General features: G+C 39.9%; 7 protein-coding genes, 3 long non-coding RNA genes and 3 pseudogenes across 74 annotated transcripts in view; 6 read left to right on the forward strand and 7 right to left on the reverse strand.

Moving 5' to 3' along the window:
* Positions 1 to 1,829: 1,829 nt before the first annotated feature.
* On the reverse strand, positions 1,830 to 132,651 carry LOC140514441 (TP53-binding protein 1-like). Of its 15 annotated transcripts, XR_011970625.1 has the most exons (25): positions 132,426 to 132,651; positions 114,461 to 114,495; positions 111,234 to 111,304; positions 109,175 to 109,271; positions 108,381 to 108,634; positions 107,477 to 107,634; positions 106,969 to 107,115; positions 102,824 to 102,898; positions 98,369 to 98,498; positions 97,591 to 97,699; positions 91,834 to 93,337; positions 57,999 to 58,229; positions 53,599 to 53,656; positions 51,482 to 51,574; positions 35,544 to 36,054; positions 29,309 to 29,461; positions 20,555 to 20,853; positions 19,429 to 19,578; positions 18,716 to 19,146; positions 13,565 to 13,775; positions 11,994 to 12,209; positions 8,661 to 8,755; positions 8,059 to 8,258; positions 2,643 to 2,788; positions 1,830 to 2,187 (listed from the first exon to the last, which is right to left on the reverse strand). XR_011970625.1 is itself a non-coding variant. In XM_072624802.1 (24 exons), the coding sequence occupies exons 1-24, from the start codon at positions 132,649 to 132,651 to the stop codon at positions 2,000 to 2,002; spliced, it is 5,577 nt and encodes a 1,858-aa protein (XP_072480903.1). In that variant the 3' UTR covers positions 1,830 to 1,999. The 15 variants fall into 15 exon arrangements, 11 of the variants coding, with proteins under 11 accessions (XP_072480903.1, XP_072480905.1, XP_072480904.1 ...); XR_011970624.1 differs by lacking the exon at positions 13,565 to 13,775 and having other exon boundaries at positions 2,468 to 2,788; XM_072624802.1 differs by lacking the exon at positions 13,565 to 13,775.
* On the forward strand, positions 82,066 to 113,964 carry LOC140514483 (uncharacterized). Its single transcript, XR_011970698.1, has 5 exons — positions 82,066 to 82,165; positions 82,272 to 82,375; positions 91,472 to 91,546; positions 99,475 to 99,600; positions 113,660 to 113,964. It is a non-coding gene; the product is annotated as an uncharacterized lncRNA (long non-coding RNA).
* Positions 132,652 to 146,797: 14,146 nt separating the features above from the next.
* Positions 146,798 to 229,781, reverse strand: LOC140514471 (zinc finger and SCAN domain-containing protein 29-like). Of its 29 annotated transcripts, XR_011970641.1 has the most exons (8): positions 229,439 to 229,781; positions 226,249 to 226,340; positions 224,622 to 224,853; positions 215,768 to 222,181; positions 198,765 to 198,974; positions 194,741 to 194,947; positions 193,371 to 193,504; positions 192,890 to 193,078 (listed from the first exon to the last, which is right to left on the reverse strand). XR_011970641.1 is itself a non-coding variant. In XM_072624900.1 (4 exons), the coding sequence occupies exons 1-4, from the start codon at positions 229,779 to 229,781 to the stop codon at positions 153,143 to 153,145; spliced, it is 594 nt and encodes a 197-aa protein (XP_072481001.1). In that variant the 3' UTR covers positions 146,798 to 153,142. The 29 variants fall into 29 exon arrangements, 5 of the variants coding, with proteins under 5 accessions (XP_072481001.1, XP_072481000.1, XP_072481004.1 ...); XR_011970649.1 differs by lacking the exon at positions 198,765 to 198,974 and having other exon boundaries at positions 222,005 to 222,181; XR_011970648.1 differs by lacking the exons at positions 193,371 to 193,504; positions 194,741 to 194,947 and having other exon boundaries at positions 215,768 to 215,943; positions 222,005 to 222,181.
* Positions 226,340 to 228,008, forward strand: LOC140514468 (sentrin-specific protease 5-like; annotated as a pseudogene).
* Positions 229,782 to 231,043: 1,262 nt separating the features above from the next.
* On the forward strand, positions 231,044 to 259,622 carry LOC140514450 (gamma-tubulin complex component 4-like). 5 transcript variants are annotated; one of them, XM_072624856.1, is made up of 18 exons: positions 231,044 to 231,175; positions 236,510 to 236,638; positions 238,458 to 238,580; positions 239,016 to 239,069; positions 239,523 to 239,579; positions 241,618 to 241,697; positions 243,149 to 243,350; positions 244,199 to 244,364; positions 244,686 to 244,810; positions 245,423 to 245,473; positions 246,685 to 246,790; positions 247,137 to 247,244; positions 247,785 to 247,923; positions 249,241 to 249,418; positions 250,215 to 250,349; positions 251,561 to 251,677; positions 257,918 to 258,057; positions 258,607 to 259,622. In XM_072624856.1, the coding sequence occupies exons 1-18, from the start codon at positions 231,098 to 231,100 to the stop codon at positions 258,617 to 258,619; spliced, it is 2,001 nt and encodes a 666-aa protein (XP_072480957.1). In that variant the 5' UTR covers positions 231,044 to 231,097; the 3' UTR covers positions 258,620 to 259,622. The 5 variants fall into 5 exon arrangements, with proteins under 5 accessions (XP_072480957.1, XP_072480961.1, XP_072480960.1 ...); XM_072624858.1 differs by having other exon boundaries at positions 231,093 to 231,175; positions 236,519 to 236,638; XM_072624860.1 differs by lacking the exon at positions 251,561 to 251,677.
* On the reverse strand, positions 241,732 to 243,149 carry LOC140514490 (uncharacterized). The gene is made up of 2 exons (XR_011970704.1): positions 242,528 to 243,149; positions 241,732 to 242,355 (listed from the first exon to the last, which is right to left on the reverse strand). It is a non-coding gene; the product is annotated as an uncharacterized lncRNA (long non-coding RNA).
* A 950-nt stretch (positions 259,623 to 260,572) lies between the features above and the next one.
* On the reverse strand, positions 260,573 to 391,679 carry LOC140514446 (TP53-binding protein 1-like). The gene is given in 24 exon segments (XM_072624839.1): positions 260,573 to 260,930; positions 261,386 to 261,531; positions 266,802 to 267,001; positions 267,404 to 267,498; positions 270,740 to 270,955; positions 277,461 to 277,891; positions 278,174 to 278,323; positions 279,322 to 279,599; positions 288,009 to 288,161; positions 294,245 to 294,755; positions 310,189 to 310,281; positions 312,312 to 312,369; positions 316,712 to 316,942; positions 350,563 to 352,081; positions 356,336 to 356,444; positions 357,114 to 357,243; positions 361,570 to 361,644; positions 365,715 to 365,861; positions 366,223 to 366,380; positions 367,129 to 367,382; positions 367,923 to 368,019; positions 369,992 to 370,062; positions 373,208 to 373,242; positions 391,454 to 391,679. Coding segments are annotated over 24 exon segments (5,571 nt in total). The 3' UTR covers positions 260,573 to 260,742.
* LOC140514474 (enhancer of rudimentary homolog pseudogene) lies at positions 357,243 to 430,609 on the forward strand (annotated as a pseudogene).
* Positions 430,610 to 436,062: 5,453 nt separating this feature from the next.
* LOC140514469 (uncharacterized) lies at positions 436,063 to 501,866 on the reverse strand. The gene is given in 7 exon segments (XM_072624897.1): positions 436,063 to 436,590; positions 442,121 to 442,174; positions 452,442 to 452,554; positions 458,701 to 458,850; positions 496,403 to 496,634; positions 498,056 to 498,147; positions 501,243 to 501,866. Coding segments are annotated over 7 exon segments (1,143 nt in total). The 5' UTR covers positions 501,586 to 501,866; the 3' UTR covers positions 436,063 to 436,431.
* LOC140514481 (uncharacterized) lies at positions 464,655 to 466,498 on the reverse strand. Its single transcript, XR_011970691.1, has 2 exons — positions 465,136 to 466,498; positions 464,655 to 464,843 (listed from the first exon to the last, which is right to left on the reverse strand). It is a non-coding gene; the product is annotated as an uncharacterized lncRNA (long non-coding RNA).
* LOC140514467 (sentrin-specific protease 5-like) lies at positions 498,147 to 499,815 on the forward strand (annotated as a pseudogene).
* Positions 501,867 to 502,458: 592 nt separating the features above from the next.
* Positions 502,459 to 531,485, forward strand: LOC140514452 (gamma-tubulin complex component 4-like). 5 transcript variants are annotated; one of them, XM_072624866.1, is made up of 18 exons: positions 502,459 to 502,978; positions 508,345 to 508,473; positions 510,293 to 510,415; positions 510,851 to 510,904; positions 511,358 to 511,414; positions 513,463 to 513,542; positions 514,994 to 515,195; positions 516,043 to 516,208; positions 516,530 to 516,654; positions 517,267 to 517,317; positions 518,529 to 518,634; positions 518,981 to 519,088; positions 519,628 to 519,766; positions 521,102 to 521,279; positions 522,076 to 522,210; positions 523,422 to 523,538; positions 529,780 to 529,919; positions 530,469 to 531,485. In XM_072624866.1, the coding sequence occupies exons 1-18, from the start codon at positions 502,901 to 502,903 to the stop codon at positions 530,479 to 530,481; spliced, it is 2,001 nt and encodes a 666-aa protein (XP_072480967.1). In that variant the 5' UTR covers positions 502,459 to 502,900; the 3' UTR covers positions 530,482 to 531,485. The 5 variants fall into 5 exon arrangements, with proteins under 5 accessions (XP_072480967.1, XP_072480969.1, XP_072480971.1 ...); XM_072624868.1 differs by having other exon boundaries at positions 508,354 to 508,473; XM_072624870.1 differs by lacking the exon at positions 523,422 to 523,538.
* Positions 531,486 to 532,432: 947 nt separating this feature from the next.
* The window catches only part of LOC140514443 (TP53-binding protein 1-like), a 131,070-nt gene continuing 86,786 nt past the window's right edge, over positions 532,433 to 576,716 (reverse strand). For 8 of the 15 annotated variants that reach the window (XM_072624814.1, XM_072624818.1, XM_072624815.1 and 5 more), the window contains 10 exons: positions 566,084 to 566,594; positions 559,845 to 559,997; positions 551,160 to 551,458; positions 550,034 to 550,183; positions 549,321 to 549,751; positions 542,598 to 542,813; positions 539,266 to 539,360; positions 538,664 to 538,863; positions 533,246 to 533,391; positions 532,433 to 532,790 (listed from right to left, as the gene is read on the reverse strand). In XM_072624814.1, the coding sequence (XP_072480915.1) occupies positions 532,603 to 532,790; positions 533,246 to 533,391; positions 538,664 to 538,863; positions 539,266 to 539,360; positions 542,598 to 542,813; positions 549,321 to 549,751; positions 550,034 to 550,183; positions 551,160 to 551,458; positions 559,845 to 559,997; positions 566,084 to 566,594 (2,389 nt within the window). In that variant the 3' untranslated portion in view covers positions 532,433 to 532,602. Of the gene's footprint in view, positions 532,791 to 533,070; positions 533,392 to 538,663; positions 538,864 to 539,265; positions 539,361 to 539,706; positions 539,783 to 542,597; positions 542,814 to 544,084; positions 544,381 to 546,889; positions 547,070 to 549,320; positions 549,752 to 550,033; positions 550,184 to 551,159; positions 551,459 to 559,844; positions 559,998 to 566,083; positions 566,595 to 576,716 lie in introns of those variants that run through there. The other 7 variants (XR_011970629.1, XR_011970630.1, XR_011970628.1 and 4 more) reach the window with 7 other exon arrangements.

The following is a 576,716-nucleotide window of genomic DNA, read 5'->3' on the forward strand; positions in this document are numbered from 1 at the left end:
CAGTTTAATCCGCTCTCTTGTCATGAAGCCGTTAACTTGTACTAAGGATATCATTTGTCACCATTAAAAAAAAAGTTAGCTTCATTATACATCAAAACAGAAGCGAATTTTTTTCTGGCCTTGTAGAAGAGTTTATTAATCCTCCTTCTATGAGTTTGGTGGTAAAGCATGACTTAGTTAATAGTCAAGTGACCGTGACTGAACGTGTACTTCTATTAGAAATACATTCTGAACAATCATTATAATATGACCGGAAAGTCAGATCTGCTTATGGCACACATTTGGAAAGAGGATCGTTTTTGCACATTAGATTTCTAGATGTCATTAGCAAGAAGGGCAACAGGTAAACTTTCTATTGACTTGATAGCTGTTCTTCCTTATTCACAGTTTTTCCACTGTCTTTGAAGAAGCTAAAAGATCTTAATCCATGAATCAAAAAATCAAACAACTTCCAACTATCTCAGCTTCAACTTAATGATTAAGTGGCTGTGTCTGTCAGAGAATTAAGATGTACAGAAGCTGGGGGCGGGGGGGAGGGAAATAGAATAAAGACCCCATGTGAAATTTCAGCTATAAAAGGGCATTAGTAATTTAAGTCACAAATTCCACACCCAACTATATTAGTGCTACGAAAGCAGAAGCAATTAGCAGTTGTTTTTTTGTTTTTTTCTGGGGGGTGATGGGTGGTATTTCAGAGGTATGGGAGACTCCCCTCCCTCCATCAATGCAGCTCTGCAGCCAGTCTGCAACTCAGGCCTTAGAGGTACCCAGAGCGCCAAGGAGTTAAGTGGAAATAGTCTGTGTGGCAGAGACAGGGCTTGAACCTAGGTCATCAGGAGTGTCGTAACACCATCAAAATAAATATTTATTAAACCCTCACCACGGTACTGGCTTCTCTGTGTAGCAGATTAAAACTAGTCTAATATCCCCTCACTCTTCAAGGCAGTCAGTCACTGAGCAGGGATTTTCCCATTGATGTCTCTTAGAAAGCAGGAGGAAAGGGGAGATATTCAGGTATCTCCTAAAAAAGATGGATGGAGGTGGTCTCTCCTTCTACCACAGACCTCAAAGGGACTACCTTAACTGGTTTTGGTAGTAAGGGCCATGGTTACAGTAATTAAATGTATGCCTTTTTGGAGTTTTGAAAATTTCTAAGTGTTCAGGCAGCTACTTCATTTTATAGGACTTCAGAGCTTTTGACCCGGTCCCAGCCCAATCCTAGACTCTCCGCTAGCTAGCTCCACAGGACAGCTTACCATACTTCAAAGGAAAGCCCTTCAGAGTTCAGTGGGGTCTTAGCATCCCTAAGTTTAGTAATTTCATATTTGAGAAAGTATATGTAACTTACCAGTCCTATACTCACTGGAAAGAAATATTTTAAGGCAAAGAATATTCTCCACTTATCTTTGGAATGTCTTGGTACAAAATTAACTAGAAAAAACAAAAATGGTCACCACTAAGCCTACTAAATACCAAATAGCAAATCTGAAAGCCCCTCATCCCCCTTATCTGCAAGGCCAGATGCTCCTCTTCCAAAAGGTGATGAGGACTCTCTTCTGCTTAAAAGTCGTACAGTTGGGAGTTCTTGATCATTTTCCTGACATGGACCCCCTCTGGCAGTCTGGTGAAATCTGTAGATCCACTCCTAAGAACTGTTTTCACATTCATGAAATACATAGGATTACAAAGGAAACCAATTATATTGAAATACATTTCTCAAAATACTAAAAACAAGTGGTTCAAGCACCTCTGCCATACAGGTAATGTTCTTTTCTCCTATTCCTTCCTTCCAAAAGAAACTCAGAAAAAAACAAAGGATAAAGAATCAGTTACTACAACCAAAGAGATTCAACATTTATTTTATCATAAAAGTTCAGCAAAGAAAACTATATACAATGATCCATGCATGAAGTCCGGTTACACACAAGACACATTTAAAACCTGGTTAAAACACAGTCTTCACAATAGCAGGGAATGAAATTGATGGGGCCGAGCATCTTCAGTCAGCGACATAATCATGTTTATATTTCGGATGCTGCTTGAATCCAACTCTCTCCCCAGCAATGAGGCACTGGATCACCCACTCTTGTGACACCACGGGCAGCTGTAACGCTTCTGCACACTTCAGCACTGAGGAAGGGCACGAGGGGTCTGTCACCACAACGTCAAATACCCCCAAAGCAACATCTGAAAGAACGAGCAGAAAACAAATGGAAAGAAATACATCACAGCCCTCTGTTATGAGGAAGGACGTGCCCTCTAGCCAGCCCATTCCACTTTGCCCAAACTAGAGACCTGTTCCGTCCATCAAATATCTATTTGAATTAGGACGTTTCAGTAGAAGGATACCATAGTGAGCGTCCCTGAACCCAGAGAATGGTTGTGTCTGGGAAAAGGTTTGGCAAATACATCACTGGAACCAAGCGGAAACTAAGAACAGCCCTGTGCTGGTGTCATGGTGGCTCACCTCACCTCTTCAAGTTGCTTGTCTTCTCTCAGTAGAACACGAGCAAGATCTACCTGTCAGGACAGGAACTTTGACCACAAGGCCCAGTCATTATAAAAGCTAGCCTGCCGTTGGCAAGAGGAACAATGCACTTCTTGGGGAAGCAGGGGCTTCCTAACATCCTTTCAATAGATACCTTTGTTCTGGGCAACTGAGTGGTGCTGCTTCACTGAGGCTGCTCCCCCAGTCATGAGGATCTCAGACCAGAGTTCCAGGAAATTTTGCTGCTGGTCGGATACTAAAAGGACCTTCAGATTATGGAAAGGATTCTCACGGGGGTGCCTACAAAAAAGGGAACAGAATCAAAGATGGAAAAGAGCAAACGCAGGTCTTAATCTTCTTTGGGGGAAAACAAGAGAATCAATAACCCTACATAGAGAGTTCTCGTATATTTGGATGTTTTGAAAAGCAGGCTTCCTGAAGGAGCACGCTCTTGCACATTCACAATTTCTGCAAATAAAGCCTTCAAAACTCTTCTTTTTAGGCCTTAGTGTGGAGATCCTGGTAGGCTTACCCCCTCCACTGCTCTGATTATCTCAAGTCTAACTGGTCCTCTGGTTCAGGGTCACTCCCGAACCTATCCTCCCAGAGGTCAGAAACATTTTTAAATGCTCTAAATTATGCAAATCCTTGTACACATTTCAAAAACCTTAACTTCAGGACTAATTCTCTTGGATCCCATTGGTGAACCAGTTTAGCTCTACACAATCCTTTCTTGAGTCCCTAGGCCCCTTATCCTATCACTGATTGTAAGCTGCCAAGCCTCAGCCTTGGATCGTTCCTGGCACAAGTGCTGCTGAACAAAGGCAGATGAGACCCTTGCCTCCTTGTATTTTATGGGAAAAAACTGAGGTCATTCACCGTAAGGTACGTCTTCTCCTTCCTCACACTCAGATACCTTCTGTTACTGTATGTCCTTCACTCCTATCCCACACGAAGAAGTGGGGCTTAACAAGGCTGATCTCTACACTTGTTCAAGAGATCCCATTCCATCCCATTCCCTCCAAAAGACTGCCCCATTTGTCATTCCTATTTTGTAACATTTCTTTTTGCGAATTTTTTATTTTAAATTTAAATACAAAGTGAGAAAAGAAAAGAAAACCTGCCCTGTATACAGTAGACCGTAAAAGGATTCAATATAAAAATACATTTCCATTTCAAGAAAACCTATAAGATAAACACTACACGTTGTTTTCAAAGTTGCCCAGCTTTGCTTCTTTGTTGGTTTTGTCCTTTTTACTTTATTTTGCCCCTCCCTTTCCTCCCACCCTAGAGGAGGCTACAATGAAGTATGGATCTGGGGACATATACATAGATATCTACAAATATATCCATATACACTTAAGCAAAAATATCTAAGACATACTATGCTTACTTCCTCCCATCATCTGTTCTCTGAAGGTAGATAGCATCTTCCTTCATAGATGAAAGTCTCCATGTTTTTCTACAACAACCAGCTCATCATTTCCTACACCACGGAAAAATTCCAACCCAATCACATCCTATTTGAGAGACTGTCTAGGAAACTATTTTCCCACTTTTCTGCATTCCTTCTATTCTTCACTGCATATGTTTTATCTGTGTAAGAAAGTTTTCATTAAAAATAATTGAAATTATCCTTGTTTACAACAATGCTCTCACATTATAATACAGTCTAAGTCTTGATGCTGCTGAATCTTCCTTGACATATTTTTTCCTGGTTTCTTTGAAGTTTCTGACCTTTTGTTCTTAGAAATGACCTTTGTTGTTGTTTCTAACTCGGTAAAATAATTTTTTAGTAATTTAATTGGGAAGACGCTGAATAGATTAGTTAGGTAAAACTGTCATTTAAAAATTTACATTGGCTTTGCCTACCCATGATCAATAAATAAACATTACTTCAATTATTTAGATCTGAGTCAAGTGTTTCAGGGTCATGTTCATACACTTCCTGTGTCTGTTCTGGCAGGAATGTGTCCAGGTGTTTTAAATGGTCCAAGACAATGTTGAATAACATCATCGACACAGTGTCGCTTTTCTATCTTTTACTTTTGATTAAACCTATTTAACTTTAAGCTGTGTCTTCGATCATGATTACCATCCCTGCTCTTTTTTACATACGAACGTCTACCCCTGTCCTTTATTTTATCTTTGTGTTCATCTCTCATTTTTGTTTCCTGAAAGCAACAAACTCTTTAATTAAAATTTTTAATCTGCTATCCGTTTCCATTCTGTGGGTAAATTTGCCCCATTCACAGTCTAAGCTACAATGATCTGTTGTGCATTTTCCTCCCTATTCTCACCCTATTTATTCTATCCCCCCCCCCCAGTCCTCCGCTTTACTTCTCCCTGCTACCTTGCCCTCTTATTCCTTAACCTACCCACCCCTCTGAAGTTCTTCCTTTATCCTCTCCCCTTATCCTCTCCCCTCCTGAATTTAGAAGACTTTTATACATACCTACCTACATGTGTTTCCCTCTCTAATCCACTTCTGAGGAGAGTAAGGTTGCAGCACGCCTCCCCACTAGCTTCTTCTGTACAAGTTTTTCCTTTCATGCCCCATCTGTATTAGATAACCGAGCCCTCGTTTGCTTGGATGTTATGTATTATATTTCCCCTTTTCAGTTCCTTTATTGTCCATTTTCTTCCCCATGCAGGACTGTACTTCACTTTGTTGGATAAATTACCCTTGCTTATTACCCCAGCTCTTTCCCGCTACAGGACACAGCAGCTGTCTGATCTTGCGTCATCCTTATTGTAGGTCCACGATATCTGGGTTGTTTTTTTCTTGTTGCTTCCACGATTTCCTCCTTAACCTGGGAGCTCCGAAGCTTGGCCATGATGCTCCTCTAAGTTTACGTCCTGAGCTCTCTTTCAGGGGATGATCAGTGCAATTCTTCTATTTCAACTTTACCTTCTTGTTCTAGAACTTCAGGACAATTTTTCCTTGATAATTTCTTAGAGTATTGTATAAAGATTCCTTTCTTCAGTGTAGTTTTCAGGGTCTGACTATTCTTATATTTCTCTCCTTGATCTGTTCTCCAGATCAGTTGTTTTTCTGATGAGATATTTCACTTTCTCTTCTATTTTTTCATTCTTTTGATCTTGTCTGATGATTTCGTGGTGTTCTAGAACATCATTAGCTTCCCCTTGCCCAATTCTAATTTTCAAGGAATTATTTTCTTCCTTAAGTTTTTGATTCTCCACTTCCAGTTGGTTGGTTTTCTTTTCCTAATTTTCTTGATTTTTTTTTCTTTTTTCTAATTTTTCCTTGATCTCTCTTGATTTTTAAAGTCCTTTTTAAGTTCTTCCAAGAACTCTTTTTGGGGCCATTTGACGTTTCTCATGAAAATAGGAGTGGCTTTTTTAGCTCCATTATCTTCTTCTCAATAGTAACCCAGATCTTCTCTATCCCCATTGTAATCATCTGTGGTTGGGTTCTTTCTCCTTTCTTTACTTATTTCATTCATTTATTGATTGTTTTATTTTATTGTTAGCAGCTGTCAGTGCAATCACGTTCTAGTCCCAAGGTACAGGGAATGCTGCCCCAAGCCTCGGATCTTTCCTACTGTTACATGGGACCCACCCTAGAGCTCTTCTCTCCACTCCTAAGCCACACATGATTTTGCTCCCTCTGGTTCCTCGGGTGGCTGCAAACTACAGCTGTCATTTCTGCCCTGGAACTGAAGCCAGGTATTCTGCTGTCCTGCAAGTGCCCACAGCCAACAGGGTCCCTGCCCCTTGCTACTGCAGTCACTAGGTGTGTGCTAGCTCCTCCTCCCTGCAGCCAGTCTGGGACACATCTGGTCAGCACAGCTGTGCTTGGTGTCCCTTGGCAGTGGAAAGTCCTTCAATCTTCTATTCAGCTTTCAGACACCCCCACCTCCCACCTCATCTCCCCAACACTGTTCTGGAGATGAAAGTTTCTGAAGCTGGGGCTGCCTATCAACCTAGCTGCCCCAGGGCTTGTTTGTTCACTCTGTGGGATTGGCTTGGAGGTGTCTGCACTTCATTCAGATAGAAACTCAGGCCCCTGGAGTTTGGGTCTTTCCTGGAATCTTCTCAAACTGTGTTAGGCAACAACTGCTTTACCCCTTTATTTCTGCTGCTCTTAAGCAAGGTCTTTCTTTTGTGGAGAAAATGTGGAGAGCTGAAAGTTTTCTAACCTACATGACTATCTTCCCAGAATCCTCTCTTTATAACTTATTTTTCATATTTCATTGCCTCCTCGTTTCCTTTCTACTGCCTAGAGAAACATAGACAACGTATCTCCTCCATCCTGAAAAAAACAGCACTTGATCCTTCCATCCCTTAAATCATCCTGTATCTCTTCTGCCCTGTAAGACTAAACCTGAAAAAGCCATCTGTAACAAGCGCCTTTCTCTCCTCTCACTCTCTTCTTAACGCCTTGCAACCTGGCTTCCAGCTTCATCAATCTACTGAAATTGCTCTCTCCAAAGTCACCAACGATCTCTTAATTGCCAAAACCAACGGGCTTTCTCAGTCCTCATTCCCTTCGACCAAACCAGAGCCTTTGATACTTTCTTCTCTCCAGGTCTTTTAGACGTTACTGTCTCCTGGTTCTCCTACTTATTAGACAGCTCGGTTTCAGTGTTCATGCCCTCTAATTACAGGTGTCACACAGGGTTGTGTCCTGAGCCCTGTTCCTTTCTCCCTCTATCCTACTTCACTTGGTAATCTCATAGTTCCCATGAATTTAATTCTCTTCTCTGTGTTGATTTTCAAATTTACCTGTCCCAACTTCTCCTGATGTTCAATCTCTCATTTCCAACTTCTTTTCAGACATCTCAAACTAAACACATCTAAAAATCACTCATCTCTCCCCCTAAACATTCTCCCCCACCCCATTTCCCTATTTCTGTCAAATGTAACACCATCCTCTTAGTCCCTCGGGCTCATAATGTAGGAGTTGTTCTGGACTCTTTACTATCTCTCATTCCCATATCCAATCTGTGGCCAAGGCCTGTTGATTTTACCTTTGCAACATCTCTCAAATATGTCCCCTTCTCTCCTCAGACAGGCCACACCCTGGTACAGGCCCACCTGCTTCCGATCTCTTCCTGCTCCTGTCCACTCTCCAGCCACCAAAATCATTTTCTTGAAGTGCAGGTCTGACCATGTCAGCCCTCCACTACTCAATACACTCCAATGGCTCCCTATTGCCTCCAGGATCAAATATAAAATATAAATATAAAATTCTGCTTGTTTTTAAAATCTCATTTTCTACAGAAAGACTTTCCCAACCCCTCTTAATTCTAGTGCCTTCCTTCTTTTAATTATTTCCTGTTTATTCTGTATTCAACTTACTTGTACATAACTATCTGCATCTCTCCCATTAGACTGTAAGGTCCTAGAGGGCTGGGATTGTCTTTTTTTATCCCTAGTACTTAGCACAACACCCAGCACGTAATATGCACTTAATAAATGCTTACTGAGTGAGAAGCCTTTCTCACCCAAAGCTTATCACTGCACACAGTACTGCCCTGCCCAGGTTCTCACTTGCACATTTGCTACAATGCTACTGAATTCAAAATGGACTTCAGAATCCTTACCATTCCAGGATCCTCTCTTCCTGAAGACTGTACCCAGCTGGCAGCAAGTAATTTCGATAGTTCTGGAGCTGGTTGGCATGGCAGCTGTCGTGGACCCAGACATGAGACACACAAGGGATCCCACTGGCAAGGCACAAGAAGTACTTGCGGGTCCGACAGTGCTGATCCGCAATCAGAAGACACTGATAGGCCACATTACACTGAGAAGGAAGAAATTCAGCAGATACACTCAGTGATTTTGTTCTAAGATGATCCCTGAAAGGTATTCCCAACAAATTGAGAGGGGAACTGAGACGAAGCCCTCCAGACAGTACCATGTGCCTTAGCCCGTCCAGGTGCCAAAAAAGCTTCTTATTTCCCTTTAATGCAACTCACCAAACCTCCAGAATGCCCTAATGCCCCTGCAGAAATTCGCAAATAATGCCAGTCTACAGGCCAAAAATCAGAAATGTGAAGTGCAAATTTCTTTCCAATTCCAATCCCCATCTTTTCTGTTCCTAGCAACAGTATTCTCCCCATGCTAAGCCTCAACTTTATGCCCTACTTACCCCAGCATCTGATGTACAGCAACTTCATGTAGCTACAAAAGAGGAAATGCTCACCTGGGCTTCATTGAAGTCTTCAAGAATGTAGCCAGCTCCTGCTCGAAGCTGGGACTCTGTATACTGCTTGTTGTAAGGGGGAGCTTCCAAAAATTCTACATCAAGTGAGAAGAACCAGTAAAATCCAGTTATTGCCAGAAACTTCTCATTTGTGATCTCCTATTTTATACTTGGCTTCCTACTACCCATTCTCCCACTCCCCAGCTGTCTCCAAAGCCAGTTCAAGGGTCTCCCCATGGATCAAAAGAGTTCTTGAAAGGTGGAAAAGGCTGCCAGAAGAAAGGGTGGTGGGACAGTTGAGGAATGGAGATAGGACAATAAAGGTGGAAAGAATATCGAGAATCTTCCCAGTCAGGACTGCATCTAGACCATGGCTGCTTACAGGGATTGAAATCCCCCAACTTCCCAGGATAGTCTGTTCCAATGTTTAATAACCCTTACCATCAGGAAGTTCTTCCTTATGTCTAACCTAAATCTCTCCTGCTGCAAACTAGCCCATTTCCTCTAGTTCTGTCCTCTGTGGAGATGAAGAACAACTGATGAGTACTCTCTTTACATAGACCTTCACACATCCCCCTCATTCACACTTTCCCCCCACCCACACTAACACTTAATGTGCCCAAAACGCTGGAGGCAGAGGCCGGGCAGGGGGAGCAGTACAGGAGTGCTGGAGGACAAAAAGGGAGACATCCCAATGTAATTTATGGATTATCCGGAAAAACTGTCTCAATTTTTGTTGAAAAATTTTTCTAGAATGTATTATTAGCCAACGCCTTAGTAGAGGATAATAAAAGAAAACCTGTTATTTGATAAATCAGATATTATATTTAGATGAAATCTGAATATTAATGATTACCATATAATCTTAAAGTTGCTGTAGAAGGTGGCAGTCACTGATACCAGGTTCTATCCTGAAAGCTTTAGGGGTGTTGTTTTTAAACAAATCCTCAATCAATTTTTTTTTCTTTTGGGTCACTTACTCCTCTCCAATGTAAATGGAATATAGAAATTACAAATGAGAGAGAAAATTCTGGTTAAGGCTTCTAGCCGACTGGATTCAGATTAATTTGTTTTAATGTTAAAAAAAAAAAAAAAACAAAACCCAATCCAGTGCATGGTTTTCTACTTCAACCCTCCACCCTCCCCATCAAAAATTTCCAGAAATAATCACCTTACTCTATAATATTAGCTCATATTTATATATAATGCCTTTAAGTTTATAAAGTACCTTCCCCACAGCAACTATTGTGAGGTGCACAGTGAAATGTTAGCTTCGTCTTAGAGAAGAAAGGAAGGCACAAATGTTAAGCTACTTGCCTAAGGTCACACAACTAATAAACAGGAGAGCTAAGAACTGAACCTGGGAGATATCCTCCAGTCCACTATTCTAGGTCAAATATAAAACAGCACTCCAGGAGAAAATCAGAGCTGCAGGTCCCTGCTTCCGGTACCACCTCACACACTCAATGAACTCCTGAGCCAGTCATTTACATCTAATGCCTCAGCCTATTGATGTTTTCCACCAAGTTTCTGTTTGCTCTTCCTCTAATTATTCCTCTTTTGGGCAGACTTTAGCTACTCTATCTCTCTCTTAAAATAAATACCAAAACTGGACATCTACAAAGGTCTGACCCGACACCACAAGAATACAATGCAGCGTCATTATGTTGACTTAATAGTCCGTGATGATGAGTCACATTCACCTTCTAGTACATTAGTAATTTCATTTCAATTGTTTTTTGTTATAGGACTGCTAGTTTTGTGCCTATTTAGGTTTTAACCTCCAACCGTATTGTCTTATATATTCTCTAATTTATCCCAGTTACTACGGATTCAACGTCTGTATTTGGAGATACAATTTTCCCTACCTGATGGGACAGAACCAAAAACTGAATGGATTCTTAACAGTCCTAGAACCAACCACTTTAACCCGTCATCCCATATAAATCCCCAGGATGACCTCATGCTCCTTCCCTTCTCAGAGTCCAGTTACTTGGGAATCAATGCTGTTACATGATTATAGTGCATGAAAATGAGGACGATGAAATGGGGATTTTTATCATCAAAATTCTTAAGGGTGAGAAGCAGAAGGCTGGGAGAAAGAGAAGCAAGAAAGGAGAAAGAATATGAATGAGAACAAGATCTGGCAACATTAGGAAGGTAAAGAAAAATGAGGCCCCAAATATCAATGTCCCCTTTTCAGAACACAAATTACCTATACAATCAAATCCAAATATATAATCAGCTTAGAAGCCAGTTAACAAGCTATATATTTTTGGATTCCAATGAGTTCAAGAGGAAGCCTTTCTATTACACCTCAATTCTCTTTAGTGGGAAAAGCTCATCCACTTCCTGTCCCTTCCATGCCCCTATTCATTCTCCAAGTTATAAAACACACCACCAGTAACAAAAAATGAAGCACAATTGCTTCTCTTTTCTGCTAAAGTGATTCCCTGTAGCCTTCCAAAATGTCTCCTGCAAATCCTGCCCTCCTTTACATTTTTCCCATTTCTCTGAATACTTGGCACTTATCAGAAAATCCAAATTTTGGCTAACATTCAACTAATATTAACATTGTACAGGGAGGTTTGGCTAATGTTAAAAATTCAGCAAAAATAAATAGCTTGTTCATTAACTGGGGTTAGAGACACAACCCTGAAGAGCTACTATGGCTGCTGATCACTAATGGTGATACTACCGCCAAATACAGTTTGCTCTTCCAAGACTTAATGTCAGCCAGAAATCCGTAGCTAGTGTTCAAATATCACATTAGAGAAAAGTCTGAGCCTTAGCCATAATGGGTAGATTGATGTGTTTTTGTCAGCCATTCTTATTTAAATTCATACTTTCCTTTTTTCCCTCTTAAGAGTCTTAAGACTCAAGACTTTCTGAAGGCAGAGAACAAGTCTTTCTCATAACTCCCCATGATGTTATTAACATAATTGTACGTTTAGTTTGCAGTCAAATGGATGAAAAATGTCTAGAAATTGCTTGTTGACAGTCCTTGACAGAAGACCTGCTATCGCCACATACCCCCCCTTCCAAAGTCCCCTGAAAGCCAGTTGCCTTTCTCCCCCTCCCACCAGTTCTGCTACAGCCTTTTCCTTAAAACTTGGATAGGAAAGACGTCGGCTACTTAGAGGAGGCGTGTTTGCTTTCCTCCGTCCTTAGTTCAGGGTCGATTTCCACTTGTTTTAGAGCTTCTCTACGTGACAAAGGGCACCAAGCACAGGCTTACTAAACAAGTGGAGCAACTAGAATAAATATGAGGGAAATGGGAAGCTATGTCAGAAACCCACAAATTTCCATGGGAAATGAGGACAGTGGTCTCACCCTCCTCTTCCTCACTGCTCCCAGTAGGACCATCTGGCAATTTAGATCGGTTGGCTAGCTTATCGTTGGCTGTGGCCATGGTGAGGAGAAAAGCATAGCCCAGAAACAAAGTCTTGTTGTGGGGTAACGGTCCCCTCTGGTCTTCCAAAGCTAATGGCTCTCCAGCATTGTCTCCACCTTCGCATGGACTCACAAATTCTCCTACTCCCACGGTACCTGGTTAAGAACAAAAACACCATTATTACAGAGAACTCTCACGTTGTACCAGAGCCAAGGAACCTAAGAATATAGCATTCTACACACAGTAGGCACATATAAATGTTCGTTAAATTAAATGAATCCTACCTGCCTGAGTACAAAGTAGTATACAACATTCCACTCTATTTTGTTTACTTCTGAGATGACAACTATGTTACATGAGGAAAAAACAAAAACAACTATGTAGAGTAAACATAAATGAAAATTTTATTTTTTTAACTTAAATAAAAATCATAATAAAATCAATGACACGGTGATATGCATAAAATGAAAAATCTTTCAATACACAAAAATAATTAGAATTTTTACACATCCAAACCAAACGTTTACGGGACTAGCTAGGAGAGGACTCATGGTCATTAGAACTCCCCCCTGGTCAGTGTCTGTTCTGTTACTGTTTCCAGTACCTGGGAAGGAGGTGAACCTGTTAGCTAAGGGTTTATGACACATCCAGATTTGTTTGATCCTCTTTGTTCAATTTTCCAGGAATAAAAGAAAATGGGTATTTGTGTCAGGAAAATTGACTGTAAGGCTCATATAAAGACGAAGATGACAGGTAACGTTTTCCCCAGATAAAAGAACGAGCTAGAAAGAAGCTTGCATCTAGGGACATTTTGACACCCAGATGATGAAGATACAACCAACAAGTCTGAACACAAAAACAGCTGCCCTTTTAATAAAACTTAACACTGCAATTTAATCAAACTACTTTCCTACATCCCAGCACCAAAGGAATAAGAATTCATTAAAGTTGAAGAGACTGGAGAAGCCACTGGAACATGGAACACAGGTTAGTAAAAGTCATGCAAAGTGCCACAATGAAGCAGTGCTGGACAGTCGCTGGACATCGTGAGACAATGAGTTCCCAGGTTCTGAGGGCAAATGAGACACCAAGAAGCACATGTACCATGGATAAGTGACAACCACAAACTTCACCTGCCTCTAAATTTTGCCCCCATCAGCCCTGATTCTTTTCCCAGGCCCCCCCCCCCCAACTACCCCCATCACAAAAATTATCATTTAAATGTTTCAGATATTATTGCCATTCCCTCTTTACCTTACTCTGCCAAGAATATTGTGGTGAGGGGGTAGAAAGGAGTGATTAACTCCTCAATGAGCTGGAGTGCCCTAAAACAGGAGGCTATATGAAAGCATCTTACGCCCTGCCTAGCTGAATACGTACACAGCTCATTACCAGGAGAACAAAAGGCCACATAATTAACACTACTTTGTTTTTCACAATACTTTATTATCTTTTGCCAAGAAGACTACCATTTGCATGTCATGAAGGTATCTGAAGGAAGAGCATTTACATTGCGGCAGACTTGCTGCCTCGCTTGGCAGGGGATCGATCTTCCTCAGGGCATATCAGTTTCCTCTTCCCAGAGAGAGGCCCCATAGAGACTCGGGGACTTTCGAGAGCTTTACGAGGAGGAGTGGCAGTGGCACTGCTGCTGGAGGTAGTGGGGGTGCCTGGGGAGTTGAGGTTACTTCGTCGTTTTCGCTTGCGCTCCACCAAATTATCTATAACCAAGTAAGACAGAAAGTAATTAGTTCTCACAATATAAGGCCCCGAATCCTTCCCTCACACTTCCCACTGCACTATAAAACATATTCTAAGACCATTCCATATTTTGTTTCACACTTCTATGGCTGAAGATTTGTTTTACTTCTTGCTGAGCTGAGGAGGGTTGACTGAAGATTTGCTTTATCTCTGCTGGGCTGAGGCAAGAAGCCTAAGGATTTACTACAAGGTGGGGCAGGCATCCTTCAGTGGCCAGACTTTCCATGTGCTTCAGTGCAGCCCAAGAGAAATACAGAAAAACTCCACCTGGCCTCAGCACATGCCAGATACCACCACTAGGATTCTATCTCATCAACAGGTAAGCTACCAGTACCTGAGGCCCCAGTACACAAAGCTAGTGACCAGGCCTCTGGCCCCTAGCACAAGAAGCTTGGGACAGTGTGGCCTGTACTCTAGCAGGAAAGCTCAACTTTAAAAACTACTAAACAGGCTCCAAAAATGATCAAGAAGCAAAAACAAACACTGATAACAGAAAGTGACAACGGTGACAGGGAAGATCAAAACACAAACTCAGAGGAAAGCAAAATTGTCAATAAACCTACATCCAGAAAACCTCAAAGGGGGCATTCCCTTTGGTCTCAATTGGTCTCAAGCCCAAAATACCTTCTTGGGAGAGTTTAAGAAGGATTTAAAAAGTCAAATAAAAGAGGTAGAAGAAAAAACTGGGAAAAGAAATTAGAAGTATTCAAGAGAGAGTCAACAGTTTGAAAAAGGACAAAAATTGACCGAAGAAAACAATTTCTTAGAAAGTAGAACTGGCCAAATGGAAAAAGGTACAAAAAGCTAACTGAAGAAAATAATTCCTTAAAAATTAAAGTTGGGCAAGTGGTAGGAAATGATTCTATGAGACATCAAGAATCAGTCAAATAAAAGCAAGAGAATGAAAAGATAGAAGAAAATGTAAAATACCTCATGCGAAAAACAACTGATCTGGAAAATAGATCCAGAAAAGATAATTTAAGAATTATTGAAATACCAGCAAGCCCTGATCATAACAAAAAAAAAGCCTGGACAGCATCTTTCAAGAAATTATCAAGGAAAACTGCTTTGATGTCTAGAATCAGAGGGTAATACAGACATTGAAAGACTCACCTACTGAAAGAAACCCCAAAATGAGAACGCCAAGGAATATTGTAGCCAAGTTCCAGAATTATCAGATCAAGGAGAAAATACTGCAAGCAGCCAGAAAGAAATCATTTAAATATCACGGAACCACAGCCAGGATTACACAAGACTTGGCAGCTTCTACATTAAAGGATCAGAGGGCTTGAAATAGGATATTTTGGAAGGCAGAGGAGCTTTGATTACAACAAAGAATCAACTACCCAGCAAAACTGAGCATAATCTTTCAGGGGAAAAGACAGACCTTCAATGAAATAGGGGACTGTCAATTATTCCTGATGAAAAGAAAAAAAACCAGAGCTGTACAGAAAATTCAATCTTTAACTACAAGACTTAAGAGAAGCATAACAAGGTAAACAGGAAAGAAAAAAAGTGCTATTCATTAAGGTTAAACTGTTTATATCCCTACATGGGAAGGTGACACTTGTAACTCCTGACAGATGCATCTTTATCAGGATAGTTAGAAGAGGCACACATAGATTAGAGCATGTGGGTAGAAGCTGACTTTGATGTGATGATAAAAAAAATTAAGGGGTGAAACTTGTACTTGGAGAAGAGGAAAGGGGGAGGTAGGACAGAATAAGTTACATCACAAGAAGAGGCATAAAGACTTATTACAGCAGAGAGAAGTGTGAGGGAGGCCCCAAGGGGGGCAAATATCATTTGAACTTTAATCTCACTGGATTAACAGAGAATAAGATATACATACAGCTGGTTTTAGAAATCTAGCTTACCCTATGGGAAGTAAGAGGAAAAAGTGGAAAGAAAAGGGAGGGAGCTGATACAAAGGAGAGAGCAGATTGAGGAAAGTGATGGTCAGAAGCATAGCAGGTCAGAAGGGAAAGGGTGAAAGGTGAGAGAAAAGTGCAAACAAGGGGGAAAATAGGATGGACAGAAAGAGGCACAGTTGGTCATCAGAACTGTGAATGTGAATAGGATGAACTCTCCCATAAAACGGAAGAAGACAGCAGAGTGGATCAAAAACTATAATCCTACAATGTTGTTTATAAGCAGAGAGACACACACAGAGCAAAAGTAAAAGGCTGGAGCAGAATGTATTATGCTTCAGCTGAAGTAAAAAAAAGCAAGGATAGCAGTCCTGATCTCAGACAAAGTAAACATAGATCTAATTAAAACGATTTACTAGAAGGTTCCGGGAAGGGAACAGGAACAGACAGTGGCCCAGGAATATGCACCTGATCTCCATCTAATCAGCCACAAGTGGATACAACAATAACAAAGTTAATCAAGCTACCCAAAAGACTGCCTTTTAATACAGGCTTGACAAGGCTTCCTGAGATTAGCTGCAGAGAACACCGATCTTACCTAAGCTAATGTCTGCGGCCTTGGTGAGGGGTGTTACTGGCTCATATGGACCAAGCCCATACTGCTCCCTCAGTTTGTTCCCTTGTTCCAAAGATAAGATAACTGCCATTCGCTTGTACCATTTCCTTTGGCCCTCTTTTTCAATACTGTATTATAATTCCCCAGATTCTTTTCTGTGTCCTTTTACCACGCGTGGGAAGAAAATAAAGGAAAGCTGTGGTCAGTGATGCCATCCCACGTAGTCCATTACTTGTGTCCACTCTGTGCTCTGCCCAGTGAACCTAAACCAGCTGATTCGAACACTTGAAAGCTGGGCTATGACTACACACGAGTTGTCACAGCTAGTGTATTACCAGCCAAAGTGTATCCCACTACCGCACTGGAGTTGGGGGAAGGAAAGTTCGAGGGCGTCAGAAAGAGGGTTCTGGGGTAAGAGCCACCAGTTATTTCTCAAGCCAAACACTGCTGGCTTTTTGATGGCTCTAATAGTTCTCTTGAAATTACGATGTGCTGTAGAGTAGCTGATGTAACTCATTAATCCTTTTTAATTTTGTTTTTTTTGGGAAGTATATACCTGACATTCAGATTTGGAGTGGGCGGGCACCTGAAGAAAAGGGGAAACTGAGACAAGCTGGTACGAAGCAGAAATGTGTCTTTCCTGCTTGCTCCTCTCTCACTCTCCTCTTAGTCTCGTTGTTTTAATTCTTTTTTTCCTTTTCTTTTTTTTTCTTAACAGTACTTTTTCCAATTACATGTAAAGATAGTTTTCAAGACTCATTTTTGTAAGATTTTGAGTTGCAAATTTTTCTCTCTCCCAGACAGCCAGCAATCTGATACAGGTTATACATGTACAATCATGTTAAACACACTTCTGCATTAGTCACGTTGTGAAAGAAGAATCAGAACAAAAGGGAAAAAACACACCATTGCTCTAATTCTGACCCAGTTTCTTAGGATAAAGAGAGAGTATGAACAGAAACTGGGAGATCTGGGTTCTAATCATGATTCTATCACAACCAAGCTCTGTGAAATCCTCAACACCCTCATAACAATCCTTGGTTTGTCAATAAGCCTGTAAGCGTACGCCAATCGTGCTTGGTTGTTGGGATGTTAATTGGAGAACAGGGTTTCTAACAAAGGATTCTTCACACCACCTCATCCTCAAACCCATGATCAGGAGAACCCGTTTTGTTCTTTTCTACCGGCCTGTGTTCCACTATAGAGCTGGAAAAACCAACCTCTGAAACCCAAGGAGCCGACTTTCAGAATCCTGTATCACAGGCTTGAGACAAATGTCAGAAACAAGAGAGAGAAAGTAAGACTGAGTTCTGCTCGTCAGCATAAATTTCTTTACAATCCTTCCTGAGCTCCACAAAACTACAGAACTCAACAAGAGAAATCCCAAGTTTTAAAAGAAACACCAGCAAGTCAAGAATTAATCAGCCAGAGTAAGAGCTACATAATACTTCATAGACTTAAAAAAGAAACAAAAGAATTTAAAAAACAAGCCACTGGTACTGACTTGTAGAAATAATTCTGAGAGCTCAAAGGGATCGAATTAAATTATTTTCTCCAGGATTTATTCTGGAGACAATATATCTTTGGTGTTCAAAGAGCTAAACGCGGACCTACAAGAGCTATTTTCGTACCTAAAACCAAGTTTTCAGAATTTGGTACATATATCTGGAACATATTTTAGACCAAATTTTTGGTGTTTGTTTTGTTTCATATATTTGGTAGAATTCTTTCAGTCACAGAACAAAATTTTTTTAAAAATGGAACTCTTACTAGACATCATCTTTCTAAACTGCCCTGCCATCAAGAACCATAAGATGAGCAAGCCTGCTCCAGACTGACAAGAGCAAGCAATAGAAACTCAAGATTCCTAATCATAAAATATTGCCTGAGTTCTCAGAAACAAAATAATTTTTTCCTCATCATCTAAAGGAAAAGAAAAACTCTGAGAAAGGTAAACTGTTTCTAAGTAACAAATGAACAATATCTTACTACCAGTTTAATTCAGAAAGAGGAAACAATGAAAGGCATAGAGCAGAAAAGATTCTCACTGCTACCCCTCAGAAACTTGTACCCTGGAGGGGAAGGAGTGAGGACAGAAAGCCAGTTCCTCAAACCAGACAAAACTGGGTATGTGCACTTTTGCATACATGTGAACACCCGCAGGCATCAGTACAACTTCTTCCTAGGAACAGTTACTTATCTGATTTATTTCAGTTGCAGTCATCTGTCTGGTTTTATCAAGACAGACAGTAAATAAAAAAGGAAGCAATCAGAGTGGCTAGTTTTGGGTGAATGATTTCTGACCGGACCCTAATGAATAGTCAGGTTGGGGGGGACTTTTCAGTAACTGATGAAAGCACCCCACGTATCCAAGGACACACTGAGCTATTAAAAACTTTGCTCCTTTCATTACCTGCACTGAAATATTCATCCTCTGAAAGGGCTGTCACTTCTGTCTCCAGCGGAATCGGGTCACACAAGAGAATGTCTTTGCCCAACACATCACATTCATAGCCATCATCAAAAAGGAGCTTATACTTCCCAGCTCCAACATCTCGTGTTATTTTCCCAGAATAAAAATAGCCATTGGAGGACCACTTGGCTACAACGCGGAGCCCTACAAAGCTGTTTCCTGGAGAGGAGGAGTCTAGGCCATCAGATGGGCCAGCAACAACCTGCAAAGGAATCTCTGGAGAGTCGCTACGGCGTAAACCTCCAGTACCGCCATCTGCTCGTTTGTTGGCATCTGGCATACGGGGTACAATGCGAGTGAAGGGTTTATCCTCCGGCGAGACACTTGTTGAGATATCCTCGACACCAAGAGGGCTAGGCAAAGCTGTTTCTCTGAAAAGGAAATGTAGAATGAGGAAGTGAGAATGAGATGAATGAATTAAGGAGGATGCACATTAACTTCTCATTTCCCTGCCTCAGAGAAGGAGCGGAATGATCAGCCACGGATTCTGAAGTCATGAGTCTGGTCTTCCAGCTGCTCTCACCTTTACTCACATCATCTGGCAGTCCCTACACCATCCCCTCTTCTCTCCTGGCACCCCATGCACTACTCTCTCCTCCTCCTATTTTAATGAACAAAAACCCAACGAAGCACATCTCACACTGCCCAAATACCTGGTGCCAGTCGTCCGAGAAGGAGGGCGGCCCCGTCGTCCTCTGCCGCGAGGTGTGACGGGACTCTTTCCTCCCTGTCTGATGCCAAGGCCGGCATCGCCATCCTCCTCACACACCGATGCCCCTATCTGAGTGGCCCCTTTTCTAGCGCTGCAGAACAAAGGCAAGTTAGTCGGAGGCCACCTATTAGGGAATTCTCATGCCAGGCTGCAGGCCTGGTCAACACGTACCAGCCCCTAATTCAGTGATAAGCTAGTGTATGAGTCACATCTCAATCATGAAATGGAAGGGAGTAAAAACAGAAAGGAGGAAAACAGTGAGCTTTATTCTTGTCTATGATGAAGCTAAATGCCTCCTAATCAATCTTCTGAGCACAAGCTTCAAACTCAGCAAACCTCCTTCTATTTGTCTTGCCTTCCTGTCCACGACAGAATCTGCATTAGAAAGTAAAGAACCCGTGTGAAGTCATCACCCCAAACCTGTTTTACTTCTCATAAAAGCAAAAGACTTTGGAAGTGAGAAAGGCAGCATGGTGCAGTGGGAAAGCTCTGGATCTGGCATCAGAAAATCTGGGTTTGAATTCTCGCTCTGCTACTTATTATCTGTATGAACTTGGGTAAAGAACCTAATTTCTCAGGCCTCAGTTTCTTCATCTGAAAAATGAGTGGTTTGAACTCTATACTCTTAAGGTCCCTTCCATCTACATCTCTATGATTCTATGGTTTCCAAGGCAGTTCCTAAGAAGCAGGGAAAGAGTCACAGGAATAGCACACCCCCATCATGTCCATCATATTCCTAATATTCACATACCTCCTATGATTTGCTACTAGGAGCCCATCAGGGTCTCTGGCCTATGAAGGAAGGTACTTTGCCAGCAGAATGAGAGTGACAGGCTCACACTGATCCTCCAGCAGTATCTTAACTATCAGCTAAAAGTACCCTAAAGAAGCAACACCTACTGTAACAACCCAAAAGCAAGGGAGGAAAAGAGAACTCATTTAGTCTGGGGCAAGGGGGTGCTGAGGGCTGGCGAAAATCTTCCGAACTCTCTTTCTGCCATTCCCATCATTCCCCTTTCCATAAGTTACATCAGCCTCCTCATCCCACACTAAGCCCATGTCCCTACCTCTGGATACAATATCTGCACCTCAGTTTTCCTGGGCCTCCACGTGTGCTGGGTAAGGCAAAATCTGCAGATTCTGTTGCACTTGTTTTCCCTTTGCCAAGACCAGCTCCCTTCCCTGAGCTGCTACTGCTTTGTGCAACTGAGAGGCCACTGCTTGCCCCACTTGACATCCGGTTCAAGCTGGATGCCTTCGAGGAAAAAGAGCTGATGTCCCCCAGGTCTCCTGAGGAGCCGCCTGTCTGTGATGGAGAGACTTCAGTCTCACACTCTTGACACTCCACCACTGGTTCCTCAGCCTCCTGGAAGGAAAAAAGAGAAAACAAAGTTGAGGAATGATATTAAGACAGTGCATTTCAACTGACAAATTAGGTTAAAATGAGTGACACCAAAACTTAAAAATGGCAAAAAAGATTCAGATTATAAAACTGGGTTTTAGTCTAAGATCACAAGGACTCTTTTTAAAAAGAAGAGGATTTAAAAAGAGAGGGTTCTGGGAAGATGGCAAAATAGGTCAGAAAACTTTTGGCTCTCCAAATTTCCTCCACAAAAAAGGACAGAAGATCACTTGATAGCAGCAGAAATAAAGACGGGATGTAAAGCAATTATTCTTCTAAGATAATTTTTTTTAATTTTCTTTTTAAAAATTTTTTAAATTAATTTTAAATTTTCTACATTCACTTCCGTAAGTTTTAAATTTTCTTCACTTTCTTCCCTTCCTCTCTCTCTGTAATACGACATGGGCTCTACATATCCATTCCTATTAAACCTGTTTTCACAACAGGCATGTTGTATAGAAGAATTAGAATAAATGGGAGGAACCATGAGAAAGAAAAAAACAAAACAAAAGAGAGCAAATAGTCTGCTTCCATCTACATTCAGACTCCATCACTCTTTCTCTGGATGTGGCAGCACTTTCCATCACGAGTCTTTGGGAGTTGTCTTAGGTCCCTGGCATTGCTGAGAAGAGCCAAGTCTGTCAAGGTCAGTCATCACACATTGTTGCTGTTACTGTGCACAACGTTCTCCTGGTTCTGCTCCCCTCACTCAGCACCAGTTCCTGTAAGTTTTTCCAGGTTTTTCTGAAGTCCTCCTATTCATTATTTCTTATAGCACAGTAGTATTCCATTACATTCATCTACCACAACTTGTTCAGCCATTGCCCAATTGATGGACATCCCCCCAAGGTCCAGTTCCTGGTCACCACAAAAAGAAGTGCTATAAATATTTTTGTACATTTTCCCTTTTTTGTGATCTCTTTGGGATATAGACCTATTAGCGGTATTGCTGGATCAAAGGTATACACGTTTGTGTAGCCCTTTGGGCATAGTTCCAAATTGCTCTCCAGAATGGTTGGATCAGCTCACAGCTCCACCAACAATGAATTACTATTCCAACTCTCCCACATTTTCTCCAACATTTATCATCTTCCTGTTTTGTCATGTTAGCCAATCTGATAGGTGTGATGTTGTGTCTCAGAGCTGTTTGGATTTGCATCTCTCTGATCAATAGTGACTTAGAGCACTTTTTCATACGACTATAAATAGCTTTAATTTCTTCCTCTGAAAACTGCCTGTTCATATCTTTTGACCATTTATCTATTGGGGAATGATATGTTCTTATAATTAGACTCAGTTCTCTGTATATTTTAGAAATAAGGCCTTTATCAGAGACACTAGTTGTAAAAATTCTTTCCCAGTTTTCTGCTTCCCTTCTAATCCTGGTTGCATTGGCTCTGTTTGTGCGATCTCCTAAGACAATTTGAGAAGACCCCTGGAAAGACCCAACCTCCAGGAGCAGAGGTCCCACCTAAGTAAAGCGCACATCTCCAGGCCAACTACACAGAAATTCACAAACAAGTCCTGGGCGCAGCTGGGCTAAGAAGTAGCCCCAGTTTTAGAAACTTTCATCTTAAGACCTGTTCTGGCGTGGGGTGGGGGTGTCTGAAAGCTGAATAGGACCTTAAAGGACCTACTACTGCCAAGGGACACCAAGCACAGCTGTGCTGACCAGATGTGTCCCAGACTGGCTGCAAGGAGGAGGAGCTAGCACACACCTAGTGACTGCAGTAGCAAGGGGCAGGGACCCTGTTGGCTGTGGGCACTTGCAGGACAGCAGAATACCTGGCTTCAGTTCCAGGGCAGAAATGACAGCTATAGTTTACAGCCACCCGAGGAACCAGAGGGAGCAAAATCATGTGTGGCTTAGGAGTGGAGAGAAGAGCTCTAGGGTGGGTCCCATGTAACAGTAGGAAAGATCCGAGGCTTGGGGCAGCATTCCCTGTACCTTGGGACTAGAACGTGATTGCACTGACAGCGGCTAACAACAAAATAAAACAATCAATAAATGAATGAAATAAGTAAAGAAAGGAGAAAGAACTCAAGCACAGATGATTACAATGGGGATAGAGAAGATCTGGGTTACTATTGAGAAGAAGATAATGGAGCTAAAAAAGCCACTCCTATTTTAATGAGAAACGTCAAATGGTCCCAAAAAAAGAGTTCTTGGAAGAACTTAAAAAAGGACTTTTTTTAAAAATCAAATAAGAGAGATTTTAACAAGATAATAACAAAACTGCTGTTTGTTTCTGTCCACTTCTGAACTTGTTTCTTTCTGTGTATCGCTCTGATGTTTCTCCCCGTATCTCACACCTTCTCCCACTTCTCAAAGTAAGTGTTCCAAAGCCCCTCGTTGGAACAAATAAGTACAACCAAGGAAACCTAGCCATCACACTAGCCACCCCTGATCCTTCACCTCTAGTTCATCCCTCCTCTACAAGCAGCATGAGGCACACTCACCATTAGTCTTCTGAAGTCATGATCAATCTCTGCATTGATCAGAATCCTTCAGGCACTCCAAGCTGCCCTCCTGGGTGTTGTTGGAGCTACTGTGATACCCACTCTCCTACTTCTGCTCATTTTATTTTGATTCAGTTCATTCAAATCACCCCAAGTTTCTCTGAAGTCTTCACATTGGTAATTTCTTATGGGTGATAATATTTCATTAAACCCATACAAGAATTTGAGCAAATGGCTAGCAGTCGAATCATTAGTAATATCAAATGGTGGAAGGGAATGTACAGTTTGGTGATTTTTGGTTACAGTTCCTTGTCTACAAGCTCCTGTTTCCCTTTTGTCTTTAGGACAAAATGTAAACTCTTCTCTTAAGCACTTAAATCCCTTTAAACTTGGCACCAACCTAGTTTTTCAGGTTTTTTATGTGTTATCCCCCCTTTATATATTCAGTGGGTCAGCCAAACTGACCTTACTATTCCCATATGTGACATTCCGTATGACATCTATTTACCTCTGACCAGAACACACAACACCTCTGTCCTTCCACTTCCTAGGTGTCCCTAGATTCCTTCAAAGTTTGGCTCAAGCACTAATTCTTACACAAGGCTTTTCATGATTCTCTCCAGTTACTAGTGCCTTTCTATGCCCCTCACCTCCAACTATCATGACTATTATTTTATAAAGAAGTTTAATTAATGTAAACTAATTGCTACGAGAACAAAAGATGCCAGAAAGTCCCTTAGTCAGGGAACACTTCACTCACTTTACTGCCTAGGAGAGAGAGACAGAGAGAGAGAGAGAGAGAGAGAGAGAGAGAGAGAGAGAGAGAGAGAGAGAGAGAGAGAGAGAGAGAGAGAAGAGAGAGAGAGAGAGAGAGAGAGAGAGAGAGAGAGAGAGAGATCGCAAATGAAAACGAATGAAAGAGAAAGGGAGGGCACAACCAAAGGCAACTCTAATCTAAATCATAAACTCATTGTAAAATCTTATCAAAAGGATTATGGATGATTACAAGTAGTTTCACATCATAAAGCAGAAACAGTCAAAAGTCATTCCAATCATGTCTAAGGTTGAAAATGGAAGAAAACAAGCAGAAGAAAAAAATGAAAAACAATCTGCAAGGATTTTTATACCAAACTTTCTATCATCAAAGCAGCAGAGTCTTAGACTTAACTCCTTAGTATCACAATCCCAAACATGCTCATAGGGAAGACACGGATGGAACTAAAGAGGACAAAGATGGACACGCACCTGAAATAGACCAAGTGCACACAGAAGACACAGTCACGTGCAAGAGTCAAGGAGATTCTAAGGTGTGGAGAAATCAATTCACAGGGTGTATATTTAAGTGAAGGTATCAAAGATGTGGGGAAAAATCTTGACCCTTATTACTATCAAATAAAAAAGACTAATTTAATCCTCTCACTTTACAAATGAGGCCCAGAGACGTGAAATGACCTCCCCAGGTCGGCAGAGCTGGCGGCAGAGCCAGGGTCTAGCCGCGCCTCAGGGCTCCTTCCATCACCCCCTGATTCTCTCCCTTCACGTAAACAGAACAAAACAAGTACCAGACAATATAAAAGTAACGATAAACACCCTTTCAACATGAGAAAAATGTTAAACATCCTCTGCTGAAAAAGGTATATTAAAAAAATACACACAGTACAAGTTTTGTTTTGTGAAATGCAAAATCCTTTATTTTGCTGTCCTGCAATCCATACCTCAAATCTTGCTAGGTAAAATATAGCTAGAAGTTGCAAAAAACTTGCATATGGCAAACAACACTGAACTTGGAATCAGAAGACCTAAGCTTGAGCCCCAACCCCGTGGACTCACCCTTGAATCTAACCCTCCTCGTGTGTAAAATGGAGACGATCATCTTTAAACTAGTCGGTTTATTGCTATAAGCAGCAGCAATACTCTAAGTATTACTGGATGTTAGAAATACAGTTTTCAAGCCAAAAGATAAAACGTTAAAATAATTACTGACTATAAGAATAATTCAAAGAATATGAAACAGGGTATTATTTTAATTAGTGCAACCATTAACAATATTATTCATCAAAATACATATGTATCAGTGACAATCTGCTCTGAGGAGCCCTGGACCAGGACATTTAAGCAAAAACACCAGGCTACAGATCAGGTTCCATCGATCAAAATTTATATTCCTTTGGGCAGAGCACCCACCAGTAAGCGTATGATTCCCTATGTGGATGAAGGAAAGAGGGAGAGAAGGAAGGAAAGAAGGAAGGAAGCTGCATTGTTCAACTGGAACTGGCCAGTTGAGTCCCTGGCTCCAGAGGAAAAGAGTGGGGCTGGTGACTTTGCATAGCCCTGATTCACTTAAATCCAAGTCATGATCTCACCTCCTCATGTCATGATCCTCTTTGGGAATGAAGGACAAACAACAAGGATCTCAACAGCTTCATTTATCTGGTAAATGACTAACAGCAGCAACAGTACACCAATACCTTAAATAAGAATTTTCTGGTGTGTGACTTTACAGAGAATATGCGGCAGCTCCTCACATTAGTTTCCAACAGTGGTGAGCACTGGCAGTAACAGATCCCTATTTAAAAAACTGCATAAGGTAGCTTCATTCTCCAAGAGGATGCACACTCCTCCAAATGCCCACTAGGGGAAGTTGAAGAAATCCTGCTGCATTGGACAGAACATCTGAAATGGAACCTCAGCTCTGCCACTTATTACCTGTGTCCTTGGCAAGTCATGTAACCAATCTCACTGTACCTCAGTTTCCCTATCTAAAAGATGAAGGGACCTCTAAGTTTCCTTGTTTAAGGCAAGACAACAGGGACAAGTTTACTCTGTGATCACTAAGGGGAATTAAAATGATAGAAGAGTGTGTCCTTTGGCTGCTCATATGACACAAGTCTTCAATGGCCTCTAAGGTGAGTCAAAAAGGTCTTCAATAATTCCTGTTGTTTTCTTACCTATGACAACCTTCTTTATCTATTATCTAGTAAGGAAATGTTACTATAAGGGCTTCTACTTCTACTCTTAAGATGTACAAGGATTAATATTTCCATTTTACAGATGAGGAAATGAGGCTTAGAGCTAAGAGATGACTTGTACAAGATAACACAACTGGTGAGTATTGGAGCTGGAACGCAAACCCAGGTCTTTTGACTCCAAGTTCAATGTTACTTACATCTTACCCTACGGGCCCTTCCTGAGACTCCAATATACATGTTTTCTGGGGCAGGTATGGGGAGAAGGAATGAATCATCTGAAGTGACCATAGTCTAGAAGAGGATGTGGGTTTCTTCATTCCTGAAGCAAGACTAACATGATAATAGAAAATCATCCAATGTTGGATATAGAACTATTATTTTTTTCTGAAAAAGCACCCAAGTGAATGCCTTAGATGAAGTGGTAGACTGTCTCAGCACAGCTCTCACAGATACAGGCACATGGGTTGAGAATTTTAACTGGCAGAGAAAATCTTCAAACAGAGAGTGAGGGTTCCCTCCCTATCCCTGAAGAAAGTAACTTAGAGGTGGACAGGCGACTGGCATAAAACCTGAGAAGAGGTCCCAACAATAGGCAGCACAAGTGTCCTGTTAGATCTATGTGGGGAAGGTTCAAGAAGATGGAAGCAGAGCCCTGCACCCACGGGGCTGGGACATCACTCAGACTGCAGTGTACTTTATGGAACTGGACAAAATAATAACGATCGCTCAAGAGAACAAAAGGTCTGAAACCTTGTGGAAAATAACAGGGAAGTGTAAGAATTAAGAGGACACAGGCATCACCACAGAACAAACTATGTTCTAAATAAGTAAACCTGAAAACTGTCTTGGTCCTGATTCAAAAGAGAAAGGTAGGTAAGTGATACCAATCAGACACAGAAATAAGTAAGTACAGCAGCCTAGCAGTCCGTAAAGCCAGGAAATCAAACTAGTGGGTAAATAACTCAGTAACTGGGCAAATAACATCAGAAACTGATGGAAAAATGGGAAGGAAGTAGAAATTCAGATGATACCAGTGTCTCACATCCACAGCCTACATAAAAAACCACATATAACCATTTAGAAAACAGAAGATCTCTTTCACAACTGTGGCTTGGAGGATGAAAGGAGGGGCAGGGGAGAGCACACTCTTAACCAAATGTGGGTTTGCATTAAATATTCCTGACAAGTCTGATATCAATAGACAGAGAGAACACATGGCATGCTGGGCAGAGCTGGGCTCCGAAGACCGAGGTTCCAGTCCCCGCTGTGAGGCGGATTGGCCGGATGACCCCAGACGAGTCAAGCTGCAGAGGCAGTTTCTCATACTGTTGAAATCACAGGATCAGTCCAAAAAAGAATCCAAAATACACACTGAACTGACTCAAATATATAAGACCAAAAGGCATTCCCAATAAAATGAACAAATACTTTTCAGAAGAAGAAATGTAAACGATCAGCTGCCATAGGAAAGATCACCCCAAATTGCTAATATGGGTAATGAACATCCAAACAGCAGAAACAGCAACACGCAGTCCAACAACATAGATCTTGGCCTTAAAATCCGCTGTGTGTACATGCGGACAAGGGATTGGCCCCTTCTGTGCCTCAGCTAATGGATCTCTACAGTGTGGATAAGAATGTTTCCACTACTACCTAACAAAGCTGTTATGAACAAAGTGCTTTATAAATCTTAATGAAATCTATGGGAGCTATTGTCATTATGAGACAAACATATATATTTGAGGCCTTAATATGATATTTCACCATACTGCGTGTAAAAGTTGAGCATAAAAGCATTAGTTCTTTCAAAGGCTCAATAATGGACCTCTTAACAGATTCTTAAGATAGCCAAAAAACCTGAAAACTATGCTGAGTCTCTAGATACAAAAGGAATAACTTTTCCTGCCCTGTTTCTCCAGTTCTGAATCAGACTCACCAGCAGAGGTTCTAATATGCGATTCCTTCACCATGTCCAATTTCAGCCCGAGCTCTGAGGTAAGTACACAACTTTAACCAGAGCAACAAGTGGCAACGTGATCATTAAAAACTTAGACATTACACCAACCCTGAAGATGAGTCTACGTCAGCTTCCAAAAACATGAACTTTCAGAATTTCACAAGCAATCTATTGCCAACATTCCAAAGCTGGAAGAAAAGAGGCAGCCTAGAGTGGTGAAAAGAGTATTGGCCTCCGTCAGGAGGACCTGTGTTCAAATTCTACCTTATATAAAGGCTATGTGACCCTGAACAAATCATTTAACCTCTTCTCAGGCTCTGTTTCCTCATCTGTACAATCAGGGCATTGGACTTGATGGCCTCTAAGGTTCCGTCCATCTCTATCTAAATCTGTGATTCTCTGACTGACTGGGTGATTACAACAGATGCCTTGTAAAACCGTATAACAACCTGCATATGAATTATAGTGTGATAGTGGATCTAGAGTCAAAGAAATGAGATTCCAATCCTGTTTTATTTCAGACTTAGTACCTGTGCGACCTAAAAGCACTGCCCACCACCAGGCCCATTTTGCCGTCCACAAAAGTACGGAGGTGGATTGGATGATCTCTTGAGATTCATTCCAACTTTAGATCCAATGATCCTATACTAAGGTTTTTAAACGTTATATAAAAATTTTAAACTGTATTTTTAGTATGCTGCTCCTCATTAATACTGCACACCTGAGAAAGTTTGATAGTCATTTCTAAATCTCTACATTAAAAGAAAAGGTCACTGAGTGGTTAAGGGACAAGTTCAGGGCCACACAGCAGAATCAGGACTGGAGAGGATTACAAATTGGAATCATTAACTTTTAGCTCGTGCGGAGGTCTCGGAGCTACTTCACCCTTTTACTTTCTGATATAAAACATACAGAAAACAAAGCATCAACAGCTGGGTAATGGGGACATAGGGAAAAGATAGAATGGTCACAAGAAACCCAAGGTACCATTCTGTTGAGTGAAATTTGTCACTTAAATCTAGTATATTATTACCTCAGTCACCTTTCGATCCACTTCTGTGCCATCTACATAATATACATCAGTGATAACACGTGTAATGAGTGTGCGCACTTCACGTATAGTTCTCATGTGACGACGCAAGACCTGGCCAGGTGGGGGCTGAGGCAAGTCAAATTCTTCTTCTCCCTATAATGTTTAAACAGTAGAACAGATAATTTACACACTAATACAAATGGATAGAACTATAACCCAACCAATTCAAAATGACACAATTGATGGGTTTCATGAAATCAGAATGCAGTAAAACTACGTGAATTAATTACAGCTGGAAACGGATACAAGATTTCTTGCAGTGGTGAAACATTCAGTACATAATCTACTTAACAGACATGCCGTGAATGTATTACGCCTAAAACCTGGGTTGATGTCTACAAACAAATTTTGAACAAATGAGAATCCTGTTTATAGCTCTATCATAAAGAAAAATAATTTATTAATTCAAATAAAACCTTGTGCCTTTATGAAGGCTAAACGTGAAAACACCAAGTGAAACTTGGCTCATACTACAATATAAAACATACAATTTTTTTTCCATCCAATTCTGTGCTTTTATCAATGTAGAGAATTCCTGGTACCCAATCCTCCCACACTCACATGCACAGTTGTACCTTGCCATTTATATTCTCAGAGAGTTGTCTGAGGCACGGAGAGATAAAAGGACTTGTTTGAGGTCGCATGGCTGGTACGTGTCAGAGGCAACTCTAACCCAGGCTTACCTGACTCCAATGCCAGTCTTCTACGTACTAATGTCATGTTATTTTTATTAAAAAAATGTTTATTTCTTTTTATTTAATTTTTCTCATTCTACTATGAACTGCTGACACATGAAGTGTTGGTTCTAGAGAAAAAAACCTTCCCCTCAATTGTCACCATTCATTTAGTTTGTCTCCCATATGAAATCTCCAGTGTGGAATGAGTCTTATACTTAGGCAGAAGGACTTTATAAGGTGTCTTTCTAATATGAATTCTGTGATGGGAAATAAGGTCTTGGTAGAGCTGTAAAAAGAGTCAACTTTGAAGTCAAATAACCTAGGTCTGACAACACTAGGTATATTTTAAGGCATTTTATCTGTTAGCTTCAGTTTCCTTACGTGTAAGGGGACTAGATGACCTCTGAGCTTTCTTTCCAGCTGTAAACCCTTGATATTTCCCACATTAAAGCTTCTTTCAAGGACGAATCCTAATAGCTTGTAAGTTGCAACCTCTGATGTACATTTGGCAAAACTCCTATTTTATAAGGAGCTACAAAAACTAAAGAATTCAAACAAATAAATTAATCTTCAATATAAACATCACATTATTTCATACTAATAGTCATTTCCTCTACAACATCTCATGTTTATTATCCCATCCTTCCCACTTGCACAGCTTACTTAAACCCTCATCATCCCTCACTAGGACTCTTCCATCAGTCTCCTGACTGGCCTCCCTACCTTGCTCCATTCTCAGACATCCTCCACAGAGCTGTCAACATGATTTTTTCATAAAGCGCAGTTCCAATCCTGTTACCATCTCTCCCTCTGACAGCCAGCATACACCTCAATAAACTCCAACAGCTTCCTATAATCTCCAGGACCAAATAGAAACTCTTCTGTTTGGCATTTAAGGCTCTCTGCAACCTGGTCCCAGCTTAGCTTTCTGTATTACATATCACTCCCCTCCACATGCTTTAAAGTACAGTTAAACTGGCCTTCTCTCTGCTCCTCAAACTTGACACTGGATTTCCGACTCCCATGTCTTTGCACTGACTGTTCTGCCCACCTCTCACCCCTCCACTTCTTAGAATTCATGGTATCCATACAAAACTAAGCTCAAGCACCACTTTTTGCATGAATCTTATCCCAGTCCCTCCAGCTAATAGCACTTTCCCGACCAAGGTTACCTTGTATTTCTTTTGCAATAACCTATTTACGTACAAGTTATGTTCTCCATTAGAATGCAAGCTACTTGTGAGCACAGACCGTCTTTGTCCCAGTATTTCTAGCTCCTAGTACGGTGCCTGCCTGACATAGCGAAGGCATATCAATGCTTGCTGACTGAGCAAATGCTTGTTCAGAACGGTTCACCCTGGCTAGCACTGCTTTAAAGTTAAAAGGATTACACATATCTCTTCAGCTACTCTGAACAAGCATTCATAATATATTCTTTTGCTGCTACTGCTGAAAATGAACTTACTTGCCATGAGGAAAATATGTGGGATGAAATAAATTCATATTTTCTACATTTCATACCTGAAGTGGGGAAAATATGTTAATAAAAAGCTATCACATGAAAACGGGTCTCTAAGAAATCTAAGACAGATTCCAACACAAACACTGAAATTTAAATATATTATTACTCATAAATAGGTACTAGGTAAGAGATTATATTGACAACAGCTGGCAGTTATTATCTCACATTATCTCATCTGATCTTCACAGCCACTGTAGGAGGCAGCTCCTATGATCATCCCCATTCTACATAAACAAGGTTAAGGGACCGGCTTGTATTCACACAGGCACCAAACATCTGAAGCAAGATCTGAACTAATTTTACCGGGACTCACATCTTAAATCTTAAATTTGTCCTAAAAATCAATTACTAGACATTATTGCCTAAATAAATTCCAGGTTCAGGACTCCATACGCAGCTTACATTTTATATGGAGATTACACCTTTAAGAAGTGAAGAGCCACGCCGCTTGGGCGATCATTTTAGACTCTTCAGATCTTAGGGGCCCTGGGTGGGGCTGGGGCCAACTCCTCTCCTTTTACAATGGAAAGTTAACATCTCTTCTCTGAGCACCTCCAGTTCAGATTAGATTCTTAAGAAGTCCTTCTGTAATGACTGGATTTTAAAAGGAGAAAAAAGGGGGGGAGGGCGGGGGGCGCCAAGAGGTTTTATTTTGCCTTAAAATTCCTAGTCTCCATTATCTTTGTCCCTTATCTTCCACCCCCCCCCCCCCAAAATCTGAAGTTCCTATAACAGATTAGCTTACAAATACAAATTTGGGAGGTAGGTCTTTCAAAAATCATGCAAAAGTCATACAATAAATATTTTCTTCTGTTGAGAACAACTTACAGTTTATCACAAAACCCTCATGAACGTGAGTGGCAACAATGACAAGACCTCAAACCAAGGTCTTTTCACATTTAGCCATAAGCTTCCTTTCACATACTTCTGTAAATATGCTTGCTCCATAGCATAAACCAATTTTAGTTAACAAAACAACTTCTAATATAACTACATTTAGATTTACTTAAAAATTTAAACTATTTAAGTTGACTTGAAACTTTAAATGCACCATTATCATTCAGCTGAATGCATTTCCACATCCCTTCAATAAATCTACCATGTGGGCACAGTCTTCTTACCCTGATTAGATAAAGTCACCTTAAATTCGACTGAGATATTTACTAAAGCAATGTAAGTGGTTTTTCTCTCTCCTCAGATCTCTCAATCCAATGACTCAGACTGTCTGGTTCCTTCACATCTATAACTTCCTGTACTAGAATCCCCTTCGAGCTTTAAGCAAAGAAGCTAACTCTACCATTACGTTGTGGACATCAGTATTTTCATCGCTTACTTATCAAATTTCTATCCCATCCTTTTTAAAACCCCAATTGTACTGAAGTGATATTACGCCTAACACATACCCATCTTCATACCTTTTACAATCATAAATGCCAGGTAACAATCCTGAGAGGAAGACCATTTTCAGATGCTGCTTATTATTCCTTCAGGACAAATTTTAACTTGAAATCATATCAAACCTGAATTTCGTAATCACTGATGATAAACATCTTTTATAATCAAACACTTGTGCTACTTACAAGAAAAAAACCGTGTGGGATGGCAAGACCCCTACTCAAACTGACTACTCAGAGGCATCTCCAAGTATGAACACAAAGTCCTTTACGTGGTTCTTGCAAGAAGCAGGCGGTCCCTTCACCAGTTTCCTGGAGCAGGGAGGTGTCTTACAAGAGCAGATACAGGATTGTAAAGCTAAAAACCACAAAACTCCCCCCAACTTAACCTTTAACTCTATTGGTTAATGTTTTGAGCAAGTGGCATATTCTCAGAAATTCCCGATGCAAAGAATCGAAAAAGAAACTGAACCAACATTTCCTTTGTTCTGCAAGGGGTTCTGATTGTACAATGTGACAAGGAAATGGGTTAAGCAGACAAGGGGAGATGAGTGGCAAGTGTCTGAAGTTTAGAAACTCAGGCCTAGGGGCTGATCCACTCTAGATGAGAAGTCTTCACTTTGTCCCACTCAGGAGAAGCCAAGTGACAGCCGCATAAAAACAGACGAGTCAGAGATGAAAGAGGAAAGGACAAAAACACTAACGTTGCTTTCTCATGAACAGCTCTCGGAAAAAGACCTGCCCGAGAGGGAGCAGCTTGGTTTTTCACTCATAAATGGGGAGGATGAGGGCAGTGTCAAAGAAGACACTCTTTAAATGCAGAGAACCTTAGTTCCAGGGGCACAATCCAAACCCTGAGGACTACAGGAGCAAATGAGCTTCCACTAAAACAGACTTCAGTCTTACCCACAATGCACAGCCTTCCTTGGCTTTATCAGCACAGAGAAGGCATCAAAAGAGGAAAAGGACATGAGTCAGGGGCAAAGCTGAGACCAGAAGTCAGATCTCCAGACTTTCAGGTGACTGCTCTGCATGTTCGTGAGGAAAGGGACAGCATGGCAGAGCACACAGAAAGCTGGCCCCAAGTCAGGAAGGCCTGTGTTCGAGTGCTGCCTCTGACACCTAAGTCACTTAACTTCCCATGGCCTCCAAGCAACACTCTATGCCTACAAGCTGCAGAACAGCTGCCCACTGGAATTGGTATATTCACTGAAAGTTCCCTATGCCAATGAAACCATGAGTCTAGAATATATTTTAGGTGAGAAAAGAGAAGCAGTAATTAAATTTTTTTGATCTGAACCAATTAGTTCATTTATATAGGGAACATGCAGTGTACAAATTCCCTCCACTCATACAGACCAACAAATCTTTTTTGATTTACAGCTTTAGAGGGTTTCTAAGGATCCTTAGAATCTAAGAGACTTATCCCAAGGTCACTAAGCTAGAATGTGTCACAGACGGGGACTGAACCCAGCTCTTCCTGACTCCAAGGCAGGCTCTCTAACCACCATGCCCACATACAGCCAAAGCTCAAAAAACGGACCCAAATTATTAAGCTGTAAGATTCAACTAACACCTTAAAGATGAAAACAGGGAAACAGGAGGCTGATATGTAACATCTCCTGTGCCTGGACTGATGGACTTAAAGTGGGTTGAAACTACCATCCTCTTAGTGCTAATACGCTGCTTCAGAACATCACCTCTTTATGCAGGCATTTCAAGCACTAAAGTTTTCTTATGACGACTGACAGGACTTTACTCCTTAAGAGGCATCAGTAAATGAAATGAGCTCCACACAGGAGACCCTGGAAAGCACCTGATGAGGGATTTATGATTAGAAAGAAGCCTTTCCAAAACAGATCCAAAGTGAAGAGGGCCATAACTTCTTTACCGAGGTGAACCTAGATCAGTTTCCATCTGTTTTCCTCCCAAGGATCCCACAGCCACCTAAAGAAATCCTGAACATTTATTTTCTGACTTGTGAATCTAACATATCACCTTCTCTCTCCTTAAAACCACCCAATTTTTAGCATGCCATTCATTACATTCTTGAATTTCTTCCTCCGCCCCGACCATCAGCCCCTGATACCTTCCCACCCACTACAAATCTTCACTTCCTAACTTCTCTTCTTATCCTTATTGTGCTCCTCCTCCAACCCCTTCCCACCAACTTTCCGTCCTCCCTCACACTCCATAAAGAGGACTCCTAGGAACTAGACTAAGTCCTGATAGGTGAGGAAGGGACAGGAAGGTATCAAGGGCCACAGTATGAATTATGAAATATTTCATATATGATATGAAATAAAGTGCAGACTGTTCACCTAACCCTCTCTTTCAAGAGAAAGGAGATCTACTTAAACTCAAATACTACTCCGTTTTCCCTGTAACATTACAGATTAGTTATAGCTCTAATATCTCCCACTCCACCTCCATCTCCATTCTTGAGAGACTCCCTGGTGCTCAGTAAGAAACATAGCCCTGTACTGTCAAAGTCTCATCTTCTCCATTGACTAATACATGATTATTAACCAGTAGATCACACAGTTGAGAAGATCCCAGGGAAGGCCCAGGCCTGTTCTTACCTGGCTATGCAAAGAGTCGGTATCATCTCCTGAGACATTTGCAGGTTTCTCAGCATTCCTCCTCTCAGTCTGTACCTTAGCATCTTGTCTCCCAAGGTTCTGGTCAGCCGTGCTGGTCCCCACCTCTACTTGTTCACACGCTCCTTTCGAGGTTTGTGTTGCTACTGAAACAACAGTTGGAGCCCAAAGGGAATGTTCTGTTGTCTGTACTTCTTTGTCACTTGTGCTGGGACAAGTGCTTTCCTCTCGTGTTCCTGGGCTTGCACACAAGACTTTACCGTGTTGATCCCGACTGGTTTGGGATTCTTCCACCACATCCATCTCCACAGTGTCTCCTTTTGGACTGGATGGCACTTGTGTAACAGTCTGTTGTTGTGCGGCTGAGGGAACAGGGGCCTCAACATGAGCAGTGTGCTTGATGGGCTGTTGTTGGCATGGCCAGGGGCTAGGTTCATCCTCCATTTTTTCATCTTCCACTTCTTGAGTGCGTGGGAAATTGAACAAATCCCCCCTGAAACCAACCACACGGAGAGATCGTGTCACAAGTGAACTGGTTTGTCTGAATCAAATCCAAAAGACAAGCCTCCTTACGAGTGCTCCATACCCCCCTTCCATTCCTGTGGTGTTCCCTTAACAGCTGAAGCACACACCATTCCCATTCACCAGGTGAGATTCAAATACATAAAACAGATTCCGCAAACCCGAGTTCCAGTCTTTCCACCAAATAAGAAAATGTGAGTGCCCAGACTACTTCTACCATGTGAAATGCAGAGTGACATTATGACTGTTGTTACTGGTCATTGTGTTTATGGAGTTTTATATCGTGATCTTAACTAGCTGTTCCTGTGAAATAAGAATGATGAATTCACAATTACTTCAACATGACAACACTATTTTTGCAAAATGTTTTTCCATTTTTATAGACAAACTCTCAAAACTATTAGCAAAAGAAAAACAAGAAAACGGAAAAAGTTAATTTCTTATCAGTCAACAACAATGTAAGAATTTACTTTTAAAAAGAAGATAAGTCAAAGCACGATTTTTATGCACAAAGTAATGTTCCTCATACTTTGCTGAGTCTAAATGGACTTCTATCAAGTTTGCTATGGGCTCATACTTCATACGCCAATCAAGATATTTGGGGTTTTTCTTTTATTAGATGACATCGTGAAGAATGGGATGACATGGATCAAGGTCATGAAGAAAAAGCAACCACAGATGGGCTGCCATCTGTGTGGCTGAATAAAATACACTGATAAGAACATAGATCCACTAGAATATTTATGAGTTAATCAGCAGTATTTATCAGTTACTAATTCTTCTATTTTTTGCATTACTAACAAAAAATCTGATGTTTGTTTTTGGGAAAGGAGCCCAATTTAAAAGGTATAAGTTGCAGTTAAGTTACCAGCTCTCTCAGCTACAGTGGTCAAATTGAGAAGCATTGATACTAGGTGCCTAACATGTGCCAGCCACTAAGTCAAGCTCTGAGAACACAGCAAAGGCAAGAACAGTCCCTGTCCGCAAGGCATTCACATCTTGACAGGAGAAAACATGCAAAACAGCTATGTACATTCAAGATATATACAGAGTAAGTTGAGATACAGAGAAATTGTAGTTAAGTCTAGGGAGGCGGTGCAATGGACGTAGTGTTGGACATGGGAGTCAGGAGGACCCAAGTTCGAATCCTGCTTCAGACATTTACCAGATGTGTGACCTGTAAACAGGTCACCTAACCTCTCTACAGAACCTACATCATGGGATTGTCGTGAGGGTTAAATGAGATAATACATAAAGAGTTTGGCAAACCTTAAAGAACTATGTATATGGGGATGGTGGTAGCTGTGGCAACCACTTTTGAATAACTTGGCTCTTCAAAAGCTACAAAGATGCTGTTTTTTATCACTCACGGAACATTTAAACTTTCAATAAAATATTCCTTGTCCATGGTGGAGTTATCATAACAGACCATAACAGATCAAGGTCAAAATGACAAGCGCAGCTGATACAAAACTGGGATCTATGACTGGTACAAAAGTGTAGAGGGTATTAAAAAGAAACATATAGTAAAGATAGCAGAATGTAAAGCACTATCCCTGCATACATGTGTAATACTGCACTAGAGAACAAAGAGACCTCTGCTCACTATCAGGATCAATCAAATCTCCAACTGTATGGGAACACCTGTTAAACTGGAAACTAGACAGCTGATGGATACCTGGATAATGAGCACATTACTTACAGTCAGGTAAATGTAAAAACTTTCAGGGTTCTATATAAGAAGCCCATGGTTTAGCTATTAACGTAAACATCTAGATTAGGTACTATTAGCATGGGGGCTTTCAAAACAAATACTTAAAAACCAAAACGTTCCTAAAAGTTCTTTGTTAAAACAGGAGCTGAACAACAGAAAGAAATTCTCATTTTCTTGAAATAATGAAGAAAGCTATGAAATTAACTGCATATATTTAACAAAATAACAAAATTAGCTTTCTGTTTTAATTATCTGGGATGTTCTAGGTCAAAGTGTTTTGGAGTTAAAAGTAACTAGGACTGCAGGAAATTGCATTTTGGGTATATATTCACAATCTCAAATACACTAACTATGAACTTTATCTGCTTCATTTCAGCAAATAATGATCAGGAATCAATAATAACCAAAATCCTAATGAGAAAACCAAGTTTCAACATTTCCTTAATACTATTTGATATTAATAAAACATGAAAAAGAAATTAGCATATCTTAAAGCTAAACATGTTTGTTAAGATGGTAGAGGCCAAGGAGTACAGTCCTTTGGACGTCTGCTTGTCATTACAGTGGAACACGCCACCTGATCTTCCCTATTTTCAAGTAAAGCTAGATTGTAAGCACCTAATCAAGCTCAGCTCCTTGAATACAAGGCCTACGTTTCACATTTCTTTTTACTCTTCACAGTAGCTGGTACAGGACCTCGCACACAACACTCAGGAAATACCTGCTGGTTTGACGTGAAATAGAAATAGTGTAAATAATAAGTGAGAAAAGTGACCTAACTGTTTCAATAGTTGCATTCATGAGATAAAATGCCATGAAGAGAACTCTTCTTCAGTGGTTCAGTCACCCATTTTCTTCACAGATACTTATTAAGTGGGATTCACACTGCTGTACTATTCCCTCTGGGAAGTTTGGGTACATGGTACAAGAACCATCATTAAGGAACTGCACAGAGATCCGAATCCACGTTATATTACTATTGGTTTGTTTTCTTGTTTTCGTCCTCTACATCTATTTACTTCAACGACCCATGACTATTCAACTCATCTCCCGACAGTATGAAAGACATTTATGTTTGTTTTTTGAGAGGTAGTGAATGGAGATCCACAATTATGCAAACAAATTATATTCTTGGCTTCGCTAAATGGCATAAGTAAATGGGGACATCAGTCTTAATTATTTCTGGCAGCAGCGAAGGAGACTTGAAAAGGTAAATGAAAAACCAGAAATCAGACATTAGGTACACCTGGACAATACGATATTTAAAAACAAGTGAACATCAACCAACGACTAAACACCAAGTGTAATACCTAAACTGTACAAATGGAGGCAGTAATGATTAAAAATAAAATAAAAAGTTTCCTAGTTAATGTCCAATGTAGGTTTTTGCTAATACATTAGTCGTATTTTGACTAAGATCCAAGATGCACTATTCCAACAATGGACTTCAGAGTCTGAAGTTATCTGTTCCAGGACTTAGTTATTTTGGAGAATTGCTCCTATGTATGGCAGAGTGTGTCTTTTTATATATAATAACCTTTCCCATTAATTTGCTGAGATGAGATGGAAGAATTCACATGGACTGTCCTGCTGGCATCCTGAACCCTCAGGCCATCAATTCAAATGATAACTGTCATATTCAACAATGATTCTAGTGAGCCATCAGATCAGAGGTGTAGACAAATCATTATCTAACATAACCAGTATCGCTCTAATTCTGTGCTATATTTAGGTGGGATTTGAAAAATGACATTGTCTTTAGATATCTGTATAACTTGGATAAAATACCTTTGGGACACTCAGCCCCATTCAACTATCAATTTCTCTAACACCAAAAGAATTTTTTGCATCTTAGTACAAAATACTGAAGCCACAAGATGCATGTGCCCTAAATGAACATTACAATTGAGTGCCTAATTTATACAGTGTTTTGTTTTTGTTTTTTAACAAAGGCACTGCATAGAGATTCACAGACTGAAGCTAGAACTCTTCCTGTAACTCTAATGGTATCTCACCTGCATTGCTGCATTCAGGTTTCAGGGCTTTAATATCGGAGGAAAAAAAGGCAGTAAAGACAGCGGGAGCGCCAAATGACGGTTCAAACAAGATGCCACGTCTATTGTTTTCGTGACACTTGCTCGGAGATGTTATAACAGGTTCATTAATACATTAACCTTCGTAATATTCTGATCTTATCGACTGGGAAACTAAAGCCCATAAAAATCAACGAATTCACGTAGGATTCTCCAAGTAAATTAATACTGGAATTATCAAAAATAAGTAAGCTCTTTAACAGCCTCACGGTTTAGCCACATAGACATACTCACCTAAATCTCGGTGTTTAGGAATTCTTAAAGTTGACTTAAAGAAACTATGAAAGCTAATGAAGATATCAATATATATGAGAAAAGATTTTCTGCTCATTAAGTATTAGATTCTCGTCCTAAAGAATATTCTTCCTCGTGTTCTTCTATCCTTAAACATAAGTTCATGACTTCCTAACATTCTTCTACTGCGAACATCTGTGCGGTGTCTAGTCTCTCATGCCTGCCTATTGCTGTCAACACCACCATCCTCTCAAGTCATCCTCAATTTCTCACACTCATACTTAACACACAAGGTCATGATCTTAGATAACTCCCGTCATCTGCCCCCTTTGCTTCTACACGTGTACTGCTGAACAAATGTGTAGAAAATCACACGTGCAATCATTTTGGTTGAGTACACTAAAAATTTATGTTACACAACCTCAGCTGGGCCCTGACTGCTGTTATGCAAATTATTCTTTAACTTTCTTATCAATACACTATCTCACTCTTCACAGCTCTTCCAAATCTTTTCAACCTTCCTCAGATCTCCCATGGCTTCCCCTTTCCCTGCACCCCTAATTGAGAAATTTGCCTCATATTTTCCAGAAAAAACTGGAGTTCACACCAATCCCTCATCCTCATCTCCTATCACTCAGATGTTTTCTACCACTATCTCCCCCTTCGCTGCTATCTCACGTGAAGAAGTGGCTTTACTCCTTACCATGACTAACACCATCTACTCACTCAAGCGATCCTATTCTGTATCATCTCTTTTAACAGGTTGCATCCTTTCTCAGTCTACTGGCTCCTTTCCTACTGTCTAAAAACATGCCAGGTCTCCCCTCATCCTGAAAAAAATCCTCACTTGATCTTTTCATCCTTGATAAATATCATCCTATAATTTCTGCCCTTTAAGGCTAAACTCCTTGAAAAGATCATAGCCAATAGGTGCCTCTACTTCATGTCCTCTCATTCTTAATGGCTTACAATATAGTTTCCAACCTCATCATGACAGTAAAACTGCTCCATTGAAAGTTACAATCAATCTCTTCATTGCCAAATCCAATGGCTTTTTCTCAATTCTCCTTCTCCTAGATCTTTCTGCAGCCTTTGACACTGTTGAACACTCTCTCCTTCTTGATACTTTCTTCTCCCTAGGTTTTTGGGATACCACTCTTTCCTGCTTCTCTTACCTATCTGACCAACTCTTTCTCAAGCTCCTTTGCTGGATCCTCTTCTAGATCAAACTCAGACTGTAGGTGTCCCATAGGGTTCTTGGGCCTTCTTCCATTCTCCCTCTATACTACTTCACCAGTTGATCTCATTAACTCTCATGGACTTAATTATCATCTCTATACAGATTATTTCCAAATCTACCTATCCTGTCATAACCTCTTTGCTGATCTCTAATCTCGCAGCTCCAACTGCCTTACAGACATCTCAAATTGGCTATTCAGTAGACATCTTAAACTAAACACATCTAAAACCAAACTCATCATCTTTCCCTCCAACTCCTCCCCACTCCAAATTTCCTATTACTGTCAAGGGCAGCATCTAGTAATCATCCTGGAATCCTCACTATTTTTCTCCCCTGTCCTCTCCCACGACCAAACTGTGGCCACAGCCTGTCGATTTCACCTTTGCAACATCTCTCAAATACGCCCCCTTCTCTTCTCCTGCCACGGCCAACACCCTGGTGCAGGCCCCCATCGTCTAATGCCTGGATTATTGTGGGTCAGCTTGTCTCAAGTCTCTCCTCACTTCAATCCATTCTCTAACTGGCCACTAAAATGATTTTTTCCAAAGCACAGGTCTGACCATATCACTCCCCTTTCCCTCCCACCCTCATGCCTCTTCCCCCACCTCAAGGAGGTTCCCTATTACCCCCAGGATCAAATACAAAATCCTCTGTTGGATATTCAAAGCTCTTCATAACTCACCATTTTTCTAGTCTCATACCTCACTCTGTTCACATATTCTTCAATCCTAGTTCCACAAACAAGACATTCCCTATCTCTCAGATCTAGGTATTTTGCTCTCCCTTCTCATGTCTACCCAAGGTTTCCTTCACTTCCTTCAAGTCTCAAATAAAATCTCATCTTCCAAAGAATCTCTAATTCTAATGCCTTCCCTCTCTGATGCCCTTTTTATCCTGCATACAGCTTGCTTGTAAGGGGGCAGCCGGGTGGTGCAGTGGATAGAGCACCAGTGCAGGAGTCAGGAGGACCTGAGTTCAAATCTCACCTCAGACACTGGACACTCACTAGCTGTGTGACCTTGGGCAAGTCACTTAACCCCAATTGCCTCATACTGGGTCATCTCCAGTCATTCTGATGAATATCTGGTCACTGGATTCAGACAGCTCTGGAGAAGTGAGGCTGGTGACCTGCACAGCCCTCCCTCACTCAAAACAAAGTCAAGTGCAAGTCATGTCATTATTTCTCTGATGGCATGGTCTTCTTCACAACGAAGGACAAACACACAGCTTCCTTGTACGTATCTGTCTGCTTGCTGTTTACATTACATTGTAAGGGCCTCGAGGGCACAGACTTTCTTTTGCCTTTTTGTATATTCCCAGCGATTAGCACAGTGCTTGGTACGTAAAAAGGCACTTGGTACTTACTGACTGACACGTATTCAAGTCATTACCTCACACTCTTGCAAAAGCCACTGTCAGTAACCCTAGCACAAGTTTCTCCCCTTCCAGTCTATCCTCCACTCAGCTGATCTTTCTAAAGGACAAAACTGACTACATCAGTTTCCTACTTAATATTTTCTAGTGGCTCCCTATTACTGCCTACAAGATGCCACAAAAATCTGGTGTCTAGTTTTTAAAGCCCTCCACAGCCTAACCAGCGCCTTCCTAGACTTACAGGATACATGTATCCTTCTTCACATATTCAAGCACACTGTGACACTGGTCTCCTTGTTTTTCCTCAGACATGACACAATCTTGACGCTATGCCTTCTCAACAGCGTTCCTGCTTGCCTAGAATGTTCTCCTGTCTCACTTCTGTGTACTGGTTTACGTGGCCTCCTTTAAGTCTCTGCTCAGGCCCCATCTTCTTCAAAAGGACTTTCCTGGTCTCCTTCTCCTTCCCTCTGTCACCCACTCTAGTGCATTCCCTCCCATCTACACTGTGTGCGTAGATACACACATACGTACTTGTGCATATACATTCATACACGTTATACACACATAGTTGTTTTAATATTGTCTTTTCCAGTACAATGTGAACTCTTAGTAGGCATGAATTGTATTTTTTGTCGTCCTTTATAATCCCAAAGATCAGCACAGTGCCCAGTACATATTCAGTGCTTAATAAATGCTTATTAATGATGATGATTCAAACTGCAATTTCTTTTTGATAAGTACTACTATGTTAATTTCATTTTTCAGGCTCAAAAACTGAGCTCTCCAGTGGTAAAATTAGACAAAGCGAAATTCCATACTTGTGAATTTTTAGTAAAAACTAGACATACACTCTGAATGCTATAAAAATGGACAGTTTTTTTCAAAGCAAGTAATCCTGCCACCACTTAAAGAGACAGAGACAGATGCAGGGTGACAGAATGTTTCTGAAGGATAAGAAACAAATCCCAGCAAAACCAAATGTACTGTTCTGAGGAATAAGACTCTCGGAAGTATTCCTACTTGAAATCAAAGGATGCAGAACATACACGTCTCTGAAGATACTATAAAACAAACAAAAAAAATCTAGAGGAGCTAAAAGCAATGAAAACATATTCATTTCAATGCTCACATAGCAGCTCTAGTTTCAGTAACCAAACAATCAAAAATATAGCATCCAAATGAATTCTCTACTTTCTGGGGAGGATGGCCTAGAATGAGACGTTGAATGTTCACATGATTCTTCAAGTTTTTTATACCTGAGTTGCTGGGTACTTCTTTTTCAAAGAAAGGCACTATATAAGAGAGAGGATACAATAACTAATTGAATTAAATCTATATTTAAGTCCTCATTTGGGCTAGTTCCCATGAAGGATACAAATACAAACAAATTATTTTCTGTGAACGCAGAGCGCTTAAAATCAAGTAGGGGAAATAAGGGATGTATACAATCATAATGAAAACAAAATGTGATAAGGAGAACTTCAGGCAAAATGTTAGAGGAGCAAAGTAGAAGGAAAAATTTTTATAGCTGGGGATCAAGAAGACTTCGTAGAAAAGATGGCATGTGAACTAGACTCCCAAGAAAGGATAAAACTGTGATGGGTGGGAATGCGAGAAAGGGAGAAATTTCAATTAGGCCAGCTTGATTGCAATACAGGGTTCAATAAGACAATAGTGATAGGTTGGGAATAAAAAGTCAAGGACCTCTAATGCTTTAATACGAAGTCTATGACTTGTTCTATGAATAATTAATTCTTGTAAAAGGTTTCTGAACAGAGGAATGACAATTAGAACCATGCCTTGGATCTGCTATCACCGGGCTAAAGGAGGTAAGTAGGGAAGAGCTAAGGAGGCCGTTATAACAGCGCAGGGCCATGGTACAAAGAACCTTCGATGGAATGGAAAGCAAGATGATGCAGACACAGAACTGAGAGGAACTGACAAAATGATAGGTTGTGGATGAGCAGAAGGAATCACAGAACCTGAGCTGGAAGACACTTCTCAGCAATCATTTAGGAGACCAACCCAAGTCTGAAAATAATTCTCTTTATAACATACTTGGCAAATGATCATTCAGTTTTTGCTTAATGATCTCTAATAAGAGGAAACATACTACTGTGTTCGAAGACAGTCCATATTATTAAATAATTTTTATTTTCTAGTTTAAATCTCATTTTTTTTGGGGGGGGGAGCAACATCTACACATTGTCCCTAGGTAGTTCTACTTTCTGGGCTAAATAGAACAAGTCCCATACAGCTTAACAGTGCAAATGCTTCAAATATTCGAAGACACTTATCATGTCCTCCGTGAGTCTCCTCTTTTCCAAGGTAAACATCCTCAGTCCCCTCAACTGATATGGTGCCCATAAGTTTATTAATAGGGGTAGGGACTGTTTCTATGGTTTCACTAGTTCAGGCAACTGCCAGGAAAGGAAAATGCTTTGAACTACATAAATCTGCATCTTTTCCGTGATTTACAGTCTTCACAAAATGGTCTAGAGCATTAAAAGAGTGATTTGCCCAGCGTCCACAGAGGTGGTCTTAAACCCTGTTATTCCTGGTTTCAAGGATAGTTCACTATCCAGTATGCTAAAAATATTTCTCAGTTTACCAACATCCTTCCAAAAACATGACACTCATATTTGAACACATCATTTCTAAATGTAGGCTGATGACCAGAAGAGAGGACAACAGGACTCTAACTCCTTACTTTTAGAAATGGCATCTCTTTAATGAAGTCTAAGACTCCATTAATTTTCATGGCATTTATGTCACAATGCTGAATCATACTGTAGTTTTTTGAATCCTCTTACGAAGTGGGAAAAATGAGGGATGACACATAGAGAGCCAGACTGCTCCATTGGAATCCTCAAGATGTAGGGACCAAGGGAAGAATGCCTCCAGAATGTGGGATAGAACTCCTATGGTGAACTTCTAGGAGGACTTGGATAAAAATAGGCAAACATGAATAGGTTGAGATATGAAGTGAAGGAACTCCAAACTGATGGACATCACAGGTCTATTTAAATATCTAAGAATACTGATTAAGAGTAAGACTCCTAGATATTTTTTTGATGAACTGGTATCTAGCCATGTCTCCTCATCTTGGACCTAAGAAGCTGAGAGTAAGACGTGGTATTTGGTCCTATTACACTTCCTCTTATAATTTTAGCTCTTGACCCTTCTTCAGTGTATCCCTTCTGATGCAAAGTATATTGAACAGAATCAGGAGAACATTGTCCACAGTAACAGCAACGTTGTACGATGATCAGCTGGTATGACGTAGCTATTCTCAGCAGGACAATGACAATTCCTAATGATTTATGATGAAAAATGCTTTCCATCTCCAGAGAAAAAACTGATGGAGTCTGAATGCAGACCGAAGCATGCTTATTTCCAGCATGAATTTTCTTGTTTTCTAGTATGATACACTAATATGGAAACATGCTTTGCATGACTGTTCACGCATAACCATTATCAAATCGCTTGCCTCCTCAATGAAGGGGGTGGAGAGGGAGAGAGGCAGAGAACTTGAAACTCAAAACTTTAAAAAACGAATGCTAAACATTGTTTTTCCGTGTAATTGAGAAAATATAGTATGTACTATTGTGCTATATAAGAAATGATAAAGTGAATGGTTTCAGGGAAACCTGAGAAGACTTGTATAAAATGATGTAAAGAAAACAAGACCCGAACAACTTATACAATGAAAACATTACCATACGGACAAACAACTCTGACAGACTTACGGATTCAGATCAACGCAATGACCAGCCACGACTCCAGAGAACTAATAATGAAACACAAGCAGTGAAGGGTGAACAGGCGAAAGGCTCCAAGTGCGCGAGGAAACACACCCGTGTTCTCCCCTTCTGCGGGCCGTGCCTAATTCATCTGCTTTGTTTATCTCGTTCTGCAGCTCATTTTTAAGGGGGATGTTAATTTCATTCTCAAGAGGAATGGGGGAAGAAGGAGAGGGGAAACAGGCAGGACGTGGATTTTTGCTGAATCAAAAAAATAATTTAATTTTAAAAAGACAGAAAAGCAACTTCAAAGAAATAAAAGAGTCTATTTATAGGGGTTAGCAGGCAAGGTAGGTAAAAGGATGGATAATGGCCATCTATGACAGCTAGCATGATAAGACTTCACAGGTCAGACAGAATAACGACAGGCAAAGGATTTGGATTTTACTGAGAGTAGATTAAGCTTTATTATCCTGAGTCTCTTTAACCTTGGTGGGGCTCTAATGTGTGGCAGGAGACAGCTGGGTGGTCTTCTAAAGGGTAGTTATGGGCTTTGTCCCTTATGGCTTTCAGCTGGTAGCCATTATATAAGATTGAAGCAGCTAGGTGGTGCAGTGGATAGAGCACCAGTGTAGGAGTCAGGAGGACCTGAGTTCAAATCTCACCTCAGTAACTGGACACTCACTAGCTGTGTGACCTTGGGCAAGTCACTTAACCCCAATTGCCTCATCCTGGGTCATCTCCAGTCATCCTGATGAATATCTGGTCACTGACTCAGATGGCTCCAGAGGAAAAGTGAGGCTGGTGACCTGCACAGCCCTCCCTCACTCAAAACAAAGTCATTATTTCTCTGATAGCACGGTCTTCTTTGGAAACGAAGGATGAACACACACTGGCTATCTGATCAGGACAGAAGTTCTCAGATACAGTTATAGGTCACAGTTTTTCAAACTATGGAGTTAACCTTCTGGGAAAGCACAAGACCCTCCGGAGGGTAGGGGCATGAAGCAAATGCCAAAAGTTATTGAATTTGTCCAAGTACAACTCCTTTACAAATACACGCATCCCAAGAGATCATAAAAATGGGAAAGGGTCCCCACATGTACAAAAATATTTATAGCAGCACTCTTTGTAGTTGCCAAAAACTGGAAGTCAAGGGGATGTCCATCAATTGGGGAATGGCTGAATAAATTATGGTATATGAATGTAATGGAGTACTATTGTGCCATAAGAAATGATGAACAAGAAGACTTCAGAGAGGCCTGGAAGGACTTATATGACCTGATGCTGAGTGAAAGGAGCAGAACCAGGAGAACTTTGTGCACAGCAACGACCACAGTGTGCGAGAGTTTTTTCTGGTAGACTTGGAATTTCGTAATAACGCAAGAACTTCTTAAAAAAAAAAAAATTCCAGTGGTGGTTCTCAAGGCAAAATGCCTTCCACACTCAGAGAAAGAAATATGGAAGTCATTCGCAGAATGTAGCAGATCATGTTTGTGTATGTGTATGTTTTTGTGTATCATGTTTTGATTTGTGATATGATTTCTTTCATTTATTTTAGTCTGACTACATAGCATGACTATGGTGAAAATATACTCAATAGGAAAGTATATGTAGAACCTATACAGAATTGTATGCAGTCGTGGGGAGGGAGGGGGGTAGTGGGGGTAGGTGTGGGGGGATAAAATCTCAATTGTATGGCAGTGATTGTTAAACATTAAAAAATAAAAAAATAAAAAACAAATACACACACCCTTTTCAATGAAAATAAAGTTCAAGTGAAAATCCATAAAAACAATTCACTAACATTCAGACCCACTCCAACCGACAGTAAATGCACTGAAGTGATTACATAAAATGATACTGGCAAACCAGACCAAATTGGGGTTAGTGTCTGTCAGATCTTGACAGAGGCTTGGCAGATCTCCCACGTGCACTGCCAACAGATAAAGGATGACGATACATAAGAGCTGTGTCACTGTGCTGGTTGCTGTACACGAACTTTGAAGGTATAATGTTAAGTTAAATCAACTACATGTAAAAATGAAAAGTTTCATAATATTAAAAAAAAGTTTATGGAGACTGAGCCGTGTCAAAATGAATCTGGCTCTCTGACATCAAGGTTAACAATACCAATGTGCTACACCTACACACATGTTTGGAACACTGCCTCAGCAAATCATTAATCAACAACCACTTGTTAAGCATCACTACAAGCTATTCATTATATGAGACAGTTGGGACACCCGTACAAAGGATGAAAACAACTCTTCCTGCAAAGAGTTTGCCTTCTAAAGAGGAGACAGTGGAGAGTATCTCAAAAGGCTTAGTGCAGTTTCAAGCTACAAAAGCTCAAAACTGCACTAAGACTTTTGGGATACCTGGTACATATAAGTATCCAAAGCATAAATATAAAATGAATAAAAGCAAATATATAAAAATTAATTAAATGTAAGATTTGGGAAAGAGAGAATTAGTAGTTGGGGAGATCAGGAAAAGCTTCATACAGAAAGGACTGCATGAGCTGCATCTCATAGAAAAAGGACTCCCTGAGGCAAAGGTGAGAAGAGAATGCATTCCAGGTATGAAAAATATCTAATGTAAAAAAGGAACAGAGATGGGGGATGAAATATCATTTGGACTGTAGAGTACAGGAAGGAAGAGTGAAGTCCACTGAAGCTGGAAAGACAGATTGGGACCAGGCTGTAAAGGGCTTTAAAAATTAAATAGGGTTCCCCAATTAATAAATGGTCAAAGGACATGAACAGGCAGTCTTCAGAGGAAGAAATTAAAGCTATCTATAGTCATATGAAAAAATGCTCTAAATCACTATTGATCAGAGAAATGCAAATCAAAACAGTTCTGAGATACCACATCACATCTATCAGATTGGCTAACGTGACAGAACAGGAAGATGATAAATGGTGGAGCAGATGTGGGAGAGCTGGAACACTAATTCATTGTTGGTGGAGCTGTGAGCTGATCCAACCATTCTGGAGAGCAGTTTGGAACTATGCCCAAAGGGCTACAAAAATGTGCATACCCTTTGACCTAACAATATCACTTCTAGGACTGTATCCCAAAGAGATCATAAAAATGGGAAAGATTCCCACATGTACAAAAATATTTATAGCAGCTCTCTCTGAGGTGGCCAAAAACTGGAAATCAAGGGGATGTCCATCAATTGGGGAATGGCTGAACAAATTGTGGTGTATGAATGTAACGGAATACTATTGTGCTATGAGAAATGATGAACCGAAAGACTACAGAGAGGCCTGGAAAGATTTATATGAACTGACACTGAGTGAAAGCAGCAGAACCGGGAGAACTTTGTATATAGTAAAAACCACAGCGTGTGAGGAATTTTTCTGATAGACTTAGCCCTTCACAGCAATGTAAGACCTAAAACATTCCCAAAGGACTCGAGGCAAAATGCCATCCACATCCAAAAAAGAATTATAGAATTGGAATGCAGAACGAAGCAGAATATTTTCTCTTGTGTTATGTTTTGTTTTGCTTTGTTTTCTCATTCATTTTAATTCCCCTATGCAACATGACTAATGTAAAAATCTGCTTAACAACAACGTATATATAGAAACCATATAAGATTGCATGGCATCTTGGGAAGGAAGGGGAAAGGGAGGGGGAGAAAAATCTAAGACTCATGGAAGTGATTGTAGAAAACTAAAAATAAATAAATTTTAAAAACAAATTATAAGAAACTAAACAGGGGTTTATATTTGCTCTTAGAAGCAAGACACCTGAAAAAGTAGGGGAATTACAATCAGATCTGAGCTTAAGAAAAATTACTTTCGCATCAGTGTGCACAGGACGCACTGGAATGGAGAAAAGAAAGACTTGGGCCACAGAAGCCAGGATGTTATTGACAAGATGTGACAAATGGTTGGTTATGTGAGGCGAATAAAGGTAAGAAAGTTCAGAATAATGTTGAGGTTACAAACCTAGAAGACAGAAAAGATGATAGTATCTTCAAAAAAAAAGAGGGAAGTTTGGAAAAAGGGGATGGGTTTGGGAGTTCAGTTTTGGACACGCTGAATTTGAGGTGTCAATGAGATATCCAGTCGGAAATGTCCAATATACAACTGGTAACGTGGGACTGAAACTCAGGGGAAAGACTGGGTCTGGATATGTAGTTCTGGCAGTCATCTATATATGGATGATAGTTAAACCCATGGGAATTAATGAAGTTACCAAAAGAAAAAGTACAGGAGGAAAAGGAAAAAGGACCTAGGACAGAAGTTTGGGGAACCCCCATAGGTAAGACAGGAAAGGAAACTGAGGAGTGGTCAGACAGGTGGGAGGAGAACCAGCAGAGTGTGGTATCATGAAAACCCATACAGAACACAGTATCCAGCAGGAAAGGGTGATCAATAACGTCAAGTGCAGCAGAGGTCAAGGATAAGGACAGAGACGACCTTCAGATCTGGCAACTAAGAGATTTCTGGTAACTTTAGAGACAGCAGTTTTATGTGAGTGATGAGGTCAAAAGTCAGATTTCAAGGAGTTAAAGTGAGAGGACAGCAAATCGAGGCACCAAGTACAGACAGCTTTTTCAAAGAATTTCACTGAGAAAGGGAAAAGAAATATAGGATGAAAGCTTGAGGGATGGGAGAGAATAGGGAAAGTTTTTTTAAGGATGTGGGTATAGATTTAAGCATGTTGAAAAGCAGGAGGTAAGGAAAAATAGGGAGAGGTTGAATATTCAATAGAGAGAGGAAGACTGAGAATGCCACCTTCTGGAGAAGACAGAACAAAAGATGGGAACAGATGTAAATATAAAGGCCACAGGAAAAAGAAAGGGCCCTTTCTTTTTCAAAGATCATTTTTGAAATAAACATGATTCAGTCTGGCTTAAATATGCCACAGTCAAATGAAAAACTAAATTGGAAACCACAAAGAGAGAACATAGCAGTTTCTGGCAGCAATCAATTTATGACTTAATATGGGAGCAAAGATATTATGAAAATAATGCTTACCTGATAAGATCTGATGGGGTATCACGGCCTTTGGCTTCATCATCCTGCCGGACTTCACAGACACGGCTAAACACAGACACTGTCTTCTGAGAACTAAGGATAACAGAGTAAAGCGATAAGTCTACATTTGTTTGGCGAGAATAAACAACTTTCAATCAGACAACAAGCTTTTACTAAGTGATGACTGTATCAAGCACTGTGCTACATAACAGAAATATCTCTCAGGCACCGCAGGTAAATAACCTTCCTTCACATTTCTTCTCCCATAATTCTTCCCTTGACCCAAGATGCAGCTTTCTTATATGCCTAATGCAGCCTAAGAAAATCTGCATGAGGAAAGTCATCAGGAACAATAACATAATCCCACAATCCCTAGCCCCATGCTATCATCCAACAGCATTTCTGTCCCACTGCAGTGCTCAGCTCTTACTGGCACTATATAATCTTACAAATGGACGAAAATAGCAACACTTCTTCTTGTGTAGGCAGAAGACAGAATGATCCTTCTTCTAAACATAACCTTATGAGAGCTACTGTGTACAGAAACACAGAAACAAAAAAAGAAGCTCAAGTACTCCTGTGTTCAATCTATTTGTAAAGAAACCATATCCCACAATCTAGTTTTTCCTACAGATCAAGATTTTCATCTGTTTGGGTATGCTTTTAAAACAAGATAAACATATACTAATACCATCACCAATAACGCATATTAACAACCACTTCCTTTCATTCCAATCTCTTCCTTTGTTACACTCCCACCCTTGCTCTCTGTCCCACACTCTAAGGTTTTCTCTAACTTTAGAAATAAATTAAATTGTACATGCAGACCAACAATAAGCGACATCTGGAATACAATACCACAACTACAGAGTAAAACAAATGTTTTTTTCTCCACTGTAAGACTATAGATTTATAAAGGGTATTTAGCAGAAAATTCTAAAGTAACATATAAACCACACCCAGAAACATTAAGTTCATTTTACAGGAAGAGATATTAAGTCCAGAGTGATGAAATTCTTTTTTCCAGAATATGTAGTAAACAAGAGGTAGGAACAGGATTGTATCAAAGAACTTGCTCTGTCATGCTTTAAGCAGTGCTACTGGAATTTAATGTTCAGTAGTATTATAGTCAGTAGCAGATGAGACTTTTATACCCTCCGATAGCCACCAGATGGCAAAGCTCTACTACACAGGCTGGAATCTAAAGATACTGTCACCCTCAAGGCATCATAGCAAGAAAGAGCCAAGACCACACGACGCTCCACCACCACCACCACCACCACCACCACCACCACAACCACAACCCAGCACAACACAGCTATCAGTCTGGGACACTAACTCCAACGATCTTCTCTAAGAGCCAACAATAACAAGATCAAGAACGATACACCACCAAACTGCAGTTAGTTTGGGACACTCACTAGAAATGATCTCATATAATGTGTGTTCGTCCTTCGTTGCCAAAGAAGACCACGCCATCAGAGAGATAATGACATGACTTGTACTGGACTTTGTTTTGAGCGAGGGAGGCCTGTGCAGGTCACCAGCCTCACTTCTCCTCCAGAGCCATCTGAATCCAGTGACCAGATATTCATCAGGATGACTGGAGATGACCCAGGATGAGGCAATTGGTCAAGGTCACACAGCTCGTGAGTGTCCAGTGTCTGAGGTGAGATTTGAACTCAGGTCCTCCTGACTCCTGCACTGGTGCTCTATCCACTGCACCACCTAGCTGCTTCAATCTTATATAATGGCTACCAGCTGAAAGCCATAAGGGACAAAGCCCATAAGACCCTCTAGAAGACCACCCAGCTGTCTCCTGCCACACATTAGAGCCCCGCCAAGGCTAAAGAGGCTCAGGATGAGGATTCTAATATGATTACTGGAGCAAATTTTTAAAAATTGTTTTTGTCAACATTTTAGTCAAGAATTAGCAGACAAAACACTGGTCTTATAAGAGTATTAATGAAAAAAACTGTGACATTCAATCTTTCCTCCTACAAATCCTTTCTTCTAGGTTTCATTTTAATTTTTTTCTACTATCGATAAATCATCTTTTCCTTCATTACCAGTGGCTCTGTATGAGACTGCTCTGCATAGCAACAAGCTCTGGTTACCTGGCAACAGACTCAGCAACAGCAGTGGATCCATTTTTCTTTTCACCACTTATAGGCTCTGAACAAAAACACAGGCAAGGAGGGAAGGGAGAAAAATAGAGAAATAATCCAGTTAGTATCATACCTAAAAACCTCCTTATTCTTCTACTCTTTCTTCCCCCACTCAGCAGTAGGAAGAAATAGGAATAAAGAATAGGAACAGAAGGAAAAAATCATTAACTATGATTTAACAATACAAGCATTCCCCATTCCTAACAATCCATATCCTCACTGTTGTGAACTAAGTGGACATAACCAAAAATATTATATGAAATTACTTAGCTGCAGGTTCTAAAACTGTCACCTACATATCTCTAAATCAGGGGTCCCTTAACCTGGGGTTTGTTCATTTTTTTTAATATCTACCTTTTTAAAGTTAAATATTTTTAAATTTTAATTTGGCTTCAAATATAAATCATTGTATTTCAATATAATTGGTTTCCTTTGTAATTTACATATTTTATTCTGTGCATTTTAAAATATTATTTTCAGGTGTTCATAAGCTTTACTAGACTGTGCAAAGGATCCATGACACAAACAGGTTAAGAACCTCAGATCTAAATAAAGATAAATTGAGTAATTAAAATAATATTTCACCTTTGTATAATGTTTTAAAGTCTGAAAAGCACTTCACAAATATTAACTTCTCAAATATTATCATCAAAACTAAGCAGCAGAGATGAGGAAGGCGAGGCTCAGAAAGATTGCCTGACATGGCTAAGTTCACTCAACTAGTGTCTGGGGTAGGATTCAGATACAGGTCTTCCTGAATTCCTGACTCCAAGTTCAATGACCTAGCTATTCCGCATTCTGCCTCTCCCTGAGATGGTAGTCATGATACCATAAAAATCATCCACATAGAAACTGGAGTCCCTAAGAACAATAAAACAACTTAGTCATATGAAAAAATGCTCTAAATCATTATTGATTAGAGACACGCAAATTAAAATGACCTTGAAATATCATTTCATACCTATCACATTGGCTAAAATGAATGAAAGGGAAAGCAGCAAATGTTGGAGAGGAGATAGAAAAATTGGGACACTAAGTCATTATTGGTGGAATTGTGAACTGATCTAACCATTGCGGGGAGCAATCTGGAATTGTGCACAGACAGTTATTAAACTGCCTACCCTTTGACCCAGCAATATCACCACTAAGTCTACTTCCAAAGACGACTGGGAAAGAGGAAAAGAACCTCTATGTTCTAAAATATTTATAGCAGCTCTTTTGTGGTGGTAAACAACTGGAAAATGTAGTTACGGTATATGATTTGGATAGAATACTACTAAGCTATGACAAATAACTAGCTCGGTCATCTGAGAAAAACAGGGAAAGACTTGTACGAGATAAGGAGGAGCGAAATGAGCAGATCCAAGAGAATGCTGTATACAGTAACAGCAACAGTTTTAAGAACAACTTTGAGTAAGTTACTTTAACTATTATAAATATCCAAATTCACTACAAAGGACACATGCATCCAGAGAAAGAACTAACAAACAGAAGTATATATAGAATGATTTTATGTTTATATACATATTTGTGTCTAATGGCAGCCATCTCTGGGAGGAGGAGGGGAGGAAGGGGAAAGTGGAGGGAAGAAAAAAGGAAAAACAATTATGATAACTTCAATATATATTTAAAGGGAATAACAAGTTGTACAATCACCTCTTTTTACCGTACTGTGTTATGAAAATGCTTGTTTTATTCCGTAAATTAAAACTTTTTGTAAAAAACAATTTTTTTTTAAAAGAAGAAGAGTGAGCAACTTGAAAAGTGGTTTGGATAATCCAAGTTCAGCTGAAAAATCTGAGGAGTAATAGGGAAGATTACTTACCAACTATGAGTTTTATTATTTTCATCGTTTATAAATGAGATACAAACATTCATGGAGACTGACTTAACTTGTGTTCCAGTGACTATGATCTCTGACAGTAGAAACAAAAGGCAGAAAGCTCCACGTCCTTCCCTAACCCTTCTCCATTGCAGTGCCTTCCCTCTGTTCTCTCCTGTTTATCCGGTATATTGCATCTGTTTGCAGGCTGTCTCCCCTATTAGACTGTGAGCTCCTTGAGGGAGCCTCTTTATTGTATGATGTAAGGGAGCACAGAGTAAGAGCAGGAAGGAACCTTAGGGATTATCTTAGTCTCACTCCCTCATTTTACCGTTAGAGTAGAAGGCAGCAGAGCCAGGACTCAAGCCTAAGTCCTTTGACTCTAAATCTACTCTCCTGGAGCATCATTTTGCCCCTGGTTCCAGCCCTAGGCTTGGATTTCAACGAACTGCAGTACAATTCCAATCTGTTAACTGGAATGAGTGACCAAGAGCCTTTTCTTTGGCCTCAAAACTTTTGCCTTTCAAGTCTATAAACTTCCCTGGTAAACAGATCCCCAACTCAAGGCATGTGCCTACAAGGACCCAATACCGTGGAAACAGCACTAGAATCCAGAAGAAACTGAACACTGTAATTAGTACCATGTTCGATAAACACATCTGCTAACTCGGTTAAGGACTCGATATTCTACAACTATTAGAAAAAATGGAAAGCAATCTGAGAGAATTTGAAGATTTCAAGCCATGTTCCATAATGTGCTCAAAATGGGTGCAGAACCAACACAGAAAAGGTTATATTAAACACATCAGAGAAGGAAGTGATAAGGCATTTTCACAATTGGAAGGGAGGGAAGTTTTTGACCAAACACGGGATAGAAATATTACAAAGTAAAAGAGAGAGGTGTTATTGTATAAAATTGAAAGGGCTTTTGAACAAACAAAAGCAATGCAGGCAGAATCAGAACAAATAACTATTTGGGGGAAAAAATCTCTGCAGCAAATATCTCTGATGAGGTGCTGACATCTAAACTACAGAGAAAATCGGTACAAACAGAAAATAAGACTCATCTTCCAGTAAATAAATGGTCAAATACTATGAATAAGAGGTCTGCAAATAAAGAACTCTAGGCTACCAACAATCACCTGAAATCTCTAAGCGTAAGAAAAACGCAAGTGAAAACAGCTCGGAAGCTCTATTCCACACCCTTCAGACGGGCAGAGAGAACCAAAAACGGAAAAGGAAAATTGCTGGAAGGGCCACGGGAGAACAGGCACGTTAATTAATGCACTGCTGGTGGAACTGGGAAGTTGTCAAGTCAATCTGGAAAATAATTTGAAAAATATATCCAAAAGATAAAAACTGTGTATACCCTTTGATCCAGTGTAAAACAAACAAGAAAGAGCACTAGGTTTAGGGGCAGAGGGCCTGGGTTCAAGTTCCAACTTTGCTACTAACTACCTGTGTTGCAAATTATTTAACCCAAGGTACTATTAAATTCTATGATCCTATGACTTTTGAAAGTACAGGGTTGATATGGCTTCTTGGGTTCAGAGATTTGCCACATCTAATCCCTAACAACCTAATATTCTCCTTCTGCCAATGCCACTCTATCCTGGTACCCATCTTCAATGCCTACTTGCCCTAGGACCCACATCTCCATACATCCCAATCAGAAAATACTTTCTAGTTTTAAAAAAAATCCTAACAAAGGAAAAGAAACTATACAAAAAGAGTAAGACAAGGTAAATGAGCAGCAAACTATCTATTCTCATACTGTCTATAGTCTCATACTAAGTGATCCTAAATTGTTCTATCTCACTATAATTCCTCAGTCCTCATGTGTCCCATACTGATTCACTCTTGACCTAGAACTCCACTCAGCTCATTCAATTCCCTTGTGGTCTCAAACGAAAATACTGTCTTTTCTCCTTGAAAGATGCCATGCTAATTTTATGATGTTCCCATATCATCCCACAAGGGCATTATGGCTCTAGTTTATTCACATTCCATCATACCAGGTTCACTATCAAATAACTAGGGAGTTTTTGATTGAATAATCAAGAATATTTAGTACTTCTAGTATACTATTACTTAATGACCCAAATCAAAGTATGAAAATGCAACCATTATAGACAGCATTCCCAGTGCTTCAATAATGAGGAAATTCATCCCAACACAAAGTCACCTCTCCCCAAAATTCACACTAGCTAATCTTTCTACTGTTAACACTGCTTAGGAAAAAAAGGGAGTTTGCATGATATATCCTTATACTGTTAGAGATCATCAGTGTGCTGGTTAGTTTTGCTGAACTTTAAAAAATTGTTTTTAATTTTTGTTCTAAGGCAAATTCAGAGGGAAAGGAGAAGGATGTACTAAGAGAAGATTATGATATTAAAAACAAAAAGCATCAATAAAACTGAGAAAAAATTTAAAAAGAAAGAGGGAGTGCTAAGAATAGCCAAGATTATCGCTTAATTGGGTCAATAATACAAAATACCAAAGGGGCCAGAAACTTTTCATAACTTACCCAGATATGCATAAAAAGATAACTTCCTTTCCAAACTAAATTGCAAGGACTCTTCACTCGCCTCAGTCTCAGGGCTCACCAGTTTCATTTTCAGACTCAATTTTTCATCCACTTCTGGGACAGCTCTGGAATCCCCTTTTTCACTTTCATCAGTAACATCGTTGGACCCCACAGAACTTTCAGCCATGACATCACTGGCTGCTAAGAGGCTCTCTGAATAGCTGTCCACAACTGAAAGAAAGGAAGGAGGAGGAAGAAGAAAAAAACCCCACTAAAGCACACACATTAAATACAGCCTCTCAGGGTCTTCCGTTTGCCTCTGCAATTCCACAGGTCTGCAAGATCCAAGCTGTTGTACCTAGAAGAGATCCTGTCACAAATATCCACAACTACACGCTGTCATTGACACCTGGTCTTAAGAGGAGCAACAGGATTCAGTTCCACTTCCACATCTGGATTTAGGATGCTGCATGAGCCCTCAGCCAACCCACATCTGCCAGCATCAGGCATAGGTAGCAGGAAACTCCAGACGGCATGACAGTTACCTCCCAGCACTGACTAGAGAAAACAAATAGATTAATGTAGAACGCTACTGCGCTGCTGAAGAGGAGCGAGCTACCTAACCATCCCTGCCTGTCAAGCAGAAATATGACATGCACATGGTGTTGCCCAGGAACACATCTGTGAGCTTTAATGTCCCTGCCTAAAACCGAGCTTTCTCTCTTTTCAGGCAGTCTGGTAAACTCTCCTCCCTCCTTTTCCGATGCTCATTCTAACTTTTCCTTTTCTCCAGTGTTCCACACAAGGTAGCTGCTTACTCAATCAATGAATGACTAAAACATTTATGAAGCACTTACTATGTGCCCAGCCCTCTGCTACATTTTGGGATTGCAAAGTCTCCTGCCCTCAAGATTACAGCAATGTTTAATTTTTTTTTTTGGTAGTTGACTCCCCTCTACACCTTGATTATCTTCTGTGAAAAAGCAAGCACAGTCTACTTCTACTATACAAATGGTATATTGTTTAAAAGGTCAAAAAAATTATCAAAATGTAAGAAACTGGAAATTGTCACCAGATCCTCAATGGGACTAGAATGAGACTATGAAGATCTGCAGTCAGTCACATTCTTTAAAGTTTACTCCTGAAGCAAGAAGAATAAATGATATAACCCAGTCCCAATTTCTTCGCTGGTCCTAAGGATATCCTTTTTATAAAGGATGACACCTCAGAGTTTCTAGCTCAAAGAGTGTCAGTTTCATATCACTCATCAATAGGAGTACTGTATCTCCTTGGACCTAATTTAAGATGCCCAATCAAAGGTGGAGTTGTGTTGGTCAATGGTGGGATAACATCATCTTCCTTAGGCAAAGTGAAATGAAATGGTGTTTCTGAAAAAGACAGACACAAAATAAGCAATAAAAGAGTAAACTTTAAAGGAGGCCGACTGGGAACCATTCTATTCCCTTGTCCCCAAATTCTCCTCCCGTCATACCATTCCCAGGCGTCATGTCTCCTTCGTAATTTCCATTTCCTCACCATATTGTCTTACAACCCTTAGATGAATATAGATGAATTTAAGCAATGACTGTATAGGCAACTTTATCCTAGAAACTACCCCATAACCTGTTCTGCTATTCAACTACCAACTATTAACTTCTTTCATTTTGTGGTTTATTTGTTGTTAACTTTTTAAGAACTCTTTTTTCAAAGCAAGTCTTTAATGTTATAAAGATACACTAGAAAGTGTCTCTTCTCTCCTTTTTCCAAACTAATTCTCACCTTTTAGGAAAGACAAGTACTAAAATCAGAGGCCTTGGCTTTAGAAATACCTAGCACAGTGTGTCCTGCACATAGAAGGAGATTAATATTAGGGAAAAGAAATTAAGCTGATCTTTTCTTGAATTATTTAAATCTTAAAATCCCACCCCCAAAAAAATCATAGCAAAGAGGATTACACTGACAGACCTAATATCATCCCGTCTAAGTAAGAGAGAGTCTCCAAAATACACTTAAACTGTGAGAGCAACAAAACGTTCAGTATTTTACAATTTGCATAAAAGTAGCATTACTGTTACAAAATGAAACTAAATAGATCATTTAATAAAATTTCCTGCCTAAAGCATAACAGTCCTCTATAACATTCCTGACAAGCTGCCTGCATTCCCTGTTCTTACAGAACTAAGCGATTCCTTTGTACAGCCTCGTTTCCATTTTTGGTATGCCCTCTTTTCATTCCATAATCAGTAAGTTCTCTATAAGTCACACTGCTGTCTGAGGCTTCTCCTCCTTATCTTCTTCATCAAGATTGTTCACACATACCTTTTAAAAACTCTAACGAGCTCAATGACCAGCCATGAAGCAAGACGGGAGAGCTAATGCATTCAGGTAGAAGAATAAGACATATATTTTTTAGACGTGACAAATGTGAGAAGTTGTTTCGTTTGACTATGCATCTTTGTTACAAGGGTCTTCTTTTTCTTGTCTTTTTGGTGGGGGGATGAACAGGAAGAAAATAGTTTTATGGATTGAAAAAAATTATTTAAAAATTTTTGTTCTTCATTTCCTATTTCTCCTAAATTGAGTGACTTTGCTCAGTGGGTGTCAATCCATGACAGTATACTTATCTTCACCAAACTTCTTCCAATCTAATTCTCCTCAAGTCTAGGTTACATATGATATTCCATTGAGTGTTCTCTCCCTGGTAATTCTAAGATGTTCTATGTTCTATCAACGTTTTCAGTGTTTCTACTTCATTTATCAATTCTACCTTGCTCATCTAAATCTGAATCTGAGTAAGATTCCTGTGAACTTTCTCCATCTTGTGAAAAGCTAAACTATTGGTAAAGCAAATAAAGAAAGCCCAATTCAAATGCCACTCCTCTGTGAAGCTGAGGTACTGCTAACTTACTGTCCAGCCTAGTTAACTTTTTCCCCCAAATATGTTATATCCTATAACTAAATCTAGATTATATCTATAAGACTGTGTTTATTTACTGGTGTTAAGATCTCAATTTTATTATTTTCCACACCCTGCACAATGTTCTACAAATATCTGAGGTCATGAATTATCAATCCAGTCTTTCTTTTCATTTGTTTTGCAGTCCCCTCCACTGTTATCTGTATTTCTATGCCACATCTATCATTCTCTATCGTATCCTATTCAGTGGGTATATCTGTACACTGTTCTCAAATGAGCAAATCTCCACACAAGTATATTCTTTCTAGTCCTTATGAGATCTACCTTTAGTTAAGATGCAAACAGCTCAATCCTCTTCTCTAACATTAATAGCCACCTGTTCACTTCCTGAATTCTCCTCTTCTAAATTCCCAATTTCCTGACAAATCTTTGGCCCAGAAATCTCTCTGTGTCTCTGTGTCTGTGTCTGTGTCTGTGTCTGTGTGTCTGTCTCTCTCTCTTTCTCTCTCTCTCTCTCTCTCACACACACACACACACACACACCCCTTTCTTTTGTCTTTAACCTCCTTGGGGCATACATATATATTTTAAGCACACATATACACGCACATATACATACACACACACACACACACACACTTGTGTGTGTGTGTGTGTGTGTGTGTGTGTATTCCCCTAAGGAGGTTAAAGAAAGGTCCCATACACAGCAAAATATTCATTGAAGCCCTTTTTGTGGTGGCAAAGAAATGAAAACAACATAGATCCCCACTGACTGGAGAATGGCTAAAAACAATTATGGTACATGAATGTAATGGAATATTACATAATAAAAAATACAGAAATGGAGAAGACTTACATGAACTGACAGAAATCAAAGTAACAGGACCAGGAAACCTTACACATAATGACCACAATAATATAAATGGAAAGAATCAAAAAAAGCCCGGAACACTGTCATTAGAATGACTGCGTAGCCTGACCCTGGAGAACAGGTAAGAAAACGTGGCTCCCTTTCTTCTTGCGTGGGTGGGGAACCGCAGAAACACCGCATATAGTACCAACTATGGTTTCCTGGTTGGTTTTGAGCTGCCTTTTTTCCTTTTCCTTTTTATCCATTGTTACAAGGGATAAACTGCTAGGCAGGGAAGGCAGGCATGGGCTACACTGAGAAAAGAAGGTATAATTAAAAGGCTGTGGCGAGTGATCAGATATGGGGACGAGAAGGAAGAGTCAGAGATGAATGAAAAGCTAAACTTCTATGAAGTGACAGTATCAACCAAACTACCAGAGAAGTACTTTACAGAGCTAGGGAAAGAAAACAAAGGCCAGGACTCTCAAGAGAATGCAAGGACCTAAAACACTCCCGAAGGACTCTTGAGGCAAAGGCCATCCACATCCAGAGGAAGAACTGTGGAATAGGAACACAGAATGAAGCAGACTATCTTCTCGTGTGATGTTTTGTTTTGGTTTGGTTTTTCTCATAGTTTCTCCCATTCGTTTTAATTCTTCTGTGCAACATGACTAATGCGAAAATGTGTTTAATAAGAATGTATGTGTAGAGCCCACATAAGACTGCAAGTCGTCTCAGGTCGGGGGAGGGAGGGAGAGAAAATTTAAATCTTAAGGAAGTGATTGATGAACACTGAAAAGAAATTAATTAAATTAAAAAACAAACAACAACAACAAAAAGAATCTCAGGAGAAATTATGAAAAAAAATTGAGAAAAAAAAAGACAGTTAATAGTACCACACCTTGAATTATACTACAAAGACAGGGTCATCTAAGTAATTTGGTACTAGCTTAAAAAAGAGATCTTGATTCTTAGAACAAATTAGATACTTAACATACAGAAGCAAATAAACGGTGGTAGAGTGTTTGAAAAGCTCCAAGACGCCAACTAACAGGGTAAAGATTTACTATCTGACAAAACTGCCATGAAAAATACAAAGTCGTCTAACAAAAATTAGGCACTGGCCTCCACCTCACACCATAGAGTCTCACACTAGTCCAAATGAACATGGCTTATACACCACCAATGACATAACAAATTAGACAAGCAAAGAAGAAATTAACTTTCAGATTTATGGTGATGGGAAAAGTTCGTGCACGATCAAACAAGGATGGAGAGGTGATATCACAGAAGACTGAAGAGACAACTTTACTCCACGAAAACTTTAAAGTTTTTATGTAAAGAAAACCAATGCAGTTAAAGTTACAAGAGAACCAAGTATAACTAGGGAAAAAAATCTTTGCAGAAAGTTTCTCTGATACAAGTCTCATTTCTAACATATATATGGGACTGATTCAAATCTGTAAGAACAAGAGCCAAAATGGTCAGAAACGACAAAGTTATCAAATGAAGAAATCTAGGCCATAACAACCACAAGCAAAATTTGAATTAAGCAGTGGTGTCAAGTAGGATCCTTACGGGCCACATTGTGATTTAGAAAATCATAAATTGGCATCATCTATATTGTACAGTACTTTTACTTTGTTAAACATTTCCCAAGTATGTTTTAATTTGGTCACCGCCTCACTAAGGACTAAGCAGTCTACAAGTTACAAATATGGCACCTCTGAATTAAAGAAACTCTAAGGTTCCATATAACACCCATCAAATTGGCAGAAGACAGATTATTTCATTAATTCATTATTGAAGGGACTACAGGAAAACAAGCAAACTAATGCACTGACGGAAGAGCTGTGAATTGGTCCAGATATTCCAGAGAACACTTTGGAACTATGCCCCAACAATCAATAAGCTGAGCATGTGCTTTGAACCAGGGATACGTAAGGCCTATAAGCCCAAAGAGATCAAAGAAACAGGCAAAGGCCTACAACGGCAGCTCTGTCCAGAGCAGCAAACACTAGAAGCCAACAAGGCATCCTCCCCCTGGGAAGTGTTACACAAATACGCAAACAAATGTTCCAGAAAACGACTGCACCGTAAGAAACAGTGAAATGGGCAGTTTCAGAGAAATCTGTAAAAACTCGAATTTACCGCTACAGAAGCAAATAAGGACTAAGAGGACAATTTACACAGTAACAACATTACTTTAAAAAAAACAGCTTCCCAAGACTTGAGAACTCTGATGAATGCAATTCAAAAGAAATAAATGTGAAGCATGTTATTCACCTCCTGCCTAAAGAGGTGAAGGCTCAAAATACAGAATGCGACATGTTTCTGGTCATGGCCAACAAGACAATCTGCTTTCCTTGACTACAAATATTTGCCATGATGATTTTTTTGGTTGCTGTTTAGGAGAGAAAATAAACGCTTGCTAATTGAACAAAAAACTGAGACGAACAGAGGAAGGGACAGACAGGGAGAAGCAACGGACAGCTTTGTGAATGCAGCACTGGAATTCTAGGGAGAGGTCAGAGATCTGACAGTCATCTGTGTCCAGATAAAAAACATCGATATGAGAATGGATGAAAATTCAGAGAAAGAAAGAAGAGTGGAAACTTCTCTTACAGGGCAGGAGGATGGGGCAGGAGATGAAGAAATAGTCAAAAAAGGTGCGAGCAAAAGCAGAAGAAGGAAGTGCTACCGAAACATCAGGAATAGAAAGCATCAAGACGGAACAGGTAAAGAACCAATCAGTCAAAATGCGAGAGGGAGGGAAAAGATGAGGACTGCAGGGGGGAACCTTAAGACAGAAGTTTCAATGGAGAGGTGGGAATACAAACAGGCTATAGCAGGAGCCACTGCAGACTTCTCTTCTTGCTATTTAGTAATGAAAGGAAGAAAGAAGAGACAAGAGAACAGCTTGAGGGACTGCAGGATGGGAGACTGAACAGGACAAAGGAAAGAGAGTGATGGCACAACGGAATGAGATAAGAGAAGACGTGGGACACAACGAACCAAGGCCACACACAAAGGACTGAGCTTCAGCTAAAGCTAAAGAAGAATAAATCCTTGGGCATGGAGAAGTGAAAACATGAATAAGGACAGAGAAGCGAGGAGTAGGATCATGCCATGAGATTATAGATCATAGCATTACTTCAAATCGATGGGGATGCAGAGGTCATCTAGTCCAAACACCCTCGTTTTACAGATGAGGAAACAGAGGTCTGTAAGCATTAAATTACTTGTCAAAGCCGTTAAATAGCTAGTAAGTAGATCAGGTCCTCTTCACTGTACTATGTCGCCAGTTGGTCAAACAGGTTTTTAAAGTGGTTTACTGTGTATCAGGCACTCTAAGTTCTGTGAATAAAAATAAAGGCAAAAATGTCTTCTCTGCTCTCAAGGAGCTCATTATAATGAGGGAGAGAATAAGAAAATAATTATGCACATACAAGATATACACAAGATAGAAGGTAATCTCCGAGGGAAGGCTGAATCTTGAAGGAAGTCAGCAGCAAGGAGGCGATGGTAAGGAAGGAAGGCACTGCAGGTGTGGGGGAGAGCAGTACAAAAGCACAGGGATTGGTGTATACACAAGGTAGGGCAGTATAAATAGATCATAAGAGTAAAGAACAAAATGTAGTAGAAGACTGGAAAGGTAAGAAAACATCAGACTCTGAAATGCTGTAAGCACCAGAGATTTTTTATTTGAACCTACAAGTCAAATGGGGGTCACTGAAGTTTAATGAGGGAGGAGGGGGATAACATCATGAGATCAGCACCTTATGAAATCACTGGCAGCTGAGTGGAGGATGAAATGGAATGGGGAAAAGACTTCAAGTAGGGAAACCACCTGGAGGGCTATTCCAATAATCTAGGAAAGAAAATGTGGTGAAGGTCTGTAGGCACTAGGTGAGTTAACAAAGGACACGTTATAAGGACATGTTATAAAGGCAGCAACAACACACTTTGCCAACAGACTGGATACACGGAGTGCAAGTAAAGAACTGAGAACAATACCGAGGATATTGTACAAGCCTGCCCTCCAGAGTAAAAGGGCAATTGAGAAGAAGTATGGATTAGGGGCCTTGGTGGGGGAGGGGTGCAATCTCCTGAATTTAAATGAATTTAAAAAAAGATGAGGTTATTTCTTGAGAGGGGAAAGAAAGATTGGAATTGAAGGCTTAAGGGGAAATGAGAAGTTTTAGAAGAGTCACTGCAGTCCAAGTCATGATCAATATGGGATGGATAAAAGGCCTGTTACTCAGCAGCAAGGGTCCAATACAGACTAAACAGAACACACATTCAGGGAATGCAGTCCATAAGTCCGGATGCTTTCTTCCCGAAGGTTTCACTTACTAGAGAACAGGAACAGAAGAGGCAAAAAAACGGAAGGAGAGCTAAGCATTGATGGGGAAGAAACGGTGGAAGAGCTAAGGGCCTATCAGCTCAAGGCTTGTTGAACTGGCTGACAATTTAATCAAGCTGGCCCAAAGAAGAAAGTCGGACCAGAATAACATGGATGACATGGGAGAATGAGAAAGAATGGAGGGATCAAAAATCAGAATATTTTAGTTAGGATCTAAGAAATCATCTACCACATGGAAGCTAACGTCTCCATGAGACAAGGAATATTAAAACAAAGTCAAAAGACTGAAAAAAAGAAGAAAATGTAAGGTATCGAATGGCCAAAAAAAAAATGACTTGAAAAGCAGATCCAGGACAGAGAATTTGAGAAGTCACTGGACTAAGGAGAAAACATGCTACTTACCTCTTGAGAGGCAACAAAATGAGATGATTTTTTCTGATGCGGCCAATATGGAAATTTGTTTTGATTAACTATATGTAATTTTCCCTTTAGACCTCAAGCAGGGGGAAAGAGTTGGTGTGGAAGGGTGAGAAGGCAGATTTCTGCTTGTTGAAATATATATCTGTGTATGTGTGTGTGTAACTTTTTTAAAACAAATTATTAGACTTCCTGAAAACCATGACCAAAAAAAGAAACAAAAAATGTTTCAAGAAAATCTATAAAAGAAACTATCCAAATTTCTTAGAACCATAGGACAAAATAAAAGTAGAAAGAATCCACCCATCACCTCCTGAAAAAAACCCAAAGGAAAACTCTCAGGAACATTATAGCCAAAACTTAGAGCTCTCACATAAAAGAAAAAATAATGCAAGCATGCAGAAAAGAGGAATTTGAGTCACCACTCAAAAGAAATGGAAAGTTTGGAAATATGATATTCCAAAAGGCTTATAAACAAGAATAACTTACTAGAAAAACTATCATTCTATAGTGAGAAAAACGAACTTTTAATAAAAGAGGACTTCCAAGCAATCCTAATGAAAAGACCAAACATTCCTTTGAAATTCAAACACAAGAGTTAAGAGAAACATAAAAAGAGAAACATGAACAAATAATTATAACTTCCCAATGACAAAACAAAAATGCTTACAATCTAAGATGAGGAGATAAAATAAGTAAACCCTCAGAACTCTATCACCATTGGGTTTTATAGAAGAATTCTAATGAAACATTATTTCTATTATAGCTTGATGATTTTAAAAGAATGGAAAAGAAAGAGAAAGAGGAATATAGTAAGGGAGGAAAGGGAGAGAAAAGTTAAGCAAAATCATCTCACATAATCCCGGTGCACAAGTAGAAATCTACAGAAATAAAGAGGAAACGGTGAATCTAACTCTCATCTCAACTGGTCAGAGGGAAGAATGCACACACATACATCCATAATTGGGTATAGAAATATACATTACTCAAGGGGGAAATAGGAGGGAAGGGGAGAAAGGGAGGAGGAATTAGAGGGAGAATGGATATTGGCAGGAATTATTCCTAAGAAAAAGGAGAGGGAAAGGAAAGGGAACAAGCATCTCTTAAGGACCCACTACATATCCCAAGCACTACATTAAGGGCTTGACAAATATTAGCTCATTTGATAAACAAACTCTAGGGATATAAAAAATATATATATTCATAGTTCTTTTTGTGGTGGCCCCCAAGGGTGGGCCCATGAATTAGGGAAGGATTCAACAAGTTATGAAATATAAATGCGATGGTGACACTGTGATATCACATATAAATCTGACAGTGTCCTATGGTGCTACAAGAAATTATGAAGAGATGATTTCAGAGATGATGGAATATACTACTCACCTCCTTACAGAGAGATAAAAGCACAGACATGAACGATGCAGACGTGTGTTTTATTTGACTGTAAGTGTGTGTAAGAGGGCTTCTCTTTTTTTTTTATTTTTTATTTTTTATTTTTTTTTATTTTTATTTTTTTAACGTTTAACAATCACTGCCATACAATTGCGATTTTATCCCTCCCCACCCACCCCCCACTACCTCCCTCCCTCCCCACGACTGCATACAATTCTGTATAGATTCTACATATACTTTCCTATTGAGTATATTTTCACTATAGTCATGCTATGTAGTCAGACTAAGATAAATGAAAGAATCCGTATAACAAATCAGAACATGATACACAAACAGATACACATACACAAACATGATCTGCTACATTATGTGAGTGACTTCCATATTTCTCTCTCTGAGTGTGGAAGGCATTTTGCCTTGAGGTCCACCATTGGGATTTTTTTTTTTTCAGAAGTTCTTGTGTTATTACAAAAATCTAAGTCTACCAGAAAAAACTCTCACACACTGTGGTTGTTGCTGTGCATAAAGTTCTCCTGGTTCTGCTCCTTTCACTCAGCATCAGGTTATATAAGTCCTTCCAGGCCTCTCTGAAGTCTTCTTGTTCATCATTTCTTATGGCACAATAGTACTCCATTACATTCATATACCATAATTTATTCAGCCATTCCCCAATTGATAAGAGGGCTTCTCTTGTTCTCTCTTCTTCAACTTTGGGGGTAAAAGAGAAAGCAGATTTTTGCTTACTGATTTTTGTAAAAGGGATAGTTTCAGGTATGATGAGTCTAAAATGGGACCAGTCCAGTGGGTAACAGTAGAGTGAAGGTAAAGTGGACCACGAATTCCAGGAACCATAAAATGTTAAAAGAATCAGCAATTTCGATATTGAAGCCCCCCAAGGAAATAGGAGAGAAAAAAAGACTAAGCATCAAAGCCACTGAAAAAGGTAGAAAAATGACCTATGTGCTGGCAGGTAACAGCTGTTGGAAGAAGCATGGCAGAACGAGAATCTGGAGGCAGGAATGAGAAGCAAGGACTATGCCAGGTTTTCCAGGCTCATGTGAGATGTGAGGAATAGGAAAGAGGAGCTAGAATTGAAGTGTGCTGCCAAAAATGTGGACTCGTCAGGGAAAAGCTAGATTTTAGTTAATGGCTAAAAGAATCAGAATGAAGGGGAGACAGTGTCATCTGTTTTTCTTTCTTCTGATGACTGGTATCCCTATCTCACCCAGGCCTGATTCCCATACTGACACATTCTGTTTTTCTGACTTAGCCCAGTTTGCCCCTCTGAGGGCTCATCATAATGGTGCCAGACTTCGTGTGAACAACTGACTCGGAGCTCCTAAATTCTAGTGCTCCATCAGCTTCTACGTCTCCCTAAAGGCAGAGGTTACAGCCTCCTCCAAAACCACCCAATCATGTAATTTCAAGAGTATGGTGAGCTCTCCAGTGAGGAAACTCCTGCCAGCAATACAAAACTGCAATGGGTCATCCACTTTTCGTTTTAGAGCACTGCCTGAGGCACCAAGAGGCTAACTGACTTGCCTGAAGTCACACAGCCAGTATGTGTCAGAGGTTAAAATGCAGATTTTGCTCATTCATTTGGTCAGTTCTTTGTCCATTACCAACTCACTGCCACTCAAAGGCTACACTGCAGAGAAAAGGAATATGAAGACGGGCAGGAGTAAATAAGGATGAGAGCATGGTAGGGAGAAGCAGCAGAAAGGGTGACCCAAACAGACCACAACGACCCACAGACAGTAATGATGACAGTCAGCATTCTGTAGGGCATGTGTATGATCAAATTAGGGGATTGGAAAATGGAGAGGTAAACTGCAGAAACAAAAAAAAAGGGGAAAAGGAACAGAGGATTTCCTCAGCTGGGCAGAGGAAAGAAGAATACATCAAAAAATTGGGGGGTATTAAAAAACATATCAATAAAAATACACTTTTTCAAGAAAAGAAAATCTCCCATTTAGAACATTGATGACTAACATGTGCTTCTCTAATCTAGTCTACAGGTTCTGTTGTCACCAAGCAAGAACAGGTTCTGTGTCCTGTTCAGTCTGCCTCATTTCTACAAGCAGAATGAGAGTCTGAACATATGGGTGAAGTTCTCCCAGATTTGTTTTCTGGAGTCAATACGATATTTCCTCATTCCTGAAGATTTTATAGCACAAAGGTTCCATTTATTATTCAATGAGACTCAACAAACACTTACTAAGCACATGTTATGAGCAAGGCACTGCCTTAGGCACCAGGTGAATAGTCCCTGTTCTCAAAAAATATAAAGAAGTGTTTTGTATTGAACATACAGCTCCAGGAGTCCAGGGTTTCTTTTCAGTCCTCCTCAGTATCGTTTTTTCTACTTTCGACCTCTTGACATTAGTTTAAACTCTTTTATTCCTGCTAGAAATTTATCTCTTTAATAAAATAAAGCAGCAGCACAAATGAAAAGCGATTATTTTGCTTACATGATCTCGACAGTGAGGGCCCAAAGTGGTGGGCTGCCTTGTGCCACAATGCTGCTGCTTTAGGGCCACGTGGCGCACCTCAACCCTAACGTAGCACAAAGTTGTAAACCTGGACAGCAACCTTAGGAAATGCATTGTAAAATAAAAATATCTTCAAAAACCTGCTCAACTCCAGTAGACATATGACTAGAAGTGACTTCCTGGCCTTCTTCTGATGTATTCAACAAGTTCCAACAAGAAGCTGCAGTCCAGCGGACTCCCAAATATTTAGAGTGCTACGGTCAGGGTCCAGGCCATAACAAAGTGCAGCATCATCAAGCGTTCACCTGACCACAGAAAGCATTTTCACACCAAGGGATGGGAAATCTTTTCATCACATATGTGTGTGTATCTATACTTCAGGTGTTCATTCTGACAGGTCACTGCTAATTTTAACTACTGCAAACATAAAATGTTTAAAGGCAGAGAAATCTGTGTTAAAACTTGGTTCTAAAAGCAGACTGTCAGGGCGAGCCAAGATGGCGGAGTAGAAGGATGGACCTGTTCTAGCTCTACCCCCATAGCCCATGTTAAACAAATTCTAGAGCAGCAGAAGCCACAAAATGACACAGTGAAAGAGATTTCCAGCCCAAGACAGCCTGGAAGGCCGACAGGAAACATCTATCGCACTGGGCTAGGAGCAGAGCGCAGCCCAGTCCAGCCCTGGTCACGCTGAATGGCACAAACAGAACAGAAAAAGGTTTCAGGCATAGAATCACGGGCAGCAGCTGCGGTTCCCAGATTTCTCAACCCACAAACACCAAAAACAGCTTCAAAGGTCACGTGGGTGAGAGGGGAGTGGCTTCTGGCCCCAGGGCTGTGGCAGCCGCCACAGCAGCCATGGCTACAGTGTTCATTTTTGGAGCCCTTGGCCTAAAGACCCTGGGGGAATTGAGCAGCCAATGTGGGTCTCAGTCCTGAGTAGCAGTCCTAGGGTAAGAAGGAGTGCCGGCTTGGTGGAGCTGGTGGAGGCTCTGGGGAGGGAATCCTACTCACAGATCCTGGGCAGAAAAGCTTGTGCTTGCTCCCAGACCACAGCACAGGCCAGAAGAGGAGTAAACTCCTCTCCCTTGATTGTGCCACCTTGGAGGAACTGAGAACTTAAAGCTCCCTCCTCTTGACAAAGGATTCAAAAGTCAAGTAACTGGCTGGGAAAATGTCCCAAAAAGGGGAAAAAAATAAGACTACAGAAGGTTACTTTCTTGGTGAAAAATTATTTTCTTCTATCCTTTCAGATGAAGAAGATCTAAGCATACTATCAGAGGAAGACATAAAAGTCAAGGCTTTTGCATGCAAAACCTCCAAAATAAATACACAATGGTCTCAGGCCATGGAAGAGCTCAAAAAGGATTTTGAAAATCAAGTAGGAGACGTGGAAGAAAAACTGGGAAGAGAAATAAAAGTGATACAAGAAAATCATGAAAAACAAATCAACAGCTTACTGAAGGAGACCTAAAAAAATGCTGAAAGAAATAACACCTTTAAAAATAGACTAACCCAAATGGCAAAAGAGGTTCAAAAAGCCAATGAGGAGAAGAATACCTTAAAAAGCAGAATTGGTCAAATGGAAAAGGAAGTCCAAAAGCTCACTGAAGAAAATAGTTCTTTAAAAATTAGAATGGAGAAGATGGAAGCTAATGACTTTATAACAAATCAAGAAATTATAAAACAAAACCAAAAGGATGAAAAAAAAATAGAAAACAATGTGAAATATGTGATTGGAAAAAACAACTGACCTGGAAAACAGATCCAAGAGAGATAATTTTAAAATTATTGGTCTGCCTGAAAACCATGATCAAAAAAAGAGCCTTGACATCATCCTTCAAGAAATTATCAAAGAAAACTGCCCTGGTATTCTAAAACCAGAAAGTAAAACAGAAATGGAAAAAATTCATTGATCACCTCTTGAAAGAGACCCCAAAAGGAAAACTCCTAGGAATATTGTAGCCAAGTTCCAGAGTTCCCAGGTCAAGGAAAAAATATTACAAGCAGCCAGAAAGAAACGATTCAAGTATTGTGGAAATGCAATCAGGAGAACACAGGATTTAGCAGCTTCTACACTAAGGGACTGGAGAGCTTGGAATATGATATTACAGAGGACTAAAACCAAGAATCACCTACACAGCAAAACTGAGTGCAATACTTCAGGGAAAAAATGGAATTTCAATGAAATAAAGGACTTCCAAGCATTGTATTCTAGTTGAAAAGACCAGAGCTGAATAGAAAATCTGACTTTCAAATACAAGAATCCAAAGAAACAGGAAAATGTAAACAAGAAAGAGAAGCCATAAGGAACTCATTGAAGTTGAACTGTTTACGTTCCTACATGGAAAGATGATATTTGTAATTCATGAGATCTTTTTCAGTACTAGAGCAGTTAGAGAAAATATACATATATACACACACATCCATACACACACACATAGAGGGCGCAGGGTGAGTTGAACATGAAGGAATACCTAAAAAATAAAATTTACTGCCTCCTTACTAGGAGTAAGAGAAAGAGAAAGCTAGAATATAGTAAATCATCTCACAAAAAAGAGGCAAGAAAGAGCTTTTACAATGGAGGGGAAGAGGGCAGAGATGAAAGGGAATAAGTGAGCCTTACTCTCATGGAATTTGGCTTAAGGAGGGAATAACACACTCAGTTGGGTACAGAAATCTAATCTATTTTACACTGCAAGAAGGAGAAGGAGATAGGAGAGGGAAGATAATAGAAGGGACAGCAAATTGAGGAAAAGGACAATCGGAAGCATTGTGGGGGGACAAGTCAAGGGAAAGAATGGAATAAATGGAGAGCAGGAAGACAGAGGGTAATGTAGTTAGTCTTTTGCAACATAACTATTATGGAAGTATTTTGCATGGCTACACATGTATGACCTATATTGAATTGCTTACTTTCTCAATGAGGGTGGGTGGGGAGGGAGGAAGGAAGAGAATATGGAACTCAAAGCTTTAAAAATGAGTATTAAATATCATTTTTGCATGCAACTGGTAAATAAGATGTACAGACACTGGGGTATAGAAATCATTTTTGCCCTACAGAGAAATAGAGGGGAGGGAGACAGAAGAAGTGGGGGGTGATAGAAGAAAGGACAGACTAAAGGAAGGGGTGGATGGCGTACATGCTATCCTGGGGTGGGGGTTGAGGAGACATGGGGAGAAAATTTGGAATTCAAATTTTTGTGGAAGTGAATGTTGAAAACTGAATATAGGTGTGTGTGTATGAAAATATATATATTTTAAAGGCAGAAGTGACACCTATTGTGGTGGCAGCAGCAATGGGAAATATTGGGAGTGCTTGATTCCCAGAGACACTAAGTAGATTAAACATCTAGTCAGAAAGATATTACAAGAGATTACTTGTTTATTACTATTACTGGGTAGAAGACCAGAAACCATTTGCAAACTCTACTGCCCATTTTCCAATTCTGGGTTGCAGTTCCAAAGGAAGAGAGGGGTGTTTGTGGTCCCAGGAGAGCAGGGGCCATACCTGGGTGTGGAGTTGTGGTCACAAGCAAGGAGTGCTTTATATGGGTAAGGACCAGAACACAGACCAGGAGAGCAGTGATCAGACCTCTCCCTACATTACACCACTTTGGAAGCACCAAAAACTCACAGTCCCCCAGAACTAGCTGTGAAATAGCAGGACATAAAAGCCTGAACCTCAGAACAGTCACATACATACACACACGCACGCACGCAGGCACACACACGCACGCACGCACACACACACACACCACAAACCACACACCACCATCACCACCCATCAGCAGAGGTAAGCAGAGCCCAACTCTAACATAAAATGTAAAGTTGAGAAACAGACTGGGAAAATGAAAAATAAAAAAGGAACCCAACCAATAAAAAGTTACTATAGTGACAGAGAAAATCAAAACACAAATTCATGAGACAATGAATTGGAAAAAAAAAAAACTAAATGTAAAGCCTCAAAGAAAAAACTGCAGATTGGACACAAACCCAACAAGAATTCCTAGAGAACTAAAGGGATTTAAAAATGAGAAAAAAATGATTTTGAAAATCAAATAATGATAAAGAAAATTTGGGGAAAAGAAATGGGAGTAATACAAGAAAATTATGAAAAGAGAATTAACAGCTTGATATAGGAGGCTCAAAAATTTTTGAAGAAAATATCTCTTTAAAATTCAAAATTGGCCAAACAGTAAAACAGGCACAAAAAACTACTAAAGAAAACCTCTTAAAAATCTCAATTGGCCAAATGGCAAAAGAAGAACAAAACCTCACTGAAGAAAATAATTTCTTAAAAATCAGAACTGGTGAAGTAAAAGCTAATGCCTCTACGAGATATAAGAAAAAATAAAACAAAATCAAAAGAACATATCAAACATCTCATAGGAAAAAGACTAACCCGGAAAATAGATCATGGAGAGATAATTTTAAAATCATTGGACTATCTGAAAGTCATGATCAAAAAAAGAGCCTAGACCTCACATATCAAGAAATTATAAAGGAAAACAGCCAAGATACCTTATAACTAAAGAACACCTCCTAAAAGAGATCACAAAATGAAAATGCCCAGGAACATCACAGCCAAATTTTAAAGCTTCTAGGGTCAAGGAGAAAATACAGAAAGCAGCAGGGAAGAAAAAGAATTTAAACACCACAGAGAGGATAACAAGACTTAGGGAGCAGAGGGTTTAGAATATGGTATTCCAGAAGGCAAAGGAGCTAGGATAAATATAAAAAAAAAACCAAAAACTACCTGGCAAAACTGAGCATTATCACACAATGAAAGGCGGAAAGGGAAGAGAGGAACAGACTTGAATGAAACAGAGGATTGCATTCCTGATGAAAACAATTAGAGCTGGAGAGAAAATTTGATAAAACAAAAGTTTCAAGAGAAATATAAAAAGGTAAACATGAGCGAGAAATTCTAAGGAATTTAACAAGGTTAAATGGTTTACATTACCGAAAATGAAGGGGACACATCTAGAGCCTAAGACAACTAAGGGAGTTTAGGAGCCTACTTAAACTGAAGGCTAAGTGTGAATCTAATATGTTGGGATGGTCTCAAAAGAAAAATGGATGGGTGAGAAAGAAAGATGTGCTGGGAAAAGAAGGAAGGGAAAGGAAGAATAAGGAGCATTATCTCACAAGAGTCATGCAAGGGGACAGAATGGGGAGAATAACTAGAGAGACACAAACAAGACTTGAACCTCACTCTCATCTGAACTGGTTCAAAGAGGGAAGAACAGAAGCAAGAAGAGGGTGAAAGGGTGAAGACAGAAAAGCATAAAGACAAGAGGATGGAGGGAAATAAACAGTAATCAATCCTGACTGTGAACGTGCATGAGATGAGTTTATGCACAAAACAGAAGCAAAGGGCAAAATGGCTTAGGAACCAGAATTCAATATGAGTTGTTTGGGAGAGACACACTTGTAACAGAAAGACACAAAGCTAAAATAAGAGGCTGGAGCAGAATCTATGATACTTCAACTAAAGTAAAAAAGGCTGGAGCAGTAGCCATGACCTCAAAGCAAAAGGAAAATTACACCTCATTAAAATACATACTAATCAGGGAAATGCTGCTGTTGTTATGTTCATCCTTCGTTGCTGAAGAAGACCATGCTATCATAGAAATGATGACATGACTTGCACCTGACTTTATCTTGAGTGAGGGAGGGCTGTGCAGGTCACCAGCCTCACTTCTCCTCCAGAGCCATCTGAATCTAGTGACCAGATATTCATCAGGATGACTGGAGATGACCCAGGATGCATTGGGAGACTTTGTACCTGAATAGACCTTGGCCTAAAGGGGCCAAGGTCTCCCATTGCATCCTGGGCCAATCAAGGAAACTATATTTTGCTAAAAGGTAGCATAGAAAATGAAATCAATATTAAACGTATAAACACCAAATGGCACAGCATTCAAATTCTTAAAACTGAAATTAAATGAAACACAAGAGGAAACACAGTAAAACTATACTAGTGAGGGACCTCACTTTACTCTTCTCAGACCTGGATAAATCTAACCACAAAATAAATAAGAAGGAAATTAGGGAGATAAATATAATTTTAGAAAAATTAGGTGGGAAAGACTGGATCAGAATAAAAAGGAGTATATCATTTTCATAGTTCTACATGGCACCACGAAAACTGACCACGTATTAGGGCATAAAAACTTCATTAACAAATATAGGAAAACAAATATTCAATGCACCCCATTTCAGAACATCAATCATGCAATAAAAAATGCATTCAATAAAGGGTCTTTGAAGTCAAATTAAAAGTTGGAAACTAAATTATCTAACCTTAAAGAATGAATAGATCAAAGAACAAATCCAGAAACAATCAATAATTTAATTAAAGATAATGGTAACAATAAGACAATATACCAAAATTTCTGGGATGCAGCCAAAGCACTATTTAAGAGAAAATTTATATCTCTAAGTGCTTAAATCAATAAAAGAGAGAAAAAGGAGATCAGTGAAGTGGATATGCTACTAAAAAAACAAATTAAAAATATTTAATTAAACAACAAAATAGAAATCGTGAAAATCAAAGAAGAAATTAATAAAACTGCAAGTTTAAAAAACTAAACTACTAAATAAAATGAAATGGACTAGATATGCAAGTAGAAGACTAGAAAAAGAACAAATTAAAAATCCACAAAATAGAAATCCTGAAAAATCAAAGGAGATTAATAAAATTTAATGTAAAACAACAACAACAAAACACTGAAATAAGTCACTGGTGAATCTGGTTTCTTTTCAGTAGCAAAAATGAAAAGGATGAATGTGTAACCAATTGAGATGAAATTAAAGTAACTGACTACATCAATAACAAATGCAACAAAAATCAAATGACTGTGACTATATCAGCAGATGCAAAAAACTCAACAAAATACAACACTCATTCCTATTAAAAACACTGGAAAACACAGAAATAAATAAAACTTTTCTTAAAATGACAAGTAATATTTTTCTAAACTCAAGAGCAAACATTATCTGTAATGAGAATAAAATACAAGCCTTTTCAAGAAGATAAGGGGTGAAACAGGGATGTCCATTATCACATTATTCAATACTGTGCTAGAAATGCTAGCTATAAAAATAAGACAAGAAAAAGAAATTGCAGGAATAAGAATAGTCAATGAAGAAATAAAACTATTTCTTTTTGCAGATAATGGTATACTTAACTTGAGAGAATCTACTAAAAAACAAATTGAAACAATTCACAAATCTAGCAAAGTTGCAGGATATAAAATACATGCAGCATTTCTATATATTACTAGCAAAACCAAGCAGGAAAAGATAAAAAGAAAAATTCTATTTAAAATAACCACAAGCAACATAAAATACTTGGGCTTCTGGCTGCCAAGAACTCCCAGGAATTTTAGGAGCACCATTACAAAACACTTTCCACACAAATACAAACAGATCTAACTAACTGGAAAAATGTTAAATGCATGGGTAGGCCAAGCCAATATAATAAAAATGATAAATCTACCTAAATTAATTATCCAGTACCTTACCAATCAAAAAAAATTATCTGATAGAGCCAGAAAAAAACGGTAACAAAATTCATCTAGAAGAACAAAACATCAATTATCAAGGGAATCAATGAACAAAATGTTAAGGAAGGCAGCCCAGTAGCACCGGCTTTCAAACTCAATTGCAAAGTGGTAGTCATGGAAACAATCTGGTACTGGCTAAGAAACAGAGTGGTGGTTGAGTGCAACAGATAGGTACACAATGCGTAGTAGGAAACGACCATTGTAATGTAGTGTTCGATAAACCCAAAGATCCACTAACTGACAAAAATTGCTGAGAAAACTGGAAAGCAGTTTGGCAGAAACTAGATATAGCTTTTCACAATGTGAGAATACATCTCACGATGTGTACCAAGATAAGGCCAAAATGGGTACATGGTTTAGACATAAATGGTGACATCATGAGCAAATTAGGTGAGCATGGAAAATTTTTACCTATCAGATCCATGAATAAGGAAAGAATTTATGACCAAACAACAGATTGAAAGGGCTGCAGAAAGTAAAACAGATCATTTTTTTATATAAAATTAAAACAGTTTTGCACAAAGAAAACAAATGCAGTCAAGATTAGAAGGAAAGCAAAGAAACTGGGGAGGAAAAATCACAAATTTTTCCTGATAAAAGCCTCATCTCTCAAACATAGAGGGAACAGAGTCAAATTTTAAAAAATAAGAGCCATTTCCCAACCGAAAAATGGTCCAAGGATATGAACAGGCAGTTTTCTAAAGAAATAAAAGCTATCTATAGTAATATTAAAAAATGCTCTAAATCAATCTTGACTAGAGAAATGTAAATTAAAACCTTCTAAGGTACCCCGTAGGGGCAGGCAGCTGTACATAAGAGTATTGGGCCTACAAACAGGAAGACCTGAGTTCAAATCCAACCTCAGATACTAAGTATGGGCAGACGACTTAATTCATCAGCTTCCTCACCTGTAAAATGAGCTAAAGAAGGAAATGGCAAATGCCTTCAGTATCTTTGCCAAGAAAACCCCAAATGCAGTCACGAAAAATCAGACATGACTAAAAGGACTAAACAACAATAAACCATTCTTTCCAAGTTCATTTTCTTGAATGGCCATCCCACTTCTTCATGGAATAGAACATACTCTGAGCTGTCAAATTAAGAATATAACAGTAATGAAGATGTAAATTAAATCAAAGAAAATGGATCTATTCCATTTCACATCTAACTGTCACTCCTCCAGTGTTACTAACATTATTTCAATGATCAGCCTTAGCTGGGTCTCAGGCCAGACTTCGTGCAGATATGTTTTTCTCTCCACCCTTCACTGTTCACTGTTCTGTGAGACTGCTACACATAATCTTCGCTCATTCTCCTCATAACATTTCGCCAATAAGCACACTCTCTAAAAGGATCCACTAGCCAAGCAAATAAAATGCTTGCTGGCTACGGCAATTTCTGGGCTATTTAGGTCTCCTTGTTATAGTGATTGCTTTCATCAGTTAAACTTCTCCAAGACATGGTAAATAAGCAGTCAACATACTTACTTTTGCCTCTATCTTATAATAAATAGGCTGAGTAAAAGCTGTTGTAATAGCACAAAATACTGTCATCTCACCTTTATTCTTTTTTTCTAACTCCATGTTAAATTTAACCTCTAAAACTGATCATAAATTGTTACCAGCTTCTGATCGAGCTACATACAGACAGCAGATTCTGAAATAATAAACATTTCCAATCAGCTACGATGTGCTCAACTTCATATTTTTATGTAATGCTGTTCAGTGTTTAACATGTGCAGGTGAAAAGAACATCTATAACTAAGGAGAAATTACTAATTTGCCAAAGCATAAATATATTATGAAAGTGTTTTAAATGCCTTGATTAGAAGCTATTACTATAGGAATACAATGTATTCTTAATTTAAAAGTCATCAAATTTTCATCCCAAATATTATGGAGTAAAAGAAGCATTTCAACCTTAAACTTTCATGAATTTATGTGGGATATGTACAATTTAGGTTAGGAAAAAAAGTTTTCAGACTTCTCTAAAAATAATTTGAATGTAAGGATTTTTTTCCCAGAATTTTCCCAGATAATTGTTATCTGTTAGTTACTTTAGTTTGTTTGATTTGCGTTTACAAAAACAACAACAAAATATTTTTCACCTTTAATTAACACACAACATCCACAAGAGTAGACGAAAAAAAAAATCCTAAGTAGGTAAGCCTACTTCTTTCTGAAACAATGTGGACTTTGACATGAGTCATTTCTTTTGTTTTTTAAACAAATAACCGCAATTTTTATTTGGATGCCATGTTCACAATGTTACAATTCTGAGGATAAATCTTTTCTTTAAAAGCTATGATTCCATAATAAAAAACCAAAGAATAAGTGATACTTTCACAAGAAAAATTTTTTAAACAAAATAAAAGGAGTATAGGACCCAAAATCCTGCAATTTACACCATTTCTCCTCAGGTTTGAGTTTTCCTCAAGAGGCACATGCTGGACTATTCATTTGGATCACCGGGTCACAGATTTAGTGCTGGAAGGAACCTTACAAGTAATTCAGTCTCAGATTTCATGGTCTCAGGACCCCTCACATGTTCAAAAATTTCTGAGGACTCTCCCTAAAGAGCTTTTGTTTATATCGGTCATATCCACCAGTCTTTACCATATTAGAAATGAAAACATCTTAGTATTACTATGAAAATAAGGATCTCAGGGATCTCTCGGACCACACTTTAAGAATTCATGATTTAGTTCACACCCCACCCCAAATACTACAAATGAGAAAACTAAGACTCAAAATAGTTAAGGTCACATAAATAGTAAGCAGCAGAGTCAGGATTTAAAATCCAACCCTCTTTTCTATCACACCAAACATAGCGTTACCGTTGTGGTAGGGGAAGCCTTCTCACACCGAGTTTGCTAAAAATTGTCCATACTCATATCTGATATATTCTAAGTTTCTCATAGCATTTCTTCCCTATAGTTAGAATTAAAACCATCAAGTTCTTTCTTCCCCAGATCTCCATAGACTATGTTAGCAGATTGACTGATGGCCTTAAATGGGCTTCTTTTATAGAATAAGGAAGAATTAGAAGTGGGGAAAGGAGGAAGAATTTAATACCAAATGCCCCAGGCACTTGGAAATTTACTATATTTCTAAAGCCTCTCAAGAAAGGTAAATCCATAACCATTCATTTAGCCCAATTCAGTGTTGGGTACACTGATGGAAAGCTCTCTTTTATCTCTAACCCCTTGTTAAATATAAACTCATTTCCTCTTTTCTTATCCTCTGGGAAGATGGAAAACAGTTGGTCACCATTTGTTCTTATACTGCAATAATACAATATATTGTATATAATAATAATACAATATATTCCCATAATGGGAAGGACCAATAGTCCAGCTATTCTAATATTTTGTGTCTGATGGTAATACCAAAGAATAATTTGTGGGAGAGCATGGTTACATATATTTATCTATATATACCTATATAGATATCTTTCAGTCATATCAATATGTAAATTACAGTTTGCCTTAATTTATTTTTAGCCTGGCACTCATGAAATAGTTTATATCAACCCAGGAGTTACTTAAAATTTTTTTTTTTGCCCAATTACCCCTTTAACTAGTCATATAAATTAATTTGTGTAAATGCGCAATGTAGTGTGTGAAGTATTAGTACTTCCTTTGTTGGTTTAAATCTATATTCTGTCCCTTATTTTTAGTATTATACTGAGATTCTAAATAATATAAACAATTTTTCCAATTATTTATTAGAAGTTATTGCAAGTTCAGCTTTGTGGCTGCTGAGCTTTTTCAGTCTTACCTGACATGTTGTGACCCCATTTGGAGTTTTCTTAGAAAAGATACTAGAGTGCTTTGCCATTTCCTTTTCTAGTTCATTTTACAGAAGATAAAATGTAGGCAAGCAGGGTTAAGAGACTTGACCCGGTTCAGACAGGTAGTACGTGTCTGAGGGATGGCTCAGGAGGAGAAGTGAGGCTGGTGACTTGCACAGCACTCCCTCACTCAAAACAAAGTCAAGAGAAAGTCATGTCATCATTTCTATGATGTCATGATTCTCTTTGAAAACAAAGGACAAATACAACCTGTGAGTAGACTAAGCTGCCTAAATGGGGACTCAGCCATCTGAGCAACTCAGCTCATCAACCTAGCCCTCTCCCTTTTCCTTCTCTCCCAAAGAAGGTAAATTTTGGTTGCCAGAAGTTGATCAGTTAACTTGGGGTACACTGCATTGGCTAGATTCCTTCCCCTTTTCTTTCCTTCTTTCTTGTCTCCCCTAAAACCTTAGACGCCGTGCACCCTGAAGCCCATGGACTGAACAATGAAGGGTCCTTGCCCAATCTTCACTCAATGGCTGTTTTGGAACCTCCTGGCTTAGAGTGAATGTAAATAGTAAGTTTCTCTTTGAAACAACAAGCCTGAGACTCCTGCCCCTCCCAGCATGATTTATCTACTTATTATTTTCTATGAAAGGAGCTATTCCCTTGACTACTTTTTAAAGAAGCCTATTCACTGAATGGACATGACCTCATTTTCAATGAGTACCTGAAAAGGCCTTAGCCTAAAAGGCCAAAGTCTCCCAGTGCATCCTGGGTCATCTCCAGTCATGCTGATGAATATCTGGTCACTGGATTCAGACAGCTCTGGAGGAGAAGGGAGGCTGGTGACCTGCACAGCCCTCCCTCACTCAAAACAAAGTCAAGTTCAAGTCATGTCATCATTTCTCTGATGTCATGGTCCTCTTCAAAAATGGAGGACAAGCACAACAGTGTGTCTGAGGCCAAATTTGAATTCAGATCTTCCTAACTGCAGGCCTGGTGCGCTATTCACTCCAGCACCTCAGCTACCGTTTACAAGTTCACCTTATCCATTGTCTTAATAATTTTGCAGATTTCAATCAAAACTAGACTTCTCAGGCTTTATATTTCCAAACTAAATAATCAAATAGATCAATGAACTGGGAAAACCAAAAAACTAGAAAACCAAAAATTTTAAAACCAAAATAGAAATTCTAAAAATCAAAGAGATTTCAAAAAAATTGAAAGCAAATTAAGGAAACAATTTTTATTAGGTTATTCTCAATAATAAAAAGACTCTCTATATTCCTTTACTCACTTTCATTGCCTTTCTGTGGACATTCTTCAGTACTGTTTGTCTACTGAAATGCAGCAACCAGAGTTCCAAGTGGTATTAAGAGTAGGCTAAGATTGTTTACTTTGTTTCTAAATAATCCTCCTAATGATGTCCAACATCTGGTTCTTTTTGACTAGAGTAGCTAGCACACTGCTAGCATGTCACAATATCCTAGTTACATACGTCATAAAATCAGAAACTTGCTGATTTGTAAGGAATCTCAAAAGTCATCTAGTGCAACCCTTATTCAAACATAAATCTGTAATACTCCCAATAAGTAATCAAGTCTATCAAGGCTCTACTTGAAGACTTCCATTGACTGAGAGCTCAGTAACCTATCCCGCCAAAGCCTATTCCATTTGGACCGTGACTTGTTAGTGTAATCTTTGAAATCTTTCTTTTAGGAAAGAGCTTTAAACCACTTCCATGTAATTTCTGTGCAGTGGAAATTCCATTCCACCCCAGTCTTGCTCTTTGAGGCTATGAACCAAATCTAATCCCTCTTCTGTATAACAAGATAATGCTTTAAATAGTTGAGAACAGCTATGTTGCTGTCCTACCCCACCCAAGTTCTCTCTTCTTCAGGATAAATAGCCCAGCTGTTTCACCTGATCCCTAGTGGCAATTTCCCCTAAAAAACTTCGGCTTCTTAGCCTTCTGTTCTCCAAATTAAACAGTCCCAATTTCCTTAATTTCTCACCAAATACAATTTTTCAGCGCTTTATTTGGATTTATTGTTCTAATGTGAACCCTTTAAAACTTTTTCTCAATATTCAATCTCAAAACTGAGCATAGTTGATTCAAGACTTCATTAATTCAGAATTGATGATAATTCTGAAAAAGGTATGCACAAGTTTTTCTATGAAGAAAAGATTTGCTACAGCAGATCAATATTAAAAATAAGCTCAAGAAAAATGCTTTAACTCCTTAAAAGAACTTTTATTAAGCATCTTAAAGTACCTTAGAAACTATGATAAAAAAAGTGAACATAGAAGGCCTAACATTTTCTTAGCCTAATCACCGAAATTCAAACTACTGTACTTATGTAATAAAACCACACATCTTTTAATATACATCCATCACAGTCCTCAAATATGTATGAAGCACCTAGTACATATCCATGACAGTGCTAAGCACTGGGGAGACAAAGAAGGAAAAAAATCCCCTCTCTCCAAGAGCTCACACTTTACAACAGGGGAAACCATGCAAACAACTGTATACAAACAGGATATACACAAACTATATTAGAGACTATCAAGAGAAGAAAGGCAGTAGCATTAAGAGGGATGTGGAAAGGTTTTCTGGGGAAGGTAAGATCAAGAGATCGAGATGAAGAAGAATAAAATTCCAAGCCTGGGAGACAAGTCAGTAAAAATGCCAAGTGGAATTATGAAGCGTCATATGGGAGGAACAGCAAGGAGGCCAGGGAGAGGAATACACAAGGGCCTATACCAAGGGGGTTCAAGGGTCAGAGAAGGGACAAAGGCAGAATCAACAAGACTTGGCAACTGATGAAATATGATGGGGTTAGAAGGAAAAGAGGAAGTAAGGGGAAAGAATAACAACCAGGTCAGGAGTCAAAATAAATGGTGCTCTTGATAGTAGTATGTAAGTTGGGAATAGTGGAGGCTTTGGGGAAAAGAGAATGCCTTCAGTCATGGACATACTAAGTTTAAGATGTCGACAGAACACCCAGTTTGAGATGTCCAAGAAAGGTCAACAGAAAGGTTAGGGCTGAATAAAGAGATGTGGGAATCTTAAGTATAGAGACGATAGCTGAACCCATTGGAGTTGGGAAAAATCACCAAGCAAAATAGCAAAAAGAAAGAAGGGAAGAGCCTTGGGCATCACCCACAATTAATGGGCGTGACCTGGATGAAGATACTGCAAAGGAGATGAGAAAAGACTAGAACAGGGAAAGACCTGCAGACAAACCAGCAGACTTTTATCGTAGATCAAGTGCAAAATGATAATGACAATGAAGGCCTGTACCAGGGCAGCAGCAGTATCGGAACTAGATTGGATATGGGGGGTGAGAGATAGTAAGGAGTCCAGGATTACACCCAGGTTTCAAGTTGGAAGTACTGGGAAGACTGTGGTGCCCTCAACAGTAGTAGGGAAGGCAAGGGGAAGGGGAGATTCAGAGGGCAAGAAAGTGAGTTCTGTTTTGGATATGTTGAGTTTAATATGTCTACTGGATAGCTAGTCTGAAGTGTTTAAAAGACAACTGAAAATGCAAGAATAGAAGTCGGCAGAAAAGTAAGGGCAAAATCAGAATCACCAACGTAGACATGATCATTACAGCCATGGGAGCTGATGAGAAGACCAAGGGAAGAAACAGAGCTATAAGACAGGGCCCTGCGGGACACCCACGGCGACGCGCACCTACAGCGGCGTGCCACAAATGAGGATCCGGTAAAAGAGCACAAGGAGGGATCTAACAGATGGAGGAAAACCCTAAGAGGGCAGTGTTAAAAAACACTTAACAAGAAGAAAGTACTAAAGACAAAAGTGCTGCGTCAAACTCTCCAGAAAGAGGTGAAGAAAAGAAAAAAGCCAAAGAAAGATGAGTGAGAAATAAAATACTGGGTTACACAATTTATTCCAAGCAGTTACTCAGTATCCCTTACCATAACTAGTCAAAATTCTTTAAATTATACTCTTAAAAAAGAGCCTATTTATGTAATTAATATAATGGAAATATTGCCCAAATGTCGAATATGCCTTTAGAAACTCTAGAGTTGGCTTCACAGAAACATTATAGTGCCAATTTTCTGTCTCTTACAAATATTTTTCTAATTACACTCTCTCACATAGCACTGCAATGATATTCATACCTCAAGGATCCATGATTTTATTGGGAAGGATACTCTATCCATCCTCACAGACTGCAACCCCTTCAATGGCTTAACATATGATCTTTTAGTGAAAAAGGAAAAGATAAACACTTGGGCAGAGCCAAGATGGCAGAACAGAGGCAGGGACATGCTCAAGCTCTTCCCCCAAATCCCTTGAAATACCTGCAAAAATTGACTCTAAACAAATTCTAGAGCAGCACAAGCCACAAAATGAAAGAGTAAAACTTATTTCCAGCCCAAGACAACCTGGAAGGCCAACAGGAAAGATCTATTGCACTGGGCTCAAAATGGAATGCAACCCAACTGCCAGCACAGACGGACTGGAGCAGGCCTCAGGGCACTGACAACTGCTGTGATTTCCAGATTTCTCAACCCAAAAATGCCAAAGACAGCTTTAAAGGTCGGTGAAAAAGTTCTCTCACCTGGGTGAGAGGAGAACATGGTCTAACCCCAGTTCCCAGGGCAGCGGCAACCACTGCTGCAGAAGTGGCGCTTCTGGAGTTCTCAGCCTACAGACAGTAGGGGAATTGAGTGCAGATCTGAGTCTCAATCATGAGTGGTGGTCCTAGGGTGAGGAGGAGCACTGGGGTGAGAAAGAGCGCTGAGGTGGCAGAGCTGGTGGTGGCTGTGCAGAGGGAATCCTACTCACAGTTCCAGGGCAGAAAAGAGTGCTTGTGATTGCTCACAGACCAGAGCACAGGTCAGGAGAGGAGTGAACACCTCTCCTTGATTATACCACTTTGGAGGAACTGAAAACTTATGGGTGCCTAGAGATATGTCAGAAAACAGTTGCTGCACAAAACCTCTGAAACCTGGGATAGTATATCCTCCACTTAACAAAGAGCTCAAAAGTCAAGTAATTGGCTGGGAAAATGCCCAAAAAGGGGGAAAAAATTAGACTACAGAAGGTTACTTTCTTGGTGAAAAGGTATTTTCTCCCATCCTTTCAGATGAGCAAGATCTAAGCATACTATCAGAGGAAGACATAAAAGTCAAGGCTTCTACATCCAAAACTTATAAAAAAAAATATGCAATGGACTCAAGTCATTGAAGAGCTCAAAAAGGATTCTGAAAATCAAGTAGGAGAAGTAGAAGAAAAATTGGGAAGGGAAATGAGAGTGATGCAAGAAAATCATGAAAAACAAATCAACAGCTTACTAAAGGAGACCCAAAAAGATAACACCTTTAAAAATAGACTAACCCAAATGGCAAAAGAGGTCCAAAAAGCCAATGAGGAGAAGAATACCTTAATGAAGGAGAAGTTTCAAAAGCTCACTGAACAGAATAATTTGTTGAAAGAGAGAACTGAATTCAGAGAAATTAATGACTATGAATTAAACCAAGCAGTTAGTAAACAAAACCAAAAATTTGAAAAAATAGAAGATAATGTGAAACATCTCATTGGAAAAACAACTGACCTGGAAAATAGATCCAGGAGAAACAATTTAAAAATTATGGCACTACCTGAAAGCCTTGATCAAAAAAAGAGCCTAGACATTATCTTCCATGAAATTATTGAGGAAAACTGCCCTGATATTCTAGAACCAGAGGGAAAAATAAATATTGAAAGAATCCACCAATCACCTCCTGAAAGAGACCCGAACAGAGAAACTCCTAGGAATATTGTGGCCAAATTTCAGAGTTCCCAGATCAAGGAGAAAATACTGCAAGCAGCTAGAAAGAAGCAATTTGAGTATTGTGGAAATACAATCAGGATAACACAGGATCTGGCAGCTTCAACATTAAGGGATCAAAGGGCTTGGAATGGGATATTTCAGAGGTCAAAGGAACTGGGACTAAAACCAAGAATCACCTACCCAGCAAATCTGAGTATAATACTTCAAGGGAATAAATGGTCATTCAATGATATAGAGGACTTTCAATCATTCACTTCATACTGAGGAAAAGACCAGACCTGTATAGAAAATCTGACTTCCCAAGACAAGAATCAAGAGAAGCATGAAAAGATAAACAGGAAAGAAAAATCATAAAAAGACTCTAAAGCTGAACTGTTTGCTACATGGAAAGAATGTATTTATAACTCTTGAATCTTTCAGTAATTTGGGTACATGGAGAGATTGTACATACGCGCGCGCACACACACACACACACACACACACGCACACATATAAAGATAGAGAGTACAGGGTGTGTTCAATCAGAAGAGATGATATTCACACAAAAATAAAATAAAATAAAAATTAAGGGGTAAAGGAGGAAAATACCGGAAAGAGAAAGGGAGAAATGGAACGGGGCAGGCTATAACTCATAAAAGAGATAAGAAAAATCTTGTTCAATGGAGGAGAAAAAGGAGAGGGGAGAGGGGAAAAATGAAGCTACTCTCTTCACATGTGGCTGAAGGAGGGAATAACATGCTCACTAAATTTGATATGAAAATTTATATCATACCACAGAAAATTAATGACATCTTTAGTTTGGGGGAAAGAATTTCAGTCCAAATTTCCTAGAGGACGGTAACCTCAGGTAAAATTCGGCTTTGATTGTAAAGTCAAGGTTTTAATGGTAAATTTGATTTTACGATGGCTATTTAATCAAGAACTAGAACATGTATAGAAGGGCATGTAAGCCACTTCAGATTTGCCTAAAAGATGTTCCTTAGCCAAAGTGAAATTACAATATTTGAAACCTGGTCATTGTAACTTGCCATTTTTAGACGCTATGGGACTGTTAAGTGACTGTTCTTCTGAGTCTAACTCCAGGTATGGATAGCAAGAAAGGCAGTCTGAGCCTCCAATACATGATGCCAGTAAGCCTGTGAGATGCTGGCATGAGCTGCAAAAGGTGATCTCATGGGAAGGGTGGGAGAGCAGCTGCTCAGCATGGGCTGAAGTAGGATTCTCCTGACTCAATTTCCCCACTGACACCTGGCAGACTTTAAGCCTGGCTGAATGCAAGTTCACAATCTACTCCTGCCTGGAATTGACATGAAGTTGGAGAGATACTGGTTCCCTGCAGTGTCCCTACTCTTGTTGGCAATTTCCTATAGTCAAAAGGTTTGTAAGCTTAATATCAGATCTATTAAATTACAGATTATTGGTAGGGGAACATCTGAGGTTAAGTCTAAAATTAAGCTATTATTCATAGGACTTTAGACCAACAACAACAAGTTAGAGTCCTTTAATTCTTAGTAATACTGTGGAGACGATCAGGTCAAGAGCTTGTGAAGTTAGCAACATAAATATTATTTGTGTCTCAGTTGGTTAATGTTTAAAAAAAAAATTCTTTTGTGGTCCATATTGTAAATGTTTTAAAAAGAAGTATCACCTGACCAAAAGTTTGAATTGTTTTATCTGTTGTAAACTGTGTTAAAAATGAAAAATAAAATTAAAAAAAATTAGAATGGAGGAGATGGAAGCTAATGACTTTATAACAAATCAAGAAATTATAAAACAAAACCAAAAGGATGAAAAAAATAGAAAACAATGTGAAATATGTGATTGGAAAAACAACTGACCTGGAAAATAGATCCAAGAGAGATAATTTTAAAATTATTGGTCTGCCTGAAAACCATGATCAAAAAAAGAGCCTTGACATCATCCTTCAAGAAATTATCAAAGAAAACTGCCCTGATATTCTAAAACCAGAGGGTAAAACAGAAATGGAAAGAATTCACTGATCACCTCCTGAAAGAGACCCCAAAAGGAAAACTCCTAGCAATATTGTAGCCAAGTTCCAGAGTTCCCAGGTCAAGGAAAAAATATTACAAGCAGCCAGGAAAAAAAACAGAAAAAAACAATTCAAGTATTGTGGAAATACAATCAGGAGAACACAGGATTTAGCAGCTTCTATACTAAGTTATCAGAGAGCTTGGAATATGATATTATAGAGGACTAAAACCAAGAATCACCTACCCAGCAAAACTGAGTGCAATACTTCAGGGAAAAAAATGGAATTTCAATGAAATAAAGGAATTCCAAGCATTGTATTCTTGTTGAAAAGACCTGAGCTGAACAGAAAATTTGACTTTCAAATACAAGAATCAAGAGAAATATGAAAATGTAAACAGAAAAGAGAAGCCTTAAGGAACTCATTGAAGTTGAACTGCTTACATTCCTACATGGAAAAACATTTGTTAATTCATGAGACCTTTTTCAGTATTAGAGTAGTTAGAGAGAATTTATATGTGTGTATGTGTATGTATGTAGGTGCATATGTGTATGTATATCATATGTGTAGGTATGTATATGGGTGTGGATGGATAAACAGACAGATAGGCAGATAAGATAGATAGATACAGAGGAAGAGAGAGAGACAGAGAGACAGAGGGTACAGGGTGAGCTGAATATGGAAAATACCTAAAAAATAAAATTTACTGTTGAGAGGAATGTACTGGGAGAAAGAGAAAGGGAGAGGTAGAATGTAGCAAATCATCTCACATAAAAGAGGCAAGAAAGAGCTTTTATGATGAAGGAGAGGAAGGAGGAAATGAAAAGGACTAAGGGAGCCTTACTCTCATGGGATCTGGCTTAAGGAGAGAATAACACACACTCAGTTGGGTAGGGAAATTTATTTTACCCTACAGGAAGGCAGGAGCAAAGGGGATAGGAGAGGGAGGATAATAGAAGGGACATCAAATTGGGGAAAGGGATAATCAGAAGCAAGTACTACTGTGGGAACAGGTAAAGAGAGAAAATGGAATAAATGGAGGGCAGGACAGAGAGAAATGTGGTTGGTCTTTCCCAACACAACTGTCATGGAAGTGTTCTGCATGGCTACACATGGATGAGCTATATTGAACTGCTTGCTTTCTCAGTGAGGGTGAGTGGGGAGGGAGGAAGAGAATATGGAACTCAAAGCTTTAAAAATTAATGTTAACAATTTTTTTCATGCAACTAGGAAATAAGATGTACAGGCAATGGGGTATAGAAAACTATTTTGCCCTATAGGAAAACAGAAGGGAGAGGGGGTGGGAAAAGGAGGAGGATGATAGAAGGGAGGACAGACTTAGGGGAAGGGGTGCATGGGGTACATGCTGTCCTGGAGTGAGGGGTAGGGAGAGATGTGAGGAAATTTGGAATTCAAATTCTTATGGAAGTTAATGTTGAAAACTGAAAAATAACTGTATTACGTATTAAAAAAAAAACCCGATAAACACTTAATAGCCAACCTGGCATCACCAGGCCCATACTGGAAGCCTTTTTCACATGAAATGACCTGTCAGAGCTTATAATCCCACTAATATAACCTTTGAAAAATTAAGAATACCTCAGCACTATGATGATATGTTCTTATTTGCAGTCTCTCAGTAGTATGCGACACAGCTCAAAACAATTTATAATCTTGAAATAGATCCCAGAAGAAGTATGGACATTAAATCTTTCAAGTCTTAATTTCTAAGATTTATATATCTGTTAAATCATACTTAGAAACTTAGTCTAATACTCTTGAAGAGAAAACAACTATTAGCAAATTATTTAATTAAGAGCCTATTTGTAGTTCTATGAAGAATAATTAAGTGAATATTTATTATTTCTAGATGACTCAACTGAAAATACAGTTTAGCTGTGCTCCCTACCCCACTTCCACAATTTCTCCCCCTAAAAAAAGCAAGGTAAGTACAATTTATACGTATTTGTGAAATTCAAGAACCTTTATGACTATAAGGCAGCCAGAATTATAGTCAGTAAAGACAACCTCTGATTAGAAAAAATGATTATTTTTGATAACTGGCTAATTGTTATTCCGTTTATTAATATCTGTTCCACTTTAGAATTTAGCTCCAATAATAACCTTCAGCCTTCTATTCCCACCTCTCAAAAATCAATTCTGGTTAAGCTTCTCAATCCATCAGCTGAACGAGTCAAACAGTCCCCATTCGTATCTATGAATCGTACTCACCATTGGAGCTTTCACAGGGGCTCTGAAGACAATGGTCAGCGGCTTTCCCAAGCTGCTGAGTCTTTCCTTCACTGCCTGATTCCTCTATAGTATCCATTTGCGAATGTTTTATTAATAAGGTGTCTGCTTGCCCTGGAGATTGTGGCTGCTGCTTCTCCTGTTCAGTTCTCAGTATATCATCTACTCTTTCTAAAGACACTGGAGAGTGCTGAGGGTTCTCCTTCTCAGTAAGTGATTCCAGATTCTCGTCAGATTCTTGGCTCTTCTCTCCCTTAGCATCTAGACTGTTCTTAGCACCCAGTTCTATTCCTGGATCAACGTCCACACAAGAATGAGTATCTTCGTGGGCCTCTTCTCCCACAACAGGCTGAGAGGCAATATCAGCTGAGGACTCATCTTTTGTGGCTTTCTCTTCTACAATGACACCACAGCTTTCTGAGGTGGCCTCTCCCCCAGCCTCTGGGTCCTTCTGTTCCAGTTCTTCATCATGCATTTTCAGTTTTTTTGGAGAATCACTACCACTGACACTAGTATTAACTTCCATAGCTCCTTGGTACTCTTGATCTGGGATTTTTTCTTGGAGGCATAATCCTGGTGACTGAGTCTGAATCAGAGAGGGATGGAGTGGGCTACTCTCCCTGTTTTCTTTCTCTTCTTTCTGCCCCTCCTCTTGACTTTCACAAGGGGTTTCAGGAATTTCTTCAACCTCAGAAATTGAAGACCTCTTCTCTGCGTGATATTGTTTAGCCTCCACAGAGACCTCCTGATCTAATGCATTTAAGTGGGCCTCAGACGCAACAGCCTCAGATGAAACAGCCTCAGATGGAACAGCCTCAGACGGAAGAACCTCAGACGGAACAGCCTCAGACGGAACAGCCTCAGACGGAACAGCCTCAGACGGAACAGCCTCAGACGAAACAGCCTCAGAGGGAAGAACCTCAGACGGAAGAGCCTCAGACGGAAGAGCCTCAGAAACAGCCTCAGACGAAAGACTCTCAGAAAGAAGTACTTGGCTTCCTGAATCACATGTAAAATCAACACAAACATGTTCCATCTCTTCTCTGGTTTTGCATTCAGTGGCTGAAATGATCATTTCATTTGTAGTTTTTACAGCATCTTCTGTCTTTTTACAGTTTTCACTCAGCTCTTCTTGACTGTCTTTTGTTTGGTTCACTAGTACACTAGAATCTTCTGTGGGACAAACTTTAGATTCCAGAGTTTGAGATACAGGTTGCGTATCTTCAGTCTGCGTGTTCTTAGCATCTTCATCGATCTGCTGAGAGGTCAAACTCTCCATCTTTGTAGACTGGCTGCAATCACTTCCAGAAAGCATCAGCTCACAGGATTCTCCCATTAGTGGCTGCCCAAGATCCTCAGTGGGATTTCCTTCCTCAGTCTGTGAAGTCTTAGAGCACTCCACTGTGAAAGAGGAATTGTATCTATCTTCAGTGTTCTTTTCGTCACTTGGTCCCTGCTCCAAACTTGGAGATGGAATAAAAATGTCCTAAGGAGAGAAAAGGTAATAAACATTTTTTCTTCACATTCAAATTACTTTGTTCACCTATAACTCACATCAGAAACCTACATCTCTTTTTATTCAAACTAGAAACCAAATAACTGAGTTTATAAGCACTTTGCCCATGATCACAGGGTTAAAAAAGGTGTGTTTAGGAAAAAATCCCAGATTTGTATATCAATCTTTTTCTCAAAACAAAAAGCTACTTCCTCCTCTAGTTCCTCTTGCCAAATCCCAGACATGAGTAAAACAGAATGTATATAAGATATTTTTAAAGATAACAGACTTCTCCCTTGGAAGAAAGGAAAAACATTTAAATATTTGACTACATATGTTTAGAGTTCCAATACAGCGTCACACAGCTAAATGGGCACTTTAAAAATAATGATGGTGAAGAATCAGCACGCACTTGTGTGAATTTTACTAAAGGACTCTGTCTTAGGAAGAGTGGTGATTGTGAAACCCAGAAAGTACATGACTCCTTAAACACAGAGTAAACCGTTCAGTGAAGTTCTCATTCTTTCACAAAAGAGCAGTGCAACCATCTTGCTTCCCAGTATTATGGCAGCTGATGAATGTCACTACGCTGATAACAAGTCAAATCTAGGACAGATGTCAATTCTAAAAGATTTTTCTTTTGCTGTGCCACTCTGAATTGGAATTGTGAAAAGTTGTATGCCAAGCAGGCGAGGTATGAATGTGCTATTATTTTAAAATTATAACATCTAACTAGGAATCAAATAAGATTACAAGACAGTCCATACGTACAATATCAGTCTATATTTCAGCGCCTTGAATTTTTTCTTTGCTCTTTTGGAAAATACGCAGCTAAGTCCTAAATACTATGAATAATAAATCCCCTAAAGTGTTTGCATTATTTGAATACGCACTGCATATTTCCACTGGGCTAGAATAAATAATCAGAGTTTACATAAATATAACTTTGAATAGCACAAATGCAAACAGGAATTCCATTATTTGCACTAATTGGGACCTGACTGTAACGGTCACATATCTGAGAGCCTGGACAAACACTTTTTTTTTCTCCCCTTTTTTTTTGCGAGGCAATCTGGGTCAAGTGACTTGCCCAGGGTCACACAGCTAGTAAGTGCCTGAAGCCACATTTGAACTCAGGTCCTCCTGATTCCAGGGCCGGTGCTCTATCCACTTCACCACCGAGATGCCCCTTTAGACAGACACTTTTAACAACTACTTTTAAAATACATTCCTTTTGAAAATGTGTTGAATAGACCCAAATGTATAATCATACAAGTCATTCCCCAATTGATAAATGGTCAAAGGATATGAACAGGCAATTTTCAGAGGAAGAAATTAAAGCTATCTATAATCATATGAAAAAATGATCTAAATCACTATTGATTAGAGAGATGCAAATCAAAACAACTCTGAGGTACCACATCACACCTATAAGATTGGCAAACATGACAGAACAAGAAAATGATAAATGCTGGAGAGGATGTGGGAGAGTTGGAACACTAATTCATTGTTGGTGGAGCTGCGAGCGCATCCAACCATTCTGGAGAGCAATTTGGAACTATGCCCAAAGGGCTACAAAAATGTGCATACCCTTTGACCCAGCAATATCGCTACTAGGACTATATCCCCAAGAGATCATAAAAATGGGAAAGGGTCCCACATGTACAAAAATATTTATAGCAGCACTCTATGTAGTTGCCAAAAACTGGAAGTCAAGGGGATGTCCATCAATTGGGGAATGGCTGAATAAATTATGGTATATGAATGTAATGGAGTACTATTGTGCCATAAGAAATGATGAACAAGAAGACTTCAGAGAGGCCTGGAAGGACTTATATGACCTGATGCTGAGTGAAAGGAGCAGAACCAGGAGAACTTTGTGCACAGCAACGACCACAGTGTGTGAGAGTTTTTTCTGGTAGACTTGGATTTTTGTAATAATGCAAAAACTTCTTATAAAAAAAAAAAAATCCCAAAGGTGGTTCTCAAGGCAAAATGCCTTCCACACTCAGAGAAAGAAATATGGAAGTCATTCGCAAAATGTAGCAGATCATGTTTGTGTATGTGTATGTGTTTGTGTATCATGTTCTGATTTGTTATACGATTTCTTTCAGTTATTTTAGTCTGACTACATAGCATGACTATAGTGAAAATATACTCAATAGGAAAGTATATGTAGAATCTATACAGAATTGTATGCAGTCGTGGGGAGGGAGGGGGGTAGTGGGGGGGGATAAAATCGCAATTGTATGGCAGTGATTGTTAAACATTAAAAAATAAAAAAAAATAAATAAAGTACTTGCTAAGGTGGCTTTACTATGTGTCAGTAACTATGGTAGGAGCTGACGATACAAATACAATAAATCTTGGCAAGGACTTCTCAGAAAACATGAAAGAAGTTCGAGAAAAATTATGTTCGAACATTTTATATAATATACCACAAGCTTCAAATGGATGCATGATCTGAAGATTAAAGTCATAGCATTAAAAAAAAGAACAGAGGAAAATCCGATCAGGTACCTTTAAAAGCAACAGCTAAAGGCAGAATTCTTACCAAACAAGATTAGAGAATAAAACTGATAATTCTGATTACATGAAACTGAAGAACTCTTATACAAATTTAATGGAACTAGAATAAGGGAAGCAGTTGACAAGGGGAAAAAGCTATCACGTAGGTCTGACGCATGCCTGATTTCCCAGATTTCGAGGGAACCAGCATGGACATATACAATTAAAAGTCATTCCCCAGTGGGTGAAGGCAAAAAAGATATAAACAAATAGTTCTTAAAATGACTATGAACGATTATATGAAGGATTGCTTCAACTCACTAATAATTAGGGAAAAATAAATTAAACCAAGTCTAAAGCTTCATTTCATGCCTAGAAAATCGGCAGATAACAAAAAATGGGAAGTCAAAATTGGAGAAGTTGTGGAAAGATAAGCATATCAAAGATAGCAGGAAAGTACACAAAATATTTCTAAGCACTTTTTTTTGGTAGCAAGTAAGTGGAACAAGGAATAGCTAAAAAAAATGATGGTGTCTGAATAGCAGAGAGGTGCAGAAGGAGCCACGTGCTTTCACACATGGCCAAATGGTGATTCCTTTAGTTCCATTACGCAAGGCAGGGCCAGGGCTTCTATTTTTGAAAGAAAGATTTTTGGAGAGGGATGGTGCTAATACAGACACACAGACACACACTCACACATCAAAGAAAGGGTCAACGAAACATTTAAAAATACACAAAAGATCAAAATCAGAAGAAGTTCAGAAAGGAACAAAGCAATTCTGTTAAGTTTAACATTTTCTTAAAAAAGCCCTCAAACGACTTGCAACAGAAATTTTGTTCTTTGTATGTTGAAATATTCATATTTAAGTTCATAATAAAAAAAGAACATTTGAAATTAAAAAAACAGGCACACCGCTACACTGCTCCTAAAGCTCAGTTAGTCCAATCATTTTGGAAACAAGATCTCACTGGCAGACGTATACACCAAGCAGGTCAGAGACAAAAAAGGTCCCATTTATAGCCATGTATTGATAACAGCACTTTCGGTAACAGCAAAGAACTGGAAGCAAAGTAGATAGATACCCCATCCGTGGGAAGTAGAGAAGCAAACAGTGATACATGAATATAACGGAATATTGCTGTACCATAAGAATTGACTAATTGAAGAGACAGAGAAATACGTGCTCTTCTATGAAATGATGCAAAATGAAGCAGTCAGAACAAAGAATACAGTGCACATAATGACAAAAAATGTAAATGTATAAAAACAAAAAAACAAGGCAAGGAAAACGGAATGCAGGGAAATGATAATGATCAAGGAAGAGACATGAGGATGCACCTCCCTCCCTCATTTTCAGATACGGAGGACGATACACATGGGACAACGTCAGACCGGACTGAGGAGCAGGTTTGTTTTGCCGAATTATTTTCTTTCTTTTTCTGTTATTCGGGACAATTCCCAAGAAAGAAGGTTCGAGGTATATTGGAAAATGAAAAACAAAAAATACAAATCAAAGTGTAAGTTCTTCATAGTTGTCAAAGTTTGGTACATATAAAATATGACAGTTAGAAATAAACTACTCAGAGCAAATATTACTTGTGGATTACCAAAAATATGGACTTTTTAGCAGCACTTAGTAAAACTTGTGGCTGATTTGGTATTTTTTGATAAATTATTAAAATTACAAGTCTGAAATGATGAATGAAAATACAGTGAAGGAATGAAAGATACTTACTACATCTCTGCTACTTTTCTTCACACTAAACTTGAGAGGAAGGGATCTTCGGACCTTTTCTTTAGGACTTCTCTTAGGCGAGAAGCAATCTGCCTTCCCTGACTCCACCCTAGGAATTTTTTCATAAGAGGGAAGAAAAAAAATGCAATTTTTGATAACGACAATTTAAGCTGTATATGTTGCCAACAATATTTTTTCTGCGAGGCAAAACTTAACATAAAAATCCACAATAAGTTTTAGTGCTCATCTCCTAAAAGAATAAAAATATCAGACACTCTTGATGGAGGAGTCCTAACTAGCTATGTGGGACCTTTGGCAAATCACAACTTGATGACAGTTTCCTCAACATTTATAACATTAGGATTTATATCAGATGATTTCTAAGTCTATTCTAGATCTAAGATTTTATAAGTCGTGGGAATATGAAAACTTTATTTGTGTACCTAATTGTCATGCTTCTGACAAGAACTATTATAGTCCTTTGAACTTGGATCAAATAGATTTTCAAATCACAAGTAAAACATTAAGATGATATACTGTAGGGCAAAAGAGACAAGATTTTAATCAAGCAGAAGTGGTTTTTAGATTGAGAATCTTTCTTTGATAGAGGGAAAAAAGGAAAATGTTCTTGACTAATAAGAGTATACTGACAGGGAAATTTTCAAAAATGTTTTATTATTAAAATTGTATCAGTTTGCAGAAACAATAAATAACAAAGCAAACTATCCAAATCATTTAAACTAAGTTTCATTAGTTATCAGTGACTGAAGCAACTCACCTGCACACTTTTTCGCTTGCAATCCTTGTACTTCGCCTCTGAACACCTGTACTGAACCAACGACTTCCACTGATGGCTATGGGGGAGACTGAACTCTGGGAAGATGCACCAGGACTTGCTTCAAACTGAACTACAAAAGTAGCATAACATATATTAACTGATTTGTTTTAAAGCACAAAACATCAATAATATTGTTTTTTAAGAGACTTTTGAATTCCAAAATTTTTTTTTAAATTTTAGCTTAATAACCTTCCTTCATTTTCCTTTTACATAAAACACTATTTTTATTAATGTTATACTTTAGGAGGATCAAGAAAATGTTTAATTCGATTTTAACTTCTGTTAATAACATACAAAACAGTTCCTATATATAAACTCTGACTTGATATCCCCAGGGGAGAATATCACATTCCTTCTGTTTCCCCAATTCATGATAATTACCCTCAGCTAATTAAACATTATGCTAATAACCACTTGGATCTTCCAGTGTTTTTCTATTCCTTTGATTTCAATTCACTCTCCAGGTTCTCTTCTTACCTGTCTCAGTATCATTTTCAGTTTCCTTTGCTGAATCATCACCCCTGTCCCACTCCTAACCACATATATTCTCCAAGTCTCTGGGCCCTTCTCCTCTCTACTCACATACATACCACCCTAGTTCAGACCTTCCTCACTCTTGCTTGAACTATAATAACAGCCTAATTAAACTCCTAGCTTAAGTTTCCCCCCTCCAATTCATCCTCCACATAGCCTCCAAAATATTCTTCCTGTAACAATATGTTTATCAGGTCACCTCCTTAAGAAGCCGTGGTACCTTTAGATAAAAAAACATAAAATTTCTCAGCTTGGTTTTTAAAGCTTTTCACAGTCTAGATACAGACTACTTTTATAGATAGTTCCTAATATTCTCTTTCATGTAGTCTATTCCACACTGTCGTACCTGCTGTCCTCTGAATTTGATAACCCACTTCCTGCCTCCATGCCTTTGACTGCAATGTACTCCCTTCTTTATCTCTGTCCTTAAAAATCTCTATTCCTCCTGGTAGTGTTTTCTCTCCCTCACCAAGTTATCTCATATTTATTTGTTTACTTGCTTATCTTCCTAGGTAAATTTTAAGTGCCCTGAAGGTAGAGACTTTCAAATTTCTGTCTTTGGGAAGATAGTGTCATTGAACTGAAGAATACACGGTGGGATATAAGGTGTAAGAAGAGTGGAAAGAGGCAAAAAAATGGTAAGGGAGACTGACAATTGGTCATAAGGCAATTACAGGGGCCCCTTTGATGGCAATGGATATAAACCCAGATAGGTAAAAAAAAAACCTCTTTTTTTGTTGAATTTAAAATCAATAGTTAATTTAAAGAACAGTTGACCTAAAATCAACAACTGACTTACTAAAATTAGTTTACTCAATTTCAGGATAAATTACTATGGCCAGGGTTCTTTCCCTTGCTATACAGTGGTTGTGTAATGGTGGACTACTACAGAATGGCTATGTGACCCTGAGCAAGTCTTCTACTTCTCAGTGCTCTGGGCAGTTCTCTATAACCATACATTGGTAGGGGGAGTTTGCTCACCTGAAAGTCCCCAATACCATTAAAATCACAGGTGCAGTCACTGAAATCACAGCTCCACCTTCTATCCCTTGTACGTTCTAAGATGATGTAGTCACAATTAGTTTTCTCAGTTTTTTTGGTCACTTCAATACTACTCACCAGTTTTTCCTTGTGAGGGTTAGGGGCTATAACTGTGATTTCATTTGTATAGGGAACTCTCTGGTGAGGTAATTATCCCTATTAATACAAGCCAGCACGTTCTCTGCAACTTAAAGAGTGGCTTAGAGCACAGATATCAAATGTGTGGCCCCCTGTAGCCAGAACTAGATAAAAATGTAATTGGGAAATATTTAATACAGTAAATAAAAATATAATAAAAATAGAAAGCATTACATTTTAAAATTACGTCAACATGCAACACAGGAATCCTTAGAATAGATTAGTAACCCCCTATTCCTATTTGAGTTTGCTATTACTGACTTCCAACCGTGACAGATTAAATGATATGCCCATGGTCACATAGCCAGTATATGTCAGAGATGGGACATAAACCCAATTTCCAAGATTAGCTCTCTATTCATTATACTATATTTCTATTGGCAAGAATTAAATCCTAACCTCCAGTTTCCCTGCCAGTTCACTCTACCATCTGAAAGATGAAAATGTCAGCAAGGCAATAATTCATCAGATGTGTCTATTTTAAGCAGAATGAGACTTCTAGAAGATATTATGATGCTTAACACCCACCATCATTAGTATGTCTCTGTGTGAGTAAAACTGTAGATCTTTATAGCAAGAAGGCATCTCTAGAGCTCATGGTTCAGTCTCCTTATTTCATAAGTGCAGAAACTGACATCCAGAGGAGCTGAATCACTCACCCAGGATCATGCGCACTACTGTAAGTAGCTGAGCTGGAACTACAATCCAGAAGTCTTGACATTCAGTGTGTTTCTCTACTCTACCATATGGTTTCCAGGAAAATTTGGGGTCCAGGAATATTGTAAACTCTTGCTCTTGTTGTCCATTTGAAAAAAGGTCTTAAAAACAAGTTCCCAACTCATAAATCCAGTCAGAAAAAAATTTATAAAGGTTAATCAGGGCACATTCTCCATGAGCAGGAGTTTGAGATCTCCTGACATCTGGGTTGGAAACTACAGAGCTTGAGAGAAGTGCAAAGTTGAACATAACACTAGGGACCCAATCACAAAGCATTTACTCCTAATGCCTTCAACTTCACTCCTAGCCTCCAGTACTCAAAGAAAGAAAAAGTAAAGCATCATCACAGAATACTAAAATGTGAGTTTTCAATAAAATTTTACTTTTCCTAGAGTCCCAGTTGGAAAAGACCTCAGGAGCCATCTAATCATCTCATCTTATCTGTATCTGAACAAGAAATGTCCTCTATAACATCCTTGAAAGGTGGTAACCCAGACATTAAAGCCCTCTAGTTGCGGAGGAAGGGAAGGGAAGAAATTCACTACTTCCTAAGACAATCCATTCTATTTTTGGAGAGCACTAATTGTTAGGAAAATTCAATTCAATTTAATAAATATGAAGTGACTACCATATAGAAGCTAGATGGCACAGTGGATATTGCATTGAGCTTGAGATCAGGAAGACTCAACTTCACGAGATCAAATCTAGACTTCACACACACCTTATTCAGTGACTTAACTTTGTTGATCTCAGTTCCTCATCCGTAAAAGGAGTTGGAGAAGGAAATGGCAAACCACTCCAGTATCTCTGCCAAGAAAACTCCAAATGGAGTCAGAGAAAAGTCAGACACAACTGAAATGATTAGTCCCTTGTCCTCAAGAACTCACATTCTACTGTGGGAAAATAATATATACACACAAATAAATACTGGATTGACAGTGGAGTGGGATCAGGAAAATTATTTAACAAAAATGTTTTATACTTTAACAGAGAATCTAAAAATCCTATTATTTAAAGCTCGCTGGAAAAAAAAAATATTCACCTTTTAAGCAGATAAAGACTAAAGGTCAAAGAAACATTACAAAGTAAATTCAGGCTATGCAGTAGTTCAGATGAAAGTAAAGAAAGTTACAAATAACTGCAAGAATCTTAGTGCTAGCAAACAGTAACCTAAACACCAACCAACTAGTGGAGTAAGGCAGTCATAAGAGAGCTTGCACTCAGAGATTTGAACCAAAAATTCATTGAAAAATTAGTTTGAACTTGAACTTATAACAAAATATGGACAAACTATTATAATGAACAATTTCACACAAAATTACACAAGAATTGAAATATAAACTGACTCAACTCCCTGGTATAGAATAACCTATTAATAAAAAAAAGTTAATAACCCACTTGAGTTTTGTTACATGTTTAGCAGTACTTAGTTATAAAGAGACAGAAAATCATTTCAGCAGATTAGCCTATGAACAAAATGCTTAATTTTCTAATCTCAGAATTTCTAGTACAATATGACCAATATCACTAGGGAACCCCCTATATGAGGGGCTCAACCTGGAATCCATGCTCACAAGAAATTCTTGGATACGTTTCAGGGGTTCATGAACTTAGATGGGAAAAAAATTACATCTTTATTTCAATATTGCTGGTTTCCTCTGTAATACCATTTATTTAATTTTACATACTTAAAAAATATTTCAAGGAGTACAATGTATCTATATATATAGATATAGATAGATTTCATCAGATGGCCAACAGGGTCCATGAAACAAAAAAGGTTAAAAAACTCCACTATGCAGCATCCCCACTCAAAAGTTCTACTTTATTTGGCATTATGTTGACATTTTTTCCTTACTGTTAAAAAGCCAAATTTTGACTAAACACAAATAAATCTTGTCAGAGAACAAAGTTAAAGACAGACTGCAAAAGCTTCCATCTAGTACAGTCATGTATGATACTTACCAGCTTTGTCTTGCTGAGGTGTAGTGGAGGGTGTTCTGTTACATTTAAGCTTATTCGGTACTCCACTAACAAAATCTGAAATGCAAGACACAGAAGCAATCATGTCTTGCTCTGTTAATACACATTTAATATTTATGATGTGCTAAAAAAAAATTGTACCAGCAGATACATTTTCATTAGGTCATTATAAGAAAAATAGTCACAGGTGGAATTGATGCCCAGTAATAATGAAATACAAAGAAATTTTGCACCTTTCAAAAGATAATTTTAATTAAGTAGTTCGCATCTCTCGAGAGGATATTTCAATTCAAATACAGTCAACACTATACTTCTAAATGTTTCTCAGCAGAAAAAAAATTGGAAGGTATTCTTACCTCTGGGAAAATGCTAATTAAAAAGCAAAAGGTTTTAATGAGTAAATGAAATTGGTGACTAAGTTGTGAATTTTCTGAAAAGTAATTTTGGAGTTTGAAAGTGAAACAATGTATTATACGGGCCTTATGTCGAATATCACTAATTCACATTTATGTAGCATTTTAAAGTTTTCAAATGTTTACCTCACAACCCGATGTGAGTTAAGTAACATATTTTAAAATTTCTTTAAAATAATTAGTACATATTGATGATGAAAAGTAATTGTAAATTTTTCTGAATTCATTTCCAAATAATTCACCCCTTAAACAATTGTACAATGCTAAAGAAACAGCCATTCTGATGATGCGGGACAAATTCCACTCTAACAAGCACGAGTAAAAAGAATCCTCATTCTGCTTAAACCAGAGTAGAGACAAGCTGATGTAACAGGCACCCATAAAGCCTTTAGGACTACAAAATGGAATCATTCCAGAGTATTGCAGCATTTCTTACCAATAAGCTAGCCTAACGACATGAAATATCTTATTGCTAAAAGATTGCAGAACATGGTAAAAAAAAACAAAAGTCAACTCCAAGGAAGATGTAGAACAATATTTTTACCAAACACAACTTATCTAAAACGAAACAGACAAGACTATAGTAACCAAACACAAGGCTCTCCTCCCAACCATTTCTACCATTAAGTAATTTTCTGCTACCATCATGCAAGAAATATGAGGGGAAGGGGGTGTTTATTATTCATAACCCCTATTTGAGTTCAGTCTTAATACTTTACTTCAGTGGCTTTAAAGAGCACAGTTTCACAATCTGGGCTTCGGGGGGAAACCTGGTAGCTTCAAGAAACTGTTCAGTATAATGTCCTTCTTCAATATACACATATACAAACTGATGGTTTAAAGCACAAAGACTATTTTAACAGTGTATAGACAGCTCAAATATAAATTGCATACAAGCAGGTGGCAATGTAAAATAAAGCTATTTACATTGAGAAGACCCAGATTCAAGTCTGGGTATGCTACTTTTGCTATCTTTGTGACCTTGGGTCTCAGTTTCCTTGCATATTAAAAAGGGGGGCAAACCAAATTATCTCTATATTTCTCCAAGATGTCTTCCAGCTCTAAAAGTCCTATATTCACAGTGTCAAATTTAATACAATAATCAAACCTATACTCTAGGTCAAATTGAACACAATAATCAAACCTACACACTAAAGCCATTTTCATACTTCTAAAACCTCCATCCCTAGGTTAAGCAGTTTCACCATTTCTTCTTGACAAGCATTATCTGCCAGGCACACAGTTCCAGGCACTGCTGTCTTTCCAGTACCAATACTGACATGCTAATAATAGATAACCAAGGCAGCATTTATATCTTATTATCAATACTATCTAGAGAGAAACAATACAATCCACTTAACCACCGAAAGAGCAAGATTTGTGTCATACTTTTTGCCAAGATTAACTCGCTGATTCAGGGTTTTATTTAAAATATGAATATTATGTAGCTAATAAGTAGAGCAGGGACACATACTAGATAACCTAAACGTTAGATAACCTAAATGTTACTACAGAGATTCGGTTCTGGGATGTTTGAAGTTAACCAGTTAGCTAGGAATAGGAGGAAGAATGTCAGTCTCTTGAAAACAATATTTCAAAGCTTCTGATCTAATTAACAAGATAACTAAAAATACTCAACTGGAACAAAATATAAAAGGGCAGCCTCTGCTGAAACAACATCTTAGAGAGGTGGCACTGTTAGGCTAGGTGAACTATATGAAGGGAAATTTGGTCTTGATGACAGTTGATACAAACTACCCTGCCCTTCGAAGGGCCTTCACCCCAACATAATATGTGTGAACAGACCTGGCATGAAACTTAGAATGTAGAGGATTTAAGCTTCTTCCTCAAACCTTCAGGAGGAAACTGAAGGGAAGATCTATGAAAGTGACTGTTCAAGCTAGAATGATGAACATTCAGGATGTACTGGGATAGAAACTAACAGGAAAGAAAGTTTGAACTGGCACGATGACTGCGTGTAAATATGTAAGTATTTGACATAGAGCACAGATGGGGCACAAAAAACTAAAAAGACCTGGCACTCTTCCTCTTTCCTCCCAGTAACCCAAGCAGGATGTATCTGTCACTCCGCCTTTTCTCAGCCCCAGGAGCAACTTTGAAGAAAAAAAAAAAAACCCAGACACAAAAGATAATTTAAAAAACTACGCAATAGGACCACAGACCATTGCAGTGAAGCTGATGACAGGAGAAAATAAATTTACATAGAAACATATAATTCATACGTAAAAGCAATCTTAAGAGTCTGGTCCTGAAAACAATGGAGAGTTCCTCTTGTTCTACCTAGCGAAAGGTATAAGGGAATCCCATGGAAAGGAGGCAGACACAAAATGATCCAGTCCACTTGATGACACTACTTTCCTTTCTGTGTACCCCAAGGCTTATATCTGTAGCTTATCTGCTCTTTCTGTACAGCGGTCAAAAAACATTTATTAAGTGTCAGGCACCAATCGCATAAATTATCTAGCTTTTAGGCTTGACCTCTAGCTCTGGCCTTTTGATGTACATCATCCTTCTGCTATCTTTAAAAATACAAAGAAGCTGCTTTGGAATGACATGCATCTGTGTGGCTAGAATTTCTCTGGAGGTCTACATCTGCTTTATTTTGGTCTTGTCTGAGTTTAATCTACAAAAATATAATCTACCGAATGCAAAAAAACAAAAGATTTTGTCAACATCCCCCTAAATCCTAAAAAACTGTTTGCCTGTAAAGGAAATTGAACTACATGATTTTTAGGGTCCCTTCTAACTTTAAGTTATGTGAGTCCTAAAATATATTTGACTTTATTAAAAATTGTATTACAATGGCCTGCAGTCCTATTGACTCTTTGCACCTTTTTCATCTATTCCTTCCTTTTTACAATGCTACCAATTTAGGCCAGGCCTTGACTATTCACACCTGGATTATTGCAAAAACCTTCCTCAATTCCCTTCCAGTCTTTCTGGCCTAAAAATAATGCTGTGTACTGTTAAAGACTCATCCAAAATATCATTTCCAGGACATCAATACTCTGACCAAATCTTCCACTTGGTGGCCACTGCTTACATGATAAAACTTAATCGCCTGAGTTAGCGTTCAACGATTCTCCGTGACCGTCCTCAGTCTTCTTTTCTGATTTCTTCCCTTTCTCCATTTAAGTCTTCATTTAAACAAAGTTAGTCTACTTACTGTCTCCCACATGTACCACGCCCTTCCACACCTGAATTTCCTCATCCAGGCCAAATATTATGCATTTTTGATTATCCAAATAAAATTCCAATTCGCCCTCCCTAACAACTCATTCTTCTTCAAGCCGAGGGCATTTTAACAATCTTACATTTACTAATATTGCTATTTTTAACTCTTTGCAAGAGGAACTCTATAGACCTACATTCTGACTCTTTGTCATTAGCAAACACTACAACTTGGGCAGGTCACTTAACCTACATGAAGCATAGTCTCCCCATTAGTAAAATAAAGAGTCTGGAAGAGGCTCCCCCTCTTACCTAAAAAATTCTGTAATTCTAGGAGTCTATGTTTTATCTCTTCAACTAGACTGTATACACCAAGAGAGGTAATAATATGGTATGCGTCTTTATATCTCCCACAGCCCTTAACATAAAGAAGGTAGTAAAAAAAATTTCTGTTGAGTAGTTACCTTAAATAATAAAAGCTTATAAACCTCCATGCTTAGGTCAAATAGTAATAATACTCACCACCTACACCCTGTCTTCTCTTTTCCTTATGTTCAATAGAAGACTCATATTCACCTTCTTCACAGTCGTCTAGTGATGGAGTAGAATTGGGGCCATCAATACCCAACATGACTGATATCTTTGCCATGATAAACTCTGGCACACGCCCTAAAGGATAACATTGACCATGTTGTTTTTATTGTGTTGTTTTAAAAATAAAGGTATTCTACACTAAACTTCTGTCAGAGAACAGGTTCCTAAATCATATACTTGAGCTTGAAGGAACCTTCAGAAGTCATTTGGTTCACCCCCTTCATTTTACGGATGATAAAACTGAAATCCCGAGGGTTAAATGACTGTCAAGATCACATATGGAGCAAGCAAAAGAGCTGGAGGTCTCTGTGAGCCCAAGGCCTCTAACTTAGTCCAGCACTCTTTCACTGTTTCTGCCTCAGAGTTTTAATGGTTAGTTGGGAGAAGCTGGCAAGACATAAACATTCTGCCCTGAAGACATTTCACCTTTTCTTACCAATATCAGCTGCATGATCAATCAGGGTCTTTACCACCGCAATCTCCAGTCGAATTTCTTCCCTTGCATTCTTCGACACTTTCTCATTCCATGAATGTAAAAGGTTTGGAGCAAGCATTGCTGCAAGATTATAACTATCCATCTTATTCTCACTGACTCTTTAAAAAAAAAAAAAAGTAGGTACCATTAAACGTAGTCAAAATTTGAACTAAGAAACAATTTCAAGAAGCTAACAGGCATATTTGTAGGGACTCTTACTTAATATTGGCTATGTATAAGGCAAATACTAAACCTTATCAGGAATTTAACCAAGAAATAGGAAATAAAAAAGCTTCTAACAGTCAAATTAATTTATAAAATCCATGCATCCAAAACTAATATTTTATTCACAGCCAAGCTTCTCAAAATCCTCAATCAGTACTAACTTATTTAAAACGTAATAGTAAGACAGTTGGTTATTGCATTTGGTTTCAAAGTTCATAACTGATTAGAAGTAGCCAAACAGAAAGGGTGAGAGGAGTGGTTACAGGCAGGCACAAAAACTGTAGTGAGAAATGACAGGTGATAGCAAGGAAAGAAATAGAAAAATTATAAAAAAACAGAAATATGAAATCAAATGGCATCACAGGTCAGACCTTTTAGGGTAAACTGCCTTGCAGAAACAGGCCCCTGGAGATCACTGTATTACGGTATACAAATAATGACATTCAAAATGATAAAGAAAAAACGAAATTGTATTCAATATACTCCATTTGAGAAGATAAGGAAATATGTAAATAAATTTTAAGAAATATTTCCATCCCAAATAGCTGAAAACAAAATAAATGTACTGTTGCTTAAAATTATAACTGGCTAGCCAAAAGTTCCCCATAGCTAAAATTTTTTGTACTTGATCTTTACTTACCTGAGAGAAACATTCCGGAGAAAGTTAAAGAAGTACCGTAATACATATACTATATTGTCAGTCATAAGACAAGAGAGCAACATTGTAGCAGTATCCCTCTCCTCTGTTTCCAACTGTTGAGCTTTGATAAAAGCTTCATGCAAATCAACTGGAAAGATGGGTTCTGGCAACTCCCTAAAAAATTTCTTAATAAGATCTGTGATATCCTGTGGATCTGCAGAAGACAGACAGCTTTCACCATGATTCAGTTTCCTCTGAAATAAATTTCAAGTCATCAGTATTCTTTGATTTAAGATCTCCATTTTGATCAAAATCTCTGCTTACATCTCAAGATAAAGAGTTTTTCTTAGTAAACTTTAATTCTTTTATTTATTTGCTTCTGGTGTCATGTATTACAAAACACACAAGAAGCTCTAGCAAACAATCAAAAATACTTAATTTCTTTAACTACTGGATTCATGTAAGCTATAAATGCTTTCCACAAAGGGAATAATAGCTGGTCAGCTGTAACTCTACCATTCATTAATACCGAAAAGATGAGAGGACATAATGCTGAGCTTGGGAGTCATTAGACCTGGGTTCAAACCCTCCCCCCAATAACTACCTATGTGCAAGGTGCTCACAGACATCTCCACAGTAATTATTTAAAGTCATATGGGATGTGATGTTAGAGGGAGTCCACATGCTAGAAAATAATAGACCCTTTGCACATTCATGTCATATCTGAGGACTGTAACAACAAAAACCTAATTAGACAACTGTGGAAAGAAAAAATAGTCAAGGAATATGCCTACCTTCAGTGCTTTTATATGGGTAGCTGATCCAGAAACCCTAAAAAGACCCCTAACATGAAGATGTTGTTCCAAAGATGTGCAAGCATCAACGAGAAAACTGAAAAAGGCAGGTCTCATTAATGTATTTAATCTTACAAAAACCATACTAAGTGAATATACTTGTCAAGGTACATCAATAGGCTGTGAAGATCCTTGACATGACTTCTGAATTATAAATCATTTCCCATTTCTATAATCTACTCATTGTTCTTGTGCTAATTTTAGTATGACCGTTGCTCTCATTCCATGACTTTCACAGCCTACTATATACCCAAGAGCCATACTATCTAAGTGTGTATACACACACACACACACACATATATATATAACCTCTATACACACAGACATGTATACCCCAACAAATCTTTCTGTAATTACCATCCCATAAAATGCAACAACCTTTTTTAATTCAATTTAATTCAACATTCATTAAGTTTCCATATATGCAAGGCATCCTTAATACTACAGATAAAAAGGAAAAAAAATTCCTCCATTTCAACATATACAGCATATACACAGATGAGTATATATAAAGTAGTGTTAAGAGACAAATGATAACTAGGGTAGAGGAAAAATAGGTCAGGAAAAGTCTTATATAATAGTGAAGAAGCTAGGGCTTATAAGAGGCAAAGGTAAAGAAGGAATGTATTATACACCTGAGAGATAGTTAATGCAAAAGAATGGAGGCAGGAGACTGAGTGTATGTATCGTCAAAAGGACTAATAGCCAACAGACTGGTAAGGTAGATGGGAGGCAGATCATGAAAAGTTTTAAATGGATTTTGTATTTTATCCCAGAGGCCATAGGAAGCTCCTGAAGCTTCTTAAGTCAGACCCCTGTTTTAGGAACATCAATTGGCAGCAGCTTAGATTATGGATATAAAACAGCGAGACTTGAATCAACAAGACCTGGCAACTAACTGGACTAAAGGGATGTGGGAGGAGGGAATTTCAAAGAGAAGATAGTGGAGAATTGACTCTGAGGCTCTAAAACTAGAAAATGAGAAGAATGGTTGTGCATTCAATCAAAACAGGAAAAGTGTGAAAATGGGATAGATGTGAGGAAATACAAGTTCCATTTTTGAAAAATCAGTTTATTTTTATTTATAGGTTCTATTCATATCTCATTTAATTTACTTCTTTATTTGCTTGTCTGTGGGACCTTTATTTCTCTGCCAACATCATTTGTCCAACTCTTCGGAAGACAGAGATGATTTTTTAAAAAAATAATTCAATATGTAGAACAAAATAATGCAGACAGAACGATGCTCAATAGAAGTCTGTAGGTAATACATGTAGTATCAATGTTAAAGGGGACAGCTAGATGGCCCAGTGGATAGAGTGAGTGCTGGGCCTGGAGTCAGGAAGACTCATCTTCCTGAGGTCAAATCTGGCCTCAGACATTTCCTAGCTATGTAACCCTGAGCAAGTCACTTAACTCTGCTTGCCTCAGTTTCCGTATCTGTAAAATAAGGGGGTGAATGAAATGGCAAAACACTCCAGTATCTTTGCCAAGAAAACCCCAAAAGAGGTTATAAAGAATGAAAACAACTAAATGCCAAATAAACGTTATCTCTACAGATTACACAGCTCTCCTAGGTAAAGGACTCGGAGGATCTAAGCAGGTTCATTAACATGAGTTTTGTCGTCATTTCCCCAATACGTGAGTGTTTAGAAATCCTTTTACTAGAATGTGAAATGTGCGCATAACAAATCTGAATAACACTGTGTGATCACTATTTACAAAAGCTTGGGCATCTCAATAACATATAATTACTCTTCTCCCACAATTCTTCCCAAATATACTCATTCATTCATCCAATAAACGTTTACTGAAAGTCTGTTATTTGTCAGGCACTGTGCTAAGGGTATCATTACATTACAGGGATTTTCATTCAAATACAGATTTCAGAGTGGAATTATAAAGTCCATGAATTAAAGACCCAAGTGTGAAATATCTACTAATTTCTGAACCTTGCAATTCACCACTTAATTCTAGGCTAATTTCACACCTTTCTTACCTTGGAATGTTTCCATATTCTGGTACAAATGTCTGGGGTAGTACAGAAAAAGGTGCTCGAAAAATTTTCCCCTAAAATGTAAAAGTCATTTATTATAAGCATCAAGATAAAAATTTACAGGTATAAGCACAGAATGTGAAGACAAATTGTGATTTCAGGGAAAGAGCAAAAAAACAATTAAACTAGTTACTAATATTCTGAGATATAATTAGTCATAGTAGCTAAAAGGCAACAGACTTTGGTAACAGTGAGTCTTAAGAACAGAACTAGTCTCAAATACTAAAATAAATACCTTATGCCAATAATATCTATTAATTATGCTAATGAAAGAGTTACAGAACATTTGGATCAAATACTAACACACATTAAAGTATCATTATTGTATTATTTTTTAAAGAGGACTTCAAATAGGTTTAATGCTTCTCAATTTGCATCTATTAAAATGGATATTTTTTTCTGAAATCACCTTCCACAGCTCTGCAAATACTAACTCTGCATCAAATTATCTGTGTACTTCCTTGACCAATAATAGGGTAAGATGGATTAATTTTTTTGGCTGATGAATGTTACAAATTTTCTAACAAAATGTTCCAAGAGACTAGGACTAAGAAATACTGAAAGTAAACATTAAAACATTAAAAAATCCAATTCAACCTCTTCTTGTACAGTTGCTATTTCTATAATAAAATTATCTTCTTTCTTACTATTTTTCTTAACTATTTCTTAACTATTCTTAACTATTAAATATTTCTTAACTAATTCTTAACAATTTTTCCGAAGACTATTTATCACAAGAATAACTTGTGAAAGGCACCAAGATTCAGTAGTCCTGGGTATCAAGTCATGTCTCTATTTATTAGTTATGTGGCCTCTAATAAGCCATTTCAGCCCTTTCGTTACCTCACCTGTAAAATGAGGATAATTCCACATAACTCAGAGGGAGTTTTATAAACTACATGTTGTAACAATGAGCTATTATTAATAATCTGAAATCAAATTCTGAGATCCTGGAAAAAATAACAGTGCAGATATATATACTGAAAGAATTAAGCATAAAAATTTTCTGTAAGCTCGTACGACACTTAGGAAAATGACTAACGCAGAAGACATCCCATTACTAGGACTGGAGATAAGCCATTTATAGTATTTTTTAAAAAATCAATCCATAAGCATTTATTAAGCTGTAACTATACACCAGGCACTAGGGATAAAAATACAAATAAAATAACCCCTACTCTCAAGGAACTTATGTGCTAATGAGGGAGAGAAGTACGTACAGAATATAAATAAATACAAAATAGCTAAATAAGCATTTTTGGGGGGAAGGATGGAAAATCAGGAAAGGTTGATAGTGATATTTTAGCTAAATCTTGAAGGAAAAGAGAGATGAAGCAGAGGTGAGGATGGAGTGAATTACAGGCATGTGGAGATGGCAACTGCAAAGGAAGATTCAGGACATACCTGAGTACATGGGGGACACAGAAAAGGCTAGTCGGTATGGGCTGGGGGTGGGGTTGTTTAATGAGTAACATACAATGAGGATGGAAAGACAGCTTGTGAAAGGCTTTAAAAGCTAAGTAGAGGAGTTTATTTTATCCTAGAGAGTTAACAGGGAACCAATGAAGTTTATTTTGTAGATCACATTTGGGCTAATGGAAAATCACTTTGGCAGCAATATGTAAGATAAGACAGAAATAGGAAATGGTTTGAGGCAGGAAGTACAATTAGGAGACAAATTCAGTAATCTAAATGTGATGAAGGCTTGAACTAAGGAGGGTCAGAAAGAAACAAGACAACTGCCAACTGATTAGATATACAGGGTGAGGGAAAATGAAGAGGATAATGGAAAGTTACTAGACTTGGGATATGAGAAGACTGGTGGTGCCTTGGGGGCAAAAATAGGGAAGTTTGGAGAGCAATATAATGAGATGTTTTGGACCTGTTAAGTTTGAGATATCTCTGAGACAGGTTTGTAATATCAAGAAACTGAGATAAATCTTGGATATCAAGTTTGAAATATCCCATAGGCAAACAGTGATGCAGGCCAGAAGCTCAGAGGAGAAACTGGGACTGGCTATACAGACCTACAAGTCATCTACATAGGTTTAGGATTAGGGATATGACTGGTGACTTCACTGGTGTAGATAACTCCCAAATGAGGGCACTTATTCTACCAATAGAGACTGGCAACTTTTCTGCAAATAGTAGTGTTTAAATGCCTAGAACAATGAATAGTTAAATGACTTGCCAGGAAATCACACAAAAAGTCAAAGGCAACATTTTAATCCCAGGCTTCAAGGACAGCTTTTTAACAATGGCTCTTAATCATCTTGAATGAAAGATAATAAAACCCTAGGAACTGATGAGGTCACTGAGAGAAATTCTTTCATGCAACAAACATCTATTAAACACTTTCTACGTTCTAGGCTCCAGAGAAAGATACAGTAACAAAGATGAAACAGTCCCTGCTCAGAGAAATTACTTTTCATGGAGGTGAGGAGAAGTAGAGGGAAAAGACATAGATACACGTAAGTAAATATATACAATACAATTGAGAAGAAGCACTAACTGGAGGATGGGAAACTAGAAAAGGGTAGGTTACACTTCAGCTAAACTTTGAAACAAACTAAGGGTTTCAAGAGGCAGAAGTGTGGGAAAAAGTATTTTAGGTATGAAGGATAGCTTCTGTAAAGTTATGGAAGCAAAGAAATGTCAAATAGGCTTACTTTAACTGCACGCTGCAAAAAACAGAGTAATATGTAATAAACCTGGAAAGGTTGGCTGTTACTTTTTGAAGGACTTCAAATGCCAAACAAGGCAGTTGTAGTATTTGACTCTAAACAAGATAGCAATCTTTTTGAAAAAAGGAACCACACAGTCATACCCATGCTTTAACAATCATTTGTTTTAAGTGGATGATGGATAAAACCTGGAGGGTAAAACCATGACCTACACAACAATTAGGAAGCTACTATAATAGTCCAGGGGAGAAGTTAACAGGTCAACTTGAACTAGGGTTATAGATTGAAGGATTAGAAAGATGTTTTGTAGGGGGAATCAACAAGTGACTGGGTATAGGGGTTGAGGGGAAATGAAGCGTTACAGCCGATTTCAAGTTCACAAACCAGAACGGTTAGGACAGAACTGCTCTCAAAAGAAACTTCAGAGAGAGGTGGGTGAGTACTATTTTGGAGATGTTGAACTTAAGATGCCTACGGGACACTCACCTGGAAATGTCTGAAAGGCAGATTATGATTCAGGGCTAGAATTGAAGAGAAAGATTAGGGCTAAGGTACAGATACGGGAGGTGCATAGCAATGATAGTTGAATGTGGCAAGGAGCCTAGTGCTCTTTACACTAAACAGATTAAATCAATGCCTTCAATAGAATATTTTAAAAAATGAGGGGAAGACGGAAAAATCAGTATACTGACAAATAAGTTGATTTTTAGAACACAAATATTAGTTTTTATATATTAGTCTATGTATTTGTATAAAGTGCAATTCACAAGTTTTTGTATTAGAAACTCTTAAGTGTGAACCAGTATAAAATGTTATTGCAAATAGAAGTACAACTTTAATATTGTTCTTAGCTATCTCACCTCACATTACATTCTGAAACAATTCCAGCGGCTACTTACTCTGATTTACACTTATCTCTTAAAGACATTCATACTTACTTTATATAATATAATATGACTGTTCATTCTCATATTTGAGTAATATTCTGCATGGCTGTTTGTCCAATACAATGTGTCCACTAGTCAGTTTCTACTCTACCGACAAGATCTTAAGTATTGTTCAGCACCTAAAACATAGTATATAGATGCTTGATACACGATTTTTTTAAATTATGAAATGAATTCCTTGATTTTATGAGTGGAAAAAAAATCAAGGGCTATGTCTTGCAAAGACCTTCTCCATCTGTCAATCATTTTAGTCTTCTTTATGCATTTGTAGAACATAATGCTATCTCAAAAATATTACATGGCTCACATCACATTTCTAAATCTTTTCCTTCAATTTCTTGAAATCTTTGAAATTACTATCTCATAGGTATAAAATCTTGGGTAGAGACTGAAACAACTGAAGAGACTATCATATTGGTAAATAATCAGTAGAAACAAAAAAGTGTCAATTTAACTACCTAGTTAAAAAATGTTTTATGACATAAAGCTGACAATAGCAAAAATTAGGTTTGGGCATAATCAGATTCAATTAACTATTATGCACTCAAAAACCAGCTGTAACAAATATACACAACAGGACCACATAAAAGAAGCTGTATTAATTAATCTAAGTACACACATACACACACACACACACACACACACACACACACACACACACACACACACACACACACACACACACACTAGTATTTAACCAGAACTCCTCTTCAGTACTTAACCATTTCCACTGAACCATTCAGAAAACACCATTCTTTTTAAATGAACCACCCTTCCTGATAGCCCACAAAAGCCTCAGAAAATAATCACAAATACTCACTTAACCTCTATGAACTTCAGATTGAAAAACAGGAATAATAATAACATGTAGTGTGTGTGTATACACACACGCACACATGTATATATACAGAGAAAGATACACACACACTTCAAGGGGTTGTTGTAAGGTTCAGATAAAATCAAGTACATGGAGTAATCTGAAACCTTAAGGTACTATAGAAACATTAGTTATAACCAACAGTAAATCTTGACATCTTCACCATATGGCTTATCATGTGTAAAATCGAGAAGCGGCATGGACTAGCAAACAGTCAGAAAAACCTAGGTTCAGAATCTATTTTGTAGAATAGTTGCGTGATTCTGGGCAAATTACTGAAGCTCTCTCTGGGCCTGTTTCCTCCTCTGTAAAACCGTGAGTTAGAGGAGATAGTTTCTAAGTTTCTTTCTAGTTTTAAACATGCAGCTAAATGGGTGTGTGAACAAAGAGCGAGGTCTGGAGTCAGAAGATCTGTGTGATCCCAGACAAGTCACTTGACCGCTTAACCACTTAAACCTCTCAGTTTCTTTCCCCTGGCACATAGGTAGCTCTAGAGATACGTTAGCTATCATCCTGTCCTCTTTTCTGGACAAAATTAATGCTCCACTTTCACCAGTTTGGTTCACAGTGACTCTTACTAGCCTTCGGATGTCCTCCCTCAGCCCTCTTCCCCCTGGTCTTACCCTAAAAGTTATCGCCCGAGACTCCTGCCGGCCGCGAGCGCTCTGGATCTTTAAGCCATAGGCGGCCTCGAGATGCTGCAGCAGGGTCAGCCTCACCAGCCTCCGGTGCCTCATTTCTGCGGGTGTCTCGCACCTCTCCGCCACTCCCCTCCTCCTCGTCCTGATCCCTTTCCACCCATTGACCTTCTCTAGCCACCACCTCTTCCACTTGCTACAAACCCTCGGTGTCACCACCTTCGCTTCAACTCCCTCTCGTCCACTTCCACGAGCCCCGCTGGGGCTCGGGCCTGCTCCTGCCACTTCCGTGTCTCCTACCCTCAATTCCAAGCCCTCAGGTCTGTTTGTCCACACCCCGCTCCTTCCCCCGCCACTGACCCTTCTCTAAGTCACTCCCCACGGACCCTTCCACGCTCCTCTCCGGTCACTCCCCACCGACTCGTCCACGCTCCTTCCCGGTCACTCGTCCACGCTCCTCCCCAGTCACTCCCCACCAACTTGTCCACGCTCCTCTCCAGTCACTCCCCACCGACTCGTCCACGCTCCTTCCCGGTCACTCGTCCACGCTCCTCCCCAGTCACTCCCCACCAACTTGTCCACGCTCCTCTCCAGTCACTCCCCACCGACTCGTCCACGCTCCTTCCCGGTCACTCGTCCACGCTCCTCCCCAGTCACTCCCCACCAACTTGTCCACGCTCCTCTCCAGTCACTCCCCACCGACTCGTCCACGCTCCTTCCCGGTCACTCGTCCACGCTCCTCCCCAGTCACTCCCCACCAACTTGTCCACGCTCCTCTCCGGTCACTCCCCACCGACTCGTCCACGCTCCTTCCCGGTCACTCGTCCACGCTCCTCCCCAGTCACTCCCCACCAACTTGTCCACGCTCCTCTCCAGTCACTCCCCACCGACTTGTCCACGCTCCTCTCCAGTCACTCCCCACCGACTTGTCCACGCTCCTCTCCAGTCACTCCCCACAGACTCGTCCACGCTCCTCCCGGTCACTGCCCACCAACCAGTCCCAGGCCTTCACCCCAGAAGACCTTTCCCCTAGACTCCCAGTCTCTATTTCCGGTCCCTCGGGTCTGCGGCTCTTGCGGCCCCCCGCTCGTCGCCGGTCAGGCCCTAGGCTAACGTCGCCCCAGACGCCGGAGGCCCGGCGGGCCCTGGGCCCTGGCTCCGCCGCGGACTCCTCGAGCTCCCCTCCGGACCGGTCTCGCACGCTCAGGCACCGCCCTCCGTCAGCCGGGCTGTTACCCCATCCCGGGCTGCCCACTCCGGCAGACCGGTCGCCCCCACAATCCAAATCCCAAAGCCGCGGTCTCCCGCCTCCCACTCCGCCTCCGCCGCCTAGCCAAGCACTCAGCTCCCGCTCCGCCTCCGCACCCCAGCCGAGAACTCAGCTTCGGGCCGAACGCAGCGGCTCAAACGGCAGCGCCAACGTTCGACCCGCTCTCTGATTGGGCCGCGCCATTCACAATCAGAACCCCTCCGCGGGGGCCTAACAATAGCCTGATTCGGCGGTAACGCCGTCAGCAGAACCGAAAGGGGGGAGGGGTGGGGGGAGAAAGGTAGAGCCCGGTCCTACGGCTAGTCCGACAGGTACTGCGCGTGAGCTCCCTGTAAGGGCGGAGATCCCTGGTGGACCATGGTCAGGGCCGTGCAACTCAGACCATTAATTAAGGGCTAGGCGCAGGGCGGGGACTCCACCCACGTGCTCCCGTCCCGGGCAGGACGCCGAGGTTTGGACCGGGCTCCTGCAGCCTTGAGCGCTACACCGCCCTTAAGGCCCCTCCATGGTCGGGGGGGGGGGGGGGAGGCTGGAGGTGCCATGAGGGGGTGCCTGATCATGCGCGTGCCATGCAACCCCTTTGAGCCCCAGCTTCTCCCCTGTAAAGCGGGGTTCGGTGTGGTCTCCAAAGACAAGGGAAGGCTCCAAGCTTAGGCTTGTATTAGAAGGTGTGGGGAGACAGACTTGGGGGCCACTAGAGGCTTATCACAAATACCCAGAGGTGATCCGCAGGGATGCTGCTCCCCACAATCCTGCAGCCCCACGCAGCGTGCTGGTCCAAAGTCCCGCCTTGCAGCGCTCTCAGGACAGGTTGTCAGGCGTGTCCAACCCTTCGTGACCCCTCTCTGGGGGTTTTGGCAAAGATACTGGAGGGATTTGCCATTTCCTTCTTACTCATTTGACAGAGGTGGAAACTGAGGTCCATGAGGTTAAGTGACTTGCCCAGAGCTAGTAAGCAATCTAAAAGCCTCTAAAGCCCTTTTCAAAGGAGAGATTTTAATATCCCAAACGAAGCCTGGAAGGAAACATAAAGGCAGTGCCCATTAGACTTTTCTCCAGGGATCAGTCTTGTGCAAAGCACTTTGGGGAAGGAAAGGAGCTGGAAGAAATTGGGGATTTAAAAATTTGTGACCAGAGAGATACGACTTATCTTATCTCTGAGAGAGGTCTGCTCGAGTGGAGGCACCCAAAGAAACTGGGGATTATGTACTCAAACCTCTTAAACTAGCCTAAGAGCTACTTATCTTTTTGCAGCTCTACGGGAAGATATGCTGGCAGTATGGGAGGTCTCTGCTAAACACACCATTTCTCTAAGCACCACTAGGCAGAATTTACTTAGGCTCCTGTTAGCTTATGGAGGTAGCCCAACTCTAACTCTGCCTGCCCCAAGAGTTGGCGGTGTTGATTAATATCTGGTCTAATATTGTAGGAAAACCACCTGATTTGAAGTCTATGTGGGAGTTCAAAGTGCATCTCTGTTACTACTTGTATGGCCACGGACAAACACTTAACCTCTTTGGGCCTCAGATTCCATCTTTAAAATGAAACAGTAGAACCAGTTGATTCTATGAGCTTTTTAAGGTCTCTTCTAGCACTAATAGAGTTCGAATTCAGCTTGCCCACCTATACTCTGTAAAGGAGATATCATCAGTCTCCTAAGAGGAGGTAGGATGGAAGCCAAATGAGGTTGGGTGGTCCCTGGGGGAGATCAACTGGAGTTCTTAAAAGCAACAAAGGGTGGGAAGCAGCACTTTATTAATCATTATTGTTACTCATTGTTGTGATTTCTAAAACCACAGGTAAATTAAGGCATTTTCTCTGGCTGTCTCCCATCCTTGGAATGCTATCCTTCCTCCGCTTCACCTACTGACTTCTCGGACTTCTCAACTAAAATTCCATCTTTTTTTTCCTATTTTTAAAATATATTTATTTTTAGTTTACAACATTCAGTCCCACAAGCTTTTGAGTTTTAAATTTTCTCCCCCTCCATACGCTCCCCAAGATGGCATGCAATCTGATATAGGCTGTCCATATACATTCATATTAGACATATTTTCATTTTAGTTATATTGTAAAGAAGAATTATAACCAACGGAATGAACCATGAGAAAGAAGAAACAAAACAAAAGAGAGACAGCAAATAGTCTGCTTCCATCTGCATTCAAATGCCACAATTCTTTCTCTGGATGTGGATAATATTTTCCATCATGAGCCTTATGGAGTTGTCCTAGAACCTTGCCTTGCAAGAGCCAAGTCTATCAAAATTAGCCTTCACACAATGTAGCTATAACTGTATACAGTGTTATCCTCTTTCCACTCCCCTCATTCAGCTAATGTTCCATCTTTTATAAGGAGGTTTTCTCAACCTCAATTCTAGTACCTTCTTTCTGGTAATTATTTCTTATTTGTCCCATATATAGCTTCTTTGTATATATTTGTTTACATGTCTCCTTAGAAGATTCTTGAGGGTAGAAGCTGTCGTTTGCCTTTTTGCATCCCCAATGCTTAGCATAGTGCCTGACATATTATAGGTGCTTAGTAAATGTTGATTGATTGTAAATTGGGAAGTGAGGAAAAAGAGTTCTCTAAAGTAGGCATTCTTAAGCTGGAGTCTGAAGTTTTGTCTGTTTTTACTATTTTGAAATTTGTATTTCAAAATAATGGGTTTTATTTGCAATCCCTATGTATTTTATTTTATGCATTTAAAAACATTATTCTGAGAAGGGGTCCATAGGCTTCACTAGATTGCCACACACAAAAAGTTAAGAACCTCTGCTTTATAAAGAAAAAAACTTATGAGGAAGCATCCTGTCCCAGTTTCCTGATTATCTCAGTTGTAAAATCCCTGTTCATGACTTTTTTGAGGGGACCATTTTTCTAAATTGCAAAGGGAGAGAAAACAGTTTAGAATCAGTAAAAGTGCTTTGCAATTTCCCAAATAGAATCCAGTTTGATTTCTTCCTCCTATCCAATTCTGGGTTTAGGCAATTGTTTATGTCCAGTGTCTATCACAAAAAAAAAAAAAAAAGATGGATTAATTCCATGTGCCATCTCTCCAGTTAAGTATCATGATCTTGATCTGTGCAATATACATGCTTCATCCATGTCTGTGTGGACTGCTAAGACAATCTTTTAAGAAGCTATTGAGTATCTTGGTTCATTCATTCAACAAAGAATTTATCAAATACCTATGAACTGCCCCCACTACATTATATGAGTCCCTTCCCTCAGGCAACTTACAGGCTATTAGAGAGAAACATGGGTCTTTTCTCAGGCTTCATGCTTCTTGACCTCTCTGTAAACTTTGAGCCTGTGTTTACCTTCTTCTCCTTTTCTGGGATACTTTCTTCTGGTACTCCTCCTTCCTAATTGACCACCCCTTTTGCTCTTCTTTGCTGGAGCTTCATCCAAATCATACCCACTTACCACAGATGTGCCATAGCTATCTGTCCTGGGCCCTCTTCCTCTTCTTTTACTTGGTGATTTTGTTAGTTTCCATGGATACAATGATTATTTCTATGCTGGTGATTAAGAAAAATCTACTTTATCCCACATTAACCTCTCTTCTGACCTCCAGTCTTACATCTCCAGCTGCCTATTATTGGACATCTCAAACTGGACATCCCATAGATATCATAAACTCAGCATGTCCAAAACCGAACTCATTATCTTTACCTCCAAACTGAATCCTCTTCCTAACTTTCCTTGTGCTTTGTAGAGTGTCACTAGTCTTCCAGTCACTTAGGAAGAAGGATTGGTCCAAATCTGAGAGGAATTTGCCTGTATTACAACCCTGAGGGGAGCAGTTGTACCATCTGGCAGTTTCCTTTTTAAAATAATTATTATTGTTATCCAGGTGCTAGGTTCAGCTGTTTACATGCTGTCAAAAGAGTACAAGTGATGTCGCTGTTTTTCAATTTCAGTGCCCTGGGCCAAACTTGATTTTCCACACCTTGGTTATAACACTGCCTTGTGCTGTTTCACTTTGTTTTTTATTAACGTCTGATAAAGTAACAAATGGCATACTTATCAAATTTTCAGATGACAAAGTTAGAAAGAATAACTAACATATTGGAGGACAGGTTTGAGAAAGATCTCTTTAGTATAGAACTGTTGTGGTTTCATGATAATGTTGTGGTAGAACTATCTCAAAGAATTCAGTCAGACCATCTCTAATCCAAGCATAGACATTTCTTGAGATTGATGCTTCCTAGGAAGCCCAAGAGGGCCCAGCAACTTCAGAGAAAGCAAGATGGATTTTTATAGGGTAAAGATGCGATTACGTAACAAATTATGAATATTAAGAAGACAGGAGGAGTTTGTTAAGGATTAGGTTATAGGGGAGGAGTCCCAGCCACGGTCGAATTGTGTATGCAAATACCTACAATGCATACAGAAAAATCCATGGCAGGGTATGAATGTATGATAATGACATAATGGGCCTCTCTATGTCATAGGTTCACCGAAAGGATAGATTTTGCTGTTACCGAGCAGGTGCTTACTTAGAGAAAGTTCCTTCTGTTGTTTTGGGGTCCACATCCTGCATGGGCATCCTGGTGGTGCTGCTTTCTGATTGGCCAAGGATGGTCCTGTCTGAGACTAGATGGATGTGGTTGTGGTTGAGTGCATGAATACACCTGCTGTTTCTGTGGGAAGTATGAGGAATGGGTCTGGAACCAGTGACTGGCTAGAGACAGTGACTGGGATCTCATCTCAGGGACACTGCTGCTGTTCTGTGAGACATAGGAGTTCATGGACACACCTGTTCTAGTGAGCAGTGAGGCATATATAAAGAAGTTCGGATATTGAGTTAGGGATGGGGGAGTGGTGAAGTAGGGGTAATGGGACTGTAAGGAAGTTAGAATATTGGGGGTGGGGGCAGCTTTATTAGGATTCCATCCAAACTGACAACTTACTCCTCTACTCAGTTCTCTGGAAAAACAAATGAAACTTGTGAACCATCCTTCACTTAACAGCAATTTCTTCATGCCTTGTAGCTTCCTTTATAGCAAGAATGGAATCACCTCCCTGATGTCATGGTCCTCTTGGAGAATGAGGGACAAACAATGACAAATTTTGATCCCTGAAACTTTTTTTTTCCCTTAAGCACCTGACAACGCCCAATCACTCTGGCCCTCATTGACTAGAGAATGATAGGTCCCAGGCCACTCCCTACTTGGTCATTGTTTGGATCCTGATGGTCTCAGAGTGAACGTAGACAGCAGTGAGGAGTCAGACAAGAACAACAAAGTTTTCAGATCAGCGTTACAAACATTAATCTGTTGGTTCTCTAAATGTGTGATCTTGTCTAATGAGTCAATATATTGAAACAACTGACTTGCATTTATACTGACACTATTGCTTGCTATTGTTTCTCCTTGGTTCTTGAAGAGGATCATGACTCCAGGAAAATGATGCTACCACAGGCAAGTGAATTGGATATAGGGAGGGAGGGCTGTGCCAAGTCACCAGCCTCACTTTCTTCTCCAGAGCCATCTATAGATCAGGATGACTAGAGATGGCCCTAGATGCAGTAGAGACTTTGGCCTTTCTAAGCTAAGGTCTTTAACAGGTCTCAGTTTGACTGAGGCAATGCCTGTTCACTGATAAAGAAATGAGGCAGAGAATGGGCTCTTTACCTCATCAAAAAAAAAAAAAAAACCCAAACAAACCCCAGATCCCAGTCTGGAAGGGAAATGAACAAAATTGTTTGGTAATTCAAACATTCTTTCACCTTGTCATTTTTTAGGGCTAGGGTGAAAACTGATCTTTTCCAATCCTGTGGCTACTGTTGAGTTTTTCAAATTTGCCAACATACTGAATGGAACACTTTAACAGCATCATCTCTTAGAATTTTAAATAATTCAACTGAAATTCCATCACCCTTACTAGTATTCCTGTTAGCAATTCTTCTCCTTCTCCAAGATGTCTGGCTCTAGATCAGTAACCATACCATTATCACTGAGGTTAAAGATCTTTCTTGCATACTCCTTCTGTATATTCTTGCCACCTCTTTTTTTATCTCTTCTACTTCTCATAAGTCCCTACCATTTTTATTTTTTTACCATATCCATTTTTGCATGAAACATTCCCTTGATATATCTACTTTTCTTGAAGACATCTCTTGTCTTTTCCATTTTATTGTTTTCTTCTATTTCTTTGCATTGTTCATTTAAGAAAACCTTATCTGTCCTTGGTATTCTCTGGAATTCTGCATTCAGTTGGACATATCTTTCCTTTTCTCTTTTACCTTTCACTTTCCATCTTTCCTCAGCTATTTGTAAAGCCTTATTAGACAGATATTTTGCTTTCTTGCTTTTCTTTTTCTCTGGGATATTTTTGTCCCTGCCCCTGTACAATATTGTGATCCTCTGTCCATAGTTCTTTAGGCACTCTTTCTACCAGCTCTAATCCCTTAAATCTATTCATCACCTCTACTTCGTATTCTTAAAATATATTGCTTAGGTCATACCTATGGGGTCTGATGGTTTACCCTACTTTCTTCAATTTAAGTTTAAATTTTGCAACAAGAATCTCACGATCTAAGTCACAGTGAGCTCTAAGTCATGTTTTAATTGACTATAGAGTTTCTCCACCTTTAGCTGCAAAGTATATAATCAGTCGGATTTCAATATTGACCATCTGTGTTGTCCATGTGTAGAATCACCTTTTGGATTGTTGTAAAAAAGTGTTTGCTCTGACCAGTGAGTTATCTTGACAAAACTCTGTTAGTCTCCGTCCCACTTCATTTGTACTCCAAGACCAAACTTACCTGTTATTCCAGTTATCTTTTGATTTTGTGCTTAAGCATTCCAATCCCCTGTGATGTAGGTGACATCTTTTTTGGTTGTTGTTTTTAGAAGATGTTGTAGGTCTTCAGAGAACTGAGCAGTTTTGGCCTCTTTGGAATCAGTGGCTGGAACATAGACTTGTAGATCTGAAAACTACGTGATGCTTAACCCACTTGATCCCTTTCTCATGCTCCCATCACCATCATCACAGAAATGGAAGGGGGCCACATATTAGTCAGGACTATTTTGCATTTTTAGCTCTTTGGTGCCTGGGTCACCATGGCCAAAGAATTCATCACTTTATGGCCAAACTTCTGGTAATGTCTCCTCATACTTTGCTGTTCCTCATGGAGCAGACACAATCTGTTATCCAAATCATACTCAAAGTTTTTCCTGGTTGTTTGAATATGCCAATGCTTATGCTACCTGACATAGTCTTCAAGAACCCAGTGTTACCTCCATACCATGATGCAGCATCACACTATGATTTCTGTAGAGGAATGCGGAGACATAAAAAATAAGAAATATTATTTGCTTTAGATCTCACTATCTGTTAAGTCCAGTAGGTATTTAGGGAGACTACTTGAGATAGGTTGTGATCCCCAATCAGATACTGTACATGGTTCACGAGAGGACTGATATTGTCTGTGGGTAAATAGAACAGAAAGTATTGTGATGAGGTCTCTCTATGCTTTAAGCATTTTTTCTCTGGGGAGTACATAATAGGGAATCTGTGTGAAAAAATGTTGTTGCATATTTTCTTCCAGTTGAGGAGGGAAACGAGAGGAGGGGGGGGAAAGCACAATTCAAGGAGAGGAAAGAAAGTTAGAGATGGCTGGGTGAGGAGTTTAATTACCCTGGCCATCTAAGACCCTGTCATACTGTTGCCCCCTGAGACTTTACCTTGAGCCTAGACTGTAGAGGACTTGACCAGAAGTCTGGTAAAGCAGAGGAAGGCAGTGGAGTTAGACTGAGGAAGCTGCCTGATCAAACTGCCAATCCAGAAACATATGGCTGAGATAAAATTGCCAGTAGAATCCTTGTGTATATGTGAGTGCCCATGTTTTTGTGAAGGAAAGAAAGGAAACTAGCAATGTTGTGCCTTTCTAGTTGAAAATAGGTAAGTCTTTAAGAATTACACATAAACAGCCCACTCTAATGCATTCTCTCTTCTCACTGAGGCTCAAGTCACTCTATTTTGTCCCAAATAATAAATATGTGCCTGAGGAAGATAGCATATAACTTCAGGTATGATTTAAAAAAAATTCCACTTTCAAAATAAATAAAATAGAAGGTATTTAAATTGCTAAAATATTTCTGAATCTATTAAATAACAGTTCTTATACAGGTTAACTGTGGATTATTTAAGCAAATAAGTTCAAAATCTACTTAGGGCAGGCATTCTTAACCTTTCTGTTTCAAGGACTTGGGTAGTGATCTGGTAGAATCCTGGTCCCCTTTCTCAGTATAATGTTTTTAAATGCACAAAATGAAATACATATGATTATGAAGGAAACAAACCATATTGAAATAAAGTTAACAAAATATTTAAAAGAAAAGAAAGCAACTTCATGGACCCCAGGTTAAGAACTCCTGACTGGGGTCATGAGCTTTTCTAATTGTTGAAGAGAATGGATTTTGCCTCTCTTCCAATTAACTGCCCACTTTTTCATTGAATTCCACACCTGTGAAATGGCCCACTATACTTGGATAGAATTCCAAATAAATTTTATGATCCATGAGGAACTGTGTCATTTTTCATCTTTGCATCTTGAGCATGTAACACTCATAGTAAATGCCTGAATAAATGCTGTCGATTCATCTTAGTATCCTAAAGAACTGGAACAGTGTCTTGTCCACTGTAGGCGGTCAATAACTATTGATGACAACGATGTCCCAGAAGAGGTTTTGTATGAATGGCCACTATGTTCACCAGTGGATCTCCCATTGTTTATGAGGAGTGTATGTGTTCTCAGTGTTTCCATTCACTATACTATCCACTTATATAACCAAGCTAGATCATCTAGTAGTAAAGTTAAATAGAATTAACAATGATAAGCAATAGAAGTTCATATCTCTGTCATTTACACAAGTCATTTAACTTCTTTAGGTCTTGATTTCTTCATCTGTAAGATGACAAAGTGTTTAAGGTCATGTCTAGCTCTTTGGGTTGGATTCTGTGATCCTTCAGACTCACTTTTACGTCAATTGAAGCAGAAGCATATTAGAGCCAGCTGATACTTTGACAAACAATTGTTAAATGATCAGTGCGAGCCCTTACAACTCAGAAATCAGCAAATACTACAAATCAGGACTTGATTTCATGTTCTGTCTAGACATAAGAAAGTGATGGAGAAAATATTAATAATGTTAATAATGTTAACAATGTCCATAAATATTAATGATGCAAATTAAACTTTAAAGTGTCATGCACACTTCTTTTTCCTTAGAAGACTGGTAGTTAAACATTTACCAGCACACAGTAAACAGGTTTTGCCAACACAATAGACGTCTATGTCAATTTTCACTGAATATTCTGCCGTGTAAGCAGGTCAGATTTTTGTGAAAAGCAATCCCTGTAGCTTCTATCTCTTGGACTAATCATCTTTTTTATCTTTTCTCATAGTTTTTCCTTCCTTCTTATCTCTTTAAAACCTGACTAAAAGTATGTCTTTTCTACCTGACCCTTTCCTTAAGTTTTCCTTCATCATTTACTTGCATGACACTCAGTGTATGTAACAAACGCTGATTTGCAGGTCATTGTGGTGGGTACCACTGGAAAGGCTTTTGAGGAGCACAGTCTTCTGGATCTTAAAGAACAACAAAAAAAGGAACTAGTTTGCACAATCTATTTCTCATGTTTTTTTACTCTACATAAGACAGAACCTGTTATCTTACTGAATTTGAGACTATTTCCTTTTTATTTTGCTTTCTCAGCATTTCATAATTTGGCTGACTGTGCCACACCTATTTCTAATAATAGCATCCAGCATTTATATAGCATTTTAAGGTTTGCAAAGTACTTCACAAATCTTATCTCTTTTGATCCTCATAACTCTGGGAGGCATATGCTATCATTATCCCCATTATATAGATAAGGAAACAGGTGGAGAGAGGATAAGTGACTTACACACAGTGTAAATAGGATTAAAACTCAGGTCTTCCTGACTCCAAGTGCAGTCCTCTTTCCACTAGCTATCTAGGTTTTAAGGGTTTGACATAATAAATACAGTAGAGAAAAGCTGTAAGGAGGTCAGAGGCTTGTGCCTGGACTTTTGGGGAATTCTCAGTGAATAAAGTTTTGGAGAGATACCTAGAAAAGACACGTTTTAATGTGACTATCTCCCTAAAAAGATGCTAGAGGTGATCACCTATACTCCACACTTTTTGGATGCTGTGACCATTTTCTCCTTAGGCTTATAGTCTAGGAAATGCGGAAGATAAAAGTGGAGAAGAGTTGGGTGTATCCTAGTTTTAGAGCTAAGATGACTTAATCAAACCTCAGTATCATGATTTAGCAATGATAATTATAAAATAAAATAGTCTAGAATTTTCTGACAAACTCATCAAACAAAAAAAGTAGACTTTACATGTTTTTTAAAATGCCTATGAAGAAGCAGAGACTCATCTATCCTCTGTACGTTACAAATGCCCAAACCAACAAATCCTGAAATTGAAGACCATTAGTTAAGTTGGACTTGTCTCTCTCTATTGCATAGAACAGATGACCAGACTCATACAATTCACTTTGCAAGTCATGGCATCATGTTCCTGATGTCAAGGTCCTCTTCAATAATAAAGGACAAATCACATACAATACAAGGCCAGATGACACTTGGAATCAGAAGACACAAAAATTTAGGAGGTAAGAACTTAAAGGACTATATATATTAAAATAGGTCAAGAAAAATTATTTTGTGATAAACAATAAAACTCCATTAAAATGATGATGTCAAGGCAAATTCATGCTACATACAGGGTTTTTTTTTTTTTTGTATTAGTATAGATTTACTCTGTGCTACATGATCTGACACCATGAATGACTGAATTTGTAGCGTATATAAGGGCGAGATTTTATTTTCATTATGGGCATGAAGAATTTTTCCCCCTTAAAACTGATTGTTTGGAAATGTAAACCTGTACTTAGAATCATTTATTTAGAGCTAGAAGGGGCCTGGAAGGTCATCTAATCTAACCCTCTTTTTACAACTGAGAAAACTGAGGCACAAAGGAATTAGGTGACTTGTCCAAGATCATACAAGTAAGAAGTGACAGTGAGAATTTGAACCCAGATTCTCTGAGTCTAGAACCAGTGCTCTTTCCACCATACCAGGCTACTCTCAATGAATTAGACTTATTTTTCATTACCTTTATTTTTGATGAATAAAAAATGAGATCTATTATGAATTTGCTTTTCTAGGACTGAGTATTGTACAAAATCATTTTTATTTTGTAAGCAACAAAGGTGATACCTGCCTTCATGATTCATTCCTGTCATCCAGCACATAAGTTCACCTCTCACCCACCTCACCCCCCACATACACTCACAAACTCTAAAAAGAAATGATTTTTTTTTCCAACGTAGTGTTCTGGATTAGTCATTTCTGAGATATGATTCCTTCATAAGATTCATTGTAGACAATGCTACTTCCCAACATTACCTCTCAGACAGAACAGTTGTATCTCTGCTAGTATATAAAATATCCTTTATATATAGTACATAGTAGTAGTATAGTAGTATGCTGTCTGAAATATTTAGTACATAAAACAAAATCTTTAAGCAGACAGAAAGGGAAATGCCCTTGCAACACATTTAATTTCTATCTTTGGTGTTAAGATAATTTTTCTAGATAAATTGTTTTTGATTCTGGAGTGTTAGAAAGTCTGGAGATATGTCACCATTTCTCCATATATTTATTTAACACAGTGTTCCAACAGAGAGCTTCAATTTGGAAGACAGAGGCAGAAGACCAGGACTGCGATCCTAACACATAATCAGATCGGAGCTAAGAGCCTGAAAGTCTCATACTCCTGAGTCCTAGTTAGAAACTGCACAAAGATAAGGAAATGAATCGTGTTTCTAGTGTTCTCCAGTGTGGCCACTATAGTAAGGGCCTGCAGAGATCCTATTATTCAACACACATGCACCAACACACATGCACAAACACACATACAACACACACACACACACACACAACACCCCAAACTTTCATTTAACAGAGTTTGCCTTTCTATGAATTTTAGATTTCTCTAGACTGGATCCTGCAAGTTAATAGTTTCTCTCTCAAAAAAGCTATGGGATTTAAAAAAACAATGAACATTATCAAACCCATAAAATGTAAAATGAAAATGCTAAGCTCCATTGTAACCTTAAGGTTTTTCTTTTTTAAAGTGGTCACAGTTGTGAAGAAGCCTTAAATAAAATTTCATGCTCAAAATGAAACAGTAGTTTGCCAAGGAAGATTAGTTAATTCAGCTGCATTGCTTTAGACTTTAGATTGCATGCTAGATAGGGACTGAATTTGAATCATGCTCCTACTTGGGTACATTGGAAAGTTTTTCAGATAAATCCTTGGAATTCATCTCACTCTTGAAGAGTTTTCTTAATCTTTTTCATTCTAGTTGTTTTACTTATGTGGATAGACAGAAAGAAACACTCCTCCAGGGCCTATAGGGCAATTTAAACATAAAATAACACAATGGATTGATTTAATCAACTGCTTTCGTGGCAGCCTCACTTTGGGGGAAATAAACAACCATTCATAAACATCACCTAGATTTACTGCTTCAATCGGAAGATTTCATAACCGATTCTGGCCTCTGCAGTGAAAGACCTACCAAAGTCTTAACAATGAAACACTTCTGGGTTTTGTTGTAAGTGTTGTTGTCATTAAAAGGCTTACAGATTCCGCTAGTGGAGAGCTTGAAGTGGGAACAAAGGAAGGACACAAGAAACCCCAGCAGGGAAGCAATTCGTTTCTGATTCTGCAACCAAGAGGTAAACTTTCCTAAGGAAAAGTGATTTTGGTGCCTTCACACTCTCTCTCTCTCTCTCTGTCTCTCTGTCTCTGTCTCTGTCTGTCTCTCTGTTTCTCTGTCTCTGTCTCTCTCTCTGTCTTTGTCTCTGTCTCTCTCTGTCTCTTTCTCTCTCTCTGTCTCTCTCTCTCTCTCTCTCTGTCTCTCTGTCTCTGTCTCTGTCTCTCTCTCTCTCTCTCTCTCTCTCTCTCTCTCTCTCTCTCTCTCTCTCTCTCTCTCTCTCTCTCTCTCTCCCCACCCCCACCCCCCAATCCAGTTAAGGTACCTATGCTTTCTTTAAGTCTCCATGACCGAGTTAGATGAGTTAAGGTGAGTTATATCTGGAAAGCCCATTCCTAGATAATGCAGAAAGGAGGACACAGATAGCATTTTGATTTTCCCTTAACATCAACGCATTAAGGAAGTAGCCTAGCACAGAAGAGAGAGGTCAGACTCGGGAGTCAGATAATACCTGAGTTCATACAATGTGACCTTGGGCAAAGCCCCTAACTTTTCAGCGCATTAGGCGACTCTCTAAAACCAACGAATTGCCGATCTGCACCATTGGAGTGGTTTTTCGCGACTGGAAGATCCCCACTCTTGAAATCACAAGTTCCAGTTAAACAAGGGGATGGGTTGGGGAGATTAGTTTCAACATTGGTTTGTATTAACCCCTAGGCAACTGAACTTTCTACGGGGTTGTTTGTAAAGGTTTGACCAGATCGGGCCTGCCCAGAAGACGAGTTCCTGAGACGATTTGGGACTGCAAAAGTGCCCGGAGCTCCAGGTTTTCTGGTGAAACAGAATCTTTCCCCCCAGATTTCCTGTCACCGCTTCTTATCTAGAGCATGAGCGGCGACTACCCCTTTGAGTGACAGTCTAGGGGGAAAGGGAACAGGGAAGACGGGGTTTGGGATGCGCATCTACAACTTTTAACAGTACCTTCCAATATGTACACGAGTAAGACCGAGCATTTCAGTGGGAGAGGGAGAAAATGTCATCTAGGGCTGGACTAAGTGTGGGGCTAAGTGGAGATCCTGGAATCTCCAACTTTGTGCACCTCTAGGGGCTCCTGGCTCACTTTGGTTTAAAAGCGCACACACGTTCCCCTGAGCCAGTCGCCTTTTACCTGGTGCGCAAAGGCACAGGTGAAAGGTTCTCTCACTGCGCCTACTACATTCGCACGACCTTTCGGTTTTTCCTTCTCCCAGCTCTCCAACTTTGCTCAACCAGTAAGAGATAGGAGACTGGCGCCAACGGACACACATACCACACACATACACACACACACACACACACACACACACACACACACTACATCACGCATACACTGTAGCACGCACAAAAACACACGCACAAGCACACCTGAGAAGCTCACATTCTCCTTCCCCTCTTTCTTTCACCCACCATCACTGCCGCCACCGCCTCACTATCGAGTCCTCTGACTCAATCCCTTCTGTGCCCAGATCGGAAAGGATGATCACCCAGACTGAACCCCAAGTCTCAAGTCTTCCCCAATAAGGCGCTGCTTCCCAGCGCCTTTTCCTAACGGATGGGGTGTCTTCCCTCCTTTTAGGGGAACAAGAGACGGTCTGAGAAAGTGGAAAACCAGTAAGGTGTAGGAAAGCGGAACAGGCGCTTCCTCGACAGGCTTGACCTCCACGGGTTTCCACTGCAGAGAAGGAACCTGCAGCTCGGGACAGTTCCTTCTCTGGAGCTCACAGTCCTTCTCGGGATCGTGGCTGTCAGCAGACAGCTCTGCCCGAGGAGAGCAAGGAAGGAGGATCCCAGCATGGATTGGGGGCTGTGGGGTGCGCTGATGGAAGGGCTCGAGATTCACTAGAGGAAAGCTCTCCTTGTGGGGTCTGCGTCCAAGCAGGACCTGGAACTGGCATCTGTCGGGTTAAACTCACCTGTTCCGAAGCGTCCTTTTATTTTCTCTTCTCTTTGTGACCTGGGGGTTTTGTAAGTCTTCCTGAGTCGCTGGGACTGCCCCAGGGGCTGATTCCGCGCCCCCCGACCCCCCCTGGGGCGGCACACCCGGCTAGCTTGGGAGCTGCGACTGTGTCTGCGCGGCTGGATTGGCCCCCGAGTCCATGGAGGGCGCGCCGAGTGCCTCAGCATCTCGGCGTCTCCCATTTAAATGTCCGCCGGCTGCACGCCGCGCTCCTGGGCCTCGCCACATCATTGGCCAGGCGCCGCCCGGCCCGGCCCGCTATTCCGCCCCCTTTTCCCGTTACTGAGTCCCCCTCCTTTCTTCTCTCCCCATACAGCCCCCCTCCCCGGCTCCCAGCGGGGACCCCTACCAGACTGAACCCGCCTCCTTTTCTCCTCCCTCCCCAAAGCCCCCTCCCTCTACCTGGGCCAGCGGGGAGAGGTCACCCCAGGGGACCGCTCCTGGAATGCACAGCAAATCACATTTTCCGCTCCCGTTAGAAGGGGAAGATCGGTAGGAAATCCCCCAGCCTTCCCACCCCCCTCATTTTCTCCTCCCCTGGCCCCAGAGCTTTGCCTTTCTCTCCTTCTGAGGTTTCTTTCATTGCCCTGTGGCTCCCTACATCCCTGTCGCTCGCGATCTCATGATAGAGGAAATCGGTGTCACGACAGAGGATGCGGTCATTTTCGTCCAACTTAAGATCGATCAGAGAAAGCGGGACCCTGAGGGCTCGGGGATCCCAGGGGGTTGATTCTAGGCCCCCAGATTTGAAATGGACCTCAAAGACCCTCTTAGGCACCAACAACTCAAGTACCACGGACCTCTGAGCACTTAATCAACCTATCAACATTTCTTCTTCCATCCCCGAACTCTCCTTTCCAGGGTTTCTTTTAAATGCAGACTAGCTTTTTAAATGCAGACTAGGCTACAGATGTTTTGCGGTATCCTTCTGAAGTAAGGGAAAGTCGAGGAAAAAAAACCTGAAGAGACAAAACTTAGTTGACCCCACAGAGGAAAATATTTACTTATGGAGAATCAGGTAACTGAAGCAATCGGAGATAATTAAATCTCGAAAATCTAACTCGAGAAAAGTTAGATGCAGAAATACAATATTTAAAGAGTCTGTTAGGCTTTGGATGTATATGCTCACCCATATTATGATTATTCATCCAATTAATATATGAGACATGTCTAGGTACCCGAATATTGTGTTTGTGTGTGTGTGTGTGTTTGTTTAAATAGGAGTAAGGACTTTTCACATTTGCCTTCTTTGGCCATACCATTCTCATGTCATACAGAAGAAAAAAAAATGCATCCATTTAGTCGGCTTAAAAAAAAAAGACTGTGGAAATTGTTTTGTGTGTATCTTCCATGACCCATAGGGGAAAACTGGCCAGTTTTCTTCATTTGCAATCAGCCTTGCCTGGATGTAGAAAACATTAAAAGTTATGCAAAATAACGTTTTCCAAGAAGCAAATCTGAATGTTAGCTTCATTTGTGACCATGAAATCTACTGAGAGAGAGAGAGAGAGAGAGAGAGAGAGAGAGAGGGAGAGAGAGAGAGAGAGAGAGAGAGAGAGAGAGAGAGAGAGAGAGAGAGTTTAAGAGCCAGTTTTCATGACATACAAAATCAGAAAAAGACAGTTTCCTTTTGGAAAATGAACTTGCTACTGATCTAAAGTCAGAGACAAAGATCCTAATGGTTTTAAATGACCTTACATGTATTTTCCAAATTCATTTCTTGGAATGAACAACTTCCACAAACATATGGACTATAACATCTGAATGGGTGCCTTATGTCAAACCACTTTAAAATCCAATAGCCATCTGAAGAGAGTGGTTAAAATAGACATACATGTAAAATATTAGGGTGTGACTATCTGACCAAGAATTACATTAGACAAAGCCTAAACTGGACTGTCCTGATTTAAATTTGTGGAGCCAAATTCTGTCACTGAATAAACTACTCTTCAGTGTTTCAGATGCCTAATCTCACTGGTGCCAGTGTTGTCTCCAACTGACAAAGATTATTATCCCTCACATTTTAATCTTTGTGATTTTTGTGTCTGGAAAAATCTATTATCTGGTGATCAGTCTTCCCTACCACCTTTGAGCATAATGCTCTTTATTCTCTTCTTTAAATGCATCCTATAAATATTGTGCACTTTGCTAGGACTAAAGAACTAGTTTATTACATCATGAGGTCTATAGTGGTGAGCTTCTCAGTATTTAGCTAGGTTAGTGTTACTCAAAAGTTGTTCTGCCCATGAAAGGCCCATTCTAGGATCCTTTCCAGCTCAGTAGAGACCTCCATAGTTTGTACTCAGTTCTCAATGGCTATAAATTAGGAACAAAGTGGACATGTTATGGCAATTCATTAACAGTAAGACTATGCCTAATTCCAGTGTCATTTTAAAATATTTTGATGCCTTTGTGTGTATGTGCATATGTGTGTGTGTGTGTGTGTGTGAGACAGACAGACAGAGACAGAGAGACTTTTCACAGAAGGGAAGGAAGGGAGGGAAGGAGAAAGGGAGGAAGATTTCATTTTTAGAGACTAGTAAACTTTTTAAGAATTTACTCTTTTTTATTCAATAATCAAACTAAGTAAATTGTGGAGCTCAGTAATGATAATAAGTGAGAACATTTATTCCCTTGAATTCAGCAAATATTTATCAAGTGCCTACTATGTGCAAGGCACTATGCTAAGTAATAGGTATAAAAAGACAAAAATGAAACAGACCCTGCCTTCAAAGAACTTATATTCTAATGTGGGGAGGAGTTTGCAACATGTATGTAGAGAAGTAAACAAAAAAAATTAGGCAAAGAAATATAAACTAATTCCAAGGGGGAAAGACTGCTAATATCTAGGGGACTTGGCAATAATATACAAAACTTCCATATGCATTGTTGCTCTAGCATCTTCCTCATGCGGTAAGGAAAACTATTTGGATAGTCATCAGTTTCATTTGTTTGCATGGTGAAGCAATAGAGGAAAGGACTTGGATTTGCTGAAACTGACTGAAGAAGTAGATTCTCACATGCAGTGGTCTATTGTAATGATGTGAAGGGCCATTAAAAACCTCTAAGGTTGTTGTCTTTGACTTTAGATTAGCAGGCTTCAGAGTCAGGAAGCTCCAGGTTCAACTCCTGCCTCTGGTACTAGTATATGACACTCCACAAGTAATAACCTCTCGGAGGTCCCCCACACCCGCAGTTTTCTAGGGTTTTAAATTTCTGAACAACTATCATTCTGGTTGGGTAGAGTGAGTTTCCTAACCAGATGAATGAAACCACCCCCACCCCCCAAATGTGTTTATAGTGCAAGCTATCTATGAATTCTGATATGGGTGGAAGATCCAATTGAATATGAGTTCTTCCAGGACAGGGATTGTTTTTCATTTTTGCATTTGTATCTATCCCTAGCCTAACCATAACTTGCTTGTAGTGGAAGCTTAATAAATGCTTGTGGAGTGGAGCTGAATTGAACTGAAGCATAGGAAACTAAACCAAAGTTGCTGGGGGTGAGGGTGGGAGTAGAATGGAAAGGTCAAACCAGTTTCTATTTTTAGTAGGTATAGAGTAGGGAGACAAGTGTACTAAGTGGGTTTGTACAAGGATAAAACGTTTCTTAACAACAACCACTTCACCATAACATTTTTTTTTTCAAAATCATTGTTGGGCTACTACATAGATATTGTAGGCAGCTAGGTGACAGAGGATAGAGCCCTGGTCTCAGTCAGGAGGACTTGAGTTCAAATCTGCCTCAGATGCTTACTAGCTACGTGACCCTGAATAAGTCATTTAACCTTGTTTGCCTCAGTTACTCATCTGTAAACTGAACTAGAGAAGGAAATGGCAAATCACTCCAGTATCTCTGCCAAGAAAACCTCAAATGGAGTCACAGAGAGTCAGACACATGACTAAAATGACTCAACAACAATGAGTAGATATACATTGAAAACAGGATACATAAATCCTCATCTGAGTTTGACTACTAATTTGTTATCCTGATTGTATTTCCACAATACTTGAATTGTTTCTTTCTAGCTGCTTGCAATATTTTCTCTTTCACCTGGGAGTTCTGGAATTTGGCCACAATGTTCCTAGGAGTTTCTCTTTTTGGATCTCTTTCAGGCGGTGTTCTGTGGATTCCTTGAATATTTATTTTGCCCTCTGGTTCTAGAATCTCAGGGCAGTTTTCATTGATAATTTCATGAAAGATGATGTCTAGGCTCTTTTTCTGATCATGGCTTTCAGGTAGGCCCACAATTTTTAAATTGTCTCTCCTGGCTCTATTTTCCAGGTCAGTTGTTTTTCCAATGAGATATTTCACATTATCTTCCATTTTTTCATTCTTTTGGTTTTGTTTTGTGATTTCTTGGTTTCTCATAAAGTCATTAGCCTCCATCTGTTGCATTCTAATTTTGAAAGAACTATTTTCTTCAGTGAGCTTTTGAATCTCCTTTTCCATTTGGCTAATTCTGCTTTTGAAAGCATTCTTCTCCTCATTGGCTTTTTGAACCTCTTTTGCCAATTGAGTTAGGCTAGTTTTCAAGGTGTTATTTTCTTCAACATTTTTTTGGGTCTCCTTTAGCAGGGAGCTGATTTGCTGTTCATGCTTTGACTTCATGTCTCTCATTTCTCTTCCCAGCTTTTCCTCCACCTCTCTAACTTGATTTTCAAAATTCTTTTTGAGCTCTTCCATGGCCTGTGCCCATTGGGTGGGCTGGGACACAGAAGCCTTGATTTCTGTGTCTTTGCCTGATGGTAAGCATTGCTCTTCCTCATCAGAAAGGAAGGGAGGAAATGCCTGTTCACCAAGAAAGTAACCTTCTATAGTCTTATTTCTTTTCCCTTTTCTGGGCATTTTCCCACCCAGTGACTTGACCTCTGAATATTTTCCTCACACCCACCTCACCTCCTGATCCTCCCAGCCAGTGTTTGGGGTCTGAGATTCAAATGCTGCTTCCAGCCTCAGGGCTTTGGGTGGGGGCAGGGCTGCTATTCAGTGTGAGATTAAATTCAGATGCTCAGGTGAGGGCAGGGCTGCCTCTCAGGCTCAGTTCCCTCAGGGAGTTTATGCACAGACCTTCAACAATGGATCCAGGCTCCTGCCTGCTTGGAGAGCCCTGGTCTGCCGCTGCCCCTCAGCTTCTGTCTCCCGAGGGGGCCCGAGCCATGGGGGCACCCCACTCCCCCCTCGACTCACCAAAGGGTCTCTCTCACAGACCCCCGTCACCTGTGGGTGGAGGTACTTGTGCGGCCGCTGGAGATCCCGTCCCTGAAGCCTGCTCGGATCTGTTCCTCTCGGTGCCACGGCCACGGCAGGGCTGTACTCAGCTCCCAGTCCCGGCGCCCAGTCCGCAGCACGAAGGACCTTTTACGAGAGGTTTGCAGGTCTCTCCGGAACAGAAATCTCCCTCGCTCCAATGTTCTGTGGCCTCTGGGTGCAGAATTCGCCGTGAGTTACTTCTTTGTAGTTGTTCTATGGGTTGTGGGTTCGGAGCTATGTGTATGTGCGTCTTTCTACTACGCCATCTTGCTGATAACCTTGACTACTAATTTGAAAGTACATTTGCAACTGATCACCAAGAGGCGTGTTAGTTTGCTCTTGCTGGGCTTCTACCGTTTGGTTTGAGAATTGAATTACCTAGTAATGTCTATAGATCAGGTGTAAGAAGACCTTGAAATTTTTGTAGACATGGTGAACTGGAATACATCATTCCACTAATTTCTCTACCTAAAAGATGCCATCTGGAAGACATTGTTTATAAAGTATACCACACCTCTCAGCTTCAGTTTCCTCATCTATAAAATAAGAAATAATGGGTTGAAAAAGATGGTCTCTAAGGTCCCTGACTCTAAACCTGTGATTCTGTAATATCTCTCTCTCTCTCTCTCTCTCTCTCTCTCTCTCTCTCTCTCTCTCTCTCTCTCTCTCTCTCTCTCTCTTTCTCCTCCTCCTCCCCCCCTTTCCACTCTCCCTCTGATGAGATCTTCAAATAGTATAGTCCTTCAGAGTTTCACAGTACCATATTCATTCAAAAATGACTAATAATACTTGCTATCTTTAATGCTTTAAAGTTTACAAAATGTTCCATTACAAAATTCCTTGATGTCATCATAATTAGCTATCATTCCATCTCCCCCTGAGCCTCATTTCTCCTAAACCTATTCTTTATCCTCAAGAGAACCTCTAGCCTCTCTACCCCTCCCTGTTCTCCCAGGCTCCATTCTGGCTTTGCTTTCCTCCTTTCCAAATATTGATTCTACAGATAACCAATTCAAATCCCTATTGTCCCTTCCTGTCAATTCCCTGCCCTCTGATCTATTGCACTCATACCTAAGCAAACTGTAACCTCAGATTACCCTTACCACCCGAGTCCACTCCTACTCAAGGACCACTGAAGGATGTTGGTGGAAGTCAAGAAACCACATTGTTTGAATCTGTTACAACTTTACATAATTTAATCTCAACTGGGATTTCACTATATCAATATTATTCCTTTACACATCCTTAATAGCTTCTCCCATCCACCTCAGTGGTTGTTTCAGATTTTCTCTTCTCGCCTCAAAGCTCCCACAACACTCTTTCCCCTTTCCTCTTAGCATAGTACTTTCCCTTATATTTTGTTGAGAAAATATCTTAATAAAAGCTTATTGAATTGAAGGAAGAGGAGTGCATTGCGGAGGTTCACCAAAGATGACAAGGAACAATTATACTCATCAGAAGACATGAAAACTGTTTTATTTTTGTTCTGATTAGTCACATGTCTTTCTCCCACTATGGCTGAAAATTCTTTGCTTCTGTTCTACCATTTCATCTTTGGGATTTAAGATTTATGTATATATTTAGTGGCTTGGGATTTAAGATGTATGTATTAATTTTAGGATTGAAGGATACTAAACATTCTCTTCTGGGCATTATTTACTACTAGCTAGTATTAATATATTAGTGTATGTAAAATGTAGATACACAAAATAGATCAGTTCTGTAATCAGTTGCTTCATCCAAGAATTTCTTGCAATTAAATCCATTGAGTGCCTGCATAGACCTTGGCCTAAAGGGCCCAAGGTCTCCCACTGCATCCTGGGTCATCTCCAGTCATTCTGATGAATATCTGGTCATTGGATTCCGGTGGTTCTGGAGGAGAAGTGAGGCTGGTGCCCTGCACAGCCCTCCCTCACTCAAAACAAAGTCAAGTGCAAGTCATGTCATCACTTCTCTGATGGCATGGTCTTCTTTGGCAATGAAGGACAAACACAACAATCGAGAAAACAGAAGCCATTCACTCAAAACTCACTCTTCTTCCCGACTTTCCATCTCCATCTCCAAATGTTTTGACATTCTCCTCTTTTTCTTATTTTATTCTAGTCTCTAATGAATAGGGGACCTTTCCCCTCACCAAAGCCAATCCCTCAACTCTGGATTTTACCCTTTCTAGGCTTTTCTTTCTGAAAAAATCACTTCCACAATCAATCCACTTCCCTCTAAATTCAAATACCTTCCAATCTACCAGCTTCTTCCCTGCTACTTATAGATCTGCTCAGTTCTAATCCTTCCTTAAAAATACATGAGTTGACCTTACCATCCCTTCAAACCAACATCCTGTATCTTCCATCTCCCATACAAACTTCTAGAAAAAAAATGTCTATTCTTATTGTCTCCATTTCTTTTCATATACTCCTCAAACCCTTGCAATTTGACCTGATTTCTTTGCTCAGCTGAAACTGTGCTCTCCAAAGATTTTATATTTACAAAATCCAGTGATCTTTTCTCAGTCCTAATCATCTCTTCAACATTTAACATTATTGATGACTCCTTCTTCCTGGGAATCATTTTCTGGGTTTTCATAAGAAAACCTCATTCTTTTCCTACTTTCTCTTGATCTCCCATTGCTATATTTCCATCCATGTCCTGACTCCCTAACTGTGGGTGGGCTTCAACCTATATTCCCAGACTTATTACACATTATTCATATTCAAATTCCAGTCAAGATGGTCAACTTGCAATGCTTCACAGATAACATTTCATTTTTCATCCTTATACCTTTTTATAGATAGTCCAGCATTCCTGTAATTTATTCCCTTCCCACCTTCCCTTCATACACCTCCTACATCAGACTTTCTCTGATCATCCAAGATTATCTCAGGGTGCCATGCAACCATAAAATTGTCTGTCTTTCTTGCTTATGTAACTTTCTGGATCTAAAATTTTGGATTTGAAGATTATAGATCCAGAGCCAAAAGAGATTCCAGAAGCCATATCATCTAAATCTTTCACATTTTAAATGTGGAAACCAAGGCTCAGAAAGCTTAAATGATTTGCTTCAGAGTTAACAGAACTTATATAATACGTTATACCATAAGTTATGTTCTACATATAATAGAAGTATATAACAGAGCTAAATCTTGGTCCTCTGACTCCAGAGACAATGTTCTTTCTACTTACTCTCTGTGTGATCTTGGGAAAAATTCCTTAATTTCTCTGAGCCTTAGTTCCCTCATCTATAAAATGAGGGGGTTGGACTAGATGGTTTCTGAGGTTCCTTCCAGCTCTCGAGCTATGATCCTATGATTCATTTTGTGATATTACATCATAGTAATGGATTGGATTTGTTCTGGGGGAAGGGTCCCTAGCCCCCTGGCCCCTCAGCCTCCACCCAAATCATTCCATATTTTCTTTGTACATAACCCATATCCTTTCTCCCACTAGAGTGTTTGCTCCTTGAGGTCAAGGGCTCTTTCACTTTGTCACTGACTATTTAATGTTGACCACAGTGCCTATATATAACACATTACAATCAGCCAGTATTCATTAAAAGCAATGTTATATAATATATATTATAATTATAATATATCATATATATCAGTACTATGTATTTCATGTATATAATGTAAATTATTTCATTTAGGCATTGAAACAACTTTGTGTGCCATACACTACAAGTATTCCTTTCCTCATTTTACAGAAGAGGAGCTAGAGGGTCAGAGAGCCATTTGGCTGTTTTTTTATCCACACAGATCATAAGTAACTGAGGCAGAATCCAGTTTTTTCTCAATTCTAAGTCAAATATTCCATCAGCCTCTCCACACTGGCCCATCTTTACATGCATTATCTCGCTCATTACTCACAGTAACATTGATATGGATGGTTCAAGTATTCCACCAAGAAACAGACTCCAAGAAGTCTTGTCAAGGTTACATGACTAATAAGTAGAGGGGGCCAGAACTTGAAACAGGTCTTCTGTCTCCAAACCAGCACATTTTCTCCTCTCCCATAGGACTTCACTTAAATGATGTGTGCTTTCTATTTAAAGAGGAAATTCCAAACACTTAATTATTCTGTGATTTCTTTCATTCTTTTTTTAAAAAAAATTAAACGTTTTTATTTAACATTTTGAATTCCAAATTCTCTCCCTCTCTCTCTCTCCTTCCACACCCCAGATAGTGAACAATCAGATGTAAGTTATGCATGTGCAGTTATGTAAAACATTTCCATAGTAGCCATTTTGTGTGTGTCCTTGGTTGCTGAAGACCATACCATCAGAGAAATAATGACATGACTTGCACTTGACTTTGTTTTGAGTGAGGGAGGGCTGTGCAGGCCACCAGCCTCACTTCTCCTCCAGAGCCATCTGAATCCAGTGACCAGATATTCATCAGGATGACTAGAGATGGCCCAGGATGAGGCAGTTGGGGTGAAGTGACTTGACCAAGGTCACACAGCTAGTGCGGGTCAAGTGTCTGAGGTGAGATTTGACTCCTGCACTGGTGCTCTATCCACTGCACCACCTAGCTGCTCCTCAAGCCATTTTGTACAAGAAGACTAGAATAAAAAGAAAGAAAGAAAGGGAAAAAATAGCCTGCTTCATTCTGTATTCAATGCATATCAGTTCTCTCTCGGTGAATAGTATGCTTCTCCATTAGTCCTTTGGGATTGTCTTGGATCACTGTATTGCTGAGAGTAGTTAAGTCATTCACTGTTCTTTATTGGACAATACTGCTGTCACTGCATACAATGTACTTCTGGTTCTGTTCATTTCACTATGCATTAGTTCATGTAAGCCTTTCTAAGTTTTCCTGAAATCATCCTGCTCGTTATTTTGAACAGCACAATAATATTCCGTTACAATCATATAGCACAGCTTGTTTGGCCATTCCCCAATTGATGAGCATCCCTTTGGTTTCCTTTTCTTAACCACCACAGAAAGTTGCTATAAATATTTTTGTGTGGATGGGTCGTTTACCCTTTCCTGGACATCTTTGATATCCTTCATTCTTAGGAGGATCTAGTCTAAAAACTGTCTGAGCCTCACCATCATTGTGGTTGCTGTTGGTAATAACAGGATTGTTTTATGTTATTATTCTAGGACCATAAAGATTAGTGTACCTGATCCTACTTGAAGGAGAGGAATGGAAAAATTGGGCAAGAAAATAAGGACACAAACTACATGCTGCCCAAAATCCTCTCATTGGTCAGATACATATCTAGAAAGGAAGATGGTATTTGCTTGTTTACATATTTTATATTTACACTTTTCATTACTACTATTGTAGAAGCCACCTTTAAGAAACCGTGACTTTCCAGAGATTAAAATAACTCCTTGACTTTGGGTCCAAGGAGTCCATGCTTAGATTTCAGAGAGTCTATGAACTTTTTTTTCATATTTTGATAACTGTATTTCAATTTCATTGGGTTTCTTTTTAAACCTGTGTGTTTTATTTTATGTATTCAAAAAGCATTATCCTGAGAAAGGGTCCATAAGTTTCACCAGATTGAGCCAGGGAACCACGACAGAAAAAAGGGTTAAGAACTACTGCCATACACATTTGTCTTTTTTGAATTTAGGGATCTCACAGACTGTGGTCATTCTCATTAAAGCTGGGCTGTGATTAATCATTTGTTTCTAGACCTAGTGATTCAATCCTCGCTCACAAAGAAGGTATTATCCAAAGAATATGTCTCATTTTTGGTGTCTTGGTATGTCGCTGAGGAACAGCTTGTTCTAAGATGGGTAAACATAATTTATATTCTACTTCATTCTGTCTACAAAGGGCATTAAAAACATGATTAAAAAGGGAGTGTGTAAGAGGTAGAAAGAGACAGAGTCAAGAGACAGAAAAAGACTATGGAGAGGGGGGAGAAGATTCTTTCTACACTCTCTTGGCTGAAAGACTGGCTCATATGGAATATGATTTCTCTTTAAAAAAAGACAAAAATGTAAACTGTGGACTCCTTACTGCTTACATCGGAGGTATACGTGTGTGTGTTCTATCTAAACTAACCATTCATTTGCTAAAGTTTGTAAGAGTTTTGTGAACTTTGGGATATATACTCAAGCAATGGTGCCCTTGGAGGTATGATCAAAAAGGGAAGGAATTTAGGGTAAGAGATAATAATTTAGAATCACGTCCATGAAATGTGAGGAAATTATCAAGATTTAAACTGAGTCACATTCTTTTTGATATAGATGATTATGTATGCACAAAGTTCAGAAAGTTCATCTATACCATATAATTTGGATCCAAACATTTTCCCCAGTCTCCATATATTCTACAGCACTTGTCTGTACATCAGAGAAGGAAACAAAATTGAGAATATTTTCAACAAAAGTATTGTTATTCTTAGGGAAAGAATTCTAGGTGATCAGAAGGGCATCTCCTGAAAAAAACAGCTTCCAAGTTTCCTATGTTGTTATTGTTGAGTAGTTTTTCCAGTCATGTTCCTATTTGGGGTTTTCTTGGCAAAGATGCTGAAATGATTTCCCATTTCCTTTTCTAGTTTGTATTACAGATGAAGAAACTGAGACAGAGTTAAGTGACTTGCTCAGGGTCACACAGCTAGTAAGTGTCTGAGGCCAGATTTGAATTCAGAAAGATAAGTCTTCCCGCCTCCAAGCCTGGTACTCTATCCACTGCACCACCTAACTACCTCAGATTTCTTATAGATCCTCTCAAAGGCACTCCTTCATGCTACTGGAATGAAGGACCCTGGGAAGGGACTCTTCCCTTAGACCATATACCATCCATTATTACAATGTAATATCACAGAATGGATCATTGGATAACAGCTCTGAAGCTGGAAGGAACTTCAGAGACCATCTTGTCAAACCCCTTCCTTTTACAAATGAGAAAATTGAGGCTCAGAGAAGTTAAGGGAGTTTTCCCAAGTTCATAGAGATAATAAACAGAAAGAACACTGGCTCTGAAGTCAGAGGACCAAGGTTCAACTCCTGAGTTTTACATTAACTATACTACAACTTGGAGCAAGTCATTTAACCTCCATGGCCTCAGTTTCCTCATTGGTTTGGACTATATGGCTGCTTGGGTCATTTGACTCTGGATCTATAATATTCAGATCCAGAAAGTAACAGAAACAAGGAAGACAGATTGTATAATAACATGGCACCCCTGATAATCTTTTCTAATTTTGTTTTTTTAACTCATCTAATTTTCTCCAAACTTACCTTTCTCTCAGATATCCTGTTGGCTAACAAATGTAAACAAGCACCCAGAAGCACTTCTCACTTGCCACAGCTAGCTGGTGTTGTGAAGAGAGCACTAAGCCTAGTCAGGAAGACCTGAGCTCAAATATGACCTGAGACAGCTATTAGCTGTATGATCCTGGGTAAGTCACTTAACCCTTCTTTGAGTTGGTTTCCTCATCTGTAAAAGGAGATAATAACACCTAACTCCCAAGCTGTTGTGAGGATCAAACTAGATAATATTTGTAAAGCTCTTGGCACGATACCTGGCACATATTAGGTGATGCTATATAACTGCTCGCTATTATTATTCTCATTAATTATGTGCATATAGACTAGATCTTTTGCCTACTCCCTGAAGACTCCTCTACCAAAACTGCCCACCAGATTTTTCCAGGGTCTTGTCGTTAGTGTCTAAAATACTGATATTGCTCTGTTGAAAGGCATTGGAACCCAGAGCTACCACAAATCCAGTGCTTGAAACATGAGTAAAACATATAATCTTCCATCACCCCTAATATTTACTCTTCCCATTCTCCCACAAATCCAGGCACAGCACCCCTACCGTATTACCTCAGAGACTGCCAGGTTCCAACACCAATCACTACTGTCAAGAGAACATCTGTTAAACTCGGAGACAGGAGTGTCAATGAATGGTTGCAGACAGCTGCACTGTCTTCTTTGCACAGCTGTCTGCATTGCCCATCATTTTCAACCCTAACCACTCACCAGATAGGTGTTTGTGGGTTAATTAGTATTAAAGAGTATTTTAGCAAATATAACCATCACAGAATTAGGCTCTAAGTTCCCCCTGATACAGACTAAATTCTGGGAGGTGGGGGAAGACTTTGGAGTGACAAGACATTTTAATCAAAGCTTAATTTTTGAATAATATTCAAGTAGTTTTAAATAGAGACATTCTGCTATTTTCACCAAACCACTATGTAAAGAAAGAGATATATACATCTTATTCATATGTAGAAGTTATGGACAGGTACTTTGATGTGCAACACCTCTTAAACTTCTTAAATTTAAATATGGGGTCATGAAAAAATTGACAACATTAAAAGTTTTCTGAATGCACAAAGACCAAAAATTAATTAAAAATCAGACATGAATCTGAGGTGCTTCTGTCGGTGCTTGCCTGTCTTGCATTGGGTAACTTTACCGTAGCCTCAGACCACTCAATGCCAAGGAGTACTGCCTAAATGCGAAAAGGGGTCCAGTAGAGAAAGCTTAAGAAGCCCTGTTATAGAGAACAAATATTACAATTTGCATGGATGAAGGTAATTTCCACACAGGAAATCATGAACTCATGATACATTGTTTTATATATATATGTGTGTGTGTGTGTGTGTGTGTGTGTGTGTGTGTGTGTGTGTGTGTGTGTGTAATGTTTCTAATACATTTTTACTAAAATGTTATGTGTTCTTTTCCTAAGTTTTTCTTCTTTATAGCTCTCAGATGTGACTAGAAGGTACAATAGCTTAAGAACCAGATTTTGGGATCAGGAAGACCTGAGTGCAAATCCTGCCTCAGTCACAGTTTACTAAACCTTAAGTCAATTGACCCTTCTTAGACTCAGTTCCCTCACATGTAAAACAGACATAATAAGACACTTTTTTGAAGTTTAAAGCATCGTATAAATATTAACTGTTTTTTCCATCTTTGAGTATTTTATAGGTCCTTGTCTTGAATTTTGTTAGATTCACATTTTAACTACAGAAAGCTTTTTATTGTGTCAGTTGTGTTAAAAAACCAAAGAAAATTTTATCTACTCATGGAATCCTAAAATTTTAGGGTATCATCTAGATGTATTTTCACAAGATTTTTCAAGGAAAAGTACTGAGAAGCAGACTGGAAAGAAACACAAAGACTTTAATCCCAGATTTGCCTCAAGCATTTACTGAGTATATGCTAATAAATATGGAATTAAGGTCATGTCAACACTATTTCAACACAACCAATCAAAATCATGAAGATCTTACCAGTTACTCATAGGGGTTGTTTAAAGGCATCAGGAAGTAGACTGGAGATGGCATGTTTGGAGACTGGCTTGTGAGTGACAGAGGAAGAAACACAGATGGAGAACTAACATTGGTGTGAAGGACTTTATTGACCAAGAAAGGGGTTCATTAACCTATATGAAAAGGAAAAGATGAACTATAATATGGGCTTATATGGAATCAAAGACTGATTCTAGGAGAGTCAGTCTGTTTGCAGGAGCTTGGGGAAAGTGAACGATGAGGGAGATTCAGAGTATTTCTACCAGAAAAACAAATAAAGGGAAGAAGTTAAGAAAAGTCGATAAGACAAGTGGAAGTTGTACAGTCCTGAAGTGAGTACATGAGGAGCCTGGGTCCTCACGTAGGTGCGTATGTATGCATGTGTATATATGCATATATATATATATGCATATATAAGTACACACATATTTTGGGATGTGCTGTAAATAATAATATGATAACACTATTTATAATTCTATAATAATATTTATTAATAGCCAACATTTACATACCATCTAGCATATACCAAACCCTTTACTATTATTATCTCATCTGATCTTCCCTAAAACCCTGGGAGGTAGGTGTTATTAGCATCCTTATTTTACAAATTGGGAAACTGAGGCAAACCGAGATGAAATAACTTACCCAGAGTCACATAGCTAATAGGTGTCTGAGGGCAAATTTGAACTCAAGTCTCCCTGACTTTAGATCTGGTACTCTATCCCCTGTTCCACTAGCTGCCCCTATGTTAGCATAGAGATCAATGATAAGAGAGTGTTAATCAGATTTATCTCAGATCTCTTATCTAAATAGACTACTTCCTGAACTTTCCTAGTCGGTTTCAGAAAGATGTTGTCCACATGGTATTGGAGGACCTTGAGCATAAGATATCTATATCTATAAGTAGCAAGTTTATGACATGTCACCAAAGGTCAACTCATCATCTCCCCTCTAAAAGTCCCCCTTTCCCTGACTTCCCCATTTCCACTGATGGCTTCCTCATCCCCCTGACTTGAAAGCTTAGAATCATCTTTGACTCTTCTTCCTCCCCTTACTCAATCAATCATTTATTAAGTGTTCATTATATGCCAAACACCGTGCTAAAAGCTGGAGCTACAGGTACAAAGAATAAAACAATCCCTTCTCACAATAGGCTTATATTTTAATGGAGGAGATAATAAGCATGCCCTAAAATATAAACATTAAGTTCAACACAAATAGATACAAATATAAATGAATACAAATATATACAAAATTGTTAAATATAAAGTCGCTTGGAAGAGAAAACACTGGTTGCGGGGAGGGGGGGCGAGTAGAGAAACGATTTATTCAGAAGATAATACCTGGTCTGTATTTTAAAGGAAGGCACTCTGTGAGATGGAGGCCAGAAGGGAGTGCATCTCAAGCATGGGAGACCACCAGAACAATGACAGCAAAGGGGAGATGAAATATCATGTGTGAAGAACAGAAAGAAGACCAGTTGGGCATGAATAAAGAGTGGAGGGAGGTGGGGAGTAATGGCCAATAAGGTTAGAAAAATAGGCTACCAAACAGCTGTCAACTCTAGGACTCACCTATGCAATTTAGATGTTTTTCTCCACTCATACAATTACCACCCCTCACCCACCTCCTTTCTTAGACTATTGTAATATATAATCTTTTAACTGGTTTCCCTGCCTCCAATCTCTCCCCTCCAACCCAGCCAAACAAAGCTGCCAAAATAATTTTCCTTATGTATAATATCTGAACATAGCACTCTCCTGCTCAAGAAATTGAAGTGGCTCCCTATTACCTGTTAATAACATTTTCTCCATCCATCAATTATTTGCTGTGAGAACTACAGCAAGAGCTAAAACCTGAGATTGAGCCTAAGAGAAATGAAAATGGAGCACTCTGAAGAAGAAAAAAGAACGGAGAGAGGGAGTAAAAATAAATTAATTTTGTTTTCAATTAAGTTTTATGAATACTTTTAAAAATATCTTATGATCATAGATTTAGAACTTGGAAGGAACTTCAGAAGCCATCTACTGCAATCCCCTCAATTTAGAGATGAGGAAAATGAAGCCCGGAGAGCCTAAAGAACTTGCCCAAGGCCACATTGTCATTTCTGTGTATGCCCCCTACACACACGCATGCACGCACATGCACATGCACATGCAAACGCACACACGCACACACACACACACACACACACACTAGAATTGAACCTTCCTTTGTAATAAAAACAAGAGAAACAGTTAAGCAAAGACAACTGAGTGACCACATTTTACAATATAGACGACATTCTTCCCTTGTAGTTCCCTAGAACTATGCCTAGAACTGTCATTATCTGTTCCCTGGAATCATGATCATCCTCTCCATCCAATCCTTTTTCCAAGGGACAAATCTGTTTTGAATATTATTCTGTCAATAACAGAAAGCTGCCTGCTTTATCCAACGTGACTTTTTGGGACTCGCTATGGTTCTGGGCAGAGCTAAGGTGCGAATAAGGAGAATTCTTCTCTCCACCCTTCTTCCCATTCCAAACAGCTAGAAGGAATGTCGCTTGTAATTATGATATGGCCAAGATGGCTAAGCAGGTCAACTGCTAACATACCTGTAGGATAAAATAACAAGCTCTTCAATTTAGCATATAAGGAACTTTACAGTCTGGCTCCAACCTGCCTTTCCAATCTTATTTCATATCATTTCCCTTCATACTTAAGTTCCCTGATTTTATTCAGCTGTTTCCTACCCCATGCATTCACACTGGCCATCCCCTAGGCCTACAAAACATTCCTTCCTCTTCCTAAAGAAATGTTTCTCTTCCTTCCAAGGACCAGCTCACTTTCTGCCTTCTCCATGAAGTCTACTTTCATACCTTGAGCTGAAATGAGCCCTTTGTCTGTGCCTCTATCACACTCTACCACTCTAATGCTTATTTGTCTTCATGTTTATTATGTATATCCTTAGTAGACTATAAGATTTTTGGGAATATGGATTGTTTAGTTTATCATTGATGTATTCCCAGTGCCTAATAAAGTGCTTTTGAGCATAGAAGTTGTTTAGTATTTGAAATACATGAAAGCAAGGGCAGGATTATAAAGAAAGGACACTAATTTGGACAGTGAAAGATATATGTAAAGTCTTTGCCAAATGATTGCCATTTTAAATTTCTGTTCTTTCTATTTTATCAAGCCACCCGTAGCCTCAACTGGATAATATACCAATGTGAGAAATGAATATTCCTCTCATATTTAGTAACTATTTCATTAGATACAAGGTGTCCCTCTTTCCTACTTCCTTATCTAGAAATCAACCGATGTGGGAAGTCTCTCATAGAGATTTATCCAAGCTGAGATCTAATCAAACAGTAAAAGAAATTCTAAGTTTGGGCTAATGGGTGTATTCCTGTTTATTGTGTTGGCTCAGACAGGCCTGGGAAAAATGCTGATTCTCCCCATCATAAAGAGATGTAATATGGAAATTGATGTCTCTCTGACCAACATTTGAGTGACCTAAGTCATGTACTGCAAGATAGCCCACCTCCCATTGTGTTAACAAATCACAGCTGATTGCCATCCCTTGGAAACATCTACTTTTCAAAGGGCATATAAATTGTGACTCCACTGCTAGTAGGGGTCTTTGGTCTAAGAGAGGTGACTAAATGAACATCCTTTTATTAATAATCTACTGGCTTCGTTAATAAAATGATTAAATTCAGAAACTATGTCTCAAACCTTTTTAATCATCACACTAGGATGTAAATAAAAGTTATGGTTGTTAATGGGGGCTCCAATCATTGTCACTAATTTTCTTTTTTTTTAAATTTTTTAATTGATGAAATAAAGCATTTCCATCACATAGTATGGTTTTTAAAAGATGATTGTACATGAAATTGCAAATCAATTATGTACAACTTGCTATTCTTTTAAAATATATAATAAAGTTATAATGTTTCTTTTTTTTCTTTCCCCCACCCTAGAGATGACTACCACTAAACACAAATATGTGTGTGTGTGTGTGTGCACATGCATAAAATAATTCTATACATACTTCTATTAATCATTTCTTTCTCTGGATGCAGATAGCATCTTCCTTCATACATCCTTTGCTGTTAATTTGGGTATTTATAATAGTCAAAATGACTTAGCCACTCAAAGTGGTTGTTAAAACACTATTGCTGTTACTGTATATGTTTTCTTGCTTTTACTTATTTGATTCTTCATTATTTCATGCAAGTCTATCCATGTATTTCTAAGATCATTGATCTCATCATTCCTTATAGCACAGTAGTATTTTATCAAAATCATATACCACAACTTGTTTGACTGTCACTATTTTTCAAAATATCTCATTGCAAGCTTTATTTCCCTACATCTGTCACAACCTGGTTTCTGCTCCTTAAAAGGAAGCTACTTGTTTGTGACCAAGATATAAGTTGGGACACAAAGCTTTGGCCATGTTATGAAATTAGGCTTCTAAAGGGGCTCTGTTAGAGGCAGCTAGGTCATGTTCTGCCAACCCTGGAATGAGGAAGACTCATCTTCATGAGTTCAAATCCAGCCTCAGATACTTACTAGCAATGTGACCCTGGGCAAGTCACTTCACCCTGTTTTCCTCAGTTTCCTCATCTGTCAAATGAGCTGGAAAAGGAAATGGCAAACCACTCTACTATCTTTCCCAAGAAAATCCCAAATGGGATCACAAAGAATCTGAAATGAATGAAAATGACTGAAAAATGAAAAGGGGCTTTATCATTGGGTAATTGAAAAATACTAGACTGAAAGAATACAAATCCTGACTCTGCTGTTTGGATAACTCTAGGACCTTGAGTAAATCATTCCTCTTAGCCTAGATGATCTCAAAGATTCCTACCAGGTCCAGCTCAAGAAATGATGATTTTAAAGTGTCATTTCAAACATTCCATTTCGCTTCTGAAGTAGCATTGTAATAAAACACTGAACTCAAAAACCTGGATTCAAAATTGCCTCAGATACTTACTAGCTACACAACCCTGAGCGAGTCATTCAAACTCCCTATGTCTCATTGGACTTGATGGTCTCTAATATCCCTTTCAGCACTGAACCTATGATCCTATGGCCCTATCAAAGAATTTCATAAGAAAATATTTCTTGCGAAATCATACAACTATATTCAAATGTTTAAGGTGATGGTCAAATGATCATAGAAGTTTACAACTGGGAGGAAATGTAAGATCATCTGATCCAAATCCCTTATTTTAAAGAGGAGGAAACTAAAACTTAGATGGTTGAAGTGTGTTGTCCAAAAATGTACAATTGCTGGGTGACAGCATTAAAGACAGATCCCAGGTCTCCTTATTCCTATTTTATGGGTACAGTTTGTTTGTCCTTTCCTTCTACCATGAAATAATGATCTTCTGTGGAAATAGTTTTTTTGGGAACTCCTGACTATATAATTAAGTTCTTTCCATGAAATTAAACATGGACCAATATTCCTAAAGTCTAAAAGAAATTATATGTGTATGGATGCACACTTGCACTGACTGGGAAGGAGTGTGATAACCAGCTCTCAAAGAGAGGGTATCTCTTGGATGTCTTGGCCACAGACACCTTCATTAGGTGGAGGTGATGATCTCCAAAAGAAACATCAAAGTTTTCTAATGTAAATATGGTAATAGGTTCAATGAGGAAGTTATAAGATACATCTAGTTCTATATTCCCTCTTTGTCTGACTTTTCGAGAAACCTCCATGTAATTGTTGAAGGGCGTTGCTTGAATTCTCTTAGCCTAATACTAAAAATAATTCCTTATATTTGTTCAACACATTAAGTTTCTGAAGGAATTTCACATACCTGAACGTTACCTTCATAAAGAAAGGTTGAGATGGCCAAGAGAAGAAGGGATAACAAGGGAATGTGTAGGGTTTGAAGCCCTAATGCCTTTTGAAAACACTTTTTGGAGAAGACAAAGTCACTCTCTAGGAACAGGAGAAGGGTACTATGACTTTTGCATGCATATATGCACATGTACACACACAAACAGACATTTGTTTAAGAATGAAAATTAGTGGATCAACTTAATCCATCATGAAGGAACACTGTGTCAAAGCAGTGTTATTTTGGTTGTTGTGGCTTCTGTGTGAGTGGTTCCCAACCACAGGAGTATCTGGTAGCCATCTGAGAGAAGTTGGATTGGTTAAGAAGATGGGACTGGTTGTGGCAAATGCAGGTAGAGCTAGTACATATTGTTCAGACCTGGAAAAAAATTTTCCAACATAATAATTTTCAAAAAGTATTTATTGGCAGAACATGGTTAGCCTACTGTTAAAAATATGCATAGAGATGCTGAACCTGAGTTTTTATCCCACCCTTTTCCTCTCTCCCACCCTTTTTGCCTGTCCTTACTTCTCATGTTACACCTCTACATTCCACCCCTACTAACTTTGCCCTGTACATCGATGTTTATATACAGACCTTCCCAAACACATATACATGTGTAAATACACACAGACACAAACATATATTTCCATCATAAACTGAAATTGATGGGACATTGTTACTGTAGTGTTTTGAGACTTTTAAGATGAGAGGTTTGTTTTCCACTGAAAATGGTGCTTTCATATGATTTTGGAAACATTATTAATGTTGATAGCACCACCATCCTTCCAGTCACCCAGAAGCATGGTCATGGCTGAGAGAAATCACCATGCCATATGCTCTGATTCCTTTCAGAGTCCATCACTATGGTAAGCTCTGGGAATTTAATATATATTTCTTCCTAATATATTTCCTTCAAAAATTATATAATTTCCATTTATGGGAAATCAGAAAGACATGATCAGATAGACAATTCTTTTATCTTTAAATTGTCAAATGTCTTTTTTTGTTTCATCCTGTCAAAATCACATATTTTGACTAGTTTTAAACTGAGCATATAGCAGACCAGCTTCTCCTTGATCTTTTCCTTTCAGATAAAATCTTGAATTGTCATTAGACTCTTTCTGCAATGTTTTTTCTCCCCAAGCACAACATGCCAGGATTTAGTTTCTCCTTTCCCTAGTCTGTATCAACATCATAAAAGATTTGAAGTTTCACCTTTCAGGTGAATCTTTTCATCTCTTTCTCTTCTTCCGAGCATCACAAAGGAGATAAAGCAATTGTCCTTGAGTTGAAAATCTGTTATTAAAAATAATGATGGAAAAAATGTAAGTTCATTTAGTGGGAAGACTTTGTACCTTTATTCCTCTCTGGGCTCTACTCCTGACTTTTTGAACTTGTTTCTGTACCCTTCCCTAGCATTCTTCTCACCCTGGAAGATTCCTTCACCGCTGTGGCCACTTTCTTTGATGGATCATTTCCTCCTGGAACCTCCATCTTCAAGATATTTCCCAAGCCAACCATATTTACTCTTTCATTCCTCAGTCAGCTCTCCGCTTTTGACTCTCCAAACTTCTTACTCTACTATGCACCACCCCCACACATTTCATGGATATCTTTCCCTTCCTATCATCTTTCAGCCTTCTTTTATGTATTATCTTTTCCCCCATTAGAATATAAGCTCCTTGAGGGCAAGAACTATCTTTCTATTTGCTTCTATGTGTATTCTCAACACTTAGCACCAAGTTTGGCAGATGATCAGCATTTAATAAATGCTTACTGGCTTGACTTTGTAAGTTGCTTTAGTTTAACTGGGGACAGTGTGCTATAGGCATCTACCTTGAATGAGGATGAAAGTAATCAGGCTTCCTAAGGGGAAAATATCAATTATACCTTAAAACTGTCACAAAATGCATCTACTTCACCCCCTACCAAAAAATACTTGCCTTATCATTCAAGTGAAAAAGATCAAACTGTAAAGGAAAGCACCAATCATATTTCAGGTCGGAGAGTAACAAATCTATGATTCTGTGCCAAGTGGAGCCCAGCACAGTAACCAATAAGGTATTAGTTTCTAACAGTGTTGTCAATTGAACATTATCTGTTTGTAAAAATAGAAAAAACTTGGCACCAGAATTTCCATACCTCCTTCCTGTTGTCTGCAATTCTCACCTTCCCACTCTCCACCTCCCTACCACCACACCATAAAAAAGTTGCAATACGGTTTGAGTTGGGAATCTTCTGGAAGCATCTTTGGTGCATATAATGCTCAAAACAATGAAAGAATAAATTGGGAGAAGATTGTGTCAGGTAATGTTTATGATTTGCAAAATGTCAGAAGCATTTCTCTAGTTTATTTGTGGCTCTCTCACAGGTCTCCAGTAAATTTAGATACATCACTCACTCAGTTCCTTGGCTATTTTATTGAGAATGACTCCCTCTGCTATGTAAAAACCTCTTCAAAGATCTGCTGAGATTATGTGATTGACTATTTGTGAAGTCATTTTAGTTTCCTGGGTGGCCTGTGTTATCTAAGTATGATTATATGGCTATTGATGTCAGAGAATCCAAACTGGTCTCATCTAAGTAAAAAACTCCCCAGTGTTATCTCAACACATTTAAAGAGGATTCTAAAATATTAATGTCCCATCGAAAAGCCAGAGACATTCTTAAAGACTTGGAAACAAAACCCAAAGTGCAAAAAGTTACTCTCCTAAACTTGAGGAAAAAGCCCAGTAATGATGGCTTGTCTTTGTATTTTCTTTTCTCTGAGCCATAACTAAATGGGGCAGCTGGGGTTTGTCTCAGGGTCCTAAAATCTAGAGCAGAAGTTCTTAACACTTTTGTGTCATGGATCCCTTTGGCAGTCTGGTGAAATCTATGGACAGAAAAAATATTTGTTGCCTACTTTTATAATTAAAGGAAACGAGAAATTTCAGTTAGAGGTTAGTGAAAAACAAAGATGTAATTTTTTTTCCCACCCAAGTTAATAAACTTCCTGAAATCCATGGACTTCATGTTCTTAACATGAATCCCCTGATCTAGGGGATTCTATCAGCACTGTCAAAGGCTGTGCTTTTTCTTCTCATTTTCCATGGCTATACACCCCAGGTGAGCTCTCTCTATCACCTGATCTGCCCACTTTGCTCAATGTGCAGAATTCCTAGTTATGGCTCTGCTCCTTCCTCAGAGGAGTGCAAAGTACTTCATAGATATCTAGTGACAAATGGTAGCATTCACCTCATTTTACAACTGGGGCAGAAATCAGTTAGGGAGATACCTATAGCTATTTAGTAAATAAATGTAGAAAGTGACTGAATGATGAGTTCCCTTGATTTGACCAAACGTTTTGTTCCCTGAGTCAAACAAATGTGCAGTGAAATCATCCCACTTGCCAAGTCAATATCTGTCTTTTTTTTTGATGCTCCTCAGTTTCTAGATTTGTTTTAGCTCCTCTGCCAGAGCTGCAAACCTTATTTATTTATTTTTTCTGTGTAAATGTTTGTGGTTTTTGCTAAATGGATCAGTTATATCAACACGTCCTACCACATTATTAGCTTTATCAAATAACAGAATGTACAGCCTGCCAGCCAGAATGTGTTTGGTGTATGTCTATCCAGTACATCTTGTAACAACCCTTTTCTAATATAGTTTAGATTTTTTCCTTGTAAGTTAACACATTTATCAGCCCATATTTCAAGGCAAATTTTCTAGTGCATAATTTCTGCAGGAGAATTTTCCCTGTTAATGGGATCCATAGACACTAAAATGCTTCATTCCCTATTTCTGTGTGCATGGAAATTGCTGACTGTTGAAAAACAAAATGTTGACTGGATGGAAGAAAGGAAGGAAAACAAGGGAGGGAGGGATGAAGAGTAGGAGGGATAGAGAAAGGAAGCGGGGTGGGGGGAGAAGGAAGGAAATAAGTTTTGTTTTTCTGGGTTTTTTATTAAGCACTTATTACGTGCCAGGCACTAGGCTAAACATTTTATAAATATTATCCCATTTGAGCCTTGTAACAACCCAAGTAGGTGCTACAATAATCTCTATTTTACAAATGAGAAAACTAGAGGCAGACAGAGGTTAAGTGATTTGCCCAGGGTCATACTTGTAATACATGTCTGAGAACAGATTTGAATTCAGGTCTTCCTGACACCAGGCCCAGTAGTGCTTCCTCCTAGTTATTGTATGCCTTGTGCCTCTACATTTATCAGCCTAGTTTTTCTCCATTAATTCCTTGTGATCCTTTTTGGTGGCCATCACTCTGTCTGGGGGCTGTGGAGTTCTCAAACATTTGGGTTTGGCTGGAAGAGCAAATCTGCTGCATCCAACACATTTTCTTTTAATTGCTAAGCCCATGTGTATTTTAGGAGGAAATTTGATCCATATGTTTCTGATTCATCTACATTGAAGTCACCAAAATGTTTTGTAAGAGAGACTGAGATGAGTCTTTTCTTTCCCTTAGAGACAGGAAGTCGAGGTTGTGAGGAGGAAGTTACCCCCAAACCCATCCTGACCTAGGGTTCATTGGTTAAAAAAAAGAAAAAGCCAAACTTTATGAGGTTTGCATGGGACTTCGCTGGTTCCAAAGCATTTTCCTAGCCCATTCCCATTATAACCCAAGTTACCAAGGTCCAAGCTATCTTTTGTGTCTATGGAGCAGCACATGAGAGCAAATCTCTTCTTTTCAGATTGAAGATTCTCTGTAGGAAATGACTTGATTTTGCCTCATGGTTTGTGTAGGGGTAGAGAAAGGTATGTATTGACCACTTTGCCATGGAACAACTCTGGTATCCTGGTATTTCCCTTATAATTGGTGACTCTCCGATGTCATTAGTCCATAGAGAATACAACACGAGAGAACGGTCTTCTAGGGATTGAGACTCTTGCCAGAGAGTGTTTTGTGGGCTTTCTTGACAAGCTTCCTCCACCCACTGTCATTTGCCAATTAGGCCTAGGATTTGAAGAAACTTTAAAGTCAACCAGTGTGTTTATCCATGTGGATCTCAAGGTCCAACAGTTTCATTAGCAGAGAAAAACAATTGGTGAGAGAGAGAATGTCTGTGAGCCTAGAGAAATAATGATGTTTGGGTGCTTTGATTTCTTCAGAGACTTCCCCACCACATTGAATCACTCCCCTTTATCTTTCCAAACCATCTCACCACCCTTCCCTTGTGACCCACCTCTGCATGCTAATGTTCTAAACCAAAAGCAAACTCATCATTCGCTGGCCAGACAAGGTTTTCCAAGATCTCTCTGCTCTAATTACTGAGCTGCTGCTGCCATAGCCTTGAAAACAGTTGAAGATGTGTAATGCTTCCTTCCCGTGTGCAAAACACATGGCTACCAGATATTCCGGTGGTCAGGAGTACAGAGTCACTCAAAAGCCACTGATATAACCATGATGATGGTGCTGCCTTATGCAGTCGTGGTCCTCGTGGTGAGAAATTGGGATGCTGCCCTAGCATGCCGATTCATCCCTTGAACAAACAGGGGGACATGTGTAGAGTTGGCTTCAGGGTGATTATCCCAAGACTCAGAATTCAGAGAATGCTCTCCTGCTAGCTATTGGGTAGTTCCCTGTGAGGGGAAAGGAATGTGGTTCTGTTAGCTTGTTCTAAAAGAGACCTGACATTTTCTGGAACATTGAACACATATGAATACACCCAAAGAGTGAGTTAACCCTGTCTAGCAAAAAGGTTTTAGTACTCAAAGCTGATAGAAATTCTGCACAGCCTATGGAATTCAGAATCAGTTTTCCTTAAACTATTTCTCTCATTTCTTTAGGCATGCAAAGGTTCTTGGAGGTTGTTTGAGTTTTCACCCCATGTGGAATCCTTTGTACAAAACTTCTGACAAGTAGCTGAATATCCAGTCTATGCTGAACACTTCTGGTGGCAGCAAACTTACTGCCTCATGTACTTTTCGTTGATTTCTATTTATCCTCTTTCTATTTATTCTGTAGATGACTACATAGGGACCTCTTGCCTCCCCTTTCCATGAGGGAGATCCATGAGGATAGGGATTGATTTACTATTTGCATTTGTATCATCACTGCTGATTTAGTACGTTATCTCTTCAAAGACTTTTCAGGAGGTTAGCATTTAAAAGAACAGAAAAAGTTCTTTTACATAAAGAACAAAATGAGTTCAATCAATTGTTAAATGATATAAGATATTGCTGCATTTTGATAGCTAAAAGGAAAAGAACTCTGGTTTAATAAAAACTGCTAAAATATATGCATGATGAAGCACAGCTTTCAAATGGGATTTGAGCATCCTGGGACATAAAATGAAAGTAGGATAAACATAAAGACGCAAAAAGCCTTTGTAAAAAGATGTATGATGATGAGTCATCCCACAATTGCCTTGTATTTATTTTTATATACTTTAATGTATACACCCCAAAAGAAAGTAACTTCCCAGAGGACATGGGCTGATTCATTGTGTTCCCCAAGCCTAGCACAGTGCCTGGCACAAAATAGTGTTTAATAAATGCTTGTTGACTGAGTATTTTTGATTTCTTGCTTATCTAGTCTGTTCCATTGATCTACTTTTCCATTTTGTTGTTCAGCCATTTCAGAGTCTTTGCAACCCTATCTGGGGTTTTCTTGGGAAAGATACTGGAGTGGTTTGTCATTTCCTTCTCCAGCTCATTTTACAGATGAGGAAACTGAGGCAAAGAGGATTAAGGGATTTGCCCAGGGTTACACAGCCAGTAAGTGTCAGGTCAGATTTGAACTCATGAAGATGAGCTTTCCTGACTCCGGTCCTAGAATTCTATCCACTGAGTCACCTAGATGCTCTCTGTACCACCTACCTGCCCCTAATAAAAAAATTACATTTTTTAACCAGCTCCAAGTGGTTTTGGTAATTATAGTTTTATACAATGGTTTGAGGTCATGAAGTGCTATTCCCCCACCTTCCCCCCCTTTATTTCCCTTTAGGTCCCAGACATTTTGTTCTTCCAAATTTTAACCTGATTTTGTCTCATTCTATAGAGTGACCCCTTGGTAATTTGATTGATATAGCATTATGTCTGTAAATTCCTGTAGATAATATCTCTTTAAATTATATTGTCATGGTCCAATTATAAGCAATACATAGCCTTTTAGTTACTTAAGATTTTATTTCTAAGAAGAGTATTTTGCAACTTATTCATATAAGTCTTGAGTGAGGTAGACTGACCACCAGATACTACATACATTTTGTAGTTATTTTGTATATGGTTTCTTTTTCTATCTTTTATCTATCATTTTTTAAATTTTTTATAGGGATGCTGATAAATTTTGTGTATCTATTTTGCATCTCTTGGTTTAATTTTTAAAAAACTACTGTTTGCTGATTCTATAAAGTTTTCAAAGGAAACCTTCATGCCATCTGCAAAAATGATAATTTTGTTTCTTCTTTACCAATTATTGAGGTTTTAGTATTATTCTCTTGTGATGTTTCTATTGCTGCCATTTTTAGAACTACAGCAAATAACAATGGAAAAGAGTGGCATTGAAATATTTCTTTTAAATACACAAAAGGGAACAGAGGGAGTCATAGATTAGTGCGACATCTTTGAAAATGACATGTTGAATTTATTATATACTTAAAAAGAAAAGCAAATTGTACATAAAAGAGATTTTCAGTGTTGTATACAAAACCTAGCACAGTGCCTGGCATAGAATGGGTGTATAATAAATGCTTGTTGACTGATTGTTTATGATTCTTCTGTTTTCTGTTCTAATAAGGATATAGAAATATTTATTTTATTTAGTGTTTCCTAAATAGAGAATAAAATAAAATTCAAAGGAAGGAGAAGAAATATCAAGTCTCTCCAATCCATCCCACACAAGGCTGTCTGACCATATCATGGTCAATTGGCTCTCTCTACTAGTTCCCTATCAACTTTAAGGTCAAATACAAACTCCTCTTTTTGATATTTCAAGTCTTTCATGATCCAACCTAATTTTCTTATATTATTACGTTACTTTCCTGCACATACTCTTCAGTCTAGTCCAATTGGCCTTGTTATTGTACCTATGTGATTTTAAATACTCCAACCTCATGTCTTTGAACAAACTCTCCCCATGCCTGCAAAGTCCTCTTCCTCACTTCTACCTCTTAGAATTCCTAGTTTACTTCAGCACTCAACTCAAATGTCACTTTTGTAAGGTATCATGTTGCATTTTTATTTCAATGATGTAAAATAATTTTTATTAAGCTTGCCCTTGATTTTTCAGGATTTCTATTTTTGTACTTAATTGGGGATTTTAAATTTGTTCTTTTTCTAGTTTTTCTTTTTACTGCATGTCCAATTCGCTGATCTGTTCTCTCTCTCTCTCTCTCTCTCTCTCTCTCTCTCTCTCTCTCTCTCTCTCTCTCTCTCTCTTTCTGTTTTTATTGATTTAAGCATTTAGAGATATAAATTTTCTCCTAAGTATTGCTTTAGTGGCATCTCACACATTTTGGTATGTTGACTCATTGTTGTCATTATATGCAATAAAATTATTGATTGTTTCTATGATTTGCTTTTTTGCCCACTCATTCTTTAGTTTGTTTTAGATTGCTTAGTTCCCAACTAATTTTTAATATTTGCTTCCAAGACCCTTTATTGGATGTAATTTTGATTGCATTATGGTCTGCAAATGGATGCATTTAATATTCTTTTCTGCCTTTGGTTCTGAGGTTTTTATGCCCAAATACATGGTTCATTTTTTGTGAAGATGCCATGTACAGCTGACAAAAAATATTCTCCTTTGTATTCTTATTTATTTTTCTCCAGAGGTGTATCATATCTAACTTTTCTATTCATCTTTTAACTTCTTTCTTATTTATTTTATGGTTGGATTTACCTAGTTCTGAGAGGGTACAATTGAGGTCCCCCCAATATAGTTTTGCTATCTATTTTCTCCTGTAACTCATTTAACTTTTCCTTTAAGAATTTGGATGTTCTCCCATTTGGTGCATATAAATTTAGTATTTCCATCTGTTGTCTATGGTACCTTTTAGTAAAATGTAGTTTCCCTGGTTATCTCTTTTAATTGGGTCATTTTTTAATTTTGCTTTTTCTGAGATGATAATTGCTACCTCTGCCTTTTTTTTTTTAACTTCGGCTAAAGAATGACAAAATCTGGTCCAGCCCCTTATTTCAACCCTATGAGTGTCTTTCTGTTTCAAGTATGTAACTTGTAAACAGCATATTGTTGGATCCTGGTTTCTAATCCATTCTACTATACTCTTCTTTTTTATGGGTGAGTTTATCCTACTCACCTTCAGAATTCTGATTAATAGCTGCACATTTCCATCTGTCCTATTTTTTTCTGTTTATCTTCTCTCTCTCTCTCTCTCTCTCTCTCTCTCTCTCTCTCTCTCTCTCTCTCTCTCTCTTATTACCTCTTTTCATCCTTTATACCCTTCTCAAAAGTAAATTTTGCTTCTGACCACTACCTCCTTTTATCTATTCTTCCTTTTATCCTCTTCCCTTTTCTCTTAGCCCCTTTCCCTCCTATTTTCCTGACAGATAGGATACATTTCTATATTCAGTTAAGAATGTTTCTATATTCTTCCCTCTTTGAACTAATTCTGAGAATAAGGTTCAAGTGTTGCCCACTCTCCTCACTTTCCCTTCCACTGTAAGAACTTTCAAGTGTGCCTCTTTTATGTGAGCTAATTTTCCCCATTCTACCTCTCCCTTTCCCCTTCTCCCAAATGCATCCCTCTTTTTCATCCCTTCATTTTTCTGAGATCATCTCAGTATAATTGACTCATGTCCATGTCATCTGTTTTTGCAGTCTCCTAATTGCCATAATAATAAAGTTCTTAGAAGTTACATGTATCATCTTCCCATACTGGAATGTAAACAGTTTAACCTTATTAAGTCTCTTTCATGTTTACTTTTTTATGCTTCCTTAAGTCTTGTGTTAGATATCAAATTTTCTGTTCAGCTTTAGTTTTTCCATTGGAAATGCTTGAAAGTCATCTATTTCATTAAATGACCATTTTCTCCCTAAATCATTATACTTAGTTTCGCTGGGAAGGGGATTCTTGGTTGCAATCCTAGATCAGGGGTAGGGAACCTGCAGCCTCAAGGCCACATGTGGCCCTCTAAGTCCTCAAATGTGGCCCTTTGACTGAATCTAAACTTCACAGAACAAGGACTCTTAATAAAAGGATTTGTTCTGTAAAACTTGGACTCAATCAAAAAAGGCCACACCCGAGGACCTAGAAGGTCACATGTGGCCTCAAGGCTACAGATTCCCCATCCCTGTTCTAGATCCTTTGAATTCCAGAATATCATATTCCAAGCTCTCCAGTTCTTTAACTTGAAAGCAGATAAATCTTGTGTGATCCTGACTGTGGCTCTTCAATGACCACTTGTAATATTGTCTCCTTGATCTGGGAGCTCTAGAATCTGTCTGCCATATTTCTGGGAATTTTCATTGTGGGATCTCTTCCAAAAGGTAATTGGTGGATCTTTTTATTTTATTTTACCCCTGATTCTAAAATATTGAGGCAGTTTTCTTTTATAATTTCTTGAAATTTGATGTCTAGCTCTTTTTTTTTAATCATGGCTTTCATGTAGTCCAATAACTCTTAAACTATCTCTCCTCACTCTATTTTCTAGGTCAGTTGATTTCCCAATGAGATAATTTCCCCCATTCTCCCTCTCCCTTCTTTCTCTCCTTTGGGTTATCATGTATCAAGAATGTGCTGGTAATAGAAATGTTATTTGTGCTTTATTTTCAAAGACCGATGAATTCATTGGGCAATGTCTTGACTAATACATGAACTGGATTTAAGTGAGGCACAGTTGCACAAAGTAATCAGGCTCATTTTTTCAGAGTCATTGAAATCACAACTACTGGTAATGGCTCTGGATGCAGTGAATGACCTTAGTTTCTTCATTGTCTGACCAACCTCTCAGCAAGTCATAGTGCCTGCTTCAACCACTTTCATAGCCATTGGAATGAATTGTTCTCATCTACCCGTTCCACTAGGGAAATCCTTCACATGCTTGGGGCGGACACTTCCCTAACTCAACGATGGATTTGAGGTCCATGGGTTACCCTCAACCTGGTTTAACCCATCTGCAGAGGCATTATCCTGGGGTGTAGCCACTGCACGTTGTATAGCTTCTTGCAGTCACAGATAAGAGTTAAGTACCAGGTAGACACCAAAGATGGATGAACAGCCCTGAAAAGTGCTTGGCAAGCCCTCACACCACAGTGCTAGTCCTCCCTGAATATCTCATATGCTCCAGGAGAGCATAATTCCAATAAGAGAAGATAAACATAAAAGGAAGCTGAAGGGAAGATTGGAAGAGATAAAGATATCAAATATCTGGAGATCAGATCTGGAATTCATTCTGGAGATTAATGAACTATTGCTGGACCTTTTTAAAGGCCTTTTAAAGTGGAACTTTTGGGAGAAGCAATCTGAACAGAGGGAGAGATCACAGGGACAGAGAGACTCTTTGTGTTAATTTCAGATTGAGTCTCCAAGATGAAAATCTAGAGTATGGGAGAGGAGGTTTAGAATGTAACTTTTCCTCTTATCTTCTGTTGCTCCCTATTTACTGGCTTGTTCTCTGACACTTTCAAATATTTATATATCTCTTCTGTCCCCAAAAACTCCTTGGGTTATGATTCTATATTTTTCTTGATTTTCACAGCCAGACTCTAAGGAAAAAGCCATCTATACTTAATGCCTCCATTGACTTTTAAAGCCTTTACAATATGGCATCCAACCCCACCATACTATTGAAATACCACCAAATCCAACAAGCCCTTTTCACTCCTCCTTAATTTCTCTTTATCTTTTGACCCTGTCCATGACTACCTCCTTGTGAGTACTCTCTTCTCCCTTCGTTTCCATGATACTTTTCCTGGTTTTTCTCCTCTTCTTTTCACTTCTGCTCTTGGTCTTTTTTTGCTGTATTGTTAAACAACTCTTGCCCTTATCTGTGAATGTTGCCCAAAAATACATCCCTGGTCCTCCTCTACCTCAATAATCCCATCAGCTTCCTTGAGTTTAATTATCATGTCTATATGACTCCTCAATGTTTTTATTCAACTTTAATCTCCCTCCTATAGTCCAGTTCCACATTTACCAACTGCCTATTAGGCATTTCCATTAGACTATCACATTGGAATCTCAACCTTAACATATCCAAAACAAAATTCATTCTCCTTCCTCCTAAACCCACCCTGCTTCCAAACTTCTTGATTTTTGTTGAGAGAATCACTATTGTCCGGTAAATCCAAATTTGTAACCTCCCAGCCAACATTAATTTTTCCCATTCCTTCCTCCCAAATAACCAATCCATTGTGAAATCTTGTTCATTTCACATGATATAGTATCTCGATTTCATTCCCTCTTTTTTATTCGTATGACTACTGCCTTATTTCAGGCCCACATCAACTCTCATAGTGCTTAAAACACAATACAAATTTAAAAAATGTTTGCTTACTTGATCCACTCCCACCTGAGCTATTGTAATAGTGTGCCTTTTCAGTTTGTCCCCACGTAAACCATTTTTCTCCCAGCTGATAAAATAATCTTGCTAGAGTATAGATCAGACTATGTTTCTTGAACTGAAATTAATTGAAATGTGGACCCATTGGTGACATTAAGATAGTCATGAGAAGAGACCAGTAGTGATGGTTGGCAACACTGCTAAGCAGTTCCAAGGCATTTATTTATCAACCTGACATTAACAATGGGGAGGTCTGCTGACTTCCTGGAGAATGTATCTAAACTATGACAGAGAGCCTCCCAAGATTTGTTAAATCTGACATTTCCAAACACTTCTGGTAATTCATGTGTGGGATCGAACTCTGTTGCTGGAATAAACGTAGACGGCATTGCTGGGGATTACAAAGTCCAGGAGAGGTCTCTGGGAGGGGGGGAATGTTTGCATCACTACTGCCATTTGGAGGCGAGGCTAATATGAAAAAGGCCAGTTTGGAAAATGATTAATAAGATGACACCTGTGAACAGAATTTAGATTTCTGGACCACAAATTAAAACATGAATGACGGACATATGGCCAGGGATGAAGTGCAGATGTTGATGACTGACAAAATTATATTTTCCTAGAGTCTTACAAGTCTGATAAAAATGATTTAAATTTAAAAAAAGAATAAAAGGAAGAAAAATGTCTAAGTCTATCAAGTTAGAGACTATGCAAAGTAATAATTACAACACAGGAAAAAATAATCATTAATTTAAGGAGTCAAATTTTTTAAAAAGAGTCAACAGTATAATCCCTACTTTCAGCTTTCTGTGTGCTGATATACAGAGTATTAGTACTAAATAAAATCAAGTAGAAATTTAAATTTGCAAGGAAGTAAATTTAATCTTATATGTCTCTGTAGTTTGGTGAGATACAACTGATGACTAGATTATGACTCTGGAAAAGTGTTTTTTTTCCAAGAAGAATAAGGAAATATAACTTATAGTAGCTTTGTATATTAAGACATACTCATGATGTAGGTATAAAGATTGATAATATAAACAAATTAGGGGAGCAAGAAATAGTGTATTTCTCAGATTTGTGGAGAATGGAGAAATTTTTGATCAAACAAGAGATAAAGAACATTATGAAGTGCAAAATGCATAATTTTGATTACATTAAATCGAAAAATTTTTGCACAAACAGACCCATTGCAACCAAGATTAGGAGGGAAGCAGAAAACTGGGAAAGAATTTTTGCAACGATGGCTGTTAGCAGTGTTGCGGCTCAGCTCTTGTGCAGTGGCTGTGGCAGTGACAGCTTCGGAGCTCGATACAGTATTACAAGGCATGACTTGTTGAGTCATCAACGGAGAGAGTGATTTACATTTGGAGATGAAGTCTCATACCATTTTGTTGGTACAACCTACCAAGAGGCCAAAAGGCCAAACTTATGCTGATTATGAATCAGTGAATGAATGCATGGAAGGAGTTTGTAAGATGTATGAAGAATATCTAAAGAGAATGAATCCCAACAGTCCCTCTGTCGCATATGACATAAGTCAGTTGTTTGATTTCATTGATGATCTGGCAGATCTTAGTTGCCTTGTGTACTGAGCAGATGCTCAGATGTACCAGCCCTACAACAAAGATTGGATCAAAGAGAAGATCTATGTGCTTCTCCATCAGCAGACCCAACAAGCTGGCAAGCCTTGGGGGGATGTGGGGAGGGCTTGGAAAACAGGTGTGTACAGAATGCTGTAGTGGGAGAGTTGTTATTATAGAAGTCTTGTTTCCATTTTGTTACGATCTAGCCAAGGTCAAACGCATTAGGAGTATTAGAAGATTTTTGTCTTGTTCAATCTGAAGCCCCTGTCCCTCCCCATTTTCTTTTTCTTTTTTAAGAAGTAGCTGAAAATTACTCTTTGGTCAGTTGGCACTTAATTACAGTTCTTCCAGCTGTTATATCTGCTTATAACGTTCACTGTACTTATCCTTCTGTGTAAGGGTTTTCCAGAATTTAGTTATGTCCTCAAAACTCTAAGGCTTAGTAGAGAATACAATAAATGCTCTTTAGTTAATAAAAATAAGAATTTTTGCACCTAGTGTCTGTGATAAAGGACACATTTCTAAAATATATAGAGAATTAAGTCAAATGTACAAGAATACAAGTCATTACCCAATTGATAAGTGGTCAAAGGATATGAACAGGCAGTTTTCAAGGAAGAAATTAAAGCTATCTATAGCCCCATGAAAAAATGCTCTAAATCACTATTGATTAGAGAAACGCAAATCAAAACAACTCTGAAGTACCACATCATACCTATCAGATTGGCTAACATGACAAAACAGGAAGATGACACATGTTGGAGAAGATGTGGGAGAGTTGGAACACGAATTCATTGCTGGTGGAGCTGTGAGCTGATCCAAAAATTCTGGAGAGCAATTTGGAACTATGCCCAAAGGGATACAAAAATGTGCATACCCTTTGACTCAGCAATAATGCTTCTAGGACTATATCCCCAAGAGACCATAAAAATAGGAAAGGGTCCCACATGTACAAAAATATTTATAGCAGCACTCTTTGTGGTGGCCAAAAACTGGAAATCAAGGGGGTGCCCATCAATTAGGGAATGGCTGAACAAGTTGTGGTATATGAATGTAATGGAATACTATTGTGCTATAAGAAATGACGAACAGGAAGACTTCAGAGAGGCCTGGAAGGACTTCTATGAACTGATGCTGAGTGAAAGGAGCAGAACCAGGAGAACTTCGTACATAGCAGCAACCACAGTATGCGAGGAATTTTTCTGGCAGACTTAGTCCTTCACAGCAATGAAAGGACCTAAAAAATTCCCAATGGACTCTTGAGACAAAACGCCTTCAACATCTGGAGAAAGAAGTATGGAACTGGATCACAGAATGAAGCAAACCATTTTCCTTGTATTATGTTATGTTTTGTTTTGGTTTGGTTTGTTTTGGTTTTTCTTGTGATTTCTCCCATTCAATTTAATTCTTCTATGCAACATGACTAAGGTGAAAATGCGTTGAATAAGAATGTATGTCTAGAATCTATATCAGATTGCACACTTTCTCAGAGAGAAAGAGGGAGGAAAGGAGAGGGGAAGGAGGGGGAAGGAGGGAAAAAAATCTATGATATGTAGAAGTGATTGTAGAACCCTGAAAAGAAATAAACTAATTTTTTTTAAAAAAAAAGACGTACATGAGGAAATTCAGGAAAAGAAAGGAAAAGCAGAGTGGAGAACTTTTTGAGTAAAGATAAATGGAGACAAAAATAAAAATTATATTGTCATGTTAGTAGAACTTACCTGGACAGAGAAGGAAATTAATTAGAAATTTGGGGAAATGATCTGCAGCCAGGCATGAAGACATGTTTTAGTACTAATAAAAAATTTTGGTCAAAATCAAATGAGATAAGATGTGTAAAACAATTTGTAAACCTTAAAGCACTTTATAAATGGTAACCATTATGCTTATTATATCTGGTCATCTGCTGGAATTCTGCCAAAATAGAGTAGGAATAATTTGTATGATAACAACTATATTACAGAGAAAAAAAAACACTTTAAAATACTTTAGAATCTGATCATTGCAATGTTATGAGAGGATCAAAGATAAAACATGCCACCCACATCCTACCAGCAAGATGATGGGCAGGCATAAAATGTAGAATGAGACATACATATTTGATTAATGAAAAGTATTAAAAAAAGGTTGTTGGAGCTTTTCTTAAAGTTATTGAAGGAAAAGCGGAGGATCAGTAGCAAACACAAGTAGGACAGCTTTGAAAATAATGTGTTGAGTTTTTTGCATAATTGGAGAGAGAAACAAGCTATTTCATGGTGCATATTCATGGTTCCATGGGTAAACATCATTTTCTGTTCCACTTTATATATGGAAATGCCCATTTTATTTATTGTTTGCTAAGTTCAAAAGAAGAAAATAAATTCATGTACAAGAAGCAAAAAAGGGAACTGTATCCCAGACTTGATTCTGAACAGGGAGAAACTGGTTTTTGACTATAAAAATGATGATAATCTTGAGTAAGACTTTTGTCTTTTGTTTAATATACCCTGACTAGTATGTAGCAGGAGTTTAATAAATGCTCATTGACTGCCCTTATGGAATGCTTTGCATTTTTCCTATCCTTGATTCTCCTCTCTGTACCCATTCTAGTTTTCCAGGGGCTTTTCTGAAATGGAATGAAAGAAGTCACAACTGAAGTCAGCACCACATATATTGTCTGATCAGGGCTGAGTCGAGCAAAGTTGTTTCCTTGATCATTTGAAGGTGAGACGAGGTGCCATAGATATTAACATTTTCTCAATAATGTCAATATAATTTATCTTGTCATTAAAACTTCATTGAAGCACTAATGAAGTCTTAGTGCACTCTAAACCCTTTATGTTGACTCTAGTTCTTCAAAATCATAAACTAAAATGAAAATGTAATAAGGGAAAGGGTAACTTGGTGGCTAAAATGCTCAACTAATGTAGAAAAGACCTGCCATTATGTAGAAAAGTTACATACAGCATAATTTTAATATTATAAAATCTCATTGGCAGTAATGTCAGAGGTTACCTGCTTCAATTCTGAACTAGAATTACACACACACACACACACACACACACACACACACAGAGACACACACACAAACACCATTCTCACAAAGTGGTTATCCAGACTCTGTTTAAATGTACAGTGATAAACTCATGATGAAGCATGCTATCCACTTCAGAGAAAGAACTCAGACTATCTGACAACAGACTGAAGCATGCTATTTTTCACTTTCTTTCATTCTTTTTAAAAATTTTAATCTGCTTATACAAAATGACTAATATGGAAATGTTTTACTTGATTGCACATGTATAAAGCATATGGCATTGCTCCCTGTCTCATGGAGGGGGAAGGCAAGGGAGGAAGAGAAGGACAGAATTTGGAACTCAAAACTTTAAAAAATGTTAAAAACTGTTTTAACATGTAATTATGGGAAATAAAAAAGATGGCATTGGACATGGAAAGAACCACAAAAACAAACAAACAAACATAGCGATAGAGAACCCAGTACCTTTGGAGGCAACTGGGCCACTTTTGGATAATTTTCACTCTTAAGGAGTTCTTTCTTATGTTAAGAAGATGTGTCTTATGTCAAAAGTTTCAAGAGAGGATAGTCAACGATGTTGAATGTTGCATGGAGGTCAATGAGAATGAAGTCTAAGAAAAAGCTGTTGGCTTTAGTTATTAGGTCACTGGTGACCTTTTCAGAAGATGTGGGATAGAGAGCAGTGTACTATTATCTAGATGTATTCAGTTGACTTCGTAATGAAATGGATTCAGAATTGAGAATCTCAGAATCTGAGAAATTAATGGATCAATGTCAACTGGAAGGGAAGAATCTAATGCAAGTCCCCAGGGATCTGTCCTTGGTCCTGAGTTATTCAACTGTTTCTTCAGTGACTTGTATGAAGACAGAGTTGGAATGTTTATGAAATTTTCAGGTGATATGAATCTGGAAAGGATAAGTAATATGTTGGAGGACAATAAAAATTTAAAATTATCTCAATGGTTTAGAATAGTGGGCTAAATCCAGTTAAATTAAAAATTGTGAGGTCTTCATTTAGGTTTTTAAAAAATCAACTGTATATATACAGAATGAGGAAATGTAGCTGCACAACAGTACAGATTTTTTTTAAAAAAAGGATCTGGAAGGCTGGTCTGGGCTCTGTGGGTTGCGCTTTGCTCAGTGCCCGGTGTGATAGCCCTTTCCTGTCAGCCTTCTAGGCTGCTTTGAACTGGAAAACTCTTTCATTTTGTAGTTTTGTGGCTTCCGCTGCTCTAGAATTTGTTTAGAGTCATTTTTACAGATATTTTATGAACTTTGAGGGGAGAGTTTTTACAGGTCCATCCCTCTATTCCACCATCTTGGTTCCGCCCCTCAACAAGTATTTGTTAAGCACTTATAAATGCCATTCCTACCTCATGGCACCGGAAACTGAACAAAATACTCAAGAGACAATTTGATGGGGTCTTTGCAGAGAAGGTCTACTGCCTCCTTCATTTTCATAATGTTTCTATCAATATATCCTAGGAGTATATTAGCCTTTGGGGCTGCTTTTTCAGCCTGTTAACTCACACTAAACTCCTAGTGCACTTAAAAACAAATTACTAGATCTATTTTACATGAATTATCCAACCATGGCTTTCCTGTCCTCTACCAGTGAAGAGTGTAGTATCATATGATCATAGAATTTAATGCTGAAGGGAACCTTAAAAGTAATTGTCTAATCCCTCATTTGATGAAACAGATGCAGACAGTTTATTTGCCCCAGTTTATAAAAATATTAGTTGACAAAAATGGAATTGGAACTCAGGTGTTCTCACACCAATATTTTTAGTCCAAGTATAGGATTTTTTATTGATCCCTCTTCGACTTAAATATATTAGATTTGTACTTTTCATTGAGACCTTTTGGGACTCTATTTGGATCCAATTGATACTTTTGTATTCCATCATCCCAGATATTAGCTGAATCCAATAAGTATGCCGCATTTGCCTTCATCCAAGTCTCATAAAAATGGTGACCTACACAGGATCAAGTGTAGGTCACTAGACCTACAGCATTCTACTAGAAACTTCCCTCCAAGTTAACATTGACCCATTAATTCCCATTTTTTCCAGTCTTATCATTTACCCACTTTCAAATCTACCTGAGTATAAAGCCCATATCACTATCTATTCCCCCCAAAAAATCATGATAAATTACATCAAAAGCCTTAATTCCAAATATTTTTTGCCTCTGACATTGGTTTACTAGCATATTAATCACGTTAAAAAATGGAATATGGTGAATCTGACATCACTTGCTCTTGATAAACCAACATTGGTTCTTGGTGATCACTTCTCTTTCTTTTCTATGTTCTCATAAATATTCCTTTACTAGTGTGTGCAATAATTTTCCTGGAAATCAAACCCAAGAATTTCATTATTGAAAAAATTATCTCTCTCTTGCATATACTTCCACTGGAGAATTTTAAATCATTTAAATTATTCACTCTGTGTATCCTTTTTTCTGAACTCTTTGTATTCAGCTCTCATAAAAGAGAGTATAACTCATACTGCATTGCATTTTCTCTTATCTTTTCTACCATGAACTTTTAAGCTGAAGGATTTTACTTTATCATCAGCCTTCCTATTTGGTCAAAACTGATGAGAAGGCCAACTCCCATTTTATAGATGATGAATCAGGGAACAGGTCTACCTTGAATGAAATACATACAGAAGTGTTGCCATAAGCTCACCAAGTTACTTTCATCTCTAATGTGTTTGTGCAAATCAGTTTGTAAACTTCTGATGTTTAAACTGAAGGCAAGTTGCACATCTCTTCAGCCATCTGGGCAAGGGGAAACCTTTGCAGCTTGGTATATGAAGTCAATGAACAGCCAAGATACAGATCAAGTGAGTCTACTTACCAAGTGTATTTTTAAAGATCCTTATAAACATGGTCATCTCTAGACCTACTTATAAAGACAGAGCCAAGTGGAAAGCATCAGCTACTCATCATGAGTAAAATAATATTTATTGGGGTATAACAATGCCCAAGGGCTTGGTGAACTAAACAATCAAAATCACAGTAATAGGTATCAAACTAGAGCCCCAAATACCATTTAAACTACAACGAAAGAGTAAATTTTATGGTCTTGCTTTTTATGACTGAAGACGTATACACTAGCTATCAAAATCACTTTAATTTTCAAGCTCACTCCAGGCCTGAAACAAAATAACCCAAAAGCTCCTATTACCGTAATTTAACAGAAAGCAGAGCCATCTTTTCTTTATCTATGACAACACGATGTCATAAATACAGCTGCTTTTCATCCATAATTACATAAACAATAAACATGCTGCCATTCACTAGGGTTTTAATAGTCAATACACGTAAGCAATATTGTGATCTAATGGGCTGCATCTGTTTTCTTTAACCTTCTTCATTTTACTCATCATCCTTGTCCTCGTCAGAAAAATGAGGCACAGACTTCTTTGCCACCACGTTGTCCAGTCCCTGCCTTGCAGATAGGGGTTCACATTCTGAAAAATACATAGTTTAGTGATGTAAAAAAGGATCAGTTATGCATAACACAGGAAAACACATGGAAGCAATGTATTATGATATGCCCTATAAACTGGACCACTTTGTGATGGGCATTACTGAAGGATTCTATTGAGTGAAATATTATTTCAGGGTGCTAACTAGAATTTATGCTTCTAACTTAAACCTGTAGGATAGCTAACAACCAACCTCCCTCCCTCCCTCGCCATAATCTGGCATGCTTTATCTGTGCAAATATGAGTGCTTGAGTGAATAAGCCTTCCAATAACCTAGCTATTGATCCTTATATATAGGAAAATTCTCATGCTATGTTCCTGTGGGTGGTTTTAATTTTTTTTGGTTTATCAAATACTTTACTAGAAAAAAAATAGCTCTGTGAGACTATTAAATGAATGTTCTTCTGAGTCTAACTCCAGGTATGGATAGCAAGAAAAGTGGTCTGAGCCTCCAATCCATGATGCCAGTGAGCCTGTGAGATGCTGGTATGAACTGAAAAAGGTGATCTCATGGGAATGGTGGGAGAGCGGCTGTTCAGCCTGGGCTGAGGTAGAATTCTCCTGACTCAATTTCCCCGCTGACACCTGGCCGACTTTAAGCCTGACTGAATGCAAGTTGGCAATCCACTCCTACCTGGAACTGACATGAAGTTGGGGAGATATTGGTTCCCTGAAATGTTCCTACTCTTAGTGGCAATTTCCTAGAGTCAAAAGGTTTGTGAGTTTAATACCAGATCTATTCAATTATAGATTGTTGGTAGGAAAACATCCGAGGTTAAGTCTAAAATTAAGCTATTAGGCTTAGGACTTTAGACCAACAACAATAAGTTAGGGTCCTTTCATTCTTAGTAATACTGTGGAGACAATTAGGTCAAGAGCTTGTGAAGTTAGCAACTTAAATATTGTTTGTGTCTCAGTTGGTTAATGTTTTAAAAAAATTCTTTTGTGATCTATATTGTAAATGCTTTAAAAAGAAGCATCACCTCACCAAAAGTTGGAATTGTTTTATGTGATATGAACTGTTAAAAATGAAAAATAAAATAAAATTTAAAAAATAGCTCTGAAGATTTATAAGCACACCAGAAGTGAAACTGAAATTCAAAAGCTATTGAAAAGACTTTTTTCATTGCATAAGTGATTTTTTTTCTATTCAAGTACTAAACAGTAGTGAAGTAGAGAGGCATTGTGGGAGTCTCTAGTACTCACACATATCCAGCTGGTCAAATTAAAAAGCTATACACTTTGGGAAAAGCCTGTATATCCAGTGCTGGCCTCTACAGTGTGTAACACTCTTCCCTCTGGTGGCATGTGGAATGAGTCAAAAGTTTGTCCATTGCTGCTCCAACTCACATCTATTTTGTAGCATTTGGAGTTGGAGCAAGCAATTGGAGCCTTGCAGGATAGTCTTTAGCAGGAAGTAAAATTGTTGCAAAAGCTTTTGAAGATATTTGTTTATTAAAGAGTCTTTCCAATGACCCAACAAAAATAAGAAAGGGACTTCGGGATTTTATGATTCCAGAATGATTAGTAATTCAGTTACATGTGAAACAGACTCACTGAGGCAACATTTTGCAGGGGCTTTGTGTCCAGATGGGGCTCCTTGTGGGTCAAAAAACCACATTTCCATTCTCAAAGCTTCATCTGGAGGTGCTATGCTCCCTTAGAGCACTTAACTAAGCATGCTCCCCTGAATACTAGATTGGGGGATCAGTTTTTGCATCTGACAGCTAAATGACTCAATCGTGGGAAGGTTTTCAAGCTCTCCTGCTAACACTGTATCCTTTCTTATTGGGGCTCTACTTCAAAGCAAGTTAAGAAACAGGCTCAGAAGTGAAACCATCCAACCTGGTTGAAATTTGTGGAAATTCCTGTGTGAAGGGTGATATGGGTTTTTTTTTTTAAGTCATTTTCTGGGAAATCTTCTTGCTAGGTGAATTTAAATACTTTTTAGACTAAATAAAGGGGAGTTCTCCAATATTAATTGAATATGTGTAAAGACTGAACAGTGAGTAAGACATTTAAGGGTTGACTGAAAAGTGTTTTACAAGTGAAAATCTGAATGTTTGGTTGGCTTTGGATGATCACATAAAGTCTCATCTAAACCATATGCAGCACTTTGGACTAAGATGGAAGTTTAGGGAGATTACCACTGGCAATGGGTTTTTATGTGACATTTGAATGTTTCACCATCTACCCAGACCCAGGAAGTGCCATATTGAGGGGCAAGGGAGGGAAAGGTGGTGAAGGCTGGAAACAGGAAAAATAACAGGAAGGGAAAGAAAAAGAAAAGAGAATTTATTTGAATGTTTTTTAAACCACCCAAATAGTTCCACTGCAATTCAGTACCTCCATTTGTGAGAATTTTTCAGTTCCCTATTAAAACTAGCTTTTATGACCCAGCAAATAGACTAGCAGACATAGGCTGGGAAAGCAGTATCACACTGTAAGAGACAGCATACCACAACGGGTAGTAGCACACAGAGGATTCGAAATGGGGAAGAGCAGGATTCACCAGCTATGTGACCACAAGCAAGTGACTTAATCTCTCACTTTCCTCATCTATATAATGGGGATAATAATAACATCTCCTTCACAGGTCTGCTATGAGGCTCACATAAGATAATGTAGGGAAAGCACTTGGTAAAACCTAGGAGTGCTCTATAAATGTCAACTTTTTTATTATTTTTATGATGTGTGAGCACTGCCACTCTCTCAGATATGCCTCTGTAATAGCTGCTCAGTCTCCCTGGGATTCAACTTTTTTACCTGTAAAATGAGAATAATAGCTTGTTTCCCTCCAAGACTCACAGGGTTAGCATGAAAGAAGAGATGTGAAAAAAAAAATACTAAAAGTAACTAGCATTTATGTAGCACTTTGAGGTTGCAAAGTGCTGTATATCTTATCTCATTTCAATCTCACAAGAACCCTGTGAGGTAGGAACTATTTGCTATCCCTATTTTACAAGCAAGGAAACTGAGGTGAGGCAACATGCATTTATCAAGCACCTATTATGTGCCGAGAACTTTGGCTGACACTGATTAAGTGACTTTCCCAGGGTCCCATAGCTACTAAGTACCTGAGGCAGGGTTTAAATTTGCCTCACTCTTACTCTCTGGAAACCATAATTGGTCACTATAATTCTTTGAAAACACAAAAGCACTGAAATTCAAAAATATAAATTTTAAATTTGGGGATAGACAGGCAATTGATGGATAATCCTTAATAGTCTGTTCTAACTTAGAAGAACAATCAGTCCATAATTCTGTTTATTATCTAGCACCTTTCTTCTAAAGAAATAAAGGCACTTTCATATCATATTGTCACTGAGCCAAGAAGTAAGGTGGGACAAGAATTTAACCCAATTCACAATTAAAAGGATTGAGACACAGGGAAGTTTGATTCAGCCTAGATCATGCGGTTTATATAGTTAATGGAGCCAGATCTAGCACTCAGGTCTTCATTTTCTTTTCTTTGTCTTTCTTTTGTCTGGAACAAAAATAAGAATTGGATCTCTGCTCTTGATTTTTTTTTTGTCTGGAAAGCCACAACCTATGCTAAGCTTCTTTGGGAGAAGTGTTGCTTTTAAACTAGTCCAGAATTTCTTCTTTCTGAATCATGAACTTAATGAGATGGTTAAGGTCTCTCAATCAAACTGTGAAGTCCATCTGAATACTGATTATAGGGAAGGCAACTTCTGTTACTCAAGAGGATTGAGACCCAATACTTCTGGCTTGAGGACATGATCTTTGTATGCTCCAGGAGAACAGACAGTACTTGATACCACTGGGTCACATTGACATTCCTGGACATAAATTCTAGGCCTTTTCCATGTGAAGGAAGTTGAGGCTAAAATATAAAGCCTGGCCAAAGTTCCAAAATTTTGGTATCTAGGTTCCCTAAGGATAAGACCTAAGTAGTTACCCACTGACATTCCCTAAGGAAGGACAGAGGGATGGTGGAATAGGGAGTGGACAAAAACTAAGGCTCTTTGCTGAATTTACTGCAGATGTTATTTATGCACCTTGAAGAATAGAGGAAATGGAAATCATGGGCTACTTCTTGGTCAATCTCCATATAATGGCCATTTACTAGCATACTTATAAGGATGTAGGGACCTAGAACTCTGCATGTTCCTCCACGGTCACTACTCCCTCAGGCCCTTTTCCTCCTCCAACTATAAGATTGCAAATGGCAATTCTCAAGTGGCAAAGACTCCTAAACCGGGTAATTTAACTCTGCCAAATAAGGTATTTTTCTATCCTTTCGATACCTTATGAGTCTCTCTTATAAATCCTGCTTTGGGTATATCTGTTCTTTCTCAGACTGAGGCAGAAGCTTGGAGCTTTGTGACATGGAGCTATAGGGATAAATGATGTTTCTGGACAGCCTATATAACTCTAAGGCCAGAAAAAGGAAAACTCATCAGCAGTAAGGAAATAGATTGGAGAATATTATTCAGAACAATTTGCAACTATTATCGTCTAATTCCCTAATCTCTGATAGGGCCAAACTATTTGTTTTTGTTTTTTCTGTGTTAACAGTCTTCATGTGAAAAGCTTGTGCTGTTGTCCTTGGTTTGTTTTTTTTTAAAATTCAACACAAAATAGGTGTTGACTTGGTAACAGCCATATTTTCATCAGATTGGAAGGAGTAAGAGATAAAACTGTAAACTCTAAGGGTGGAGTGTTGGTGGGATAGCAAGGCTTCATATGTTCAACTTGTGAGCGTCAGTGCTTAAAAACAATTCATTAAAAGCTCAAGTCCATTCAGTTCCCTTCAAGAAAATGTCGTAATAGTCAAAGAACACCGTAAACAGTTGAGTCCGTGTTGGATGACTAGGGTGAGGAAATAGTGTTGAAATTTCCAAACAGATACATGTGACATGTGGCAAACGAACATAGCTAAGTTAGAAAATTTGGCATAATCTGGCCAGGAAAAGGACAAGAATATGTCTAGGCAAACTGTATGAGGAAATGGCTGAATTTAGCTTCTCTAACAAAATGCTTCTATAAATTATTGTTTGAACCATGGAATTTAGCCCCTGACTTTATTGTATCACTTAGTAAGTGTTTCATATATGTAAGCTGTCTCCTCAACCAGGCTGCATGCAAGCTTAGTACATGGAGACATACAGAAAAACAAATAGTTGGGCCCTATCAAAGGTTTGTGGGCAGAGCTCATTTTAGTGGCTTCTCTGGGATCTCCCACAGTACCTAGCACAAAATTAGGAACAGAGTAAGCACTTAATGAGTTTTCAAAGAATTGAAACTATAGTAGCTATGAGTTTTTAATACTGTAGTCCAAAGTCTCAGCAGCCTATCAGAGAGCTGGGGATGTAGTTTCAAAGCAAGGTCCCTCTTTATGCTGGACCACTCTCCTAATTTTTCATAAATGCTTATGATGAGACTCTAAAGTTGCTTCAGAACAACCTGAGGTCTCAGCATTTGTCAACAACCCTCTTCAGATAACATAACATAGAAAAATAGTCAAGACTGTAAGTTACCCTCCTTCTCTGTCTCTGTCCACCTTTCATCTTTTCGAAAAGAAGCTTCTTGTTCTAGAGAGGGGGAAGGGAGGAGAGAAGAAACAAATGTAGCAGTATGGATCAAATTTGGTGAATGTCTATTTTAAAAGCAATACTCTGTGTTTCCTGTGGACATTTGCATACACATATTTTGGAAACAGAACTAGATGAAAAGAATGTCGTGTCAGAAAGATAAACCACAAGAGAAAAGTTAGTGGTTTTTCAGCTTTTAATAAAGTCCTTTGGAGTGCCCAGGGGCCCACTAGTGTCATCAACAATCACATAAAGAGGAAAATACATTTTAAAATACAAGCACTAGAAACCAATCTAGCACAGATCTAGTACCGCCCCATGAAATGGCTATGGTAGAAACCAGCCATCGAGGGGGCAAGGAGGGGGAGAGGAGGAGAATGGTATCTCACTCCCTTTTAACAAACTGCATAAACTAAATGCTCCAGGGGTGTAGTGTTTGATTATTTGTAACAATTCTCCAAGTAAATAAATTCAACATCATGGCTTCTGCAACCAATCCATCTGTAGTTTTAAGTTAGTGCCCCCAGTAAAGATGCTAAGAAAACCATTTGGTCCATAACATTTTTAATAGGGTGAACCTTTTAAAAACTGCCAAAAAAAAACTTCTTGGCAGAAAGGAAAGCTATGTTGAGAGGAAAAAAGCTCTGTTACCACAGTTTGTATAAGTGTTTCCACATACTGCTATATTTCAAACACACAGTGGAGTCAACTAAGCTCAAGAATATAGGACACATGCTCAACAGATTTTTCTCTCGATTATGATTATAGAAGACAGAAAACTTAACCTGTGAGTGGGACGGGAGAAGGAGAATGGGGGTGTTTGTGCTGGTTGTTGTTTGGGTTAGTTTGGTTTTTTAATGAAGGGAAAATCAAGTATAAATGAGGTGATTGATCTTACTCTAAATAAGCTTCCTTAACTGTGATAAAGGAAGTGCAGCATAAAGTTTTGATGAAGTACCAACTTATTCCTTTTGAGTTGTTTGAGTACAACAATTTTTTTTTAGAAAATCATAGATGTGGAGACAAAAATGACAAGTGCCAAGAATGAGCTTTGTATTTTTCATGTTCATTAAAATCTCCCTGATTCACAATCCATATCTCTTGCCCAACCTCAACTATGCATGAAGGCTGTGCCAGGGAAGGAAAGTCAAAGAGCCCCTCCATCTGCCAAAGAGGGACGTTTCTGGCTGCAATCACACTTGTCGGCTTTCTTGGGGAACAGCTCAATTTGATACTTGAAGAGAGAAAAGGCAGACATGTAGGTTGTTCCATCTAGGAAAAAGTCTATCACACTCTGGGTCTTTACTTTTGCTGCCTGAAGGTTATCTTTTCCATGGATGTATGTTATTCCCAATTCCCAGAGTGGCACTAGTGTTAACACCACCAGGCAGAATGCCACCTCAACATGAGCATTTTTATTCCTCATTACTCAAAGCAGAGTGGGACTTGTTTGGTCTGTGGCACAATATTAAATTCATTGATCATGAGTGGGTGTGGAACCAACTTGATAGCTGATACAGCAAGATGGGGTACCAATCAAATTTGCTGAATAAATGGCATGGGATGGAAGGAATGGAATGAAATGAAATGGAGCAGGAAAAGATTTATTAGAACAGAAAGGGATTGGATGGAGTGGAATAGGGCTTAACTAAACTCTAATATCATAGAATATGATAAAGTAAAACATATTTTGGTTTTTCTCTTCAGCAGCATTTCCTGAAACTATTCCTTGTTCCATGAAATTTTTATTACCAAAAACGACAGTCCCTGCTTTGACACTTGTGACCTTGGGCAAGTCATTTAACCTTGGTTTTCTTATCTGTAAGGTAAGGGAGTAGGATCAGATAACCTCTGATGTCCCTCCAAACTCAACAGCTATGGTCCTACCATTCTGATCTTCTATAATTCACTTTGCCTGTTAGTTCTTTCCCAAATATCACTCTCTCATTCATCCCAGGTCATCAGGATATGTTCAGGCTCTGCTTCCATTCTAAGCTTCAAGAGAAACTAAGGTGGACCTAGGCAACCCTTACTTTGACTGTTTTGTAGGCAATGGAACGGTCAGAGATAGATTGAACAGACAGACAAGAGAAAATGAAAGCTAATAAACAATCCACCTCTCCAGGAGCCAAAGTCCCTCAGGTTAAGCCAGGCTGCTTTCAATGGAGGTGGCAGGTTCCAGACTCTAACAGAGGCTTCCTATCCATCACTGAAGAGCTTAGACATCTAGTGTGCTTCAGCAGAGGTGAATGTGCACAGATGACAAAGAACCCACTTTAGGGGATACTTAACTAGAGCAGGGGTTCTAAACCAAGTTCTTAATTTGTTTATGTCATGGATTCCTTTGTCATTCTGGTGAAACTTTCTCAGAAGAATGTCTTAAATGCAAGAGACACATAGGGTTAAAAAAGGAAAGTGATTATACTGAAACACAGTTATCCAAACTATTTTTAAAATTCAGGGATTCTCAGATTTCAAACCCCTCTACAAGAGGGAATCTCCATCAGCCATGTAATTATGGGATGCTGGAACAGGCAAAAGGCAGTAAGTTTATTTCCACTGAGAGCAAATACCACAGGACATCATGGTGTCTTGCAGTCACTCTCTTAGCTGCCTTATAATGTATTTTTCAGTAAGTGAGCCTTCTAGTTCTGGAAGATTTTCCTTAGGAACACCTTCCTCTAACAGTTCAGAGCACTGCTGTCAAAAGGCATTTAGTTAAATTCTAAACTGAAATGTTAAACCTTCAACATCATCACAAATGATCATTCGGTCTTGACTTGATCAAACATGATCAACTGAGGGATGAGTGATTCAATCTCAAGCTTGGTACCACCTTGCAAAGAGCTACTTTCCCAGGATTAATGATCTGCTAGATTTATCAAATGGAATTGTACACAGTGTGGAGAAACCAAGTGCAGACAGGGTCATGGCAAGGGTATGTCCATTACCAAGAGTTAGGTACAATGGCACGAAAGTCTTAGGTTGGGAGCAACTAAATCCTGGTAGTTTTAAATACTGACTGTATAAATTGAGAGACTAGGGGTTGAGAGACTAGGTTTGGGGGGAAGTCACCCAGCCATTCCATGAACTCAGAAATAACTAAACATAGCTGTAGGTAAGGGAGTAATGGCCATTTGGAGAAGTTAAACCAAAGACAGTGCAGTGACTTTATTGGTAACTTATGTTTGCAGCACCACACAAAGGAGACTGTCCCTATCCAACTCATCTATTGTGTTCACCCAGTTGAGTTTGCTTTGTTTACTGAAAATGTTCTAGAGTCATCCAAGGTGCTGATCAAGAATACTGATGCATGCTTAGAAAGGGGAAACACTTGTCTTCCTAGGTCAGAAACTGTTTTCCTGAGAGAGTAACATTGAAGTTCAAGGATACAGAGGGGAAGAAGAGTGAAATTTGCAGGGACCAGTCATTGAGTTCAGGTGTAAGTTACTTAGCATCAGAGTGTATTGGGTGTTCATTTCTTGCAAAACAACTCTTCCCTCTTGTAGGCATGACCACCTCCCAGGAGATATTAGTGAAGCACAAGTAATGAAAAGACATAGGAATGCATTCAGGTTTTAAAGTTCTTTGGTCAATATTTATTGGATGCCTACTATATATTGAACACTGTGGAAAACTACAAAGGAGAATGAATAGTCTGTGCCTTTAATCTAATGGAAGGGACAAGACAGACATTCATGTTTAACTTAGAGATTCAGTGGAGAGTAGTGGACTTAAAAGCAAGCAAGGACCTAAGTTCCAGTCCTGATTTTACACTTACTGATTGGGCATTGACTATTGGCAAAGCACTTAATTTCTCTGAAATTTGGTCTCCTAATCTGTTTTAATGCCTGCCATACTTTCAGAGGGTTGTCATGTGACTCAAATGACATAATATATGCAGTGTTTTGCACATTCTAAACAACTACATAAATAATAATCTTTAATAAAGAACTAAAAATAGTAAGTTATTATAGAAATAATCACAATGTACATATTGGACTTATGATTTCAATTGGTATGAAGAAGTATCAGTGTGGAACGTAGGAGTAGGAGTCAGATAATTGAGATACCAACCACAGAATTTAATATATTATCTCTGTGGCCAGGAAACAACATAGATGAGGATTTCCCTACATTTCCACAATGACGCAGAAAGCAAATTGAGAGAATTAAAGGATAAATTTTCCTTAAATTAAAGACTAAATTTCCAGAATAGTATATTGGATGCATGGAGGTCTAAAAGCTGAGACTTGGGGCTTATACCATAGCCCATACTGACCTCTTCCTTCTCGGACATCCATATTTATGGTCTATACCATACAGTCTAGCACCGAATGATATCAAACAATGAATAAACGTTTATTATGTACCAACTTTAGACCAGGCAATGTGCTACATATGCAAAGACTAACAGGGAACATAAAGCTTACATTCTGTTGATAACACTTTGTATTGTTTTCCTAATTTTTTTTGAGAATGTCCATCAGAACTGTTTCTTGAGAACCGGAGTTGTGTCTTAGTCATTTTTTTTTCCACATGACCGGAACATAAATACTTGCTGACTTGACTTATTTGAATTACTATGACTTCAGTACTTGTGTTCCCCTCTTCCGTTCACAGATCAAAAGTGAATGTGTCACATAACCCTCTTCTAGCAAGGCCTTACACATAGTAACCTTTCAATGATACATGTAGAATTCAACTCATTTATCACGAAAAAATAACATAAAGAAGTATATGATTAAGTCCGAAATGAGAATACAAGGAATAAGAAACTGAGAAATTCAGAAAAAGAGATCTATGTACTATAAATTTAGTTCAAGAAACATTTGTTAAATGCCTTCTATGTGCAGACCACTCTACTAGGTATTAGGGATGCCAAGAAAAAAACTAAACATTTCCTTTATTCAAGGAACTTATATTCCATTGGGGGAAGGACAGAAGGAGGACAAGGAAAAGGAAAGGAAATACAAAGCAATTTCAAGATGCAGAGAGTTCTAACAACTGCAGTGACGGTCAAGAAAGTCCTCACGTAAAAAGTGGCCCTTAAGTTGTGCTTTGTAGCAAGCTAGGGATCCTACAAAGCAGAGGAAGGGAGGGAGAACATTCCACACATGGCAGACCACCAGAGCAGAGGTACAGAGGTGAAAGCCAGAATGTCATACACCAGGCCAATTTGCCCAGAAAGGAGAGTATTTGAGGGGGAATATTATGAAATAAGCCTAGAAAGGTAGTTGAGAGCCAGACTAAAGTGAGTCTAAATGCCAGACTGAGGATTTGATACTTTGTGAAGCATGTAAAACTTGAGCCGAGCCTTGAAAGATGGGTAGAATTTGGAGACATGGAAGGGATGGGGAGGATTCAAACCCAAAATGTTTCACTCTGAACTCACTCCTTCTAAATACCTGAATAAGGCCCTCTGCTGTGTCTAATCAATCCAGCCAGCTGCCCCTGGGGAATGTTGTTCCTTAAACTTGGTACAGGTCTTTCCTCTCCCTGAATCTAAAATTATACAAGCAAATAATATGTGGCTGAAATGATCTGAGCCATGCAGTGATTCAGGTCTTCCTGCAATCCTATTTTCAAATCTAATTTTTCACTGCGCCGGCAGACCCACATTGCTTTGCCACACGCAATCACTTAGATTCTCGTTAGTTACAGTGACCATGTTTTTTAACAACAACAACAACAAAAACCCAAGACACATGGTCTGATAGAAGATATTCCTTTTGTAAAGTCTTGTTAAAAGTACACTTTCTTTCCTTCCTAGATTTTCCAGGACATATGATTGCTGCACCATCTCAGTACCTTCTCTAGTAGCTCTAGCCCAGAAGGGATTTTCATGAGGCAGCAAAGTCCAAAGTCTACTCCTCAACATCCCCTATGGAATCCCTGAGACTTTTTCCTGATCTCTCTGTCATGCTTGAAATAACACCAAACATCAGTGAAATCAATTATTTCAATAATGAGGAATTTGCACCACCAAGAAACAAGGTTAGCTGTATTCAGGCATGTTGATACCCTATTAGAACCTAACGCTCAGCCTCCCTGCCCAACTCTGGATTCCTTTTCACACAATCCATGAGTTATTGAAAGTACAGATTTGTCCCTGAAAGTGATGAACCCTAGCAGGTAACCAGATTAAACTGGGTTCCAACTCGGTCCATATGTAGACAAAACATTTTATCCTAAATTGAGTTAGAAATAGCAGGTGGTAGCTCTTTGCATGTTACGTTAAAAAGCAGAGAAAAGGAAATGGGGAATTCTATCCTTAGTCACTGAGTGATAGCTTAAAAACAAAGGTCTCCCTTTAAACAGAGCCTGAAAGTAGGGGCAGAGGGGTCCTCAGGCCAGGGCTACCAATCCTATCATTGGTCTATCAGGATGCAAGCCTATTCTGGTAATTAAGAAATTACCATGTCTTAAGAAGAATGACAGTTATGAGGAACATGGTCCAGGACAACTTTAATAGGAAATACTAGTATGCTAGGCCTCTCACTATTATCCATAGAAACAGTGTATGAAGACCTGAGGGGAGAAAGCAGAGAGGGAAAGGAAGGAGTTAAACTGAAATATTTCAAAATATTTTAGCAGGCTTCCATTTCTGATTTTTTTATCAGAACTGTTAAAATGTATTCGAACTGACAGTTGGATTTTTTGCTTAATCTATATTGGGCAAATAAAATCACAGATCTATAAACTGGAGGGGCATCAGAAGCCATCTCATCCAACCCCCTCATTTTATAGAGGAGAAAACCACAGTCCACAGAATTGAAGTGGCTTTACCCAAGGATGTATAAGGCTGAATTTGAACCTAGGTCCTCTGACTCCAAAGCTATGTCTCTTTCCACTCTACCACACTAAATTCAGAGAAGTGCTGTGGTGTGACAGAAAAAATCTTGTTTGTCCTTTGTTCTCAAAGAGGACCAGTAGGAAGAATACCAGAGTCTACAGTCCTACTCTTCTATTTACTATATGATCTTAGATGAGCCTCGTCTCCTATCTATTACATTAGGATAGCAATAATAATAAATATTCAGTGAGATGATGGAATTGAAACCATTTTGTATCTCTGTGGTGCCACATGTACGAATTTGAGCAAGTCACTTTCACTGTTTCAATGTCCTCATCTAGAAAATGAAGTCAATTACATGGGCCCTGAGGTCCCTTCCAGCTCTACATAGATCAATCAATCAATAAACATGTATTAAGCACTTACCATGTGTCAGGCATTGTGCCAAGGGCTGGGGTACAAAAAGAGGCAAAAGACAATTCCTGTCCCCAAAAATTTACAGTCTAATAGATCTTAAATTGTTGGCATTTTGCTCCTCCCACCGCCCCCACCTCCTGCAAAGGGAGGGGCTAACTGGATGCTAAGGCTGGTAGTTGCGGGGGGAAAGTAGGAGAAATGAATGGGTGTGGATAATCCTGAGAGTAGATAATCTTGAGTTGTCTGTGTCTTATGTGGGAAAAGGGAAAGATATTTTGGAAGAATTTGGAGGGAGGGGGTGATGAAGATTTCTTTTTAAGTTAAGGAGAATGGGGAGATAATTGAGGGCAGCTAAAAGAGGGACGGCTAGATAGCTCAGTGGACAGAGCACTGGTCCTGGAGTCAGGAAGACCACTTCAAATCTAACTTTAGATACTTCTTAACTGTGTGACCCTGGGCAAGTCACTTAACCTCTGCTTTAATCCATTGGAGAACAAAATGGTAAATCACGTAAGTATGTTTGCCAAGAAAACCTCATGAACAGTCAAGAAGAGTCTGACATGACTGAACAATGGGAGAGGGAGAGTGAGAGAAAATATTGGCAAAATAATTTTATATATCTGGGCCTCATGACTGATATACGTATGCCAAATTAAATTCACTTGGCCTCTTCACTTTCTAACACAGGGCTACCCAGTAGAATTGAACTGTTAGTAATTCTCAATGCTTCCCATTAGCACTTTTAAGTTTCAATTGCTTACAATCTCAAATCTATTTCTCCCTGGGAACACATCAGTATGCTTGCCCATTACCTGTTTTTCCAATGGGGCAGGGATTTGGAGGATCTGGATAGCCCTGGTCCTCACTGAAGTCCTTGGGGATGTTGTCACCAGTCAGTTCAGCCACAATGTTAGGGATGTTACCATAAGGACCCAAATGCTGCAGACCTTCATGGGCACCACCTGTAAGGAATACAAAACATCCTCAGATGGATGTAGATAAGGAGCCCAGAAAAATAGACACTTACTTCTCAACAAGACTGTGTTCCCTCTTCAAGGATGTGCTGGAGCCAGTTTAAATAGGCTTTTGAGAGATGAATGTTAAATTATCAGTGTGAATATGTATACTTTGCAAACTGGCAAATATTATTCACAGCTTGATTTATTGTTCTGTAGATAATTTAGACGAAAGTGTTAGAAAATGCTAATAATGTAGATTAAATTGACAAAGATGACAAAAATGACAATAATCAATGCTGGAGAGGCTGTGTAATGACAGGTATACTAACACATTGTTGGTGGAGCTGTGAAATAATACAACCATTTTGGAAAGCAATTTGGAATAATGCAAGTAAAGTGACTACAGTGTCCATGCTCTTTGAACCAAAGACTCCATTATTGGATTTATATGCTAAGGAAGCCATTAATAAGAAGAAAACTCCCCAAAAACACCAAAATATTTACAGCAGCACTTTTTGTGATAGCAAAGAATTGGAAACAAAGTAGATGACCATTCATTGGAGAATTGTAGTAACGAACTATTATTATGCTGTAAGAAATGATAAGTGTGATAAATACATTGAAGCCTGGGAAGATCAACAGGAACTGATACAGAATCAAGAAAACAACATACACAGTAACCACAACAACGTAAATGGAAAAATTGAGTGAATGTAACAAAATTACAAAGATCAAAGAGGACTTGAATAAAAGAGAAGGATACCTGAGATAACTAGGATGATGTACAAAACAGAAGACATCAGTAAAAACTTCTTTTTTAAAAAATACAGATTAAATTTAGTGTATTGTTTGTATGGTTTTTTTTCTGGAGAGCCAATTATTAATTAAACTTTTAGCAGCACACTCCTCTCCTGATGCCTTTTGAAAGCCAAAACAAGTCCTATTCTCTCAGAAAACTTTTTCTGGACCAGCCCCAACTGATTCTATACCACATCTTCCACAAACTTAGAGATTTTGTGTTGTATTAATAAAATCATTGATTGAGAGGCAAAGGGATCTTTTCTCTGCCTTCTTAAGCAAGAGAAGACAATACAATTTAATCTTGGTCTTGATGACTCAGGTTCATCCTTACAAACCTTACATTGTAAATAGAAAAGGCCTCTAAGAAGCCATACCACCTCTTCCCTTGCTTCCCAATGAGCACACACTTAAAATACCAAAGGCAAATGAAAGTTGATCTAACCTGAAACACATCAAGAGAAAAAGATCCCAAGAGCCTCCTTCACCCACCTTTTGGATCATTGTTCTCTAGGTAGATAAAATCCTTGGTGCTCCAACTAAATCCCATTTCTCTTTGGCCTACCTTCATAAAAACCATAAATCATCGTTTGTTATTTTCTTCCTCAGGATAAACAATATTATTTAATTTAGTCTTTCCTCATGGGTCTTCGTTTCCACAGTCGATTAGTTTAATAGAAAGAGCGCTAGTTTTTTTGTCAAAGACATGAATTCAAAATCTAGCTGGGCTACTCATTACCTGTGTGACCACAGGGAAATCACTTCATTTACCTCAGTTTTCTCTTCTGTAAAATAGGATTGGAATTGTTATTAAGCCCCTTTCAGATGTAATAATCAGGCCGCTAGGTAGATGGAGCATTGGGTCTGGAGTCAGGAAGACCTGAGTTCAAATTTGGCCTCAGATATTAATTGTGTATCCCTAGACAAGTCATTTGACCTCTATCTTCCTCCATTTTCTGAGTTTTAAAATGGGAATAATAATAGCACCTACTTCGCACTGTTGTTGTGAGGATCAAATGAGATAACATTTGTAAAGCCCTTATAATTTCTGAAACATAGTAGGCACCTAAGAAATGCTCCCTCCCCCCTCCCCCCTTTGATCCAAATTAGTGTTGGGATTCATTCCTAGGAGAGATCCAGACAGAGATTCAAGAAGGGAAAAATCACTTGAGACTTCATGGAAAGGATAATGTCAGAACTGGATTTGAAGGAAGTAAAAGCAGGCAGAATGATGTAGTGAAAAGAGTAGGGCATTTGGAATCAGAAGACCTGAGTTTAAATGTCTCTTAAGCTACCTAGTACTTTTGTTTCTTTGGGCAAGTTACTTACTATCTGTAGGGGCAGGTAGGTGATGCAGTGGATAGAGCACCAGTGCAGGAGTCAGGAGGATCTGAGTTCAAATCTCACCTCAGACACTTGACACTCACTAGCTGTGTGACCTTGGGCAAGTCACTTAACCCCAACTGCCTCATTCTGGGTCATCTCCAGTCATCCTGATGAATATCTAGTTACTGGATTCAGATGGCTCTGGAGGAGAAGTGAGGCTGGTGACCTGCACAGCCCTCCCTCACTCAAAACAAAGTCAAGTGCAAGTCATGTCATTATTTCTCTGATGGCATGGTCTTCTTCGGGAACGAAGGGCAAACCCATTGTATAGCAATAAATATTTTTTCATTGTTTTCTTCACATCCTTAAAATAACTCTATGAGGTAAGCAGAATAGTATCAATCATTATCCTATATCAATATTTTAAGGAATCAAGATTTTATTTAGTGTAAATACACCCCCCACTGATAATGATCATCTCTCCAACCGTTGGCAAACAGTTTCATAAATTGCTATGGCTAAAAAAAAAAAAAAAGTCATTAGTTGGTGGTCAAATTTTTGTACAACTTTCAATACAATAAGAGATTGGGTCATGAGTATTAACCACCTGGATCATTGAGAGGGCTAAGCCATTTGCCTCTATACTACATGGACCCATCCTGTGATGCTCAGTGGATAAAATGCTGGACCTGGAGTCAGGAAGATCTGAGTTCAAATCCAGCCTTAGATAGACATTTACTAGATATATGACCCTGGGCAAGTCACAGTTTCTCATCTGTATAATGGTAGCAATAACAGTAATAACACCGGCCTCTCAGAGTTGCTGTAAGGAAACGTAAGATAATATTTGCAAAATGCTAGGAAATTTTAAGATGCTTGATAAATACTAACTATTTTTGTTACTGGATCTCTGTTAGGTGGGAAGTTACAACTTCTGTTAATGTGACCACCTTCCCCTTTCTAATTTAGAGCTTCTAACAGGAACATACAGTATAGAAAGGACACTATTCACAAGTCCATTCATTTCTAGGGATATGTGAAGCCCTGAGGACTGTGTTTTATGAAAGCCCAAGTAATCTCTATAAGGACACTATAGCCCCCTACCAGCCTATAAAGGAGGAAGTGAAAAAAGGTAGTAATGCTGAGCTCTACTCTCTCTTTATTTTGCAATTCTTCTAGTTATACAGTGTTTTCAGTTTTTGCAAAATGTTTCCACATTTTTGATTTTGACTTACTTCATTGAAAAACAACACATACATTATCAATTTCTTAATCTGTCCAAGGTAGTTTGTCATTGCTGTTCATTCAGTCCTGTCAAGCTCTTCATGTGAACCATACTGTCCATGGGGTTTTCTTGGCAAAAATACTGGAGCGGTTTGCCATTTTTTTCGCCAGTGGATTATGACAAACAGAGATTAAGTGACTTGCCCAGGATCAAACAGCTAGAAAGTGTCTGAGGCCAGATTTGAATTCAGATCTTCTGATTCCAGACCCAATGCTCTATTATCCACTGAGTCATCTAGTTTCCTCCCAAAGTAGTGCAAAAGAAAAATGTCCTGCCTTCATGAAGCTTTCTCACTAGTAAAGATAAGGAAATACACAAGTAACCATAGCACAGGATATCTAGAGAATCACGATGGAGGACAATGCCTTCAACTTGGTATTAAGAGCAACTTGGGTTTGAGTCTTATCTTGTATGACCCCAGGTGAGTCAAAACATCTCTGACCCTCCTCTTCCTCATCTGTAAAATGGGGATATTACTAGAACCTTCCTCATAGGGCTGTTGTAAAGATCAAATGAAATCATGAGATGATCCCATTAGACAATGAGCTCCTACAGGGTTTGTTTTTGTTCAGTCCTATCCAACTCTTCATGACCCCATGTGGGGTTTTGTTGGCAAAGATACTGGAGTGGTTTGCCTTTCCCTTTACCAGCTCATTTTACAGATGAAGAAACTGAAGCAAACAGAGGTTAAGTGATTTGCCCAGGGCCACACAGCTTGTAAATATCTGAGTTCAGATTTGAACTCAAGAAGATGAGTCTTCCTGACTCCAGTGCTCTATCAGATTATGACAACTAGCTGCCAATCCATGAGGGAGGCACTATCTTTTGCCTCTTTTTATACTCCCAGTGCTTAGCACAGTGCCTGGCAGATAGAAGGTGCTTAAGAAATGTGACTGACTTACTAACTAATGTTCATAGTGTACTTTGTAAAACCATGCTAGTCATTTTATTCATTCAACAAGCACTTATTAAAAGTCTGTGTGGTATCAGTTATGGACATTATTTGTCTATATAACTCAGTGCCTAACACAGCCCTGTGCACATAGTAGGTGCTTAGCAAGTTATTGTTTAATAAATATCATTATTAGAATACAAGAGTGCAACTAAAGATAGAGTACTTTGGGAGTTCAGAAGTGAGAGTGATGACTTCTGACTGGACATCAGGGAAGGCTTCATGGAGTAGATGACATCTGAACTGCGGTTTGAAGTATGGATAGAAATGGATCAAGAGAGTTTGGGGCAGAAGGAGTGGGGTTGGTAGAGAGTCAAGGCAAAAGGAACAACATGAGCACACTAGCAAGAAAACCTGCACCATTCCAAAGAAGTATGTAGGGCTAGTATCCCCGATTTACAGATGAGAAAACTAAGGCCCACAGAGGTTAGATAATTTGCCTGTGATCAGGTAGTGATGCCCAGCACAAGCATAATAGGGCCCTACAAGCATCTTCTTACTTTGTTTTCCACTTCCAAAGAATGGTTAGAGCCCCAGAGTGTCCATTGGTAAAATGAGATCTCCCAAAATGAGAGTGGGCTCAAGAGATCCAGGGGGCTTAGTCTCCTAAAACAATTCTCCTTACAACAACTCACCATGAAGATTCAGAGCGACTGAAGCCAAGTCCTCATTCTCGGGAGGCATTGGCAGAATCCTTCTAGGATGGGACCCTGGCCATTATTCTTGCTACTGTCGTTCATTAATGTCTGAATGCCAGCTCCATGCCAGCAGGTTTGCAGCATCCAGACCCAGCCCCTAGCCTGCAGACTTTCACTCACAATGTGGTAACGCCCTGACAAGCTCACAGCCAGCCCGCCAGTCAAGTCTCATCAATAAACCCTCTCTGCTATAACCCAATGACACCAAGGCTGCCAGTTGGGCTGGATGACTGGACATCAGTGCTGGACAATAATGAAGAATTGTAGTGGGACAGGCAGGTGCCAAGTAACCAGTCACCCACATCATAAAAAGGGAGTTCCATGAGGGCAGCCTGGCAGAGAGTGGGTGCAAGCTCCTGAATACCAGCCATTCAGCTAAAGGGGAAAAGATCCAACAGTTTTCAGTTATGTTACCCACAAACAGCAGGCACTAAAAATACAGCCCCTTCCTTCATTCTTCCAACCATCCTGGGTATACCATTTCTATTATGGTCTAAAAAGCTCAAGAAATCATATGGGTTATTAAAGCCAGCTCCTTGAGCCCGCACCCACCCATGGCACTTCCCAAATATCCTTGCTAGTGGGCAGAGGGTGCCAGCCTGAGATACCCAAGGGACAGAAAAAAAGGATCTGAATTAAGAGAAAGGAGAAGTCTTATGCTCAAGGAATCCGAGGCAACTTTCATCTTTCAAAAACCCAAAAAGCAATAAATAATCAAAGGAGATATGAGATGGGTGACAGCAATTCCATTCAATTCAATAAACATTTATTAAGGATGTAGCAACACTGTATCTTTACAAAGCCCTCTCATGCTTGCCTTCTTTGCTCTCTTAACAGGGCTCCTTTCCCTAGGATTTGGATTCTGCCTCCTCATGAAAATCCTTATCTTCTTTCCATCAGCTGATCAACAAGCATATATTGAATGCAAAGCACTGTGCCTAAAATGTAAATTCAAAGACATTATATTTTAATTATATTTAATTATATTTTACTTGTGTGTATGTGTGTATGTGAAGGGGCAGAGTATCACAAGCACAGAGATAAGTCAATACAAACTATAGAGAAGGTCATCTCAAGAGGGAGAGAACATAGACACCTGGGATGATTTTCCAAGGGCCAAGTATAGGAGGTGACACCTGAATTGTGCTGAACATGACCCATTGCTATATATTACTCCCTCTCTACATACTTTGCATTCTATCAGTCTGGCTGTCTCTTGTTGCTCCTTACTTTCAATATCCTTTCTTGTCTGTATCCATGCCTAAGCGCTGGCTGGGATACATTCCCTCCTCATTGTTGTTGTGTTTGTCCTTTTTTGAAGGAGACCATGACATCAGGGATTGATGACATGACTTGCAGTTGACCTGGATTTGAGTGAGGGAGAAATGTGCAAGGTCACCAACCTCACTTTCTTCTCCTGAGCCATCTGGGTCCAGTGACCAGATATTCATCAAGATGACTGGAGATGGCCCAGAATGCAATGGGAGACCCTGGGGACCCTGGCCCTTTTAGGCTGAGGCCTTTTCAGGTTCACACTTTGAGTGAGGTTATAAGAGCCCTCTTTAAGAAGTGAATCAATGGATGACATCCGTCCTCATAACCCCTGCTTCAAATCCCTGGTTGCTTTTAAGACTCAGTTCAGGCACCACCTTCTGCAAGAGGACTTTCCTAGTGCCCAACTCCATCCCCTTCCACCCCACCTGCTCATGCCTTCCTTTCCTTGTATGTGTTTTCTATGGGTTTTGCAGATGCCTGTCTATATACATGCAGCATCCTCTATTAGAATGTAAACTCCTTAAATGTAGGGACTGTTTTACTGTCTTTACACCCATGGCATGAGTCACAATGCCTGGCACAGAGGAGTCATCAATCAGTTATTTTGCATTTATTAAGCTCCTATTATATTCTAGGCAATATGCTAAGCACTAGGGATTGGTGTGTGTGTTTGTCCTTCATTGCCGAAGAAGACCATGCCATCACAGAAATGATGATATGACTTGCACTTGACTTTGTTTTGAGTGAGGGAGGGCTGTGCAGGTCTCACTTCTCCTCCAGAGCCATATGGATCCAATGACCAGATATTCATAAGGATGACTGGAGATGACCCAAGATGAGGTAATTGGGGTTAAGTGACTTGCCCAAGGTCACACAGCTAGTGAGTGTCAAGTGCCTGAGGTGAGATTTGAACTCAGGCCCTCCTGACTCCTGCACCACCTCTAGACACTGCACCACCTAGCTGCCCCAAGCACTAGGGATACAAAGAAAGGCAAAAGACAGTCCCTGTTCTCAAGAGCTTACAATCCAATGGACCACAACATGGAAACAAACACTCAAAACTAAGATAGATATAGGAGAAACTGCAGGCTGAAAATTTCATAAATAATTATTGATCTTGACCCCCCCCCCCCAAGAAAAGACATCTCTTCCCATTCTTTTGTGCTGGGGAGGACAGAATGTCAAAATGTCAAATTGAAATAGAAGTAGAACTAAACTGTATGTCAGGATCTCTGCAGGCTGAATATTCACTTAGAAAACCATACAGTAACATTATCTATGTTTCACTCTATTTTTATTTGTTTTGTTAAACATTTCTGAATTACATTTTAATCTGGTTCAGGCTGCACTCCAGCTGCATGAGGCCCACAGGTTCATGTTTGACACCTCTGGCATGGAACATGCTTATAATGTCAGATTTTTCTAAATGCAAAATTAGTTTTGCTGAACTTTTTTCCTCTTCCTCCTCTTTTTCTTTTTAAAAAATTTCTTTGTTAGAAGAGATGACTCTGGGTAGGAGAGGGAGAAGAAGCCTAGGCAAGGTAAAATAAAAAAATATCAATAACCATCTATTTCAAAAAAAAAATGGTGTTGAATGGTCAATTGAAGGAAGATAAAGATTGTAGGAGGTAGTAGTAAGGAAACAGAACCTACGATCCAGGGAAGAGCCAAAGGGGAAAAAAAGTAAGCATGAGAGGGCCTCCTTAGGACATAATATTCTAAGAAACTTCAAACTTGACCTTGAAGTTTATATGGCAGTATCTGATTTGAATACATCCACCCACTCTTTCAAAAAGTACAACCACTTCCCAAAGATTCAAATGCTGATAAGACACTTTTCGGATTTTCTGGTCCCTTATGTCTCTTCATTCCTTCTTTAGGATTCTCATTACACATTAGAACCCCAACTGAAGAGAGTGGGGGAAGGAAGAAGGAAAAAGGAAAGAGGGACAGAGAGAGAAGGGGAGGGAGGGAAAGAGAAAGAGGAGAGAGAGAGGGGAGGGAAAGAGAGAGAGAGGAGAGGGAAAGAGAAAGGAAGAAGGGGAAGGAAAGAAGGGAGAGGAAAGAGAGAGAGAAAAGGGAAGGAAGGAAGGAAAGGGGAGAGGAGAAAGAGAGAGGGGGAAGGATGGAGAGGAGGGAGAGAGAAGGAGGAGAAGGAAGAGGAGAAAAAACATAAATTAGTCCTCCTTTATTATGTAGCTTTTCTTAAAAGGTTGAAAAGACTGGTTAGCATGAAGTTTATGATTGTCTATGGAGTTCAAATATGTGCAAATGCTTTCCAAAATTAGCACAAATACCTTATATATCTGTGTAGAAACTAAGCTAATGGGAAGAAAAAATTAGGAAACTCATTTATTGTGTTTTTCTCTATACCCTTATCCTTTTATTATTTTGTTAGTTCGATTTAAAGCTTTCTGACTTGATCTCCAGTAAACACATATTCATATGTTAAAGAAATAATTTTCATTTTTAAGGACTATATTCAATCTGTAAAATCAGAGTGTTGGATTAGGGAATCTCTAAGGGCCTTTATAACTCCAAATCTATGATGCTATGATCCTAAGACATATCCTTTTACAAATAATTACCATATCCCTCCTCATAAGCAGAGCCCTGGTATTGGGTGTTTCCAAGAATTCCTGCATTGTGGCAGCCAAGAGGGGCCTAATATTGTAATGGCACCGAGGTCATCATTTCCATTTCAATTAAAGTTCTCATCTATGATTAGTCCAATTGACTTTGGGGGTCTGATCTAATTTCTTTCTAATTTTAACTGGTTAGGTAAGTGCTGGATAAGTGGTACAGACATTAAGTGCTATTGGGGAAAATAACAAAAGAATTATCTTCAGCATGGAAACCTAACTATATAACTCAGTAGCTAAGCCACAGAGAGCAACCCGAGGTACAAAGATGGATAAGTGATTTGCCCAGAGTCAGTATGAGTGTCAGAATTTGAACGTAGGTCTTCCAGACTCTACACCCAGTTTTCTGTCCATTATGCCATCATACTTCTATAGAATAAGAAACACAAGTGATAATCACAAGAGACAATGAGAATGTAACCCTTCACCTTTAAAGAAACTATCATTGCCCATGCTACACTGGTGGCCAAACAGTGCCTGAATTGTTTAGTGATGATGGCTGGCATCGGATCATCCACATTCTCTTACCCATGACACCATGGCACAAATCAAGTTGATTAGGAGAAAACAGACTACAGATCTACTCTGGGTAGTCTGTATATTCACCATCCCTTAAGGCCAGGAAGCCGAACAAGAGGGCAAATTGCAACATAGCTCTATCAATGACTGACCATTCACAAGGATGCCACCACATATTTTCAACTTTGGTATATATCACTGATCTACTGAGATTCACTGGGGCCATATGGCACTTTAAAGGAGAAATATGAATTGAGGTAAAATGATGGGAAATTGAAAAGGAGAATTTGCTTCTCAGCTGTGGCTTATTAACAAGTATTGCTCTTCATTTCATTCTCTTTTTTTCTGCAATGTTGCCTAAGAAGCCCCAGAAGGAAGAGAGTTCATTCTTATTGGGGGGTCACTGAAGACTTCAGTGAACTCAACTTAATATAAGCATTCTCTGTGGCATGCAAACAATGCAGGCAGTGAGAAAAGAGCATAAATGGATTGTTCTTGCAGCTTTCACATCTCCATATGGTCCCAATTTATGATCATAAGCAGAATTGTTTATTTTTTTAAAAGCTTTTTAGTTCACTTTTAAGGTATTTTGCTGAGGCACAGCCTGCTCTTAAAAGAGAGAAAATGTGTGTTTTTTCCGAAGTGCTGTTTATTTTGGCTGTTTACTCATTTGCAAAAGTTCAAATGTTATTCTGTGGATTTTACTAATTTTCCTGCAGCAGCCACAAGACCAAGAGGGGGAAAATTTTTTTGCAGGGAGATACTTTCAGGGCTGCCATGAATTTGGTAAGCTTTGCAAAAGCAATTTTGAATAGGTAATTTGTTAAAGTCCCCTCAGTCACTTAATTTAACTTTATTTGCCGTCTGCAATGAGGTGTCAATTTGGCAGTTTGTATGGTGCCCAAAGATGTTTGTACACGGCGGCCAAGGTCTCTCTTTTCGGTGCTTGAACTTTCACAATTCACCTCATTTGATATTTGCTGAAAGACAGATTATCAGGAGGTTAGAGAAGACCTCAGATTCAGTAAGAGTCAACAGTTGCTCAAAAATATTGGGATCTATCAAATTATGACTTGCCCTAAACTGAACAATGTATTTTTCACTCCTCAGCCCCATGTCCTCCCTGAGAATAAATGCTCTTGCATGGCTATTCTGGGATTCCATGGTCAAATGCTCCTTGTAAGTTATTCCTCATGTCTCAGTACTGCAACAACAATAAAATTACCTACCTACTGACTATAGGAAGCAATCCATGTTGATTAACTAGAGAAAAGCAAGCCAAGTGGCAATATTCATTTCACTGACTCCCAGGCAGATTGTTCTCTTTCTGCATTGGGAAACAGCGATCAGAAACTTAGATTAGGGAACTAGGCAACCTGGGTAACATGGGTCAGAGATGTGGATGAGCACATAGAAGGCAGGTCAGACTTGACCCAAGGTCAAGTCACCCAGAAGAACACAAGTCAGAGGATAAACAAATAAATGAGAATCAGGTGGACTTTTTTTCGGGATCTGTTGAGTGAATATTCAGGAGACCAAGTAAATGGTTAAGATCCAAAAGAACCACATAAGTTGAAAGGGAAGACAATAGTAGACTGGGTCAGATGCTTGGCAAGAGACTGATAACTCAGTCAGCTCTGGACCTCCAGCTCTAATAATATAGCTGGTTTGGAGAAACTTCTCCTCTTTACCCATCTCTCCTACCATATGTAGCAATAGCCCTAAGGCTAGTAACAATTTCAGATGATTTGAATGATGCTGTCCAACTGACTGAAGAGAAACTCGGGGTGGGGCGGGGGGGACAGAATCAAAGAATGAGGGATTTAAAAGAAGATTTTAAAAATCAGATCTATTATTTCATTGGTAGAGTGAATTTCCAATAAGGAAAAATGTCCCTGCCACTTATGCTGTGTCTTTGAGAGGTGTATGGGGCACTGAAAAGTTAAGTGTTTCACACAAGGTTCCACAGTCAGGAGATGTCAGAGGCAGCATGGGAACCCAGGTCTTCCTGATTCTGGGTCCAGTTTACTTCCAATATGTCCTACTGCCTCTTTTAAAAGAGAGCATTCAGGAGAAATTTAAGTTGCTTTGCCAACTCCTGGACCAAATAAGGAATGTTCCACTGGATGGGAAACTTCCCTTCAGGTATCTAAAGGAGAAAATACATAGAAATCTGTAGTCATCATACCTGAACCTCTTCTTAGATGACATGACTTCTCTTGGAGACAAGGGAGTGGCATGGTCCTGCTCTCTGGGAAACTTTTGTGAGAACAGGGTGAGTAGCCACAAGGAAGGGAAGTCCATAATTTGGTCCTGTTACCATTCAGCAGGGATGCAAAGAAAAGCTGCACTTCCTACCAGGCAGGGAGACCCTACAGGCATTCCCCTTTGCAGACATCTGAGGATAGAAAAAAAAATTTGCTCTAGGAAAAATCTTGGCATTGCCATTGAGTGCTGCCTGATACCACTTGCTGGGAGTTGCCTACATCTGACTACAAGAAAAGCTATTTTAGAGATCAATGTCTAAAATTTTACAATGCCCTTGGGAATGACTGGAGGTTCTTGTTGGGAGCCCATGGCCTAAGAGTCACACACCAGAGGTGTTTCGGACAGCTGGTTTGTTCATTCGAGGGGGGCTTCATATTCCAAGAACTCTACTGGGAATTCTACTTTTTTTTTCTTCCACCTTTCAATAAAACTTTCCTTTTTTAACTTTGTGAACTATATGCTTGTCAAGGGAGTTGGTGTTAGCACACTGGGCAGCATCAGTAATTTTCCAGATTGGTGTGTGTCTGTGTGTGTGTGTGTGTGTGTGTGTGTGTGTGTGTGTGTGTGTGTGTGTGTGAGTGTGTGTGCGTGTGTGAGACAGAGAGAAAGAAAGAGAGAGAGAGAGAGAGAGAGAGAGAGAGAGAGAGATTACCCAAAGTGACCCTGAGTTCTTTTTTGCTGTGAGAGCCCTCTGATACAAGAGTTACAATGTGATTCCTATCTATCCAGGAATGAGTCCCAATGTAGCTCTGCTGAACCTGATGTGGGGGAGTACTTAATTGGCAGTACCTAACTAAAGTAAAGTGTTGTGTGCATTCATCTTTCATTGTTGAAGAGGACCACGCCATCAGAGAAACGATGACATGACTTGCACTTGACTTTGTTTTGAGTGAGGGAGGGCTGTGCAGGTCACCAGCCTCACTTCTCCAAAGCCATCTGGATCCAGTGACCAGATATTCATCAGGATGACTGGAGATGACCCAGAACGAGGCAGTTGGGGTTAAGTGACTTGCCCAAGGTCACACAGCTAAGTGAGTGTCAAGTGTCTGAGGTAAGATTTGAACTCAGGTCCTCCTGACTCCTGCACTGGTGCTCTAGACACTGCACCATCTAGTTCCCTCAAAGTAAAGTATTATGATCTGCAAGAATGAGTAAGGTCTGATAAGCAGATCATAACTACTGTGGGGCATTAGAAGAACAAAGATACCAGGAATGGTAACTCAGATTAGAAGAACTATGGAGAGACTTGTCCATTCTGTTTGATGGTTGAGGACCCTGATCCTACCTCCTGAGGCTTTAGAGTCAGAAGACTTGGATTCAAATCCTACTCCTGATATTTGCTACCTGTATGACTTAGGGCAAGTCACAACCTCCCTTGGCCTTAGGTTCCTTGAGTATAAGGAGGGAACTGGTCTAGAATGCCTCTGATGATCTCTCCTAGATCTATGACCTTGGGATTCCTGTGGATGCCCTGGGATGGGGAACATTCTCTCCAAAGGAAAAAAAAAGAGGCACAAAGTTGGCACTTTTCTCATTTAACAAGAGAATATGTCAGGAAGTAACAGAAAGGTAAATGAACCCAGGTAATCAACAAATTGAGAATCACATGTGGTCCAAACTACACATAAACAAAGAATCTCCTCTCTAACATTCCCACAACTAATCACCCAAAGTCTGCTTTTAAAATCTCTAGAAAAGAAGAACCCATTTTTTTATCCACTTCTGAATAACCCTGATTGTATAAGAAAGTTATTCCTTATGTTGAGCCAAAATTTGCCTCTCTTACACTGGTTAATTATTGCTACCAGTTCTGCCTATGAAAGCCAAAGGGAACATTCTAATCCCCTTTCCATTTGATTTCCCTTCAAATACTTCAAGACTGACTGCTCTCCTCCAGGCTAAACATGCTAAATTCCTTCCACTAATGCTTGCTCGGCATCATCTCTATACTATAGAGCTGCAATGACCCTCCATCATACCATCTGCTCCCCTGGATCTACTGAATGATAAATGAGAGCTGGCAATGCTTCAGGTAACTGTTTAGATAGACTGCCTGAGACTAATCACAACTCAGAATGGCTAAATAAACTTATTGAGTTTTCTATGCAACATTCACTTTGGGCAGGCTAACAGGTAGTACAGCTTTTTAAGACTGGTAAGTGTTTCACATTTTGTAACTTTTTTTTACAGGATCCTACATGATCCAATCATTATATATTGTTAAGTACAGAAGAAAGTGATATTTTAAAGCTTCAGATAAATAGATATCTATATGTAGGTGTATATCTAGATGTACATATATTTTGGGTGTATGTGTTGGGAGGGAAGGGAAGGAGGAAGGGATTAAGAGGGGAGAGGAAAAGGAGGAGAAGGAGAGAGGGAGAGAGACAGACAAGGATGACAGGATTTTTTAAAAAGGGGATTAGTGTTAGCACAGCAAAAAAAAATAGTGCAACTGAGCTAGAGGGGAGAAAAGTCAGCAACTGCAATTCAATATCCTTGAAGGATACACTAAGCCCTTATCAAAACTAGAGTTTCTTGAAACCAGTACACAGGAGCAAGAAGCAGCAAAATTTGCATTGTTGGTGTTTGAAAGATGACTATCACCGTACAGTATATCCCATGCCAAACACTGCAGTGCTTTTAGGAAGAAGAAAGGAGTAGGTGGGGGCATTAGGAGGAGTATGGGATTGGATATCCCTGAGTGTTTTGTCTTTTGTGTCTTTGGGAATATTTCTTCCGTATGTTCCCCTGGAGGGGTCTTCTTATGTGCTGAACTATGAAGACAAGCTATCTCAGGGTTTGTGCACAGGGAACACCAAAAGGGCTTGCTACAATGGATCTGTGTCACCAAATCAGGAAAGACTGTCTCAGTGCCTTCTGAACTCCCTCCTCTTTAGGGAGTTTTGAGATCCTGACAATAAGGACAATGAGGAAACAATGATGATTAGCATGCAATTATTACTTACTTTTATGGAGAATTTAAACAATATATTTAATGGGTCATACAAGACATCAAGAGGGAAACATGAAAATTTTAATTAAAACCATGCTCTAAATATCCTGTTGCTCTTCTACATATTTGTTTATTTCTCCCTAGGATTGATTTGTTAAGAGCTTTGGAATTACCAGGGGGAAAGCTTTTGGGGATGTTTGAAACCCATGATTCAAAACAGGGAGAGACACTTGGGTGATGGAACTGGCTATGACATCAGAGGTAACTCAGTCACTCTTCATGCCATTTGCTTAAAGTCATTGGCTCTGCCCTTTATGGAGATGCTGAGAAACTTTCCGAGGTTTTTAATTCCCCCTTATCCTTTAAGCTTTTTACAAGACTCGTTCTGAGTGAGGGTAAAACTGATACTAAAAATAAATTTATTTTCTCATGGTAGTAAGGATCCCCAACCTCTTTCCTGCCAAATGGAAGGGAGATTTTGATGACAGACAAGCCAAAATGGTTCTACTAAGAGACTGACAAGTTCATAGTTCTCAGGTTATTTCTCTTCCACAAGAGTTCAATAAAATTAAATATACCTATAAAGACAAAAGGAAAAAAAGGAATGAATCTAATTCTTTAACACAAAATGTTCAGTCTAGCATTTTAGAGGCTTCCAGAGACTCCCAACTACCTTTCTAGTTTTATTTTATATTGCTTTCTTTCATGAATTCTCCATTACAGTCAAACTGGCCTTCTACCTGGTCCTGGTATATAACATTCCATCTCCTGCCTCCTTCTCTTTGCACAGATGCTCCCTGTTAAGGGGTCTCTGAACTTGTCTTTTTGAGTTGCCATATTTTCCAGAAATACTGAACCCAGAACATGCAGGAGGCTCTGAATGTGTCAAGCCTGAAGCTTCCCCTGAGCTTACGTAATTTGTTGTTGCACCCCAAACTGGACTCCTTGTGTCCTTGAGAGTCAAGACAGGCGCCAGCCAGTCTGTGCCAGGCTGGGATAATGCTTGTGCAGCTGGGGTCCTTTACAGATAAACAGATCCTCCTATCTTCATAGTCTAGCAGTTCCCAAGGGAAAAGACTGAGGTTTTTTGCCCACCTTGCTCCTCCTCATGGGGAGTGGTTTTGTCTTTTTCCACCTTTGCTGTTCTCCCTTTCATGTCATTCTCTTTCCTGGTGTCCCCTCCTCCCTTTGTCCTGTTTTTGTAAAAATGTAAACTTCTGTAAAGACTGGGAACCCTATGGGTTACACATGCATGTTCATTTTCTTTTCACGTTGTCTTGTGACAGCGATTGCCTGTTGACACCTTCCATGTTTGGAATGTACTCTCTCCTCGCCTGTGCCTCTTGGAATTCCTAACTTCCTTCAAAATATCACAGAAATAATATCTCCCATTTAAGGCCTTTCCTCAACCATCCAGTTGTTAACTAGATGTGATGGCACAATGTACAAAATGCTGAACTGAACTTTGAAACAGGAAGACCTGAGTTCCAATCCTGCCCTAGATACTCGATACCTATGTAGCTCTGATTCAGCTTTCCCCTCTCTTCCACTTCCTCAGTTTTCTCATTTGTAAAATTGCACCTAGTGATTGCACCCATCACACAAAGCTGTTATAAAGATCAAATGAGGAAATACATATTTAAAGAGCTATGCAAACCTGAAAGTAAAAAAAAAAACAAACCAACCCCAAGCTCTGTTAGAGCTCCTTCCTTCCTGAAATTAGTTTGCACAAGCTTTTAAATACTTAGCATCTGTGTGTGTATGTCATATTCTTCCAAAAAAAAATGAATTTTTTTTAATTAAATTATTTTGTTACATTTTAAAGTTCAGGACAGTCTCCTGCCCTCCCTCCCTACCACACACTAAAGAAAGTCACCCTTTTATCTATCTATCTATCTACATATATGCAGGACTACATTTGTATCCTCAGTACCTATTAGGCACTTAATAGACATCTGCTGAATTGAACTGGAGTGGCATTGAATAAGGTCACATTTATAAATACTGCTACATAAGAAAGCTGATAATGATCCACCAAAATAAAAATTACTGTATACAGATTTGTTGTTGTTGTAGATAGCTAGATATAATAAATAAAATACATAAGCATACACACACACGTGTGTGTGTGATATATCTATCCAAAACATTTCAGTAGAACTAGGGCATGTATTTGGAGAGAAAGTGATTGTTTGAATTGAAGGCAAGTAATTCATTGGTGGCCCAATATACCAGTACTTTCTTTCAATTCAGGGGTTTGAGATTGAGAGACCATTCATACAATAACTTTCTTTATATTTGCAGTTTTCAGATGGTTTGACATACACTGTCTCAATGAATCATCATGATAACCCCGGGAGGTAAGCAAGGTAGGTATCGTAATCCCTATTTTACAGCTAAGGGTACTGAGGCTCAGGGAAGTTAAATAACTTGCCAAAGGGTTAAGCAGACAGTAAATGGCAGATCCAGACTAGAAGGTAGGGCAGTTGCCTCTGAATCCAGTGCTCTTATCATTACACTAGGATGCTGCATGACAATATTCAATCTGAGGTCCTTCCCAGCTCTAGTTCTAGGGTCCTATGACCTGGACCTTTCAACTTTTAATTATCATCTCATTTATTCCCACTGTAACCTAGTAGATAATGGAAACATTCACCTCCCACTGAGGACCCATAATAGGAAAAGACCAATCTAAAGTATAAGCAGAGGCCCTAAGCAGAGGCCAAGCTGTCTTTCACAGGGCTGGCTAGCTGGGAAAAACTCTAAAACCAGCTATTCCTCCCTTGAGTACCATTGTAAGAACCCTGCTCCCTCTGGCATCAGATCTTCAAGGATGCTGTATCAATCCCACTGAGTCACATCATCAGCCAGAGGGTATCCTATGTTTTCAGTGTCTTTCTTTCCATCCAAACTTAGCAACAACATAACTCTCAGAAACCTGCTCTCTGTTGTGACATTATGCAGTAGCATATTTTTAACTAAAAAGGCACATTTCTTCTGATGTGTTGACTAATAGATGTGATAGCTCCTCCTACTTAACTCAAAGCTTTAACCAGGCTAAAATTCACTTCTTTAAAAAGCCTACAAGGAATAATAAAAATTTCCGACACAGAATAAGGGAGAAGCTTTCAGTGAGATGAGTGGTTCAACATCCCTCAATGGCACCATGTAGACAGCAGCCTAGGGTGCCTATACCTGAAGCCAATCTGGCCTTTTGCATGCTTAGACCCTACCATAGAGCTGCTTTAGCAAAGCCCAACTTGGGAGGCAGGAGGGAAAACCAAACCATTTCCTGACTTCTGTTAAACATTTCATCCTTGTCACTACCATCACACCAAGAATACTAATAAAGCAGTGGCCTAGGCATAGGGTAATGCCAGGTATTTTAGGAAGCTAGTTAAAAGGACACAACTTTGTCCTTTTAAAGGACAAAAAGGACATAATGTCATCACAAGGAAATGCCCTGATGAGTCATTAAGAGACAAATGTTTCAGAGGCAAGAAACCAGCAGGGAAAACTCTGCTCTCCCAGGGCTTTGCTCTCTTTTCTCCATATTTTAATTTGATATAAAAGAAAAATTTCTGACATTCAGAACCATCCAAAAGTAGTCCTGCTTCAAAATGCAGGAGAATTTTTTTTAATTAAATTATTTTGTTACATTTTAAAGTTCAGGACTGTCTCCTGCCCTCCCTCCCTACCACACACTAAAGAAAGTCACCCTTTTATCTATCTACCTATCTACATATATGCATATGTATGTATGTACATATACACGTACAAATAAATTCATATATATGTACACACACACGCATATATAGATATATAGATATGTAAAATCTAACTATGCAGAATCATTTATGAGTTCTTTCTCTGGAGGTGGTTAGTATCTTTCTTCATAGAGGTCTTTTGTAGTTGATTTGAGTATCTGTAATACTCAGAATAACTTTCGTCATTCACAGTTATTCTTCGAACAATTATTGCTGTTTCTGTGTACAACATTCTCTTGCTTCTGTTCACTGAAATCTTTCTATGTTTTTCTAAAAATCAACCTCTCATCATTTCTTACAGTACAGTAGTATTCCGTCACAATCATAAACCACAACTTGTTTAGCCATTCCCCAACTGCTGGGCATCCCCTCAATTTCCAGTTCTTTGCCACTACAAAGAGAGCTGCTATAAATATTTGGAAACATAGGTTCTTTTCCTTTTTCCCTGATCACCTTGGGAAACAAAGTAAATAATGGTATTGCTGAGACAAAAGGTATACACAGTTCCATATCTCTTTTGGCATAAAGGAAATTCCTTTTCATAGAGGTCTTCAAATTGAGGCTATATTACTACCTGTCAGAGAAATTGTGGACAGAATTGAGATGGCCTGTATGTCCCTTTCAATTCTGGGATTCAACATATGAATTAGCTATGGGAATGAGAAAGCCAATTGTTATGTAACTCTCAGTTTCCTTATATATAAAATAAGGATAGATTTAAACTACATACCTCAAGGTAATGAGATCCCTTTGTATGCCTTAAGCACCATACAAATATAAGTTGCTAATTTTCCTGTCAACTAGCCTAACTGGGCTAGATGAACTTCTAACATTCTTTCGAGCTTTTAGAATTAAAAAAAAACAAAACAAAACACAATGGCATGATGGAAAAAGAATCTGGATGGAAATTAGGAGATCTAATGATAATGACAACACTTTTTCATAGAATCAGTCAACCAGAGCTAGGTGTGAATAAGGACTGGACACCTCCTTAAATCAAAGACATTTCAACTAGATGCTACGAGAAGATGGTTCTATTTGAATGAGGGACTTGGCAACACCTTGTGGGACCTACATACTACCAGAGAGTTACTTTAGAACCTGAATACTTGAATATATGACAAGGAAGAAGAGGAAGAGATAAAAAGGAATCACTTGGACTTGGAGGGAGAAGAACATTTCATCTGTGGCCTAGGTCTCCTCCCACCCCAGCTGAAGGAGGACCCCCCTTCAAGCTGCAAAAGGCCCAAAGATTTTAGATTTTCCACCTTACCACTTACCATCAACATCCTAGAAGTGCCCCAGGATTGGCTGGTGACAACGTCTGTGTTGAAAGTCAAGGGCAAGACTGAACATGATGAGGAAATAGATTCAAAGGTCTACAAAGATTCCAGCAGAAAAACTATACTTCACCTAAAGGAATCACCTTCAGAATTACAGAATTTTCAGGAACTATGAGTTACTCCTTTGCCATGTGTTCTAGAGTCTGAATCTGCTTTTTATCCTGGACTCTGTATGTAGTGATGGAAAAGTGTATCGCAGACTTTGGGGGAAGGCTGTTTTCTACCAACTGTTCTTACTATCTACTACCTTTGTAAAAGAAAACCCTTTTTCTAAAAGGGTTAATTAATAACAACTGATCATCATGGTAAGAAACATAACAGTAGTGCTCATAAGCCATAGCATTAGAAAACAGCCCCAACACCTTAGGGCTACCCCTAGACTCTGAAAAGCAACCTACAGGCACCTTCTGGACCTTTAAGTCAGGGTTGAGAGGGAGCCCCAAGTTTATATGTGCTATGTTATTAAGTCATTTTTCAGTCTTTTTTCAGTCTGACTCTCTGTGACTCCGTTTGAGATTTTCTTGGCAAAGATACTGGAGTGATTTGCCATTTCCTTCTCCAGCTCATTTTATAGATGAGGAAACTAAGGCAAACAGGGTGGTGACTTGCTCAGGGTCACACAGCAAAAAGGTTTCTAAGAACGGATTTGAACTCACAAAGATACCTTCCTGGTTCAGAACCCAGTGCTCTTTCCAGTATTCCATTTAGCTGCCTTATGTGCTTCATGGTGCAAAAGAACAGAAAATATATTGGATGTGGAGTAAGACAAGCTGCTACTAAATAACTATTACCTTGGGTAAGTGCTGAGCCTCAGTTTCCCAATTGTTGAAACCAGGTGGGGTTGGTCCCATCAGCTCTCACATTCTGCATTCTAGTCCTCAACCTGCCACCAACTATTCATGTGACATTAGTCAAATCACTTAACTTTCCTAAGCCTCAATTTGTCCATCAGTAAAATAAGGTAGATGGAGTACTCTAGGATAATTTTTATCCCTAACATTCACTTATCATTTTATTCTAATTCATTGGCTTTTGTATAGTAATGTGTACTTTTTAGAGCAGGGTGGCACAGTAGGTAAGAGTGTTGGTCTGGAGTCAGGAACATTGTTCTTCCTAAGATCAAATCTGACCTAAGACACTTTTCTAGCTGTGTGACTCTGGGCAAGTCACTTAACTCTGTTTGCCTCAGTTTCTTTATTGGTCAAATGTGTTGGAGAAGGAAATGGCAAACCACTCCAGTATGTTTGCAAGAAAACCCTAAATGACGTCATGAAGAATTGGACAACAGCTGAAAAACGAATGGATAGTAGCATGCTTTTCAGAGCACTGTCATATACATTCTCGTTGCATCTTCACTACAATTCAATGGGAGTTGGTAGGACTGTATTATTTCCATCTTACCGATGAGAAAACAGATGCAGAGAAAGCTAAACCACTTGCCTAAGGCCCACCTCCAGCCCATGGCAAAACCAGGATTATAATTCCAATTCTTTGACTTTGGTTCCAATGCTGTTTCTCCTACACACATACAGATATGGCACCTATGTGATAAACACTTGCCACCTATACATTAAAGAAGACCAAGTCATTGATTTTGCTACCCACTGATATATGTTGCTGTCCTTCTGATTCAAAGGTGACACACTGCCAATGAGCGGAGCCCAAGTATGCAAACGTGATAGAAACAACCAAAACATAATCCTTCCTTCTCACACAAGAGCTTTCATATGGTTCAAAGCTAAAAAAAGTTTTGTATAGAACATGTCAGCAACCGTGGTTCCTTAGGCAAGAGTTCTTCTCCAAACCCATATTCAGAGAAAGCATTCCTCTTTCCATCACTCTTTAACTATACCTTAGGCCAATCACTTTTCATTTATTTTCCAGCCACTCCTGGCAGTGCTGGACCCTTGAAGATCATCTATTTGACTTATCTTCCTGAGAGGAGCAGTATTTCCCAGTAATATAACTCTAATCAGTAAGTAACACTAAGTAACGACCCACAATTAGCAAAAGTCTATACTACCCAAAGGCAGCTGGGTGGTACAGTAGATAAAGTGCCAGGCCTGGAGTCAGGAAGACTCATCTTCCTGAGTTCAAATCTGGCATCAGGCACTTACTAGTTGTGTGATCCTGGGCAAGTCACTTAACCCTGTTTGCCTCAGTTTCCTCATCTTCAAAATGAACTGGAGAAGGAAATGGTAAACCACTCCAGTATCTTTGGCAAGGGAACCCCAAATGAAGCTATGAAAATTGGACACAACTAAAATGCTGCACAATAATAACATGCTAGCCACTGGGAATGGCTGGCATTTACAGTCTGAGCCCCTGCCCAAGTTGAGAAGACATACATCTGCCTTAGGAATATCATGGGCATATACAAATGCTATATGTCTTCTCATCATCCATGATAAGCTTTATTCTACCCTTTCTCCTCCAGTAGACTCCCATACTCCCTACATCCATACAACCTATCAAGTTGTCAGGGGCCAACAGTGCCATTTGATGACCCAATCAAAGTAGTCTCTTCCACATTACTGCCTTTTTTACCCCTGACAAGTGGTCATCTGGCTCTTACCCTGTTTTATGGTGTAATATATTAAGCACTTATTGTATGCTAGCAATTGAAAGAGATACAAAGTTTAGAAAATCCTTCCTGGAAGCATGTTGACACAACCATCATGCCAGAAAGATGGCAGGATGACTCCTGGGGCTTAGCAGGTACTAAAAACTGACTGTGGATGATGCCAAGGGAAATTTCAGCTTGGAATGAGAGGGAATCTTCTAAAGAACTGTAGAGGATTAAACACAAAGATGATTATGATACAGAAATATTACTTGAAAATGGCATTAGAGAATGGAAGAACAAAGCACTGTGTGAAGCCTCAGAGGAAAAGCTATGCAAATATTACTAATAATAACAGCAAGTATTTGTATGACATTTTCCTGTTTTCCTTTGTGTTTGCCAGTCATTTTTACTGGCAACTTCTCAAGGAGATCAGGTTGCATGGCACTATTCCCATTCACCAAATAGGGTCACTGAGTCCCAGAGAGTTTGCCTGGCTTGTCCCAGGCTACAGGCCAGGTTTGAGGGAAGTCAGGAGGACTGGTCTAGATAAGCTGCATTTGGGACATTGCCATAGATCCTATTGTAATCATGGACCTTGAGATGGATAACTTGACCACTCTCTTAAATGCAGGGAGTCTCTGCTTGTCCCTAGACCAGACCCCTCGGCACCAAAGCTTGTCCCATAAAAAAAACGAAGGCACTTAAAAGACTCCTGTGTGCTATATATAAATCTAGTTAAATGGAAGCTAACTGCCAAACATTCTGCTGAACGCATACACACAGAAATCCTTCTAATATGATTATAAAGTATCATTTACTGTCAGGACAACTGCTTGGCCTTATTCTTCCCTTATTTTAAGACAATAGCACCTTTAGCACTGCCACATTTTTGCACACTTCAGTGACCAGCTACTATTCAGAGTTTGAATGGCCCTCAGCAAACGGTCCTTCTCATGATTCACTGTGGATTGAAATTAAAAAGAGGCAGGGGAGAAGATAGAGAAACTCCACAGTTAGGTTCCAGGGGCAGATATCTTATGCTCATTTTCAGCAAAAGATTTGCCCCAATTCTCCTGTCTATTGCTGATATTTGGGAAGTTAATGTTGGTTGCTCGCCTTAAGAGACAATATGACTTGTTGATAAACAATCAAAAATCTTCAAAAATCACCAGAAAACTGGTAGATTGCCTTTCACAGGCTTCAACAGGTCTAGCATCTGGTAGCTATATCAGTCACAATCTCTGTGAAAAGGCCCAGGAGAAGGATGATGTTAACAGAGTACCAAAGGAGAACCACTACTGGAATGATAAAACTTAATTATGATTAGAACCAGAAAGTCCTAATACTCTAAGGTCATTTTAACCTTACAGTAAGCATCATTCCTTTACCTAGGCTGAGCCAAATCTGTTCATATGATTGGCTTTGTTCTTTTTCAGGTTCATCTAGCAAATAACTTCCCTACTTACCTGACCTCCCCAACTGCTAATGTCTCCCCCCTCAATGATTAATTCCATATGTTCTGTATCCTGTAGGTACCCATTTGTGTACATGTTTATCTCCCCCATAAAAATGTGAACTTTTTTATGTTAGGGACTGCTTTTTAATTTTTTCTTTGTATTCCTCAGAACAGTAGTATGTACTTAGTAAATGCCTGCTGGCTGACTGATGGAATGACATTCTCAATTTCCTTGAGCACCTGCCACTCAGTAAGGCACCCTATCAAGCAACAAGATCAGAAGACAAAAATTAGGAACTCAGGGATTCAGAAGAGCCTCCCTCTGGCTTCTGGCTCTCAGACCAGTGTGGTCAACACAGAGTCATGGAAGCTGCACGTGAGAGTTGGGTAAGAGGTGGATACCAGAGGTGGATAAGCAGCCCTGAAAAGGGTTTGACAATCCCTCACCTCAGAGGTGTCTGTCCTCCCTGAACATCCTGTACACCCTGTGACAAGAGTATGATGTAGGTACATAAGAACTGTTGCTACTTTATACAGGAGCAAAAAGATACAGAGATATTAAATAATTGGACTAGTATGACCCACCTAGTTAATGGCTAAATGAGCACTTGAACTGAGGTCTCTTGACTTGCAGGCTCTCTACACTACTATACAATTAATTTTAGTGCCTTGGTTAATACACTGGCATCTCCCCTGTGCACTCCCTCCTTCTCACACTAGAGTCCCAAGGAACACTACAACTTAGGGGCAAGGATTAATTTTATAACGCTGGGGCCAAGCTTGTGATCTTTCAAATCTCTTCAGCCTACTCCAATAACTTTCTTCCTGAGCTATGGAACTCAAGGCATTTGTACCAATTTGATCTAAGAAGTAAGTTTGTCTGTGCATTTCCTAATGAACAAATCTCCCCCTAAAAGATCATGTAAACAAACCTGCATGTGGTTTTCCACCAATCCTAGGGTTACTACTGTTACCTCCCAAACAGAGAAGGATTATACCAACCCAAGTAGATGGAAGGGAGCTGGGGTTCCAGAGCAGTCAGCTCTCCAATACCCACATTACCTTGCTCTTATCTTGCACACAAATGCAGACAGTTTTGGCATACGCTGCCTTCTCATTTCCACCTATTTAAATTCTTTCCTCCTCCTTTCTCTTATAGAATCAGTACAGGTATCAACTTTCTTGATCCTCCCAGTTGAAAGTGATCTTGTCAAAATACTTCAAATAGTTACCTCCTTTGCACGTTTACTCTGCATTGTATTTATTCACCTCCAGGTTATCCCCTCCCGCTTAGGCTATAAATTCATTGAGCAAAGAGAGTATGTCATTTTTTAAATGAATACTCAACACCTAGCAGATAGTTTTACATGTAATATGAGCTTGATCGATGCCTGTCAAAATAATGAACACTGAATGAATATGCACTAAGTGAGGGATTTATGCAGATATGAAATAGTGTTCATTCCAAGCTGACTTGCTCTAACTAATAATAATAGCAGCTAACATTTATATAGCATTTTAAGGTCTGCCATGCACTTTATATATGCTATGTCATGGGATCCTCATTTCAAGCCAATGTAATAGAAACCATTATTATCCTCATTTAACAAGTCAGAAAACTGAGGCTGAGAGTAGTTTAGTGAGTTGCCCAGGGTCACATAGCTAGTAAGTATCTGAGGTAGGATTTGAATTCAGGTCTTCCTTACTCTAGTCCAGAGTATCACCCAGTATATCGAACAGCTACCTATCACAATTCTAACTAGCTCCCTCTCAATGTCAAATTGAATAGGTTCGGGGATACAAACTACACTATTACCCTTCTTTAATATTTCAAGATTTGTGACTTGCACAGGTGTTAATTCTAAGCAGGATCATTTCACAAAACAGTGAAGAACAATGAATAGGAATATGTAGAAAGTTTGAAACTGGAAGAAGAAAAAGAAACAGACAAAAAAATGGAACAGATCTGTCAACATTTCTATGGCCAATCATTTTCATCATTGCTGATCATGAAAACACAGAATTCAGCCCTTGCCATGCTCTATAAGAAAATAAAATTGACACTACAGAGATGAAAACAATACAAGTTTCACCAAAACAAAGTATGCACAAAAGAGGCTTATGTTGTTGGTAACACAATTTTGCAAGAACCTAGGGATCATTTTTGAAAATATCAGAAAGCACTGAAAATACCAAATGACCTAGGGAAGAGAGGAGGTATCACAAATGGTATTATTTTTATAGAGCAATTAAGACATCAGTAACTACTGACCCAAATGCTTGTTTTCTCATCTTTATAAAATCTTTGTGAGAATGATCTACATACTATGAAAAGTACGCTTGATGAAAATACGAGATGGGAACGGGCTCATTTTTTCGAAACACTCAATCTAGACTGACTATAGGAAACATAAGGAACCAAAATTTGTCTAAGGAACATAAGATCTCATTGATTGCCATTTGTTGATTATGAAAAAAACATGTGAAACTCTAGATCAAAATGCAACATCAAAGGCACTCTTCTAATAAGGTCCCATGAATTAAGATCGTAAAAGAGTCCTTGGTAGATGCAAAGAGATAAATTTGTCCAGGGATCCTTTGAATTGCAACACCTATCAGAGGATGAAACAAGGATTTGTATGACCACCATAGGTATCTACCATGGTCATCTTCATTGTTTTAAATGAAGATACTTCTGTTTTAGTGAAGACAGAGGTCTTCCTACTGCTGATGCTGATTTTTGCTGATATTTAGGAAAAAAAAACATTTATCTTTGTACTTTCTCAACTCTATCCCCCCTTCCTCTCCCACATCCCAACCCTCCCCCCCTCCCCCCACACACACATTATATACTGATTTTATGGAAAAATCCATTCTGAGTTCCAAACCACTTAGAAATGGATTTTGGGAACACAACCCATTGGTAAGCTGGAGTCCTCCTATATCCGTCTGCATTCATTGTTGGAGATTATCTGGGAAAACATGGGCTTCCTGCCTCAGCCCTATTGCCCAACTAGCCCTGAGCTGGGAGTGAAATCAGACTTGGGCACAGAGGATTTGAGCCTGAGTGAATTTGTGTCTGCATTCCAAAATGAACTAGGGAGTATCTATTGTCTTATATTATTCACATTAAACTTTCTCCTTGATTTGGATAATTGGGGTATATCCCCTTAGAAAGGAGTTCGTTGGCAACCAAGCAACTAAAATCATTTTTACTACTCTATTAGAATATTATGAATAATAATTTATTTACACAAAATGTTCCCATTTTGCCAGTTGTTTCTGCAGGACAGGGGTTTCCACACTTAATTATATCACAGATTTTCAGCTTGAAATATATGGACAGAACCAAGAAATGCTGGACAAGGGTCATGGTAAATGTATACAATACAAAACTCCAAAGATAAAGTGTTGGAAATTTTAAAGCACAAAAAAGAAAGAAAGAAAGAAAAAACTTAAACCCTTTTCACATTTTAAAAATGGCACACGTAAAAGTTTTAAGTACATGCAACACTTTATAGCAAATTTTTTGGGGGGAGGGGGGCCTGGAAATATTGCTGACATTGGAAATTTTCTCCCTGAACTCCTTTCTGAATCATTTGGAATACCAGGATTCTGGGAAATATGGTCTGGGAAACAATGTTCCAATACAAAAAGTTGTACATGATTATTCCAGTTTCCCCAAGGGATCACTGAGACCCAGAAAGATTGCCTCACTTAGCACAAGCCAAGGAGTAGTTAGGTTATAGGGCCTTCTATATCTACTTTCCCTAAATTATTCAAATCAAAACCCTTTTCCCAGAAGTATTTCTCATATATGCTAATGCTACTACAGAGGAATAAACATAATCCACTGATTTATTTGGGAATTACTGTTACTTGCCAATGAATTACTCCAAAAGGCAGAGCCAAGTAAGTGTCTTCAAGAGTCTAGATGTGAGAGAATTACCAAAGTAGACCAGCTCTGCTCACTTCACAATTTTGCCAGGATCAATCTTGTTCACATTGGTGTGTAACCAATAAGTATGGGCACTTAGTGATATGGCAAAAAGTGAAGGTTATCACTTCCATGTTAAAATCAATCATTCTTCTTAAAACACACAGGTCCCTGACTTTCTCATTCAAACAGTCATTTTATCTGGAAATTCAGAAGTACAATGGTGGTTAGACTTCAAGTATAAAATGAGCAACTCACATGAGCCTTTCCATGGTCTGACCAGAATCATGAGACTTTAGATGTCATCTTATCCAGTTTATCCAAAATTTTAATAATAACGCAAACAGAAAAAAAGGACATTTTCTAGGCTTTAGAAGCAGGATTTCATTATCTTATACAGTATAAAGCTGAAAAGTTACACAGACGAAAAATGTAAAAGTCACCACTGTTACGTACTTAAAATAATGCTAGGGAAACAGCTCCAGCTCATACATGCAAGCTGATACGCAACATAGAGGAAGAAAGGATGAAGGCATTTCGTTCTTGTATTCCTAGTGTAGCTCTAATGAAGCAGTTTGCTTCGGTCCAGAGTGGCCCTGGCACATCCTCTGAGCTCAGTGGCAGAGGAAAGGATGGAGAGCTAACTGGAGGGGCACATAGAGAATGGTGGGTCCAGGATGACCTAAAGGACCAAACAAATATCAGTTTCCATTTCAAATGTAAAACCTGTGATCCAGTCCTATTAGATCTTAGGGTTCACCACACCACAGATGACCTGGAAATAGGGTGATTTTTCTGGTCCTCTGAAAACAAAAATCAGCTGAGGCTTCCCAGGGACCCACAGGGCCTCCAAATGTACAGTGCCTGACCGGTTCACTTTGTGTGGCTTTCCTCTTACCTACAAATAAGATGCAGCTGCTGTCCTCTTGTGGTGAAATCGAGAATTGCAGCTCCCTCTTTGTGAGCTCCAAATGACTGTGTCATTTTCTCAATGATTTCTCATAATGCAAGGGAAACCAACTGGATTCACTATAAATTTGTGTTATCTAGCTTCAGCTGGACCCTCACTGGCAGCTAGTGGTACAGAGAATAGGGAGTTAAACATGGAATTCGGAACACCTGAGTTCAAATCTTGTCTCAGACACTTACCTGTATGATCCTGGGCAAGTCACTTAACCTGTGTCTCAGTTTCCTCACCTTTAAAATTGGGATCATAATAGCACCTACCTACTGGTGTGTATTTGAATATGTATGTGTGCATACACATATATACACACCTACATACACATATATGCACACATATGTGTGTATATATATGGTATATATAATTGTGGCATAGTTATTATCATTATTAGGAGGTAACTAGACAGAAGAGTGTTGCTGTGTTGTTGTTAAGTCATTTTTCAGTCAGATCTGACTCTGCGTGATCCCCATTTGGGGTTTTGTTGGCAAAGATAATAGAGTGGTTTGCCATTTCCTTCTCCAGATCACTTATAGATGAGGAAACCAAGGCAAACAGGATCAAATGACTTACCCAGGGTCACACAGCCATATTTGAACTCAGGAAAATGAGTCTTCCTGATTAGCTCAGAGACTTTGGGTAAGTCACTTAATTTGTCTGCCTCTGCTTTGTCTTTAGTAAAATGCAAACAATTGCCTCCCAGGGTTTTTGTGAGGATAAAATGAATGAAATATTTACCATTCTTTGTACATCTTAAAGTGTTATATAAATGCTGACTACTGTTATGATTTAATTCCTTCCTAACTGAATTCCCAACTCACAATTCCAGAGAAGCTATTCCAAACCTTTTCTTCTCTCAAGCCTCCCATACTTTGCCTGGAAAATTGAGGCCACTTTATTCCTCACAATGATCTCCTTCTCCTTCATGGTTATCCTTCATGCCTGGAATATAATACCTACTTATCTCTACATTACAAAATTCCTCTCTTCCTTCAAGACATCGCTGAAGACCTTTCACATGGTCTTTCCACATTCTAGCACCACCACCCCTCCCTCTCTACTTTATATTAAACTACTTTGTTTTCATTCTCTTTATTATTTTCAGTATGTATGTATATATGTGTCTATATGTGTGTGTGTATTTGTTGTCTCTCTCATTAGAGCATAAACTTTTTGAGAAGAGGGATTATTTCATTCATCGTGTTTGTATTGCCAGAGCTTAACGTAGTAGGTTGATTGTCTTTCATTCTTAAAGACAACCATGACATCATGACTTGCAAGTGAATTGTTAACTGGGGCAGGGCTGTACAAAATAACCAGCCTCTCTCTCCCCTCCAGAGACATCTGGGTGCAAGTGGCAAGATATAGATCAGGAAGACTAGGGATGGCCCCAATGCAATAGGAGACCTTGGCCTTTTTTAAGCTAAGGTCTTTCCCAGGTCTCTGACTCAAGCAACATCCATTCAGTGATTAAAGCTAGGTGAGAAATGAGGCAAAGAAAGGCCACTTTTACCTACCCAAAGCAAAAAAAATCAATTTGGGAGGGGAAGACTGTCAGGGTTTCTGGCCAAAACAGAGACCATTGCAATTTATACTCACTCAGAGCCATCAGAGCCCAAAGACCAAATGAGACTTGAGCTGGAACCTATGGTGGGACAGTTAATGAGAGCCAGAGTGATTTGGGTTTAAGGTATGGTCCTTAAAAAAGAAATCTAGCAGATATGACTACACATCTGTCATTTGAAGGCCAGGACCAAGTCTGGAGAGGTTCATAGGCTCAGAGAGCCCAGAAGTCATCTAATCCAAATCCTTAGTGTAACAGAAATGTTTTTTGATCTTGGCCATAGAGGTACATAAGAACTGTATGTTGCACATTTTCAGACTTTTTCAAGGTATTGATCTGTTACGTTGATTTTTTTTTTGGTTATTTTCTTTATTATATTCAAAAACCCCAGCATATTTCCTTCCTTTGTTCCTCTGGAAGGGAGAGGGGAAAGGATACTAGGGGAAACCATGGTGATGTGGTAGAAAAAGACCTCAATAAAAACTTTTTTTTAAGAAATAGCAAATTTAATGGACCATAAAGAAAGCATTTTTCATAACCTGGCCCTTTCCTGTCTTTCTAGTCTCCTTCTCTCCATCTGTCCTACAGTTCAAGGACAATGCCCATCTTGCTGAGGTTTTGTGGGTTTTTTTTAACAAAACACTCCACCTCCCAGCTCCATGCACCTTCCCTGGCTGTCCCCCATGACTCCTTCCCTTTCTCTGCCTCCCAGCATCCCCCACTTCCTTCAAGTCTCAACTTTCTGCAAGAAGCCTTTGCCCGGCTCCCTTGTTACCAGCGCCTTCCTTCTGAGATTACCTACAATTTATCATATTTATTTACTTGTAGACAGTTGTTTGTATATTGTTTCCTCCACTAGGTTATGTACTACTCAATAGCAGAGACTACTTTTTGCCTTTCTTTGTATCCCCAGCAGATAATAAGCACTTAATAAATCCTTATTGATTTTTTTTGTTTGACTTAATTTACCTCCCTTTGGTATATATGCCCTACAGTGAAACTAGGTGATGCAGTGGGTAGTGTTGGTCCTGGAGTCACGAAGACTCATCTCCCTGAGTTCAAATCTGGCCTCAGACACTAGCAGTGTGATCCTGGGCAAGTTACTTAATCCTGTTTCCTCATCTGTAAAATGAGCTGGAGAAGAAAATGGCAAACTCCTCCAATATCTTTCTCACAAAAATCCCAAATGGAGTCCCGAACAGTCAAACACAACTGAACATCAACAAGAAATGAGGAATATGAAGAATTCGGGGGGGGGGGGGGGAAACAATCCCATCCAACTGAATAACAACAATATACTTTTAAATGCATTAACTTGGGAAATAATATGGCGTGACATTGACCTCCCACCTGCTTGACATGGACATTGTGAGAATCAATGAATTAATAGCTACAAATGCCTTTGGATTTCATGGGAGAAAACCTCTAAAGAAACATAAGGTATAGTACAGAAGGAAAGAGGGTTGGCCTGAAAAAAAGAAAATGGTGGTGGGTATTGAGGGAAAACCATTTGGAGATCAAAAACTGTCTGGAAGTGATTGACAAGGTATTAGAACATATGACTGAATGTTTCCTTTTACTCATTACTCCATGTGTCTTATGTTAAAGCAGTGCTTAGTGCCTGGCACACAGTAGGTACTTAATAAATGTTAGCTGACTGTGGCTGTACCAACAAAATGTAATTTTGAAGGTTGGCTTACAGCCAACTTTGACAGAGGTTCCTTACAAGACATTCAAGGAACAGAAATTCCTTAGTCTTTGACTGATGTGGAAATAGAGCTCTCCAGAGCTTGTGAATTGTGTGAGACAATTCACAAGGAAAAGGACCAATATGGTTTCTTCCAGACACCTGTACCCTGGAGGACTCCTTGCTGAGTGAATGGGAAAGCCGCCATATCTTCTCGTAGCTCCACTAGGTAAAGGCAACTAGCATACCTTGTTACTATGGTGATGACAGTCATAAAATGGCCAAGATCAAAGGGCATTTCTATGACACTAAGCTCATAATAAGACATTTTCTAAACTCTCTGTGAAATAGACTGAGTTTTGTTTTTTAAACTGAGCAGAAAAATGACTTCTTCCTATCTTGAACTGCATGATTTTCTTTTTTGAGAGTAGTAGATTAAAATATTTTTTTGGTCCAGAACATTGCTTTCATGAATAGAGGAAGTTCCTAGTAAGGAAACTCCTTCTACCGGTACACACTGGCATATGTTCTCCAATTTGTAGTCTTATATACTGAGAGGAGACTGAGAGGTTGTTATTTACACAGTCACAGACCAGTGTATGTGTGACAAAATCAGGATTTAAACCTAGAACTTCCTGACTCTAAGACTAGCTTCTCACGATGCCATGGTTTGCCTCTCACCAAACACTGCTCAGAAGACCATAGAATTTGGGCTGGAAGGCACCAGAGGAGCCATGCAGTCCACTCCCTTCATTCCACTTTTCCTACCCCCAGTCATCTGTGAAAAATAGAATGAACTCAACTGTAACAATGTCGAATTAAATCAATTGTGTTTTTTGAGGAAGATGGGAGCAATGGAAGGAACCTTGGTATAGAGGAGTCAGAAAGAACTGGGTTTGTATGCTGCCTTTGACATGACCACACACAAGTCATTTAAGGATATGTAACTCTCTAAGCTTCCCTAACAGGACCATGGAAGGAACCTTGGGCATTCTCTCCCAATCCCCTCATTTTACATTTGAAGAAATGGAGGTACAGAAGTTTAAATAATTTGTCAAAGGTTACACAAGACATTCTGCAAAAGCTTTCAAGCTCAGGTTCTATAACTTTCCACTGCCACATGTTGCTTCTCCCAGATTTCTTCCTGTTGATGAGAACTGTTGAGTTTCCACAAAATCACATAACTTTGATAAAGTGACCTAATAATGAAGGTGACTTTACTCTTCCTTTCAGAGTGGAAAGAAAAATGTTGTCAGAAGAAAGAAAATTAAGTGGGGAAGAGAATTTTGAAGAATAAGTAACAAAAATGACAACATTCCAGCTGGGCATATTAACTGACCCTGGCATATGGCACAGCACTGAAGCTATGTGTTTCAGGGATATTTTTAGATGAGTTTTGTAGGGACGCCAGGGTCAGTTCATTTGGATACTGTTATCCAAATGGTTCCAATTTCACTTTCCCCTGTAATTTGCATATTCTCATCTGACAATGCCATGATGAACATCATTAAACGTTTATCATAAAGCAATTACATATTATTTAAACTCTAAGCATAAGCGTATGAAAAATGGATTGACTGTGATGTGACAAGATTGCGTTGTGTAGTATAAGAAGTAGGGAAAGGCTGGATGCTCGAAGAGCTTAGAAAACTTGGCAGAGGAATTCAGCTTTGATATGGTACACTGTAGGTTGTTGATAATCTTGACATTATAATAATCCCACACATTTATGTAGGTCTTGGTGGTTACAAATGCTTTGAGTATCACTTCATTTGATCCTGTCACCAATTCTGTGAGGAGTAATTTGCTTCAAAGTGTTTTAGAGGATTCATCTGGCAACGGTACGTAAAATGGATTGGGGGCAGGGAGGAAGGAAGAAGCCAGGGGAAAAGACTAGAGGCAGGAAAGCCAATTAGGAGGCCATTACAGTAATAGGAATCGAAATAATGAGGCAGCCAGGTGATAGAGGATAGAGTCAGGAAGACCTGAATTCAAATGTGACCTCAGACATTTACCAGCTGCGTAACCCTGGCCAAATCACTTAACCTCTGTCTGCCTCAGTTTCCTCAACTGTGAAATGGGAATAATAATAGACCTATTTCTCCAGGATTGTTAGTAGGATCAAATGAAATAATATTTGCAAAGCACACAGTGCCTGGCACACAGTAAGGGCTTAATAAAAAAGTTGTTTTCTTCCTTCCTTCCTTCCTTCCTTCCTTGGACATGGGTGTTGGTATTGGGAATGAAGAGGAAGGGACAAATCTATTCTCAAAGGAAAAAATGGACAAAACATAGTGAATGACTGGATGTGAGAAATGAAAGAGAAAAAGCTCCCAAAATTACTCAAAAGTTTCAAGCTTCAAAGACTGCAAGAACAGTGATGCTTTGGATAAGGAGAAAAGGGAACCGATTTAATGCAGTGAAGGAAGATGATGAATTTAGGTTTAGACAAGTTGAGCAGACAATGACAGGCAACAGAAAGAACGCTAGAATCAACCACAGAAGAGGTAGGTTCTAGTCCCGACTCAGTTATTTATTAGGTGTGTAACCTTAGACAAGTCTCTGCGTCTCAATTTCCTCAACTGTACAATATGGGCATGAGATCACTGGCCTCAAACTTCAATTACATGTTTAGGTTTAAAACGCTCATCTTTTTACTTTAGTACTATTTAAATGCTTATTTCTTTTCCCCCAAATTTAAAAGAGTAGAATACTTTTTATGCATAGGACTACCTAAATATTATTTATATAAATATAAATATATAATATTTATCAGATCTGTGCAATCTGAACTGTGACTTGTTTCCGAGACTATAGGATTCTGAAGGTCTCCCCCCAACTCTGACATTCACCTGGAAGAGTTGCACGATTCTCATTCATGGGGGTACCCTCTCCAATGGTACAGATTACAATGAATACACACCTCGTCATGCTGTGATTACTGCCCATGTCCTCCCAGCACATCTCCTCCACAGGGGTCTGCCCAACATCATCGGAGACCTTCCCTTGCCAGGACAATGAGGTAATAAGGTAGTATATAATAAATTCATAATGATGAAGGTTCAGACAAAAGTAGAATCAATACTTAATGGAACCAGGGCTGAGAAAAAGAGATGCACGAATTTGTGTCATTGACATAATAGGAAACCAAGCTCTATAACTTGTTGTTCTATAGGACTGTATAGGCATACAGCAGGTCAGCTTAGTACAAGGCCAGCCAACCTGTCCTGAGGTAGACCTGATGGTGAAGGTCTTAATGGATGGCCACCACAAAATGGGTGTTTTCAGCCACAGGAGTTCATGACAAGTGTCTATTAGGACATGGAGAAGTTGCAATTTACATTAGTGGAGTGAAGAAATCGTGAGCCTTTTGAAATAAGTAGTATCCCTCAGCAAAGGTGGGTCAATCAATCAACTAGCATTTATCAAGTGCTTCCCAGGGTATTAAAGCTGATAATGCAAAGGACAAAAGAGTCATTGCCCTCAAAGAACTTAGATTTTAAGGAAGAGAACAGAGTTCTGAGTTCTGTGTATGTGAAATACAGGCTGTATAACTACATTAGTTGGGAAGCTAATTGGCACAGTGAACAGAGGACTCATCTTCTGAGTTCAAATCCAGCCTCAGACACTTACTACCAGTGTGACCCTGGATAAGTCACTTAACTCTGTTTGCCTCGGTTTCCTCTTCTTTAAAATGAGCTGGAGAAGGAAAATGGCAAACCACACTCCAGCATCTGTGCCAAGAAAACCCCAGATGGTTTCATGGACACCACCTTTACCTAACTACAAGTTTTTACTCAATTCAGAATGGAATATTTTTCCATGGGAACATTTTTTGCATTTGATAGCACTAGACAGTGGTATGATGAAGTGAACTGAGAGTTGCATTTGGAGTCAGGAAGTAAACAAGCAGTTATTAAGTTCCTGACCTATGCCAGGTACTGTGTTAACAGTGAATGATACAAAGGAAAGTGAAAACAAAACAAAAAGACAATCTAGGTGTAAGTCTTGCCTCTGAAACCTAAGAGTTGCGTGACTCTGGGTAAAGTCACAAACTCTTCAGACAACTCTCTGAGACTATAAGTTGTGACAAACAGATGCCAATCTGCATTGGTAGCCCCCAACACCACTGAAATTACAAGTCAGCCCCCAAAAAATGGTAGTTCATGAAAAAGGAAGATTAACATCTAAAGAAATTCCCTTTACAGCTTTGTGTTGGGAACATAATCATGAGATTCTTGGTTCTTTAATCAATTACAATTAAAATAGGTTCACATTTTTATAGTGCTGTATCATTGACAAAGGGCTTTACCAAGCAACAGAAGCTTGGCCTGGCAACTAATATTGGCCACACTGTAAGCCCCATGAAAGCAGAGACTACAGTATTTCCAGTCATCTTGACTTTTATTTTGCCTCTGGACTGGAGGAGAGAGTGAAGCTGATGACTTTGCCAAGCTCTGCCTCACTTCAATCCAATTTACATGCAAGTCAAGACACCACACTTGTCATGTCATTCATTGGTCCTTTTCGAGAAAGAAGGATGAACGATACCTTTACAAAAACTAACTCATGGGATTTTAACAGTAATCTTTTCAAGTAACTTGTACAAATATGACCAATCTCATTTTACAGATCAAGAAACTGAGACTCAGAGAATTTATGTAACATTGTTGGCAACTGGAAGAGTCAAGATTCAAACCCAGAATTTCTGACACTGAAGTGAGTACAATATTGATTGACAGAATAAGGACAGAGTTAGGAAACAGCATGCTCTTTACTACGTCCAAAAGTCAACATATCACTCTGTCTTGGTCAAACAACAACAATTATTACAAGACATAAAACTGGAGAAAGGGTAGGAGAAGAGTAAACTGGTAAAAAATGTCAGATTGTTAGTTTATTTTCCTGTTTAGAAAAGCTGGTTAAAAAGAAAATTGAATAAACTCTCATTTTTAATTTCCAGGTGAGCTACTAACTCTCCATCAGTACACATATAATTAGGATCCAAGATATTAATGGAAACTCTGAAAGTCACATGAACCTTTTCTCCATGACAACGGCGGGGGTGACTAACCAGGCATTTCCTGCTTTTACAAAGATACAGATATTTACTGAAGTATAATGCAGTCAAAGGAGCCTAATGGAAATGGGTAAGTATACCTAAATCAACACCAGTACCAAGTTACTGATATAAGTGCATGCATTTAGTCAATCCCAAACATAGCCTTCTGGATTACTGGGTGAGAAGAACTGAAAGGAAACATTTATTAAGCATTTCCTTTGTTCCAGCAACTGTGCTAAGCACTTTACAAATATTCTCTCTTTTAATCTACACAACAAGCCAGTGCAGCAAGTGCCGTTATTATCCCCATTTTACAGTTAAGACATTATGATAGGGAGCAAATCCCTCCTTTATATGTGGGTATACAAAGCCTAGAAAAGGGAAATAGTGGGAAAGGACCAAAGAGGATGTAATAGGGTTTTTTTTAAGTCAATTAATAAAAGACAAAGCAAAACCAAGAAGGGATAAAACATAGTACCTTCAATGCTCTGTGGACCCACAAGATTCATAGCCTGATGAGCCGCATATTCTACATGGGGCCTAGCAATGCCCAGCTGTTCCATCACTCCATGGAGCAACCTCTAAATATCTGCTTCTGAAACTCGGTCTGGAGTCCGAGGACTATGAGCAGATGATAGAGTCCATCCCAATGCTAGCCAAAACACCATGTTGTACAAGACAGCGCTCAGCATCATGGAGTCTATTGTCCCCTGCAAAAAAAGGAGAAACCAACTATCAATCGGCCACAAGGAGAAAGGGGGCTGTGTGGTTTTCAAAAAAAGGGAATGGTAGGCAATTGAAACTTTAGGTTACTAAGCTTGACAGCAAATTCTGGTAAAATTCAAGGTTTGTGAGTGTTTAGAAAGGGAAGAGGTGATCACTGCGATCCTGCATGGGTGTAATAAGAACAAGGGAAGTCAAATGAACCTTATTTCTTTTTGTTGTCAAGGATTTGAACATAGTATATCTTGATTAACAAAGCCTTTTATAATACTCTTTTGGGCAAGATGGCAAAATGTGGACTGGCTAACGGCATAGTTAGGTGAATTCAGAACTGGCTGACTAACCAGACCCAAAGTGTGGTGATGAATGGATTGATTGATGTCAGACTGAAGGGAAAAGGGCTATGATGGAATGAAGCTAGATCCTAATCTAGCTCTAATCTATTCAAAATTTTCCCAGTGATTTAGTGGAATAAAGATATAGGTGGCATGCATTTAAATTTTCAGATGATACATAGCTAGGAGCAGCAGCTAATACACTAAATAACAGACCAGTGATCCAAATGAGTATGGATCAACTGAAGCTAACAAGGTGAAAATATAATCATGAGAGGGATATGGTACAGGTCTGTGCTTTCATTGGGATAGGGAGCTCCTAGATAAGGAAGTCCCTCTAACGATGCAAGTCAATACTCTCCAATATATAGTTTCAGAGTTGCCCAGAACATTGATTTAAATGACTTTCCAGGGGTCACTCAGCCAATATGGGCCAGAGGCTGGACTTGAGCTCAGGTTCTTCCAGTGTTAAAGTCAGATTTTCATTGTAGTGCCTCTCTATAATATAATCATAGATTAATTAAAAAAAAAAAACCTTTGTATATGTGGAAAAATATATTAAAGATAAAAGTCCTCTATTTGGGCTTAAAAACACAGCTATCAAGTATAGGGCAGGAGACATGTGGATATATAGCAATTAAAGTGAAAAAAATCTGGAGGATCTGATGGATCAAAAACTCCATACAAGTCAATAAGTATGATGTGGCAATGCAACAGCAAAATCAAATGCAATTTTGGTCTTTATTAATATTCAAAGGCAAGGCGGTGGTAGGTGGCCCTGCCCTTCTCTGGCTGATTCAGACAACATATGGAGCATTGCATCCAGTTCTAAGCACTGAGCCCCTAAGAAGGGGTTGATCAAGGAAGTGAGGAGACTTGAAACCATGCCTTCTAAAGATTAAAGGAACTGGAATGTAAAGCCTAGAGAAGATTGAGGAGACAAAGGAATGGTTGCCTTAAACTTCTGAAAGTTTCCAAAGGGCCACAATTTGGAGCCTTCATTTTACAGATGAGGAAACTGAGGCCCAGAGAAGCAAAATTACTTGCCCCAAGAGATGCATAGCATAGGTGGGAATTTGAACTCAGGTCCTCTGACTCTCCATCCAGGACTCTTTCTACTGCACCACACTGAGTTGGTCCTGGACAACAGAACATGGAACCACGAACAAAAATTACAAGGAAGCAGATTTCACTTTAATAGAAAGAAGAACTTCCTAACAATTGACTTGTTTTGCCAGCGGGGCCCTGGGGCGGGGGCTGGGTGACGCAGCAGGGCCCTGGGCAGAGCATCAGGCGTCCAGGTCCCACGATGCCACAGAGCAATGAAAGGCCAGCAAAGATCTCTGCTCAGCAAAAGCAGCCACTTGCCAGCCTTCTCAGAGAAGTGGAGGGCCGGGTTTGAGGGCCTTAAAAAGTTCTGCCTTTTACGCGCCAGGCAGGAGACCCGGAGGACCTGGCACAGGCTGTACCAATCCCTCCAGCGTGGGAGGAAGGTTCTTCGGCTCCAGAGGAAGTGGGGCCAGAAAACGGGCCTGGCTGCTCCCCATAGCTACCCAATCCCTGGCACTGTAAGCCCCCACATCCGGGGGCACCTCGTTGAAAGCCTGGCAGCATCTGTTGAGAATGCTGCCCAGGAATGCCAGTCAGAGGAAGAGCCCCGCACGGCAGCAGCTGGCTTGCCAGTGGGCAGTGTGTTAGGTCAGGCCAATGGCTGCAGGCAGAGGACTGACCACCAGGATCCTGGCAGGCTCAGGACAGCCAGCAGGGAGGGCCAGGTGGAGAGCAGCCCCACCTTAGTCACCTTGAGGAACCATAAGGGAAATGGTTGTTACTGCAGCTGCTACCAAGGGCTGGGCCCAAACATAATGGAGCCGGAGCAGCCGTCCCCAACTCCGGGAAGGCCCCAGCTTAGCCAGCATAGTGGGGAAAAGGATATCACTGCTTCGGGTGTATAAGGAACTGTCCATGATTCCGTTTGGGTACCGGATCCTGAGGTCCCCCCAGTTTAAATCGAGGAGAACGTGTAAGCTTTGGACAGGCCAGCAGTGGAGCTGGGTGCAGAAGTTCGCCAGGGGCCATAGGGAGAAGCGCCAGGAAGGCTGCCAGAGGGTACTTGTAGCTCATTCCCTCACTCAGGTCCCAATAGCCCCGCTCCCCTCCCTCAGGTTCCTTTCCCAGATATGGACTGCAGCGCCTTAGGGCCCACAGCAAAGGGAAAGAACTCAAGAACACCCAGTAGCCCGGGGCCCAGAGCCATGTGTCGGAGAGGCCCTCCCTAGTCAGCAGAATGGCAATGTCACCCATGGTTGGGATCCATCCCACTTCACCAGACTGAGCAGTGAGATAGTCTCACCCAAACACACCAATCCAACCTATTTTTCTACTACTCCAATATTCCTTCTCCAGTTAAAGCAATTTAATCTCCTTCCTGTTCCAAGAACACAGCATGATCTTCCCTGCCTCAGTTTCTTCTCTCTTATTGTTCCTCTCACTTGAAATGTCTTCATTTCTCCTTTCTGCCTAGTATTAACTCTCCTTAAAGCCCCACCTATTCCAAGAAAGCTTTTCCTATCTTTTCTAGCCTCTTCCTTCTCTTAACCATACAGTAGCAAACAACCAGATTGTTTGCTACTGTTTCATATAACCTTTGATTTTCAACTGGAACACAAGCTCCTTGAGAGCAAAATACTGTGAACATACACTTTGTGTTTCACGGTGCCTCACCCAATACAAAAACCCACAGTAGATGGTCAAATTATTCATTTTTCAACTGTGTAGTGCAACAAATAAACCAAAATGCTACTTCATATTTTCATACGTGCCTTAAATGTCTAAGGAACGCCAATTTTAAGCCTACAAGTGACACCAAGTTGGTTGTGGCTAGCAAACATCTGCTAGCAACCTGTGGGAAAGAATGAGATGCTGAAATAGCCTTAAGCTGGAGAGGTGATTAAAAAGAAACAGGATATAGTTCAATAGAGTACAAGGAAGAAAAACAAGCTATATAATTCAAAGGTAAAGAATGACCAACTGGCACAAGGGCAACAACAAAAAAAATTGAGGCAGCATGAAAATTTACCAGGTGATATAAATTATTACCTAAGCACAACAATGGGAGTTATATAAGGGAATGAATACAACATATAAGAACTTTAGGATGTTCTGCCAAACCTGTACTTATCAGACTCTCAAAAAAATATGGTCCATTTTGGGCTTCACAAACTAGATGTGGAACACTGGAACTGGTGGTTCCAGAGAAAAGTAGCAAAAATAAAGATTCAGGGAAATGGAAACCTTGAGGAAAAATTCAACTTGGAGGGGAAAACCCTAAAAACCCTAAAAAATCCTAAAAAACAGAAAAGGATTATATATTGATAAAGGTGAATTAATACTATTTTTACATAGATGAAACAAAAGAAAATAAGTTGCTAAATTCTGCAAAAAATGCCTTTGAAAACATTTAGGGTAATTTATAAAAAAAAAAAAAAAAAAAGATCACTGAGGTGAGTAGGTTAAGTGTGGTACTTCAAGGAGGCAGAGGGTGAACTTCTGGCGATCCCTAATGGCTACTTCATTCTAAAACATCCCAAAGTCTCCTGAGAGTGCCTCACTCATTCATTGTCAGCTCTCTAACCTAAAGTGTCTCCCTCTTTTCCCTAAATGAACCTGTATTCTTACCAGTCCTTTGATGAGGTCTGAGCTTCGCTTTTAGGTTAAGCTGTTCCTGGGGCCTTAGTTCTGGGCAACTTGCCCATTCTTTCTTGGCCACAGCCTTGGGCTGGGACTCCCCTGCTTCCTGCTGAACACTTGGTAACTGCAGAGGTGATCTTAGAGGTGTCACCTTCTCTGCTCGAACTTCCTGCCCTTTCACAGGGACAGCGACCTAGACAGAATACCCGTTAGTTCTCAATGACAAGCTAGATTAGGGTGGGTTTCCAAGGATAAATACTTGACATCAAAGGAGATCATCCCACAGGGGCAGAACCACACATCCCACTCCCCAGGCAGCAAAGAGCTTGAGAAAGGGGAGATCAAGATGCTACATTTGGTAAAGAAGTTCAAAACAATGCCCTCCTTTTATTCCCGGTACAAGAAACTGCTGAGACATTTTGGCATAGTAGATGGAGGATCAGCCAAACGGTCACCCACTGGTTTCCGTGGCAGAAATAATACCCATCGTACAGAGAGCCAAAGGGCCCTGTTGTACCCCCACTTCTCCTGTCGTGTGGTCCCTCACCCTGCTTTCGGAATCCCCCGCTCCTCCCCGGGCACTCCGGCCTCTTGGGTTCTCTCTCCAAATCTTCTACCAGGGTCACGGCTTCCTCTCCGCTCTCTGGACGATGCTCCTGTACCCAGGGCTGACTCTCCCCAGGCAGGACGGCCAGGAATTGCTCCAGCACCAGGGTCTCCAGGATTTGCTCCTTGGTCCGAACCTCTGGCCGTAACCACCTACAGCACAGCTCCCAGAGCTGGCTGAAAGCTTCCCGGGGCCCAGCCACCTCCTGGTAGTGGAATCTCCTGAACCGCTGTCGGAAGGTCTCCGAGTTCCCCACATCGCCTCTCAGAGCGGACTTGGCCATCGTTCACAGAGGAGGCAGTCTGACATCAGACGGAGGTGTGGCAGCCGGGGCTTCCCCCGGCCTCCTCTCTGTCTTTGGGGACCTGCGGGAGGAGCTTCTCCCTGGGCAGAGAGGAATGGGAGGGTCACAGGGGGCGCCCATTCATCCAAGGCCGTCCCAGGGCCAGCCTGAAGGAACCAGCTGGACTGGGAGCAGAAGCCAGGGTTAGGGACGGGAGCGGGGCTGCCCCAAAGCTGCCTCTGCGGCCTGAAGCAGCGAACCGCGTGTACTGACCGCACCTCCACAGCACCGGGGGGTCTGGATCCTAACGGCTGCCAGGCGGCGGGAGGGGCCAGCGGCCCAGCACCCAGCACCCAGCAGGGGGCCCTCACGGCCCGCCCCCCGCCCGATCCGAGCCCTTCCCAGAGCCCTCCGCGCCTGCCCCGCCCCCTCCGCTCCACTTTCACCACCTCCCCAGGCAACAATGGATGCAGGAACGTGTGGTCTTTGTTTTCCTCTAGTTTGGGGAACCTCGGGGTCCCGGCCCGTAACGGGCACGACAGGGGAGGGCCGGGTGGGCCCTGGGGGTCACCGTGAGCTGGGGGTGACAGCCGACGGGGGAGCGCTTCTACACGGGGGACAAGACCCTGCGGAGAGGACCTGGGGTGTCCCGGAGCCTGGCGGAGGGAGGGAGATCGGGGTTCGGGAAAGGACAGGGCGCCCGGGCTTCGGTCTCTTTGTCTCGGCTCCCTCCGGCCGGGTCACTCTTGGCGTCGTCCCGTCCTTTCCAGACGGTCACTGATTGGGCTGAGGGGAGCCCCAGGCACCCCTGTCCCGGCCTGCCTCCTCCATCTGTCCGCTCCTCTCCACCCCCGCCCCCTCCCACCGCTCCCCGCGAACCGAGTCCGGTCCCCGCCTCCCGGAGGGCCTCACCCGCTCCCGCTCCGGCCCCGGCCCGGCTCTGCAGCCTCCCAGACCAGCTCCCAAACCGGAAGTCCGCGCGGGAGACACCGAGGACCTTAGGGCGCGTGCGCCAAGGCCGCTGCCTGGACTACGTCTCCCAGAGAGCTCGGTGGACTAGAAGCGAACGTGGTCGCTCCGACCAAGCTACGTGAACGCTTCCGGGATTCCATTGGCAGGGAAAAGGAAGCCCTCGCGCTGGCCGGTGCCTTTTTCTCTTCCTCGAAGGAACTGTCTTTCCCGGCTAGTTGATTCGGCCGGAACTACACTTCCCAGCGGGCCTTGCGCACAGCGGCTGGAGCAGCGCTCCTCCCCCGACGGCCGGGGGAGCTCGCGCCGGCGGACGCTGCCTCAGCGGCCCGCTGCCCGCCGTGGGGATGATCCACGAGCTGCTCTTGGCTTTGAGCGGGTACCCGGGTGCCATCTTCACCTGGAACAAGCGGAGCGGCCTCCAGGTACGGCCCACCCTGAAGGGAGCGCTAATTGGAACTCCACCTGACGGGGAAAGCAAGGGGCGGAGTTAAGAGTGCCAGTGTTTAGGGCCGGGGCGGGACCTGGGGGGGGCGGGCTAAGGCGGTCAGAGGGGCGGGACCCTGGGAGTAGGGGGCGTGGACGGACTGCGGGGCCTGCGGTGGAGGAGCGGGGGGCGGGGCTTGGCCTGGGAGCCGCTAATGAGGGGGCGGAGCCTGGAAAAGGGCGGGAGGGGGTCGGCTCCCGGGGCTCTGGCGCGGGCTGGGGTAGAGGGGCGGGGCCACGACCGGGGTCTGCGCGAGAGGGCTGAAGAGAATGAATGGCCGAGGGAGAATTGTGTCACTTCACCCTGCCTGCCTCAGTTTCCTCATCTGTAAAATAAGCTAGAGAAGGAAACGGCAAGCAGCTGCAGCGTCTGCCTAGGAACCCCAAGACGGTCCAAGGTGATTGCGGACCCTGCGCTGTGTTTTACGGTAACCAGCCCGGTCTGTAAGAATTAAGAAATGAAGCAGGCGGGTCAGACTTCTCCGAGGTCCGAGGTCCGCCCCCGCCTTGGCCGCCTCACAGCAGGGGTCCCCTGCCAGGCTCAGGCTGCCCTTTGACCCGAGCCCCCCTCCAGAGGCTCTGACCGTGCAGCCCCTCCTACGAGCCTCTTCTCCCTTGGACCCCCTGCTGGGAGAAGCTGCCCGCGCTGCGCCCTCTTCGTTCCTGACCCTCTGCAGTCTGTCTCTTGACCCCATCATTCAACGAAACTAGACTCTTCAGGTTACTAATGGTCTCTTTATTGGCAAGTCCTCGCTTCAGTATTTGACGTTTTACGCCCCCCCCAGCCCCCAGCTCCCGGACACTCCTCTCTCAGTTTGTAATACTTAATTTCCCCCCACCCGACTTTTGCCTACGTATGTGACCACTCCTCAGCTCCCCGGATGCAGGTGTGCCTGTGCCCTCTCCTTTCTCAGGGACCTCGTTATCTTCCCCACGCGGATGGCATCCTGCCTGTATATGCAGCCTTAGTCTCTTTCCCTGCATAGACACCTCACACCCTGCCCGTTAGGTATTTTAAACCAGGTGTTTTATAAGAAATTCAAACTCCACGTGTCCAAAAAGCCCTCCTCTCCATCCCTGAATCTCCTTTTCCTCCTGCTGACTTCCCGGTTCCTGTCCAAAGCTCCGTCTCCCCCAGCCCAGATCCAGCCTTCCCTGTCCTTCTGCCTCTGCCTCTCACACCCAAGCCGCCTCCTGAATGCATCCTCCCCGGGGTTCCCTTCTAAAACATGGACCTGACCATTTCCCTCCCCTGCCCAAGGAGCATTCCTAGCTCTGGCTGGGCTCTAGGCTCAGACTTCTCCACCGGGCATGGAGTATACCCTCACAGTCTAACTCCGGAGTGATCGATTAGACATGAGTACCCTTGACGCACTCCCTTGCAGCCAAACTGAGCCCATGCAATTCCCTTTCCCCTCCTTGTGCCTGTCACAGGCTGTGCCCTCTTCCTGGAGGCCCTTAGGTGCCATCTCCTCCATGAGGCGCCCGCCCGCAGCTGCTAGTTCTCCCCTTGAAAAATTGTATTGTGTACGTTCTGTATTGACTTGCTTGCAAATATGTCGTATCTCCGCAGTGGAATACTTAGATCCTTGAGGAAAAGGACGATTTTTCTTTGCCTAGCACAATGCCAAGCCTATAATGAGAACTTAATAAATACTTGCTGATTGATTATCTGCTCCTACTTGCATGCTAATGAATGCTGCTAGAGGAAGTCCCAGCACTGCTAATTAGGTCTTCCACAAATGGATATTACTTAATCTTGACTTGGCCTTCACTTCTGCTTGCCAGTTCTCTTCCCTGATTGACCTTCTGTTGTACTTGTCTCCCACCCCTTCCCTGCTCTCTCTAGACAGCAGGTCTCAACTCACACTTCACTCAAAGTTCAGGACTGTTCATCATGAGCTTCCTCTTCTCCTCTGTGGAATGTTAAGGGAATTTGAAGATCTTCTTTGACCATTAATAGACACATAGAGCCCTGGCTACAGGGAGTTTCTAATTAAGTGCTGGGGCACCTTCAAGCTCCTGAGCACTCAGCCAATCAGATGCCAAGTCTTTGTTATATATTCTGGGAGTAGGCATTTGCTTTGGGGGTCCACTCATAAGAAGGATCTTTGGATTTCTTTGATTTCCTGGTGGAGATTCTGAGTAGCCATATGTTCGGAGCCCACACATCTCCGCCCCACACCCCGACTGCTCTGATGGCTGTGCTCCCTCAATCCAGTGATGTACATAAAGTGTACAGCAATATTGCTTTACCCAGACTGTTGGAGTTCTGTATGTCTTTGTGCTAATTTCTCTGCTTGCATTTTCTCCAAGTTCAGGGTGCTGACTTTTCCCCTGAACTAGTGAATGTAATTAAAATAGGATTGTTAACCCCTTTTTGAGCAGTCTTTCCTTTAAAAGCAGATCAAAGAACCTGTGCTAGCAGGCCATCCTGGGTGTGCTAGGGTGCTTGCTAATATACTCTGTTATGTACTTCAAATCATCTCGGTGTTATCCTCTCCTTTGCATTAGTCAAGGAAGAAGACATGGCCCTTCTCTTCACTAATGCCAAATCCTCTACGTCAGAGATTCCTTGAACTTGGTTTTTTTTTTTTAACAGTTTGATAACATTTTCAATATAATTAGTTCTTTTGGCAATCTCATGCTTTTTATTTTTGCATATTTACAAACTTTTCTGAAAAAGGGGTCTTTGGCCTTCACCAGACATGATCTGCCAAAGGAGTCCATGACACAGTAAAAATGAAGAAGCCCTATTCTACTAAAACCTTTGATCACCTCCTCTCCTATCTCCTCTGGGAACTTGCTCTTTCAGATATCTCTTTGCTCTCCCAAATTTCTAATCTCTCCCTGTCCACCGGCTCTTTCCATGATGCCCCATAAACATGCCAGCTGTTTTCTGTTAAACTTCTAGAAAAAGCTGTCTGCACTCATTGCTTCTACTTTCTCATTTCCCACATGTTTTTCAACCTCCTGCATCCTTGCTTCTGTCCTCACCACTTGGCTAAAGTTACTGTGTATAAGGTTACCAGTGATCTCTGTATTATTAATTCCAGTGGTCTTTTCTCAGTCCTCATCATTCTTGACTTCTCTGCCTCCTCTTTCTGACTTTCCCATCTCTGGATTTGTATGACATTGTTCTTTCATACTTCTCTTCCTCTCTGCTCTACCCATCCTTCTCAGTCTCTTTGCAGGATCTTCATCCATATCCTCCCGTAAGCACTGTCCCTGGGTGGGAGCACCACAGTGCTGGGTCCTGGACCCTCTTCTCCTTTACCTCTACTCTTTTACGGTGTTCACCTCTTGTTCCCGTGGGACCAACTATTATCTCTTGGCAGATAGCCCTCATCTCAGTCCTGAGCTCTGGTGCCACGTCTCCAACTATCCGTTAAACAACTGAAACTCTGAGTCATCCTTCATTCTTCCTTTAGCCTTTTCGTCCCCCAGGGATCAATCTGTTGGTAAGTCATACCTCTTCTGCCTCCATGACATTCTCACCTACGTTCTTTTCTCTCCTCTCATGGGAGCCTTCCTACTTGTGGTCCTCATCACCTTTCACCTGGACTATTGTAGTAACCTCTGATTTGCACTCCCTCCCTTTTTTCAGTCTGTTCTTTTTATGCCAAAGTCATATCCTTAAAGAATAGGTTTAACCATGCTACTCTTCTGCTCATGAAGCTTTAATGGCTCCCTGTTGCCTCTAAAATCAAATGCAAATTCACCAGTGTATGCCTTGAAATTGGAATAACTTTCTAATTGTTCTCCTTGCATCTGGTCTCCTCTTCTTCAGTCCACCCTCCACAGAGCTACCAAAGTAATGTTCTTAAAGCATATGTATGATCTTGTCATTCCTCTGCTCAAGGAGTTTCAATGGTGATTTTTTGGCACTGGAAAAAAATTCAGACTTTTTTTGGGGAGGAGGGGAAGGGATCAGAGACACTTAAAGCCCTTCCCAGTTTGGCTCCAGCTTTTTTTTACACTAGGGTTACATATTACTTTCCTTTATATACTAAATGTTCCATCTGTACTGGGTTCTATTTATTCTTAGTAGAGAGCACCCCATCTCCTCTCTCCATGCCTTTACCCATGCTGTGCCCCATGCCTAAAAGGCTTTCCTTTTTCATTTTGCCTCTTGGGACCCCGCTCTCTTCAAGCTTCAGCTCAGAGGATAAGATGCCTCTTCCCATTTCCCATTTGTTGATACCCTTCCCCCATGACTTTTTATACATTTTGTATTTACTTATCTGTATTGCTCAGTATGATGTAAACTCCTTAAGAGCAGATGCAGCTGCATTTTTCCTCTGTTGCTCACCGTGCCTGTCCCAGAGGTGCTCAGAAAGTGGTCGTGAAATTGAAGAGCTCAGCCAAGGAGAAGGAGTCGGCGCTGTTCTTCCTCTTCTTTTTGAATTTTTTTGTGTTTAACCTGTGGTTTGGGTGGATTTTTTCCCTAAACTTTCCAATTTTAGCAACTTAGAAAGTTGTCTTATTTATAGACTTTCTCATCTTTGGTATTTAGTGAAGTGATAGGGTTTGAGAAGAGGAGAATTCTCTTACTTTTTTTGTTTAATTTCTTCATACAATTGCCTTGCATTGTCTCTTGAGTAGTTTTGTTTTTTTTTAAGTTTTCATATGCATATGTTGGTGTGCCTCTTCATATCCCCTACAACTAGCACAGTCCTGGGCACACAGAAGGTGCTTGGTAAGTGTTTATTCATTGGTGGAATGTTAGAGATGGCAAGGCTGAAGGGATTAGGAAGGAAAAGGTAATTGCTTATTACATAGCTTCCTTGACCTCCTTCCAGATTATGAAAGTCCATTCAGGTGATGGATTCAAAATGTAGAATGAGACATTTTTTAGACCTAGACAGTACAAGAATTTGTTTGGCCCAACTATACACATTTATTACAGGGGTTTTGTTTTTCTTTTTTTCTTTTTAATGAGAGAGAAGGAGAGAAAGAAAATAAATGCTTGTTAATTGAAATTTTACATTTAAAAAATAAACACCATTTTCTTTTTAAGTGATATTTACATGATGATGTATTTGTTATAATCACTTTAAAAAGATGCCAGTAATGTGCAAATAGTTATATTTTACAGAACTCTTCTGATAAATACACCTCACAAAAGGCAGAATGAGGAGAAAAAAATGTCATCATAAAACATTTGGAGAAAAACATCCTGTCATTATTGTAAAGCATTTGGAGTATCCTTAGGGTGGGAGTCAAATGAATCAGAGGTATCTGTGTCCTTAATGTTGTTACCACTTTTGTAGGTGTCACAGGACTTTCCGTTTCTCCATCCGAGTGAAACCAGCGTCCTGAATCGACTCTGCCGCCTTGGCACGGACTATATTCGCTTTACAGAGTTCATTGAACGATATACAGGCCATGTGCAGCAGCAGGTGGGTGGTCGGCCCTTGAGGACAGTGGTGATGTTTTTTATACGTCTTGCATTTGGGCTCAGAAGAGCGCCAAGTATCGGTAGTATTAATAGTAACATTAATAACAGTGTTACGAATAATATTAATGACAGGAACATTTATAGAGTCACTGAATTTGAGAATTAAATAGCCCAAACTCTTACTACAAGCAGTCCTTGAAGACTTCTAATGGGAGAGAATTCATTACTTCCTGAGGTAACCCATTCCCTGCTTGGATAGGTCTAAGTCAGGGGCGGGGAACCTGCAGCCTCATGGCCACATGTGGCCTTCTAGGTCCTCAGGTACAGTCTGTTGATTGAGTCCAAGTTTTACAGAACAAAGGAGATATGTTCTGTGAAGTTTAGGTTCAGTCAAAGGGCCACTTTTGAGGACCTAGAGGACCACATGTGGCCTTGAGGACACGGGTTCCCCACCCCTGGTAGATGTTAGGAAGTTTTTTCCTGACATTGAGTATAAATTTGCCTCTCTGTGATTTCAACTCCTAGCTTCCTAGAAGCATAACAGATCCATGTGATGAATGAAAGAGAGAGTCCTGTGGAAGATGGAATTCCCCTAAGGTTATTTACAAATGTGTCGTTATTTGAATTGTTTTTCTGTAAGTTCTGGGAGTTTTTGTTCTACAGCATAAGAGTCAGCAGCGTACGATGTGAAGAGTGCTGGGTGGGGATCTGGTTCTGTCACATACTTCCTATGTGACCTTTGAGGAAGTAACAGAACCTCTCTGGTCTCAGAAGAACATCTGTCTATGAGTGGCATTATACACATTAGAAAGAGAGAGAAGGGAGTTGGAGGCTGGTTTTAAATTTAGACTTCTGGCTGGGCTTTTGCTCAAGTTGGAGTTAAAAATATGGGTTCCGCAGATCCAATAGTTCTCAAGGAAGATGGATTTTTTTCAACAGAGGAGGAATTCTGTCCTTTTTCTTTTTTCATCACAAAGTTTTTATTCTTCCTTAAGGCAAAGGGTTAAGAAGGTTCTGGCTTAAAATAAACATGACATCAGTTTTGGAAGGTGGGAATAGGAATTATGACTCACACTGATATAAATATTTACAAAATGCTTTCCTCGCAACATCCTTTTAGGTAGGGAGTATAAATATATTTTTCCCATTTTACAGAGAAGTAAACCCAGGCTCAGAGAAGTGAGGTGACTTTGCTTCAGGCTGTCCACCTAATCGGTCTTGGAACCAGCACTAGAGTTCAGTTTTCCTTTGTCTTAGGACCAGTGCTCCACACTGCACCAAATCTGGACTCAGTCCCCAGTTCTACCTCTTGTGACCTTGGACAGATCACTTAACCTCTCTGAACCTCTTCCTCATCTCTGAAGTGAGAAAGTTGGACTGGATGAACTCCAAGGACCTTTGGTGTTGTCAATCTGTGGTCCAACAATGTTAATGGGCAAACTATTTCCCTCACTCCGTTGTATGTTTCTTCTTACGGAGGTTAATTTGACACAGCTATTCAAACATCAGCAGTACAACTAATAATGACGTAATAACAACAAAAAGGATAGTATTTAAATAATACTTAAAGGATTTTGTAAAGCACTTGACAGATGTACCATTTGGTCCTCACAGCAGCTCTGGGAGGTAGGTGCTGTTAGTATCCTCATTTTACAAAGGAAACTGAGGCAGACAGAGGAAGTTTTACATGTCTAGGGTTCCACAGCTAGGAGGTGTTTTGAAGCCATATTTGAACTCAGGTCTTTGTGACTCCAGGTTCAGCACTTGATCTGCAAGTCCCAATCCTGGAGCTAATTTAATTAGCCTTTGTTTAATCGCAGGATCACCATCTGTCCCAGCAAGGCCAGGGTGGATTACATGGAATTTATTTGCGGGCCTTCTGCACAGGTCTGGACTCCATCCTGCAGCCATATCGTCAAGCACTGCTTGACTTGGAGCAAGAGGTGAGGTAGAGAAGAGGAGAAAGAGGCAGGCAGTAATGCCCCTGAGTCCCCCAGTTTCCTCACTAGACCACATCCTTGGAAAGAAAATGCGGTCCTCCCTCCCCACCATAGCTTGTCTTCCTTTAATTAGGGTTTCAGAATTGGGAAAATGCCTTTAATGAGCATATACCACTATAAGCTCTCCGTATTGTTCATTTAATGATCAAAGTAACTTCTTGCCTCTGTAAGAGGTTCCAGGGTATTCTGTGAACATTTTGCTTTCAGTTTTTAGTGACCTGTATCACTTTAGTGACCCTGTATCACTATCTTCTGTGGGAACCTAAAAGCACTCATTACCACAAGGTCTGTTCTCTCCCTCTCCCCAGCCAGTGTTCTTAGGTCATAGGTTAGAAACTTTTTGAGATGGTGTTTTTCTAATTATGTTTTTTATTGCAGTTCCTTGCTGACCCTCCCCTTTCCATATCACATGTCAATTACTCCTTGGACCAGGTATCTTTGTAGATAATGGAATATCTTGGGTTCTTTTTGTCTGTTCTCTCAGTCTTTTAGGTATATTTGACTAATCTAGTATTTTGAAGAGCTCTCCTACTTCCAGATTCGGAATTTGAATCTAAAATTTTACATTTTGGACATTTAATCTGCTTTATTATATGAGCATTATTTCATGAATTCTGAAGATAAATCGTCTCTTAACATTTGGTACTAAAGTTGTCCATGTTGATGTTATACTGACTATCCTGCCAGCCTCCAAAATAGGTGTTTCTAGCTAAAGATAGGCTGAGAGGAGTAGGCCCTTTTTTTGCCTCTTCTGGCTGGAGTTGATCTCTCTATCTTCATTCAGAAACGCCATCATTTCCAGAGCTTATGTTTATACTCCCTCTCTTACATTTGGAACACGTAAGAGATTACATTAGATTAATTCACTTTTGCTTTGCTTTGTAGTTCCAACTTCTTTTTCCCTCAGTGATGGTTGTTGTTGAACAGATTAAGAGTCAGAAGGTAAGCACTTCTTTTATTCTGGTTAATGATGTACGTAATTCAGTGTGCTTAGTGATTTGCACCACATAGATTTCTTCAAACTGTTGTGTTTGGGGGAACCATGAAATTAGACCTGAGAAGGAAAGGCATCATACATGTTGATCATTGATGGGAGCAAGGAGCTTTTTCCTCAAGGTCATGCTTCAGTATTAAGAGGTCACCATGCCTAAGTCATTCACCTAACTTTGTTAAATGTACTTTTTACTTAGGTTGTTGCTATTATTACTGTCATGGAAAAATTGATTCCAAGTATTCTGGGAGACTGTTGGCTTTTGGGATCTGAGCTAGTAACTCTGAGATCAGCAAGTGCTGAGTAGATTACCTAGTCAAGTTGGGTTGTGAAAAGTACCCTCTGGCTCCCTGAGTCCTTTTCTCTTGAGTTGTTATAAGAACAATCACAGGAAGCAGCCTTGAAAGTAGTATAATTTTTACAAATTCATCCACAGCATTTTAAAAAAATCTGCAGTGAGACAATTGGGTTGCATGTGACACACTCCTGTCCTCTTTCCCTCCTTCTACACACTCCCAACCCCAGAGATATTTAATGAGACCTTTGTAAATGTCACACAGATGCAGAATACATATCAATACTAATGTATATGGGCTCCCTCCCTCTTGCCCCCTTCTCTTTCTCTCCCCCCCCAACTCTGATCTGTCTGTCTGCCTCTCTTACACATACACACTTGTACTTATGCATACACATACACACACACACACACACACACACACACACACACACAGAGTAAATAAGTGCCACTTCTTCAGCTAAAAAGCCCAACCAGATAATTTAGGCCAAAGAATTGAATGAAGGGTAGGACTCAGTCCCACATAGAGGTAACCATAGCACAGAGGCAAAAGTATCTAATTTGGCTTCTTTCTTTGATGAATTGGACCAAACAGTTGCCAGCCCTCTACTTCATTTTGTGTTGTGTAGACACATACCCAGCTGTATGCACAGTGAGTTGTTTAAGTGCATCCCCTCCATTCCTGGAAGCCTTGTGTGGGCTTCTTCATGGACCTCTCTACCCCTGCAGCTTCTTTACACTCCCCTGTCCCCCCAAAATGAGAAGAAAAGTACCACCATGAATGGAGTTACGAGCCAGATGAAAATTTTCTCTCCTTTCCCATGTTAGCCTTCTCTGTCTCATTTCAATTGGGAAAGGAGAGTGAAAAATCCAAGAAGAGCTGGTGGTTCACTCACCTTCTTTTCCATGATGGGCCTAGGGATGCTGTGGGCTGAAGTTCAGCAGAAATAGAAAAGATTTGCACATTTTACTAGACTTCACTCTGCACAATTGGAAATGTGCTACATCCATGTTATCCTTTCTGACTACAGAAGCAAAGATAAAAACTCTCTCCTTAAAGAAGCTGATGGGGGGGCCGGTAGTTTTTACTTCTGAATTAACATATTCATTCTTGGCTGATGAATCTAGAACCTGTAATCTAAACATTTAAACATTCTTATGCAGTATCTTTGTGGAGAAGTTCTACTTTCTTCTTCCAGAACAAGCTAATAGGCATATCCCCAAGTAGATCTGGCTCAGGAGGAGATTGACTGACCCATTCAGTCACTTTTAGGAAACCCAATGGAATATGTAGCTAGTAGCACCTGCAAATATGGGGATCCAGGAAGGCTTCTTGCAGAAGGGGGGACTGTAGCTGAGACTTGAAGGATCCAGGAAAACTAGGAGGCAGAGGTGAGGAGGAAAGATTTCCAGGCATGAGTGATAGCTGGGGAAAATGCCTGAAGTCCAGTGACAGAATGTCAGCAATGAGGCCACTGTCACTGGATCAGTGTGTGCGTGTGTGTTTGTGTGTGTATTGGGGGAGTGAGATGAGGGAGTCACTGTTGATGTGTAAGAGGTAGGAAAGGACAAAGTTATGGAAGTGCCACTGGAATTGATTCAGTAGGTCCCTCCTGGACCAATCACAACTGAATGTACAATTTAAACTGTGCAGCAGGCACTGTATAATTTTTAGAAGTTTATCTTTTCCACAGATTCATGGGTGTCAGATCTTGGAAACAGTATACAAATACAGCTGTGGGGGACTGCCTCCTGTACGCAGTGCGCTAGAAAAGTAAGTCACAAAAACTTAAATAAGATTGACACAGTTCATCAAGACCATTTTATTTGCATATGATCTAAAACTTCTCCAAAATAGTTAGTAATAGATGGGACTGAAAAGCTAACACTGAGCAGATAGGTCTATATGATCAAAGTAGGAGAGGCCAGGATGCCAGCCAATAAAGAATCCAGGATGGTACTACATAAAAGAGAATGAATTAGTGTGGATGACTTTAAGGTCCCTCTGATTGTCAGATCCCATCATCCTTAGGGTGTTACCATTATATATGCTGGGTTTTGCTTGGCTATATTTGAGTATATCTTTTAAAGTAATTGCTATTTTCAGTCAGTAAGTCAACCGGCATTTTATTAAATGTTTACTATTTGCCAGGCTCTTTGCTAAGCCTGAAAATACAAAGAAAGGTAAAAATACTGTCCCTCCTCTCAAGTATCTTATTTTCCTAATGGGAGAAACAACTTTTAAACTATTTACATATAAGATATTGTTTATATGGAGTAGTTGAAAAGTAATTTCAGATCAGCCACTGGTATTGGGGAGGGACCAGGAAAGGCCTCCAGTAGATGGTGGGATTTGAGCTGAGTCCTGAAGTAAGCCAAGGGAGCCAACATGTGGAGAGTAGAAGGAAAAACCTCCCAGGCAGTGGGACAGCCTGTAACAAAGCATGGAGTTAGGAGAAGGCAGGAGCTGCTGGATTGTAAAGTATATGGAGAGAAGTAGAGGATAAGAAGACCGGAAAGGTAAGAAGGGGGCTAAGCAGAGAATTTTCTGTTTGATGCTGGCGGTGGTAGGGAACCAGCTCATATTGCCCATTTTTATCTTACCTTCTTTAAAACTTGAAGTTAAGCTTCTGTCCTGGGTGGAAAGACTGGACTCTGATCTCCAAGTTTCCTTCTAATTCTAATATTTGGTTACTGCACAAGAACATCTTGGAAATACTTGAGCTAGTTCTGGAGAGGGTGCTTGATCTTCTCTTTTCATGTATTTTTGTAATGCTCCATTTCTAATTGAGTCATCCTCCCTTACCACATCCATTCCCTTCCTTTTTGGTGAAACAAGAGAAAAGGAGCAAACTGCTTTTGTTGGCAGAGAAACAGACTTCTCTGAGCTCATCTCATTGTGTTTTAGCAGGAATTTTCAGCTCTGAAACTCTTACGCAGGGTGAGAATAAACAATATGGAAAAGAAACTGTCAAAATAGCTGAAGGACATTTTAAACTTAATATGGGAACTTTAATTATAAGAAATTTAATGACTAATTCCAAAAAGATAGGAATAAAAATGGAATGATTATTTTTAGTGTAATGGACAGTTTCCCTTCTGACTCACCAAATTCTTACTCAGATCTTGGCCAGTACCCTCTAGTGACGTCCCAGAATGGCCTGGGTGTTTGTGCCCAGCAAGGGCTTTTATGGCATTGGTTTTTCTCTCCCTTTCTCCACTCAGGATCTTGGCAGTGTGCCATGGGGTCATGTACAAGCAGCTTTCTGCCTGGATGCTACATGGCCTCCTCTTGGACCAACACGAAGAGTTCTTTATTAAACAGGGCCCATCTTCTGGCCTTGTCTCTACTCAACTGGAGGAGGAGGAGGAAGACCTGGGCATTGGAGGCCTGACAGGGAAGCAGTTACGAGAACTTCAGGACCTGGTGAGGATTTGAAGGGAAAGGCAGTACATTCCACCAGATAGTGACCCCTTCGCCCTCTCACATGAGCTTGCACTGAGCCTGCCACCTCGGTGCCATCTGCGCCACTTCCTTCAGCCTGTCCCTCCTGATATTTGCCTTTGTCTGAATGAGGTTTGCAGGATGCATGGGAAAGAGCGCTGAAGAGTACAACCCCCACCTCCTTTGCTTGTTTGTCTAGGTCCAGACTTAACCTCCCTGGGGCCTATTTTCCTCGTCTCTAAAATGAGATTGGACTTGATCCAGTTCCAGACCTGTGAGTCTATGATAATCCATTAGGCTGGGCAGTTGTGAGGCCTTCTTCATACCATACTAATACCATACTTAGGAAGTGGACAGCTCCTTAAGTTGTGTCTCTCTGGCAGCTTTTTGATGCAGCTCAAGGTCTTAATTAGGATTCACAAAAACCTATATAGATGCCAGTGTATTACATAAGAATCATAAATTCTTGGAACTGAGCATAATAGGATTTTTTTTTTTTAGGACTTCACAGGTCTAGTCCAACCTACTCATTTTACAGAGGAAGGAACTAAGGCTCAGAGCAGTTGAATGATTTAGCTAGAGTCCTGTAACTAGTTAATGGCAATGCTAGAACTAGAACGTTCATGTGTTGTGCCTCTCCTGCCTGCTAGCCACCAGGCTAGACTACCTCCTTGCAAGCACAGTACATGCCTGGCAGGTGGGAGTTGTACATCCCTGGGTTTAAAGTCCCTATTGCCCAATATATTAACTATGGAATATAAAGGATGGAGATAGATAGAGTTACTGCATACTTTCTTGTTTCCTTTGTCACTCTGTATCTCCTCACCCAGCGCCTGATTGAGGAAGAGAACATGCTGGCCCCATCCCTGAAGCAGTTTTCCCTTCGGGTGGAAATACTTCCTTCCTATATTCCAGTGAGAGTCGCTGAAAAAATCCTGTTTGTAGGAGAGTCTGTACAGATGTTTGAGAATCAGAATGTGAATCTGACCAGAAAAGGTAGGAAGTCCTGTCCTAACATCTCATCCCCAAGAGCTGGTCAAGAGCAGCTTTTATTGCCCATTGCCTCATGAGCCAAGGCAGTGGTCAGTGTAGTACATCATATTTTGAAATAAATCTTGTAAGAGGGCACCATGATGCTTCTTGTCAGAAATCTTCAAAGCAAGGGAAGTGGCACCCAGTGGTTAAGAGCAAAAATTATTGCCCTGTATTTACTAGACCCTGGTTAGTTAGATTGTCTATAGTAACAAATGAAAGAATCAGAGCGTTGTTGATAGCATAGCTCCGAGGGTCTCTCCTCCTACTGTCCATGATACACAGGATCTATTTTAAAGAATCAAGAAGACACCTTTGCTGCTGAACTGCATCGCCTCAAGCAGCAGCCTCTTTTCAGCCTTGTGGATTTTGAGCTGGTGGTGGACCGGATACGCAGCACTGTTGCTGAGGTTTGCCTTTTAAGTGTCTGATCCAGCATATGTTTTCTGAGGGGGTGGATTGACCTGGAAAGATAGAGAGTGGAGCACAGCAGCTGCTTCTTCTAGCTGGCACTAGAGACCAGGGTGAAGAAATGATTCCTCAGGCCAGACGCTTTCTCCGTCTTTGGGTTTTAGGAATGCTGCCATAGTAAGTGTCCTTCCCTCTTACTGAGCTCAGTCTCTTATGGGACATGGAATGCCTTGCTAGCTGCCTGACGGTGACAGAGACACAATCCACTCAGCATCTCGCGTCACAACGTTTTCTTTAGTTGAAGGAATAGATGAGATCTTTGTTTCACTTTGTGTGTGTATTTCTGCTCCACGGGAGCTTGGGACCAGATTGGGTTTTCCACTAAAGAACAAAAGGACGAAGGGCTAAGCTCTCTTGCTGCTGCCGTCTGTACAGGGTCTAGTAGCAGGTTTTCAGAAGGGTTTTTTGTAGACAGTTTATTGTCATGATCATATGAGTAGTATTCTTTCCTGAGTCATTCAGTGGAATATAGAGCAGCTTTTTAAATAAAGAATCCTCCTTTGTAATGGTGTTCTCAAAATGGGATTTCACTGATGTTCTTGTTTCCTCAGCATCTATGGAAACTTATGGTGGAGGAGTCAGATTTATTAGGCCAACTAAAGGTAATAGTTTCATTTATTTTTCTTTATTGTTAAAATGTAACTAACAGGAAATGACCTTTGCCTTCCCTAACTCTATTGATTTGGGGAAAAAAACCTATCCCTGGATTCTTAGGATGACCTTGTATACTCTTCCCCAAAATGAGCAGCCCATTGCTGGGTGTCATCTGAAGGAATAATTCCTTCCAGGATTTGCTTCTGTAAATACAAACATGATTGTAGAGATATACCATACTGTAGGACAAAGAGATAGACATAAGTTTTCTTGTAATTTTATCATTTGTGTTGCCACCAAGTAAAGATATCAAATATACTGTAATCTTCCTGGCTTAACAGCACCACTAAAATTTCTCTTCTTGATATGCCTGTTTAGAGGGGCAGAATCTCACATCCATCTGTTGGGGACAGGAAGGAAATGACACTGTGTTCATTGGTATGGGGAATTCCCAAGGAAAAACATTCTATCAGTGTATATCAGTACCTTCTCTGCAACTCCTTGTTTTAGAGAATTTATGTGGAGGTTGAGTGATTTGCCCAGGGTCATACAACCAAGATCTATCCCAAAAGGGACTTGGACCCAGGTCTTCTTGACTCTGAGGTTGGCTCTTTATCCACTGTACCACGCTGCCTCCAAATCCATGTGTTAGTTGGGTCCTAATTAAGGAGACAGCTCTGCACTGTTTCTAGTTTAAAAGCCTTTCTACAGTCTGGGAACCTACTTTGCCAGTGTTACTTCATACTATTCCCTTTCATGAGCTCTGTGTTCTGACCATTATGAGAACTAACTGTTCCCAAATGCTTCGTCTCCAGCCTCTTTCTTCTCACATGAGCCATCCCCCCCATGTCTGGAATGCATTCCTTTGTCATCTCTGCTTTGCAAAAGTCCTCGTCTTCTTCCTTCAAGGCTTAACTTGGGTTCCACTTCCTCAGGGAAGCCTTCGCTTATCTCCCCAGTTTTTAGTGCTTTCTGCTCTAATTTGTCTTTAGTTTTACTTATTTAGGTAAATATTCCATCTCCCAAGTAGACTATAAGCCACTCAACAGTAGGGGTAATTTAATTTTCTTCTGTGTGTTCCTCTCTCCTTGGACAGTGCCTTATACATAATAGGAGCTTTGTGAATGCTTTAATTGGATTGAATTCAATTCCTTGGATAGCGAAGAATTCCTAAGACTTGTGTGATTGTTGACTTGTATACTGACATTCTTTTTCAAAGATCATTAAAGACTTTTACCTGCTGGGACGAGGAGAACTGTTCCAGGCCTTCATTGACACAGCCCAGCATATGTTAAAGACACCGCCCACTGCAGTAACTGAGCATGGTAAGTACTCAACAGAAGAGTGAATGACTAAGTTACTTTCCTTGAGAGAAGAGCCCAACTCTCAGCTTCTTCATTGAGGGCTTGAGGGGCAGCCTCCTTACCTTCTGTTGCTGCCTAGGGAAGCCATTTCAGTGGGCCTGGATAGCTTCCATCACACTGCAGTCATCTCCTGGGACAAGCAGCCACATAACCAATGATATCTGTATGAAATGGTGTGGTCTGGACCCCAAAGTCAAATAGTGTTTGTTCCTGACGGTCAGGCAGGGTTGGATGGGAGAACATTTCTTCCAGGCTTCATCATATAGCCAGGTGCTATTATTTGCTCCTTGTTCTTTCTCTCTGCCAGATGTTAATGTGGCCTTCCAGCAGTCTGCCCACAAGGTGCTGTTAGATGATGACAACCTCCTCCCTCTGCTTCACCTGACAATTGAGTACCATGGAAAGGAACATAAGGGTATTAATTCCCTTTCTCTCTCCTTCGCATATCATTGTTCCTCCCTTTTTTCCTGATGCTGCTTCCTTCTCTGAAGACGCTTATATGGTTTTCATCTTAGAGTTATCTACCTTTAGCACTCAGGGGGTCCTAAGAAATCTTCTAGTTCAGCCTCTTCATTTTAAAGATTAAGAAACAGGGATACAGGGTGGTTACGCGACTTACCGAGACTCATGAGTGGCACAGCCAGGATTGGAATCCAGACCACTTCATTAGCAGCCAAGGGTTTTTTCATTATGCCATGCGTCAGTTCTTGTCTTATTCCAGCTGCCTCTGTCTCTAAAGACAACAAAATAATCTCTAAGATCTACCAAAAAACCTGCCTACACATTGTTTCCTTGCCCTCTGCCCACTATGTTTTCCTCCTTGTGTCTTAGACATCCCCCTGGTTTTTTCTCTCATGTTATTCATGTGCATTCTTCTTTCAACAAAACAAGTTGTCTGTCTTAATTAGACTGAAGTTTCTTCATTTTCTTTTTCTTTTTTTTTTTTTTGCCTTAGATGTTACTCAAGCACGAGAAGCACCTTCTCGGGACACCTCTCCCCGAGAAGCCCCTGCGTCAGGCTGGGCAGCCCTAGGTCTTTCCTACAAAGTGCAGTGGCCTCTGCACATTCTCTTCACTGCTGCTGTCCTGGAGAAGTAGGTTTACAAGACCTCTGTGAGCTTTTTGCTAGCAAACACTAACTATGGCAGGGAAGATAGAGGCCCTCTGACCAGTTGTTAGTAATCTGCAGGCCCAGGAGATACAACTTCAAGAATCCATCCATCTCCACCCCAGTCTATTTAACCTGCAGATGCTGACCTAAAACTGTTTAGAGCCCTTGGGGAAGTAGTATGGTTTAGTAGAAATAGCATTCACCTTGGAATCACTAAACCTGAGTGTGAATCCTGGCTGTGCCATTGGCTACCTCTGTGTTGATGGGCAAGTCATGTAAAGCCCCCAGGCCTTAGTGTCCTCATCTGTTGAATGAGGGGGTTGGATTCAATGACCTCCAAACTCCTAGGTCTTCCTCATATGCCATGTTGCTTCTGTTTTTGAAATTAATTTGAGGTGGCAGTGATCGGCATAATAAGCTTGATGCTGGATGTGTCCTTGAGCCCTTTGAAGAAGGCAGGTTTCAACAGGGATTATTTTAGAATTGAAGGAAATTAGGTTTCTTATTTTTCTGTGTAAACTCATGCCAAGATGAGAGGTCACATAGTTCCAGTTCCCCTAGGAATCAACTCTTCTTCCAAGTGCTTGTCTTCAGTATGTGTCCTCTGACATTTCTCCCATGTCAGCAGCTGTCACGACCTAGGGAGGAATAAAAAGTTTAGAATCACAGACTCTAGAATTGGAAGGGACCATACAAGTTATGTAGTACAGCCTCACTCCCAGGGCAGGAGTTCTTTCTCTGAAAGAGTAATTCAACCACCATTTGGATATTTGTGGAGATAGGAAACTCATTCCTTTTCAAAGAACGTTGTATCACTCTCAGACAGCTAACCATTACATAACATTAAGAGTTCATCATGCACATGGCACAATCCTGAGCCCTAAGAGATTGTGGAAAAAACATGCCTGCCTTTGAGGGGTTTACATTCCCCAAAGGCTGGTCACCTGTTGTTTCTCATGACCTCTGTATAGTTCAGTGAACTTTGTAAGGCAGGTGTTGTTTGGCATGACTTGCAAAGTAAAGGTAGAAGGAGCAGAGGCTGTTTGGAATGCTGGGCCTCCCATGAGTGAAATGGAAAGTCCTGGGACAGAAACATGCATTGGGCTGAGCCTCAGGAGAAAGGAACAAGGACTTTGCCTCCAGTAGAGAGGGCCCTTCTCTGGCTAGCTTCAAATCCTTTCTTTTTGAAAATGGGAAAGAAAAAGGGAGGAAGAGGAGGAATCTGGGACTTGACTGAGGGGAAAGGGGAGGTAGCTGGGAATGGAAGAGTCTAGCTTCACGGTGGTTGTTTTGGACCCAGGTACAATGTTGTCTTCAAGTACTTGCTCAGCGTACGACGAGTGCAGGCAGAACTGCAGCACTGCTGGGCTCTCCAAATGCAGCGCAAGCATCTCAAGTCTAACCAGAGCGATGCCATTAAATGGCGCCTACGGAACCACATGGCCTTCTTGGTGGATAATCTTCAGTATTATCTCCAGGTCTGTGCTGAAAGTTGAATGGTACATGGGAGATGAAGAAAGGGCAGGAGAAAGGTCTTGCAGGGATGTTTTATTCTTGCCCTGGGGGAACGCTCATGAGAGAAAAAAATTGGCCGTGGTTTTTAGGATTGCTATGTGGAATGGTATTGATGAGGCATAAGAAGCCCCAGAAGCACTAGCAATCTCATATGAGCAGCACCACTAAGGCACTTATTAAGTTCTTGTGGATAGGATGACATTGGCATCACCCTAAAATCCTGCTCTGTTTTGTTGTGACAGGAAGCTGACCCTGAGATTTTTTGCAAGTTGTCAGTAAAGTGCAAGTCCTGACCATATGACCAGCCTCACTAAGTTAGGAAAGGCTTCACATTAGATGGTTGATTGTCAGCTGATGAATTGGTTTGGTCACAGCAATTCACAAAGACTGTCTGCTAAAGTATAGAGTGGTGGCAATATAATTCACTGAAGGAAGCATCCTCGGGATGAAATCTCAGGTCTTTGGCATCACTGAAGTTTTGGCTTTCTGAAGTGTTCCATAAGTCTTTAAATTTTAATAAAATGTAACTGAGTCAGTCAGTATGAACATAAAACATCTGCTTTAATGACAGGAGGCTGGGTTGAACCAGGTTTTCAGCTTTCCCTGCCAATGTCATGCCACATAACAAGGGCTTTCTTGGTCAATTCAAGAGCACAGGGGAGTTTTCTGTGTTTTATTTTTCAGATGCCTCACTATCCTTTCTATCCTAGAGTGATTGTGTCCCATAAAATACTTTAATTACTTCTAATTCTCCTTCAGGTAGATGTGCTGGAGTCTCAATTCTCCCAGCTCCTCCATCAGATTAACTCCACAAGGGATTTTGAGAGCATCCAGTTGGCTCATGACCACTTCCTGAGCAACTTGCTGGCTCAGTCATTCATCTTGCTGAAACCTGTAAGTGGGGCTCGTTTGGCTTTCTGAAGTTTTTATAGCACTAAATCTTCCCCTTCTTCAGATGCTGATTGAGTTGACAAGACAACAGGCTTCCATTAATCAGATCTTTATTCCCCATTTTTGTTGGTATTTCGCAATATTTATAAATAGGAGACAGCACAGATGATATGTATTCAGGTTTCTGAGATAGATAAGGAACAGAAGAATAGTCTAAGGCAAAGGAAACAGAAACTGCTTTACATTAGCGTGTATGTGTGGTAATGATGAAAAGTAAGAGTGAGTGAAATGCTTGTTCTGCTAAAGATGTCTGTGAACTATTAGGATGGGGGTGGGGAACCTCTGGCCTCCAGGCCACATGTGACCCTCTAGGTCCTCAAGTGTGGCCCTGACTGAGTCCAAGTTTTACAGAGCAAACCCTTTTATTAAGGGGATTTGTTCTGTGTGGTTTGGATTCACTCAAGGACCTAGAGGGCCATATGTGGTCTGGAGGCTGCAGGTTCCCCACCCCTGCATTAGGATCAGCTGCCTGCCTTGGATGGTTTGAGTTCAGTTCTACTTTGGAGAGGGGATGATGGAACTAGAACTTCATCAACAAGTAGTCCTTTAGCACCTGCTCCATTAAGGCTGTATATCAGACAGTCAGGATCCAAACCTCTCAAGGAGATTACAGTGTAATTGGGAAGACAGATTATGCATACAATTGTATTGTTACTATAGCACCAAATAAATGGCACAGCCAGTAAATGCTAGAGTGCTTGGTAAAAATTAGGGCAGTCAGGGTTTCATGGAAGAAGTGGGCCTTAAGTTAGGCCTTGAAGAAAGACTTAGAGAAATGGAAAAATAAAAAGAGGAAAAAAGAAGTGTATTTTGTACATGCCATACAGGGGATATATAGAATGAATAAAGACATTCATGGATTTTCTGTGGCATGTTCAGGAGATAATGACTAGAAATTGGGAATCCCAAAGGGTAAAGTAGTTTTGAGTAACTAAAGATAATGAGTTGTTCAAACATACTGAATTTGAGGTACCATAGGACGTTCCAATTGAAATGAATATATCCAGCAATCAGAGACATAAGCCTGGAGCCCAAGAAGAAAGGTTAGAATTGTAGGCGTGTTCTTGGGAATAGAAGACCCTGAATCCTCTAAGCTGTCATTCCCCATAACATGCCCATTTTCCTTCTTTTACTATTTTTTTTTTTTAATATAGGTGTTCCACTGCCTGAATGAAATCCTAGATCTCTGTCACAGTTTCTGCTCACTGGTCAGCCAGAATCTGGGCCCTCTAGATGAGCGTGGGGCTGCCCAGCTGAGTATTCTAGTGAAGGTAAGTCTGCCAGAATGGAGCTGGACAGGGACAGTCCTGACAGCTAGAGAGTAAGCTGCCATCCTCTTCTGTGGAATTTATTTAAATGAAATTTTGCTTTTTTTCAATTAACCTAAATCTACTTTCTCTCCGTCCCACCTTCACTCATCAATGAAAAAGAAAGTAAAACAAAACTCTTGTAATAAATATGTATAGTCAAACAAAACAAATTTCCTCATTGGATAAGTTTAAAAAAACATTAAAACAAAGAAAAGGAAACTATAAACTGATATGTCTAATGAAAACGATACAAAATGTTTCAATGAAATATTTACAGGTAGACTTCAGCAACATAGCACAGACATGTCAGTATGACCACGTTGGATTTATAGCAAGAAGGCATTGTTTGTTAGATATTAGTAAAACTATAAACCTAACTGACCATGTTAATCATAATGGCAAAAATCATGATTTTATGAGATGTAGAAAAGCGTTTGACAAGATACAACACCCATTCCTGTTTGAAAAAGACTAGGAACTAGCACAGGAATAAACGTATTTTCCTTAATTTGAAAAGTAGTATTTATCTATAACCAAAGCCAGCATTATATGTAATGATAAACTTATAAGTCTTTGAATCAGATTAAGGGTAAAGTAAGGATGTCCATTATCACGACCACAATTTGATAGAATGTTGGAAATGCTAGCTAGAGCAGTAAGACATGAAAGAGAAACTGAGGCAATAAGCATGGACAGAAGAAACACAGTTACACTTTTTGCATATGATGTAATGGTTTACATAGAAAGCTCGAGAGAGTTAACTGAAGAATTAATTCAAACAACTTCAGCAAATTTACAAGATATAAAATAAACCCACAGAAATCATTAGCATTTCTGCATATTACCAACATAACTCAGGAGGAAGAGGTAAAAAGAGAAATTCTTTTTAAATAACTACAGAATGTGTAAAATACTTGAGAATCTACCTGCTAAGGTCATCACAAGAACTGTATGAATACAACTACAGAACACTCGTAACATTAAGACAAATCTGAATAATTGGAGAATATTCATTGCTCATGAGTAGGCTGAGCCAACATAATAAAAATGACTGCTGCCTAAATTAATTTACTTCTTTGGTGCCATTCAAATCAAACTATCCAAGGATTACTTTATAGAGCTAAGAAAAATAATAAAATTTATCTGAAAGAATAAAAGACTAAAAACCTCAAGGGAAATAGTGATAAAAAGAGGGAAGGAAGCAGGCCTGCAGTACCAGATGTTAAACTATACTACAAAACAGTCATCAAAATTATTTGGTACTTGTTATGAAATAGGCTGATCAGGAAAACATATTAGGTATATAATATATAGAAGCAAATGAGCCCAGTAGCTTAGTATTTGATAAACCCAAAGATCCCAGGTGTTAGGGTAAGAACTTGCTATTTGACAAAAACTTGGGAAAACTGGAAAGCAGTCTAGCAGAAACTAGTAAATAGTTTAAACATCTCATACCGTATACCAAGGTACTAGCCAAATGGGTATGTGTCTTAGACATAAGGGGTAACATCATAAATAGATTTTAAAAGCAAGGAAGAAATGACCTGTAAGATATTTGGAGAGGGGAAGAATTCATGCCCAAACAAAGAACAGAGAGGATCATAGGACAGTTTTGATTGTGCACAAAACCAGTGCAGCTAAAGTTGAAAGAGAAGCAAAAATGGAAAAATATTTACAGCAATTTTCTCTGATAATGGACATAGTTCTAAAAATTAAAGGGAAATATTTCAGATTCACAAGAATAAGTCTCCCAGTTGTCAAGTGGTCAAAGGCTATAAACAGGCAGTTTTCAGAGGAAGAAATCCAAGCTCTCAGAAGTCAAATGAAAAAAATGCCTATATCACTAATAATTAGAGAAATACAGATTAAAACAGCTCTGAGGTTCCACTTCATGTTCCTCAGTTTGGCAAAAGTGACAAAAAAGGAATATGGCAAATGCTGGAAAATATATAGGAAAATAGGCACATTAATGCATCATGTCAGTAGAGCTGTACTTGGTCTAGCCATTCTGGAAAGCAATTGGGAGCTGTGCCCCAAAAGTTAGTAGTTTTCCCTAACCTTTCCCTTCCCTCCCTCCTGAATATATCATACTTCCCCCCTCTTTCCATTCTTTTAAGATCACCAAGACATCAGCAAAACCACTCCCAGGCTTTGCCTAATTAGATTTCATATGACTCCTGGTGATGATAGGATTCAGGTGACATATCATCTCCCCATGTTTGCATGTAAGCAATTACACTTGTCTAGGCCTTTTTCATTGTTCATTTTTGTTTACCTTTTTATTTTTCTCTTAACTCCTGTGTTTGAACTTCAGAGTTTCTACCAAGCATTCATTAGGAATGCTTGAAAGTCCTCTGTTTCATTAAAAGTCAATTTTTAGTCCTGAGTATGATACTCAGTTTTACTGATGTTATTTTTGGCTCTAACCTTAAGTCTTTGGCTTTCTGAAATACTGTATTCCAAGTTCTCCATTCCTTATACTGATGGCTGCTAAATCACGTATGCTTCCAACTGTGGCTCTTTGATATTTAGATTCTTTCTTTTTGGCAACTTGGAGCATTTTTTCTTTGACCCAGAAGCTCTGGATTTTGGCTATGATGTTCCTGGGAATTTTAGTTTGGGAGTTTCTTTCTGGACGTGATTGGTCGATTCTTTCCGTTTCTGCTTTGCTCTCTAAGTTCCAAGAGATATAAGCAGTTTTCTTTTACGAGTTCTTGAAGTAAGATGTCTAGGCTCTTATTTTTGTCCATGGGCTTCAGATAGTTCAATGATTCTTAAATTTTTTTTCTCCTGATGAGGTTCCCAGTTCAGTTGTTTCTGCTGTGAGATTCCTTGCATTTTCTTCTATTTTTTCCAGCCTTTTTGACTTTTAATATTTTTTGATGCCTCATAGAATCATTGGCTTCTTTTTGGTCCATTCTAATTTCAGGAAGTTTGTTGCTTGAGCAAGGATCTGCACCTTTTGTGCCAAGCTGTTCATTCCTTTTTCAGTTTGTTCATCCATAGTTCTTGTTTCCTTTCCATTTTTTTCCTCACATGCTCTCACTTAATTTACAAAAATGCTTTTCATCTCTTTTTTTAAAAACTCTTGCTTTGTCTCTTCCAACAATTACAAGAGAGTTTGTGCCCAAGGTGTATTTTTCTTCTAGGCTTTGCTTTTAGATATTTTGGAGTAACCTTTTCATGGAGGCTTGTCTGGAGCTTCCCTGCCACCATAATAGTTACTTCCTAACTTCAAACTTGATGTTAGGCATGGGCCCTCCACACTTCTGGAGGGAAGGTCTAGGCAGATCCTGTGGCTGCTTTCTTGGAGTATTGAACGTTGTAATTTGGGGTGTCCCCAAAGTGGTCTGATCCTGAGCAAAGTCTGATCACTGCCTCTTGATCTGAGCTCTACAAGATCCTGCCCTGGGTTTGGATCTGAGCAGCAGTAGGCTGGACTTTACCCTACCAGCTACCTGGAAAGCTGCCAGTTCAGAGTGATGGAGTTGTCAGCTCCCCTTTGGTCTAGAATTCCCACGAGGGTTATTCTTCTACAGGTGATCACACTGGGCTAGAAGCTGGCACCCCATTCTGGGACCCACATCATTACTACTTCTGTACTCTCTGGTTTAGGATTACCACCCCCTGGGACAGGTTTCCTTCTCAGTCTGCCAAGAATCTGTGACCCAGCATTGGGTAGTGGCTACCAAAAGTGCCAGTTAACACCTGTTCCTGCTTTCTGTATGCAGTGCCCTAATATGGGTCTGGGGTTTCCTCTTGCCTTAGTACACAGTGTCTCCCTAAGAGCTGCAGTATTTCATGCCTGGGGTGCTCTGTACCAGACTTCATCCCCAGTATTCGCAGACCTCTCCATCTTTCTCCCTAGAATGACTTGGAGTGGACAAATGACTCAGTGTTACTTTTCCTAGATTTACCCATCAAGATTCAGTCTGGTGAGTTTTCTAAATTTGTTTGGAGTAATTTGGTTTTTTAGGTGATGGAGCTTGTTGTACTGCTTCATGCTACTCTGCCCTCTTGGCTTCCTCCCAGAAACAGCTTAAAATTCTACATGTCTAAAACTGAATTCATTAACTTTCCCCAAAAAAGCTATCCTCTTCTGAACTTTCCTGTTACTGCTGAGGATAACACCAGACCTAGATCTCATCCTCAAGTCCTCACTCTCTTTTACTCCCCATATCCAATCTGTTCCTATGTCCTGTTGATTTTACATCAAAACATGTCCTATATCCCTCTCTTCTGACACTGCACCTAATGCTCTAGTACCTGCCCTTATTACCTCATTCCTTTTCTATTGAAATAGCCTACTGGTTGATCTCCCTGCCTCTAGGCTCTCCCCACTCCAGTCCACCTTCCTTCCATTCGTCTCCCAAATTAATCTTCTTAAAAGTGCAGATTTCTCCATGTCAACTTCCTACTCAGTAAATGTCAATGGCTCCCTATAACCCCCGGGATCCAGTATAAAACCCTGTTTGGCATTCAAAGCCCTCCATACCCAGCCCTCTGCTGCCTTTCTACCACGTACTCTGTGATCCAGTGTCACTGGCCTCCTTACTCCTCCTCCCACATGATTTTCTGTCTCCAAACTGCAGGCCTTGTCATTGCCCCCTATGCTTGGAATTCTCTTTCTGGTCATTTCCATTTCCTGGCTTCAAGATCCAGCTGAAACATTGCCTTCTCCAGGAAGTCTTTCTTGATCCCCTTCACTGGGAGGCCTTCCTTCTCTGGAGAATTTCAGATCTACCACGTGTCCAGCTCGTTTGTACACAGTTGTTTCCTCCTTGAGAACAGAAACTACCTTGTGCCTCTATCCGTATCTGAAGTGCTCAGCACACTCCAGGCACAATAGACGGTTAACAAATCCCTACCGGATAACTGACACTGCCTTCTGGTTCCCAGAGATGGAGGCAGTTTCCTTGACATTGTTTTAATATTTCTTGTCTCATGAAATCGTTCTCTTTTCTTTAGCCCGTTCTGATTTTCATGGAGTCTTTTGCATGGGTACGGTTGTTCTTCTTGTTCAAACTATTCGTTCTCTAATTCTGTGTTCCATCCAGTTCTTTTCCTCTACTGCTTTTATGTATAAAGAAAATTGTTTAAGCTTTCAACTTGGCTAACGTGCAACTTTGTTTTGCATTACTAGACATACTTGTAATAGGTTTTGGAGTTTTTTGCTTTCTTACTGGGTTTCGTAAGGAGTGAAGGGAATGTGTGAATTTGGAACCCCCGCAAAAAACAAGAAAAAGTCTTTGTGCATTGAAAAAGTAAGCTCTTGCATCTTCCTTTCTAGGAACTTGTACTCAAGCTGTATTTTTCTTCAAGACTTTGCTTATAGATGTTTTGGAGTCATTTTTTTCTTCTGCGTCTGCTTGACTCACCAATAATTTGTTATGGTGGGATTCTTCTTTCTGTTTGCTCATTTTTCCAGCTTACTTCTCGATTTCAGTCTTTATGTGAAGTCCAGACTGGGCTATATTTGTGTCCTCTTGGGTCTTGATGCTGCGTTTTGGGGGGTATTATTGTTATTCCAAGGTCTCAGGGGAAGTTCAGGCTGGACCTGCAAGCTTCCAGTGCTCCCAGAGAGGTTTGATCCAAGGTGAAATGAGTGCCTTCCTCACGATCACAGCTCTGCAGGTTCCTGGCCTGGTTTGGGGTCTGAGCAACACAATTGGAGGCTTGCTGCTTACTGGAGTTCCAGTGGACTGCTGCTGGAATCAGCCACTATCACAGGAAAGCTCTGCAATTTAGGATGACAGAACAAAGGGTGCCCTTTGGTCTAGAATTCTTGCCTTGGTTATTATCCTACCAGCTTCAGACTAGGCTTGATGCTGAAACTGAGACCCCTTCCCACCCTCAGCTGCCAGCCCCACTCCCCAGATCAGGGCCACATAGCTTGTTTCTCAAGTTGTTGCTTGCTCAGTGCATAGCCTGGAGCCTGTGACTGCTCCTTGGCCTGTAACACCATCCCTACTAGGTACAAGACCCTTCCTCGCCCACCCTGTATCTGTGACCCAGCACTGGGTAGAGCAGTCAGTTGGCATTCGTTACTGTTCCCTGCACTTGCCCTGGTGTACAGCCACAATCAGTCCCCTGGACTTAAAGGCACTTCCTATGAAACTCTTCATCTTCTCCAGCTATAGGTAAAAGAAGAATGAGGTTTTGGGGTGAATTCGCTTGAATCCCTGTTATTCCTTCCTGCAGGGTTTTAGCCGTCAGTCTTCACTCCTCTTTAAGATCCTTTCCAGCGTCCGGAATCATCAAATAAACTCAGATTTGGCTCAACTACTGCTACGACTGGATTACAACAAGTATTACACCCAGGCTGGTGGGACTCTGGGCAGGTAGGCACAGGTTAGGTATTCAGCTGACTAGGTTCCTGGAATCATACACTGCACCGGAGGGATCTTCTACTCCAACCCCCTTATTTTACAACGAGGAAATTGACACCTAATGTCTCAGACTGCCCAAAGTCACATAAATAGCAGTACCAGGTACTGAATTCAGCTTCTCTGACTTTATATCCAGTGGGCTGCCCTCTGCCTGTGTCATGCTGCCTCATGTAAAAAGATCAAGCTTTTTTATACTGAACAGTCTCTTCAGTACGATTTTTTCTCCCTTCTTATAGTGTGGGTTTGTGAGCAAGAGGGCATAGTAGAAATCATTTGCTCAGTTTTACCATTTATCTTTCTTCAAACTTTTTCCTAAAGAGAAAAAAAAAGACTTCTTTGGTCTTAGTAATTTTTTCTAAGCCTCCTCCCAGCTGATCTTTTGATGGTAACAGAAGACAGGCTAGGAGCTATCTACGATTCCTTGATTTTGAATGTGAAACTGTCTCACATCTATAGTTTCTTTGCAGGAAAAGTATGTGATGGTGTCTTTTTCTTTTGCAGTTTTGGGGTATGAACCCTGTGGTTGAGATTCAGGAGCTAAGTTGGCAAGATTGCAGTTTCCATCCGTCCAGAGGTGATTCCGTCTGTTGCTGAAGGTTCATGGAAACAGTCTCTTCTACTTTTATAACTGAGAAATGCAGTTTAATCCGCTCTCTTGTCATGAAGCCGTTAACTTGTACTAAGGATATCATTTGTCACCATTAAAAAAAAAGTTAGCTTCATTATACATCAAAACAGAAGCGAATTTTTTTCTGGCCTTGTAGAAGAGTTTATTAATCCTCCTTCTATGAGTTTGGTGGTAAAGCATGACTTAGTTAATAGTCAAGTGACCGTGACTGAACGTGTACTTCTATTAGAAATACATTCTGAACAATCATTATAATATGACCGGAAAGTCAGATCTGCTTATGGCACACATTTGGAAAGAGGATCGTTTTTGCACATTAGATTTCTAGATGTCATTAGCAAGAAGGGCAACAGGTAAACTTTCTATTGACTTGATAGCTGTTCTTCCTTATTCACAGTTTTTCCACTGTCTTTGAAGAAGCTAAAAGATCTTAATCCATGAATCAAAAAATCAAACAACTTCCAACTATCTCAGCTTCAACTTAATGATTAAGTGGCTGTGTCTGTCAGAGAATTAAGATGTACAGAAGCTGGGGGCGGGGGGGAGGGAAATAGAATAAAGACCCCATGTGAAATTTCAGCTATAAAAGGGCATTAGTAGTTTAAGTCACAAATTCCACACCCAACTATATTAGTGCTACGAAAGCAGAAGCAATTAGCAGTTGTTTTTTTGTTTTTTTCTGGGGGGTGATGGGTGGTATTTCAGAGGTATGGGAGACTCCCCTCCCTCCATCAATGCAGCTCTGCAGCCAGTCTGCAACTCAGGCCTTAGAGGTACCCAGAGCGCCAAGGAGTTAAGTGGAAATAGTCTGTGTGGCAGAGACAGGGCTTGAACCTAGGTCATCAGGAGTGTCGTAACACCATCAAAATAAATATTTATTAAACCCTCACCACGGTACTGGCTTCTCTGTGTAGCAGATTAAAACGAGTCTAATATCCCCTCACTCTTCAAGGCAGTCAGTCACTGAGCAGGGATTTTCCCATTGATGTCTCTTAGAAAGCAGGAGGAAAGGGGAGATATTCAGGTATCTCCTAAAAAAGATGGATGGAGGTGGTCTCTCCTTCTACCACAGACCTCAAAGGGACTACCTTAACTGGTTTTGGTAGTAAGGGCCATGGTTACAGTAATTAAATGTATGCCTTTTTGGAGTTTTGAAAATTTCTAAGTGTTCAGGCAGCTACTTCATTTTATAGGACTTCAGAGCTTTTGACCCGGTCCCAGCCCAATCCTAGACTCTCCGCTAGCTAGCTCCACAGGACAGCTTACCATACTTCAAAGGAAAGCCCTTCAGAGTTCAGTGGGGTCTTAGCATCCCTAAGTTTAGTAATTTCATATTTGAGAAAGTATATGTAACTTACCAGTCATATACTCACTGGAAAGAAATATTTTAAGGCAAAGAATATTCTCCACTTATCTTTGGAATGTCTTGGTACAAAATTAACTAGAAAAAACAAAAATGGTCACCACTAAGCCTACTAAATACCAAATAGCAAATCTGAAAGCCCCTCATCCCCCTTATCTGCAAGGCCAGATGCTCCTCTTCCAAAAGGTGATGAGGACTCTCTTCTGCTTAAAAGTCGTACAGTTGGGAGTTCTTGATCATTTTCCTGACATGGACCCCCTCTGGCAGTCTGATGAAATCTGTAGATCCACTCCTAAGAACTGTTTTCACATTCATGAAATACATAGGATTACAAAGGAAACCAATTATATTGAAATACATTTCTCAAAATACTAAAAACAAGTGGTTCAAGCACCTCTGCCATACAGGTAATGTTCTTTTCTCCTATTCCTTCCTTCCAAAAGAAACTCAGAAAAAAACAAAGGATAAAGAATCAGTTACTACAACCAAAGAGATTCAACATTTATTTTATCATAAAAGTTCAGCAAAGAAAACTATATACAATGATCCATGCATGAAGTCCGGTTACACACAAGACACATTTAAAACCTGGTTAAAACACAGTCTTCACAATAGCAGGGAATGAAATTGATGGGGCCGAGCATCTTCAGTCAGCGACATAATCATGTTTATATTTCGGATGCTGCTTGAATCCAACTCTCTCCCCAGCAATGAGGCACTGGATCACCCACTCTTGTGACACCACGGGCAGCTGTAACGCTTCTGCACACTTCAGCACTGAGGAAGGGCACGAGGGGTCTGTCACCACAACGTCAAATACCCCCAAAGCAACATCTGAAAGAACGAGCAGAAAACAAATGGAAAGAAATACATCACAGCCCTCTGTTATGAGGAAGGACGTGCCCTCTAGCCAGCCCATTCCACTTTGCCCAAACTAGAGACCTGTTCCGTCCATCAAATATCTATTTGAATTAGGACGTTTCAGTAGAAGGATACCATAGTGAGCGTCCCTGAACCCAGAGAATGGTTGTGTCTGGGAAAAGGTTTGGCAAATACATCACTGGAACCAAGCGGAAACTAAGAACAGCCCTGTGCTGGTGTCATGGTGGCTCACCTCACCTCTTCAAGTTGCTTGTCTTCTCTCAGTAGAACACGAGCAAGATCTACCTGTCAGGACAGGAACTTTGACCACAAGGCCCAGTCATTATAAAAGCTAGCCTGCCGTTGGCAAGAGGAACAATGCACTTCTTGGGGAAGCAGGGGCTTCCTAACATCCTTTCAATAGATACCTTTGTTCTGGGCAACTGAGTGGTGCTGCTTCACTGAGGCTGCTCCCCCAGTCATGAGGATCTCAGACCAGAGTTCCAGGAAATTTTGCCGCTGGTCGGATACTAAAAGGACCTTCAGATTATGGAAAGGATTCTCACGGGGGTGCCTACAAAAAAGGGAACAGAATCAAAGATGGAAAAGAGCAAACGCAGGTCTTAATCTTCTTTGGGGGAAAACAAGAGAATCAATAACCCTACATAGAGAGTTCTCGTATATTTGGATGTTTTGAAAAGCAGGCTTCCTGAAGGAGCACGCTCTTGCACATTCACAATTTCTGCAAATAAAGCCTTCAAAACTCTTCTTTTTAGGCCTTAGTGTGGAGATCCTGGTAGGCTTACCCCCTCCACTGCTCTGATTATCTCAAGTCTAACTGATCCTCTGGTTCAGGGTCACTCCCGAACCTATCCTCCCAGAGGTCAGAAACATTTTTAAATGCTCTAAATTATGCAAATCCTTGTACACATTTCAAAAACCTTTAACTTCAGGACTAATTCTCTTGGATCCCATTGGTGAACCAGTTTAGCTCTACACAATCCTTTCTTGAGTCCCTAGGCCCCTTATCCTATCACTGATTGTAAGCTGCCAAGCCTCAGCCTTGGATCGTTCCTGGCACAAGTGCTGCTGAACAAAGGCAGATGAGACCCTTGCCTCCTTGTATTTTATGGGAAAAAACTGAGGTCATTCACCGTAAGGTACGTCTTCTCCTTCCTCACACTCAGATACCTTCTGTTACTGTATGTCCTTCACTCCTATCCCACACGAAGAAGTGGGGCTTAACAAGGCTGATCTCTACACTTGTTCAAGAGATCCCATTCCATCCCATTCCCTCCAAAAGACTGCCCCATTTGTCATTCCTATTTTGTAACATTTCTTTTTGCGAATTTTTTATTTTAAATTTAAATACAAAGTGAGAAAAGAAAAGAAAACCTGCCCTGTATACAGTAGACCGTAAAAGGATTCAATATAAAAATACATTTCCATTTCAAGAAAACCTATAAGATAAACACTACACGTTGTTTTCAAAGTTGCCCAGCTTTGCTTCTTTGTTGGTTTTGTCCTTTTTACTTTATTTTGCCCCTCCCTTTCCTCCCACCCTAGAGGAGGCTACAATGAAGTATGGATCTGGGGACATATACATAGATATCTACAAATATATCCATACACACTTAAGCAAAAATATCTAAGACATACTATGCTTACTTCCTCCCATCATCTGTTCTCTGAAGGTAGATAGCATCTTCCTTCATAGATGAAAGTCTCCATGTTTTTCTACAACAACCAGCTCATCATTTCCTACACCACGGAAAAATTCCAACCCAATCACATCCTATTTGAGAGACTGTCTAGGAAACTATTTTCCCACTTTTCTGCATTCCTTCTATTCTTCACTGCATATGTTTTATCTGTGTAAGAAAGTTTTCATTAAAAATAATTGAAATTATCCTTGTTTACAACAATGCTCTCACATTATAATACAGTCTAAGTCTTGATGCTGCTGAATCTTCCTTGACATATTTTTTCCTGGTTTCTTTGAAGTTTCTGACCTTTTGTTCTTAGAAATGACCTTTGTTGTTGTTTCTAACTCAGTAAAATAATTTTTTAGTAATTTAATTGGGAAGACGCTGAATAGATTAGTTAGGTAAAACTGTCATTTAAAAATTTACATTGGCTTTGCCTACCCATGATCAATAAATAAACATTACTTCAATTATTTAGATCTGAGTCAAGTGTTTCAGGGTCATGTTCATACACTTCCTGTGTCTGTTCTGGCAGGAATGTGTCCAGGTGTTTTAAATGGTCCAAGACAATGTTGAATAACATCATCGACACAGTGTCGCTTTTCTATCTTTTACTTTTGATTAAACCTATTTAACTTTAAGCTGTGTCTTCGATCATGATTACCATCCCTGCTCTTTTTTACATACGAACGTCTACCCCTGTCCTTTATTTTATCTTTGTGTTCATCTCTCATTTTTGTTTCCTGAAAGCAACAAACTCTTTAATTAAAATTTTTAATCTGCTATCCGTTTCCATTCTGTGGGTAAATTTGCCCCATTCACAGTCTAAGCTACAATGATCTGTTGTGCATTTTCCTCCCTATTCTCACCCTATTTATTCTATCCCCCCCCCCAGTCCTCCGCTTTACTTCTCCCTGCTACCTTGCCCTCTTATTCCTTAACCTACCCACCCCTCTGAAGTCCTTCCTTTATCCTCTCCCCTTATCCTCTCCCCTCCTGAATTTAGAAGACTTTTATACATACCTACCTACATGTGTTTCCCTCTCTAATCCACTTCTGAGGAGAGTAAGGTTGCAGCACGCCTCCCCACTAGCTTCTTCTGTACAAGTTTTTCCTTTCATGCCCCATCTGTATTAGATAACCGAGCCCTCGTTTGCTTGGATGTTATGTATTATATTTCCCCTTTTCAGTTCCTTTATTGTCCATTTTCTTCCCCATGCAGGACTGTACTTCACTTTGTTGGATAAATTACCCTTGCTTATTACCCCAGCTCTTTCCCGCTACAGGACACAGCAGCTGTCTGATCTTGCGTCATCCTTATTGTAGGTCCACGATATCTGGGTTGTTTTTTTCTTGTTGCTTCCACGATTTCCTCCTTAACCTGGGAGCTCCGAAGCTTGGCCATGATGCTCCTCTAAGTTTACGTCCTGAGCTCTCTTTCAGGGGATGATCAGTGCAATTCTTCTATTTCAACTTTACCTTCTTGTTCTAGAACTTCAGGACAATTTTTCCTTGATAATTTCTTAGAGTACTGTATAAAGATTCCTTTCTTCAGTGTAGTTTTCAGGGTCTGACTATTCTTATATTTCTCTCCTTGATCTGTTCTCCAGATCAGTTGTTTTTCTGATGAGATATTTCACTTTCTCTTCTATTTTTTCATTCTTTTGATCTTGTCTGATGATTTCGTGGTGTTCTAGAACATCATTAGCTTGCCCTTGCCCAATTCTAATTTTCAAGGAATTATTTTCTTCCTTAAGTTTTTGATTCTCCACTTCCAGTTGGTTGGTTTTCTTTTCCTAATTTTCTTGATTTTTTTTTTCTTTTTTCTACTTTTTCCTTGATCTCTCTTGATTTTTAAAGTCCTTTTTAAGTTCTTCCAAGAACTCTTTTTGGGGCCATTTGACGTTTCTCATTAAAATAGGAGTGGCTTTTTTAGCTCCATTATCTTCTTCTCAATAGTAACCCAGATCTTCTCTATCCCCATTGTAATCATCTGTGGTTGAGTTCTTTCTCCTTTCTTTACTTATTTCATTCATTTATTGATTGTTTTATTTTATTGTTAGCAGCTGTCAGTGCAATCACGTTCTAGTCCCAAGGTACAGGGAATGCTGCCCCAAGCCTCGGATCTTTCCTACTGTTACATGGGACCCACCCTAGAGCTCTTCTCTCCACTCCTAGGCCACACATGATTTTGCTCCCTCTGGTTCCTCGGGTGGCTGCAAACTACAGCTGTCATTTCTGCCCTGGAACTGAAGCCAGGTATTCTGCTGTCCTGCAAGTGCCCACAGCCAACAGGGTCCCTGCCCCTTGCTACTGCAGTCACTAGGTGTGTGCTAGCTCCTCCTCCCTGCAGCCAGTCTGGGACACATCTGGTCAGCACAGCTGTGCTTGGTGTCCCTTGGCAGTGGAAAGTCCTTCAATCTTCTATTCAGCTTTCAGACACCCCCACCTCCCACCTCATCTCCCCAACACTGTTCTAGTGATGAAAGTTTCTGAAGCCGGGGCTGCCTATCAACCTAGCTGCCCCAGGGCTTGTTTGTTCACTCTGTGGGATTGGCTTGGAGGTGTCTGCACTTCATTCAGATAGAAACTCAGGCCCCTGGAGTTTGGGTCTTTCCTGGAATCTTCTCAAACTGTGTTAGGCAACAACTGCTTTACCCCTTTATTTCTGCTGCTCTTAAGCAAGGTCTTTCTTTTGTGGAGAAAATGTGGAGAGCTGAAAGTTTTCTAACCTACATGACTATCTTCCCAGAATCCTCTCTTTATAACTTATTTTTCATATTTCATTGCCTCCTCGTTTCCTTTCTACTGCCTAGAGAAACATAGACAACGTATCTCCTCCATCCTGAAAAAAACAGCACTTGATCCTTCCATCCCTTAAATCATCCTGTATCTCTTCTGCCCTGTAAGACTAAACCTGAAAAAGCCATCTGTAACAAGCGCCTTTCTCTCCTCTCACTCTCTTCTTAACGCCTTGCAACCTGGCTTCCAGCTTCATCAATCTACTGAAATTGCTCTCTCCAAAGTCACCAACGATCTCTTAATTGCCAAAACCAACGGGCTTTCTCAGTCCTCATTCCCTTCGACCAAACCAGAGCCTTTGATACTTTCTTCTCTCCAGGTCTTTTAGACGTTACTGTCTCCTGGTTCTCCTACTTATTAGACAGCTCGGTTTCAGTGTTCATGCCCTCTAATTACAGGTGTCACACAGGGTTGTGTCCTGAGCCCTGTTCCTTTCTCCCTCTATCCTACTTCACTTGGTAATCTCATAGTTCCCATGAATTTAATTCTCTTCTCTGTGTTGATTTTCAAATTTACCTGTCCCAACTTCTCCTGATGTTCAATCTCTCATTTCCAACTTCTTTTCAGACATCTCAAACTAAACACATCTAAAAATCACTCATCTCTCCCCCTAAACATTCTCCCCCACCCCATTTCCCTATTTCTGTCAAATGTAACACCATCCTCTTAGTCCCTCGGGCTCATAATGTAGGAGTTGTTCTGGACTCTTTACTATCTCTCATTCCCATATCCAATCTGTGGCCAAGGCCTGTTGATTTTACCTTTGCAACATCTCTCAAATATGTCCCCTTCTCTCCTCAGACAGGCCACAGCCTGGTACAGGCCCACCTGCTTCCGATCTCTTCCTGCTCCTGTCCACCCTCCAGCCACCAAAATCATTTTCTTGAAGTGCAGGTCTGACCATGTCAGCCCTCCACTACTCAATACACTCCAATGGCTCCCTATTGCCTCCAGGATCAAATATAAAATATAAATATAAAATTCTGCTTGTTTTTAAAATCTCATTTTCTACAGAAAGACTTTCCCAACCCCTCTTAATTCTAGTGCCTTCCTTCTTTTAATTATTTCCTGTTTATTCTGTATTCAACTTACTTGTACATAACTATCTGCATCTCTCCCATTAGACTGTAAGGTCCTAGAGGGCTGGGATTGTCTTTTTTATCCCTAGTACTTAGCACAACACCCAGCACGTAATATGCACTTAATAAATGCTTACTGAGTGAGAAGCCTTTCTCACCCAAAGCTTATCACTGCACACAGTACTGCCCTGCCCAGGTTCTCACTTGCACATTTGCTACAATGCTACTGAATTCAAAATGGACTTCAGAATCCTTACCATTCCAGGATCCTCTCTTCCTGAAGACTGTACCCAGCTGGCAGCAAGTAATTTCGATAGTTCTGGAGCTGGTTGGCATGGCAGCTGTCGTGGACCCAGACATGAGACACACAAGGGATCCCACTGGCAAGGCACAAGAAGTACTTGCGGGTCCGACAGTGCTGATCCGCAATCAGAAGACACTGATAGGCCACATTACACTGAGAAGGAAGAAATTCAGCAGATACACTCAGTGATTTTGTTCTAAGATGATCGCTGAAAGGTATTCCCAACAAATTGAGAGGGGAACTGAGACGAAGCCCTCCAGACAGTACCATGTGCCTTAGCCCGTCCAGGTGCCAAAAAAGCTTCTTATTTCCCTTTAATGCAACTCACCAAACCTCCAGAATGCCCTAATGCCCCTGCAGAAATTCGCAAATAATGCCAGTCTACAGGCCAAAAATCAGAAATGTGAAGTGCAAATTTCTTTCCAATTCCAATCCCCATCTTTTCTGTTCCTAGCAACAGTATTCTCCCCATGCTAAGCCTCAACTTTATGCCCTACTTACCCCAGCATCTGATGTACAGCAACTTCATGTAGCTACAAAAGAGGAAATGCTCACCTGGGCTTCATTGAAGTCTTCAAGAATGTAGCCAGCTCCTGCTCGAAGCTGGGACTCTGTATACTGCTTGTTGTAAGGGGGAGCTTCCAAAAATTCTACATCAAGTGAGAAGAACCAGTAAAATCCAGTTATTGCCAGAAACTTCTCATTTGTGATCTCCTATTTTATACTTGGCTTCCTACTACCCATTCTCCCACTCCCCAGCTGTCTCCAAAGCCAGTTCAAGGGTCTCCCCATGGATCAAAAGAGTTCTTGAAAGGTGGAAAAGGCTGCCAGAAGAAAGGGTGGTGGGACAGTTGAGGAATGGAGATAGGACAATAAAGGTGGAAGGAATATCGAGAATCTTCCCAGTCAGGACTGCATCTAGACCATGGCTGCTTACAGGGATTGAAATCCCCCAACTTCCCAGGATAGTCTGTTCCAATGTTTAATAACCCTTACCATCAGGAAGTTCTTCCTTATGTCTAACCTAAATCTCTCCTGCTGCAAACTAGCCCATTTCCTCTAGTTCTGTCCTCTGTGGAGATGAAGAACAACTGATGAGTACTCTCTTTACATAGACCTTCACACATCCCCCTCATTCACACTTTCCCCCCACCCACACTAACACTTAATGTGCCCAAAACGCTGGAGGCAGAGGCCGGGCAGGGGGAGCAGTACAGGAGTGCTGGAGGACAAAAAGGGAGACATCCCAATGTAATTTATGGATTATCCGGAAAAGCTGTCTCAATTTTTGTTGAAAAATTTTTCTAGAATGTATTATTAGCCAACGCCTTAGTAGAGGATAATAAAAGAAAACCTGTTATTTGATAAATCAGATATTATATTTAGATGAAATCTGAATATTAATGATTACCATATAATCTTAAAGTTGCTGTAGAAGGTGGCAGTCACTGATACCAGGTTCTATCCTGAAAGCTTTAGGGGTGTTGTTTTTAAACAAATCCTCAATCAATTTTTTTTTCTTTTGGGTCACTTACTCCTCTCCAATGTAAATGGAATATAGAAATTACAAATGAGAGAGAAAATTCTGGTTAAGGCTTCTAGCCGACTGGATTCACATTAATTTGTTTTAATGTTAAAAAAAAAAAAAACAAAACAAAACCCAATCCAGTGCATGGTTTTCTATTTCAACCCTCCACCCTCCCCATCAAAAATTTCCAGAAATAATCACCTTACTCTATAATATTAGCTCATATTTATATATAATGCCTTTAAGTTTATAAAGTACCTTCCCCACAGCAACTATTGTGAGGTGCACAGTGAAATGTTAGCTTCGTCTTAGAGAAGAAAGGAAGGCACAAACGTTAAGCTACTTGCCTAAGGTCACACAACTAATAAACAGGAGAGCTAAAAACTGAACCTGGGAGATATCCTCCAGTCCACTATTCTAGGTCAAATATAAAACAGCACTCCAGGAGAAAATCAGAGCTGCAGGTCCCTGCTTCCGGTACCACCTCACACACTCAATGAACTCCTGAGCCAGTCATTTACATCTAATGCCTCAACCTATTGATGTTTTCCACCAAGTTTCTGTTTGCTCTTCCTCTAATTATTCCTCTTTTGTGCAGACTTTAGCTACTCTATATCTCTCTTAAAATAAATACCAAAACTGGACATCTACAAAGGTCTGACCCGACACCACAAGAATACAATGCAGCGTCATTATGTTGACTTAATAGTCCGTGATGATGAGTCACATTCACCTTCTAGTACATTAGTAATTTCATTTCAATTGTTTTTTGTTATAGGATTGCTAGTTTTGTGCCTATTTAGGTTTTAACCTCCAACTGTATTGTCTTATATATTCTCTAATTTATCCCAGTTACTACGGATTCAACGTCTGTATTTGGAGATACAATTTTCCCTACCTGATGGGACAGAACCAAAAACTGAATGGATTCTTAACAGTCCTAGAACCAACCACTTTAACCCGTCATCCCATATAAATCCCCAGGATGACCTCATGCTCCTTCCCTTCTCAGAGTCCAGTTACTTGGGAATCAATGCTGTTACATGATTATAGTGCATGAAAATGAGGACGATGAAATGGGGATTTTTATCATCAAAATTCTTAAGGGTGAGAAGCAGAAGGCTGGGAGAAAGAGAAGCAAGAAAGGAGAAAGAATATGAATGAGAACAAGATCTGGCAACATTAGGAAGGTAAAGAAAAATGAGGCCCCAAATATCAATGTCCCCTTTTCAGAACACAAATTACCTATACAATCAAATCCAAATATATAATCAGCTTAGAAGCCAGTTAACAAGCTATATATTTTTGGATTCCAATGAGTTCAAGAGGAAGCCTTTCTATTACACCTCAATTCTCTTTAGTGGGAAAAGCTCATCCACTTCCTGTCCCTTCCATGCCCCTATTCATTCTCCAAGTTATAAAACACACCACCAGTAACAAAAAATGAAGCACAATTGCTTCTCTTTTCTGCTAAAGTGATTCCCTGTAGCCTTCCAAGATGTCTCCTGCAAATCCTGCCCTCCTTTACATTTTTCCCATTTCTCTGAATACTTGGCACTTATCAGAAAATCCAAATTTTGGCTAACATTCAACTAATATTAACATTGTACAGGGAGGTTTGGCTAATGTTAAAAATTCAGCAAAAATAAATAGCTTGTTCGTTAACTGGGGTTAGAGACACAACCCTGAAGAGCTACTATGGCTGCTGATCACTAATGGTGATACTACCGCCAAATACAGTTTGCTCTTCCAAGACTTAATGTCAGCCAGAAATCCGTAGCTAGTGTTCAAATATCACATTAGAGAAAAGTCTGAGCCTTAGCCATAATGGGTAGATTGATGTGTTTTTGTCAGCCATTCTTATTTAAATTCATACTTTCCTTTTTTCCCTCTTAAGAGTCTTAAGACTCAAGACTTTCTGAAGGCAGAGAACAAGTCTTTCTCATAACTCCCCATGATGTTATTAACATAATTGTACGTTTAGTTTGCAGTCAAATGGATGAAAAATGTCTAGAAATTGCTTGTTGACAGTCCTTGACAGAAGACCTGCTATCGCCACATATCCCCCCTTCCAAAGTCCCCTCAAAGCCAGTTGCCTTTCTCCCCCTCCCACCAGTTCTGCTACAGCCTTTTCCTTAAAACTTGGATAGGAAAGACGTCGGCTACTTAGAGGAGGCGTGTTTGCTTTCCTCCGTCCTTAGTTCAGGGTCGATTTCCACTTGTTTTAGAGCTTCTCTACGTGACAAAGGGCACCAAGCACAGGCTTACTAAACAAGTGGAGCAACTAGAATAAATATGAGGGAAATGGGAAGCTATGTCAGAAACCCACAAATTTCCATGGGAAATGAGGACAGTGGTCTCACCCTCCTCTTCCTCACTGCTCCCAGTAGGACCATCTGGCAATTTAGATCGGTTGGCTAGCTTATCGTTGGCTGTGGCCATGGTGAGGAGAAAAGCATAGCCCAGAAACAAAGTCTTGTTGTGGGGTAACGGTCCCCTCTGGTCTTCCAAAGCTAATGGCTCTCCAGCATTGTCTCCACCTTCGCATGGACTCACAAATTCTCCTACTCCCACGGTACCTGGTTAAGAACAAAAACACCATTATTACAGAGAACTCTCACGTTGTACCAGAGCCAAGGAACCTAAGAATATAGCATTCTACACACAGTAGGCACATATAAATGTTCGTTAAATTAAATGAATCCTACCTGCCTGAGTACAAAGTAGTATACAACATTCCACTCTATTTTGTTTACTTCTGAGATGACAACTATGTTACATGAGGAAAAAACAAAAACAACTATGTAGAGTAAACATAAATGAAAATTTTATTTTTTTAACTTAAATAAAAATCATAATAAAATCAATGACACGGTGATATGCATAAAATGAAAAATCTTTCAATACACAAAAATAATTAGAATTTTTACACATCCAAACCAAACGTTTACGGGACTAGCTAGGAGAGGACTCATGGTCATTAGAACTCCCCCCTGGTCAGTGTCTGTTCTGTTACTGTTTCCAGTACCTGGGAAGGAGGTGAACCTGTTAGCTAAGGGTTTATGACACATCCAGATTTGTTTGATCCTCTTTGTTCAATTTTCCAGGAATAAAAGAAAATGGGTATTTGTGTCAGGAAAATTGACTGTAAGGCTCATATAAAGACGAAGATGACAGGTAACGTTTTCCCCAGATAAAAGAACGAGCTAGAAAGAAGCTTGCATCTAGGGACATTTTGACACCCAGATGATGAAGATACAACCAACAAGTCTGAACACAAAAACAGCTGCCCTTTTAATAAAACTTAACACTGCAATTTAATCAAACTACTTTCCTACATCCCAGCACCAAAGGAATAAGAATTCATTAAAGTTGAAGAGACTGGAGAAGCCATTGGAACATGGAACACAGGTTAGTAAAAGTCATGCAAAGTGCCACAATGAAGCAGTGCTGGACAGTCGCTGGACATCGTGAGACAATGAGTTCCCAGGTTCTGAGGGCAAATGAGACACCAAGAAGCACATGTACCATGGATAAGTGACAACCACAAACTTCACCTGCCTCTAAATTTTGCCCCCATCAGCCCTGATTCTTTTCCCAGGCCCCCCCCCCCCCAACTACCCCCATCACAAAAATTATCATTTAAATGTTTCAGATATTATTGCCATTCCCTCTTTACCTTACTCTGCCAAGAATATTGTGGTGAGGGGGTAGAAAGGAGTGATTAACTCCTCAATGAGCTGGAGTGCCCTAAAACAGGAGGCTATATGAAAGCATCTTACGCCCTGCCTAGCTGAATACGTACACAGCTCATTACCAGGAGAACAAAAGGCCACATAATTAACACTACTTTGTTTTTCACAATACTTTATTATCTTTTGCCAAGAAGACTACCATTTGCATGTCATGAAGGTATCTGAAGGAAGAGCATTTACATTGTGGCAGACTTGCTGCCTCGCTTGGCAGGGGATCGATCTTCCTCAGGGCATATCAGTTTCCTCTTCCCAGAGAGAGGCCCCATAGAGACTCGGGGACTTTCGAGAGCTTTACGAGGAGGAGTGGCAGTGGCACTGCTGCTGGAGGTAGTGGGGGTGCCTGGGGAGTTGAGGTTACTTCGTCGTTTTCGCTTACGCTCCACCAAATTATCTATAACCAAGTAAGACAGAAAGTAATTAGTTCTCACAATATAAGGCCCCGAATCCTTCCCTCACACTTCCCACTGCACTATAAAACATATTCTAAGACCATTCCATATTTTGTTTCACACTTCTATGGCTGAAGATTTGTTTTACTTCTTGCTGAGCTGAGGAGGGTTGACTGAAGATTTGCTTTATCTCTGCTGGGCTGAGGCAAGAAGCCTAAGGATTTACTACAAGGTGGGGCAGGCATCCTTCAGTGGCCAGACTTTCCATGTGCTTCAGTGCAGCCCAAGAGAAATACAGAAAAACTCCACCTGGCCTCAGCACATGCCAGATACCACCACTAGGATTCTATCTCATCAACAGGTAAGCTACCAGTACCTGAGGCCCCAGTACACAAAGCTAGTGACCAGGCCTCTGGCCCCTAGCACAAGAAGCTTGGGACAGTGTGGCCTGTACTCTAGCAGGAAAGCTCAACTTTAAAAACTACTAAACAGGCTCCAAAAATGATCAAGAAGCAAAAACAAACACTGATAACAGAAAGTGACAACGGTGACAGGGAAGATCAAAACACAAACTCAGAGGAAAGCAAAATTGTCAATAAACCTACATCCAGAAAACCTCAAAGGGGGCATTCCCTTTGGTCTCAATTGGTCTCAAGCCCAAAATACCTTCTTGGGAGAGTTTAAGAAGGATTTAAAAAGTCAAATAAAAGAGGTAGAAGAAAAAACTGGGAAAAGAAATTAGAAGTATTCAAGAGAGAGTCAACAGTTTGAAAAAGGACAAAAATTGACCGAAGAAAACAATTTCTTAGAAAGTAGAACTGGCCAAATGGAAAAAGGTACAAAAAGCTAACTGAAGAAAATAATTCCTTAAAAATTAAAGTTGGGCAAGTGGTAGGAAATGATTCTATGAGACATCAAGAATCAGTCAAATAAAAGCAAGAGAATGAAAAGATAGAAGAAAATGTAAAATACCTCATGCGAAAAACAACTGATCTGGAAAATAGATCCAGAAAAGATAATTTAAGAATTATTGAAATACCAGAAAGCCCTGATCATAACAAAAAAAAAAGCCTGGACAGCATCTTTCAAGAAATTATCAAGGAAAACTGCTTTGATGTCTAGAATCAGAGGGTAATACAGACATTGAAAGACTCACCTACTGAAAGAAACCCCAAAATGAGAACGCCAAGGAATATTGTAGCCAAGTTCCAGAATTATCAGATCAAGGAGAAAATACTGCAAGCAGCCAGAAAGAAATCATTTAAATATCACGGAACCACAGCCAGGATTACACAAGACTTGGCAGCTTCTACATTAAAGGATCAGAGGGCTTGAAATAGGATATTTTGGAAGGCAGAGGAGCTTTGATTACAACAAAGAATCAACTACCCAGCAAAACTGAGCATAATCTTTCAGGGGAAAAGACAGACCTTCAATGAAATAGGGGACTGTCAATTATTCCTGATGAAAAGAAAAAAAACCAGAGCTGTACAGAAAATTCAATCTTTAACTACAAGACTTAAGAGAAGCATAACAAGGTAAACAGGAAAGAAAAAAAGTGCTATTCATTAAGGTTAAACTGTTTATATCCCTACATGGGAAGGTGACACTTGTAACTCCTGACAGATGCATCTTTATCAGGATAGTTAGAAGAGGCACACATAGATTAGAGCATGTGGGTAGAAGCTGACTTTGATGTGATGATAAAAAAAATTAAGGGGTGAAACTTGTACTTGGAGAAGAGGAAAGGGGGAGGTAGGACAGAATAAGTTACATCACAAGAAGAGGCATAAAGACTTATTACAGCAGAGAGAAGTGTGAGGGAGGCCCCAAGGGGGGCAAATATCATTTGAACTTTAATCTCACTGGATTAACAGAGAATAAGATATACATACAGCTGGTTTTAGAAATCTAGCTTACCCTATGGGAAGTAAGAGGAAAAAGTGGAAAGAAAAGGGAGGGAGCTGATACAAAGGAGAGAGCAGATTGAGGAAAGTGATGGTCAGAAGCATAGCAGGTCAGAAGGGAAAGGGTGAAAGGTGAGAGAAAAGTGCAAACAAGGGGGAAAATAGGATGGACAGAAAGAGGCACAGTTGGTCATCAGAACTGTGAATGTGAATAGGATGAACTCTCCCATAAAACGGAAGAAGACAGCAGAGTGGATCAAAAACTATAATCCTACAATGTTGTTTATAAGCAGAGAGACACACACAGAGCAAAAGTAAAAGGCTGGAGCAGAATGTATTATGCTTCAGCTGAAGTAAAAAAAAGCAAGGATAGCAGTCCTGATCTCAGACAAAGTAAACATAGATCTAATTAAAACGATTTACTAGAAGGTTCCGGGAAGGGAACAGGAACAGACAGTGGCCCAGGAATATGCACCTGATCTCCATCTAATCAGCCACAAGTGGATACAACAATAACAAAGTTAATCAAGCTACCCAAAAGACTGCCTTTTAATACAGGCTTGACAAGGCTTCCTGAGATTAGCTGCAGAGAACACCGATCTTACCTAAGCTAATGTCTGCGGCCTTGGTGAGGGGTGTTACTGGCTCATATGGACCAAGCCCATACTGCTCCCTCAGTTTGTTCCCTTGTTCCAAAGATAAGATAACTGCCATTCGCTTGTACCATTTCCTTTGGCCCTCTTTTTCAATACTGTATTATAATTCCCCAGATTCTTTTCTGTGCCCTTTTACCACGCGTGGGAAGAAAATGAAGGAAAGCTGTGGTCAGTGATGCCATCCCACGTAGTCCATTACTTGTGTCCACTCTGTGCTCTGCCCAGTGAACCTAAACCAGCTGATTCGAACACTTGAAAGCTGGGCTATGACTACACACGAGTTGTCACAGCTAGTGTATTACCAGCCAAAGTGTATCCAACTACCGCACTGGAGTTGGGGGAAGGAAAGTTCGAGGGCGTCAGAAAGAGGGTTCTGGGGTAAGAGCCACCAGTTATTTCTCAAGCCAAACACTGCTGGCTTTTTGATGGCTCTAATAGTTCTCTTGAAATTACGATGTGCTGTAGAGTAGCTGATGTAACTCATTAATCCTTTTTAATTTTGTTTTTTTTGGGAAGTATATACCTGACATTCAGATTTGGAGTGGGCGGGCACCTGAAGAAAAGGGGAAACTGAGACAAGCTGGTACGAAGCAGAAATGTGTCTTTCCTGCTTGCTCCTCTCTCACTCTCCTCTTAGTCTCGTTGTTTTAATTCTTTTTTTCCTTTTCTTTTTTTTTCTTAACAGTACTTTTTCCAATTACATGTAAAGATAGTTTTCAAGACTCATTTTTGTAAGATTTTGAGTTGCAAATTTTTCTCTCTCCCAGACAGCCAGCAATCTGATACAGGTTATACATGTACAATCATGTTAAACACACTTCTGCATTAGTCACGTTGTGAAAGAAGAATCAGAACAAAAGGGAAAAAACACACCATTGCTCTAATTCTGACCCAGTTTCTTAGGATAAAGAGAGAGTATGAACAGAAACTGGGAGATCTGGGTTCTAATCATGATTCTATCACAACCAAGCTCTGTGAAATCCTCAACACCCTCATAACAATCCTTGGTTTGTCAATAAGCCTGTAAGCGTACGCCAATCGTGCTTGGTTGTTGGGATGTTAATTGGAGAACAGGGTTTCTAACAAAGGATTCTTCACACCACCTCATCCTCAAACCCATGATCAGGAGAACCCGTTTTGTTCTTTTCTACCGGCCTGTGTTCCACTATAGAGCTGGAAAAACCAACCTCTGAAACCCAAGGAGCCGACTTTCAGAATCCTGTATCACAGGCTTGAGACAAATGTCAGAAACAAGAGAGAGAAAGTAAGACTGAGTTCTGCTCGTCAGCATAAATTTCTTTACAATCCTTCCTGAGCTCCACAAAACTACAGAACTCAACAAGAGAAATCCCAAGTTTTAAAAGAAACACCAGCAAGTCAAGAATTAATCAGCCAGAGTAAGAGCTACATAATACTTCATAGACTTAAAAAAGAAACAAAAGAATTTAAAAAACAAGCCACTGGTACTGACTTGTAGAAATAATTCTGAGAGCTCAAAGGGATCGAATTAAATTATTTTCTCCAGGATTTATTCTGGAGACAATATATCTTTGGTGTTCAAAGAGCTAAACGCGGACCTACAAGAGCTATTTTCGTACCTAAAACCAAGTTTTCAGAATTTGGTACATATATCTGGAACATATTTTAGACCAAATTTTTGGTGTTTGTTTTGTTTCATATATTTGGTAGAATTCTTTCAGTCACAGAACAAAATTTTTTTAAAAATGGAACTCTTACTAGACATCATCTTTCTAAACTGCCCTGCCATCAAGAACCATAAGATGAGCAAGCCTGCTCCAGACTGACAAGAGCAAGCAATAGAAACTCAAGATTCCTAATCATAAAATATTGCCTGAGTTCTCAGAAACAAAATAATTTTTTCCTCATCATCTAAAGGAAAAGAAAAACTCTGAGAAAGGTAAACTGTTTCTAAGTAACAAATGAACAATATCTTACTACCAGTTTAATTCAGAAAGAGGAAACAATGAAAGGCATAGAGCAGAAAAGATTCTCACTGCTACCCCTCAGAAACTTGTACCCTGGAGGGGAAGGAGTGAGGACAGAAAGCCAGTTCCTCAAACCAGACAAAACTGGGTATGTGCACTTTTGCATACATGTGAACACCCGCAGGCATCAGTACAGCTTCTTCCTAGGAACAGTTACTTATCTGATTTATTTCAGTTGCAGTCATCTGTCTGGTTTTATCAAGACAGACAGTAAATAAAAAAGGAAGCAATCAGAGTGGCTAGTTTTGGGTGAATGATTTCTGACCGGACCCTAATGAATAGTCAGGTTGGGGGGACTTTTCAGTAACTGATGAAAGCACCCCACGTATCCAAGGACACACTGAGCTATTAAAAACTGCTCCTTTCATTACCTGCACTGAAATATTCATCCTCTGAAAGGGCTGTCACTTCTGTCTCCAGCGGAATCGGGTCACACAAGAGAATGTCTTTGCCCAACACATCACATTCATAGCCATCATCAAAAAGGAGCTTATACTTCCCAGCTCCAACATCTCGTGTTATTTTCCCAGAATAAAAATAGCCATTGGAGGACCACTTGGCTACAACGCGGAGCCCTACAAAGCTGTTTCCTGGAGAGGAGGAGTCTAGGCCATCAGATGGGCCAGCAACAACCTGCAAAGGAATCTCTGGAGAGTCGCTACGGCGTAAACCTCCAGTACTGCCATCTGCTCGTTTGTTGGCATCTGGCATACGGGGTACAATGCGAGTGAAGGGTTTATCCTCCGGCGAGACACTTGTTGAGATATCCTCGACACCAAGAGGGCTAGGCAAAGCTGTTTCTCTGAAAAGGAAATGTAGAATGAGGAAGTGAGAATGAGATGAATGAATTAAGGAGGATGCACATTAACTTCTCATTTCCCTGCCTCAGAGAAGGAGCGGAATGATCAGCCACGGATTCTGAAGTCATGAGTCTGGTCTTCCAGCTGCTCTCACCTTTACTCACATCATCTGGCAGTCCCTACACCATCCCCTCTTCTCTCCTGGCACCCCATGCACTACTCTCTCCTCCTCCTATTTTAATGAACAAAAACCCAACGAAGCACATCTCACACTGCCCAAATACCTGGTGCCAGTCGTCCGAGAAGGAGGGCGGCCCCGTCGTCCTCTGCCGCGAGGTGTGACGGGACTCTTTCCTCCCTGTCTGATGCCAAGGCCGGCATCGCCATCCTCCTCACACACCGATGCCCCTATCTGAGTGACCCCTTTTCTAGCGCTGCAGAACAAAGGCAAGTTAGTCGGAGGGCACCTATTAGGGAATTCTCATGCCAGGCTGCAGGCCTGGTCAACACGTACCAGCCCCTAATTCAGTGATAAGCTAGCGTATGAGTCACATCTCAATCATGAAATGGAAGGGAGTAAAAACAGAAAGGAGGAAAACAGTGAGCTTTATTCTTGTCTATGATGAAGCTAAATGCCTCCTAATCAATCTTCTGAGCACAAGCTTCAAACTCAGCAAACCTCCTTCTATTTGTCTTGCCTTCCTGTCCACGACAGAATCTGCATTAGAAAGTAAAGAACCCGTGTGAAGTCATCACCCCAAACCTGTTTTACTTCTCATAAAAGCAAAAGACTTTGGAAGTGAGAAAGGCAGCATGGTGCAGTGGGAAAGCTCTGGATCTGGCATCAGAAAATCTGGGTTTGAATTCTCGCTCTGCTACTTACTATCTGTATGAACTTGGGTAAAGAACCTAATTTCTCAGGCCTCAGTTTCTTCATCTGAAAAATGAGTGGTTTGAACTCTATACTCTTAAGGTCCCTTCCATCTACATCTCTATGATTCTATGGTTTCCAAGGCAGTTCCTAAGAAGCAGGGAAAGAGTCACAGGAATAGCACACCCCCATCATGTCCATCATATTCCTAATATTCACATACCTCCTATGATTTGCTACTAGGAGCCCATCAGGGTCTCTGGCCTATGAAGGAAGGTACTTTGCCAGCAGAATGAGAGTGACAGGCTCACACTGATCCTCCAGCAGTATCTTAACTGATCAGCTAAAAGTACCCTAAAGAAGCAACACCTACTGTAACAACCCAAAAGCAAGGGAGGAAAAGAGAACTCATTTAGTCTGGGGCAAGGGGGTGCTGAGGGCTGGCGAAAATCTTCCGAACTCTCTTTCTGCCATTCCCATCATTCCCCTTTCCATAAGTTACATCAGCCTCCTCATCCCACACTAAGCCCATGTCCCTACCTCTGGATACAATATCTGCACCTCAGTTTTCCTGGGCCTCCACGTGTGCTGGGTAAGGCAAAATCTGCAGATTCTGTTGCACTTGTTTTCCCTTTGCCAAGACCAGCTCCCTTCCCTGAGCTGCTACTGCTTTGTGCAACTGAGAGGCCACTGCTTGCCCCACTTGACATCCGGTTCAAGCTGGATGCCTTCGAGGAAAAAGAGCTGATGTCCCCCAGGTCTCCTGAGGAGCCGCCTGTCTGTGATGGAGAGACTTCAGTCTCACACTCTTGACACTCCACCACTGGTTCCTCAGCCTCCTGGAAGGAAAAAAGAGAAAACAAAGTTGAGGAATGATATTAAGACAGTGCATTTCAACTGACAAATTAGGTTAAAATGAGTGACACCAAAACTTAAAAATGGCAAAAAAGATTCAGATTATAAAACTGGGTTTTAGTCTAAGATCACAAGGACTCTTTTTAAAAAGAAGAGGATTTAAAAAGAGAGGGTTCTGGGAAGATGGCAAAATAGGTCAGAAAACTTTTGGCTCTCCAAATTTCCTCCACAAAAAAGGACAGAAGATCACTTGATAGCAGCAGAAATAAAGACGGGATGTAAAGCAATTATTCTTCTAAGATAATTTTTTTTAATTTTCTTTTTAAAAATTTTTTAAATTAATTTTAAATTTTCTACATTCACTTCCGTAAGTTTTAAATTTTCTTCACTTTCTTCCCTTCCTCTCTCTCTGTAATACGACATGGGCTCTACATATCCATTCCTATTAAACCTGTTTTCACAACAGGCATGTTGTATAGAAGAATTAGAATAAATGGGAGGAACCATGAGAAAGAAAAAAACAAAACAAAAGAGAGCAAATAGTCTGCTTCCATCTGCATTCAGACTCCATCACTCTTTCTCTGGATGTGGCAGCACTTTCCATCACGAGTCTTTGGGAGTTGTCTTAGGTCCCTGGCATTGCTGAGAAGAGCCAAGTCTGTCAAGGTCAGTCATCACACATTGTTGCTGTTACTGTGCACAACGTTCTCCTGGTTCTGCTCCCCTCACTCAGCACCAGTTCCTGTAAGTTTTTCCAGGTTTTTCTGAAGTCCTCCTATTCATTATTTCTTATAGCACAGTAGTATTCCATTACATTCATCTACCACAACTTGTTCAGCCATTGCCCAATTGATGGACATCCCCCCAAGGTCCAGTTCCTGGTCACCACAAAAAGAAGTGCTATAAATATTTTTGTACATTTTCCCTTTTTTGTGATCTCTTTGGGATATAGACCTATTAGCGGTATTGCTGGATCAAAGGTATACACGTTTGTGTAGCCCTTTGGGCATAGTTCCAAATTGCTCTCCAGAATGGTTGGATCAGCTCACAGCTCCACCAACAATGAATTACTATTCCAACTCTCCCACATTTTCTCCAACATTTATCATCTTCCTGTTTTGTCATGTTAGCCAATCTGATAGGTGTGATGTTGTGTCTCAGAGCTGTTTGGATTTGCATCTCTCTGATCAATAGTGACTTAGAGCACTTTTTCATACGACTATAAATAGCTTTAATTCCTTCCTCTGAAAACTGCCTGTTCATATCTTTTGACCATTTATCTATTGGGGAATGATATGTTCTTATAATTAGACTCAGTTCTCTGTATATTTTAGAAATAAGGCCTTTATCAGAGACACTAGTTGTAAAAATTCTTTCCCAGTTTTCTGCTTCCCTTCTAATCCTGGTTGCATTGGCTCTGTTTGTGCGATCTCCTAAGACAATTTGAGAAGACCCCTGGAAAGACCCAACCTCCAGGAGCAGAGGTCCCACCTAAGTAAAGTGCACATCTCCAGGCCAACTACACAGAAATTCACAAACAAGTCCTGGGCGCAGCTGGGCTAAGAAGTAGCCCCAGTTTTAGAAACTTTCATCTTAAGACCTGTTCTGGCGTGGGGTGGGGGTGTCTGAAAGCTGAATAGGACCTTAAAGGACCTACTACTGCCAAGGGACACCAAGCACAGCTGTGCTGACCAGATGTGTCCCAGACTGGCTGCAAGGAGGAGGAGCTAGCACACACCTAGTGACTGCAGTAGCAAGGGGCAGGGACCCTGTTGGCTGTGGGCACTTGCAGGACAGCAGAATACCTGGCTTCAGTTCCAGGGCAGAAATGACAGCTATAGTTTACAGCCACCCGAGGAACCAGAGGGAGCAAAATCATGTGTGGCTTAGGAGTGGAGAGAAGAGCTCTAGGGTGGGTCCCATGTAACAGTAGGAAAGATCCGAGGCTTGGGGCAGCATTCCCTGTACCTTGGGACTAGAACGTGATTGCACTGACAGCGGCTAACAACAAAATAAAACAATCAATAAATGAATGAAATAAGTAAAGAAAGGAGAAAGAACTCAAGCACAGATGATTACAATGGGGATAGAGAAGATCTGGGTTACTACTGAGAAGAAGATAATGGAGCTAAAAAAGCCACTCCTATTTTAATGAGAAACGTCAAATGGTCCCAAAAAAAGAGTTCTTGGAAGAACTTAAAAAAGGACTTTTTTTAAAAATCAAATAAGAGAGATTTTAACAAGATAATAACAAAACTGCTGTTTGTTTCTGTCCACTTCTGAACTTGTTTCTTTCTGTGTATCGCTCTGATGTTTCTCCCCGTATCTCACACCTTCTCCCACTTCTCAAAGTAAGTGTTCCAAAGCCCCTCGTTGGAACAAATAAGTACAACCAAGGAAACCTAGCCATCACACTAGCCACCCCTGATCCTTCACCTCTAGTTCATCCCTCCTCTACAAGCAGCATGAGGCACACTCACCATTAGTCTTCTGAAGTCATGATCAATCTCTGCATTGATCAGAATCCTTCAGGCACTCCAAGCTGCCCTCCTGGGTGTTGTTGGAGCTACTGTGATACCCACTCTCCTACTTCTGCTCATTTTATTTTGATTCAGTTCATTCAAATCACCCCAAGTTTCTCTGAAGTCTTCACATTGGTAATTTCTTATGGGTGATAATATTTCATTAAACCCATACAAGAATTTGAGCAAATGGCTAGCAGTCGAATCATTAGTAATATCAAATGGTGGAAGGGAATGTACAGTTTGGTGATTTTTGGTTACAGTTCCTTGTCTACAAGCTCCTGTTTCCCTTTTGTCTTTAGGACAAAATGTAAACTCTTCTCTTAAGCACTTAAATCCCTTTAAACTTGGCACCAACCTAGTTTTTCAGGTTTTTTATGTGTTATCCCCCCTTTATATATTCAGTGGGTCAGCCAAACTGACCTTACTATTCCCATATGTGACATTCCGTATGACATCTATTTACCTCTGACCAGAACACACAACACCTCTGTCCTTCCACTTCCTAGGTGTCCCTAGATTCCTTCAAAGTTTGGCTCAAGCACTAATTCTTACACAAGGCTTTTCATGATTCTCTCCAGTTACTAGTGCCTTTCTATGCCCCTCACCTCCAACTATCATGACTATTATTTTATAAAGAAGTTTAATTAATGTAAACTAATTGCTACGAGAACAAAAGATGCCAGAAAGTCCCTTAGTCAGGGAACCCTTCACTCACTTTACTGCCTAGGAGAGAGAGAGAGAGAGAGAGAGAGAGAGAGAGAGAGAGAGAGAGAGAGAGAGAGAGAGAGAGAGAGAGAGAGATCGCAAATGAAAACGAATGAAAGAGAAAGGGAGGGCACAACCAAAGGCAACTCTAATCTAAATCATAAACTCATTGTAAAATCTTATCAAAAGGATTATGGATGATTACAAGTAGTTTCACATCATAAAGCAGAAACAGTCAAAAGTCATTCCAATCATGTCTAAGGTTGAAAATTGAAGAAAACAAGCAGAAGAAAAAAATGAAAAACAATCTGCAAGGATTTTTATACCAAACTTTCTATCATCAAAGCAGCAGAGTCTTAGACTTAACTCCTTAGTATCACAATCCCAAACATGCTCATAGGGAAGACACGGATGGAACTAAAGAGGACAAAGATGGACACGCACCTGAAATAGACCAAGTGCACACAGAAGACACAGTCACGTGCAAGAGTCAAGGAGATTCTAAGGTGTGGAGAAATCAATTCACAGGGTGTATATTTAAGTGAAGGTATCAAAGATGTGGGGAAAAATCTTGACCCTTATTACTATCAAATAAAAAAGACTAATTTAATCCTCTCACTTTACAAATGAGGCCCAGAGACGTGAAATGACCTCCCCAGGTCGGCAGAGGGAGCTGGCGGCAGAGCCAGGGTCTAGGCGCGCCTCAGGGCTCCTTCCATCACCCCCTGATTCTCTCCCTTCACGTAAACAGAACAAAACAAGTACCAGACAATATAAAAGTAACTGATAAACACCCTTTCAACATGAGAAAAATGTTAAACATCCTCTGCTGAAAAAGGTATATTAAAAAAATACACACAGTACAAGTTTTGTTTTGTGAAATGCAAAATCCTTTATTTTGCTGTCCTGCAATCCATACCTCAAATCTTGCTAGGTAAAATATAGCTAGAAGTTGCAAAAAACTTGCATATGGCAAACAACACTGAACTTGGAATCAGAAGACCTAAGCTTGAGCCCCACCCCCGTGGACTCACCCTTGAATCTAACCCTCCTCGTGTGTAAAATGGAGACGATCATCTTTAAACTAGTCGGTTTATTGCTATAAGCAGCAGCAATACTCTAAGTATTACTGGATGTTAGAAATACAGTTTTCAAGCCAAAAGATAAAACGTTAAAATAATTACTGACTATAAGAATAATTCAAAGAATATGAAACAGGGTATTATTTTAATTAGTGCAACCATTAACAATATTATTCATCAAAATACATATGTATCAGTGACAATCTGCTCTGAGGAGCCCTGGACCAGGACATTTAAGCAAAAACACCAGGCTACAGATCAGGTTCCATCGATCAAAATTTATATTCCTTTGGGCAGAGCACCCACCAGTAAGCGTATGATTCCCTATGTGGATGAAGGAAAGAGGGAGAGAAGGAAGGAAAGAAGGAAGGAAGCTGCATTGTTCAACTGGAACTGGCCAGTTGAGTCCCTGGCTCCAGAGGAAAAGAGTGGGGCTGGTGACTTTGCATAGCCCTGATTCACTTAAATCCAAGTCATGATCTCACCTCCTCATGTCATGATCCTCTTTGGGAATGAAGGACAAACAACAAGGATCTCAACAGCTTCATTTATCTGGTAAATGACTAACAGCAGCAACAGTACACCAATACCTTAAATAAGAATTTTCTGGTGTGTGACTTTACAGAGAATATGCGGCAGCTCCTCACATTAGTTTCCAACAGTGGTGAGCACTGGCAGTAACAGATCCCTATTTAAAAAACTGCATAAGGTAGCTTCATTCTCCAAGAGGATGCACACTCCTCCAAATGCCCACTAGGGGAAGTTGAAGAAATCCTGCTGCATTGGACAGAACATCTGAAATGGAACCTCAGCTCTGCCACTTATTACCTGTGTCCTTGGCAAGTCATGTAACCAATCTCACTGTACCTCAGTTTCCCTATCTAAAAGATGAAGGGACCTCTAAGTTTCCTTGTTTAAGGCAAGACAACAGGGACAAGTTTACTCTGTGATCACTAAGGGGAATTAAAATGATAGAAGAGTGTGTCCTTTGGCTGCTCATATGACACAAGTCTTCAATGGCCTCTAAGGTGAGTCAAAAAGGTCTTCAATAATTCCTGTTGTTTTCTTACCTATGACAACCTTCTTTATCTATTATCTAGTAAGGAAATGTTACTATAAGGGCTTCTACTTCTACTCTTAAGATGTACAAGGATTAATATTTCCATTTTACAGATGAGGAAATGAGGCTTAGAGCTAAGAGATGACTTGTACAAGATAACACAACTGGTGAGTATTGGAGCTGGAACGTAAACCCAGGTCTTTTGACTCCAAGTTCAATGTTACTTACATCTTACCCTACGGGCCCTTCCTGAGACTCCAATATACATGTTTTCTGGGGCAGGTATGGGGAGAAGGAATGAATCATCTGAAGTGACCATAGTCTAGAAGAGGATGTGGGTTTCTTCATTCCTGAAGCAAGACTAACATGATAATAGAAAATCATCCAATGTTGGATATAGAACTATTATTTTTTTCTGAAAAAGCACCCAAGTGAATGCCTTAGATGAAGTGGTAGACTGTCTCAGCACAGCTCTCACAGATACAGGCACATGGGTTGAGAATTTTAACTGGCAGAGAAAATCTTCAAACAGAGAGTGAGGGTTCCCTCCCTATCCCTGAAGAAAGTAACTTAGAGGTGGACAGGCGACTGGCATAAAACCTGAGAAGAGGTCCCAACAATAGGCAGCACAAGTGTCCTGTTAGATCTATGTGGGGAAGGTTCAAGAAGATGGAAGCAGAGCCCTGCACCCACGGGGCTGGGACATCACTCAGACTGCAGTGTACTTTATGGAACTGGACAAAATAATAACGATCGCTCAAGAGAACAAAAGGTCTGAAACCTTGTGGAAAATAACAGGGAAGTGTAAGAATTAAGAGGACACAGGCATCACCACAGAACAAACTATGTTCTAAATAAGTAAACCTGAAAACTGTCTTGGTCCTGATTCAAAAGAGAAAGGTAGGTAAGTGATACCAATCAGACACAGAAATAAGTAAGTACAGCAGCCTAGCAGTCCGTAAAGCCAGGAAATCAAACTAGTGGGTAAATAACTCAGTAACTGGGCAAATAACATCAGAAACTGATGGAAAAATGGGAAGGAAGTAGAAATTCAGATGATACCAGTGTCTCACATCCACAGCCTACATAAAAAACCACATATAACCATTTAGAAAACAGAAGATCTCTTTCACAACTGTGGCTTGGAGGATGAAAGGAGGGGCAGGGGAGAGCACACTCTTAACCAAATGTGGGTTTGCATTAAATATTCCTGACAAGTCTGATATCAATAGACAGAGAGAACACATGGCATGCTGGGCAGAGCTGGGCTCCGAAGACCGAGGTTCCAGTCCCCGCTGTGAGGCGGATTGGCCGGATGACCCCAGACGAGTCAAGCTGCAGAGGCAGTTTCTCATACTGTTGAAATCACAGGATCAGTCCAAAAAAGAATCCAAAATACACACTGAACTGACTCAAATATATAAGACCAAAAGGCATTCCCAATAAAATGAACAAATACTTTTCAGAAGAAGAAATGTAAACGATCAGCTGCCATAGGAAAGATCACCCCAAATTGCTAATATGGGTAATGAACATCCAAACAGCAGAAACAGCAACACGCAGTCCAACAACATAGATCTTGGCCTTAAAATCCGCTGTGTGTACATGCGGACAAGGGATTGGCCCCTTCTGTGCCTCAGCTAATGGATCTCTACAGTGTGGATAAGAATGTTTCCACTACTACCTAACAAAGCTGTTATGAACAAAGTGCTTTATAAATCTTAATGAAATCTATGGGAGCTATTGTCATTATGAGACAAACATATATATTTGAGGCCTTAATATGATATTTCACCATACTGCGTGTAAAAGTTGAGCATAAAAGCATTAGTTCTTTCAAAGGCTCAATAATGGACCTCTTAACAGATTCTTAAGATAGCCAAAAAACCTGAAAACTATGCTGAGTCTCTAGATACAAAAGGAATAACTTTTCCTGCCCTGTTTCTCCAGTTCTGAATCAGACTCACCAGCAGAGGTTCTAATATGCGATTCCTTCACCATGTCCAATTTCAGCCCGAGCTCTGAGGTAAGTACACAACTTTAACCAGAGCAACAAGTGGCAACGTGATCATTAAAAACTTAGACATTACACCAACCCTGAAGATGAGTCTACGTCAGCTTCCAAAAACATGAACTTTCAGAATTTCACAAGCAATCTATTGCCAACATTCCAAAGCTGGAAGAAAAGAGGCAGCCTAGAGTGGTGAAAAGAGTATTGGCCTCCGTCAGGAGGACCTGTGTTCAAATTCTACCTTATATAAAGGCTATGTGACCCTGAACAAATCACTTAACCTCTTCTCAGGCTCTGTTTCCTCATCTGTACAATCAGGGCATTGGACTTGATGGCCTCTAAGGTTCCGTCCATCTCTATCTAAATCTGTGATTCTCTGACTGACTGGGTGATTACAACAGATGCCTTGTAAAACCGTATAACAACCTGCATATGAATTATAGTGTGATAGTGGATCTAGAGTCAAAGAAATGAGATTCCAATCCTGTTTTATTTCAGACTTAGTACCTGTGCGACCTAAAAGCACTGCCCACCACCAGGCCCATTTTGCCGTCCACAAAAGTACCGAGGTGGATTGGATGATCTCTTGAGATTCATTCCAACTTTAGATCCAATGATCCTATACTAAGGTTTTTAAACGTTATATAAAAATTTTAAACTGTATTTTTAGTATGCTGCTCCTCATTAATACTGCACACCTGAGAAAGTTTGATAGTCATTTCTAAATCTCTACATTAAAAGAAAAGGTCACTGAGTGGTTAAGGGACAAGTTCAGGGCCACACAGCAGTATCAGGACTGGAGAGGATTACAAATTGGAATCATTAACTTTTAGCTCGTGCGGAGGTCTCGGAGCTACTTCACCCTTTTACTTTCTGATATAAAACATACAGAAAACAAAGCATCAACAGCTGGATAATGGGGACATAGGGAAAAGATAGAATGGTCACAAGAAACCCAAGGTACCATTCTGTTGAGTGAAATTTGTCACTTAAATCTAGTATATTATTACCTCAGTCACCTTTCGATCCACTTCTGTGCCATCTACATAATATACATCAGTGATAACACGTGTAATGAGTGTGCGCACTTCACGTATAGTTCTCATGTGACGACGCAAGACCTGGCCAGGTGGGGGCTGAGGCAAGTCAAATTCTTCTTCTCCCTATAATGTTTAAACAGTAGAACAGATAATTTACACACTAATACAAATGGATAGAACTATAACCCAACCAATTCAAAATGACACAATTGATGGGTTTCATGAAATCAGAATGCAGTAAAACTACGTGAATTAATTACAGCCGGAAACGGATACAAGATTTCTTGCAGTGTTGAAACATTCAGTACAAAATCTACTTAACAGACGTGCCGTGAATGTATTACGCCTAAAACCTGGGTTGATGTCTACAAACAAATTTTGAACAAGTGAGAATCCTGTTTATAGCTCTATCATAAAGAAAAATAATTTATTAATTCAAATAAAACCTTGTGCCTTTATGAAGGCTAAACATGTGAAAACACCAAGTGAAACTTGGCTCATACTACAATATAAAACATACAGTTTTTTTTCCATCCAATTCTGTGCTTTTATCAATGTAGAGAATTCCTGGTACCCAATCCTCCCACACTCACATGCACAGTTGTACCTTGCCATTTATATTCTCAGAGAGTTGTCTGAGGCACGGAGAGATAAAAGGACTTGTTTGAGGTCGCATGGCTGGTACGTGTCAGAGGCAACTCTAACCCAGGCTTACCTGACTCCAATGCCAGTCTTCTACGTACTAATGTCATGTTATTTTTATTAAAAAAATGTTTATTTCTTTTTATTTAATTTTTCTCATTCTACTATGAACTGCTGACACATGAAGTGTTGGTTCTAGAGAAAAAAACCTTCCCCTCAATTGTCACCATTCATTTAGTTTGTCTCCCATATGAAATCTCCAGTGTGGAATGAGTCTTATACTTAGGCAGAAGGACTTTATAAGGTGTCTTTCTAATATGAATTCTGTGATGGGAAATAAGGTCTTGGTAGAGCTGTAAAAAGAGTCAACTTTGAAGTCAAATAACCTAGGTCTGACAACACTAGGTATTTTAAGGCATTTTATCTGTTAGCTTCAGTTTCCTTACGTGTAAGGGGACTAGATGACCTCTGAGCTTTCTTTCCAGCTGTAAACCCTTGATATTTCCCACATTAAAGCTTCTTTCAAGGACGAATCCTAATAGCTTGTAAGTTGCAACCTCTGATGTACATTTGGCAAAACTCCTATTTTATAAGGAGCTACAAAAACTAAAGAATTCAAACAAATAAATTAATCTTCAATATAAACATCACATTATTTCATACTAATAGTCATTTCCTCTACAACATCTCATGTTTATTATCCCATCCTTCCCACTTGCACAGCTTACTTAAACCCTCATCATCCCTCACTAGGACTCTTCCATCAGTCTCCTGACTGGCCTCCCTACCTTGCTCCATTCTCAGACATCCTCCACAGAGCTGTCAACATGATTTTTTCATAAAGCGCAGTTCCAATCCTGTTACCATCTCTCCCTCTGACAGCCAGCATACACCTCAATAAACTCCAACAGCTTCCTATAATCTCCAGGACCAAATAGAAACTCTTCTGTTTGGCATTTAAGGCTCTCTGCAACCTGGTCCCAGCTTAGCTTTCTGTATTACATATCACTCCCCTCCACATGCTTTAAAGTACAGTTAAACTGGCCTTCTCTCTGCTCCTCAAACTTGACACTGGATTTCCGACTCCCATGTCTTTGCACTGACTGTTCTGCCCACCTCTCACCCCTCCACTTCTTAGAATTCATGGTATCCATACAAAACTAAGCTCAAGCACCACTTTTTGCATGAATCTTATCCCAGTCCCTCCAGCTAATAGCACTTTCCCGACCAAGGTTACCTTGTATTTCTTTTGCAATAACCTATTTACGTACAAGTTATGTTCTCCATTAGAATGCAAGCTACTTGTGAGCACAGACCGTCTTTGTCCCAGTATTTCTAGCTCCTAGTACGGTGCCTGCCTGACATAGAGAAGGCATATCAATGCTTGCTGACTGAGCAAATGCTTGTTCAGAACGGTTCACCCTGGCTAGCACTGCTTTAAAGTTAAAAGGATTACACATATCTCTTCAGCTACTCTGAACAAGCATTCATAATATATTCTTTTGCTGCTACTGCTGAAAATGAACTTACTTGCCATGAGGAAAATATGTGGGATGAAATAAATTCATATTTTCTACATTTCATACCTGAAGTGGGGAAAATATGTTAATAAAAAGCTATCACATGAAAACGGGTCTCTAAGAAATCTAAGACAGATTCCAACACAAACACTGAAATTTAAATATATTATTACTCATAAATAGGTACTAGGTAAGAGATTATATTGACAACAGCTGGCAGTTATTATCTCACATTATCTCATCTGATCTTCACAGCCACTGTAGGAGGCAGCTCCTATGATCATCCCCATTCTACATAAACAAGGTTAAGGGACCGGCTTGTATTCACACAGGCACCAAACATCTGAAGCAAGATCTGAACTAATTTTACCAGGACTCACATCTTAAATCTTAAATTTGTCCTAAAAATCAATTACTAGACATTATCGCCTAAATAAATTCCAGGTTCAGGACTCCATACGCAGCTTACATTTTATATGGAGATTACACCTTTAAGAAGTGAAGAGCCACGCCGCTTGGGCGATCATTTTAGACTCTTCAGATCTTAGGGGCCCTGGGTGGGGCTGGGGCCAACTCCTCTCCTTTTACAATGGAAAGTTAACATCTCTTCTCTGAGCACCTCCAGTTCAGATTAGATTCTTAAGAAGTCCTTCTGTAATGACTGGATTTTAAAAGGAGAAAAAAGGGGGGGAGGGCGGGGGGCGCCAAGAGGTTTTATTTTGCCTTAAAATTCCTAGTCTCCATTATCTTTGTCCCTTATCTTCCACCCCCCCCCCCAAAATCTGAAGTTCCTATAACAGATTAGCTTACAAATACAAATTTGGGAGGTAGGTCTTTCAAAAATCATGCAAAAGTCATACAATAAATATTTTCTTCTGTTGAGAACAACTTACAGTTTATCACAAAACCCTCATGAACGTGAGTGGCAACAATGACAAGACCTCAAACCAAGGTCTTTTCACATTTAGCCATAAGCTTCCTTTCACATACTTCTGTAAATATGCTTGCTCCATAGCATAAACCAATTTTAGTTAACAAAACAACTTCTAATATAACTACATTTAGATTTACTTAAAAATTTAAACTATTTAAGTTGACTTGAAACTTTAAATGCACCATTATCAATCAGCTGAATGCATTTCCACATCCCTTCAATAAATCTACCATGTGGGCACAGTCTTCTTACCCTGATTAGATAAAGTCACCTTAAATTCGACTGAGATATTTACTAAAGCAATGTAAGTGGTTTTTCTCTCTCCTCAGATCTCTCAATCCCATGACTCAGACTGTCTGGTTCCTTCACATCTATAACTTCCTGTACTAGAATCCCCTTCGAGCTTTAAGCAAAGAAGCTAACTCTACCATTACGTTGTGGACATCAGTATTTTCATCGCTTACTTATCAAATTTCTATCCCATCCTTTTTAAAACCCCAATTGTACTGAAGTGATATTACGCCTAACACATACCCATCTTCATACCTTTTACAATCATAAATGCCAGGTAACAATCCTGAGAGGAAGACCATTTTCAGATGCTGCTTATTATTCCTTCAGGACAAATTTTAACTTGAAATCATATCAAACCTGAATTTCGTAATCACTGATGATAAACATCTTTTATAATCAAACACTTGTGCTACTTACAAGAAAAAAACCGTGTGGGATGGCAAGACCCCTACTCAAACTGACTACTCAGAGGCATCTCCAAGTATGAACACAAAGTCCTTTACGTGGTTCTTGCAAGAAGCAGGCGGTCCCTTCACCAGTTTCCTGGAGCAGGGAGGTGTCTTACAAGAGCAGATGCAGGATTGTAAAGCTAAAAACCACAAAACTCCCCCCAACTTAACCTTTAACTCTATTGGTTAATGTTTTGAGCAAGTGGCATATTCTCAGAAATTCCCGATGCAAAGAATCGAAAAAGAAACTGAACCAACATTTCCTTTGTTCTGCAAGGGGTTCTGATTGTACAATGTGACAAGGAAATGGGTTAAGCAGACAAGGGGAGATGAGTGGCAAGTGTCTGAAGTTTAGAAACTCAGGCCTAGGGGCTGATCCACTCTAGATGAGAAGTCTTCACTTTGTCCCACTCAGGAGAAGCCAAGTGACAGCCGCATAAAAACAGACGAGTCAGAGATGAAAGAGGAAAGGACAAAAACACTAACGTTGCTTTCTCATGAACAGCTCTCGGAAAAAGACCTGCCCCCCGAGAGGGAGCAGCTTGGTTTTTCACTCATAAATGGGGAGGATGAGGGCAGTGTCAAAGAAGACACTCTTTAAATGCAGAGAACCTTAGTTCCAGGGGCACAATCCAAACCCTGAGGACTACAGGAGCAAATGAGCTTCCACTAAAACAGACTTCAGTCTTACCCACAATGCACAGCCTTCCTTGGCTTTATCAGCACAGAGAAGGCATCAAAAGAGGAAAAGGACATGAGTCAGGGGCAAAGCTGAGACCAGAAGTCAGATCTCCAGACTTTCAGGTGACTGCTCTGCATGTTCGTGAGGAAAGGGACAGCATGGCAGAGCACACAGAAAGCTGGCCCCAAGTCAGGAAGGCCTGTGTTCGAGTGCTGCCTCTGACACCTAAGTCACTTAACTTCCCATGGCCTCCAAGCAACACTCTATGCCTACAAGCTGCAGAACAGCTGCCCACTGGAATTGGTATATTCACTGAAAGTTCCCTATGCCAATGAAACCATGAGTCTAGAATATATTTTAGGTGAGAAAAGAGAAGCAGTAATTAAATTTTTTTGATCTGAACCAATTAGTTCATTTATATAGGGAACATGCAGTGTACAAATTCCCTCCACTCATACAGACCAACAAATCTTTTTTGATTTACAGCTTTAGAGGGTTTCTAAGGATCCTTAGAATCTAAGAGACTTATCCCAAGGTCACTAAGCTAGAATGTGTCACAGACGGGGACTGAACCCAGCTCTTCCTGACTCCAAGGCAGGCTCTCTAACCACCATGCCCACATACAGCCAAAGCTCAAAAAACGGACCCAAATTATTAAGCTGTAAGATTCAACTAACACCTTAAAGATGAAAACAGGGAAACAGGAGGCTGATATGTAACATCTCCTGTGCCTGGACTGATGGACTTAAAGTGGGTTGAAACTACCATCCTCTTAGTGCTAATACGCTGCTTCAGAACATCACCTCTTTATGCAGGCATTTCAAGCACTAAAGTTTTCTTATGACGACTGACAGGACTTTACTCCTTAAGAGGCATCAGTAAATGAAATGAGCTCCACACAGGAGACCCTGGAAAGCACCTGATGAGGGATTTATGATTAGAAAGAAGCCTTTCCAAAACAGATCCAAAGTGAAGAGGGCCATAACTTCTTTACCGAGGTGAACCTAGATCAGTTTCCATCTGTTTTCCTCCCAAGGATCCCACAGCCACCTAAAGAAATCCTCAACATTTATTTTCTGACTTGTGAATCTAACATATCACCTTCTCTCTCCTTAAAACCACCCAATTTTTAGCATGCCATTCATTACATTCTTGAATTTCTTCCTCCGCCCCGACCATCAGCCCCTGATACCTTCCCACCCACTACAAATCTTCACTTCCTAACTTCTCTTCTTATCCTTATTGTGCTCCTCCTCCAACCCCTTCCCACCAACTTTCCGTCCTCCCTCACACTCCATAAAGAGGACTCCTAGGAACTAGACTAAGTCCTGATAGGTGAGGAAGGGACAGGAAGGTATCAAGGGCCACAGTATGAATTATGAAATATTTCATATATGATATGAAATAAAGTGCAGACTGTTCACCTAACCCTCTCTTTCAAGAGAAAGGAGATCTACTTAAACTCAAATACTACTCCGTTTTCCCTGTAACATTACAGATTAGTTATAGCTCTAATATCTCCCACTCCACCTCCATCTCCATTCTTGAGAGACTCCCTGGTGCTCAGTAAGAAACATAGCCCTGTACTGTCAAAGTCTCATCTTCTCCATTGACTAATACATGATTATTAACCAGTAGATCACACAGTTGAGAAGATCCCAGGGAAGGCCCAGGCCTGTTCTTACCTGGCTATGCAAAGAGTCGGTATCATCTCCTGAGACATTTGCAGGTTTCTCAGCATTCCTCCTCTCAGTCTGTACCTTAGCATCTTGTCTCCCAAGGTTCTGGTCAGCCGTGCTGGTCCCCACCTCTACTTGTTCACACGCTCCTTTCGAGGTTTGTGTTGCTACTGAAACAACAGTTGGAGCCCAAAGGGAATGTTCTGTTGTCTGTACTTCTTTGTCACTTGTGCTGGGACAAGTGCTTTCCTCTCGTGTTCCTGGGCTTGCACACAAGACTTTACCGTGTTGATCCCGACTGGTTTGGGATTCTTCCACCACATCCATCTCCACAGTGTCTCCTTTTGGACTGGATGGCACTTGTGTAACAGTCTGTTGTTGTGCGGCTGAGGGAACAGGGGCCTCAACATGAGCAGTGTGCTTGATGGGCTGTTGTTGGCATGGCCAGGGGCTAGGTTCATCCTCCATTTTTTCATCTTCCACTTCTTGAGTGCGTGGGAAATTGAACAAATCCCCCCTGAAACCAACCACACGGAGAGATCGTGTCACAAGTGAACTGGTTTGTCTGAATCAAATCCAAAAGACAAGCCTCCTTACGAGTGCTCCATACCCCCCTTCCATTCCTGTGGTGTTCCCTTAACAGCTGAAGCACACACCATTCCCATTCACCAGGTGAGATTCAAATACATAAAACAGATTCCGCAAACCCGAGTTCCAGTCTTTCCACCAAATAAGAAAATGTGAGTGCCCAGACTACTTCTACCATGTGAAATGCAGAGTGACATTATGACTGTTGTTACTGGTCATTGTGTTTATGGAGTTTTATATCGTGATCTTAACTAGCTGTTCCTGTGAAATAAGAATGATGAATTCACAATTACTTCAACATGACAACACTATTTTTGCAAAATGTTTTTCCATTTTTATAGACAAACTCTCAAAACTATTAGCAAAAGAAAAACAAGAAAACGGAAAAAGTTAATTTCTTATCAGTCAACAACAATGTAAGAATTTACTTTTAAAAAGAAGATAAGTCAAAGCACGATTTTTATGCACAAAGTAATGTTCCTCATACTTTGCTGAGTCTAAATGGACTTCTATCAAGTTTGCTATGGGCTCATACTTCATACGCCAATCAAGATATTTGGGGTTTTTCTTTTATTAGATGACATCGTGAAGAATGGGATGACATGGATCAAGGTCATGAAGAAAAAGCAACCACAGATGGGCTGCCATCTGTGTGGCTGAATAAAATACACTGATAAGAACATAGATCCACTAGAATATTTATGAGTTAATCAGCAGTATTTATCAGTTACTAATTCTTCTATTTTTTGCATTACTAACAAAAAATCTGATGTTTGTTTTTGGGAAAGGAGCCCAATTTAAAAGGTATAAGTTGCAGTTAAGTTACCAGCTCTCTCAGCTACAGTGGTCAAATTGAGAAGCATTGATACTAGGTGCCTAACATGTGCCAGCCACTAAGTCAAGCTCTGAGAACACAGCAAAGGCAAGAACAGTCCCTGTCCGCAAGGCATTCACATCTTGACAGGAGAAAACATGCAAAACAGCTATGTACATTCAAGATATATACAGAGTAAGTTGAGATACAGAGAAATTGTAGTTAAGTCTAGGGAGGCGGTGCAATGGACGTAGTGTTGGACATGGGAGTCAGGAGGACCCAAGTTCGAATCCTGCTTCAGACATTTACCAGATGTGTGACCTGTAAACAGGTCACCTAACCTCTCTACAGAACCTACATCATGGGATTGTCGTGAGGGTTAAATGAGATAATACATAAAGAGTTTGGCAAACCTTAAAGAACTATGTATATGGGGATGGTGGTAGCTGTGGCAACCACTTTTGAATAACTTGGCTCTTCAAAAGCTACAAAGATGCTGTTTTTTATCACTCACGGAACATTTAAACTTTCAATAAAATATTCCTTGTCCATGGTGGAGTTATCATAACAGACCATAACAGATCAAGGTCAAAATGACAAGCGCAGCTGATATAAAACTGGGATCTATGACTGGTACAAAAGTGTAGAGGGTATTAAAAAGAAACATATAGTAAAGATAGCAGAATGTAAAGCACTATCCCTGCATACATGTGTAATACTGCACTAGAGAACAAAGAGACCTCTGCTCACTATCAGGATCAATCAAATCTCCAACTGTATGGGAACACCTGTTAAACTGGAAACTAGACAGCTGATGGATACCTGGATAATGAGCACATTACTTACAGTCAGGTAAATGTAAAAACTTTCAGGGTTCTATATAAGAAGCCCATGGTTTAGCTATTAACGTAAACATCTAGATTAGGTACTATTAGCATGGGGGCTTTCAAAACAAATACTTAAAAACCAAAACGTTCCTAAAAGTTCTTTGTTAAAACAGGAGCTGAGCAACAGAAAGAAATTCTCATTTTCTTGAAATAATGAAGAAAGCTATGAAATTAACTGCATATATTTAACAAAATAACAAAATTAGCTTTCTGTTTTAATTATCTGGGATGTTCTAGGTCAAAGTGTTTTGGAGTTAAAAGTAACTAGGACTGCAGGAAATTGCATTTTGGGTATATATTCACAATCTCAAATACACTAACTATGAACTTTATCTGCTTCATTTCAGCAAATAATGATCAGGAATCAATAATAACCAAAATCCTAATGAGAAAACCAAGTTTCAACATTTCCTTAATACTATTTGATATTAATAAAACATGAAAAAGAAATTAGCATATCTTAAAGCTAAACATGTTTGTTAAGATGGTAGAGGCCAAGGAGTACAGTCCTTTGGACGTCTGCTTGTCATTACAGTGGAACACGCCACCTGATCTTCCCTATTTTCAAGTAAAGCTAGATTGTAAGCACCTAATCAAGCTCAGCTCCTTGAATACAAGGCCTACGTTTCACATTTCTTTTTACTCTTCACAGTAGCTGGTACAGGACCTCGCACACAACACTCAGGAAATACCTGCTGGTTTGACGTGAAATAGAAATAGTGTAAATAATAAGTGAGAAAAGTGACCTAACTGTTTCAATAGTTGCATTCATGAGATAAAATGCCATGAAGAGAACTCTTCTTCAGTGGTTCAGTCACCCATTTTCTTCACAGATACTTATTAAGTGGGATTCACACTGCTGTACTATTCCCTCTGGGAAGTTTGGGTACATGGTACAAGAACCATCATTAAGGAACTGCACAGAGATCCGAATCCACGTTATATTACTATTGGTTTGTTTTCTTGTTTTCGTCCTCTACATCTATTTACTTCAACGACCCATGACTATTCAACTCATCTCCCGACAGTATGAAAGACATTTATGTTTGTTTTTTGAGAGGTAGTGAATGGAGATCCACAATTATGCAAACAAATTATATTCTTGGCTTCGCTAAATGGCATAAGTAAATGGGGACATCAGTCTTAATTATTTCTGGCAGCAGCGAAGGAGACTTGAAAAGGTAAATGAAAAACCAGAAATCAGACATTAGGTACACCTGGACAATACGATATTTAAAAACAAGTGAACATCAACCAACGACTAAACACCAAGTGTAATACCTAAACTGTACAAATGGAGGCAGTAATGATTAAAAATAAAATAAAAAGTTTCCTAGTTAATGTCCAATGTAGGTTTTTGCTAATACATTAGTCGTATTTTGACTAAGATCCAAGATGCACTATTCCAACAATGGACTTCAGAGTCTGAAGTTATCTGTTCCAGGACTTAGTTATTTTGGAGAATTGCTCCTATGTATGGCAGAGTGTGTCTTTTTATATATAATAACCTTTCCCATTAATTTGCTGAGATGAGATGGAAGAATTCACATGGACTGTCCTGCTGGCATCCTGAACCCTCAGGCCATCAATTCAAATGATAACTGTCATATTCAACAATGATTCTAGTGAGCCATCAGATCAGAGGTGTAGACAAATCATTATCTAACATAACCAGTATCGCTCTAATTCTGTGCTATATTTAGGTGGGATTTGAAAAATGACATTGTCTTTAGATATCTGTATAACTTGGATAAAATACCTTTGGGACACTCAGCCCCATTCAACTATCAATTTCTCTAACACCAAAAGAATTTTTTGCATCTTAGTACAAAATACTGAAGCCACAAGATGCATGTGCCCTAAATGAACATTACAATTGAGTGCCTAATTTATACAGTGTTTTGTTTTTGTTTTTTAACAAAGGCACTGCATAGAGATTCACAGACTGAAGCTAGAACTCTTCCTGTAACTCTAATGGTATCTCACCTGCATTGCTGCATTCAGGTTTCAGGGCTTTAATATCGGAGGAAAAAAAGGCAGTAAAGACAGCGGGAGCGCCAAATGACGGTTCAAACAAGATGCCACGTCTATTGTTTTCGTGACACTTGCTCGGAGATGTTATAACAGGTTCATTAATACATTAACCTTCGTAATATTCTGATCTTATCGACTGGGAAACTAAAGCCCATAAAAATCAACGAATTCACGTAGGATTCTCCAAGTAAATTAATACTGGAATTATCAAAAATAAGTAAGCTCTTTAACAGCCTCACGGTTTAGCCACATAGACATACTCACCTAAATCTCGGTGTTTAGGAATTCTTAAAGTTGACTTAAAGAAACTATGAAAGCTAATGAAGATATCAATATATATGAGAAAAGATTTTCTGCTCATTAAGTATTAGATTCTCGTCCTAAAGAATATTCTTCCTCGTGTTCTTCTATCCTTAATCATAAGTTCATGACTTCCTAACATTCTTCTACTGCGAACATCTGTGCGGTGTCTAGTCTCTCATGCCTGCCTATTGCTGTCAACACCACCATCCTCTCAAGTCATCCTCAATTTCTCACACTCATACTTAACACACAAGGTCATGATCTTAGATAACTCCCGTCATCTGCCCCCTTTGCTTCTACACGTGTACTGCTGAACAAATGTGTAGAAAATCACACGTGCAATCATTTTGGTTGAGTACACTAAAAATTTATGTTACACAACCTCAGCTGGGCCCTGACTGCTGTTATGCAAATTATTCTTTAACTTTCTTATCAATACACTATCTCACTCTTCGCAGCTCTTCCAAATCTTTTCAACCTTCCTCAGATCTCCCATGGCTTCCCCTTTCCCTGCACCCCTAATTGAGAAATTTGCCTCATATTTTCCAGAAAAAACTGGAGTTCACACCAATCCCTCATCCTCATCTCCTATCACTCAGATGTTTTCTACCACTATCTCCCCCTTCGCTGCTATCTCACGTGAAGAAGTGGCTTTACTCCTTACCATGACTAACACCATCTACTCACTCAAGCGATCCTATTCTGTATCATCTCTTTTAACAGGTTGCATCCTTTCTCAGTCTACTGGCTCCTTTCCTACTGTCTAAAAACATGCCAGGTCTCCCCTCATCCTGAAAAAAATCCTCACTTGATCTTTTCATCCTTGATAAATATCATCCTATAATTTCTGCCCTTTAAGGCTAAACTCCTTGAAAAGATCATAGCCAATAGGTGCCTCTACTTCATGTCCTCTCATTCTTAATGGCTTACAATATAGTTTCCAACCTCATCATGACAGTAAAACTGCTCCATTGAAAGTTACAATCAATCTCTTCATTGCCAAATCCAATGGCTTTTTCTCAATTCTCCTTCTCCTAGATCTTTCTGCAGCCTTTGACACTGTTGAACACTCTCTCCTTCTTGATACTTTCTTCTCCCTAGGTTTTTGGGATACCACTCTTTCCTGCTTCTCTTACCTATCTGACCAACTCTTTCTCAAGCTCCTTTGCTGGATCCTCTTCTAGATCAAACTCAGACTGTAGGTGTCCCATAGGGTTCTTGGGCCTTCTTCCATTCTCCCTCTATACTACTTCACCAGTTGATCTCATTAACTCTCATGGACTTAATTATCATCTCTATACAGATTATTTCCAAATCTACCTATCCTGTCATAACCTCTTTGCTGATCTCTAATCTCGCAGCTCCAACTGCCTTACAGACATCTCAAATTGGCTATTCAGTAGACATCTTAAACTAAACACATCTAAAACCAAACTCATCATCTTTCCCTCCAACTCCTCCCCACTCCAAATTTCCTATTACTGTCAAGGGCAGCATCTAGTAATCATCCTGGAATCCTCACTATTTTTCTCCCCTGTCCTCTCCCACGACCAAACTGTGGCCACAGCCTGTCGATTTCACCTTTGCAACATCTCTCAAATACGCCCCCTTCTCTTCTCCTGCCACGGCCAACACCCTGGTGCAGGCCCCCATCGTCTAATGCCTGGATTATTGTGGGTCAGCTTGTCTCAAGTCTCTCCTCACTTCAATCCATTCTCTAACTGGCCACTAAAATGATTTTTTCCAAAGCACAGGTCTGACCATATCACTCCCCTTTCCCTCCCACCCTCATGCCTCTTCCCCCACCTCAAGGAGGTTCCCTATTACCCCCAGGATCAAATACAAAATCCTCTGTTGGATATTCAAAGCTCTTCATAACTCACCATTTTTCTAGTCTCATACCTCACTCTGTTCACATATTCTTCAATCCTAGTTCCACAAACAAGACATTCCCTATCTCTCAGATCTAGGTATTTTGCTCTCCCTTCTCATGTCTACCCAAGGTTTCCTTCACTTCCTTCAAGTCTCAAATAAAATCTCATCTTCCAAAGAATCTCTCATTCTAATGCCTTCCCTCTCTGATGCCCTTTTTATCCTGCATACAGCTTGCTTGTAAGGGGGCAGCCGGGTGGTGCAGTGGATAGAGCACCAGTGCAGGAGTCAGGAGGACCTGAGTTCAAATCTCACCTCAGACACTGGACACTCACTAGCTGTGTGACCTTGGCCAAGTCACTTAACCCCAATTGCCTCATACTGGGTCATCTCCAGTCATTCTGATGAATATCTGGTCCCTGGATTCAGACAGCTCTGGAGAAGTGAGGCTGGTGACCTGCACAGCCCTCCCTCACTCAAAACAAAGTCAAGTGCAAGTCATGTCATTATTTCTCTGATGGCATGGTCTTCTTCACAACGAAGGACAAACACACAGCTTCCTTGTACGTATCTCTCTGCTTGCTGTTTACATTACATTGTAAGGGCCTCGAGGGCACAGACTTTCTTTTGCCTTTTTGTATATTCCCAGCGATTAGCACAGTGCTTGGTACGTAAAAAGGCACTTGGTACTTACTGACTGACACGTATTCAAGTCATTACCTCACACTCTTGCAAAAGCCACTGTCAGTAACCCTAGCACAAGTTTCTCCCCTTCCAGTCTATCCTCCACTCAGCTGATCTTTCTAAAGGACAAAACTGACTACATCAGTTTCCTACTTAATATTTTCTAGTGGCTCCCTATTACTGCCTACAAGATGCCACAAAAATCTGGTGTCTAGTTTTTAAAGCCCTCCACAGCCTAACCAGCGCCTTCCTAGACTTACAGGATACATGTATCCTTCTTCACATATTCAAGCACACTGTGACACTGGTCTCCTTGTTTTTCCTCAGACATGACACAATCTTGACGCTATGCCTTCTCAACAGCGTTCCTGCTTGCCTAGAATGTTCTCCTGTCTCACTTCTGTGTACTGGTTTACGTGGCCTCCTTTAAGTCTCTGCTCAGGCCCCATCTTCTTCAAAAGGACTTTCCTGGTCTCCTTCTCCTTCCCTCTGTCACCCACTCTAGTGCATTCCCTCCCATCTACACTGTGTGCGTAGATACACACATACGTACTTGTGCATATACATTCATACACGTTATACACACATAGTTGTTTTAATATTGTCTTTTCCAGTACAATGTGAACTCTTAGTAGGCATGAATTGTATTTTTTGTCGTCCTTTATAATCCCAAAGATCAGCACAGTGCCCAGTACATATTCAGTGCTTAATAAATGCTTATTAATGATGATGATTCAAACTGCAATTTCTTTTTGATAAGTACTACTATGTTAATTTCATTTTTCAGGCTCAAAAACTGAGCTCTCCAGTGGTAAAATTAGACAAAGCGAAATTCCATACTTGTGAATTTTTAGTAAAAACTAGACATACACTCTGAATGCTATAAAAATGGACAGTTTTTTTCAAAGCAAGTAATCCTGCCACCACTTAAAGAGACAGAGACAGATGCAGGGTGACAGAATGTTTCTGAAGGATAAGAAACAAATCCCAGCAAAACCAAATGTACTGTTCTGAGGAATAAGACTCTCGGAAGTATTCCTACTTGAAATCAAAGGATGCAGAACATACACGTCTCTGAAGATACTATAAAACAAACAAAAAAAATCTAGAGGAGCTAAAAGCAATGAAAACATATTCATTTCAATGCTCACATAGCAGCTCTAGTTTCAGTAACCAAACAATCAAAAATATAGCATCCAAATGAATTCTCTACTTTCTGGGGAGGATGGCCTAGAATGAGACGTTGAATGTTCACATGATTCTTCAAGTTTTTTATACCTGAGTTGCTGGGTACTTCTTTTTCAAAGAAAGGCACTATATAAGAGAGAGGATACAATAACTAATTGAATTAAATCTATATTTAAGTCCTCATTTGGGCTAGTTCCCATGAAGGATACAAATACAAACAAATTATTTTCTGTGAACGCAGAGCGCTTAAAATCAAGTAGGGGAAATAAGGGATGTACACAATCATAATGAAAACAAAATGTGATAAGGAGAACTTCAGGCAAAATGTTAGAGGAGCAAAGTAGAAGGAAAAATTTTTATAGCTGGGGATCAAGAAGACTTCGTAGAAAAGATGGCATGTGAACTAGACTCCCAAGAAAGGATAAAACTGTGATGGGTGGGAATGCGAGAAAGGGAGAAATTTCAATTAGGCCAGCTTGATTGCAATACAGGGTTCAATAAGACAATAGTGATAGGTTGGGAATAAAAAGTCAAGGACCTCTAATGCTTTAATACGAAGTCTATGACTTGTTCTATGAATAATTAATTCTTGTAAAAGGTTTCTGAACAGAGGAATGACAATTAGAACCATGCCTTGGATCTGCTATCACCGGGCTAAAGGAGGTAAGTAGGGAAGGGCTAAGGAGGCCGTTATAACAGCGCAGGGCCATGGTACAAAGAACCTTCGATGGAATGGAAAGCAAGATGATGCAGACACAGAACTGAGAGGAACTGACAAAATGATAGGTTGTGGATGAGCAGAAGGAATCACAGAACCTGAGCTGGAAGACACTTCTCAGCAATCATTTAGGAGACCAACCCAAGTCTGAAAATAATTCTCTTTATAACATACTTGCCAAATGATCATTCAGTTTTTGCTTAATGATCTCTAATAAGAGGAAACATACTACTGTGTTCGAAGACAGTCCATATTATTAAATAATTTTTATTTTCTAGTTTAAATCTCATTTTTTGGGGGGGTGGGGAGCAACATCTACACATTGTCCCTAGGTAGTTCTACTTTCTGGGCTAAATAGAACAAGTCCCATACAGCTTAACAGTGCAAATGCTTCAAATATTCGAAGACACTTATCATGTCCTCCGTGAGTCTCCTCTTTTCCAAGGTAAACATCCTCAGTTCCCTCAACTGATATGGTGCCCATAAGTTTATTAATAGGGGTAGGGACTGTTTCTATGGTTTCACTAGTTCAGGCAACTGCCAGGAAAGGAAAATGCTTTGAACTACATAAATCTGCATCTTTTCCGTGATTTACAGTCTTCACAAAATGGTCTAGAGCATTAAAAGAGTGATTTGCCCAGGGTCCACAGAGGTGGTCTTAAACCCTGTTATTCCTGGTTTCAAGGCTAGTTCACTATCCAGTATGCTAAAAATATTTCTCAGTTTACCAACATCCTTCCAAAAACATGACACTCATATTTGAACACATTATTTCTAAATGTAGGCTGATGACCAGAAGAGAGGACAACAGGACTCTAACTCCTTACTTTTAGAAATGGCATCTCTTTTAATGAAGTCTAAGACTCCATTAATTTTCATGGCATTTATGTCACACTGCTGAATCATACTGTAGTTTTTTGAATCCTCTTACGAAGTGGGAAAAATGAGGGATGACACATAGAGAGCCAGACTGCTCCATTGGAATCCTCAAGATGTAGGGACCAAGGGAAGAATGCCTCCAGAATGTGGGATAGAACTCCTATGGTGAACTTCTAGGAGGACTTGGATAAAAATAGGCAAACATGAATAGGTTGAGATATGAAGTGAAGGAACTCCCAAACTGATGACATCACAGGTCTATTTAAATATCTAAGAATACTGATTAAGAGTAAGACTCCTAGATATTTTTTTGATGAACTGGTATCTAGCCATGTCTCCTCCATCTTGGACCTAAGAAGCTGAGAGTAAGACGTGGTATTTGGTCCTATTACACTTCCTCTTATAATTTTAGCTCTTGACCCTTCTTCAGTGTATCCCTTCTGATGCAAAGTATATTGAACAGAACCAGGAGAACATTGTCCACAGTAACAGCAACGTTGTACGATGATCAGCTGGTATGACGTAGCTATTCTCAGCAGGACAATGACAATTCCTAATGATTTATGATGAAAAATGCTATCCATCTCCAGAGAAAAAACTGATGGAGTCTGAATGCAGACCGAAGCATGCTTATTTCCAGCATGAATTTTCTTGTTTTCTAGTATGATACACTAATATGGAAACATGCTTTGCATGACTGTTCACGCATAACCATTATCAAATCGCTTGCCTCCTCAATGAAGGGGGTGGAGAGGGAGAGAGGCAGAGAACTTGAAACTCAAAACTTTAAAAAACGAATGCTAAACATTGTTTTTCCGTGTAATTGAGAAAATATAGTATGTACTATTGTGCTATATAAGAAATGATAAAGTGAATGGTTTCAGGGAAACCTGAGAAGACTTGTATAAAATGATGTAAAGAAAACAAGACCCGAACAACTTATACAATGAAAACATTACCATACGGACAAACAACTCTGACAGACTTACGGATTCAGATCAACGCAATGACCAGCCACGACTCCAGAGAACTAACAATGAAACACAAGCAGTGAAGGGTGAACAGGCGAAAGGCTCCAAGTGCGCGAGGAAACACACCCGTGTTCTCCCCTTCTGCGGGCCGTGCCTAATTCATCTGCTTTGTTTATCTCGTTCTGCAGCTCATTTTTAAGGGGGATGTTAATTTCATTCTCAAGAGGAATGGGGGAAGAAGGAGAGGGGAAACAGGCAGGACGTGGATTTTTGCTGAATCAAAAAAATAAATTTAATTTTAAAAAGACAGAAAAGCAACTTCAAAGAAATAAAAGAGTCTATTTATAGGGGTTAGCAGGCAAGGTAGGTAAAAGGATGGATAATGGCCATCTATGACAGCTAGCAAGATAAGACTTCACAGGTCAGACAGAATAACGACAGGCAAAGGATTTGGATTTTACCTGAGAGTAGATTAAGCTTTATTATCCTGAGTCTCTTTAACCTTGGTGGGGCTCTAATGTGTGGCAGGAGACAGCTGGGTGGTCTTCTAAAGGGTAGTTATGGGCTTTGTCCCTTATGGCTTTCAGCTGGTAGCCATTATATAAGATTGAAGCAGCTAGGTGGTGCAGTGGATAGAGCACCAGTGTAGGAGTCAGGAGGACCTGAGTTCAAATCTCACCTCAGTAACTGGACACTCACTAGCTGTGTGACCTTGGGCAAGTCACTTAACCCCAATTGCCTCATCCTGGGTCATCTCCAGTCATCCTGATGAATATCTGGTCACTGGACTCAGATGGCTCCAGAGGAAAAGTGAGGCTGGTGACCTGCACAGCCCTCCCTCACTCAAAACAAAGTCATTATTTCTCTGATAGCACGGTCTTCTTTGGAAACGAAGGATGAACACACACTGGCTATCTGATCAGGACAGAAGTTCTCAGATACAGTTATAGGTCACAGTTTTTCAAACTATGGAGTTAACCTTCTTGGGAAAGCACAAGACCCTCCGGAGGGTAGGGGCATGAAGCAAATGCCAAAAGTTATTGAATTTGTCCAAGTACAACTCCTTTACAAATACACGCATCCCAAGAGATCATAAAAATGGGAAAGGGTCCCACATGTACAAAAATATTTATAGCAGCACTCTTTGTAGTTGCCAAAAACTGGAAGTCAAGGGGATGTCCATCAATTGGGGAATGGCTGAATAAATTATGGTATATGAATGTAATGGAGTACTATTGTGCCATAAGAAATGATGAACAAGAAGACTTCAGAGAGGCCTGGAAGGACTTATATGACCTGATGCTGAGTGAAAGGAGCAGAACCAGGAGAACTTTGTGCACAGCAACGACCACAGTGTGCGAGAGTTTTTTCTGGTAGACTTGGAATTTCGTAATAACGCAAGAACTTCTTAAAAAAAAAAAAATTCCAGTGGTGGTTCTCAAGGCAAAATGCCTTCCACACTCAGAGAAAGAAATATGGAAGTCATTCGCAGAATGTAGCAGATCATGTTTGTGTATGTGTATGTTTTTGTGTATCATGTTTTGATTTGTGATATGATTTCTTTCATTTATTTTAGTCTGACTACATAGCATGACTATGGTGAAAATATACTCAATAGGAAAGTATATGTAGAACCTATACAGAATTGTATGCAGTCGTGGGGAGGGAGGGGGGTAGTGGGGGTAGGTGTGGGGGGATAAAATCTCAATTGTATGGCAGTGATTGTTAAACATTAAAAAATAAAAAAATAAAAAACAAATACACACACCCTTTTCAATGAAAATAAAGTTCAAGTGAAAATCAATAAAAACAATTCACTAACATTCAGACCCACTCCAACCGACAGTAAATGCACTGAAGTGATTACTTAAAATGATACTGGCAAACCAGGCCAAATTGGGGTTAGTGTCTGTCAGATCTTGACAGAGGCTTGGCAGATCTCCCACGTGCACTGCCAACAGATAAAGGATGACGATACATAAGAGCTGTGTCACTGTGCTGGTTGCTGTACACGAACTTTGAAGGTATAATGTTAAGTTAAATCAACTACATGTAAAAATGAAAAGTTTCATAATATTAAAAAAAAGTTTATGGAGACTGAGCCGTGTCAAAATGAATCTGGCTCTCTGACAGCAAGGTTAACAATACCAATGTGCTACACCTACACACACGTTTGGAACACTGCCTCAGCAAATCATTAATCAACAACCACTTGTTAAGCATCACTACAAGCTATTCATTATATGAGACAGTTGGGACACCCGTACAAAGGATGAAAACAACTCTTCCTGCAAAGAGTTTGCCTTCTAAAGAGGAGACAGTGGAGAGTATCTCAAAAGGCTTAGTGCAGTTTCAAGCTACAAAAGCTCAAAACTGCACTAAGACTTTTGGGATACCTGGTACATAAAAGTATCCAAAGCATAAATATAAAATGAATAAAAGCAAATATATAAAAATTAATTAAATGTAAGATTTGGGAAAGAGAGAATTAGTAGTTGGGGAGATCAGGAAAAGCTTCATACAGAAAGGAGTGCATGAGCTGCATCTCATAGAAAAAGGACTCCCTGAGGCAAAGGTGAGAAGAGAATGCATTCCAGGTATGAAAAATATCTAATGTAAAAAAGGAACAGAGATGGGGGATGAAATATCATTTGGACTGTAGAGTACAGGAAGGAAGAGTGAAGTCCACTGAAGCTGGAAAGACAGATTGGGACCAGGCTGTAAAGGGCTTTAAAAATTAAATAGGGTTCCCCAATTAATAAATGGTCAAAGGACATGAACAGGCAGTCTTCAGAGGAAGAAATTAAAGCTATCTATAGTCATATGAAAAAATGCTCTAAATCACTATTGATCAGAGAAATGCAAATCAAAACAGTTCTGAGATACCACATCACATCTATCAGATTGGCTAACGTGACAGAACAGGAAGATGATAAATGGTGGAGCAGATGTGGGAGAGCTGGAACACTAATTCATTGTTGGTGGAGCTGTGAGCTGATCCAACCATTCTGGAGAGCAGTTTGGAACTATGCCCAAAGGGCTACAAAAATGTGCATACCCTTTGACCTAACAATATCACTTCTAGGACTGTATCCCAAAGAGATCATAAAAATGGAAAAGATTCCCACATGTACAAAAATATTTATAGCAGCTCTCTCTGAGGTGGCCAAAAACTGGAAATCAAGGGGATGTCCATCAATTGGGGAATGGCTGAACAAATTGTGGTGTATGAATGTAACGGAATACTATTGTGCTATGAGAAATGATGAACCGAAAGACTACAGAGAGGCCTGGAAAGATTTATATGAACTGACACTGAGTGAAAGCAGCAGAACCGGGAGAACTTTGTACATAGTAAAAACCACAGCGTGTGAGGAATTTTTCTGATAGACTTAGCCCTTCACAGCAATGTAAGACCTAAAACATTCCCAAAGGACTCGAGGCAAAATGCCATCCACATCCAAAAAAGAATTATAGAATTGGAATGCAGAACGAAGCAGAATATTTTCTCTTGTGTTATGTTTTGTTTTGCTTTGTTTTCTCATTCATTTTAATTCCCCTATGCAACATGACTAATGTAAAAATCTGCTTAACAACAACGTATATATAGAAACCATATAAGATTGCATGGCATCTTGGGAAGGAAGGGGAAAGGGAGGGGGAGAAAAATCTAAGACTCATGGAAGTGATTGTAGAAAACTAAAAATAAATAAATTTTAAAAACAAATTATAAGAAACTAAACAGGGGTTTATATTTGCTCTTAGAAGCAAGACACCTGAAAAAGTAGGGGAATTACAATCAGATCTGAGCTTAAGAAAAATTACTTTCGCATCAGTGTGCACAGGACGCACTGGAATGGAGAAAAGAAAGACTTGGGCCACAGAAGCCAGGATGTTATTGACAAGATGTGACAAATGGTTGGTTATGTGAGGCGAATAAAGGTAAGAAAGTTCAGAATAATGTTGAGGTTACAAACCTAGAAGACAGAAAAGATGATAGTATCTTCAAAAAAAAAGAGGGAAGTTTGGAAAAAGGGGATGGGTTTGGGAGTTCAGTTTTGGACATGCTGAATTTGAGGTGTCAATGAGATATCCAGTCGGAAATGTCCAATATACAACTGGTAACGTGGGACTGAAACTCAGGGGAAAGACTGGGGCTGGATATGTAGTTCTGGCAGTCATCTATATATGGATGATAGTTAAACCCATGGGAATTAATGAAGTTACCAAAAGAAAAAGTACAGGAGGAAAAGGAAAAAGGACCTAGGACAGAAGTTTGGGGAACCCCCATAGGTAAGACAGGAAAGGAAACTGAGGAGTGGTCAGACAGGTGGGAGGAGAACCAGCAGAGTGTGGTATCATGAAAACCCATACAGAACACAGTATCCAGCAGGAAAGGGTGATCAATAACGTCAAGTGCAGCAGAGGTCAAGGATAAGGACAGAGACGACCTTCAGATCTGGCAACTAAGAGATTTCTGGTAACTTTAGAGACAGCAGTTTTATGTGAGTGATGAGGTCAAAAGTCAGATTTCAAGGAGTTAAAGTGAGAGGACAGCAAATCGAGGCACCAAGTACAGACAGCTTTTTCAAAGAATTTCACTGAGAAAGGGAAAAGAAATATAGGATGAAAGCTTGAGGGATGGGAGAGAATAGGGAAAGTTTTTTTAAGGATGTGGGTATAGATTTAAGCATGTTGAAAAGCAGGAGGTAAGGAAAAATAGGGAGAGGTTGAATATTCAATAGAGAGAGGAAGACTGAGAATGCCACCTTCTGGAGAAGACAGAACAAAAGATGGGAACAGATGTAAATATAAAGGCCACAGGAAAAAGAAAGGGCCCTTTCTTTTTCAAAGATCATTTTTGAAATAAACATGATTCAGTCTGGCTTAAATATGCCACAGTCAAATGAAAAACTAAATTGGAAACCACAAAGAGAGAACATAGCAGTTTCTGGCAGCAATCAATTTACGACTTAATATGGGAGCAAAGATATTATGAAAATAATGCTTACCTGATAAGATCTGATGGGGTATCACGGCCTTTGGCTTCATCATCCTGCCGGACTTCACAGACACGGCTAAACACAGACACTGTCTTCTGAGAACTAAGGATAACAGAGTAAAGCGATAAGTCTACATTTGTTTGGCGAGAATAAACAACTTTCAATCAGACAACAAGCTTTTACTAAGTGATGACTGTATCAAGCACTGTGCTACATAACAGAAATATCTCTCAGGCACCGCAGGTAAATAACCTTCCTTCACATTTCTTCTCCCATAATTCTTCCCTTGACCCAAGATGCAGCTTTCTTATATGCCTAATGCAGCCTAAGAAAATCTGCATGAGGAAAGTCATCAGGAACAATAACATAATCCCACAATCCCTAGCCCCATGCTATCATCCAACAGCATTTCTGTCCCACTGCAGTGCTCAGCTCTTACTGGCACTATATAATCTTACAAATGGACGAAAATAGCAACACTTCTTCTTGTGTAGGCAGAAGACAGAATGATCCTTCTTCTAAACATAACCTTATGAGAGCTACTGTGTACAGAAACACAGAAACAAAAAAAGAAGCTCAAGTACTCCTGTGTTCAATCTATTTGTAAAGAAACCATATCCCACAATCTAGTTTTTCCTACAGATCAAGATTTTCATCTGTTTGGGTATGCTTTTAAAACAAGATAAACATATACTAATACCATCACCAATAACGCATATTAACAACCACTTCCTTTCATTCCAATCTCTTCCTTTGTTACACTCCCACCCTTGCTCTCTGTCCCACACTCTAAGGTTTTCTCTAACTTTAGAAATAAATTAAATTGTACATGCAGACCAACAATAAGCGACATCTGGAATACAATACCACAACTACAGAGTAAAACAAATGTTTTTTTCTCCACTGTAAGACTATAGATTTATAAAGGGTATTTAGCAGAAAATTCTAAAGTAACATATAAACCACACCCAGAAACATTAAGTTCATTTTACAGGAAGAGATATTAAGTCCAGAGTGATGAAATTCTTTTTTCCAGAATATGTAGCAAACAAGAGGTAGGAACAGGATTGTATCAAAGAACTTGCTCTGTCATGCTTTAAGCAGTGCTACTGGAATTTAATGTTCAGTAGTATTATAGTCAGTAGCAGATGAGACTTTTATACCCTCCGATAGCCACCAGATGGCAAAGCTCTACTACACAGGCTGGAATCTAAAGATACTGTCACCCTCAAGGCATCATAGCAAGAAAGAGCCAAGACCACACGACGCTCCACCACCACCACCACCACCACCACCACCACCACCACCACAACCACAACCCAGCACAACACAGCTATCAGTCTGGGACACTAACTCCAACGATCTTCTCTAAGAGCCAACAATAACAAGATCAAGAACGATACACCACCAAACTGCAGTTAGTTTGGGACACTCACTAGAAATGATCTCATATAATGTGTGTTCGTCCTTCGTTGCCAAAGAAGACCACGCCATCAGAGAGATAATGACATGACTTGTACTGGACTTTGTTTTGAGCGAGGGAGGCCTGTGCAGGTCACCAGCCTCACTTCTCCTCCAGAGCCATCTGAATCCAGTGACCAGATATTCATCAGGATGACTGGAGATGACCCAGGATGAGGCAATTGGTCAAGGTCACACAGCTCGTGAGTGTCCAGTGTCTGAGGTGAGATTTGAACTCAGGTCCTCCTGACTCCTGCACTGGTGCTCTATCCACTGCACCACCTAGCTGCTTCAATCTTATATAATGGCTACCAGCTGAAAGCCATAAGGGACAAAGCCCATAAGACCCTCTAGAAGACCACCCAGCTGTCTCCTGCCACACATTAGAGCCCCGCCAAGGCTAAAGAGGCTCAGGATGAGGATTCTAATATGATTACTGGAGCAAATTTTTAAAAATTGTTTTTGTCAACATTTTAGTCAAGAATTAGCAGACAAAACACTGGTCTTATAAGAGTATTAATGAAAAAAACTGTGACATTCAATCTTTCCTCCTACAAATCCTTTCTTCTAGGTTTCATTTTAATTTTTTTCTACTATCGATAAATCATCTTTTCCTTCATTACCAGTGGCTCTGTATGAGACTGCTCTGCATAGCAACAAGCTCTGGTTACCTGGCAACAGACTCAGCAACAGCAGTGGATCCATTTTTCTTTTCACCACTTATAGGCTCTGAACAAAAACACAGGCAAGGAGGGAAGGGAGAAAAATAGAGAAATAATCCAGTTAGTATCATACCTAAAAACCTCCTTATTCTTCTACTCTTTCTTCCCCCACTCAGCAGTAGGAAGAAATAGGAATAAAGAATAGGAACAGAAGGAAAAAATCATTAACTATGATTTAACAATACAAGCATTCCCCATTCCTAACAATCCATATCCTCACTGTTGTGAACTAAGTGGACATAACCAAAAATATTATATGAAATTACTTAGCTGCAGGTTCTAAAACTGTCACCTACATATCTCTAAATCAGGGGTCCCTTAACCTGGGGTTTGTTCATTTTTTTAATATCTACCTTTTTAAAGTTAAATATTTTTAAATTTTAATTTGGCTTCAAATATAAATCATTGTATTTCAATATAATTGGTTTCCTTTGTAATTTACATATTTTATTCTGTGCATTTTAAAATATTATTTTCAGGTGTTCATAAGCTTTACTAGACTGTGCAAAGGATCCATGACACAAACAGGTTAAGAACCTCAGATCTAAATAAAGATAAATTGAGTAATTAAAATAATATTTCACCTTTGTATAATGTTTTAAAGTCTGAAAAGCACTTCACAAATATTAACTTCTCAAATATTATCATCAAAACTAAGCAGCAGAGATGAGGAAGGCGAGGCTCAGAAAGATTGCCTGACATGGCTAAGTTCACTCAACTAGTGTCTGGGGTAGGATTCAGATACAGGTCTTCCTGAATTCCTGACTCCAAGTTCAATGACCTAGCTATTCCGCATTCTGCCTCTCCCTGAGATGGTAGTCATGATACCATAAAAATCATCCACATAGAAACTGGAGTCCCTAAGAACAATAAAACAACTTAGTCATATGAAAAAATGCTCTAAATCATTATTGATTAGAGACACGCAAATTAAAATGACCTTGAAATATCATTTCATACCTATCACATTGGCTAAAATGAATGAAAGGGAAAGCAGCAAATGTTGGAGAGGAGATAGAAAAATTGGGACACTAAGTCATTATTGGTGGAATTGTGAACTGATCTAACCATTGCGGGGAGCAATCTGGAATTGTGCACAGACAGTTATTAAACTGCCTACCCTTTGACCCAGCAATATCACCACTAAGTCTACTTCCAAAGACGACTGGGAAAGAGGAAAAGAACCTCTATGTTCTAAAATATTTATAGCAGCTCTTTTGTGGTGGTAAACAACTGGAAAATGTAGTTACGGTATATGATTTGGATAGAATACTACTAAGCTATGACAAATAACTAGCTCGGTCATCTGAGAAAAACAGGGAAAGACTTGTACGAGATAAGGAGGAGCGAAATGAGCAGATCCAAGAGAATGCTGTATACAGTAACAGCAACAGTTTTAAGAACAACTTTGAGTAAGTTACTTTAACTATTATAAATATCCAAATTCACTACAAAGGACACATGCATCCAGAGAAAGAACTAACAAACAGAAGTATATATAGAATGATTTTATGTTTATATACATATTTGTGTCTAATGGCAGCCATCTCTGGGAGGAGGAGGGGAGGAAGGGGAAAGTGGAGGGAAGAAAAAAGGAAAAACAATTATGATAACTTCAATATATATTTAAAGGGAATAACAAGTTGTACAATCACCTCTTTTTACCGTACTGTGTTATGAAAATGCTTGTTTTATTCCGTAAATTAAAACTTTTTGTAAAAAACAATTTTTTTTTAAAAGAAGAAGAGTGAGCAACTTGAAAAGTGGTTTGGATAATCCAAGTTCAGCTGAAAAATCTGAGGAGTAATAGGGAAGATTACTTACCAACTATGAGTTTTATTATTTTCATCGTTTATAAATGAGATACAAACATTCATGGAGACTGACTTAACTTGTGTTCCAGTGACTATGATCTCTGACAGTAGAAACAAAAGGCAGAAAGCTCCACGTCCTTCCCTAACCCTTCTCCATTGCAGTGCCTTCCCTCTGTTCTCTCCTGTTTATCCGGTATATTGCATCTGTTTGCAGGCTGTCTCCCCTATTAGACTGTGAGCTCCTTGAGGGAGCCTCTTTATTGTATGATGTAAGGGAGCACAGAGTAAGAGCAGGAAGGAACCTTAGGGATTATCTTAGTCTCACTCCCTCATTTTACCGTTAGAGTAGAAGGCAGCAGAGCCAGGACTCAAGCCTAAGTCCTTTGACTCTAAATCTACTCTCCTGGAGCATCATTTTGCCCCTGGTTCCAGCCCTAGGCTTGGATTTCAACGAACTGCAGTACAATTCCAATCTGTTAACTGGAATGAGTGACCAAGAGCCTTTTCTTTGGCCTCAAAACTTTTGCCTTTCAAGTCTATAAACTTCCCTGGTAAACAGATCCCCAACTCAAGGCATGTGCCTACAAGGACCCAATACCGTGGAAACAGCACTAGAATCCAGAAGAAACTGAACACTGTAATTAGTACCATGTTCGATAAACACATCTGCTAACTCGGTTAAGGACTCGATATTCTACAACTATTAGAAAAAATGGAAAGCAATCTGAGAGAATTTGAAGATTTCAAGCCATGTTCCATAATGTGCTCAAAATGGGTGCAGAACCAACACAGAAAAGGTTATATTAAACACATCAGAGAAGGAAGTGATAAGGCATTTTCACAATTGGAAGGGAGGGAAGTTTTTGACCAAACACGGGATAGAAATATTACAAAGTAAAAGAGAGAGGTGTTATTGTATAAAATTGAAAGGGCTTTTGAACAAACAAAAGCAATGCAGGCAGAATCAGAACAAATAACTATTTGGGGGAAAAAATCTCTGCAGCAAATATCTCTGATGAGGTGCTGACATCTAAACTACAGAGAAAATCGGTACAAACAGAAAATAAGACTCATCTTCCAGTAAATAAATGGTCAAATACTATGAATAAGAGGTCTGCAAATAAAGAACTCTGAGGCTACCAACAATCACCTGAAATCTCTAAGCGTAAGAAAAACGCAAGTGAAAACAGCTCGGAAGCTCTATTCCACACCCTTCAGACGGGCAGAGAGAACCAAAAACGGAAAAGGAAAATTGCTGGAAGGGCCACGGGAGAACAGGCACGTTAATTAATGCACTGCTGGTGGAACTGGGAAGTTGTCAAGTCAATCTGGAAAATAATTTGAAAAATATATCCAAAAGATAAAAACTGTGTATACCCTTTGATCCAGTGTAAAACAAACAAGAAAGAGCACTAGGTTTAGGGGCAGAGGGCCTGGGTTCAAGTTCCAACTTTGCTACTAACTACCTGTGTTGCAAATTATTTAACCCAAGGTACTATTAAATTCTATGATCCTATGACTTTTGAAAGTACAGGGTTGATATGGCTTCTTGGGTTCAGAGATTTGCCACATCTAATCCCTAACAACCTAATATTCTCCTTCTGCCAATGCCACTCTATCCTGGTACCCATCTTCAATGCCTACTTGCCCTAGGACCTACATCTCCATACATCCCAATCAGAAAATACTTTCTAGTTTTAAAAAAAATCCTAACAAAGGAAAAGAAACTATACAAAAAGAGTAAGACAAGGTAAATGAGCAGCAAACTATCTATTCTCATACTGTCTATAGTCTCATACTAAGTGATCCTAAATTGTTCTATCTCACTATAATTCCTCAGTCCTCATGTGTCCCATACTGATTCACTCTTGACCTAGAACTCCACTCAGCTCATTCAATTCCCTTGTGGTCTCAAACGAAAATACTGTCTTTTCTCCTTGAAAGATGCCATGCTAATTTTATGATGTTCCCATATCATCCCACAAGGGCATTATGGCTCTAGTTTATTCACATTCCATCATACCAGGTTCACTATCAAATAACTAGGGAGTTTTTGATTGAATAATCAAGAATATTTAGTACTTCTAGTATACTATTACTTAATGACCCAAATCAAAGTATGAAAATGCAACCATTATAGACAGCATTCCCAGTGCTTCAATAATGAGGAAATTCATCCCAACACAAAGTCACCTCTCCCCAAAATTCACACTAGCTAATCTTTCTACTGTTAACACTGCTTAGGAAAAAAAGGGAGTTTGCATGATATATCCTTATACTGTTAGAGATCATCAGTGTGCTGGTTAGTTTTGCTGAACTTTAAAAAATTGTTTTTAATTTTTGTTCTAAGGCAAATTCAGAGGGAAAGGAGAAGGATGTACTAAGAGAAGATTATGATATTAAAAACAAAAAGCATCAATAAAACTGAGAAAAAATTTAAAAAGAAAGAGGGAGTGCTAAGAATAGCCAAGATTATTGCTTAATTGGGTCAATAATACAAAATACCAAAGGGGCCAGAAACTTTTCATAGCTTACCCAGATATGCATAAAAAGATAACTTCCTTTCCAAACTAAATTGCAAGGACTCTTCACTCGCCTCAGTCTCAGGGCTCACCAGTTTCATTTTCAGACTCAATTTTTCATCCACTTCTGGGACAGCTCTGGAATCCCCTTTTTCACTTTCATCAGTAACATCGTTGGACCCCACAGAACTTTCAGCCATGACATCACTGGCTGCTAAGGGGCTCTCTGAATAGCTGTCCACAACTGAAAGAAAGGAAGGAGGAGGAAGAAGAAAAAAACCCCACTAAAGCACACACATTAAATACAGCCTCTCAGGGTCTTCCATTTGCCTCTGCAATTCCACAGGTCTGCAAGATCCAAGCTGTTGTACCTAGAAGAGATCCTGTCACAAATATCCACAACTACACGCTGTCATTGACACCTGGTCTTAAGAGGAGCAACAGGATTCAGTTCCACTTCCACATCTGGATTTAGGATGCTGCATAAGCCCTCAGCCAAACCACATCTGCCAGCATCAGGCATAGGTAGCAGGAAACTCCAGACGGCATGACAGTTACCTCCCAGCACTGACTAGAGAAAACAAATAGATTAATGTAGAACGCTACTGCGCTGCTGAAGAGGAGCGAGCTACCTAACCATCCCTGCCTGTCAAGCAGAAGTATGACATGCACATGGTGTTGCCCAGGAACACATCTGTGAGCTTTAATGTCCCTGCCTAAAACCGAGCTTTCTCTCTTTTCAGGCAGTCTGGTAAACTCTCCTCCCTCCTTTTCCGATGCTCATTCTAACTTTTCCTTTTCTCCAGTGTTCCACACAAGGTAGCTGCTTACTCAATCAATGAATGACTAAAACATTTATGAAGCACTTACTATGTGCCCAGCCCTCTGCTACATTTTGGGATTGCAAAGTCTCCTGCCCTCAAGATTACAGCAATGTTTAATTTTTTTTTTTTTGGTAGTTGACTCCCCTCTACACCTTGATTATCTTCTGTGAAAAAGCAAGCACGGTCAACTTCTACTATACAAATGGTATATTGTTTAAAAGGTCAAAAAAATTATCAAAATGTAAGAAACTGGAAATTGTCACCAGATCCTCAATGGGACTAGAATGAGACTATGAAGATCTGCAGTCAGTCACATTCTTTAAAGTTTACTCCTGAAGCAAGAAGAATAAATGATATAACCCAGTCCCAATTTCTTCGCTGGTCCTAAGGATATCCTTTTTATAAAGGATGACACCTCAGAGTTTCTAGCTCAAAGAGTGTCAGTTTCATATCACTCATCAATAGGAGTACTGTATCTCCTTGGACCTAATTTAAGATGCCCAATCAAAGGTGGAGTTGTGTTGGTCAATGGTGGGATAACATCATCTTCCTTAGGCAAAGTGAAATGAAATGGTGTTTCTGAAAAAGACAGACACAAAATAAGCAATAAAAGAGTAAACTTTAAAGGAGGCCGACTGGGAACCATTCTATTCCCTTGTCCCCAAATTCTCCTCCCGTCATACCATTCCCAGGCGTCATGTCTCCTTCGTAATTTCCATTTCCTCACCATATTGTCTTACAACCCTTAGATGAATATAGATGAATTTAAGCAATGACTGTATAGGCAACTTTATCCTAGAAACTACCCCATAACCTGTTCTGCTATTCAACTACCAACTATTAACTTCTTTCATTTTGTGGCTTATTTGTTGTTAACTTTTTAAGAACTCTTTTTTCAAAGCAAGTCTTTAATGTTATAAAGATACACTAGAAAGTGTCTCTTCTCTCCTTTTTCCAAACTAATTCTCACCTTTTAGGAAAGACAAGTACTAAAATCAGAGGCCTTGGCTTTAGAAATACCTAGCACAGTGTGTCCTGCACATAGAAGGAGATTAATATTAGGGAAAAGAAATTAAGCTGATCTTTTCTTGAATTATTTAAATCTTAAAATCCCACCCCCAAAAAAATCATAGCAAAGAGGATTACACTGACAGACCTAATATCATCCCGTCTAAGTAAGAGAGAGTCTCCAAAATACACTTAAACTGTGAGAGCAACAAAACGTTCAGTATTTTACAATTTGCATAAAAGTAGCATTACTGTTACAAAATGAAACTAAATAGATCATTTAATAAAATTTCCTGCCTAAAGCATAACAGTCCTCTATAACATTCCTGACAAGCTGCCTGCATTCCCTGTTCTTACAGAACTAAGCGATTCCTTTGTACAGCCTCGTTTCCATTTTTGGTATGCCCTCTTTTCATTCCATAATCAGTAAGTTCTCTATAAGTCACACTGCTGTCTGAGGCTTCTCCTCCTTATCTTCTTCATCAAGATTGTTCACACATACCTTTTAAAAACTCTAACGAGCTCAATGACCAGCCATGAAGCAAGACGGGAGAGCTAATGCATTCAGGTAGAAGAATAAGACATATATTTTTTAGACGTGACAAATGTGAGAAGTTGTTTCGTTTGACTATGCATCTTTGTTACAAGGGTCTTCTTTTTCTTTTCTTTTTGGTGGGGGGATGAACAGGAAGAAAATAGTTTTATGGATTGAAAAAAATTATTTAAAAATTTTTGTTCTTCATTTCCTATTTCTCCTAAATTGAGTGACTTTGCTCAGTGGGTGTCAATCCATGACAGTATACTTATCTTCACCAAACTTCTTCCAATCTAATTCTCCTCAAGTCTAGGTTACATATGATATTCCATTGAGTGTTCTCTCCCTGGTAATTCTAAGATGTTCTATGTTCTATCAACGTTTTCAGTGTTTCTACTTCATTTATCAATTCTACCTTGCTCATCTAAATCTGAATCTGAGTAAGATTCCTGTGAACTTTCTCCATCTTGTGAAAAGCTAAACTATTGGTAAAGCAAATAAAGAAAGCCCAATTCAAATGCCACTCCTCTGTGAAGCTGAGGTACTGCTAACTTACTGTCCAGCCTAGTTAACTTTTTCCCCCAAATATGTTATATCCTATAACTAAATCTAGATTATATCTATAAGACTGTGTTTATTTACTGGTGTTAAGATCTCAATTTTATTATTTTCCACACCCTGCACAATGTTCTACAAATATCTGAGGTCATGAATTATCAATCCAGTCTTTCTTTTCATTTGTTTTGCAGTCCCCTCCACTGTTATCTGTATTTCTATGCCACATCTATCATTCTCTATCGTATCCTATTCAGTGGGTATATCTGTACACTGTTCTCAAATGAGCAAATCTCCACACAAGTATATTCTTTCTAGTCCTTATGAGATCTACCTTTAGTTAAGATGCAAACAGCTCAATCCTCTTCTCTAACATTAATAGCCACCTGTTCACTTCCTGAATTCTCCTCTTCTAAATTCCCAATTTCCTGACAAATCTTTGGCCCAGAAATCTCTCTGTGTCTCTGTGTCTGTGTCTGTGTCTGTGTGTCTGTCTCTCTCTCTCTCTTTCTCTCTCTCTCTCTCTCTCTCACACACACACACACACACACACACACACACACACACACACACACACACACACACACCCCTTTCTTTTGTCTTTAACCTCCTTGGGGCATACATATATATTTTAAGCACACATATACACGCACATATACATACACACACACACACACACACACACACTTGTGTGTGTGTGTGTGTGTGTGTGTGTGTATTCCCCTAAGGAGGTTAAAGAAAGGTCCCATACACAGCAAAATATTCATTGAAGCCCTTTTTGTGGTGGCAAAGAAATGAAAACAACATAGATCCCCACTGACTGGAGAATGGCTAAAAACAATTATGGTACATGAATGTAATGGAATATTACATAATAAAAAATACAGAAATGGAGAAGACTTACATGAACTGACAGAAATCAAAGTAACAGGACCAGGAAACCTTACACATAATGACCACAATAATATAAATGGAAAGAATCAAAAAAAGCCCGGAACACTGTCATTAGAACGACTGCGTAGCCTGACCCTGGAGAACAGGTAAGAAAACGTGGCTCCCTTTCTTCTTGCGTGGGTGGGGAACCGCAGAAACACCGCATATAGTACCAACTATGGTTTCCTGGTTGGTTTTGAGCTGCCTTTTTTCCTTTTCCTTTTTATCCATTGTTACAAGGGATAAACTGCTAGGCAGGGAAGGCAGGCATGGGCTACACTGAGAAAAGAAGGTATAATTAAAAGGCTGTGGCGAGTGATCAGATATGGGGACGAGAAGGAAGAGTCAGAGATGAATGAAAAGCTAAACTTCTATGAAGTGACAGTATCAACCAAACTACCAGAGAAGTACTTTACAGAGCTAGGGAAAGAAAACAAAGGCCAGGACTCTCAAGAGAATGCAAGGACCTAAAACACTCCCGAAGGACTCTTGAGGCAAAGGCCATCCACATCCAGAGGAAGAACTGTGGAATAGGAACACAGAATGAAGCAGACTATCTTCTCGTGTGATGTTTTGTTTTGGTTTGGTTTTTCTCATAGTTTCTCCCATTCGTTTTAATTCTTCTGTGCAACATGACTAATGCGAAAATGTGTTTAATAAGAATGTATGTGTAGAGCCCACATAACACTGCAAGTCGTCTCAGGTCGGGGGAGGGAGGGAGAGAAAATTTAAATCTTAAGGAAGTGATTGATGAACACTGAAAAGAAATTAATTAAATTAAAAAACAAACAACAACAACAAAAAGAATCTCAGGAGAAATTATGAAAAAAAATTGAGAAAAAAAAGACAGTTAATAGTACCACACCTTGAATTATACTACAAAGACAGGGTCATCTAAGTAATTTGGTACTAGCTTAAAAAAGAGATCTTGATTCTTAGAACAAATTAGATACTTAACATACAGAAGCAAATAAACGGTGGTAGAGTGTTTGAAAAGCTCCAAGACGCCAACTAACAGGGTAAAGATTTACTATCTGACAAAACTGCCATGAAAAATACAAAGTCGTCTAACAAAAATTAGGCACTGGCCTCCACCTCACACCATAGAGTCTCACACTAGTCCAAATGAACATGGCTTATACACCACCAATGACATAACAAATTAGACAAGCAAAGAAGAAATTAACTTTCAGATTTATGGTGATGGGAAAAGTTCGTGCACGATCAAACAAGGATGGAGAGGTGATATCACAGAAGACTGAAGAGACAACTTTACTCCACGAAAACTTTAAAGTTTTTATGTAAAGAAAACCAATGCAGTTAAAGTTACAAGAGAACCAAGTATAACTAGGGAAAAAAATCTTTGCAGAAAGTTTCTCTGATACAAGTCTCATTTCTAACATATATATGGGACTGATTCAAATCTGTAAGAACAAGAGCCAAAATGGTCAGAAACGACAAAGTTATCAAATGAAGAAATCTAGGCCATAACAACCACAAGCAAAATTTGAATTAAGCAGTGGTGTCAAGTAGGATCCTTACGGGCCACATTGTGATTTAGAAAATCATAAATTGGCATCATCTATATTGTACAGTACTTTTACTTTGTTAAACATTTCCCAAGTATGTTTTAATTTGGTCACCGCCTCACTAAGGACTAAGCAGTCTACAAGTTACAAATATGGCACCTCTGAATTAAAGAAACTCTAAGGTTCCATATAACACCCATCAAATTGGCAGAAGACAGATTATTTCATTAATTCATTATTGAAGGGACTACAGGAAAACAAGCAAACTAATGCACTGACGGAAGAGCTGTGAATTGGTCCAGATATTCCAGAGAACACTTTGGAACTATGCCCCAACAATCAATAAGCTGAGCATGTGCTTTGAACCAGGGATACGTAAGGCCTATAAGCCCAAAGAGATCAAAGAAACAGGCAAAGGCCTACAACGGCAGCTCTGTCCAGAGCAGCAAACACTAGAAGCCAACAAGGCATCCTCCCCCTGGGAAGTGTTACACAAATACGCAAACAAATGTTCCAGAAAACGACTGCACCGTAAGAAACGGTGAAATGGGCAGTTTCAGAGAAATCTGTAAAAACTCGAATTTACCGCTACAGAAGCAAATAAGGACTAAGAGGACAATTTACACAGTAACAACATTACTTTAAAAAAAACAGCTTCCCAAGACTTGAGAACTCTGATGAATGCAATTCAAAAGAAATAAATGTGAAGCATGTTATTCACCTCCTGCCTAAAGAGGTGAAGGCTCAAAATACAGAATGCGACATGTTTCTGGTCATGGCCAACAAGACAATCTGCTTTCCTTGACTACAAATATTTGCCATGATGATTTTTTTGGTTGCTGTTTAGGAGAGAAAATAAACGCTTGCTAATTGAACAAAAAACTGAGACGAACAGAGGAAGGGACAGACAGGGAGAAGCAACGGACAGCTTTGTGAATGCAGCACTGGAATTCTAGGGAGAGGTCAGAGATCTGACAGTCATCTGTGTACAGATAAAAAACATCGATATGAGAATGGATGAAAATTCAGAGAAAGAAAGAAGAGTGGAAACTTCTCTTACAGGGCAGGAGGATGGGGCAGGAGATGAAGAAATAGTCAAAAAAGGTGCGAGCAAAAGCAGAAGAAGGAAGTGCTACCGAAACATCAGGAATGGAAAGCATCAAGACGGAACAGGTAAAGAACCAATCAGTCAAAATGCGAGAGGGAGGGAAAAGATGAGGACTGCAGGGGGGAACCTTAAGACAGAAGTTTCAATGGAGAGGTGGGAATACAAACAGGCTATAGCAGGAGCCACTGCAGACTTCTCTTCTTGCTATTTAGTAATGAAAGGAAGAAAGAAGAGACAAGAGAACAGCTTGAGGGACTGCAGGATGGGAGACTGAACAGGACAAAGGAAAGAGAGTGATGGCACAACGGAATGAGATAAGAGAAGACGTGGGACACAACGAACCAAGGCCACACACAAAGGACTGAGCTTCAGCTAAAGCTAAAGAAGAATAAATCCTTGGGCATGGAGAAGTGAAAACATGAATAAGGACAGAGAAGCGAGGAGTAGGATCATGCCATGAGATTATAGATCATAGCATTACTTCAAATCGATGGGGATGCAGAGGTCATCTAGTCCAAACACCCTCGTTTTACAGATGAGGAAACAGAGGTCTGTAAGCATTAAATTACTTGTCAAAGCCGTTAAATAGCTAGTAAGTAGATCAGGTCCTCTTCACTGTACTATGTCGCCAGTTGGTCAAACAGGTTTTTAAAGTGGTTTACTGTGTATCAGGCACTCTAAGTTCTGTGAATAAAAATAAAGGCAAAAATGTCTTCTCTGCTCTCAAGGAGCTCATTATAATGAGGGAGAGAATAAGAAAATAATTATGCACATACAAGATATACACAAGATAGAAGGTAATCTCCGAGGGAAGGCTGAATCTTGAAGGAAGTCAGCAGCAAGGAGGCGATGGTAAGGAAGGAAGGCACTGCAGGTGTGGGGGAGAGCAGTACAAAAGCACAGGGATTGGTGTATACACAAGGTAGGGCAGTATAAATAGATCATAAGAGTAAAGAACAAAATGTAGTAGAAGACTGGAAAGGTAAGAAAACATCAGACTCTGAAATGCTGTAAGCACCAGAGATTTTTTATTTGAACCTACAAGTCAAATGGGGGTCACTGAAGTTTAATGAGGGAGGAGGGGGATAACATCATGAGATCAGCACCTTATGAAATCACTGGCAGCTGAGTGGAGGATGAAATGGAATGCGGAAAAGACTTCAAGTAGGGAAACCACCTGGAGGGCTATTCCAATAATCTAGGAAAGAAAATGTGGTGAAGGTCTGTAGGCACTAGGTGAGTTAACAAAGGACACGTTATAAGGACATGTTATAAAGGCAGCAACAACACACTTTGCCAACAGACTGGATACACGGAGTGCAAGTAAAGAACTGAGAACAATACCGAGGATATTGTACAAGCCTGCCCTCCAGAGTAAAAGGGCAATTGAGAAGAAGTATGGATTAGGGGCCTTGGTGGGGGAGGGGTGCAATCTCCTGAATTTAAATGAATTTAAAAAAAGATGAGGTTATTTCTTGAGAGGGGAAAGAAAGATTGGAATTGAAGGCTTAAGGGGAAATGAGAAGTTTTAGAAGAGTCACTGCAGTCCAAGTCATGATCAATATGGGATGGATAAAAGGCCTGTTACTCAGCAGCAAGGGTCCAATACAGACTAAACAGAACACACATTCAGGGAATGCAGTCCATAAGTCCGGATGCTTTCTTCCCGAAGGTTTCACTTACTAGAGAACAGGAACAGAAGAGGCAAAAAAACGGAAGGAGAGCTAAGCATTGATGGGGAAGAAACGGTGGAAGAGCTAAGGGCCTATCAGCTCAAGGCTTGTTGAACTGGCTGACAATTTAATCAAGCTGGCCCAAAGAAGAAAGTCGGACCAGAATAACATGGATGACATGGGAGAATGAGAAAGAATGGAGGGATCAAAAATCAGAATATTTCAGTTAGGATCTAAGAAATCATCTACCACATGGAAGCTAACGTCTCCATGAGACAAGGAATATTAAAACAAAGTCAAAAGACTGAAAAAAAGAAGAAAATGTAAGGTATCGAATGGCCAAAAAAAAATGACTTGAAAAGCAGATCCAGGACAGAGAATTTGAGAAGTCACTGGACTAAGGAGAAAACATGCTACTTACCTCTTGAGAGGCAACAAAATGAGATGATTTTTTCTGATGCGGCCAATATGGAAATTTGTTTTGATTAACTATATGTAATTTTCCCTTTAGACCTCAAGCAGGGGGAAAGAGTTGGTGTGGAAGGGTGAGAAGGCAGATTTCTGCTTGTTGAAATATATATCTGTGTATGTGTGTGTGTAATTTTTTTAAAACAAATTATTAGACTTCCTGAAAACCATGACCAAAAAAAGAAACAAAAAATGTTTCAAGAAAATCTATAAAAGAAACTATCCAAATTTCTTAGAACCATAGGACAAAATAAAAGTAGAAAGAATCCACCCATCACCTCCTGAAAAAAACCCAAAGGAAAACTCTCAGGAACATTATAGCCAAAACTTAGAGCTCTCACATAAAAGAAAAAATAATGCAAGCATGCAGAAAAGAGGAATTTGAGTCACCACTCAAAAGAAATGGAAAGTTTGGAAATATGATATTCCAAAAGGCTTATAAACAAGAATAACTTACTAGAAAAACTATCATTCTATAGTGAGAAAAACGAACTTTTAATAAAAGAGGACTTCCAAGCAATCCTAATGAAAAGACCAAACATTCCTTTGAAATTCAAACACAAGAGTTAAGAGAAACATAAAAAGAGAAACATGAACAAATAATTATAACTTCCCAATGACAAAACAAAAATGCTTACAATCTAAGATGAGGAGATAAAATAAGTAAACCCTCAGAACTCTATCACCATTGGGTTTTATAGAAGAATTCTAATGAAACATTATTTCTATTATAGCTTGATGATTTTAAAAGAATGGAAAAGAAAGAGAAAGAGGAATATAGTAAGGGAGGAAAGGGAGAGAAAAGCTAAGCAAAATCATCTCACATAATCCCGGTGCACAAGTAGAAATCTACAGAAATAAAGAGGAAACGGTGAATCTAACTCTCATCTCAACTGGTCAGAGGGAAGAATGCACACACATACATCCATAATTGGGTATAGAAATATACATTACTCAAGGGGGAAATAGGAGGGAAGGGGAGAAAGGGAGGAGGAATTAGAGGGAGAATGGATATTGGCAGGAATTATTCCTAAGAAAAAGGAGAGGGAAAGGAAAGGGAACAAGCATCTCTTAAGGACCCACTACATATCCCAAGCACTACATTAAGGGCTTGACAAATATTAGCTCATTTGATAAACAAACTCTAGGGATATAAAAAATATATATATTCATAGTTCTTTTTGTGGTGGCCCCCAAGGGTGGGCCCATGAATTAGGGAGGGATTCAACAAGTTATGAAATATAAATGCGATGGTGACACTGTGATATCACATATAAATCTGACAGTGTCCTATGGTGCTACAAGAAATTATGAAGAGATGATTTCAGAGATGATGGAATATACTACTCACCTCCTTACAGAGAGATAAAAGCACAGACATGAACGATGCAGACGTGTGTTTTATTTGACTGTAAGTGTGTGTAAGAGGGCTTCTCTTTTTTTTTTATTTTTTATTTTTTATTTTTTTTTATTTTTATTTTTTTAACGTTTAACAATCACTGCCATACAATTGCGATTTTATCCCTCCCCACCCACCCCCCACTACCTCCCTCCCTCCCCACGACTGCATACAATTCTGTATAGATTCTACATATACTTTCCTATTGAGTATATTTTCACTATAGTCATGCTATGTAGTCAGACTAAGATAAATGAAAGAATCCGTATAACAAATCAGAACATGATACACAAACAGATACACATACACAAACATGATCTGCTACATTATGTGAGTGACTTCCATATTTCTCTCTCTGAGTGTGGAAGGCATTTTGCCTTGAGGTCCACCATTGGGATTTTTTTTTTTTCAGAAGTTCTTGTGTTATTACAAAAATCTAAGTCTACCAGAAAAAACTCTCACACACTGTGGTTGTTGCTGTGCATAAAGTTCTCCTGGTTCTGCTCCTTTCACTCAGCATCAGGTTATATAAGTCCTTCCAGGCCTCTCTGAAGTCTTCTTGTTCATCATTTCTTATGGCACAATAGTACTCCATTACATTCATATACCATAATTTATTCAGCCATTCCCCAATTGATAAGAGGGCTTCTCTTGTTCTCTCTTCTTCAACTTTGGGGGTAAAAGAGAAAGCAGATTTTTGCTTACTGATTTTTGTAAAAGGGATAGTTTCAGGTATGATGAGTCTAAAATGGGACCAGTCCAGTGGGTAACAGTAGAGTGAAGGTAAAGTGGACCACGAATTCCAGGAACCATAAAATGTTAAAAGAATCAGCAATTTCGATATTGAAGCCCCCCAAGGAAATAGGAGAGAAAAAAAGACTAAGCATCAAAGCCACTGAAAAAGGTAGAAAAATGACCTATGTGCTGGCAGGTAACAGCTGTTGGAAGAAGCATGGCAGAACGAGAATCTGGAGGCAGGAATGAGAAGCAAGGACTATGCCAGGTTTTCCAGGCTCATGTGAGATGTGAGGAATAGGAAAGAGGAGCTAGAATTGAAGTGTGCTGCCAAAAATGTGGACTCGTCAGGGAAAAGCTAGATTTTAGTTAATGGCTAAAAGAATCAGAATGAAGGGGAGACAGTGTCATCTGTTTTTCTTTCTTCTGATGACTGGTATCCCTATCTCACCCAGGCCTGATTCCCATACTGACACATTCTGTTTTTCTGACTTAGCCCAGTTTGCCCCTCTGAGGGCTCATCATAATGGTGCCAGACTTCGTGTGAACAACTGACTCGGAGCTCCTAAATTCTAGTGCTCCATCAGCTTCTACGTCTCCCTAAAGGCAGAGGTTACAGCCTCCTCCAAAACCACCCAATCATGTAATTTCAAGAGTATGGTGAGCTCTCCAGTGAGGAAACTCCTGCCAGCAATACAAAACTGCAATGGGTCACCCACTTTTCGTTTTAGAGCACTGCCTGAGGCACCAAGAGGCTAACTGACTTGCCTGAAGTCACACAGCCAGTATGTGTCAGAGGTTAAAATGCAGATTTTGCTCATTCATTTGGTCAGTTCTTTGTCCATTACCAACTCACTGCCACTCAAAGGCTACACTGCAGAGAAAAGGAATATGAAGACGGGCAGGAGTAAATAAGGATGAGAGCATGGTAGGGAGAAGCAGCAGAAAGGGTGACCCAAACAGACCACAACGACCCACAGACAGTAATGATGACAGTCAGCATTCTGTAGGGCATGTGTATGATCAAATTAGGGGATTGGAAAATGGAGAGGTAAACTGCAGAAACAAAAAAAAAAGGGGAAAAGGAACAGAGGATTTCCTCAGCTGGGCAGAGGAAAGAAGAATACATCAAAAAATTGGGGGGTATTAAAAAACATATCAATAAAAATACACTTTTTCAAGAAAAGAAAATCTCCCATTTAGAACATTGATGACTAACATGTGCTTCTCTAATCTAGTCTACAGGTTCTGTTGTCACCAAGCAAGAACAGGTTCTGTGTCCTGTTCAGTCTGCCTCATTTCTACAAGCAGAATGAGAGTCTGAACGTATGGGTGAAGTTCTCCCAGATTTGTTTTCTGGAGTCAATACGATATTTCCTCATTCCTGAAGATTTTATAGCACAAAGGTTCCATTTATTATTCAATGAGACTCAACAAACACTTACTAAGCACATGTTATGAGCAAGGCACTGCCTTAGGCACCAGGTGAATAGTCCCTGTTCTCAAAAAATATAAAGAAGTGTTTTGTATTGAACATACAGCTCCAGGAGTCCAGGGTTTCTTTTCAGTCCTCCTCAGTATCGTTTTTTCTACTTTCGACCTCTTGACATTAGTTTAAACTCTTTTATTCCTGCTAGAAATTTATCTCTTTAATAAAATAAAGCAGCAGCACAAATGAAAAGCGATTATTTTGCTTACATGATCTCGACAGTGAGGGCCCAAAGTGGTGGGCTGCCTTGTGCCACAATGCTGCTGCTTTAGGGCCACGTGGCGCACCTCAACCCTAACGTAGCACAAAGTTGTAAACCTGGACAGCAACCTTAGGAAATGCATTGTAAAATAAAAATATCTTCAAAAACCTGCTCAACTCCAGTAGACATATGACTAGAAGTGACTTCCTGGCCTTCTTCTGATGTATTCAACAAGTTCCAACAAGAAGCTGCAGTCCAGCGGACTCCCAAATATTTAGAGTGCTACGGTCAGGGTCCAGGCCATAACAAAGTGCAGCATCATCAAGCGTTCACCTGACCACAGAAAGCATTTTCACACCAAGGGATGGGAAATCTTTTCATCACATATGTGTGTGTATCTATACTTCAGGTGTTCATTCTGACAGGTCACTGCTAATTTTAACTACTGCAAACATAAAATGTTTAAAGGCAGAGAAATCTGTGTTAAAACTTGGTTCTAAAAGCAGACTGTCAGGGCGAGCCAAGATGGCGGAGTAGAAGGATGGACCTGTTCTAGCTCTACCCCCATAGCCCATATTAAACAAATTCTAGAGCAGCAGAAGCCACAAAATGACACAGTGAAAGAGATTTCCAGCCCAAGACAGCCTGGAAGGCCGACAGGAAACATCTATCGCACTGGGCTAGGAGCAGAGCGCAGCCCAGTCCAGCCCTGGTCACGCTGAATGGCACAAACAGAACAGAAAAAGGTTTCAGGCATAGAATCACGGGCAGCAGCTGCGGTTCCCAGATTTCTCAACCCACAAACACCAAAAACAGCTTCAAAGGTCACGTGGGTGAGAGGGGAGTGGCTTCTGGCCCCAGGGCTGTGGCAGCCGCCACAGCAGCCATGGCTACAGTGTTCATTTTTGGAGCCCTTGGCCTAAAGACCCTGGGGGAATTGAGCAGCCAATGTGGGTCTCAGTCCTGAGTAGCAGTCCTAGGGTAAGAAGGAGTGCCGGCTTGGTGGAGCTGGTGGAGGCTCTGGGGAGGGAATCCTACTCACAGATCCTGGGCAGAAAAGCTTGTGGTTGCTCCCAGACCACAGCACAGGCCAGAAGAGGAGTAAACTCCTCTCCCTTGATTGTGCCACCTTGGAGGAACTGAGAACTTAAAGGTCCCTCCTCTTGACAAAGGATTCAAAAGTCAAGTAACTGGCTGGGAAAACGTCCCAAAAAGGGGAAAAAAATAAGACTACAGAAGGTTACTTTCTTGGTGAAAAGTTATTTTCTTCTATCCTTTCAGATGAAGAAGATCTAAGCATACTATCAGAGGAAGACATAAAAGTCAAGGCTTTTGCATGCAAAACCTCCAAAATAAATACACAATGGTCTCAGGCCATGGAAGAGCTCAAAAAGGATTTTGAAAATCAAGTAGGAGACGTGGAAGAAAAACTGGGAAGAGAAATAAAAGTGATACAAGAAAATCATGAAAAACAAATCAACAGCTTACTGAAGGAGACCTAAAAAAATGCTGAAAGAAATAACACCTTTAAAAATAGACTAACCCAAATGGCAAACGAGGTTCAAAAAGCCAATGAGGAGAAGAATACCTTAAAAAGCAGAATTGGTCAAATGGAAAAGGAAGTCCAAAAGCTCACTGAAGAAAATAGTTCTTTAAAAATTAGAATGGAGAAGATGGAAGCTAATGACTTTATAACAAATCAAGAAATTATAAAACAAAACCAAAAGGATGAAAAAAAATAGAAAACAATGTGAAATATGTGATTGGAAAAAACAACTGACCTGGAAAACAGATCCAAGAGAGATAATTTTAAAATTATTGGTCTGCCTGAAAACCATGATCAAAAAAAGAGCCTTGACATCATCCTTCAAGAAATTATCAAAGAAAACTGCCCTGGTATTCTAAAACCAGAAAGTGAAACAGAAATGGAAAAAATTCATTGATCACCTCTTGAAAGAGACCCCAAAAGGAAAACTCCTAGGAATATTGTAGCCAAGTTCCAGAGTTCCCAGGTCAAGGAAAAAATATTACAAGCAGCCAGAAAGAAACGATTCAAGTATTGTGGAAATGCAATCAGGAGAACACAGGATTTAGCAGCTTCTACACTAAGGGACTGGAGAGCTTGGAATATGATATTACAGAGGACTAAAACCAAGAATCACCTACACAGCAAAACTGAGTGCAATACTTCAGGGAAAAAATGGAATTTCAATGAAATAAAGGACTTCCAAGCATTGTATTCTAGTTGAAAAGACCAGAGCTGAATAGAAAATCTGACTTTCAAATACAAGAATCCAAAGAAACAGGAAAATGTAAACAAGAAAGAGAAGCCATAAGGAACTCATTGAAGTTGAACTGTTTACGTTCCTACATGGAAAGATGATATTTGTAATTCATGAGATCTTTTTCAGTACTAGAGCAGTTAGAGAAAATATACATATATACACACACATCCATACACACACACATAGAGGGCGCAGGGTGAGTTGAACATGAAGGAATACCTAAAAAATAAAATTTACTGCCTCCTTACTAGGAGTAAGAGAAAGAGAAAGCTAGAATATAGTAAATCATCTCACAAAAAAGAGGCAAGAAAGAGCTTTTACAATGGAGGGGAAGAGGGCAGAGATGAAAGGGAATAAGTGAGCCTTACTCTCATGGAATTTGGCTTAAGGAGGGAATAACACACTCAGTTGGGTACAGAAATCTAATCTATTTTACACTGCAAGAAGGAGAAGGAGATAGGAGAGGGAAGATAATAGAAGGGACAGCAAATTGAGGAAAAGGACAATCGGAAGCATTGTGGGGGGACAAGTCAAGGGAAAGAATGGAAGAAATGGAGAGCAGGAAGACAGAGGGTAATGTAGTTAGTCTTTTGCAACATAACTATTATGGAAGTATTTTGCATGGCTACACATGTATGACCTATATTGAATTGCTTACTTTCTCAATGAGGGTGGGTGGGGAGGGAGGAAGGAAGAGAATATGGAACTCAAAGCTTTAAAAATGAGTATTAAATATCATTTTTGCATGCAACTGGTAAATAAGATGTACAGACACTGGGGTATAGAAATCATTTTTGCCCTACAGAGAAATAGAGGGGAGGGAGACAGAAGAAGTGGGGGGTGATAGAAGAAAGGACAGACTAAAGGAAGGGGTGGATGGCGTACATGCTATCCTGGGGTGGGGGTTGAGGAGACATGGGGAGAAAATTTGGAATTCAAATTTTTGTGGAAGTGAATGTTGAAAACTGAATATAGGTGTGTGTGTATGAAAATATATATATTTTAAAGGCAGAAGTGACACCTATTGTGGTGGCAGCAGCAATGGGAAATATTGGGAGTGCTTGATTCCCAGAGACACTAAGTAGATTAAACATCTAGTCAGAAAGATATTACAAGAGATTACTTGTTTATTACTATTACTGGGTAGAAGACCAGAAACCATTTGCAAACTCTACTGCCCATTTTCCAATTCTGGGTTGCAGTTCCAAAGGAAGAGAGGGGTGTTTGTGGTCCCAGGAGAGCAGGGGCCATACCTGGGTGTGGAGTTGTGGTCACAAGCAAGGAGTGCTTTATATGGGTAAGGACCAGAACACAGACCAGGAGAGCAGTGATCAGACCTCTCCCTACATTACACCACTTTGGAAGCACCAAAAACTCACAGTCCCCCAGAACTAGCTGTGAAATAGCAGGACATAAAAGCCTGAACCTCAGAACAGTCACATACATACACACACGCACGCACGCACGCAGGCACACACACGCACGCACGCACACACACACCACAAACCACACACCACCATCACCACCCATCAGCAGAGGTAAGCAGAGCCCAACTCTAACATAAAATGTAAAGCTGAGAAACAGACTGGGAAAATGAAAAATAAAAAAGGAACCCAACCAATAAAAAGTTACTATAGTGACAGAGAAAATCAAAACACAAATTCATGAGACAATGAATTGGAAAAAAAAAAAAAACTAAATGTAAAGCCTCAAAGAAAAAACTGCAGATTGGAAACAAACCCAACAAGAATTCCTAGAGAACTAAAGGGATTTAAAAATGAGAAAAAAATGATTTTGAAAATCAAATAATGATAAAGAAAATTTGGGGAAAAGAAATGGGAGTAATACAAGAAAATTATGAAAAGAGAATTAACAGCTTGATATAGGAGGCTCAAAAATTTTTGAAGAAAATATCTCTTTAAAATTCAAAATTGGCCAAACAGTAAAACAGGCACAAAAAACTACTAAAGAAAACCTCTTAAAAATCTCAATTGGCCAAATGGCAAAAGAAGAACAAAACCTCACTGAAGAAAATAATTTCTTAAAAATCAGAACTGGTGAAGTGAAAGCTAATGCCTCTACGAGATATAAGAAAAAATAAAACAAAATCAAAAGAACATATCAAACATCTCATAGGAAAAAGACTAACCCGGAAAATAGATCATGGAGAGATAATTTTAAAATCATTGGACTATCTGAAAGTCATGATCAAAAAAAGAGCCTAGACCTCACATATCAAGAAATTATAAAGGAAAACAGCCAAGATACCTTATAACTAAAGAACACCTCCTAAAAGAGATCACAAAATGAAAATGCCCAGGAACATCACAGCCAAATTTTAAAGCTTCTAGGGTCAAGGAGAAAATACAGAAAGCAGCAGGGAAGAAAAAGAATTTAAACACCACAGAGAGGATAACAAGACTTAGGGAGCAGAGGGTTTAGAATATGGTATTCCAGAAGGCAAAGGAGCTAGGATAAATATAAAAAAAGAACCAAAAACTACCTGGCAAAACTGAGCATTATCACACAATGAAAGGCGGAAAGGGAAGAGAGGAACAGACTTGAATGAAACAGAGGATTGCATTCCTGATGAAAACAATTAGAGCTGGAGAGAAAATTTGATAAAACAAAAGTTTCAAGAGAAATATAAAAAGGTAAACATGAGCGAGAAATTCTAAGGAATTTAACAAGGTTAAATGGTTTACATTACCGAAAATGAAGGGGACACATCTAGAGCCTAAGACAACTAAGGGAGTTTAGGAGCCTACTTAAACTGAAGGCTAAGTGTGAATCTAATATGTTGGGATGGACTCAAAAGAAAAATGGATGGGTGAGAAAGAAAGATGTGCTGGGAAAAGAAGGAAGGGAAAGGAAGAATAAGGAGCATTATCTCACAAGAGTCATGCAAGGGGACAGAATGGGGAGAATAACTAGAGAGACACAAACAAGACTTGAACCTCACTCTCATCTGAACTGGTTCAAAGAGGGAAGAACAGAAGCAAGAAGAGGGTGAAAGGGTGAAGACAGAAAAGCATAAAGACAAGAGGATGGAGGGAAATAAACAGTAATCAATCCTGACTGTGAACGTGCATGAGATGAGTTTATGCACAAAACAGAAGCAAAGGGCAAAATGGCTTAGGAACCAGAATTCAATATGAGTTGTTTGGGAGAGACACACTTGTAACAGAAAGACACAAAGCTAAAATAAGAGGCTGGAGCAGAATCTATGATACTTCAACTAAAGTAAAAAAGGCTGGAGCAGTAGCCATGACCTCAAAGCAAAAGGAAAATTACACCTCATTAAAATACATACTAATCAGGGAAATGCTGCTGTTGTTATGTTCATCCTTCGTTGCTGAAGAAGACCATGCTATCATAGAAATGATGACATGACTTGCACCTGACTTTATTTTGAGTGAGGGAGGGCTGTGCAGGTCACCAGCCTCACTTCTCCTCCAGAGCCATCTGAATCTAGTGACCAGATATTCATCAGGATGACTGGAGATGACCCAGGATGCATTGGGAGACTTTGTACCTGAATAGACCTTGGCCTAAAGGGGCCAAGGTCTCCCATTGCATCCTGGGCCAATCAAGGAAACTATATTTTGCTAAAAGGTAGCATAGAAAATGAAATCAATATTAAACGTATAAACACCAAATGGCACAGCATTCAAATTCTTAAAACTGAAATTAAATGAAACACAAGAGGAAACACAGTAAAACTATACTAGTGAGGGACCTCACTTTACTCTTCTCAGACCTGGATAAATCTAACCACAAAATAAATAAGAAGGAAATTAGGGAGATAAATATAATTTTAGAAAAATTAGGTGGGAAAGACTGGATCAGAATAAAAAGGAGTATACCATTTTCATAGTTCTACATGGCACCACGAAAACTGACCACGTATTAGGGCATAAAAACTTCATTAACAAATATAGGAAAACAAATATTCAATGCACCCCATTTCAGAACATCAATCATGCAATAAAAAATGCATTCAATAAAGGGTCTTTGAAGTCAAATTAAAAGTTGGAAACTAAATTATCTAACCTTAAAGAATGAATAGATCAAAGAACAAATCCAGAAACAATCAATCATTTAATTAAAGATAATGGTAACAATAAGACAATATACCAAAATTTCTGGGATGCAGCCAAAGCACTATTTAAGAGAAAATTTATATCTCTAAGTGCTTAAATCAATAAAAGAGAGAAAAAGGAAATCAGTGAAGTGGATATGCTACTAAAAAAACAAATTAAAAATATTTAATTAAACAACAAAATAGAAATCGTGAAAATCAAAGAAGAAATTAATAAAACTGCAAGTTTAAAAAACTAAACTACTAAATAAAATGAAATGGACTAGATATGCAAGTAGAAGACTAGAAAAAGAACAAATTAAAAATCCACAAAATAGAAATCCTGAAAAATCAAAGGAGATTAATAAAATTTAATGTAAAACAGCAACAACAAAACACTGAAATAAGTCACTGGTGAATCTGGTTTCTTTTCAGTAGCAAAAATGAAAAGGATGAATGTGTAACCAATTAAGATGAAATTAAAGTAACTGACTACATCAATAACAAACGCAACAAAAATCAAATGACTGTGATTATATCAGCAGATGCAAAAAACTCAACAAAATACAACACTCATTCCTATTAAAAACACTGGAAAACACAGAAATAAATAAAACTTTTCTTAAAATGACAAGTAATATTTTTCTAAACTCAAGAGCAAACATTATCTGTAATGAGAATAAAATACAAGCCTTTTCAAGAAGATAAGGGGTGAAACAGGGATGTCCATTATCACATTATTCAATACTGTGCTAGAAATGCTAGCTATAAAAATAAGACAAGAAAAAGAAATTGCAGGAATAAGAATAGTCAATGAAGAAATAAAACTATTTCTTTTTGCAGATAATGGTATACTTAACTTGAGAGAATCTACTAAAAAACAAATTGAAACAATTCACAAATCTAGCAAAGTTGCAGGATATAAAATACATGCAGCATTTCTATATATTACTAGCAAAACCAAGCAGGAAAAGATAAAAAGAAAAATTCTGTTTAAAATAACCACAAGCAACATAAAATACTTGGGCTTCTGGCTGCCAAGAACTCCCAGGAATTTTAGGAGCACCATTACAAAACACTTTCCACACAAATACAAACAGATCTAACTAACTGGAAAAATGTTAAATGCATGGGTAGGCCAAGCCAATATAATAAAAATGATAAATCTACCTAAATTAATTATCCAGTACCTTACCAATCAAAAAAAATTATCTGATAGAGCCAGAAAAAAACGGTAACAAAATTCATCTAGAAGAACAAAACATCAATTATCAAGGGAATCAATGAACAAAATGTTAAGGAAGGCAGCCCAGTAGCACCGGCTTTCAAACTCAACTGCAAAGTGGTAGTCATGGAAACAATCTGGTACTGGCTAAGAAACAGAGTGGTGGTTGAGTGCAACAGATAGGTACACAATGCGTAGTAGGAAACGACCATTGTAATGTAGTGTTCGATAAACCCAAAGATCCACTAACTGACAAAAATTGCTGAGAAAACTGGAAAGCAGTTTGGCAGAAACTAGATATAGCTTTTCACAATGTGAGAATACATCTCACGATGTGTGCCAAGATAAGGCCAAAATGGGTACATGGTTTAGACATAAATGGTGACATCATGAGCAAATTAGGTGAGCATGGAAAATTTTTACCTATCAGATCCATGAATAAGGAAAGAATTTATGACCAAACAACAGATTGAAAGGGCTGCAGAAAGTAAAACAGATCATTTTTTTATATAAAATTAAAACAGTTTTGCACAAAGAAAACAAATGCAGTCAAGATTAGAAGGAAAGCAAAGAAACTGGGGAGGAAAAATCACAAATTTTTCCTGATAAAAGCCTCATCTCTCAAACATAGAGGGAACAGAGTCAAATTTAAAAAAATAAGAGCCATTTCCCAACCGAAAAATGGTCCAAGGATATGAACAGGCAGTTTTCTAAAGAAATAAAAGCTATCTATAGTAATATTAAAAAATGCTCTAAATCAATCTTGACTAGAGAAATGTAAATTAAAACCTTCTAAGGTACCCCGTAGGGGCAGGCAGCTGTACATAAGAGTATTGGGCCTACAAACAGGAAGACCTGAGTTCAAATCCAACCTCAGATACTAAGTATGGGCAGACGACTTAATTCATCAGCTTCCTCACCTGTAAAATGAGCTAAAGAAGGAAATGGCAAACGCCTTCAGTATCTTTGCCAAGAAAACCCCAAATGCAGTCACGAAAAATCAGACATGACTAAAAGGACTAAACAACAATAAACCATTCTTTCCAAGTTCATTTTCTTGAATGGCCATCCCACTTCTTCATGGAATAGAACATACTCTGAGCTGTCAAATTAAGAATATAACAGTAATGAAGATGTAAATTAAATCAAAGAAAATGGATCTATTCCATTTCACATCTAACTGTCACTCCTCCAGTGTTACTAACATTATTTCAATGATCAGCCTTAGCTGGGTCTCAGGCCAGACTTCGTGCAGATATGTTTTTCTCTCCACCCTTCACTGTTCACTGTTCTGTGAGACTGCTACACATAATCTTCGCTCATTCTCCTCATAACATTTCGCCAATAAGCACACTCTCTAAAAGGATCCACTAGCCAAGCAAATAAAATGCTTGCTGGCTACGGCAATTTCTGGGCTATTTAGGTCTCCTTGTTATAGTGATTGCTTTCATCAGTTAAACTTCTCCAAGACATGGTAAATAAGCAGTCAACATACTTACTTTTGCCTCTATCTTATAATAAATAGGCTGAGTAAAAGCTGTTGTAATAGCACAAAATACTGTCATCTCACCTTTATTCTTTTTTTCTAACTCCATGTTAAATTTAACCTCTAAAACTGATCATAAATTGTTACCAGCTTCTGATCGAGCTACATACAGACAGCAGATTCTGAAATAATAAACATTTCCAATCAGCTACGATGTGCTCAACTTCATATTTTTATGTAATGCTGTTCAGTGTTTAACATGTGCAGGTGAAAAGAACACCTATAACTAAGGAGAAATTACTAATTTGCCAAAGCATAAATATATTATGAAAGTGTTTTAAATGCCTTGATTAGAAGCTATTACTATAGGAATACAATGTATTCTTAATTTAAAAGTCATCAAATTTTCATCCCAAATATTATGGAGTAAAAGAAGCATTTCAACCTTAAACTTTCATGAATTTATGTGGGATATGTACAATTTAGGTTAGGAAAAAAAGTTTTCAGACTTCTCTAAAAATAATTTGAATGTAAGGATTTTTTTCCCAGAATTTTCCCAGATAATTGTTATCTGTTAGTTACTTTAGTTTGTTTGATTTGCGTTTACAAAAACAACAACAAAATATTTTTCACCTTTAATTAACACACAACATCCACAAGAGTAGACGAAAAAAAAAATCCTAAGTAGGTAAGCCTACTTCTTTCTGAAACAATGTGGACTTTGACATGAGTCATTTCTTTTGTTTTTTAAACAAATAACTGCAATTTTTATTTGGATGCCATGTTCACAATGTTACAATTCTGAGGATAAATCTTTTCTTTAAAAGCTATGATTCCATAATAAAAAACCAAAGAATAAGTGATACTTTCACAAGAAAAATTTTTTAAACAAAATAAAAGGAGTATAGGACCCAAAATCCTGCAATTTACACCATTTCTCCTCAGGTTTGAGTTTTCCTCAAGAGGCACATGCTGGACTATTCATTTGGATCACCGGGTCACAGATTTAGTGCTGGAAGGAACCTTACAAGTAATTCAGTCTCAGATTTCATGGTCTCAGGACCCCTCACATGTTCAAAAATTTCTGAGGACTCTCCCTAAAGAGCTTTTGTTTATATCGGTCATATCCACCAGTCTTTACCATATTAGAAATGAAAACATCTTAGTATTACTATGAAAATAAGGATCTCAGGGATCTCTCGGACCACACTTTAAGAATTCATGATTTAGTTCACACCCCACCCCAAATACTACAAATGAGAAAACTAAGACTCAAAATAGTTAAGGTCACATAAATAGTAAGCAGCAGAGTCAGGATTTAAAATCCAACCCTCTTTTCTATCACACCAAACATAGCGTTACCGTTGTGGTAGGGGAAGCCTTCTCACACCGAGTTTGCTAAAAATTGTCCATACTCATATCTGATATATTCTAAGTTTCTCATAGCATTTCTTCCCTATAGTTAGAATTAAAACCATCAAGTTCTTTCTTCCCCAGATCTCCATAGACTATGTTAGCAGATTGACTGATGGCCTTAAATGGGCTTCTTTTATAGAATAAGGAAGAATTAGAAGTGGGGAAAGGAGGAAGAATTTAATACCAAATGCCCCAGGCACTTGGAAATTTACTATATTTCTAAAGCCTCTCAAGAAAGGTAAATCCATAACCATTCATTTAGCCCAATTCAGTGTTGGGTACACTGATGGAAAGCTCTCTTTTATCTCTAACCCCTTGTTAAATATAAACTCATTTCCTCTTTTCTTATCCTCTGGGAAGATGGAAAACAGTTGGTCACCATTTGTTCTTATACTGCAATAATACAATATATTGTATATAATAATAATACAATATATTCCCATAATGGGAAGGACCAATAGTCCAGCTATTCTAATATTTTGTGTCTGATGGTAATACCAAAGAATAATTTGCGGGAGAGCATGGTTACATATATTTATCTATATATACCTATATAGATATCTTTCAGTCATATCAATATGTAAATTACAGTTTGCCTTAATTTATTTTTAGCCTGGCACTCATGAAATAGTTTATATCAACCCAGGAGTTACTTAAAATTTTTTTTTTGCCCAATTACCCCTTTAACTAGTCATATAAATTAATTTGTGTAAATGCGCAATGTAGTGTGTGAAGTATTAGTACTTCCTTTGTTGGTTTAAATCTATATTCTGTCCCTTATTTTTAGTATTATACTGAGATTCTAAATAATATAAACAATTTTTCCAATTATTTATTAGAAGTTATTGCAAGTTCAGCTTTGTGGCTGCTGAGCTTTTTCAGTCTTACCTGACATGTTGTGACCCCATTTGGAGTTTTCTTAGAAAAGATACTAGAGTGCTTTGCCATTTCCTTTTCTAGTTCATTTTACAGAAGATAAAATGTAGGCAAGCAGGGTTAAGAGACTTGACCCGGTTCAGACAGGTAGTACGTGTCTGAGGGATGGCTCAGGAGGAGAAGTGAGGCTGGTGACTTGCACAGCACTCCCTCACTCAAAACAAAGTCAAGAGAAAGTCATGTCATCATTTCTATGATGTCATGATTCTCTTTGAAAACAAAGGACAAATACAACCTGTGAGTAGACTAAGCTGCCTAAATGGGGACTCAGCCATCTGAGCAACTCAGCTCATCAACCTAGCCCTCTCCCTTTTCCTTCTCTCCCAAAGAAGGTAAATTTTGGTTGCCAGAAGTTGATCAGTTAACTTGGGGTACACTGCATTGGCTAGATTCCTTCCCCTTTTCTTTCCTTCTTTCTTGTCTCCCCTAAAACCTTAGACGCCGTGCACCCTGAAGCCCATGGACTGAACAATGAAGGGTCCTTGCCCAATCTTCACTCAATGGCTGTTTTGGAACCTCCTGGCTTAGAGTGAATGTAAATAGTAAGTTTCTCTTTGAAACAACAAGCCTGAGACTCCTGCCCCTCCCAGCACGATTTATCTACTTATTATTTTCTATGAAAGGAGCTATTCCCTTGACTACTTTTTAAAGAAGCCTATTCACTGAATGGACATGACCTCATTTTCAATGAGTACCTGAAAAGGCCTTAGCCTAAAAGGCCAAAGTCTCCCAGTGCATCCTGGGTCATCTCCAGTCATGCTGATGATTCAGACAGCTCTGGAGGAGAAGGGAGGCTGGTGACCTGCACAGCCCTCCCTCACTCAAAACAAAGTCAAGTTCAAGTCATGTCATCATTTCTCTGATGTCATGGTCCTCTTCAAAAATGGAGGACAAGCACAACAGTGTGTCTGAGGCCAAATTTGAATTCAGATCTTCCTAACTGCAGGCCTGGTGCGCTATTCACTCCAGCACCTCAGCTACCGTTTACAAGTTCACCTTATCCATTGTCTTAATAATTTTGCAGATTTCAATCAAAACTAGACTTCTCAGGCTTTATATTTCCAAACTAAATAATCAAATAGATCAATGAACTGGGAAAACCAAAAAACTAGAAAACCAAAAATTTTAAAACCAAAATAGAAATTCTAAAAATCAAAGAGATTTCAAAAAAATTGAAAGCAAATTAAGGAAACAATTTTTATTAGGTTATTCTCAATAATAAAAAGACTCTCTATATTCCTTTACTCACTTTCATTGCCTTTCTGTGGACATTCTTCAGTACTGTTTGTCTACTGAAATGCAGCAACCAGAGTTCCAAGTGGTATTAAGAGTAGGCTAAGATTGTTTACTTTGTTTCTAAATAATCCTCCTAATGATGTCCAACATCTGGTTCTTTTGACTAGAGTAGCTAGCACACTGCTAGCATGTCACAATATCCTAGTTACATACGTCATAAAATCAGAAACTTGCTGATTTGTAAGGAATCTCAAAAGTCATCTAGTGCAACCCTTATTCAAACATAAATCTGTAATACTCCCAATAAGTAATCAAGTCTATCAAGGCTCTACTTGAAGACTTCCATTGACTGAGAGCTCAGTAACCTATCCCGCCAAAGCCTATTCCATTTGGACCGTGACTTGTTAGTGTAATCTTTGAAATCTTTCTTTTATGAAAGAGCTTTAAACCACTTCCATGTAATTTCTGTGCAGTGGAAATTCCATTCCACCCCAGTCTTGCTCTTTGAGGCTATGAACCAAATCTAATCCCTCTTCTGTATAACAAGATAATGCTTTAAATAGTTGAGAACAGCTATGTTGCTGTCCTACCCCACCCAAGTTCTCTCTTCTTCAGGATAAATAGCCCAGCTGTTTCACCTGATCCCTAGTGGCAATTTCCCCTAAAAAACTTCGGCTTCTTAGCCTTCTGTTCTCCAAATTAAACAGTCCCAATTTCCTTAATTTCTCACCAAATACAATTTTTCAGCGCTTTATTTGGATTTATTGTTCTAATGTGAACCCTTTAAAACTTTTTCTCAATATTCAATCTCAAAACTGAGCATAGTTGATTCAAGACTTCATTAATTCAGAATTTATGATAATTCTGAAAAAGGTATGCACAAGTTTTTCTATGAAGAAAAGATTTGCTACAGCAGATCAATATTAAAAATAAGCTCAAGAAAAATGCTTTAACTCCTTAAAAGAACTTTTATTAAGCATCTTAAAGTACCTTAGAAACTATGATAAAAAAAGTGAACATAGAAGGCCTAACATTTTCTTAGCCTAATCACCGAAATTCAAACTACTGTACTTATGTAATAAAACCACACATCTTTTAATATACATCCATCACAGTCCTCAAATATGTATGAAGCACCTAGTACATATCCATGACAGTGCTAAGCACTGGGGAGACAAAGAAGGAAAAAAATCCCCTCTCTCCAAGAGCTCACACTTTACAACAGGGGAAACCATGCAAACAACTGTATACAAACAGGATATACACAAACTATATTAGAGACTATCAAGAGAAGAAAGGCAGTAGCATTAAGAGGGATGTGGAAAGGTTTTCTGGGGAAGGTAAGATCAAGAGATCGAGATGAAGAAGAATAAAATTCCAAGCCTGGGAGACAAGTCAGTAAAAATGCCAAGTGGAATTATGAAGCGTCATATGGGAGGAACAGCAAGGAGGCCAGGGAGAGGAATACACAAGGGCCTATACCAAGGGGGTTCAAGGGTCAGAGAAGGGACAAAGGCAGAATCAACAAGACTTGGCAACTGATGAAATATGATGGGGTTAGAAGGAAAAGAGGAAGTAAGGGGAAAGAATAACAACCAGGTCAGGAGTCAAAATAAATGGTGCTCTTGATAGTAGTATGTAAGTTGGGAATAGTGGAGGCTTTGGGGAAAAGAGAATGCCTTCAGTCATGGACATACTAAGTTTAAGATGTCGACAGAACACCCAGTTTGAGATGTCCAAGAAAGGTCAACAGAAAGGTTAGGGCTGAATAAAGAGATGTGGGAATCTTAAGTATAGAGACGATAGCTGAACCCATTGGAGTTGGGAAAAATCACCAAGCAAAATAGCAAAAAGAAAGAAGGGAAGAGCCTTGGGCATCACCCACAATTAATGGGCGTGACCTGGATGAAGATACTGCAAAGGAGATGAGAAAAGACTAGAACAGGGAAAGACCTGCAGACAAACCAGCAGACTTTTATCATAGATCAAGTGCAAAATGATAATGACAATGAAGGCCTGTACCAGGGCAGCAGCAGTATCGGAACTAGATTGGATATGGGGGGTGAGAGATAGTAAGGAGTCCAGGATTACACCCAGGTTTCAAGTTGGAAGTACTGGGAAGACTGTGGTGCCCTCAACAGTAGTAGGGAAGGCAAGGGGAAGGGGAGATTCAGAGGGCAAGAAAGTGAGTTCTGTTTTGGATATGTTGAGTTTAATATGTCTACTGGATAGCTAGTCTGAAGTGTTTAAAAGACAACTGAAAATGCAAGAATAGAAGTCGGCAGAAAAGTAAGGGCAAAATCAGAATCACCAACGTAGACATGATCATTACAGCCATGGGAGCTGATGAGAAGACCAAGGGAAGAAACAGAGCTATAAGACAGGGCCCTGCGGGACACCCACGGCGACGCGCACCTACAGCGGCGTGCCACAAATGAGGATCCGGTAAAAGAGCACAAGGAGGGATCTAACAGATGGAGGAAAACCCTAAGAGGGCAGTGTTAAAAATTAACAAGAAGAAAGTACTAAAGACAAAAGTGCTGCGTCAAACTCTCCAGAAAGAGGTGAAGAAAAGAAAAAAGCCAAAGAAAGATGAGTGAGAAATAAAATACTGGGTTACACAATTTATTCCAAGCAGTTACTCAGTATCCCTTACCATAACTAGTCAAAATTCTTTAAATTATATTCTTAAAAAAGAGCCTATTTATGTAATTAATATAATGGAAATATTGCCCAAATGTCGAATATGCCTTTAGAAACTCTAGAGTTGGCTTCACAGAAACATTATAGTGCCAATTTTCTGTCTCTTACAAATATTTTTCTAATTACACTCTCTCACATAGCACTGCAATGATATTCATACCTCAAGGATCCATGATTTTATTGGGAAGGATACTCTATCCATCCTCACAGACTGCAACCCCTTCAATGGCTTAACATATGATCTTTTAGTGAAAAAGGAAAAGATAAACACTTGGGCAGAGCCAAGATGGCAGAACAGAGGCAGGGACATGCTCAAGCTCTTCCCCCAAATCCCTGGAAATACCTGCAAAAATTGACTCTAAACAAATTCTAGAGCAGCACAAGCCACAAAATGAAAGAGTAAAACTTATTTCCAGCCCAAGACAACCTGGAAGGCCAACAGGAAAGATCTATTGCACTGGGCTCAAAATGGAATGCAACCCAACTGCCAGCACAGACGGACTGGAGCAGGCCTCAGGGCACTGACAACTGCTGTGATTTCCAGATTTCTCAACCCAAAAATGCCAAAGACAGCTTTAAAGGTCGGTGAAAAAGTTCTCTCACCTGGGTGAGAGGAGAACATGGTCTAACCCCAGTTCCCAGGGCAGCGGCAACCACTGCTGCAGAAGTGGCGCTTCTGGAGTTCTCAGCCTACAGACAGTAGGGGAATTGAGTGCAGATCTGAGTCTCAATCATGAGTGGTGGTCCTAGGGTGAGGAGGAGCACTGGGGTGAGAAAGAGCGCTGAGGTGGCAGAGCTGGTGGTGGCTGTGCAGAGGGAATCCTACTCACAGTTCCAGGGCAGAAAAGAGTGCTTGTGATTGCTCACAGACCAGAGCACAGGTCAGGAGAGGAGTGAACACCTCTCCTTGATTATACCACTTTGGAGGAACTGAAAACTTATGGGTGCCTAGAGATATGTCAGAAAACAGTTGCTGCACAAAACCTCTGAAACCTGGGATAGTATATCCTCCACTTAACAAAGAGCTCAAAAGTCAAGTAATTGGCTGGGAAAATGCCCAAAAAGGGGGAAAAAATTAGACTACAGAAGGTTACTTTCTTGGTGAAAAGGTATTTTCTCCCATCCTTTCAGATGAGCAAGATCTAAGCATACTATCAGAGGAAGACATAAAAGTCAAGGCTTCTACATCCAAAACTTATAAAAAAAAATATGCAATGGACTCAAGTCATTGAAGAGCTCAAAAAGGATTCTGAAAATCAAGTAGGAGAAGTAGAAGAAAAATTGGGAAGGGAAATGAGAGTGATGCAAGAAAATCATGAAAAACAAATCAACAGCTTACTAAAGGAGACCCAAAAAGATAACACCTTTAAAAATAGACTAACCCAAATGGCAAAAGAGGTCCAAAAAGCCAATGAGGAGAAGAATACCTTAATGAAGGAGAAGTTTCAAAAGCTCACTGAACAGAATAATTTGTTGAAAGAGAGAACTGAATTCAGAGAAATTAATGACTATGAATTAAACCAAGCAGTTAGTAAACAAAACCAAAAATTTGAAAAAATAGAAGATAATGTGAAACATCTCATTGGAAAAACAACTGACCTGGAAAATAGATCCAGGAGAAACAATTTAAAAATTATGGCACTACCTGAAAGCCTTGATCAAAAAAAGAGCCTAGACATTATCTTCCATGAAATTATTGAGGAAAACTGCCCTGATATTCTAGAACCAGAGGGAAAAATAAATATTGAAAGAATCCACCAATCACCTCCTGAAAGAGACCCGAACAGAGAAACTCCTAGGAATATTGTGGCCAAATTTCAGAGTTCCCAGATCAAGGAGAAAATACTGCAAGCAGCTAGAAAGAAGCAATTTGAGTATTGTGGAAATACAATCAGGATAACACAGGATCTGGCAGCTTCAACATTAAGGGATCAAAGGGCTTGGAATGGGATATTTCAGAGGTCAAAGGAACTGGGACTAAAACCAAGAATCACCTACCCAGCAAATCTGAGTATAATACTTCAAGGGAATAAATGGTCATTCAAGGATATAGAGGACTTTCAATCATTCACTTCATACTGAGGAAAAGACCAGACCTGTATAGAAAATCTGACTTCCCAAGACAAGAATCAAGAGAAGCATGAAAAGATAAACAGGAAAGAAAAATCATAAAAAGACTCTAAAGCTGAACTGTTTGCTACATGGAAAGAATGTATTTATAACTCTTGAATCTTTCAGTAATTTGGGTACATGGAGAGATTGTACATACGCGCGCGCACACACACACACACACACACACACACACACATATAAAGATAGAGAGTACAGGGTGTGTTCAATCAGAAGAGATGATATTCACACAAAAATAAAATAAAATAAAAATTAAGGGGTAAAGGAGGAAAATACCGGAAAGAGAAAGGGAGAAATGGAACGGGGCAGGCTATAACTCATAAAAGAGATAAGAAAAATCTTGTTCAATGGAGGAGAAAAAGGAGAGGGGAGAGGGGAAAAATGAAGCTACTCTCTTCACATGTGGCTGAAGGAGGGAATAACATGCTCACTAAATTTGATATGAAAATTTATATCATACCACAGAAAATTAATGACATCTTTAGTTTGGGGGAAAGAATTTCAGTCCAAATTTCCTAGAGGACGGTAACCTCAGGTAAAATTCGGCTTCGATTGTAAAGTCAAGGTTTTAATGGTAAATTTGATTTTACGATGGCTATTTAATCAAGAACTAGAACATGTATAGAAAGGCATGTAAGCCACTTCAGATTTGCCTAAAAGATGTTCCTTAGCCAAAGTGAAATTACAATATTTGAAACCTGGTCATTGTAACTTGCCATTTTTAGACGCTATGGGACTGTTAAGTGACTGTTCTTCTGAGTCTAACTCCAGGTATGGATAGCAAGAAAGGCAGTCTGAGCCTCCAATACATGATGCCAGTAAGCCTGTGAGATGCTGGCATGAGCTGCAAAAGGTGATCTCATGGGAAGGGTGGGAGAGCAGCTGCTCAGCATGGGCTGAAGTAGGATTCTCCTGACTCAATTTCCCCACTGACACCTGGCAGACTTTAAGCCTGGCTGAATGCAAGTTCACAATCTACTCCTGCCTGGAATTGACATGAAGTTGGAGAGATACTGGTTCCCTGCAGTGTCCCTACTCTTGTTGGCAATTTCCTATAGTCAAAAGGTTTGTAAGCTTAATATCAGATCTATTAAATTACAGATTATTGGTAGGGGAACATCTGAGGTTAAGTCTAAAATTAAGCTATTATTCATAGGACTTTAGACCAACAACAACAAGTTAGAGTCCTTTAATTCTTAGTAATACTGTGGAGACGATCAGGTCAAGAGCTTGTGAAGTTAGCAACATAAATATTATTTGTGTCTCAGTTGGTTAATGTTTAAAAAAAAAATTCTTTTGTGGTCCATATTGTAAATGTTTTAAAAAGAAGTATCACCTGACCAAAAGTTTGAATTGTTTTATCTGTTGTAAACTGTGTTAAAAATGAAAAATAAAATTAAAAAAATTAGAATGGAGGAGATGGAAGCTAATGACTTTATAACAAATCAAGAAATTATAAAACAAAACCAAAAGGATGAAAAAAATAGAAAACAATGTGAAATATGTGATTGGAAAAACAACTGACCTGGAAAATAGATCCAAGAGAGATAATTTTAAAATTATTGGTCTGCCTGAAAACCATGATCAAAAAAAGAGCCTTGACATCATCCTTCAAGAAATTATCAAAGAAAACTGCCCTGATATTCTAAAACCAGAGGGTAAAACAGAAATGGAAAGAATTCACTGATCACCTCCTGAAAGAGACCCCAAAAGGAAAACTCCTAGCAATATTGTAGCCAAGTTCCAGAGTTCCCAGGTCAAGGAAAAAATATTACAAGCAGCCAGGAAAAAAAAACAGAAAAAAACAATTCAAGTATTGTGGAAATACAATCAGGAGAACACAGGATTTAGCAGCTTCTATACTAAGTTATCAGAGAGCTTGGAATATGATATTATAGAGGACTAAAACCAAGAATCACCTACACAGCAAAACTGAGTGCAATACTTCAGGGAAAAAAATGGAATTTCAATGAAATAAAGGAATTCCAAGCATTGTATTCTTGTTGAAAAGACCTGAGCTGAACAGAAAATTTGACTTTCAAATACAAGAATCAAGAGAAATATGAAAATGTAAACAGAAAAGAGAAGCCTTAAGGAACTCATTGAAGTTGAACTGCTTACATTCCTACATGGAAAAACATTTGTAATTCATGAGACCTTTTTCAGTATTAGAGTAGTTAGAGAGAATTTATATGTGTGTATGTGTATGTATGTAGGTGCATATGTGTATGTATATCATATGTGTAGGTATGTATATGGGTATGGATGGATAAACAGACAGATACGCAGATAAGATAGATAGATACAGAGGAAGAGAGAGAGACAGAGAGACAGAGGGTACAGGGTGAGCTGAATATGGAAAATACCTAAAAAATAAAATTTACTGTTGAGAGGAATGTACTGGGAGAAAGAGAAAGGGAGAGGTAGAATGTAGCAAATCATCTCACATAAAAGAGGCAAGAAAGAGCTTTTATGATGAAGGAGAGGAAGGAGGAAATGAAAAGGACTAAGGGAGCCTTACTCTCATGGGATCTGGCTTAAGGAGAGAATAACACACACTCAGTTGGGTAGGGAAATTTATTTTACCCTACAGGAAGGCAGGAGCAAAGGGGATAGGAGAGGGAGGATAATAGAAGGGACATCAAATTGGGGAAAGGGATAATCAGAAGCAAGTACTACTGTGGGAACAGGTAAAGAGAGAAAATGGAATAAATGGAGGGCAGGACAGAGAGAAATGTGGTTGGTCTTTCCCAACACAACTGTCATGGAAGTGTTCTGCATGGCTACACATGGATGAGCTATATTGAACTGCTTGCTTTCTCAGTGAGGGTGAGTGGGGAGGGAGGAAGAGAATATGGAACTCAAAGCTTTAAAAATTAATGTTAACAATTTTTTCATGCAACTAGGAAATAAGATGTACAGGCAATGGGGTATAGAAAACTATTTTGCCCTATAGGAAAACAGAAGGGAGAGGGGGTGGGAAAAGGAGGAGGATGATAGAAGGGAGGACAGACTTAGGGGAAGGGGTGCATGGGGTACATGCTGTCCTGGAGTGAGGGGTAGGGAGAGATGTGAGGAAATTTGGAATTCAAATTCTTATGGAAGTTAATGTTGAAAACTGAAAAATAACTGTATTACGTATTAAAAAAAAAACCCGATAAACACTTAATAGCCAACCTGGCATCACCAGGCCCATACTGGAAGCCTTTTTCACATGAAATGACCTGTCAGAGCTTATAATCCCACTAATATAACCTTTGAAAAATTAAGAATACCTCAGCACTATGATGATATGTTCTTATTTGCAGTCTCTCAGTAGTATGCGACACAGCTCAAAACAATTTATAATCTTGAAATAGATCCCAGAAGAAGTATGGACATTAAATCTTTCAAGTCTTAATTTCTAAGATTTATATATCTGTTAAATCATACTTAGAAACTTAGTCTAATACTCTTGAAGAGAAAACAACTATTAGCAAATTATTTAATTAAGAGCCTATTTGTAGTTCTATGAAGAATAATTAAGTGAATATTTATTATTTCTAGATGACTCAACTGAAAATACAGTTTAGCTGTGCTCCCTACCCCACTTCCACAATTTCTCCCCCTAAAAAAAGCAAGGTAAGTACAATTTATACGTATTTGTGAAATTCAAGAACCTTTATGACTATAAGGCAGCCAGAATTATAGTCAGTAAAGACAACCTCTGATTAGAAAAAATGATTATTTTTGATAACTGGCTAATTGTTATTCCGTTTATTAATATCTGTTCCACTTTAGAATTTAGCTCCAATAATAACCTTCAGCCCTCTATTCCCACCTCTCAAAAATCAATTCTGGTTAAGCTTCTCAATCCATCAGCTGAACGAGTCAAACAGTCCCCATTCGTATCTATGAATCGTACTCACCATTGGAGCTTTCACAGGGGCTCTGAAGACAATGGTCAGCGGCTTTCCCAAGCTGCTGAGTCTTTCCTTCACTGCCTGATTCCTCTATAGTATCCATTTGCGAATGTTTTAGTAATAAAGTGTCTGCTTGCCCTGGAGATTGTGGCTGCTGCTTCTCCTGTTCAGTTCTCAGTATATCATCTACTCTTTCTAAAGACACTGGAGAGTGCTGAGGGTTCTCCTTCTCAGTAAGTGATTCCAGATTCTCGTCAGATTCTTGGCTCTTCTCTCCCTTAGCATCTAGACTGTTCTTAGCACCCAGTTCTATTCCTGGATCAACGTCCACACAAGAATGAGTATCTTCGTGGGCCTCTTCTCCCACAACAGGCTGAGAGGCAATATCAGCTGAGGACTCATCTTTTGTGGCTTTCTCTTCTACAATGACACCACAGCTTTCTGAGGTGGCCTCTCCCCCAGCCTCTGGGTCCTTCTGTTCCAGTTCTTCATCATGCATTTTCAGTTTTTTTGGAGAATCACTACCACTGACACTAGTATTAACTTCCATAGCTCCTTGGTACTCTTGATCTGGGATTTTTTCTTGGAGGCATAATCCTGGTGACTGAGTCTGAATCAGAGAGGGATGGAGTGGGCTACTCTCCCTGTTTTCTTTCTCTTCTTTCTGCCCCTCCTCTTGACTTTCACAAGGGGTTTCAGGAATTTCTTCAACCTCAGAAATTGAAGACCTCTTCTCTGTGTGATATTGTTTAGCCTCCACAGAGACCTCCTGATCTAATGCATTTAAGTGGGCCTCAGACGCAACAGCCTCAGATGAAACAGCCTCAGATGGAACAGCCTCAGACGGAAGAACCTCAGACGGAACAGCCTCAGACGGAACAGCCTCAGACGGAACAGCCTCAGACGGAACAGCCTCAGACGGAACAGCCTCAGACGAAACAGCCTCAGAGGGAAGAACCTCAGACGGAAGAGCCTCAGACGGAAGAGCCTCAGAAACAGCCTCAGACGAAAGACTCTCAGAAAGAAGTACTTGGCTTCCTGAATCACATGTAAAATCAACACAAACATGTTCCATCTCTTCTCTGGTTTTGCATTCAGTGGCTGAAATGATCATTTCATTTGTAGTTTTTACAGCATCTTCTGTCTTTTTACAGTTTTCACTCAGCTCTTCTTGACTGTCTTTTGTTTGGTTCACTAGTACACTAGAATCTTCTGTGGGACAAACTTTAGATTCCAGAGTTTGAGATACAGGTTGCGTATCTTCAGTCTGCGTGTTCTTAGCATCTTCATCGATCTGCTGAGAGGTCAAACTCTCCATCTTTGTAGACTGGCTGCAATCACTTCCAGAAAGCATCAGCTTACAGGATTCTCCCATTAGTGGCTGCCCAAGATCCTCAGTGGGATTTCCTTCCTCAGTCTGTGAAGTCTTAGAGCACTCCACTGTGAAAGAGGAATTCTATCTATCTTCAGTGTTCTTTTCGTCACTTGGTCCCTGCTCCAAACTTGGAGATGGAATAAAAATGTCCTAAGGAGAGAAAAGGTAATAAACATTTTTTCTTCACATTCAAATTACTTTGTTCACCTATAACTCACATCAGAAACCTACATCTCTTTTTATTCAAACTAGAAACCAAATAACTGAGTTTATAAGCACTTTGCCCATGATCACAGGGTTAAAAAAGGTGTGTTTAGGAAAAAATCCCAGATTTGTATATCAATCTTTTTCTCAAAACAAAAAGCTACTTCCTTCTCTAGTTCCTCTTGCCAAATCCCAGACATGAGTAAAACAGAATGTATATAAGATATTTTTAAAGATAACAGACTTCTCCCTTGGAAGAAAGGAAAAACATTTAAATATTTGACTACATATGTTTAGAGTTCCAATACAGCGTCACACAGCTAAATGGGCACTTTAAAAATAATGATGGTGAAGAATCAGCACGCACTTGTGTGAATTTTACTAAAGGACTCTGTCTTAGGAAGAGCGGTGATTGTGAAAGCCAGAAAGTACATGACTCCTTAAACACAGAGTAAACCGTTCAGTGAAGTTCTCATTCTTTCACAAAAGAGCAGTGCAACCATCTTGCTTCCCAGTATTATGGCAGCTGATGAATGTCACTACGCTGATAACAAGTCAAATCTAGGACAGATGTCAATTCTAAAAGATTTTTCTTTTGCTGTGCCACTCTGAATTGGAATTGTGAAAAGTTGTATGCCAAGCAGGCGAGGTATGAATGTGCTATTATTTTAAAATTATAACATCTAACTAGGAATCAAATAAGATTACAAGACAGTCCATACGTACAATATCAGTCTATATTTCAGCGCCTTGAATTTTTTCTTTGCTCTTTTGGAAAATACGCAGCTAAGTCCTAAATACTATGAATAATAAATCCCCTAAAGTGTTTGCATTATTTGAATACGCACTGCATATTTCCACTGGGCTAGAATAAATAATCAGAGTTTACATAAATATAACTTTGAATAGCACAAATGCAAACAGGAATTCCATTATTTGCACTAATTGGGACCTGACTGTAACGGTCACATATCTGAGAGCCTGGACAAACACTTTTTTTTTCTCCCCTTTTTTTTTGCGAGGCAATCTGGGTCAAGTGACTTGCCCAGGGTCACACAGCTAGTAAGTGCCTGAAGCCACATTTGAACTCAGGTCCTCCTGATTCCAGGGCCGGTGCTCTATCCACTTCACCACCGAGATGCCCCTTTAGACAGACACTTTTAACAACTACTTTTAAAATACATTCCTTTTGAAAATGTGTTTAATAGACCCAAATGTATAATCATACAAGTCATTCCCCAATTGATAAATGGTCAAAGGATATGAACAGGCAATTTTCAGAGGAAGAAATTAAAGCTATCTATAATCATATGAAAAAATGATCTAAATCACTATTGATTAGAGAGATGCAAATCAAAACAACTCTGAGGTACCACATCACACCTATAAGATTGGCAAACATGACAGAACAAGAAAATGATAAATGCTGGAGAGGATGTGGGAGAGTTGGAACACTAATTCATTGTTGGTGGAGCTGCGAGCGCATCCAACCATTCTGGAGAGCAATTTGGAACTATGCCCAAAGGGCTACAAAAATGTGCATACCCTTTGACCCAGCAATATCGCTACTAGGACTATATCCCCAAGAGATCATAAAAATGGGAAAGGGTCCCACATGTACAAAAATATTTATAGCAGCACTCTATGTAGTTGCCAAAAACTGGAAGTCAAGGGGATGTCCATCAATTGGGGAATGGCTGAATAAATTATGGTATATGAATGTAATGGAGTACTATTGTGCCATAAGAAATGATGAACAAGAAGACTTCAGAGAGGCCTGGAAGGACTTATATGACCTGATGCTGAGTGAAAGGAGCAGAACCAGGAGAACTTTGTGCACAGCAACGACCACAGTGTGTGAGAGTTTTTTCTGGTAGACTTGGATTTTTGTAATAATGCAAAAACTTCTTATAAAAAAAAAAAAATCCCAAAGGTGGTTCTCAAGGCAAAATGCCTTCCACACTCAGAGAAAGAAATATGGAAGTCATTCGCAAAATGTAGCAGATCATGTTTGTGTATGTGTATGTGTTTGTGTATCATGTTCTGATTTGTTATACGATTTCTTTCAGTTATTTTAGTCTGACTACATAGCATGACTATAGTGAAAATATACTCAATAGGAAAGTATATGTAGAATCTATACAGAATTGTATGCAGTCGTGGGGAGGGAGGGGGGTAGTGGGGGGGGGATAAAATCGCAATTGTATGGCAGTGATTGTTAAACATTAAAAAATAAAAAAAAATAAATAAAGTACTTGCTAAGGTGGCTTTACTATGTGTCAGTAACTATGGTAGGAGCTGACGATACAAATACAATAAATCTTGGCAAGGACTTCTCAGAAAACATGAAAGAAGTTCGAGAAAAATTATGTTCGAACATTTTATATAATATACCACAAGCTTCAAATGGATGCATGATCTGAAGATTAAAGTCATAGCATTAAAAAAAAGAACAGAGGAAAATCCGATCAGGTACCTTTAAAAGCAACAGCTAAAGGCAGAATTCTTACCAAACAAGATTAGAGAATAAAACTGATAATTCTGATTACATGAAACTGAAGAACTCTTATACAAATTTAATGGAACTAGAATAAGGGAAGCAGTTGACAAGGGGAAAAAGCTATCACGTAGGTCTGACGCATGCCTGATTTCCCAGATTTCGAGGGAACCAGCATGGACATATACAATTAAAAGTCATTCCCCAGTGGGTGAAGGCAAAAAAGATATAAACAAATAGTTCTTAAAATGACTATGAACGATTATATGAAGGATTGCTTCAACTCACTAATAATTAGGGAAAAATAAATTAAACCAAGTCTAAAGCTTCATTTCATGCCTAGAAAATCGGCAGATAACAAAAAATGGGAAGTCAAAATTGGAGAAGTTGTGGAAAGATAAGCATATCAAAGATAGCAGGAAAGTACACAAAATATTTCTAAGCACTTTTTTTTGGTAGCAAGTAAGTGGAACAAGGAATAGCTAAAAAAAATGATGGTGTCTGAATAGCAGAGAGGTGCAGAAGGAGCCACGTGCTTTCACACATGGCCAAATGGTGATTCCTTTAGTTCCATTACGCAAGGCAGGGCCAGGGCTTCTATTTTTGAAAGAAAGATTTTTGGAGAGGGATGGTGCTAATACAGACACACAGACACACACTCACACATCAAAGAAAGGGTCAACGAAACATTTAAAAATACACAAAAGATCAAAATCAGAAGAAGTTCAGAAAGGAACAAAGCAATTCTGTTAAGTTTAACATTTTCTTAAAAAAGCCCTCAAACGACTTGCAACAGAAATTTTGTTCTTTGTATGTTGAAATATTCATATTTAAGTTCATAATAAAAAAAGAACATTTGAAATTAAAAAAACAGGCACACCGCTACACTGCTCCTAAAGCTCAGTTAGTCCAATCATTTTGGAAACAAGATCTCACTGGCAGACGTATACACCAAGCAGGTCAGAGACAAAAAAGGTCCCATTTATAGCCATGTATTGATAACAGCACTTTCGGTAACAGCAAAGAACTGGAAGCAAAGTAGATAGATACCCCATCCGTGGGAAGTAGAGAAGCAAACAGTGATACATGAATATAACGGAATATTGCTGTACCATAAGAATTGACTAATTGAAGAGACAGAGAAATACGTGCTCTTCTATGAAATGATGCAAAATGAAGCAGTCAGAACAAAGAATACAGTGCACATAATGACAAAAAATGTAAATGTATAAAAACAAAAAAACAAGGCAAGGAAAACGGAATGCAGGGAAATGATAATGATCAAGGAAGAGACATGAGGATGCACCTCCCTCCCTCATTTTCAGATACGGAGGACGATACACATGGGACAACGTCAGACCGGACTGAGGAGCAGGTTTGTTTTGCCGAATTATTTTCTTTCTTTTTCTGTTATTCGGGACAATTCCCAAGAAAGAAGGTTCGAGGTATATTGGAAAATGAAAAACAAAAAATACAAATCAAAGTGTAAGTTCTTCATAGTTGTCAAAGTTTGGTACATATAAAATATGACAGTTAGAAATAAACTACTCAGAGCAAATATTACTTGTGGATTACCAAAAATATGGACTTTTTAGCAGCACTTAGTAAAACTTGTGGCTGATTTGGTATTTTTTGATAAATTATTAAAATTACAAGTCTGAAATGATGAATGAAAATACAGTGAAGGAATGAAAGATACTTACTACATCTCTGCTACTTTTCTTCACACTAAACTTGAGAGGAAGGGATCTTCGGACCTTTTCTTTAGGACTTCTCTTAGGCGAGAAGCAATCTGCCTTCCCTGACTCCACCCTAGGAATTTTTTCATAAGAGGGAAGAAAAAAAATGCAATTTTTGATAACGACAATTTAAGCTGTATATGTTGCCAACAATATTTTTTCTGCGAGGCAAAACTTAACATAAAAATCCACAATAAGTTTTAGTGCTCATCTCCTAAAAGAATAAAAATATCAGACACTCTTGATGGAGGAGTCCTAACTAGCTATGTGGGACCTTTGGCAAATCACAACTTGATGACAGTTTCCTCAACATTTATAACATTAGGATTTATATCAGATGATTTCTAAGTCTATTCTAGATCTAAGATTTTATAAGTAGTGGGAATATGAAAACTTTATTTGTGTACCTAATTGTCATGCTTCTGACAAGAACTATTATAGTCCTTTGAACTTGGATCAAATAGATTTTCAAATCACAAGTAAAACATTAAGATGATATACTGTAGGGCAAAAGAGACAAGATTTTAATCAAGCAGAAGTGGTTTTTAGATTGAGAATCTTTCTTTGATAGAGGGAAAAAAGGAAAATGTTCTTGACTAATAAGAGTATACTGACAGGGAAATTTTCAAAAATGTTTTATTATTAAAATTGTATCAGTTTGCAGAAACAATAAATAACAAAGCAAACTATCCAAATCATTTAAACTAAGTTTCATTAGTTATCAGTGACTGAAGCAACTCACCTGCACACTTTTTCGCTTGCAATCCTTGTACTTCGCCTCTGAACACCTGTACTGAACCAACGACTTCCACTGATGGCTATGGGGGAGACTGAACTCTGGGAAGATGCACCAGGACTTGCTTCAAACTGAACTACAAAAGTAGCATAACATATATTAACTGATTTGTTTTAAAGCACAAAACATCAATAATATTGTTTTTTAAGAGACTTTTGAATTCCAAAATTTTTTTTTAAATTTTAGCTTAATAACCTTCCTTCATTTTCCTTTTACATAAAACACTATTTTTATTAATGTTATACTTTAGGAGGATCAAGAAAATGTTTAATTCGATTTTAACTTCTGTTAATAACATACAAAACAGTTCCTATATATAAACTCTGACTTGATATCCCCAGGGGAGAATATCACATTCCTTCTGTTTCCCCAATTCATGATAATTACCCTCAGCTAATTAAACATTATGCTAATAACCACTTGGATCTTCCAGTGTTTTTCTATTCCTTTGATTTCAATTCACTCTCCAGGTTCTCTTCTTACCTGTCTCAGTATCATTTTCAGTTTCCTTTGCTGAATCATCACCCCTGTCCCACTCCTAACCACATATATTCTCCAAGTCTCTGGGCCCTTCTCCTCTCTACTCACATACATACCACCCTAGTTCAGACCTTCCTCACTCTTGCTTGAACTATAATAACAGCCTAATTAAACTCCTAGCTTAAGTTTCCCCCCTCCAATTCATCCTCCACATAGCCTCCAAAATATTCTTCCTGTAACAATATGTTTATCAGGTCACCTCCTTAAGAAGCCGTGGTACCTTTAGATAAAAAAACATAAAATTTCTCAGCTTGGTTTTTAAAGCTTTTCACAGTCTAGATACAGACTACTTTTATAGATAGTTCCTAATATTCTCTTTCATGTAGTCTATTCCACACTGTCGTACCTGCTGTCCTCTGAATTTGATAACCCACTTCCTGCCTCCATGCCTTTGACTGCAATGTACTCCCTTCTTTATCTCTGTCCTTAAAAATCTCTATTCCTCCTGGTAGTGTTTTCTCTCCCTCACCAAGTTATCTCATATTTATTTGTTTACTTGCTTATCTTCCTAGGTAAATTTTAAGTGCCCTGAAGGTAGAGACTTTCAAATTTCTGTCTTTGGGAAGATAGTGTCATTGAACTGAAGAATACACGGTGGGATATAAGGTGTAAGAAGAGTGGAAAGAGGCAAAAAAATGGTAAGGGAGACTGACAATTGGTCATAAGGCAATTACAGGGGCCCCTTTGATGGCAATGGATATAAACCCAGATAGGTAAAAAAAAAACCTCTTTTTTTGTTGAATTTAAAATCAATAGTTAATTTAAAGAACAGTTGACCTAAAATCAACAACTGACTTACTAAAATTAGTTTACTCAATTTCAGGATGAATTACTATGGCCAGGGTTCTTTCCCTTGCTATACAGTGGTTGTGTAATGGTGGACTACTACAGAATGGCTATGTGACCCTGAGCAAGTCTTCTACTTCTCAGTGCTCTGGGCAGTTCTCTATAACCATACATTGGTAGAGGGAGTTTGCTCACCTGAAAGTCCCCAATACCATTAAAATCACAGGTGCAGTCACTGAAATCACAGCTCCACCTTCTATCCCTTGTACGTTCTAAGATGATGTAGTCACAATTAGTTTTCTCAGTTTTTTTGGTCACTTCAATACTACTCACCAGTTTTTCCTTGTGAGGGTTAGGGGCTATAACTGTGATTTCATTTGTATAGGGAACTCTCTGGTGAGGTAATTATCCCTATTAATACAAGCCAGCACGTTCTCTGCAACTTAAAGAGTGGCTTAGAGCACAGATATCAAATGTGTGGCCCCCTGTAGCCAGAACTAGATAAAAATGTAATTGGGAAATATTTAATAAAGTAAATAAAAATATAATAAAAATAGAAAGCATTACATTTTAAAATTACGTCAACATGCAACACAGGAATCCTTAGAATAGATTAGTAACCCCCTATTCCTATTTGAGTTTGCTATTACTGACTTCCAACCGTGACAGATTAAATGATATGCCCATGGTCACATAGCCAGTATATGTCAGAGATGGGACATAAACCCAATTTCCAAGATTAGCTCTCTATTCATTATACTATATTTCTATTGGCAAGAATTAAATCCTAACCTCCAGTTTCCCTGCCAGTTCACTCTACCATCTGAAAGATGAAAATGTCAGCAAGGCAATAATTCATCAGATGTGTCTATTTTAAGCAGAATGAGACTTCTAGAAGATATTATGATGCTTAACACCCACCATCATTAGTATGTCTCTGTGTGAGTAAAACTGTAGATCTTTATAGCAAGAAGGCATCTCTAGAGCTCATGGTTCAGTCTCCTTATTTCATAAGTGCAGAAACTGACATCCAGAGGAGCTGAATCACTCACCCAGGATCATGCGCACTACTGTAAGTAGCTGAGCTGGAACTACAATCCAGAAGTCTTGACATTCAGTGTGTTAATCTACTCTACCATATGGTTTCCAGGAAAATTTGGGGTCCAGGAATATTGTAAACTCTTGCTCTTGTTGTCCATTTGAAAAAAGGTCTTAAAAACAAGTTCCCAACTCATAAATCCAGTCAGAAAAAAATTTATAAAGGTTAATCAGGGCACATTCTCCATGAGCAGGAGTTTGAGATCTCCTGACATCTGGGTTGGAAACTACAGAGCTTGAGAGAAGTGCAAAGTTGAACATAACACTAGGGACCCAATCACAAAGCATTTACTCCTAATGCCTTCAACTTCACTCCTAGCTTCCAGTACTCAAAGAAAGAAAAAGTAAAGCATCATCACAGAATACTAAAATGTGAGTTTTCAATAAAATTTTACTTTTCCTAGAGTCCCAGTTGGAAAAGACCTCAGGAGCCATCTAATCATCTCATCTTATCTGTATCTGAACAAGAAATGTCCTCTATAACATCCTTGAAAGGTGGTAACCCAGACATTAAAGCCCTCTAGTTGCGGAGGAAGGGAAGGGAAGAAATTCACTACTTCCTAAGACAATCCATTCTATTTTTGGAGAGCACTAATTGTTAGGAAAATTCAATTCAATTTAATAAATATGAAGTGACTACCATATAGAAGCTAGATGGCACAGTGGATATTGCATTGAGCTTGAGATCAGGAAGACTCAACTTCACGAGATCAAATCTAGACTTCACACACACCTTATTCAGTGACTTAACTTTGTTGATCTCAGTTCCTCATCCGTAAAAGGAGTTGGAGAAGGAAATGGCAAACCACTCCAGTATCTCTGCCAAGAAAACTCCAAATGGAGTCAGAGAAAAGTCAGACACAACTGAAATGATTAGTCCCTTGTCCTCAAGAACTCACATTCTACTGTGGGAAAATAATATATACACACAAATAAATACTGGATTGACAGTGGAGTGGGATCAGGAAAATTATTTAACAAAAATGTTTTATACTTTAACAGAGAATCTAAAAATCCTATTATTTAAAGCTCGCTGGAAAAAAAAATATATTCACCTTTTAAGCAGATAAAGACTAAAGGTCAAAGAAAGATTACAAAGTAAATTCAGGCTATGCAGTAGTTCAGATGAAAGTAAAGAAAATTACAAATAACTGCAAGAATCTTAGTGCTAGCAAACAGTAACCTAAAAACCAACCAACTAGTGGAGTAAGGCAGTCATAAGAGAGCTTGCACTCAGAGATTTGAACCAAAAATTCATTGAAAAATTAGTTTGAACTTGAACTTATAACAAAATATGGACAAACTATTATAATGAACAATTTCACACAAAATTACACAAGAATTGAAATATAAACTGACTCAACTCCCTGGTATAGAATAACCTATTAATAAAAAAAAGTTAATAACCCACTTGAGTTTTGTTACATGTTTAGCAGTACTTAGTTATAAAGAGACAGAAAATCATTTCAGCAGATTAGCCTATGAACAAAATGCTTAATTTTCTAATCTCAGAATTTCTAGTACAATATGACCAATATCACTAGGGAACCCCCTATATGAGGGGCTCAACCTGGAATCCATGCTCACAAGAAATTCTTGGATACGTTTCAGGGGTTCATGAACTTAGATGGGAAAAAAATTACATCTTTATTTCAATATTGCTGGTTTCCTCTGTAATACCATTTATTTAATTTTACATACTTAAAAAATATTTCAAGGAGTACAATGTATCTATATATATAGATATAGATAGATTTCATCAGATGGCCAACAGGGTCCATGAAACAAAAAAGGTTAAAAAACTCCACTATGCAGCATCCCCACTCAAAAGTTCTACTTTATTTGGCATTATGTTGACATTTTTTCCTTACTGTTAAAAAGCCAAATTTTGACTAAACACAAATAAATCTTGTCAGAGAACAAAGTTAAAGACAGACTGCAAAAGCTTCCATCTAGTACAGTCATGTATGATACTTACCAGCTTTGTCTTGCTGAGGTGTAGTGGAGGGTGTTCTGTTACATTTAAGCTTATTCGGTACTCCACTAACAAAATCTGAAATGCAAGACACAGAAGCAATCATGTCTTGCTCTGTTAATACACATTTAATATTTATGATGTGCTAAAAAAAAATTGTACCAGCAGATACATTTTCATTAGGTCATTATAAGAAAAATAGTCACAGGTGGAATTGATGCCCAGTAATAATGAAATACAAAGAAATTTTGCACCTTTCAAAAGATAATTTTAATTAAGTAGTTCGCATCTCTCGAGAGGATATTTCAATTCAAATACAGTCAACACTATACTTCTAAATGTTTCTCAGCAGAAAAAAAATTGGAAGGTATTCTTACCTCTGGGAAAATTCTAATTAAAAAGCAAAAGGTTTTAATGAGTAAATGAAATTGGTGACTAAGTTGTGAATTTTCTGAAAAGTAATTTTGGAGTTTGAAAGTGAAACAATGTATTATACGGGCCTTATGTCGAATATCACTAATTCACATTTATGTAGCATTTTAAAGTTTTCAAATGTTTACCTCACAACCCGATGTGAGTTAAGTAACATATTTTAAAATTTCTTTAAAATAATTAGTACATATTGATGATGAAAAGTAATTGTAAATTTTTCTGAATTCATTTCCAAATAATTCACCCCTTAAACAATTGTACAATGCTAAAGAAACAGCCATTCTGATGATGCGGGACAAATTCCACTCTAACAAGCACGAGTAAAAAGAATCCTCATTCTGCTTAAACCAGAGTAGAGACAAGCTGATGTAACAGGCACCCATAAAGCCTTTAGGACTACAAAATGGAATCATTCCAGAGTATTGCAGCATTTCTTACCAATAAGCTAGCCTAACGACATGAAATATCTTATTGCTAAAAGATTGCAGAACATGGTAAAAAAAAACAAAAGTCAACTCCAAGGAAGATGTAGAACAATATTTTTACCAAACACAACTTATCTAAAACGAAACAGACAAGACTATAGTAACCAAACACAAGGCTCTCCTCCCAACCATTTCTACCATTAAGTAATTTTCTGCTACCATCATGCAAGAAATATGAGGGGAAGGGGGTGTTTATTATTCATAACCCCTATTTGAGTTCAGTCTTAATACTTTACTTCAGTGGCTTTAAAGAGCACAGTTTCACAATCTGGGCTTCGGGGGGAAACCTGGTAGCTTCAAGAAACTGTTCAGTATAATGTCCTTCTTCAATATACACATATACAAACTGATGGTTTAAAGCACAAAGACTATTTTAACAGTGTATAGACAGCTCAAATATAAATTGCATACAAGCAGGTGGCAATGTAAAATAAAGCTATTTACATTGAGAAGACCCAGATTCAAGTCTGGGTATGCTACTTTTGCTATCTTTGTGACCTTGGGTCTCAGTTTCCTTGCATATTAAAAAGGGGGGCAAACCAAATTATCTCTATATTTCTCCAAGATGTCTTCCAGCTCTAAAAGTCCTATATTCACAGTGTCAAATTTAATACAATAATCAAACCTATACTCTAGGTCAAATTGAACACAATAATCAAACCTACACACTAAAGCCATTTTCATACTTCTAAAACCTCCATCCCTAGGTTAAGCAGTTTCACCATTTCTTCTTGACAAGCATTATCTGCCAGGCACACAGTTCCAGGCACTGCTGTCTTTCCAGTACCAATACTGACATGCTAATAATAGATAACCAAGGCAGCATTTATATCTTATTATCAATACTATCTAGAGAGAAACAATACAATCCACTTAACCACCGAAAGAGCAAGATTTGTGTCATACTTTTTGCCAATATTAACTCGCTGATTCAGGGTTTTATTTAAAATATGAATATTATGTAGCTAATAAGTAGAGCAGGGACACATACTAGATAACCTAAACGTTAGATAACCTAAATGTTACTACAGAGATTCGGTTCTGGGATGTTTGAAGTTAACCAGTTAGCTAGGAATAGGAGGAAGAATGTCAGTCTCTTGAAAACAATATTTCAAAGCTTCTGATCTAATTAACAAGATAACTAAAAATACTCAACTGGAACAAAATATAAAAGGGCAGCCTCTGCTGAAACAACATCTTAGAGAGGTGGCACTGTTAGGCTAGGTGAACTATATGAAGGGAAACTTGGTCTTGATGACAGTTGATACAAACTACCCTGCCCTTCGAAGGGCCTTCACCCCAACATAATATGTGTGAACAGACCTGGCATGAAACTTAGAATGTAGAGGATTTAAGCTTCTTCCTCAAACCTTCAGGAGGAAACTGAAGGGAAGATCTATGAAAGTGACTGTTCAAGCTAGAATGATGAACATTCAGGATGTACTGGGATAGAAACTAACAGGAAAGAAAGTTTGAACTGGCACGATGACTGCGTGTAAAAATGTAAGTATTTGACATAGAGCACAGATGGGGCACAAAAAACTAAAAAGACCTGGCACTCTTCCTCTTTCCTCCCAGTAACCCAAGCAGGATGTATCTGTCACTCCGCCTTTTCTCAGCCCCAGGAGCAACTTTGAAGAAAAAAAAAAAAACCCAGACACAAAAGATAATTTAAAAAACTACGCAATAGGACCACAGACCATTGCAGTGAAGCTGATGACAGGAGAAAATAAATTTACATAGAAACATATAATTCATACGTAAAAGCAATCTTAAGAGTCTGGTCCTGAAAACAATGGAGAGTTCCTCTTGTTCTACCTAGCGAAAGGTATAAGGGAATCCCATGGAAAGGAGGCAGACACAAAATGATCCAGTCCACTTGATGACACTACTTTCCTTTCTGTGTACCCCAAGGCTTATATCTGTAGCTTATCTGCTCTTTCTGTACAGCGGTCAAAAAACATTTATTAAGTGTCAGGCACCAATCGCATAAATTATCTAGCTTTTAGGCTTGACCTCTAGCTCTGGCCTTTTGATGTACATCATCCTTCTGCTATCTTTAAAAATACAAAGAAGCTGCTTTGGAATGACATGCATCTGTGTGGCTAGAATTTCTCTGGAGGTCTACATCTGCTTTATTTTGGTCTTGTCTGAGTTTAATCTACAAAAATATAATCTACCGAATGCAAAAAAACAAAAGATTTTGTCAACATCCCCCTAAATCCTAAAAAACTGTTTGCCTGTAAAGGAAATTGAACTACATGATTTTTAGGGTCCCTTCTAACTTTAAGTTATGTGAGTCCTAAAATATATTTGACTTTATTAAAAATTGTATTACAATGGCCTGCAGTCCTATTGACTCTTTGCACCTTTTTCATCTATTCCTTCCTTTTTACAATGCTACCAATTTAGGCCAGGCCTTGACTGTTCACACCTGGATTATTGCAAAAACCTTCCTCAATTCCCTTCCAGTCTTTCTGGCCTAAAAATAATGCTGTGTACTGTTAAAGACTCATCCAAAATATCATTTCCAGGACATCAATACTCTGACCAAATCTTCCACTTGGTGGCCACTGCTTACATGATAAAACTTAATCGCCTGAGTTAGCGTTCAACGATTCTCCGTGACCATCCTCAGTCTTCTTTTCTGATTTCTTCCCTTTCTCCATTTAAGTCTTCATTTAAACAAAGTTAGTCTACTTACTGTCTCCCACATGTACCACGCCCTTCCACACCTGAATTTCCTCATCCAGGCCAAATATTATGCATTTTTGATTATCCAAATAAAATTCCAATTCGCCCTCCCTAACAACTCATTCTTCTTCAAGCCGAGGGCATTTTAACAATCTTACATTTACTAATATTGCTATTTTTAACTCTTTGCAAGAGGAACTCTATAGACCTACATTCTGACTCTTTGTCATTAGCAAACACTACAACTTGGGCAGGTCACTTAACCTACATGAAGCATAGTCTCCCCATTAGTAAAATAAAGAGTCTGGAAGAGGCTCCCCCTCTTACCTAAAAAATTCTGTAATTCTAGGAGTCTATGTTTTATCTCTTCAACTAGACTGTATACACCAAGAGAGGTAATAATATGGTATGCGTCTTTATATCTCCCACAGCCCTTAACATAAAGAAGGTAGTAAAAAAAATTTCTGTTGAGTAGTTACCTTAAATAATAAAAGCTTATAAACCTCCATGCTTAGGTCAAATAGTAATAATACTCACCACCTACACCCTGTCTTCTCTTTTCCTTATGTTCAATAGAAGACTCATATTCACCTTCTTCACAGTCGTCTAGTGATGGAGTAGAATTGGGGCCATCAATACCCAACATGACTGATATCTTTGCCATGATAAACTCTGGCACACGCCCTAAAGGATAACATTGACAATGTTGTTTTTATTGTGTTGTTTTAAAAATAAAGGTATTCTACACTAAACTTCTGTCAGAGAACAGGTTCCTAAATCATATACTTGAGCTTGAAGGAACCTTCAGAAGTCATTTGGTTCACCCCCTTCATTTTACGGATGATAAAACTGAAATCCCGAGGGTTAAATGACTGTCAAGATCACATATGGAGCAAGCAAAAGAGCTGGAGGTCTCTGTGAGCCCAAGGCCTCTAACTTAGTCCAGCACTCTTTCACTGTTTCTGCCTCAGAGTTTTAATGGTTAGTTGGGAGAAGCTGGCAAGCCATAAACATTCTGCCCTGAAGACATTTCACCTTTTCTTACCAATATCAGCTGCATGATCAATCAGGGTCTTTACCACCGCAATCTCCAGTCGAATTTCTTCCCTTGCATTCTTCGACACTTTCTCATTCCATGAATGTAAAAGGTTTGGAGCAAGCATTGCTGCAAGATTATAACTATCCATCTTATTCTCACTGACTCTTTAAAAAAAAAAAAAAAAGTAGGTACCATTAAACGTAGTCAAAATTTGAACTAAGAAACAATTTCAAGAAGCTAACAGGCATATTTGTAGGGACTCTTACTTAATATTGGCTATGTATAAGGCAAATACTAAACCTTATCAGGAATTTAACCAAGAAATAGGAAATAAAAAAGCTTCTAACAGTCAAATTAATTTATAAAATCCATGCATCCAAAACTAATATTTTATTCACAGCCAAGCTTCTCAAAATCCTCAATCAGTACTAACTTATTTAAAACATAATAGTAAGACAGTTGGTTATTGCATTTGGTTTCAAAGTTCATAACTGATTAGAAGTAGCCAAACAGAAAGGGTGAGAGGAGTGGTTACAGGCAGGCACAAAAACTGTAGTGAGAAATGACAGGTGATAGCAAGGAAAGAAATAGAAAAATTATAAAAAAACAGAAATATGAAATCAAATGGCATCACAGGTTAGACCTTTTAGGGTAAACTGCCTTGCAGAAACAGGCCCCTGGAGATCACTGTATTACGGTATACAAATAATGACATTCAAAATGATAAAGAAAAAACGAAATTGTATTCAATATACTCCATTTGAGAAGATAAGGAAATATGTAAATAAATTTTAAGAAATATTTCCATCCCAAATAGCTGAAAACAAAATAAATGTACTGTTGCTTAAAATTATAACTGGCTAGCCAAAAGTTCCCCATAGCTAAAATTTTTTGTACTTGATCTTTACTTACCTGAGAGAAACATTCCGGAGAAAGTTAAAGAAGTACCGTAATACATATACTATATTGTCAGTCATAAGACAAGAGAGCAACATTGTAGCAGTATCCCTCTCCTCTGTTTCCAACTGTTGAGCTTTGATAAAAGCTTCATGCAAATCAACTGGAAAGATGGGTTCTGGCAACTCCCTAAAAAATATCTTAATAAGATCTGTGATATCCTGTGGATCTGCAGAAGACAGACAGCTTTCACCATGATTCAGTTTCCTCTGAAATAAATTTCAAGTCATCAGTATTCTTTGATTTAAGATCTCCATTTTGATCAAAATCTCTGCTTACATCTCAAGATAAAGAGTTTTTCTTAGTAAACTTTAATTCTTTTATTTATTTGCTTCTGGTGTCATGTATTACAAAACACACAAGAAGCTCTAGCAAACAATCAAAAATACTTAATTTCTTTAACTACTGGATTCATGTAAGCTATAAATGCTTTCCACAAAGGGAATAATAGCTGGTCAGCTGTAACTCTACCATTCATTAATACCGAAAAGATGAGAGGACATAATGCTGAGCTTGGGAGTCATTAGACCTGGGTTCAAACCCTCCCCCCAATAACTACCTATGTGCAAGGTGCTCACAGACATCTCCACAGTAATTATTTAAAGTCATATGGGATGTGATGTTAGAGGGAGTCCACATGCTAGAAAATAATAGACCCTTTGCACATTCATGTCATATCTGAGGACTGTAACAACAAAAACCTAATTAGACAACTGTGGAAAGAAAAAATAGTCAAGGAATATGCCTACCTTCAGTGCTTTTATATGGGTAGCTGATCCAGAAACCCTAAAAAGACCCCTAACATGAAGATGTTGTTCCAAAGATGTGCAAGCATCAACGAGAAAACTGAAAAAGGCAGGTCTCATTAATGTATTTAATCTTACAAAAACCATACTAAGTGAATATACTTGTCAAGGTACATCAATAGGCTGTGAAGATCCTTGACATGACTTCTGAATTATAAATCATTTCCCATTTCTATAATCTACTCATTGTTCTTGTGCTAATTTTAGTATGACCGTTGCTCTCATTCCATGACTTTCACAGCCTACTATATACCCAAGAGCCATACTATCTAAGTGTGTATACACACACACACACACACACACACACACATATATATATAACCTCTATACACACAGACATGTATACCCCAACAAATCTTTCTGTAATTACCATCCCATAAAATGCAACAACCTTTTTTAATTCAATTTAATTCAACATTCATTAAGTTTCCATATATGCAAGGCATCCTTAATACTACAGATAAAAAGGAAAAAAAATTCCTCCATTTCAACATATACAGCATATACACAGATGAGTATATATAAAGTAGTGTTAAGAGACAAATGATAACTAGGGTAGAGGAAAAATAGGTCAGGAAAAGTCTTATATAATAGTGAAGAAGCTAGGGCTTATAAGAGGCAAAGGTAAAGAAGGAATGTATTATACACCTGAGAGATAGTTAATGCAAAAGAATGGAGGCAGGAGACTGAGTGTATGTATCGTCAAAAGGACTAATAGCCAACAGACTGGTAAGGTAGATGGGAGGCAGATCATGAAAAGTTTTAAATGGATTTTGTATTTTATCCCAGAGGCCATAGGAAGCTCCTGAAGCTTCTTAAGTCAGACCCCTGTTTTAGGAACATCAATTGGCAGCAGCTTAGATTATGGATATAAAACAGCGAGACTTGAATCAACAAGACCTGGCAACTAACTGGACTAAAGGGATGTGGGAGGAGGGAATTTCAAAGAGAAGATAGTGGAGAATTGACTCTGAGGCTCTAAAACTAGAAAATGAGAAGAATGGTTGTGCATTCAATCAAAACAGGAAAAGTGTGAAAATGGGATAGATGTGAGGAAATACAAGTTCCATTTTTGAAAAATCAGTTTATTTTTATTTATAGGTTCTATTCATATCTCATTTAATTTACTTCTTTATTTGCTTGTCTGTGGGACCTTTATTTCTCTGCCAACATCATTTGTCCAACTCTTCGGAAGACAGAGATGATTTTTTAAAAAAATAATTCAATATGTAGAACAAAATAATGCAGACAGAACGATGCTCAATAGAAGTCTGTAGGTAATACATGTAGTATCAATGTTAAAGGGGACAGCTAGATGGCCCAGTGGATAGAGTGAGTGCTGGGCCTGGAGTCAGGAAGACTCATCTTCCTGAGGTCAAATCTGGCCTCAGACATTTCCTAGCTATGTAACCCTGAGCAAGTCACTTAACTCTGCTTGCCTCAGTTTCCGTATCTGTAAAATAAGGGGGTGAATGAAATGGCAAAACACTCCAGTATCTTTGCCAAGAAAACCCCAAAAGAGGTTATAAAGAATGAAAACAACTAAATGCCAAATAAACGTTATCTCTACAGATTACACAGCTCTCCTAGGTAAAGGACTCGGAGGATCTAAGCAGGTTCATTAACATGAGTTTTGTCGTCATTTCCCCAATACGTGAGTGTTTAGAAATCCTTTTACTAGAATGTGAAATGTGCGCATAACAAATCTGAATAACACTGTGTGATCACTATTTACAAAAGCTTGGGCATCTCAATAACATATAATTACTCTTCTCCCACAATTCTTCCCAAATATACTCATTCATTCATCCAATAAACGTTTACTGAAAGTCTGTTATTTGTCAGGCACTGTGCTAAGGGTATCATTACATTACAGGGATTTTCATTCAAATACAGATTTCAGAGTGGAATTATAAAGTCCATGAATTAAAGACCCAAGTGTGAAATATCTACTAATTTCTGAACCTTGCAATTCACCACTTAATTCTAGGCTAATTTCACACCTTTCTTACCTTGGAATGTTTCCATATTCTGGTACAAATGTCTGGGGTAGTACAGAAAAAGGTGCTCGAAAAATTTTCCCCTAAAATGTAAAAGTCATTTATTATAAGCATCAAGATAAAAATTTACAGGTATAAGCACAGAATGTGAAGACAAATTGTGATTTCAGGGAAAGAGCAAAAAAACAATTAAACTAGTTACTAATATTCTGAGATATAATTAGTCATAGTAGCTAAAAGGCAACAGACTTTGGTAACAGTGAGTCTTAAGAACAGAACTAGTCTCAAATACTAAAATAAATACCTTATGCCAATAATATCTATTAATTATGCTAACGAAAGAGTTACAGAACATTTGGATCAAATACTAACACACATTAAAGTATCATTATTGTATTATTTTTTAAAGAGGACTTCAAATAGGTTTAATGCTTCTCAATTTGCATCTATTAAAATGGATATTTTTTTCTGAAATCACCTTCCACAGCTCTGCAAATACTAACTCTGCATCAAATTATCTGTGTACTTCCTTGACCAATAATAGGGTAAGATGGATTAATTTTTTTGGCTGATGAATGTTACAAATTTTCTAACAAAATGTTCCAAGAGACTAGGACTAAGAAATACTGAAAGTAAACATTAAAACATTAAAAAATCCAATTCAACCTCTTCTTGTACAGTTGCTATTTCTATAATAAAATTATCTTCTTTCTTACTATTTTTCTTAACTATTCTTAACTATTAAATATTTCTTAACTAATTCTTAACAATTTTTCCGAAGACTATTTATCACAAGAATAACTTGTGAAAGGCACCAAGATTCAGTAGTCCTGGCTATCAAGTCATGTCTCTATTTATTAGTTATGTGGCCTCTAATAAGCCATTTCAGCCCTTTCGTTACCTCACCTGTAAAATGAGGATAATTCCACATAACTCAGAGGGAGTTTTATAAACTACATGTTGTAACAATGAGCTATTATTAATAATCTGAAATCAAATTCTGAGATCCTGGAAAAAATAACAGTGCAGATATATATACTGAAAGAATTAAGCATAAAAATTTTCTGTAAGCTCGTACGACACTTAGGAAAATGACTAACGCAGAAGACATCCCATTACTAGGACTGGAGATAAGCCATTTATAGTATTTTTTAAAAAATCAATCCATAAGCATTTATTAAGCTGTAACTATACACCAGGCACTAGGGATAAAAATACAAATAAAATAACCCCTACTCTCAAGGAACTTATGTGCTAATGAGGGAGAGAAGTACGTACAGAATATAAATAAATACAAAATAGCTAAATAAGCATTTTTGGGGGGAAGGATGGAAAATCAGGAAAGGTTGATAGTGATATTTTAGCTAAATCTTGAAGGAAAAGAGAGATGAAGCAGAGGTGAGGATGGAGTGAATTACAGGCATGTGGAGATGGCAACTGCAAAGGAAGATTCAGGACATACCTGAGTACATGGGGGACACAGAAAAGGCTAGTCGGTATGGGCTGGGGGTGGGGTTGTTTAATGAGTAACATACAATGAGGATGGAAAGACAGGTTGTGAAAGGCTTTAAAAGCTAAGTAGAGGAGTTTATTTTATCCTAGAGAGTTAACAGGGAACCAATGAAGTTTATTTTGTAGATCACATTTGGGCTAATGGAAAATCACTTTGGCAGCAATATGTAAGATAAGACAGAAATAGGAAATGGTTTGAGGCAGGAAGTACAATTAGGAGACAAATTCAGTAATCTAAATGTGATGAAGGCTTGAACTAAGGAGGGTCAGAAAGAAACAAGACAACTGCCAACTGATTAGATATACAGGGTGAGGGAAAATGAAGAGGATAATGGAAAGTTACTAGACTTGGGATATGAGAAGACTGGTGGTGCCTTGGGGGCAAAAATAGGGAAGTTTGGAGAGCAATATAATGAGATGTTTTGGACCTGTTAAGTTTGAGATATCTCTGAGACAGGTTTGTAATATCAAGAAACTGAGATAAATCTTGGATATCAAGTTTGAAATATCCCATAGGCAAACAGTGATGCAGGCCAGAAGCTCAGAGGAGAAACTGGGACTGGCTATACAGACCTACAAGTCATCTACATAGGTTTAGGATTAGGGATATGACTGGTGACTTCACTGGTGTAGATAACTCCCAAATGAGGGCACTTATTCTACCAATAGAGACTGGCAACTTTTCTGCAAATAGTAGTGTTTAAATGCCTAGAACAATGAATAGTTAAATGACTTGCCAGGAAATCACACAAAAAGTCAAAGGCAACATTTTAATCCCAGGCTTCAAGGACAGCTTTTTAACAATGGCTCTTAATCATCTTGAATGAAAGATAATAAAACCCTAGGAACTGATGAGGTCACTGAGAGAAATTCTTTCATGCAACAAACATCTATTAAACACTTTCTACGTTCTAGGCTCCAGAGAAAGATACAGTAACAAAGATGAAACAGTCCCTGCTCAGAGAAATTACATTTCATGGAGGTGAGGAGAAGTAGAGGGAAAAGACATAGATACACGTAAGTAAATATATACAATACAATTGAGAAGAAGCACTAACTGGAGGATGGGAAACTAGAAAAGGGTAGGTTACACTTCAGCTAAACTTTGAAACAAACTAAGGGTTTCAAGAGGCAGAAGTGTGGGAAAAAGTATTTTAGGTATGAAGGATAGCTTCTGTAAAGTTATGGAAGCAAAGAAATGTCAAATAGGCTTACTTTAACTGCACACTGCAAAAAACAGAGTAATATGTAATAAACCTGGAAAGGTTGGCTGTTACTTTTTGAAGGACTTCAAATGCCAAACAAGGCAGTTGTAGTATTTGACTCTAAACAAGATAGCAATCTTTTTGAAAAAAGGAACCACACAGTCATACCCATGCTTTAACAATCATTTGTTTTAAGTGGATGATGGATAAAACCTGGAGGGTAAAACCATGACCTACACAACAATTAGGAAGCTACTATAATAGTCCAGGGGAGAAGTTAACAGGTCAACTTGAACTAGGGTTATAGATTGAAGGATTAGAAAGATGTTTTGTAGGGGGAATCAACAAGTGACTGGGTATAGGGGTTGAGGGGAAATGAAGCGTTACAGCCGATTTCAAGTTCACAAACCAGAACGGTTAGGACAGAACTGCTCTCAAAAGAAACTTCAGAGAGAGGTGGGTGAGTACTATTTTGGAGATGTTGAACTTAAGATGCCTACGGGACACTCACCTGGAAATGTCTGAAAGGCAGATTATGATTCAGGGCTAGAATTGAAGAGAAAGATTAGGGCTAAGGTACAGATACGGGAGGTGCATAGCAATGATAGTTGAATGTGGCAAGGAGCCTAGTGCTCTTTACACTAAACAGATTAAATCAATGCCTTCAATAGAATATTTTAAAAAATGAGGGGAAGACGGAAAAATCAGTATACTGACAAATAAGTTGATTTTTAGAACACAAATATTAGTTTTTATATATTAGTCTATGTATTTGTATAAAGTGCAATTCACAAGTTTTTGTATTAGAAACTCTTAAGTGTGAACCAGTATAAAATGTTATTGCAAATAGAAGTACAACTTTAATATTGTTCTTAGCTATCTCACCTCACATTACATTCTGAAACAATTCCAGCGGCTACTGACTCTGATTTACACTTATCTCTTAAAGACATTCATACTTACTTTATATAATATAATATGACTGTTCATTCTCATATTTGAGTAATATTCTGCATGGCTGTTTGTCCAATACAATGTGTCCACTAGTCAGTTTCTACTCTACCGACAAGATCTTAAGTATTGTTCAGCACCTAAAACATAGTATATAGATGCTTGATACACGATTTTTTTAAATTATGAAATGAATTCCTTGATTTTATGAGTGGAAAAAAAATCAAGGGCTATGTCTTGCAAAGACCTTCTCCATCTGTCAATCATTTTAGTCTTCTTTATGCATTTGTAGAACATAATGCTATCTCAAAAATATTACATGGCTCACATCACATTTCTAAATCTTTTCCTTCAATTTCTTGAAATCTTTGAAATTACTATCTCATAGGTATAAAATCTTGGGTAGAGACTGAAACAACTGAAGAGACTATCATATTGGTAAATAATCAGTAGAAACAAAAAAGTGTCAATTTAACTACCTAGTTAAAAAATGTTTTATGACATAAAGCTGACAATAGCAAAAATTAGGTTTGGGCATAATCAGATTCAATTAACTATTATGCACTCAAAAACCAGCTGTAACAAATATACACAACAGGACCACATAAAAGAAGCTGTATTAATTAATCTAAGTACACACATACACACACACACACACACACACACACACACACACACACACACACACACACTAGTATTTAACCAGAACTCCTCTTCAGTACTTAACCATTTCCACTGAACCATTCAGAAAACACCATTCTTTTTAAATGAACCACCCTTCCTGATAGCCCACAAAAGCCTCAGAAAATAATCACAAATACTCACTTAACCTCTATGAACTTCAGATTGAAAAACAGGAATAATAATAACATGTAGTGTGTGTGTATACACACACGCACACATGTATATATACAGAGAAAGATACACACACACTTCAAGGGGTTGTTGTAAGGTTCAGATAAAATCAAGTACATGGAGTAATCTGAAACCTTAAGGTACTATAGAAACATTAGTTATAACCAACAGTAAATCTTGACATCTTCACCATATGGCTTATCATGTGTAAAATCGAGAAGCGGCATGGACTAGCAAACAGTCAGAAAAACCTAGGTTCAGAATCTATTTTGTAGAATAGTTGCGTGATTCTGGGCAAATTACTGAAGCTCTCTCTGGGCCTGTTTCCTCCTCTGTAAAACCGTGAGTTAGAGGAGATAGTTTCTAAGTTTCTTTCTAGTTTTAAACATGCAGCTAAATGGGTGTGTGAACAAAGAGCGAGGTCTGGAGTCAGAAGATCTGTGTGATCCCAGACAAGTCACTTGACCGCTTAACCACTTAACCTCTCAGTTTCTTTCCCCTGGCACATAGGTAGCTCTAGAGATACGTTAGCTATCATCCTGTCCTCTTTTCTGGACAAAATTAATGCTCCACTTTCACCAGTTTGGTTCACAGTGACTCTTACTAGCCTTCGGATGTCCTCCCTCAGCCCTCTTCCCCCTGGTCTTACCCTAAAAGTTATCGCCCGAGACTCCTGCCGGCCGCGAGCGCTCTGGATCTTTAAGCCATAGGCGGCCTCGAGATGCTGCAGCAGGGTCAGCCTCACCAGCCTCCGGTGCCTCATTTCTGCGGGTGTCTCGCACCTCTCCGCCACTCCCCTCCTCCTCGTCCTGATCCCTTTCCACCCATTGACCTTCTCTAGCCACCACCTCTTCCACTTGCTACAAACCCTCGGTGTCACCACCTTCGCTTCAACTCCCTCTCGTCCACTTCCACGAGCCCCGCTGGGGCTCGGCCCTGCTCCTGCCACTTCCGTGTCTCCTACCCTCAATTCCAAGCCCTCAGGTCTGTTTGTCCACACCCCGCTCCTTCCCCCGCCACTGACCCTTCTCTAAGTCACTCCCCACGGACCCTTCCACGCTCCTCTCCGGTCACTCCCCACCGACTCGTCCACGCTCCTTCCCGGTCACTCGTCCACGCTCCTCCCCAGTCACTCCCCACCAACTTGTCCACGCTCCTCTCCAGTCACTCCCCACCGACTCGTCCACGCTCCTTCCCGGTCACTCGTCCACGCTCCTCCCCAGTCACTCCCCACCAACTTGTCCACGCTCCTCTCCGGTCACTCCCCACCGACTCGTCCACGCTCCTTCCCGGTCACTCGTCCACGCTTCTCCCCAGTCACTCCCCACCAACTTCTCCACGCTCCTCTCCAGTCACTCCCCACCGACTCGTCCACGCTCCTTCCCGGTCACTCGTCCACGCTCCTCCCCAGTCACTCCCCACCAACTTGTCCACGCTCCTCTCCAGTCACTCCCCACCGACTTGTCCACGCTCCTCCCCAGTCACTCCCCACCAACTTGTCCACGCTCCTCTCCGGTCACTCCCCACCGACTCGTCCACGCTCCTTCCCGGTCACTCGTCCACGCTCCTCCCCAGTCACTCCCCACCAACTTGTCCACGCTCCTCTCCAGTCACTCCCCACCGACTTGTCCACGCTCCTCTCCAGTCATTCCCCACCGACTTGTCCACGCTCCTCTCCAGTCACTCCCCACCGACTCGTCCACGCTCCTTCCCGGTCACTCGTCCACGCTCCTCTCCAGTCACTCCCCACCAACTTGTCCACGCTCCTCTCCAGTCACTCCCCACAGACTCGTCCACGCTCCTCTCCAGTCACTCCCCACCGACTTGTCCACGCTCCTCTCCAGTCACTCCCCACCGACTCGTCCACGCTCCTTCCCGGTCACTCGTCCACGCTCCTCTCCAGTCACTCCCCACCGACTTGTCCACGCTCCTCTCCAGTCACTCCCCACAGACTCGTCCACGCTCCTCCCGGTCACTGCCCACCAACCAGTCCCAGGCCTTCACCCCAGAAGACCTTTCCCCTAGACTCCCAGTCTCTATTTCCGGTCCCTCGGGTCTGCGGCTCTTGCGGCCCCCCGCTCGTCGCCGGTCAGGCCCTAGGCTAACGTCGCCCCAGACGCCGGAGGCCCGGCGGGCCCTGGGCCCTGGCTCCGCCGCGGACTCCTCGAGCTCCCCTCCGGACCGGTCTCGCACGCTCAGGCACCGCCCTCCGTCAGCCGGGCTGTTACCCCATCCCGGGCTGCCCACTCCGGCAGACCGGTCGCCCCCACAATCCAAATCCCAAAGCCGCGGTCTCCCGCCTCCCACTCCGCCTCCGCCGCCTAGCCAAGCACTCAGCTCCCGCTCCGCCTCCGCACCCCAGCCGAGAACTCAGCTTCGGGCCGAACGCAGCGGCTCAAACGGCCGCGCCAACGTTCGACCCGCTCTCTGATTGGGCCGCGCCATTCACAATCAGAACCCCTCCGCGGGGGCCTAACAATAGCCTGATTCGGCGGTAACGCCGTCAGCAGAACCGAAAGGGGGGAGGGGTGGGGGGAGAAAGGTAGAGCCCGGTCCTACGGCTAGTCCGACAGGTACTGCGCGTGAGCTCCCTGTAAGGGCGGAGATCCCTGGTGGACCATGGTCAGGGCCGTGCAACTCAGACCATTAATTAAGGGCTAGGCGCAGGGCGGGGACTCCACCCACGTGCTCCCGTCCCGGGCAGGACGCCGAGGTTTGGACCGGGCTCCTGCAGCCTTGAGCGCTACACCGCCCTTAAGGCCCCTCCATGGTCGGGGGGGGGCAGGGGGGAGGCTGGAGGTGCCATGAGGGGGTGCCTGATCATGCGCGTGCCATGCAACCCCTTTGAGCCCCAGCTTCTCCCCTGTAAAGCGGGGTTCGGTGTGGTCTCCAAAGACAAGGGAAGGCTCCAAGCTTAGGCTTGTATTAGAAGGTGTGGGGAGACAGACTTGGGGGCCACTAGAGGCTTATCACAAATACCCAGAGGTGATCCGCAGGGATGCTGCTCCCCACAATCCTGCAGCCCCACGCAGCGTGCTGGTCCAAAGTCCCGCCTTGCAGCGCTCTCAGGACAGGTTGTCAGGCGTGTCCAACCCTTCATGACCCCTCTCTGGGGGTTTTGGCAAAGATACTGGAGGGATTTGCCATTTCCTTCTTACTCATTTGACAGAGGTGGAAACTGAGGTCCATGAGGTTAAGTGACTTGCCCAGAGCTAGTAAGCAATCTAAAAGCCTCTAAAGCCCTTTTCAAAGGAGAGATTTTAATATCCCAAACGAAGCCTGGAAGGAAACATAAAGGCAGTGCCCATTAGACTTTTCTCCAGGGATCAGTCTTGTGCAAAGCACTTTGGGGAAGGAAAGGAGCTGGAAGAAATTGGGGATTTAAAAATTTGTGACCAGAGAGATACGACTTATCTTATCTCTGAGAGAGGTCTGCTCGAGTGGAGGCACCCAAAGAAACTGGGGATTATGTACTCAAACCTCTTAAACTAGCCTAAGAGCTACTTATCTTTTTGCAGCTCTACGGGAAGATATGCTGGCAGTATGGGAGGTCTCTGCTAAACACACCATTTCTCTAAGCACCACTAGGCAGAATTTACTTAGGCTCCTGTTAGCTTATGGAGGTAGCCCAACTCTAACTCTGCCTGCCCCAAGAGTTGGCGGTGTTGATTAATATCTGGTCTAATATTGTAGGAAAACCACCTGATTTGAAGTCTATGTGGGAGTTCAAAGTGCATCTCTGTTACTACTTGTATGGCCACGGACAAACACTTAACCTCTTTGGGCCTCAGATTCCATCTTTAAAATGAAACAGTAGAACCAGTTGATTCTATGAGCTTTTTAAGGTCTCTTCTAGCATTAATAGAGTTCGAATTCAGCTTGCCCACCTATACTCTGTAAAGGAGATATCATCAGTCTCCTAAGAGGAGGTAGGATGGAAGCCAAATGAGGTTGGGTGGTCCCTGGGGGAGATCAACTGGAGTTCTTAAAAGCAACAAAGGGTGGGAAGCAGCACTTTATTAATCATTATTGTTACTCATTGTTGTGATTTCTAAAACCACAGGTAAATTAAGGCATTTTCTCTGGCTGTCTCCCGTCCTTGGAATGCTATCCTTCCTCCGCTTCACCTACTGACTTCTCGGACTTCTCAACTAAAATTCCATCTTTTTTTTCCTATTTTTAAAATATATTTATTTTTCGTTTACAACATTCAGTCCCACAAGCTTTTGAGTTTTAAATTTTCTCCCCCTCCATACGCTCCCCAAGATGGCATGCAATCTGATATAGGCTGTCCATATACATTCATATTAGACATATTTTCATTTTAGTTATATTGTAAAGAAGAATTATAACCAACGGAATGAACCATGAGAAAGAAGAAACAAAACAAAAGAGAGACAGCAAATAGTCTGCTTCCATCTGCATTCAAATGCCACAATTCTTTCTCTGGATGTGGATAATATTTTCCATCATGAGCCTTATGGAGTTGTCCTAGAACCTTGCCTTGCAAGAGCCAAGTCTATCAAAATTAGCCTTCACACAATGTAGCTATAACTGTATACAGTGTTATCCTCTTTCCACTCCCCTCATTCAGCTAATGTTCCATCTTTTATAAGGAGGTTTTCTCAACCTCAATTCTAGTACCTTCTTTCTGGTAATTATTTCTTATTTGTCCCATATATAGCTTCTTTGTATATATTTGTTTACATGTCTCCTTAGAAGATTCTTGAGGGTAGAAGCTGTCGTTTGCCTTTTTGCATCCCCAATGCTTAGCATAGTGCCTGACATATTATAGGTGCTTAGTAAATGTTGATTGATTGTAAATTGGGAAGTGAGGAAAAAGAGTTCTCTAAAGTAGGCATTCTTAAGCTGGAGTCTGAAGTTTTGTCTGTTTTTACTATTTTGAAATTTGTATTTCAAAATAATGGGTTTTATTTGCAATCCCTATGTATTTTATTTTATGCATTTAAAAACATTATTCTGAGAAGGGGTCCATAGGCTTCACTAGATTGCCACACACAAAAAGTTAAGAACCTCTGCTTTATAAAGAAAAAAACTTATGAGGAAGCATCCTGTCCCAGTTTCCTGATTATCTCAGTTGTAAAATCCCTGTTCATGACTTTTTTGAGGGGACCATTTTTCTAAATTGCAAAGGGAGAGAAAACAGTTTAGAATCAGTAAAAGTGCTTTGCAATTTCCCAAATAGAATCCAGTTTGATTTCTTCCTCCTATCCAATTCTGGGTTTAGGCAATTGTTTATGTCCAGTGTCTATCACAAAAAAAAAAAAAAAAAAAAAAAAGATGGATTAATTCCATGTGCCATCTCTCCAGTTAAGTATCATGATCTTGATCTGTGCAATATACATGCTTCATCCATGTCTGTGTGGACTGCTAAGACAATCTTTTAAGAAGCTATTGAGTATCTTGGTTCATTCATTCAACAAAGAATTTATCAAATACCTATGAACTGCCCCCACTACATTATATGAGTCCCTTCCCTCAGGCAACTTACAGGCTATTAGAGAGAAACATGGGTCTTTTCTCAGGCTTCATGCTTCTTGACCTCTCTGTAAACTTTGAGCCTGTGTTTACCTTCTTCTCCTTTTCTGGGATACTTTCTTCTGGTACTCCTCCTTCCTAATTGACCACCCCTTTTGCTCTTCTTTGCTGGAGCTTCATCCAAATCATACCCACTTACCACAGATGTGCCATAGCTATCTGTCCTGGGCCCTCTTCCTCTTCTTTTACTTGGTGATTTTGTTAGTTTCCATGGATACAATGATTATTTCTATGCTGGTGATTAAGAAAAATCTACTTTATCCCACATTAACCTCTCTTCTGACCTCCAGTCTTACATCTCCAGCTGCCTATTATTGGACATCTCAAACTGGACATCCCATAGATATCATAAACTCAGCATGTCCAAAACCGAACTCATTATCTTTACCTCCAAACTGAATCCTCTTCCTAACTTTCCTTGTGCTTTGTAGAGTGTCACTAGTCTTCCAGTCACTTAGGAAGAAGGATTGGTCCAAATCTGAGAGGAATTTGCCTGTATTACAACCCTGAGGGGAGCAGTTGTACCATCTGGCAGTTTCCTTTTTAAAATAATTATTATTGTTATCCAGGTGCTAGGTTCAGCTGTTTACATGCTGTCAAAAGAGTACAAGTGATGTCGCTGTTTTTCAATTTCAGTGCCCTGGGCCAAACTTGATTTTCCACACCTTGGTTATAACACTGCCTTGTGCTGTTTCACTTTGTTTTTTATTAACGTCTGATAAAGTAACAAATGGCATACTTATCAAATTTTCAGATGACAAAGTTAGAAAGAATAACTAACATATTGGAGGACAGGTTTGAGAAAGATCTCTTTAGTATAGAACTGTTGTGGTTTCATGATAATGTTGTGGTAGAACTATCTCAAAGAATTCAGTCAGACCATCTCTAATCCAAGCATAGACATTTCTTGAGATTGATGCTTCCTAGGAAGCCCAAGAGGGCCCAGCAACTTCAGAGAAAGCAAGATGGATTTTTATAGGGTAAAGATGCGATTACGTAACAAATTATGAATATTAAGAAGACAGGAGGAGTTTGTTAAGGATTAGGTTATAGGGGAGGAGTCCCAGCCACGGTCGAATTGTGTATGCAAATACCTACAATGCATACAGAAAAATCCATGGCAGGGTATGAATGTATGATAATGACATAATGGGCCTCTCTATGTCATAGGTTCACCGAAAGGATAGATTTTGCTGTTACCGAGCAGGTGCTTACTTAGAGAAAGTTCCTTCTGTTGTTTTGGGGTCCACATCCTGCATGGGCATCCTGGTGGTGCTGCTTTCTGATTGGCCAAGGATGGTCCTGTCTGAGACTAGATGGATGTGGTTGTGGTTGAGTGCATGAATACACCTGCTGTTTCTGTGGGAAGTATGAGGAATGGGTCTGGAACCAGTGACTGGCTAGAGACAGTGACTGGGATCTCATCTCAGGGACACTGCTGCTGTTCTGTGAGACATAGGAGTTCATGGACACACCTGTTCTAGTGAGCAGTGAGGCATATATAAAGAAGTTCGGATATTGAGTTAGGGATGGGGGAGTGGTGAAGTAGGGGTAATGGGACTGTAAGGAAGTTAGAATATTGGGGGTGGGGGCAGCTTTATTAGGATTCCATCCAAACTGACAACTTACTCCTCTACTCAGTTCTCTGGAAAAACAAATGAAACTTGTGAACCATCCTTCACTTAACAGCAATTTCTTCATGCCTTGTAGCTTCCTTTATAGCAAGAATGGAATCACCTCCCTGATGTCATGGTCCTCTTGGAGAATGAGGGACAAACAATGACAAATTTTGATCCCTGAAACTTTTTTTTTCCCTTAAGCACCTGACAACGCCCAATCACTCTGGCCCTCATTGACTAGAGAATGATAGGTCCCAGGCCACTCCCTACTTGGTCATTGTTTGGATCCTGATGGTCTCAGAGTGAACGTAGACAGCAGTGAGGAGTCAGACAAGAACAACAAAGTTTTCAGATCAGCGTTACAAACATTAATCTGTTGGTTCTCTAAATGTGTGATCTTGTCTAATGAGTCAATATATTGAAGCAACTGACTTGCATTTATACTGACACTATTGCTTGCTATTGTTTCTCCTTGGTTCTTGAAGAGGATCATGACTCCAGGAAAATGATGCTACCACAGGCAAGTGAATTGGATATAGGGAGGGAGGGCTGTGCCAAGTCACCAGCCTCACTTTCTTCTCCAGAGCCATCTATAGATCAGGATGACTAGAGATGGCCCTAGATGCAGTAGAGACTTTGGCCTTTCTAAGCTAAGGTCTTTAACAGGTCTCAGTTTGACTGAGGCAATGCCTGTTCACTGATAAAGAAATGAGGCAGAGAATGGGCTCTTTACCTCATCAAAAAAAAAAAAACAAAACAAAAAAAAAACAAACAAACCCCAGATCCCAGTCTGGAAGGGAAATGAACAAAATTGTTTGGTAATTCAAACATTCTTTCACCTTGTCATTTTTTAGGGCTAGGGTGAAAACTGATGTTTTCCAATCCTGTGGCTACTGTTGAGTTTTTCAAATTTGCCAACATACTGAATGGAACACTTTAACAGCATCATCTCTTAGAATTTTAAATAATTCAACTGAAATTCCATCACCCTTACTAGTATTCCTGTTAGCAATTCTTCTCCTTCTCCAAGATGTCTGGCTCTAGATCAGTAACCATACCATTATCACTGAGGTTAAAGATCTTTCTTGAATACTCCTTCTGTATATTCTTGCCACCTCTTTTTTTTATCTCTTCTACTTCTCATAAGTCCCTACCATTTTTATTTTTTTACCATATCCATTTTTGCATGAAACATTCCCTTGATATATCTACTTTTCTTGAAGACATCTCTTGTCTTTTCCATTTTATTGTTTTCTTCTATTTCTTTGCATTGTTCATTTAAGAAAACCTTATCTGTCCTTGGTATTCTCTGGAATTCTGCATTCAGTTGGACATATCTTTCCTTTTCTCTTTTACCTTTCACTTTCCATCTTTCCTCAGCTATTTGTAAAGCCTTATTAGACAGATATTTTGCTTTCTTGCTTTTCTTTTTCTCTGGGATATTTTTGTCCCTGCCCCTGTACAATATTGTGATCCTTTGTCCATAGTTCTTTAGGCACTCTTTCTACCAGCTCTAATCCCTTAAATCTATTCATCACCTCTACTTCGTATTCTTAAAATATATTGCTTAGGTCATACCTATGGGGTCTGATGGTTTACCCTACTTTCTTCAATTTAAGTTTAAATTTTGCAACAAGAATCTCACGATCTAAGTCACAGTGAGCTCTAAGTCATGTTTTAATTGACTATAGAGTTTCTCCACCTTTAGCTGCAAAGTATATAATCAGTCGGATTTCAATATTGACCATCTGTGTTGTCCATGTGTAGAATCACCTTTTGGATTGTTGTAAAAAAGTGTTTGCTCTGACCAGTGAGTTATCTTGACAAAACTCTGTTAGTCTCCGTCCCACTTCATTTGTACTCCAAGACCAAACTTACCTGTTATTCCAGTTATCTTTTGATTTTGTGCTTAAGCATTCCAATCCCCTGTGATGTAGGTGACATCTTTTTTGGTTGTTGTTTTTAGAAGATGTTGTAGGTCTTCAGAGAACTGAGCAGTTTTGGCCTCTTTGGAATCAGTGGCTGGAACATAGACTTGTAGATCTGAAAACTACGTGATGCTTAACCCACTTGATCCCTTTCTCATGCTCCCATCACCATCATCACAGAAATGGAAGGGGGCCACATATTAGTCAGGACTATTTTGCATTTTTACCTCTTTGGTGCCTGGGTCACCATGGCCAAAGAATTCATCACTTTATGGCCAAACTTCTGGTAATGTCTCCTCATACTTTGCTGTTCCTCATGGAGCAGACACAATCTGTTATCCAAATCATACTCAAAGTTTTTCCTGGTTGTTTGAATATGCCAATGCTTATGCTACCTGACATAGTCTTCAAGAACCCAGTGTTACCTCCATACCATGATGCAGCATCACACTATGATTTCTGTAGAAGAATGCGGAGACATAAAAAATAAGAAATATTATTTGCTTTAGATCTCACTATCTGTTAAGTCCAGTAGGTATTTAGGGAGACTACTTGAGATAGGTTGTGATCCCCAATCAGATACTGTACATGGTTCACGAGAGGACTGATATTGTCTGTGGGTAAATAGAACAGAAAGTATTGTGATGAGGTCTCTCTATGCTTTAAGCATTTTTTCTCTGGGGAGTACATAATAGGGAATCTGTGTGAAAAAATGTTGTTGCATATTTTCTTCCAGTTGAGGAGGGAAACGAGAGGAGGGGGGGAAAAGCACAATTCAAGGAGAAGAAAGAAAGTTAGAGATGGCTGGGTGAGGAGTTTAATTACCCTGGCCATCTAAGACCCTGTCATACTGTTGCCCCCTGAGACTTTACCTTGAGCCTAGACTGTAGAGGACTTGACCAGAAGTCTGGTAAAGCAGAGGAAGGCAGTGGAGTTAGACTGAGGAAGCTGCCTGATCAAACTGCCAATCCAGAAACATATGGCTGAGATAAAATTGCCAGTAGAATCCTTGTGTATATGTGAGTGCCCATGTTTTTGTGAAGGAAAGAAAGGAAACTAGCAATGTTGTGCCTTTCTAGTTGAAAATAGGTAAGTCTTTAAGAATTACACATAAACAGCCCACTCTAATGCATTCTCTCTTCTCACTGAGGCTCAAGACACTCTATTTTGTCCCAAATAATAAATATGTGCCTGAGGAAGATAGCATATAACTTCAGGTATGATTTAAAAAAAATTCCACTTTCAAAATAAATAAAATAGAAGGTATTTAAATTGCTAAAATATTTCTGAATCTATTAAATAACAGTTCTTATACAGGTTAACTGTGGATTATTTAAGCAAATAAGTTCAAAATCTACTTAGGGCAGGCATTCTTAACCTTTCTGTTTCAAGGACTTGGGTAGTGATCTGGTAGAATCCTGGTCCCCTTTCTCAGTATAATGTTTTTAAATGCACAAAATGAAATACATATGATTATGAAGGAAACAAACCATATTGAAATAAAGTTAACAAAATATTTAAAAGAAAAGAAAGCAACTTCATGGACCCCAGGTTAAGAACTCCTGACTGGGGTCATGAGCTTTTCTAATTGTTGAAGAGAATGGATTTTGCCTCTCTTCCAATTAACTGCCCACTTTTTCATTGAATTCCACACCTGTGAAATGGCCCACTATACTTGGATAGAATTCCAAATAAATTTTATGATCCATGAGGAACTGTGTCATTTTTCATCTTTGCATCTTGAGCATGTAACACTCATAGTAAATGCCTGAATAAATGCTGTCGATTCATCTTATTATCCTAAAGAACTGGAACAGTGTCTTGTCCACTGTAGGCGGTCAATAACTATTGATGACAACGATGTCCCAGAAGAGGTTTTGTATGAATGGCCACTATGTTCACCAGTGGATCTCCCATTGTTTATGAGGAGTGTATGTGTTCTCAGTGTTTCCATTCACTATACTATCCACTTATATAACCAAGCTAGATCATCTAGTAGTAAAGTTAAATAGAATTAACAATGATAAGCAATAGAAGTTCATATCTCTGTCATTTACACAAGTCATTTAACTTCTTTAGGTCTTGATTTCTTCATCTGTAAGATGACAAAATGTTTAAGGTCATGTCTAGCTCTTTGGGTTGGATTCTGTGATCCTTCAGACTCACTTTTACGTCAATTGAAGCAGAAGCATATTAGAGCCAGCTGATACTTTGACAAACAATTGTTAAATGATCAGTGCGAGCCCTTACAACTCAGAAATCAGCAAATACTACAAATCAGGACTTGATTTCATGTTCTGTCTAGACATAAGAAAGTGATGGAGAAAATATTAATAATGTTAATAATGTTAACAATGTCCATAAATATTAATGATGCAAATTAAACTTTAAAGTGTCATGCACACTTCTTTTTCCTTAGAAGACTGGTAGTTAAACATTTACCAGCACACAGTAAACAGGTTTTGCCAACACAATAGACGTCTATGTCAATTTTCACTGAATATTCTGCCATGTAAGCAGGTCAGATTTTTGTGAAAAGCAATCCCTGTAGCTTCTATCTCTTGGACTAATCATCTTTTTTATCTTTTCTCATAGTTTTTCCTTCCTTCTTATCTCTTTAAAACCTGACTAAAAGTATGTCTTTTCTACCTGACCCTTTCCTTAAGTTTTCCTTCATCATTTACTTGCATGACACTCAGTGTAAGTAACAAACGCTGATTTGCAGGTCATTGTGGTGGGTACCACTGGAAAGGCTTTTGAGGAGCACATTCTTCTGGATCTTAAAGAACAAAAAAAAGGAACTAGTTTGCACAATCTATTTCTCATGTTTTTTTACTCTACATAAGACAGAACCTGTTATCTTACTGAATTTGAGACTATTTCCTTTTTATTTTGCTTTCTCAGCATTTCATAATTTGGCTGACTGTGCCACACCTATTTCTAATAATAGCATCCAGCATTTATATAGCATTTTAAGGTTTGCAAAGTACTTCACAAATCTTATCTCTTTTGATCCTCATAACTCTGGGAGGCATATGCTATCATTATCCCCATTATATAGATAAGGAAACAGGTGGAGAGAGGATAAGTGACTTACACACAGTGTAAATAGGATTAAAACTCAGGTCTTCCTGACTCCAAGTGCAGTCCTCTTTCCACTAGCTATCTAGGTTTTAAGGGTTTGACATAATAAATACAGTAGAGAAAAGCTGTAAGGAGGTCAGAGGCTTGTGCCTGGACTTTTGGGGAATTCTCAGTGAATAAAGTTTTGGAGAGATACCTAGAAAAGACACGTTTTAATGTGACTATCTCCCTAAAAAGATGCTAGAGGTGATCACCTATACTCCACACTTTTTGGATGCTGTGACCATTTTCTCCTTAGGCTTATGGTCTAGGAAATGCGGAAGATAAAAGTGGAGAAGAGTTGGGTGTATCCTAGTTTTAGAGCTAAGATGACTTAATCAAACCTCAGTATCATGATTTAGCAATGATAATTATAAAATAAAATAGTCTAGAATTTTCTGACAAACTCATCAAACAAAAAAAGTAGACTTTACATGTTTTTTAAAATGCCTATGAAGAAGCAGAGACTCATCTATCCTCTGTACGTTACAAATGCCCAAACCAACAAATCCTGAAATTGAAGACCATTAGTTAAGTTGGACTTGTCTCTCTCTATTGCATAGAACAGATGACCAGACTCATACAATTCACTTTGCAAGTCATGGCATCATGTTCCTGATGTCAAGGTCCTCTTCAATAATAAAGGACAAATCACATACAATACAAGGCCAGATGACACTTGGAATCAGAAGACACAAAAATTTAGGAGGTAAGAACTTAAAGGACTATATATATTAAAATAGGTCAAGAAAAATTATTTTGTGATAAACAATAAAACTCCATTAAAATGATGATGTCAAGGCAAATTCATGCTACATACAGGGGTTTTTTTTTTTGTATTAGTATAGATTTACTCTGTGCTACATGATCTGACACCATGAATGACTGAATTTGTAGCGTATATAAGGGCGAGATTTTATTTTCATTATGGGCATGAAGAATTTTTCCCCCTTAAAACTGATTGTTTGGAAATGTAAACCTGTACTTAGAATCATTTATTTAGAGCTAGAAGGGGCCTGGAAGGTCATCTAATCTAACCCTCTTTTTACAACTGAGAAAACTGAGGCACAAAGGAATTAGGTGACTTGTCCAAGATCATACAAGTAAGAAGTGACAGTGAGAATTTGAACCCAGATTCTCTGAGTCTAGAACCAGTGCTCTTTCCACCATACCAGGCTACTCTCAATGAATTAGACTTATTTTTCATTACCTTTGTTTTTGATGAATAAAAAATGAGATCTATTATGAATTTGCTTTTCTAGGACTGAGTATTGTACAAAATCATTTTTATTTTGTAAGCAACAAAGGTGATACCTGCCTTCATGATTCATTCCTGTCATCCAGCACATAAGTTCACCTCTCACCCACCTCACCCCCCACATACACTCACAAACTCTAAAAAGAAATGATTTTTTTTTCCAACGTAGTGTTCTGGATTAGTCATTTCTGAGATATGATTCCTTCATAAGATTCATTGTAGACAATGCTACTTCCCAACATTACCTCTCAGACAGAACAGTTGTATCTCTGCTAGTATATAAAATATCCTTTATATATAGTACATAGTAGTAGTATAGTAGTATGCTGTCTGAAATATTTAGTACATAAAACAAAATCTTTAAGCAGACAGAAAGGGAAATGCCCTTGCAACACATTTAATTTCTATCTTTGGTGTTAAGATAATTTTTCTAGATAAATTGTTTTTGATTCTGGAGTGTTAGAAAGTCTGGAGATATGTCACCATTTCTCCATATATTTATTTAACACAGTGTTCCAACAGAGAGCTTCAATTTGGAAGACAGAGGCAGAAGACCAGGACTGCGATCCTAACACATAATCAGATCGGAGCTAAGAGCCTGAAAGTCTCATACTCCTGAGTCCTAGTTAGAAACTGCACAAAGATAAGGAAATGAATCGTGTTTCTAGTGTTCTCCAGTGTGGCCACTATAGTAAGGGCCTGCAGAGATCCTATTATTCAACACACATGCACCAACACACATGCACCAACACACATACAACACACACACACACACACAACACCCCAAACTTTCATTTAACAGAGTTTGCCTTTCTATGAATTTTAGATTTCTCTAGACTGGATCCTGCAAGTTAATAGTTTCTCTCTCAAAAAAGCTATGGGATTTAAAAAAACAATGAACATTATCAAACCCATAAAATGTAAAATGAAAATGCTAAGCTCCATTGTAACCTTAAGGTTTTTCTTTTTTAAAGTGGTCACAGTTGTGAAGAAGCCTTAAATAAAATTTCATGCTCAAAATGAAACAGTAGTTTGCCAAGGAAGATTAGTTAATTCAGCTGCATTGCTTTAGACTTTAGATTGCATGCTAGATAGGGACTGAATTTGAATCATGCTCCTACTTGGGTACATTGGAAAGTTTTTCAGATAAATCCTTGGAATTCATCTCACTCTTGAAGAGTTTTCTTAATCTTTTTCATTCTAGTTGTTTTACTTATGTGGATAGACAGAAAGAAACACTCCTCCAGGGCCTATAGGGCAATTTAAACATAAAATAACACAATGGATTGATTTAATCAACTGCTTTCGTGGCAGCCTCACTTTGGGGGAAATAAACAACCATTCATAAACATCACCTAGATTTACTGCTTCAATCGGAAGATTTCATAACCGATTCTGGCCTCTGCAGTGAAAGACCTACCAAAGTCTTAACAATGAAACACTTCTGGGTTTTGTTGTAAGTGTTGTTGTCATTAAAAGGCTTACAGATTCCGCTAGTGGAGAGCTTGAAGTGGGAACAAAGGAAGGACACAAGAAACCCCAGCAGGGAAGCAATTCGTTTCTGATTCTGCAACCAAGAGGTAAACTTTCCTAAGGAAAAGTGATTTTGGTGCCTTCACACTCTCTCTCTCTCTCTCTGTCTCTCTGTCTCTGTCTCTGTCTGTCTCTCTGTTTCTCTGTCTCTGTCTCTCTCTCTGTCTTTGTCTCTGTCTCTCTCTGTCTCTTTCTCTGTCTCTGTCTCTCTCTCTCTCTCTCTCTCTCTCTCTGTCTCTCTCTCTCTCTCTCTCTCTCTCTCTCTCTCTCTCTCTCTCTCCCCACCCCCACCCCCCAATCCAGTTAAGGTACCTATGCTTTCTTTAAGTCTCCATGACCGAGTTAGATGAGTTAAGGTGAGTTATATCTGGAAAGCCCATTCCTAGATAATGCAGAAAGGAGGACACAGATAGCATTTTGATTTTCCCTTAACATCAACGCATTAAGGAAGTAGCCTAGCACAGAAGAGAGAGGTCAGACTCGGGAGTCAGATAATACCTGAGTTCATACAATGTGACCTTGGGCAAAGCCCCTAACTTTTCAGCGCATTAGGCGACTCTCTAAAACCAACGAATTGCCGATCTGCACCATTGGAGTGGTTTTTCGCGACTGGAAGATCCCCACTCTTGAAATCACAAGTTCCAGTTAAACAAGGGGATGGGTTGGGGAGATTAGTTTCAACATTGGTTTGTATTAACCCCTAGGCAACTGAACTTTCTACGGGGTTGTTTGTAAAGGTTTGACCAGATCGGGCCTGCCCAGAAGACGAGTTCCTGAGACGATTTGGGACTGCAAAAGTGCCCGGAGCTCCAGGTTTTCTGGTGAAACAGAATCTTTCCCCCCAGATTTCCTGTCACCGCTTCTTATCTAGAGCATGAGCGGCGACTACCCCTTTGAGTGACAGTCTAGGGGGAAAGGGAACAGGGAAGACGGGGTTTGGGATGCGCATCTACAACTTTTAACAGTACCTTCCAATATGTACACGAGTAAGACCGAGCATTTCAGTGGGAGAGGGAGAAAATGTCATCTAGGGCTGGACTAAGTGTGGGGCTAAGTGGAGATCCTGGAATCTCCAACTTTGTGCACCTCTAGGGGCTCCTGGCTCACTTTGGTTTAAAAGCGCACACACGTTCCCCTGAGCCAGTCGCCTTTTACCTGGTGCGCAAAGGCACAGGTGAAAGGTTCTCTCACTGCGCCTACTACATTCGCACGACCTTTCGGTTTTTCCTTCTCCCAGCTCTCCAACTTTGCTCAACCAGTAAGAGATAGGAGACTGGCGCCAACGGACACACATACCACACACATACACACACACACACACACACACACACACTACATCACGCATACACTGTAGCACGCACAAAAACACACGCACAAGCACACCTGAGAAGCTCACATTCTCCTTCCCCTCTTTCTTTCACCCACCATCACTGCCGCCACCGCCTCACTATCGAGTCCTCTGACTCAATCCCTTCTGTGCCCAGATCGGAAAGGATGATCACCCAGACTGAACCCCAAGTCTCAAGTCTTCCCCAATAAGGCGCTGCTTCCCAGCGCCTTTTCCTAACGGATGGGGTGTCTTCCCGCCTTTTAGGGGAACAAGAGACGGTCTGAGAAAGTGGAAAACCAGTAAGGTGTAGGAAAGCGGAACAGGCGCTTCCTCGACAGGCTTGACCTCCACGGGTTTCCACTGCAGAGAAGGAACCTGCAGCTCGGGACAGTTCCTTCTCTGGAGCTCACAGTCCTTCTCGGGATCGTGGCTGTCAGCAGACAGCTCTGCCCGAGGAGAGCAAGGAAGGAGGATCCCAGCATGGATTGGGGGCTGTGGGGTGCGCTGATGGAAGGGCTCGAGATTCACTAGAGGAAAGCTCTCCTTGTGGGGTCTGCGTCCAAGCAGGACCTGGAACTGGCATCTGTCGGGTTAAACTCACCTGTTCCGAAGCGTCCTTTTATTTTCTCTTCTCTTTGTGACCTGGGGGTTTTGTAAGTCTTCCTGAGTCGCTGGGACTGCCCCAGGGGCTGATTCCGCGCCCCCCGACCCCCCCTGGGGCGGCACACCCGGCTAGCTTGGGAGCTGCGACTGTGTCTGCGCGGCTGGATTGGCCCCCGAGTCCATGGAGGGCGCGCCGAGTGCCTCAGCATCTCGGCGTCTCCCATTTAAATGTCCGCCGGCTGCACGCCGCGCTCCTGGGCCTCGCCACATCATTGGCCAGGCGCCGCCCGGCCCGGCCCGCTATTCCGCCCCCTTTTCCCGTTACTGAGTCCCCCTCCTTTCTTCTCTCCCCATACAGCCCCCCTCCCCGGCTCCCAGCGGGGACCCCTACCAGACTGAACCCGCCTCCTTTTCTCCTCCCTCCCCAAAGCCCCCTCCCTCTACCTGGGCCAGCGGGGAGAGGTCACCCCAGGGGACCGCTCCTGGAATGCACAGCAAATCACATTTTCCGCTCCCGTTAGAAGGGGAAGATCGGTAGGAAATCCCCCAGCCTTCCCACCCCCCTCATTTTCTCCTCCCCTGGCCCCAGAGCTTTGCCTTTCTCTCCTTCTGAGGTTTCTTTCATTGCCCTGTGGCTCCCTACATCCCTGTCGCTCGCGATCTCATGATAGAGGAAATCGGTGTCACGACAGAGGATGCGGTCATTTTCGTCCAACTTAAGATCGATCAGAGAAAGCGGGACCCTGAGGGCTCGGGGATCCCAGGGGGTTGATTCTAGGCCCCCAGATTTGAAATGGACCTCAAAGACCCTCTTAGGCACCAACAACTAACTCAAGTACCACGGACCTCTGAGCACTTCATCAACCTATCAACATTTCTTCTTCCATCCCCGAACTCTCCTTTCCAGGGTTTCTTTTAAATGCAGACTAGCTTTTTAAATGCAGACTAGGCTACAGATGTTTTGCGGTATCCTTCTGAAGTAAGGGAAAGTCGAGGAAAAAAAACCTGAAGAGACAAAACTTAGTTGACCCCACAGAGGAAAATATTTACTTATGGAGAATCAGGTAACTGAAGCAATCGGAGATAATTAAATCTCGAAAATCTAACTCGAGAAAAGTTAGATGCAGAAATACAATATTTAAAGAGTCTGTTAGGCTTTGGATGTATATGCTCACCCATATTATGATTATTCATCCAATTAATATATGAGACATGTCTAGGTACCCGAATATTGTGTTTGTGTGTGTGTGTGTGTTTGTTTAAATAGGAGTAAGGACTTTTCACATTTGCCTTCTTTGGCCATACCATTCTCATGTCATACAGAAGAAAAAAAAATGCATCCATTTAGTCGGCTTAAAAAAAAAAGACTATGGAAATTGTTTTGTGTGTATCTTCCATGACCCATAGGGGAAAACTGGCCAGTTTTCTTCATTTGCAATCAGCCTTGCCTGGATGTAGAAAACATTAAAAGTTATGCAAAATAACGTTTTCCAAGAAGCAAATCTGAATGTTAGCTTCATTTGTGACCATGAAATCTACTGAGAAAGAGAGAGAGAGAGAGAGAGAGAGAGAGAGAGAGAGAGAGAGAGAGAGAGTTTAAGAGCCAGTTTTCATGACATACAAAATCAGAAAAAGACAGTTTCCTTTTGGAAAATGAACTTGCTACTGATCTAAAGTCAGAGACAAAGATCCTAATGGTTTTAAATGACCTTACATGTATTTTCCAAATTCATTTCTTGGAATGAACAACTTCCACAAACATATGGACTATAACATCTGAATGGGTGCCTTATGTCAAACCATTTTAAAATCCAATAGCCATCTGAAGAGAGTGGTTAAAATAGACATACATGTAAAATATTAGGGTGTGACTATCTGACCAAGAATTACATTAGACAAAGCCTAAACTGGACTGTCCTGATTTAAATTTGTGGAGCCAAATTCTGTCACTGAATAAACTACTCTTCAGTGTTTCAGATGCCTAATCTCACTGGTGCCAGTGTTGTCTCCAACTGACAAAGATTATTATCCCTCACATTTTAATCTTTGTGATTTTTGTGTCTGGAAAAATCTATTATCTGGTGATCAGTCTTCCCTACCACCTTTGAGCATAATGCTCTTTATTCTCTTCTTTAAATGCATCCTATAAATATTGTGCACTTTGCTAGGACTAAAGAACTAGTTTATTACATCATGAGGTCTATAGTGGTGAGCTTCTCAGTATTTAGCTAGGTTAGTGTTACTCAAAAGTTGTTCTGCCCATGAAAGGCCCATTCTAGGATCCTTTCCAGCTCAGTAGAGACCTCCATAGTTTGTACTCAGTTCTCAATGGCTATAAATTAGGAACAAAGTGGACATGTTATGGCAATTCATTAACAGTAAGACTATGCCTAATTCCAGTGTCATTTTAAAATATTTTGATGCCTTTGTGTGTATGTGCATATGTGTGTGTGTGTGTGTGTGTGTGAGACAGACAGACAGAGACAGAGAGACTTTTCACAGAAGGGAAGGAAGGGAGGGAAGGAGAAAGGGAGGAAGATTTCATTTTTAGAGACTAGTAAACTTTTTAAGAATTTACTCTTCTTTATGCAATAATCAAACTAAGTAAATTGTGGAGCTCAGTAATGATAATAAGTGAGAACATTTATTCCCTTGAATTCAGCAAATATTTATCAAGTGCCTACTATGTGCAAGGCACTATGCTAAGTAATAGGTATAAAAAGACAAAAATGAAACAGACCCTGCCTTCAAAGAACTTATATTCCAATGTGGGGAGGAGTTTGCAACATGTATGTAGAGAAGTAAACAAAAAAAATTAGGCAAAGAAATATAAACTAATTCCAAGGGGGAAAGACTGCTAATATCTAGGGGACTTGGCAATAATATACAAAACTTCCATATGCATTGTTGCTCTAGCATCTTCCTCATGCGGTAAGGAAAACTATTTGGATAGTCATCAGTTTCATTTGTTTGCATGGTGAAGCAATAGAGGAAAGGACTTGGATTTGCTGAAACTGACTGAAGAAGTAGATTCTCACATGCAGTGGTCTATTGTAATGATGTGAAGGGCCATTAAAAACCTCTAAGGTTGTTGTCTTTGACCTTAGATTAGCAGGCTTCAGAGTCAGGAAGCTCCAGGTTCAACTCCTGCCTCTGGTACTAGTATATGACACTCCACAAGTAATAACCTCTCGGAGGTCCCCCACACCCGCAGTTTTCTAGGGTTTTAAATTTCTGAACAACTATCATTCTGGTTGGGTAGAGTGAGTTTCCTAACCAGATGAATGAAACCACCCCCACCCCCCAAATGTGTTTATAGTGCAAGCTATCTATGAATTCTGATATGGGTGGAAGATCCAATTGAATATGAGTTCTTCCAGGACAGGGATTGTTTTTCATTTTTGCATTTGTATCTATCCCTAGCCTAACCATAACTTGCTTGTAGTGGAAGCTTAATAAATGCTTGTGGAGTGGAGCTGAATTGAACTGAAGCATAGGAAACTAAACCAAAGTTGCTGGGGGTGAGGGTGGGAGTAGAATGGAAAGGTCAAACCAGTTTCTATTTTTAGTAGGTATAGAGTAGGGAGACAAGTGTACTAAGTGGGTTTGTACAAGGATAAAACGTTTCTTAACAACAACCACTTCACCATAACATTTTTTTTTTCAAAATCATTGTTGGGCTACTACATAGATATTGTAGGCAGCTAGGTGACAGAGGATAGAGCCCTGGTCTCAGTCAGGAGGACTTGAGTTCAAATCTGCCTCAGATGCTTACTAGCTACGTGACCCTGAATAAGTCATTTAACCTTGTTTGCCTCAGTTACTCATCTGTAAACTGAACTAGAGAAGGAAATGGCAAATCACTCCAGTATCTCTGCCAAGAAAACCTCAAATGGAGTCACAGAGAGTCAGACACATGACTAAAATGACTCAACAACAATGAGTAGATATACATTGAAAACAGGATACATAAATCCTCATCTGAGTTTGACTACTAATTTGTTATCCTGATTGTATTTCCACAATACTTGAATTGTTTCTTTCTAGCTGCTTGCAATATTTTCTCTTTCACCTGGGAGTTCTGGAATTTGGCCACAATGTTCCTAGGAGTTTCTCTTTTTGGATCTCTTTCAGGCGGTGTTCTGTGGATTCCTTGAATATTTATTTTGCCCTCTGGTTCTAGAATCTCAGGGCAGTTTTCATTGATAATTTCATGAAAGATGATGTCTAGGCTCTTTTTCTGATCATGGCTTTCAGGTAGGCCCACAATTTTTAAATTGTCTCTCCTGGCTCTATTTTCCAGGTCAGTTGTTTTTCCAATGAGATATTTCACATTATCTTCCATTTTTTCATTCTTTTGGTTTTGTTTTGTGATTTCTTGGTTTCTCATAAAGTCATTAGCCTCCATCTGTTCCATTCTAATTTTGAAAGAACTATTTTCTTCAGTGAGCTTTTGAATCTCCTTTTCCATTTGGCTAATTCTGCTTTTGAAAGCATTCTTCTCCTCATTGGCTTTTTGAACCTCTTTTGCCAATTGAGTTAGGCTAGTTTTCAAGGTGTTATTTTCTTCAACATTTTTTTGGGTCTCCTTTAGCAGGGAGCTGATTTGCTGTTCATGCTTTGACTTCATGTCTCTCATTTCTCTTCCCAGCTTTTCCTCCACCTCTCTAACTTGATTTTCAAAATTCTTTTTGAGCTCTTCCATGGCCTGTGCCCATTGGGTGGGCTGGGACACAGAAGCCTTGATTTCTGTGTCTTTGCCTGATGGTAAGCATTGCTCTTCCTCATCAGAAAGGAAGGGAGGAAATGCCTGTTCACCAAGAAAGTAACCTTCTATAGTCTTATTTCTTTTCCCTTTTCTGGGCATTTTCCCACCCAGTGACTTGACCTCTGAATATTTTCCTCACACCCACCTCACCTCCTGATCCTCCCAGCCAGTGTTTGGGGTCTGAGATTCAAATGCTGCTTCCAGCCTCAGGGCTTTGGGTGGGGGCAGGGCTGCTATTCAGTGTGAGATTAAATTCAGATGCTCAGGTGAGGGCAGGGCTGCCTCTCAGGCTCAGTTCCCTCAGGGAGTTTATGCACAGACCTTCAACAATGGATCCAGGCTCCTGCCTGCTTGGAGAGCCCTGGTCTGCCGCTGCCCCTCAGCTTCTGTCTCCCGAGGGGGCCCGAGCCATGGGGGCACCCCACTCCCCCCTCGACCCACCAAAGGGTCTCTCTCACAGACCCCCGTCACCTGTGGGTGGAGGTACTTGTGCGGCCGCTGGAGATCCCGTCCCTGAAGCCTGCTCGGATCTGTTCCTCTCGGTGCCGCGGCCACGGCAGGGCTGTACTCAGCTCCCAGTCCCGGCGCCCAGTCCGCAGCACGAAGGACCTTTTACGAGAGGTTTGCAGGTCTCTCCGGAACAGAAATCTCCCTCGCTCCAATGTTCTGTGGCCTCTGGGTGCAGAATTCGCCGTGAGTTACTTCTTTGTAGTTGTTCTATGGGTTGTGGGTTCGGAGCTATGTGTATGTGTGTCTTTCTACTACGCCATCTTGCTGATAACCTTGACTACTAATTTGAAAGTACATTTGCAACTGATCACCAAGAGGCGTGTTAGTTTGCTCTTGCTGGGCTTCTACCGTTTGGTTTGAGAATTGAATTACCTAGTAATGTCTATAGATCAGGTGTAAGAAGACCTTGAAATTTTTGTAGACATGGTGAACTGGAATACATCATTCCACTAATTTCTCTACCTAAAAGATGCCATCTGGAAGACATTGTTTATAAAGTATACCACACCTCTCAGCTTCAGTTTCCTCATCTATAAAATAAGAAATAATGGGTTGAAAAAGATGGTCTCTAAGGTCCCTGACTCTAAACCTGTGATTCTGTAATATCTCTCTCTCTCTCTCTCTCTCTCTCTCTCTCTCTCTCTCTCTCTCTCTCTCTCTCTCTCTCTCTCTCTCTTTCTCCTCCTCCTCCCCCCCTTTCCACTCTCCCTCTGATGAGATCTTCAAATAGTATAGTCCTTCAGAGTTTCACAGTACCATATTCATTCAAAAATGACTAATAATACTTGCTATCTTTAATGCTTTAAAGTTTACAAAATGTTCCATTACAAAATTCCTTGATGTCATCATAATTAGCTATCATTCCATCTCCCCCTGAGCCTCATTTCTCCTAAACCTATTCTTTATCCTCAAGAGAACCTCTAGCCTCTCTACCCCTCCCTGTTCTCCCAGGCTCCATTCTGGCTTTGCTTTCCTCCTTTCCAAATATTGATTCTACAGATAACCAATTCAAATCCCTATTGTCCCTTCCTGTCAATTCCCTGCCCTCTTATCTATTGCACTCATACCTAAGCAAACTGTAACCTCAGATTACCCTTACCACCCGCGTCCACTCCTACTCAAGGACCACTGAAGGATGTTGGTGGAAGTCAAGAAACCACATTGTTTGAATCTGTTACAACTTTACATAATTTAATCTCAACTGGGATTTCACTATATCAATATTATTCCTTTACACATCCTTAATAGCTTCTCCCATCCACCTCAGTGGTTGTTTCAGATTTTCTCTTCTCGCCTCAAAGCTCCCACAACACTCTTTCCCCTTTCCTCTTAGCATAGTACTTTCCCTTATATTTTGTTGAGAAAATATCTTAATAAAAGCTTATTGAATTGAAGGAAGAGGAGTGCATTGCGGAGGTTCACCAAAGATGACAAGGAACAATTATACTCATCAGAAGACATGAAAACTGTTTTATTTTTGTTCTGATTAGTCACATGTCTTTCTCCCACTATGGCTGAAAATTCTTTGCTTCTGTTCTACCATTTCATCTTTGGGATTTAAGATTTATGTATATATTTAGTGGCTTGGGATTTAAGATGTATGTATTAATTTTAGGATTGAAGGATACTAAACATTCTCTTCTGGGCATTATTTACTACTAGCTAGTATTAATATATTAGTGTATGTAAAATGTAGATACACAAAATAGATCAGTTCTGTAATCAGTTGCTTCATCCAAGAATTTCTTGCAATTAAATCCATTGAGTGCCTGCATAGACCTTGGCCTAAAGGGCCCAAGGTCTCCCACTGCATCCTGGGTCATCTCCAGTCATTCTGATGAATATCTGGTCATTGGATTCCGGTGGTTCTGGAGGAGAAGTGAGGCTGGTGCCCTGCACAGCCCTCCCTCACTCAAAACAAAGTCAAGTGCAAGTCATGTCATCACTTCTCTGATGGCATGGTCTTCTTTGGCAATGAAGGACAAACCCAACAATCGAGAAAACAGAAGCCATTCACTCAAAACTCACTCTTCTTCCCGACTTTCCATCTCCATCTCCAAATGCTTTGACATTCTCCTCTTTTTCTTATTTTATTCTAGTCTCTAATGAATAGGGGACCTTTCGCCTCACCAAAGCCAATCCCTCAACTCTGGATTTTACCCTTTCTAGGCTTTTCTTTCTGAAAAAATCACTTCCACAATCAATCCACTTCCCTCTAAATTCAAATACCTTCCAATCTACCAGCTTCTTCCCTGCTACTTATAGATCTGCTCAGTTCTAATCCTTCCTTAAAAATACATGAGTTGACCTTACCATCCCTTCAAACCAACATCCTGTATCTTCCATCTCCCATACAAACTTCTAGAAAAAAAATGTCTATTCTTATTGTCTCCATTTCTTTTCATATACTCCTCAAACCCTTGCAATTTGACCTGATTTCTTTGCTCAGCTGAAACTGTGCTCTCCAAAGATTTTATATTTACAAAATCCAGTGATCTTTTCTCAGTCCTAATCATCTCTTCAACATTTAACATTATTGATGACTCCTTCTTCCTGGGAATCATTTTCTGGGTTTTCATAAGAAAACCTCATTCTTTTCCTACTTTCTCTTGATCTCCCATTGCTATATTTCCATCCATGTCCTGACTCCCTAACTGTGGGTGGGCTTCAACCTATATTCCCAGACTTATTACACATTATTCATATTCAAATTCCAGTCAAGATGGTCAACTTGCAATGCTTCACAGATAACATTTCATTTTTCATCCTTATACCTTTTTATAGATAGTCCAGCATTCCTGTAATTTATTCCCTTCCCACCTTCCCTTCATACACCTCCTACATCAGACTTTCTCTGATCATCCAAGATTATCTCAGGGTGCCATGCAACCATAAAATTGTCTGTCTTTCTTGCTTATGTAACTTTCTGGATCTAAAATTTTGGATTTGAAGATTATAGATCCAGAGCCAAAAGAGATTCCAGAAGCCATATCATCTAAATCTTTCACATTTTAAATGTGGAAACCAAGGCTCAGAAAGCTTAAATGATTTGCTTCAGAGTTAACAGAACTTATATAATACGTTATACCATAAGTTATGTTCTACATATAATAGAAGTATATAACAGAGCTAAATCTTGGTCCTCTGACTCCAGAGACAATGTTCTTTCTACTTACTCTCTGTGTGATCTTGGGAAAAATTCCTTAATTTCTCTGAGCCTTAGTTCCCTCATCTATAAAATGAGGGGGTTGGACTAGATGGTTTCTGAGGTTCCTTCCAGCTCTCGAGCTATGATCCTATGATTCATTTTGTGATATTACATCATAGTAATGGATTGGATTTGTTCTGGGGGAAGGGTCCCTAGCCCCCTGGCCCCTCAGCCTCCACCCAAATCATTCCATATTTTCTTTGTACATAACCCATATCCTTTCTCCCACTAGAGTGTTTGCTCCTTGAGGTCAAGGGCTCTTTCACTTTGTCACTGACTATTTAATGTTGACCACAGTGCCTATATATAACACATTACAATCAGCCAGTATTCATTAAAAGCAATGTTATATAATATATATTATAATTATAATATATCATATATATCAGTACTATGTATTTCATGTATATAATGTAAATTATTTCATTTAGGCATTGAAACAACTTTGTGTGCCATACACTACAAGTATTCCTTTCCTCATTTTACAGAAGAGGAGCTAGAGGGTCAGAGAGCCATTTGGCTGTTTTTTTATCCACACAGATCATAAGTAACTGAGGCAGAATCCAGTTTTTTCTCAATTCTAAGTCAAATATTCCATCAGCCTCTCCACACTGGCCCATCTTTACATGCATTATCTCGCTCATTTCTCACAGTAACATTGATATGGATGGTTCAAGTATTCCACCAAGAAACAGACTCCAAGAAGTCTTGTCAAGGTTACATGACTAATAAGTAGAGGGGGCCAGAACTTGAAACAGGTCTTCTGTCTCCAAACCAGCACATTTTCTCCTCTCCCATAGGACTTCACTTAAATGATGTGTGCTTTCTATTTAAAGAGGAAATTCCAAACACTTAATTATTCTGTGATTTCTTTCATTCTTTTTTTAAAAAAAATTAAACGTTTTTATTTAACATTTTGAATTCCAAATTCTCTCCCTCTCTCTCTCTCCTTCCACACCCCAGATAGTGAACAATCAGATGTAAGTTATGCATGTGCAGTTATGTAAAACATTTCCATAGTAGCCATTTTGTGTGTGTCCTTGGTTGCTGAAGACCATACCATCAGAGAAATAATGACATGACTTGCACTTGACTTTGTTTTGAGTGAGGGAGGGCTGTGCAGCCCACCAGCCTCACTTCTCCTCCAGAGCCATCTGAATCCAGTGACCAGATATTCATCAGGATGACTAGAGATGGCCCAGGATGAGGCAGTTGGGGTGAAGTGACTTGACCAAGGTCACACAGCTAGTGCGGGTCAAGTGTCTGAGGTGAGATTTGACTCCTGCACTGGTGCTCTATCCACTGCACCACCTAGCTGCTCCTCAAGCCATTTTGTACAAGAAGACTAGAATAAAAAGAAAGAAAGAAAGTGAAAAAATAGCCTGCTTCATTCTGTATTCAATGCATATCAGTTCTCTCTCGGTGAATAGTATGCTTCTCCATTAGTCCTTTGGGATTGTCTTGGATCACTGTATTGCTGAGAGTAGTTAAGTCATTCACTGTTCTTTATTGGACAATACTGCTGTCACTGCATACAATGTACTTCTGGTTCTGTTCATTTCACTATGCATTAGTTCATGTAAGCCTTTCTAAGTTTTCCTGAAATCATCCTGCTCGTTATTTTGAACAGCACAATAATATTCCGTTACAATCATATAGCACGCTTGTTTGGCCATTCCCCAACTGATGAGCATCCCTTTGGTTTCCTTTTCTTAACCACCACAGAAAGTTGCTATAAATATTTTTGTGTGGATGGGTCGTTTACCCTTTCCTGGACATCTTTGATATCCTTCATTCTTAGGAGGATCTAGTCTAAAAACTGTCTGAGCCTCACCATCATTGTGGTTGCTGTTGGTAATAACAGGATTGTTTTATGTTATTATTCTAGGACCATAAAGATTAGTGTACCTGATCCTACTCGAAGGAGAGGAATGGAAAAATTGGGCAAGAAAATAAGGACACAAACTACATGCTGCCCAAAATCCTCTCATTGGTCAGATACATATCTAGAAAGGAAGATGGTATTTGCTTGTTTACATATTTTATATTTACACTTTTCATTACTACTATTGTAGAAGCCACCTTTAAGAAACCGTGACTTTCCAGAGATTAAATTAACTCCTTGACTTTGGGTCCAAGGAGTCCATGCTTAGATTTCAGAGAGTCTATGAACTTTTTTTTCATATTTTGATAACTGTATTTCAATTTAATTGGGTTTCTTTTTAAACCTGTGTGTTTTATTTTATGTATTCAAAAAGCATTATCCTGAGAAAGGGTCCATAAGTTTCACCAGATTGAGCCAGGGAACCACGACAGAAAAAAGGGTTAAGAACTACTGCCATACACATTTGTCTTTTTTGAATTTAGGGACCTCACAGACTGTGGTCATTCTCATTAAAGCTGGGCTGTGATTAATCATTTGTTTCTAGACCTAGTGATTCAATCCTCGCTCACAAAGAAGGTATTATCCAAAGAATCTGTCTCATTTTTGGTGTCTTGGTATGTCGCTGAGGAACAGCTTGTTCTAAGATGGGTAAACATAATTTATATTCTACTTCATTCTGTCTACAAAGGGCATTAAAAACATGATTAAAAAGGGAGTGTGTAAGAGGTAGAAAGAGACAGAGTCAAGAGACAGAAAAAGACTATGGAGAGGGGGGAGAAGATTCTTTCTACACTCTCTTGGCTGAAAGACTGGCTCATATGGAATATGATTTCTCTTTAAAAAAAGACAAAAATGTAAACTGTGGACTCCTTACTGCTTACATCGGAGGTATACGTGTGTGTGTTCTATCTAAACTAACCATTCATTTGCTAATGTTTGTAAGAGTTTTGTGAACTTTGGGATATATACTCAAGCAATGGTGCCCTTGGAGGTATGATCAAAAAGGGAAGGAATTTAGGGTAAGAGATAATAATTTAGAATCACGTCCATGAAATGTGAGGAAATTATCAAGATTTAAACTGAGTCACATTCTTTTTGATATAGATGATTATGTATGCACAAAGTTCAGAAAGTTCATCTATACCATATAATTTGGATCCAAACATTTTCCCCAGTCTCCATATATTCTACAGCACTTGTCTGTACATCAGAGAAGGAAACAAAATTGAGAATATTTTCAACAAAAGTATTGTTATTCTTAGGGAAAGAATTCTAGGTGATCAGAAGGGCATCTCCTGAAAAAAACAGCTTCCAAGTTTCCTATGTTGTTATTGTTGAGTAGTTTTTCCAGTCATGTTCCTATTTGGGGTTTTCTTGGCAAAGATGCTGAAATGATTTCCCATTTCCTTTTCTAGTTTGTATTACAGATGAAGAAACTGAGACAGAGTTAAGTGACTTGCTCAGGGTCACACAGCTAGTAAGTGTCTGAGGCCAGATTTGAATTCAGAAAGATAAGTCTTCCCGCCTCCAAGCCTGGTGCTCTATCCACTGCACCACCTAACTACCTCAGATTTCTTATAGATCCTCTCAAAGGCACTCCTTCATGCTACTGGAATGAAGGACCCTGGGAAGGGACTCTTCCCTTAGACCATATACCATCCATTATTACAATGTAATATCACAGAATGGATCATTGGATAACAGCTCTGAAGCTGGAAGGAACTTCAGAGACCATCTTGTCAAACCCCTTCCTTTTACAAATGAGAAAATTGAGGCTCAGAGAAGTTAAGAGAGTTTTCCCAAGTTCATAGAGATAATAAACAGAAAGAACACTGGCTCTGAAGTCAGAGGACCAAGGTTCAACTCCTGAGTTTTACATTAACTATACTACAACTTGGAGCAAGTCATTTAACCTCCATGGCCTCAGTTTCCTCATTGGTTTGGACTATATGGCTGCTTGGGTCATTTGACTCTGGATCTATAATATTCAGATCCAGAAAGTAACAGAAACAAGGAAGACAGATTGTATAATAACATGGCACCCCTGATAATCTTTTCTAATTTTGTTTTTTTAACTCATCTAATTTTCTCCAAACTTACCTTTCTCTCAGATATCCTGTTGGCTAACAAATGTAAACAAGCACCCAGAAGCACTTCTCACTTGCCACAGCTAGCTGGTGTTGTGAAGAGAGCACTAAGCCTAGTCAGGAAGACCTGAGCTCAAATATGACCTGAGACAGCTATTAGCTGTATGATCCTGGGTAAGTCACTTAACCCTTCTTTGAGTTGGTTTCCTCATCTGTAAAAGGAGATAATAACACCTAACTCCCAAGTTGTTGTGAGGATCAAACTAGATAATATTTGTAAAGCTCTTGGCACGATACCTGGCACATATTAGGTGATGCTATATAACTGCTCGCTATTATTATTCTCATTAATTATGTGCATATAGACTAGATCTTTTGCCTACTCCCTGAAGACTCCTCTACCAAAACTGCCCACCAGATTTTTCCAGGGTCTTGTCGTTAGTGTCTAAAATACTGATATTGCTCTGTTGAAAGGCATTGGAACCCAGAGCTACCACAAATCCAGTGCTTGAAACATGAGTAAAACATATAATCTTCCATCACCCCTAATATTTACTCTTCCCATTCTCCCACAAATCCAGGCACAGCACCCCTACCGTATTACCTCAGAGACTGCCAGGTTCCAACACCAATCACTACTGTCAAGAGAACATCTGTTAAACTCGGAGACAGGAGTGTCAATGAATGGTTGCAGACAGCTGCACTGTCTTCTTTGCACAGCTGTCTGCATTGTCCATCATTTTCAACCCTAACCACTCACCAGATAGGTGTTTGTGGGTTAATTAGTATTAAAGAGTATTTTAGCAAATATAACCATCACAGAATTAGGCTCTAAGTTCCCCCTGATACAGACTAAATTCTGGGAGGTGGGGGAAGACTTTGGAGTGACAAGACATTTTAATCAAAGCTTAATTTTTGAATAATATTCAAGTAGTTTTAAATAGAGACATTCTGCTATTTTCACCAAACCACTATGTAAAGAAAGAGATATATACATCTTATTCATATGTATAAGTTATGGACAGGTACTTTGATGTGCAACACCTCTTAAACTTCTTAAATTTAAATATGGGGTCATGAAAAAATTGACAACATTAAAAGTTTTCTGAATGCACAAAGACCAAAAATTAATTAAAAATCAGACATGAATCTGAGGTGCTTCTGTCGGTGCTTGCCTGTCTTGCATTGGGTAACTTTACCGTAGCCTCAGACCACTCAATGCCAAGGAGTACTGCCTAAATGCGAAAAGGGGTCCAGTAGAGAAAGCTTAAGAAGCCCTGTTATAGAGAACAAATATTACAATTTGCATGGATGAAGGTAATTTCCACACAGGAAATCATGAACTCATGATACATTGTTTTATATATATATATGTGTGTGTGTGTGTGTGTGTGTGTGTGTGTAATGTTTCTAATACATTTTTATTAAAATGTTATGTGTTCTTTTCCTAAGTTTTTCTTCTTTATAGCTCTCAGATGTGACTAGAAGGTACAATAGCTTAAGAACCAGATTTTGGGATCAGGAAGACCTGAGTGCAAATCCTGCCTCAGTCACAGTTTACTAAACCTTAAGTCAATTGACCCTTCTTAGACTCAGTTCCCTCACATGTAAAACAGACATAATAAGACACTTTTTTGAAGTTTAAAGCATCGTATAAATATTAACTGTTATTTCCATCTTTGAGTATTTTATAGGTCCTTGTCTTGAATTTTGTTAGATTCACATTTTAACTACAGAAAGCTTTTTATTGTGTCAGTTGTGTTAAAAAACCAAAGAAAATTTTATCTACTCATGGAATCCTAAAATTTTAGGGTATCATCTAGATGTATTTTCACAAGATTTTTCAAGGAAAAGTACTGAGAAGCAGACTGGAAAGAAACACAAAGACTTTAATCCCAGATTTGCCTCAAGCATTTACTGAGTATATGCTAATAAATATGGAATTAAGGTCATGTCAACACTATTTCAACACAACCAATCAAAATCATGAAGATCTTACCAGTTACTCATAGGGGTTGTTTAAAGGCATCAGGAAGTAGACTGGAGATGGCATGTTTGGAGACTGGCTTGTGAGTGACAGAGGAAGAAACACAGATGGAGAACTAACATTGGTGTGAAGGACTTTATTGACCAAGAAAGGGGTTCATTAACCTATATGAAAAGGAAAAGATGAACTATAATATGGGCTTATATGGAATCAAAGACTGATTCTAGGAGAGTCAGTCTGTTTGCAGGAGCTTGGGGAAAGTGAACGATGAGGGAGATTCAGAGTATTTCTACCAGAAAAACAAATAAAGGGAAGAAGTTAAGAAAAGTCGATAAGACAAGTGGAAGTTGTACAGTCCTGAAGTGAGTACATGAGGAGCCTGGGTCCTCACGTAGGTGCGTATGTATGCATGTGTATATATGCATATATATATATATATATATATATATGCATATATATGTACACACATATTTTGGGATGTGCTGTAAATAATAATATGATAACACTATTTATAATTCTATAATAATATTTATTAATAGCCAACATTTACATACCATCTAGCATATACCAAACCCTTTACTATTATTATCTCATCTGATCTTCCCTAAAACCCTGGGAGGTAGGTGTTATTAGCATCCTTATTTTACAAATTGGGAAACTGAGGCAAACCGAGATGAAATAACTTACCCAGAGTCACATAGCTAATAGGTGTCTGAGGGCAAATTTGAACTCAAGTCTCCCTGACTTTAGATCTGGTACTCTATCCCCTGTTCCACTAGCTGCCCCTATGTTAGCATAGAGATCAATGATAAGAGAGTGTTAATCAGATTTATCTCAGATCTCTTATCTAAATAGACTACTTCCTGAACTTTCCTAGTCGGTTTCAGAAAGATGTTGTCCACATGGTATTGGAGGACCTTGAGCATAAGATATCTATATCTATAAGTAGCAAGTTTATGACATGTCACCAAAGGTCAACTCATCATCTCCCCTCTAAAAGTCCCCCTTTCCCTGACTTCCCCATTTCCACTGATGGCTTCCTCATCCCCCTGACTTGAAAGCTTAGAATCATCTTTGACTCTTCTTCCTCCCCTTACTCAATCAATCATTTATTAAGTGTTCATTATATGCCAAACACCGTGCTAAAAGCTGGAGCTACAGGTACAAAGAATAAAACAATCCCTTCTCACAATAGGCTTATATTTTAATGGAGGAGATAATAAGCATGCCCTAAAATATAAACATTAAGTTCAACACAAATAGATACAAATATAAATGAATACAAATATATACAAAATTGTTAAATATAAAGTCGCTTGGAAGAGAAAACACTGGTTGCGGGGAGGGGGGGCGAGTAGAGAAACGATTTATTCAGAAGATAATACCTGGTCTGTATTTTAAAGGAAGGCACTCTGTGAGATGGAGGCCAGAAGGGAGTGCATCTCAAGCATGGGAGACCACCAGAACAATGACAGCAAAGGGGAGATGAAATATCATGTGTGAAGAACAGAAAGAAGACCAGTTGGGCATGAATAAAGAGTGGAGGGAGGTGGGGAGTAATGGCCAATAAGGTTAGAAAAATAGGCTACCAAACAGCTGTCAACTCTAGGACTCACCTATGCAATTTAGATGTTTTTCTCCACTCATACAATTACCACCCCTCACCCACCTCCTTTCTTAGACTATTGTAATATATAATCTTTTAACTGGTTTCCCTGCCTCCAATCTCTCCCCTCCAACCCAGCCAAACAAAGCTGCCAAAATAATTTTCCTTATGTATAATATCTGAACATAGCACTCTCCTGCTCAAGAAATTGAAGTGGCTCCCTATTACCTGTTAATAACATTTTCTCCATCCATCAATTATTTGCTGTGAGAACTACAGCAAGAGCTAAAACCTGAGATTGAGCCTAAGAGAAATGAAAATGGAGCACTCTGAAGAAGAAAAAAGAACGGAGAGAGGGAGTAAAAATAAATTAATTTTGTTTTCAATTAAGTTTTATGAATACTTTTAAAAATATCTTATGATCATAGATTTAGAACTTGGAAGGAACTTCAGAAGCCATCTACTGCAATCCCCTCAATTTAGAGATGAGGAAAATGAAGCCCGGAGAGCCTAAAGAACTTGCCCAAGGCCACATTGTCATTTCTGTGTATGCCCCCTACACACACGCATGCACGCACATGCACATGCACACGCAAACGCACACACGCACACACACACACACACACACACACACACACACACTAGAATTGAACCTTCCTTTGTAATAAAAACAAGAGAAACAGTTAAGCAAAGACAACTGAGTGACCACATTTTACAATATAGACGACATTCTTCCCTTGTAGTTCCCTAGAACTATGCCTAGAACTGTCATTATCTGTTCCCTGGAATCATGATCATCCTCTCCATCCAATCCTTTTTCCAAGGGACAAATCTGTTTTGAATATTATTCTGTCAATAACAGAAAGCTGCCTGCTTTATCCAACGTGACTTTTTGGGACTCGCTATGGTTCTGGGCAGAGCTAAGGTGCGAATAAGGAGAATTCTTCTCTCCACCCTTCTTCCCATTCCAAACAGCTAGAAGGAATGTCGCTTGTAATTATGATATGGCCAAGATGGCTAAGCAGGTCAACTGCTAACATACCTGTAGGATAAAATAACAAGCTCTTCAATTTAGCATATAAGGAACTTTACAGTCTGGCTCCAACCTGCCTTTCCAATCTTATTTCATATCATTTCCCTTCATACTTAAGTTCCCTGATTTTATTCAGCTGTTTCCTACCCCATGCATTCACACTGGCCATCCCCTAGGCCTACAAAACATTCCTTCCTCTTCCTAAAGAAATGTTTCTCTTCCTTCCAAGGACCAGCTCACTTTCTGCCTTCTCCATGAAGTCTACTTTCATACCTTGAGCTGAAATGAGCCCTTTGTCTGTGCCTCTATCACACTCTACCACTCTAATGCTTATTTGTCTTCATGTTTATTATGTATATCCTTAGTAGACTATAAGATTTTTGGGAATATGGATTGTTTAGTTTATCATTGATGTATTCCCAGTGCCTAATAAAGTGCTTTTGAGCATAGAAGTTGTTTAGTATTTGAAATACATGAAAGCAAGGGCAGGATTATAAAGAAAGGACACTAATTTGGACAGTGAAAGATATATGTAAAGTCTTTGCCAAATGATTGCCATTTTAAATTTCTGTTCTTTCTATTTTATCAAGCCACCCGTAGCCTCAACTGGATAATATACCAATGTGAGAAATGAATATTCCTCTCATATTTAGTAACTATTTCATTAGATACAAGGTGTCCCTCTTTCCTACTTCCTTATCTAGAAATCAACCGATGTGGGAAGTCTCTCATAGAGATTTATCCAATCTGAGATCTAATCAAACAGTAAAAGAAATTCTAAGTTTGGGCTAATGGGTGTATTCCTGTTTATTGTGTTGGCTCAGACAGGCCTGGGAAAAATGCTGATTCTCCCCATCATAAAGAGATGTAATATGGAAATTGATGTCTCTCTGACCAACATTTGAGTGACCTAAGTCATGTACTGCAAGATAGCCCACCTCCCATTGTATTAACAAATCACAGCTGATTGCCATCCCTTGGAAACATCTACTTTTCAAAGGGCATATAAATTGTGACTCCACTGCTAGTAGGGGTCTTTGGTCTAAGAGAGGTGACTAAATGAACATCCTTTTATTAATAATCTACTGGCTTCATTAATAAAATGATTAAATTCAGAAACTATGTCTCAAACCTTTTTAATCATCACACTAGGATGTAAATAAAAGTTATGGTTGTTAATGGGGGCTCCAATCATTGTCACTAATTTTCTTTTTTTTTTTTAATTTTTTAATTGATGAAATAAAGCATTTCCATCACATAGTATGGTTTTTAAAAGATGATTGTACATGAAATTGCAAATCAATTATGTACAACTTGCTATTCTTTTAAAATATATAATAAAGTTATAATGTTTCTTTTTTTTCTTTCCCCCACCCTAGAGATGACTACCACTAAACACAAATATGTGTGTGTGTGTGTGTGTGTGTGCACATGCATAAAATAATTCTATACATACTTCTATTAATCATTTCTTTCTCTGGATGCAGATAGCATCTTCCTTCATACATCCTTTGCTGTTAATTTGGGTATTTATAATAGTCAAAATGACTTAGCCACTCAAAGTGGTTGTTAAAACACTATTGCTGTTACTGTATATGTTTTCTTGCTTTTACTTATTTGATTCTTCATTATTTCATGCAAGTCTATCCATGTATTTCTAAGATCATTGATCTCATCATTCCTTATAGCACAGTAGTATTTTATCAAAATCATATACCACAACTTGTTTGACTGTCACTATTTTTCAAAATATCTCATTGCAAGCTTTATTTCCCTACATCTGTCACAACCTGGTTTCTGCTCCTTAAAAGGAAGCTACTTGTTTGTGACCAAGATATAAGTTGGGACACAAAGCTTTGGCCATGTTATGAAATTAGGCTTCTAAAGGGGCTCTGTTAGAGGCAGCTAGGTCATGTTCTGCCAACCCTGGAATGAGGAAGACTCATCTTTATGAGTTCAAATCCAGCCTCAGATACTTACTAGCAATGTGACCCTGGGCAAGTCACTTCACCCTGTTTTCCTCAGTTTCCTCACCTGTCAAATGAGCTGGAAAAGGAAATGGCAAACCACTCTACTATCTTTCCCAAGAAAATCCCAAATGGGATCACAAAGAATCTGAAATGAATGAAAATGACTGAAAAATGAAAAGGGGCTTTATCATTGGGTAATTGAAAAATACTAGACTGAAAGAATACAAATCCTGACTCTGCTGTTTGGATAACTCTAGGACCTTGAGTAAATCATTCCTCTTAGCCTAGATGATCTCAAAGATTCCTACCAGGTCCAGCTCAAGAAATGATGATTTTAAAGTGTCATTTCAAACATTCCATTTCGCTTCTGAAGTAGCATTGTAATAAAACACTGAACTCAAAAACCTGGATTCAAAATTGCCTCAGATACTTACTAGCTACACAACCCTGAGCGAGTCATTCAAACTCCCTATGTCTCATTGGACTTGATGGTCTCTAATATCCCTTTCAGCACTGAACCTATGATCCTATGGCCCTATCAAAGAATTTCATAAGAAAATATTTCCTGCGAAATCATACAACTATATTCAAATGTTTAAGGTGATGGTCAAATGATCATAGAAGTTTACAACTGGGACGAAATGTAAGATCATCTGATCCAAATCCCTTATTTTAAAGGGGAGGAAACTAAAACTTAGATGGTTGAAGTGTGTTGTCCAAAAATGTACAATTGCTGGGTGACAGCATTAAAGACAGATCCCAGGTCTCCTTATTCCTATTTTATGGGTACAGTTTGTTTGTCCTTTCCTTCTACCATGAAATAATGATCTTCTGTGGAAATAGTTTTTTTGGGAACCCCTGACTATATAATTAAGTTCTTTCCATGAAATTAAACATGGACCAATATTCCTAAAGTCTAAAAGAAATTATATGTGTATGGATGCACACTTGCACTGACTGGGAAGGAGTGTGATAACCAGCTCTCAAAGAGAGGGTATCTCTTGGATGTCTTGGCCACAGACACCTTCATTAGGTGGAGGTGATGATCTCCAAAAGAAACATCAAAGTTTTCTAATGTAAATATGGTAATAGGTTCAATGAGGAAGTTATAAGATACATCTAGTTCTATATTCCCTCTTTGTCTGACTTTTCGAGAAACCTCCATGTAATTGTTGAAGGGTGTTGCTTGAATTCTCTTAGCCTAATACTAAAAATAATTCCTTATATTTGTTCAACACATTAAGTTTCTGAAGGAATTTCACATACCTGAACGTTACCTTCATAAAGAAAGGTTGAGATGGCCAAGAGAAGAAGGGATAACAAGGGAATGTGTAGGGTTTGAAGCCCTAATGCCTTTTGAAAACACTTTTTGGAGAAGACAAAGTCACTCTCTAGGAACAGGAGAAGGGTACTATGACTTTTGCATGCATATATGCACATGTACACACACGAACAGACATTTGTTTAAGAATGAAAATTAGTGGATCAACTTAATCCATCATGAAGGAACACTGTGTCAAAGCAGTGTTATTTTGGTTGTTGTGGCTTCTGTGTGAGTGGTTCCCAACCACAGGAGTATCTGGTAGCCATCTGAGAGAAGTTGGATTGGTTAAGAAGATGGGACTGGTTGTGGCAAATGCAGGTAGAGCTAGTACATATTGTTCAGACCTGGAAAAAAATTTTCCAACATAATAATTTTCAAAAAGTATTTATTGGCAGAACATGGTTAGCCTACTGTTAAAAATATGCATAGAGATGCTGAACCTGAGTTTTTATCCCACCCTTTTCCTCTCTCCCACCCTTTTTGCCTGTCCTTACTTCTCATGTTACACCTCCACATTCCACCCCTACTAACTTTGCCCTGTACATCGATGTTTATATACAGACCTTCCCAAACACATATACATGTGTAAATACACACAGACACAAACATATATTTCCATCATAAACTGAAATTGGTGGGACATTGTTACTGTAGTGTTTTGAGACTTTTAAGATGAGAGGTTTGTTTTCCACTGAAAATGGTGCTTTCATATGATTTTGGAAACATTATTAATGTTGATAGCACCACCATCCTTCCAGTCACCCAGAAGCATGGTCATGGCTGAGAGAAATCACCATGCCATATGCTCTGATTCCTTTCAGAGTCCATCACTATGGTAAGCTCTGGGAATTTAATATATATTTCTTCCTAATATATTTCCTTCAAAAATTATATAATTTCCATTTATGGGAAATCAGAAAGACATGATCAGATAGACAATTCTTTTATCTTTAAATTGTCAAATATCTTTTTTTGTTTCATCCTGTCAAAATCACATATTTTGACTAGTTTTAAACTGAGCATATAGCAGACCAGCTTCTCCTTGATCTTTTCCTTTCAGATAAAATCTTGAATTGTCATTAGACTCTTTCTGCAATGTTTTTTCTCCCCAAGCACAACATGCCAGGATTTAGTTTCTCCTTTCCCTAGTCTGTATCAACATCATAAAAGATTTGAAGTTTCACCTTTCAGGTGAATCTTTTCATCTCTTTCTCTTCTTCCAAGCATCACAAAGGAGATAAAGCAATTGTCCTTGAGTTGAAAATCTGTTATTAAAAATAATGATGGAAAAAATGTAAGTTCATTTAGTGGGAAGACTTTGTACCTTTATTCCTCTCTGGGCTCTACTCCTGACTTTTTGAACTTGTTTCTGTACCCTTCCCTAGCATTCTTCTCACCCTGGAAGATTCCTTCACCGCTGTCGCCACTTTCTTTGATGGATCATTTCCTCCTGGAACCTCCATCTTCAAGATATTTCCCAAGCCAACCATATTTACTCTTTCATTCCTCAGTCAGCTCTCCGCTTTTGACTCTCCAAACTTCTTTCTCTACTATGCACCACCCCCACACATTTCATGGATATCTTTCCCTTCCTATCATCTTTCAGCCTTCTTTTATGTATTATCTTTTCCCCCATTAGAATATAAGCTCCTTGAGGGCAAGAACTATCTTTCTATTTGCTTCTATGTGTATTCTCAACACTTAGCACCAAGTTTGGCAGATGATCAGCATTTAATAAATGCTTACTGGCTTGACTTTGTAAGTTGCTTTAGTTTAACTGGGGACAGTGTGCTATAGGCATCTACCTTGAATGAGGATGAAAGTAATCAGGATTCCTAAGGGGAAAATATCAATTATACCTTAAAACTGTCACAAAATGCATCTACTTCACCCCCTACCAAAAAATACTTGCCTTATCATTCAAGTGAAAAAGATCAAACTGTAAAGGAAAGCACCAATCATATTTCAGGTCGGAGAGTAACAAATCTATGATTCTGTGCCAAGTGGAGCCCAGCACAGTAACCAATAAGGTATTAGTTTCTAACAGTGTTGTCAATTGAACATTATCTGTTTGTAAAAATAGAAAAAACTTGGCACCAGAATTTCCATACCTCCTTCCTGTTGTCTGCAATTCTCACCTTCCCACTCTCCACCTCCCTACCACCACACCATAAAAAAGTTGCAATACGGTTTGAGTTGGGAATCTTCTGGAAGCATCTTTGGTGCATATAATGCTCAAAACAATGAAAGAATAAATTGGGAGAAGATTGTGTCAGGTAATGTTTATGATTTGCAAAATGTCAGAAGCATTTCTCTAGTTTATTTGTGGCTCTCTCACAGGTCTCCCGTAAATTTAGATACATCACTCACTCAGTGCCTTGGCTATTTTATTGAGAATGACTCCCTCTGCTATGTAAAAACCTCTTCAAAGATCTGCTGAGATTATGTGATTGACTATTTGTGAAGTCATTTTAGTTTCCTGGGTGGTCTGTGTTATCTAAGTATGATTATATGGCTATTGATGTCAGAGAATCCAAACTGGTCTCATCTAAGTAAAAAACTCCCCAGTGTTATCTCAACACATTTAAAGAGGATTCTAAAATATTAATGTCCCACCGAAAAGCCAGAGACATTCTTAAAGACTTGGAAACAAAACCCAAAGTGCAAAAAGTTACTCTCCTAAACTTGAGGGAAAAGCCCAGTAATGATGGCTTGTCTTTGTATTTTCTTTTCTCTGAGCCATAACTAAATGGGGCAGCTGGGGTTTGTCTCAGGGTCCTAAAATCTAGAGCAGAAGTTCTTAACACTTTTGTGTCATGGATCCCTTTGGCAGTCTGGTGAAATCTATGGACAGAAAAAATATTTGTTGCCTACCTTTATAATTAAAGGAAACGAGAAATTTCAGTTAGAGGTTAGTGAAAAACAAAGATGTAATTTTTTTTCCCACCCAAGTTAATAAACTTCCTGAAATCCATGGACTTCATGTTCTTAACATGAATCCCCTGATCTAGGGGATTCTATCAGCACTGTCAAAGGCTGTGCTTTTTCTTCTCATTTTCCATGGCTATACACCCCAGGTGAGCTCTCCCTATCACCTGATCTGCCCACTTTGCTCAATGTGCAGAATTCCTAGTTATGGCTCTGCTCCTTCCTCAGAGGAGTGCAAAGTACTTCATAGATATCTAGTGACAAATGGTAGCATTCACCTCATTTTACAACTGGGGCAGAAATCAGTTAGGGAGATACCTATAGCTATTTAGTAAATAAATGTAGAAAGTGACTGAATGAGGAGTTCCCTTGATTTGACCAAACGTTTTGTTCCCTGAGTCAAACAAATGCGCAGTGAAATCATCCCACTTGCCAAGTCAATATCTGTCTTTTTTTTTGATGCTCCTCAGTTTCTAGATTTGTTTTAGCTCCTCTGCCAGAGCTGCAAACCTTATTTATTTATTTTTTCTGTGTAAATGTTTGTGGTTTTTGCTAAATGGATCAGTTATATCAACACGTCCTATCACATTATTAGTTTTATCAAATAACAGAATGTACAGCCTGCCAGCCAGAATGTGTTTGGTGTATGTCTATCCAGTACATCTTGTAACAACCCTTTTCTAATATAGTTTAGATTTTTTCCTTGTAAGTTAACACATTTATCAGCCCATATTTCAAGGCAAATTTTCTAGTGCATAATTTCTGCAGGAGAATTTTCCCTGTTAATGGGATCCATAGACACTAAAATGCTTCATTCCCTATTTCTGTGTGCATGGAAATTGCTGACTGTTGAAAAACAAAATGTTGACTGGATGGAAGAAAGGAAGGAAAACAAGGGAGGGAGGGATGAAGAGTAGGAGGGATAGAGAAAGGAAGCGGGGTGGGGGGAGAAGGAAGGAAATAAGTTTTGTTTTTCTGGGTTTTTTATTAAGCACTTATTACGTGCCAGGCACTAGGCTAAACATTTTATAAATATTATCCCATTTGAGCCTTGTAACAACCCAAGTAGGTGCTACAATAATCTCTATTTTACAAATGAGAAAACTAGAGGCAGACAGAGGTTAAGTGATTTGCCCAGGGTCATACTTGTAATACATGTCTGAGAACAGATTTGAATTCAGGTCTTCCTGACACCAGGCCCAGTAGTGCTTCCTCCTAGTTATTGTATGCCTTGTGCCTCTACATTTATCAGCCTAGTTTTTCTCCATTAATTCCTTGTGATCCTTTTTGGTGGCCATCACTCTGTCTGGGGGCTGTGGAGTTCTCAAACATTTGGGTTTGGCTGGAAGAGCAAATCTGCTGCATCCAACACATTTTCTTTTAATTGCTAAGCCCATGTGTATTTTAGGAGGAAATTTGATCCATATGTTTCTGATTCATCTACATTGAAGTCACCAAAATGTTTTGTAAGAGAGACTGAGATGAGTCTTTTCTTTCCCTTAGAGACAGGAAGTCGAGGTTGTGAGGAGGAAGTTACCCCCAAACCCATCCTGACCTAGGGTTCATTGGTTAAAAAAAAGAAAAAGCCAAACTTTATGAGGTTTGCATGGGACTTCGCTGGTTCCAAAGCATTTTCCTAGCCCATTCCCATTATAACCCAAGTTACCAAGGTCCAAGCTATCTTTTGTGTCTATGGAGCAGCACATGAGAGCAAATCTCTTCTTTTCAGATTGAAGATTCTCTGTAGGAAATGACTTGATTTTGCCTCATGGTTTGTGTAGGGGTAGAGAAAGGTATGTATTGACCACTTTGCCATGGAACAACTCTGGTATCCTGGTATTTCCCTTATAATTGGTGACTCTCCGATGTCATTAGTCCATAGAGAATACAACACGAGAGAACGGTCTTCTAGGGATTGAGACTCTTGCCAGAGAGTGTTTTGTGGGCTTTCTTGACAAGCTTCCTCCACCCACTGTCATTTGCCAATTAGGCCTAGGATTTGAAGAAACTTTAAAGTCAACCAGTGTGTTTATCCATGTGGATCTCAAGGTCCAACAGTTTCATTAGCAGAGAAAAACAATTGGTGAGAGAGAGAATGTCTGTGAGCCTAGAGAAATAATGATGTTTGGGTGCTTTGATTTCTTCAGAGACTTCCCCACCACATTGAATCACTCCCCTTTATCTTTCCAAACCATCTCACCACCCTTCCCTTGTGACCCACCTCTGCATGCTAATGTCCTAAACCAAAAGCAAACTCATCATTCGCTGGCCAGACAAGGTTTTCCAAGATCTCTCTGCTCTAATTACTGAGCTGCTGCTGCCATAGCCTTGAAAACAGTTGAAGATGTGTAATGCTTCCTTCCCGTGTGCAAAACACATGGCTACCAGATATTCCGGTGGTCAGGAGTACAGAGTCACTCAAAAGTCACTGATATAACCATGATGATGGTGCTGCCTTATGCAGTCGTGGTCCTCGTGGTGAGAAATTGGGATGCTGCCCTAGCATGCCAATTCATCCCTTGAACAAACAGGGGGACATGTGTAGAGTTGGCTTCAGGGTGATTATCCCAAGACTCAGAATTCAGAGAATGCTCTCCTGCTAGCTATTGGGTAGTTCCCTGTGAGGGGAAAGGAATGTGGTTCTGTTAGCTTGTTCTAAAAGAGACCTGACATTTTCTGGAACATTGAACACATATGAATACACCCAAAGAGTGAGTTAACCCTGTCTAGCAAAAAGGTTTTAGTACTCAAAGCTCATAGAAATTCTGCACAGCCTATGGAATTCAGAATCAGTTTTCCTTAAACTATTTCTCTCATTTCTTTAGGCATGCAAAGGTTCTTGGAGGTTGTTTGAGTTTTCACCCCATGTGGAATCCTTTGTACAAAACTTCTGACAAGTAGCTGAATATCCAGTCTATGCTGAACACTTCTGGTGGCAGCAAACTTACTGCCTCATGTACTTTTCGTTGATTTCTATTTATCCTCTTTCTATTTATTCTGTAGATGACTACATAGGGACCTCTTGCCTCCCCTTTCCATGAGGGAGATCCATGAGGATAGGGATTGATTTACTATTTGCATTTGTATCATCACTGCTGATTTAGTACGTTATCTCTTCAAAGACTTTTCAGGAGGTTAGCATTTAAAAGAACAGAAAAAGTTCTTTTACATAAAGAACAAAATGAGTTCAATCAATTGTTAAATGATATAAGATATTGCTGCATTTTGATAGCTAAAAGGAAAAGAACTCTGGTTTAATAAAAACTGCTAAAATATATGCATGATGAAGCACAGCTTTCAAATGGGATTTGAGCATCCTGGGACATAAAATGAAAGTAGGATAAACATAAAGACGCAAAAAGCCTTTGTAAAAAGATGTATGATGATGAGTCATCCCACAATTGCCTTGTATTTATTTTTATATACTTTAATGTATACACCCCAAAAGAAAGTAACTTCCCAGAGGACATGGGCTGATTCATTGTGTTCCCCAAGCCTAGCACAGTGCCTGGCACAAAATAGTGTTTAATAAATGCTTGTTGACTGAGTATTTTTGATTTCTTGCTTATCTAGTCTGTTCCATTGATCTACTTTTCCATTTTGTTGTTCAGCCATTTCAGAGTCTTTGCAACCCTATCTGGGGTTTTCTTGGGAAAGATACTGGAGTGGTTTGTCATTTCCTTCTCCAGCTCATTTTACAGATGAGGAAACTGAGGCAAAGAGGATTAAGGGATTTGCCCAGGGTTACACAGCCAGTAAGTGTCAGGTCAGATTTGAACTCATGAAGATGAGCTTTCCTGACTCCGGTCCTAGAATTCTATCCACTGAGTCACCTAGATGCTCTCTGTACCACCTACCTGCCCCTAATAAAAAAATTACATTTTTTAACCAGCTCCAAGTGGTTTTGGTAATTATAGTTTTATACAATGGTTTGAGGTCATGAAGTGCTATTCCCCCACCTTCCCCCACTTTATTTCCCTTTAGGTCCCAGACATTTTGTTCTTCCAAATTTTAACCTGATTTTGTCTCATTCTATAGAGTGACCCCTTGGTAATTTGATTGATATAGCATTATGTCTGTAAATTCCTGTAGATAATATCTCTTTAAATTATATTGTCATGGTCCAATTATAAGCAATACATAGCCTTTTAGTTACTTAAGATTTTATTTCTAAGAAGAGTATTTTGCAACTTATTCATATAAGTCTTGAGTGAGGTAGACTGACCACCAGATACTACATACATTTTGTAGTTATTTTGTATATGGTTTCTTTTTCTATCTTTTATCTATCATTTTTTAAATTTTTTATAGGGATGCTGATAAATTTTGTGTATCTATTTTGCATCTCTTGGTTTAATTTTTAAAAAACTACTGTTTGCTGATTCTATAAAGTTTTCAAAGGAAACCTTCATGCCATCTGCAAAAATGATAATTTTGTTTCTTCTTTACCAATTATTGAGGTTTTAGTATTATTCTCTTGTGATGTTTCTATTGCTGCCATTTTTAGAACTACAGCAAATAACAATGGAAAAGAGTGGCATTGAAATATTTCTTTTAAATACACAAAAGGGAACAGAGGGAGTCATAGATTAGTGCGACATCTTTGAAAATGACATGTTGAATTTATTATATACTTAAAAAGAAAAGCAAATTGTACATAAAAGAGATTTTCAGTGTTGTATACAAAACCTAGCACAGTGCCTGGCATAGAATGGGTGTATAATAAATGCTTGTTGACTGATTGTTTATGATTCTTCTGTTTTCTGTTCTAATAAGGATATAGAAATATTTATTTTATTTAGTGTTTCCTAAATAGAGAATAAAATAAAATTCAAAGGAAGGAGAAGAAATATCAAGTCTCTCCAATCCATCCCACACAAGGCTGTCTGACCATATCATGGTCAATTGGCTCTCTCTACTAGTTCCCTATCAACTTTAAGGTCAAATACAAACTCCTCTTTTTGATATTTCAAGTCTTTCATGATCCAACCTAATTTTCTTATATTATTACGTTACTTTCCTGCACATACTCTTCAGTCTAGTCCAATTGGCCTTGTTATTGTACCTATGTGATTTTAAATACTCCAACCTCATGTCTTTGAACAAACTCTCCCCATGCCTGCAAAGTCCTCTTCCTCACTTCTACCTCTTAGAATTCCTAGTTTACTTCAGCACTCAACTCAAATGTCACTTTTGTAAGGTATCATGTTGCATTTTTATTTCAATGATGTAAAATAATTTTTATTAAGCTTGCCCTTGATTTTTCAGGATTTCTATTTTTGTACTTAATTGGGGATTTTAAATTTGTTCTTTTTCTAGTTTTTCTTTTTACTGCATGTCCAATTCGCTGATCTGTTCTCTCTCTCTCTCTCTCTCTCTCTCTTTCTGTTTTTATTGATTTAAGCATTTAGAGATATAAATTTTCTCCTAAGTATTGCTTTAGTGGCATCTCACACATTTTGGTATGTTGACTCATTGTTGTCATTATATGTAATAAAATTATTGATTGTTTCTATGATTTGCTTTTTTACCCACTCATTCTTTAGTTTGTTTTAGATTGCTTAGTTCCCAACTAATTTTTAATATTTGCTTCCAAGACCCTTTATTGGATGTAATTTTGATTGCATTATGGTCTGCAAATGGATGCATTTAATATTCTTTTCTGCCTTTGGTTCTGAGGTTTTTATGCCCAAATACATGGTTCATTTTTTGTGAAGATGCCATGTACAGCTGACAAAAAATATTCTCCTTTGTATTCTTATTTATTTTTCTCCAGAGGTGTATCATATCTAACTTTTCTATTCATCTTTTAACTTCTTTCTTATTTATTTTATGGTTGGATTTACCTAGTTCTGAGAGGGTACAATTGAGGTCCCCCCAATATAGTTTTGCTATCTATTTTCTCCTGTAACTCATTTAACTTTTCCTTTAAGAATTTGGATGTTCTCCCATTTGGTGCATATAAATTTAGTATTTCCATCTGTTGTCTATGGTACCTTTTAGTAAAATATAGTTTCCCTGGTTATCTCTTTTAATTGGGTCATTTTTTAATTTTGCTTTTTCTGAGATGGTAATTGCTACCTCTGCCTTTTTTTTTTAACTTTGGCTAAAGAATGACAAAATCTGGTCCAGCCCCTTATTTCAACCCTATGAGTGTCTTTCTGTTTCAAGTATGTAACTTGTAAACAGCATATTGTTGGATCCTGGTTTCTAATCCATTCTACTATACTCTTCTTTTTTATGGGTGAGTTTATCCTACTCACCTTCAGAATTCTGATTAATAGCTGCACATTTCCATCTGTCCTATTTTTTTCTGTTTATTCTTTTTTCTCTCTCTCTCTCTTATTACCTCTTTTCACCCTTTATACCCTTCTCAAAAGTAAATTTTGCTTCTGACCACTACCTCCTTTTATCTATTCTTCCTTTTATCCTCTTCCCTTTTCTCTTAGCCCCTTTCCCTCCTATTTTCCTGACAGATAGGATACATTTCTATATTCAGTTAAGAATGTTTCTATATTCTTCCCTCTTTGAACTAATTCTGAGAATAAGGTTCAAGTGTTGCCCACTCTCCTCACTTTCCCTTCCACTGTAAGAACTTTCAAGTGTGCCTCTTTTATGTGAGCTAATTTTCCCCATTCTACCTCTCCCTTTCTCCTTCTCCCAAATGCATCCCTCTTTTTCATCCCTTCATTTTTCTGAGATCATCTCAGTATAATTGACTCATGTCCATGTCATCTGTTTTTGCAGTCTCCTAATTGCCATAATAATAAAGTTCTTAGAAGTTACATGTATCATCTTCCCATACTGGAATGTAAACAGTTTAACCTTATTAAGTCTCTTTCATGTTTACTTTTTTATGCTTCCTTAAGTCTTGTGTTAGATATCAAATTTTCTGTTCAGCTTTAGTTTTTCCATTGGAAATGCTTGAAAGTCATCTATTTCATTAAATGACCATTTTCTCCCTAAATCATTATACTTAGTTTCGCTGGGAAGGGGATTCTTGGTTGCAATCCTAGATCAGGGGTAGGGAACCTGCAGCCTCAAGGCCACATGTGGCCCTCTAAGTCCTCAAATGTGGCCCTTTGACTGAATCTAAACTTCACAGAACAAGGACTCTTAATAAAAGGATTTGTTCTGTAAAACTTGGACTCAATCAAAAAAGGCCACACCCGAGGACCTAGAAGGTCACATGTGGCCTCAAGGCTACAGATTCCCCATCCCTGTTCTAGATCCTTTGACTTCCAGAATATCATATTCCAAGCTCTCCAGTTCTTTAACTTGAAAGCAGATAAATCTTGTGTGATCCTGACTGTGGCTCTTCAATGACCACTTGTAATATTGTCTCCTTGATCTGGGAGCTCTAGAATCTGTCTGCCATTTTTCTGGGAATTTTCATTGTGGGATCTCTTCCAAAAGGTAATTGGTGGATCTTTTTATTTTATTTTACCCCTGATTCTAAAATATTGAGGCAGTTTTCCTTTATAATTTCTTGAAATTTGATGTCTAGCTCTTTTTTTTTAATCCTGGCTTTCATGTAGTCCAATAACTCTTAAACTATCTCTCCTCACTCTATTTTCTAGGTCAGTTGATTTCCCAATGAGATAATTTCCCCCATTCTCCCTCTCCCTTCTTTCTCTCCTTTGGGTTATCATGTATCAAGAATGTGCTGGTAATAGAAATGTTATTTGTGCTTTATTTTCAAAGACCGATGAATTCATTGGGCAATGTCTTGACTAATACATGAACTGGATTTAAGTGAGGCACAGTTGCACAAAGTAATCAGGCTCATTTTTTCAGAGTCATTGAAATCACAACTACTGGTAATGGCTCTGGATGCAGTGAATGACCTTAGTTTCTTCATTGTCTGACCAACCTCTCAGCAAGTCATAGTGCCTGCTTCAACCACTTTCATAGCCATTGGAATGAATTGTTCTCATCTACCCGTTCCACTAGGGAAATCCTTCACATGCTTGGGGCGGACACTTCCCTAACTCAACGATGGATTTGAGGTCCATGGGTTACCCTCAACCTGGTTTAACCCATCTGCAGAGGCATTATCCTGGGGTGTAGCCACTGCACGTTGTATAGCTTCTTGCAGTCACAGATAAGAGTTAAGTACCAGGTAGACACCAAAGATGGATGAACAGCCCTGAAAAGTGCTTGGCAAGCCCTCACACCACAGTGCTAGTCCTCCTTGAATATCTCATATGCTCCAGGAGAGCATAATTCCAATAAGAGAAGATAAACATAAAAGGAAGCTGAAGGGAAGATTGGAAGAGATAAAGATATCAAATATCTGGAGATCAGATCTGGAATTCATTCTGGAGATTAATGAACTATTGCTGGACCTTTTTAAAGGCCTTTTAAAGTGGAACTTTTGGGAGAAGCAATCTGAACAGAGGGAGAGATCACAGGGACAGAGAGGCTCTTTGTGTTAATTTCAGATTGAGTCTCCAAGATGAAAATCTAGAGTATGGGAGAGGAGGTTTAGAATGTAACTTTTCCTCTTATCTTCTGTTGCTCCCTATTTACTGGCTTGTTCTCTGACACTTTCAAATATTTATATATCTCTTCTGTCCCCCAAAACTCCTTGGGTTATGATTCTATATTTTTCTTGATTTTCACAGCCAGACTCTAAGGAAAAAGCCATCTATACTTAATGCCTCCATTGACTTTTAAAGCCTTTACAATATGGCATCCAACCCCACCATACTATTGAAATACCACCAAATCCAACAAGCCCTTTTCACTCCTCCTTAATTTCTCTTTATCTTTTGACCCTGTCCATGACTACCTCCTTGTGAGTACTCTCTTCTCCCTTCGTTTCCATGATACTTTTCCTGGTTTTTCTCCTCTTCTTTTCACTTCTGCTCTTGGTCTTTTTTTGCTGTATTGTTAAACAACTCTTGCCCTTATCTGTGAATGTTGCCCAAAAATACATCCCTGGTCCTCCTCTACCTCAATAATCCCATCAGCTTCCTTGAGTTTAATTATCATGTCTATATGACTCCTCAATGTTTTTATTCAACTTTAATCTCCCTCCTATAGTCCAGTTCCACATTTACCAACTGCCTATTAGGCATTTCCATTAGACTATCACATTGGAATCTCAACCTTAACATATCCAAAACAAAATTCATTCTCCTTCCTCCTAAACCCACCCTGCTTCCAAACTTCTTGATTTTTGTTGAGAGAATCACTATTGTCCGGTAAATCCAAATTTGTAACCTCCCAGCCAACATTAATTTTTCCCATTCCTTCCTCCCAAATAACCAATCCATTGTGAAATCTTGTTCATTTCACATGATATAGTATCTCGATTTCATTCCCTCTTTTTTATTCGTATGACTACTGCCTTATTTCAGGCCCACATCAACTCTCATAGTGCTTAAAACACAATACAAATTTAAAAAATGTTTGCTTACTTGATCCACTCCCACCTGAGCTATTGTAATAGTGTGCCTTTTCAGTTTGTCCCCACGTAAACCATTTTTCTCCCAGCTGATAAAATAATCTTGCTAGAGTATAGATCAGACTATGTTTCTTGAACTGAAATTAATTGAAATGTGGACCCATTGGTGACATTAAGATAGTCATGAGAAGAGACCAGTAGTGATGGTTGGCAACACTGCTAAGCAGTTCCAAGGCATTTATTTATCAACCTGACATTAACAATGGGGAGGTCTGCTGACTTCCCGGAGAATGTATCTCAACTATGACAGAGAGCCTCCCAAGATTTGTTAAATCTGACATTTCCAAACACTTCTGGTAATTCATGTGTGGGATCGAACTGTGTTGCTGGAATAAACGTAGACGGCATTGCTGGGGATTACAAAGTCCAGGAGAGGTCTCTGGGAGGGGGGGAATGTTTGCATCACTACTGCCATTTGGAGGCGAGGCTAATATGAAAAAGGCCAGTTTGGAAAATGATTAATAAGATGACACCTGTGAACAGAATTTAGATTTCTGGACCACAAATTAAAACATGAATGACGGACATATGGCCAGGGATGAAGTGCAGATGTTGATGACTGACAAAATTATATTTTCCTAGAGTCTTACAAGTCTGATAAAAATGATTTAAATTTCAAAAGAGAATAAAAGGAAGAAAAATGTCTAAGTCTATCAAGTTAGAGACTATGCAAAGTAATAATTACAACACAGGAAAAAATAGTCATTAATTTAAGGAGCCAAATTTTTTAAAAAGAGTCAACAGTATAATTCTACCCAAATTAATATACTTGTTTAGTGCCATACCAATTAAACTATCAGACAATTACTTTCTAGAGCTGGACAAAATAATATCAAAATTCATTTGGAAAAACAAAAGGTCCAGAATATCAAAGGGACTAATGAAAAGAAATGCTTGGGAAGGTGGCCTAGCGCTACCAGACCTCAAACTGTACTATAAAGCAGCAATTATCAAAACCACTTGGTATTGGCTAAGAAACAGAGAGGTAGACAAGTGGAATAGACTTGGCACTCAAGATGCAGTAGGCAAGGAATATAGCAACCTTCTGTTTGATAAACCCAAGGACCCCAGCTTCTGGGATAAGAACTCATTGTTTGACAAAAATTGCTGGGAAAACTGGATAACAGTGTGGCAGAAATTAGGCATAGACCCATACCTGACACCGTACACAAGAATAAAGTCCAAATGGGTACATGATTTAGGTATAAAGATTGATACCATGAATAAACTGGAGAAGCAAGGAATAGTGTATTTATCAGATCTATGGAGAAGGGAAGAATTCTTTACTAAAGGAGAGATAGAATGCATTATGAAATGCAAAATGGATAATTTTGATTACATTAAACTGAGAAGTTTTTTTTTTTCATTTTTTTTTTTATTTAGCTTTTAACATTCATTTTCACAAAATTTTGGGTTACAAATTTTCTCCCCTTTTCTCCCCTCCCCCCCCAAACGCCAAGCATTCTAATTGCCCCTATGACCAATCTGCTCTCTCTTCTATCATCCCTCTCTGCCCTTGTCTCTGTCTTCTCTTTTGTCCTGTAGGGCCAGATAGCTTTCTATACCCCTTTACCTGTATTTCTTATTTCCTAGTGGTAAGAACATTACAGTTGATCCTAACACTTTGAGTTCCAACTTCTTTAGCTCCCTCCCTCTCCACCCCTTCCCTTTGGAAGGCAAGCAATTCAATATAGGCCAAATCTGTGTAGTTTTGCAAATGACTTCCATAATAGTTGTGTTGTATAGGACTAACTATATTTCCCTCCATCCTATCCTGTCCCCCATTGCTTCTATTCTCTTTTGATCCTATCCCTCCCCATGAGTGTTGACCTCAAATTGCACTCTCCTCCCCATGCCCTCCCTTCTATCATCCCCCCCCACTCTGCTTATCCCCTTATCCTCCACTTTCCTGTATTGTAAGATAGGTTTTCATACCAAAATGAGTAGGCATTTTATTCTTTCCTTTAGTGGAATGTGATGAGAGTAGACTTCATGTTTTTCTCTCACCTCCCCTCTTTATCCCTCCACTAATGAGTCTTTTGCTTGCCTCTTTTATGAGAGATAATTTGCCCCATTCAATTCTCCCTTTCTCCTCCCAATATCTTTCTCTCTCACTGCTTGATTTCATTTTTTTTTAAGATATGATCCCATCCTCTTCAATTCACTCTGTGCACTCTGTCTCTATGTGTGTGTGCGTGTGTGCATGTGTGTGTGTGAAATCCCACCCAGTACCCAGATACTGAAATGTTTCAAGAGTTACAAATATTGTCTTTCCATGTAGGAATGTAAACAGTTTAACTTTAGTAAGTCCCTTATGACTTCTCTTTGCTGTTCACCTTTTCATGGTTCTCTTCATTCTTGTGTTTGGAAGTCAAATTTTCTTTTCAGCTCTGGTCTTTTCATCAAGAATGCTTGAAAATCCTCTATTTCATTGAAAGACCAATTTTTCCCCTGAAGTATTATACTCAGTTTTGCTGGGTAGGTGATTCTTGGTTTTAGTCCTAGTTTCTTTGACTTTTGGAATATCCTATTCCATGCCCTTTGATCCCTTAATGTAGAAGCTGCTAGATCTTGTGTTATCCTGATTGTATTTCCACAATACTTGAATTGTTTCTTTCTAGCTGCTTGCAATATTTTCTCTTTCACCTGGGAGTTCTGGAATTTGGCCACAATGTTCCTAGGAGTTTCTCTTTTTGGATCTCTTTCAGGCGGTGTTCTGTGGATTCCTTGAATATTTATTTTGCCCTCTGGTTCTAGAATCTCAGGGCAGTTTTCATTGATAATTTCATGAAAGATGATGTCTAGGCTCTTCTTTTGATCATGGCTTTCAGGTAGTCCCATAATTTTTAAATTGTCTCTCCTGGCTCTATTTTCCAGGTCAGTTGTTTTTCCAATGAGATATTTCACATTATCTTCCATTTTTCCATTCCTCTGGCTTTGTTCTGTGATTTCTTGCTTTCTCATAAAGTCCTTAGCCTCCATCTGTGCCATTCTAATTTTGAAAGAACTATTTTCTTCAGTGAGCTTTTGAATCTCCTTTTCCATTTGGCTAATTCTGCTTTTGAAAGCATTCTTCTCCTCATTGGCTTTTTGAACCTCTTTTGCCAATTGAGTTAGGCTAGTTTTCAAGGTGTTATTTTCTTCAACATTTTTTGGGGTCTCCTTTAGCAGGGAGCTGATTTGCTGTTCATGCTTTGACTTCATGTCTCTCATTTCTCTTCCCAGCTTTTCCTCCACCTCTCTAACTTGATTTTCAAAATTCTTTTTGAGCTCTTCCATGGCCTGAGCCCATTGAGTGGGCTGGGACACAGAAGCCTTGATTTCTGTGTCTTTGCCTGATGGTAAGCATTGTTCTTCCTCATCAGAAAGGAAGGGAGGAAATGCCTGTTCACCAAGAAAGTAACCTTCTATAGTCTTATTTCTTTTCCCTTTTCTGGGCATTTTCCCAGCCAGTGACTTGACCTCTGAATATTTTCCTCACACCCACCTCACCTCCTGATCCTCCCAGCCAGTGTTTGGGGTCTGAGATTCAAATGCTGCTTCCAGCCTCAGGGCTTTGGGCGGGGGCAGGGCTGCTATTCAGTGTGAGATTAAATTCAGATGCTCAGGTGAGGGCAGGGCTGCCTCTCAGGCTCAGTTCCCTCAGGGAGTTTATGCACAGACCTTCAACAATGGATCCAGGCTCCTGCCTGCTTGGAGAGCCCTGGTCTGCTGCTGCCCCTCAGCTTCTGTCTCCCGAGGGGGCCCGAGCCATGGGGGCACCCCACTCCCCCCTCGACCCGCCAAAGGGACTCTCTCACCGACCCCCGTCACCTGTGGGTGGAGGTACTTGTGCGGCCGCTGGAGATACCGTCCCTGAAGCCCGCTCGGATCTGTTCCTCTCGGTGCCGCGGCCACGGCAGGGCTGTACTCAGCTCCCAGTCCCGGCGCCCAGTCCGCAGCACGAAGGACCTTTTACGAGAGGTTTGCAGGTCTCTCCGGAACAGAAATCTCCCTCGCTCCAATGTTCTGTGGCCTCTGGGTGCAGAATTCGCCGTGAGTTACTTCTTTGTAGTTGTTCTATGGGTTGTGGGTTCGGAGCTATGTGTATGTGCGTCTTTCTACTACGCCATCTTGGCTCCAAACTGAGAAGTTTTTGCACAACCAAACCCAATGCAACCAAAATCCGGAGGGATGTAGTAAATTGGGAAAGAATTTTTACAGCTAAGCTCGGGGATAAAGGCCTCATTTCTAGAATATATAGAGAACTGATCCAAATGTATAATCATACAAGTCATTCCCCAATTGATGAATGGTCAAAGGATATGAACAGGCAATTTTCAGAGGAAGAGGTTAAGGCTATCTATAATCATATGAAAAAATGCTCTAAATCACTATTGGTTAGAGAGATGCAAATCAAAACAACTCTGAGGTACCACATCACACCTATAAGATTGGCAAACATGACAGAACAAGAAAATGATAAATGCTGGAGAAGATGTGGGAAAGTTGGAACACTAATTCATTGTTGGTGGAGCTGTGAGCACATCCAACCATTCTGGAGAGCAATTTGGAACTATGCCCAAAGGGCTACAAAAATGTGCATACCTTTGACCCAGCAATATCGCTACTAGGACTATATCCCCAAGAGATCATAAAAATGGGAAAGGGTCCCACATGTACAAAAATATTTACAGCAGCACTCTATGTAGTTGCCAAAAACTGGAAGTCAAGGGGATGTCCATCAATTGGGGAATGGCTGAATAAATTATGGTATATGAATGTAATGGAGTACTATTGTGCCATAAGAAATGATGAACAAGAAGACTTCAGAGAGGCCTGGAAGGACTTATATGACCTGATGCTGAGTGAAAGGAGCAGAACTAGGAGAACTTTATGCACAGCAACAACCACAGTGTGTGAGAGTTTTTTCTGGTAGACTTTGATTTTTGTAATAACACAAGAACTTCTTACCAAAAAAAAAAAAAAAAATCCCAATGGAGGATCTCAAGGCAAAATGCCTGCCGCACTCAGAGAGAGAAATATGGAAGTCACTCACATATTGTAGCAGATCATGTTTGTGTATGTGTATGTGTTTGTGTATCATATTCTGATTTGTTATACGATTTCTTTCATTTATCTTAGTCTGACTACATAGCATGACTATAGTGAAAATATACTCAATAGGAAAGTATATGTAGAATCTATACAGAATTGTATGCAGTCGTGGGGAGGGAGGGGGGGAGTGTGGGGTAGGTGGGGCGGATAAAATCACAATTGTATGGCAGTGATTGTTAAACATTACAAAAAAAAAAAAGAGTCAACAGTATAATCCCTACTTTCAGCTTTCTGTGTGCTGATATACAGAGTATTAGTACTAAATAAAATCAAGTAGAAATTTAAATTTGCAAGGAAGTAAATTTAATCTTATATGTCTCTGTAGTTTGGTGAGATACAACTGATGACTAGATTATGACTCTGGAAAAGTGTTTTTTTTCCAAGAAGAATAAGGAAATATAACTTATAGTAGCTTTGTATATTAAGACATACTCATGATGTAGGTATAAAGATTGATAATATAAACAAATTAGGGGAGCAAGAAATAGTGTATTTCTCAGATTTGTGGAGAATGGAGAAATTTTTGATCAAACAAGAGATAAAGAACATTATGAAGTGCAAAATGCATAATTTTGATTACATTAAATTGAAAAATTTTTGCACAAACAGACCCATTGCAACCAAGATTAGGAGGGAAGCAGAAAACTGGGAAAGAATTTTTGCAACGATGGCTGTTAGCAGTGTTGCGGCTCAGCTCTTGTGCAGTGGCTGTGGCAGTGACAGCTTCGGAGCTCGATACAGTATTACAAGGCATGACTTGTTGAGTCATCAACAGAGAGAGTGATTTACATTTGGAGATGAAGTCTCATACCATTTTGTTGGTACAACCTACCAAGAGGCCAAAAGGCCAAACTTATGCTGATTATGAATCAGTGAATGAATGCATGGAAGGAGTTTGTAAGATGTATGAAGAATATCTAAAGGGAATGAATCCCAACAGTCCCTCTGTCGCATATGACATAAGTCAGTTGTTTGATTTCATTGATGATCTGGCAGATCTTAGTTGCCTTGTGTACTGAGCAGATGCTCAGATGTACCAGCCCTACAACAAAGATTGGATCAAAGAGAAGATCTATGTGCTTCTCCATCAGCAGACCCAACAAGCTGGCAAGCCTTGGGGGGATGTGGGGAGGGCTTGGAAAACAGGTGTGTACAGAATGCTGTAGTGGGAGAGTTGTTATTATAGAAGTCTTGTTTCCATTTTGTTACGATCTAGCCAAGGTCAAACGCATTAGGAGTATTAGAAGATTTTTGTCTTGTTCAATCTGAAGCCCCTGTCCCTCACCATTTTCGTTTTCTTTTTTAAGAAGTAGCTGAAAATTACTCTTTGGTCAGTTGGCACTTAATTACAGTTCTTCCAGCTGTTATATCTGCTTATAACGTTCACTGTACTTATCCTTCTGTGTAAGGGTTTTCCAGAATTTAGTTATGTCCTCAAAACTCTAAGGCTTAGTAGAGAATACAATAAATGCTCTTTAGTTAATAAAAATAAGAATTTTTGCACCTAGTGTCTGTGATAAAGGCCACATTTCTAAAATATATAGAGAATTAAGTCAAATGTACAAGAATACAAGTCATTCCCCAATTGACAAGTGGTCAAAGGATATGAACAGGCAGTTTTCAAGGAAGAAATTAAAGCTATCTATAGCCCCATGAAAAAATGCTCTAAATCACTATTGATTAGAGAAATGCAAATCAAAACAACTCTGAAGTACCATATCATACCTATCAGATTGGCTAACATGACAAAACAGGAAGATGACACATGTTGGAGAAGATGTGGGAGAGTTGGAACACGAATTCATTGCTGGTGGAGCTGTGAGCTGATCCAAAAATTCTGGAGAGCAATTTGGAACTATGCCCAAAGGGATACAAAAATGTGCATACCCTTTGACTCAGCAATAATGCTTCTAGGACTATATCCCCAAGAGACCATAAAAATAGGAAAGGGTCCCACATGTACAAAAATATTTATAGCAGCACTCTTTGTGGTGGCCAAAAACTGGAAATCAAGGGGGTGCCCATCAATTAGGGAATGGCTGAACAAGTTGTGGTATATGAATGTAATGGAATACTATTGTGCTATAAGAAATGACGAACAGGAAGACTTCAGAGAGGCCTGGAAGGACTTCTATGAACTGATGCTGAGTGAAAGGAGCAGAACCAGGAGAACTTCGTACATAGCAGCAACCACAGTATGCGAGGAATTTTTCTGGCAGACTTAGTCCTTCACAGCAATGAAAGGACCTAAAAAATTCCCAATGGACTCTTGAGACAAAACGCCTTCAACATCTAGAGAAAGAAGTATGGAACTGGATCACAGAATGAAGCAAACCATTTTCCTTGTATTATGTTATGTTTTGTTTTGGTTTGGTTTGTTTTGGTTTTTCTTGTGATTTCTCCCATTCAATTTAATTCTTCTATGCAACATGACTAAGGTGAAAATGCGTTGAATAAGAATGTATGTCTAGAATCTATATCAGATTGCACACTTTCTCAGAGAGAAAGAGGGAGGAAAGGAGAGGGGAAGGAGGGGGAAGGAGGGAGGCATGAAGACATGTTTTAGTACTAATAAAAAATTTTGGTCAAAATCAAATGAGATAAGATGTGTAAAACAATTTGTAAACCTTAAAGCACTTTATAAATGGTAACCATTATGCTTATTATATCTGGTCATCTGCTGGAATTCTGCCAAAATAGAGTAGGAATAATTTGTATGATAACAACTATATTACAGAGAAAAAAAAACACTTTAAAATACTTTAGAATCTGATCATTGCAATGTTATGAGAGGATCAAAGATAAAACATGCCACCCACATCCTACCAGCAAGATGATGGGCAGGCATAAAATGTAGAATGAGACATACATATTTGATTAATGAAAAGTATTAAAAAAAGGTTGTTGGAGCTTTTCTTAAAGTTATTGAAGGAAAAGCGGAGGATCAGTAGCAAACACAAGTAGGACAGCTTTGAAAATAATGTGTTGAGTTTTTTGCATAATTGGAGAGAGAAACAAGCTATTTCATGGTGCATATTCATGGTTCCATGGGTAAACATCATTTTCTGTTCCACTTTATATATGGAAATGCCCATTTTATTTATTGTTTGCTAAGTTCAAAAGAAGAAAATAAATTCATGTACAAGAAGCAAAAAAGGGAACTGTATCCCAGACTTGATTCTGAACAGGGAGAAACTGGTTTTTGACTATAAAAATGATGATAATCTTGAGTAAGACTTTTGTCTTTTGTTTAATATACCCTGACTAGTATGTAGCAGGAGTTTAATAAATGCTCATTGACTGCCCTTATGGAATGCTTTGCATTTTTCCTATCCTTGATTCTCCTCTCTGTACCCATTCTAGTTTTCCAGGGGCTTTTCTGAAATGGAATGAAAGAAGTCACAACTGAAGTCAGCACCACATATATTGTCTGATCAGGGCTGAGTCGAGCAAAGTTGTTTCCTTGATCATTTGAAGGTGAGACGAGGTGCCATAGATATTAACATTTTCTCAATAATGTCAATATAATTTATCTTGTCATTAAAACTTCATTGAAGCACTAATGAAGTCTTAGTGCACTCTAAACCCTTTATGTTGACTCTAGTTCTTCAAAATCATAAACTAAAATGAAAATGTAATAAGGGAAAGGGTAACTTGGTGGCTAAAATGCTCAACTAATGTAGAAAAGACCTGCCATTATGTAGAAAAGTTACATACAGCATAATTTTAATATTATAAAATCTCATTGGCAGTAATGTCAGAGGTTACCTGCTTCAATTCTGAACTAGAATTACACACACACACACACACACACACACACACACACACAAACACCATTCTCACAAAGTGGTTATCCAGACTCTGTTTAAATGTACAGTGATAAACTCATGATGAAGCATGCTATCCACTTCAGAGAAAGAACTCAGACTATCTGACAACAGACTGAAGCATGCTATTTTTCACTTTCTTTCATTCTTTTTAAAAATTTTAATCTGCTTATACAAAATGACTAATATGGAAATGTTTTACTTGATTGCACATGTATAAAGCATATGGCATTGCTCCCTGTCTCATGGAGGGGGAAGGCAAGGGAGGAAGAGAAGGACAGAATTTGGAACTCAAAACTTTAAAAAATGTTAAAAACTGTTTTAACATGTAATTATGGGAAATAAAAAAGATGGCATTGGACATGGAAAGAACCACAAAAACAAACAAACAAACATAGCGATAGAGAACCCAGTACCTTTGGAGGCAACTGGGCCACTTTTGGATAATTTTCACTCTTAAGGAGTTCTTTCTTATGTTAAGAAGATGTGTCTTATGTCAAAAGTTTCAAGAGAGGATACTCAACGATGTTGAATGTTGCATGGAGGTCAATGAGAATGAAGTCTAAGAAAAAGCTGTTGGCTTTAGTTATTAGGTCACTGGTGACCTTTTCAGAAGATGTGGGATAGAGAGCAGTGTACTATTATCTAGATGTATTCAGTTGACTTCGTAATGAAATGGATTCAGAATTGAGAATCTCAGAATCTGAGAAATTAATGGATCAATGTCAACTGGAAGGGAAGAATCTAATGCAAGTCCCCAGGGATCTGTCCTTGGTCCTGAGTTGTTCAACTGTTTCTTCAGTGACTTGTATGAAGACAGAGTTGGAATGTTTATGAAATTTTCAGGTGATATGAATCTGGAAAGGATAAGTAATATGTTGGAGGACAATAAAAATTTAAAATTATCTCAATGGTTTAGAATAGTGGGCTAAATCCAGTTAAATTAAAAATTGTGAGGTCTTCATTTAGGTTTTTAAAAAATCAACTGTATATATACAGAATGAGGAAATGTAGCTGCACAACAGTACAGATTTTTTTTAAAAAAAGGATCTGGAAGGCTGGTCTGGGCTCTGTGGGCTGCGCTTTGCTCAGTGCCCGGTGTGATAGCCCTTTCCTGTCAGCCTTCTAGGCTGCTTTGAACTGGAAAACTCTTTCATTTTGTAGTTTTGTGGCTTCCGCTGCTCTAGAATTTGTTTAGAGTCATTTTTACAGATATTTTATGAACTTTGAGGGGAGAGTTTTTACAGGTCCATCCCTCTATTCCACCATCTTGGTTCCGCCCCTCAACAAGTATTTGTTAAGCACTTATAAATGCCATTCCTACCTCATGGCACCGGAAACTGAACAAAATACTCAAGAGACAATTTGATGGGGTCTTTGCAGAGAAGGCCTACTGCCTCCTTCATTTTCATAATGTTTCTATCAATATATCCTAGGAGTATATTAGCCTTTGGGGCTGCTTTTTCAGCCTGTTAACTCACACTAAACTCCTAGTGCACTTAAAAACAAATTACTAGATCTATTTTACATGAATTATCCAACCATGGCTTTCCTGTCCTCTACCAGTGAAGAGTGTAGTATCATATGATCATAGAATTTAATGCTGAAGGGAACCTTAAAAGTAATTGTCTAATCCCTCATTTGATGAAACAGATGCAGACAGTTTATTTGCCCCAGTTTATAAAAATATTAGTTGACAAAAATGGAATTGGAACTCAGGTGTTCTCACACCAATATTTTTAGTCCAAGTATAGGATTTTTTATTGATCCCTCTTCGACTTAAATATATTAGATTTGTACTTTTCATTGAGACCTTTTGGGACTCTATTTGGATCCAATTGATACTTTTGTATTCCATCATCCCAGATATTAGCTGAATCCAATAAGTATGCCGCATTTGCCTTCATCCAAGTCTCATAAAAATGGTGACCTACACAGGATCAAGTGTAGGTCACTAGACCTACAGCATTCTACTAGAAACTTCCCTCCAAGTTAACATTGACCCATTAATTCCCATTTTTTCCAGTCTTATCATTTACCCACTTTCAAATCTACCTGAGTATAAAGCCCATATCACTATCTATTCCCCCCAAAAAATCATGATAAATTACATCAAAAGCCTTAATTCCAAATATTTTTTGCCTCTGACATTGGTTTACTAGCATATTAATCACGTTAAAAAATGGAATATGGTGAATCTGACATCACTTGCTCTTGATAAACCAACATTGGTTCTTGGTGATCACTTCTCTTTCTTTTCTATGTTCTCATAAATATTCCTTTACTAGTGTGTGCAATAATTTTCCTGGAAATCAAACCCAAGAATTTCATTATTGAAAAAATTATCTCTCTCTTGCATATACTTCCACTGGAGAATTTTAAATCATTTAAATCATTCACTCTGTGTATCCTTTTTTCTGAACTCTTTGTATTCAGCTCTCATAAAATAGAGTATAACTCATACTGCATTGCATTTTCTCTTATCTTTTCTACCATGAACTTTTAAGCTGAAGGATTTTACTTTATCATCAGCCTTCCTATTTGGTCAAAACTGATGAGAAGGCCAACTCCCATTTTATAGATGATGAATCAGGGAACAGGTCTACCTTGAATGAAATACATACAGAAGTGTTGCCATAAGCTCACCAAGTTACTTTCATCTCTAATGTGTTTGTGCAAATCAGTTTGTAAACTTCTGATGTTTAAACTGAAGGCAAGTTGCACATCTCTTCAGCCATCTGGGCAAGGGGAAACCTTTGCAGCTTGGTATATGAAGTCAATGAACAGCCAAGATACAGATCAAGTGAGTCTACTTACCAAGTGTATTTTTAAAGATCCTTATAAACATGGTCATCTCTAGACCTACTTATAAAGACAGAGCCAAGTGGAAAGCATCAGCTACTCATCATGAGTAAAATAATATTTATTGGGGTATAACAATGCCCAAGGGCTTGGTGAACTAAGCAATCAAAATCACAGTAATAGGTATCAAACTAGAGCCCCAAATACCATTTAAACTACAACGAAAGAGTAAATTTTATGGTCTTGCTTTTTATGACTGAAGACGTATACACTAGCTATCAAAATCACTTTAATTTTCAAGCTCACTCCAGGCCTGAAACAAAATAACCCAAAAGCTCCTATTACCGTAATTTAACAGAAAGCACAGCCATCTTTTCTTTATCTATGACAACACGATGTCATAAATACAGCTGCTTTTCATCCATAATTACATAAACAATAAACATGCTGCCATTCACTAGGGTTTTAATAGTCAATACACGTAAGCAATATTGTGATCTAATGGGCTGCATCTGTTTTCTTTAACCTTCTTCATTTTACTCATCATCCTTGTCCTCGTCAGAAAAATGAGGCACAGACTTCTTTGCCACCACGTTGTCCAGTCCCTGCCTTGCAGATAGGGGTTCACATTCTGAAAAATACATAGTTTAGTGATGTAAAAAAGGATCAGTTATGCATAACACAGGAAAACACATGGAAGCAATGTATTATGATATGCCCTATAAACTGGACCACTTTGTGATGGGCATTACTGAAGGATTCTATTGAGTGAAATATTATTTCAGGGTGCTAACTAGAATTTATGCTTCTAACTTAAACCTGTAGGATAGCTAACAACCAACCTCCCTCCCTCCCTCGCCATAATCTGGCATGCTTTATCTGTGCAAATATGAGTGCTTGAGTGAATAAGCCTTCCAATAACCTAGCTATTGATCCTTATATACAGGAAAATTCTCATGCTATGTTCCTGTGGGTGGTTTTAATTTTTTTTGGTTTATCAAATACTTTACTAGAAAAAAAATAGCTCTGTGAGACTATTAAATGAATGTTCTTCTGAGTCTAACTCCAGGTATGGATAGCAAGAAAAGTGGTCTGAGCCTCCAATCCATGATGCCAGTGAGCCTGTGAGATGCTGGTATGAACTGAAAAAGGTGATCTCATGGGAATGGTGGGAGAGCGGCTGTTCAGCCTGGGCTGAGGTAGAATTCTCCTGACTCAATTTCCCCGCTGACACCTGGCCGACTTTAAGCCTGACTGAATGCAAGTTGGCAATCCACTCCTACCTGGAACTGACATGAAGTTGGGGAGATATTGGTTCCCTGAAATGTTCCTACTCTTAGTGGCAATTTCCTAGAGTCAAAAGGTTTGTGAGTTTAATACCAGATCTATTCAATTATAGATTGTTGGTAGGAAAACATCCGAGGTTAAGTCTAAAATTAAGCTATTAGGCTTAGGACTTTAGACCAACAACAATAAGTTAGGGTCCTTTCATTCTTAGTAATACTGTGGAGACAATTAGGTCAAGAGCTTGTGAAGTTAGCAACTTAAATATTATTTGTGTCTCAGTTGGTTAATGTTTTAAAAAAATTCTTTTGTGATCTATATTGTAAATGCTTTAAAAAGAAGCATCACCTCACCAAAACTTGGAATTGTTTTATGTGATATGAACTGTTAAAAATGAAAAATAAAATAAAATTTAAAAAATAGCTCTGAAGATTTATAAGCACACCAGAAGTGAAACTGAAATTCAAAAGCTATTGAAAAGACTTTTTTCATTGCATAAGTGATTTTTTTTCTATTCAAGTACTAAACAGTAGTGAAGTAGAGAGGCATTGTGGGAGTCTCTAGTACTCACACATATCCAGCTGGTCAAATTAAAAAGCTATACACTTTGGGAAAAGCCTGTATATCCATATATCCAGTGCTGGCCTCTACAGTGTGTAACACTCTTCCCTCTGGTGGCATGTGGAATGAGTCAAAAGTTTGTCCATTGCTGCTCCAACTCACATCTATTTTGTAGCATTTGGAGTTGGAGCAAGCAATTGGAGCCTTGCAGGATAGTCTTTAGCAGGAAGTAAAATTGTTGCAAAAGCTTTTGAAGATATTTGTTTATTGAAGAGTCTTTCCAATGACCCAACAAAAATAAGAAAGGGACTTTGGGATTTTATGATTCCAGAATGATTAGTAATTCAGTTACATGTGAAACAGACTCACTGAGGCAACATTTTGCAGGGGCTTTGTGTCCAGATGGGGCTCCTTGTGGGTCAAAAAACCACATTTCCATTCTCAAAGCTTCATCTGGAGGTGCTATGCTCCCTTAGAGCACTTAACTAAGCATGCTCCCCTGAATACTAGATTGGGGGATCAGTTTTTGCATCTGACAGCTAAATGACTCAATCGTGGGAAGGTTTTCAAGCTCTCCTGCTAACACTGTATCCTTTCTTATTGGGGCTCTACTTCAAAGCAAGTTAAGAAACAGGCTCAGAAGTGAAACCATCCAACCTGGTTGAAATTTGTGGAAATTCCTGTGTGAAGGGTGATATGGGTTTTTTTTTTTAAGTCATTTTCTGGGAAATCTTCTTGCTAGGTGAATTTAAATACTTTTTAGACTAAATAAAGGGGAGTTCTCCAATATTAATTGAATATGTGTAAAGACTGAACAGTGAGTAAGACATTTAAGGGTTGACTGAAAAGTGTTTTACAAGTGAAAATCTGAATGTTTGGTTGGCTTTGGATGATCACATAAAGTCTCATCTAAACCATATGCAGCACTTTGGACTAAGATGGAAGTTTAGGGAGATTACCACTGGCAATGGGTTTTTATGTGACATTTGAATGTTTCACCATCTACCCAGACCCAGGAAGTGCCATATTGAGGGGCAAGGGAGGGAAAGGTGGTGAAGGCTGGAAACAGGAAAAATAACAGGAAGGGAAAGAAAAAGAAAAGAGAATTTATTTGGATGTTTTTTAAACCACCCAAATAGTTCCACTGCAATTCAGTACCTCCATTTGTGAGAATTTTTCAGTTCCCTATTAAAACTAGCTTTTATGACCCAGCAAATAGACTAGCAGACATAGGCTGGGAAAGCAGTATCACACTGTAAGAGACAGCATACCACAACGGGTAGTAGCACACAGAGGATTCGAAATGGGGAAGAGCAGGATTCACCAGCTATGTGACCACAAGCAAGTGACTTAATCTCTCACTTTCCTCATCTATATAATGGGGATAATAATAACATCTCCTTCACAGGTCTGCTATGAGGCTCACATAAGATAATGTAGGGAAAGCACTTGGTAAAACCTAGGAGTGCTCTATAAATGTCAACTTTTTTATTATTTTTATGATGTGTGAGCACTGCCACTCTCTCAGATATGCCTCTGTAATAGCTGCTCAGTCTCCCTGGGATTCAACTTTTTTACCTGTAAAATGAGAATAATAGCTTGTTTCCCTCCAAGACTCACAGGGTTAGCATGAAAGAAGAGATGTGAAAAAAAAAATACTAAAAGTAACTAGCATTTATGTAGCACTTTGAGGTTGCAAAGTGCTGTATATCTTATCTCATTTCAATCTCACAAGAACCCTGTGAGGTAGGAACTATTTGCTATCCCTATTTTACAAGCAAGGAAACTGAGGTGAGGCAACATGCATTTATCAAGCACCTATTATGTGCCGAGAACTTTGGCTGACACTGATTAAGTGACTTTCCCAGGGTCCCATAGCTACTAAGTACCTGAGGCAGGGTTTAAATTTGCCTCACTCTTACTCTCTGGAAACCATAATTGGTCACTATAATTCTTTGAAAACACAAAAGCACTGAAATTCAAAAATATAAATTTTAAATTTGGGGATAGACAGGCAATTGATGGATAATCCTTAATAGTCTGTTCTAACTTAGAAGAACAATCAGTCCATAATTCTGTTTATTATCTAGCACCTTTCTTCTAAAGAAATAAAGGCACTTTCATATCATATTGTCACTGAGCCAAGAAGTAAGGTGGGACAAGAATTTAACCCAATTCACAATTAAAAGGATTGAGACACAGGGAAGTTTGATTCAGCCTAGATCATGCGGTTTATATAGTTAATGGAGCCAGATCTAGCACTCAGGTCTTCATTTTCTTTTCTTTGTCTTTCTTTTGTCTGGAACAAAAATAAGAATTGGATCTCTGCTCTTGATTTTTTTTTTGTCTGGAAAGCCACAACCTATGCTAAGCTTCTTTGGGAGAAGTGTTGCTTTTAAACTAGTCCAGAATTTCTTCTTTCTGAATCATGAACTTAATGAGATGGTTAAGGTCTCTCAATCAAACTGTGAAGTCCATCTGAATACTGATTATAGGGAAGGCAACTTCTGTTACTCAAGAGGATTGAGACCCAATACTTCTGGCTTGAGGACATGATCTTTGTATGCTCCAGGAGAACAGACAGTACTTGATACCACTGGGTCACATTGACATTCCTGGACATAAATTCTAGGCCTTTTCCATGTGAAGGAAGTTGAGGCTAAAATATAAAGCTTGGCCAAAGTTCCAAAATTTTGGTATCTAGGTTCCCTAAGGATAAGACCTAAGTAGTTACCCACTGACATTCCCTAAGGAAGGACAGAGGGATGGTGGAATAGGGAGTGGACAAAAACTAAGGCTCTTTGCTGAATTTACTGCAGGTGTTATTTATGCACCTTGAAGAATAGAGGAAATGGAAATCATGGGCTACTTCTTGGTCAATCTCCATATAATGGCCATTTACTAGCATACTTATAAGGATGTAGGGACCTAGAACTCTGCATGTTCCTCCACGGTCACTACTCCCTCAGGCCCTTTTCCTCCTCCAACTATAAGATTGCAAATGGCAATTCTCAAGTGGCAAAGACTCCTAAACCGGGTAATTTAACTCTGCCAAATAAGGTATTTTTCTATCCTTTCGATACCTTATGAGTCTCTCTTATAAATCCTGCTTTGGGTATATCTGTTCTTTCTCAGACTGAGGCAGAAGCTTGGAGCTTTGTGACATGGAGCTATAGGGATAAATGATGTTTCTGGACAGCCTATATAACTCTAAGGCCAGAAAAAGGAAAACTCATCAGCAGTAAGGAAATAGATTGGAGAATATTATTCAGAACAATTTGCAACTATTATCGTCTAATTCCCTAATCTCTGATAGGGCCAAACTATTTGTTTTTGTTTTTTCTGTGTTAACAGTCTTCATGTGAAAAGCTTGTGCTGTTGTCCTTGGTTTGTTTTTTTTTAAAATTCAACACAAAATAGGTGTTGACTTGGTAACAGCCATATTTTCATCAGATTGGAAGGAGTAAGAGATAAAACTGTAAACTCTAAGGGTGGAGTGTTGGTGGGATAGCAAGGCTTCATATGTTCAACTTGTGAGCGTCAGTGCTTAAAAACAATTCATTAAAAGCTCAAGTCCATTCAGTTCCCTTCAAGAAAATGTCGTAATAGTCAAAGAACACCGTAAACAGTTGAGTCCGTGTTGGATGACTAGGGTGAGGAAATAGTGTTGAAATCTCCAAACAGATACATGTGACATGTGGCAAACGAACATAGCTAAGTTAGAAAATTTGGCATAATCTGGCCAGGAAAAGGACAAGAATATGTCTAGGCAAACTGTATGAGGAAATGGCTGAATTTAGCTTCTCTAACAAAATGCTTCTATAAATTATTGTTTGAACCATGGAATTTAGCCCTTGACTTTATTGTATCACTTAGTAAGTGTTTCATATATGTAAGCTGTCTCCTCAACCAGGCTGCATGCAAGCTTAGTACATGGAGACAGACAGAAAAACAAATAGTTGGGCCCTATCAAAGGTTTGTGGGCAGAGCTCATTTTAGTGGCTTCTCTGGGATCTCCCACAGTACCTAGCACAAAATTAGGAACAGAGTAAGCACTTAATGAGTTTTCAAAGAATTGAAACTATAGTAGCTATGAGTTTTTAATACTGTAGTCCAAAGTCTCAGCAGCCTATCAGAGAGCTGGGGATGTAGTTTCAAAGCAAGGTCCCTCTTTATGCTGGACCACTCTCCTAATTTTTCATAAATGCTTATGATGAGACTCTAAAGTTGCTTCAGAACAACCTGAGGTCTCAGCATTTGTCAACAACCCTCTTCAGATAACATAACATAGAAAAATAGTCAAGACTGTAAGTTACCCTCCTTCTCTGTCTCTGTCCACCTTTCATCTTTTCGAAAAGAAGCTTCTTGTTCTAGAGAGGGGGAAGGGAGGAGAGAAGAAACAAATGTAGCAGTATGGATCAAATTTGGTGAATGTCTATTTTAAAAGCAATACTCTGTGTTTCCTGTGGACATTTGCATACACATATTTTGGAAACAGAACTAGATGAAAAGAATGTCGTGTCAGAAAGATAAACCACAAGAGAAAAGTTAGTGGTTTTTCAGCTTTTAATAAAGTCCTTTGGAGTGCCCAGGGGCCCACTAGTGTCATCAACAATCACATAAAGAGGAAAATACATTTTAAAATACAAGCACTAGAAACCAATCTAGCACAGATCTAGTACCGCCCCATGAAATGGCTATGGTAGAAACCAGCCATCGAGGGGGCAAGGAGGGGGAGAGGAGGAGAATGGTATCTCACTCCCTTTTAACAAACTGCATAAACTAAATGCTCCAGGGGTGTAGTGTTTGATTATTTGTAACAATTCTCCAAGTAAATAAATTCAACATCATGGCTTCTGCAACCAATCCATCTGTAGTTTTAAGTTAGTGCCCCCAGTAAAGATGCTAAGAAAACCATTTGGTCCATAACATTTTTAATAGAGTGAACCTTTTAAAAACTGCCAAAAAAAAACTTCTTGGCAGAAAGGAAAGCTATGTTGAGAGGAAAAAAGCTCTGTTACCACAGTTTGTATAAGTGTTTCCACATACTGCTATATTTCAAACACACAGTGGAGTCAACTAAGCTCAAGAATATAGGACACATGCTCAACAGATTTTTCTCTCGATTATGATTATAGAAGACAGAAAACTTAACCTGTGAGTGGGACGGGAGAAGGAGAATGGGGGTGTTTGTGCTGGTTGTTGTTTGGGTTAGTTTGGTTTTTTAATGAAGGGAAAATCAAGTATAAATGAGGTGATTGATCTTACTCTAAATAAGCTTCCTTAACTGTGATAAAGGAAGTGCAGCATAAAGTTTTGATGAAGTACCAACTTATTCCTTTTGAGTTGTTTGAGTACAACAATTTTTTTTTAGAAAATCATAGATGTGGAGACAAAAATGACAAGTGCCAAGAATGAGCTTTGTATTTTTCATGTTCATTAAAATCTCCCTGATTCACAATCCATATCTCTTGCCCAACCTCAACTATGCATGAAGGCTGTGCCAGGGAAGGAAAGTCAAAGAGCCCCTCCATCTGCCAAAGAGGGACGTTTCTGGCTGCAATCACACTTGTCGGCTTTCTTGGGGAACAGCTCAATTTGATACTTGAAGAGAGAAAAGGCAGACATGTAGGTTGTTCCATCTAGGAAAAAGTCTATCACACTCTGGGTCTTTACTTTTGCTGCCTGAAGGTTATCTTTTCCATGGATGTATGTTATTCCCAATTCCCAGAGTGGCACTAGTGTTAACACCACCAGGCAGAATGCCACCTCAACATGAGCATTTTTATTCCTCATTACTCAAAGCAGAGTGGGACTTGTTTGGTCTGTGGCACAATATTAAATTCATTGATCATGAGTGGGTGTGGAACCAACTTGATAGCTGACACAGCAAGATGGGGTACCAATCAAATTTGCTGAATAAATGGAATGGGATGGAAGGAATGGAATGAAATGAAATGGAGCAGGAAAAGATTTATTAGAACAGAAAGGGATTGGATGGAGTGGAATAGGGCTTAACTAAACTCTAATATCATAGAATATGATAAAGTAAAACATATTTTGGTTTTTCTCTTCAGCAGCATTTCCTGAAACTACCTTGTTCCATGAAATTTTTATTACCAAAAACGACAGTCCCTGCTTTGACACTTGTGACCTTGGGCAAGTCATTTAACCTTGGTTTTCTTATCTGTAAGGTAAGGGGGTAGGATCAGATAACCTCTGATGTCCCTCCAAACTCAACAGCTATGGTCCTACCATTCTGATCTTCTATAATTCACTTTGCCTGTTAGTTCTTTCCCAAATATCACTCTCTCATTCATCCCAGGTCATCAGGATATGTTCAGGCTCTGCTTCCATTCTAAGCTTCAAGAGAAACTAAGGTGGACCTAGGCAACCCTTACTTTGACTGTTTTGTAGGCAATGGAACGGTCAGAGATAGATTGAACAGACAGACAAGAGAAAATGAAAGCTAATAAACAATCCACCTCTCCAGGAGCCAAAGTCCCTCAGGTTAAGCCAGGCTGCTTTCAATGGAGGTGGCAGGTTCCAGACTCTAACAGAGGCTTCCTATCCATCACTGAAGAGCTTAGACATCTAGTGTGCTTCAGCAGAGGTGAATGTGCACAGATGACAAAGAACCCACTTTAGGGGATACTTAACTAGAGCAGGGGTTCTAAACCAAGTTCTTAATTTGTTTATGTCATGGATTCCTTTGTCATTCTGGTGAAACTTTCTCAGAAGAATGTCTTAAATGCAAGAGACACATAGGGTTAAAAAAGGAAAGTGATTATACTGAAACACAGTTATCCAAACTATTTTTAAAATTCAGGGATTCTCAGATTTCAAACCCCTCTACAAGAGGGAATCTCCATCAGCCATGTAATTATGGGATGCTGGAACAGGCAAAAGGCAGTAAGTTTATTTCCACTGAGAGCAAATACCACAGGACATCATGGTGTCTTGCAGTCACTCTCTTAGCTGCCTTATAATGTATTTTTCAGTAAGTGAGCCTTCTAGTTCTGGAAGATTTTCCTTAGGAACACCTTCCTCTAACAGTTCAGAGCACTGCTGTCAAAAGGCATTTAGTTAAATTCTAAACTGAAATGTTAAACCTTCAACATCATCACAAATGATCATTCGGTCTTGACTTGATCAAACATGATCAACTGAGGGATGAGTGATTCAATCTCAAGCTTGGTACCACCTTGCAAAGAGCTACTTTCCCAGGATTAATGATCTGCTAGATTTATCAAATGGAATTGTACACAGTGTGGAGAAACCAAGTGCAGACAGGGTCATGGCAAGGGTATGTCCATTACCAAGAGTTAGGTACAATGGCACGAAAGTCTTAGGTTGGGAGCAACTAAATCCTGGTAGTTTTAAATACTGACTGTATAAATTGAGAGACTAGGGGTTGAGAGACTAGGTTTGGGGGGAAGTCACCCAGCCATTCCATGAACTCAGAAATAACTAAACATAGCTGTAGGTAAGGGAGTAATGGCCATTTGGAGAAGTTAAACCAAAGACAGTGCAGTGACTTTATTGGTAACTTATGTTTGCAGCACCACACAAAGGAGACTGTCCCTATCCAACTCATCTATTGTGTTCACCCAGTTGAGTTTGCTTTGTTTACTGAAAATGTTCTAGAGTCATCCAAGGTGCTGATCAAGAATACTGATGCATGCTTAGAAAGGGGAAACACTTGTCTTCCTAGGTCAGAAACTGTTTTCCTGAGAGAGTAACATTGAAGTTCAAGGATACAGAGGGGAAGAAGAGTGAAATTTGCAGGGACCAGTCATTGAGTTCAGGTGTAAGTTACTTAGCATCAGAGTGTATTGGGTGTTCATTTCTTGCAAAACAACTCTTCCCTCTTGTAGGCATGACCACCTCCCAGGAGATATTAGTGAAGCACAAGTAATGAAAAGACATAGGAATGCATTCAGGTTTTAAAGTTCTTTGGTCAATATTTATTGGATGCCTACTATATATTGAACACTGTGGAAAACTACAAAGGAGAATGAATAGTCTGTGCCTTTAATCTAATGGAAGGGACAAGACAGACATTCATGTTTAACTTAGAGATTCAGTGGAGAGTAGTGGACTTAAAAGCAAGCAAGGACCTAAGTTCCAGTCCTGATTTTACACTTACTGATTGGGCATTGACTATTGGCAAAGCACTTAATTTCTCTGAAATTTGGTCTCCTAATCTGTTTTAATGCCTGCCATACTTTCAGAGGGTTGTCATGTGACTCAAATGACATAATATATGCAGTGTTTTGCACATTCTAAACAACTATATAAATAATAATCTTTAATAAAGAACTAAAAATAGTAAGTTATTATAGAAATAATCACAATGTACATATTGGACTTATGATTTCAATTGGTATGAAGAAGTATCAGTGTGGAAACTCCTTCCACTGATTTAACTCATCTCTAACACAGCTGTCTGAGAGAGTTGCCGAGCTCACTGATTGATTGATATGTTAACGGTGTGTGTGTGTGTGTGTGTGTGTGTGTGTGTGTGTGTGTGTGTGTGTGTGTGTGTGGAAAGAGAGAGAGAGAAAGAGACAGAGAGAGAGAGATAATGAGAATATGTAGATATGTAGGTTTCAATCATACCTCTGAGACATAAGCAAGTCAATTAATGTATGTGTAGTGTGTGTTGTGTATATATACGCGTGTGTGTGTGTGTGTATGTGTGTATGTATATGTAATATACATTTATATCATTGTCCTTAGTAGGACTGCACAAGAAACAAGAAATTATGCTTTCTTGAGAACTCTAAATCTGTGAAAATACTGACTGGAGATGGTGGGACCCTACTAAAAAAAACATCACACATACTTGTGAATTTCAAGCAAATTAACTCTTAGTACCTACCAGTTACTAATAAGGCAATAAACTAAGGAAAGCTAAGTTTAAACAAATGATCACAGTTGATAAGAAACTTCTAAACATGACCTAAAGTAGTGGATTTACTAATAGTTCTTCCCTCTTATAGGGAATCCAAGTTCTAGTCTTTGGCTCTGATACATACATAGAAAACAAGTGACAGAAACAGATATACTACACATATGTGCTAATTATTCAAGGATGTGAACTACAGGCTGGGTTGTTATTAGAATGACTGAAGATAATCTAGAAAGGCTTTCTGAAAAAGATGAGCCAAATCTAGAAAGAAGGAAAGATGATGTCTTCCATCTCTCCTACTTCCCTACACCCATTAAACTTATTCTCTGCCTTGACTTAGTACTTCCTGCTCCCACCCAGATCATTGGTTCCCTTCTAACTGTTCTAGATTCGCTCTCAACTTCCCAAGGTCAACTACTTCAGTATTGCCCTCTAAAGCACTTGGACTCCTTCCTCCAAACTCAATGGGCCATTGCCTAATCTTTTCCATCCCCAGCCTCTGTTCTTTTCTACTCCTATTCCTGGACCACACAGAAAATGTAAAACTAAGTGAAACCAAACCTTTAAAGAGTAAAGAAACGACTTCCACTTTGATCCAGCCCTTGGTTCTGCTAAGTAATCTTTTTTTATCCCTCTCATATCTCCCTTATATACTCCCCAGTGCCAAGTGAAGACCTATTTTTTTCTTAAGCTACCAATTCTTCTTCCCCACCCTCCATCTCCTTTATTCAATTTTCTTTTCCATTTTCTGTCTTGTTAATTCCTTTGTCAATGTCTTTCCTTTCCTCCCCTTATTTCTATTTCCATTGCCATCACCTTAGACCCTGCTCATTGTATACCTATGATGGCATAGGGCTTTTCTGAAGCTATCCTGGAAGAAAGGGAAGGATTAAAGATGGCGTAGGACCACCACTACCATAGCAGATTGGGGAGATGATCATTTAACCTTTGAGCTTCAATATTCAGATGTGTAAAACAGGTTCTGCCTCACACTGACGGTGGAGCTTCCCATTAGATTGTGAGTTCTTTGAGCATATGCGCAGATAGGAGAAATTATAGTAAAATATCGCAAAAAAATTTTTTAATTACAAAAAAAATTCTTGTATCAATTGACACACCAAGAAAGACATAATCACTGTCTTCAAGAACTTGGACTATCATAAAAAAAGGAAATAAACTTTTTCTGCTTGAACTTAGGTAGCAAAGTTTAGAATTATCGAGACAGATTTTGACTGCATATAAAAGAGCTGTCCACAAATAGAAGAAATGTCCTTGGAAGATTGTATGTTCTTGGTCAAGAGACATCTTCAAGTGAAGCTTTGAAATTCACATATTGGGAGTGCTATAGAGTAGGTTCTTGGACACAAGACTAAATGTGTCATAGTCAATGATTTATGAGGTCTCTTCCAACTGAGATTCTGTGGTTTGTCTATGATTTTAAAATTGCCTCCTAGCTGACATTAGCTGCCAGACTGATCTTAATAAAGAGCACTTGTATTATATCAGTCTCTTCTTCAAGAGCCTACAATGTTTCTTTGTTTTTCTTTCACATCAAGTCTAAATTCCTAGAATACTGGATTTGGAGTCAGAACCCCTGGTTTCAAATTCCACCTCTGTCATTTGTTAAGTGGGTAACCTTAGGCAAGTCACTTCACATCTCTGGGCTGCAGTTTCCTCATCTGAAAAATTAGGGGATCCAGACTAGATGACTTTAAGATGTATTACAGTTCCAAATAGATATTTCTATGATGCTTTTTAAAGATCTTCCATAATTTAATCCCGACCTACCAATCCAAATTTATTTCCCACCTCTCCCAAATATAAATGCTCCATTTTAATTAAGCTAATTACCCTGATTATACTCTTTCCTTTCTGAATTCTCTCCTACCACTTTTTTCCAAATCCTACCTATACTCAAGACACAGCTCACATCCAAGCTAAAGAAGCATTGTAGTATAGTAGAAAGAGCTCTGGACTTGGGAATCACAAGGCATTGGACCATAAAATCCATGGATTTAGAGCTAGAAGAGAATTTAAGAGGCCATTTAGTCCAACTCCCTCCTTTTACAGATGAGGAAATTGAAGTTCAAAGTTAAATGACTCACCCAAAGTCACACAGGTAGTAAGTAGCAGAGTTCAGTTTTGAACACAAGTCCTCATGGAATGCTGACTGAGGGGAACAGTAGGACAATTAAGGAAGGAGAGAATGAAAAATGCATTTATTAAACATCTAATATGTGCCAGGCACTGTGCTAGGTACTTTATAAACAGCTCATTTGAGCTTACAAGAATCCTGGGAGGTAGGTGCTATTGTTAAATCCATTTTACAGCTGAGGAAACTGAGGCTGGCAGAAGTTAAGTGGCTTGTTCAGAGTCACATAGCTAATAAATGTGCAAGATCACATTTGAATTCAGGTCTTCCATACTCCAGGTCTAGCACTTTATCCACTGCACCATCTAGCTGCCTAAGTTGTAACAAAAGTAGGTGATATGAAATAATTCAGGAAAGGTAGGTTGACTCAAGATTTTAAAGGGCTTTAAATGCTAGGATGAGGAGTTTATAATTCATCTTATAGTCAATGCAGTGTCACCAAGGATTTTGGAGCAGAATTGGCGTTGAGGGAAAGGTGTACCTGTGTCTGCAGAAAATTGTTTTTCCCGCTGTGTGAAGAATGAATTGAAGAGAGGTGAGGATGAAATCAATGTTAGGACCAGTTAGGATGCTAATATAATAGTCCAGCTAAGAGATGCTAAGGGTCTGAACTAAGGTAGTGGCTATTTGAGTAAAGAGAAGGAGAAGGATATGAGAGATGATGTAGAGGGAATATTGACAAGTTTGGTGACTGATAAGATTGGTGAAAGACAAGAATAAGTCTAAGATGACACCTGGGTGACTTGGGGAATGACAATGTCCTCAACAGAAACAGAGAAGTTTGGAAACAGGTCAAGAACAAGGATCAAAATGATCAATTCTGTTTTGGAAATCCCGAGTTTGAGATGCCATTAGGAAAGCTAGGTGACATCAAGCAGGCAGCTATCAGGGTCAGAGTGGAATTTAGGCATTAGGGTTAGATACATAAATTTCATTAAGAAACCATCAGCATAAGGCTGATAATTGAAGCAACCAAGAGGAGTAGATGCAATCACTCTCCAGAGTCCTACAATGATGGCAGATAGGGTCCACCTAGTCTCTAATAGAGAGAATGGCAAATGTAATAACATTAAATATAATATAGGTAAATATAAAGCCTTGCAATTGGGTTCATAAAATCAACTTCTAAAATGTAAGATAGAGGAGAGTGTCATCTGCAAATGATCTAGGTAGTTTAATGGACCAAAAGTTCAATGAGTCAAAAATGAGATATAGCAGGCAAGAAAGCTAAGGCAATCCTAGCCTGCATTAAGAGAAGAATAATGACAAGGATGAGGGAAGTAATATTACTATATTCCACTCTGTCTGGCCACATCTGGAGTATTGTGTTCCCTTCTGGGAGTCATATTTTAGGAAGCACTTTGATATGTGGGAAAATATCCACAGGAAGATAACCAGGATGGTGAAGAGTCTTGAGCTCATGTCACATGAAGATTGGTTGGAAGAACTAGGGATGTTTAACCTGGGGAAGAGAAAATGGAAGATAAATATGATCATTGACTTCAAGTATCCAAAGAGTTGTCATGTGGAAGAAGGATTAGACCACTAAGTGCCACAGTGGAGAGAACACTGGACTTGGAATTGGGAAGGATGAATTCCAATCCTTCATTCCTCAGATGTTCATTACCCTTAACGTGCTATAGAAGTGTTAGCTATTTATTATAATTGCTTGTTTTGCTAAACCTCTCCCCGCCCTGAAGGGGGATAGAACTATAAGCAATGAGTACAAATTGCAAGGAGACAAATTTGGCCTTCATGTATCGGGGGAAGAAGCTTGTTAGTTAGCACCATCAAAAAGTGGAATGGACTGCCTAAGGAAGTAATGAGTTTTCCATTATTAGTGGTTTTCAGGCAAAAGCTGTGAGACCACTTCTTGGGTATGTTGTACCAGGAATTTACCTTCAGCTGTGGCTTGTACTAGATGATTTCCGAGATCCCTTCCAACTCTGAGATTCTATGATAATACCATGGAGGAGGAGGTAAAGGTAGAAGGGAGATAGATAGATAGATAGATAGATAGATAGATAGATAGATAGATAGATAGATAGATTTATATATCTCACATAATGCCTGTTGATCCTCCTGAGTACTGAGATAGGGAGGAGCAGATGCTGAACCAACAATTCTGGTATCAGGAGCAGTCTTCCCACCTCCTAGTAATGGAGGGCTAAGACACTGTCAGTTTTTTTCCCAATGGTTCAAGTGTCATAGGGCAGAGTAAGCTGTGTCTCCACACATGACAACAAGCTTCTGGATGGGAATACATCCAGACTAGAGTCTGAGAGCTGGATCCCTGCCCTCCAGACCCAGTGATGTGGGAACAAACTCCAGGAAAAAATCCTCTAACACCTGCAGTGACAAGAAACTCACTCCCTCAAAAGGAAGCCATCCATATTAGATGAAAGTTATATAACAAAATGTCTGTTTCAAAAACACATTATGCCCACGTGTACAAAAATATTTATAGCAGCTCTTTTTGTGGTGGCCAAGAACTGGAAATCGAGGGAATGCCCATCAATTGGGGAATGGCTGAACAAATTGTGGTATATGAATGCAATGGAATACTACTGTGCTATAAGAAATGATGAACAGGGGGACCTCAGAAAAACTTGGAAAGATTTACATGAACTGATGCTGAGTGAAGTGAGCAGAACCAGGAGAACATTATACACAGTAACAGCCACAGTGTGCAAGGACTGTTTCTGATAGACTTAGCCCTTCTCAGCAACACAACGACCTAAAACGTCTCCAAAGGACTCTTGATGGAAAATTCCATCCACATCCAGAGAAGGAACGATGGAGCTGGACTTCAGGGTGAAGCAAACCCTTTTCTCTTTTGCTTTGTTTTTTTCTCATAGTTTCTTCTATTAACTATAATTCTTCTGTGCGAAGAAAAAAGTTTAAAAAAACACAGTATGGACTTAATACTTATTGAATTAACTTAATTTTAAGAATATATCCATACTTAAAAAACCTTATTTCCTATTTTCTATGTATTACACCATGGTAAATGACACAAATAACCCAGAACCAGATTCCAGAGAGTAACATGTTTATCCATGCTTAGTCAACAAAATATTCATCTACATTACTTTAAATCCTTACCTACTAATTCTATACAATTGTCAAGAAGCTGCCAGGAAGGATGACATCATCGAGGAATTGTTCAAGGCCCTTCCCTGTCCTAGGCTTTTAATAAATCTGTTCCTAAACAGTCTTCCCCTCCCAAATTTCCTCTCTAATTTAGCTCTACTTTAGCACCTTCAATAAATGAGTCTGGAAAATATAGACACAGGATAGGACAGTAAAGAGAGTGCTGGACTTGGAGTCCGGAAGACCTGCTTTCAAATCTTACCTCTGATATCTACTAGCAGTACAACCGTAGGCAATCATTTCACCTCTCTGAACCTTAGTTTCCTCAACTGTCAAATGGGAATAATATTAACTGTAGTACCTACTCCACAGGTTTGCTCTGAGGCTCAGCTGAGATGATGTACAGAAAGTACTCTGCAAATTTTAAAACATTATATAAGTAGTAACTATGATTGGTAGTAATTAAAGTTGAACTCACCCATTTGCCCAAGCCAGGATAGTCGTGTTCAGGATCAAAAAGGTGTTGATGCAGCTGGAACTCTCGGCTGAACTCTGCAGTGTCAGGGGAGTTTTCCAGACATCCATCATCTACTGCAAACAGCCAGAAGTCTTTGAGAAAAGCCAAGCAACTTATGCATGCCCCCATGGGTAAAGGTAAATAGGAACAAGGCAGGCCACTGAAGGTCAGAATCACATTCCCATCTGCATCCCAGGTATCTATTCCTGCTTCCTTTTGACTCACTTTGTGACCTCAGGCAAATCACTTTCCCTCTCTGGGCCTCTTCTCCATCTGGAAACTGAAAATGATGGTGGCTACTTCCCTCTAGTTACTTCAGAGGGATACGGTGAAGTTTGTGCCTAGATTTTTGGAAATACCTTGTGCTCCTTAGAGAAAGGTTCAATATTATCATATTATTTTTTATGTAACATAAAATAGAATAATTGTATTTTAAACACAATGTTAATTTGTTTAATAATGTATATATTTATAATATAATATTCTATATAGTATTTTAAAATAAATGCAGTTTTGCTCCTTAGAGAAAAGTGCGACATCAATTTATTTTACATATAAAATATATTTTATGTAAATACACTAAATTATTTGATAAATAATGTTATATAATAAATATCTTACAGTAAGTACTTAATAAACCTTAGTTAATTCCTATATATTGGGCACAATTGTATTCAGCATGAGGCCAAATGAGACTCTGTCCCAGGGCACTGATAGGAGATAAAGTGTGATTCCTCCCTCCCCTGCTGATGACCCTCAGTAGCTTGATTTACCTCCTAGATCTCTGGAGGCCCAGGACATAACCACATCCACAATCCTCTCCTGACCTCACTTCACTCACCCACCCACAAACTAAATTTGTCTCAGGCGAAGTTTGGGCTAATTATAGTTCTAATATGAGATACGCATTCCTTCGGAGGAGGGGGAGGAGGAAATGCTGTGTATTTTGTATAATCAGTACAGTTCGCATATTTTTAATGTGCTCCTGCATTAATAAACAACATGGACACACACATACACACACACACACCATAGTCACTGAACAGAGGGGTGTGTGTATGTGTGAGTGTGAGTGTGTGTGTGTGTGTGTGTGTGTGTGTGTGTGTGTGAGTGTGTTGGGCTAATGGCTGTTCCAGCATGACTGGTGCTATAGGCTCTGATTTTCTTGTTTGAATTTTCGGTTCAGATCTGTGGTTTCATCTTGGTAGGGCAGTGCCTAACCTGGACATTCCTTCCAAGGATGTAGAATGACATCCTCTGTGGGAGCTGCCTGAGGCACTCAGTGGTTAAGCAACAGGCTTGGGCAGACATTAGTCTAACACACACCCATTCTATATTCAGTGGGTATGGTATATCTGTTTACTAATCTGGGGTCTAAGGCAAGACTTGAACTCAGGTCTTACTAAATCAAAGGTCAACTCTCTAACTAGACCACACTATCATTCAGAAACAGTGTCTTCAAAATCGTTTTTCCTTTTTGTAAATGTTTTATTGATGCCTTTTTAAAACATCACTATCACCCCTCAAGGACTTCCCTCCATGGAACTCTCCCTTGTAACAAATACGTCCAGTCAAATAAATTAACATATTTTCCATGTTATATATTCCTCATTTCACATCTATACTCCATCCCCTCCTTGCTAAGAGGAGGACAAAGTTTCCTTAGCCTCAGCACTCTCCAAAGCCCCTCTGGATCTTACGATTCTCTGGAGATGATTCATTCTGCCTATCTTTTATGTGCCTTAGACAACCAGAAAAGAACATAAGGAGTCTGGGTTGCATGGGAAGCTGAGGGGAGGAGTGAAGACCAGTTTTCAAAAGACTGATGAGACATCAAATAAGTGCTGAAAATGCGCGCCTATTTACAATCAGCCAGGTATGTCCTGTGTCTCGTTTCTTGGAGTATTTCCAAGTCTTTCCAGAAGGCAGTCTGAAACGCACACAAGGCCTCTCCACAGTATGAACCTAATGTGGAAGTCATTAGCATACCAAAAGATCTCTAATGCAGCTCTACTGCGTCTGCTCAGTGTTCAGATCTCCTGACTGGGAACGTTATCTAACCCCTACATCTGCAACCATCAGTATGTCACGCTGGTAGGAATGGAGAAGAATATAGTAAAAATAGGTGCTCAGACACATTTTTTGGATGATAACTTTGTGGAGTGGATTCTAATTCTTTACTGGAAGTGATTTCCTGGGTGATGCTGAAGGGTGGGAGCCCACTGGGGTCATGAGAACGTAGGAGTAGGAGTCAGATAATTGAGATACCAACCACAGAATTTAATATATTATCTCTGTGGCCAGGAAACAACATAGATGAGGATTTCCCTACATTTCCACAATGACGCAGAAAGCAAATTGAGAGAATTAAAGGATAAATTTTCCTTAAATTAAAGACTAAATTTCCAGAATAGTATATTGGATGCATGGAGGTCTAAAAGCTGAGACTTGGGGCTTATACCATAGCCCATACTGACCTCTTCCTTCTCGGACATCCATATTTATGGTCTATACCATACAGTCTAGCACCGAATGATATCAAACAATGAATAAACGTTTATTATGTACCAACTTTAGACCAGGCAATGTGCTACATATGCAAAGACTAACAGGGAACATAAAGCTTACATTCTGTTGATAACACTTTGTATTGTTTTCCTAATTTTTTTTGAGAATGTCCATCAGAACTGTTTCTTGAGAACCGGAGTTGTGTCTTAGTCATTTTTTTTTCCACATGACCGGAACATAAATACTTGCTGACTTGACTTATTTGAATTACTATGACTTCAGTACTTGTGTTCCCCTCTTCCGTTCACAGATCAAAAGTGAATGTGTCACATAACCCTCTTCTAGCAAGGCCTTACACATAGTAACCTTTCAATGATACATGTAGAATTCAACTCATTTATCACGAAAAAATAACATAAAGAAGTATATGATTAAGTCCGAAATGAGAATACAAGGAATAAGAAACTGAGAAATTCAGAAAAAGAGATCTATGTACTATAAATTTAGTTCAAGAAACATTTGTTAAATGCCTTCTATGTGCAGACCACTCTACTAGGTATTAGGGATGCCAAGAAAAAAACTAAACATTTCCTTTATTCAAGGAACTTATATTCCATTGGGGGAAGGACAGAAGGAGGACAAGGAAAAGGAAAGGAAATACAAAGCAATTTCAAGATGCAGAGAGTTCTAACAACTGCAGTGACGGTCAAGAAAGTCCTCACGTAAAAAGTGGCCCTTAAGTTGTGCTTTGTAGCAAGCTAGGGATCCTACAAAGCAGAGGAAGGGAGGGAGAACATTCCACACATGGCAGACCACCAGAGCAGAGGTACAGAGGTGAAAGCCAGAATGTCATACACCAGGCCAATTTGCCCAGAAAGGAGAGTATTTGAGGGGGAATATTATGAAATAAGCCTAGAAAGGTAGTTGAGAGCCAGACTAAAGTGAGTCTAAATGCCAGACTGAGGATTTGATACTTTGTGAAGCATGTAAAACTTGAGCCGAGCCTTGAAAGATGGGTAGAATTTGGAGACATGGAAGGGATGGGGAGGATTCAAACCCAAAATGTTTCACTCTGAACTCACTCCTTCTAAATACCTGAATAAGGCCCTCTGCTGTGTCTAATCAATCCAGCCAGCTGCCCCTGGGGAATGTTGTTCCTTAAACTTGGTACAGGTCTTTCCTCTCCCTGAATCTAAAATTATACAAGCAAATAATATGTGGCTGAAATGATCTGAGCCATGCAGTGATTCAGGTCTTCCTGCAATCCTATTTTCAAATCTAATTTTTCACTGCGCCGGCAGACCCACATTGCTTTGCCACACGCAATCACTTAGATTCTCGTTAGTTACAGTGACCATGTTTTTTAACAACAACAACAACAAAAACCCAAGACACATGGTCTGATAGAAGATATTCCTTTTGTAAAGTCTTGTTAAAAGTACACTTTCTTTCCTTCCTAGATTTTCCAGGACATATGATTGCTGCACCATCTCAGTACCTTCTCTAGTAGCTCTAGCCCAGAAGGGATTTTCATGAGGCAGCAAAGTCCAAAGTCTACTCCTCAACATCCCCTATGGAATCCCTGAGACTTTTTCCTGATCTCTCTGGCATGCTTGAAATAACACCAAACATCAGTGAAATCAATTATTTCAATAATGAGGAATTTGCACCACCAAGAAACAAGGTTAGCTGTATTCAGGCATGTTGATACCCTATTAGAACCTAACGCTCAGCCTCCCTGCCCAACTCTGGATTCCTTTTCACACAATCCATGAGTTATTGAAAGTACAGATTTGTCCCTGAAAGTGATGAACCCTAGCAGGTAACCAGATTAAACTGGGTTCCAACTCGGTCCATATGTAGACAAAACATTTTATCCTAAATTGAGTTAGAAATAGCAGGTGGTAGCTCTTTGCATGTTACGTTAAAAAGCAGAGAAAAGGAAATGGGGAATTCTATCCTTAGTCACTGAGTGATAGCTTAAAAACAAAGGTCTCCCTTTAAACAGAGCCTGAAAGTAGGGGCAGAGGGGTCCTCAGGCCAGGGCTACCAATCCTATCATTGGTCTATCAGGATGCAAGCCTATTCTGGTAATTAAGAAATTACCATGTCTTAAGAAGAATGACAGTTATGAGGAACATGGTCCAGGACAACTTTAATAGGAAATACTAGTATGCTAGGCCTCTCACTATTATCCATAGAAACAGTGTATGAAGACCTGAGGGGAGAAAGCAGAGAGGGAAAGGAAGGAGTTAAACTGAAATATTTCAAAATATTTTAGCAGGCTTCCATTTCTGATTTTTTTATCAGAACTGTTAAAATGTATTCGAACTGACAGTTGGATTTTTTGCTTAATCTATATTGGGCAAATAAAATCACAGATCTATAAACTGGAGGGGCATCAGAAGCCATCTCATCCAACCCCCTCATTTTATAGAGGAGAAAACCACAGTCCACAGAATTGAAGTGGCTTTACCCAAGGATGTATAAGGCTGAATTTGAACCTAGGTCCTCTGACTCCAAAGCTATGTCTCTTTCCACTCTACCACACTAAATTCAGAGAAGTGCTGTGGTGTGACAGAAAAAATCTTGTTTGTCCTTTGTTCTCAAAGAGGACCAGTAGGAAGAATACCAGAGTCTACAGTCCTACTCTTCTATTTACTATATGATCTTAGATGAGCCTCGTCTCCTATCTATTACATTAGGATAGCAATAATAATAAATATTCAGTGAGATGATGGAATTGAAACCATTTTGTATCTCTGTGGTGCCACATGTACGAATTTGAGCAAGTCACTTTCACTGTTTCAATGTCCTCATCTAGAAAATGAAGTCAATTACATGGGCCCTGAGGTCCCTTCCAGCTCTACATAGATCAATCAATCAATAAACATGTATTAAGCACTTACCATGTGTCAGGCATTGTGCCAAGGGCTGGGGTACAAAAAGAGGCAAAAGACAATTCCTGTCCCCAAAAATTTACAGTCTAATAGATCTTAAATTGTTGGCATTTTGCTCCTCCCACCGCCCCCACCTCCTGCAAAGGGAGGGGCTAACTGGATGCTAAGGCTGGTAGTTGCGGGGGGAAAGTAGGAGAAATGAATGGGTGTGGATAATCCTGAGAGTAGATAATCTTGAGTTGTCTGTGTCTTATGTGGGAAAAGGGAAAGATATTTTGGAAGAATTTGGAGGGAGGGGGTGATGAAGATTTCTTTTTAAGTTAAGGAGAATGGGGAGATAATTGAGGGCAGCTAAAAGAGGGACGGCTAGATAGCTCAGTGGACAGAGCACTGGTCCTGGAGTCAGGAAGACCACTTCAAATCTAACTTTAGATACTTCTTAACTGTGTGACCCTGGGCAAGTCACTTAACCTCTGCTTTAATCCATTGGAGAACAAAATGGTAAATCACGTAAGTATGTTTGCCAAGAAAACCTCATGAACAGTCAAGAAGAGTCTGACATGACTGAACAATGGGAGAGGGAGAGTGAGAGAAAATATTGGCAAAATAATTTTATATATCTGGGCCTCATGACTGATATACGTATGCCAAATTAAATTCACTTGGCCTCTTCACTTTCTAACACAGGGCTACCCAGTAGAATTGAACTGTTAGTAATTCTCAATGCTTCCCATTAGCACTTTTAAGTTTCAATTGCTTACAATCTCAAATCTATTTCTCCCTGGGAACACATCAGTATGCTTGCCCATTACCTGTTTTTCCAATGGGGCAGGGATTTGGAGGATCTGGATAGCCCTGGTCCTCACTGAAGTCCTTGGGGATGTTGTCACCAGTCAGTTCAGCCACAATGTTAGGGATGTTACCATAAGGACCCAAATGCTGCAGACCTTCATGGGCACCACCTGTAAGGAATACAAAACATCCTCAGATGGATGTAGATAAGGAGCCCAGAAAAATAGACACTTACTTCTCAACAAGACTGTGTTCCCTCTTCAAGGATGTGCTGGAGCCAGTTTAAATAGGCTTTTGAGAGATGAATGTTAAATTATCAGTGTGAATATGTATACTTTGCAAATTGGCAAATATTATTCACAGCTTGATTTATTGTTCTGTAGATAATTTAGACGAAAGTGTTAGAAAATGCTAATAATGTAGATTAAATTGACAAAGATGACAAAAATGACAATAATCAATGCTGGAGAGGCTGTGTAATGACAGGTATACTAACATATTGTTGGTGGAACTGTGAAATAATACAACCATTTTGGAAAGCAATTTGGAATAATGCAAGTAAAGTGACTACAGTGTCCATGCTCTTTGAACCAAAGACTCCATTATTGGATTTATATGCTAAGGAAGCCATTAATAAGAAGAAAACTCCCCAAAAACACCAAAATATTTACAGCAGCACTTTTTGTGATAGCAAAGAATTGGAAACAAAGTAGATGACCATTCATTGGAGAATTGTAGTAACGAACTATTATTATGCTGTAAGAAATGATAAGTGTGATAAATACATTGAAGCCTGGGAAGATCAACAGGAACTGATACAGAATCAAGAAAACAACATACACAGTAACCACAACAACGTAAATGGAAAAATTGAGTGAATGTAACAAAATTACAAAGATCAAAGAGGACTTGAATAAAAGAGAAGGATACCTGAGATAACTAGGATGATGTACAAAACAGAAGACATCAGTAAAAACTTCTTTTTTAAAAAATACAGATTAAATTTAGTGTATTGTTTGTATGGTTTTTTTTCTGGAGAGCCAATTATTAATTAAACTTTTCGCAGCACACTCCTCTCCTGATGCCTTTTGAAAACCAAAACAAGTCCTATTCTCTCAGAAAACTTTTTCTGGACCAGCCCCAACTGATTCTATACCACATCTTCCACAAACTTAGAGATTTTGTGTTGTATTAATAAAATCATTGATTGAGAGGCAAAGGGATCTTTTCTCTGCCTTCTTAAGCAAGAGAAGACAATACAATTTAATCTTGGTCTTGATGACTCAGGTTCATCCTTACAAACCTTACATTGTAAATAGAAAAGGCCTCTAAGAAGCCATACCACCTCTTCCCTTGCTTCCCAATGAGCACACACTTAAAATACCAAAGGCAAATGAAAGTTGATCTAACCTGAAACACATCAAGAGAAAAAGATCCCAAGAGCCTCCTTCACCCACCTTTTGGATCATTGTTCTCTAGGTAGATAAAATCCTTGGTGCTCCAACTAAATCCCATTTCTCTTTGGCCTACCTTCATAAAAACCATAAATCATCGTTTGTTATTTTCTTCCTCAGGATAAACAATATTATTTAATTTAGTCTTTCCTCATGGGTCTTCGTTTCCACAGTCGATTAGTTTAATAGAAAGAGCGCTAGTTTTTTTGTCAAAGACATGAATTCAAAATCTAGCTGGGCTACTCATTACCTGTGTGACCACAGGGAAATCACTTCATTTACCTCAGTTTTCTCTTCTGTAAAATAGGATTGGAATTGTTATTAAGCCCCTTTCAGATGTAATAATCAGGCCGCTAGGTAGATGGAGCATTGGGTCTGGAGTCAGGAAGACCTGAGTTCAAATTTGGCCTCAGATATTAATTGTGTATCCCTAGACAAGTCATTTGACCTCTATCTTCCTCCATTTTCTGAGTTTTAAAATGGGAATAATAATAGCACCTACTTCGCACTGTTGTTGTGAGGATCAAATGAGATAACATTTGTAAAGCCCTTATAATTTCTGAAACATAGTAGGCACCTAAGAAATGCTCCCTCCCCCCTCCCCCCTTTGATCCAAATTAGTGTTGGGATTCATTCCTAGGAGAGATCCAGACAGAGATTCAAGAAGGGAAAAATCACTTGAGACTTCATGGAAAGGATAATGTCAGAACTGGATTTGAAGGAAGTAAAAGCAGGCAGAATGATGTAGTGAAAAGAGTAGGGCATTTGGAATCAGAAGACCTGAGTTTAAATGTCTCTTAAGCTACCTAGTACTTTTGTTTCTTTGGGCAAGTTACTTACTATCTGTAGGGGCAGGTAGGTGATGCAGTGGATAGAGCACCAGTGCAGGAGTCAGGAGGATCTGAGTTCAAATCTCACCTCAGACACTTGACACTCACTAGCTGTGTGACCTTGGGCAAGTCACTTAACCCCAACTGCCTCATTCTGGGTCATCTCCAGTCATCCTGATGAATATCTAGTTACTGGATTCAGATGGCTCTGGAGGAGAAGTGAGGCTGGTGACCTGCACAGCCCTCCCTCACTCAAAACAAAGTCAAGTGCAAGTCATGTCATTATTTCTCTGATGGCATGGTCTTCTTCGGGAACGAAGGGCAAACCCATTGTATAGCAATAAATATTTTTTCATTGTTTTCTTCACATCCTTAAAATAACTCTATGAGGTAAGCAGAATAGTATCAATCATTATCCTATATCAATATTTTAAGGAATCAAGATTTTATTTAGTGTAAATACACCCCCCACTGATAATGATCATCTCTCCAACCGTTGGCAAACAGTTTCATAAATTGCTATGGCTAAAAAAAAAAAAAAGTCATTAGTTGGTGGTCAAATTTTTGTACAACTTTCAATACAATAAGAGATTGGGTCATGAGTATTAACCACCTGGATCATTGAGAGGGCTAAGCCATTTGCCTCTATACTACATGGACCCATCCTGTGATGCTCAGTGGATAAAATGCTGGACCTGGAGTCAGGAAGATCTGAGTTCAAATCCAGCCTTAGATAGACATTTACTAGATATATGACCCTGGGCAAGTCACAGTTTCTCATCTGTATAATGGTAGCAATAACAGTAATAACACCGGCCTCTCAGAGTTGCTGTAAGGAAACGTAAGATAATATTTGCAAAATGCTAGGAAATTTTAAGATGCTTGATAAATACTAACTATTTTTGTTACTGGATCTCTGTTAGGTGGGAAGTTACAACTTCTGTTAATGTGACCACCTTCCCCTTTCTAATTTAGAGCTTCTAACAGGAACATACAGTATAGAAAGGACACTATTCACAAGTCCATTCATTTCTAGGGATATGTGAAGCCCTGAGGACTGTGTTTTATGAAAGCCCAAGTAATCTCTATAAGGACACTATAGCCCCCTACCAGCCTATAAAGGAGGAAGTGAAAAAAGGTAGTAATGCTGAGCTCTACTCTCTCTTTATTTTGCAATTCTTCTAGTTATACAGTGTTTTCAGTTTTTGCAAAATGTTTCCACATTTTTGATTTTGACTTACTTCATTGAAAAACAACACATACATTATCAATTTCTTAATCTGTCCAAGGTAGTTTGTCATTGCTGTTCATTCAGTCCTGTCAAGCTCTTCATGTGAACCATACTGTCCATGGGGTTTTCTTGGCAAAAATACTGGAGCGGTTTGCCATTTTTTTCGCCAGTGGATTATGACAAACAGAGATTAAGTGACTTGCCCAGGATCAAACAGCTAGAAAGTGTCTGAGGCCAGATTTGAATTCAGATCTTCTGATTCCAGACCCAATGCTCTATTATCCACTGAGTCATCTAGTTTCCTCCCAAAGTAGTGCAAAAGAAAAATGTCCTGCCTTCATGAAGCTTTCTCACTAGTAAAGATAAGGAAATACACAAGTAACCATAGCACAGGATATCTAGAGAATCACGATGGAGGACAATGCCTTCAACTTGGTATTAAGAGCAACTTGGGTTTGAGTCTTATCTTGTATGACCCCAGGTGAGTCAAAACATCTCTGACCCTCCTCTTCCTCATCTGTAAAATGGGGATATTACTAGAACCTTCCTCATAGGGCTGTTGTAAAGATCAAATGAAATCATGAGATGATCCCATTAGACAATGAGCTCCTACAGGGTTTGTTTTTGTTCAGTCCTATCCAACTCTTCATGACCCCATGTGGGGTTTTGTTGGCAAAGATACTGGAGTGGTTTGCCTTTCCCTTTACCAGCTCATTTTACAGATGAAGAAACTGAAGCAAACAGAGGTTAAGTGATTTGCCCAGGGCCACACAGCTTGTAAATATCTGAGTTCAGATTTGAACTCAAGAAGATGAGTCTTCCTGACTCCAGTGCTCTATCAGATTATGACAACTAGCTGCCAATCCATGAGGGAGGCACTATCTTTTGCCTCTTTTTATACTCCCAGTGCTTAGCACAGTGCCTGGCAGATAGAAGGTGCTTAAGAAATGTGACTGACTTACTAACTAATGTTCATAGTGTACTTTGTAAAACCATGCTAGTCATTTTATTCATTCAACAAGCACTTATTAAAAGTCTGTGTGGTATCAGTTATGGACATTATTTGTCTATATAACTCAGTGCCTAACACAGCCCTGTGCACATAGTAGGTGCTTAGCAAGTTATTGTTTAATAAATATCATTATTAGAATACAAGAGTGCAACTAAAGATAGAGTACTTTGGGAGTTCAGAAGTGAGAGTGATGACTTCTGACTGGACATCAGGGAAGGCTTCATGGAGTAGATGACATCTGAACTGCGGTTTGAAGTATGGATAGAAATGGATCAAGAGAGTTTGGGGCAGAAGGAGTGGGGTTGGTAGAGAGTCAAGGCAAAAGGAACAACATGAGCACACTAGCAAGAAAACCTGCACCATTCCAAAGAAGTATGTAGGGCTAGTATCCCCGATTTACAGATGAGAAAACTAAGGCCCACAGAGGTTAGATAATTTGCCTGTGATCAGGTAGTGATGCCCAGCACAAGCATAATAGGGCCCTACAAGCATCTTCTTACTTTGTTTTCCACTTCCAAAGAATGGTTAGAGCCCCAGAGTGTCCATTGGTAAAATGAGATCTCCCAAAATGAGAGTGGGCTCAAGAGATCCAGGGGGCTTAGTCTCCTAAAACAATTCTCCTTACAACAACTCACCATGAAGATTCAGAGCGACTGAAGCCAAGTCCTCATTCTCGGGAGGCATTGGCAGAATCCTTCTAGGATGGGACCCTGGCCATTATTCTTGCTACTGTCGTTCATTAATGTCTGAATGCCAGCTCCATGCCAGCAGGTTTGCAGCATCCAGACCCAGCCCCTAGCCTGCAGACTTTCACTCACAATGTGGTAACGCCCTGACAAGCTCACAGCCAGCCCGCCAGTCAAGTCTCATCAATAAACCCTCTCTGCTATAACCCAATGACACCAAGGCTGCCAGTTGGGCTGGATGACTGGACATCAGTGCTGGACAATAATGAAGAATTGTAGTGGGACAGGCAGGTGCCAAGTAACCAGTCACCCACATCATAAAAAGGGAGTTCCATGAGGGCAGCCTGGCAGAGAGTGGGTGCAAGCTCCTGAATACCAGCCATTCAGCTAAAGGGGAAAAGATCCAACAGTTTTCAGTTATGTTACCCACAAACAGCAGGCACTAAAAATACAGCCCCTTCCTTCATTCTTCCAACCATCCTGGGTATACCATTTCTATTATGGTCTAAAAAGCTCAAGAAATCATATGGGTTATTAAAGCCAGCTCCTTGAGCCCGCACCCACCCATGGCACTTCCCAAATATCCTTGCTAGTGGGCAGAGGGTGCCAGCCTGAGATACCCAAGGGACAGAAAAAAAGGATCTGAATTAAGAGAAAGGAGAAGTCTTATGCTCAAGGAATCCGAGGCAACTTTCATCTTTCAAAAACCCAAAAAGCAATAAATAATCAAAGGAGATATGAGATGGGTGACAGCAATTCCATTCAATTCAATAAACATTTATTAAGGATGTAGCAACACTGTATCTTTACAAAGCCCTCTCATGCTTGCCTTCTTTGCTCTCTTAACAGGGCTCCTTTCCCTAGGATTTGGATTCTGCCTCCTCATGAAAATCCTTATCTTCTTTCCATCAGCTGATCAACAAGCATATATTGAATGCAAAGCACTGTGCCTAAAATGTAAATTCAAAGACATTATATTTTAATTATATTTAATTATATTTTACTTGTGTGTATGTGTGTATGTGAAGGGGCAGAGTATCACAAGCACAGAGATAAGTCAATACAAACTATAGAGAAGGTCATCTCAAGAGGGAGAGAACATAGACACCTGGGATGATTTTCCAAGGGCCAAGTATAGGAGGTGACACCTGAATTGTGCTGAACATGACCCATTGCTATATATTACTCCCTCTCTACATACTTTGCATTCTATCAGTCTGGCTGTCTCTTGTTGCTCCTTACTTTCAATATCCTTTCTTGTCTGTATCCATGCCTAAGCGCTGGCTGGGATACATTCCCTCCTCATTGTTGTTGTGTTTGTCCTTTTTTGAAGGAGACCATGACATCAGGGATTGATGACATGACTTGCAGTTGACCTGGATTTGAGTGAGGGAGAAATGTGCAAGGTCACCAACCTCACTTTCTTCTCCTGAGCCATCTGGGTCCAGTGACCAGATATTCATCAAGATGACTGGAGATGGCCCAGAATGCAATGGGAGACCCTGGGGACCCTGGCCCTTTTAGGCTGAGGCCTTTTCAGGTTCACACTTTGAGTGAGGTTATAAGAGCCCTCTTTAAGAAGTGAATCAATGGATGACATCCGTCCTCATAACCCCTGCTTCAAATCCCTGGTTGCTTTTAAGACTCAGTTCAGGCACCACCTTCTGCAAGAGGACTTTCCTAGTGCCCAACTCCATCCCCTTCCACCCCACCTGCTCATGCCTTCCTTTCCTTGTATGTGTTTTCTATGGGTTTTGCAGATGCCTGTCTATATACATGCAGTATCCTCTATTAGAATGTAAACTCCTTAAATGTAGGGACTGTTTTACTGTCTTTACACCCATGGCATGAGTCACAATGCCTGGCACAGAGGAGTCATCAATCAGTTATTTTGCATTTATTAAGCTCCTATTATATTCTAGGCAATATGCTAAGCACTAGGGATTGGTGTGTGTGTTTGTCCTTCATTGCCGAAGAAGACCATGCCATCACAGAAATGATGATATGACTTGCACTTGACTTTGTTTTGAGTGAGGGAGGGCTGTGCAGGTCTCACTTCTCCTCCAGAGCCATATGGATCCAATGACCAGATATTCATAAGGATGACTGGAGATGACCCAAGATGAGGTAATTGGGGTTAAGTGACTTGCCCAAGGTCACACAGCTAGTGAGTGTCAAGTGCCTGAGGTGAGATTTGAACTCAGGCCCTCCTGACTCCTGCACCACCTCTAGACACTGCACCACCTAGCTGCCCCAAGCACTAGGGATACAAAGAAAGGCAAAAGACAGTCCCTGTTCTCAAGAGCTTACAATCCAATGGACCACAACATGGAAACAAACACTCAAAACTAAGATAGATATAGGAGAAACTGCAGGCTGAAAATTTCATAAATAATTATTGATCTTGACCCCCCCCCCCAAGAAAAGACATCTCTTCCCATTCTTTTGTGCTGGGGAGGATAGAATGTCAAAATGTCAAATTGAAATAGAAGTAGAACTAAACTGTATGTCAGGATCTCTGCAGGCTGAATATTCACTTAGAAAACCATACAGTAACATTATCTATGTTTCACTCTATTTTTATTTGTTTTGTTAAACATTTCTGAATTACATTTTAATCTGGTTCAGGCTGCACTCCAGCTGCATGAGGCCCACAGGTTCATGTTTGACACCTCTGGCATGGAACATGCTTATAATGTCAGATTTTTCTAAATGCAAAATTAGTTTTGCTGAACTTTTTTCCTCTTCCTCCTCTTTTTCTTTTTAAAAAATTTCTTTGTTAGAAGAGATGACTCTGGGTAGGAGAGGGAGAAGAAGCCTAGGCAAGGTAAAATAAAAAAATATCAATAACCATCTATTTCAAAAAAATAAATGGTGTTGAATGGTCAATTGAAGGAAGATAAAGATTGTAGGAGGTAGTAGTAAGGAAACAGAACCTACGATCCAGGGAAGAGCCAAAGGGGAAAAAAAGTAAGCATGAGAGGGCCTCCTTAGGACATAATATTCTAAGAAACTTCAAACTTGACCTTGAAGTTTATATGGCAGTATCTGATTTGAATACATCCACCCACTCTTTCAAAAAGTACAACCACTTCCCAAAGATTCAAATGCTGATAAGACACTTTTCGGATTTTCTGGTCCCTTATGTCTCTTCATTCCTTCTTTAGGATTCTCATTACACACTAGAACCCCAACTGAAGAGAGTGGGGGAAGGAAGAAGGAAAAAGGAAAGAGGGACAGAGAGAGAAGGGGAGGGAGGGAAAGAGAAAGAGGAGAGAGAGAGGGGAGGGAAAGAGAGAGAGAGGAGAGGGAAAGAGAAAGGAAGAAGGGGAAGGAAAGAAGGGAGAGGAAAGAGAGAGAGAAAAGGGAAGGAAGGAAGGAAAGGGGAGAGGAGAAAGAGAGAGGGGGAAGGATGGAGAGGAGGGAGAGAGAAGGAGGAGAAGGAAGAGGAGAAAAAACATAAATTAGTCCTCCTTTATTATGTAGCTTTTCTTAAAAGGTTGAAAAGACTGGTTAGCATGAAGTTTATGATTGTCTATGGAGTTCAAATATGTGCAAATGCTTTCCAAAATTAGCACAAATACCTTATATATCTGTGTAGAAACCAAGCTAATGGGAAGAAAAAATTAGGAAACTCATTTATTGTGTTTTTCTCTATACCCTTATCCTTTTATTATTTTGTTAGTTCGATTTAAAGCTTTCTGACTTGATCTCCAGTAAACACATATTCATATGTCAAAGAAATAATTTTCATTTTTAAGGACTATATTCAATCTGTAAAATCAGAGTGTTGGATTAGGGAATCTCTAAGGGCCTTTATAACTCCAAATCTATGATGCTATGATCCTAAGACATATCCTTTTACAAATAATTACCATATCCCTCCTCATAAGCAGAGCCCTGGTATTGGGTGTTTCCAAGAATTCCTGCATTGTGGCAGCCAAGAGGGGCCTAATATTGTAATGGCACCGAGGTCATCATTTCCATTTCAATTAAAGTTCTCATCTATGATTAGTCCAATTGACTTTGGGGGTCTGATCTAATTTCTTTCTAATTTTAACTGGTTAGGTAAGTGCTGGATAAGTGGTACAGACATTAAGTGCTATTGGGGAAAATAACAAAAGAATTATCTTCAGCATGGAAACCTAACTAGATAACTCAGTAGCTAAGCCATAGAGAGCAACCCGAGGTACAAAGATGGATAAGTGATTTGCCCAGAGTCAGTATGAGTGTCAGAATTTGAACGTAGGTCTTCCAGACTCTACACCCAGTTTTCTGTCCATTATGCCATCATACTTCTATAGAATAAGAAACACAAGTGATAATCACAAGAGACAATGAGAATGTAACCCTTCACCTTTAAAGAAACTATCATTGCCCATGCTACACTGGTGGCCAAACAGTGCCTGAATTGTTTAGTGATGATGGCTGGCATCGGATCATCCACATTCTCTTACCCATGACACCATGGCACAAATCAAGTTGATTAGGAGAAAACAGACTACAGATCTACTCTGGGTAGTCTGTATATTCACCATCCCTTAAGGCCAGGAAGCCGAACAAGAGGGCAAATTGCAACATAGCTCTATCAATGACTGACCATTCACAAGGATGCCACCACATATTTTCAACTTTGGTATATATCACTGATCTACTGAGATTCACTGGGGCCATATGGCACTTTAAAGGAGAAATATGAATTGAGGTAAAATGATGGGAAATTGAAAAGGAGAATTTGCTTCTCAGCTGTGGCTTATTAACAAGTATTGCTCTTCATTTCATTCTCTTTTTTTCTGCAATGTTGCCTAAGAAGCCCCAGAAGGAAGAGAGTTCATTCTTATTGGGGGGTCACTGAAGACTTCAGTGAACTCAACTTAATATAAGCATTCTCTGTGGCATGCAAACAATGCAGGCAGTGAGAAAAGAGCATAAATGGATTGTTCTTGCAGCTTTCACATCTCCATATGGTCCCAATTTATGATCATAAGCAGAATTGTTTATTTTTTTAAAAGCTTTTTAGTTCACTTTTAAGGTATTTTGCTGAGGCACAGCCTGCTCTTAAAAGAGAGAAAATGTGTGTTTTTTCCGAAGTGCTGTTTATTTTGGCTGTTTACTCATTTGCAAAAGTTCAAATGTTATTCTGTGGATTTTACTAATTTTCCTGCAGCAGCCACAAGACCAAGAGGGGGAAAATTTTTTTGCAGGGAGATACTTTCAGGGCTGCCATGAATTTGGTAAGCTTTGCAAAAGCAATTTTGAATAGGTAATTTGTTAAAGTCCCCTCAGTCACTTAATTTAACTTTATTTGCCGTCTGCAATGAGGTGTCAATTTGGCAGTTTGTATGGTGCCCAAAGATGTTTGTACACGGCGGCCAAGGTCTCTCTTTTCGGTGCTTGAACTTTCACAATTCACCTCATTTGATATTTGCTGAAAGACAGATTATCAGGAGGTTAGAGAAGACCTCAGATTCAGTAAGAGTCAACAGTTGCTCAAAAATATTGGGATCTATCAAATTATGACTTGCCCTAAACTGAACAATGTATTTTTCACTCCTCAGCCCCATGTCCTCCCTGAGAATAAATGCTCTTGCATGGCTATTCTGGGATTCCATGGTCAAATGCTCCTTGTAAGTTATTCCTCATGTCTCAGTACTGCAACAACAATAAAATTACCTACCTACTGACTATAGGAAGCAATCCATGTTGATTAACTAGAGAAAAGCAAGCCAAGTGGCAATATTCATTTCACTGACTCCCAGGCAGATTGTTCTCTTTCTGCATTGGGAAACAGCGATCAGAAACTTAGATTAGGGAACTAGGCAACCTGGGTAACATGGGTCAGAGATGTGGATGAGCACATAGAAGGCAGGTCAGACTTGACCCAAGGTCAAGTCACCCAGAAGAACACAAGTCAGAGGATAAACAAATAAATGAGAATCAGGTGGACTTTTTTTCGGGATCTGTTGAGTGAATATTCAGGAGACCAAGTAAATGGTTAAGATCCAAAAGAACCACATAAGTTGAAAGGGAAGACAATAGTAGACTGGGTCAGATGCTTGGCAAGAGACTGATAACTCAGTCAGCTCTGGACCTCCAGCTCTAATAATATAGCTGGTTTGGAGAAACTTCTCCTCTTTACCCATCTCTCCTACCATATGTAGCAACAGCCCTAAGGCTAGTAACAATTTCAGATGATTTGAATGATGCTGTCCAACTGACTGAAGAGAAACTCGGGGTGGGGCGGGGGGGACAGAATCAAAGAATGAGGGATTTAAAAGAAGATTTTAAAAATCAGATCTATTATTTCATTGGTAGAGTGAATTTCCAATAAGGAAAAATGTCCCTGCCACTTATGCTGTGTCTTTGAGAGGTGTATGGGGCACTGAAAAGTTAAGTGTTTCACACAAGGTTCCACAGTCAGGAGATGTCAGAGGCAGCATGGGAACCCAGGTCTTCCTGATTCTGGGTCCAGTTTACTTCCAATATGTCCTACTGCCTCTTTTAAAAGAGAGCATTCAGGAGAAATTTAAGTTGCTTTGCCAACTCCTGGACCAAATAAGGAATGTTCCACTGGATGGGAAACTTCCCTTCAGGTATCTAAAGGAGAAAATACATAGAAATCTGTAGTCATCATACCTGAACCTCTTCTTAGATGACATGACTTCTCTTGGAGACAAGGGAGTGGCATGGTCCTGCTCTCTGGGAAACTTTTGTGAGAACAGGGTGAGTAGCCACAAGGAAGGGAAGTCCATAATTTGGTCCTGTCACCATTCAGCAGGGATGCAAAGAAAAGCTGCATTTCCTACCAGGCAGGGAGACCCTACAGGCATTCCCCTTTGCAGACATCTGAGGATAGAAAAAAAAATTTGCTCTAGGAAAAATCTTGGCATTGCCATTGAGTGCTGCCTGATACCACTTGCTGGGAGTTGCCTACATCTGACTACAAGAAAAGCTATTTTAGAGATCAATGTCTAAAATTTTACAATGCCCTTGGGAATGACTGGAGGTTCTTGTTGGGAGCCCATGGCCTAAGAGTCACACACCAGAGGTGTTTCGGACAGCTGGTTTGTTCATTCGAGGGGGGCTTCATATTCCAAGAACTCTACTGGGAATTCTACTTTTTTTTTCTTCCACCTTTCAATAAAACTTTCCTTTTTTAACTTTGTGAACTATATGCTTGTCAAGGGAGTTGGTGTTAGCACACTGGGCAGCATCAGTAATTTTCCAGATTGGTGTGTGTCTGTGTGTGTGTGTGTGTGTGTGTGTGTGTGTGTGTGAGTGTGTGTGCGTGTGTGAGACAGAGAGAAAGAAAGAGAGAGAGAGAGAGAGAGAGAGAGAGAGAGAGAGAGAGAGAGAGAGAGAGAGAGAGATTACCCAAAGTGACCCTGAGTTCTTTTTTGCTGTGAGAGCCCTCTGATACAAGAGTTACAATGTGATTCCTATCTATCCAGGAATGAGTCCCAATGTAGCTCTGCTGAACCTGATGTGGGGGAGTACTTAATTGGCAGTACCTAACTAAAGTAAAGTGTTGTGTGCATTCATCTTTCATTGTTGAAGAGGACCACGCCATCAGAGAAACGATGACATGACTTGCACTTGACTTTGTTTTGAGTGAGGGAGGGCTGTGCAGGTCACCAGCCTCACTTCTCCAAAGCCATCTGGATCCAGTGACCAGATATTCATCAGGATGACTGGAGATGACCCAGAACGAGGCAGTTGGGGTTAAGTGACTTGCCCAAGGTCACACAGCTAAGTGAGTGTCAAGTGTCTGAGGTAAGATTTGAACTCAGGTCCTCCTGACTCCTGCACTGGTGCTCTAGACACTGCACCATCTAGTTCCCTCAAAGTAAAGTATTATGATCTGCAAGAATGAGTAAGGTCTGATAAGCAGATCATAACTACTGTGGGGCATTAGAAGAACAAAGATACCAGGAATGGTAACTCAGATTAGAAGAACTATGGAGAGACTTGTCCATTCTGTTTGATGGTTGAGGACCCTGATCCTACCTCCTGAGGCTTTAGAGTCAGAAGACTTGGATTCAAATCCTACTCCTGATATTTGCTACCTGTATGACTTAGGGCAAGTCACAACCTCCCTTGGCCTTAGGTTCCTTGAGTATAAGGAGGGAACTGGTCTAGAATGCCTCTGATGATCTCTCCTAGATCTATGACCTTGGGATTCCTGTGGATGCCCTGGGATGGGGAACATTCTCTCCAAAGGAAAAAAAAAGAGGCACAAAGTTGGCACTTTTCTCATTTAACAAGAGAATATGTCAGGAAGTAACAGAAAGGTAAATGAACCCAGGTAATCAACAAATTGAGAATCACATGTGGTCCAAACTACACATAAACAAAGAATCTCCTCTCTAACATTCCCACAACTAATCACCCAAAGTCTGCTTTTAAAATCTCTAGAAAAGAAGAACCCATTTTTTTATCCACTTCTGAATAACCCTGATTGTATAAGAAAGTTATTCCTTATGTTGAGCCAAAATTTGCCTCTCTTACACTGGTTAATTATTGCTACCAGTTCTGCCTATGAAAGCCAAAGGGAACATTCTAATCCCCTTTCCATTTGATTTCCCTTCAAATACTTCAAGACTGACTGCTCTCCTCCAGGCTAAACATGCTAAATTCCTTCCACTAATGCTTGCTCGGCATCATCTCTATACTATAGAGCTGCAATGACCCTCCATCATACCATCTGCTCCCCTGGATCTACTGAATGATAAATGAGAGCTGGCAATGCTTCAGGTAACTGTTTAGATAGACTGCCTGAGACTAATCACAACTCAGAATGGCTAAATAAACTTATTGAGTTTTCTATGCAACATTCACTTTGGGCAGGCTAACAGGTAGTACAGCTTTTTAAGACTGGTAAGTGTTTCACATTTTGTAACTTTTTTTTACAGGATCCTACATGATCCAATCATTATATATTGTTAAGTACAGAAGAAAGTGATATTTTAAAGCTTCAGATAAATAGATATCTATATGTAGGTGTATATCTAGATGTACATATATTTTGGGTGTATGTGTTGGGAGGGAAGGGAAGGAGGAAGGGATTAAGAGGGGAGAGGAAAAGGAGGAGAAGGAGAGAGGGAGAGAGACAGACAAGGATGACAGGATTTTTTAAAAAGGGGATTAGTGTTAGCACAGCAAAAAAAAATAGTGCAACTGAGCTAGAGGGGAGAAAAGTCAGCAACTGCAATTCAATATCCTTGAAGGATACACTAAGCCCTTATCAAAACTAGAGTTTCTTGAAACCAGTACACAGGAGCAAGAAGCAGCAAAATTTGCATTGTTGGTGTTTGAAAGATGACTATCACCGTACAGTATATCCCATGCCAAACACTGCAGTGCTTTTAGGAAGAAGAAAGGAGTAGGTGGGGGCATTAGGAGGAGTATGGGATTGGATATCCCTGAGTGTTTTGTCTTTTGTGTCTTTGGGAATATTTCTTCCGTATGTTCCCCTGGAGGGGTCTTCTTATGTGCTGAACTATGAAGACAAGCTATCTCAGGGTTTGTGCACAGGGAACACCAAAAGGGCTTGCTACAATGGATCTGTGTCACAAAATCAGGAAAGACTGTCTCAGTGCCTTCTGAACTCCCTCCTCTTTAGGGAGTTTTGAGATCCTGACAATAAGGACAATGAGGAAACAATGATGATTAGCATGCAATTATTACTTACTTTTATGGAGAATTTAAACAATATATTTAATGGGTCATACAAGACATCAAGAGGGAAACATGAAAATTTTAATTAAAACCATGCTCTAAATATCCTGTTGCTCTTCTACATATTTGTTTATTTCTCCCTAGGATTGATTTGTTAAGAGCTTTGGAATTACCAGGGGGAAAGCTTTTGGGGATGTTTGAAACCCATGATTCAAAACAGGGAGAGACACTTGGGTGATGGAACTGGCTATGACATCAGAGGTAACTCAGTCACTCTTCATGCCATTTGCTTAAAGTCATTGGCTCTGCCCTTTATGGAGATGCTGAGAAACTTTCCGAGGTTTTTAATTCCCCCTTATCCTTTAAGCTTTTTACAAGACTCGTTCTGAGTGAGGGTAAAACTGATACTAAAAATAAATTTATTTTCTCATGGTAGTAAGGATCCCCAACCTCTTTCCTGCCAAATGGAAGGGAGATTTTGATGACAGACAAGCCAAAATGGTTCTACTAAGAGACTGACAAGTTCATAGTTCTCAGGTTATTTCTCTTCCACAAGAGTTCAATAAAATTAAATATACCTATAAAGACAAAAGGAAAAAAAGGAATGAATCTAATTCTTTAACACAAAATGTTCAGTCTAGCATTTTAGAGGCTTCCAGAGACTCCCAACTACCTTTCTAGTTTTATTTTATATTGCTTTCTTTCATGAATTCTCCATTACAGTCAAACTGGCCTTCTACCTGGTCCTGGTATATAACATTCCATCTCCTGCCTCCTTCTCTTTGCACAGATGCTCCCTGTTAAGGGGTCTCTGAACTTGTCTTTTTGAGTTGCCATATTTTCCAGAAATACTGAACCCAGAACATGCAGGAGGCTCTGAATGTGTCAAGCCTGAAGCTTCCCCTGAGCTTACGTAATTTGTTGTTGCACCCCAAACTGGACTCCTTGTGTCCTTGAGAGTCAAGACAGGCGCCAGCCAGTCTGTGCCAGGCTGGGATAATGCTTGTGCAGCTGGGGTCCTTTACAGATAAACAGATCCTCCTATCTTCATAGTCTAGCAGTTCCCAAGGGAAAAGACTGAGGTTTTTTGCCCACCTTGCTCCTCCTCATGGGGAGTGGTTTTGTCTTTTTCCACCTTTGCTGTTCTCCCTTTCATGTCATTCTCTTTCCTGGTGTCCCCTCCTCCCTTTGTCCTGTTTTTGTAAAAATGTAAACTTCTGTAAAGACTGGGAACCCTATGGGTTACACATGCATGTTCATTTTCTTTTCACGTTGTCTTGTGACAGCGATTGCCTGTTGACACCTTCCATGTTTGGAATGTACTCTCTCCTCGCCTGTGCCTCTTGGAATTCCTAACTTCCTTCAAAATATCACAGAAATAATATCTCCCATTTAAGGCCTTTCCTCAACCATCCAGTTGTTAACTAGATGTGATGGCACAATGTACAAAATGCTGAACTGAACTTTGAAACAGGAAGACCTGAGTTCCAATCCTGCCCTAGATACTCGATACCTATGTAGCTCTGATTCAGCTTTCCCCTCTCTTCCACTTCCTCAGTTTTCTCATTTGTAAAATTGCACCTAGTGATTGCACCCATCACACAAAGCTGTTATAAAGATCAAATGAGGAAATACATATTTAAAGAGCTATGCAAACCTGAAAGTAAAAAAAAAAACAAACCAACCCCAAGCTCTGTTAGAGCTCCTTCCTTCCTGAAATTAGTTTGCACAAGCTTTTAAATACTTAGCATCTGTGTGTGTATGTCATATTCTTCCAAAAAAAAATGAATTTTTTTTAATTAAATTATTTTGTTACATTTTAAAGTTCAGGACAGTCTCCTGCCCTCCCTCCCTACCACACACTAAAGAAAGTCACCCTTTTATCTATCTATCTATCTACATATATGCAGGACTACATTTGTATCCTCAGTACCTATTAGGCACTTAATAGACATCTGCTGAATTGAACTGGAGTGGCATTGAATAAGGTCACATTTATAAATACTGCTACATAAGAAAGCTGATAACGATCCACCAAAATAAAAATTACTGTATACAGATTTGTTGTTGTTGTAGATAGCTAGATATAATAAATAAAATACATAAGCATACACACACACGTGTGTGTGTGATATATCTATCCAAAACATTTCAGTAGAACTAGGGCATGTATTTGGAGAGAAAGTGATTGTTTGAATTGAAGGCAAGTAATTCATTGGTGGCCCAATATACCAGTACTTTCTTTCAATTCAGGGGTTTGAGATTGAGAGACCATTCATACAATAACTTTCTTTATATTTGCAGTTTTCAGATGGTTTGACATACACTGTCTCAATGAATCATCATGATAACCCCGGGAGGTAAGCAAGGTAGGTATCGTAATCCCTATTTTACAGCTAAGGGTACTGAGGCTCAGGGAAGTTAAATAACTTGCCAAAGGGTTAAGCAGACAGTAAATGGCAGATCCAGACTAGAAGGTAGGGCAGTTGCCTCTGAATCCAGTGCTCTTATCATTACACTAGGATGCTGCATGACAATATTCAATCTGAGGTCCTTCCCAGCTCTAGTTCTAGGGTCCTATGACCTGGACCTTTCAATTGGGACACTTTTAATTATCATCTCATTTATTCCCACTGTAACCTAGTAGATAATGGAAACATTCACCTCCCACTGAGGACCCATAATAGGAAAAGACCAATCTAAAGTATAAGCAGAGGCCCTAAGCAGAGGCCAAGCTGTCTTTCACAGGGCTGGCTAGCTGGGAAAAACTCTAAAACCAGCTATTCCTCCCTTGAGTACCATTGTAAGAACCCTGCTCCCTCTGGCATCAGATCTTCAAGGATGCTGTATCAATCCCACTGAGTCACATCATCAGCCAGAGGGTATCCTATGTTTTCAGTGTCTTTCTTTCCATCCAAACTTAGCAACAACATAACTCTCAGAAACCTGCTCTCTGTTGTGACATTATGCAGTAGCATATTTTTAACTAAAAAGGCACATTTCTTCTGATGTGTTGACTAATAGATGTGATAGCTCCTCCTACTTAACTCAAAGCTTTAACCAGGCTAAAATTCACTTCTTTAAAAAGCCTACAAGGAATAATAAAAATTTCCGACACAGAATAAGGGAGAAGCTTTCAGTGAGATGAGTGGTTCAACATCCCTCAATGGCACCATGTAGACAGCAGCCTAGGGTGCCTATACCTGAAGCCAATCTGGCCTTTTGCATGCTTAGACCCTACCATAGAGCTGCTTTAGCAAAGCCCAACTTGGGAGGCAGGAGGGAAAACCAAACCATTTCCTGACTTCTGTTAAACATTTCATCCTTGTCACTACCATCACACCAAGAATACTAATAAAGCAGTGGCCTAGGCATAGGGTAATGCCAGGTATTTTAGGAAGCTAGTTAAAAGGACACAACTTTGTCCTTTTAAAGGACAAAAAGGACATAATGTCATCACAAGGAAATGCCCTGATGAGTCATTAAGAGACAAATGTTTCAGAGGCAAGAAACCAGCAGGGAAAACTCTGCTCTCCCAGGGCTTTGCTCTCTTTTCTCCATATTTTAATTTGATATAAAAGAAAAATTTCTGACATTCAGAACCATCCAAAAGTAGTCCTGCTTCAAAATGCAGGAGAATTTTTTTTAATTAAATTATTTTGTTACATTTTAAAGTTCAGGACTGTCTCCTGCCCTCCCTCCCTACCACACACTAAAGAAAGTCACCCTTTTATCTATCTACCTATCTACATATATGCATATGTATGTATGTACATATACACGTACAAATAAATTCATACATATGTACACACACACGCATATATAGATATATAGATATGTAAAATCTAACTATGCAGAATCATTTATGAGTTCTTTCTCTGGAGGTGGTTAGTATCTTTCTTCATAGAGGTCTTTTGTAGTTGATTTGAGTATCTGTAATACTCAGAATAACTTTCGTCATTCACAGTTATTCTTCGAACAATTATTGCTGTTTCTGTGTACAACATTCTCTTGCTTCTGTTCACTGAAATCTTTCTATGTTTTTCTAAAAATCAACCTCTCATCATTTCTTACAGTACAGTAGTATTCCGTCACAATCATAAACCACAACTTGTTTAGCCATTCCCCAACTGCTGGGCATCCCCTCAATTTCCAGTTCTTTGCCACTACAAAGAGAGCTGCTATAAATATTTGGAAACATAGGTTCTTTTCCTTTTTCCCTGATCACCTTGGGAAACAAAGTAAATAATGGTATTGCTGAGACAAAAGGTATACACAGTTCCATATCTCTTTTGGCATAAAGGAAATTCCTTTTCATAGAGGTCTTCAAATTGAGGCTATATTACTACCTGTCAGAGAAATTGTGGACAGAATTGAGATGGCCTGTATGTCCCTTTCAATTCTGGGATTCAACATATGAATTAGCTATGGGAATGAGAAAGCCAATTGTTATGTAACTCTCAGTTTCCTTATATATAAAATAAGGATAGATTTAAACTACATACCTCAAGGTAATGAGATCCCTTTGTATGCCTTAAGCACCATACAAATATAAGTTGCTAATTTTCCTGTCAACTAGCCTAACTGGGCTAGATGAACTTCTAACATTCTTTCGAGCTTTTAGAATTAAAAAAAACAAAACAAAACACAATGGCATGATGGAAAAAGAATCTGGATGGAAATTAGGAGATCTAATGATAATGACAACACTTTTTCATAGAATCAGTCAACCAGAGCTAGGTGTGAATAAGGACTGGACACCTCCTTAAATCAAAGACATTTCAACTAGATGCTACGAGAAGATGGTTCTATTTGAATGAGGGACTTGGCAACACCTTGTGGGACCTACATACTACCAGAGAGTTACTTTAGAACCTGAATACTTGAATATATGACAAGGAAGAAGAGGAAGAGATAAAAAGGAATCACTTGGACTTGGAGGGAGAAGAACATTTCATCTGTGGCCTAGGTCTCCTCCCACCCCAGCTGAAGGAGGACCCCCCTTCAAGCTGCAAAAGGCCCAAAGATTTTAGATTTTCCACCTTACCACTTACCATCAACATCCTAGAAGTGCCCCAGGATTGGCTGGTGACAACGTCTGTGTTGAAAGTCAAGGGCAAGACTGAACATGATGAGGAAATAGATTCAAAGGTCTACAAAGATTCCAGCAGAAAAACTATACTTCACCTAAAGGAATCACCTTCAGAATTACAGAATTTTCAGGAACTATGAGTTACTCCTTTGCCATGTGTTCTAGAGTCTGAATCTGCTTTGTATCCTGGACTCTGTATGTAGTGATGGAAAAGTGTATCGCAGACTTTGGGGGAAGGCTGTTTTCTACCAACTGTTCTTACTATCTACTACCTTTGTAAAAGAAAACCCTTTTTCTAAAAGGGTTAATTAATAACAACTGATCATCATGGTAAGAAACATAACAGTAGTGCTCATAAGCCATAGCATTAGAAAACAGCCCCAACACCTTAGGGCTACCCCTAGACTCTGAAAAGCAACCTACAGGCACCTTCTGGACCTTTAAGTCAGGGTTGAGAGGGAGCCCCAAGTTTATATGTGCTATGTTATTAAGTCATTTTTCAGTCTTTTTTCAGTCTGACTCTCTGTGACTCCGTTTGAGATTTTCTTGGCAAAGATACTGGAGTGATTTGCCATTTCCTTCTCCAGCTCATTTTATAGATGAGGAAACTAAGGCAAACAGGGTGGTGACTTGCTCAGGGTCACACAGCAAAAAGGTTTCTAAGAACGGATTTGAACTCACAAAGATACCTTCCTGGTTCAGAACCCAGTGCTCTTTCCAGTATTCCATTTAGCTGCCTTATGTGCTTCATGGTGCAAAAGAACAGAAAATATATTGGATGTGGAGTAAGACAAGCTGCTACTAAATAACTATTACCTTGGGTAAGTGCTGAGCCTCAGTTTCCCAATTGTTGAAACCAGGTGGGGTTGGTCCCATCAGCTCTCACATTCTGCATTCTAGTCCTCAACCTGCCACCAACTATTCATGTGACATTAGTCAAATCACTTAACTTTCCTAAGCCTCAATTTGTCCATCAGTAAAATAAGGTAGATGGAGTACTCTAGGATAATTTTTATCCCTAACATTCACTTATCATTTTATTCTAATTCATTGGCTTTTGTATAGTAATGTGTACTTTTTAGAGCAGGGTGGCACAGTAGGTAAGAGTGTTGGTCTGGAGTCAGGAACATTGTTCTTCCTAAGATCAAATCTGACCTAAGACACTTTTCTAGCTGTGTGACTCTGGGCAAGTCACTTAACTCTGTTTGCCTCAGTTTCTTTATTGGTCAAATGTGTTGGAGAAGGAAATGGCAAACCACTCCAGTATGTTTGCAAGAAAACCCTAAATGACGTCATGAAGAATTGGACAACAGCTGAAAAACGAATGGATAGTAGCATGCTTTTCAGAGCACTGTCATATACATTCTCGTTGCATCTTCACTACAATTCAATGGGAGTTGGTAGGACTGTATTATTTCCATCTTACCGATGAGAAAACAGATGCAGAGAAAGCTAAACCACTTGCCTAAGGCCCACCTCCAGCCCATGGCAAAACCAGGATTATAATTCCAATTCTTTGACTTTGGTTCCAATGCTGTTTCTCCTACACACATACAGATATGGCACCTATGTGATAAACACTTGCCACCTATACATTAAAGAAGACCAAGTCATTGATTTTGCTACCCACTGATATATGTTGCTGTCCTTCTGATTCAAAGGTGACACACTGCCAATGAGCGGAGCCCAAGTATGCAAACGTGATAGAAACAACCAAAACATAATCCTTCCTTCTCACACAAGAGCTTTCATATGGTTCAAAGCTAAAAAAAGTTTTGTATAGAACATGTCAGCAACCGTGGTTCCTTAGGCAAGAGTTCTTCTCCAAACCCATATTCAGAGAAAGCATTCCTCTTTCCATCACTCTTTAACTATACCTTAGGCCAATCACTTTTCATTTATTTTCCAGCCACTCCTGGCAGTGCTGGACCCTTGAAGATCATCTATTTGACTTATCTTCCTGAGAGGAGCAGTATTTCCCAGTAATATAACTCTAATCAGTAAGTAACACTAAGTAACGACCCACAATTAGCAAAAGTCTATACTACCCAAAGGCAGCTGGGTGGTACAGTAGATAAAGTGCCAGGCCTGGAGTCAGGAAGACTCATCTTCCTGAGTTCAAATCTGGCATCAGGCACTTACTAGTTGTGTGATCCTGGGCAAGTCACTTAACCCTGTTTGCCTCAGTTTCCTCATCTTCAAAATGAACTGGAGAAGGAAATGGTAAACCACTCCAGTATCTTTGGCAAGGGAACCCCAAATGAAGCTATGAAAATTGGACACAACTAAAATGCTGCACAATAATAACATGCTAGCCACTGGGAATGGCTGGCATTTACAGTCTGAGCCCCTGCCCAAGTTGAGAAGACATACATCTGCCTTAGGAATATCATGGGCATATACAAATGCTATATGTCTTCTCATCATCCATGATAAGCTTTATTCTACCCTTTCTCCTCCAGTAGACTCCCATACTCCCTACATCCATACAACCTATCAAGTTGTCAGGGGCCAACAGTGCCATTTCATGACCCAATCAAAGTAGTCTCTTCCACATTACTGCCTTTTTTACCCCTGACAAGTGGTCATCTGGCTCTTACCCTGTTTTATGGTGTAATATATTAAGCACTTATTGTATGCTAGCAATTGAAAGAGATACAAAGTTTAGAAAATCCTTCCTGGAAGCATGTTGACACAACCATCATGCCAGAAAGATGGCAGGATGACTCCTGGGGCTTAGCAGGTACTAAAAACTGACTGTGGATGATGCCAAGGGAAATTTCAGCTTGGAATGAGAGGGAATCTTCTAAAGAACTGTAGAGGATTAAACACAAAGATGATTATGATACAGAAATATTACTTGAAAATGGCATTAGAGAATGGAAGAACAAAGCACTGTGTGAAGCCTCAGAGGAAAAGCTATGCAAATATTACTAATAATAACAGCAAGTATTTGTATGACATTTTCCTGTTTTCCTTTGTGTTTGCCAGTCATTTTTACTGGCAACTTCTCAAGGAGATCAGGTTGCATGGCACTATTCCCATTCACCAAATAGGGTCACTGAGTCCCAGAGAGTCTGCCTGGCTTGTCCCAGGCTACAGGCCAGGTTTGAGGGAAGTCAGGAGGACTGGTCTAGATAAGCTGCATTTGGGACATTGCCATAGATCCTATTGTAATCATGGACCTTGAGATGGATAACTTGACCACTCTCTTAAATGCAGGGAGTCTCTGCTTGTCCCTAGACCAGACCCCTCGGCACCAAAGCTTGTCCCATAAAAAAAACGAAGGCACTTAAAAGACTCCTGTGTGCTATATATAAATCTAGTTAAATGGAAGCTAACTGCCAAACATTCTGCTGAACGCATACACACAGAAATCCTTCTAATATGATTATAAAGTATCATTTACTGTCAGGACAACTGCTTGGCCTTATTCTTCCCTTATTTTAAGACAATAGCACCTTTAGCACTGCCACATTTTTGCACACTTCAGTGACCAGCTACTATTCAGAGTTTGAATGGCCCTCAGCAAACGGTCCTTCTCATGATTCACTGTGGATTGAAATTAAAAAGAGGCAGGGGAGAAGATAGAGAAACTCCACAGTTAGGTTCCAGGGGCAGATATCTTATGCTCATTTTCAGCAAAAGATTTGCCCCAATTCTCCTGTCTATTGCTGATATTTGGGAAGTTAATGTTGGTTGCTCGCCTTAAGAGACAATATGACTTGTTGATAAACAATCAAAAATCTTCAAAAATCACCAGAAAACTGGTAGATTGCCTTTCACAGGCTTCAACAGGTCTAGCATCTGGTAGCTATATCAGTCACAATCTCTGTGAAAAGGCCCAGGAGAAGGATGATGTTAACAGAGTACCAAAGGAGAACCACTACTGGAATGATAAAACTTAATTATGATTAGAACCAGAAAGTCCTAATACTCTAAGGTCATTTTAACCTTACAGTAAGCATCATTCCTTTACCTAGGCTGAGCCAAATCTGTTCATATGATTGGCTTTGTTCTTTTTCAGGTTCATCTAGCAAATAACTTCCCTACTTACCTGACCTCCCCAACTGCTAATGTCTCCCCCCTCAATGATTAATTCCATATGTTCTGTATCCTGTAGGTACCCATTTGTGTACATGTTTATCTCCCCCATAAAAATGTGAACTTTTTTATGTTAGGGACTGCTTTTTAATTTTTTCTTTGTATTCCTCAGAACAGTAGTATGTACTTAGTAAATGCCTGCTGGCTGACTGATGGAATGACATTCTCAATTTCCTTGAGCACCTGCCACTCAGTAAGGCACCCTATCAAGCAACAAGATCAGAAGACAAAAATTAGGAACTCAGGGATTCAGAAGAGCCTCCCTCTGGCTTCTGGCTCTCAGACCAGTGTGGTCAACACAGAGTCATGGAAGCTGCACGTGAGAGTTGGGTAAGAGGTGGATACCAGAGGTGGATAAGCAGCCCTGAAAAGGGTTTGACAATCCCTCACCTCAGAGGTGTCTGTCCTCCTTGAACATCCTGTACACCCTGTGACAAGAGTATGATGTAGGTACATAAGAACTGTTGCTACTTTATACAGGAGCAAAAAGATACAGAGATATTAAATAATTGGACTAGTATGACCCACCTAGTTAATGGCTAAATGAGCACTTGAACTGAGGTCTCTTGACTTGCAGGCTCTCTACACTACTATACAATTAATTTTAGTGCCTTGGTTAATACACTGGCATCTCCCCTGTGCACTCCCTCCTTCTCACACTAGAGTCCCAAGGAACACTACAACTTAGGGGCAAGGATTAATTTTATAACGCTGGGGCCAAGCTTGTGATCTTTCAAATCTCTTCAGCCTACTCCAATAACTTTCTTCCTGAGCTATGGAACTCAAGGCATTTGTACCAATTTGATCTAAGAAGTAAGTTTGTCTGTGCATTTCCTAATGAACAAATCTCCCCCTAAAAGATCATGTAAACAAACCTGCATGTGGTTTTCCACCAATCCTAGGGTTACTACTGTTACCTCCCAAACAGAGAAGGATTATACCAACCCAAGTAGATGGAAGGGAGCTGGGGTTCCAGAGCAGTCAGTTCTCCAATACCCACATTACCTTGCTCTTATCTTGCACACAAATGCAGACAGTTTTGGCATACGCTGCCTTCTCATTTCCACCTATTTAAATTCTTTCCTCCTCCTTTCTCTTATAGAATCAGTACAGGTATCAACTTTCTTGATCCTCCCAGTTGAAAGTGATCTTGTCAAAATACTTCAAATAGTTACCTCCTTTGCACGTTTACTCTGCATTGTATTTATTCACCTCCAGGTTATCCCCTCCCGCTTAGGCTATAAATTCATTGAGCAAAGAGAGTATGTCATTATTTAAATGAATACTCAACACCTAGCAGATAGTTTTACATGTAATATGAGCTTGATCGATGCCTGTCAAAATAATGAACACTGAATGAATATGCACTAAGTGAGGGATTTATGCAGATATGAAATAGTGTTCATTCCAAGCTGACTTGCTCTAACTAATAATAATAGCAGCTAACATTTATATAGCATTTTAAGGTCTGCCATGCACTTTATATATGCTATGTCATGGGATCCTCATTTCAAGCCAATGTAATAGAAACCATTATTATCCTCATTTAACAAGTCAGAAAACTGAGGCTGAGAGTAGTTTAGTGAGTTGCCCAGGGTCACATAGCTAGTAAGTATCTGAGGTAGGATTTGAATTCAGGTCTTCCTTACTCTAGTCCAGAGTATCACCCAGTATATCGAACAGCTACCTATCACAATTCTAACTAGCTCCCTCTCAATGTCAAATTGAATAGGTTCGGGGATACAAACTACACTATTACCCTTCTTTAATATTTCAAGATTTGTGACTTGCACAGGTGTTAATTCTAAGCAGGATCATTTCACAAAACAGTGAAGAACAATGAATAGGAATATGTAGAAAGTTTGAAACTGGAAGAAGAAAAAGAAACAGACAAAAAAATGGAACAGATCTGTCAACATTTCTATGGCCAATCATTTTCATCATTGCTGATCATGAAAACACAGAATTCAGCCCTTGCCATGCTCTATAAGAAAATAAAATTGACACTACAGAGATGAAAACAATACAAGTTTCACCAAAACAAAGTATGCACAAAAGAGGCTTATGTTGTTGGTAACACAATTTTGCAAGAACCTAGGGATCATTTTTGAAAATATCAGAAAGCACTGAAAATACCAAATGACCTAGGGAAGAGAGGAGGTATCACAAATGGTATTATTTTTATAGAGCAATTAAGACATCAGTAACTACTGACCCAAATGCTTGTTTTCTCATCTTTATAAAATCTTTGTGAGAATGATCTACATACTATGAAAAGTACGCTTGATGAAAATACGAGATGGGAACGGGCGCATTTTTTCGAAACACTCAATCTAGACTGACTATAGGAAACATAAGGAACCAAAATTTGTCTAAGGAACATAAGATCTCATTGATTGCCATTTGTTGATTATGAAAAAAACATGTGAAACTCTAGATCAAAATGCAACATCAAAGGCACTCTTCTAATAAGGTCCCATGAATTAAGATCGTAAAAGAGTCCTTGGTAGATGCAAAGAGATAAATTTGTCCAGGGATCCTTTGAATTGCAACACCTATCAGAGGATGAAACAAGGATTTGTATGACCACCATAGGTATCTACCATGGTCATCTTCATTGTTTTAAATGAAGATACTTCTGTTTTAGTGAAGACAGAGGTCTTCCTACTGCTGATGCTGATTTTTGCTGATATTTAGGAAAAAAAAACATTTATCTTTGTACTTTCTCAACTCTATCCCCCCTTCCTCTCCCACATCCCAACCCTCCCCCCCCTCCCCCCACACACACATTATATACTGATTTTATGGAAAAATCCATTCTGAGTTCCAAACCACTTAGAAATGGATTTTGGGAACACAACCCATTGGTAAGCTGGAGTCCTCCTATATCCGTCTGCATTCATTGTTGGAGATTATCTGGGAAAACATGGGCTTCCTGCCTCAGCCCTATTGCCCAACTAGCCCTGAGCTGGGAGTGAAATCAGACTTGGGCACAGAGGATTTGAGCCTGAGTGAATTTGTGTCTGCATTCCAAAATGAACTAGGGAGTATCTGTTGTTTTATATTATTGACATTAAACTTTCTCCTTGATTTGGATAATTGGGGTATATCCCCTTAGAAAGGAGTTCGTTGGCAACCAAGCAACTAAAATCATTTTTACTACTCTATTAGAATATTATGAATAATAATTTATTTATACAAAATGTTCCCATTTTGCCAGTTGTTTCTGCAGGACAGGGGTTTCCACACTTAATTATATCACAGATTTTCAGCTTGAAATATATGGACAGAACCAAGAAATGCTGGACAAGGGTCATGGTAAATGTATACAATACAAAACTCCAAAGATAAAGTGTTGGAAATTTTAAAGCACAAAAAAGAAAGAAAGAAAGAAAAAACTTAAACCCTTTTCACATTTTAAAAATGGCACACGTAAAAGTTTTAAGTACATGCAATACTTTATAGCAAATTTTTTGGGGGGAGGGGGGGCTGGAAATATTGCTGACATTGGAAATTTTCTCCCTGAACTCCTTTCTGAATCATTTGGAATACCAGGATTCTGGGAAATATGGTCTGGGAAACAATGTTCCAATACAAAAAGTTGTACATGATTATTCCAGTTTCCCCAAGGGATCACTGAGACCCAGAAAGATTGCCTCACTTAGCACAAGCCAAGGAGTAGTTAGGTTATAGGGCCTTCTATATCTACTTTCCCTAAATTATTCAAATCAAAACCCTTTTCCCAGAAGTATTTCTCATATATGCTAATGCTACTACAGAGGAATAAACATAATCCACTGATTTATTTGGGAATTACTGTTACTTGCCAATGAATTACTCCAAAAGGCAGAGCCAAGTAAGTGTCTTCAAGAGTCTAGATGTGAGAGAATTACCAAAGTAGACCAGCTCTGCTCACTTCACAATTTTGCCAGGATCAATCTTGTTCACATTGGTGTGTAACCAATAAGTATGGGCACTTAGTGATATGGCAAAAAGTGAAGGTTATCACTTCCATGTTAAAATCAATCATTCTTCTTAAAACACACAGGTCCCTGACTTTCTCATTCAAACAGTCATTTTATCTGGAAATTCAGAAGTACAATGGTGGTTAGACTTCAAGTATAAAATGAGCAACTCACATGAGCCTTTCCATGGTCTGACCAGAATCATGAGACTTTAGATGTCATCTTATCCAGTTTATCCAAAATTTTAATAATAACGCAAACAGAAAAAAAGGACATTTTCTAGGCTTTAGAAGCAGGATTTCATTATCTTATACAGTATAAAGCTGAAAAGTTACACAGACGAAAAATGTAAAAGTCACCACTGTTACGTACTTAAAATAATGCTAGGGAAACAGCTCCAGCTCATACATGCAAGCTGATACGCAACATAGAGGAAGAAAGGATGAAGGCATTTCGTTCTTGTATTCCTAGTGTAGCTCTAATGAAGCAGTTTGCTTCGGTCCAGAGTGGCCCTGGCACATCCTCTGAGCTCAGTGGCAGAGGAAAGGATGGAGAGCTAACTGGAGGGGCACATAGAGAATGGTGGGTCCAGGATGACCTAAAGGACCAAACAAATATCAGTTTCCATTTCAACTGTAAAACCTGTGATCCAGTCCTATTAGATCTTAGGGTTCACCACACCACAGATGACCTGGAAATAGGGTGATTTTTCTGGTCCTCTGAAAACAAAAATCAGCTGAGGCTTCCCAGGGACCCACAGGGCCTCCAAATGTACAGTGCCTGACCGGTTCACTTTGTGTGGCTTTCCTCTTACCTACAAATAAGATGCAGCTGCTGTCCTCTTGTGGTGAAATCGAGAATTGCAGCTCCCTCTTTGTGAGCTCCAAATGACTGTGTCATTTTCTCAATGATTTCTCATAATGCAAGGGAAACCAACTGGATTCACTATAAATTTGTGTTATCTAGCTTCAGCTGGACCCTCACTGGCAGCTAGTGGTACAGAGAATAGGGAGTTAAACATGGAATTCGGAACACCTGAGTTCAAATCTTGTCTCAGACACTTACCTGTATGATCCTGGGCAAGTCACTTAACCTGTGTCTCAGTTTCCTCACCTTTAAAATTGGGATCATAATAGCACCTACCTACTGGTGTGTATTTGAATATGTATGTGTGCATACACATATATACACACCTACATACACATATATGCACACATATGTGTGTATATATATGGTATATATAATTGTGGCATAGTTATTATCATTATTAGGAGGTAACTAGACAGAAGAGTGTTGCTGTGTTGTTGTTAAGTCATTTTTCAGTCAGATCTGACTCTGCGTGATCCCCATTTGGGGTTTTGTTGGCAAAGATAATAGAGTGGTTTGCCATTTCCTTCTCCAGATCACTTATAGATGAGGAAACCAAGGCAAACAGGATCAAATGACTTACCCAGGGTCACACAGCCATATTTGAACTCAGGAAAATGAGTCTTCCTGATTAGCTCAGAGACTTTGGGTAAGTCACTTAATTTGTCTGCCTCTGCTTTGTCTTTAGTAAAATGCAAACAATTGCCTCCCAGGGTTTTTGTGAGGATAAAATGAATGAAATATTTACCATTCTTTGTACATCTTAAAGTGTTATATAAATGCTGACTACTGTTATGATTTAATTCCTTCCTAACTGAATTCCCAACTCACAATTCCAGAGAAGCTATTCCAAACCTTTTCTTCTCTCAAGCCTCCCATACTTTGCCTGGAAAATTGAGGCCACTTTATTCCTCACAATGATCTCCTTCTCCTTCATGGTTATCCTTCATGCCTGGAATATAATACCTACTTATCTCTACATTACAAAATTCCTCTCTTCCTTCAAGACATCGCTGAAGACCTTTCACATGGTCTTTCCACATTCTAGCACCACCACCCCTCCCTCTCTACTTTATATTAAACTACTTTGTTTTCATTCTCTTTATTATTTTCAGTATGTATGTATATATGTGTCTATATGTGTGTGTGTATTTGTTGTCTCTCTCATTAGAGCATAAACTTTTTGAGAAGAGGGATTATTTCATTCATCGTGTTTGTATTGCCAGAGCTTAACGTAGTAGGTTGATTGTCTTTCATTCTTAAAGACAACCATGACATCATGACTTGCAAGTGAATTGTTAACTGGGGCAGGGCTGTACAAAATAACCAGCCTCTCTCTCCCCTCCAGAGACATCTGGGTGCAAGTGGCAAGATATAGATCAGGAAGACTAGGGATGGCCCCAATGCAATAGGAGACCTTGGCCTTTTTTAAGCTAAGGTCTTTCCCAGGTCTCTGACTCAAGCAACATCCATTCAGTGATTAAAGCTAGGTGAGAAATGAGGCAAAGAAAGGCCACTTTTACCTACCCAAAGCAAAAAAAATCAATTTGGGAGGGGAAGACTGTCAGGGTTTCTGGCCAAAACAGAGACCATTGCAATTTATACTCACTCAGAGCCATCAGAGCCCAAAGACCAAATGAGACTTGAGCTGGAACCTATGGTGGGACAGTTAATGAGAGCCAGAGTGATTTGGGTTTAAGGTATGGTCCTTAAAAAAGAAATCTAGCAGATATGACTACACATCTGTCATTTGAAGGCCAGGACCAAGTCTGGAGAGGTTCATAGGCTCAGAGAGCCCAGAAGTCATCTAATCCAAATCCTTAGTGTAACAGAAATGTTTTTTGATCTTGGCCATAGAGGTACATAAGAACTGTATGTTGCACATTTTCAGACTTTTTCAAGGTATTGATCTGTTACGTTGATTTTTTTTTTTGGTTATTTTCTTTATTATATTCAAAAACCCCAGCATATTTCCTTCCTTTGTTCCTCTGGAAGGGAGAGGGGAAAGGATACTAGGGGAAACCATGGTGATGTGGTAGAAAAAGACCTCAATAAAAACTTTTTTTTAAGAAATAGCAAATTTAATGGACCATAAAGAAAGCATTTTTCATAACCTGGCCCTTTCCTGTCTTTCTAGTCTCCTTCTCTCCATCTGTCCTACAGTTCAAGGACAATGCCCATCTTGCTGAGGTTTTGTGGGTTTTTTTTAACAAAACACTCCACCTCCCAGCTCCATGCACCTTCCCTGGCTGTCCCCCATGACTCCTTCCCTTTCTCTGCCTCCCAGCATCCCCCACTTCCTTCAAGTCTCAACTTTCTGCAAGAAGCCTTTGCCCGGCTCCCTTGTTACCAGCGCCTTCCTTCTGAGATTACCTACAATTTATCATATTTATTTACTTGTAGACAGTTGTTTGTATATTGTTTCCTCCACTAGGTTATGTACTACTCAATAGCAGAGACTACTTTTTGCCTTTCTTTGTATCCCCAGCAGATAATAAGCACTTAATAAATCCTTATTGATTTTTTTTGTTTGACTTAATTTACCTCCCTTTGGTATATATGCCCTACAGTGAAACTAGGTGATGCAGTGGGTAGTGTTGGTCCTGGAGTCACGAAGACTCATCTCCCTGAGTTCAAATCTGGCCTCAGACACTAGCAGTGTGATCCTGGGCAAGTTACTTAATCCTGTTTCCTCATCTGTAAAATGAGCTGGAGAAGAAAATGGCAAACTCCTCCAATATCTTTCTCACAAAAATCCCAAATGGAGTCCCGAACAGTCAAACACAACTGAACATCAACAAGAAATGAGGAATATGAAGAATTCGGGGGGGGGGGGGGAAACAATCCCATCCAACTGAATAACAACAATATACTTTTAAATGCATTAACTTGGGAAATAATATGGCGTGACATTGACCTCCCACCTGCTTGACATGGACATTGTGAGAATCAATGAATTAATAGCTACAAATGCCTTTGGATTTCATGGGAGAAAACCTCTAAAGAAACATAAGGTATAGTACAGAAGGAAAGAGGGTTGGCCTGAAAAAAAGAAAATGGTGGTGGGTATTGAGGGAAAACCATTTGGAGATCAAAAACTGTCTGGAAGTGATTGACAAGGTATTAGAACATATGACTGAATGTTTCCTTTTACTCATTACTCCATGTGTCTTATGTTAAAGCAGTGCTTAGTGCCTGGCACACAGTAGGTACTTAATAAATGTTAGCTGACTGTGGCTGTACCAACAAAATGTAATTTTGAAGGTTGGCTTACAGCCAACTTTGACAGAGGTTCCTTACAAGACATTCAAGGAACAGAAATTCCTTAGTCTTTGACTGATGTGGAAATAGAGCTCTCCAGAGCTTGTGAATTGTGTGAGACAATTCACAAGGAAAAGGACCAATATGGTTTCTTCCAGACACCTGTACCCTGGAGGACTCCTTGCTGAGTGAATGGGAAAGCCGCCATATCTTCTCGTAGCTCCACTAGGTAAAGGCAACTAGCATACCTTGTTACTATGGTGATGACAGTCATAAAATGGCCAAGATCAAAGGGCATTTCTATGACACTAAGCTCATAATAAGACATTTTCTAAACTCTCTGTGAAATAGACTGACAGTTTTGTTTTTTAAACTGAGCAGAAAAATGACTTCTTCCTATCTTGAACTGCATGATTTTCTTTTTTGAGAGTAGTAGATTAAACTATTTTTTTGGTCCAGAACATTGCTTTCATGAATAGAGGAAGTTCCTAGTAAGGAAACTCCTTCTACCGGTACACACTGGCATATGTTCTCCAATTTGTAGTCTTATATACTGAGAGGAGACTGAGAGGTTGTTATTTACACAGTCACAGACCAGTGTATGTGTGACAAAATCAGGATTTAAACCTAGAACTTCCTGACTCTAAGACTAGCTTCTCACGATGCCATGGTTTGCCTCTCACCAAACACTGCTCAGAAGACCATAGAATTTGGGCTGGAAGGCACCAGAGGAGCCATGCAGTCCACTCCCTTCATTCCACTTTTCCTACCCCCAGTCATCTGTGAAAAATAGAATGAACTCAACTGTAACAATGTCGAATTAAATCAATTGTGTTTTTTGAGGAAGATGGGAGCAATGGAAGGAACCTTGGTATAGAGGAGTCAGAAAGAACTGGGTTTGTATGCTGCCTTTGACATGACCACACACAAGTCATTTAAGGATATGTAACTCTCTAAGCTTCCCTAACAGGACCATGGAAGGAACCTTGGGCATTCTCTCCCAATCCCCTCATTTTACATTTGAAGAAATGGAGGTACAGAAGTTTAAATAATTTGTCAAAGGTTACACAAGACATTCTGCAAAAGCTTTCAAGCTCAGGTTCTATAACTTTCCATTGCCACATGTTGCTTCTCCCAGATTTCTTCCTGTTGATGAGAACTGTTGAGTTTCCACAAAATCACATAACTTTGATAAAGTGACCTAATAATGAAGGTGACTTTACTCTTCCTTTCAGAGTGGAAAGAAAAATGTTGTCAGAAGAAAGAAAATTAAGTGGGGAAGAGAATTTTGAAGAATAAGTAACAAAAATGACAACATTCCAGCTGGGCATATTAACTGACCCTGGCATATGGCACAGCACTGAAGCTATGTGTTTCAGGGATATTTTTAGATGAGTTTTGTAGGGACGCCAGGGTCAGTTCATTTGGATACTGTTATCCAAATGGTTCCAATTTCACTTTCCCCTGTAATTTGCATATTCTCATCTGACAATGCCATGATGAACATCATTAAACGTTTATCATAAAGCAATTACATATTATTTAAACTCTAAGCATAAGCGTATGAAAAATGGATTGACTGTGATGTGACAAGATCGCGTTGTGTAGTATAAGAAGTAGGGAAAGGCTGGATGCTCGAAGAGCTTAGAAAACTCGGCAGAGGAATTCAGCTTTGATATGGTACACTGTAGGTTGTTGATAATCTTGACATTATAATAATCCCACACATTTATGTAGGTCTTGGTGGTTACAAATGCTTTGAGTATCACTTCATTTGATCCTGTCACCAATTCTGTGAGGAGTAATTTGCTTCAAAGTGTTTTAGAGGATTCATCTGGCAACGGTACATAAAATGGATTGGGGGCAGGGAGGAAGGAAGAAGCCAGGGGAAAAGACTAGAGGCAGGAAAGCCAATTAGGAGGCCATTACAGTAATAGGAATCGAAATAATGAGGCAGCCAGGTGATAGAGGATAGAGTCAGGAAGACCTGAATTCAAATGTGACCTCAGACATTTACCAGCTGCGTAACCCTGGCCAAATCACTTAACCTCTGTCTGCCTCAGTTTCCTCAACTGTGAAATGGGAATAATAATAGACCTATTTCTCCAGGATTGTTAGTAGGATCAAATGAAATAATATTTGCAAAGCACACAGTGCCTGGCACACAGTAAGGGCTTAATAAAAAAGTTGTTTTCTTCCTTCCTTCCTTCCTTCCTTCCTTGGACATGGGTGTTGGTATTGGGAATGAAGAGGAAGGGACAAATCTATTCTCAAAGGAAAAAATGGACAAAACATAGTGAATGATTGGATGTGAGAAATGAAAGAGAAAAAGCTCCCAAAATTACTCAAAAGTTTCAAGCTTCAAAGACTGCAAGAACAGTGATGCTTTGGATAAGGAGAAAAGGGAACCGATTTAATGCAGTGAAGGAAGATGATGAATTTAGGTTTAGACAAGTTGAGCAGACAATGACAGGCAACAGAAAGAACGCTAGAATCAACCACAGAAGAGGTAGGTTCTAGTCCCGACTCAGTTATTTATTAGGTGTGTAACCTTAGACAAGTCTCTGCGTCTCAATTTCCTCAACTGTACAATATGGGCATGAGATCACTGGCCTCAAACTTCAATTACATGTTTAGGTTTAAAACACTCATCTTTTTACTTTAGTACTATTTAAATGCTTATTTCTTTTCCCCCAAATTTAAAAGAGTAGAATACTTTTTATGCATAGGACTACCTAAATATTATTTATATAAATATAAATATATAATATTTATCAGATCTGTGCAATCTGAACTGTGACTTGTTTCCGAGACTATAGGATTCTGAAGGTCTCCCCCCAACTCTGACATTCACCTGGAAGAGTTGCACGATTCTCATTCATGGGGGTACCCTCTCCAATGGTACAGATTACAATGAATACACACCTCGTCATGCTGTGATTACTGCCCATGTCCTCCCAGCACATCTCCTCCACAGGGGTCTGCCCAACATCATCGGAGACCTTCCCTTGCCAGGACAATGAGGTAATAAGGTAGTATATAATAAATTCATAATGATGAAGGTTCAGACAAAAGTAGAATCAATACTTAATGGAACCAGGGCTGAGAAAAAGAGATGCACGAATTTGTGTCATTGACATAATAGGAAACCAAGCTCTATAACTTGTTGTTCTATAGGACTGTATAGGCATACAGCAGGTCAGCTTAGTACAAGGCCAGCCAACCTGTCCTGAGGTAGACCTGATGGTGAAGGTCTTAATGGATGGCCACCACAAAATGGGTGTTTTCAGCCACAGGAGTTCATGACAAGTGTCTATTAGGACATGGAGAAGTTGCAATTTACATTAGTGGAGTGAAGAAATCGTGAGCCTTTTGAAATAAGTAGTATCCCTCAGCAAAGGTGGGTCAATCAATCAACTAGCATTTATCAAGTGCTTCCCAGGGTATTAAAGCTGATAATGCAAAGGACAAAAGAGTCATTGCCCTCAAAGAACTTAGATTTTAATGAAGAGAACAGAGTTCTGAGTTCTGTGTATGTGAAATACAGGCTGTATAACTACATTAGTTGGGAAGCTAATTGGCACAGTGAACAGAGGACTCATCTTCTGAGTTCAAATCCAGCCTCAGACATTTACTACCAGTGTGACCCTGGATAAGTCACTTAACTCTGTTTGCCTCGGTTTCCTCTTCTTTAAAATGAGCTGGAGAAGGAAAATGGCAAACCACACTCCAGCATCTGTGCCAAGAAAACCCCAGATGGTTTCATGGACACCACCTTTACCGAACTACAAGTTTTTACTCAATTCAGAATGGAATATTTTTCCATGGGAACATTTTTTGCATTTGATAGCACTAGACAGTGGTATGATGAAGTGAACTGAGAGTTGCATTTGGAGTCAGGAAGTAAACAAGCAGTTATTAAGTTCCTGACCTATGCCAGGTACTGTGTTAACAGTGAATGATACAAAGGAAAGTGAAAACAAAACAAAAAGACAATCTAGGTGTAAGTCTTGCCTCTGAAACCTAAGAGTTGCGTGACTCTGGGTAAAGTCACAAACTCTTCAGACAACTCTCTGAGACTTTAAGTTGTGACAAACAGATGCCAATCTGCATTGGTAGCCCCCAACACCACTGAAATTACAAGTCAGCCCCCAAAAAATGGTAGTTCATGAAAAAGGAAGATTAACATCTAAAGAAATTCCCTTTACAGCTTTGTGTTGGGAACATAATCATGAGATTCTTGGTTCTTTAATCAATTACAATTAAAATAGGTTCACATTTTTATAGTGCTGTATCATTGACAAAGGGCTTTACCAAGCAACAGAAGCTTGGCCTGGCAACTAATATTGGCCACACTGTAAGCCCCATGAAAGCAGAGACTACAGTATTTCCAGTCATCTTGACTTTTATTTTGCCTCTGGACTGGAGGAGAGAGTGAAGCTGATGACTTTGCCAAGCTCTGCCTCACTTCAATCCAATTTACATGCAAGTCAAGACACCACACTTGTCATGTCATTCATTGGTCCTTTTCGAGAAAGAAGGATGAACGATACCTTTACAAAAACTAACTCATGGGATTTTAACAGTAATCTTTTCAAGTAACTTGTACAAATATGACCAATCTCATTTTACAGATCAAGAAACTGAGACTCAGAGAATTTATGTAACATTGTTGGCAACTGGAAGAGTCAAGATTCAAACCCAGAATTTCTGACACTGAAGTGAGTACAATATTGATTGACAGAATAAGGACAGAGTTAGGAAACAGCATGCTCTTTACTACGTCCAAAAGTCAAGATATCACTCTGTCTTGGTCAAACAACAACAATTATTACAAGACATAAAACTGGAGAAAGGGTAGGAGAAGAGTAAACTGGTAAAAAATGTCAGATTGTTAGTTTATTTTCCTGTTTAGAAAAGCTGGTTAAAAAGAAAATTGAATAAACTCTCATTTTTAATTTCCAGGTGAGCTACTAACTCTCCATCAGTACACATATAATTAGGATCCAAGATATTAATGGAAACTCTGAAAGTCACATGAACCTTTTCTCCATGACAACGGCGGGGGTGACTAACCAGGCATTTCCTGCTTTTACAAAGATACAGATATTTACTGAAGTATAATGCAGTCAAAGGAGCCTAATGGAAATGGGTAAGTATACCTAAATCAACACCAGTACCAAGTTACTGATATAAGTGCATGCATTTAGTCAATCCCAAACATAGCCTTCTGGATTACTGGGTGAGAAGAACTGAAAGGAAACATTTATTAAGCATTTCCTTTGTTCCAGCAACTGTGCTAAGCACTTTACAAATATTCTCTCTTTTAATCTACACAACAAGCCAGTGCAGCAAGTGTCGTTATTATCCCCATTTTACAGTTAAGACATTATGATAGGGAGCAAATCCCTCCTTTATATGTGGGTATACAAAGCCTAGAAAAGGGAAATAGTGGGAAAGGACCAAAGAGGATGTAATAGGGTTTTTTTTAAGTCAATTAATAAAAGACAAAGCAAAACCAAGAAGGGATAAAACATAGTACCTTCAATGCTCTGTGGACCCACAAGATTCATAGCCTGATGAGCCGCATATTCTACATGGGGCCTAGCAATGCCCAGCTGTTCCATCACTCCATGGAGCAACCTCTAAATATCTGCTTCTGAAACTCGGTCTGGAGTCCGAGGACTATGAGCAGATGATAGAGTCCATCCCAATGCTAGCCAAAACACCATGTTGTACAAGACAGCGCTCAGCATCATGGAGTCTATTGTCCCCTGCAAAAAAAGGAGAAACCAACTATCAATCGGTCACAAGGAGAAAGGGGGCTGTGTGGTTTTCAAAAAAAGGGAATGGTAGGCAATTGAAACTTTAGGTTACTAAGCTTGACAGCAAATTCTGGTAAAATTCAAGGTTTGTGAGTGTTTAGAAAGGGAAGAGGTGATCACTGCGATCCTGCATGGGTGTAATAAGAACAAGGGAAGTCAAATGAACCTTATTTCTTTTTGTTGTCAAGGATTTGAACATAGTATATCTTGATTAACAAAGCCTTTTATAATACTCTTTTGGGCAAGATGGCAAAATGTGGACTGGCTAACGGCATAGTTAGGTGAATTCAGAACTGGCTGACTAACCAGACCCAAAGTGTGGTGATGAATGGATTGATTGATGTCAGACTGAAGGGAAAAGGGCTATGATGGAATGAAGCTAGATCCTAATCTAGCTCTAATCTATTCAAAATTTTCCCAGTGATTTAGTGGAATAAAGATATAGGTGGCATGCATTTAAATTTTCAGATGATACATAGCTAGGAGCAGCAGCTAATACACTAAATAACAGACCAGTGATCCAAATGAGTATGGATCAACTGAAGCTAACAAGGTGAAAATATAATCATGAGAGGGATATGGTACAGGTCTGTGCTTTCATTGGGATAGGGAGCTCCTAGCTTTCATTGGGATAGGGAGCTCCTAGATAAGGAAGTCCCTCTAACGATGCAAGTCAATACTCTCCAATATATAGTTTCAGAGTTGCCCAGAACATTGATTTAAATGACTTTCCAGGGGTCACTCAGCCAATATGGGCCAGAGGCTGGACTTGAGCTCAGGTTCTTCCAGTGTTAAAGTCAGATTTTCATTGTAGTGCCTCTCTATAATATAATCATAGATTAATTAAAAAAAAAAAACCTTTGTATATGTGGAAAAATATATTAAAGATAAAAGTCCTCTATTTGGGCTTAAAAACACAGCTATCAAGTATAGGGCAGGAGACATGTGGATATATAGCAATTAAAGTGAAAAAAATCTGGAGGATCTGATGGATCAAAAACTCCATACAAGTCAATAAGTATGATGTGGCAATGCAACAGCAAAATCAAATGCAATTTTGGTCTTTATTAATATTCAAAGGCAAGGCGGTGGTAGGTGGCCCTGCCCTTCTCTGGCTGATTCAGACAACATATGGAGCATTGCATCCAGTTCTAAGCACTGAGCCCCTAAGAAGGGGTTGATCAAGGAAGTGAGGAGACTTGAAACCATGCCTTCTAAAGATTAAAGGAACTGGAATGTAAAGCCTAGAGAAGATTGAGGAGACAAAGGAATGGTTGCCTTAAACTTCTGAAAGTTTCCAAAGGGCCACAATTTGGAGCCTTCATTTTACAGATGAGGAAACTGAGGCCCAGAGAAGCAAAATTACTTGCCCCAAGAGATGCATAGCATAGGTGGGAATTTGAACTCAGGTCCTCTGACTCTCCATCCAGGACTCTTTCTACTGCACCACACTGAGTTGGTCCTGGACAACAGAACATGGAACCACGAACAAAAATTACAAGGAAGCAGATTTCACTTTAATAGAAAGAAGAACTTCCTAACAATTGACTTGTTTTGCCAGCGGGGCCCTGGGGCGGGGGCTGGGTGACGCAGCAGGGCCCTGGGCAGAGCATCAGGCGTCCAGGTCCCACGATGCCACAGAGCAATGAAAGGCCAGCAAAGATCTCTGCTCAGCAAAAGCAGCCACTTGCCAGCCTTCTCAGAGAAGTGGAGGGCCGGGTTTGAGGGCCTTAAAAAGTTCTGCCTTTTACGCGCCAGGCAGGAGACCCGGAGGACCTGGCACAGGCTGTACCAATCCCTCCAGCGTGGGAGGAAGGTTCTTCGGCTCCAGAGGAAGTGGGGCCAGAAAACGGGCCTGGCTGCTCCCCATAGCTACCCAATCCCTGGCACTGTAAGCCCCCACATCCGGGGGCACCTCGTTGAAAGCCTGGCAGCATCTGTTGAGAATGCTGCCCAGGAATGCCAGTCAGAGGAAGAGCCCCGCACGGCAGCAGCTGGCTTGCCAGTGGGCAGTGTGTTAGGTCAGGCCAATGGCTGCAGGCAGAGGACTGACCACCAGGATCCTGGCAGGCTCAGGACAGCCAGCAGGGAGGGCCAGGTGGAGAGCAGCCCCACCTTAGTCACCTTGAGGAACCATAAGGGAAATGGTTGTTACTGCAGCTGCTACCAAGGGCTGGGCCCAAACATAATGGAGCCGGAGCAGCCGTCCCTAACTCCGGGAAGGCCCCAGCTTAGCCAGCATAGTGGGGAAAAGGATATCACTGCTTCGGGTGTATAAGGAACTGTCCATGATTCCGTTTGGGTACCGGATCCTGAGGTCCCCCCAGTTTAAATCGAGGAGAACGTGTAAGCTTCGGACAGGCCAGCAGTGGAGCTGGGTGCAGAAGTTCGCCAGGGGCCATAGGGAGAAGCGCCAGGAAGGCTGCCAGAGGGTACTTGTAGCTCATTCCCTCACTCAGGTCCCAATAGCCCCGCTCCCCTCCCTCAGGTTCCTTTCCCAGATATGGACTGCAGTGCCTTAGGGCCCACAGCAAAGGGAAAGAACTCAAGAACACCCAGTAGCCCGGGGCCCAGAGCCATGTGTCGGAGAGGCCCTCCCTAGTCAGCAGAATGGCAATGTCACCCATGGTTGGGATCCATCCCACTTCACCAGACTGAGCAGTGAGATAGTCTCACCCGAACACACCAATCCAACCTATTTTTCTACTACTCCAATATTCCTTCTCCAGTTAAAGCAATTTAATCTCCTTCCTGTTCCAAGAACACAGCATGATCTTCCCTGCCTCAGTTTCTTCTCTCTTATTGTTCCTCTCACTTGAAATGTCTTCATTTCTCCTTTCTGCCTAGTATTAACTCTCCTTAAAGCCCCACCTATTCCAAGAAAGCTTTTCCTATCTTTTCTAGCCTCTTCCTTCTCTTAACCATACAGTAGCAAACAACCAGATTGTTTGCTACTGTTTCATATAACCTTTGATTTTCAACTGGAACACAAGCTCCTTGAGAGCAAAATACTGTGAACATACACTTTGTGTTTCACGGTGCCTCACCCAATACAAAAACCCACAGTAGATGGTCAAATTATTCATTTTTCAACTGTGTAGTGCAACAAATAAACCAAAATGCTACTTCATATTTTCATACGTGCCTTAAATGTCTAAGGAACGCCAATTTTAAGCCTACAAGTGACACCAAGTTGGTTGTGGCTAGCAAACATCTGCTAGCAACCTGTGGGAAAGAATGAGATGCTGAAATAGCCTTAAGCTGGAGAGGTGATTAAAAAGAAACAGGATATAGTTCAATAGAGTACAAGGAAGAAAAACAAGCTATATAATTCAAAGGTAAAGAATGACCAACTGGCACAAGGGCAACAACAAAAAAAATTGAGGCAGCATGAAAATTTACCAGGTGATATAAATTATTACCTAAGCACAACAATGGGAGTTATATAAGGGAATGAATACAACATATAAGAACTTTAGGATGTTCTGCCAAACCTGTACTTATCAGACTCTCAAAAAAATATGGTCCATTTTGGGCTTCACAAACTAGATGTGGAACACTGGAACTGGTGGTTCCAGAGAAAAGTAGCAAAAATAAAGATTCAGGGAAATGGAAACCTTGAGGAAAAATTCAACTTGGAGGGGAAAACCCTAAAAACCCTAAAAAATCCTAAAAAACAGAAAAGGATTATATATTGATAAAGGTGAATTAATACTATTTTTACATAGATGAAACAAAAGAAAATAAGTTGCTAAATTCTGCAAAAAATGCCTTTGAAAACATTTAGGGTAATTTATAAAAAAAAAAAAAAAAGATCACTGAGGTGAGTAGGTTAAGTGTGGTACTTCAAGGAGGCAGAGGGTGAACTTCTGGCGATCCCTAATGGCTACTTCATTCTAAAACATCCCAAAGTCTCCTGAGAGTGCCTCACTCATTCATTGTCAGCTCTCTAACCTAAAGTGTCTCCCTCTTTTCCCTAAATGAACCTGTATTCTTACCAGTCCTTTGATGAGGTCTGAGCTTCTCTTTTAGGTTAAGCTGTTCCTGGGGCCTTAGTTCTGGGCAACTTGCCCATTCTTTCTTGGCCACAGCCTTGGGCTGGGACTCCCCTGCTTCCTGCTGAACACTTGGTAACTGCAGAGGTGATCTTAGAGGTGTCACCTTCTCTGCTCGAACTTCCTGCCCTTTCACAGGGACAGCGACCTAGACAGAATACCCGTTAGTTCTCAATGACAAGCTAGATTAGGGTGGGTTTCCAAGGATAAATACTTGACATCAAAGGAGATCATCCCACAGGGGCAGAACCACACATCCCACTCCCCAGGCAGCAAAGAGCTTGAGAAAGGGGAGATCAAGATGCTACATTTGGTAAAGAAGTTCAAAACAATGCCCTCCTTTTATTCCCGGTACAAGAAACTGCTGAGACATTTTGGCATAGTAGATGGAGGATCAGCCAAACGGTCACCCACTGGTTTCCGTGGCAGAAATAATACCCATCGTACAGAGAGCCAAAGGGCCCTGTTGTACCCCCACTTCTCCTGTCGTGTGGTCCCTCACCCTGCTTTCGGAATCCCCCGCTCCTCCCCGGGCACTCCGGCCTCTTGGGTTCTCTCTCCAAATCTTCTACCAGGGTCACGGCTTCCTCTCCGCTCTCTGGACGATGCTCCTGTACCCAGGGCTGACTCTCCCCAGGCAGGACGGCCAGGAATTGCTCCAGCACCAGGGTCTCCAGGATTTGCTCCTTGGTCCGAACCTCTGGCCGTAACCACCTACAGCACAGCTCCCAGAGCTGGCTGAAAGCTTCCCGGGGCCCAGCCACCTCCTGGTAGTGGAATCTCCGGAACCGCTGTCGGAAGGTCTCCGAGTTCCCCACATCGCCTCTCAGAGCGGACTTGGCCATCGTTCACAGAGGAGGCAGTCTGACATCAGACGGAGGTGTGGCAGCCGGGGCTTCCCCCGGCCTCCTCTCGGTCTTTGGGGACCTGCGGGAGGAGCTTCTCCCTGGGCACAGAGGAATGGGAGGGTCACAGGGGGCGCCCATTCATCCAAGGCCGTCCCAGGGCCAGCCTGAAGGAACCAGCTGGACTGGGAGCAGAAGCCAGGGTTAGGGACGGGAGCGGGGCTGCCCCAAAGCTGCCTCTGCGGCCTGAAGCAGCGAACCGCGTGTACTGACCGCACCTCCACAGCACCGGGGGGGGTCTGGATCCTAACGGCTGCCAGGCGGCGGGAGGGGCCAGCGGCCCAGCACCCAGCACCCAGCAGGGGGCCCTCACGGCCCGCCCCCCGCCCGATCCGAGCCCTTCCCAGAGCCCTCCGCGCCTGCCCCGCCCCCTCCGCTCCACTTTCACCACCTCCCCAGGCAACAATCGATGCAGGAACGTGTGGTCTTTGTTTTCCTCTAGTTTGGGGAACCTCGGGGTCCCGGCCCGTAACGGGCACGACAGGGGAGGGCCGGGTGGGCCCTGGGGGTCACCGTGAGCTGGGGGTGACAGCCGACGGGGGAGCGCTTCTACACGGGGGACAAGACCCTGCGGAGAGGACCTGGGGTGTCCCGGAGCCTGGCGGAGGGAGGGAGATCGGGGTTCGGGAAAGGACAGGGCGCCCGGGCTTCGGTCTCTTTGTCTCGGCTCCCGGCCGGGTCACTCTTGGCGTCGTCCCGTCCTTTCCAGACGGTCACTGACTGGGCTGAGGGGAGCCCCAGGCACCCCTGTCCCGGCCTGCCTCCTCCATCTGTCCGCTCCTCTCCACCCCCGCCCCCTCCCACCGCTCCCCCCGAACCGAGTCCGGTCCCCGCCTCCCGGAGGGCCTCACCCGCTCCCGCTCCGGCCCCGGCCCGGCTCTCCAGCCTCCCAGACCGGCTCCCAAACCGGAAGTCCGCGCGGGAGACACCGAGGACCTTAGGGCGCGTGCGCCAAGGCCGCTGCCTGGACTACGTCTCCCAGAGAGCTCGGTGGACTAGAAGCGAACGTGGTCGCTCCGACCAAGCTACGTGAACGCTTCCGGGATTCCATTGGCAGGGAAAAGGAAGCCCTCGCGCTGGCCGGTGCCTTTTTCTCTTCCTCGAAGGAATTGTCTTTCCCGGCTAGTTGATTCGGCCGGAACTACACTTCCCAGCGGGCCTTGCGCACAGCGGCTGGAGCAGCGCTCCTCCCCCGACGGCCGGGGGAGCTCGCGCCGGCGGACGCTGCCTCAGCGGCCCGCTGCCCGCCGTGGGGATGATCCACGAGCTGCTCTTGGCCTTGAGCGGGTACCCGGGTGCCATCTTCACCTGGAACAAGCGGAGCGGCCTCCAGGTACGGCCCACCCTGAAGGGAGCGCTAATTGGAACTCCACCTGACGGGGAAAGCAAGGGGCGGAGTTAAGAGTGCCAGTGTTTAGGGCCGGGGCGGGACCTGGGGGGGGCGGGGTAAGGCGGTCAGAGGGGCGGGACCCTGGGAGTAGGGAGCGTGGACGGACTGCGGGGCCTGCGGTGGAGGAGCGGGGGGCGGGGCTTGGCCTGGGAGCCGCTAATGAGGGGGCGGAGCCTGGAAAAGGGCGGGAGGGGGTCGGCTCCCGGGGCTCTGGCGCGGGCTGGGGTAGAGGGGCGGGGCCACGACCGGGGTCTGCGCGAGAGGGCTGAAGAGAATGAATGGCCGAGGGAGAATTGTGTCACTTCACCCTGCCTGCCTCAGTTTCCTCATCTGTAAAATAAGCTAGAGAAGGAAAGGGCAAGCAGCTGCAGCGTCTGCCTAGGAACCCCAAGACGGTCCAAGGTGATTGCGGACCCTGCGCTGTGTTTTACGGTAACCAGCCCGGTCTGTAAGAATTAAGAAATGAAGCAGGCGGGTCAGACTTCTCCGAGGTCCGAGGTCCGCCCCCGCCTTGGCCGCCTCACAGCAGGGGTCCCCTGCCAGGCTCAGGCTGCCCTTTGACCCGAGCCCCCCTCCAGAGGCTCTGACCGTGCAGCCCCTCCTACGAGCCTCTTCTCCCTTGGACCCCCTGCTGGGAGAAGCTGCCCGCGCTGCGCCCTCTTCGTTCCTGACCCTCTGCAGTCTGTCTCTTGACCCCATCATTCAACGAAACTAGACTCTTCAGGTTACTAATGGTCTCTTTATTGGCAAGTCCTCGCTTCAGTATTTGACGTTTTACGCCCCCCCCAGCCCCCAGCTCCCGGACACTCCTCTCTCAGTTTGTAATACTTAATTTCCCCCCACCCGACTTTTGCCTACGTATGTGACCACTCCTCAGCTCCCCGGATGCAGGTGTGCCTGTGCCCTCTCCTTTCTCAGGGACCTCGTTATCTTCCCCACGCGGATGGCATCCTGCCTGGATATGCAGCCTTAGTCTCTTTCCCTGCATAGACACCTCACACCCTGCCCGTTAGGTATTTTAAACCAGGTGTTTTATAAGAAATTCAAACTCCACGTGTCCAAAAAGCCCTCCTCTCCATCCCTGAATCTCCTTTTCCTCCTGCTGACTTCCCGGTTCCTGTCCAAAGCTCCGTCTCCCCCAGCCCAGATCCAGCCTTCCCTGTCCTTCTCCCTTAGCCTCCGTGTCTATCAGCGAGTCCTGCCTCTGCCTCTCACACCCAAGCCGCCTCCTGAATGCATCCTCCCCGGGGTTCCCTTCTAAAACATGGACCTGACCATTTCCCTCCCCTGCCCAAGGAGCATTCCTAGCTCTGGCTGGGCTCTAGGCTCAGACTTCTCCACCGGGCATGGAGTATACCCTCACAGTCTAACTCCAGAGTGATCGATTAGACATGAGTACCCTTGACGCACTCCCTTGCAGCCAAACTGAGCCCATGCAATTCCCTTTCCCCTCCTTGTGCCTGTCACAGGCTGTCCCCTCTTCCTGGAGGCCCTTAGGTGCCATCTCCTCCATGAGGCGCCGGCCCGCAGCTGCTAGTTCTCCCCTTGAAAAATTGTATTGTGTACGTTCTGTATTGACTTGCTTGCAAATATGTCGTATCTCCGCAGTGGAGTACTTAGATCCTTGAGGAAAAGGACGATTTTTCTTTGCCTAGCACAATGCCAAGCCTATAATGAGAACTTAATAAATACTTGCTGATTGATTATCTGCTCCTACTTGCATGCTAATGAATGCTGCTAGAGGAAGTCCCAGCACTGCTAATTAGGTCTTCCACAAATGGATATTACTTAATCTTGACTTGGCCTTCACTTCTGCTTGCCAGTTCTCTTCCCTGATTGACCTTCTGTTGTACTTGTCTCCCACCCCTTCCCTGCTCTCTCTAGACAGCAGGTCTCAACTCACACTTCACTCAAAGTTCAGGACTGTTCATCATGAGCTTCCTCTTCTCCTCTGTGGAATGTTAAGGGAATTTGAAGATCTTCTTTGACCATTAATAGACACATAGAGCCCTGGCTACAGGGAGTTTCTAATTAAGTGCTGGGGCACCTTCAAGCTCCTGAGCACTCAGCCAATCAGATGCCAAGTCTTTGTTATATATTCTGGGAGTAGGCATTTGCTTTGGGGGTCCACTCATAAGAAGGATCTTTGGATTTCTTTGATTTCCTGGTGGAGATTCTGAGTAGCCATATGTTCGGAGCCCACACATCTCCGCCCCACACCCCGACTGCTCCGATGGCTGTGCTCCCTCAATCCAGTGATGTACATAAAGTGTACAGCAATATTGCTTTACCCAGACTGTTGGAGTTCTGTATGTCTTTGTGCTAATTTCTCTGCTTGCATTTTCTCCAAGTTCAGGGTGCTGACTTTTCCCCTGAACTAGTGAATGTAATTAAAGTAGGATTGTTAACCCCTTTTTGAGCAGTCTTTCCTTTAAAAGCAGATCAAAGAACCTGTGCTAGCAGGCCATCCTGGGTGTGCTAGGGTGCTTGCTAATATACTCTGTTATGTACTTCAAATCATCTCGGTGTTATCCTCTCCTTTGCATTAGTCAAGGAAGAAGACATGGCCCTTCTCTTCACTAATGCCAAATCCTCTACGTCAGAGATTCCTTGAACTTGGTTTTTTTTTTTTTAACAGTTTGATAACATTTTCAATATAATTAGTTCTTTTGGCAATCTCATGCTTTTTATTTTTGCATATTTACAAACTTTTCTGAAAAAGGGGTCTTTGGCCTTCACCAGACATGATCTGCCAAAGGAGTCCATGACACAGTAAAAATGAAGAAGCCCTATTCTACTAAAACCTTTGATCACCTCCTCTCCTATCTCCTCTGGGAACTTGCTCTTTCAGATATCTCTTTGCTCTCCCAAATTTCTAATCTCTCCCTGTCCACCGGCTCTTTCCATGATGCCCCATAAACATGCCAGCTGTTTTCTGTTAAACTTCTAGAAAAAGCTGTCTGCACTCATTGCTTCTACTTTCTCATTTCCCACATGTTTTTCAACCTCCTGCATCCTTGCTTCTGTCCTCACCACTTGGCTAAAGTTACTGTGTATAAGGTTACCAGTGATCTCTGTATTATTAATTCCAGTGGTCTTTTCTCAGTCCTCATCATTCTTGACTTCTCTGCCTCCTCTTTCTGACTTTCCCATCTCTGGATTTGTATGACATTGTTCTTTCATACTTCTCTTCCTCTCTGCTCTACCCATCCTTCTCAGTCTCTTTGCAGGATCTTCATCCATATCCTCCCGTAAGCACTGTCCCTGGGTGGGAGCACCACAGTGCTGGGTCCTGGACCCTCTTCTCCTTTACCTCTACTCTTTTACGGTGTTCACCTCTTGTTCCCGTGGGACCAACTATTATCTCTTGGCAGATAGCCCTCATCTCAGTCCTGAGCTCTGGTGCCACGTCTCCAACTATCCGTTAAACAACTGAAACTCTGAGTCATCCTTCATCCTTCCTTTAGCCTTTTCGTCCCCCAGGGATCAATCTGTTGGTAAGTCATACCTCTTCTGCCTCCATGACATTCTCACCTACGTTCTTTTCTCTCCTCTCATGGGAGCCTTCCTACTTGTGGTCCTCATCACCTTTCACCTGGACTATTGTAGTAACCTCTGATTTGCACTCCCTCCCTTTTTTCAGTCTGTTCTTTTTATGCCAAAGTCATATCCTTAAAGAATAGGTTTAACCATGCTACTCTTCTGCTCATGAAGCTTTAATGGCTCCCTGTTGCCTCTAAAATCAAATGCAAATTCACCAGTGTATGCCTTGAAATTGGAATAACTTTCTAATTGTTCTCCTTGCATCTGGTCTCCTCTTCTTCAGTCCACCCTCCACAGAACTACCAAAGTAATGTTCTTAAAGCATATGTATGATCTTGTCATTCCTCTGCTCAAGGAGTTTCAATGGTGATTTTTTGGCACTGGAAAAAAATTCAGACTTTTTTTGGGGAGGAGGGGAAGGGATCAGAGACACTTAAAGCCCTTCCCAGTTTGGCTCCAGCTTTTTTTTACACTAGGGTTACATATTACTTTCCTTTATATACTAAATGTTCCATCTGTACTGGGTTCTATTTATTCTTAGTAGAGAGCACCCCATCTCCTCTCTCCATGCCTTTACCCATGCTGTGCCCCATGCCTAAAAGGCTTTCCTTTTTCATTTTGCCTCTTGGGACCCCGCTCTCTTCAAGCTTCAGCTCAGAAGATAAGATGCCTCTTCCCATTTCCCATTTGTTGATACCCTTCCCCCATGACTTTTTATACATTTTGTATTTACTTATCTGTATTGCTCAGTATGATGTAAACTCCTTAAGAGCAGATGCAGCTGCATTTTTCCTCTGTTGCTCACCGTGCCTGTCCCAGAGGTGCTCAGAAAGTGGTCGTGAAATTGAAGAGCTCAGCCAAGGAGAAGGAGTCGGCGCTGTTCTTCCTCTTCTTTTTGAATTTTTTTGTATTTAACCTGTGGTTTGGGTGGATTTTTTCCCTAAACTTTCCAATTTTAGCAACTTAGAAAGTTGTCTTATTTATAGACTTTCTCATCTTTGGTATTTAGTGAAGTGATAGGGTTTGAGAAGAGGAGAATTCTCTTACTTTTTTTGTTTAATTTCTTCATACAATTGCCTTGCATTGTCTCTTGAGTAGTTTTTTTTTTTTTTAAGTTTTCATATGCATATGTTGGTGTGCCTCTTCATATCCCCTACAACTAGCACAGTCCTGGGCACACAGAAGGTGCTTGGTAAGTGTTTATTCATTGGTGGAATGTTAGAGATGGCAAGGCTGAAGGGATTAGGAAGGAAAAGGTAATTGCTTATTACATAGCTTCCTTGACCTCCTTCCAGATTATGAAAGTCCATTCAGGTGATGGATTCAAAATGTAGAATGAGACATTTTTTAGACCTAGACAGTACAAGAATTTGTTTGGCCCAACTATACACATTTATTACAGGGGTTTTGTTTTTCTTTTTTTCTTTTTAATGAGAGAGAAGGAGAGAAAGAAAATAAATGCTTGTTAATTGAAATTTTACATTTAAAAAATAAACACCATTTTCTTTTTAAGTGACATTTACATGATGATGTATTTGTTATAATCACTTTAAAAAGATGCCAGTAATGTGCAAATAGTTATATTTTACAGAACTCTTCTGATAAATACACCTCACAAAAGGCAGAATGAGGAGAAAAAAATGTCATCATAAAACATTTGGAGAAAAACATCCTGTCATTATTGTAAAGCATTTGGAGTATCCTTAGGGTGGGAGTCAAATGAATCAGAGGCATCTGTGTCCTTAATGTTGTTACCACTTTTGTAGGTGTCACAGGACTTTCCGTTTCTCCATCCGAGTGAAACCAGCGTCCTGAATCGACTCTGCCGCCTTGGCACGGACTATATTCGCTTTACAGAGTTCATTGAACGATATACAGGCCATGTGCAGCAGCAGGTGGGTGGTCGGCCCTTGAGGACAGTGGTGATGTTTTTTATACGTCTTGCATTTGGGCTCAGAAGAGTGCCAAGTATCGGTAGTATTAATAGTAACATTAATAACAGTGTTACGAATAATATTAATGACAGGAACATTTATAGAGTCACTGAATTTGAGAATTAAATAGCCCAAACTCTTACTACAAGCAGTCCTTGAAGACTTCTAATGGGAGAGAATTCATTACTTCCTGAGGTAACCCATTCCCTGCTTGGATAGGTCTAAGTCAGGGGCGGGGAACCTGCAGCCTCATGGCCACATGTGGCCTTCTAGGTCCTCAGGTACAGTCTGTTGATTGAGTCCAAGTTTTACAGAACAAAGGAGATATGTTCTGTGAAGTTTAGGTTCAGTCAAAGGGCCACTTTTGAGGACCTAGAGGACCACATGTGGCCTTGAGGACACGGGTTCCCCACCCCTGGTAGATGTTAGGAAGTTTTTTCCTGACATTGAGTATAAATTTGCCTCTCTGTGATTTCAACTCCTAGCTTCCTAGAAGCATAACAGATCCATGTGATGAATGAAAGAGAGAGTCCTGTGGAAGATGGAATTCCCCTAAGGTTATTTACAAATGTGTCGTTATTTGAATTGTTTTTCTGTAAGTTCTGGGAGTTTTTGTTCTACAGCATAAGAGTCAGCAGCGTACGATGTGAAGAGTGCTGGGTGGGGATCTGGTTCTGTCACATACTTCCTATGTGACCTTTGAGGAAGTAACAGAACCTCTCTGGTCTCAGAAGAACATCTGTCTATGAGTGGCATTATACACATTAGAAAGAGAGAGAAGGGAGTTGGAGGCTGGTTTTAAATTTAGACTTCTGGCTGGGCTTTTGCTCAAGTTGGAGTTAAAAATATGGGTTCCGCAGATCCAATAGTTCTCAAGGAAGATGGATTTTTTTCAACAGAGGAGGAATTCTGTCCTTTTTCTTTTTTCATCACAAAGTTTTTATTCTTCCTTAAGGCAAAGGGTTAAGAAGGTTCTGGCTTAAAATAAACATGACATCAGTTTTGGAAGGTGGGAATAGGAATTATGACTCACACTGATATAAATATTTACAAAATGCTTTCCTCGCAACATCCTTTTAGGTAGGGAGTATAAATATATTTTTCCCATTTTACAGAGAAGTAAACCCAGGCTCAGAGAAGTGAGGTGACTTTGCTTCAGGCTGTCCACCTAATCGGTCTTGGAACCAGCACTAGAGTTCAGTTTTCCTTTGTCTTAGGACCAGTGCTCCACACTGCACCAAATCTGGACTCAGTCCCCAGTTCTACCTCTTGTGACCTTGGACAGATCACTTAACCTCTCTGAACCTCTTCCTCATCTCTGAAGTGAGAAAGTTGGACTGGATGAACTCCAAGGACCTTTGGTGTTGTCAATCTGTGGTCCAACAATGTTAATGGGCAAACTATTTCCCTCACTCCGTTGTATGTTTCTTCTTACGGAGGTTAATTTGACACAGCTATTCAAACATCAGCAGTACAACTAATAATGACGTAATAACAACAAAAAGGATAGTATTTAAATAATACTTAAAGGATTTTGTAAAGCACTTGACAGATGTACCATTTGGTCCTCACAGCAGCTCTGGGAGGTAGGTGCTGTTAGTATCCTCATTTTACAAAGGAAACTGAGGCAGACAGAGGAAGTTTTACATGTCTAGGGTTCCACAGCTAGGAGGTGTTTTGAAGCCATATTTGAACTCAGGTCTTTGTGACTCCAGGTTCAGCACTTGATCTGCAAGTCCCAATCCTGGAGCTAATTTAATTAGCCTTTGTTTAATCGCAGGATCACCATCTGTCCCAGCAAGGCCAGGGTGGATTACATGGAATTTATTTGCGGGCCTTCTGCACAGGTCTGGACTCCATCCTGCAGCCATATCGTCAAGCACTGCTTGACTTGGAGCAAGAGGTGAGGTAGAGAAGAGGAGAAAGAGGCAGGCAGTAATGCCCCTGAGTCCCCCAGTTTCCTCACTAGACCACATCCTTGGAAAGAAAATGCGGTCCTCCCTCCCCACCATAGCTTGTCTTCCTTTAATTAGGGTTTCAGAATTGGGAAAATGCCTTTAATGAGCATATACCACTATAAGCTCTCCGTATTGTTCATTTAATGATCAAAGTAACTTCTTGCCTCTGTAAGAGGTTCCAGGGTATTCTGTGAACATTTTGCTTTCAGTTTTTAGTGACCTGTATCACTTTAGTGACCCTGTATCACTATCTTCTGTGGGAACCTAAAAGCACTCATTACCACAAGGTCTTTTCTCTCCCTCTCCCCAGCCAGTGTTCTTAGGTCATAGGTTAGAAACTTTTTGAGATGGTGTTTTTCTAATTATGTTTTTTATTGCAGTTCCTTGCTGACCCTCACCTTTCCATATCACATGTCAATTACTCCTTGGACCAGGTATCTTTGTAGATAATGGAATATCTTGGGTTCTTTTTGTCTGTTCTCTCAGTCTTTTAGGTATATTTGACTAATCTAGTATTTTGAAGAGCTCTCCTACTTCCAGATTCGGAATTTGAATCTAAAATTTTACGTTTTGTACATTTAATCTGCTTTATTATATGAGCATTATTTCATGAATTCTGAAGATAAATCGTCTCTTAACATTTGGTACTAAAGTTGTCCATGTTGATGTTATACTGACTATCCTGCCAGCCTCCAAAATAGGTGTTTCTAGCTAAAGATAGGCTGAGAGGAGTAGGCCCTTTTTTTGCCTCTTCTGGCTGGAGTTGATCTCTGTATCTTCATTCAGAAACGCCATCATTTCCAGAGCTTATGTTTATACTCCCTCTCTTACATTTGGAACACGTAAGAGATTACATTAGATTAATTAACTTTTGCTTTGCTTTGTAGTTCCAACTTCTTTTTCCCTCAGTGATGGTTGTTGTTGAACAGATTAAGAGTCAGAAGGTAAGCACTTCTTTTATTCTGGTTAATGATGTACGTAATTCAGTGTGCTTAGTGATTTGCACCACATAGATTTCTTCAAACTGTTGTGTTTGGGGGAACCATGAAATTAGACCTGAGAAGGAAAGGCATCATACATGTTGATCATTGATGGGAGCAAGGAGCTTTTTCCTCAAGGTCATGCTTCAGTATTAAGAGGTCACCATGCCTAAGTCATTCACCTAACTTTGTTAAATGTACTTTTTACTTAGGTTGTTGCTATTATTACTGTCATGGAAAAATTGATTCCAAGTATTCTGGGAGACTGTTGGCTTTTGGGATCTGAGCTAGTAACTCTGAGATCAGCAAGTGCTGAGTAGATTACCTAGTCAAGTTGGGTTGTGAAAAGTACCCTCTGGCTCCCTGAGTCCTTTTCTCTTGAGTTGTTATAAGAACAATCACAGGAAGCAGCCTTGAAAGTAGTATAATTTTTACAAATTCATCCACAGCATTTTAAAAAAATCTGCAGTGAGACAATTGGGTTGCATGTGACACACTCCTGTCCTCTTTCCCTCCTTCTACACACTCCCAACCCCAGAGATATTTAATGAGACCTTTGTAAATGTCACACAGATGCAGAATACATATCAATACTAATGTATATGGGCTCCCTCCCTCTTGCCCCCTTCTCTTTCTCTCCCCCCCCAACTCTGATCTGTCTGTCTGCCTCTCTTACACATACACACTTGTACTTATGCATACACATACACACACACACACACACACACACACACACACACACACACACACACAGAGTAAATAAGTGCCACTTCTTCAGCTAAAAAGCCCAACCAGATAATTTAGGCCAAAGAATTGAATGAAGGGTAGGACTCAGTCCCACATAGAGGTAACCATAGCACAGAGGCAAAAGTATCTAATTTGGCTTCTTTCTTTGATGAATTGGACCAAACAGTTGCCAGCCCTCTACTTCATTTTGTGTTGTGTAGACACATACCCAGCTGTATGCACAGTGAGTTGTTTAAGTGCATCCCCTCCATTCCTGGAAGCCTTGTGTGGGCTTCTTCATGGACCTCTCTACCCCTGCAGCTTCTTTACACTCCCCTGTCCCCCCAAAATGAGAAGAAAAGTACCACCATGAATGGAGTTACGAGCCAGATGAAAATTTTCTCTCCTTTCCCATGTTAGCCTTCTCTGTCTCATTTCAATTGGGAAAGGAGAGTGAAAAATCCAAGAAGAGCTGGTGGTTCACTCACCTTCTTTTCCACGATGGGCCTAGGGATGCTGTGGGCTGAAGTTCAGCAGAAATAGAAAAGATTTGCACATTTTACTAGACTTCACTCTGCACAATTGGAAATGTGCTACATCCATGTTATCCTTTCTGACTACAGAAGCAAAGATAAAAACTCTCTCCTTAAAGAAGCTGATGGGGGGGCTGGTAGTTTTTACTTCTGAATTAACATATTCATTCTTGGCTGATGAATCTAGAACCTGTAATCTAAACATTTAAACATTCTTATGCAGTATCTTTGTGGAGAAGTTCTACTTTCTTCTTCCAGAACAAGCTAATAGGCATATCCCCAAGTAGATCTGGCTCAGGAGGAGATTGACTGACCCATTCAGTCACTTTTAGGAAACCCAATGGAATATGTAGCTAGTAGCACCTGCAAATATGGGGATCCAGGAAGGCTTCTTGCAGAAGGGGGGACTGTAGCTGAGACTTGAAGGATCCAGGAAAACTAGGAGGCAGAGGTGAGGAGGAAAGATTTCCAGGCATGAGTGATAGCTGGGGAAAATGCCTGAAGTCCAGTGACAGAATGTCAGCAATGAGGCCACTGTCACTGGATCAGTGTGTGCGTGTGTGTTTGTGTGTGTATTGGGGGAGTGAGATGAGGGAGTCACTGTTGATGTGTAAGAGGTAGGAAAGGACAAAGTTATGGAAGTGCCACTGGAATTGATTCAGTAGGTCCCTCCTGGACCAATCACAACTGAATGTACAATTTAAACTGTGCAGCAGGCACTGTATAATTTTTAGAAGTTTATCTTTTCCACAGATTCATGGGTGTCAGATCTTGGAAACAGTATACAAATACAGCTATGGGGGACTGCCTCCTGTACGCAGTGCGCTAGAAAAGTAAGTCACAAAAACTTAAATAAGATTGACACAGTTCATCAAGACCATTTTATTTGCATATGATCTAAAACTTCTCCAAAATAGTTAGTAATAGATGGGACTGAAAAGCTAACACTGAGCAGATAGGTCTATATGATCAAAGTAGGAGAGGCCAGGATGCCAGCCAATAAAGAATCCAGGATGGTACTACATAAAAGAGAATGAATTAGTGTGGATGACTTTAAGGTCCCTCTGATTGTCAGATCCCATCATCCTTAGGGTGTTACCATTATATATGCTGGGTTTTGCTTGGCTATATTTGAGTATATCTTTTAAAGTAATTGCTATTTTCAGTCAGTAAGTCAACCGGCATTTTATTAAATGTTTACTATTTGCCAGGCTCTTTGCTAAGCCTGAAAATACAAAGAAAGGTAAAAATACTGTCCCTCCTCTCAAGTATCTTATTTTCCTAATGGGAGAAACAACTTTTAAACTATTTACATATAAGATATTGTTTATATGGAGTAGTTGAAAAGTAATTTCAGATCAGCCACTGGTATTGGGGAGGGACCAGGAAAGGCCTCCAGTAGATGGTGGGATTTGAGCTGAGTCCTGAAGTAAGCCAAGGGAGCCAACATGTGGAGAGTAGAAGGAAAAACCTCCCAGGCAGTGGGACAGCCTGTAACAAAGCATGGAGTTAGGAGAAGGCAGGAGCTGCTGGATTGTAAAGTATATGGAGAGAAGTAGAGGATAAGAAGACCGGAAAGGTAAGAAGGGGGCTAAGCAGAGAATTTTCTGTTTGATGCTGGCGGTGGTAGGGAACCAGCTCATATTGCCCATTTTTATCTTACCTTCTTTAAAACTTGAAGTTAAGCTTCTGTCCTGGGTGGAAAGACTGGACTCTGATCTCCAAGTTTCCTTCTAATTCTAATATTTGGTTACTGCACAAGAACATCTTGGAAATACTTGAGCTAGTTCTGGAGAGGGTGCTTGATCTTCTCTTTTCATGTATTTTTGTAATGCTCCATTTCTAATTGAGTCATCCTCCCTTACCACATCCATTCCCTTCCTTTTTGGTGAAACAAGAGAAAAGGAGCAAACTGCTTTTGCTGGCAGAGAAACAGACTTCTCTGAGCTCATCTCATTGTGTTTTAGCAGGAATTTTCAGCTCTGAAACTCTTACGCAGGGTGAGAATAAACAATATGGAAAAGAAACTGTCAAAATAGCTGAAGGACATTTTAAACTTAATATGGGAACTTTAATTATAAGAAATTTAATGACTAATTCCAAAAAGATAGGAATAAAAATGGAATGATTATTTTTAGTGTAATGGACAGTTTCCCTTCTGACTCACCAAATTCTTACTCAGATCTTGGCCAGTACCCTCTAGTGACGTCCCAGAATGGCCTGGGTGTTTGTGCCCAGCAAGGGCTTTTATGGCATTGGTTTTTCTCTCCCTTTCTCCACTCAGGATCTTGGCAGTGTGCCATGGGGTCATGTACAAGCAGCTTTCTGCCTGGATGCTACATGGCCTCCTCTTGGACCAACACGAAGAGTTCTTTATTAAACAGGGCCCATCTTCTGGCCTTGTCTCTACTCAACTGGAGGAGGAGGAGGAAGACCTGGGCATTGGAGGCCTGACAGGGAAGCAGTTACGAGAACTTCAGGACCTGGTGAGGATTTGAAGGGAAAGGCAGTACATTCCACCAGATAGTGACCCCTTCGCCCTCTCACATGAGCTTGCACTGAGCCTGCCACCTCGGTGCCATCTGCGCCACTTCCTTCAGCCTGTCCCTCCTGATATTTGCCTTTGTCTGAATGAGGTTTGCAGGATGCATGGGAAAGAGCGCTGAAGAGTACAACCCCCACCTCCTTTGCTTGTTTGTCTAGGTCCAGACTTAACCTCCCTGGGGCCTATTTTCCTCGTCTCTAAAATGAGATTGGACTTGATCCAGTTCCAGACCCGTGAGTCTATGATAATCCATTAGGCTGGGCAGTTGTGAGGCCTTCTTCATACCATACTAATACCATACTTAGGAAGTGGACAGCTCCTTAAGTTGTGTCTCTCTGGCAGCTTTTTGATGCAGCTCAAGGTCTTAATTAGGATTCACAAAAACCTATATAGATGCCAGTGTATTACATAAGAATCATAAATTCTTGGAACTGAGCATAATAGGATTTTTTTTTTTAGGACTTCACAGGTCTAGTCCAACCTACTCATTTTACAGAGGAAGGAACTAAGGCTCAGAGCAGTTGAATGATTTAGCTAGAGTCCTGTAACTAGTTAATGGCAATGCTAGAACTAGAACGTTCATGTGTTGTGCCTCTCCTGCCTGCTAGCCACCAGGCTAGACTACCTCCTTGCAAGCACAGTACATGCCTGGCAGGTGGGAGTTGTACATCCCTGGGTTTAAAGTCCCTATTGCCCAATATATTAACTATGGAATATAAAGGATGGAGATAGATAGAGTTACTGCATACTTTCTTGTTTCCTTTGTCACTCTGTATCTCCTCACCCAGCGCCTGATTGAGGAAGAGAACATGCTGGCCCCATCCCTGAAGCAGTTTTCCCTTCGGGTGGAAATACTTCCTTCCTATATTCCAGTGAGAGTCGCTGAAAAAATCCTGTTTGTAGGAGAGTCTGTACAGATGTTTGAGAATCAGAATGTGAATCTGACCAGAAAAGGTAGGAAGTCCTGTCCTAACATCTCATCCCCAAGAGCTGGTCAAGAGCAGCTTTTATTGCCCATTGCCTCATGAGCCAAGGCAGTGGTCAGTGTAGTACATCATATTTTGAAATAAATCTTGTAAGAGGGCACCATGATGCTTCTTGTCAGAAATCTTCAAAGCAAGGGAAGTGGCACCCAGTGGTTAAGAGCAAAAATTATTGCCCTGTATTTACTAGACCCTGGTTAGTTAGATTGTCTATAGTAACAAATGAAAGAATCAGAGCGTTGTTGATAGCATAGCTCCGAGGGTCTCTCCTCCTACTGTCCATGATACACAGGATCTATTTTAAAGAATCAAGAAGACACCTTTGCTGCCGAACTGCATCGCCTCAAGCAGCAGCCTCTTTTCAGCCTTGTGGATTTTGAGCTGGTGGTGGACCGGATACGCAGCACTGTTGCTGAGGTTTGCCTTTTAAGTGTCTGATCCAGCATATGTTTTCTGAGGGGGTGGATTGACCTGGAAAGATAGAGAGTGGAGCACAGCAGCTGCTTCTTCTAGCTGGCACTAGAGACCAGGGTGAAGAAATGATTCCTCAGGCCAGACGCTTTCTCCGTCTTTGGGTTTTAGGAATGCTGCCATAGTAAGTGTCCTTCCCTCTTACTGAGCTCAGTCTCTTATGGGACATGGAATGCCTTGCTAGCTGCCTGACGGTGACAGAGACACAATCCACTCAGCATCTCGCGTCACAACGTTTTCTTTAGTTGAAGGAATAGATGAGATCTTTGTTTCACTTTGTGTGTGTATTTCTGCTCCACGGGAGCTTGGGACCAGATTGGGTTTTCCACTAAAGAACAAAAGGACGAAGGGCTAAGCTCTCTTGCTGCTGCCGTCTGTACAGGGTCTAGTAGCAGGTTTTCAGAAGGGTTTTTTGTAGACAGTTTATTGTCATGATCATATGAGTAGTATTCTTTCCTGAGTCATTCAGTGGAATATAGAGCAGCTTTTTAAATAAAGAATCCTCCTTTGTAATGGTGTTCTCAAAATGGGATTTCACTGATGTTCTTGTTTCCTCAGCATCTATGGAAACTTATGGTGGAGGAGTCAGATTTATTAGGCCAACTAAAGGTAATAGTTTCATTTATTTTTCTTTATTGTTAAAATGTAACTAACAGGAAATGACCTTTGCCTTCCCTAACTCTATTGATTTGGGGAAAAAAACCTATCCCTGGATTCTTAGGATGACCTTGTATACTCTTCCCCAAAATGAGCAGCCCATTGCTGGGTGTCATCTGAAGGAATAATTCCTTCCAGGATTTGCTTCTGTAAATACAAACATGATTGTAGAGATATACCATACTGTAGGACAAAGAGATAGACATAAGTTTTCTTGTAATTTTATCATTTGTGTTGCCACCAAGTAAAGATATCAAATATACTGTAATCTTCCTGGCTTAACAGCACCACTAAAATTTCTCTTCTTGATATGCCTGTTTAGAGGGGCAGAATCTCACATCCATCTGTTGGGGACAGGAAGGAAATGACACTGTGTTCATTGGTATGGGGAATTCCCAAGGAAAAACATTCTATCAGTGTATATCAGTACCTTCTCTGCAACTCCTTGTTTTAGAGAATTTATGTGGAGGTTGAGTGATTTGCCCAGGGTCATACAACCAAGATCTATCCCAAAAGGGACTTGGACCCAGGTCTTCTTGACTCTGAGGTTGGCTCTTTATCCACTGTACCACGCTGCCTCCAAATCCATGTGTTAGTTGGGTCCTAATTAAGGAGACAGCTCTGCACTGTTTCTAGTTTAAAAGCCTTTCTACAGTCTGGGAACCTACTTTGCCAGTGTTACTTCATACTATTCCCTTTCATGAGCTCTGTGTTCTGACCATTATGAGAACTAACTGTTCCCAAATGCTTCGTCTCCAGCCTCTTTCTTCTCACATGAGCCATCCCCCCCATGTCTGGAATGCATTCCTTTGTCATCTCTGCTTTGCAAAAGTCCTCGTCTTCTTCCTTCAAGGCTTAACTTGGGTTCCACTTCCTCAGGGAAGCCTTCGCTTATCTCCCCAGTTTTTAGTGCTTTCTGCTCTAATTTATCTTTAGTTTTACTTATTTAGGTAAATATTCCATCTCCCAAGTAGACTATAAGCCACTCAACAGTAGGGGTAATTTAATTTTCTTCTGTGTGTTCCTCTCTCCTTGGACAGTGCCTTATACATAATAGGAGCTTTGTGAATGCTTTAATTGGATTGAATTCAATTCCTTGGATAGCGAAGAATTCCTAAGACTTGTGTGATTGTTGACTTGTATACTGACATTCTTTTTCAAAGATCATTAAAGACTTTTACCTGCTGGGACGAGGAGAACTGTTCCAGGCCTTCATTGACACAGCCCAGCATATGTTAAAGACACCGCCCACTGCAGTAACTGAGCATGGTAAGTACTCAACAGAAGAGTGAATGACTAAGTTACTTTCCTTGAGAGAAGAGCCCAACTCTCAGCTTCTTCATTGAGGGCTTGAGGGGCAGCCTCCTTACCTTCTGTTGCTGCCTAGGGAAGCCATTTCAGTGGGCCTGGATAGCTTCCATCACACTGCAGTCATCTCCTGGGACAAGCAGCCACATAACCAATGATATCTGTATGAAATGGTGTGGTCTGGACCCCAAAGTCAAATAGTGTTTGTTCCTGACGGTCAGGCAGGGTTGGATGGGAGAACATTTCTTCCAGGCTTCATCATATAGCCAGGTGCTATTATTTGCTCCTTGTTCTTTCTCTCTGCCAGATGTTAATGTGGCCTTCCAGCAGTCTGCCCACAAGGTGCTGTTAGATGATGACAACCTCCTCCCTCTGCTTCACCTGACAATTGAGTACCATGGAAAGGAACATAAGGGTATTAATTCCCTTTCTCTCTCCTTCGCATATCATTGTTCCTCCCTTTTTTCCTGATGCTGCTTCCTTCTCTGAAGACGCTTATATGGTTTTCATCTTAGAGTTATCTACCTTTAGCACTCAGGGGGTCCTAAGAAATCTTCTAGTTCAGCCTCTTCATTTTAAAGATTAAGAAACAGGGATACAGGGTGGTTACGCGACTTACCGAGACTCATGAGTGGCACAGCCAGGATTGGAATCCAGACCACTTCATTAGCAGCCAAGGGTTTTTTCATTATGCCATGCGTCAGTTCTTGTCTTATTCCAGCTGCCTCTGTCTCTAAAGACAACAAAATAATCTCTAAGATCTACCAAAAAACCTGCCTACACATTGTTTCCTTGCCCTCTGCCCACTATGTTTTCCTCCTTGTGTCTTAGACATCCCCCTGGTTTTTTCTCTCATGTTATTCATGTGCATTCTTCTTTCAACAAAACAAGTTGTCTGTCTTAATTAGACTGAAGTTTCTTCATTTTCTTTTTCTTTTTTTTTTTTTGCCTTAGATGTTACTCAAGCACGAGAAGCACCTTCTCGGGACACCTCTCCCCGAGAAGCCCCTGCGTCAGGCTGGGCAGCCCTAGGTCTTTCCTACAAAGTGCAGTGGCCTCTGCACATTCTCTTCACTGCTGCTGTCCTGGAGAAGTAGGTTTACAAGACCTCTGTGAGCTTTTTGCTAGCAAACACTAACTATGGCAGGGAAGATAGAGGCCCTCTGACCAGTTGTTAGTAATCTGCAGGCCCAGGAGATACAACTTCAAGAATCCATCCATCTCCACCCCAGTCTATTTAACCTGCAGATGCTGACCTAAAACTGTTTAGAGAACTTCTGGTAAAAGAGCCCTTGGGGAAGTAGTATGGTTTAGTAGAAATAGCATTCACCTTGGAATCACTAAACCTGAGTGTGAATCCTGGCTGTGCCATTGGCTACCTCTGTGTTGATGGGCAAGTCATGTAAAGCCCCCAGGCCTTAGTGTCCTCATCTGTTGAATGAGGGGGTTGGATTCAATGACCTCCAAACTCCTAGGTCTTCCTCATATGCCATGTTGCTTCTGTTTTTGAAATTAATTTGAGGTGGCAGTGATCGGCATAATAAGCTTGATGCTGGATGTGTCCTTGAGCCCTTTGAAGAAGGCAGGTTTCAACAGGGATTATTTTAGAATTGAAGGAAATTAGGTTTCTTATTTTTCTGTGTAAACTCATGCCAAGATGAGAGGTCACATAGTTCCAGTTCCCCTAGGAATCAACTCTTCTTCCAAGTGCTTGTCTTCAGTATGTGTCCTCTGACATTTCTCCCATGTCAGCAGCTGTCACGACCTAGGGAGGAATAAAAAGTTTAGAATCACAGACTCTAGAATTGGAAGGGACCATACAAGTTATGTAGTACAGCCTCACTCCCAGGGCAGTTCTTTCTTTCTCTGAAAGAGTAATTCAACCACCATTTGGATATTTGTGGAGATAGGAAACTCATTCCTTTTCAAAGAACGTTGTATCACTCTCAGACAGCTAACCATTACATAACATTAAGAGTTCATCATGCACATGGCACAATCCTGAGCCCTAAGAGATTGTGGAAAAAACATGCCTGCCTTTGAGGGGTTTACATTCCCCAAAGGCTGGTCACCTGTTGTTTCTCATGACCTCTGTATAGTTCAGTGAACTCTGTAAGGCAGGTGTTGTTTGGCATGACTTGCAAAGTAAAGGTAGAAGGAGCAGAGGCTGTTTGGAATGCTGGGCCTCCCATGAGTGAAATGGAAAGTCCTGGGACAGAAACATGCATTGGGCTGAGCCTCAGGAGAAAGGAACAAGGACTTTGCCTCCAGTAGAGAGGGCCCTTCTCTGGCTAGCTTCAAATCCTTTCTTTTTGAAAATGGGAAAGAAAAAGGGAGGAAGAGGAGGAATCTGGGACTTGACTGAGGGGAAAGGGGAGGTAGCTGGGAATGGAAGAGTCTAGCTTCACGGTGGTTGTTTTGGACCCAGGTACAATGTTGTCTTCAAGTACTTGCTCAGCGTACGACGAGTGCAGGCAGAACTGCAGCACTGCTGGGCTCTCCAAATGCAGCGCAAGCATCTCAAGTCTAACCAGAGCGATGCCATTAAATGGCGCCTACGGAACCACATGGCCTTCTTGGTGGATAATCTTCAGTATTATCTCCAGGTCTGTGCTGAAAGTTGAATGGTACATGGGAGATGAAGAAAGGGCAGGAGAAAGGTCTTGCAGGGATGTTTTATTCTTGCCCTGGGGGAACGCTCATGAGAGAAAAAAATTGGCCGTGGTTTTTAGGATTGCTATGTGGAATGGTATTGATGAGGCATAAGAAGCCCCAGAAGCACTAACAATCTCATATGAGCAGCACCACTAAGGCACTTATTAAGTTCTTGTGGATAGGATGACATTGGCATCACCCTAAAATCCTGCTCTGTTTTGTTGTGACAGGAAGCTGACCCTGAGATTTTTTGCAAGTTGTCAGTAAAGTGCAAGTCCTGACCATATGACCAGCCTCACTAAGTTAGGAAAGGCTTCACATTAGATGGTTGATTGTCAGCTGATGAATTGGTTTGGTCACAGCAATTCACAAAGACTGTCTGCTAAAGTATAGAGTGGTGGCAATATAATTCACTGAAGGAAGCATCCTCGGGATGAAATCTCAGGTCTTTGGCATCACTGAAGTTTTGGCTTTCTGAAGTGTTCCATAAGTCTTTAAATTTTAATAAAATGTAACTGAGTCAGTCAGTATGAACATAAAACATCTGCTTTAATGACAGGAGGCTGGGTTGAACCAGGTTTTCAGCTTTCCCTGCCAGTGTCATGCCACATAACAAGGGCTTTCTTGGTCAATTCAAGAGCACAGGGGAGTTTTCTGTGTTTTATTTTTCAGATGCCTCACTATCCTTTCTATCCTAGAGTGATTGTGTCCCATAAAATACTTTAATTACTTCTAATTCTCCTTCAGGTAGATGTGCTGGAGTCTCAATTCTCCCAGCTCCTCCATCAGATTAACTCCACAAGGGATTTTGAGAGCATCCAGTTGGCTCATGACCACTTCCTGAGCAACTTGCTGGCTCAGTCATTCATCTTGCTGAAACCTGTAAGTGGGGCTCGTTTGGCTTTCTGAAGTTTTTATAGCACTAAATCTTCCCCTTCTTCAGATGCTGATTGAGTTGACAAGACAACAGGCTTCCATTAATCAGATCTTTATTCCCCATTTTTGTTGGTATTTCGCAATATTTATAAATAGGAGACAGCACAGATGATATGTATTCAGGTTTCTGAGATAGATAAGGAACAGAAGAATAGTCTAAGGCAAAGGAAACAGAAACTGCTTTACATTAGCGTGTATGTGTGGTAATGATGAAAAGTAAGAGTGAGTGAAATGCTTGTTCTGCTAAAGATGTCTGTGAACTATTAGGATGGGGGTGGGGAACCTCTGGCCTCCAGGCCACATGTGACCCTCTAGGTCCTCAAGTGTGGCCCTGACTGAGTCCAAGTTTTACAGAGCAAACCCTTTTATTAAGGGGATTTGTTCTGTGTGGTTTGGATTCACTCAAGGACCTAGAGGGCCATATGTGGTCTGGAGGCTGCAGGTTCCCCACCCCTGCATTAGGATCAGCTGCCTGCCTTGGATGGTTTGAGTTCAGTTCTACTTTGGAGAGGGGATGATGGAACTAGAACTTCATCAACAAGTAGTCCTTTAGCACCTGCTCCATTAAGGCTGTATATCAGACAGTCAGGATCCAAACCTCTCAAGGAGATTACAGTGTAATTGGGAAGACAGATTATGCATACAATTGTATTGTTACTATAGCACCAAATAAATGGCACAGCCAGTAAATGCTAGAGTGCTTGGTAAAAATTAGGGCAGTCAGGGTTTCATGGAAGAAGTGGGCCTTAAGTTAGGCCTTGAAGAAAGACTTAGAGAAATGGAAAAATAAAAAGAGGAAAAAAGAAGTGTATTTTGTACATGCCATACAGGGGATATATAGAATGAATAAAGACATTCATGGATTTTCTGTGGCATGTTCAGGAGATAATGACTAGAAATTGGGAATCCCAAAGGGTAAAGTAGTTTTGAGTAACTAAAGATAATGAGTTGTTCAAACATACTGAATTTGAGGTACCATAGGACGTTCCAATTGAAATGAATATATCCAGCAATCAGAGACATAAGCCTGGAGCCCAAGAAGAAAGGTTAGAATTGTAGGCGTGTTCTTGGGAATAGAAGACCCTGAATCCTCTAAGCTGTCATTCCCCATAACATGCCCATTTTCCTTCTTTTACTATTTTTTTTTTTTAATATAGGTGTTCCACTGCCTGAATGAAATCCTAGATCTCTGTCACAGTTTCTGCTCACTGGTCAGCCAGAATCTGGGCCCTCTAGATGAGCGTGGGGCTGCCCAGCTGAGTATTCTAGTGAAGGTAAGTCTGCCAGAATGGAGCTGGACAGGGACAGTCCTGACAGCTAGAGAGTAAGCTGCCATCCTCTTCTGTGGAATTTATTTAAATGAAATTTTGCTTTTTTTCAATTAACCTAAATCTACTTTCTCTCCGTCCCACCTTCACTCATCAATGAAAAAGAAAGTAAAACAAAACTCTTGTAATAAATATGTATAGTCAAACAAAACAAATTTCCTCATTGGATAAGTTTAAAAAAACATTAAAACAAAGAAAAGGAAACTATAAACTGATATGTCTAATGAAAACGATACAAAATGTTTCAATGAAATATTTACAGGTAGACTTCAGCAACATAGCACAGACATGTCAGTATGACCACGTTGGATTTATAGCAAGAAGGCATTGTTTGTTAGATATTAGTAAAACTATAAACCTAACTGACCATGTTAATCATAATGGCAAAAATCATGATTTTATGAGATGTAGAAAAGCGTTTGACAAGATACAACACCCATTCCTGTTTGAAAAAGACTAGGAACTAGCACAGGAATAAACGTATTTTCCTTAATTTGAAAAGTAGTATTTATCTATAACCAAAGCCAGCATTATATGTAATGATAAACTTATAAGTCTTTGAATCAGATTAAGGGTAAAGTAAGGATGTCCATTATCACGACCACAATTTGATAGAATGTTGGAAATGCTAGCTAGAGCAGTAAGACATGAAAGAGAAACTGAGGCAATAAGCATGGACAGAAGAAACACAGTTACACTTTTTGCATATGATGTAATGGTTTACATAGAAAGCTCGAGAGAGTTAACTGAAGAATTAATTCAAACAACTTCAGCAAATTTACAAGATATAAAATAAACCCACAGAAATCATTAGCATTTCTGCATATTACCAACATAACTCAGGAGGAAGAGGTAAAAAGAGAAATTCTTTTTAAATAACTACAGAATGTGTAAAATACTTGAGAATCTACCTGCTAAGGTCATCACAAGAACTGTATGAATACAACTACAGAACACTCGTAACATTAAGACAAATCTGAATAATTGGAGAATATTCATTGCTCATGAGTAGGCTGAGCCAACATAATAAAAATGACTGCTGCCTAAATTAATTTACTTCTTTGGTGCCATTCAAATCAAACTATCCAAGGATTACTTTATAGAGCTAAGAAAAATAATAAAATTTATCTGAAAGAATAAAAGACTAAAAACCTCAAGGGAAATAGTGATAAAAAGAGGGAAGGAAGCAGGCCTGCAGTACCAGATGTTAAACTATACTACAAAACAGTCATCAAAATTATTTGGTACTTGTTATGAAATAGGCTGATCAGGAAAACATATTAGGTATATAATATATAGAAGCAAATGAGCCCAGTAGCTTAGTATTTGATAAACCCAAAGATCCCAGGTGTTAGGGTAAGAACTTGCTATTTGACAAAAACTTGGGAAAACTGGAAAGCAGTCTAGCAGAAACTAGTAAATAGTTTAAACATCTCATACCGTATACCAAGGTACTAGCCAAATGGGTATGTGTCTTAGACATAAGGGGTAACATCATAAATAGATTTTAAAAGCAAGGAAGAAATGACCTGTAAGATATTTGGAGAGGGGAAGAATTCATGCCCAAACAAAGAACAGAGAGGATCATAGGACAGTTTTGATTGTGCACAAAACCAGTGCAGCTAAAGTTGAAAGAGAAGCAAAAATGGAAAAATATTTACAGCAATTTTCTCTGATAATGGACATAGTTCTAAAAATTAAAGGGAAATATTTCAGATTCACAAGAATAAGTCTCCCAGTTGTCAAGTGGTCAAAGGCTATAAACAGGCAGTTTTCAGAGGAAGAAATCCAAGCTCTCAGAAGTCAAATGAAAAAAATGCCTATATCACTAATAATTAGAGAAATACAGATTAAAACAGCTCTGAGGTTCCACTTCATGTTCCTCAGTTTGGCAAAAGTGACAAAAAAGGAATATGGCAACTGCTGGAAAATATATAGGAAAATAGGCACATTAATGCATCATGTCAGTAGAGCTGTACTTGGTCTAGCCATTCTGGAAAGCAATTGGGAGCTGTGCCCCAAAAGTTAGTAGTTTTCCCTAACCTTTCCCTTCCCTCCCTCCTGAATATATCATACTTCCCCCCCTCTTTCCATTCTTTTAAGATCACCAAGACATCAGCAAAACCACTCCCAGGCTTTGCCTAATTAGATTTCATATGACTCCTGGTGATGATAGGATTCAGGTGACATATCATCTCCCCATGTTTGCATGTAAGCAATTACACTTGTCTAGGCCTTTTTCATTGTTCATTTTTGTTTACCTTTTTATTTTTCTCTTAACTCCTGTGTTTGAACTTCAGAGTTTCTACCAAGCATTCATTAGGAATGCTTGAAAGTCCTCTGTTTCATTAAAAGTCAATTTTTAGTCCTGAGTATGATACTCAGTTTTACTGATGTTATTTTTGGCCCTAACCTTAAGTCTTTGGCTTTCTGAAATACTGTATTCCAAGTTCTCCATTCCTTATACTGATGGCTGCTAAATCACGTATGCTTCCAACTGTGGCTCTTTGATATTTAGATTCTTTCTTTTTGGCAACTTGGAGCATTTTTTCTTTGACCCAGAAGCTCTGGATTTTGGCTATGATGTTCCTGGGAATTTTAGTTTGGGAGTTTCTTTCTGGACGTGATTGGTCGATTCTTTCCGTTTCTGCTTTGCTCTCTAAGTTCCAAGAGATATAAGCAGTTTTCTTTTACGAGTTCTTGAAGTAAGATGTCTAGGCTCTTATTTTTGTCCATGGGCTTCAGATAGTTCAATGATTCTTAAATTTTTTTTCTCCTGATGAGGTTCCCAGTTCAGTTGTTTCTGCTGTGAGATTCCTTGCATTTTCTTCTATTTTTTCCAGCCTTTTTGACTTTTAATATTTTTTGATGCCTCATAGAATCATTGGCTTCTTTTTGGTCCATTCTAATTTCAGGAAGTTTGTTGCTTGAGCAAGGATCTGCACCTTTTGTGCCAAGCTGTTCATTCCTTTTTCAGTTTGTTCATCCATAGTTCTTGTTTCCTTTCCATTTTTTTCCTCACATGCTCTCACTTAATTTACAAAAATGCTTTTCATCTCTTTTTTTAAAAACTCTTGCTTTGTCTCTTCCAACAATTACAAGAGAGTTTGTGCCCAAGGTGTATTTTTCTTCTAGGCTTTGCTTTTAGATATTTTGGAGTAACCTTTACATGGAGGCTTGTCTGGAGCTTCCCTGCCACCATAATAGTTACTTCCTAACTTCAAACTTGATGTTAGGCATGGGCCCTCCACACTTCTGGAGGGAAGGTCTAGGCAGATCCTGTGGCTGCTTTCTTGGAGTATTGAACGTTGTAATTTGGGGTGTCCCCAAAGTGGTCTGATCCTGAGCAAAGTCTGATCACTGCCTCTTGATCTGAGCTCTACAAGATCCTGCCCTGGGTTTGGATCTGAGCAGCAGTAGGCTGGACTTTACCCTACCAGCTACCTGGAAAGCTGCCAGTTCAGAGTGATGGAGTTGTCAGCTCCCCTTTGGTCTAGAATTCCCACGAGGGTTATTCTTCTACAGGTGATCACACTGGGCTAGAAGCTGGCACCCCATTCTGGGACCCACATCATTACTACTTCTGTACTCTCTGGTTTAGGATTACCACCCCCTGGGACAGGTTTCCTTCTCAGTCTGCCAAGAATCTGTGACCCAGCATTGGGTAGTGGCTACCAAAAGTGCCAGTTAACACCTGTTCCTGCTTTCTGTATGCAGTGCCCTAATATGGGTCTGGGGTTTCCTCTTGCCTTAGTACACAGTGTCTCCCTAAGAGCTGCAGTATTTCATGCCTGGGGTGCTCTGTACCAGACTTCATCCCCAGTATTCGCAGACCTCTCCATCTTTCTCCCTAGAATGACTTGGAGTGGACAAATGACTCAGTGTTACTTTTCCTAGATTTACCCATCAAGATTCAGTCTGGTGAGTTTTCTAAATTTGTTTGGAGTAATTTGGTTTTTTAGGGGATGGAGCTTGTTGTACTGCTTCATGCTACTCTGCCCTCTTGGCTTCCTCCCAGAAACAGCTTAAAATTCTACATGTCTAAAACTGAATTCATTAACTTTCCCCAAAAAAGCTATCCTCTTCTGAACTTTCCTGTTACTGCTGAGGATAACACCAGACCTAGATCTCATCCTCAAGTCCTCACTCTCTTTTACTCCCCATATCCAATCTGTTCCTATGTCCTGTTGATTTTACATCAAAACATGTCCTATATCCCTCTCTTCTGACACTGCACCTAATGCTCTAGTACCTGCCCTTATTACCTCATTCCTTTTCTATTGAAATAGCCTACTGGTTGATCTCCCTGCCTCTAGGCTCTCCCCACTCCAGTCCACCTTCCTTCCATTCGTCTCCCAAATTAATCTTCTTAAAAGTGCAGATTTCTCCATGTCAACTTCCTACTCAGTAAATGTCAATGGCTCCCTATAACCCCCGGGATCCAGTATAAAACCCTGTTTGGCATTCAAAGCCCTCCATACCCAGCCCTCTGCTGCCTTTCTACCACGTACTCTGTGATCCAGTGTCACTGGCCTCCTTACTCCTCCTCCCACATGATTTTCTGTCTCCAAACTGCAGGCCTTGTCATTGCCCCCTATGCTTGGAATTCTCTTTCTGGTCATTTCCATTTCCTGGCTTCAAGATCCAGCTGAAACATTGCCTTCTCCAGGAAGTCTTTCTTGATCCCCTTCACTGGGAGGCCTTCCTTCTCTGGAGAATTTCAGATCTACCACGTGTCCAGCTCGTTTGTACAGAGTTGTTTCCTCCTTGAGAACAGAAACTACCTTGTGCCTCTATCCGTATCTGAAGTGCTCAGCACACTCCAGGCACAATAGACGGTTAACAAATCCCTACCGGATAACTGACACTGCCTTCTGGTTCCCAGAGATGGAGGCAGCTTCCTTGACATTGTTTTAATATTTCTTGTCTCATGAAATCGTTCTCTTTTCTTTAGCCCATTCTGATTTTCATGGAGTCTTTTGCATGGGTACGGTTGTTCTTCTTGTTCAAACTATTCGTTCTCTAATTCTGTGTTCCATCCAGTTCTTTTCCTCTACTGCTTTTATGTATAAAGAAAATTGTTTAAGCTTTCAACTTGGCTAACGTGCAACTTTGTTTTGCATTACTAGACATACTTGTAATAGGTTTTGGAGTTTTTTGCTTTCTTACTGGGTTTCGTAAGGAGTGAAGGGAATGTGTGAATTTGGAACCCCCGCAAAAAACAAGAAAAAGTCTTTGTGCATTGAAAAAGTAAGCTCTTGCATCTTCCTTTCTAGGAACTTGTACTCAAGCTGTATTTTTCTTCAAGACTTTGCTTATAGATGTTTTGGAGTCATTTTTTTCTTCTGCGTCTGCTTGACTCACCAATAATTTGTTATGGTGGGATTCTTCTTTCTGTTTGCTCATTTTTCCAGCTTACTTCTCGATTTCAGTCTTTATGTGAAGTCCAGACTGGGCTATATTTGTGTCCTCTTGGGTCTTGATGCTGCGTTTTGGGGGGTATTATTGTTATTCCAAGGTCTCAGGGGAAGTTCAGGCTGGACCTGCAAGCTTCCAGTGCTCCCAGAGAGGTTTGATCCAAGGTGAAATGAGTGCCTTCCTCACGATCACAGCTCTGCAGGTTCCTGGCCTGGTTTGGGGTCTGAGCAACACAATTGGAGGCTTGCTGCTTACTGGAGTTCCAGTGGACTGCTGCTGGAATCAGCCACTATCACAGGAAAGCTCTGCAATTTAGGATGACAGAACAAAGGGTGCCCTTTGGTCTAGAATTCTTGCCTTGGTTATTATCCTACCAGCTTCAGACTAGGCTTGATGCTGAAACTGAGACCCCTTCCCACCCTCAGCTGCCAGCCCCACTCCCCAGATCAGGGCCACATAGCTTGTTTCTCAAGTTGTTGCTTGCTCAGTGCATAGCCTGGAGCCTGTGACTGCTCCTTGGCCTGTAACACCATCCCTACTAGGTACAAGACCCTTCCTCGCCCACCCTGTATCTGTGACCCAGCACTGGGTAGAGCAGTCAGTTGGCATTCGTTACTGTTCCCTGCACTTGCCCTGGTGTACAGCCACAATCAGTCCCCTGGACTTAAAGGCACTTCCTATGAAACTCTTCATCTTCTCCAGCTATAGGTAAAAGAAGAATGAGGTTTTGGGGTGAATTCGCTTGAATCCCTGTTATTCCTTCCTGCAGGGTTTTAGCCGTCAGTCTTCACTCCTCTTTAAGATCCTTTCCAGCGTCCGGAATCATCAAATAAACTCAGATTTGGCTCAACTACTGCTACGACTGGATTACAACAAGTATTACACCCAGGCTGGTGGGACTCTGGGCAGGTAGGCACAGGTTAGGTATTCAGCTGACTAGGTTCCTGGAATCATACACTGCACCGGAGGGATCTTCTACTCCAACCCCCTTATTTTACAACGAGGAAATTGACACCTAATGTCTCAGACTGCCCAAAGTCACATAAATAGCAGTACCAGGTACTGAATTCAGCTTCTCTGACTTTATATCCAGTGGGCTGCCCTCTGCCTGTGTCATGCTGCCTCATGTAAAAAGATCAAGCTTTTTTATACTGAACAGTCTCTTCAGTACGATTTTTTCTCCCTTCTTATAGTGTGGGTTTGTGAGCAAGAGGGCATAGTAGGAATCATTTGCTCAGTTTTACCATTTATCTTTCTTCAAACTTTTTCCTAAAGAGAAAAAAAAAGACTTCTTTGGTCTTAGTAATTTTTTCTAAGCCTCCTCCCAGCTGATCTTTTGATGGTAACAGAAGACAGGCTAGGAGCTATCTACGATTCCTTGATTTTGAATGTGAAACTGTCTCACATCTATAGTTTCTTTGCAGGAAAAGTATGTGATGGTGTCTTTTTCTTTTGCAGTTTTGGGGTATGAACCCTGTGGTTGAGATTCAGTAGCAAAGTTGGCAAGATTGCAGTTTCCATCCGTCCAGAGGTGATTCCGTCTGTTGCTGAAGGTTCATGGAAACAGTCTCTTCTACTTTTATAACTGAGAAATGCAGTTTAATCCGCTCTCTTGTCATGAAGCCGTTAACTTGTACTAAGGATATCATTTGTCACCATTAAAAAAAAAGTTAGCTTCATTATACATCAAAACAGAAGCGAATTTTTTTCTGGCCTTGTAGAAGAGTTTATTAATCCTCCTTCTATGAGTTTGGTGGTAAAGCATGACTTAGTTAATAGTCAAGTGACCGTGACTGAACGTGTACTTCTATTAGAAATACATTCTGAACAATCATTATAATATGACCGGAAAGTCAGATCTGCTTATGGCACACATTTGGAAAGAGGATCGTTTTTGCACATTAGATTTCTAGATGTCATTAGCAAGAAGGGCAACAGGTAAACTTTCTATTGACTTGATAGCTGTTCTTCCTTATTCACAGTTTTTCCACTGTCTTTGAAGAAGCTAAAAGATCTTAATCCATGAATCAAAAAAATCAAACAACTTCCAACTATCTCAGCTTCAACTTAATGATTAAGTGGCTGTGTCTGTCAGAGAATTAAGATGTACAGAAGCTGGGGGCGGGGGGGAGGGAAATAGAATAAAGACCCCATGTGAAATTTCAGCTATAAAAGGGCATTAGTAGTTTAAGTCACAAATTCCACACCCAACTATATTAGTGCTACGAAAGCAGAAGCAATTAGCAGTTGTTTTTTTGTTTTTTTCTGGGGGGTGATGGGTGGTATTTCAGAGGTATGGGAGACTCCCCTCCCTCCATCAATGCAGCTCTGCAGCCAGTCTGCAACTCAGGCCTTAGAGGTACCCAGAGCGCCAAGGAGTTAAGTGGAAATAGTCTGTGTGGCAGAGACAGGGCTTGAACCTAGGTCATCAGGAGTGTCGTAACACCATCAAAATAAATATTTATTAAACCCTCACCACGGTACTGGCTTCTCTGTGTAGCAGATTAAAACTAGTCTAATATCCCCTCACTCTTCAAGGCAGTCAGTCACTGAGCAGGGATTTTCCCATTGATGTCTCTTAGAAAGCAGGAGGAAAGGGGAGATATTCAGGTATCTCCTAAAAAAGATGGATGGAGGTGGTCTCTCCTTCTACCACAGACCTCAAAGGGACTACCTTAACTGGTTTTGGTAGTAAGGGCCATGGTTACAGTAATTAAATGTATGCCTTTTTGGAGTTTTGAAAATTTCTAAGTGTTCAGGCAGCTACTTCATTTTATAGGACTTCAGAGCTTTTGACCCGGTCCCAGCCCAATCCTAGACTCTCCGCTAGCTAGCTCCACAGGACAGCTTACCATACTTCAAAGGAAAGCCCTTCAGAGTTCAGTGGGGTCTTAGCATCCCTAAGTTTAGTAATTTCATATTTGAGAAAGTATATGTAACTTACCAGTCCTATACTCACTGGAAAGAAATATTTTAAGGCAAAGAATATTCTCCACTTATCTTTGGAATGTCTTGGTACAAAATTAACTAGAAAAAACAAAAATGGTCACCACTAAGCCTACTAAATACCAAATAGCAAATCTGAAAGCCCCTCATCCCCCTTATCTGCAAGGCCAGATGCTCCTCTTCCAAAAGGTGATGAGGACTCTCTTCTGCTTAAAAGTCGTACAGTTGGGAGTTCTTGATCATTTTCCTGACATGGACCCCCTCTGGCAGTCTGGTGAAATCTGTAGATCCACTCCTAAGAACTGTTTTCACATTCATGAAATACATAGGATTACAAAGGAAACCAATTATATTGAAATACATTTCTCAAAATACTAAAAACAAGTGGTTCAAGCACCTCTGCCATACAGGTAATGTTCTTTTCTCCTATTCCTTCCTTCCAAAAGAAACTCAGAAAACAAAGGATAAAGAATCAGTTACTACAACCAAAGAGATTCAACATTTATTTTATCATAAAAGTTCAGCAAAGAAAACTATATACAATGATCCATGCATGAAGTCCGGTTACACACAAGACACATTTAAAACCTGGTTAAAACACAGTCTTCACAATAGCAGGGAATGAAATTGATGGGGCCGAGCATCTTCAGTCAGCGACATAATCATGTTTATATTTCGGATGCTGCTTGAATCCAACTCTCTCCCCAGCAATGAGGCACTGGATCACCCACTCTTGTGACACCACGGGCAGCTGTAACGCTTCTGCACACTTCAGCACTGAGGAAGGGCACGAGGGGTCTGTCACCACAACGTCAAATACCCCCAAAGCAACATCTGAAAGAACGAGCAGAAAACAAATGGAAAGAAATACATCACAGCCCTCTGTTATGAGGAAGGACGTGCCCTCTAGCCAGCCCATTCCACTTTGCCCAAACTAGAGACCTGTTCCGTCCATCAAATATCTATTTGAATTAGGACGTTTCAGTAGAAGGATACCATAGTGAGCGTCCCTGAACCCAGAGAATGGTTGTGTCTGGGAAAAGGTTTGGCAAATACATCACTGGAACCAAGCGGAAACTAAGAACAGCCCTGTGCTGGTGTCATGGTGGCTCACCTCACCTCTTCAAGTTGCTTGTCTTCTCTCAGTAGAACACGAGCAAGATCTACCTGTCAGGACAGGAACTTTGACCACAAGGCCCAGTCATTATAAAAGCTAGCCTGCCGTTGGCAAGAGGAACAATGCACTTCTTGGGGAAGCAGGGGCTTCCTAACATCCTTTCAATAGATACCTTTGTTCTGGGCAACTGAGTGGTGCTGCTTCACTGAGGCTGCTCCCCCAGTCCTGAGGATCTCAGACCAGAGTTCCAGGAAATTTTGCTGCTGGTCGGATACTAAAAGGACCTTCAGATTATGGAAAGGATTCTCACGGGGGTGCCTACAAAAAAGGGAACAGAATCAAAGATGGAAAAGAGCAAACGCAGGTCTTAATCTTCTTTGGGGGAAAACAAGAGAATCAATAACCCTACATAGAGAGTTCTCGTATATTTGGATGTTTTGAAAAGCAGGCTTCCTGAAGGAGCACGCTCTTGCACATTCACAATTTCTGCAAATAAAGCCTTCAAAACTCTTCTTTTTAGGCCTTAGTGTGGAGATCCTGGTAGGCTTACCCCCTCCACTGCTCTGATTATCTCAAGTCTAACTGGTCCTCTGGTTCAGGGTCACTCCCGAACCTATCCTCCCAGAGGTCAGAAACATTTTTAAATGCTCTAAATTATGCAAATCCTTGTACACATTTCAAAAACCTTTAACTTCAGGACTAATTCTCTTGGATCCCATTGGTGAACCAGTTTAGCTCTACACAATCCTTTCTTGAGTCCCTAGGCCCCTTATCCTATCACTGATTGTAAGCTGCCAAGCCTCAGCCTTGGATCGTTCCTGGCACAAGTGCTGCTGAACAAAGGCAGATGAGACCCTTGCCTCCTTGTATTTTATGGGAAAAAACTGAGGTCATTCACCGTAAGGTACGTCTTCTCCTTCCTCACACTCAGATACCTTCTGTTACTGTATGTCCTTCACTCCTATCCCACACGAAGAAGTGGGGCTTAACAAGGCTGATCTCTACACTTGTTCAAGAGATCCCATTCCATCCCATTCCCTCCAAAAGACTGCCCCATTTGTCATTCCTATTTTGTAACATTTCTTTTTGCGAATTTTTTATTTTAAATTTAAATACAAAGTGAGAAAAGAAAAGAAAACCTGCCCTGTATACAGTAGACCGTAAAAGGATTCAATATAAAAATACATTTCCATTTCAAGAAAACCTATAAGATAAACACTACACGTTGTTTTCAAAGTTGCCCAGCTTTGCTTCTTTGTTGGTTTTGTCCTTTTTACTTTATTTTGCCCCTCCCTTTCCTCCCACCCTAGAGGAGGCTACAATGAAGTATGGATCTGGGGACATATACATAGATATCTACAAATATATCCATATACACTTAAGCAAAAATATCTAAGACATACTATGCTTACTTCCTCCCATCATCTGTTCTCTGAAGGTAGATAGCATCTTCCTTCATAGATGAAAGTCTCCATGTTTTTCTACAACAACCAGCTCATCATTTCCTACACCACGGAAAAATTCCAACCCAATCACATCCTATTTGAGAGACTGTCTAGGAAACTATTTTCCCACTTTTCTGCATTCCTTCTATTCTTCACTGCATATGTTTTATCTGTGTAAGAAAGTTTTCATTAAAAATAATTGAAATTATCCTTGTTTACAACAATGCTCTCACATTATAATACAGTCTAAGTCTTGATGCTGCTGAATCTTCCTTGACATATTTTTTCCTGGTTTCTTTGAAGTTTCTGACCTTTTGTTCTTAGAAATGACCTTTGTTGTTGTTTCTAACTCGGTAAAATAATTTTTTAGTAATTTAATTGGGAAGACGCTGAATAGATTAGTTAGGTAAAACTGTCATTTAAAAATTTACATTGGCTTTGCCTACCCATGATCAATAAATAAACATTACTTCAATTATTTAGATCTGAGTCAAGTGTTTCAGGGTCATGTTCATACACTTCCTGTGTCTGTTCTGGCAGGAATGTGTCCAGGTGTTTTAAATGGTCCAAGACAATGTTGAATAACATCATCGACACAGTGTCGCTTTTCTATCTTTTACTTTTGATTAAACCTATTTAACTTTAAGCTGTGTCTTCGATCATGATTACCATCCCTGCTCTTTTTTACATACGAACGTCTACCCCTGTCCTTTATTTTATCTTTGTGTTCATCTCTCATTTTTGTTTCCTGAAAGCAACAAACTCTTTAATTAAAATTTTTAATCTGCTATCCGTTTCCATTCTGTGGGTAAATTTGCCCCATTCACAGTCTAAGCTACAATGATCTGTTGTGCATTTTCCTCCCTATTCTCACCCTATTTATTCTATCCCCCCCCCCCCAGTCCTCCGCTTTACTTCTCCCTGCTACCTTGCCCTCTTATTCCTTAACCTACCCACCCCTCTGAAGTCCTTCCTTTATCCTCTCCCCTTATCCTCTCCCCTCCTGAATTTAGAAGACTTTTATACATACCTACCTACATGTGTTTCCCTCTCTAATCCACTTCTGAGGAGAGTAAGGTTGCAGCACGCCTCCCCACTAGCTTCTTCTGTACAAGTTTTTCCTTTCATGCCCCATCTGTACTAGATAACCGAGCCCTCGTTTGCTTGGATGTTATGTATTATATTTCCCCTTTTCAGTTCCTTTATTGTCCATTTTCTTCCCCATGCAGGACTGTACTTCACTTTGTTGGATAAATTACCCTTGCTTATTACCCCAGCTCTTTCCCGCTACAGGACACAGCAGCTGTCTGATCTTGCGTCATCCTTATTGTAGGTCCACGATATCTGGGTTGTTTTTTTCTTGTTGCTTCCACGATTTCCTCCTTAACCTGGGAGCTCCGAAGCTTGGCCATGATGCTCCTCTAAGTTTACGTCCTGAGCTCTCTTTCAGGGGATGATCAGTGCAATTCTTCTATTTCAACTTTACCTTCTTGTTCTAGAACTTCAGGACAATTTTTCCTTGATAATTTCTTAGAGTATTGTATAAAGATTCCTTTCTTCAGTGTAGTTTTCAGGGTCTGACTATTCTTATATTTCTCTCCTTGATCTGTTCTCCAGATCAGTTGTTTTTCTGATGAGATATTTCACTTTCTCTTCTATTTTTTCATTCTTTTGATCTTGTCTGATGATTTCGTGGTGTTCTAGAACATCATTAGCTTCCCCTTGCCCAATTCTAATTTTCAAGGAATTATTTTCTTCCTTAAGTTTTTGATTCTCCACTTCCAGTTGGTTGGTTTTCTTTTCCTAATTTTCTTGATTTTTTTTTTCTTTTTTCTAATTTTTCCTTGATCTCTCTTGATTTTTAAAGTCCTTTTTAAGTTCTTCCAAGAACTCTTTTTGGGGCCATTTGACGTTTCTCATTAAAATAGGAGTGGCTTTTTTAGCTCCATTATCTTCTTCTCAATAGTAACCCAGATCTTCTCTATCCCCATTGTAATCATCTGTGGTTGGGTTCTTTCTCCTTTCTTTACTTATTTCATTCATTTACTGATTGTTTTATTTTATTGTTAGCAGCTGTCAGTGCAATCACGTTCTAGTCCCAAGGTACAGGGAATGCTGCCCCAAGCCTCGGATCTTTCCTACTGTTACATGGGACCCACCCTAGAGCTCTTCTCTCCACTCCTAGGCCACACATGATTTTGCTCCCTCTGGTTCCTCGGGTGGCTGCAAACTACAGCTGTCATTTCTGCCCTGGAACTGAAGCCAGGTATTCTGCTGTCCTGCAAGTGCCCACAGCCAACAGGGTCCCTGCCCCTTGCTACTGCAGTCACTAGGTGTGTGCTAGCTCCTCCTCCCTGCAGCCAGTCTGGGACACATCTGGTCAGCACAGCTGTGCTTGGTGTCCCTTGGCAGTGGAAAGTCCTTCAATCTTCTATTCAGCTTTCAGACACCCCCACCTCCCACCTCATCTCCCCAACACTGTTCTGGAGATGAAAGTTTCTGAAGCTGGGGCTGCCTATCAACCTAGCTGCCCCAGGGCTTGTTTGTTCACTCTGTGGGATTGGCTTGGAGGTGTCTGCACTTCATTCAGATAGAAACTCAGGCCCCTGGAGTTTGGGTCTTTCCTGGAATCTTCTCAAACTGTGTTAGGCAACAACTGCTTTACCCCTTTATTTCTGCTGCTCTTAAGCAAGGTCTTTCTTTTGTGGAGAAAATGTGGAGAGCTGAAAGTTTTCTAACCTACATGACTATCTTCCCAGAATCCTCTCTTTATAACTTATTTTTCATATTTCATTGCCTCCTCGTTTCCTTTCTACTGCCTAGAGAAACATAGACAACGTATCTCCTCCATCCTGAAAAAAACAGCACTTGATCCTTCCATCCCTTAAATCATCCTGTATCTCTTCTGCCCTGTAAGACTAAACCTGAAAAAGCCATCTGTAACAAGCGCCTTTCTCTCCTCTCACTCTCTTCTTAACGCCTTGCAACCTGGCTTCCAGCTTCATCAATCTACTGAAATTGCTCTCTCCAAAGTCACCAACGAGCTCTTAATTGCCAAAACCAACGGGCTTTCTCAGTCCTCATTCCCTTCGACCAAACCAGAGCCTTTGATACTTTCTTCTCTCCAGGTCTTTTAGACGTTACTGTCTCCTGGTTCTCCTACTTATTAGACAGCTCGGTTTCAGTGTTCATGCCCTCTAATTACAGGTGTCACACAGGGTTGTGTCCTGAGCCCTGTTCCTTTCTCCCTCTATCCTACTTCACTTGGTAATCTCATAGTTCCCATGAATTTAATTCTCTTCTCTGTGTTGATTTTCAAATTTACCTGTCTCAACTTCTCCTGATGTTCAATCTCTCATTTCCAACTTCTTTTCAGACATCTCAAACTAAACACATCTAAAAATCACTCATCTCTCCCCCTAAACATTCTCCCCCACCCCATTTCCCTATTTCTGTCAAATGTAACACCATCCTCTTAGTCCCTCGGGCTCATAATGTAGGAGTTGTTCTGGACTCTTTACTATCTCTCATTCCCATATCCAATCTGTGGCCAAGGCCTGTTGATTTTACCTTTGCAACATCTCTCAAATATGTCCCCTTCTCTCCTCAGACAGGCCACACCCTGGTACAGGCCCACCTGCTTCCGATCTCTTCCTGCTCCTGTCCACCCTCCAGCCACCAAAATCATTTTCTTGAAGTGCAGGTCTGACCATGTCAGCCCTCCACTACTCAATACACTCCAATGGCTCCCTATTGCCTCCAGGATCAAATATAAAATATAAATATAAAATTCTGCTTGTTTTTAAAATCTCATTTTCTACAGAAAGACTTTCCCAACCCCTCTTAATTCTAGTGCCTTCCTTCTTTTAATTATTTCCTGTTTATTCTGTATTCAACTTACTTGTACATAACTATCTGCATCTCTCCCATTAGACTGTAAGGTCCTAGAGGGCTGGGATTGTCTTTTTTATCCCTAGTACTTAGCACAACACCCAGCACGTAATATGCACTTAATAAATGCTTACTGAGTGAGAAGCCTTTCTCACCCAAAGCTTATCACTGCACACAGTACTGCCCTGCCCAGGTTCTCACTTGCACATTTGCTACAATGCTACTGAATTCAAAATGGACTTCAGAATCCTTACCATTCCAGGATCCTCTCTTCCTGAAGACTGTACCCAGCTGGCAGCAAGTAATTTCGATAGTTCTGGAGCTGGTTGGCATGGCAGCTGTCGTGGACCCAGACATGAGACACACAAGGGATCCCACTGGCAAGGCACAAGAAGTACTTGCGGGTCCGACAGTGCTGATCCGCAATCAGAAGACACTGATAGGCCACATTACACTGAGAAGGAAGAAATTCAGCAGATACACTCAGTGATTTTGTTCTAAGATGATCGCTGAAAGGTATTCCCAACAAATTGAGAGGGGAACTGAGACGAAGCCCTCCAGACAGTACCATGTGCCTTAGCCCGTCCAGGTGCCAAAAAAGCTTCTTATTTCCCTTTAATGCAACTCACCAAACCTCCAGAATGCCCTAATGCCCCTGCAGAAATTCGCAAATAATGCCAGTCTACAGGCCAAAAATCAGAAATGTGAAGTGCAAATTTCTTTCCAATTCCAATCCCCATCTTTTCTGTTCCTAGCAACAGTATTCTCCCCATGCTAAGCCTCAACTTTATGCCCTACTTACCCCAGCATCTGATGTACAGCAACTTCATGTAGCTACAAAAGAGGAAATGCTCACCTGGGCTTCATTGAAGTCTTCAAGAATGTAGCCAGCTCCTGCTCGAAGCTGGGACTCTGTATACTGCTTGTTGTAAGGGGGAGCTTCCAAAAATTCTACATCAAGTGAGAAGAACCAGTAAAATCCAGTTATTGCCAGAAACTTCTCATTTGTGATCTCCTATTTTATACTTGGCTTCCTACTACCCATTCTCCCACTCCCCAGCTGTCTCCAAAGCCAGTTCAAGGGTCTCCCCATGGATCAAAAGAGTTCTTGAAAGGTGGAAAAGGCTGCCAGAAGAAAGGGTGGTGGGACAGTTGAGGAATGGAGATAGGACAATAAAGGTGGAAAGAATATCGAGAATCTTCCCAGTCAGGACTGCATCTAGACCATGGCTGCTTACAGGGATTGAAATCCCCCAACTTCCCAGGATAGTCTGTTCCAATGTTTAATAACCCTTACCATCAGGAAGTTCTTCCTTATGTCTAACCTAAATCTCTCCTGCTGCAAACTAGCCCATTTCCTCTAGTTCTGTCCTCTGTGGAGATGAAGAACAACTGATGAGTACTCTCTTTACATAGACCTTCACACATCCCCCTCATTCACACTTTCCCCCCACCCACACTAACACTTAATGTGCCCAAAACGCTGGAGGCAGAGGCCGGGCAGGGGGAGCAGTACAGGAGTGCTGGAGGACAAAAAGGGAGACATCCCAATGTAATTTATGGATTATCCGGAAAAACTGTCTCAATTTTTGTTGAAAAATTTTTCTAGAATGTATTATTAGCCAACGCCTTAGTAGAGGATAATAAAAGAAAACCTGTTATTTGATAAATCAGATATTATATTTAGATGAAATCTGAATATTAATGATTACCATATAATCTTAAAGTTGCTGTAGAAGGTGGCAGTCACTGATACCAGGTTCTATCCTGAAAGCTTTAGGGGTGTTGTTTTTAAACAAATCCTCAATCAATTTTTTTTTCTTTTGGGTCACTTACTCCTCTCCAATGTAAATGGAATATAGAAATTACAAATGAGAGAGAAAATTCTGGTTAAGGCTTCTAGCCGACTGGATTCAGATTAATTTGTTTTAATGTTAAAAAAAAAACAAAACAAAACCCAATCCAGTGCATGGTTTTCTATTTCAACCCTCCACCCTCCCCATCAAAAATTTCCAGAAATAATCACCTTACTCTATAATATTAGCTCATATTTATATATAATGCCTTTAAGTTTATAAAGTACCTTCCCCACAGCAACTATTGTGAGGTGCACAGTGAAATGTTAGCTTCGTCTTAGAGAAGAAAGGAAGGCACAAATGTTAAGCTACTTGCCTAAGGTCACACAACTAATAAACAGGAGAGCTAAAAACTGAACCTGGGAGATATCCTCCAGTCCACTATTCTAGGTCAAATATAAAACAGCACTCCAGGAGAAAATCAGAGCTGCAGGTCCCTGCTTCCGGTACCACCTCACACACTCAATGAACTCCTGAGCCAGTCATTTACATCTAATGCCTCAACCTATTGATGTTTTCCACCAAGTTTCTGTTTGCTCTTCCTCTAATTATTCCTCTTTTGGGCAGACTTTAGCTACTCTATATCTCTCTTAAAATAAATACCAAAACTGGACATCTACAAAGGTCTGACCCGACACCACAAGAATACAATGCAGCGTCATTATGTTGACTTAATAGTCCGTGATGATGAGTCACATTCACCTTCTAGTACATTAGTAATTTCATTTCAATTGTTTTTTGTTATAGGATTGCTAGTTTTGTGCCTATTTAGGTTTTAACCTCCAACTGTATTGTCTTATATATTCTCTAATTTATCCCAGTTACTACGGATTCAACGTCTGTATTTGGAGATACAATTTTCCCTACCTGATGGGACAGAACCAAAAACTGAATGGATTCTTAACAGTCCTAGAGCCAACCACTTTAACCCGTCATCCCATATAAATCCCCAGGATGACCTCATGCTCCTTCCCTTCTCAGAGTCCAGTTACTTGGGAATCAATGCTGTTACATGATTATAGTGCATGAAAATGAGGACGATGAAATGGGGATTTTTATCATCAAAATTCTTAAGGGTGAGAAGCAGAAGGCTGGGAGAAAGAGAAGCAAGAAAGGAGAAAGAATATGAATGAGAACAAGATCTGGCAACATTAGGAAGGTAAAGAAAAATGAGGCCCCAAATATCAATGTCCCCTTTTCAGAACACAAATTACCTATACAATCAAATCCAAATATATAATCAGCTTAGAAGCCAGTTAACAAGCTATATATTTTTGGATTCCAATGAGTTCAAGAGGAAGCCTTTCTATTACACCTCAATTCTCTTTAGTGGGAAAAGCTCATCCACTTCCTGTCCCTTCCATGCCCCTATTCATTCTCCAAGTTATAAAACACACCACCAGTAACAAAAAATGAAGCACAATTGCTTCTCTTTTCTGCTAAAGTGATTCCCTGTAGCCTTCCAAGATGTCTCCTGCAAATCCTGCCCTCCTTTACATTTTTCCCATTTCTCTGAATACTTGGCACTTATCAGAAAACCCAAATTTTGGCTAACATTCAACTAATATTAACATTGTACAGGGAGGTTTGGCTAATGTTAAAAATTCAGCAAAAATAAATAGCTTGTTCATTAACTGGGGTTAGAGACACAACCCTGAAGAGCTACTATGGCTGCTGATCACTAATGGTGATACTACCGCCAAATACAGTTTGCTCTTCCAAGACTTAATGTCAGCCAGAAATCCGTAGCTAGTGTTCAAATATCACATTAGAGAAAAGTCTGAGCCTTAGCCATAATGGGTAGATTGATGTGTTTTTGTCAGCCATTCTTATTTAAATTCATACTTTCCTTTTTTCCCTCTTAAGAGTCTTAAGACTCAAGACTTTCTGAAGGCAGAGAACAAGTCTTTCTCATAACTCCCCATGATGTTATTAACATAATTGTACGTTTAGTTTGCAGTCAAATGGATGAAAAATGTCTAGAAATTGCTTGTTGACAGTCCTTGACAGAAGACCTGCTATCGCCACATATCCCCCCTTCCAAAGTCCCCTCAAAGCCAGTTGCCTTTCTCCCCCTCCCACCAGTTCTGCTACAGCCTTTTCCTTAAAACTTGGATAGGAAAGACGTCGGCTACTTAGAGGAGGCGTGTTTGCTTTCCTCTGTCCTTAGTTCAGGGTCGATTTCCACTTGTTTTAGAGCTTCTCTACGTGACAAAGGGCACCAAGCACAGGCTTACTAAACAAGTGGAGCAACTAGAATAAATATGAGGGAAATGGGAAGCTATGTCAGAAACCCACAAATTTCCATGGGAAATGAGGACAGTGGTCTCACCCTCCTCTTCCTCACTGCTCCCAGTAGGACCATCTGGCAATTTAGATCGGTTGGCTAGCTTATCGTTGGCTGTGGCCATGGTGAGGAGAAAAGCATAGCCCAGAAACAAAGTCTTGTTGTGGGGTAACGGTCCCCTCTGGTCTTCCAAAGCTAATGGCTCTCCAGCATTGTCTCCACCTTCGCATGGACTCACAAATTCTCCTACTCCCACGGTACCTGGTTAAGAACAAAAACACCATTATTACAGAGAACTCTCACGTTGTACCAGAGCCAAGGAACCTAAGAATATAGCATTCTACACACAGTAGGCACATATAAATGTTCGTTAAATTAAATGAATCCTACCTGCCTGAGTACAAAGTAGTATACAACATTCCACTCTATTTTGTTTACTTCTGAGATGACAACTATGTTACATGAGGAAAAAACAAAAACAACTATGTAGAGTAAACATAAATGAAAATTTTATTTTTTTAACTTAAATAAAAATCATAATAAAATCAATGACACGGTGATATGCATAAAATGAAAAATCTTTCAATACACAAAAATAATTAGAATTTTTACACATCCAAACCAAACGTTTACGGGACTAGCTAGGAGAGGACTCATGGTCATTAGAACTCCCCCCTGGTCAGTGTCTGTTCTGTTACTGTTTCCAGTACCTGGGAAGGAGGTGAACCTGTTAGCTAAGGGTTTATGACACATCCAGATTTGTTTGATCCTCTTTGTTCAATTTTCCAGGAATAAAAGAAAATGGGGATTTGTGTCAGGAAAATTGACTGTAAGGCTCATATAAAGACGAAGATGACAGGTAACGTTTTCCCCAGATAAAAGAACGAGCTAGAAAGAAGCTTGCATCTAGGGACATTTTGACACCCAGATGATGAAGATACAACCAACAAGTCTGAACACAAAAACAGCTGCCCTTTTAATAAAACTTAACACTGCAATTTAATCAAACTACTTTCCTACATCCCAGCACCAAAGGAATAAGAATTCATTAAAGTTGAAGAGACTGGAGAAGCCACTGGAACATGGAACACAGGTTAGTAAAAGTCATGCAAAGTGCCACAATGAAGCAGTGCTGGACAGTCGCTGGACATCGTGAGACAATGAGTTCCCAGGTTCTGAGGGCAAATGAGACACCAAGAAGCACATGTACCATGGATAAGTGACAACCACAAACTTCACCTGCCTCTAAATTTTGCCCCCATCAGCCCTGATTCTTTTCCCAGGCCCCCCCCCCCCCAACTACCCCCATCACAAAAATTATCATTTAAATGTTTCAGATATTATTGCCATTCCCTCTTTACCTTACTCTGCCAAGAATATTGTGGTGAGGGGGTAGAAAGGAGTGATTAACTCCTCAATGAGCTGGAGTGCCCTAAAACAGGAGGCTATATGAAAGCATCTTACGCCCTGCCTAGCTGAATACGTACACAGCTCATTACCAGGAGAACAAAAGGCCACATAATTAACACTACTTTGTTTTTCACAATACTTTATTATCTTTTGCCAAGAAGACTACCATTTGCATGTCATGAAGGTATCTGAAGGAAGAGCATTTACATTGTGGCAGACTTGCTGCCTCGCTTGGCAGGGGATCAATCTTCCTCAGGGCATATCAGTTTCCTCTTCCCAGAGAGAGGCCCCATAGAGACTCGGGGACTTTCGAGAGCTTTACGAGGAGGAGTGGCAGTGGCACTGCTGCTGGAGGTAGTGGGGGTGCCTGGGGAGTTGAGGTTACTTCGTCGTTTTCGCTTACGCTCCACCAAATTATCTATAACCAAGTAAGACAGAAAGTAATTAGTTCTCACAATATAAGGCCCCGAATCCTTCCCTCACACTTCCCACTGCACTATAAAACATATTCTAAGACCATTCCATATTTTGTTTCACACTTCTATGGCTGAAGATTTGTTTTACTTCTTGCTGAGCTGAGGAGGGTTGACTGAAGATTTGCTTTATCTCTGCTGGGCTGAGGCAAGAAGCCTAAGGATTTACTACAAGGTGGGGCAGGCATCCTTCAGTGGCCAGACTTTCCATGTGCTTCAGTGCAGCCCAAGAGAAATACAGAAAAACTCCACCTGGCCTCAGCACATGACAGATACCACCACTAGGATTCTATCTCATCAACAGGTAAGCTACCAGTACCTGAGGCCCCAGTACACAAAGCTAGTGACCAGGCCTCTGGCCCCTAGCACAAGAAGCTTGGGACAGTGTGGCCTGTACTCTAGCAGGAAAGCTCAACTTTAAAAACTACTAAACAGGCTCCAAAAATGATCAAGAAGCAAAAACAAACACTGATAACAGAAAGTGACAACGGTGACAGGGAAGATCAAAACACAAACTCAGAGGAAAGCAAAATTGTCAATAAACCTACATCCAGAAAACCTCAAAGGGGGCATTCCCTTTGGTCTCAATTGGTCTCAAGCCCAAAATACCTTCTTGGGAGAGTTTAAGAAGGATTTAAAAAGTCAAATAAAAGAGGTAGAAGAAAAAACTGGGAAAAGAAATTAGAAGTATTCAAGAGAGAGTCAACAGTTTGAAAAAGGACAAAAATTGACCGAAGAAAACAATTTCTTAGAAAGTAGAACTGGCCAAATGGAAAAAGGTACAAAAAGCTAACTGAAGAAAATAATTCCTTAAAAATTAAAGTTGGGCAAGTGGTAGGAAATGATTCTATGAGACATCAAGAATCAGTCAAATAAAAGCAAGAGAATGAAAAGATAGAAGAAAATGTAAAATACCTCATGCGAAAAACAACTGATCTGGAAAATAGATCCAGAAAAGATAATTTAAGAATTATTGAAATACCAGCAAGCCCTGATCATAACAAAAAAAAAGCCTGGACAGCATCTTTCAAGAAATTATCAAGGAAAACTGCTTTGATGTCTAGAATCAGAGGGTAATACAGACATTGAAAGACTCACCTACTGAAAGAAACCCCAAAATGAGAACGCCAAGGAATATTGTAGCCAAGTTCCAGAATTATCAGATCAAGGAGAAAATACTGCAAGCAGCCAGAAAGAAATCATTTAAATATCACGGAACCACAGCCAGGATTACACAAGACTTGGCAGCTTCTACATTAAAGGATCAGAGGGCTTGAAATAGGATATTTTGGAAGGCAGAGGAGCTTTGATTACAACAAAGAATCAACTACCCAGCAAAACTGAGCATAATCTTTCAGGGGAAAAGACAGACCTTCAATGAAATAGGGGACTGTCAATTATTCCTGATGAAAAGAAAAAAAACCAGAGCTGTACAGAAAATTCAATCTTTAACTACAAGACTTAAGAGAAGCATAACAAGGTAAACAGGAAAGAAAAAAAGTGCTATTCATTAAGGTTAAACTGTTTATATCCCTACATGGGAAGGTGACACTTGTAACTCGTGACAGATGCATCTTTATCAGGATAGTTAGAAGAGGCACACATAGATTAGAGCATGTGGGTAGAAGCTGACTTTGATGTGATGATAAAAAAAATTAAGGGGTGAAACTTGTACTTGGAGAAGAGGAAAGGGGGAGGTAGGACAGAATAAGTTACATCACAAGAAGAGGCATAAAGACTTATTACAGCAGAGAGAAGTGTGAGGGAGGCCCCAAGGGGGGCAAATATCATTTGAACTTTAATCTCACTGGATTAACAGAGAATAAGATATACATACAGCTGGTTTTAGAAATCTAGCTTACCCTATGGGAAGTAAGAGGAAAAAGTGGAAAGAAAAGGGAGGGAGCTGATACAAAGGAGAGAGCAGATTGAGGAAAGTGATGGTCAGAAGCATAGCAGGTCAGAAGGGAAAGGGTGAAAGGTGAGAGAAAAGTGCAAACAAGGGGGAAAATAGGATGGACAGAAAGAGGCACAGTTGGTCATCAGAACTGTGAATGTGAATAGGATGAACTCTCCCATAAAACGGAAGAAGACAGCAGAGTGGATCAAAAACTATAATCCTACAATGTTGTTTATAAGCAGAGAGACACACACAGAGCAAAAGTAAAAGGCTGGAGCAGAATGTATTATGCTTCAGCTGAAGTAAAAAAAAGCAAGGATAGCAGTCCTGATCTCAGACAAAGTAAACATAGATCAAATTAAAACGATTTACTAGAAGGTTCCGGGAAGGGAACAGGAACAGACAGTGGCCCAGGAATATGCACCTGATCTCCATCTAATCAGCCACAAGTGGATACAACAATAACAAAGTTAATCAAGCTACCCAAAAGACTGCCTTTTAATACAGGCTTGACAAGGCTTCCTGAGATTAGCTGCAGAGAACACCGATCTTACCTAAGCTAATGTCTGCGGCCTTGGTGAGGGGTGTTACTGGCTCACATGGACCAAGCCCATACTGCTCCCTCAGTTTGTTCCCTTGTTCCAAAGATAAGATAACTGCCATTCGCTTGTACCATTTCCTTTGGCCCTCTTTTTCAATACTGTATTATAATTCCCCAGATTCTTTTCTGTGTCCTTTTACCACGCGTGGGAAGAAAATAAAGGAAAGCTGTGGTCAGTGATGCCATCCCACGTAGTCCATTACTTGTGTCCACTCTGTGCTCTGCCCAGTGAACCTAAACCAGCTGATTCGAACACTTGAAAGCTGGGCTATGACTACACACGAGTTGTCACAGCTAGTGTATTACCAGCCAAAGTGTATCCAACTACCGCACTGGAGTTGGGGGAAGGAAAGTTCGAGGGCGTCAGAAAGAGGGTTCTGGGGTAAGAGCCACCAGTTATTTCTCAAGCCAAACACTGCTGGCTTTTTGATGGCTCTAATAGTTCTCTTGAAATTACGATGTGCTGTAGAGTAGCTGATGTAACTCATTAATCCTTTTTAATTTTGTTTTTTTTGGGAAGTATATACCTGACATTCAGATTTGGAGTGGGCGGGCACCTGAAGAAAAGGGGAAACTGAGACAAGCTGGTACGAAGCAGAAATGTGTCTTTCCTGCTTGCTCCTCTCTCACTCTCCTCTTAGTCTCGTTGTTTTAATTCTTTTTTTCCTTTTCTTTTTTTTTCTTAACAGTACTTTTTCCAATTACATGTAAAGATAGTTTTCAAGACTCATTTTTGTAAGATTTTGAGTTGCAAATTTTTCTCTCTCCCAGACAGCCAGCAATCTGATACAGGTTATACATGTACAATCATGTTAAGCACACTTCTGCATTAGTCATGTTGTGAAAGAAGAATCAGAACAAAAGGGAAAAAACACACCATTGCTCTAATTCTGACCCAGTTTCTTAGGATAAAGAGTGAGTATGAACAGAAACTGGGAGATCTGGGTTCTAATCATGATTCTATCACAACCAAGCTCTGTGAAATCCTCAACACCCTCATAACAATCCTTGGTTTGTCAATAAGCCTGTAAGCGTACGCCAATCGTGCTTGGTTGTTGGGATGTTAATTGGAGAACAGGGTTTCTAACAAAGGATTCTTCACACCACCTCATCCTCAAACCCATGATCAGGAGAACCCGTTTTGTTCTTTTCTACCGGCCTGTGTTCCACTATAGAGCTGGAAAAACCAACCTCTGAAACCCAAGGAGCCGACTTTCAGAATCCTGTATCACAGGCTTGAGACAAATGTCAGAAACAAGAGAGAGAAAGTAAGACTGAGTTCTGCTCGTCAGCATAAATTTCTTTACAATCCTTCCTGAGCTCCACAAAACTACAGAACTCAACAAGAGAAATCCCAAGTTTTAAAAGAAACACCAGCAAGTCAAGAATTAATCAGCCAGAGTAAGAGCTACATAATACTTCATAGACTTAAAAAAGAAACAAAAGAATTTAAAAAACAAGCCACTGGTACTGACTTGTAGAAATAATTCTGAGAGCTCAAAGGGATCGAATTAAATTATTTTCTCCAGGATTTATTCTGGAGACAATATATCTTTGGTGTTCAAAGAGCTAAACGCGGACCTACAAGAGCTATTTTCGTACCTAAAACCAAGTTTTCAGAATTTGGTACATATATCTGGAACATATTTTAGACCAAATTTTTGGTGTTTGTTTTGTTTCATATATTTGGTAGAATTCTTTCAGTCACAGAACAAAATTTTTTTAAAAATGGAACTCTTACTAGACATCATCTTTCTAAACTGCCCTGCCATCAAGAACCATAAGATGAGCAAGCCTGCTCCAGACTGACAAGAGCAAGCAATAGAAACTCAAGATTCCTAATCATAAAATATTGCCTGAGTTCTCAGAAACAAAATAATTTTTTCCTCATCATCTAAAGGAAAAGAAAAACTCTGAGAAAGGTAAACTGTTTCTAAGTAACAAATGAACAATATCTTACTACCAGTTTAATTCAGAAAGAGGAAACAATGAAAGGCATAGAGCAGAAAAGATTCTCACTGCTACCCCTCAGAAACTTGTACCCTGGAGGGGAAGGAGTGAGGACAGAAAGCCAGTTCCTCAAACCAGACAAAACTGGGTATGTGCACTTTTGCATACATGTGAACACCCGCAGGCATCAGTACAACTTCTTCCTAGGAACAGTTACTTATCTGATTTATTTCAGTTGCAGTCATCTGTCTGGTTTTATCAAGACAGACAGTAAATAAAAAAGGAAGCAATCAGAGTGGCTAGTTTTGGGTGAATGATTTCTGACCGGACCCTAATGAATAGTCAGGTTGGGGGGGACTTTTCAGTAACTGATGAAAGCACCCCACGTATCCAAGGACACACTGAGCTATTAAAAACTTTGCTCCTTTCATTACCTGCACTGAAATATTCATCCTCTGAAAGGGCTGTCACTTCTGTCTCCAGCGGAATCGGGTCACACAAGAGAATGTCTTTGCCCAACACATCACATTCATAGCCATCATCAAAAAGGAGCTTATACTTCCCAGCTCCAACATCTCGTGTTATTTTCCCAGAATAAAAATAGCCATTGGAGGACCACTTGGCTACAACGCGGAGCCCTACAAAGCTGTTTCCTGGAGAGGAGGAGTCTAGGCCATCAGATGGGCCAGCAACAACCTGCAAAGGAATCTCTGGAGAGTCGCTACGGCGTAAACCTCCAGTACCGCCATCTGCTCGTTTGTTGGCATCTGGCATACGGGGTACAATGCGAGTGAAGGGTTTATCCTCCGGCGAGACACTTGTTGAGATATCCTCGACACCAAGAGGGCTAGGCAAAGCTGTTTCTCTGAAAAGGAAATGTAGAATGAGGAAGTGAGAATGAGATGAATGAATTAAGGAGGATGCACATTAACTTCTCATTTCCCTGCCTCAGAGAAGGAGCGGAATGATCAGCCACGGATTCTGAAGTCATGAGTCTGGTCTTCCAGCTGCTCTCACCTTTACTCACATCATCTGGCAGTCCCTACACCATCCCCTCTTCTCTCCTGGCACCCCATGCACTACTCTCTCCTCCTCCTATTTTAATGAACAAAAACCCAACGAAGCACATCTCACACTGCCCAAATACCTGGTGCCAGTCGTCCGAGAAGGAGGGCGGCCCCGTCGTCCTCTGCCGCGAGGTGTGACGGGACTCTTTCCTCCCTGTCTGATGCCAAGGCCGGCATCGCCATCCTCCTCACACACCGATGCCCCTATCTGAGTGGCCCCTTTTCTAGCGCTGCAGAACAAAGGCAAGTTAGTCGGAGGCCACCTATTAGGGAATTCTCATGCCAGGCTGCAGGCCTGGTCAACACGTACCAGCCCCTAATTCAGTGATAAGCTAGTGTATGAGTCACATCTCAATCATGAAATGGAAGGGAGTAAAAACAGAAAGGAGGAAAACAGTGAGCTTTATTCTTGTCTATGATGAAGCTAAATGCCTCCTAATCAATCTTCTGAGCACAAGCTTCAAACTCAGCAAACCTCCTTCTATTTGTCTTGCCTTCCTGTCCACGACAGAATCTGCATTAGAAAGTAAAGAACCCGTGTGAAGTCATCACCCCAAACCTGTTTTACTTCTCATAAAAGCAAAAGACTTTGGAAGTGAGAAAGGCAGCATGGTGCAGTGGGAAAGCTCTGGATCTGGCATCAGAAAATCTGGGTTTGAATTCTCGCTCTGCTACTTATTATCTGTATGAACTTGGGTAAAGAACCTAATTTCTCAGGCCTCAGTTTCTTCATCTGAAAAATGAGTGGTTTGAACTCTATACTCTTAAGGTCCCTTCCATCTACATCTCTATGATTCTATGGTTTCCAAGGCAGTTCCTAAGAAGCAGGGAAAGAGTCACAGGAATAGCACACCCCCATCATGTCCATCATATTCCTAATATTCACATACCTCCTATGATTTGCTACTAGGAGCCCATCAGGGTCTCTGGCCTATGAAGGAAGGTACTTTGCCAGCAGAATGAGAGTGACAGGCTCACACTGATCCTCCAGCAGTATCTTAACTATCAGCTAAAAGTACCCTAAAGAAGCAACACCTACTGTAACAACCCAAAAGCAAGGGAGGAAAAGAGAACTCATTTAGTCTGGGGCAAGGGGGTGCTGAGGGCTGGCGAAAATCTTCCGAACTCTCTTTCTGCCATTCCCATCATTCCCCTTTCCATAAGTTACATCAGCCTCCTCATCCCACACTAAGCCCATGTCCCTACCTCTGGATACAATATCTGCACCTCAGTTTTCCTGGGCCTCCACGTGTGCTGGGTAAGGCAAAATCTGCAGATTCTGTTGCACTTGTTTTCCCTTTGCCAAGACCAGCTCCCTTCCCTGAGCTGCTACTGCTTTGTGCAACTGAGAGGCCACTGCTTGCCCCACTTGACATCCGGTTCAAGCTGGATGCCTTCGAGGAAAAAGAGCTGATGTCCCCCAGGTCTCCTGAGGAGCCGCCTGTCTGTGATGGAGAGACTTCAGTCTCACACTCTTGACACTCCACCACTGGTTCCTCAGCCTCCTGGAAGGAAAAAAGAGAAAACAAAGTTGAGGAATGATATTAAGACAGTGCATTTCAACTGACAAATTAGGTTAAAATGAGTGACACCAAAACTTAAAAATGGCAAAAAAGATTCAGATTATAAAACTGGGTTTTAGTCTAAGATCACAAGGACTCTTTTTAAAAAGAAGAGGATTTAAAAAGAGAGGGTTCTGGGAAGATGGCAAAATAGGTCAGAAAACTTTTGGCTCTCCAAATTTCCTCCACAAAAAAGGACAGAAGATCACTTGATAGCAGCAGAAATAAAGACGGGATGTAAAGCAATTATTCTTCTAAGATAATTTTTTTTAATTTTCTTTTTAAAAATTTTTTAAATTAATTTTAAATTTTCTACATTCACTTCCGTAAGTTTTAAATTTTCTTCACTTTCTTCCCTTCCTCTCTCTCTGTAATACGACATGGGCTCTACATATCCATTCCTATTAAACCTGTTTTCACAACAGGCATGTTGTATAGAAGAATTAGAATAAATGGGAGGAACCATGAGAAAGAAAAAAACAAAACAAAAGAGAGCAAATAGTCTGCTTCCATCTACATTCAGACTCCATCACTCTTTCTCTGGATGTGGCAGCACTTTCCATCACGAGTCTTTGGGAGTTGTCTTAGGTCCCTGGCATTGCTGAGAAGAGCCAAGTCTGTCAAGGTCAGTCATCACACATTGTTGCTGTTACTGTGCACAACGTTCTCCTGGTTCTGCTCCCCTCACTCAGCACCAGTTCCTGTAAGTTTTTCCAGGTTTTTCTGAAGTCCTCCTATTCATTATTTCTTATAGCACAGTAGTATTCCATTACATTCATCTACCACAACTTGTTCAGCCATTGCCCAATTGATGGACATCCCCCCAAGGTCCAGTTCCTGGTCACCACAAAAAGAAGTGCTATAAATATTTTTGTACATTTTCCCTTTTTTGTGATCTCTTTGGGATATAGACCTATTAGCGGTATTGCTGGATCAAAGGTATACACGTTTGTGTAGCCCTTTGGGCATAGTTCCAAATTGCTCTCCAGAATGGTTGGATCAGCTCACAGCTCCACCAACAATGAATTACTATTCCAACTCTCCCACATTTTCTCCAACATTTATCATCTTCCTGTTTTGTCATGTTAGCCAATCTGATAGGTGTGATGTTGTGTCTCAGAGCTGTTTGGATTTGCATCTCTCTGATCAATAGTGACTTAGAGCACTTTTTCATACGACTATAAATAGCTTTAATTTCTTCCTCTGAAAACTGCCTGTTCATATCTTTTGACCATTTATCTATTGGGGAATGATATGTTCTTATAATTAGACTCAGTTCTCTGTATATTTTAGAAATAAGGCCTTTATCAGAGACACTAGTTGTAAAAATTCTTTCCCAGTTTTCTGCTTCCCTTCTAATCCTGGTTGCATTGGCTCTGTTTGTGCGATCTCCTAAGACAATTTGAGAAGACCCCTGGAAAGACCCAACCTCCAGGAGCAGAGGTCCCACCTAAGTAAAGCGCACATCTCCAGGCCAACTACACAGAAATTCACAAACAAGTCCTGGGCGCAGCTGGGCTAAGAAGTAGCCCCAGTTTTAGAAACTTTCATCTTAAGACCTGTTCTGGCGTGGGGTGGGGGTGTCTGAAAGCTGAATAGGACCTTAAAGGACCTACTACTGCCAAGGGACACCAAGCACAGCTGTGCTGACCAGATGTGTCCCAGACTGGCTGCAAGGAGGAGGAGCTAGCACACACCTAGTGACTGCAGTAGCAAGGGGCAGGGACCCTGTTGGCTGTGGGCACTTGCAGGACAGCAGAATACCTGGCTTCAGTTCCAGGGCAGAAATGACAGCTATAGTTTACAGCCACCCGAGGAACCAGAGGGAGCAAAATCATGTGTGGCTTAGGAGTGGAGAGAAGAGCTCTAGGGTGGGTCCCATGTAACAGTAGGAAAGATCCGAGGCTTGGGGCAGCATTCCCTGTACCTTGGGACTAGAACGTGATTGCACTGACAGCGGCTAACAACAAAATAAAACAATCAATAAATGAATGAAATAAGTAAAGAAAGGAGAAAGAACTCAAGCACAGATGATTACAATGGGGATAGAGAAGATCTGGGTTACTATTGAGAAGAAGATAATGGAGCTAAAAAAGCCACTCCTATTTTAATGAGAAACGTCAAATGGTCCCAAAAAAAGAGTTCTTGGAAGAACTTAAAAAAGGACTTTTTTTAAAAATCAAATAAGAGAGATTTTAACAAGATAATAACAAAACTGCTGTTTGTTTCTGTCCACTTCTGAACTTGTTTCTTTCTGTGTATCGCTCTGATGTTTCTCCCCGTATCTCACACCTTCTCCCACTTCTCAAAGTAAGTGTTCCAAAGCCCCTCGTTGGAACAAATAAGTACAACCAAGGAAACCTAGCCATCACACTAGCCACCCCTGATCCTTCACCTCTAGTTCATCCCTCCTCTACAAGCAGCATGAGGCACACTCACCATTAGTCTTCTGAAGTCATGATCAATCTCTGCATTGATCAGAATCCTTCAGGCACTCCAAGCTGCCCTCCTGGGTGTTGTTGGAGCTACTGTGATACCCACTCTCCTACTTCTGCTCATTTTATTTTGATTCAGTTCATTCAAATCACCCCAAGTTTCTCTGAAGTCTTCACATTGGTAATTTCTTATGGGTGATAATATTTCATTAAACCCATACAAGAATTTGAGCAAATGGCTAGCAGTCGAATCATTAGTAATATCAAATGGTGGAAGGGAATGTACAGTTTGGTGATTTTTGGTTACAGTTCCTTGTCTACAAGCTCCTGTTTCCCTTTTGTCTTTAGGACAAAATGTAAACTCTTCTCTTAAGCACTTAAATCCCTTTAAACTTGGCACCAACCTAGTTTTTCAGGTTTTTTATGTGTTATCCCCCCTTTATATATTCAGTGGGTCAGCCAAACTGACCTTACTATTCCCATATGTGACATTCCGTATGACATCTATTTACCTCTGACCAGAACACACAACACCTCTGTCCTTCCACTTCCTAGGTGTCCCTAGATTCCTTCAAAGTTTGGCTCAAGCACTAATTCTTACACAAGGCTTTTCATGATTCTCTCCAGTTACTAGTGCCTTTCTATGCCCCTCACCTCCAACTATCATGACTATTATTTTATAAAGAAGTTTAATTAATGTAAACTAATTGCTACGAGAACAAAAGATGCCAGAAAGTCCCTTAGTCAGGGAACACTTCACTCACTTTACTGCCTAGGAGAGAGAGACAGAGAGAGAGAGAGAGAGAGAGAGAGAGAGAGAGAGAGAGAGAGATCGCAAATGAAAACGAATGAAAGAGAAAGGGAGGGCACAACCAAAGGCAACTCTAATCTAAATCATAAACTCATTGTAAAATCTTATCAAAAGGATTATGGATGATTACAAGTAGTTTCACATCATAAAGCAGAAACAGTCAAAAGTCATTCCAATCATGTCTAAGGTTGAAAATGGAAGAAAACAAGCAGAAGAAAAAAATGAAAAACAATCTGCAAGGATTTTTATACCAAACTTTCTATCATCAAAGCAGCAGAGTCTTAGACTTAACTCCTTAGTATCACAATCCCAAACATGCTCATAGGGAAGACACGGATGGAACTAAAGAGGACAAAGATGGACACGCACCTGAAATAGACCAAGTGCACACAGAAGACACAGTCACGTGCAAGAGTCAAGGAGATTCTAAGGTGTGGAGAAATCAATTCACAGGGTGTATATTTAAGTGAAGGTATCAAAGATGTGGGGAAAAATCTTGACCCTTATTACTATCAAATAAAAAAGACTAATTTAATCCTCTCACTTTACAAATGAGGCCCAGAGACGTGAAATGACCTCCCCAGGTCGGCAGAGCTGGCGGCAGAGCCAGGGTCTAGCCGCGCCTCAGGGCTCCTTCCATCACCCCCTGATTCTCTCCCTTCACGTAAACAGAACAAAACAAGTACCAGACAATATAAAAGTAACGATAAACACCCTTTCAACATGAGAAAAATGTTAAACATCCTCTGCTGAAAAAGGTATATTAAAAAAATACACACAGTACAAGTTTTGTTTTGTGAAATGCAAAATCCTTTATTTTGCTGTCCTGCAATCCATACCTCAAATCTTGCTAGGTAAAATATAGCTAGAAGTTGCAAAAAACTTGCATATGGCAAACAACACTGAACTTGGAATCAGAAGACCTAAGCTTGAGCCCCAACCCCGTGGACTCACCCTTGAATCTAACCCTCCTCGTGTGTAAAATGGAGACGATCATCTTTAAACTAGTCGGTTTATTGCTATAAGCAGCAGCAATACTCTAAGTATTACTGGATGTTAGAAATACAGTTTTCAAGCCAAAAGATAAAACGTTAAAATAATTACTGACTATAAGAATAATTCAAAGAATATGAAACAGGGTATTATTTTAATTAGTGCAACCATTAACAATATTATTCATCAAAATACATATGTATCAGTGACAATCTGCTCTGAGGAGCCCTGGACCAGGACATTTAAGCAAAAACACCAGGCTACAGATCAGGTTCCATCGATCAAAATTTATATTCCTTTGGGCAGAGCACCCACCAGTAAGCGTATGATTCCCTATGTGGATGAAGGAAAGAGGGAGAGAAGGAAGGAAAGAAGGAAGGAAGCTGCATTGTTCAACTGGAACTGGCCAGTTGAGTCCCTGGCTCCAGAGGAAAAGAGTGGGGCTGGTGACTTTGCATAGCCCTGATTCACTTAAATCCAAGTCATGATCTCACCTCCTCATGTCATGATCCTCTTTGGGAATGAAGGACAAACAACAAGGATCTCAACAGCTTCATTTATCTGGTAAATGACTAACAGCAGCAACAGTACACCAATACCTTAAATAAGAATTTTCTGGTGTGTGACTTTACAGAGAATATGCGGCAGCTCCTCACATTAGTTTCCAACAGTGGTGAGCACTGGCAGTAACAGATCCCTATTTAAAAAACTGCATAAGGTAGCTTCATTCTCCAAGAGGATGCACACTCCTCCAAATGCCCACTAGGGGAAGTTGAAGAAATCCTGCTGCATTGGACAGAACATCTGAAATGGAACCTCAGCTCTGCCACTTATTACCTGTGTCCTTGGCAAGTCATGTAACCAATCTCACTGTACCTCAGTTTCCCTATCTAAAAGATGAAGGGACCTCTAAGTTTCCTTGTTTAAGGCAAGACAACAGGGACAAGTTTACTCTGTGATCACTAAGGGGAATTAAAATGATAGAAGAGTGTGTCCTTTGGCTGCTCATATGACACAAGTCTTCAATGGCCTCTAAGGTAAGTCAAAAAGGTCTTCAATAATTCCTGTTGTTTTCTTACCTATGACAACCTTCTTTATCTATTATCTAGTAAGGAAATGTTACTATAAGGGCTTCTACTTCTACTCTTAAGATGTACAAGGATTAATATTTCCATTTTACAGATGAGGAAATGAGGCTTAGAGCTAAGAGATGACTTGTACAAGATAACACAACTGGTGAGTATTGGAGCTGGAACGCAAACCCAGGTCTTTTGACTCCAAGTTCAATGTTACTTACATCTTACCCTACGGGCCCTTCCTGAGACTCCAATATACATGTTTTCTGGGGCAGGTATGGGGAGAAGGAATGAATCATCTGAAGTGACCATAGTCTAGAAGAGGATGTGGGTTTCTTCATTCCTGAAGCAAGACTAACATGATAATAGAAAATCATCCAATGTTGGATATAGAACTATTATTTTTTTCTGAAAAAGCACCCAAGTGAATGCCTTAGATGAAGTGGTAGACTGTCTCAGCACAGCTCTCACAGATACAGGCACATGGGTTGAGAATTTTAACTGGCAGAGAAAATCTTCAAACAGAGAGTGAGGGTTCCCTCCCTATCCCTGAAGAAAGTAACTTAGAGGTGGACAGGCGACTGGCATAAAACCTGAGAAGAGGTCCCAACAATAGGCAGCACAAGTGTCCTGTTAGATCTATGTGGGGAAGGTTCAAGAAGATGGAAGCAGAGCCCTGCACCCACGGGGCTGGGACATCACTCAGACTGCAGTGTACTTTATGGAACTGGACAAAATAATAACGATCGCTCAAGAGAACAAAAGGTCTGAAACCTTGTGGAAAATAACAGGGAAGTGTAAGAATTAAGAGGACACAGGCATCACCACAGAACAAACTATGTTCTAAATAAGTAAACCTGAAAACTGTCTTGGTCCTGATTCAAAAGAGAAAGGTAGGTAAGTGATACCAATCAGACACAGAAATAAGTAAGTACAGCAGCCTAGCAGTCCGTAAAGCCAGGAAATCAAACTAGTGGGTAAATAACTCAGTAACTGGGCAAATAACATCAGAAACTGATGGAAAAATGGGAAGGAAGTAGAAATTCAGATGATACCAGTGTCTCACATCCACAGCCTACATAAAAAACCACATATAACCATTTAGAAAACAGAAGATCTCTTTCACAACTGTGGCTTGGAGGATGAAAGGAGGGGCAGGGGAGAGCACACTCTTAACCAAATGTGGGTTTGCATTAAATATTCCTGACAAGTCTGATATCAATAGACAGAGAGAACACATGGCATGCTGGGCAGAGCTGGGCTCCGAAGACCGAGGTTCCAGTCCCCGCTGTGAGGCGGATTGGCCGGATGACCCCAGACGAGTCAAGCTGCAGAGGCAGTTTCTCATACTGTTGAAATCACAGGATCAGTCCAAAAAAGAATCCAAAATACACACTGAACTGACTCAAATATATAAGACCAAAAGGCATTCCCAATAAAATGAACAAATACTTTTCAGAAGAAGAAATGTAAACGATCAGCTGCCATAGGAAAGATCACCCCAAATTGCTAATATGGGTAATGAACATCCAAACAGCAGAAACAGCAACACGCAGTCCAACAACATAGATCTTGGCCTTAAAATCCGCTGTGTGTACATGCGGACAAGGGATTGGCCCCTTCTGTGCCTCAGCTAATGGATCTCTACAGTGTGGATAAGAATGTTTCCACTACTACCTAACAAAGCTGTTATGAACAAAGTGCTTTATAAATCTTAATGAAATCTATGGGAGCTATTGTCATTATGAGACAAACATATATATTTGAGGCCTTAATATGATATTTCACCATACTGCGTGTAAAAGTTGAGCATAAAAGCATTAGTTCTTTCAAAGGCTCAATAATGGACCTCTTAACAGATTCTTAAGATAGCCAAAAAACCTGAAAACTATGCTGAGTCTCTAGATACAAAAGGAATAACTTTTCCTGCCCTGTTTCTCCAGTTCTGAATCAGACTCACCAGCAGAGGTTCTAATATGCGATTCCTTCACCATGTCCAATTTCAGCCCGAGCTCTGAGGTAAGTACACAACTTTAACCAGAGCAACAAGTGGCAACGTGATCATTAAAAACTTAGACATTACACCAACCCTGAAGATGAGTCTACGTCAGCTTCCAAAAACATGAACTTTCAGAATTTCACAAGCAATCTATTGCCAACATTCCAAAGCTGGAAGAAAAGAGGCAGCCTAGAGTGGTGAAAAGAGTATTGGCCTCCGTCAGGAGGACCTGTGTTCAAATTCTACCTTATATAAAGGCTATGTGACCCTGAACAAATCATTTAACCTCTTCTCAGGCTCTGTTTCCTCATCTGTACAATCAGGGCATTGGACTTGATGGCCTCTAAGGTTCCGTCCATCTCTATCTAAATCTGTGATTCTCTGACTGACTGGGTGATTACAACAGATGCCTTGTAAAACCGTATAACAACCTGCATATGAATTATAGTGTGATAGTGGATCTAGAGTCAAAGAAATGAGATTCCAATCCTGTTTTATTTCAGACTTAGTACCTGTGCGACCTAAAAGCACTGCCCACCACCAGGCCCATTTTGCCGTCCACAAAAGTACGGAGGTGGATTGGATGATCTCTTGAGATTCATTCCAACTTTAGATCCAATGATCCTATACTAAGGTTTTTAAACGTTATATAAAAATTTTAAACTGTATTTTTAGTATGCTGCTCCTCATTAATACTGCACACCTGAGAAAGTTTGATAGTCATTTCTAAATCTCTACATTAAAAGAAAAGGTCACTGAGTGGTTAAGGGACAAGTTCAGGGCCACACAGCAGAATCAGGACTGGAGAGGATTACAAATTGGAATCATTAACTTTTAGCTCGTGCGGAGGTCTCGGAGCTACTTCACCCTTTTACTTTCTGATATAAAACATACAGAAAACAAAGCATCAACAGCTGGATAATGGGGACATAGGGAAAAGATAGAATGGTCACAAGAAACCCAAGGTACCATTCTGTTGAGTGAAATTTGTCACTTAAATCTAGTATATTATTACCTCAGTCACCTTTCGATCCACTTCTGTGCCATCTACATAATATACATCAGTGATAACACGTGTAATGAGTGTGCGCACTTCACGTATAGTTCTCATGTGACGACGCAAGACCTGGCCAGGTGGGGGCTGAGGCAAGTCAAATTCTTCTTCTCCCTATAATGTTTAAACAGTAGAACAGATAATTTACACACTAATACAAATGGATAGAACTATAACCCAACCAATTCAAAATGACACAATTGATGGGTTTCATGAAATCAGAATGCAGTAAAACTACGTGAATTAATTACAGCTGGAAACGGATACAAGATTTCTTGCAGTGGTGAAACATTCAGTACATAATCTACTTAACAGACATGCCGTGAATGTATTACGCCTAAAACCTGGGTTGATGTCTACAAACAAATTTTGAACAAATGAGAATCCTGTTTATAGCTCTATCATAAAGAAAAATAATTTATTAATTCAAATAAAACCTTGTGCCTTTATGAAGGCTAAACGTGAAAACACCAAGTGAAACTTGGCTCATACTACAATATAAAACATACAATTTTTTTTCCATCCAATTCTGTGCTTTTATCAATGTAGAGAATTCCTGGTACCCAATCCTCCCACACTCACATGCACAGTTGTACCTTGCCATTTATATTCTCAGAGAGTTGTCTGAGGCACGGAGAGATAAAAGGACTTGTTTGAGGTCGCATGGCTGGTACGTGTCAGAGGCAACTCTAACCCAGGCTTACCTGACTCCAATGCCAGTCTTCTACGTACTAATGTCATGTTATTTTTATTAAAAAAATGTTTATTTCTTTTTATTTAATTTTTCTCATTCTACTATGAACTGCTGACACATGAAGTGTTGGTTCTAGAGAAAAAAACCTTCCCCTCAATTGTCACCATTCATTTAGTTTGTCTCCCATATGAAATCTCCAGTGTGGAATGAGTCTTATACTTAGGCAGAAGGACTTTATAAGGTGTCTTTCTAATATGAATTCTGTGATGGGAAATAAGGTCTTGGTAGAGCTGTAAAAAGAGTCAACTTTGAAGTCAAATAACCTAGGTCTGACAACACTAGGTATATTTTAAGGCATTTTATCTGTTAGCTTCAGTTTCCTTACGTGTAAGGGGACTAGATGACCTCTGAGCTTTCTTTCCAGCTGTAAACCCTTGATATTTCCCACATTAAAGCTTCTTTCAAGGACGAATCCTAATAGCTTGTAAGTTGCAACCTCTGATGTACATTTGGCAAAACTCCTATTTTATAAGGAGCTACAAAAACTAAAGAATTCAAACAAATAAATTAATCTTCAATATAAACATCACATTATTTCATACTAATAGTCATTTCCTCTACAACATCTCATGTTTATTATCCCATCCTTCCCACTTGCACAGCTTACTTAAACCCTCATCATCCCTCACTAGGACTCTTCCATCAGTCTCCTGACTGGCCTCCCTACCTTGCTCCATTCTCAGACATCCTCCACAGAGCTGTCAACATGATTTTTTCATAAAGCGCAGTTCCAATCCTGTTACCATCTCTCCCTCTGACAGCCAGCATACACCTCAATAAACTCCAACAGCTTCCTATAATCTCCAGGACCAAATAGAAACTCTTCTGTTTGGCATTTAAGGCTCTCTGCAACCTGGTCCCAGCTTAGCTTTCTGTATTACATATCACTCCCCTCCACATGCTTTAAAGTACAGTTAAACTGGCCTTCTCTCTGCTCCTCAAACTTGACACTGGATTTCCGACTCCCATGTCTTTGCACTGACTGTTCTGCCCACCTCTCACCCCTCCACTTCTTAGAATTCATGGTATCCATACAAAACTAAGCTCAAGCACCACTTTTTGCATGAATCTTATCCCAGTCCCTCCAGCTAATAGCACTTTCCCGACCAAGGTTACCTTGTATTTCTTTTGCAATAACCTATTTACGTACAAGTTATGTTCTCCATTAGAATGCAAGCTACTTGTGAGCACAGACCGTCTTTGTCCCAGTATTTCTAGCTCCTAGTACGGTGCCTGCCTGACATAGCGAAGGCATATCAATGCTTGCTGACTGAGCAAATGCTTGTTCAGAACGGTTCACCCTGGCTAGCACTGCTTTAAAGTTAAAAGGATTACACATATCTCTTCAGCTACTCTGAACAAGCATTCATAATATATTCTTTTGCTGCTACTGCTGAAAATGAACTTACTTGCCATGAGGAAAATATGTGGGATGAAATAAATTCATATTTTCTACATTTCATACCTGAAGTGGGGAAAATATGTTAATAAAAAGCTATCACATGAAAACGGGTCTCTAAGAAATCTAAGACAGATTCCAACACAAACACTGAAATTTAAATATATTATTACTCATAAATAGGTACTAGGTAAGAGATTATATTGACAACAGCTGGCAGTTATTATCTCACATTATCTCATCTGATCTTCACAGCCACTGTAGGAGGCAGCTCCTATGATCATCCCCATTCTACATAAACAAGGTTAAGGGACCGGCTTGTATTCACACAGGCACCAAACATCTGAAGCAAGATCTGAACTAATTTTACCGGGACTCACATCTTAAATCTTAAATTTGTCCTAAAAATCAATTACTAGACATTATTGCCTAAATAAATTCCAGGTTCAGGACTCCATACGCAGCTTACATTTTATATGGAGATTACACCTTTAAGAAGTGAAGAGCCACGCCGCTTGGGCGATCATTTTAGACTCTTCAGATCTTAGGGGCCCTGGGTGGGGCTGGGGCCAACTCCTCTCCTTTTACAATGGAAAGTTAACATCTCTTCTCTGAGCACCTCCAGTTCAGATTAGATTCTTAAGAAGTCCTTCTGTAATGACTGGATTTTAAAAGGAGAAAAAAGGGGGGGAGGGCGGGGGGCGCCAAGAGGTTTTATTTTGCCTTAAAATTCCTAGTCTCCATTATCTTTGTCCCTTATCTTCCACCCCCCCCCCCCCAAAATCTGAAGTTCCTATAACAGATTAGCTTACAAATACAAATTTGGGAGGTAGGTCTTTCAAAAATCATGCAAAAGTCATACAATAAATATTTTCTTCTGTTGAGAACAACTTACAGTTTATCACAAAACCCTCATGAACGTGAGTGGCAACAATGACAAGACCTCAAACCAAGGTCTTTTCACATTTAGCCATAAGCTTCCTTTCACATACTTCTGTAAATATGCTTGCTCCATAGCATAAACCAATTTTAGTTAACAAAACAACTTCTAATATAACTACATTTAGATTTACTTAAAAATTTAAACTATTTAAGTTGACTTGAAACTTTAAATGCACCATTATCATTCAGCTGAATGCATTTCCACATCCCTTCAATAAATCTACCATGTGGGCACAGTCTTCTTACCCTGATTAGATAAAGTCACCTTAAATTCGACTGAGATATTTACTAAAGCAATGTAAGTGGTTTTTCTCTCTCCTCAGATCTCTCAATCCCATGACTCAGACTGTCTGGTTCCTTCACATCTATAACTTCCTGTACTAGAATCCCCTTCGAGCTTTAAGCAAAGAAGCTAACTCTACCATTACGTTGTGGACATCAGTATTTTCATCGCTTACTTATCAAATTTCTATCCCATCCTTTTTAAAACCCCAATTGTACTGAAGTGATATTACGCCTAACACATACCCATCTTCATACCTTTTACAATCATAAATGCCAGGTAACAATCCTGAGAGGAAGACCATTTTCAGATGCTGCTTATTATTCCTTCAGGACAAATTTTAACTTGAAATCATATCAAACCTGAATTTCGTAATCACTGATGATAAACATCTTTTATAATCAAACACTTGTGCTACTTACAAGAAAAAAACCGTGTGGGATGGCAAGACCCCTACTCAAACTGACTACTCAGAGGCATCTCCAAGTATGAACACAAAGTCCTTTACGTGGTTCTTGCAAGAAGCAGGCGGTCCCTTCACCAGTTTCCTGGAGCAGGGAGGTGTCTTACAAGAGCAGATACAGGATTGTAAAGCTAAAAACCACAAAACTCCCCCCAACTTAACCTTTAACTCTATTGGTTAATGTTTTGAGCAAGTGGCATATTCTCAGAAATTCCCGATGCAAAGAATCGAAAAAGAAACTGAACCAACATTTCCTTTGTTCTGCAAGGGGTTCTGATTGTACAATGTGACAAGGAAATGGGTTAAGCAGACAAGGGGAGATGAGTGGCAAGTGTCTGAAGTTTAGAAACTCAGGCCTAGGGGCTGATCCACTCTAGATGAGAAGTCTTCACTTTGTCCCACTCAGGAGAAGCCAAGTGACAGCCGCATAAAAACAGACGAGTCAGAGATGAAAGAGGAAAGGACAAAAACACTAACGTTGCTTTCTCATGAACAGCTCTCGGAAAAAGACCTGCCCGAGAGGGAGCAGCTTGGTTTTTCACTCATAAATGGGGAGGATGAGGGCAGTGTCAAAGAAGACACTCTTTAAATGCAGAGAACCTTAGTTCCAGGGGCACAATCCAAACCCTGAGGACTACAGGAGCAAATGAGCTTCCACTAAAACAGACTTCAGTCTTACCCACAATGCACAGCCTTCCTTGGCTTTATCAGCACAGAGAAGGCATCAAAAGAGGAAAAGGACATGAGTCAGGGGCAAAGCTGAGACCAGAAGTCAGATCTCCAGACTTTCAGGTGACTGCTCTGCATGTTCGTGAGGAAAGGGACAGCATGGCAGAGCACACAGAAAGCTGGCCCCAAGTCAGGAAGGCCTGTGTTCGAGTGCTGCCTCTGACACCTAAGTCACTTAACTAACTTCCCATGGCCTCCAAGCAACACTCTATGCCTACAAGCTGCAGAACAGCTGCCCACTGGAATTGGTATATTCACTGAAAGTTCCCTATGCCAATGAAACCATGAGTCTAGAATATATTTTAGGTGAGAAAAGAGAAGCAGTAATTAAATTTTTTTGATCTGAACCAATTAGTTCATTTATATAGGGAACATGCAGTGTACAAATTCCCTCCACTCATACAGACCAACAAATCTTTTTTGATTTACAGCTTTAGAGGGTTTCTAAGGATCCTTAGAATCTAAGAGACTTATCCCAAGGTCACTAAGCTAGAATGTGTCACAGACGGGGACTGAACCCAGCTCTTCCTGACTCCAAGGCAGGCTCTCTAACCACCATGCCCACATACAGCCAAAGCTCAAAAAACGGACCCAAATTATTAAGCTGTAAGATTCAACTAACACCTTAAAGATGAAAACAGGGAAACAGGAGGCTGATATGTAACATCTCCTGTGCCTGGACTGATGGACTTAAAGTGGGTTGAAACTACCATCCTCTTAGTGCTAATACGCTGCTTCAGAACATCACCTCTTTATGCAGGCATTTCAAGCACTAAAGTTTTCTTATGACGACTGACAGGACTTTACTCCTTAAGAGGCATCAGTAAATGAAATGAGCTCCACACAGGAGACCCTGGAAAGCACCTGATGAGGGATTTATGATTAGAAAGAAGCCTTTCCAAAACAGATCCAAAGTGAAGAGGGCCATAACTTCTTTACCGAGGTGAACCTAGATCAGTTTCCATCTGTTTTCCTCCCAAGGATCCCACAGCCACCTAAAGAAATCCTGAACATTTATTTTCTGACTTGTGAATCTAACATATCACCTTCTCTCTCCTTAAAACCACCCAATTTTTAGCATGCCATTCATTACATTCTTGAATTTCTTCCTCCGCCCCGACCATCAGCCCCTGATACCTTCCCACCCACTACAAATCTTCACTTCCTAACTTCTCTTCTTATCCTTATTGTGCTCCTCCTCCAACCCCTTCCCACCAACTTTCCGTCCTCCCTCACACTCCATAAAGAGGACTCCTAGGAACTAGACTAAGTCCTGATAGGTGAGGAAGGGACAGGAAGGTATCAAGGGCCACAGTATGAATTATGAAATATTTCATATATGATATGAAATAAAGTGCAGACTGTTCACCTAACCCTCTCTTTCAAGAGAAAGGAGATCTACTTAAACTCAAATACTACTCCGTTTTCCCTGTAACATTACAGATTAGTTATAGCTCTAATATCTCCCACTCCACCTCCATCTCCATTCTTGAGAGACTCCCTGGTGCTCAGTAAGAAACATAGCCCTGTACTGTCAAAGTCTCATCTTCTCCATTGACTAATACATGATTATTAACCAGTAGATCACACAGTTGAGAAGATCCCAGGGAAGGCCCAGGCCTGTTCTTACCTGGCTATGCAAAGAGTCGGTATCATCTCCTGAGACATTTGCAGGTTTCTCAGCATTCCTCCTCTCAGTCTGTACCTTAGCATCTTGTCTCCCAAGGTTCTGGTCAGCCGTGCTGGTCCCCACCTCTACTTGTTCACACGCTCCTTTCGAGGTTTGTGTTGCTACTGAAACAACAGTTGGAGCCCAAAGGGAATGTTCTGTTGTCTGTACTTCTTTGTCACTTGTGCTGGGACAAGTGCTTTCCTCTCGTGTTCCTGGGCTTGCACACAAGACTTTACCGTGTTGATCCCGACTGGTTTGGGATTCTTCCACCACATCCATCTCCACAGTGTCTCCTTTTGGACTGGATGGCACTTGTGTAACAGTCTGTTGTTGTGCGGCTGAGGGAACAGGGGCCTCAACATGAGCAGTGTGCTTGATGGGCTGTTGTTGGCATGGCCAGGGGCTAGGTTCATCCTCCATTTTTTCATCTTCCACTTCTTGAGTGCGTGGGAAATTGAACAAATCCCCCCTGAAACCAACCACACGGAGAGATCGTGTCACAAGTGAACTGGTTTGTCTGAATCAAATCCAAAAGACAAGCCTCCTTACGAGTGCTCCATACCCCCCTTCCATTCCTGTGGTGTTCCCTTAACAGCTGAAGCACACACCATTCCCATTTACCAGGTGAGATTCAAATACATAAAACAGATTCCGCAAACCCGAGTTCCAGTCTTTCCACCAAATAAGAAAATGTGAGTGCCCAGACTACTTCTACCATGTGAAATGCAGAGTGACATTATGACTGTTGTTACTGGTCATTGTGTTTATGGAGTTTTATATCGTGATCTTAACTAGCTGTTCCTGTGAAATAAGAATGATGAATTCACAATTACTTCAACATGACAACACTATTTTTGCAAAATGTTTTTCCATTTTTATAGACAAACTCTCAAAACTATTAGCAAAAGAAAAACAAGAAAACGGAAAAAGTTAATTTCTTATCAGTCAACAACAATGTAAGAATTTACTTTTAAAAAGAAGATAAGTCAAAGCACGATTTTTATGCACAAAGTAATGTTCCTCATACTTTGCTGAGTCTAAATGGACTTCTATCAAGTTTGCTATGGGCTCATACTTCATACGCCAATCAAGATATTTGGGGTTTTTCTTTTATTAGATGACATCGTGAAGAATGGGATGACATGGATCAAGGTCATGAAGAAAAAGCAACCACAGATGGGCTGCCATCTGTGTGGCTGAATAAAATACACTGATAAGAACATAGATCCACTAGAATATTTATGAGTTAATCAGCAGTATTTATCAGTTACTAATTCTTCTATTTTTTGCATTACTAACAAAAAATCTGATGTTTGTTTTTGGGAAAGGAGCCCAATTTAAAAGGTATAAGTTGCAGTTAAGTTACCAGCTCTCTCAGCTACAGTGGTCAAATTGAGAAGCATTGATACTAGGTGCCTAACATGTGCCAGCCACTAAGTCAAGCTCTGAGAACACAGCAAAGGCAAGAACAGTCCCTGTCCGCAAGGCATTCACATCTTGACAGGAGAAAACATGCAAAACAGCTATGTACATTCAAGATATATACAGAGTAAGTTGAGATACAGAGAAATTGTAGTTAAGTCTAGGGAGGCGGTGCAATGGACGTAGTGTTGGACATGGGAGTCAGGAGGACCCAAGTTCGAATCCTGCTTCAGACATTTACCAGATGTGTGACCTGTAAACAGGTCACCTAACCTCTCTACAGAACCTACATCATGGGATTGTCGTGAGGGTTAAATGAGATAATACATAAAGAGTTTGGCAAACCTTAAAGAACTATGTATATGGGGATGGTGGTAGCTGTGGCAACCACTTTTGAATAACTTGGCTCTTCAAAAGCTACAAAGATGCTGTTTTTTATCACTCACGGAACATTTAAACTTTCAATAAAATATTCCTTGTCCATGGTGGAGTTATCATAACAGACCATAACAGATCAAGGTCAAAATGACAAGCGCAGCTGATACAAAACTGGGATCTATGACTGGTACAAAAGTGTAGAGGGTATTAAAAAGAAACATATAGTAAAGATAGCAGAATGTAAAGCACTATCCCTGCATACATGTGTAATACTGCACTAGAGAACAAAGAGACCTCTGCTCACTATCAGGATCAATCAAATCTCCAACTGTATGGGAACACCTGTTAAACTGGAAACTAGACAGCTGATGGATACCTGGATAATGAGCACATTACTTACAGTCAGGTAAATGTAAAAACTTTCAGGGTTCTATATAAGAAGCCCATGGTTTAGCTATTAACGTAAACATCTAGATTAGGTACTATTAGCATGGGGGCTTTCAAAACAAATACTTAAAAACCAAAACGTTCCTAAAAGTTCTTTGTTAAAACAGGAGCTGAACAACAGAAAGAAATTCTCATTTTCTTGAAATAATGAAGAAAGCTATGAAATTAACTGCATATATTTAACAAAATAACAAAATTAGCTTTCTGTTTTAATTATCTGGGATGTTCTAGGTCAAAGTGTTTTGGAGTTAAAAGTAACTAGGACTGCAGGAAATTGCATTTTGGGTATATATTCACAATCTCAAATACACTAACTATGAACTTTATCTGCTTCATTTCAGCAAATAATGATCAGGAATCAATAATAACCAAAATCCTAATGAGAAAACCAAGTTTCAACATTTCCTTAATACTATTTGATATTAATAAAACATGAAAAAGAAATTAGCATATCTTAAAGCTAAACATGTTTGTTAAGATGGTAGAGGCCAAGGAGTACAGTCCTTTGGACGTCTGCTTGTCATTACAGTGGAACACGCCACCTGATCTTCCCTATTTTCAAGTAAAGCTAGATTGTAAGCACCTAATCAAGCTCAGCTCCTTGAATACAAGGCCTACGTTTCACATTTCTTTTTACTCTTCACAGTAGCTGGTACAGGACCTCGCACACAACACTCAGGAAATACCTGCTGGTTTGACGTGAAATAGAAATAGTGTAAATAATAAGTGAGAAAAGTGACCTAACTGTTTCAATAGTTGCATTCATGAGATAAAATGCCATGAAGAGAACTCTTCTTCAGTGGTTCAGTCACCCATTTTCTTCACAGATACTTATTAAGTGGGATTCACACTGCTGTACTATTCCCTCTGGGAAGTTTGGGTACATGGTACAAGAACCATCATTAAGGAACTGCACAGAGATCCGAATCCACGTTATATTACTATTGGTTTGTTTTCTTGTTTTCGTCCTCTACATCTATTTACTTCAACGACCCATGACTATTCAACTCATCTCCCGACAGTATGAAAGACATTTATGTTTGTTTTTTGAGAGGTAGTGAATGGAGATCCACAATTATGCAAACAAATTATATTCTTGGCTTCGCTAAATGGCATAAGTAAATGGGGACATCAGTCTTAATTATTTCTGGCAGCAGCGAAGGAGACTTGAAAAGGTAAATGAAAAACCAGAAATCAGACATTAGGTACACCTGGACAATACGATATTTAAAAACAAGTGAACATCAACCAACGACTAAACACCAAGTGTAATACCTAAACTGTACAAATGGAGGCAGTAATGATTAAAAATAAAATAAAAAGTTTCCTAGTTAATGTCCAATGTAGGTTTTTGCTAATACATTAGTCGTATTTTGACTAAGATCCAAGATGCACTATTCCAACAATGGACTTCAGAGTCTGAAGTTATCTGTTCCAGGACTTAGTTATTTTGGAGAATTGCTCCTATGTATGGCAGAGTGTGTCTTTTTATATATAATAACCTTTCCCATTAATTTGCTGAGATGAGATGGAAGAATTCACATGGACTGTCCTGCTGGCATCCTGAACCCTCAGGCCATCAATTCAAATGATAACTGTCATATTCAACAATGATTCTAGTGAGCCATCAGATCAGAGGTGTAGACAAATCATTATCTAACATAACCAGTATCGCTCTAATTCTGTGCTATATTTAGGTGGGATTTGAAAAATGACATTGTCTTTAGATATCTGTATAACTTGGATAAAATACCTTTGGGACACTCAGCCCCATTCAACTATCAATTTCTCTAACACCAAAAGAATTTTTTGCATCTTAGTACAAAATACTGAAGCCACAAGATGCATGTGCCCTAAATGAACATTACAATTGAGTGCCTAATTTATACAGTGTTTTGTTTTTGTTTTTTAACAAAGGCACTGCATAGAGATTCACAGACTGAAGCTAGAACTCTTCCTGTAACTCTAATGGTATCTCACCTGCATTGCTGCATTCAGGTTTCAGGGCTTTAATATCGGAGGAAAAAAAGGCAGTAAAGACAGCGGGAGCGCCAAATGACGGTTCAAACAAGATGCCACGTCTATTGTTTTCGTGACACTTGCTCGGAGATGTTATAACAGGTTCATTAATACATTAACCTTCGTAATATTCTGATCTTATCGACTGGGAAACTAAAGCCCATGAAAATCAACGAATTCACGTAGGATTCTCCAAGTAAATTAATACTGGAATTATCAAAAATAAGTAAGCTCTTTAACAGCCTCACGGTTTAGCCACATAGACATACTCACCTAAATCTCGGTGTTTAGGAATTCTTAAAGTTGACTTAAAGAAACTATGAAAGCTAATGAAGATATCAATATATATGAGAAAAGATTTTCTGCTCATTAAGTATTAGATTCTCGTCCTAAAGAATATTCTTCCTCGTGTTCTTCTATCCTTAAACATAAGTTCATGACTTCCTAACATTCTTCTACTGCGAACATCTGTGCGGTGTCTAGTCTCTCATGCCTGCCTATTGCTGTCAACACCACCATCCTCTCAAGTCATCCTCAATTTCTCACACTCATACTTAACACACAAGGTCATGATCTTAGATAACTCCCGTCATCTGCCCCCTTTGCTTCTACACGTGTACTGCTGAACAAATGTGTAGAAAATCACACGTGCAATCATTTTGGTTGAGTACACTAAAAATTTATGTTACACAACCTCAGCTGGGCCCTGACTGCTGTTATGCAAATTATTCTTTAACTTTCTTATCAATACACTATCTCACTCTTCACAGCTCTTCCAAATCTTTTCAACCTTCCTCAGATCTCCCATGGCTTCCCCTTTCCCTGCACCCCTAATTGAGAAATTTGCCTCATATTTTCCAGAAAAAACTGGAGTTCACACCAATCCCTCATCCTCATCTCCTATCACTCAGATGTTTTCTACCACTATCTCCCCCTTTGCTGCTATCTCACGTGAAGAAGTGGCTTTACTCCTTACCATGACTAACACCATCTACTCACTCAAGCGATCCTATTCTGTATCATCTCTTTTAACAGGTTGCATCCTTTCTCAGTCTACTGGCTCCTTTCCTACTGTCTAAAAACATGCCAGGTCTCCCCTCATCCTGAAAAAAATCCTCACTTGATCTTTTCATCCTTGATAAATATCATCCTATAATTTCTGCCCTTTAAGGCTAAACTCCTTGAAAAGATCATAGCCAATAGGTGCCTCTACTTCATGTCCTCTCATTCTTAATGGCTTACAATATAGTTTCCAACCTCATCATGACAGTAAAACTGCTCCATTGAAAGTTACAATCAATCTCTTCATTGCCAAATCCAATGGCTTTTTCTCAATTCTCCTTCTCCTAGATCTTTCTGCAGCCTTTGACACTGTTGAACACTCTCTCCTTCTTGATACTTTCTTCTCCCTAGGTTTTTGGGATACCACTCTTTCCTGCTTCTCTTACCTATCTGACCAACTCTTTCTCAAGCTCCTTTGCTGGATCCTCTTCTAGATCAAACTCAGACTGTAGGTGTCCCATAGGGTTCTTGGGCCTTCTTCCATTCTCCCTCTATACTACTTCACCAGTTGATCTCATTAACTCTCATGGACTTAATTATCATCTCTATACAGATTATTTCCAAATCTACCTATCCTGTCATAACCTCTTTGCTGATCTCTAATCTCGCAGCTCCAACTGCCTTACAGACATCTCAAATTGGCTATTCAGTAGACATCTTAAACTAAACACATCTAAAACCAAACTCATCATCTTTCCCTCCAACTCCTCCCCACTCCAAATTTCCTATTACTGTCAAGGGCAGCATCTAGTAATCATCCTGGAATCCTCACTATTTTTCTCCCCTGTCCTCTCCCACGACCAAACTGTGGCCACAGCCTGTCGATTTCACCTTTGCAACATCTCTCAAATACGCCCCCTTCTCTTCTCCTGCCACGGCCAACACCCTGGTGCAGGCCCCCATCGTCTAATGCCTGGATTATTGTGGGTCAGCTTGTCTCAAGTCTCTCCTCACTTCAATCCATTCTCTAACTGGCCACTAAAATGATTTTTTCCAAAGCACAGGTCTGACCATATCACTCCCCTTTCCCTCCCACCCTCATGCCTCTTCCCCCACCTCAAGGAGGTTCCCTATTACCCCCAGGATCAAATACAAAATCCTCTGTTGGATATTCAAAGCTCTTCATAACTCACCATTTTTCTAGTCTCATACCTCACTCTGTTCACATATTCTTCAATCCTAGTTCCACAAACAAGACATTCCCTATCTCTCAGATCTAGGTATTTTGCTCTCCCTTCTCATGTCTACCCAAGGTTTCCTTCACTTCCTTCAAGTCTCAAATAAAATCTCATCTTCCAAAGAATCTCTAATTCTAATGCCTTCCCTCTCTGATGCCCTTTTTATCCTGCATACAGCTTGCTTGTAAGGGGGCAGCCGGGTGGTGCAGTGGATAGAGCACCAGTGCAGGAGTCAGGAGGACCTGAGTTCAAATCTCACCTCAGACACTGGACACTCACTAGCTGTGTGACCTTGGGCAAGTCACTTAACCCCAATTGCCTCATACTGGGTCATCTCCAGTCATTCTGATGAATATCTGGTCACTGGATTCAGACAGCTCTGGAGAAGTGAGGCTGGTGACCTGCACAGCCCTCCCTCACTCAAAACAAAGTCAAGTGCAAGTCATGTCATTATTTCTCTGATGGCATGGTCTTCTTCACAACGAAGGACAAACACACAGCTTCCTTGTACGTATCTGTCTGCTTGCTGTTTACATTACATTGTAAGGGCCTCGAGGGCACAGACTTTCTTTTGCCTTTTTGTATATTCCCAGCGATTAGCACAGTGCTTGGTACGTAAAAAGGCACTTGGTACTTACTGACTGACACGTATTCAAGTCATTACCTCACACTCTTGCAAAAGCCACTGTCAGTAACCCTAGCACAAGTTTCTCCCCTTCCAGTCTATCCTCCACTCAGCTGATCTTTCTAAAGGACAAAACTGACTACATCAGTTTCCTACTTAATATTTTCTAGTGGCTCCCTATTACTGCCTACAAGATGCCACAAAAATCTGGTGTCTAGTTTTTAAAGCCCTCCACAGCCTAACCAGCGCCTTCCTAGACTTACAGGATACATGTATCCTTCTTCACATATTCAAGCACACTGTGACACTGGTCTCCTTGTTTTTCCTCAGACATGACACAATCTTGACGCTATGCCTTCTCAACAGCGTTCCTGCTTGCCTAGAATGTTCTCCTGTCTCACTTCTGTGTACTGGTTTACGTGGCCTCCTTTAAGTCTCTGCTCAGGCCCCATCTTCTTCAAAAGGACTTTCCTGGTCTCCTTCTCCTTCCCTCTGTCACCCACTCTAGTGCATTCCCTCCCATCTACACTGTGTGCGTAGATACACACATACGTACTTGTGCATATACATTCATACACGTTATACACACATAGTTGTTTTAATATTGTCTTTTCCAGTACAATGTGAACTCTTAGTAGGCATGAATTGTATTTTTTGTCGTCCTTTATAATCCCAAAGATCAGCACAGTGCCCAGTACATATTCAGTGCTTAATAAATGCTTATTAATGATGATGATTCAAACTGCAATTTCTTTTTGATAAGTACTACTATGTTAATTTCATTTTTCAGGCTCAAAAACTGAGCTCTCCAGTGGTAAAATTAGACAAAGCGAAATTCCATACTTGTGAATTTTTAGTAAAAACTAGACATACACTCTGAATGCTATAAAAATGGACAGTTTTTTTCAAAGCAAGTAATCCTGCCACCACTTAAAGAGACAGAGACAGATGCAGGGTGACAGAATGTTTCTGAAGGATAAGAAACAAATCCCAGCAAAACCAAATGTACTGTTCTGAGGAATAAGACTCTCGGAAGTATTCCTACTTGAAATCAAAGGATGCAGAACATACACGTCTCTGAAGATACTATAAAACAAACAAAAAAAATCTAGAGGAGCTAAAAGCAATGAAAACATATTCATTTCAATGCTCACATAGCAGCTCTAGTTTCAGTAACCAAACAATCAAAAATATAGCATCCAAATGAATTCTCTACTTTCTGGGGAGGATGGCCTAGAATGAGACGTTGAATGTTCACATGATTCTTCAAGTTTTTTATACCTGAGTTGCTGGGTACTTCTTTTTCAAAGAAAGGCACTATATAAGAGAGAGGATACAATAACTAATTGAATTAAATCTATATTTAAGTCCTCATTTGGGCTAGTTCCCATGAAGGATACAAATACAAACAAATTATTTTCTGTGAACGCAGAGCGCTTAAAATCAAGTAGGGGAAATAAGGGATGTATACAATCATAATGAAAACAAAATGTGATAAGGAGAACTTCAGGCAAAATGTTAGAGGAGCAAAGTAGAAGGAAAAATTTTTATAGCTGGGGATCAAGAAGACTTCGTAGAAAAGATGGCATGTGAACTAGACTCCCAAGAAAGGATAAAACTGTGATGGGTGGGAATGCGAGAAAGGGAGAAATTTCAATTAGGCCAGCTTGATTGCAATACAGGGTTCAATAAGACAATAGTGATAGGTTGGGAATAAAAAGTCAAGGACCTCTAATGCTTTAATACGAAGTCTATGACTTGTTCTATGAATAATTAATTCTTGTAAAAGGTTTCTGAACAGAGGAATGACAATTAGAACCATGCCTTGGATCTGCTATCACCGGGCTAAAGGAGGTAAGTAGGGAAGAGCTAAGGAGGCCGTTATAACAGCGCAGGGCCATGGTACAAAGAACCTTCGATGGAATGGAAAGCAAGATGATGCAGACACAGAACTGAGAGGAACTGACAAAATGATAGGTTGTGGATGAGCAGAAGGAATCACAGAACCTGAGCTGGAAGACACTTCTCAGCAATCATTTAGGAGACCAACCCAAGTCTGAAAATAATTCTCTTTATAACATACTTGGCAAATGATCATTCAGTTTTTGCTTAATGATCTCTAATAAGAGGAAACATACTACTGTGTTCGAAGACAGTCCATATTATTAAATAATTTTTATTTTCTAGTTTAAATCTCATTTTTTTTGGGGGGGGGAGCAACATCTACACATTGTCCCTAGGTAGTTCTACTTTCTGGGCTAAATAGAACAAGTCCCATACAGCTTAACAGTGCAAATGCTTCAAATATTCGAAGACACTTATCATGTCCTCCGTGAGTCTCCTCTTTTCCAAGGTAAACATCCTCAGTCCCCTCAACTGATATGGTGCCCATAAGTTTATTAATAGGGGTAGGGACTGTTTCTATGGTTTCACTAGTTCAGGCAACTGCCAGGAAAGGAAAATGCTTTGAACTACATAAATCTGCATCTTTTCCGTGATTTACAGTCTTCACAAAATGGTCTAGAGCATTAAAAGAGTGATTTGCCCAGCGTCCACAGAGGTGGTCTTAAACCCTGTTATTCCTGGTTTCAAGGATAGTTCACTATCCAGTATGCTAAAAATATTTCTCAGTTTACCAACATCCTTCCAAAAACATGACACTCATATTTGAACACATCATTTCTAAATGTAGGCTGATGACCAGAAGAGAGGACAACAGGACTCTAACTCCTTACTTTTAGAAATGGCATCTCTTTTAATGAAGTCTAAGACTCCATTAATTTTCATGGCTTTTATGTCACAATGCTGAATCATACTGTAGTTTTTTGAATCCTCTTACGAAGTGGGAAAAATGAGGGATGACACATAGAGAGCCAGACTGCTCCATTGGAATCCTCAAGATGTAGGGACCAAGGGAAGAATGCCTCCAGAATGTGGGATAGAACTCCTATGGTGAACTTCTAGGAGGACTTGGATAAAAATAGGCAAACATGAATAGGTTGAGATATGAAGTGAAGGAACTCCCAAACTGATGACATCACAGGTCTATTTAAATATCTAAGAATACTGATTAAGAGTAAGACTCCTAGATATTTTTTTGATGAACTGGTATCTAGCCATGTCTCCTCCATCTTGGACCTAAGAAGCTGAGAGTAAGACGTGGTATTTGGTCCTATTACACTTCCTCTTATAATTTTAGCTCTTGACCCTTCTTCAGTGTATCCCTTCTGATGCAAAGTATATTGAACAGAACCAGGAGAACATTGTCCACAGTAACAGCAACGTTGTACGATGATCAGCTGGTATGACGTAGCTATTCTCAGCAGGACAATGACAATTCCTAATGATTTATGATGAAAAATGCTTTCCATCTCCAGAGAAAAAACTGATGGAGTCTGAATGCAGACCGAAGCATGCTTATTTCCAGCATGAATTTTCTTGTTTTCTAGTATGATACACT

Source organism: Notamacropus eugenii, chromosome 7 (assembly GCF_028372415.1).
Source record: "Notamacropus eugenii isolate mMacEug1 chromosome 7, mMacEug1.pri_v2, whole genome shotgun sequence".
NCBI lineage: Eukaryota > Metazoa > Chordata > Mammalia > Diprotodontia > Macropodidae > Notamacropus > Notamacropus eugenii.

What these genes read in the sequence shown, in the direction of transcription:
- LOC140514441 (XM_072624802.1), bottom strand. Translation starts at nt 132,651, where the DNA reads ATGGGAGACGCCGAGATGCTGAGGCACTCGGCGCGCCCTCCATGGACT. An exon ending in CCCATATAAAAGCACTGAAG is followed by an intron (nt 108,635 to 109,174) that starts GTAGGCATATTC and finishes AATTTATTTCAG; the next exon opens with AGGAAACTGAATCATGGTGA. An exon ending in CTCCGGAATGTTTCTCTCAG is followed by an intron (nt 107,635 to 108,380) that starts GTAAGTAAAGAT and finishes TTTTTTTTAAAG; the next exon opens with AGTCAGTGAGAATAAGATGG.
- LOC140514471 (XM_072624898.1), bottom strand. Translation starts at nt 229,781, where the DNA reads ATGGCCAAGTCCGCTCTGAGAGGCGATGTGGGGAACTCGGAGACCTTC. An exon ending in CGGGGGATTCCGAAAGCAGG is followed by an intron (nt 187,085 to 229,438) that starts GTGAGGGACCAC and finishes TATTCCTTACAG; the next exon opens with GTGGTGCCCATGAAGGTCTG. An exon ending in CTGCCCCATTGGAAAAACAG is followed by an intron (nt 178,910 to 186,934) that starts GTAATGGGCAAG and finishes CCCCCTCTCTAG; the next exon opens with AACAAGAAGCTTCTTTTCGA.
- LOC140514450 (XM_072624856.1), top strand. Translation starts at nt 231,098, where the DNA reads ATGATCCACGAGCTGCTCTTGGCTTTGAGCGGGTACCCGGGTGCCATC. An exon ending in TGCTTGACTTGGAGCAAGAG is followed by an intron (nt 238,581 to 239,015) that starts GTGAGGTAGAGA and finishes TTTTTATTGCAG; the next exon opens with TTCCTTGCTGACCCTCCCCT. An exon ending in CACTGCAGTAACTGAGCATG is followed by an intron (nt 246,791 to 247,136) that starts GTAAGTACTCAA and finishes TCTCTCTGCCAG; the next exon opens with ATGTTAATGTGGCCTTCCAG.
- LOC140514452 (XM_072624866.1), top strand. Translation starts at nt 502,901, where the DNA reads ATGATCCACGAGCTGCTCTTGGCCTTGAGCGGGTACCCGGGTGCCATC. An exon ending in GTACGCAGTGCGCTAGAAAA is followed by an intron (nt 513,543 to 514,993) that starts GTAAGTCACAAA and finishes TTCTCCACTCAG; the next exon opens with GATCTTGGCAGTGTGCCATG. An exon ending in TACGAGAACTTCAGGACCTG is followed by an intron (nt 515,196 to 516,042) that starts GTGAGGATTTGA and finishes CTCCTCACCCAG; the next exon opens with CGCCTGATTGAGGAAGAGAA.